Below are 566079 nucleotides of genomic sequence, written 5' to 3'. Positions count from 1 at the left end.
TTGATAAAATTGACAAACCCCTGGCTAGACTCACTAAAGAAAAGAGAAAGGACACAAATAAACAAAATCAGGGACGAAAGAGGGGAAATTACCAGACACTGCAGAAATACAAGGATCATACAAGAATACTATGAAAAAGTATATAACACCAAATTCAATAACCTAGAAGAAATGTACCAGTACTTAGAAAAATACAACCTTCCTAGACTGAATCAAGAAGAACTGGAAAATCTAAATGGACTGATCAGCAGTATGGAAATTGAAACAATCATCAAAAACCTACCAAAAAGTAAAAGTCCAGGACCAGATGGCTTCACCAGAGAATTCTACCAAACATTCAAAGAAGATTTAATACCTATTCTCCTCAAACACTTCCAAAAAATTGAAGAGGAGGCAATACTTCCCAACACATTTTATGAGGCCAATATTACCTTGATACCAAAACCTGGTAAAGATAACACAAAAAAAGAAAACTACAGACCAATATCTCTCATGAACACAGATGCAAAAATCCTAAGTAAGATATTAGTGAACCGAATACAGCAACATATTAAAAAGATTATACACCACAATCAAGTGAGCTTCATCCCAGGGGCACAGGGATGGTTCAGCATACGCAAAACGATTAATGTGATACACCACATAAACGAATTGAAAAATAAGAATCATATGATCATATCAATAGATGCAAAAAAGCCTTCGACAAGATACAGCATTCATTTGTGATTAAAACACATAACAAAATCGGTATAGAAGGAAAGTACCCTAACATAATAAAGGCCATATATGACAGGCTCTCAGCCAACATTATACTTAATGGTGAAAAACTAAAAACCGTCCCGCTAAGATGAGGAACAAGGCAAGGCTGTCCACTCTCGCCACTGTTATTCAATATAACATTGGAGGTCCTAGCAATTGCGATCAGGCAAGAAAAAGATATAAAAGACATCCAAATAGGAAACGAAGAAGTCAAACTGTCACTATTTGTGGATGACATGATTCTCTATACAGAAAACCCTAAAGATTCCACAAGAATACTACTGGAAACAATAAGCAAATACAATAAAGTCTCTGGATACAAAATCAATGTTCAAATATCCATAGTGTTCCTATACTCTAATAATGAAGTGTCAGAAAAAGAAGTGAAAAAAATAATCCCTTTCGCAACTGTAACCAAAAAAATAAAATACCTAGGAATAAATCTAACAAAACATGTGAAGGACCTATATAGTGAAAATGATAAGACCCTATTAAAAGAAACCAAAAAAGATACAAAGAAATGGAAAGATATTCCGTGTTCTTGGATTGGAAGAATCAACGTAGTTAGAATGACCTTATTATCTAAAGCATTATACAGATATAATGCAATCCTCAGCAAAATCCCATCGGCATTTTTTAAAGAAATACAACAAAAATCATCAGATTTGTATGGAAGCACAAAAGACCCCAAACTGCCAAAGCCATCCTGAGAAAAAGAATGAGGCTGGAGGTATCACTCTGCCCGACTTCAAATTATACTATAAAGTGAGAGTAATCAAAATGGCATGGTATTGACAGAAAAATAGACACAACATCAGTGGAACAGAATCAAGAGTCCAGAAATAAACCCATATTTATATGGGCAAGTAATTTTCGACAAAAATGCCAAAAATATACAGTGGAGAAAGAAAAGCCTCTTCAATAAGTGGTGCTGGGAAAACAGGAAAGCCAGCTGCAAAAGAATGAAACTAGACTGTTGTCTATCACCACACACCAAAATTAACTCAAAATGGATTAAAGACCTGAAAATAAGCCCTAAAACAATAAAATGCATAGAAGAAAACATAGGAACTAAACTCAAGGACCGTGGGCTTAAAGAGGATTTTATGAATCTGACCTCAAAGGCAAGGGAAGTCAGAGCAAAAATAAATGAATGGGACTACATCAAACTAAAAAGATTCTGCTCAGCAAAAGAAACCGTCAACAAGGTAAAGAGACAACCATCCAAATGGGAAAATATATTTGCAAACAACACCTCTGAAAAGGGTCTAATATCCAAACTATACGAAGAACTCATACGACTCAATAACAACAAAAAAACAAACAATCCAATCAAAAAATGGGCAGAGGACCTGAACAGATACTTCTCCCTAGAGGACATACAAATGGCCAACAAATATATGAAAAGATGCTCAACATCACTAGCTATTAGAGAAATGCGAATCAAAACCACAATGAGATACCATCTCATACCTGTTAGAATGGCTATAATCAACAGGACATGTAATAACAAATGTTGGAGAGGATGTGGAGAAACAGGAACCCTCATACACTGCTGGTAGGACTGCAAATTGGTACGGCCACTATGGAAAGCGGTATAGAGGTTCTTCAAATAACTAAGAATTGACCTACCATATGATCCAGCAATCCCTCTACTGAGTATTTACCCCAAAGACTTGAAAACTCATATTTGAAAAGATATTTGCACACCGATGTTCATAGCAGCATTGTTCACAGTGGCCAAGACATGGAAGCAACCAAAGTGTCCTACAACAGATGATTGGCTAAAGAAGCTGTGGTACATACATATATGTACCACATAATATAATGGAATATTACTCAGCCATAAGAAGGGGTGAAATATTGCCATTTGCAACAACATGGATGGACTTTGAAATAATCATACTAAACAAGATAAGCCAAACAGAAAAGGTTGAAAATCACATTGATATCACTTATATGTGGGATATAAATCTAAAAGCAACAAATGAACAGGACAAACAAACAGAGACTCGTGGACATGGACAATGGACTAGTGGTTACTAGAAGGGTGGGGGGAAGGAGAAAGGGGAAAATAAAAAAATAAAATATAAAAAAAAATTATGTATATATAGTATAAAAAATAATTAATAAACTGGTATAAAAAAAAGAAAGAAAACAAAGAGTTATGGCTAATAAGCCGACAAAGGAGATAGAATGCAATTATAAAATACCAAGAGTGAAAATGTCGCTTGCTCCAAGGATTTATTCCTTAAAGAAACTTGTTGATAAAATACAGTACATATTTTTTATCATCCAGTGAAAATGTCAGTTTATTAAAACATACTCAGAAGTATAATTAAGTCAATGAAAATAAATGGCAAAAGTACTTACTGCCCAGACTGGTGATGTAAAGCCCAGAATTGCAGCCTTAGCTCCATCGGCAACATAAGGAATAATATTTTCTCCCAGACGTGTATCTCTGAACAAGGCTCTAAGAATATTTAAAGCATGAACCTGGAATAAAAAGTTCAAAACTACTTATGGGTTGAAGACTGTGGTGATTCTAAATCTGTACATATCTAATAGTATAGCCTCAAAACAAAAAATTACCGAATTACAATAAGAAACAATCCACAAATGAAATACATTTTAATAAAACATCTAATAATTAATACATAAAATGTTTTAAAGTTAGTAAGATCTGAACAATGTAATAAAAAGCTTGATCTAATGGACATATATATAATCCTGCACCTAAAAAACAGAGACAGCATATTGTTTTCAAACAGACATGAAACATTTATTTTTTAAAAGGACTTCAAATCTAGCCACAGATAGTCTCTACAAATACCAAATAATTAATATCTTACAGATTATGCTCTGATAACAGTGGAATAAAGTCGGAAATCAATTTTTTTAAATACATTTAAAACTAACACATTTTAAAATACTGGTCAAAAAAAATTTTTAATATTTAGAACTGAACAATAATGAAGATGCATTACATCAACATTTGTAGGATGTACTCTAAGTGAAACTTAAAAAAATGTATTCTTTAAATGCCTGTATTAAAAAAGACTGAAAATGAATGTGCTGACTGTCTGATTAAAACAATAGGATAGAACGATAAACTCGAATTAGAGAAAGAAAACTTAAAAAAGCAGAAAATTTGAAATTAGCAGTAACATAACTAAGACATTAACATAACCAAAAGCTGATTCTTTAAAATAGAAACAAACCTCTGACAAGATTAACCAAGAAAAAAGATAAGAAAATAAGCAATATCATGAATACCAAAGAGGACATGATTACAGATACATCAGAGAATAAAGAAAAATAATACTAAGAATAATACTGCCTTAATCAATTAGAAAAATTAAGGCAAAATGAGCAATTTCCTAAAAACTAGAATTTATCAAAACAAATTCAAAGAGAAACTAAAAAGCTAGATAGATACTATCACATATATATATATAAAAAAAATCTATAGTTAAAAATCCTACCCACAGACCAAAAAAAAAAACAACAACAACAAAATAACAACAATCAAAAATATATACTCACATTATTTTATGGATGAATTCTACCAACTATTTAAAGAATAGATAATCTCAATCTTATATAAACCAGAGAAGACTCTAAAATTTATTTTGTCAGTTTAGTACAATCTGGCTATCAAAATAAGGTAAGAACAACTACTTTGGGAAAATGGAAGCATCTACTAAAGCTGAAAATATACACACATCTAAACACATCTACATATCTATGCAAAAGAAATGTACATGCATAGTTCACCATTAGGCATGTACAAGAATGTACATGTACTATTCATAATAACCCAAAGTAAAAAAACTACCCAAGTGTTCAACAGAAGAATGAATAAGTAAATTGTATAATCTATAGCAATGGAAATGAATAAATTACAGCATGGATGGGTATCATATACATAATGTTGATAGAAAGAAACCATATCAAAAGAGTGTATAATTATGGTTCAATTTATATAAAATTTAAAAATATAGGTAAAACTAAAACTAAGGTGTTAAAGTTAGGCTAATGGTCACCTTTGGGGAAAAGGTGTTAACTAGAAGGGCTCATGAGGAAGCTTTCAGTTGCTAGGATGTTTTGTTTCTTGCTGGTTACCCAAGTGTGTTCATTTTGTAAAACTTTACTGAGGTACCGTATGATTTGTACACATTTTTGTATGTATAACTGAACAAAAATTTTTACTTAAAAAATAAGGACAGGTAAAGCATGAAAAAGGAAAACCACAGACCCATCTCACTTATGAAAACAGTGAAAATATGCAAAAATATTCTTAAAAATTTTAAGTGAATCTAGCAATGTGTAAAAATATCATCATATCAAAATTGGGGGCTCATTCTCTCTATGCTAAGATGGTATTATATTAAAAAGTCAATGTAAATCATGATATTTGCTAATTCTGGAGGAAAACATTCATCTCAAAAGATGGTAGAAAGCATTCAGTAAAATTCAATTTCTTTAATGATATAAGATTAAAATCTACAGCAAATATCAGAAACAATATAAGGACGCCTGCTATTTCTATTTCTTTACAAAACTGTTCTACAAGTTCCAGTTAGAAAAATAAGAAATGTTTTAAAGAATAAGAATTAGAAAAGTAAAACAAAGTTAGCATTATTTCCCAAGGATATGGTTATCTACAAAGTAAATTCAAGAGAACTTACAGAAAAGTCATTAGTTATATTACAGCAAGTCAGGTAAGTTACTGAAAATAGCACAACAATAACCAAAATTCATTGCATTTATACATAGCAGCAACATACAATATAATTTTTAAAATACCATTATATAGTCTCAAGGAAAATTATAAAATATGTAGAAATAAATTTCACAAAAGATCTATAAGATTTTATGAAAATTTTTTAAAATAATCAAAGACATAAGGGAAGATCTGAATAACTGGAGAAATAAGCCATGCTCATGGACTAAAAGATTTAATATCAAAATAGAAGTCATTTTTCTCAAATATATCGGTATATTTATATTCCAAATAAAAGTCAAAAGGGCTTTTTGTTGAACTTAAGCTAATTCTAAAACTTAGTATGGAAGAGCAATGGGACAAATATAGCCAAGGTAATTCTGAAGAAAAAAGTGGGAGATTCACCCTACCAGATATCAAAACTTATGAAAAAGATACAGTAATTAAAATAGTGACTTTGGCCCAGGGATAGACTAAAGAATAAAGGGATAGACCAAAAAAATAAAGCACATCTAGACACATGTATCAACAGAAACAGTATATGATAGAGTGGTATTATAAATCAAGGGAAACAGATGTACTATATCAAAAATACTTGCATATTAGTTACCAAATCAAAAATAATAAAATTATTTTCTTATTTTACACATAAACAAAAATAAATTATAGATGGTATAAAGACAGAAATGTGACAAGTAAAACTTTACAACTTTAAAAAGAAAATATAAAGTATCTTTCTGACCTTGGAGTATGGAAAGATTTCTTAAACAAGATCCAAATGTACAAACCATAAAAGAAAAAACTGACATATTCCATTGTATTAAAACTTAAAATTTCAGTGCAATAATAGAGGCCATAAACAAAATGAAAAGAAAAGCACAAATTGGAAGAAGCTAATATGTGTAATTCAAATAACCAAAAAGAATTTAATATCAGGAAAATAATTTTAAGATAACAAAAATCCCAACTCCTGAAAAACAAAGACAAATAACCAAATTAAAGGTAAATAAAGTCTTTAAATAGGCAATTCACAGAAATAATCCAAAAGACTAATAAATATATGAAAAAAATACCAAAGCTAGCCAGTTATCAGAGAAATGCGAAATTAAACTGGAAAACACCATTTCACATCAAGCAGAAAGTCGAAATTGTAGTGTTGCCACTGTTCAGAAATTAAAATGTAATTGAAGTTTACTAATCTTAAAAACTAATGTTGATTTAAAAAACCCAAACTATAAAAACATGAATAGATGATATCATTCATGTAAAAAAAATAAAAGGTCATAAAAAAATGTAAAAATGTGTAGAAATAATTTAGATTAGTGATTATAACTGAGGAGGAAGAAAGAGGAATGGATGACGAAGAATAGACAGTGTATACAATTATTATCTGTAATGTTTTGCTTCTTAAACTTGGAATTGGTTTCACAGATGTTCATTATTCATTGTATTTTTTTATATGCTATAGTATTTCATGGATACATATTAAAAATAATAAAGAAATAAACCATGGGAGGAGAAAAGGAAAGCATATCATCAACTAACATCTAGAAGGCTTATCAGAGACAAATTATTAAAGTTTACCAATATAATAAAAATGATCACTAAAATGCCATTAATGATCTTGAAACAAAGGCAATAATTATCCAGCACTCTTTAAAACCAAACTCCAGTATTTTTAGATATTTCTATAAAAAATACTACTTTTTAAAGTGATAGTCTAGGAAAATGGAACCAGCTATATTTTTCACATTTTATTGGAAACTATCTTAAAACAATCATTTCTGAAAGCTGATTAATATCTCTTTATTTAAAATATTTAAAGAAACTTTACATCTTATAGCCACAGGTCACTACATGCCATATGTTAATAAACCCCATTGTTTTCTGCCAGTCCACATTCTGGCCCACAGTCTCTCCTTTAAACCTCCCATAGGCTCTGGAATAAAACCATATGAACTTGTATGTGACTGTAAAGTTCAGCTGTCTGTTCCTAGACCTAGCATAGGCCTCCCACAGTTGGATAGGAGCATTCTACTATGAAGCTTTCGCTGAGAAAGCCTAGATTGAAATAAAAAAAAAAATTTGACAGGTATTTACCATCATGGCATAGAGTACAGTAGAGCTGTAAAGAGTACTTAACTCTGTATATTCACAAATATACATACTTAACCCCACTTTAGCAGTGACTACAGGGACTATGCACTAGCTAAAATTGAAATCTGAATATACCAAAAGTCAAACTACATTTTTAGGGAAAGATTCAATTGCTGAATTACAAAATGTATATAAACTCAAAGAAGCACACATGAAATTTTAAAGTGAGAGCACATTCACTTAAAAATTTTTAGGTGCAATAGTATTACAAAATACCTAAGTTGGATATTTTCACCAGAGTTTAAAAGTAGTTCATTTTGGTCAATATATACTGACTAAAGCAATAGTTTATTTTGTGGAAAAGAAAGATAAAAATAAAACAAACAAACAAAAAAACATACAAATAAGTTTCAAATGTCTGTCCTATCTTCATTAGTTCTATATCTTTAGTGATAACTTTTTTTTTTTTAAGTACAGCAAAAATTTAAAACCACTGCCTTCCTAGCAGAGTTTGTGTATTTCTATTATTACCTGGGAGACTGTGCTCTGCGAGTCATCCATAGGCCTGGCCAAAGAGATTAACTCTTTCATTGTTATTTTCAACAAATCCATTTTGCCTTTCTTAGGTTCTGATGCCAATAGTGCCTATGGAAAAACAAGGCAAAAATTAAGAAGGCTCTTATTTTACACATATCTATTTGCTGCTTCCCAGAATCAATCCCTAAATGTGAAATCCCCTTTATAAAAACATGTGGTATCAAGCAATTTAATTAAGCCCTATGGCCTTGGGCAAGTAACTCAACCTCTCCAGCCCTCAGATTCTTTACCTGTAAAATTAAGTAATGTTGCTATCATGGAATCTCTAAGGTCACTTCTAGTTTGCTTGTTAATTACATAATTCTAACCGGGTGAGAATGGGTCTTATTGACAGTTCTTTTAGGACCATAATTAAGTGGCAGGTCTTAGATACAAAAAGCAAGTCAGTGTTAGTAACAAATTTAACCAACGAGAAAATTCTCTTTACTTAAAAAAACCCAAAACCTCTGGATTAAATTTATTTTAAGAATTTGGAAATGCCCTGAAGATTGATCAGTTATTTAATTCTTCACTATATAAGAGCCTTGACCTGAAGGACTATCAAACTGTAGCACTGGAAACTCCATGAGACTCCAAAAGAAAATACTACAAACTCCAAAGGGGACCTATATTTGAATTTTTAAGAGCTAGCTATTTACTTACTTTGTGTTTAACATTTTGCCCAAGCTCAATAAACATAAAAACAGGATGTCAAGCCACTTGAGGCAATAAAAAGGAGTGAAGTACTGATGCATGCTACAACATGGATATACCTTGAAAACATTATGCCAAGTGAAAGACGAACACAAAAGACCACATATTATATGATTTCATTTATACAAAATGTCTAGAATCGGCAAATCCATGGAGACAGAAAATAGATTAGTGGTGTGTAGGGCTAGGAGTAACAGGGGTATTAAAATAGGTATGTAGCTACTGGCTCCCAAGAGTGAAAAGCTTCAAGCTACTCAGCTTCTTCTGAAGCATTTATAATCCATAAGAGAGGAAAGTAAAGATACACAAGGAAAATATGTTTAAAAGGGAAATTTCTCATAGTATATTATGTTCACTATGTTCATCACGACCACTCAAAAAAATGTTATATCTTTCTACACAAAAAGTAAGCTCATAAACTAAGTAGGCAGTTAAACAGTTTTCCACTAGCACAAGAATATAATTTTATTAGTAAGTTATACCTCTCTGGGCAGATTTTTCTAATAATTTAGAATTTAACTAAAATAAATAAGAAAGCTATATGCAATTCCTGAAATGTCTTCTGGGAACTATGGCTTTTTTCCCCCAAGTGCATATGACACTCTTCCCAAGGATGGGCTAAGAAAGTGCATCTCCTGATTGCTCTATCACTATGACCAGTATTTAGTAATAGTTAGGGACCAAAGGTGAAATAAGCATATAGTACAAATAAACATGTAACCAGATCTTGATGTTGCCTTAACATTTGTCCTCAAACAGACAAGTGAGGAAAAATGAATGAGGAATGTAGGTTAAAACGAATTACAGGTAGGAGAATGAATCATTTGATCTAGAATGGGTCAGATTAGAAGAAGTTGATTATTGAAGGTCACCAAAATCCATCCAGCAGAACTTCCTCAACCTCTGAATCAAATCAATTCTGTTGCCTATTGTCATTAAAAAAAAAAAGAAAAAAAAAGTGACTGAAAATTTGAGGGAGGAATAAGAAAGAGAAGGTTAAAATTTAGGGGCACTAAAAAACAGAGACTACTTATTTTCATTGCTTTTATTATACTACCCTCATTCCTAGATTTTGTCTTACTGAATATTAAACAAAGACCTTTCAGGTCAGGGTCTAATTTCGCCTTATGAGAACTTTGGTTTTTATTCTTTGGATTCCTGAAGGTGACAGCCTCTTAATTTCAATACTTATGTTTTGAAAATAAAACATTTTCCCATCAAATAGCAATATCTGGGTGTGCTGATATGTAGCAATTTTTAAGGTAAAATGTTAAGTGAAAAAGAGCAAGAGGCAAAACAGTGTGTATAGTATGCTTTCAATTGTGTTAAAAAAGAAAACATACACACACACACACACACACACACACACATTCTCATAAGCAGAGGGGTTCAGGAGGCCAGTTGCCTGGGCTCAAGTCTTAGTTCTGCTCTTACTATCTCTATGGCCTTTGGCAAGTCACTTAATTTTTCAAAGCTCCAGTCTCTTCATCTCTAATATATGGATGATAACAGGATCTGTCTCGCAGGGCTTGTGGAAGGTTTAAGTGAGATAATATATGTGAAATAAGTACTTATAAATGTTAGCTACTATTAGGATTAAGATTATTTTACACTTGGACATTTTATGGAAGGATTCAAAGAAACTGCTAACATTGGTTGCCTACACAGAGGATCTTAAAGGTCTTGATGTGATAGGAAGACTATTTTTTTCTAATTAAAAAAAAAAGGCAACATGCAGTCCTTGGAAGTGAGCAATGAATGTGCCACAGTGATGTCTGCCTACTTAATAAACAGGTGGAAATCTACACCACCTGCTGTTCTCTTTACAAGACTGACCTCTTAGAGGATTTTTCCAAGAACACATCTATCACAGGAACACACTGTACACACACTAAAACAAAGATACAAATGCACGACAGAAATGTACCTCATGCAATATGCTCCCTCACATGTCAAGGGTTAGAAAACGCTATTATCAAAAGACAAACAAAGAGCTATGGTCTTGTGGATAAGTACCTGTATGTAGAAAGGAATACCAGCACTGCGCCTTGTAGCACAAAGTTTAGACGAAGGATCACTGTATTTAATTTCCTCTAAAACATTCCATAACCACTGTTCTGGTAGCTTCTGCAGACTCACATTAGGGCATCTAAAAGGCATATATAAAACAAACATCTGGAATTATCAGGTACCAAAAGGTAAAAGTGTAAAATTTTGATATATATTAACACTGTTAGAAAAGAATATATATCCTTACATTTGGAGGGAGGAAAACTGAAAAATGTCTCACTTTCTATTTTTCACCTACTTTCTTCTTTATTTTAGGTCATAGAATTTGAAGCTATCAAAGATTCCATTCTTATAAAAGCATATGAAGCATGTGTCTTGTCTGCAAAATGAGCTGTAATACCTAGGCTTGCACCCTGGGTAGTAAACGTTTTGAAGATGGTTAATCAAGCTTTCACAGATGTTCTATACTACTGCAAAACTTCAGAGTTCCAACAAAGAAAACTTAATTTTATTGTAATTTATGTTCTATTCAAAGAAAACACATTTTAAAATACATTTTAGTAATCATTTTCATCTCTCTCAAAATATGCACTACCACAAATAAAATTTTCAACCAGATCATACAGAGAATTAATAAAGCAAGTTATCTGGGAAGAGGCATAAACATTTTGAGGTTATTTGGACATTATTGTTAGTGAAATTCTGCTCTATTATATTAGGTGTTATTCTAGGGTGCTTAAGAACATTTAATTAAAAAAAATATTTAACTTTGTCCTACCAGATTGTGTAACATTATTCTTAGAAATAGGATATTTAATGGCAGACCCATGCAATGATTTTAGGAGAATCGTAAACAGATTTAACTAAAATTATTATATGAAAATAAAGGGATAAAGTCCAAAGGAAAAACACAGTAGTCCCCCATTATCCAAAGGGGGTACATTCCAAGACACCCCCTCCCCCTCAGAGAGGCCTGAAACCGTGACAGTACCGAACCATATATATTCTGTTTTTTCCTATACATATATTCCAATGATAAAGTTTAATTTATAAATTAGGTACAATAAGAGATTAACAACAATAACAAGTAATAAAATAGAACAATTATAACAATATATTGTAATTAATAAAAGCCATGTGACTGTGGTGTCTCACTTTCTCTCTCTCTCTCTCTCAAAATACCTTATTATATGTACATACATGTGGATACATACACTGGACAAAGGGATGATTCATATCCCCGACAGGATGGGACGATGCAAGATTTCATCATGCTACTCAGAATGGTGTATAATTTGAAATTCATGAATTGTTTACTTCTGGAACTTTCCATTTAATATTTTAGACTAATGTTGACCATGGGTAAGTGAAACCCTCAAAGCAAAACCACAGATAAGGGGAACTACTGTACACTCTTTTGTAAATAGAGGAAGATATTCTGCAGAAAGATAACTGATTTCTAATTTGTACTGAGAATTAGATCTCTTAGAAACAACATGGGATTTTTTTCTTTATTCTAGTTTGGTACAAGTAGACAACTTCAGTTTCTGACTAACCATTCCAAACAATAACTCGAATTTAGTTGTTTATGTCTTGCATAGAACAAAATATATAAAAATAATATTACTCTAAAGGAGGCATTTGACACTGGCCTAAAAATATTATTTCAGCCATAAACGTTACAATCAAATCTCTGTACTCCCAGCAGGCTCTGTAATTTTAAAGTTTCCTTTTAGCATGGCTTAAAATCCATTACCTTACTCCTATTTCTTCCCACTAACTGCACTCAGCCACCCAAATCACCAACAACAATCTGAACTACAAGAGTAAGAGATTCAAAGGCATAACAACCAAATGCAAAGTGTGAACCTTGTTTCTAATTTGAACAAAACAAACGTAAAAAAGATATTTTCAAATAAGAGAAATTTATTTGTGTACTAAATATTATATGACAGCAAGGAATTATATATAGGATGTGCCAATGGTCTTATGGACGTGGAAGAAACTGTTCACATTTTTTAGAGTTGCTTACTGAAGTTTGTAAGAATAAAAATAACAAATGAAGGATGTACTTATAACACAATGAAAGGGATAGATGAAGTAAGTACATCAAAACTTTGAGAACTGTTAAATCTGGGGGGTACGCAAAGATGGTTCAGTATATTATTCTCTCTACTTTTATATATATCTGTGTACACCTATGTTTGAAATTTTAAATATATATGTTTATATATTTACATTTAAAATTTGTTTGAAAATTTTCATTATAAAAATAATCCTTCCACACTTTATTTACAAAGATTGAAGTTACTTCCCATCATTAGATTCATATCTTTTAAAATTTAAGATAAATGCCTTGTGTTTATGGAATAATTTCTCTAGTTTATTCCTAACATTGCCCACTTGGTATAACCCTCACACAGTTGTCCAAACAAAAACGGAAATCCAATTTCCTAAGAGCAGCTATTTACATATTTATGATACAATAATGGATTACTGCCTTCTTTTGCTCATTCTTCACTGTCTTTTACATATATTTGGGTTAATTTACTCCACAATGGCAGAGCAGGGAACAGAAAAAAAAATTAAAGTGAAAGTCATCATTTTGTGATCTACACATTCAAAAAAAAGGTTGGAGTCACAGAGGTAAAGTAAGTAAAAACTACTTGATCTAAGATTATATGTCGATTTCATTTACTTGTATTTTCTTCACCACCACAGGACCACTGGCAATGTAGGACTGGCTTGCAAATAATGAGGCAGTCTAAGGTAAAGTCTCCTGCAGGAATTCACTGTGTGAAGGAGAAGAGGAACCACTGGAGATGAGGGGCATTCTCCTTATTTTCCTGTCAAGTGCACTGAGATACCAGTACAACAAATACTAGTTCAGTAATGCTCCTGGACACTGTCAGTGAGTCTTTCCTAGGCCTCCCTGGGCTGGCCTTCCCAGAGGATCTAGCAAAACCAACCAATCTGAGAAGGCAGGCAGGTCTGGTATCAGAGCAGCCACCTCACCATACATCACCCTTTCTTCCCTGAACATACTATGGTCCTAACCTTTCTACTTCAATCTAACCCTTTGCTGACAGAAATCTGAGCTGCACTTTGAAGGATGTGTAGGCAAAATGGTGGAAGGCCCATGTATGTGAGGTCGAGGAAGTGGGAGATGAGAGGACTGAGGAAATAGCTTAAGTAAAGGCCCTAGAGGTAATTCCCCAATTTAGATTCTTGGTTATTATAACTATAAACAGTTAAACAGGCCAATTTATCTCCTTGAGTGTTGTATACTAAGACTAAATGCTCCTTGTTAAATTGGGAAATTTGAAAACAAAGGCCAGAAGAATGTTCAACAAGGTGAAGCCTGGCAAACTGCCTTCAGTAAAGCCCCTTCTGCTCACTGCCAAGAATCCAGGAACCTCAGGAGCTCTGGGAAATGCTCAAGGCACTAACTCCTGCCATCTCGTCCAGACGTTCTTGTTTTGCTCTGGAATTCCCCAGGATCATACCAGCTTTTCTGCAGAATATTTCAATGATCTGGTTTCCAATTAGGACTCTGCTGCTGGACCTTATTTCTCTGATTCCCTTGCTTCCCAGCTCTGCATCTCTCCCAGGCCAGTCCGGCCCCCACGGCCATACAAGGAGATTGGTCCAATAATACAACTCCCACCCTTTGTACTAAACTGACACATGCCATATTTTCAACAAAATCTACTTACAAGTTTTGTTTAAATTATCATAATAAAAATATATTTGCCAGCCACTAAAGAAAAAAATACATTTATTAAGTGCCCTTTATACATCAGATACAACATCAAGCTTTTCACACCTTATCTTACCTTTGCAACAAACAAATCTGTGAGAAGATATTATTTCTCCCAACTGAGAGATGAAAGAATATATCATAGTGATTAGGGGACAGATTATGGAGCCAAGTTATTTAGTTTAGAATCCTTGCTCTGTCACCTAACGGCTGTCTGATCCAAGATATTATAAAACTTCTCCATTTCTCACTTTCCTCTTCTATAAAATGAAAGTTGTTGGAAGGATTCAATGAGTTTATTCCTATAAAGCGTTTAATGAGTTCTTAATAGTTGTTTTCTAAAATTATTATCCATTTTTATGAGAAAAACAAGTATTAAAGAGTGTCAACTGAACTTCTGATAAAGATAGAAAAGTTGGTTTACATTTTGATAAGACATCCCCTCCATACACATACAATGCATATCAATAATAACCCAAATATACAAATAGAACCTCGAATCCAACTGAGCTCAAAAGTAAGATCATTATCATGGTAAAATAGAATAGAAACACAAAGCAGTGAGTGTGCCGATATCAAAGATCTGCAGGGTTACAGCTCTAGAAGAAGCAGTGATAGCCAGGAAGTCAGTTCTTGTGTGGTAACTCACCTTACTCCCAGGAAATGGGCGATTTCAGTAGCCTCCTCTCCCATGAAAGTTGACAAAAAGCTACTGCCAGAGCTGTTTGGGGCTGCAGCAGTACAAAGCCATAGGCCCAAGGAGACTGTGAACCAGGCTGACTACTAACTTGGTGACCGGATCTGTGATATCCCCAGTTATTATTGTAGATGGGAGACTCAAAATGCCACTATCCAATCTAGTTCCTTGATAAAGAGGAATGAGCCCAGAGAGACAAACAAACAATCTAAAAAGGCTCCCAATAATAGCCAGCAAATCAACATTCAAAACATAGAAATAAGTTTGATACAGAGAAAGACAATCTAAAAAATCAATAATTAGAACATAAATTCACTTCACATGAAACTTAATTTTATGGAGCAGTCTGACAAAGACCTTAAAATAACTTTGGAATACTCAAGAGATAAATGAAGTAATAACTTTTATTTAAAAAGAGCAAGAAATTATGAAAAACAGTCAGTACTGAAGTAAGAACAGGTATATGTGAAAATAAAGATATTGGAAATGTTGAAAACAAAAATGTACTTTAAAAAATAATAGACAAGATGAATTCTAGGGAATTAGTCACTTAGAAGATAGTTTTCTGAGAAATGTACCCAAAATAGAACACAGAAAGACAAAGATACAATACACACACACATATATACTGTGTGCATGTATATATTGTGTGTGTATGAAAGACAAAAACACAAAATATACATATTATGTAAGGAAGTCTGCTCTCAGAGACCCACAAGAAAAGAAATTCTAAAGGACATCCTTCAGCAAAGTTAAGTAAACCCAGAGCAGTCTCAAGGTACTCTCCACTAGACATCTCAAACTTAACATGCCCCAAACTAAACTCCTGATTTTCCTCCAAAAATCTACTCTACCCACAGTCTTCCCCATCCTAGTATATGAATAACACATCTTAGGCCAAAAATGTTGGAGTCATCTTTTCTCTCAAATACCAAATCCAATCTGTAAGTATATCCTGTCTGTTATACCTTCAAATACATCTAGATTCAGATCACTATTTACTATCTCTACCACTCTTCAAGACATCATTATCTCTTTCTTGAATTATGCTAATATTGTAACTTCCTAACTTGCCTTTCTGCTTTTCTCAAAACAGAAGTCAAAATAATCCTTTAAAAAGGCCAGATCATCATACTTCTCTGTTCAGAAACCTTCCAATGGTAAAAAGCAAAGTCCTACTATGTCTTATACTATCTGATCTTCATTGCCTCTCTGATTTATCTTCCACATCTCTTTCCCTTATTCACTCCACTCTAGTCACAAATGGTTTACTTGCTGTTCCTTAAATACTCCAAGCCCATGCCTCTCAACACTTTTGCACCTGGCCTGTCTGCCCGGAATGCTCTTCCTCCAGCTATCCAACTGCTTATTATAGTGTTCATTATACTTATCAATATATTCAAATCTTTCATGCTAATTTTTTAAATCAAGTAAAAAAAAAGAGAGAAAGAGAAGTGAATTAATTTGCCTAAGCTTATACAGCTAATAAATGACAGAAGGAGAATTAAAATGTAGATTGACACCAAAGCCCTTGGTTAATAGAAAGGCATTACTTCAAGGTGCCTGCCCTAAATGCTCAGTTATATGTTTGGCTTGATCTGGCTCATGGTAAACATATCAACTTTCTATTATTTGCTTCAGTGGATTTCAACCATTTACTACGAAAGAAAGATTTATTAAGTACTTAGTAGTTGCTTGGCACTATGCTGTGCCCTAGGAAGAAAGCAGTAGAATAAAAATTCCAAATTACACATAATTTAGAAAGCATGTTCATGTGGCTTGGGAATATATTACCAGAATATAGTGTTTTTAAGAAATAACCTTCCTAATCATGTTTTATTTATGTTACATTTTAGATTGATTTCAATCCCTGAATATGTACCATCGGGATGGAGTTAAAGTAGTTTTTATATAAACTGAGTGATTTGGATGGAAAGCCAGCTGGAGAATTGAAATATCCTATAGAAAATCTACTCAGTGGATGACCTACTTGTGACTGACTTGAGGTGAACTGTGTCACATTCATTCTAACTCTTGGACAACTGAAGATATATATTACTGTTGTTCAACTGTTTTCTCACATTAACTGAATGACTCACCGCTAGCCTAAAGGAAATACTTCACGTGCAAACACAAAGCAATTAATTTTACATTTTAAATGAAAGTACATTTAAAGCCAATATATGAAGCAAAATTCCCAGAAAACGATCAAGACTCAATTACTAGGAAACCAGTTACATGTAATCTCAACTAAGTAAAGGTACAGCCTCTGTCAATATCTTCATTTCCCAGATAATAATTTATTTACCAAGCCATTATCACTAAAGGCTTTTAGCACAAGAAGGCAGAAAATCTTTTCCCTCTCCCATAAACACAGACTTTCATTTTGTCAGGTTTAAGAGCAACTCCATATGAAAATTCATTCAAATAAATAAGTATTGGGTTGAGAAAAATATATATCAATAAATACAAAGCCATTTATATACTGATTGATTATAAACTTTTACCTTACCATGGTTCCTTATTTCTTTCCTTATTTTTTATTTGCTAATCATTAAAATAATTCTGAATAATGCAAAAAAAAAAATATTTATTATTGGAACGAAACCAGCATATGTCCCTAACCTTGATATAAAGTAAATAACATATGTTTACTCAAGCTCAAGACCATCATCTGAATGAAAACAGCTATAAACAATAATTTTAGAAATAACAAACTCTTAGTCTGGCTCTTCAGAATAACACAGTCAGATTCCTAAAACACCACATATCACATATCAGAGTAAATGATACACAGGCAACCAAGGGAGGAATAATTAGTACTGTTCTGATATACAGCACAAAGAGTTTTATTTCTTCATACAAATGAAAAAGGAAAATGAAAAACATGTACCTATCTACATTTAAAAAAATTAAAAAGAGTGAGGCTTTCAGGGAAAGTAGAAGAAAGATAATCTGAGAATTTTAGAATCACCTCCAAACCTCTACCATATTAATGTTGTTATGAGGAATTCCACTTTTCTTACCCAATCGAGTCCAAAGTTTTGCAAAGCAAAGCCTGAACTGCCTATAACATAAAAAACAAGTCCAACTATTTACTCTGAGTTGGAGTTGGGAGGCGGGGTGCTACACACTTATACTTGGAGCAGCATACCCTTTAGGGTTAGAAGAAAAAAATTACCCACAATGTTAAAAAAAAAAAGGTGTTTGTTTCACAAGCTACGTGCTTTAAATATTCATGCAGTAGCCTAAAATCATCTACTGATGATACTGAACAAACTGATCTAAGGTTCCAAGTACAGGTAGGAAAAGAGTCAGGATAGAAACAGCTTGGAGAGATACAGTACACTTTCTGAGAACAGAAACTTTATCTCCATTTATTTTACATATTCCTATAGTTTCTCATTTGTCCTATCCAGCCCTTTACTCCACTCTTTTGCAACTCCATAACACACAAACGTATTTTGTTGATAATCTTAAAGCTACTTATTAGGGTCCATACATATTAATGTTTACACAATACTCAAGATGTCTTTTATTTTTATATCCATTTGGAGACTCTCAGGAAAAAAAAATTTCCAGGGAGCACAAATTCCAAATTCCTCATCCTTGCTCATAGAGCTCCTCCTGTTTGGACAACCATATTCAACTTCATTTTGTAACATTTTGTTCTTTACACACGTCAAGGGCTTGTGCATTAGCTGATCCCATTGCTTGAAAAGCTCTTCCCTCAGAAAGCTGCTACTGCTTATAAGTCAAGCATTGGCTTACTTTAGTGTAAGAGGAAAGAGAGACTTTTCCTTACCACCAAACTCCATCATATCAACATACATATTGCCATCTGATAGTTTATTATTTTCTAGACATTCTTTAACATATAAACTCCCATGAGATCAGGAACACACTCTGTCCTATCCACTTCTCTATTCCCAGTACCTGAAACAGGGCCTGGCACCCAATAGGGGGCTCAATAGATATCGGTTGAAGAAATAAATGACCTGTAACTTACTAACTCCATTAAGCGAGCCTTTCAAAAGAAACCAGGTTGATAAAAAAAAGGGGGTATAGTAACTGGAAAAGAAAGTATAAACAAAAATGCTTTCCAAAGAAATGACAAGAGAGACATCAGGTGATTCAGCTCCTTAGCTTCCTTAAACAGGAATAAACACATTCAAAATCTCCACACACCAAGGTTAAAGCACTCATAAGATATTTACTACTAAAATTCCCAAGTACCTTATCAAAATCAACTTTCTTAGCTTAAATGCTACCCCAAGAGATAATTTTTTTCCCCAAGATTCAAGAACAAAACCAAGTAAAAGGTTCAAAACCCAGTATTAAAGCTCAGGTTTGTGTAAAGTATTATTTAACTGAAGTTTGTACAGTTGTGAATATAGGGTAGAAACTGTGATTCAAATGACCAGTGTTTCTGAGTTTTAATACAGCATTTAATCTAAAGCTATAACCTTTTCCCTTCTCTCTTAAGGCTCGTTGGGAGATCTCCTCCAAGCTGGTGGCTTCAACTATTTCCTTGTATGGCTGACTCTCAAATACATACCTCTAGCCAGAGTAACTCACTGACCCTGTCTGCCTGAGACAGAAGGGTTTCCCAGAATGCTGGATTTCCAGTGTTTGAAAACTGGAGGAGTCCGAGGCTGCCTTGTCTCCAACAATTACCTCTCTCCCAATCTCCTGACCTGCATTTCTGACTGTCTGCTATCTCCCTGAGCAGCCTCCCAACACTACCTCAAACTCAATATGTTTAAAGTATTATCCTGCCTCCCATCAGTCCCTTCATCTTGCCTTGCTTTTTGTTGTTGTTGTTAATGGCATTAATTATTCTTCCCACCACCTGGGACAGACAGCTTTAATAAACAGAACTTTTTCTTGGTCTTTCATTTCTGCTTTGTAAATTATCTAATTTATTTCTCTAACCCCCCAAATTAAAATACTAGACCAGAAGTTCCTTTAAGAACAAGAACCATGTTTTACCAATATTTTATACTCAATAGCGCCATCACAAATTCCTACATAAAGCAGGTGATAATAAACTTTTGTTAAACTGCTAATCTGTGAAGCAGTATGAAGTTCCAAAAAAACTAGATTCTAGTGTTGGCTCTGTCACCAACTAAATCACTTTATTTCTCAGTGCCTAAGAATGAAAATAAACACTTATTTAAATGCTTGGAAATTCAATGAGATGTTATTATCTGGGTTACTGTTATAAACAGAGAAAGCAATGATCCTAAATTCTTTAAGTACCCAAAACTCCTGATGAGAATGTCCCCAAAACACCTCATGCATGGCCCCACACTAGCTTTAGCCCCTTGTTCAGGTCTTCATATGACTCTCTTAGGTCCACGGAGTTAAAGTTTCCAATATGGACCCTAATACCCGTCTCTTGGTTCACAGCAACTCTGGCCTACCACATCACACTCTCAATGGCCAAACAGGACATTTCTACCACTACCTCTTGCACACTGTAGATATTCAAGAAATCTTACTGAATGATTAAATAAAGACCAGTTAGTTGTTGGTGACAACAGCTGCATATTCCCTGTGCCTTCAGTTAGGCTAATAATTGTAAAACCAGGTATAGAAAAGAAGGGCTAGAACTTTAGGCTTCATAGTGGTGACGTTACTGTGCCTATAAAAACAGGATAGCCTAATCTAGAGTTCTTACTAGTCAATGAACTGTCTGTTTACTCCCCAGCAAGGAAAGATTACTTTATAAGGAAGTGATTTCAAAACTCCAGAGGTGCGGGTATTTATGATAATGAAGGAATTGAAAAGTAAAAATGGGATCACACAAGGCTCCTAAGAACAATGTGACAAAATCTAGTTGTCTATTTTGGTTTCTCATCACACAAATCAGGGGTCAACAAGGAAAAGGGAAAGGTTCCAGACTATGGCAATACTTGGTTCTTTGTGCCAGCTCTATGCAGTCACCAACCACAGCCCTGGGGAATTCCAATCCTGCTTTTGTTAGCAAGTGCCTCTACTCTGAAAGAGCAGACATCCTCTTTGTCTGAAGGCTCTTTTGTTTCCTTTCACTCCCATGTCATATTAATACAAAATAAACAGTGTCTCCAGTCTCTGAGTACATCATAAAAACTGTAACTCTTACAAGGGATTCAAGGTTCTTCATAAACAGCTCTCACTAAATGTTATTAATCCACAAAATATTCCTAAGAGGTCAGTTTACCAGTTCTAAAGAAAGTTTATTAAAAATGTATCCAACTTCTCTCAATCTTTCATACCCCAAAATCCCCAGACTTTCCCAATCAGAAACTAGAAAGCAGCACTGCATAATGAGCAGAATGCTGAGCTGAGAGTAGCCTTCTAAAGTGAACTCTTTATTTTGTCAAAGGACACAGCAGCCCAGAGAAGCTAAATGTCTTTCTTAGTGTCAAAAAAGTTGGTAGATGGTACTCAGCTCTAATTCTTACCTCAATATTCTTTCCTCTACACTCCAAGGGAGGTGGTGGTTAAGGGTGGGGGTGTGGGAGAAACCAGACCACTCTGATTTTCCTGTTTGTCACAGTCAAGAAGTAGTAGAAATTATTAAAAAAAAAAGGCTGATCAAAAAGAGGCAGGGAGTTTTCTTGGTCCCCCTTTCTTTCCCCCATGCTAAGTGCTATGGCTTGAGTCTCTACTAAAAGTAACAGAAATGAACAGGCCAGGCCATTGCCATTGCTGGTGTTTGGGCCTTTTGTGTTGTTTTGAGCAGATCACTGGAGCAAATTATTGTTCCATAAAAAGATTAGTTCAATTTCTATCTACAAGGCTATCTCTCTTATTGTGGATAAGTATTCCAAGATAAGCATGAAACCCTCACACTGAAATCAAATTACATGCTGTATACTCAACTAATTGGTCATTAGACTATTTTGTGCCAATAAATCAGGTTCCCTGACTACAAAGTGGCTTTCCAATGGCTTCATCCATCCACCTAAGTATGGTAATACACAGCTATTATTTGTAGAGTTCTGATTAGTTATATTAGTTATATAACTAAGAAATGTTACGTTGATTTCCTCAAACTCATTCTATATGGTTATTTTTCTTAGAGATTTTTCCAACCTTCAGTTATTTTATAAGCTAAATTCTACACTCCATTCATTCTTTGGTCAAATATTATTTTTATTATTTCAAGTTCATGTTTATTATTTCAATTAAACTGAACAGTGACATATGCGCAGGAATGCTGTGTACATGTGCATGCACGTTTTAAAAAGAGAACATAACCCTGAAGCACGGAGAAAAATGATTTGCCCAAATGAGGTCCACTAAGAAAACTACATATCAACAGAAGCCATCTTAACCTCCCTCATCATCAAACAATGTTGAGGTTTACTGCAGGCTAAAACATCAAGAGCTATTTAGAAGCCCCAGCTACAAGCGCAGGCAATAATGACGACAACCAAATCTAAATTGAATTACCAATCAGAAGGCCATGAGGGTAAAGGCAAACTACGGTAGATTAAAAGAGGTTAGAAGGATATAGCAGGTTCTTTTAATATTTAATATAACCATGCCCTGAGATCAAGAAGAAAAAAATTAATATTACAAACTCTGGGATTTTACTAACGAGGCTATGATAGAGATTAGTCACTGAAAACAAGATTCCTCTGTTATTGTGTCTAAATGACTCTGTATTATTGTGAGAACTTTAAAAACAAGTATACAAAGTTCCAGAAAGAAGTAATATCTGACTCAACTAAATAGTGGGTTTAAAAATACAAATCCAGGGGTCACAAACTAAAGACACACAGATTTAGAATTTAAACATTAAGACATCCTAATTTTCCCTAAATCCTTTTAATCCACTATAGAAATGGAAAATTTAAAGGATTTTCTCCATCTAAAAAGAATTAATATGGCCTCTCAGGGCGGATCATTATGTAGTTATTCTTTAATTATTAATATTTCAAATAAAATTCACAGGACCCTCAGAAATAAAGTATCTTAGACATTTGCCAAAAGAGATGAAAATAAATGTTTAGACAAGATTGTATATTCTTTCCATTAGAGCTGAATGACTTTTTCCCAAATCTCATACATTACATTCTATATTTATTTCTTGCTCAATTGCATATTCTTTTCAGAGATTTGTTCTTTCATTCTCTAGTTAAGGTAGAGGCAATTATTTTTTCATTATATTTCAATTGTTCAGAAGAAGTTTTCTACTGAATTTGAATTATAGTAGCTATAATTAACTGATGAAGGCTTAAATACATATTTAAATTACTTCTGTCCACCATAATTGTTGATGTCCATGAGTTAACACTAGCCTTTTATGACAAAAACTGCTAAACATGAGCAGTTCATTTTTTCAGGCCAATAATGTGAAAATGATTATTGCAATAAGTACTTGTAGATTAATCTATATTTCAATAAGCAGAGCAATTCAAATATACCACGAGTAAGACAACATCAAGTACTTAGGAACCTCCCTTCTAGATTTAGAATTGTAGTCCGCAATTTGCCCCCTTATAGTTAAGCTTTTATTTTACGGTTGGACAAATGAACACTAGATTCCCCAGCTTAATTTAGGATTCTGTTCATTTTCATCGGAGAAACAACTTAAAATACTAAGGCCAGAGACAGAAAACAAGCAAGTATGAATGTCATTAAAAATTTGAATTTAGATTTATGACTTTAATGCACTTAACCACTCTAATCAAATGCTTAGGCAGGTAATTATGTTTTTTAAAGAGGTTATGAATACTTCATCAAATTCTGAATAGAAAGCACCATATAAGAAAATCAGATTCTAGAAAATTAATTCTACTTATTGTTATGTGTGTGTATATAACTGTTGCTTTCAAAAGAATTCCTAGAAAAAAGAACAGTTTCCCATTCCTATTTATTCTTAGATGATTGTTTAATAGTGAATAGTTTAATTAGTTCAATAATGAATTGTTTAATAGATTGTTTAATAGTGAAGTCTGTTTACATATGAAGACATTTTGAATAATCCTATTAAAAACCAATTCAAACAATGTGGTTCATGTTTAACTCTTCAGTTATTTATCTCTTTAAGTGATCCCTTCCTTAACACAGCTATAGTTCAAGAGGTAGCCAACAGTTGGCCTCCATTTCAGTGGATTTTCACGAACAACCAGATTTCTTTTTGCAAACTTTTTAAATGTTATGTGCCTAAATAACTTTTTCATAACTTAAGTTTATAAAAAGCTTTCAAAAGGAACAAAAGACACACATTTTCTTTTAAAAATAAAAGCTAAACAAAAAGAAGCCACACGCATTGTAAAGATACTCTCTGCAAAATGTTCTGTTCAGCAGACCTGAAATGTCTCCAAAGGGATCAAGAACCACTTGGTTTGGAAGCAACAGCTGAGAACTCACAACAGGTTGGTTAAAAGCCAGCAGTAAAGGCCATGAGGAGATCTTCAGAGAAGATCAGGCATGGCTGAGACACCAGGCCCTGGGCCTTGCCCGGTCTCCCCATTCCATTTACTTGGAATGCTTTCAACAGTACCTTTCAACCACACAGTGCAGCTGCTCAAAAGCATCTATTGTTAGTCCTCTGTTCTCTTCTTTTATGCTCTCCCCTAAAGACTGCAGTCCTACTTACTATAATGTTTATGGCAGCAACTCATAAATCTACATTGCTGTTTCTGTTACACCACCCAAAATATCCCTTATCTCTAAGTTCTGACATAAATATTTCTACCAAGATATAACATCATTATCTCGCACTCAACACATACAAGACAAATTTATTCATCTTTATTAAACTTATTCCCTCCTTCAATTTCCTTGCCTTTGATGGTATCAATCCCATTTTTCTGGTCACCAAGGATTAAATCACAGGAACAATCATGGACTCTCTGGTGACCTCTATCACTCACATTCAGTGGGTTCATGTATCTGACTGAATTTTTCAAAGACATTCACCACAATATCTCCCATCCCACATGCACTTCTACAATATGATCTTGCCACGTTGTCATCAAATAGTGAAATCTAATTCTTCTCCCCTTGAATAGGAATTGGACTTAATACTCACTTATTACCAAAAGAATGTGACTAAAGTAGTGCCACAAGACTTCCAAAACTAGGTCAGAACAGATCATGCAACTTCTGCTTGGTTCTCTAGGAATACTCTCTCTGGGGAATGCAAGCTGCCCTATAAGAATTTCAGCTACCCTAAGACTGCCACGCTGAGAGGCCACACGTGGTCCCAACTAGGCCCAGTCTTCTGACTATCCTAGCAAGGAGCCATAAATGTGAATAAAGCTGTCTTGGACCTTCCTGAACAGCTCATCTTCCAACTGAATGCCATCAACTAAACTCAGTAAATACCTTAAAGAGAAGAATCACCTAGTTGAGCGTTATTTATTTCTTGACACATAAAATCCCAAAATATAAAATACGTCCACAGCTTTTCTTCTAAGCATTCAATACATCATGTGTACAACTATTACTATGTGGGGTGAATGTTCATTGAGATACCACTTCTTTCCCATCTGTCCCAGAGCCATCATCACAGAGGAAGCTTCCGTCACCTCAAATCTAGATCATTATAACAGATTCTAGGTTGTCCTTACTACAAGCGTCATTATCATCTATCTAACCTAACATTTCCAAACAAAACTGCTTTTACACACAGACACCTCACAATGTTTTACATTTTTAGAATTCTTTACGATGCAAAATTGCCTTCATAAATATTTATTTTTCTTGATCCATACAACAAAACCCAGAGAGATCTGTAAAGAAAGCAAATATTCTTTTCCTTACTATAGAGATGAAGAGATCAGAGGCTGAGATTAACTTTCGTACAACTTCATTGCCAGCAAATGGAATGGATATAAATAGAAGAGTCTCTGTCTTACACTACTACTGTTTCTCTATTCTTCAATGCCTCCCTTCCTTCCTATTATCTATTTCAGATTAAAAATATACAGTGCCTCTCTTCATCTCTACTACAGCAAATCTCCTCTCTAGGTATCCATAATTTGGCCTCAATCTATCCAGTTATATGGTATTGTCTAGTAAACTCCACCACCACCACCAATACCACCACCACAATAAAGCCAATTTATTTATTCACCTAACAATGTCATGCTGATTCTAGCCTCTGAATTTTTGCTCACAAAGTTTCCTCCTTTCTCCATCTACTTAAACCTTACTCATGCATTAGCACAAATTCTACCTCCTCCATTAAGCACTACCAACCTATCCCTATTGCTTTCTTTCTCTGATATTCCTATAGCATTTGTAAATTTCACCTAAATATTGCAAATTATATTAAATTGTTTATCTTGTTCAAATGTGTTAGTCTCACTTTCCAGGCTGATATTCAGCTAACACACATCTGTACATACAGTAATGTTGGATGTTTAGAGCTAAAGTCTGCTCTGAGCAGTCAGTGCCCATGACATACCATTTGTTAAATATTTTGAATTTCATCCCTGCCTATTTTCCAAGCTAAACCATAAGCTCTTTGAGAACAAGAACCTTGTCTTATAAAGAAGTATTATATCCTCCAAACCAAGCACAGTACTAAGCACACAACTAGTGTTCAATATATATTTATTAACAGATTTGAAGGGAGTGCAATGATTTGTGTTATGAGAAAAAAATATTCTTAAATTATATCTACATTGGAAAGGAAGTTGAAAAGATAAAATATTTTTGAGATCAGTAGTTTAACATTAGAAACATTTTTTTAATGTATCAGTTAAAGATATTCTGTGCAGCCCATAACTGTCAAAATGTTTTATAAATGTTTTGCCCAGGAGTGTGAAAAAAATGCTTCAAAAATATTCAAGGAGTAGATGTCTTAACAGCCCAAAATAAAATGTTTGCTGAGGCTACAAGGCTGGCAGGACTCTGCTTCATTTCAAAAAGTTTCCAGGCATTGGAAATGTTTTCCTGGAAAATACTACCTTGTATTTGGAGAACACTTGCCATGAACACTTAGTCATTAAGTAATTTAAGGTTTCCTCAGAAGCTCTTTGGAGGAAATCTAGTATATGAATGAATGAAATGATCAGCACCTATAATGTAAAAATAATACATTTGGCTAAATATATGAATCTACCTAAGTATTTTTCCAAAGGGAAAAAAAATCTTTTTAGTCTACTTACCATTCTTTTAAAATTTTCTATAAGATAAAATTAAAAAAAAAAAAACCCCATAAAATCCTTAAGTATTCGTCTATAATATATACAAATCCAAAAAACCGGAGGGCTTATTTTATTCCAATTGCCAAATAATTTTCAAACAGACAAAATAGTCATTTCATTCAAAGAAAAGAAATGGTAACTTCAAAGCTATTTTTAGCAAAATCTTTGAGTTTGCTTCAAATCACCTTTCAATGAAAGAGCAACTTAGTTTGGACATTTTACTCAATCGTCTGCAGTAAATTATACAATGAAACCTAAGAAAATAATTTCTTGTAAGAGTTCTAAAGCCAACTAAGTCTTATTCTTTTAAACATCAAAAGATACAACTAAATTCTACTTCATGCACACGGTTGGTACATTTAGTCTTTTAAAAATGTACACAAAAGAATTGTTTATTTTGCTTTACCTGTTTAGTATTTCAGTGAGTTTCACAAAGCCAGTGTAAGCTAGTTCAAATGCTCCTCTGTGCCTGGACTGTAAAAGGTGTTTTTTAAAGTGAGCTCCTATTTCTTTTACCTTTAAAACAAACAAAAAAAATAAATGTTCAATTTATGTTTACATTTACAGGTATATTTATATCAGTAACATTTAGAATTCAGGTCTAGATGTCCATCCATAGCACTTACTATGTGATAGGTAGTATTTTAAGCATTTTAATATCATTTAACTCAATAAGTCGATGAAATAAGTACTCATTACCTCTACTTTACAATGGGGAAAATGAGGTCCAGAAAGGCCAAGTAAATTATCCAAAGTCACACAGCAAATAAGTGGTAGAAGTAGTTAATAAACTTAGGCAGTCTGGCTCCAGAGTTGGCAGTCTTTAGCTGCTACATTAGAACTGCATCCCAGTGTCTGGTTCACAAACCTGGGTTCTCTTTGTTAGCATATATTATTCAATACCAACAAATCACACAAGGTGACAACCCTCACACACCAAGGCCTAGGTGAAATAACTACCTTTTATTCCCTTAAAAAATGTTATTCTATTGTGGTTAAAATATACATAATAAAAGTTACTATTTTAACCATCTTTAAGGTATAGTCAATGGCATTTGGTATACTCACACTGTTATACAACCATCACCACCATCCATCTGAGGAACTTTTTCATTTTCCCAAAATGAAACTCCAACCATTAAACAATTCCCAATAATTATCTTTCAGAGATATACAAATGTTAATGGCAAGATTTAGTGCAAAGGGCCTCCTGAAAATTGACAGGCATCACGTTGAGTCAGAACCATGGAATTTTCCAAAATGCTACCCAATCACTTTCCTATATATTGTCTTTCTACATGCAAGGTTAAACAAATAACAAATATGACTATTCTAAAGAAGACATGACTGATAATTAGTTGTTGATGAGGTTTTGTACAGAATTAACCACTGAATTGATTGGACTTATTGTACTTCTATACAGCAGAAATTTGGTGGCTTTTGGCTTTAGAAAAATCTAGAAATTTTATAAAACTCAGGACCAAAGCTATAATTGGCTATCTCTTGACCCAGATCTCCCCAGCAGATTACAATACAGTGAAAAAGCAAGCCGACCCAAGATAGTTCAGATATTCTTACCTAGAAACACCTTCTACCTCAGCACAGTGACTAGATAAGTGTTCTGAACACATTAGAGATGATAAATAGTCAAGGAGTAGTTAAACAGGTGACCATGGGCAAGTATCTCAGTTTCTTAATCAATAAACTGAGGATAACAGCAGTACTGCATCATGGGTCGTGTATTAAAATGAGTTAATATATAAAAACACAGAACAGGCCCATAACCTATTAACCAATTCAGTTCAATATGAGCTGTCTGGGTTTCCAAATGGGAGAAAAATAAAGACATACTCCATATTCAAAATATATCTGATTGTAAAGACAATGAGTGATATCCAAAGAAAGAATCAGATACAAAACCAACAAAGAACTAGAAAAGCAGCATATAATAAAATTTTTAAAAACCGAACACCTCAATATCTCAAAGAGTGATATACCATGTTCCTCAGCTAAAGTTTTCACGTTAAGATCTGAAGATAGTCCTAATTTTTAATATTTTTTAAAGGCTACATACTATTAGCTATCGAAAAGCGACACGATAAGCCTTATCACTTTATCTTCAATATGGTAATTTCAGAGTATATTTTGAACAGATTAACAAGCCTTAAATCTGAATTTAACCACCAAGATAGATCTGAAGCTCAATAATCCTAGAAAACAGGTACAAGCAAAACACCAGTTAACTAATTTGTTGTCTGTTACATGTCACACCTCTAAGTATCTATAATTTACCAGCAGATTATTTAGGGGAGCTAAATGGCTCATCTAGAGCATAAAACCCACAAAAGACAAATGTAAAAACATTTTTTATTTGTCCTTTATCTATACAATAGAGAGAAACATAGTAAAAAAAATCAAGGCTAATTCCACTCATTAAAATTAGATAAAGCCCAAGAAGTTTTAAGTATAGGTGGGACATTTCTATAAAGAGCATTGTGCAGTGGTTAAGATCTGAGACTCTGGAGCTAAGAGGGCTAAGTTCAGGAACCATGCTTGGCCTCATTCTTCATACAAGATAATCAAGCAACATAGATCCCTCATCTGGAAAATGAGGATTACACATATAAGCATTTGGCACAGAGTAGTAAACAATAAATGTCCATTTTTGTTTTTATTTGGTATCATCAAGTAGTAAGACTTAATCCTAAACCTTAACTTAAAGTTTGACTTTAGGGTACAAACACTTCTTATAACCCTAGGAATGTCAATAGTTAGGATTTTCTAATTCTACTTTAGTTAAATAAAACATTTTATAAAATTTTACGGTTCAGTGAGATAATTAATGTTTTAAGTGGTATATTCTCTACTATAGTGATTTCTTACTAACACTTAGGAATTCTTCAAAGCCTAAACATTGTTCTCCTACATAATAACAACAAAGATAATGGTTTTATGGTATTCAGACATCTTCTTACTAGAATGTTTATTCTTTGCTTTCTAACAAATTCTTAACCATGTGACATTTTAACTGTTGTCCTTTAGGCTGACTTTTCAAAAAGATTTTCTCAGGCCAAAATTCTAACTTGACTGATCCAAAGTAAAATGAAAAAATTATACTAAATCATAATGTAAAGTACATTTATTTTCAATAAACTATATCTGGAAGAAAAAAAAGAATTTCTCTTGTATCCTCTATTATATTTCTAAGCCCTTTGAGGTCCAAGAACCACATATTATATTTATGTTCCCACAATACCCTTATACTAAGAGTGTCAATAAACGGGTGACTAAATGATGTTCTTAATTTTATTTCACAGCTTAAAAATGGTAAACTGCATTCAGTACAATTCAATGAATCATTATTCATAACTTCTAAAAAATAAACCTTGGTAAAGAAAATACAAAAGGTAATTTCTTTAAGACTTATGAATGCTAGTAAACACAAATGCCATTTTGTCATCCATTACAGAAAATTTAAAGCAGAACAAAAGACACTGAGGGAATATATAAACCCAGTTAGACATGTTCATCATGAAAATTACAACGGAATCTCAAGTAGGAGTTTAAAAAAGTACCTAATTTCTAATAGCTGAAAATTATTTTTATTCAGGTGATTTCTTTGACAATAATTACTAGGAAGGGGAAAGCAGTTTGAAGATCTACCCCAAACCTTCTTTTTAGGAATATTAGGGGAAATATATAAATATAGGGATTGATACTTCAGGGAGAGGAAGTTGTTTTAAAAAATCAGTAGGCACTAGGTATCTGATATCCCATGGATTAAGGACCAACAAAATGTATCAAGCAAAAGCTCTACTTCGGCAAAATATCCAGCTTGAAACCTAGACACGCATCAGTCAGGAAGCCGTGAGATAAGGTTGCACATACCGTTCACTCTTTAAGGCTCTCAACTTACATCCCTCAAAGCTGGTTTTATCTCTGCCTCTTGTACAGGGACATTATGAAAGAACCTTTCATTATGTGATTACCTTGCAGGAGGAGAGTCAGACACGCCTCTGAAAGAACACATTTTCCTCTTGGTGAAGCAGCGGAGGACACACAGCTTCACAAGAAATGATTTAGGGAAATGAATTATTTGCTAAAAAGTTCAGTAGCAAGTGCCTTACTGCCCTATTGCTTGCAAAAATTTGGTTGGGTATGAGAAATAAGACAAGTTAAATTTAAAGAAATATTAAATGAGCAGTTCAGAACAAAGACAGCACTGTGCCATGTCAGAACACAGACTAGAAAGAAGAACTGGGTTCCTGTCCCAGAGCTGCCACAAACCAGCTTTGTGATCTTAGGCAAACCAGGTAACATCCAAGGGCTTCAGTTTCCCCTTGTATAAGGGAGCTGGATAATATCATCTCTGTGATCCTTCCAGCTCTAATAGTTTGTGAATACAGCACTGAATACTTGGAATTATAAATGAGAACCAATTTTTTTCATACAGTAACAAAAATCCCCAAATTGTAATCTCACTACCTGCTGGCCTATTATAAACCACACTCGTGTAAGCAGCATTTAAGTGACACCCCTTTAACAAAAGGCCGTATAATCAGGACAGGCTTAAAGGACCTGGGCTACAAAAGAAATCCTCCCTGTCATCTACATTCAAGACATGAAATTTCAAATTATAACAGAATTACACTATGTTTTCAAGAGTGAAGGGTGAGTGGAGGGTAAGAGAAGCATAAAGCTAAACATCGGTATTTTAGGGTATATGGAACAGCCTTCTTCATCTATTGAGAGAAAAGCAGATCACAGTCACAGTTGTTCTTGAGAATAATAAATCCAAGTTCTACATTCTCTCCCACGAAGGGTAGCATTCTGCCTTTAAGTCACTTCACTGCCTCTGCTCTACAGATTTGTTATGATCACCTTCACCTCATGTGTTAACTTCTAAGTTCTTAATTCTTGTTCTAGGTGCACAGAAGACCTAGTGCTGCCAGGACAACTAGGCCCTTGGAAAGAAGGTGAACCTTAGGCATGGCCCAGCCATGCCAATGAAAATGACATTCTTCTCTGTTATTTATATTTTTTAACCCTTAAAAGTTAGAAGTACATGGAGTATTTTTAATTTAAAGGAATTTCACGGAGCAAAATTTTATGTTTAAAAGCGGGACGCCTCTAGTATATAAACAACACTAATTTCTTGATGACTTTGGGTTTTTATTGACTAAACACTCCTAAACTGAGGCATTTCTTTAAAGCCAGCATGATTAAGAATAAAAGTTTTCCACAGAAAGCAGGGTTTCAATGTCAGAAACAGTGCTATCACATATACTCCTTCGTTAAGTGGTTTATTTCTTCTCAAACCCATGTATGTGATGTCACCATGTGACTAGTGACATGGAAAAATGACTGCACCTCTAGAATAGAAACTAATATTTTACAGAAAAACAGGATGCCATTTCTTATTCAAGAAAACAGTCATTATGGTTCTTTGGTTTAGAAGAACTCACTTTGTTACTGTTGCCATTGCTCTTTCACAAACATCTCCTTCATTTTATATTAATTCCCATTATTAACATGGTATCCCACATAAATTCATAAGATTTGGGTGCCATGTAAAAGGTGTCAAGGCAAAATAATTTTCATAGGAAGCTTTCAGGTCTTTCTTAGTTACAGTAAAAGCAAAATATGTTTCACTTACTTTTTTAAAAAAACACTATCCAACAAACTCAAAAACAGTAGATGTTTCAATTTGTCCTTGAAAAGTTGAGAAATTAAGGGACTCTAACGCATGTTTACTGCTTAGTTAGATGGTGAACATCAGTGAAGCAACCATTAATCATAGCTGGATTCCTCAGGAAAGATGTTGGCATTGGCACTACAGTAGTCACTAGCAATGACTACAAGTAACTCTAAGACACTAACGCCTATTTGATTTGGAAGAGAATAAGGAACATAATGATGCTGGCAGAGTACTGTTCCCTTTTGCCATTCTCCATCTCCGGGCCTTGCAACATCACAAGCTCAGCTGTTAACCAGATGCAAGCACATGAGCCACAGAGAGTGTGAGAATAAAAATATTAGCATTATTTCCATGGAACTAGTCACATGGTTATTATAGAAATAATCATCATTAGCATACTACAATGTTTGTTTTGTTCTTAAATGTTATAAAACCCTCAGGGAAAAATTATCTTTATTTGAAAAAGGTTAAAAATGAAAGTTCATGTTATATATCTTTGCTGGAAAATGGTGGGAAATGGATTTGTTGAAACCATATGGAGAGGAAAAGAGAATCAATTAAAAACAGAAATCTAATAAATCTAAAATATTTCCAAATGAAATGCTTGTGGTAAGCTAATTTCTTGTAAACACTGCATTCAAGTCACTTGAACAGTCCCAGATGGTGAACTAACTCTGTGGTCTTAAAATAAAAGTCAGCCAACAAACCAAAGTGACTACAACTTTATTATCAATGCAGTGAGAAACAAGAGATCCATAATCAACCAATATATTACTTTTTTTCTTTGCAAAATTTAAGAGGTTTGTGGAGTTTTACTAAAGACAATTTCATTAAAATTTAAGATTTAAATTTATATGTGTTAATTAGAATTAAAATTAAGTTAAAAGTGAGTTAAAATCTACACTTATTTATATAACTTAGAAATATAAAAATGTTTCTAAAAATGTCATAGTTTTGAAATGTATTGCAAGGTCTAATTCCTAAACTACCATATACTTCCTTCAGTTGACATCTATATGATTTTATTCAAGAAACACTCAAAACTTTTTTTTTTAAGTTGAGTTATAAATAAAAGTTTGTGATCTGTGCTTTGACCAGAAATTACACCAGGTGAAATAAACATCTACCCTACCTGCTCCACCGTCAATAATCCATCAGGAGATTCTGGCACAGACTGCATTGGTAGAAGCTGGCACAGTGTGCCTAAAAGTAAAGCAACTTCCTTCATACTTCTCCAACAGCATACCAGCACCATCTGAGCAGTTACATCACATGTTTTTCCTTCTTTACCTTAAAAAAAAAAATCTATTGCAACACTTGATTGCTCACATCCCAGGTTTCTTAGAACAAGCTTATTCATAATTTCCCCAAGAATAATCTGCTTGAACAAACCAATTTGTCATAAGTTATATTTACAAAGGAGAAAATAACATTTGTTGAGCATGTGCTACGAGTAGGAATCATGTTAAGTATTTTTCAAATATACTATTTTCAAAATAAGTTTAAAAATAAAACACAATATTGTTTCAAAAGTTAAGTCTAACCTTTCGAAATCAATTAAATAAACTCTCTCTGATACTCAGTCATCCATAAAATACGACTATAACAAATATACTTCATTATTTATTTTGGTGAGGGTAGCTGTTATATCAGTAAAGGAGTAGGACAGGATATTTAAAGTCAAAGGAAAATATAAATTATCTTTCAAAATATATTTAAATTCCATGTCCAATAAGCTATAATTATCCTTACTTTTTTTCTAGTTTTAGAAATATTTTAGTACTGACATTAAAAAAATCCAAGACAAATTTTTAAATTTAAAAGGTAAGCAAACAAAATAATATTTATAATGTAATCTTACTTGTGTTTTTTAAAAGCCCACTAAACTAAAAAGATAAATGTACATACACATAAATACATAGAACAGGTCTAAAAAGATATACACTCAAAGGGAAGAAGTAAGATTGGGGAGGAAATGAAGTAGGACTTTAATTTTTTAATTCATATTTACCTCTGTATTATTTAAAACTAGTATAATAAGCATATATTTATGTTATTTTGTGTAATTAGAAAAGTTTTTACAAGACAATATCCCCATCTAGTGGACAATGCAGAATATGTAATCAATTGCTAAGATACTGTTTCTGATGACTTTTTGTAGCATTCTACAAAATTACAAAATAACAAATACTTGGAAAATAAGCAGTAAGAACTTGAATTCTAGAGGCTTGGTACAACAGAGAGGCTCACATTTTTCTGAATAATAAGGTCTGTTTCCTTCAAAAGGCTGCTTGACTGACTATAAGGATTCTGACCGCAGACAACAATGAACCATACTGCTGGGAGAAGTCGACTGCTGCCCAGACCAAAGTTTACCGTGAATCACTGCTCTTACATCACCTGGCTGTCAAGACAGCTTTTAGTACTCAAAGGCTTTTTGTTGTAGCACCTTATGTACTGCATTGGGGCACAACATTTTCTGATAAAAGTCTTATAAATTCATTCCCCAAAATAAATCATTTATAAACGCATAAAAGGCTTTATTTTCTAAAAATGTTCTGCACACATTTGCAACTTCTGATTTACTATACGAGAGGGGCATTTTGTACATTTTTTTGTCACTTAAATACTGACTGCAATCCTGATTTTATATATGCTACCTTTGATTTCTGCAGAAGTATCAATATTCGATACACTGGCCTTCAAGTCCTCCAAATCAAAGCTATCACATTCTTTCAATATTTTGGCTTGATTGAAGTAATCATTAGTATCTCGTGGTTGAATCTCACTCAGAATCGTCTGTAAGCGGTTTGCTGACTCTGAGGGAAAGAGATGAGAGTACATTAAACCCCAGTTCCACACCAAATGCCAATTTCCTTTAAGGGTATTTGTCCTCAAAATTTTTGTAATTTTCAATACTTGATAATAAGCTCTATTAGAAGGGACTCATGGGACAAATAATGTGAAAATTATTTATAAATCTCTTCATGACACTTGAGTGTACTTTTAAAATATGGTAAATATTTTAAATAGGTTGAAGAAAGGACAAAAGAACAACAATAGAAATTGTCCTTAGGACAAAGGCTGCCATCCCATTTACATTGCTTGTCTTAGTGTTGTCTAAGAAGCTCAAATATGGTACTAAATCATGTGAAAGAAGAGCAATAAACTTCAATAAATTTTGTTTTAAGAGGTTATGTCTCCATCTACAACATAAATTATCAAGCTTTAATGGTAGAAAGTTGAAAAGACCAAAGGAACTCAACCAACAAAAAAAACAGTCTTTCATACTCCATATTTGACTTCGAAATGCATTATGTAACATACTGCTTTCTAAGTATGATTTACTGTCCTAGTATTATATTAAACTTTGTTTTTATTCCCTAAGCACTCACTGGATCAGGAAATGTAAGCTCCATGAATGCAACACTTTGTCTCTTCACTGCTGAGCTGTCAGTGCCTGGAACAGAAACTGGCTCATGGCAGAAGTTCAGTAACATGCACTGAAGGAATGAATGGATGACTACATAATAAAGAGCTAGCCAGGCTCAGTTTTAAAAGAATAACAACAGGTAATCACCTGAAACCAATGAACAAATCAAAGAACAGATATTTACTGTATTACCTATGGGAAAAACAAAAACCCAAACTACTATTATGATTCAATCAGTATCTTATGTGCATTTGGCTATCTTATATGACCTCCATGAAATTTTGTCCAAAACGAATTTGGACAGCCATGAAAAAGTAACAGTGGCCTAAAAAGAAACCATGGAAAAACTAAGAAAAAAGAGAGATGATCTGAGAAAAATTTTAAGAATCCTACCATTCATTTTTATGGCTTTCAGGGGAGACTTTTTTCAAGGAATTTAGAAAGCATGGCAAACAATGTGAAAGACAAACAGTAAAAATGGAGACAACCAGAGGAAAAAAGAAAGGGCAAAAGTTAAGAAAAAGTCAGTAGCCCACAGACAAGTTTTTGACACCAACAGATACTGTAAAACGCTCATAGCAAACATTATTTTAGTAAACTCTGTAGGCCCTACCCACAAAAGGTGACAAATATTCAAGAGTTCTTAACCAGAATATACTGGTAATTGCTGATCCAAATATTAGCTATATGATTGGGTGTTTCTTATTCTCATGCATTAAGTAGGAAAACTGAAGCATCATATTTTGGTATTTAGGCTATCAGCCAAAATAAATAAATAAATAAATATGCCTTAGTATCATGAACCACCACCAATCTTCCAACTCATTTTTATTAAGGAACAAAACCTCACATCTTCAACATAAACATCTACCTCCAGGTTACTTTAATTATCATCCCAAGGTGTTACATTGTATGATGTAGTATATTTATAACATATTTAATGTGTTTTTAATACTAGCCTCTCATTTGCATTCCAAAATGCATTCACAAAATGCTTTATTTCAAACCAAATGTAAATTTACTTCGTGATTTTCTAGTGTTAACAGTTAATCCTTTTTTGTCCGCTGTAGAACAGGTATATATATGTCACCTAGGGCACCCCAGATACTGAGTTTAGTTCTCATCCTTTCAGGAACTGTCCATTCTTTGATTTCATTATAACAAATATTTATTGCGTACTTACTTCTACCAGGCACTGTGCTAACCACAAGGGAGAAAAACATAGACTAGATCCCTTTTAAACTGTAACAACTCCATGACGGAGCACTCCATGGGAAGAGGAGAGTGGTAAGAGACAAGCCTGGCAAGGTAGCAAGAGCCAAATTATTACAAGATCTGGTCTGAGGTCACTAAAATATTTTAAATAAGGGGGGACAGGGTACAAGGGTGAAGTAAAAATTATGTATAATGATGAATTATATGATCAGAAAAAATTACTTTACATGTAGCAAGAAAGAGATAAGAATAGATGTGGGGAAACCAACTGAAAAGCCCCTGGAGTAGTCCAAACAAAAGAAGATAAAAGCCTGGAGTAATGTAAAAAGATGCAGATAAAAAGAAAAGAGATTTGAAACACACTTAAGGGTAACACTGAAAGAATGTAGAGACAAGCTCCTTATATAAGGAGCAAAAAGATGTCAAGTAGCCCTAGGCTCCTAACTCACATGAACAGATCTATAGGAGGGCCATTTGCAAAGACACAGGGGACTGGAAGAGAGAAAACAGATGAAAGTTTATGAAACCAACTTAGGGCATTTTGAGTATCTCCTCCTATTTTTAAAAAATTAAATGGTCTTTGTTATGTCAGTTGGTCTTTGCCCATTTCAGATCCCTAAGAAGTTGCCTTCTCTGAGTGAACTCCATCAACTGCCCACCTCTCTAATTTATACTGCCTGCTCTCCCAGTCCCAGCAATTACCTGGTAGGTTGTGTTCTGAAGTGAAAATATTATAAAACCCAATTTACCCCAGGGGAGGAAGTGCCCTGAAAATCACCTGGTTATTTATTCAGGTTATTTTTTAATAGTTAAAAAAAAATGTTACTAAAAAGACAGAAATATCACTACCAATAATTTTTCTCCCCTATTTAGCATTTATAGCTCTCCAAAGAAATGATTAGGAAAAAAAATTAAAAGGAGAGAAAAGTATATTGATTCCAGCTTTCTTTGTTTACTGACCTGAATCAGTGTCCATTGGGATAAGGCCTTCTGGAGAAGAGCTCTGAATGACCGGAGACACCACAGCAGAAAGCCTGTAGGACATCAAAAGGAGCTTCTCCACCACAGGTCTCCATTCACTCACCAACTGCAGGCTGCTGCAGTAAGGACGTTAGAGAAATTTATTCTAGCAAAAATCTAAAATTGTAAATGAAAATTAATAGCTAAAAGGAGTTAAAAGAATTTGGGTTTCAAACTTGTGCAATCTATGAAATGTTTAAGACATGTATATGCATGTACAATTTTTAATCTAATTTTTAATTATCTTTAAGGCCATGCATTCCTTTCTCAGGACATATTCCAATGTGTTTAAAGCCAAGTATTCAAGAGAGAACTGTGGATATACTTACTTTAGAGATAACTTCTGCAAAGCTCTTGTTATGCAGTGAACTCGTCCATACATTGGGAATGATGCTGCTGCCTGAAGCAGAGAATTTTCAGCCTGAGATATTTCCTCCTCAAGATTTTCCAACAAGCATTTGATAACTAGAAAAAAGCAAACAAAAAACCGAATGTCAGTTTAAAAACACACTTACAAAATTTATGAACAGCAAAGTAGTTCCCATGAAAACGTCCAACTTGACTGAACTTTATACTAGAGGTTTTGAATTTTTTAAAAAAGAGATCTTTCAAGGTTATCCAGCCTGTTATCTATTTCCAGTTAAGGTAGAACTGAGTGTCTTTCCCTAACTTCATGGATCCATTTACAGCATTCACTCTGACTCATTCCTCATAGACATCCTCTATCTATATTAGACCCTACGCTTATGTGCCATGTGCTGTTTGGACAGCAGTTTTGTGTGTTTTTTTTTTAAATAATTGTTTGATTAAGATATAATTTGTATACCATCTAATTATACATTTAAAATGTACAAGTCAATGGTTTTTAGTATATTCACGGATATGTGCAACCACCACCACAATCAGTTTTAGAATATTATCATCCTCCCCACCTCAAAAGACTCTCTCATTAGCAGTCGCTCCCCTCCCTCCACTTCTCACCTTCCCCAGCCCTAGAAAACCACTTATCTGTTTTCTGTCTCTATAGATTTGCCTATTCTGGACATACCATATAAATGGAATCATATAATATATGCTTCTTTCACTTAGCATAATGTTTTCAAAGTTCATCTGTGTTGCAGCATGTGTCAGTATTTCATTCTTTACAGTTTGAATTATACTCCACTGTATGCACAGATAGACCATGTTTTGTTTATCCATTCATCAATTTATAGACATGTGGACTGTTTCTACTTTTTAGCTATTATGAATAAGGCTGCTATAAATACTCGTGTACAAGTTTTTGTTTGGACGTAGTTTTCATTTCTCTTAAGTATATGTCCATTATGGACCAGATATGTGTGCCCTTCCCCCCAAATTCATGTTGAAGCCCTAACCCCTAATGTGATAGTTGGAGGTAGGGCCTTTAAGAAGTAATTAGGTTTTGATGAGGTCACGAGGGTGGGACCCCTGTAATGGGATCAGTGTCCTCATAAGAAAAGGAAGAGAGACCAGAGCTTGTTCTCTCTGCTCCATGTGAGCACAGAGTGAGAAGGCTCCTATCTGCAAACCAGGGAGAGAGTCCTCACCAGGAACCAAATCTGCCTGTACCTTAATCTTGAACTTCCCAGCCTCCAGAACTGAGAAAAACAAATGTCTGTTGTTTAAGCCACCCAATCTATCTTGTTATAATAGCTGCCAGAGCAGACGAAGACAACGCCTAAGAGTGGAACTGTGGAGTCATATGGTAATTCTGCATTTAATCTTTTGAAGAACTGCCAGACTGTTTTCCAAAGAGACTGCACCATTTCGCATTCCCATGAGCAGTGTATAAGAGATCCACCTTCTCTGCATCCTCATCAACATGTGCTGTCTCTCTTTTTTTTTTCTGATTCTAGTCATCCTACTGGGTGAGAAGTGCTTCTTCACTATGATTTTGATTTGTATTTCCTTAATAGCTAATAAGGTTGATCTTTTCATGCGCTGATTATTCATATTTATCATTTTCGTCTCTTCAGATTCTTTGTTCATTTTTAAATTGGGTTACATTCTTTTAATACTATAAAAGCTCTTTATATATTCTAGATACAAGTCCCTTATTAGATAAAGGATTGACAAATATTTTTCCCATTCTACAGACTGTCTTTTCATTTTCTTGATGGTGTCCTTGAAACAACAAAAGTTTAAAAGCTTGATGAAGTCTGACTTATCTAATTTTTCTTTGTTGCTTATGTTTGGGGTATCATATCTATCAAACTATTACCTCACTCAAGATCACAAAAACTCACTAAAGCCCATGTTTTCTTCTAAGAGTTTTATCATTTTAGTGCTTACATTTAGGTCTTTGATCTACTTTTTAATCTAGTTTTTATATATGATATGAAGTAGTGGGTCCAATTTCATTCTTTTGCATGTAGATATCCAGTTATCCCAATGCAATAGATATGCTCCCTCACCACTCAGAAGGAGAAGGTTATATTTTAAATTTTAGAATTGTGTATAACCAGTAAATTATTAATATTTGGGACATATCAAGAACTCCTCAATATCAATAAGAAAAAGACAACCCCATAGAAAACTGAACAAAGGATGTGAACAAGTATTTCACAGAAAGGAAAAGGTGAACAGCTTAGAAACATGTTAAAAGATGCTCAATTACATTAGCAATTAGAAAAATGCAAGATAAACTCACAATGAGATACTATTTTATATTCTGCAAATTTTTTAAATCTGACAATAGCAAGTTACGGTGATGATGTGACGCACCACAACTCTCATAATTTATAGGTGGCAGTCCAATGTGAAAACCTATTTGGCATCATCCACTAAGGTTCAAAATGCACATACTTTATGACGAGGCTATTCTACTTTTTTGTTTACTATAAATCCTTAGACGTGCGCATTAGAAAACCTATACGAGAATGTTCAAATTGGCATTATTATTTAGAAAAAAGTCCATTAACGGAGAATGCGTTAATAAATTCTAGTAAATTTATCTAATACATAGTACTATTTATATAAAATTCAAAATCATGTAAAAGTAACAGATATTGTTGAAAATTACTAGATCTAAACCAACTCAGACCCTAGGTTTTAGAACCGGCTCTATGGAAAGAGTAAAAGGCTATGGTATGACAGCCATAAAACAGGGTTTAAAACATAAACCCTGACAAGGAACTCTCTGCTCTATATAGAAATAATAAAGATGATCTGGTATAGTCACAGTAAAATTTCTGCAGAAGCAAAAGTACACTTTTAGTAGAGAAAGAAGTCAATAAGAGCTGTATTAATGTACATTCATATATCTACTTATTGACCATGAATCATCTCATTAAAAACAAGTGTTACAGCTGAGTAAACTATTTATTTGCACAAGAGAAATTCATGGTATTCTTATATGCTGGTAAACTACTATGCTGGTAGTAACTCAAATAAAAAAACCACAAAGAAATGTTTAACCATTAAATATTCTAACCAAATGAATAGTGAGAGAGTAAGATTCATTTTGATAAGAGCAAAAGGTCATTTACTCAATACAAACCCATTAATGTGTTACTTTCCACCACAGAAGCAGATTTATCTCCATCTCCACATGCAACCTGATAAGTTTTTAAGTAGGCAGACAGAGATGACGGCAGAGCATTCCACCAGATTAAGAAGTTCAGCAGGTAGGAAGCTGTTACACAGTCATATGGTTTGGTGCTGGTGCTGAGCACCAGTGCTGCTTGGAATAAGCCTTGCAGTTTCTCTGAATCCTAGAATAAAGCACAGACTAAGTAAATGTCACTGAAACATTTCTTCACTTTAAGGAATAATATATATTGAAAAACAGAGACTGCCACATAATTGCAACTCAATAAGAATATTAATTCCCTTTCTCCCGAAATATACGTTACTTTTTATTATAGTTATTAACAATGATTATTAATCAGTTCTAGTGATGAGTCATGAAAATAATATCAGTTGGGAACCAACATTGATAAAGCTGCTTTTAAAAAGTACCTTTTTCTACAGCAAAAGTATACTTTTCTTCTGTAGAAATTCTGCTATGGCTATAGCCAGATCATCTCTGTTATTTCTATACAGACCAGAGTTCTTTTGTAAATCGGGGGTTGTTTCACCTGGGCATCATACTCCTGCCCTTCTCTTTTCCCCCTTCCCACATAACTAGTGCAAAGGAGAAAAATACGAATCTATGCAAAAATACAAATCTACCAGGCTGTTCCTGGCGAAGTTCCATGTATATGCATGGAAAATAAAGTAATCAGATAAGCCTCATAAATTCTGCATCAGAGCACCTACATCTCATATACACATCCACTCACATAGCCAGTCCTAAAGAAGACAGAAGAGCCCACTGTAATATGCATGAAAAGGCACTGGGCTGAGGACAGGAATCATGGGTTGACAGGGTGCATGTTCACCACTCTGGAACTCAGAGTTTCACTGCTCAATAATATTGATTTGACTAGGATTATTCCATAACTGTCTAATATAAGGAAAACAATCATTATAAACTTAATTTTGAACTTCATTATAGGTACACTAATATCTAAGGTCTTACAATTTCTAAATAATAGATATCAAATGTACTAATTCAAATATCAGTTCATTTCGATTTCAGTTAAATTCTTTGTCATTTGATGTTTGATTTTCCATGGTCTAAAAAACTTAGAGCTAGTGGCCAAAGCTCAAATCTAAATAAATATTAAAAAAACTAGTTAAGCATCTAAGCAACTTTTTTTGTAACTGACAGCTAAGTCCCTGAATTCCTTAACTAACCAATTAATAATAAACAATATATATAACCTTTGGAATCTATCATCTGAGGTCAATCAAAATATAATATAAAGGCCTTAGATATGTAGCTCTACAAGAAAGAAGGGTAATACAGTAGGTGAATAATAAAATCATAAAAGATATGCCACCAAAAAATATATATGGGTCCTTAGAGAGATTAGGTCAGCACTTAAAAACATTTTAAAGTTAACTATACTAAAAAACTAATTACATATTAATATAAGGTATACCCAAAGACTTCAGAAATATGTAATATTTTATATTATGTAATATATAATTAATATTTTAAAATCTTGAATGTCTACTCCTATGATCCTTTTACTAATATGCAAGCCAGGCCAGATAACATAACCACCAAAATCCTAGAGCAAGCCATATATGCTAAGTCTTCTGGATTCTATAGTTAGTATCTATATACCAAGTGTATGTTTATCAAATTAGAGATGCAGAGGCCCTCTAAGAACTCTTCATAGTTCATATAATCACCAGATCTTTCATATAGGTGCTATAACATACCTTCCGTACTCCAGATACTCTCAAAATATTTGCCAAAAATGAAGCATAGTTTTACATATAAATATATATATATGTATATATATATGTGTGTGTATGTATATGTGCATGTATATATATACATAGTTTTATATATATGTATATATGTATATATATGTATATATATGTATATATATGTGTATGTGTGTGTGTGTGTGTGTGTGTGTATATATATATATATACATACATATACACATATGAATGACATAAGGCTACAATGTGATGATAGGTAAGGGAGAAGGAGGTGTGGGAGAGAAGAAAAGAAATAGAATAACAGGAAGTATCTTCTTTAAAACCTCTAAATGGTAGGAAAGTTAGAAGCTGAAGCACCAAGGAAGCTTCTGTTCACCAGGGCACCTGAAAGACCACACAGATAGGTAGACACTGGAAAGCAACTACACTATGGGCCCAAGTTAGAAAAGATGCTCTGAGATCATGCGATGCCATCTAGAAGCCATGGAAACAGACACCTTGTGCTCTCTGACACATGCTTCTACAGAATCCCACTGCAACTACAAGCTGTCAGGCCCTAAATAGAGACTAATAGCAGGAGCCCAGACCACAACTCAGCTGCAGCCCCTGTAGCACCCTTGGCCTCGCTATACAGCTCCAACAGAAAGCCATATAGAGCCAGTGACCCCAGAGTTGCTGGTGACCTCACAGAATAAGCCTGAAGGGCAGCTCCGAATGCCTGGGCTAGGGAGTCCCCTGTGGACCCATCCCCATGCTGTGCCCTTATTTCCCAGCCCATCTTGTGCTCCCACCCCAAGATGGGAAGTGCAAGGGGTCAGGAAGAGAATGGGGGCTGGGGATCGAGCAGACCACTTAGGGAGCAAACTGTTGTTTACCTCAAGTACTCTGTGTTTCAGTTTCAGTTTAGCTATTGCTTATTGGGAGATCAGAAACATGCTTTCTACCTCAGGCTCAGTTTCCCAATCTAACCAGGGAGATTATCTAAAAAAAATACTCGAGTTACTGTAAGTGCTGTGTTTTGATCAAATATTAACATGTCCGAGGAAACCAGAGAGACCACAGTTAACTGAAATCCACCAATAATCTCGTAAACAATAAAATCTGCCTACTACACCTCTTTTTTATCAAAACAATTTTAAAAAAAGCTCACTGATTTGGACTTGGTTTTCTCAACAATATTTCTTCTCCACCATCCACCCCTAACTCCTCTATCCCACTACCCCACATAGATAGAGCTATTAATGAGAACTGAAACAGCCAGAGATGTAAGAAGGCAAATGCAAAGAACCTGGAGGACAATCCACAGATTGTTTTATCTGCTGCTTAAATAAAAACTTTTCATGCATACGCATTCACGTAGGAAAAGTCCAAATACCTGAAACTGTACAACTGTTTTTGGTAACTTCATGAGAAGATCAAATGCTAAAATTTTCACTGTTTCAAAAGTGCTGGTAAAACACTCCATTAGTGTTTGGAAACGACCAACATCAATATCATGATTCAGCTGATACACGGTTTGGACTTGACCTAAAATAAAATTATTTTTTAGGTGAACAAAAGGAAAAGGAATTCAACATTTTGAAGTTATTTGGCCAAATTTATAGAAAGTTAGTATGAAAATTCACACTTCATACTTTACCCTTTACCCATAATAGTATAAAAGAATAATTTTTCCATTAATTTCCTAAAATGATAAAATAATAAGTGTTATAGATTTCCAAATAGGAAATAAAAATATTTTTTAAAAAGTTGTTTAAAACCACTTCATTCTCTTTCAAAAGGTTATATATTACATAATAGATACCTAATTTACTTTTAAATAAATAAAAACAAATATATTTTAAAAACCTTCATAAAACTTCTTGACCTAGAATCCAAAGTCCTACCATGTCTTGGTTGAACTGACACTAAATAATCAATATGACACAGCCTAATAAAATTACTGGGCATCAAAGATAAAGAAAGAATCTTTAGGCCATTCAGAAAAAAAAGCTCAATCCACCTACAAAGTGGAAAAAATTAGGCTGGCTTCACTCTTCACCAGAGCAACAGGTAGTGCTAGAAAATACTGAATCAATGCTTACAAAATCCTCAGGGAAAAAAGGTGTGACAAAGAATTGTATATCAAAAGCATATTTCAGTATCAAGTATAACCGCGATACAAACATTTTTGGATGTGTAAGAAATTGAGAACTACATTTCCCCAACTCCACTCAAAGAAAGACAACAAAAAATGAAAGAAATGAACAAAAAAACTGTCACAAAAGAATGATGGCAGTCACTGAATTCATTTAACTCTAAGATTAAGACTAAATAACCATGGGAATAACGTGTTTCATAGAAGAATGTGAAGAACATTTAACAAAGTAAGCCCTTATAATAACTGAAAACATTCATATGCTTTCTTAATTTGGGGAATGTTATGCAATATAAAACAGGATGTCCGTTTTTTATTTAATCTTAACTCACAAGTTAATACAACCCTGTGAAATTCCTAGAGCAAGCAAATGAAGTTTCTGTCACTTCATTCACACCTCTGCTCAACTTTGCTTCTTCTATTCAAATTCAGATAACCTTTCTTTCTTTCTCTTACCTAATTGTTCTGGCTAAAACTTTTAAAATAGGGAATAGAGGTGATGAAAGTGAGCATCTGTGTCCGGTTCCTGATCTTACGAGAAAGGCTTTGTCTTTATGGTGTTGGGTGTGGGCTTTTCATGAATGTTCTTTATCACATTGAGGAAGTTCCCTTCAATTCCTAGTTTGCTAAGTGTCTACTTATCATTAGAGTGCTGAATTTTGTCAATGCCTTTCCTACATCAATTGAGATTATCATGTTTTTTTTCCTTCGTTCTAATCAGTATATTATATTAACTATTTTTTCTTATGTGGAACCACCGTTACATTGTTGGGATTAAATTCCACTAACCTAGCCACGGTGTATAATACTTTTAATGTGCTTTGGATTTGGTTTACTAATACTTTGTTAAGAATTTTTGCATCTATATTCATAAGGGATACTGGCCTACAGTTTTCTTTACTGGTAGAGTCTTTGTCTGGCCTTTGTATCAGGGTGATGCTAGCCTCACAATGAGTTAGAAAATGTTCTCTCCTCTCCAATTTTTTGGAAGAGTTTGAAAATTGGTGTATATTCTTTAAAAGTTTGGTAGAATTCACCAGTGAAGCCACAAGAGGCTTTTGATTACTCACTCTCTTTACTTGTTACAAATGTTCAAATTTTCTGTTTCTTCTCAATACAGTAATGTGTATGTCTAGGAGTTTGTCCATTTCTTCTAGGTTACTTAATTTACTGAAAATACAATATAATACAATTGTTCATAGCATTTTCTTATAATCCTTTTTATTTCTGTAAGGAGAGTAGAAATATCCCCTTTCATTTCTGATCTTAGTTATTTACGCCTTCTTTTTTTCTTAGGATAGCCAAAACTTCGTCAATTTTGTTGATTTTCTTTAAAAAACCAACTTTCAGTTTCACTGATTCTCGGTATTGTTTTCCTATTCTCTATTTATCTTAGTTTTAATCTTTATTATTTCCTTCCTTCTACTAGCTTTGGGTAAAGTTTGCTCTCCTTTTTCTAATTCCTTGAGGTATAAAGTTAGGTTATTGATTTGAGAGCCTTTTTTTTTTTAATGTAGGCATATACATAAATCTCCCTATGAGCATTTTTTTTTTTTTTTTGCTTAATCCTATAAGTTTTGGTATGTTATGTTTTTGTTTTCATTTCTCTCAAAGTATTTTCTAATTTCCCTAGTGATTTCTTCCTTATCTACTAGTAGTTTAAGAGCTCTGCTCAAATATGAAGCCTTCTCTGGCACCACTGTATGGAACGGCTAGCACTTCCCATTCTCTCAGGTACTCTGTATCTCCCTCCAATTCTCCTCTTGAAATATTTTTTCATAGTACTTACCTCCATCTGAAATTCTATGTATTACTTGCTTCACTAAAATCTAAGCTCAAAAATGGAAAGCACTTTGATTTGTACACTGCCTATCCTTGGCTGCTTGACATATTATAATACTAAATAAATATTTGCTGAATAAATCCCTTTAATCTAATTGTGGAATCTAACTTTTCACCATGAATATTGTGACATTTCATTCCAAGTAAGAAAGATGCATGTGGCTTATTCTTCTTGAATTAAGACATTCTCGAGGGAATGTAGAAATCATTTTGATTAATCCCAAATCACAGTCCTTCTCTTAAATAAAAACCCACATTAAAGTTCTTGAGATAAAGATAGAATGAATATACATTTCTCATGCTGTATTTCTAGATCTTGCCTCGTCAGCCTCCTTTAAGGTTAATGGGTATAGTACAGTTTGCACCATTTGCCTTACCTCCCAGTTGTTTAATTAACATAATTACTGTGACATCAGTCACTGCCCAATTATATGTGACTCATTCATTAGGAAGATGACTCAGGTTTTTCACTTTTAAAATACATTTAAATATATTAAACTACTCTCTCAATTGAAAAATTACCAGTAATATTCCCCGATGCTGAGGTACAACTATGACTACATTAAATGTACAGAAAACATTTCGTTAAATAGATAAAACGGATAATCAATCTTCTCAGGTAAAACCTTACTGCCTAAGTTCAGTTGTAGTGTCATTGAAATTTTCTAAACTGATGAGAATTGTAACAAATTACCACAAACTTGGTGGCTTAAAACCACAGAAATCTATTCTCTCACAGTCCTGGAAGCCTGAAGTCCAAAATCAAAATGTTATGAGGGCCATACTCTGTCAGGGCTCAAATGGAGAATTGTTCCTTGTCTCTTTCAGCTTCTGGTGGTTGCCAGGATCCCAAGGCCTACAGTCATATCACTCCAACCTCTACTGTCACAGTGATTCCTCTTCTATGTGTCACATCTCCCTTTGCCTCTCTCTCTTATAATGACACTTCTGATGGCATTTATCCATACAGATAATCCAAGATTATCTCATTTTAGGATCTATAACTTAATCATATCTGTAAAAACTCTTTTTCTGAGTACGGTTCACATTCATGGGTTCTAAGGATCTGATGTGAATATCTTTGGAGGTCATTTTTTGGCCTACTACACCTACCTTAATCAGGTGATCAAATTTATCATCATGAATAATGGGACAAGCCATCATCATGTATGTCCTGATATGGCATCCTGAGAAAAACACATCGCTTATGCAATATTCCTAATAAAAATGCATGACCTGAGTCAAATCATGAGGAAACAATAAGACAAAGTGAAACTGAAATACATTTTTTAAGAATATTAATATCATAAAATAAGGTACTTTCCACATTAAAGGAGGCTAACGAGACATAACAAAAATGCAATGTGTGATACTAAATTGGTTCCTGGATCACGAGAAAATTTGTTTTCAAAAAAGGCCATTTACTGAAACAAATGGCAAAATTTGAATATGGATTATATATTAGATAATAGCATTGTATCAACATTAAATTTCCTGAATATGATCACTGTGTTATGGTTATAAAATTAATGAGAGACAGAGAGACATAGTAAATACAGCGGGTTCTTGAATAACTTCATTTAGTTCAATATCCCTTCATTATAACATTGATGAGGGGAAAAATAATTCGATCCCTGGCCAGGGCCACTGTGTAGAGCTTGCATGTTCTCCTCATGTCTGCATGGTTTTTCTCCAGTTACTCCAGTTTCTTCCCACATCCTAAAGATGGGCATGTTTGGTGAATTGGTGCGTCTAAATTGTTCCAGCCTGAATGAGTGTGCATGAGTGCATCCTGCAATGGGAAGGTATCGTGTCAGGGTCGGTTTCCGCCTTGCGCCCTGAGATATAGGGAAGGGCTCAAGGCACCCTCAATCCTGAATTAGAATAAGTAGGTTGGAAAAGAATTATCTTACTTGTTTTTGTTAATCTTTCTTAAATGTATGTATAGCTCACATTTATTTTGATGTTTAATATTAGAAGTGTTTCGGGTCTTTATTTAGAAGTTCTGTGATGTTTCTGTGACCAAAAATATGCTGTAGGAACTTAACTGTTGTTTATATCAATTAGCTTGTGGTAAAACTGGTTTCATTATACGTCGTTTCACTTAAAGTCCCAGTTTCTAAGAACCCATTGACACCATTAAGTGACAACTTACCGTGTGGCAAAACATAAATAACTGACGAATCTAGGTAGAGAGTGCATGGCTGTGCACTGAATTACTCTTGAAACTTTGCTACTGATACGAATTTTTTCAAACAATAGTTGAAAAAATGGTTTTCTTCAAATGAAGCAAGCCTATATTAATATCAAATAACTCTCTTCCCCACCAAAAAATTATACTTTGCCTAAAAATTTAAAAATGGCCACTCTTTCTGAAAGAGCAGCTGAGCAGGATATTTTTCTGTTTGACCATAGTCAAGGAAGACTGAGCACAAACCAAAAATCAAATTAAAACACATGTAAACTTACATATGGAGATAAAAAGAATCATTTCTTGTCAAAAAAGGAAAAAAACAACTCAAAGGGAACTTAAATGTTCAGCTTCTTTGAGTATCCCACACAAAAGGCATCATTAAATCAGAATGCCTGGAAATGATATCCTCATATAGTCTTTCTGAAACCAGATCGAGACTTATGAAACAGCATAGCATGTAAAGGGAAACCACATTTTAACCACAAAGATTCAGTGAGGAATGTTATACATAAGAGAAACTTTTTTTTTTTTAATTTTTAAACTTAAAGAACAGATTGGGCACTATATTAAAACAGTAACATATAAATTGGGGCAGGATGAGAGCAGCTACCCTTCTCATAATAAGCACAGTCCATGAAAATTGTAGTTTGGGGCTGGCATATAATGATAACTGAAACAGTTTCTCTCCCTTATTGACAAATTTAATTATGTCCAAATAAAAATTACATAGTGAAAACCTCCCATAAGAACCTAAAAAGTCAACAAAACTTGAACTTCAAGAAAAACAAAATGCTGAAAAAGTATGTGTTTTGCGAGGGAAAAAAATACTTTCCCCAAATATTATTGTAAACTTACCTTCTGGGACAGGAAAAATTTCAGCTATTGAGCCTAAAATGGTTAAAGCTGAAAATCTAGTTGGATAGGAAGAGCCAGGAAACAATGCTTCAAAAAGACTGTTGCAAATGGATGACATGAAATTCTAAAAAAAAAAAAAAAAGAAAAAAATTACAATAAGTATAACTGAGTGAACTCACAATAGTTTTTCTTCAAAGTATTACCTTTAAGATTGGGGTTCTTTTTCTTTTAATTAAGAGAGAAAAGATTTTTTTAAACAATATTAATTGTTCACTTCCCTTGACAATTTTGATTAGCACCTTTGACCATGAGTAATATCGTAACTTTAATGAACCCCATCTTGGTAGATTCAACAAGAAGTACAATTCTTATCATACCCCACACAAGAAAAAACACATTCTTAGTGAAAGAAAGATGTTCTGCCCTGACTTATGCTAAAGCTATATGAATACTGATTTTCTTCATCAGAGGCATTCAGGCATCAAAGGTATGTATACTTTTTCAGTTTTAAAATGACCAGAGAAATATCCAATATATACTACACGGTAAATTTGGTAAATGTAATACTTAATAAATTTGGCTATAATGATATAATTCATTAAAAAATCCAACTGTTCCATTGTCTTCTATCTGCCTCTTTGAGACTCCTGCTCTACCATGCTACTTATACAAATGATAAAAAATGAAAACTTTTAGTAAAATGTAATTTTTTTTTAAAAAAAAAAGAACAAAGTAGAAAATACTTTATTCAGGATAGTATTCTTTCTCAAATTAAAAAATAATCATTATTATTATTATATTATTTTTATTTCTGTGTAAGAGCAAAGAGAAAAATTATAAAGAAAAGTTGTGATTCTCAAGCATCTTGTATACCACTATGCCCTGACAACATTTATTGGTAACTGAGAAGCATATAAGCAGTCCTAGTCTCAAATGATTCTGTATAGGATCCCTGCATTCATATCTTTGGTCAAGGACATACAACTGTGGAGATTTATCCTATAGGCCCTTACGGGCCCTAAGTAAGAGTTTATTACTTTATTTATTCTGTTGGGTTTCAAAGGAATAGGATAGCTTTCGAAAATATCTTATTTAAACTAGTTTTAATTATAAATAAGTAGCATAATAGTCACATTAAAGGACAACGAGTTTATCCTTTAAGAATGATTTTATCCTAATTGTAGTATCACATATTTTTAGATAACAGTTCTTTCTTTCAATCAGACTATAACCACCATAAAGGCAGGATCCTGAGTCCTGAGCACACTGTCCTATGTACACAGAAGGGGCTCAATATATGCTCTAGTCACTTTTAACGGCTCCTCATGAGGCTTCCAAATATCTTGGCCTAGCATTCAAAACTCTCTACTACCCAGCCCCAATTTGATTTTCTAACTCCTTTCCTATTACTCACTTCCTCTGTTCCCCCAAGTATCTTATATGTCATTCACACCGGTGAATTCACCATTCCCCAAATTCTCACTGCACCTTCTTATATCCAGGCCTTCACTTAAGCTGGTACTAAGGAAAAAACTATTCAGATTTTGGAGTCAAGAGCAGATCTGGAGCTACCACTTACTAGCTGAGAGATCTGGGGCAGGTTACTTAATTTTTCCAGGCTTCAGTATTCTCACTGTTAAGTGGGGATAATCAGGCCTATCTCACAGCCTTGTTATTAAGGGTTAAATGAGAACATGGATATAAAGCATTTTGTAAACTTAAAAAGTACTCTAGCTATTAATATCAGTTATTTAGGTATGAAATAATCTCTTTCACTGGACTTCAAACGGTATCTTTCCAAATAGCCTCCCCTTCTTCCCTGGCCCCTAGTCTGCAACTGGCGTTGAGGCCACCACACTGTGCATGACACTCACTGTTACTGTTATGTTGATAACAGAGTGCCAAAGTCACAACCTCCAGAAGCCACAAGTGACTACAGCTGGGAGAAAATATAAGAACCATGAGACTGACTCAATAGATTAGGACTCTAAAGACTAGTTTTCAAAAAATATATATCCATAAGCACAAACTAAGGAATTACACACACATGACAATTCAGAATGTCAATCCACAAAACAGGTTTTATGTTTCTAAGTACCCAATTCAGACAAAAGTCATTTTACCCCTTGCAAAAAAGAAGCAAGAGATCTGTTTTCTAAATCAGCTAGCAATGATCTAAGAAAGGCTAAAAAATAACTGTTCCACACACACTAAATGGTCAATATACACTCTAGTCAATTTTAATGACACCCAGCGTGGCTTTTTACGAGTGATTTAAAGTTTACAAAGAGCTTTTCTGTTTAATCCTCAAAACTAACCTTTCAGAGGTTACTAATCCCACTTATAATTGAATAGACTCATAAACTAAGCCAACTAGACAATGGCAGAATTAGGACTGAATCTATGTCCTTAAAGATTAGGTTGTGACTTTCCAATTTTTATTGTTAGGATTTTATGAAGATGAAGCTGACTTCAGCTTTTGTATAAGAATATTCTTATTTAGATGATTTTTTTTATCATTCAAATACAAAACTGAAAACTAAGGTCCATCCATACTAATGTTTAAAGTAGGTAGTGAGTATATTATGACTCCAGTGTATCATTAACTTATACTTGTTTCCCTAAGTGAAATAAAACAGATGAGCTCTGTCTTCTATTCGGGTGTTACAAGAAAATAAGAGTACTTCTAAGAGGCTAGAAACCAGTGTAAAGCTCATTCTGTTCTCATGGACAGAAACTGAAGGTCGTCAAGCTGACTTTAGGCCCAGATTGGGACTAATGTATCTGGGGTTCCATCCATTCTATTGACATAGTATCCCGAAAGCCAGCCCTACTCTTCAAGTGCACTCCAAAATGGAATAGACAGAAACCTCCATAGCTGGACCACAGAAAGGAGTCAATAACATTAAGCCACTGTAAGTCATGTCACTCTAAAGAGGAAGTAAGCCCAGACATAGTCATCTTCCATCCTGGGGAGGAGTGGAGGAGTTCAGGGCTGGCAATTACCTTTTTATTAGAGTACTAAATTCATCTGGCCCACATAAGCTGTAAATTATTGAGGCTAACCGATTAATATTATTCTGTAATAGACCTCCATTCCAGCATTGGTTCCACAATTCAGGCTACCTCAAGTGAAGTACCAAAGCACCAGAAGGAATATGTAAAACCCAGCTCGAAGAAAAGAGCACAGAAACTCTACTCATTAAGAGACTTTTATTTATTTCCCTTTAACGCTTATTCATAATTGTTTTAGGTTTCTTAAAACTCTACATGTTTAGAAATATATCACCTACCTTATATTGCTGTAAAGAAACAGATGGGTGTTGTCTGGTTAACTCATTTTCTGGTTCATGTTTAGATTTACTTCGCTCCAGTTTAAAAAGTACCTGAGAACTTTCCCGTATCCTACAAAACAACTTTTGAGAAGAAGAAAAATGAAGCATATGTGAGCCACGTTAACCTTAAATGTCAGCCTACAAGGCAAAGGAAGAACTTTTTAAATTCCTTAGACTAAAACTTCAGGCAACTCAGAGACTAATGGTTTAAAACTTAATATTTAGTGTTTCTTTTTGACAGAAAATTAACATTTATATTTTTAAAACCAAAACCAAAATATTACTGCAAACCAGAATACAAGTCATTAAACCAGAGTTCTACTTCCTTCAAGTCAGTATGAACCTAAGATGATATACTCACTTCTATACTCTATTGATTCTTCACCCATAAATGTGTCATATGATTAACTGAAGTTGAGTAATCCAATAATGACTGTTTCATGAGGCACTTCAAGAAACTATAAAAATAAAAGGACATCCTTCCTCCTCTTAACCAAATTTTCTTAAAATAACTTCACTCTGAAAACCCACCACTAAATTTCTTTCCTTTAAAAAAAAAGAGCTCCAGTTTGATTTATTACACCAAAATGAAAGGACTTTACTCTCAAATATAAACTTTATGGAATCATGGACTAGCTCACAAAAGGATCATGAAGAGATGTGGTAGTTCAAGCCCATGACCATTATTCTCACACTCTCCCAAAATCTGGGCTCTTTTTATAAATGATTTCCAGAGCAAAGTTCACCACTTTTCCTATACTTTCTAATGAGAAATTCTACCTTTTTAAGAAGAGAACAAATCTGTTGCCGAACTCCTGGAGACTGGCTGTTAAGATTGTATGTGATAAAGAATTGAATCCACTGCATTTCTTCTGTGGAAACGATTTCTGTGCTTCGATTACTTTCACAAAGCAAGCCTAATGTATCTATCCGTACCTAAAACACATCAAGCAATAAAGTGTTAATTTTTCAATGAGGTGAAGCCTAAACTACCTGACATGATTATTTATTTATATAGGCTATCAAAGGAAAAAAAACAGTAAACCTCAGTTTACCCATATGTCCTTCATAAAGCTCCCTTATCCCAAAGATCCTGTGATTACTTCTTGTAAAACTATTTTATCAAATGTGTAAATTGGAAATTCATAAAAGTTAACAATCGTAAAGACTCTTATTCCACAGTAATGGTCAACGTCAAACTTTTTTTTTTTCTCGGTTACCACTTCACCCCAGGACCTCATCACCTCACTGAGACTGCTGTCACACACATGTAATTGGTCTCCTGGTTTCTTTTTGCTTCCATAAGGCAAACTAATCTCTGTGTCCATTAATATCACTTCCTTAATGAAGGCAGAATGGCTCTAATTCTCAGTTACCAATAGAATAAAATTCGGCCTTCAGCCTAGCATTGGAAGCCTCCCTAAAAAGGATGAAATACTCCACTACAGATAAATAATGTCTTTAAACATTCCCCAGACTTTATCTTTTTGTGCCCTTCTACTTTCTGTGCTGCTCCAATGCTTCTTCTCCTCTAATCACATTTATCACTTTCTAATCAACCACCACTACTCTGATCAGTCTCTTCTCCCGAGCCTCCTAAGTCCTCATGGATAAAAGGACACTTGTAGCTGTATTCTCTCCTAAGAGTTTCCAGTTGTTTTATGTAGATTTTCTTATTCTCTCAAATAAACTTTAAGCGGCCTGAGTACAAGGTCTACACTTTTTACCTTCTATTCACACTCATTATGGGCCCCTTAAAACAGTGCTGGGCATATCAGATTGCAAAATGAATAGATAAGTTTGGAATCTACTGCATGCATGAATTCCCAGCTATTGTTTACTTACTTGGCAGTGCTGATGAATTAAGCCCTGCTTTATTTTTGCACTGGACACAAGATTCCCCCAGGCATCAGTTGCAGACTGAAGATGTCCATGAGCTCTAGCTGTTCGTAGACATGCCATCAATGCTCCCAGAGCCCCTCTACTACTATAAGACCCTAAAGATGGAAAAGATTACTCTTGTCTCAAAAGCACAATAACAAAGACCACTACTGTGCTATGTAACAACTATCGCAATATTCATGTTTATAATTAATATTATATTTTAATAGAAATCATATTTTAAATGAAATTCTAACATGAGTTAAAGTTCCTATTATAAAATAATCATTATTTAAAAGATTTAACAGTTCTTGTATCAATAATTTCAAGTAAGCATAATCCTCTACTGTTAACTTAAAGAAACAATTTTTGGCTCATATTTTTACGTTTTCCTTGACAGAAAAAAATTAGGAAGTGAACCAGAAAAAAAAATAATAAATCAGGTGGAGAACTATTTAAAACAATAAAAATAATTAAAATGACCTTCAGCCAAAAATAGGAAAAACACTCCAGTGGCTAAAGACGATTACTTCTCTAAAAATGAACACACTGAATCTCTCTGCATATTCTGGAGTTATTGCTTCTCTCTAGTAAAGAAGATAAAAAGAGGACCACAAAGGACATGATGCTTTCGGTGGCTACAACATCAGCCATTACAAAGGGGAAAGGAAGCTCTGGCTTGCAGGGCACCTTGATATAAAGGTCTTACTTCTGCCTTACTTCGGTACAGATTCATGAATCTTGAACTTCACATGCCTTCTCAAAAGGCAAGAGCAATTATTAAAAATTATAAATAATGGCTCATTTTTTTGTATAGGAATCAAATTTTTCAGCTATCTCATGGTTACTCTTTGAAGTATTGAAAGTTTTAAACTATTTTAGTTGGAAAAATTCTTAAAATGTGATACAGGATACCATATTCCTGCTTTGTTAAACAGAATATAATAATTTTAAGATTTTCATGATGAGCCAGGGTCATAATTTTCTATATTACTGAACTATGCTTTAACGCAGTGATTTCTTCAGGGTTACTGAGTTTCAAGAGAATATTTACCCCTATTCTAAATGACTACAGACAGCTGTTTCTTGACATCTTGCCTCTAAATTTTGTGTGTCTTCTCTAGAGGCAAAAACTTGCTACTGACTATTTACTTGTCTTCAATTTGCCTAAAACAGTTTTTAATTACTGTTTCAATCACTTCAATAAGCAAATTATACAAAACACATAAACTTTTGCTCCAGTCTTACAACCAAGTAACAAATAAAAACTCGGTAAAATTAATTAAAACCTAGTACAGTAGTTTCGCCTTATCCAGTTTCCCTTTCTACAGTTTCAGTTACCTATAGTCAACCCTGATCTGAAACTATTAAATGGAAAATTCCAAAAACAAACAATTCCTAAGTTTTAAATTGTGCACTGGTTCTGAGTACCATGACAAAATCTCTTGCTGTCCCTTTCTGTCCTGCCTAGGACATGAATCATCCCTTTTCTCCGGGGTCTCCACACTGTAGCAGTCCCTAGACGCTCTCTGCCCATTAGTCACTCAGCAGCCACCTCGGTTAGCAGATGGACTGTCACTGTACCTCAGTGCTTGTTCAGATAACCCTTATTTTACTTAATAATGGGCCCAAAGTGCAGGAGTAGAGACGCTGGCAATTGGATGTACCAAAGAGAAGCCATAAAGTGCTTCCTTTAAGTGAAAAGGTGAAAGTTCTAGACTTAATAAGGAAACAAAAAGACTAATCTATGCTGAGGTTGCTAAGATTTCAGTAAAAACAACTCTTCTATCTGTGAAATTGCATAATTTGTAAGTTAAACCTTATCATAGGTAAGTATACATAGGAAAAAATAGAGCATATATAGGATTCAGTACTATCCACAGCTTCAGGCATCCACAAGGAGTCTTTAAATGTACCCTCCATAGATAAGGGGGGACTACTGTAATAAAAGAAACCTCATAATCACAACTGGAATCATTTCTTAGCTTGTAGAAATGACTTCAGCCAAAAAACCCTATTCAGCTATGTACAGGAATATTCGTTTCAACTTAAAATCTCTATCATTAATATCCTCCTTTATTATGTAAATTTGAATATTGTCAACATCTACCCGGGTAACTACACTTAAATTCCCTAACTAAAAATTATGAAAATGAAAACTCATTTTCTTACCAGTTTTAGCATCAGCAGATGCCTGAAGAATCTGTACCATGTAGCTTAAGCTTTCAGGGTTGCAATTCAATAATTTTGGCAAGTAATAATCAATCACATAAGATTTTTGATCCAGAGTTCCTTCACACAGGATGTAAAGGAGAGGAGAAACCCAAGTCTCATGCCACTCATCAATCCAAGTACTGTCCACAGCCTGAGCTTTCAAATGACTTTTATGATTTTTAAACATGGTTTCTAAGAGGTCACTTGCATAAGGTACTAGTGACTGGTCCCCCATCACTTCTAAGATTTGTGATGGAATAGTTTTAGCTAATGCCAGAATATGTTTAACTCCTATGCAATCTACTAAACAGCCAAGGCATATGTATTTTCCTTTAATATGCCATTCTAATTGCAGAAGACTCTCAGTCAGTTCAAAAATGAAACGATCAGCAGCCAAATTTGACTCTTCTAAACCTGACTCTCCTACAGTGAGCTGGTGTATTTGGAGAATATTTCTGAATATGATTTTGGTTTGGTGTCTCAAAGCATCCAATGGATGTTCCCAGTGGGTATAGACATATTCCAAAAGTTTTCTAACTATGCTTGAATTCCCATTCAGACTATCCTTTAGGCTTGAGGAACTTGATTGCAGGACATATATGGCCGAATTAGTCCAAGATGCCAAAATTCTAGACAGAAACATTTCCAGAGTTGATTCCTTGATCCTGAAGAAAAATGAACCATATTATTATACAGCGAAATTTCATTTAATAATAATTTAAACTTTAAAAATATAAAATATACAGAATGATCAGAAAATTCAATCATTACCAAATTTACAACAAAAAGTTACAAACAGGCCAAAATAGATATCAAATTTATATGTGAATCTATTCATCTTACAAAATATAATCCAAAAAGGGACACAAGGAAACTTTTGGAGAGTGATGGAAATGTTCATTATTTTGATTGTGATGTTGGTTTCACAAGGATTTTAAAACATATGAGGGGCTAGGATTGGGGAAAACCCTGTAAATTATATCTCAATTCATCTGTTATAAAACAACACAATGAAGAATAAATTTTCAAGAAATGCACGATTTAAAAATATGTGCAATTTTAAAATATATATAAACAGAAAAACATGTAAAATTCATTTTAGAGCATTATAGTTTTCTTCCTTTATGTACATGTTCATTATTATCAAGCTGTATCTATAGTTTGAGATTTTAAGCACATGATCACTTTCAGGCATTATGGCAAAAACACCAAAAAAACCCACAAAATACAACACAATGAAGTCAAAAAACCTAATTACAATTCTGGCTTGGTTGCTTATTAGCAATACGCTCTTAGGTTAAAGTATTTACTTTTCTAAGCTTCACTTTACCCATTTGACAGATTAGATTTACTATCCTAACCATCAGACATGTAAGGATCACATTGCACTACCTATGATGCTGTTCATAAACTCCAAAGTACTATACATATAGAAATCTTTAGTTTTTTTTTAAATGCTAGCATCTGAGACAATTTTAAAATTAACTTTAGAAATGTTCACTACAGGTTAACTTCCACCAATAATTTCTATAACTCTCTCCCATCATCCCATTTTTTTCTTATTCTACTGTCACACCCACTTCATTCCTACACATAACTTCCTTTTAATTTAGGTTGATCCTGACCACTTTTCATTTAACTACTAAGTATACTGGCTCGGTTGTCATCTTTTAAATGTCTGACAAGCAAAACAAAATATGAGACTGGCAGTATCAAAACTCACTGTGAACTCAAGGTGAACAAAACGTGCACAGTATCCAAGAGCAGGGCCTCCCCACTTGGGCCCATCCCCCCATTCTGCCAGTCCAACATGGTGAGTGTCCCCTGACACAGGAATAAAAGAGCTGACGCGGAGACATCAGCACAACAAAGGCTCCTACAGCAGCTCAAAAACCACTCGGGGATGCTCGTGCAGTCCACTGAACGAAGAAGCAAACTGCTAATCTGAAAATATAACAGAGTTAATATTTATAAAGCCATCTAAAACTTTTCAAAGATATTTCAAAATATAAACCCCAAATTCTCTTTCTCCTGAAACATCCTAAGAAAAATAACTGAATCTAAAGATGAAAAAGCCACAAGTGTTAAAATTATTATAACAAAATCTAAGTACATGTACCATTTGGCTGGTTGGAATGTACTGGAAAAGCACAACACATCGCCACCTGCAGGTGGATGAGCTTAACTAATGCTTTTAAGAGGTGATTAAGAAATAAAATTTTTGATTTTATCTAATGGCATTACTTTGTGTGATGTCACAGAGTAGTATCCATATAATTTGCATAAAGTCAGACAAAGAGCTAAAATAAGTTACTAGATAATACAGTTAGGAAAAAACCTGCTAGAAGGAAATACAAGGATTGTGGCCCAAATTATACTTTCCATATAATCAAATTCATTGAACAGTTAAGTCTAGCATGCTTCCTGTCTAAAGAATAGTATTTGGGTTTTTCTTAAAAAATATGTTTATGAAAAAGTTATTGCTCTATATATCTGTGTGTTAATCTCTGTGTAAATTTAATATTACAAATATCTTTTATTATACTGAAAGATGGAACTGAACAAATGGCACTAGAAAAAAACTAGAAGGATATACCAAAAAATGTTGATAATAATTATCTCTGAAATGAATTTATAGGTGACTAATATCTTCTTTCTGTTTCATTTGAATTTTGGGAACTGTCTCATGTATGAGAAAAAGTCATCAGAAAGATTGACTATGCAAAAAAAATTTTTAATTCACTTCTTTAAAAATATTTTCAAAACATGTCAAACTATCAACAAAATACAATTCTGAAAAAGAGGTGTACTCACCAAATTAGGAATCTTTTCAGGTGGATGAAACATAGCTTTAATAAAAAGAATAACAGTCAACCCAGATGTACTCTGAATTGTCTGTAAGAGATTATCTGTTTGGCAAAAAAAAAAAAAAAAAAAAAAAAAGCATGTATTAAACAATGATGGATATTCTAGTATAGGGGAAAGAGCAGACGTTGCAGGGTCAGACAGTTCTGCATACAGTTTCTAGCTTTACCACTTTCTAGGTGATTCTTGGGCAAGTTATTTAACCTCCCAGGGACTCAGCTTTCTCTTCAGTAAAATGAGAAAATAAAACTGCCATTTTTGACATAGTTGTTATAAGATTAAATGAATAATGAACATAAATGCTTTTCTGCCGAGCACATAAATACTCAATAAATGTGATTCCTTCCTCTCCCCTCTAACATCCACTCTCTCTTCCTCGCCATCTATAGCCACCCAGCACATTTAGCAGCAACATCGCCTATTCCCGTCCCTCTACTGATGCCTCTGCATCCCAAATCCCCTACATACTTTTTCTTGAAGTAATTTCAAGGCTTGTGTAAAAAGCCCACATTGGTGCTAATTACAAACTCTGCTATCGTTGGCAATCTTGACTTGCTATCTTCTTTCTGTTTTCCCTCTATTAGCCTCTGGTTTGTCAGAAAGTACGCAAAATAATATGGTAAATTATTCAACCTGTCATAAGAATTATAAATGCCTACTATAAATTACCTAATACCTATCCATTCTGTCCTTTATCAATGCTCATAGAACTATGACTTTGATAGGGACATCCATCTGCCCAGCCAAAGGAAGGATAATTGCTTCCTCAGTCTTCCTTGCAACTAAAGATAGCCATATGAGGGTTCAGGCCAATGGGATGTAAGCAGAAATCTCTCAGGTACTTTTGATTTTCCTGATTAAAAGTAAAGATGACACTGGTCCTCCTTTCTGACTTGAACAGAGACATGCTGTCTGAAGCTATGGCAGTCATATGACAACCATGAGGCAACAAACATGGGTGAAAGTCAACATGCTTAAGATTGCAGAACAGAAAGGCAGAAATGTGTGGGTCCTAGACTGCTTACAGTAGTTCTAGATTGCCTGGCTCTGAAATTCTTGTTATGCGGGAAGGAGGGGAGGCACATTTACTTAAGACCTTGAAGTTTGGTTTTCTGTTGCTTACATGTAAACACTTTACTGATACATGCAGCTTTAAAATCTTGAGGAAGAACAGCATTGATTAGGTACCATCAACTTTTCAGAAAAGAGGTTGCCTGATTTAAACCATGTCTTCTCTGCATTATTTCACCAATTAGTCTTAGATTTAACAAATTCCTCTTATTTTTTAAAATTATTTATTTTTTATTTATTTTTTTTAGGCAAGGCAACCCTTGGTTGACCTCACAGATTGCAAGGACCTTGTCAGCTTACAATTCCTTATTTTTTATTTTTTACGCCTACAGCACCTGGTCTTCCCAGGTGGTCTCCCATCCAAGTACTAACCAGGCCCAATCTTGCTTAGCTTCTGAGATCAGATGGGATCGGGCATGTTCAGGGTGGCATGGCCGTAGACCAAATTCCTCTTTTAAAAAGCAAATACCCTCAGAAAAGATATCTGTAAATTATGTCTTAATGAGTAACTCCACTTTTCTTTTAATACCTATATGATCCCCTAGGCAAAAAGAAAAAGAAAAAAAGAGAGGGGAGGGGAAGGAAGGAAGGGGAAGAGGGAAGGGAGGGGAGGGGAGGGGAAGGGAGGGGAGGGAGGGAGGAGAGGGAGGGGAGGGGAGGAAGGGAGGGGAGGAGAGGAGGAGAGGAGGAGGAGAGGAGAGGAGAGGAGAGGAGAGGAAAAAGACTAATTGGACAATTTAGCTGGGACTTCTACTAGTTGAGATACTATTTGCCATTGGTCTAGCAAAATCAGAGTCAGTTACTGTTCTTTGTATACAATAAACATGCACATTTAGAAAAATCCTTCAACATTATCCATCACAGAATTCGTACACTTGAAAGAAAAAGCATTAACTTTGTAATCCAGGGCCTTTCCCCACTTTCAGGGGGTGGAGAAAGATAAGTTCCACATCTCAGTTAAGTATCATACATTTCATAGCATTATTAGCAAATCCAGAGTGACAATTACAATCATCATTTTCATGTTTTTACACTTACCATCACTTAAAAACTTGGCGAAAATACTCAGAAGTCCACACATACTCTGCCATGTGGGAGAACTGGAAATCTTCAAATGAATTCTCTGGAGGCCTTGTGCTTTCTGTACTAACATTACTGAAACTCTCATGCCTACCAACAAGTCATTCATCAACTGCGTTTGAACAATATGATTCCCAGCAAATTTTCTACAGTGAAGAAAAGGCATTATTACAAAAGAAAACTCAAAGAAAAATGTCAACATTTCTATCCCTCTCCAAAATAACACAATAAAGGGTCAAAATCAATTTTAGATTATAGTAGACATTTATGTATATTTCTTCTATTCCCATAAACATTACAATTATGTAGATATTTATTGGAAAGTTTCAGTACTCTTAACTTACCTCAACATTTCCCTCCTTCTCAGCCAATGACTAACCTCACTTCTCTTTTTTAGAGTAAAAATAACAAATCAAGAATGAATGGCACAATTTATCAACTTGAACACTCCCTCAACCTTGATACACTTTCTTAACCTGGCTTCCAAGATCCCATGCTCTCCTCGATTTTCTCCTACTTCACCATTGTTTCTTCTTAGACACCTTGGCTAGTTCATCCTCTTCTCCCTGACATCTTTATATTAAAGCTCTCCATGACTCAGTCCTCTTCTTTTGTCTATCTAATACCATCCCTTGATGTTGATCACATCTAGCTCATAAGCTTTTAATTAAAACCTATAGGGTGACAATTCTCAAATTCTTATTTCAAGCCCAGACTTTTCTTTCCAGACTTGTATATGAAACTTCCTACTCAATATCTTCACTGGCATGTCTAAGAGACATCTCAAACTATGTGAACTTATCTTCAACTCCAAACCTGCGCCACCTGCTGGGATCTCTGTACTATGAAAACTTTGTAATCATCCTCGAACTCTTCTCCTCCTCTTCCCATCCTGTTGGTTCTTACTTCAAAAATACATCCAGAATTAGGCAATCTCTACTTTACTCCTGGCCTGAGCCACTCTCATCTCTCCTTTGGATTAGTACAACAGCCTCCTAGCTGGTCTCCCAGATTCTGTCCCTGCTCCTCTAAGTCTATTCTCAACACGACAGGACACGGGGTGATGATATTAAAAAATAAGTCAGAGAAAACAGTTTGGGGAATCCTCAAAAAGTTAAACAGAATTACCATATGATCCAGCATTCTACTCCCAGATATAAAAGAATTGAAAACAGGAACTCAAACAGATCTTTGTCTATTAATGTTTGTAACCGCATTATTCACATTAGCCGAAAGTAGAAACAACCCAAATATCCACTGACAGATGAACATATAAACAAATTGTGATATATACATACAATGGAATAGTATTCAGCCATAAAAAGTAATAAAATTCTGATAGATGTTAAAATATAGATTAACCTTTAAAATACTGTAAGTGAAATAAGCCAGATATAGAGGACAAACATTGTATTCCACTTATTTGAGGTATCTAGAATATGCAAATTTCAAGAGACAGACGGTTGAATAGAAGTTACCAGGGGCTGTGGAGAGGGAAAAAAAGGCAGTGAATTTTTTTTAGACACATTAAATTTGAGGCACCTGTAACACACCCAAGTTAAGGTGTCCAGAAAGCAACTGACTATACCAATCTACCACTCAGGAGAGAGCTCTAAGTTGGAGAGAAAAATCTGTGAATCATAAGTACAGAGATGTGGATGATATTAAGCAGTCAGAACAAATAAAATTAAAAGGACAGAACCCACATTTAAGAGATGAGCAGAGAAAGAAGAGCCTAAAGGGAGACAGGGAAGAGCTCCCTCCTGGTAAGGCAAAAGGAGATCTTGTGTTAAAGATGGCACATAGATATTACTTCTGCTTTCCCTCCAAATCTCCCTAAACTGACAGCCAAGGGATTTAAAACAAAGAAAGACATAAATACACAAGGACAATAAACAGACAAGAAATAATAAAATTACAGAAGCTACAAAGCAGATGGATGAATGATAACTGACTTAACAGAATCAAGAAAGGTGACTACTAAGCCAGAGAACAAGCCTAGAAGCAACGTGATACACAGGCCCAAAAGGCTAAGAAATTGTGGGAACCAAGTACTCCTTGATGTGGAGGTAAATGCAGGATTGAAAACAGGAAGACTGGCTACCAGTCTGTTAAAAAAGAATAAAAACTCTGGATCACACCTCCAAGCCAGCAAACAACTAGTTTACTTCTAGAGAAGGTAAAACAGTAGGCGTCTGGACGGGAAGACAGCATATACAGATAAGGCAATACCATATTGCAAACAGGAGAATTAGGTAAAAATATGCAAAATAAATGCCAAATGCTGAGACTTCAGCTTTCTTACCTCACTCAGCAATCAGAATATTAAGACAATGGTTTGGCAGTTTCTTCCATGGTGAATCCACTACGCACACAAAAAGACTAAAAGATATTGACATCAAGGGTTCCCTAAAGAAAGAGCCCAGCAAGACTAGCCTATAATAAAACCTGTAACAACCATGGCCATATGCTCAGAGATTCAAATCAACTCTCAGTGCGTCATTCTTAAATATGAGTGTTCGGCCAAGGATCACTAAACTTCTGAGGAAAGCTTCTAGCATCAAATACAATGACAAAAAGGAGCAAATGGGAAAATAGCAACTTGGAAGAAATAGACTATGTAAAGATTCAAAAAAAAAACTTAAGAAAACAAACAAAAAACTATCGTTAATATCCTCAAAGAGATAACAGAGCATACTTCGTCCACAAAATAAGAGAATGTTATAAAAAAGGAACACTTAGGTAGAGCAAAGAGCTCTTCCCATTCTCATCTATCCTCATAATAGCTTATTTGATTTTTTAAAAATTAAGTATTCAACCTCTAAAAAATAAATTTAAATAATCAGGTCTAACATTAACGGAGAGGAATAGAAAAGAGCACATTCTGGAACTTTTAAAAAATTTCCTTTGTACAAAGACAATGCACAACTGCAAGTGTGTACACACACATGCACAAGCATACGCAAACATAACACTTGCCTATTTTCTTCTGAGATTTCAATTAAACTCCTCTGCAGAAAATGAAGCGCTGAAACAAAAAGAATATAATGACAAACTAGAATTTTAAAAACTGTAAATTTGAACTTCAGCACAAGAAAATATTTTAAATCACTGTTAACTAAAATGATACCACAGTATAGAAGCAGAAACTTAAAAGAAAGGAGCATGATGTATCTTAGTTATCTGCAGTACGCTACCCACTGCCAAGAAACTCAAAAGAACCAGTTCCAAAATGACTCGCACAAGCAGTCACCTCTCAGAATAAAACAAAATAACATGACTTACCATTTTTAAGAAGATTATTGACACTTGTTATACCTGTGGGGAAAAAAAATTAACACGGGTAAGGAGTTTCAGGACCAAAATTAATATCACTTAAAAACAATGATGCAATAACAGGTGTTAGCCAGAAAAAATACTAGAAAAAAGCTGGCTTACCTAAGTTAAAGTTCTCCAGGAACAGGAAGATATATTGTCAATCACTTTCCTATAAGAGTACAGGTCAGTAGTGTTCAATTCTTCATGAAGACGAGAAGTAAAACTTTGTAGCCATTAAAAAAAATTCAGTGGTGAGAATCTGAAAAAGAACCAAATATTAAAAATCTGAAAACCTTATAGTACAAGATATGTGGGGAAGGAGGAGAATCATTACGAATGAAAAATATTGAACTAGACCTTCAAGGTCTAGTTGATATAACCAGCTGACAACTTCAGACTATCCTCAAGAGAGTGCCAGATGACATTACCAAAACACCATGTTATTACTCTGCCTAAAATCGTCCAAGAACGCCGCTCCCAGGCAAAGTAATAGCTAAAGTGCTTACGATGTTTTACAAGACCCTGTGCAATCTGGCCCTACCATTAGCTCTCTGACCTCATTTGTTCACTTAGTTCTAGTTACATGGCCTTCCTGTTCAAACAACGCCAAAGCCTTTGCTCTTATTTCCTCTCTGAAAACACTTCCCTCATATACCCAATAATCATTCCCTCATCCTTTTCGGGTCAACCCCAAATTATCACCCTGTTAAAAGATAGCAAAGATACTTTGAACTATATTTAAATTTTAACCCTCACCTCATCCTTCGGTCTCCCTTTCTCTCTTCTCTGCTTTAATTTTGTCCATAGCACTCATACCACCCAATTCTATGTATTTTGTTTATTTTGTGTATTTTCTATCTTCCTATTAACATGTGTTCCATTTAGATTGTAGTTATTCCCACTGTGATTCCTAATAATTTAAAATACTTGATATATATTTAATAAAAATTTACGAAATACAACAAGGTTCTAATGACTTTTAATTTTGAATCTAAATCAAACCTAGTAGTTTTTTTTTTTTTTAATTTGACTAAACAGTTTTAAAGTTTTTCTGGAAGAAAAAAATTAAAAATCAAAATATTCTGAAAAAGAGTCACTAGAGGGATGACTTGCTCTAGCATATCATTAAACCAAAAAATTATCAAACTATAGTAAATAAAAGTGTAGTGTTGGTATATAAACAAATAGTACCAAGTCTAAAACAAACCAGGGAAAGAATTTTAAATATTGGTTACATTTCATCAAATTGAACATTTATAATGCTCAACTTCCCTTCCCTTTTTTCCTTACCTTGCCAAGACTTTCTTCAAGGGATTCTTTACACTCAAAGAAAGATACATGCCTGCCAAAATATCCAAGCAACTTCTAACAGTAGGATCGTACGTGCCATTTTTATCTGCCTTTTCCAGTAAAGGCACAATCTATAATTCAAAAAATTCAAAGTCATAGTAATTTTTTCTAATACCAAGTACAGCAAAGTAACATGGATTCAAATAATCTTTTAATTCTCAACTATAATGTGAAATATTTTCCACACTGAATTGTTAGGGATATTGATTTAAACATGTATTTTAGTATTTATTAACCCTTTTAAAGCATGCTCGCAACTCCCACTTTACCCTCCAGACTCACTACAGACTTGTTTGTGGCTTAAGATACAGAAATTCTGTAACACTACTGAAAACTCAACAATACATTTAATTGCTTTCCCAAAAAAATATTATGCAAATTCAATTGGTAAATCCTAATACTGAAACACTAGTAAAGACAGCCTTTACATTTTAAATTAACTTTTTAATATGCTTGCTAAAAAGTTTTGAAAATTCAGATTAATAGAAATAATCTTTTAAAAGTTTATCTTTACAAAAAAAAAGGTATGTACAATTATCTCATCCTATCTATTTATAGCTCCAAAGGTTGTGGAAGCCTGAACATGACTTCTATTGCTATTTCGAATTAAAAGATATACAATAAACAGGAAAAAAAAATCCTATTCTTTCATGATACATTGGTATTAAATAATTGGGAGCCAAAAATTATCAGTTAATTTAAAACATCCATAATAGCATTATAATCTTCAAAATGCATCCATGAATGTCGATTCTGCCTTACCTGTTTAACATAACGAATTTGTGATACTCCATCAGTGAGTTGTACGCAGTTTAACAGCAAAGAAGCTAGATTTTTCCCTTCCACATCGGCCAGAGCTACATGACACACACACACACACAAAAAAATTTCTTCAGTAATTTAACAATATATGGATATGAGTTTGCTTTTGATATACATTCTACAAAATTTCAATATTTATCAACCAAAAAACCAGGCAAAACTTAGACTGAGGTAGAATTTTTAGAAAACCATTTACATCCAAAACTGAACATAAAGACCATGGAAAAAATAAATAGGAAGAGTTTGAACATTCAGCTATGAAGACCCAGATATAAGAATACTCTGTTTACAACCTAGAAAAGAAATAAACAAAGTCATGAATCACTTACATCTCAAAGTTTCAAGGTCCTGATGACAAATAGTCAATGCAATAACTTGCATTTCTTTCTTCTTCTTTACGACCATTTTAAATAGAACAGTAGTCCTGCCAGAAAGAAGAGTTTAAGGCATTGTCTAATGCAGGGTTCCTGAATCTCAGCACTACTGACATTTTGGGCCATAATTCTTTGCTGTGGGGTACTGTTGTCCTGTGCACTGTAGGATGTTTAACACATCCCTGGCCTCTACCCACTAGATGCCAGTAGCATCCTCCTCCTGTCAAATTGTGACAACCAAAAAAATTTTCCCCATTGCTTAATGTTGCCTGAGGAGCAAAGTTGCCATAGGTTGAGAACCATCGGTCTAAGGATTTTTGCTTTGAAAAACATTTTTTGAGCTCAAGAAGAGTTACTATTGTCTAAAGTTACTTTTACCTACTAAACCCAGTCTTTGTATTTTAAAATACAGCAAACCTTCATTTTCATAAAAACAAAAGAAACCAGCATAGTTTTTCCAAAAATAAAGTTTTTCTATCCTCAGTAACTTCTCAGACTGACAGATCAGGTATCATAACACACTGTACCTTGATTTCTGCAAAGTATTTGATAAAGCAAACTTTCACATACTATCCTTGTGAGTTTGCTTTTAGTTGACAGGTTTGTTTTAGTTAACAGGGTTCATAATGAACTTAACTAATGTATTCAGAAACTACACACTAATAGTACCATGTCATCTGGAGACAAGTTGCTAGAGAAATGCCACACAGGGCTCTTTTCTCAGTTAGCATCTTTAGCAGTGTATATGATGCAGACATTAGGGGATATAACATAGTGAATTTATAAAAGACACAAAGCTTGGAGGACATGTTGGATGATGGAATCAGGATTAAAAAATAGCCCAATGAACTGGAATAACTTACCATAATGAAATAGAAATAAATGTAAAAATGCTGCACTTAGATTAGAAAAATAAAGAAATAGAGGATGGGGAGAGAGAAGTAAAAAGTAGTTTGAAACAGCTCAATGTGTAAGCCAGCGGCACAACATGACTGCTAGAAAGCACATTAGAAGTTCAGAAGATTAAGGGAGTGCATGATCTCTTGGTCATCCCACAGGTCAGATGACATGTGGAGCATTAGGTGCAGTGCTGGTGCTCATATCTTAAGGGTCCATAACAAATGATGGAGCTTCCAAGGAATGACCAAATTTCTGAAGGGCCTAGAAAGCGCCTCCTCCAGAGAACAGCTAAGTTAACAAAAGGTGTTTGACCTAGAGAAAAGAGGATAGGACTAGTGCCTTAAATAGCTGCTGAGCTACTGGACTGTTTTAGAGAAAAAGGGAGAAGTCTTTTGTCTTGCTATAGGATTAGGAAAAAGTACAAGCTTCAGAGAGGTAGAGTCCAGCTCAATGCAAAGGAAGAACTACATGTTCCAACTATGGAATGAGTTGCCTTTTAAATAAAGGATTTTCTACCAGGAATATCCAAAAAAAAAGCTAAATGAACACTTTTCACCTGGACTCCCACGACAGACTCCTAACTGGTCTCCTCACTTCTACTCTTAATTCTGAAGAGTCCATTCTCTTCACAATTATCAAAGCAATCTTTTAAAAACGCTAATCAAATCTAATTACTCTCTTGGGCTTTCCAAGGACTTCTCATTACACTTAGACTAAAAATCCAAACTTGAGACTGGGCCTTCAAGACTCTAAATAATCTGGCTCTGACTTCCTCTGCACTTCATCTTAAATCAATCTCTTCACCATCTCAGGGGCTCTACACTTCCTGATGCTCTTGTTCCCATAAAGGGGCTTTGCACTTCCCCATATTTCTGCCTATTAATGATCGTTCCACCAGATCTTTGCAAGCCTGACTTTCTCATCATCATTCAGGTCTCTTCTAGAATATCTCCTCCTAAGAGAAGCTTTCAGTGACCACTCTACATAAAATGCCACCACTCCTACTCACATATCCACCATCTGCATTACTTCACAGTACTTACTACTACCTGAAATTACATTGACTTGTTTATTTATACATTGTCTGTGTTCCTTAGTAGTAAGCTCCATGGAGGCAGCAAATTCAATTTTTTTTGCCTACTGTTTTCTCAATTCCTCAAACAGTACCTGATGCATATTAGGTACTTAATAAATATTAGGGGAATAAACGTATGAATTAACAAATATTTGTCAGATATGTTCTAGAAGGGATGTATGCCTTTAATGGCAGACAAGTAGACCTCCTGGTATCTAAAGTATATTCTATAAATAAGAAACAACCTAGCCCTGACACTATGGTCCATTTGCAAAATAAGATACCATTTAACAATGTCATGGAAAAATCACTTAACAGAAAATGGTAATAAAAATGGACACAGCTGAAAAAAAGAGAGAGAGAGAAACAGAAAAAAATGGACACAACTAGAATGGCATCGACAAGGGAAAGAATTTGAAAAGCTATATGATTAAATCTAGGGAATAACCGGGGATCGCTTCCTAGGGAAGTGACCACTATAAAGTTTAGAAGAGACAGATAACTGGGGAGACTATTCTCTGGTGAATGGTGAGCAAATTTGCATTAGGATATGATCTTGGAAACTTCGAGATTACACAAAAAATTAACACGGTGCTTAAGCGTGCTTAAATGGACGCCTGAAATTTGTCCTGCTGAACTATGCCTCCCCAACAGAAGAAAATCCCATGCCCACTCTAAGGCACCCCTTAAGCGACCAGAAGATGCTCAGCAAATTATATTCCTCCTGGGTCCCCCGGCTGCTTCCCTTTTCAACGCTGCTTCGCTCTCATCTACACCCCTCTAGCTGACTCCCACATTCTCTGAGCAATTTCCGAACCACGTGGAGTCCGTGGAATGACAGGTGAAAAAAAAAACTGGTTAAAATGCTATCTATCTCCAAGGAGACCTGAGCAACCGGAAATCGGTTTCAACAACACCAAATTCTCGCGACAGTAGAGGACGAGGAATTGGCGTGAATCACCTGGTGGCTCTAACAAAGTGGCCGCGCAGTGGAGTCACGCGCGGTGGAGGATCTGGCAAACAGGACGCCTGAGAGCCAAACCTCGTGCCCGTGGGCGTCTGCGAAGAGTCGCGGCCGTCTAGATTAGTCCCGGAAGCTGGTATAGTTCTCCGGTGTCTTGGTGACTGTCAACGTGGTCTGCTATCGACTACCACCGGGTCGCTGCGAAGGGATGGAAGCAAGAGGACCTGGAGGAGGAGTCATCGCGATAATTGAGCTAACGCGCTCCTCCAATCAGGAGTCCGGAAACGTGACGTCACCGGGGAACGGATGTTAGAGCGTGGATTTAGTTAGATTCTGACTGCAGAGAGTGTGCGTGCCACACCTCAGGCATTGAGATTGACCCTTTGGGTTGGAACCCGCCCCTCCTTAATCCCCTGAGAGAAGTTTAGGCTGTTGTTTTCCGCACTCCCGAGTGCGTGGGACGCACCTTTTCCTCCACCCAGACACCGCTGTTTTCCAATTCGGCTTGCCCAAAGCAGAGACGGAGAGAAAACTGCCTTTGGGTTTCGAGGAGCCAGCCTAACGATTTTAAAGTCAGCTAAATGGGGTAGAGAGGATGGGGCAGGCTTTGAACCGAAGCTGCAATAAGAATTTTGAGGAAAATGAGTTCAGAAATGAACTAACGTATGCCAAAGTGCATTGATTCTTTCAGTAAAGAAGGAGCGCTCTTGTAGCGTTGCCAGGCTCTAGCATTGAAAATTACCCACTATTTCGGATATATACATTACACATAATGCAAATTGTTAGATAGTTCAGACCTTTAAGAATAATTAAATAAAATAACTAGGTGCTGAACGCTACCCTATGAGCTGGGACGAGGCGAGATCAAAAAATAGACGTAGATGCTTTGTTCAGGTGCAATTAATTTGGGAAATTCCGAGAAACATTAGTTCACCAAACCTTTAGTCGTATTGATGATTTTAAGCTTTTTTTATTCTTCTGAGTTTTTTTTTACCTTTCCTTGTTTTTCTTTGTAGTTTTATCATGTATATCTATCACTAAACAACATCTTATTTTGTTTAATTTTTGAGCTTTATTTACGAAATTGTATATGTTTTCTCTAGAACTTCGCTTATTTCAGCATTTCTTTTGGCATTCACCCACAGAAAAACAAGTGTATTTCTTTCATTCTCTGTAATATAGTATTCCATTGTTTAATATTCCACATTTTTGTATCCATTCTACTCTGGAGATTTGGATTGTTTCCAGCTTTTGCTCTTAAGAATGCTGCTGTGAACTTTCTTATACGTGTCAACTGATGAATGTGTACAGAACTTTATAGCAATTTTTTGATAATATATTTGACCATAACAGTAAGAAATACATTGTGCCTTGAACCAAGTACAGATAAATTCTTGCATATATATAACTTTTGTTTTGGAGAAGGCAGCAAAATTATTCTCCAGAAACTGATTCTTCATCAGCGAATTATTTAGCACAAGTTCACTATAGGAATTATAATAATTTCACAAGCCAGTAGCATACAGGAAAATATCTCTTAATAAGCCAACTAAAGAAATAGTATACTCCAAACAAATGACAGATTCATCACACTGTTGATCCAGGCAAGGGGAGATGAAGAAATAAAGTCCAAATTTAATATGAGGTATAACTTTTTATATAAGGGGGCACTCTAGGAAAGAAGGCAACCAATGGAAAGCCAATCTCCAGCTGCCAGGGCAAACGACCTCCATATGGTGGGCTAAATAAAGGCTCCCCAAAGATGTTCATGTGGTAATCCTAGGATCTGTGAATTTATTACCTTATGTGGCAAAAGGTACTTTTGCAGCTGTGATTAATTTAAGGATTTTGAGATGAGATTATCCTGAATTACCAAGGTGGGCCCCGTCACAAGGATCTTTATGAGAGGGAGGAAGGATTAGATTCAGGAAAAGATGTGATAACAGAAGCAAGGATTAGGATGATGTGTTCTGAAGATGGAGGAAGGAGCCACAAGCCAAAGAATGCAGGCAACCTCTAGAAACTGGAGAAGAGGTAGACAACCCTGCTGACACTTTGATTTTTTAACCCCATAAGACCCATTTGGGGCTTCTGACCTCCAGAACTATACCAACAGAAATGTTTGTTGTTTTAATCTACTAAATTTGTGGTATTTGTTATAGCAGCAATAATAAATTAATACATTCTCTAAAAGAAGAAAGTGGACACCAGGCTACATACCTCCATTGACCTTAGTATCCTAGCTAGACGGAAGCCAGGGTACTCACCTGGCCATTAGCTCAGACAGCCTCAGGGCTGGTGAAACTAAACCTGAACAGCTGGTTTTTTTTGAGGGGAGGAGGCAGAGGAGTTGGTCTTTTTTAATTTAAAAAATAGATTTGGGAGAAAAAAAAACATAGGGCAGAGAAGTATGGACTAGAAAAAAAATATACATGCCAGCTGTTTTTCTAGTTATAACCATGACAAACTAGTACAGAGAACACCTGTGCAAAAACATCACAAAAATTCAAAGATCTAAGTGTTCCCTTAGCAAGACTGAGGGTTTCAGGCTCTTATCTTTGGAATTTAGGCTGCAGTCCTCGTTTTGGGGTGGATCACTGGGTGCCTGGCACAGTCCATGCTTTTAACCAGATTTGAACATAATGGCCATTTGGCCCAGATAGAAGGTTGAATTAGGTTTCCTGTGTCACTTGATTGCCAAAGTTCCTCCCCTCTTTGGAATACCAGCTGAGGTTGTACTTTTTGTCAAACTCCTTACCCATGTGGGCCACAGTGCCCACCTCTAAGTCTTATTTCTCCAACATATTAACAGGCTGTCTGCACATCCTCAACATATCTGCACTTTTTTGATCATGGCCTTTCGGTCACATATGGTTCCTGTGGAGCAGAAGCCAGCCGACAGACAACTGTGGTCACCTGGGGAAGATGCTAGCTGAGAATGGCTCAGGTCTGGTGGGAGCTGTCCTCACTACCCTAGCCCAGGCACATCTGCACCTGGACCAAACCATCCTAGCTTGGCTGATGCTAGCTTCTTCCCACGGTCGGACACTGATGTGGGAATGGGTGAATTCAGGCAGTGAGGTGAAAAATTAGTTCAGAGTCGGTTACCTATTCCTCGTGTCATAGCACAAATGAGAAAGAAGAGCTTCAGATTCTTGGTAGAAATCTATCCTGCACCCTAGCATGCAGAAAATCTTTGGGCTGTTCCAGGAAGAGGAACAAACTTCAAAGGGTCTCACAAGAGGAGGAACAACTGCCCGCCCACAGGTCCGCTTTAGACTGGAATGCACTATATCAGGATGTTCTCCCTACAAAACCTCACTCACACTAGTTCCTCAGGCAAAGTCCCTTTACTTATGAGAACTCTGTCCTGCTCCCCACTCCCTAACACCCAGAGCTGGCTTGGACTAAGGACAAACACATGTGGTATCATCAGCCAGACTCCTTCCTCAATCCCAATAATTTTCATTTACTCCTTTCAACATGTAGAACTGAGATTCTCATTTTACTGATGAAAAAGCATGTTCAAATGCAACAAATGGCCAGTGTGCTGTGGTTCTGATTCTTAGTCCAGGCCTCTTTCCGTTATATTCCAAACTCTCCTTTTTATATGTAAATGAGGCCAAATGTGTGGTGACACTTTCCTACAAAATGAAACAATGCCATAATTACAATGGTTTAGAAATTAATGGTACTAAATGGGTAATTTAGGTTTAATGTTAAATCCAGAAGTAGGTGACCAAGGGCCAGAGAGTGACTTTTCAAGTGTTACCTCTGCCATCTGATGGCCAAGTGACAATATAACTAAAACAACTGGGTATTGATACTGTCATCATATAAAAGTTATGAGTGACCCTGAGGCTGGGTGAATGATTTGACTGTGGGCTCTGACACCTAAAGCATGAGATGACAAAATAAAATGTTAAATATACAAATAAAGGTCAGAGGTTTTCCACGATTATTTCTGCTCAGGGTGAGGAACCCCTTCATCTATTTATTCAACAAATATTTATTAAATGGTTTTAAGTCAGTGTCCCAGGAAACAAATTCTAGGCAGAGATTTGCATCGGGGAGGGTTACTGAAGAGTACTCTTGAGGACAATCCTTGTAAGGGCTTGAGGGAAGCAGAACTGGTCAGAAAGGGTAGAAGTGAGATGAATTTGCCACAGAGGACTTAGCCAATCATCCTGGGAGATCTGGAATTGGCTTGGCAAGGAACAGGGATTCTGTTCTGCATCAACTAGTTATTGGATCAGGCAGTGAGCTATAGCAACTGAAACTAGCAGCATCTGGGAGAATGAGCACCTTGATCCTAAAGGGAGGATCCAGGCAGCACATCACAGCATTCATTACAGACTCCTGCTATGTTCTCAGCACTGTGCCATGGTCTAAGGATATGATGTTGAACAAGACAATATCTCTGTCTTCAGAGTTATTCAGGGGTGCAGAGTTAAAGAACAAACAAACAAATAAATGTTTTTTAAAAAGGAAATAGAAAGTCATCTTGAAGCTAGAAAATATATTCCATAAACTTAAATAACAAAGAAAAATGCATGCCTCTTATTGATGGTCATAAAGAAGGTTGAAAATATTTCGGGTCAAAGTGAATTTACTCCGTGCTGACATAAAAATTGAAGAAGAAAAAAAAAGCCATCTAGAAACAGTTCTAGAGAAACTTGCCTATGAAATGTAACCAAAGCAATGAGAAATTACTTTCGTGTTCATCCGTAATGGACTGTAGATCCCTTTAGCCCTATCCAAGAAGAGGTGGTGGGGCTTTCCCTCTATCCTAAGGCCTACAGGTATTCTCAGCTATTGGAAAGGAAGGCTGCACATAGGCAGAGGCATGCTGGCTGCTGATCTTGGGTTGTTTTCACCAGTCATAGCACCTTGGTACAACCAGGAAGAGCAGATCCTTGGTGCCTGCTTAGGTGGAGTTTAGGTCTTAATGCTGATTCTACTCCTGTTTCATTTGGTGCCTACAACCCAATCCTGCTGTCCCAGCCATTCCCTCCTATACATCCTTTTTGTCTCGCCTCTTCTCCTACCTGTGGGACCTTTATTTCATCTCAGAGAAAAGTACTTGGACTTGCCTGTTATCTCAGCCAGATACTTATAGCATGACCATGAACTCTACAACTTGAGCACTTTAGAGCTTAAATATTTGAAATGCACAAAACTGTTCCTCTGCTATGAGTTTCAGGAAAATCACGTGTTACTTAAAAAGCCAAAAATTGTCCTCTTTGTCCCTTGGTTTGACTGTAGTATTCATTCTCTGAGGCAAGAGGGGTGGGATTATCCTGGAGCATTGTGTGGGGCACAGGATCACAATAGAAGTACCTGCTGACAATTCTAAAGTATCTCTTTGCAGAGTTCAGATGATGGCCTTCAAATGAATATCTCCATACGGATGTCCTGATTCAAACTTCTATCTCTTTTGCCTTACTTTTACCTAATTAGCTTTTACTCCTAAGTTCTCTATACAAGTTTGTATAAAACTCTGAGAGTCTTTCTTTCCCTCAAACTCCACTTCCTCCCAGCTGACTGACTGATCATCAAGTTCTAGATAGTTCCATATTTGCTCTCACTGCCCCAAATCATGACACTGCTAGCAACCTCCTTACTTTTCCCTGTAGAGCAGAGTTTCTTAACATTGGCACTATTGACATTTTGGACCTAATAATTCTCTGTTGTGGGAGCTGTCCTGTGCACTGTAGGATGTTTAGCAGCATTACCAGCCACCGCCCACTAGATGTCAGTATCACTCCTTAGTCCTAACGATCAAAAATGTGTTGAACCTTATTGGAGCCTGAGGCAAAAGGAAAAATGTGTACCCTATGTATACTTTTCAAAATGTCCTCTTATGCTTTGAACCAAGTGGAAAAAGTTAATGAAAGTTCTACAATGACAAAAAAAAAAAAAAAAAGAAGAAGACTGCATTCACTCTATGTTGATGTAAAATTTGAAAGGAAAAAGAAGGTACCCAGAAACCATTCTAGAGAAACTTTGCAAGAACAATTCAAAATGAAGATGTAGGGCCCCTTCTTCAAAAATTACGAAGAATTTTAAGACACTGTGGCACCCTTCTAAGTGTGGGTTCCTCCTGAACGCCGGGCCCTGTTCAAGTGCTCAGGTCTCACTGATGAAGCTTACTCTGACCGCCAAGTTACCCAACCTGCCTGATGGGAAATGTGACAGCCACATGGGCCCTGGGGCCGCCAGGCTGATTGGAAACAACTGTTCGCACTACACAATAACACAAGGTCCTAAAATAAACAATGTTGTGACTTTTTGGCATTGATTTTGACTTTAAAAAATATTGCATTAAAATATTATTTATCTTGATTACTAAGGATTTTGGCACCCTCTGAAATTTTGTACCCAAAGTGAGTTCCTCCCCATTCTGAGCCCTGCTCCGGACTTTGTCAAATGTTCCCCGCTGAATTAGAGCAGTGGTTCTCAAACTTTGTTCTGTATCAAAACTACCTAGAGGGCTTGTTAAAACACAGATGCGTGGGCCCCACTCCCAGAATTTTTGATTCGGTAGGTCTGGGGTAGGGCCTGAGAATTTGCATTTCTAAGTTCCTAACATGCTAAAGCTGCTGGTCCAGGGCATACTGAGAACTACTGCTTCATAACCATCCTTCACATCATGTCAATGAGAATGTTATTTCCAAAATACAAGGGACTTCTCTGCTTAAAATTCTTTAATGGATCCCCATGGCCTGTAGCAGGGGTCCCCAACCCCAGGCCATGTACCGGTCTGTGGCTTATTAGGAACCGGGCCTCACAGCAGGAGGTGAGTGGTGGGCAAGTGAGCAAAGCTTCATCTGTATTTGCAGCCACTGCCCAGAGCTAGCGTCACCACCTCAGCTTCGCCTCAGATTATCAGGCATTAGATTCTGATAGGAACACTGGTCCCTGCTGTCCTACAGAATACAATAGGTGCTCTTTGGCATGGCATACTTTACTCCTATGGACCCCCTCTCGTGCCCCTGCCACCCATGATGATGCTCTAGTAATGTGAAATTGAATGACTCTTAAACATCCTTTAACACTCAAGTCAGCTGTCATCATCTCTAGAAACTTTTTAAATTCTTTTCTTTGACCTCCCATTGCACATTGAATAAACCTCTCTGTTAGCATTTAACTTTGTATCGAAATGATCTGTTTATGTGACTGTCCACCCCATCAGATGGCAGGATCTTGGAGAGCTAGGGTTCCTGTTATAGTATGTGGCAAACGAGTGTCCCAATGTCATCTAATGAACTGAGCTGAACTGACCTGAATGTCATTCTGTCACAGTGTGGTAAAAACAGAGAAAAGGAATACAACCTCAAGTGACAGCTAGAGATGTAAGTGAACAGAAGGAACACAGATGAATTTCAAGAGTCTTAAGGTTTAAGGGTCTGGCAGATAATTTCATAATTGTCTATAGGAGCCTAATGATTTTTTAATGCAGAATTAACCTTTAATGTGTTACTGGTGACCTCTAGATCCTATTGATAGCAATATTCATGTAAGCTGTGGAAAAAACAGCTAGAAAAAAAGACGAAGCATTGGTTAGAAACAGTAAGAAATGCAGTCAGAAACTAAGAACAACAGTAGAACAGAATGGTCTAGGATGACACAGGGAGGAAAAACGCACAAGCGAAATTCTTAGATGGAGAGGGAAGATATATTTTTTGCAGGTGATTTTTATAATGTTAAAATTCCTCAATGATATCTATTATATCGAAACAATTTCAAAAAATCAATTGGCTTCGTTGTTTTAAGATAGGTTTTAAGACTTATTTTATAATAGAAAATATTAATATTAAACTTCAAAGTACAAAGCTACCATATGAATCCGTTTAAGAGAAATTTGTTTGCATAGTTGGCCTCTGATGTCATGGAAAAGGGATGGAAAAGATGAAATTCACAGACCCCGAAAGGGTAGAGTGATCTGCATCTGCCGTGGAAAACGTAAGATGGCTTTTAGGACAAAGTAAACCAAAATTCTGACAAAAAAGTGGTACCCATCAAATTTAAAGAAAGAAAGCTACATGGCAGTGCTTCAGATTCCAATAATATCTCCGACGGGAAAAAATGTATTTGTAATAAGTTTCCAAGATAGCGATTTCCATCATACATCTTTGATGTTTTCCACACCTTTTTAAATACACACGTTCTTGTTAGGGAAATTTGAATATAACCTACCTCATTTGAAATTGCGACTCTGTGTTTATGGAGTGAAACTTTGGTAGATACAGAAGTCTTACTTCAAGGAAGGACTTGCTGCCCAGGCTGCTTGGCATTCAGTGACCAGACAGCCTCCAGCTGTCACTCCAATCAGGGGTTCTCTAAACTGTTGCCACACGCAACCAAGTATACGCCCTTCCATCCAACTACTGATAAACTGATGGCGTTCTTGGTGTTTTTCAGGCCATTATGGGACAACTTTGACTGGGTTCATATGTGCTCTAAGACTCCCCATGGCATTTCCTGAGTCTCTGGTGAGCCTACATTGCAGTTCTCTCTCCAGTCTGTATTCAGCCTTTCAAGCAGGAAGTTGGTCCTTAATAAATACCATGCACGCAAAGTCCCATCTCAGCTTCTGCTTTCACAGAACTAATTGGAGATAAATATTAACATTTTATGAAATAAGACACATTTGTGGTTCTTTACCTCATTTACTAATCAAGCAAGAGCTAGAATATGAATAGATGGATAGAAAATGGATGAATAGATGGACGGATAGATAGGTAGGAAGGAGTATGGATGGATGGAGGGATAGATGGAGACATAGAGACATAGATAAAATAGGTATACCTATAGATCTATAGTTATATTAGTTTTTATTCTGCGATCATTCTTTTCCAAATGTAGGAGAGTCCTCGGATTTTCCGCTTGTAATCTTCTCCAGGCAATAGAATCAGAAAATTACATTCAGAAGCAGAACTAATTATTCACTCGTTCATTCAACAAACACGGAATGAATACCTACTCCATGTCAGACGCTTTGAGTTCCTAGCATCAAAAAATTCAGTATATGAGGGAGAGTTTCTCTTCTTTAACAATTCCACCTACTAGTGTTGAAGAAAAACATTGCTAAGAGCTACAACAGAAGAAACAAGGATTATAGTGATGTGACAAAGAAGGAATTGATCACTTTGACTTATATCAGGCAGGAGAAGCCACATAGCAAAACATTTTTCGGAATGTAGAGGTGATTAAGTGTTAAACAGGGTGACTTTCCAGCCATTCCCAGCAGAGGGAACAATTAGTGCAAAGACTGGAACACAGGAAACAAGTCAGTGCCCTTGGGAAGGGTAGGTCTTTAGGTCTGGCAACATCCTTTCTCGCTGCTCAGCCTTTCCACATTTTCTTTGCATGAAACACTCTTAAATATTAGGAAACACTCCTAATATTTCACCTGAATTAATTCCTTTTCATCGTGTCTTTGTTAGACATTACTTCGCCCAGAAAGTCCTCTTTTTTCCCTCAGGACTGGGCTAGATGAGTCTGCTGTGCAGTCCCACAGTGTCTAGTATTTCTACCTATCATAGCATTTATTACCCTGTGCTTTCATTGCCAATCTACTTGTATTTCAGACCACTATGGGACCCTATGAAGGATGGTTATGGGACGTCTGACTAGACAGTAACCTCCTTGAAGGTAGAAGGTAGTCAATGTTCATCACCAGATCTCAACATAGTGCCTGAAAGATAAAAGGTTCTGTTTGTTGAATGAATAAATGAATGCTGCTAAGTGCAATGGAGTTAGGAAGACATACTTTATTTATTAAACACTTATACAGTGCCCACTGTGTGCTAGACATCTCTAGGCACTGGAAATAACAGGAAGGAACAGTACAAAAAAATCTCATGGAGCTTACATTCTAATGGGGAAAGACAATAGACAAACTGCTGGGAAAAAATATAAAACAAGATGGGAGAGGAGAAGCTTCTTATTTCATATATGGTGGTCAGGAAAGACCTCGCTGCTAAGTTATATTTGAGCGAAGTCCCAAAGGAAGTGAGAGAATGAGCTATAAATATTTGGCGACTAGTATATGCATTGGAGCCATCATCAGTAACAATTCTTAAAATTACCCCCACTAATGTTGGCTCTATGTTACAGCTAATTTCTCTCGGTTATGTGGGTAATGTCATGAAGGATTTTTGTTAAACTATCACTTTTATTGTGGCTATTTCTTTAAGTACTAGAAAAACATCTCAAGGTTATTTTACAGTCCATTATATCAGGGTTCTTGTAGTGGTTGGGAAATCTCTTTGTTTTAAAGCATTTAGAAATCATAGCCTAACCCAAACATTATCTACTATCACTACAAATAGTTTATCTTTTCTTAGCTGGTAGATCTGGGCAAAAACAATTAATATGGCTAGTTGAACTCATTTAAAATCTGTGAGAAGCTTATATTTCAAGGGTAAATTAAAATCTGTGATAGCCTAGCCTGCTTGGCAATTTTTAGTTTTTCTTTTTAAGTATGAACCGTTACAAAATTGAATCAGAGATTCACAAGGGAGTCTCTACAAGGTCTGTAAGGGACATGCAGAGTTCCCTAAAAGGGTCAAGTAATCACAGGGTTATCTTTTCTCAGACAAAGGAAGAAGAGTGGCTGTATTAGTGTTTCAATGATGTGGGAAGGACAGAATAATATTTCATAAAGATTAGATGACTAGTTGAAAAGTGATAAACACTTTTGACCAATAGAAGAATCTACACAGCATGAGAGACATTAGGTATAGCAAAGACCTTAAAACAAGTAATTGAAGTTTTTACACATTTTACTGTTGCTGTCACACTTTCAGACAAGGTGGCTATGTTTTTGCTACTCAATGAAATGCCGAAATAAGCAATAGGCCTCTAAAGATTATTATATATTTAAATTAACACCTCTAGTGTTTAATCAGACTTTTTATGAACAAAAAGAGAAATTTGAATTGTGAATCTAGAATTCTGGAAAACACATTTTGGTAGACAGATATTGTACCAGGCTTTATGCTTATATATGAGAATGCTTTTTTTAAAAAAAACTTGGAAAGTACACAAGCATAGGAAGATATTTGTACTTAAGATTTTTTACTTAAATATGATTTGCCTAAGAAGATAAACTCTTTTTATTGTCCTTTTTTAAAAATTCTGCTTGTTAAACAAAAGAACTCTCATACAAGTTTTGATTAATTAAAATTTGAAAGATTTTGTACAAACTTAATTATTTTCATTTTCCTTTCTTTTTAAATTAAATTTATTGGGATGACATTGGTTAATAAAATTATTTGGTTTCAAGTGTACGATTCAATAATAAATCATCTGAAAATTGCATTGTGTTCACCACCCAAAGTCAAACTCCCTCCGTCACCACATATTTGACCCTCTTTACCCTTATTTACTCCCCTCCCCACTTTTCCTCTGGTAACCAGTAAACTATTGTCTATGTCTATGAGGTTTTATTTGTCTAGTTCATTTGCTGTTTTCATTTTTATATCCCACATACGAATGACCTTACGGTTCTCAGCTTTTTCTGTCTGACCTATTTCACTTAGCATGATAATCTCAAGATTCATCCATGTTGTTGCAAATGGCAGTATTTCATCTTTTCTTATGGCTGAGTAATATTCCATTGAATGTATTTACCACATCGTCTTTATCCAATTATCTATGGAAGGACACTTAAGTTGTTTCCATGTCTTGGTCACCATGAATGAACATAAGGGTATATATATTTTTACAGATAAATGTTTTCAATTTTGGGGGGTAGATACCCAGAAGAGGAATTGCTGGTTCAGATTGTAATTCTATTCTTAATTTTTTGAGGAACCTCCATACTGTTTTCCATAGTGGCTGTGCTAATTTACATTCCCACCAGCAGTGTAGCAGAGTTCCTTTTTCCTCACAAGCTCTCTGACATTTGTTATTACTTGCCTTTTTTCCTTTCTTTTATAGGGTGATAAAACAACTCTGTGTTGTCTAGTAGTCATTTTAGGAAACTGAAAGATAGTTCAGGCATAAAAAGAATCTTAACAGTTTTAATATTCTGAATTTGAAGACTGAATTTAGGAAAGTCAACATCGAGAATGATTAAAGGAGACATTCATAAATATCTAAAGACAAAACAATTTTCAGCAAAGTTGTTAAAACAGCAATAAACAGTGATGATTGCTAGGAATTAAACTTTTTTTTTCCAAAAGCAAAGACTCAAAAAATGATTTAAAACTATGTCAAGAAATACCAAGAGTTAGGTTGAATAACTCACTGATCTCTACTGATCTGTACATAAAAAAATGCATTCATTTTTAAAAATCTAAATTCTAATTTTACTCCTTTTGTATTTTATTCAGGTAGTAAATTGCAGTAAAGGACTTATATATCTTTATATGGATTCATTCGCACAAACATAAATATACATATATACACAAATAGATGCTAATCTGAATTCTTTATAGTTTTAAAACATAGTTGACTTAGTAATAGAGTAAATAATATCATAGTAAATTTATCATCTGAATAAACTATAAATTTTTAGATAAAAAACAGAAAATCATATGCATTACTATTGTATATATATTTGTATTTTAAAAATATTATTATATCCAGTAAAATTAAACATTTATATTAATTGTCATATTTAACCAAAGTAACCAACATTTCTTCAGACACACAAAAAAACTAAACAATAGAAAAACAAAATCTGTTAGCTCTATTTTTCCTTCAGCACTTATTTCATGTAATTTTAGCAAATCTGAAGAGACAAAACTAACTAAATTGTGTGCGTGTCTCTATAACATCATCCAAATATAATCGCACATTTTGTTAATCTATTGTCAATTTAAGCAATAAGAGTAACTAAAAATTATGTTTAGTGACCAAAGTTTTGTAACAGTTTCTTTTTTAGAAACAGTCCATGCATCCAAAGATTTCTTATTAGTTAACTTGAGCACATATCTTAGGTTTTTAAGTTGGTTAAAAATCTGGAAATTAACTTAGCTGACACATCAAATGCTTATGATTTGCAACATTGTAAGAATTCATAAAATTAAACCCTTTGACAGATATTATCATTCCATTTAGTTGAATATAATTTTATATATGTAATTTTTTACTTAAAGCAAGTTATAAAAAGAGTAGTAATTTATTTAATCCATAAAATCAATGTAAGAAATTTAAGTTTGAATCACAAAAAATTTAACCCTGGGCTTAAACAAATCAAGCTATTGTGCTGACATAATTTTTATATTTTGTATACTAAATAATATACTAATTTTGAAAAACTCAATCATAACAAACGTTCTTCTTTTATCTTAAAATTAAAGGCTGTTCTTCTTATCTCATAGCTGTTATACAGGCTACTATGTAAATACACTTTTTAGTGTCAACGAGAAGACACACAGTTTAATAACTTCTTTTAGATATTTTTAACTGCTTATCTTGATTATATTACTAGAGTGAAAACTTAATAACTGAACGCTTCTTTAAAATTAATTAATCTTTAAAGTTTTCCAAGAGAAGGGGAAAAAAAGAAGAAAAGAAACAGAAAGAATGTGAGGGAACCAGCTTCAGACAAATATGAAATTGTTTTTGTAAAAAGCTAATTATATTCTCTCTGCTAGGATGGGGAAAAAAGTTTAAAGATAGAAAAATACAATTTACATATATACACACAAAAGAGAGTGACATGACATAACTTGAATTTTTTACAATTTTATCAAGCGATCAATTAAAATGTCAGGTTTCATTAATCTCCAAAGTACAAAAATCAAGAAGGGGATGTCTCTTAGGTTAAACAAAATTTTCTCTTCTTTCAACAAACAAGACAATCAACCTCCTTAAAAAGATTTCTTTATTCTTTTTTGTTCTGAGGCACTTCTCAAATGAACAACCTTGTTCATGGTCAAAATTTCCTCCAACTGGCCATTGCGTTCCAAATGGTCTCTGGTGAAATTGTGCCAATCAGAAAGTTTAGTGTACAAGTTAGCATATAAAGAGACAACATGAAGGCAGTAGGTGGAAGAGGTGCAGTGTAATATTGGGAAAAACCCCTGAGAACACAATGGTCTATTAGGATGGTGCTTGGCTAACTTTGTGTCTTCAGAGCTTGGCCAAAGGCCAATTGTTGCTAATCCAGAGCAGAACAGAATCTCCCAATTGGGTACAGATGAAATTAAACAGAGCAGTCCTTAGGAAAACAATGACAATACTGAGGAAGAAGTCCTTTTAAGGTTTGTAAAGGTGACCCAAGGAAAAATTCATTCAAACTTTTCAAGCTGGTCTGTGGAGACCTTTGAACTACATAGCCCTCAAGGCTGGCTCAGAGATGAACTTATTAGGCCTCCTTTCCCTAAAATATGTAAAGGTTTTTGTACAAAACTAATTAAGTTCCCTCTGCAAGCAGAGGGAAGGAAGTTTAGACTCTCTCCCTGTAGTTTTCCTCTCATAGACGAACACTCAAGCATTGGTCAAGCAGAAGCAGGTGCTGGCTAGAAAATAGTTTTGCCAGAGAACAATACGAAACTGGTTAGGTTTAAAAAAAAAAAAAATCCCAAGGACCTTATTCTTATGAAAATAAAATAAACCCAACATTGAAGGGCTTCAATGAAATATCAGAGCTCAAATCAGCATGGGCAGGTAGAAACACAGGACTCTCAGATGTGCACAGGATTCCCAAGTTGAGGGTCCTGTCCAAGGAGGTGAGGACTTTGGCTAAGTCTGGGTGGAACATCTACTTCTGTCAATTCCCTCCAAAGACCACCAGGAACACACTTGAAGTTGAACAAGTCAGTTGTATTGCTTATTGCAGCTAAGGTGAGCACAGACTATGGGGAACTGTAAATGAGTGTAAAAAGGACTTATTGTAGGACGTGAACTTTAACAAAGCAAATGAGGCAAAACAGATGGGTAAAGTGAATATGGGAAGAGTCTATATGGGGTTTCTATGTACTATTCTTATTCTTGCAACTTTCGTTTGTTTGGAATTATTTCTAAAAGAAAAACTTAAATAAATTTAAGTAGACTTTATATATTACATGTATTATGGATATTCATAATATATTATAACATAATATATTATGATATAATTTTATGAAATAATATATTATGATATAATATATATGAAGCCCAATTAAATTTATTATTTTACATATATACTGAAAGTTAAATTTGAGAGGTCAGCTGGGCCCTCTCAATCCCTCGAGATCTCTAAATCAGTTTGGCACTCGCTCTTCTCCTTGCAGCCCAACCAAATTCCATAGCTGTGGAAGAATTAAGGCCCACCTAAGAGTTCGTGATTTCTCTGGATGCTAATGTCATAATCACCTCTGCTTCTGGACTCCTTTTATTCTGTTTTGTTTCTGCCTTAAGCGTCAACTCAGACGTAAAATGTGGTCCCATCTGCTTATTTACACAAAGCATTTGGATGTTATAGACATTACAGAAGATCTGGGGATCCTGGGAGGAGCCACAATGTGTACCACAGAGCAAGCAACATAAAATCACACTTAGACCTACTGTTCTTAAAAAGTCTTTGGCTCCCCCATCCCTTGGGATTTCTCATTCCCCCTTCTCCCTATGCCATGCTAGCTCTCTTTCATCTTGCTGTCTTCCTCTGCCTTTTGGTCTCTCTCTTCTCTTCTCTCTCTCAGAAATAAACCAAATTGCTTTCATTTTCTTCTACTCAGCAGCTTAATCATTCTTTCATATCTTGGGTTTCTGCTAATACCAATAGCTCTATTAAGAAGGTCTTTAAATGGCTTATCCTAAGATTATAAAAATTTCACCACTAAAAACCCCTTTTTCGGGACTTAATACCCAGCCACATAGAAATGGACAGGAGACAGCCATCAACTGACAGTTCTTTCAGAGTCTGCCTCAGTTGCAGACAACCTCGATCAACATCATGACCAGCCCTCAATGGCAACCTAAAGAATTGGACTGTCAACTGATGTCAAACCTTTCTGTCCAGCTAGGCAAGATGGCTCAGTCTCTCTCATGGACACCACTCTCATTCATTCATTTACTCACATGGAGGCTAGTGCCTCCTGTCCTGGGTTTGGCTCAGGCAGTTCGCCCCACACCAAATATGCAGTAACCAGTTCCTTCTGATTAACCAAATCTTTCCCTAGCTCAAGTCTCAGTTCCTTACTGAGTATTCTCTGCTTGCTACCACCCTACTGACCTCTGCTTTCTCCAGTCTTTTGAAGATCCCATTTCATTTTACAATTATTTCACAGCACATAAAGTCCTTATAATGTGTCTACTCTCTAGCTGTCAGTGTCAGGTGATGTTGCAGTCAGTTTGGCTGTATTGTCTGTTTCTTTACTCTTGACTTAAGTCGTTCCTCTATGCAATATAAAAAGACAGAGGGAAGATTTTTAGTTATTAGCTGTAATAAGGATCTGTACCAGAATGGCTACCTCTGCCTGGCAGGTATTAACCCCAAACACAATAAATCATCTGTTCACAGTTGATGCCTTTTATACTGTCTAGGTCACTGTTTTCCTGCATGACTCTGATATGTAGTGTCTTTTTTTTAGCTTCATAGGTCCTGCCTGACCAAGCCATTGCTGACTACCCCTCAATCTGCTTCAGCGCTTCCTTTCAGTTGCCTTATAATGAGTGAGCTCTACACAGCTCTATGTCCGGCTTTTCTTATCCTCTGTAAACACTTTTTCTCTCTCTATGGTCTTTACTGATGGCCATTAAACTCTCAACTCTACCATTCTTGGCCTTGGGTTGGCCCCACCTATGAGCTGCTACCCACATCTGTCAGTGATAGTGAGGGCCCAGCTCACATGGCGAGGTGAGGTGAAGTTGAAGAGATTTCTTCCTTCATTGTCAGCCTAAAGGACTGAGTAGGCCATTATGCCCTAGACACTGGGGACATACCAGGCAGGCCATTGCCCTGGACTCCTATGTTGCAGGTAAACTCCTTGATGTGTCCAGGCCTATAACCATACCTATACCTGTACAGGCTTGTATACCTGTTCACTCTTTCTGTTCCAGAAGCTATATGCTCATTTTAGTGGAGTCAGTAGTATCTCCTTTCTTGTTTCTTTTTTTTTTTATTTTATGTGCAGTTGGATTAAAGAGCCAGACACTTCTTCCCTAGTATATACCCAGCTCCCTTATCCCTGCTCCCTCCAACCTCTGTCAAGTATGTCAAGTGGCTTTGTGGTCAGCAATCATTCTTCAGTTTATACGAATCTTTCCTCTATGCAGATTACCTTGAAATATATACTTAAACCCAGATCTTTCTCCCCAATTCAGACTGACTAATTTTCTGCTGGTTCTCTCCTTCTGGATATTTTACTGGCACCTCAGAATGCACTTAGCAAATCCAGATCTCATTTTTTTTTTTCCTATTAACTAATTCCTTCTTCTCCTTGCTTCTTTAGTTTCGTTAATGGCACCATCATTTCCCAGTCTCATAAAGTCTCCCAGACCCTCATATTCTCTCCTTCTAATCAGTTGTTAGACCTTATCTATTTAATTTCTTGAAAAAGGTTGAGCTGCAGCATAGAATAGAGGTTACTGTGAAGCCAGGATTCTCAGTTCACTGCCTAATGTCTGTGTGACCTTAGGACAGTTATCTGACCTCCTGTGCCTCAGTTGCCCTATCTGTCAGATAGGAATAATAATTGCACCTATATCACAGGATTGTCATGAGATTATATATGCTAAAACAGTGCCTGATGCATTGTAAGTGCCACCTGTTTACTATTTTTATCTATTTCACTCAGTCTCTTTCAATTCCCACCATTACCTCCACTGCATTCTTATCATCTCACCCTAGTTCAGGTCTTCAGTGAATTATTTCCTTAGCCTCCTAACTATTCTTCCCCTTCCTGGCTAGTCTTCAAACCACACTAGAGAGAGCTTCCTAAAGCACAACATCCATTGCTTCTGTCCATCACCACCACTTCCCAGCTGCCACCATCTCTCACCAGGATGACTGAAATAATTCCCTAACTGCTCCACTGAATCCACTCTAGCTCTTTTCTAATCTACTCTCTGTACTTCTGCCACATCTGATCTCGTCACGTCCCTGCGTATTACTCCTCAGTGGATTCCCTGTGCTCTTGGAATAATGTAGTCACAGCCTTGCTATTCAAAGCTTGTCCTTGGAGCTTGTTCGAAATGTAGAATCCTGGTTCTCATCTCAGGCCTACTGAGTCTGAATTTGCATTTTAACAAGCTCTCCACTGAGGTTTGAGAAGCCCTGTTCTTCAAGGCACCAGACTGGCCACTTTCTTCCGCAGCCTCCTTCTGTTCTGCTCTACCCCAGCTCCTTGTGCCCTGCCTCACTGTCTCAGGCTCCTCCTCACACAAGGCCTGGTAAGTTCTCATGAACCTGAGATTCTCTTGCTATTATCCCTTTGCTTTTGCCTGGCTAATTAATCCCTTCAGACCTCAGCTCAACTTGTCTTTTTCTCAAAGAAGGCTTTCCTGACTCTTAGGACTGAGCCAGATTCCCTTATTATTCAGTTGCACAGCACCTCATCCTTTTTCTTCAAAACAGCTAATGCAATTTGTAATTATATATTTATTTGTGTGGATAGTTAATAAATGGCATTTCTTCCCCTAGACCACAGCTCCATGAAGACGGAAAGCATGTCTGTATTGCTCATTTTGTAATCCTCCAAACCTAGTACAGCGCCTGGAATATTTTGAGGACTTAACAAAATATATATCCCTGCTACCTTCATTCATTCACTTAACAAGTATTTATTGCACACCTACTACATACCAGGCATTGTGCTGGACACTGGATATAAAGAGGAAAACCAGACATTTTCTACTCTCATTACATACAGTCTAGTGGGGGAAAACAGACAACTAAATACTTATAAATAAATATAATATTACTACTGAGGTAAATACTATGAAACAAAGATATATCATGCCATGAACACTTATGAGGGCTGGTCAGAGATATTTTCCAATTGCTGCAATTTAACATAAAAAACATAAATTCAACATACATTTTTCTTTTTAAGAAAATCTTTGTAAATCTTTGTTTCTTTTGTGTTTTTTTCTATAATTTCATAAAATTCAACATGTTTTTTTCTTTTTTAGCTTCACTGGGATATTTTATATAACATACAATTCACTCATTTAAACTATACATGTCAATGGCCTTTAATATATTCAGAGTTGTGTAATTATCACTGCAAGTTTTAGGATGTTCTCATTTCCCCCAGAGAAACTCCCCCTTCCCTTAGCCTTCACTCCCATCCTTTCCAGCCCTTTATAACCACTAATCTACTTTCTGTTTCCATAAATTTGCTTATACTGGATATTTCATGTAAATGGGATCAAGACCATTTATGACTGGCTTCTTTCACTTAATGTAATATTTTCAAGGTTTACCCATGTCGTAGCATTTATCAGTACTTCATTTCTTTTTATTGCTAAATAATATTCCCTTGTACCATGTATTTTTCTTAGCACAGCCAGAAACAGGATGCTGTTCCACTGTATTCTCCACAGCCAAACAAATTTAGTTTGTCATGTTTCTAGAAAAAGGTGATAGTAAGTAAATGTTGGCTGAGCTTTAAATGGATGGTAGCAGTGTTTAGAAAGCTTTTCATGAGTGACTTTATTCACTCAGCAATCTTAGTCTACTTAGTATTCTGACTCACAAACGGAAGTGATTCTATTTTGGCATTTTTTCTTTCTCCTGCTCTTTCTTAGTTCTTTGGTCTCCACTGATTTGCTGTGTTAAATTATGCAAGTTACTTAAACGCTGTTTATTTAACTCCTGTGTGCTCTGTAAAATAAGCCCTGTCCAACCTGCTTGTTTGCCAAAGCTGTTTGGAGACAATTTTTCATATAATATGTATCATCAGCTCCCACAGAAGGCAAAAGGAATTTGATATGCGGGGGTAGTCTGGGATCCAGTCCAAAATTAGTGCTCATCTGGAAGAAATATAGAAGCCCGATACTCGCTTGCTGGCCTTTTAGTCAGATTCACTTAGTGCCTTCAGTCTAAGGAACTTTGTAAATCTTTATCTCTTTTGTGATTTTTCTATATAAGGTGAACGAGCTTAAAAAAACAAAAACCATAGTGGAAAAAGCCTTCTGATACCCTCTATTGGCCGACTGAGAGTAATTTGTCTGACTGAGAGCTTTGAGAACCTGGGGAAGGATTATCCATATATGCAGAATTCATCTCTCTCTCTCTCTCTCTCTCTCTCTCTCTCTCCTTCTCCCTTAGACTGGCTTCTGCACATCTAGTGATGTAAAATCCAATCCAATCAAAATTACCACCCATCTGCATACGCAATACTTTGTGCCTGGTCCTGAAAAGGATGCAAAAATAAAGAAAACAAATCCATAGTTTCAAAGGGCTCAAGGTCTAATGGAGAGATAGGTGTTACATGAGGCAGAATTAGCTAAGCGCCAAGAGGAGAAAAAACCTAAATGCTCAAGAAACAGAAACAAGAGAAGAGATGGGCGACAAGCATGCTTTCATGGAGAAGATAATTTTAGTTGTGTCTTAGGGGAGAGTTAGAATTTTTCAAGGTGGTCGTAGGAAATAGTAGGCGAACGTTCCAAAAGCACTTCCCTGGTGTGGGGAGGACACAGTCTTAGGTGCATGAAGGGCAGGTGTTTAAAGTGAACCTGAAAAAGTAGTATGGAAGCCTTGAATAGAGAATCTGTTCTTGATAATTTAAGCAAAAGGACACCAATGAAGATGTTTAGCAGGGCGTGTTTCAAAATTGCACTCCAGGACAGTTAACCTGGCAAGAGGGTGAAGGATGGATTGACAAGAGGAGAGACTTCAGTTGGGGAGATCAAACAGGTGGGTGCTGAGTCGAAGCAGAGGGAATGGAAAGGAGGTGACCGCTTCAACAGGCTCTAAACTCGAGTTGTGGCGAAGGCTAGCGGGTAGACACACTCCTGGACAAAACTCCCTCGGGCTGTAGGGACTGCGAGGAGTCAAAGTCATAGCCACACCCTCAGGTGACGTAGAGAGCTCAGATGCGACCTCCTACTGGCTGCTTCTGCCGCCAGTCCAGGAGGAGGCGGTTCCCTGCCCCCTCCGGCTCCCGGCTCTGTGTGAGGCCGGCGAGGGGCTGAGAGCTCCAGGAGCCCGGCACAGGCGCCGTCGGGTTATTGGGCTCGGCAGCCGGGGTCCCGTAGCAAAGGTAGGCTGATGGGATGGGCCGGTGTTAAGGGGTGACCTCGGAGCCTCGGATGCCCGGGTATCCCCGCCCCCTTGAGAGCGCGCGGTCCTGGGGGGCACGTCTTCCCAGGCGGAGGATGGGGGCGGCGGGCAGAGCAGGAGGGAGGGGACCCCTGGGATGGAGTGGGGTGGTGCAGGATTGGCCCCTCGCGCCCTGCCTCCCGCCGCAGACTTCTGACGTCGTCCCCCTCGCTGCCCCCTGGACCGTCTCATCTTGGGGCTGTGGCCGGCGGCTCCTCGACCCTTGGTCTCCCGTGACATTTTGTTTGAAAAAGCGGGGCCCGGGTTGTGGCCCGGCGCCGGCGCTCGTGGCGGGGAGTCGCACCCGGGAGCCCTGCATCCCCAGCCGAGTGGCCCACGCAGTTAGGGATGCTGCGGTTCGGCCTCGGCTTCTTGGGAGCCCCTGTGACCTCGGAGACTAAACTTCTCAAAACTTGGAAGAACCATTTTCTACACTTCGAGTTGCTGGAATGTCAAAGTGCCCTTAGGTGACCTGCCATGAAATTGCGCTGTCCCTGAAGTTATTAAACTACTTTTTAAAAGATGGAACATTTGAGCCATAGATTTTGATGTGCGAAACGCAGTGGAAAGAGTTGAATCATTTACGCTGTACACGCTCTAGTGCTGTGCTACCTGTAGGTCACTACTTTCTTTGTAAAAATGCCAATCTCAACCCTCGACCGCGCGGCCGTGTGTGTCGCGGAGAAGCTGTGAAGTGAGCAGCATGGCTGTTCTTGGTAGTGTCCCCAAAGGGCAGGCTTTGCCCAAGTGGGGCTGTGGGGTGGTCAGGAGGTTCCTTAAGCAAGGCATGCCTCAGAACGGTCAAGAAAGGCATCTTTTCTTCTTTAGTTAAAAAAAAAAAAAAAAGTTACCTGGCCAAGTTAAGCTGTTCCTTAAGAGAACTAAAGAATGAGTGACTACCCTGAGCTTCATCAGGGTAAGCCTAAATGGATGAGATCGTTCTTTTCTTTTTCTTTTTCTTTTTCTTTCCCTTTGGGATTTGGAAGAGAAACAGGAAGTCAAAGATTCAGAGAAAAGAGCATTTCAGTCCACAATTGTAAACAGTTAATTTTGTGTCAGTAAATATTTCCGAAAGTTACTGAGGGAGGAGGAGGGGGGTGCAATTGGAGAACCAAGACGTTTTCCTGTCCATTGCAGTAAAGACAGATTACTTTCAAATTCAAAATCTAAAAATGACATTTATTTAGCAAGTGATTATAGCTCCCAAAGCTATAGAGTTGGGTTTTATAAAATCAGTGGTAACGGAAAATGATGGCGGCTGTTGTTCAAAATTAGAATATTTACTCAAAATGGCTAGTTAACACAGCAGTTACTTTATACTAACTGAAATTACAGAATGAAATGAGGAAATCAGGTGTCTAGACCTCAGGACAGACCATTAGCCAAGCAATCTGTAGTTTGGAATTTTTTTTAAAAATTATGATCCTATTAATAGGGAATGCAGACCATAAATGCCAATGATATTTTTAAGGTTTTGCTACTTCACTGTAAAATAGATAATTAGCATAATTAAAGAATAGGTATGTTTAACTTAAAATTTAAATATTGTGTCATTTTCATAGCAGAGTATTCTTGCAAAGATATATGTCTGATTCTTGTCATATTTGAGGTTAACAATTACCTCTAAATTATTTGAGCTAATGGTGGAATTCTTGGCAGGGATAACCACAAACAATGGATCATTAAATTTGTTGATGTTGCCTCAATACACATTCACTTAAACTGTTACTTTTTTAAAAACCTTATTTGTAAATATATGCCCTTTTTTTACTGAGGTATAATTCACAAACTATAAAATTTACCCTTTTAAAGTATACAGTTCAGTGGTTTTTAGTATATTCACATAGTTGTGCAACCATTAGCACTATCTAATTTTAGAATATTTTCATCACTCCAAAAAAAACCCCAAACTGATCATCACTGCTCTCTCTTCACAGCCCTTAGCAATCACTAACCTACTTTCTGTCTCTTTAGATTTACCTATTCCATGTAAATGGAATCATACAGTATGTGCCCTTTGGTGTTTGGCTTCTTTCAGTTGGCGCTTAGGGTAATGTTTTTAAGGTTCATCCATTGTAGCATGTAGTAGTGCTCTATTCGTTTTTTGAGGCTGAATAATATTTCACTGTATGGCTATACCACATTTTGTCTATCCATTCATCTGATGATGGACTCGGGTGGTTTCTACTTTTTGGCTAATTGAGTAATGCTGCTATGAACATTTGTGTACAAGTTTTCCAAAGTTGCTGTACCATTTTTACATTCCCACAGCAGTATATAGGAGTTCCAATTTCTCTACATCCCCACCAACACTTGTTATTACATGTCTTTATTATTATTATTATTATAGCCCTCCTTTTTGGTATATAGTGATATGTCATTATAATTTTTGATTTGCATTTTCTCTTCTAGCTAATGATATTAAGCATCTCTTCAAGTGCTTATTGGCCATTTGTGTATCTTCTTTAGATCCTTTGCCTACTTTTTAATTGTTTTTTATTGCTGTTGAGTTGTAAGAGTTCTTTATATATTCTGGATACAAGTCCCTTATCATATCATACAAATCAAGCCAGATGTATGATTTGCAAATATTTCTTCCAGTTTTGTAGCTTATCTTTTCACCTTCATGATGGTGTCCTTTGAAGCACAAAAGTTTTCAATTTTGATTAAGTCCAGTTTATCTATTTTTTCTTTGATCATTTATGCTTTACACATCATATCTAAGAATCTGTCGCCTGTCCGAGGTCACAAAGACTGATACCTATGTTTTCTTCTAAGATTTTAGAACTTGTACTCTTATATGTAAGTGTTCGATCCATTTTGAGTTAATTCGTGTATATGATATGAGGGGTCCAAATTCTTTCTTTTGCATATGGATATTCAGTTGTCTAGCACCATTTGTTGAAAAAACTATTCTTTCTCCAATAAATGGTCTTGGCACCCTTGGCACCTTTGAATTATATTCAAAATTCAATTGAATATAAATGTGAGGGGTTTTTTTTTCAGTATTCTTAATTTTATTCTATTAGTTTGTATGTCTGTCTTTATTCTATTAGTTTGTATGTCTGTCTTTTAGTACCATGCAGTCTTGATTATTAGAGCTTTGTAGTAATTTTTGAAATTGGAACATGTGAGTTCTATAAATTTTCAAGATTGTTTTGACTATTCTTGGTCCCCAGAATTTCTATGTGAATTTTAGGATCAGATTGTCAATTCCTGCAAAATATACAGTTGGAATTTTTATAGAGATTGCATTGAATGTTTATATCCATTAGCAAGTATTGCCATCTTCACAGTAATATGTTTTTCCAATACATGAATGTGGGATGTCTTCCAATTGTTTAGGTCTTCTTTAATTTCTTTCAATGATGTTTTATAGTTTCCAGAGTACAAGTCTTACACTTCTTTTGTTAAATTTATTCCTAAGTATTTAATTCTTTTTGATGCTCTTATGAATAGAATATATTCTTGATTTTATTTTTTTATTTTTATTTTTTTGCTAGTATATAGAAAAACAATTGATTTCTATATATGGATTTGGTCTCCTGAAACTTTGCTGAACTCAAATAGTTTTAATAGTTTTTTGTGGATTTCTTAGAATTTTCTATGTACAAGATCATAACACCTGAAGATAGAGATAATTTTAGTTCTTCTTTTCCAATCTGGATGCTTTCTATTTTATTTACTTGCCCTGGGCAGAAGTGGTTGAGAGCAGACATCCTTATCTTGTTTCTTATCTTAGGTGGATCAGTCATTTACCATTAAGATGCTTTCGTAGATGCTCTGTTATCAAGATGAGGATGTTTCTTTCAATTGGAAGTTTGTTGAATGTTTTTATCATGAAAAGGTTTGAGATTTTGTGGAATGTTTTTCTACATCTATTGAAATGATCATATGGTATTTGTCTTTTATTCTATTCATATAGTGTATTACATTGATTTTCATCTGTTGAAAATGTTATTTTTAAAGCTGTAGAAATTTTACAATATTAAAATTGTAAAAATAGCATGGAGTCCCAGCTCATGAAATTTACAATATTAAAATTTCTACAGCATTAAATACATTATTTTAGATGTAGGGCAAAAATTAACCAATATGAAATAGACTCTTCTTGTTGCTTAAGATAGAAGAGTGTCCCCACATTTCTGTGCAATGATATGAATGGTTCAAGACATAAAGATGTCCATTGCAGGACAGTACTTTATTTTTAATATTTCATCTATATTTTCTTTTCTTGTCCACTCTAAAGCTGATGAGAAGAGAAATGAAGTAGCAGTAGAATTGAAAAAAGTTTGTGACTGACAAACTATATCATTCACTCCAAAATCATTGATAGTAAATACTAATGTGGGTAATGAAAAAGGTCATTAACAAGGCTAATATCCTTAGGAAAAAAAACTCAGAAAATAATCGAATGAGGTCTCCATAGAAACAAAAAATATGAAAAGAGAATGATTTCCATCTCTACAATTATAAGTTTCCCTTAAAGTATGGCTAGAATGTAGGGGCATCCAGAGGCTTTGAGATGGTTGTAGCCTTGTAGGACAACTTCGCTTATATTTATTTCTAAATTATCGAATGAAAACATAAGAATTAGTTTGAAAACTGATTTAAGAACAAAACAATATTCTAAGAAAATAATCTTTTGTGGGTTTTAAAAATGATATAGGTTTAAGAAGGGGTTATATTACACTAAATATTTGGAAAATGAACTTTATTAATATACGAGGTAGACATATTTTTGTAAAACAAAAAAACAGCATAGTACACTTAAACTGTACTTCTTTCCTGGGGTTCTGAGAGTTTTGCTGTCACATACATCCCATGACTTGGGCTCGGCTTCTCCAGGAGATCTATTCTTAATGCAAATTTTATCAATTCATAGCAAGACCAATTCAGACATCCATTTTAAGCCATTTATTAAATAGCCTGAGAAAACATTAACAAACATTTAAAACGACTTTTATAAATTCTGGAGCCAGAAACAGTAATGCTTCCAAATCAAGTAATAATTTTTTGCACTTTATAATTTCAAAACCACTTTTCCTGCCTCGTGACTTCCCCCTTATACTGCTTCTCTCTGGGATTAATGTCCTCCAAAAGAAAAGTTAATATCATGGAAAGCACAGATTCCAGATTTATTTAATATAGGTGATTCCAAATTTTACAGTTATATGTTTTCTCTTCTTGCACCAAATGAAAATTATGCAGACTTGTCCAGGGTCATAATACTTTGCCCAGTTAAATATGCTAAAGGACTGACTTTTGGCTTGAAAGACAGCCTGAACCTGGACAAATTTAGGGTGGTGATAAGTAATAATTAATATAAATCTAAGCCATAATTGTTGCACTGGTATAACATTTCTTTAGGTAATTCTATCATGCTACCAATTGAATTAAACTGTAATAATTCTGTAAATTTAAGAGTGTGGTAAAATTATGAGTGGATAGATTTTTAAAATATTATCTGTTGAACAAAGCTAAAATAATAGCAGTACTCTGTGTTTGTGTGGTGCTATTATACTGTCCAAAGTGTTGTTAAAAACAATTTTTCACTTGTTCCTCACAACATACCCATGAAGAATGGTTCGTTATTACTGTGTCTCCCTTTTTCTATATTGGATAAACTGAGACATAGAGAGTTAAGTTACATAGAAAGTTCAATTAACACTGTTGGGCCTCCAACCCTGGCTTACTAAGTTTTTTTCCGTGAGCTACCACCAGTTCTGGAATTTATCTTAGAATTCAAAACTTGTATCTGGATATTATTAGGTGGTGACTAGAATGTGTACATTGGATGATTTAGTGAATTATCCTGAATGCTAATTGATATTATGGCATTTGAATGCATTCCTTTATAGAAAAAATATGGCAGAGCTTTCTGAGACAGAAGGAGCAGTAGATTGGAAAGAACGATGTGTAGCTTTGGAGTCCCAGCTCATGAAATTTAGAGTTCAAGCAAGCAAGATAAGAGAGCTCTTAGCAGAGAAGGTAAGTTTTTCTCCCTAAACCTTTGTTATTAAACATCAGCTATTTGGGGCCTATTTTATTTATATTGAATAATCTCAGTGCTTTTAGGAGTAAACATTTTAAAAATAGTGAATGTAATTTAACTTTTTGTCAGGGCTTTGAAGCTGTATTTGGCATATTCTTTTGCCAGTTTTAGAGTCAATTAGACATTAAGACAAAAACATTTCTTTGCAAACATTAGTGGAATAACTCAGAATTCCATTAAGAATTGTGTGTATTTGATGAATGTGGACTTCATTCATTCCAGAGAGAAAAGCTATAATTTATTCGATTTTACTAGAGGTGCGTGACAGCATTTGATCTACTAAATGTTTAGGAAGATGATGTTTAAAGTGACTATGGAAGAATGTTCCCTATTAATAATAAAATGTGTTTATACTGTATTTGAAAATATGTAACTTTTTAAGAATTTATATTGACTATATATCACTAAATTATCATCTTGGCTGGAATTGAATTTAATATAATTATTTGCTTCTCTTAGTAGTTCTAATTGTGTAATAAAATTCCACTTATGTCACAGAAGTTTTGGGGTATACACATGTATAAAATCAATAGATAAATTCATTCATTTGGTCATTCATTCATTAAACAAATATTCGTTGAGGACTGATTATGTGACATTGTTCTTAATGGTACAGTTAACATCTGTGAATAAGATAACCCATGTTCCTATTTCCAAGGAACTTGGATTCTAGACCTGCACTGTCCAATATGACAGTCACTAGCCACAAGTGGCTGTTGAGCATTAGAAATGAGGCTAGTTAAAATTGAGATGTGTTTCAAATGTAAAACACACACCAGATATCAAAGATGTAGAATGAAAAAAAAGAATTTAAAATATCTCAGCAATAATTTTTACATTGATTATGTGTTGAAATGATAATTTTTGGATATTGTATTAAATAAAAATTATTAAAATTAATTTTACTTCTTTTTACTTTTTTAATGTGGGTACTAGAAAATTTTAAATTATACATATGACTTACATTATATGTTTCTATTGGACAGTGCTATCTGGATGAATGGATAAATGATATTAATGGTCATTCTAAACTGATCCGAAGAATTTATAAGTGGTTTCTTAAACTCCAACCTACATAATCCTTTTGAGATGAAGGGGTGGTACATGTATCACATCTGTAAAAGAGACCTTAAATTTTCTTTCAATTACTAGCTAAGGATCTCTTAGCATATAAATATTTTAATAAAACCCAGTATAACATTATTCAGTTTACACTTTCATATGTATCATCTTAAATTTTTGTACTTTAACATCTTTTAGGTGGAAAGATTAAAGTTATCCTATTCTCTTTGGGTCAGAGGGTGACCCAGTAATAGGCTTCATGGAATAAATCTCTAATATCAATTTGCTTTATTTCTCACCATTAGAATTAAACTTGTAGCTTGAAAAAAAAATGCCAGTTTGAATATCTCCAATTTGGAGAAGGTTATCCTAACTCAAGTTAGTGACTCATGCTTTGTCTTTTGCTCCTCTCTCTATAAAAACCATTTCCCAAGTTGTACTTTGGTTTGTCTGGTATTTTCCACAATCCCAACAACCCCATACAATTTTCGTCAAGATTACCAATTGTATTCTTGTTGTTAACCCTCTGGACACTTCCCAGGTGTTGCCTTAGCCTCTCAGCAGTTGGCACACTGTTGACCGCAGCCTCCTTCTCAACATTTTCTTGTTTCCCTTGACTTCTATACTCTCCTGGTTTCTTCTGGACTAAACAGTAATTATGCTATTTGACTTCCAATTCAACAGCCTTGAAATTCTAAATTTGATGGCAGTATTTCTTTGTTCTTTAGAAGTCTTGTTGCAACAAATTTTTTTAAGTGCCTATTTAAAAATTTTGTGTTATTTTCTCTACAAGTGAAATTGTAAATGGCTTTTTGATTAATAATTTATGTTATTAGGTTTTCTTTTTTCTTTGCGAATTAATATTAAGAGGAATATTATTTCAAAGTTGCCGTTTTAGTTATGGTTTCCCTTTCTTCTTTTTTGGGGGAGTCTTTTATGTTTTATATCTGTTACTTAAGTCCTTTGTCAGGTCTAAGAGATGGAATTATTCAGATGTGTTTCATACAGTGGAAAATGGATAAGTATGCCAAGTTACTCATGGTTTCCCAGTAAATATATTCAACACCAAAATGGGAAAAACGTTTTCCCAATATTTTCTGTTATATTCCATTATGAAATATTTTTCTCTGGATTGGAAATTGTTTTTGGTACCCACCCATGTTTTAATAAAAATATCAAGTATTTATTGATTTATTATGTGCTAAGCACTTTATAGATGTGATTTGTTTAATTCCTGTAACAACTTGTGAAGTTAGAAATTTTATTGTCCCCATTTTACAGATTAGGAAACTGATGCTTATAGTGTGCCAAGCAACCTTCTAAGTGCTTTATATAAGTTAACTCTTTACTCCTTACAACAACCTTATGAGTTAGGTGCTAATATTATCCGTATTTACATAGGAGGAAACTTAGGCACATAAAAGTTATTTAGCTTGCCTAAATTCATGCCAAAAAGTGGTGGAGCCAAGATTTGAAACCAGGCATTTTGCTTTTTTTTAGAGACTGAATGCTTAGCCATCACTCCATATGGCCTGTCTCATCTAGTTTTATTACCACATTCCTTGCTTTCTCTGCTATTCTTACCACTCATCTATTCTGTCTTCTATTCAGCCACGCAACATATAAATCCATCTCTGCAGGGGGCAGGTATCTGTGTGTGTTAGGGTGTGTGTATGTAGTAATAGCTATTTACATAACATATTTTTAAAAGCAAACTCTACTGCATTGCTTCTACATGCCCACTTGAATATCGCATTCTAGAAGCCAGTCTGGTCACATCCATAACCTTTGGTTTTGTGTTAGGGCCGGTCTGCTCCAAGGCTTTTCCCTAATAGTTCCCCAGACCTTCCCCCTAAATGGATGCAGGCCCAAGGCTGAAGATTCTTGAGAGAATACTAATTTGATTCTTCACCTCTTTGCCAGGAATTCTAGCCAACTTTTCTTTCTTGCAACAGTTTTGGTTCTTAGTTCTGTTTTATTGGCACTGGCTATAGACAGCTAACCCTAGGTGCTAACTATGGTCCTAAGCCTTTAGTACAACTGCTAACTAGTTTAAACCCCAAGGTAATCTTGTGAGGTAACTATTATCCCCAGTCTAAAGATGTTGACATTAAGACTGATACTATTTGAGTGGTATGCCCAATATCACACAGCTAATAATTACAGAGCTGGCATTAAGCCTTAGATCTTTCACACTTTTTTGTGATGCAGCTAGTAGAGTGCCTGGCACATGAAAGAAACTCATTATTTTCCTGTGTCTTTCTACACAGACATACTGGTTAAGTGTACAAGAAGGTGACTTAAACAAATGTAATTAATTACTGATTAATGGGAGGCATCTTTCTGAATTATTCTAGGAAAGATATGTGAGATGATCTGAGTGTTTTTGTGATTAAAGGTGGATTTCAGTTATATATGCCTTGTTTTTTGGAGATGGAGTTGGAGAACATAGGATTTTTTTTTTTTTAAAAAGAACGATTCTGCACTTTTTTTTTCTCCATCACAATTTCCAAGTAACAGAATATTGAAGCTTGTGAAGAAAAAGACCTTATTGAAGTCTTGGGCAAATACTGCTGTAAGTGGGAGAGGTCTTTAGAGGAATTTAAGGAATGGTGTTGGAAATATCTCTAGTATGCCAAATATAAACTCTTTAGGGAAGCTGAGATTTAAGCAGTTTTTCTACTTTATAGTTTAACTAGTTTTCTGAGTCAGGGAGGGAAAAGGGTGAGTTTCACTTTAAGTTGAATCGAATGTTATTTCCTATGGGTTCGATTTTCAGGGAAAAAGAAAGGGAAAAATATAAAGAATGTTTCCTTTGGGGCATCAGCATGGCCCACATCGTCTAATGCTGCCTTTCCCTGATACAGAATTACTGTCTGGGATTTCCTGCCACTTGACCTTGTTTTTGTGAATATGATTTCCCTGAGGTGGTCTAGAATTCTCTCGTAGGAATGGAGTCCTTGGACAGCACAGTGTTTGCTTTCATGTCACAGTTCAGCATAACACCACGATTGCCCCAAATTTCCCTTCCCTCAGTCACTCTATGGCCTCACCTAGATTTCACAGTACCTAACAGAAATTACACACATACTAACGACAAGAGCTTGCAGGCTAATTTAAATGCCTTTTTTTTTTTTTTTTTCACAACTGATTAAAGATATTATTTATTATAACAAAGTAAACGGATGATAGAACCTTTCATGGGTTTTATGGGGAAAAATCAAGAAGAAGGGTACTTGGTGGAGAATTGCTGTCCACATCAGTGAGTGTGAAGGTCCTAAAATGTTCTTTCTAAAGTAGTCAGTCTTATTAGACAAGTAAGTTTGTTTGTTTACAATACTTGGAACACTAAGTATTAAGTGCGATGATGTTATGATCTATGATCAGTGGCAGATTTCCTTCTGCCACTTGCTATGTTCACTCTGGCTACAGAGGGCACTTCTGGAGTGGTAAATCAAAACGCTAGTTGGAATTTGCTACTTCTTTTTATTATGGTAAAAGTGGCGTATTCATAAAATACTTCTTTTTGTCCAAAGCAAAAAGATATGGGGTAGCAGATCATTTCAAATTTCTTTTAGTGTCTTAGTATGGATTGGTTGTGGAATTGACCCAAGCTTTACATGATACATTGTGAAAGTAAAAGCTTACATTAATATTTCCTGCATTGCTTTCTTTTAGTGTTTTGCAGTTATTTTCCAGCTTGAATGATAATAACAACAATTAGTCAAAGTATTGCCTTTTATAGTATTCTTATGTTTAAACTGATTTTAAAGTGTTCTAAACTTTATTGGATATACTTAGTGCATATTTACATTTATGCAATGTGAAATGTTCAGTATTTATGATCTATAATATGGAATGTGAAAATGTAGCAGTTTTCTTGTATCAAAGTTTATGCATCTTTTAAATATTTTTTTGGAAGGAGTTGACACCTTTATTCATTCACTTGTTCCTTCATTCATTTGTTCAACAAATATTTATCGAATTTCTGTTATGTGGTATTCATTACACCTGCCTCTACCATTGTTACATAACTAAATAATAAACTCAAAATCTAGGGAGAGACTACTTAGCTTATTTCCACCTTCTCAGTGGTAGAATTCTGTTAGAACCTCAAATTCTAAATTTAGCCTCTCTTGGTTATACCTCTGTCCCCGTTTCCTTCTGTGATAGATTCCTTGAGAACGTGCAACTTATAGTTGCTTTTATTATGAATGTTCATACGATTTTAAGTTACCAATAAAAGATTTCTAGGCTGAAAGAATAGCATCCAAGGCACAAAAATAAAGACATGCTTTCCAGATAAGAATTTTGTGGTTTTATGTATTTGAGACTGATTCTCATATGGTTCTGTATAACTATATATTGAGTGTAGAGTTTATAATCATCACAGCAGCTGTGGTTCAACTGAAAGAGCACCAGGAAATCAGAACATGACAACTCAAACCCCATGGCTTTGCAATAGCAGTAGACTTTTAATTCATAATATAGATATGTTTTCATAAAAGGAAACATACAAATATGTTTTAAATATAAATAAGTATTAAAGACAAGACACCAAATGGCACTGCATCATTTCTACTGCATTCTGTGGGTCAAGGCAAGTCAAAAAGCCCAGAGAAGGGCAATGGACCTCACCTCTTAATGGGAGAAGTGACGTGCATATAGAGAGGAAAGGAATTGATGGTGGCCATCATTGGTGGTTAGCTAATCCTAACCATTTACTTTAATTCACTCAGACTCTTGCAGTCCAGCTTATGTCCTTGCTTCTCCACACTGCAGCTGACCTCGCAAAAGTCACTAATGACCACGTATTAGCATACCTTTCTTCATATCATTTATATATCTTTCAATATGTCATTTACATCTTTTCATATATATTTTAAACTTTTTATTAAAAAACTTTTCAAACATACAAAAGTAAGCAGAATATTAAATTGGACCCCAATGCTTTAATGATTAACTCAGACCAATCCTATTTCCTCCATACCCCGTATCCATGTCATTTTTTAACTGTTACACAGACTAATTATTTTTAGCACTGAAGGGCTCTGCTTTGTCAATCTTCTGTCCAAGTCTCTTTCAGTATAGAGCAATCATGCTCATCTTTGAATTCTCCAAGGATGATACAGTAAATATAGCTTATGAGAATATACCACTTTCTGATACCATTATGGCTTTTGATCAACAAATCAGGTATAACGCTTGAAGTTTTACTATACTCTTAAATTTAATTTACTCTTTTTACTATGTGTTGACCAGTAATTTCTAACTTATAGTCCAATAAAGAAAATTCTATTGATGAATATTCATGTAGCATATATTACATTGTATTAAAAGTATCAAACCTTTGGTATTTTGTTTGATCAATTTTTAAATATGCACTGAAAGAGCCTTTAATGTGATAAATTATATGTAATTTCTATTCATTGAACTATTTTAAATATTCTTAAAGAATTTGATGACATGAGATTTCTAAGTCCTTTTCAAAAAGGATATATGATTTTTATATTTTTTCCATTTTTCCTCACTTTACAGATGCAACAGCTTGAGAGACAAGTTATTGATGCTGAACGTCAAGCAGAAAAAGCTTTTCAACAGGTAGGGCATAATTTTAGTTAAAAATTTCTTTTTTTGCTTTTACCGACATAAATGTTATTTTGCCCAAAACAGAAATCAAATATGACTTTTACAGTAATCCTAACCATAATGAAGTTTTATATATAAACAATGTTCATAGTAACTTTATTTGTAGTAATAAAGAGTTAGAAATAATATGAATGCCATATTATAGGAGAATAAATAAGTGAACTGTATCCACTTCATGAAGTATTAAACAATCATTAAAAATAATTATTTTTAATTATGAAAGATGTATACAACTAATATAGAACAATGGTTAGCATTATATTAGGGGGAAAATGCATAAAATTTTATGCTTAATATTTTAATAGGCATGAGGGAGAAAAGTTGAACCTTCAATAAGTCTCGTGACCCTTTCTGGGCCTTGCCAACAGCAGAACGAGTGGTTTGGATGAGGCCATCACCTTAAAGTTTGCCTAATGATTCTAAATCCATAGCTTCTCATTTTTTGAAAAGATATCTGTCAGATTCAGTCAAGAATTTCAAAATTATTATTCCTTCTAAGAAGTTTATACAAAATTTCTTATACTTTCTCTAAGTTTGTCATGTTTCTTTCCTTCAGTTTGATTACAGTGCTACCAAATTTTGTTTTCACCTAAAAGATTTAATTTTACACAGTAGATTGTTTTTGTGGCCTGAGAAATTTCTAAATAAACCCAATCAAACCTAATCCTTAATTTTCTTAGTTATACTTGAAAAGGAAATTTTAGAACTTTATTTTGCCAAATTGAAACCACTACAAAAGTAGAGAAAATAGTGTCATGAACCCCCATCAGCAACTTCAACAATTAGTCAACTCGTGGCTAGTCTATACCTCCATCCATTTTTCCCTTCCCATCCCCACACCGAGCTACTCTGAAACAAATCCCAGACATCATATCATTTCACCCATGAGTATTTCAGCAACTAATCTAAAAATAAAGACTTAAAAAATCATAACTACAGTACCATCATCCCATTAAAAAATTACTAGTAATTCTTTAAAACCTCAAATTGAGGTATTAGTAGAAGTGCTAGTAGTAATGGTCAGGATCTATGCTGTCCTTGGTTTTTATATTCTTTAGCTGATAGGACCAAATAGTTATATCACCACTCCTATCTATAAAAAGCCAATAATTAACAGTAAACTCATAAAAGGTCACTTATATTCTATGTTTCTGTCATTCTATTATTCTACATCAAATGTCTTTGTCTTTTTCTGTAGTGGGCCATTTCTGTATGTCCCTGTTTAGCCCATGCCTTGCAGCACACATTCGTCCCCTTGTCTGCCTCTCTCACTTTCATGTCTTCCTCCTTGTCTTTTTCTTTCTGACTTTGGTTTTTCCTGGTGATCTTTCTCTTTACCTCTATGCCCATGGCTGTCTCTATATGTCTCTCTATCCCTGTCTTTCTCTTCCCTTTCTGTCTTTCTTTTGACTGCTCTTTTTCTAGGAAAAAAAAGAAAGAAATTGAGAATGGCTTTGTTTTGCTTTTTCTTAAGTTAAAATACTTAATTCATATATGCGGCAAATTGATTTAGCTCTGAAAATTAAACTGAATTAAGTATACTTGATTTGTGATTTTCGGGGTTTTTTTTCCCCCCTCTGATTTACTGGATCTTAATAGGAAAAATAAAAAAAAGAATCCCCATTCTCAATTCAAGGGAAGAAAATCATAGCGGTTTGTCACTATCGGGGCTCAACCACTGATTTGATAAGTTAACAGAAAGAATTTCTTATTTGAAGTTATCCTTTGAGGATTTTAGGTATAAAGTTATTTTTTTCTACATGCTACATTTTTAAGCAATAAGACACCATGGTTGGTTCACAGAAATGTGAAGTACAGCATAGGGAATATCGTCAATAATATTGTAATAACCATGTATAGTGCCAGGCTGGTACTAGACTAATCAGGGGGATCACTTCATAAAGAATATAAAGGCCTAACCACTATGCTTGTATACCTGAAACTAATATAAAATAATATCGAATGTCAATTCTAATAAAAAAAAAAAGATACCATGATTGGTTATTTTAGACATACTGTCTTAAATCAATCCCCTCACCCCAAAAGAGTGAGATTTTCAAATCTCCCAGTTTCTACATAATTTAGCAAAAATCTTTTTGTCAAAATACATTAAATTTATTCAGTACCTAATTTTATGCTTCCAAAGGTTTTTTTTCTCTTAATGAATATAAAAGTTAACAGGAAATAGAACAGATGAATTCTCATGCACCAATTATATCACCTTTTTTAAATTTGGCCTTCAAAATATTAAATAAATATTATTATATTAGATTAACTGAAACCTTTGCTGTCTTTAAGAGTTTCCATGGGACTGTGGCCTATCTGCTGTTTATGTTGCTTAAATTCAGCTTGTCCTTTGTCATTAAGCCATATCCTAACACTTAAAACTGTACTTATATTCACCAGAAAGGAATGTTTCACTACCAAAAGCAGTCATCAGCTGAAAGCAACTGAACTTTATGCTTTTTAGCTTTGTACATTTTTCTCCTTGTTTATTAATGAGTGGCATCACCTGCATAACCATTAAATAAGTTCTCTATATTAAAAAATCACACATTTCTCAGAGAAATCTTGGGTGGCAATCTTTATACTTAATGCTGTAGTACATTTTTCTTGTTGTTGTTCACAAGAAAAAGCAGTATATATAAAACAACCTAGTACTACTTATGTGTATTATTGTTACAAAAGCAGCAAATAGCACATCTAGAAGATACTGATACACAGGATTCGTTCTCAAGTATCTGTCTACTACACTATTTTGTGCTAAACAAAGAGGGATAAATAATTTCCCCTGTATATGTTTGTGTTTTCGTTCTGTGCCTCTGGGTTCAATCATTTGCCTGTGTTTGATTCAGCTGGATTTAAAGTTCCTTCTGACCATTCTACTATGTGAGCTAATCTACCTTTCTGTAAAGTTGGTTCTCAGTACCCAAGTCATTTTTTGGTCTTAAATTATTACTACTCAGTCATCTGAATCTCCAGGACCTTGTAATGAGTTACTTCATTACATAGAAACCTACTTTTATCCAGTGCTGTTCCTTTTCACTTTCAGTGAGAATAGTTCTGGCCTGAGCGCATGAATTATGGAGCTCTATGATAAAATAGTTGTGTTTAAGATGTGTTTAGAATTATTCATCGATTTGCAATAAATTTTAAATAACTGCAAAATGGTTTAGAGTTCAAAGTACCCCTACAGTTTCTTTCTTCATTCTACTTTGGATAATTAGGTATCTTTGTCATGCACTGGAGTGTATATAGAGAAATAGAAACTTTCAGCTCCCACTCAAAAATACAGTTAGATCTTAATTATCTGTGTGTCGGGTGGGGGCAGGAACTGAGGTTAGAAATGGAAAGAAGGAAATATCAACATAGATAATTACAATGGGAACAATATTTGCAGCTCCCTCTTTCTTCACTATGGTCAGGAAAGTGGAAAATAACATCGGGAATTGTGTCAGGGTCCCCAAGACTACCCCTCAGGTTTAATGATTCACCACAGAACCCAGAAAAGCTGTTATACTCACGGTTATGGTTTATTACAGTGAAACAATACAGATTAACATCAGCAAAGGAAAAATGCACATAAGGTAGCATTCAGGGAGAAACCAGGTATGCACTTCCATTTGCCCTCTCACAGCAGTTACACAGGGATGCATCTGATTATACCACCAATGATGTGTGACAATAGGTTTGAAGTACTGTTAACCAGGGAAGTTTATCCAAGCCTTGATATCCAGAATTTTTACTGGGTAGGGGGTCAGTCTTGTAGGCATGGAATTCACACGTGACTGTCCTTAGCTATTCAGTTTCCACCCCTGCCAGAGGTCAAACTGAGACAGCATGGCTTAAGACCCCCAATCGAATGAACAAAAAAGGTACTCACTGTAAATCCGTACATAGAATTGTTAGCATAAAGTATCTGGTGTGGCCCAATATCTCAGGTATATAAAGACAGCCTTATCAGGCAGGTTTTTGTAAGGGCTCAGAGATTATTTCCCAGGAGCCAGTCTAGGACCAGTCTTTTCTTTGGAATATGCAGGGTGTAAGCACCTTGCCTGATGAGTTAACCCTTTACTGCACAATAGCTTAGGAACCTCAGAATCAACATACGCTTTGGGGAAATGGCTGAGGAATGGGCTGAGGTGGGTGGATGCAACTGAGGCTCTCCTGGAAGTAAAGGAGAAAGGTAGCCTAAAACTGTAAAGTATTCCTCATTGGAGGATATCCATGTATATAGGTAATTGCAAGAGTTTCTTCAACAACCAAGTTGAATTCATATATGTTTGTTATTGGCCAGTCTCTGAATAGTTAAAATTCTTAAGTGGTTCAGGTTAATGAGTTGAAAAAGAATTGGGTTATTTTTCATGGCCTTGTGGTAAAATATCTGCTGCTTGGTTTTTATGTAGGCCTCTTACCTTTATGTAGATCTCTTATTCAAACTAATTACCAAGGAAGGCTAGTGAATCCCGTGGAACTTGGTTCTTACAGGATCGATTGGCAAGTAGTTTGCCTCTAGCTACTTTGTGGTCTCTTTTCCTAAGAGACTTTGCCATTTTTGCCCATATTTTTCTTGCCTAGGAAAGTTGTCTATCTAAAAGTAATGGTAGATTTAAACAGTCGCATGTGGCAAAGATGCATCCAGGGAGCTCTGACCGGGCATTCATTCATAAAGTGAGAATACCTTTCAAATTGAATATGTTTTTCAGAGAAGAAGGGTACTCCCAAATCACAGTTTTCCAGGATTGTAGACCTTTCCTAAGTAATAATAGGATAGATTTCTGTGACATCCCAATGTCTATAAGGTGGCTTGCTCTGACTTAATAAAAGGAGATTGTAGGTATCGGTCTGGTAATATTTATTTCTATTTTTGTTCAGTTACTTTTGGTTTTCTTGAGGTTTATATGAGTGGAAAAAAATTTTTCCTTCTAGGTTCTTTGGCTGGTCTAATCATTAATTGACATAAGACAGCTTAACAGGAGAGAAACAAATTTAATTTTGTACATATGGAAGCCCCATAAAAATATGAAACTCAAAAAAGTGACCAAAGCAGGCAGCTTTTACAATACAGTGTGAAAACAATACAGAGTGAAAAATTGACAAGACAAAAAGGTTTAGACTTCACTAAAGTATTAAAGAAATAACAAAATTTGTTGATACACACTTCTCAACCCTAAATTCCCTATTTCTGGTGATAAGGATGCCTTCTATCCTCCTGATACAGGGAGGGTACCTTTCACATGGAGAGTTTATTTCCTGCTTTTAGGGGGACAAAGGAGTGTCAGAATGTCCTTCTTGCACTGGCTGTTTCTCAAGTAACTTTAACTCAAATAATCAGTATACCAAAGTGGCATATTTTAGGGTGATATATTTTGCTCTTCATCAGGTTTATCATGTATTACTCTAGCCTTAGAGGAGGACTGCCATTTTGGACTTGGTCTCTGCTCTTCTCTCTCTGCTTCCAAAGCTACAGAATGCCCTGTGTGGAACTGGCTGTACCATCTTAAAATTGACCCTTGACATTTATTCACTGTCCAGCTCTCTGTCCTGTTCCAGCTGTTTTTCACGACAGCATCTCTAATGTAGACCTTTGTTCTTGACCTCTTGGTCTGTAGTTCCTGCAGAAAGCCTACTATATTATGTTTAAAAATCTAAATCTTAAAATAACTTAAAATTATCATTTTTATAGTAGAATCCATTTCTCTTATTTTTTAAAAATCTACTTTTATCTTCATAGTTTCCAGCCATGTGGGTGGTATTTAAATAGGACACTTTTGGCATCTGAATTTACATTTATACAGTGAACCAACAGAAGAAACCCTGTATTCATGGTTAAAAGAACAAAACCAAACTAACCTTAATGTCATCCTGGAAGCCCTTATTAGTTAAGTATTTTTAAACATTAAGCAAGAACTCATTGTGATTTTTTCAATGGTGTTTTTAATAGTTTAAGATTTTTCATCTGAACTATAATCTTTAATTTCTCAAATGCTTTACATATTGTTCTTTTTTGCTACATTGAAACATTGTTAAAATTACATTTTTACCTATTTGTAGTATGTGGAATAAAAGCTTTAATATTATATACAGTGCCCAGTACTTTATTTTCTTTCTTACTATTGTTAGGACTCATACATCCCTTCTAAGACTTCATATGCCCAAATATGTTTTACAGAAAATCCAAGCAGAGCCAATATATCTTAAATATTAAACTTGAGGCAATACTCAACCCTCAGGCACACTCTTTTAACTTGCTTTTTTTTCCCCATTACTCTTATCATCTTATGTAATGTACTGTATGATTTTTACATCTTTATTATACTTGTGATCTCTCTTATCCAATAGAATTTAATTTCAATGCAGGCAGCGATTGTGGGTCTGTTCTGTTTACTGGTCTTCCCAGGCCCTGAGACAGTCCTGGTATTTGGCAGGTATTCATTAAATATCTGTTAAATTAGTGAATCAATAAACCCTCACTGAATGCATTCTCTTATCTATATCTTGACACTCATACTTTTCATTATTTTTCATGATTCCATCATTGGGGCTTACAATCCTTATGTTTTCCTTTTGCTTTCCATGGTATAAATGTTTGTTTTTCTCCTAAATTAACTTCTTCCCCAAAAATGTGTTGTTATACTAGGTTTTCCAGTTTGAGTCTTATCTCACCATTTGCCTTTTTTACTTTATATTACCACTTTGTTTAAAACATGAAAAACGTAGAACCTGATTAAATGCTGGAAACTTTCTGACTCTATACTCGTATAAAATACTTTGCATATTATTATTGCTTTGCTAAACATGTGCATTACTTTATATGATAGTAATCTTCTGCCATTTTTTTTTAATGTACCCTTTTGGTAACACTGCTTGGCAAAATAGTGGTCAGACTTTTTAATTGTTAAATACATTAAAATGTGTGGTTCAATATTTTCCTTTTATGATGGTACCTTTTAGGAAACTATTTAATGTTAAAGTAAGATTATAAATTTAATACTATGATAAATTAAGTACAGGCATGATTTTAATATTTTATCCTCTGAATTTAGGTACAAGTTATGGAAGAGAAATTAAAGGCAGCTAATATTCAAACCAGTGAATCAGAGACGAGGTTGTATAAAAAGTGTCAAGATCTGGAAACTCTAATACAGGAAAAAGATGACATCATCCAAAACTTGGAACTGCAACTTGAAGAGCAGGTTAGGAAGAATTTGATCATTGAACAGTTCTAAATATGAGCATTCATTTGTGCATAATCACAAAGATTAATTACGAAGAGCCCAAACTTCTAAATTTTGATCAGAAATCTTACTTATTTGGTTAGCCCATTGGATCACATCACATTGTGGTGAAAGGTACAAGTAAAATGGCTTTCACCTTTAAGTCTGGGGTGATTCCAAGGCTTTAACTCTTTTCTCATGTGGCAATGCTCCTTAACACTCAGACTTTAGATTTTGAGTGTAGTTTTTAAGTTGAAAACTTTTGTTTATCCACAGACATTTCTGTGTGTAAAATGTTTGAAGTAAATCTTTGCTTTAGGTTGCTAGGATATTGGAAATGTTGTTAGAATATCATGTTTTAAACATATGTTTGATGCTAATCCATCTGCTTAGAAATACACTGTTTTTAAACCAGTTTATTGAGATCAAGTGTTGTATTTATTTTAAATTTTTATTAGAAAAAAATTGCATTAAGGTTATTTACTTAAATTGTATTTAGCATCATTTAAATACGACCACTATAGAATTGTTAAATTGTTGTTTATTTTTAGCATTCTTTAAATTTCTGTGAGGGTCATTATTTTATTAGGTCAGTGGTTTTCAGCTTTTCATCATTCCTAGTCCCCACCCGCTGTGATTTATATGACAGGTCACATTTTCAGTAGTTTCGTGACCATGACCAGGTTTTAAGGTTGGTAAATGTAAGTTAGTTTTTCTATCTTCATTTTTTCTGGATCTTTAAGAACTAGTGTTTGAGGAGAAAACAAACCATGACCCAGAGGAGATTCTGATTCTCTTCTCCTGAATCTGCTTAAGCAATAGCCTACTGTTATAAACCATAGACCATTTCCAGAAATGGTTTGTTTTTTTTGATAAGTTCAGTGGATTGATTTCAGCATATGATCTTTCAGAGTTAGAGAACAGTAGTTGTTAAAACTAGTAATATTTGCATATGCCTTTATGGTTTATTGTATCTCCTGGACAGTTGTTCTCATTTTTTATTCATTTGGTAGTTTGAAGGTAGAGGTATTCACTTGGAAACAGATTTTAAGTATATGCCTTTTTTATTCATGATGTAACATTTTCAGACCAGTGAGCTTATGTTTGAACTAAATAAACTGCTAATGTTATTTCAGAAACAAATAAGGATACAAGAAGCTAAAATAATAGAAGAGAAAGCAGCTAAAATCAAAGAATGGGTAACAATTAAGTTAAATGAGGTATTTATTGCTATATTTTCCCTTTTCTGTGTATCTTTTACTTCTTTTAAATAGATAAGTCATTAGAATATATGATCATTTGAGTGAAACAAAATTCTGATCAGTTGGTGGTGCTGCTGTCTTTTGATAAATATGAGACAGGTAGCTTTCATTTTAATGTTTAATATATTACTAAAGTGAAAAATATTGATAGATTCATGATAGTGTAAGTAGTCTCATTCTAGTTAGTTGATTTTAGTTCTAATTTATAATTATAGAACGTATGTGTATATAATAAAATTAATGTGTTCAGTATCTGAGAAGTACACATTATTTAGTTTTTGTGGCAGATTAAATGCTGAAATAATTTGGTTAAAATAATTTTATGTGAAAAGGCATAAGGGCGAAAACATTTAAAACTCTTAGTTCTGGAAAAAGATATATTGAAGCCACAATTATCTAGGTTGATAACCTATGCTGTAATAAATTCATCTGATATTTTTTTATCTTTTCTTTTGTATTTTGCTTATGTGTAATTAGGTATTAAAGTTTTCTAAATATAATTTACTAGTGCATTTTAAAAATGTTATTCCTGTATTAAAAAACCATATGTCCTTTTAGTTGGAATTGGAGAATCAAAATCTTCGTTTGATCAACCAAAACCAAACTGAAGAGATAAGAACAATACAGTTAAAACTACAAGGTATGAGCCCTTTGACTAAGATAGCTTAATTGAATTTAATGGCTATGAATTCATTTGAAATATGACTAGCACAACTAAGAACCTGAATTTTATATTTTATTTAATTTGAATTGATTTAAATGTAAATAACTGCATGTCCATATTAGACAGCACAGGTAGACAGTAGTGAATAACACAAAGGGGGTAATACTAATTTCAATGTTTAATTTCAGGTATGTTTCCTTGAAGAAAATTAGTCATGCTATTTTCTATTTTCACTTTGTGTTATGGTGATCAACAGTGATTAAAACTCTTACAGCCTGCATATTTAGAGCAAAATTTTGTAATATGAATAAACTCTTTGCATTTTCTAGTGCTTATGATTACTTTCTTTCTCTCTTTTTAAGTTCAAAGCCTGAGAATGGACAGCAGAGTTAGAGATAGAAATTTACTTAAATGCTATTCTGGTGATAGCCAGTCAAGTGTGCATGGAGCTGAAGAGGAGGTGAATCAGTGGGATTATTAGACCCATGGCCTATGATTGGTTTTCAAACCTATTTAGCAATAGAACCTTGTAAAAAAATTTTCTATAGAATCTCAAAATAAAACAGGTAAAAAGAGTTTGGGGCAATGGGTCCAGAGTTTACAGACTTGGCCTCACCCATGCCTCTTCTTATACCCTCTGGGACATCTCCACAAGGCCATGGAGTTTCACAGAATGCATTGGAACAATACTGGCATGGTAAAAAGAACATGGGCTTTGAAGTCAACTTTAATGCTCTACAGTTTAATAACTTTAATGCTCTACAGTTTAATACAGTGTTGTATCTCCAGGGTTTTTGTTTTGTTTTGTTTCGTTTTACATCAGTAAAATGGTGATTGTAATAGTGCCTTCCTGGTTTCATGGGGGGTTGATTATAGCAGCGGTCCCCAACCTTTTTGGCACCAGGGACAGGTGCTCCTAGGAGAATCTAATGCTTGATTATCTGAGGTGGAGCTGAGGCAGTGATGCTAGCCCTGGGGAACAGCTGCAAATACAGATGAAGCTTCACTCGCTCACCCACTGCTCACCTCCTAATAGGCTACAGACTGGTACTGGTATGTGGCCCAGATGTTGGAGACCCCTGGATTATAAGACATGAAAGCATTTTGTCTACTGCCTGATAATAATTATTGCTATCTTTTGTAAAAGAAAAAAACTTTTCTATTTTTTTCTTTTCTCAATACTTCTGGTATTAGACGTGGGGGAGTTTTTCCCACACCAAGCAATTTTTCAATTCTCAGAGGATACCAACTGGCTCTCCTATAAATTAAACTCAATTCTGACATTATCTACTTGGCATTAGCATCAGAGCCCGCAGGTTAAGAGCTCAGTCACACAAAACTATCCCCTCCTTCCACTTCAGACACTATCCCAAGTACAGATTGTGACTCCTGCTTTTGCCTAACTGGCTATAAATTGGAGGCTCCCACGGTCCTGTCTTCAGATTTCATAATTTGCTAGAGCAGCTCACAGAACACAGGCAAACAGTTTACTTGCCAGATGACCAACCAGTTTATTACAAAAGATGTAACTGAGAAACAGCCAAATGGAGGAGATGCAGAAGGCAAGGTACAGGAGAAGGGTCCCAGAGCTTCCATGCCCGCTCTCCCTGTGTTGCTCTCCAGGCACCTCCACGTGTTCACCAACTGGGAAGCCCCTAAAGCTGTCCTTTTGGGTTTTTACGGCGGCTTCACATTGGTTGATTAAGTTATTGGCCATTGGTGATTAATTCAACACTAGTCTTTTCCTTTTTCCTGAGGTCAGAGATAGGGGCTGAAGGGTCAGGCTGAAATTTCCAGCCCTCTAATCACTTGATTGGTTCCCCTGGCATTCGGCCCTCATCCTGAGGCTATCTAGGGCCTTTCCAAAAATCTCATTAACATAAACTCAGATTTAGTTGAAAAGGTTTGTTATGAAACCAAGATACCTTTATGGTTCTTACTTAGGAAATTCCACAGGGTTTAGAATTGTATGCCAGGAACCATGGATGAAGACCAAAACATATATTTCTTATATCATACATATCCTCCACTTATATGATGAAAAACAGGTGTTCCATAGTTTATCAGGAATTCCATATTTAGAATTAAAGTTTTAGGTCTCTGTAACATTTACCCTCATTGGAATAGACTGGATGTATTAAACCTACTCTCAAAAGGCTATTTTTTTTAATATTAGGTTTCAATTCTACTCTTCATCGGCAGTCTCTTAGGTCTTATAGACTAAGGTTTATTGATTGTTGGAAACTAGGCTTGGACTGGAGAAGAATAGATATGATAAATGTAAATATGATATAGTATACTTGATTCTTGAACAACTGCAGGGGTTAGGGGTGCCAACTCCTGCACAATCGAAAATCCATATATAACTTTTAACTCCCCTAAAACTTAAGTTGGCCCTCAGTATCTGTGGGGGATTAGTTCTAGGACTCTGTGCAGATACCAGATCCTCAAGTTCCCTATGAAATGGTGTCGATCAGTGCATACCATCAGCCCTCAGCATCCTGTACTGAGGATGGAAAACAGTTTTTTGTACTGTTTTTCCACAAATGGAAAACAGTACAGGTATTTATTGAAAAAAATTCACCTGTAAGTGGACCTGTGCAGTTCAAGCCCATGTTGTTCACAGGTCACTCGTATTTTAAAAGTATATATGCATGTGTATGATTATTAAATAATTGTGAATTAGTTCTGTGAGAGATAATAAACGTGAAATAATAAGAGATACACCTGAAGGTATACACTATGTAAAGATATTTTTCATGGCACACAATAGAATATTAATTGCTACTTAATCCTTTGGTACTCTTCCAGAGATAAGAATTTAATTTTTTTTGAAAACTTTTCTTACTATCACTGGGATCTTTGTGCTTTTGATCTTAGAAGCAGCAATGTTACAAGTCCTAGAAGTTGAATTAAACCCGCAATTAGGTACTTGCCTGAACACTCCACTAGCTCTTATCATCTGCCTAGAAGCTGCCTGCTCCCCCTATTCTCCTCTAAAGAAGCGATGAAGGTCCTCTGTATTGTGGTCACCAAGCTCCTCCAGATGCTTCCTTGTGAGAAGCATACTATAAACTAAAAAAGCAAAAGTTATTACAGTGAGAATGTGATATTTGCCCCAATGATGATCTAAATTTTTTTGGTTGTCTTGGCAACCAGGACCTTGGTCCCTTTTTCCTCACCATTCATAGCATTACCGCACAATCAAATTTTACCAGTACTTGACTGGTATTTACCAATACTTGACTTTGCAAGAAGCTATAACTCTCTAGTTTGTTATAATCTTTTTTTTTTATTTGTTTGAGTTTGTTTTTGTTTGAGAATTAACTATGTTTAAAGGGATTAGATATTTTTCACTCTACAGTTAATATTTCGAGCATTCAAAATATATAAACAGATTTTAAACATTGGCATATGAGGCTAGACAGTGAGGATTCCATGTTACTGTACATAAATAAGTATGAACTTTATTTATGTAAGCTCCTTGACACAGGTCTTGGCAATGATTTTTTTTTAATCTGACACTAAAAGCAAAAGCAACAAAAGCAAAAATAAGCAAGTAGGACTATATCAAACTAAAAAGCTTCTGTACCACAAAGGAAACTGTCAACAAAATGAAAAGGCAACCCACTGAATGAGAGAAAATATTTGCAAATAATTTATCTGTTAAAGGACTAATATCCAAAGTTTATAAAGAACTCATACATCTCAATATCAAAAAAAGAAAAAAAAACATGAGCAGAGGATCTGAATAGACATTTTTCCAAAGAAGACATACAGAAGGTTGACAGATATATGAAAAGATGCTTAACATCACTAATCATCAGAAAAATGCAAATCAAAACTACAATGAGATATCACCTCACGTCTGTCAGAATGGCTATTATCAAAAAGACAAGAAGTAACAAATGTCAGCGAGGAAGTGGAGAAAAGGGAACCCTTGTACACGGTTGGCTGTAGTGTAAATTGGTTCAGCCACTATGGAGAACAGGATGGAGTTTCCTCAAAAAATTAAAAAAAAAACTACCATATGATCCACCAATTCTACTTCTGGGTACTTATCCAAAGAAAATGAAAACACTAATTCAAAAAGATATATGCACCCCATGTTCATTGCAGCATTATTTTCAATAGTCAAGATGTGGAAACAATTTAAGTGTCCATTGATGGGTAAATGGATAAAGAAGCTATGGTATATACATAGAATGAAAAAAAAGAATGAAATCTTAGCATTTACAACAACATAGATGGACCTTGGAGGCATTATGCTAAGTGAAATAAATCAGACAGAGAAAGACAATACTGATGATCTCATTTATATGTGGAATCTAAAAGCAAATAAATAAATTTAAAAACCAAGTTTGTTGATGCAGAGAACAGATTGGTGGTTACCAGAAGTGGGAGATGGGTGGATTATTATTATTATTTTTTTAATTATTTATGCCTATAGCATCTGGTTTTCCTAGGTGGTCTCCCATCCAAGTACTAACCAGGCCTGACCCCACTTAGCTTCCAAGATCAGACATTGGGCTTATTCAGGGTGGCATGGCCGCAGACCATGGACTGTGGCTCCACTGGGGTGTGAACCCAGGCCCTTCTGCGTGTAAAGCAGACGTACTAACCGCTACACTGTGGAACCATGTCCTTCTTTTTTCTTTCTTTCTTTTTTTTTTTTTTAGTTTAAATTGAATAAAAAAAGAAAAAACTATGACTGTTAGGATTTTCAGGCTTTCTTTCTGGAATAAGGAGTGATTTGTCCAAGTTTTCATATGTTTTGATTCTATTTTAACACACTATTATGAAAAATACAAATTTGGTTTTGATTAATGATCTTGCAGAAGTTCAAGGGAAGAAGTCATCCAGTGTTTCCACACCAAAGCTTTCAGAAGGCCAGCGCCTAAGCAGTTTGACCTTTGGGTGCTTTTTATCTCGAGCAAGAAGTCCTCCTCAAGTAGTAAAATCTGAGGAAATAAGCAAGATATCATCTAAAGAACCCGAGTTCACTGAAGAAAAAGACAGAGAAGGTATTTATGGCCTGGAAGAATTTGCTTTGACATTTTTTAAAGGGTGAAATCATATGCTAAGGTTAATCCTTATATAGCTTAATATTCCTTTTTATAATTTTTATTTTTCCATCACTCAAAAGGGAAAATATACAAAATCTATCTGGATGATTCATCCTAGTTTCCTTATTTTTTTTCTTGACAACTTGATGTCTTATGAGAATATTTCTAAAGAGCAATACAGCATTTCACTTTGTGTATCTAGTTATCTTGTGTCTTTTTTGAGTTTCTTTGCCAGTGATGCCTAGGGAAACTGATTTCCCCCTCTTGATACTTTTTCCTGAAGTACGTAGCAGTGATATTTAAAATTAAAAAGTTCACAGTTGTACCTACAAGGTACTTGCTTTAACTTAGAGTTGTGGATTAGAATTATGAACTTTCTATTCATTATTTACTTAAAATATAAAAAAAATACCTAATATTAAAAAATACCTAATATTAAATATGATGTTGCAAACATTAAAAAAAAAAGAACACCCAAGGAAAATTTCATAACTGCTTTGATTTTCCTTTTATTGTTTCAAAGAGGAAAATGTCTGTCTAGATGTATAAACCCTGGACCTGTGTGCAGATTTCTATCCTTCTTTTAGTCTTAAAGCCCTCTAAATTTTGTTTTTCTGTGCAGCTGTTGGCTTTGCCACCTTGTGTGACTTCTCAAATATTTTATTGAGGTTTGAATTTGCATCTTCTTTATTTTCTTTATTTTCAGTTTCTGCTTCCTTCCTCCAAAGGAGAAAAATTATAGCCCTAAAAGTCTATGCTTGATTATGAAATTCTGAAAAACTACATAATGTTTTTCCAATCAGAAGGCTCCTTTGCTACTTGCTTTTATGCTGTCACTTGCAATTTATTTATTTATTTTTTTTTTTTGGAGAGGGAGTCATTTTAATTCCTTTCCTACTTTCTAATAGTCAGTTGAGTATATAGCTCAGTATAACTGAGGCTGCCTATACTGAGGCTCTTGCTCATTTGCAAATTTAACAAATTGCCTAATACCAAATTGTAGACTTTATTTGTTTAGCCTCTATTTTCTTAGTTATGAGGGTCAGATATGTTTTTATGTTTTCAAAATTTCTTTTGTAGTCTTCAATCTAAATTTTTTGTTCACTGTTTCTGAAGCCAATAGTTTATTCTGTTACGTTATAAACAAAAATAAGCCATATCTAACGACATTTTTTATTTGTATTATATAAACACTTTTTGTACTTATGATTAAACCAAAAGTAGAGCAAAGAAAGCTTTTCTGTATTTTCTTAATGGCTTTTCGTATTTCAAGTATCGAAGTTTGGGAACAAAGTTTGTTTTTTAAACTATAGCTTTATATTTATTATGTTTAAATTTACTTATGATAATTTTGAAATTTGGTTGAAAGAGGGTTGTCATTTTCTTTGCTTCCAAACTAGAATTAATGGTTCATTTTTTTAGTAGTTACTTTCTTTGATAGTCGGTATTGCCCTATTTTATATTTTGCTTCTTTTATTATTCCTCCTTAGACTGTTCTCAGTTTTTTTCCCCAACATGTTTATTTGTAAAAAGCGGTTTAATTTTTATATTATTCTATTGAAGCGTTAGGGCTTCATGTTGAATATAAAGCTTATAGTTTCCAAACCTGGGTTTAAAAAAGACACACAACTAAAAAAGGATAATGTAAATTAGCTTTATCCTTATGAAAATTCCAGTTTCACAATGTAGTTACATAAAATTAAGTTACATAAAATTAAGTGTACAGAGAGATTATATTATTAAAAGCAACATGCCAATATGATGTATGCTTTTCTAGAAATGGAAATTCCAGAAAAGTCTGTCGATAACCAAATTCAAGAAAACAACCGAGGTCAGAGAACATTGCGCCAAACCCCTTGTGTCTCAGAACAGAATCGGAAAACAAGAACAAGCTTTGTAACAGACGGTGGTATATCCCAGAATTCTGAGGCTCCTGTGAGTGACTGGAGTTCCGATGAGGAAGATGGGAGCAAAGGAAGATCCAAGTCCAGGTACACGTCCACCCTTTCCAGTCACACCTCAGAGGAAGGGGTCCATTGTAGCAGAATGGGAAGTGAGATGTATTTGACGGCATCGGATGACAGCAGCTCTATATTTGAAGAAGAGACTTTTGGCATAAAGAGACCAGAACATAAGAAGTTGTATTCTTGGCAACAGGAAGCACAATGGAAAGCTCAGAATAGTCCTCTCGGAAAGGGAAACTCTGAATCAAGTAAAAAGGAGCACGATAGTTCCTCAGACGAACTGAATAAAAAATTTCAGTCTCAGAGACTGGATTATTCATCTTCATCTAGTGAAGCCAATACCCCAAGCCCTATTTTGACCCCAGCTTTAACTCCAAAGTATCCTAACCTACTCCCTGGAAAAGGAACACAATTAGTGCCTTCATCAAATTTGCCACCCCTGAAGCTAAGGATTCCTAATGTTTTCAGTATAAGTGTGGCACTGGCTAAAAGGCACTTAAGCCAGCCACAGTTAAGCTCTGATAGGATGTTCGGTACAAACAGAAATGCTATAAGCATGATACGACCACTGAGACCTCAGGAAACAGATCTTGATCTAGTTGATGGCGATAGTACAGAAATTTTAGAGAATATGGACACCAGTTGTGATGATGGATTGTTTTCCTATGATTCTCTGGAATCCCCGTTTCCAGATGACCAGGAAACCTGTGACTCAGCAAAGAAGGCAGCCTGCAGCAAACCTCCAACTCCTCCCCTGCACCGTTTTCCCTCCTGGGTAAATTATATTGCTGTGTATAATACATGCACACTAGTTTTTCTTAACACTTATGGTTAGGGTTTTTTTTTTTTTTTTTTTACTTCTTTTCCTGTTTCTTTTCAAATCCAGCTTTGTTCTGATAATTCCCAGTTTTCAGAATACAATTTCCCCTTCTCTTTCCCACTGAGTTCTGAATGAATTGAGAAATAAGACAAGGATAAGACAGGGAGGAGATCAAAATATTACCATGATTTTAGAGAATTGGCGGGCAAATGAGCTTTTCATTACTGGACCTTGGAATTAGCTAGATTTAGTCACCAGGTAGCACAGGCTTCCAGTGAGGCCCTAACCCTCTAAAACTTACAACCTAGAGCAAGAACAAATGATTGTTTCCTGCATGCAGGTACTTCTCAAGAGAAGGGAGAGGGGAAGGTGCTGGGCTCTGCATGTCCAATGTCTCCTTCTAAGTTCACTGATCACATCAAGGCACTCCTCTCCCTTGGGGAGGAGAGAGTGAATGTTGGGGAGAGATCAGGAGTGTTCAATTACTGGAGCTCCCCCTACATGGAAAGAAACATTAGGGTTGGGGAAGAAAACTTCCTCTTAACCGTGTAATACTTCTGGCTGAATTCTTGACCAGGACACATTGGTTTTTGAACTCAATCATTTACTTGATTAGTTTTAAGAGAAATTTAATTTTATTCTTCATGAGCTTACAAATCCATCGCTTTTACCAAAAGCATCTTCCTGTGTATCCAGTATTACTGGAAATTTCTTCCATTGAAACATTGACCATTAATACAAGAATTAACCCATCAGTTGTGTGATTCTTTTTAGGTATTGCTAGATTTAAAAAAAAAAAAAAAATCTTGCTATATTTGAAACATAATGAGATTATCTCTTCTGTAGATTTAAGTTTTCCTTCACATACTGACATGATTTAACCTTTGGCCTCCAGAGAAACATCTGGGTTGCAGGATTTTTTGGTTTTCAGAGTCATGTTCTATTGTGATTTTTTAGTTAGACAACAATACAGTTTTAAGCAAATTAAGGCAACCATGTTTTCCCAGTATAAATTCAGATTTTGAGATATATCTGCTCTTATTTATTTTGAGAAGAACATTTCATTGCAGTGTCCACATGAAGCCGTCCACAGTTTATTGCTAAATTCTGGGTATTATTGAAAAAGTGCATGTTATTGGCCTATGAACCTCTGGAATTCCAATTATTTTACCCGTTAGGAAGTGAAGAGTTGAAATTTTGCTGCTTTTATTATGTTGAGATGTTTCAGAGATTTAGGTTAATCTTTCAAGTTTGTTTTAGTTGGCAAACAATTTTACTACTTTTTTTTTTTTTTTTTTTTTTGCCTTCTCATCTTCTGAAGCTATTCGTTACGAAAAGTGATATTGCTTTTCAAAAGCCTTTTAGCAGAGTGGCCAAATATGAAATTTCTTTCTGTTTATTATGAATTTTCGGGTTTCAAGGAAAAGAGAGTTGTTCGAGTTACCACAATTTATGAGTTTATTTTATGGATTTTCAAGAGTTTAAGATAGTCTATCCTTATTGAACTTGAATGTTATTCAGAATGCAGTAGTCGCTCTAGTGGGACAACATGTGATGATTCAGCAGCACCTTATATAGTCAACTCTTTAGAAACACGTGACACTCATGCGCCTGGTCCAGTGGCTCAGCTTGTCGTCTCCTGTCTGCAGCGACTCTGCTTCTCTCACTGCGACTAACTACTCCTCCACTCACTCGTGGCTTCACATCTAATGGCCTCACATCTCCTGCTTACTGCCTTATTTTTTTATGATTTTCTGTTCTGCCCACTCTGCTGTTTGTCTCTTGTGTATATCTCACAATCACACATCTCAAAGAAACTGCATCTGAGTCATTCAGTCAGCCACTCTAAAATGTCTCGGATAGTTAGAGATCTCATGCTCGTTACCTCACAGGCGTCTAGCTAGCACAGTCCTGAACAAGATTGCCTTAGTTGCCATCTGTGCCCCGGTCCAGACAGCTGTGTCCAGATTAGACGTGTTACAAAGTTCAGGACATGGTCATCTGTGCATTAGAACAACCTCGAGCCCCTTTTCTCACAGGGGGAAGGGCTAATAGCCTTTTTAGTACCCATTTCAGAGATGTCTTTTAGAGAAAAAGCAAAATAATAGCCTGCTTTGGAAGGAGATAATATTATAAATTCTGTTGCAATTCTCAAATTCATTTGTTATTTGACCTCAGGTATTTCTTCTACTTTATTGAAATATGGAAATGATAGCACTTAATGCTACTGTATCTGTGATTTCTGACTTCGTTTTTTTTTTCTTCAAAGATACTTTAGAATGGTAGAATATTATAGATAATATTGATGTGTAGTTTTTTATTATGAGTGGTTTCTGGCTTCATGTTACAGCCATTCAAGTTTTTCACTTTTTTTCTTTAACCATATTCTAGAATTACCATTCTACTACTATTAAAGGTGGAGTTTATGGATAGCCAGTGATTGTGAATAAGCTTCCTCTTACTTTTTTCCTGTCTTTTCAAAAAAAAATTAAAACACCAAACAAAAATTTTGGAACAAAGATAAATAATGGAATGACGAATGGATGGAAAGAACTCGTGCAGTGCTGTTCACAGTGGCATATTTTGGTTGGCAGTGATGACAGTTTCATAATAATGCTGTACTCCACTGAATATTAAATGAAGAACAAATGAAAAACATGTGCGTTAAAAGAAATCATTTCTTTGCTTTAAATATCCAGTTTAAATCTCTCTTTTACATTAGGAAAGCAGAATTTATGCTGTAGCCAAATCAGGCATTCGAATGTCTGAAGCCTTCAGTATGGAGAATGTTAATAAAAGTAAGTGATTTTGCATGCTACGATATGAATGAACCTTGAGGACATTATGCTAAGTGAAATAAGCAGTCACGAAAAGACAAATATTGTATGATCTCAGTTATACAAGGCATCTAAAGTAGTCAAATTTATGGAAACAAAGTGAAATGGTGGTTACTCGGGGCTGGGGTTGGGGAAAGGAGAATAGTTGTTTAATGGGTGTAGAGTTTCAGATTTGCATGATAAAAAGTTCTGGAGATCTGATACACAACAGTGTGGATAACTGAACACTAACTGAACTATACACTTAAAAATGGTTAAGATGGTAAATTTTATGTTATGTGGTTTTTTACTACAATAAAAATGTTTCAAAAAATAAATGATTTTGTACTGCCGTTTCACTAGCTAAGGGCTCCCTAAATGTCTGAAATTATGGAATAGAATTATGTAAACTTTTAGAAAATGATTTCTAGGATTTCTGATTTATATTTTTAAATCAAAATTCATGTTACTCAGTATAGGGGCTCACAGACATTCAACTCTCATGTAGAGAGCCCCTCATTATGTTTTTACTTGAAAAAGCTATAGCAGAGAAACTGTGGAGTTTCCGCTGTTTAAAGTAAAAATATTGATCTTTATGTCCTTTTTTCTCAAAGTTTAAAACGTATTCCTCCTTTCTTTCCTTCTTTCTCTCGCCTTTCCTACCTTCCTCCCTCCCTTCTTCCCTCCCTCCCTCCCTTTCGCATGCCCATTATAAAAACAAAAACAAAACAAAAAACAAAAACAGAACTGTCTGGAATAAAAAGAGAAATTTTCCTGTGGTTCCTTCTACCATCCCCTTCCCTATTCTACCACTAATCCATATCTCACAGGTAACTACTGATGTTCTATTTCTTCTCATCTATCTCATGTTCTTACTATTTAGGAAATTATATTCTAATCTTTCATATGAGATTCACCTGATAAAGGCTTTAGAATTCAATAATGATGTTTTAACACCATGTCATTAATAGGGCTATGAATAATCAGAGAATATTTTCATAGGGCACTGCTCACTGAACCATTCAGTTGGTATTTGAACTTATTTCTGCCCAGCCTGAGCTGGATGGAGATGCCATAAAAATAAAAACTAGAATCCTTGCTCTCAAAGAGCTTACAGTCTAGCTGGGGAACCAGCACACATGAGGAAATAATGAAACATGTAAGAGTATATCATTAAACCTTCAAATGCCATAATTATGAAAGTAGACTAACAAATAATCATGTGTCGATTCATTTTCTCTTTTAATTGGAAATTTTGTTAATTTATATTTGTAAGAAATAGACCTAAGTGCTAGTAAGAAGATTGGGGGTTTTTTTGAAAAATCATTTTGTTTTCTGTTTCAGATTCTATTGCAATGCTTTCCTGTACCACATCAGGACTTTACACATCTCTGATATATAAGAATATGACAACCCCAGTGTACACAACTTTGAAGGGGGTAACTTATTATTGTTACAGTTAAACATGTGATTCTCTTCATGATGGATCAAGAAAACTGTTTATTCGTGTTCCAGATTCTGTTCTTGTCATTTACAGAGTCTCCCTTTATAGGGAGTTTTAGAAGTTCACATTAATATATCATATAAAGAGAAGAAATAGAAAGATCTGGAGAAGATATTTATTCTTATCAGAGTACTAGAAGTCTGAGTCCATTCCTATTATGTCCCATATGATACTCTGCCCCCTCCATGGCTGTTAATTGTTTAAAGGAAACATTACTAATGGTGTAATGAAAACACCTAATTTAAAAAGGTCTTTTTATCACTGCTAGGGTCCTCCTCCCTAGCTTGAAGTATCTAGTTAAAAGAAGCATCTGTCAGATATTCACCACCTTATGTTTTCAAGAATCTTTAATAATTGGCAGATGCCTTGCAATTAGAATTTGAGACTTAGCAACATAACTGATAATGGCAAAATATATTCTTGTATTCCTTAAAAAAATCTTATTCCATGACTTCTTCTGGTAAAACATTCTATAGCTAAAGAGAGAGGTGACTTTAGAGATAGACAAGGGAAGCTGCTCTGCTTTTTTTTTTAGAAGGCAACCCAAATAAGCAGCAGCCCGTTCCTCGATGACTCCTCTGGGTCAGAGGAAGAAGACAGTTCCAGATCTAGCTCCCGGACTTCGGAGTCAGACACACACAGTCGGAGTGGGCCAGGCAGCCCCAGAGCCATGAAACGAGGTGAGGGAGAGTCTCAGGTAAAGACAACGCCAAGTAATCCAGAATGTGTAATGGGAATTTTATCACCATAATAGGATTTTTTTTTTTTAAATCAAAATACTTGTTTTAAACCACAGTGAAAAGAAAATTAGCCTAGGACTAAGACACTTATATTATCTTAATTCTCTTTGTGATTCCAGACAAGCCACACAAACTTTTTTTTGCTTAACCTTATTTTGTCTGTAAAAGAGAAATCATTTTACTATGGAATAAAGTGAGATGCTTGGCCAACATGAGGTTTTCTTTTATAGTTATCATGTGGCATTTTGGATAATTTATGGATTAGACTTATTTCTGCTAAATGGCAGAAAATACACTGAAAAAATTTGTGGTTAATCTGATATTAAGATGAAAACCAACAAAAAAATTAAATATGTTTACAATTTTTACTAGATTTTGAAGAAATTTTTAGCATAGGTAGAGGTTACAGAGATATCTCATCCTAAATGGTGTCTGTATTTACAAAAGTATTTAATGCATCATGATATGTCTGTTGGTTTTAAACTGTGTTGCATGGAACCCCTAGGAACTCCCAAACCCCACAGCTTCGATGGGAGCTGCTCAGCTTTCATAGGTTTAGTATTTGAGGCTTTTAATAATCTCTTTGCTCTTGCCTTGACCCCCAGCAGCTAGAATCAGGTTGCATCACACTTTTGCTTAAAACGCTGCAAGGACTCATAATGGCTCTAAGATGTTATATGATTCTTTTATGCCTTTCCTCATCTCCTTTTTTCTCCGCCTTTACTCAGATCTGGCCACACTGCTGTTCCTAGAACATTCCAGACTTTTATCTCAGGACTTTTGCACTGATCATTTCCTCCACTTGGTAGTCTTTGCCCATGTGTGGCTAACTCCTGCACCTCCTTCAGTGGTTCGTGCAAACATTGCCTTCCCAGTGTGACCTACCCTGACCACACCATTCAAATGCAGTCCTTTGCCCTTCTCCAACTGCTGGAGTTTTAAAATTCCCTTTAGTCTGGTCTATGTATTATTTTTCCATAGCACTTATTGCCCGGTTTTTGTCTGTCTCCCCCAACTAGGATCGTTGTTCTACGAGGGCAGACAATTTTCTGTTTCGTTTTCTGTTCTATCCTTAGCACATGGGATAGTGCCTAACACGCTGGCCCTGGGGCCAGGAGCCTGAGATTTATACCCCAACAGTGCCCCTCCCTAACTATTTGACTTTGGACAAATCTTTTAATCTCTGGACCTTAGTCTCCTTAGAGAATGAGGGCATTAACCAGGAGGGTCACTAAAGTTTTTTATAGATCTAAATTTCTGTTATTCTAGGAAAAATTAAGATATTAGTGTTATCACAGCTGTTATTTGTGTTAGTCAAATAAATAAAAGTAATGATACAGTGGCATTGTCCTAATACATCCCTTAAATGTTAATAGACACATTGAAACAGTTGCTGGATACTGTAAAAAATAATGATTTGCAAATCTTTTTCTAAAAAGGCAAGTGAAGTATTGTGAACATGTTCCCTTGAATTTCATTTTATGGCTGCTGGAAAATGAAATACTCTGTTTATATCTTTAAGTCTTATTGCTTCTCTTTTATGAGAGATTTTTTAAAAACCCACGAACTAGTAATATTGGATTTACATGAAAAATACTACTGAAATTGTGGGGATTTTGAATGTGAATTACTTTAAAAATGATTACCAAAAGTGGTTTAAATTGTGATTGTGCAAGTCTTGATAAATTAAACATTTTGTCTATATACCAATATGTAAATATATATTTTTAATCCTTAATAAAAGATATTTCAGTAGACTATTGCATATATTTTATATATATAAAGATAACTGTGCTTGTAATCATACCAAATATTATTTATGTTCTTTTGACTTCCTTGGAATGTTGCATGATAGTCCTTACCCCTTAGTTCTTTTTCCTGCTTTAAAAGTTCTTTATGCCCAAAGGCATGAGAATAAATTTAGTGTAGAAAGATTTATGATTTAGGAATAGCTGTATTCCTTGGGAGAACTCACAGCCAGTATTTGGGCCACCCAATTATCGAATATTGACTTGATTTATTTCTTTATTCATCTAGGTGTGTCTCTCTCTTCTGTGGCTTCTGAAAGTGATTATGCTATTCCCCCAGATGCTTACTCCACAGACACAGAGTACTCACAACCAGAGCAGAAGCTTCCTAAAACTTGCTCCTCTTCCAGTGATAATGGGAAAAATGTAAATGCTGCATCAGATTTTTTTTAAACAAACAAACATTAATGAATCCATCAGCTTAAGCCTCCAAAAGGAAGCTTAAATATTTTTTTAAATCTCTTTTTAATTAGGAGCTACTGGAAAAATCTGGCTATTTATTAAAAATGAGTGGTAAAGTGAAGACTTGGAAGCGGAGATGGTTTGTTCTTAAAGGTGGTGAATTACTTTACTACAAGTCTCCGGTGAGTGGGAAGTGCTTGCTATTTAGAACTGAATTCCTCACACTAGAAATCAAATTCCCGATTGATTTTCTTCACTATAATGCAATTAATTATACAAAGCATTTCTTATGGTTCCTATTATAGGTAATCACTTTGCATTGGTTTTCTTCCTTTCATACAGAGTGATGTAATTAGAAAACCCCAGGGCCATATTGAACTCAGTGCATCCTGCAGTATTTTAAGAGGAGATAACAAACAAACAGTTCAGGTACTTTTTTTTTTCTTTTCACTTTTTCTTTCTTTTTTCGTATCATGCAAAACTCAATTCTCATTTATCCAAGCGAATAGAAAGGAGTTTGGATGATTCAGTGTTTTTTAAATTAACTTTGGGTTGTTTGATGCTCAAAAATGTGTGAAACCCCAGGACTTCTTAGTTAAAACTATAATATAAGCTATTTGTGTTGAGTAACTCTCCATTATACTTTCTTTGCCCTTTATCTCACTGCCCTTTATCTATTTCTCTGTACCTAATCTCCCAGTTGTTCTCAGCTCTCAAACTGTCTAGCTATTTTAGGGGCGGATTATCTGGTAAATGAATTCCCAATAAGATGTTAGTAATTTCGTGTATTACAGAACCAGAAAATGGCAGTTTTCTATGAACTTCAGATGCTGTAACACTAAATGGGAAAGATATTGGTGAGCAAGGGGCTGTACAAGATCTACCGAGTCATACCATAGAGGTAGCTGCTGACCATTTCACCCACACATAGGCCAGTCTTGCCAGAAACCTGTTAAATTTAAAAATGCAGGGTGTGGAGATAGTTCAGTATATGTAATTTAAATTCATTTTATTTCTGAAATGCTTTTAATAATTGTTATTTTCTTATATTGCTCCTTTAGAGGGTGGATATCAACATTTATCAAAAAGGCATGATATTAATAATTACCTGAGAAATACCCCAAAATGTAAAAAGGAGAATCAGGGAAAACTTTTTCTCGGTGCATGGCAGATAAGAATCATTTATAGGCTCCTGAAATATCTGGAAAATTTGAAATGTCATTAATCTGAGATTGGGAAATTATGAGTTCCTAATATTTGATCACATTATGTTAATTTTGAGAATTTCTCTTATATACGTAGTCTTCTTATTTTATTTATAATTGATTTCTTCTTTTCTGTAACAAATAACTCCTCTCTCTTTACTTAAAATGTGTTATTTTTATATAGTCACCAATCATTGTGCTCCTCATTTCAACAACCAGGAGCCTATAGCACATGTAAGGGGGAAAAGGAAAATGGTATGTAAACAGGATAAAAAAATCACACTTATGAAAAGTTTAAAGTCAACTAAAATGAAGATAAATATATTTCAACAAAAAGTTAGTTATTTAATTCTCACAAAGCGATTAAAATATGTAAATTATTTATGGAGTCATTATTTTAGAACCTAAGATTCAAGGTTTAACATGTTCATTTCCATGTTAAATAGTAAGGAAATCTTCAGAGTTTCCTTTCCTATCTCTTTTTCATCCCATTCTAGTTGACCACTGAAAAACACACATACTATCTGACTGCAGATTCTCCCAATATATTGGAGGAATGGATTAAAGTGTTACAGAATGTTCTTCGAGTTCAAGCTGCCAACCCACTTTTCCTGCAGCCTGAGGGCAAACCAACGGTGAAGGGACTGCTCACTAAGGTAGGAACTTTTTGCACATGGCGGTTGTCCCAGGCAACAAATTAGCCTCACTGCTCATGAAAAGTGGGCATCAGAGAATATATATCTCTCTATATATTGAATATTTATATTATCTTGAGGAATTTTAAATATGATACCAAAGACCAAAACTATAAAGAGGAAAAATGACAAATTAGACTGTTATACATAAAAATGTAAATGTTCTTACTTTCAAAAATTCTCTAAGCAGAATTTTTAAAACACAGTTGAAAAACTTTGAAAAGGTATTTGAAACATCTGAAAAACAAGGGTTTTCTAACCAGTAAGTTAAGGATAAATACCAGTGGGGGAAAGGAACGAAGGACACCGAGGGAGAAAAGTCGAGCTGGTAGAGATAGGGAGAAATACAAATGATCAAAAGCAAATGGAAAGATATTTTATTCTCACTAATAATTTTCTTAAAAAGCGCATGAAATAATAGTTATTTTTACAAACCTGGTCCAGGGGAACATTTTTTAACTTTATGAACCACAGTTTTGACACAAAGTAAGAAATCTGCTAGTGAGAGAATTACTCTAGAAGGCAATATGGCAATGTCTTGGCCATGCCGTTTACTCAGTAAATATTTTTAAAAGAACGAGTGAATCAATGAATATTAAATGTTTTTAAATCACATATACATATCCTTTGATCTAGAAATCTCAGTCCAAGAAATTTATGCTCAGGAAATGGTTTTAATTAGCAAAAGATTGAAGTATATGCATGAAGTATATGGAAGTATATAAATATAAAAAAAAAACATGTAACAGCATGTTTTTTTTCCTGTTTTTTAAAAAATGAGACATAATTAGTGTACACTGAAATGCAGATCTTGAGTGTAGAGTTTGATGAATTTTGACAGATATTTGCTATCACTTTATCAAGATAGTGAACATTTCCATTAACCCCAAAAGATTACTTACATGGTATAGTTTATAATAAAGAAAATTGGGATCAACTTAGATGTAGAGTAGGTGATAGCTTAAATAAATATTTATATAATCAGATAATGCTTTACTATGCAGTCATTTTAAATGTTGTAAAAGAATAATGTTATAGAGATATGAGGTATTGTTGGGCAATAAAACAAGTAGAGTGCAGTATTATATTCAGTCTATGTACTTGAAAGTATATTCATATATAGAGAGTGAATATAATATGTTAAAGCACAACTTTTATTAAATGTATTCATAGAAAAATGTCTGAATAGTCAATTTACTAAGGTATCTTGAGTATCTCTATGTGACTTTATTTTTGCTTAGTTCTGTTTTCTAAGTTTTTAGAATAAGTAGGTATTGATTTATGTTAAGATAAATGTTATTTAAAATTATTTAAAGTACAATTGATTTTGACAGATATTTACTGTCACTTTTAGAGAAATACAATAACATATTTACAAACAAAATATTACATGCAAAAATAACCTCTACACAACCACTCATCACTCATGTGCTTTGTTTATGTAAGAGGTGAAAAATTTAGGTGTTAATGAGCTAAGCCACCATGTAATCTATACTTCATATGGGAATGTAGGGGGGTGCTATACAGTAATATTTATAAAGACTGACCAGCTTTTTTCCTCTAGAAGTAAGAGGAAAAAATTTACCAATACAACAAAGAAATGACCAAGTTTATTTTTCCAAAATATTACATTACCATAAAAATATTTTTTCAGTTACTGATGGGTTAGAGATCTCCCTAGTACTGTGCAAATATATATTTACCAAGGAATATAGTGTTACTTTAAATCACATTCTTGTTATAATTCATAATGACTAGTCGTCCCCCTTTTACAAGGACCACATATGTATACCAAACCCTTTAAGTTTAATATGATCCCATGGCCAAAGGTTTGTTACTTCTCCCACAATTAGTTTTTTTGTTTGTTTGCTTGTTTTTACTTTATCAGGTGGCTTATTAATTTCTGCTCTTATTACATTTCTGCTACTCCCTGCTTCCCATTTCACAACTGCGTTTTAAGTAAGTCGACGTGATTATTAGTACTAAACCATTGGGGTTTACAGACAGGATGCCTATTAGGTTATTTTCCTACCATTTGTGAAGACTTGTCCACCAATATTTTCACCTTCAGAGCCTTATAAGAGAAAAACGTCCCTTAGTTATTCTGAGTGACTTGTTCTAAGCTCACATTCAGGCTACAATTTGAGATATTGAGATACAATTTGAGATACAGTTTAGAACACTTTAGAGGGGAAGAGGTTTTTTCCAAGTTGTCACATTGTTATGATTAAGTACCCAAATATGTAGGTCGATATTAAGAACTTGGCTAATTTGATTCTGGATATTCACTCTTGCAACTTTTAGTTTACTACTTAGGAATAACATTTTCTATATAAGAATTTACTTATTTAAAAAACAAGAATTTTTTGGGCAGTTACCACATGGGCTGAAAGATATAAAGATAGGGGAGGACACGTGGGAGGGCTAGATTTGTGGCAGAGAAGGCTACAAGCAGAAGATATGGGAGAGGAGAGAACACCATGTTTTGTGTGATGACAAAGGCTAATCGGGATGTGATATACACTGTCTTCAAAGTTTCAAACAGAACTAATACGAAGTATCTTTGTTGTGGGTGCAAGGTAAAATATTATTCTTTCAATTATTTAGTTTGCCAAAGCCTTGAGGTTTGAGATTGCCTTAAAATCTTCATGAGGATTCTTCTAGTATAATTTGCTTTACTGTGAGTTTTTCAGATTAATTCAGAGTTTTAAGAAATCCTAATATAATCAGATTTACAAATAAAGATTGACTTTTAAAACACAGCTTTTACAGTGAATTGGCAAAATTCTTCATTAACTTGTAGTTCTTCAGAGATACACATTGTTCTATTTTAAAGATAAATCATTTCAAAATGATGTACTGTACAGGCTGACGCATTATGCTTCAGTTTGGATGAGACTTTTTGAGGGAGTTTATTTGAAAGGAGAAAAAAATAACTGCATAACACAACTATTTAAAAATTCCAGGATATTTGTCTGTAAATATATGTTTCTAAATTTAATTAAACTGAAACATATCTTGCCAAGTGAAACATTTTTTGCTTTCTCTCAAGCAACATTCTAAATCCATCAAAGTGTCTGATGGTGAAGTTATTTGCTTAAACCACAGTTTTGAAAGCCCAAAGGCTGGCTGTGTTTGTGGGTTTAAATGAAACATGTGTTTTACTTCTCCTTGTGCATAGTGAGGAAGGAAGCATTTATTGAGTAACTACTTTTATTCTTTATTTACATTTTCTCCTTTGGTCATCACACCAACCCAATGAGGTCTACAATAATCCCATGTTACTCACAGAAGCTGAGAGGTTAAGTCGGTTGCCTGAGGACATCCATCCGGTACCCTGGTGGAACTGAAATTTAAGCCTTGGTCCATTTGACCTCAAAATCCAGGCCTTTTCTACTATAGTGACTTGCCTAAAACCTATTGTGGCAATAATTTATATTCTTCTCAATGTATCACTATCTGTCCATTTAAATGTAAGTCATTACAAAATATGTGTGACCCTTCTCACCTCCTGCCCCTTCCCCAGTGACCTCTGTCCTTACTTGCTCCGTCTCAGACACATGAGCAGGCACATACCATCTGGCCTTGGAGCTTGCTGCTTTCTTTGCCCAGAGCACTCTTCCCTCAGATGACTGCATAGCTCATCTACTTCCTTCAGGGCTGGACTCAATCAGTGTCAGAGAGGCCTTCCTGAGCACCTCGTTTTAAGTTGTTAAACATGCCCCCCCACCCCGACTTCCCCAAGCACTTTCTTCTCCTTTCCTGTTATTTTTCTCCTTAGTACTTACCACCATGGCCAAGCATGAAAGACAGAATATTGGGCTTTAGTTTTACTGGCCAGTGTCTTGGTTTCCAGGTGATGGGTCTCTCCAGATTGAAGCCTCCTCTAACTATTGCAAGTGAGGTTCTAGTCTCAAGGCAGAAGTTGGCAGGGCTGGCAGGGTGGGGGGATTATAAGGCAAACTCTACCAAACACACCACATTCTAGGTCTGGGGCAATAGGGCTTACTGTAAATCTACTCACTGATGGAAATGGGGTCCTTGTTGTATTTCTAGGCTTGAGGATATAGCCGGGACTGACTGGCAAAAATCACCAATACCTATTTCCTGGGCAAAAATGGGGCAGGGAGGAACCCACTGTAAGGATAAAGACACTCAATGATGAAAAATCTACAATACTCAGTAAAAATTGTGGCGAAATGTCTCCCACAAAAAACACATATAAATGTAAACTCTGTGTTCTTGATGAAGGTATATAGTAAACTGCTGATTTAATTGTTTAGCTCTTCAAAAGGATGTGTGCTCCTGACATATAGTAACTACTAAATATGTAATACTAGCTTTCAATGTTATTTTATTGTTTTACATAAATCTTTTTGGAGAATTCATCAAATGTTTTGAATGAATGAATCTTTTACATTTTAGAAATCACTAGAATTTTTAGGTTTTAATCTTCTCATTTCCAAAATAGAGTGTTAACCTAAAGAGTAACCAGGTTATCAGAAATCTATAAAATATGGAAACTATCAAATATACTTGTGAAATTGGCATCTTGTTTTATCCATCTTTGAATCCTCACTCCCAGGCATAGTACTTGATACATAGTAAACATTTATTAAATGTTTATTGGTGAGCACCAGAGCAAAACATGCTGTACTACTACTGTAACAGGGAAATTTTAAACAGCATTTGGGCAGTCTAGTTGGAATACCACTTATACCTCGAGCAAACTAGATACCTATGCAGCTTCAGAGAGAGTGTATATGCTATACTTTAAGGTGTCAGAGTTCTGCGCTACATTTGTAATTCTTTGAAATATGATTTTAGGTAAAACATGGCTACTCCAAGAGAGTCTGGTGTACACTTTTAGGAAAAACATTATATTATTTTCGCAGTCAAGAAGATAAGGTATGTATGTATTTTTAATATGCTAATTTTCTGTTAAAAAGTTTTTCTTACAACTCTTCTATTGTTAGCTAAAACATTAGAATTTTTGATAAGGTGGAAATTTTGCATAAAATGTATCACCAGGTAATCATATACCTACAAGGGTTTTGATTCTTGATTATAAGTCTTAGTAACTTTTAATCAATGCAATTTTTTTCCTCAGAAGAGAAAAGTTCCTATATTCCACTACCAACTATCAATTTGTTATATTTTCCAGGTCTGACAGACTAGAAAAGGTCAAATGAAGGGAATAAATAGTAAGCTAGGAAAGAGCTGGGGCGGGAAAAGAATCAGGCCTTTCTCTCAACTCCCTATATACCAGTTATCTATTCATCCATTTACCTATTTATATCCTGTTTATTCGTTTTTAAATTAATCTCCCAAAAAGAACTTGAATTATGTACACTTTCAGAATAGAAAGATGGGATATCGTCCAAAGGTGAAATGTATGCCCAGTTTTCATTATGGATATTCCACGTCACCTTTGGGTTACTGAAGCTATAAAAATTGAACCAGCATGGGCCAAGAATACTTAAATAAAATAGCAATGTCATCTCCATAGAATAGCAGTTTGTGACTGATTACTGTGTTAATGAGACTAAACTTGGTCCAGTGACCACGTGGGTCAGTTAGTATTTCTCTGTTCCATAGTCACAGGCTGCACTCTCTGTTCTGAATGGCTTCATTTAAAATGCATGTCATTATTTTCAATATTGCTCGTGGGGTGGGAATTAACTCAGTGTAGCCATTAAAAATGATACCTTTGGAGTACTGTGGGAAAATGATCACATAAAAATGCTACATGAATAAGCACAATACAAAATTATACATTCATTATAATCCCAACTAAATTATAAGTCAGGAAAATAGAAGCCACTTCTGTGTATGCCAGGTATAACAGTTTTAATATGGAATTAGGGACATACATACTTTTAGCAAAGTCGCATAATGTTTAGAAAAGTTGGGGGAATAGAGGTCAGGGAAGCTGCCACCGAAGGCCTGAGAAGTCAACACAGAGGATCTGAGCCCAAAGCACTGAAGCAGCTGGTCCTTAACAGTTTACTAGGAAGCTTCTGTGACTCCCACATCAGCCCAGGCATCTGACCACAACTGCCTCAGAAATATAACTTCTCTTTCACTTCTCATGCAAATTCTCTCCTAGGCAAACTCTAACTCACAACCATACAGGGAAGGGGATTCTGACAAATACAGTTCCCAACTTCTCTTCTGCAATTACGGAGAGACAATAAAAGAGGGTAGTTAGGATGCTGAGTTTATAATTCTCAGTCTGGCATATCTGTGTGAAAATATATATAACTAAGACTGGAAAGAATTATACCAAAATTTTGAGTAATTATCTGTGATGGTAAAATTATGGATGATTTTCTCCTTTTTTTTTTTATACCTTCCTATGCTTACTAAGTTTCTATAATAAGCATATATTTTATACCTTCCTATGCTTACTAAGTTTCTATAATAAGCATATAAATAAAAAATAAAGCTTCCTGAGAGTAGAACTTAAATGTTCTCACCAATAATAATAATGGTTATTATTATTAAATAAAAATGGATAGCATTGGTCGCAGAAGAAACAATTCAGAAGAATGCAGATAGATGAGTAGAAATCCATTATAATTACTGTAAAAATATTGAGAATATATGTGAATTAGTATAGTTCCTACTTCATTTTGTGCTATGGGTATTTTAGGAACAATTTACTTTTAATCTGGATCAGTGTTTTTTTTTATTCATTGAAAATATTTAAAAGCACTAGGTCTATTTACTGTTTATGGAGTTATGGTGAATATTTACTGTTTATGGACTTATGAATAATCATCTTTAAATATTGATGGAACTTTGGTTTTTATATGATCGACTATGTCTAAAGCATGCAATTAGTATAGTATTGTCATGTATTATCATAGTAGAATTAATTTTTTTATTCCATTTCTTAAAATTGTTTTTTATTAATGATTTTCTATCTTAATAGTTTGTTTTACTACCTTTCTTTTCTGAAAGTATAAAGTTAATTTTGCATTTTTCCTTCAGAAGTAAATTTTCTTCAGCCAGTGTTCAGAATAGTGCTTTGCGCATAGTAACTACTCAGAAAATAATTATTAGTAACCTAAGGGGGAAAAGTCATGTTTCTCATGAAAGACAACACATTTAATTAAATGAATTCATTTTTTACTATTAATCAGCTGTTAGCAAATAATATTTCATTTGAGATAAGATATTCACAGAAGACCTCTCTGAGAAGCTGACATTTTAATAGGTTTAATAGGTTTCGAAGAAAACAAAAGAGCAGCCATGTAGATATTTCGGGCAAGAGCATTCCAGGCAGAGGGAACAGCAAGTGTAAAGGCTTTGAGTCAGGAGCATGGCTGGTGTGTTTGAGGAACAGCGAGAAGGTCAACGTGACTGAACTGGAGTCCATTAGGAGGAGAATTATAGGAGGTGAGATCAGAGATGTAACAGGGACTAAATCTCATGGGGCCTTACCATAGTAAGGTCTTTGGCTTTTACTCTAAGTAAGAAGAGAAGCCACTGGAGATTTTTGAACAGAAAAGTGTCACGATCTAACTTATGTCTAAAAAGAATACTTCCACAGCTGTCTGAGGGAATAAGGAGGATATTAGTTAGGAGGCTATTACTGTAATCCAGGTGAGAGATGATTGGGGTTTAGTGGTGGTGATGGAAGTAGAGAAGTGACCAGATTCTGGCTATATTTTAAAAGTCTTGATGTCAGAATTTGTTGACTGAAAAGGGATGAGATGTGAGAGAAAGAACAGAGTTAGTAATTATCCTAAGGTTTTTGGCCTAAACAGCTAGAAAGATAAAGTTGCCAACAGCTGAAACGGGGAAGACTGGGAAGAGCAGGTTGTGGGGGATGGTATCGGACATTTAAACAGAGATACTGAGTCTGGAGTTATAAATATAGAAGTAGCTAATACATGCTGGTACTAAAGCCATGAGCTTGGATGAGTTCACCCATGCGAATGTAGATGGAAAAGAGTCCAAGCATGGAGCTCTGGGCCTGAGCATGAAAATATACGATGATAAATGTCCTTGTAGTTAGAATGAACATTTTCAGACTGCAATTGCAAACCTGATCAGATATTTCAGAAGCTGTATATCTAAAGCTGACCGTGTATTTTCTTAGAATAAATGTACTTAAGCAAAGCAAAAGTTTTAAATATGCTAAATATTCATGCAGCAGATATAATTGTTTTATTAATTAAAGAGCAGGTAAAATTTAATATGTCAGTTTTATATTTATATTAATCCTTAAATTAAGATGAAAGAAGCAATGGTGTTGCTTTGTGATATATTAATAGATACCCTCAGAATACCGCTCATTTGTGCAGATTTAGGGTGATAGTTAATCATATTTCTTTGTACCAGCTAACTAATCATGTTACTTTTTCATGGATAATATTGAGACTATTTTTAAACTTGTCTTTAATCAAATCAATTCTGTGGGAAAAAAAGTCAAGTGAATATTTTGACATAATTGCTTGACTAAGTAAAATATTTTCTTGCTTTTTTCACAAAAGTTAAATGTCTAGTATCCAATTTGTTCCCTTATGTTTAAATTGGGTGTTTTGTTTGTGACTGCTGCTTTCATAACAAGGTGGGTAATTCAGTTGCCTTTAAGCATTCATTTTTAAAACGGTATGCTTTATAAAGGTAAGACTGAAAAGGAATATGAAAAATTTTACTAGGAAAAGGTTTAGAAAATACCTTCCTCACAATTACTAACATTTACTTTAGTTTCCTTTAGGTCAGATCAAACTCTGGGAGGCTAAAGTTGACGAGGTTGATAGATCCTGTGATTCAGATGAAGATTATGAAGCCAGTGGGCGAAGTCTGTTATCCACACATTACACCATTGTGATCCACCCCAAAGACCAAGGTCCAACTTACCTCCTAATTGGATCTAAGCATGAAAAGGTACATAAGGACTTATTGGTTGATTTAGAATGATGTAGATTAATGTTATTAAGTAATGGTAATAATTTTCAAATCATTATAATGGAAACAAGAAAGAAAACTTTGCTAAAGACTTTCAGCTGTATTTTCAGAGATTCCTTATATCTCTGGAAACAAGCCTTGTTCAAATTATGTCATTTTTCAATCCTTTTGATAGAAGTGGTCTGAAGGCTGAAATTAGTGCATGAAAGTTTAGGACAAAGGCTACATTTGTTCAAAATGTAGCTCTCTCAGACTGGATTTTTTTGCGTGAATCTAAAGCCTCCACCTTTTATTTTTTACTCATTTTCAACAAAATTTTAGTTTAGATAAAATTGAAAAATGTACTATATGTATATGTAATCATATATAAAAATATAAAAGTTATATTTTATAACTTTTATGTGTTTTATTTGATGTATATAAAATAAAAATATAAATTAATTTGTGAAGAGGCATCACAAATTATTGGAGAAGTAATGGATCATTCAATACACATAGTATTGCGTGTCTTTACGTAGTGAGGAAATTGGCTATTTAGGAAAACATTAGTTTGTCATCTTCCACATAGAGCAAAATAATTTCCAGATGAATTTAAAGAGTTAAATAATTTTTTAAAGAGCCTTTATCTGATCTCTGAATAAAGTCCTTTCTAAAAGACTTTCTAAAAGGAAATGTAAGAAATAACAGTAGAAATGGTAGCTAGATTCGACTACAAAAAAGACATACTTCTTCATACCAAATAAAATCATAAACTTAACTAAAAGGATAATATAAAATATAAAATATTTCATGAATGATTACTATGTCTTTAACATATAAATAACTTTTATAAAGTATTCCTCCTTTTTTTAAGGCTCAGTAATATTCCATTGTATGTATATACCACATTTTCTTTATCCATTCAGTGGATATTTAGGTTGCGTCCATGTCTTGGGTATTGTGAATAATGTTGCAGTAAATATGAAAGTACAGATATCTCTTTGAAATTCTGATTTTAATTCTTTGGATATATACCCAGAAGTGGAATTGGTAGATCATGTGGTAGTTCTATTTTTAGTTTTTTTGAGGACGCTCCATACTCTTTTCCATAGTGGCTGAACCACTTTACATTACACCTAATAGTGTACAAGGGTTCCCTGTTCTCCACATCCTCACCAGCATTTGTCTTTTGCTTTTTTTGATAAAAGCCATTTTAATAAATGTAAGGAGATACCTTATTATGATTTTGATTTGCATTTTTCTGATGATTAGTGATGTTGAGCACCTTTTCATATATTTGTTGGACATTTATATATCTTCTTTAGAGAAATAGCTGTTCTGTTCCTTTGCCCATTTTTTAATTGGATTATTTGTTTTTTTACTATTGAGTCATAGGAGTTCTTCATAGTTTTTGAATATTAACCCTTTATGGATAAATGGTTTACAGGTGTTTTCTCTCATTATATAAGTTGCCTTTTCATTTAGTTGATTATTTCCTTTGTTGTGTAGCAGTTTTTTAGTTTGATATAATCCCATTTGTCTATTTTTGTTTTGTTGCCTATGTTTTTGGTGTCATATCTAAGAAATCATTGCCAAACTCAATGTCCAGAAGCTTTGTCCCTATGTTTTCTTCTAGCAATTTTATGGTTTTAAGTTTTATGTTTAAGTCTTTCATTTTGAATTGATTTTTGTGTGTGGTATTAAGAGTTCAATTTCTTTCTTTTTTTTCCCCCAAGTTTCCTTGGCAGTATTTATTAAAGAGACTATCCTCTCCCATTGTATATTCTTGGCACCCTGTCAAAGATCAGTTGACCATATATGCATGGGTTTATTTCTAGGCTCTCTATTCTGCTCCTCTGGCTTATTTGTCTGTTTTTATGCCAGCACCACGTGGTTTGGTTACTGTAGCTTTATAATATATTTTGAACCAGGAAGTATAATGCTCCAGCTTTGTTTTTCTTGTTCAAAATTGCTTTGGTTTTGGGGGGTCTTTTGTGGTTCTGTAGAAATTCTAGGATTATTTTTTCTATTTCTGTAAAAAAATGCCATTGGGATTTTGATAGGGATTGTATTAAATATATAGATGCTTTGGGTAATATGAACATTTTAGCAATATTAACCATTTCAATCCATGAACACTAGATATCTTTTCACTTATTCATGTTTGCTTTAATTTCTTTCATCAGTATTCTGTAGTTTTTAGTGTACGAGTCTTTTACCTCCTTGGTTAGGTTTATTCCTAAGTATTTTATTCTTTTTGATGTTATTGTAAATGGGATTGTTTTCTTGATTTCCTTTTTGGATAATTTATTGTTGCTGTATAGAAATGCAACTAACTTTTTGTACATTGATTTTGTATCCTGCAACTTTGTTTGTATTAGTTCTAACAGTGTTTTTGTGGAATCTCTAAAGTTTTCTACAGATAAGATGTCATCTGCGAGCAGAGACAATTTTACGTCCTCCTTTTCAATTTGGATGCTTTTTACTTCTTTTTCTTGCCCTGTTGCTCTGGCTAGGACTTTCAGTGCTGTGTTGAGTAGAAGTGGCAAGAGTAGGCATCTTTGTCTTGTTCCAGATCTGAGAGAAAAAGCTTTCAGGTTTTCACTATTAAGTATGGCATTGGCTGTGGACTTTTCTTATATTGCTTTTATTGTATTGAGGTAAGTTTGTTCCTGGTATTATTTTTTTTTAATTTTCCAGATTCCCTAAGTATTTTGTATGTGTCATTAGATGTATTGGGAGTCAGATTTTAAATTTGATATTATTAGTGGTATTTCTTCAAGAAATATTAACTGGTTGTATTTATTCTAGTCTCTTCACATCATATTACTTTCCTCAGTTTTATCATGCTTTTCTTTTCAAAGAAACATCTATAGAAAATAATAAAAATGTGAACAGTAGAAAAAGGTATTATGAGCACAATTCAAGTGAGCCTATTTTAGAACTGTTTAACTAAGTGGCCTTTAGTTATTATTTAAAAATTAAAGAGTTTATTTCAATGTCGAAGTTTTCTTCTCTTTATACAAGTTGTTTTTTTCCCTTAAGTCATCAAAAATTATATGTTGGTTAACATCTCTGTTAATGTTTTGGTTTTAAGGACACTTGGCTTTATCATCTGACTGTTGCAGCTGGAAGTAACAATGTAAATGTTGGATCTGAATTTGAACAACTGGTTTGCAAATTACTAAATATTGAAGGGGAACCTTGTAAGTTCATAACGCATAAGGCTTTATGGTTTATGAAGTGGACCCTAATCCCCTTTCCCTCTGTGGGTTCCTGTTCCCTGCAATGTATCTACCTTTTCGCTGGCTGTGCTTGTTGTGGGCCAAGATTCTCATCGTGGTGCTTAGGCTCCAGGGATACCATCATTTCCTGATATGCCATGCTCTGTGACTCCACTGCCTTTGCTCACATTACTCCTCCTCTTGAAATGCCCCTCTTCCTTCACATTCCTCACCAACCTGATAAGATCCTACCTGCCTTAGGAGCTCCCCCAGCCAGCTCACTCCAGCTCAGCATCTGGCTCATAAAAGATACTTAATAAGTGTTAAAATGATGTCCCAAAGCATTTTGCCATTTAACTCTTTTATGACATTTGTTGCTTTGCATTGAAATTATTTTTTTATGGCTAAGGTTTCCCCCATTGAGAGCCTAGATTCTATGTTATGCTTTACTTAATTACAGAGATCACATTTTATTTTCTGTATCCAGTCCAAGAATGTAATAAATATCGATTTTAAGAATGACTTCAAGTTCCTCTTTATCATTCTATCTCCTCCTTTGGTTTCTCCTTTCTAGATCTTTCTCCGGCTCTTTTTCATGTAGAGTCATCTACTTACATAGGTCACCAATCTTTAGCACATTTAAGTAACATACTAGTGTCCTGGTAGACTTGTTTCAGTCAAGAATATTAGGACCAAACTCTTCTAGATTTAATTTATCCAAAATAGAAACCTGAGAATCCCAATGGCCTGGAAAATGAAATAAAATAATATTGCCAAAGGTTTCTTCATGACCTTTATGACTTAAAGTTGTGAGCCAGGCCAGAATGAGCTAATTTTTAATGGGCTAATAAGTAGGAAGCCAAAATAAGTGCTTCTTTCTGTTTTCCATTTATACTTTATTCTGTATTTAGCCTCTCAGATATGGAGACACCCTACGCTGTGTCACAGCAAGGAAGGAATCATTTCTCCTCTGACAACACTACCTTCTGAAGCTCTACAGACAGAGGCTATTAAATTATTTAAGGTAAAATTTTATATGGAGTTATATATAAAACTAGGTGAATTTAATATTCTGAGTGAGGATTTGGGATTTACTGTAATAAACTATGTGTGGTTTGGGCTACATGAAACAATATCAGAGGAATCATTTCCCCATCAACCTCTCAAGTAGAGAGATTTCACAAATCACACCTACCTCAGTATTGGGAGACGGGTCAACACCCTCTTCTTTTCCAATGCTACTCTCCAATTCTTATTATTCAACTTCTACTAGAAATCCCTGACCACTTGAAACTTGTCATTCAACTATGTCACTCTTTATCAGCTTCTGGTAACTTCAAATTTCATTAAGGATTTTGGCTCCTAACTCACATTCTTTCTCTCTAACTCAAATCTTGCCATTATGCTGAATGACTTTATTATTACTTGACACACCAATGCCATGGTCTTAATATTCCCGACCTTCTTAATGACAGTAAGCTTCACCTCTAGTCTACTTCACCCTCTCATTCTCCACGTCCACACTCTGACCTCACCATTACTTCCAAGAACAACGCCTCTGAAAGTTTAAATTATAAAATCACTTTCTTTAACCATATTCTCTTAGTCTACAAGCTCTCTTATTTTCTTATTCTTCCATTTTTTATCTTCACTAAGACTTTTGTTTTAAGCCATTTACTTTCTTTGTGATCAAGAGAGAGCATGATAACTTCCTCTTGGCTTTTTTTTCTTCTTTATCCAGTCTGGATTACTTTCATTAATGCTCCATAATTCCTTAGGACCCATAATTCCTTGCACTCTTCATCCAAACCTCAACCTAGATCAATGCTACTGTCTTGTCTGCTGCCATGGTAATCATATGTGCACTGCTAGTGAACATTACACAATCGTGTGGACTGGAGCCCATGTAAATCTGTGGTCTTCATGCCTCAGAGCCAACTGTCTCTTCTTTCACTTGCCTTTGGTCACATTCTCCCTCAAACTCTCTACTCAATAATGTTCCTCACAAAAATTAGAGGGCATCAGACATAAACATCTCAAATCTCTCCCTCCAAGAGACATTATTTCATCTGTTTTGTCCTCCATTCCTCCAGTACCTTCTACTGATTCAGGTCTCGACCCCACACCAGGACCTTGGTACTTCATTTTCCCCTAGTCTCTTAGAGTCTCAATTTTTGTGTTTCTTTTGGCTTCTTCTTGCCTACATTCTTCCCATCTCAAAAAAATAATCTGTTTCTTAGGTAGTATTAAAGAATTATTATTAATTTTGATGTGTGATGTGACATGGTGGTTATGGGAAAATTTTTTTTAGCGATTGGACATCCATACTGAAGTATTTATTGGTAAAATAACATGATATACATTAAAGTATTCCAGAAAAGAAAGTAGAGCAGGGGTTGAATGAAACAAGTTTGGCAAAATGCTAATAATCATTAACACTTGATGATGAGTATATGAATGATCATTATACTATTCTCTCTACTTTTGTTCATGTTTTAAAATTACCATAATGGAAGGTTTTTAAAAACCCACCCATAGGATGCACAAATACTGGAAGCAAGAAAGACTCTATACAAATATATTTGAAAATCTGGATCAAGTAATCAACTTTACAACAAAATATAAATGGTCAAAACTGATTCCATAAGAGAGTGAAAATTTAAACAGAGGATTTTACTAGACTTTATAAGTGTAGATAATTTCAGTACTATTTAAAGAAAGAAATTTCCCAAATTCTGTTTTTTTTTTCTCTTTTACTTTTTATTTCGGAAAATTACAAACATATATAAGAGTATAGAAAATATTACGAGGTCCAAGGACCTCATCACCCAGGTCCACAGTCATCAACACAGGGCCAGTTTTGTTTTATTCTGCCCACCCACACCGCTCCCCAACACTGGATTATTTGGAAACAATTCTTAATTGTCATATCACCAGATTTTTTTTGTGAAGTGAGTTTTACTTCAATACTAAATTCCAGAAATGATTGTACAAAACAGAGCATTTCATGTAAAAACTAATAAAATATTAGTAAACAGAATCCAGCATCATATTATAAGAAAACTAAATAGTGACTAAAAGAGATTTATTTTAGGAAATCAAGGATGATTAAATATTAGGATATCTATTAATATTATTTATTATTAAACAATCATCTCTAAAGATGCTGAAATGGCATTTGACAAATTTTAACTTTCATAAAATGGTGATGAATACTTACTTCCTTAACATGGTAAAATTTAATGGTGAAAATCTTTTTTTATTGAGTATTTCACGTAATGCTTGGGCAGCAATGCTTTAGGTTAGAGAGTAAATTTATTTGATTATATTCTGTCCTCAGACTATAACAACACAATAATTAAACGAACCATTCATGTTTATGATCATTTCCTTTTAATATTTCTTAATAGATATTATGTTTATTTAATCAAATTTTAAATTTCTTCACTTATTAAACATTTACTCTGTCACTTTATGTTGCATGGAGAATACAAAGATAAGTAAGACACAGTCCCTCCCTTATGAAGTTTATAGCCTGGTAGAAAAGACATTGTTAATGGTCTGTATACCCTTAAAATGAATGCATATTCTGTTCTTGGGTGTAGTTTTCTATAAATGTCAATTAGATTAAGGTGATTGATAGTGTTGTTCAAGTTTTCTAAATCCTTGCTGATTTTCTGTCTATTTGTTATCAATTACTGAGAGAGGTATATCCCCGACTATAATTGTACATTTGTCTGTTTCTCCTTGCAACCCTGTCAGGTTTTGCTCCGTATATTTTGAAGCTCTGTTATTAAGTACATAATCATATAAGATTATTATGTCCTTTAGATGAACTGATCCCTTTATCATTATAAAATGACCCTCTATCTCTGGCAGAATTCCTTGCTCTGAAATCTGCTTTGTCTGATATTAATGCAGCCAGTCTGGACTTCTTTTGATTAGTGTTATCATAATATATCTTTTCCCATTCTTTTAAACAAAAACTATTGCTAAGAAGAGAATCAATATAATTAATGCAAAATAAATCTAATTTCTCACCTTGAGTATATCTTTCTTTCTTTTTTTTTTTTTGGTAATTTAGACCTGCCAGCTTTTTATAAATGCTGCGGTTGACTCCCCTGCGATTGATTACCACATATCTCTAGCCCAGAGTGCTTTGCAAATCTGTCTGACACATCCTGAGCTGCAGAATGAAATCTGCTGTCAGCTCATTAAACAGACAAGACGGAGACAGCCACAGAATCAACCAGGACCACTGCAGGTATATAGTGATAAATATACATGCAATTAAAATGATGTTGTCCTGATTGTAAGAATGGGGCATATTCAATAGAGACATTTGGAAAATACAAAAAGTATGAAAAGAAAAAGTAGCTATATTTTGATATATATCTTTTTAGTTTGTTTATATATATATATTTCTATAGAAATGTATATGTGTGTATATTTATACACTCTCAGTTTTTCACATTATTAGGGTTACAGTGTGCATACTGTTTGTAAAAAACTATAGAATATAATCATTTCCCCTATATTCAACATTCTTCAAAATATTAATGATTGCATTAATATCAATTACTATACATTTATGTTTTTTCGATTATTTTTCCTATAATAAATGCCTCTACATAGACATCTTTGTGCATAAATCTTGTGTACAGGTCCAGTGAATTTTTTGAATCCATCTCTAGAATTTCCCTATATCTTCAACAATATTTAGTTTAATTCTTCTTTTAAATCCTTTTCAGGTAAAATTGATACTTTGCTATTAATATAGGATGTAGTTCTTTAATTGTTAGCGCAGCTGAATATATTTTTTGAGTGTTTTTAGTCACTTATGTTTACCCTTTAATGAATACCTATTTTCGTCTTTGCTGATTGACTCTTGTTAATCTCAGGATAAAACAGGAATTTCTTTCTTAGCATATAGGACTCTTGGGTGTGGATCTAAGTTTTGTGGGACTTGAAGTTTACACAATTAATATTTTGCACTCTTTAAGAAAAAGAGAAAATATGTTACTTTGACACATTTAAAAAGAACATATGGTCATGTAAACATAGTTTATAAGGCTTTTCCCGGGATCTTGGAGGGGGCCTGTGCATGAGAGAAGTTCTGAAGTTTAAGCTTCATTTGCATCAAGGGCCCTTCATAATCTGGCTGCAGTGGCCTCCTCTTTCGCCACTCTATTTCATATATCCTGCCTCCAACAGACAGAGAAAGAATAAATACTCCCTATTCTTCAAACACATGCTGCCTTTGCATTATTCTTCACCTTGCATTTGGCATTATTCCTATTACCTAAATACTCCTTCTTTCTTCCCACATGTAGACTTTACGGTCCAGCCCAAGCAACATCTCTCCTGTGAATTCTTCCCTCACTTCCACAGCAATTAGTCATTCCCTCCATTGGTTATGCTTATAACAAAGTATGGCATGGTATTAACCATGTTATAAATTACTGTTTAAACATAGAATGTCTTCCCTTAGACTGCAGGTACCTCAAGAGCAGAAACAGTGCTTTTTTCTCTTCCTTTTTTAAAATATAACTTTTAAAAAGTATTGAAGCTATTCTTGCTTAATGGAAAAAAAAATGGATTAAAATAGGAAAGAGAATACAGAAGAGAACAAAGGAAAAGTAAAAATCACATATAATTTTATTACCTAAAGACAATCTCTGTTAGTATTTGCATACTTGCCCCTTATTTACATATGTATTCATCTATGTATGTGTGGGTAGATTGGTTTTATTTGGGAGTATATGATTTTTTACTATATTTTGATCTATCTGTTCTCAAAGCCATTACTTATATCCCAATGACTGAGTAAGTACATAAATGAACAAAAAAGGAGCAATGTCCCTAATCTTTGAGTGTAATATCAAAAAAGACTGTCATATCTACATGTCTTTTTTGGTACCTCAGTTTTAGACAACAGTATTCACAACTAGATGGATTATGGCTCTGAATCAGTGTGGAGTTTTTATGTGTTATAAATGTTCTAAGCAGATAATGTATATGTAGAAGAAGCAAAAGCATATTGGGGTCAATAAAGACTATCATCACCCCTTTACTCTGCCAACCTCCATCAGTCACACTAGTTCTGACTTGGATCTCTGACTGCCACATGGTACCTGACCTATGCTGCTTCTCTTTGCCCAGGCTTGGCAGCTCTTGGCGCTCTGTGTTGGGCTCTTCCTTCCCCATCATCCTTTCTTGTGGCTCCTCAGGCTCCACCTAAAGAGGAATGCAGATTCCAGGTACGTAGAAAACTAGCCAGCTGAACCATTTATGTGGCCTCTAAATCTACAATAAATCATAAGTATTTAGTAATTTGCCAGGTACAACTGTGGAAGAACGTGTGAAACAAATGTTGGTACAGGAAACCTTTCATTATCATTTATGTGAAACTTAAAAAATATTTCCTTTATTATGTTAAATCTCTTATGAAAGATTGCAGTGAAAGCTTAAAACTTGACAAAGAATAGTTTTAAGTGAAAAGTCTATGTGCAATTTGAGTATGAATGACTTAACAGTTTTCTTAAAACGGCAACTATTTTACTTCCTTGTTTTTCCCTGTTATACTGTTTTTCTCCACATTGAATTCTTTTACATGGAAAACTTTTCTGGTGGTCTTCCCTCCTCTTATATTTGTGTCTATCTAAATTACTTCAGAATTTTTATTCCCTTGATAAAGACAAAAATCCAACTGTCATAATGGCTTTCTTACACTGGGACCCAGGGCACCTAGCCAAGGATTATTGGGGTCATTTTGTCCAAGAGGTTAATGTTAAGTTACTTAAATAGACTCTGGGACTAAAACAAACAAATAAACAAACACAATTAAACAAGAAACAACTTTGAAGCAATAGAAAAATATTTATATTTCATAATCTGTTTCAGGGACTCTGTGATGAAGGTCATGTGATTTCAGTTGCAATCACCAACAAATCACCGAAAGGGTGACATTTTAAAGTCTGCCTAGAAGACACTTGGATACAAATATATTTAGAGGTGTTATTGATCTGCTTTTATTAACAGAATAAAAATTATACTTAACAAATGAGGGCAAGTAAGATCTCTATCCAGCTTTTACATTTATGTACTCCAGTGGTTTTGTTTAATGCTTAACATTTTTAAAGAATGTATGTTTTATAAGATAAAGAAGAAAAATATCTTTTCATTTCTGTTTGAAGATGTTTTGTTACCTTGTTTATCAGTCAAGCACTAACTTCCAAGTTCTTCAAAAGGAAACTTCTTTGCATCATGTGTTTTTTAAGTTATCCTATACTATTCTTTATACAATTATTTTCTTTATATTTAAAATAATTATTATATATTGACTAGTAATTATATGATAATTAATAATTTGAAATATATCTTATAACTGTAATAATATGATAAAGATGAAGAATGCTCTGTGGGGGAGTTTGATTCAGTCAGTGGCAAAAGTAAAGAAACTAGAACTAACAAGAACTGATGTCATTGACTTAAGCAAAGCAGGCAGCATTGATGTGTCCTACATCTAAGGCACTGCCTGCGTGGGGATGAGAAGACCGATAAAGCATAGGCCCTGTCATCACCATGAGGAGATGCACATGTAAAGAGCCAATAATACAAGGAAAAGCCCTGAAGTGTGGATATCGAGAGTGTGTTAGGGATAGTTTTGTCATTTTTTCCAAAAGGATTCTTATCTTTTAGAGATTTCTTTGAGTTTCCCCAGAAATAGTCCCTGAGATAAGGATTTGAATAGAGGTAGTTATTTGGGGGGTGCAGTAAACACCAGCAGGGGTGGTGATATTAGGGGCTGAATTATGTCCCCCCCAAAAAGAAAAAAAAGAAGCTAGCATTTGAGAAAAGTTACAAAGGTTTAATATTATATTCAAAAAGAAAATTTTCTGTCAGAATTAGCATAATACATTGTAATAGTATACACCAAGGAAAGTTTTCTTAATGGTTATTTATACTTATATATATTAGGTTGTCTTAATTAAATTCATTCTTAGGCTTTATCTTAAGTTTTGTATTATAGAACAGAATTTGGAAAATATGCCATTTATTGCCAGCGATGTGTAGAAAGAACGCAACAAAATGGAGATCGCGAAGCAAGACCCTCAAGAATGGAAATCCTCTCAACCCTTCTTCGAAATCCTTATCATCATTCTTTGCCCTTCAGTATCCCTGTGCACTTCATGAACGGGATATATCAGGTATATCAGGATATATCAGGGTACAAAGCCTGAAGGAAACATGCTTAGCCTAGAGTCCTATGTGTAACATCAGGGCAACAGGGAAGCGAGACTGTTTGCCTACCTTTGTCAGCAGCTGGCAATGATAAATGTGCAAATATATTAGATCTTTTATCAGAACAGCTGAGTTTTGAAACAGTTTTTCTAAAAGGGATTCACACTAAAAACAAATCCATATTGAACCAAATAAGGGAGGAGTTTCACTGCCATTGCAGTGGAGAAAAAAAAAAACAAACATCGTTTGGTTTGAGGCCACCAGTGCACCTGTTAGGTGAGGAAATGATTACGAACATTGTGGGTGTACAAGTTCAGTCTCTTTAAAATCTCCAAATCTCAGGAAATGTCTGAGAAAACCTACCCAGGCCCTCCCAACTATCAGACATAGATGCTTGCTTATTAACTGAAGCAAACATGTTCCCAAGCTAGCAATTACTCTTTGTAGCCATAAGCCTTTTATCACAAAATTCAGATACTTAACTGCATATTAAAGAAACAAACTATAATGCATGAAAATTTGTTCATTTAAGTGCATAGTTGTTCATTTTTTTCATGTGCTTAAAGATTACATATTGTACTATAGTTCTTGGTTTGCTTTCAGTGGGTAGGTATAATATCTCTACAAAATGTTTACAGCTGTCAAATGACCTTATTTTGAATTGTCAGCAGGCTATAGCCAAGATTTCTGAATTCTTACAGCAAAGTAATAATTAAGATGACATTAATTTTCTCCAGTGGCATTCTGTGAAAAAAAAAAAGTTAAAACACCTAGGCGAATATATATTACCATCAATCATGCATCAAGTATGTCTTGTTTCTCTTCAGATGTCTAAGTTTGAAATGTACATACTTTTTTACTAAGCACAACTTTGTTATTTCTGTTTAGGTAGTTGGATTTGATGCATCCACCACAGTGGAAGAATTTTTGAATACTCTGAACCAGGATACAGGAATGAGGAAGCCAGCACAGTCTGGATTTGCATTGTTCACTGATGATCCTTCTGGCAGGGATTTAGAACATTGTCTTCAAGGAAACATCAAGGTAAACCAAGTCCTTTCAAGGAGGCACAGGCACACCCAGCGAACAATAAAGAAACTACTCTTTGCTATTTACAACAAGTCCAAGTTCCGGAATTTTCAAAAACAAAAATTTAAGCAATCTAATCTTTGCAATACAAAAAAACTTGCAGGACTTTGTTGAAGCTATAGAATTCTTAATGTATCATCTGCACACACACAGACTCCATATTAAAGAAAAAGAATTAATAATAGTAAGAATACTAAATATTAGGGTAATAAGGATAATAAGTGGAAGCTCTAATCAAATGGTTTTCCAGTTTATTCATTTATTCACTCAGCAATATTTATTGACTATTTATTGTGTCCCAGGAGCTGGAATGAACCATGTAGGGAATAGAAAGATCAGAAGTAGTCCCTGCCCATAGCAAATTTATAATTTGCTTAGGGAAGAGCAGCTTTATACAAAACAAAACTAAACTAAAGTTGATAACCTTAAACTAAAGTTGAAAGTGATAAATGTTTTAAGAGTGCTGTGGACATTCCACGGAGGGAGAGATTAAGTTCAGCATTGGAAATTAGGCAATATCCGAACTGGACTTTGAAGGATGGGTAGGAAATGAACCTTTGGAAATAAAGAAGGGCTTCCAGACATAAAGAAAATCATAAGCAAAGACAGAAAATTGGAAGATTTTTAAACAGTCTCTTCTAGGTCATAGTAAAATAACTTTAACAAAGTTTCTAGTTAAGGCAACAATTAGAAATGTAGAATTACAGATCTATCAGGAACCTTAGAGAAACAATCTTGCAAATAAGGAAACAGACCCAGAATAGGAAGTGATTTACCCCAGATCAAACAACTAGAGCTGGGCCTAGACCCTTTTCTTACTTGATATGGTCCTTGATCACTCTTGGGAATAAGTGCCTAGTTATGGGGTGAAGGTATTTCTATGATTTCGAGATGAAAAAATTAGGGCAGAGTAAGGGAAGAACAAGATTTATAAGTAATAGCTCACAAGTTTCGAGCATACGAAACAACAGTAACTTCCAAAGCCTAGCTCCACTTGCAAAAAAACTGGTTGGGGCTCTATGGGGTTCAACAGAATACTGTTAAAGCTCAGACTTAGTTCATTAGATGTTTTGGTTACTAGATATGGTTTCACCCCACACCTCTTTGCCTGTTTCTTCCACTGCATATTGAGAAATCTAGATCAATGAGTGTCTTTTCCCTCCTCATCCCCAAGTATATTGTGTTCAGTTCAACAATTCCAAATGTAAATTTTCAAGACAGACATTCCTGGAGCACTATTGTTAATAATTAGTCAAGAAGATAAGCTAGTAATTTTGGCTGACTTGAGTCAAGTAAATATCAGGGGCTTTGGTGCATTACTGCTTACCACGTTTCTGAAAACTTTTATTTATAATTCTGTAAATGATCACTTAAATAAGCAAACATTTATTAGATTCCTGAAGAATAGTTGTTCTTTCCCAATCGAAGAATCTTAAGATTTTGTTCCAGATTTCTGTAGTATGATTTCAGTTATTCCAATCTTTATAAACTCAGAAGGTGGGAAAATTGCTTCTTCAGTGACTAAATCATGAAAAAAATTTCTGGAATCCTCTCATTTCCAGTCTCATGTAGTCCTTCATTAAGATTCCTTTTTCAGTAAAATATTTATCACCACAGTTCAAAGTTAATGTGTGTCCAAAAGGATAGGTGGGCCAAAGAGCAATTTATAATTAAACCGTAAACTCAGAGCTGCACAGAAACTTAAAACAAAAAGCTTCAGTCCATTTGGTTCGATCGCAATAATTGAAAATTTTAAATTTACAAACATGCTTGTCTTCAAAATATAGCGATTTGAAAAATATTATAAATCTCCCTTTTTCACTTCCCTTCTAGATTTGTGACATTATTTCTAAGTGGGAACAGGCTTCCAAAGAACAGCAGCCTGGGAAATGGGAAGGTACGAGAACTGTTCGTCTAACTTATAAAAACAGGTGTGTAATACTATTGCCAAATGCTAAAGTAGGAGTATACACTTATGTTTAAATCATGTACCTACAATTTAATTTCCAATTGAATAGCCTTAAAAGTTATATTCATTTGTGTATTTGTTTTTCTATAAATAATAGCTCTACTTCTGGAGGAAGAAACTGTCACAAAAATTTTTTCAAATTCTAGACTCAATGTCTTGAATAATTTATTGTATAAAACTATGCATTTAGACAAAGATTAAAAGAAAAGTGTAGGGAAAAATAGCTGCTGTCTTAGGGTAGTTAATACAAGGGTGAATTTTTCACTTTTAAATTTTTCTTTAACACTATTAATACATTTTTCATAAGGGCTAAATACTCAAATACCCTATTGCAGAGTTGTAGTAAGAAATATTTATGTTTATCCAAGTCTTTTACAAGTGATATATTCATATTCATTCATTCTCATTTTCATTTCCTCTCTCTCTCTTTCTTTTGTATTTTTAATTTAAGTATAGTTGGCATGTAATATTATATTAGTTATATTAGTTTCAGGTATACAATATACCCAATATACCTGGCATTTTTTAACTTAACAGTATGATCACCCCCACTAATTCTAGTAATCGTCTGTAACCATGCAAACTTATCACAATATTATTGATTATATTCCCCTTCACCTTTTTCACCCGTCTTCCCCTCTGACAACCATCCCTTTGGTCTCTGTTTCTATGAGTCTCTTTTTGTTTTGTTTATTTGTTTTTTTAGATTCTGCATGTAAGTGAATTTGTCCTTCTCTTTCTGACTTATTTCACTTAGCATAATACCCTCTAGTTTTATCCATGTTGTCACAAATGCCAAGATTTCATTCTTTTTTATTGCTGCGTAATATTCCATTGTATATATACTACATCTTTATCTATTTCTCTATCAATGGACACCTAGGCTGCTTCCATATCTTGGCTTTTTAAAAAATATCTTCTTCTATACATTAGCAGAAGGTAGCACTTAATAAAGTGGTCTTTGAGCAAATCATATTAACCCCACCCCTCGCCCCCCATAAAAGGTAGTTTGTCAGTCTTATTTGGCTCTTATATCCTATAAAATGAGGAATCTAAAATATCAGACCAAGAGCTTAGTGGAATTATTGGCATAGTATTGATTATTTTCAGAGGCCTACTTTTGGAAGATGTTCATAGACCCAAAATTGGAGTGTAGCAAGTAAAGCCACGATATAACATGAAGAATATACTAGCCTTTGATCCAGTTCAGGATTTCTTTTTCTAATAATCTATCCCACAGAAATACCCACATAAGTGGGCAAGAGTATTCCAGTATGTCCCAATATTTCCTTTGCCATATTTTTTAGAACAGTAAAAAGTAGTGTGTGTGTTTTTGCGGTGTAGTGGGAGGGGCAGGGATAGTACATTGGTAGTAGGAGAATGGTTAAATAAATATGGCACATGCATGTTGTGGACTCTTTTCATACACTTCATACTCCGTTCAGCCACTAAAGGGCCACCCACTGTTTGAATGGACTCCTTTGATCTGAATAATGATGGTTGTGAGCCATTAGAACTTCTCTGTTCAGGGGCTTATGAACTGTAGTGATTGGCAAGAGTTCTGAGTACACGAGAAGGTGACTGTTAAGCTTTGGTAGCTAAGGTTTAAAATCGTGCTTTCTCACATAAAGCAGGATTACTTAAATCATGGAAACATAATAGGCTCTGATCCTGGAGGAACCTTTTTCCAGTGACAATAGCCTTCATCTGTGGCTCTTTGGTGACTGGCACGAACAGTGGGCTAGAATACTTGTGACCTTCCAGATGATTGTTTTAGTTCTGTGATTGCTGGATCAGTGGTTCCCATAGTATGGGCCCTAGACCTACAGCTTCAACATCCCATGGGAACACGTTAGAAATGCAAATTCGGCCCCACTTCAGACCTAGTGAGTCAGAATCTCTGGAGTAAGACCCAGGAGTCTGTTTTTAACAGCTCTCCAGGTGATTTTATGCATGCTGAATTTTGAGAAGCACTGATCTAGAGTGCTTCTCATTGCTGCCCCGACTCTTGATCCTGCCTGTCGTGGAAGGGAGCCAGGTGCTGGACCTGACCTGTCATACATCTTTCTGTAGAGTAGGTTCAGGAATTCTCATTTGGTTCCATTGGCACTAAATAGAATTACTTTAATGTCTAAGACAATTTTTAATAATGCATACTTTATGAATGCTTATTTTGTACATACTAATTCTGTCTATGATGGCTACAGTTGGAGCCAACATTAAATTTGGATGAAATGGAGAAAGGTGGCCTGAATGACACAGATAAGAATAATGCTCCAAGTTTAGCAAATGCCACTGGGAAGGACAAAGACAGTCATGAATAACAAATAATAAAGATCACCTTGTTTAAAAATAAAAGCCTCATCACAGTATCTTTGACATCAGAAAAAAAATACAACTAAACCAAAAGGTTTAATTTTTAACAGAAGTCTGAAATGACTGGATAGCCACAGCTATGAGAAAGTACTATGTTTCTAAATATGTTTTGCATATGGTATAAATGGCTTAGACAATGAGCCCTAATTCCCAGTGACACAGTTAGGAAGAAACTGGCTGTGACCTATCACGTAGTCACGGACTTGATTCTTCGTCTGTCAAGCAGCACTATCATAAAAACGAAAATACCAGCTCTCTTTATCATGGAATTTTTATTTATATTTAGTAAGTTATGGAATTTTAATTATTTAGAGTCAGAGGTTAAAGATCTAATTAGTAAGTTTTGAACTTGTTCTCATAGATGACCATTTGGAAACTAATGTGCAAATTCTATTCATATTTAAGCTGCTTATTTAATTTGATTTCTTACTATGTGTTTGACATTGCAAAGTAAAGGCATGTTTTTAACAAAACAAAACTGGCAAGGGCCCTTTCCCAAGAGAGAAATAAAAGATCATTTTCAGTAGTCCTTCTCCTTCTTTGAAATAAAAGATCATTTTCAGTAGTCCTTTGTTGTTACTATTTTCTGAGCATGGTTTAACATTCCCATCTTTGCCACCTTGAGCTGATTGTAAAAGTGCCTATACCCATTGGGTCCTGAGCCAAGAAGCATCTTGACAGATCATCTAGTTTATCCCATTTCTTCCAGCTACGATAACTCCATAAATTTTCAGCATGAAGAAACTCTTGTGTTCTAAAGACCTCTAGAGAAAAATCATAATACTAAATAACAACAACAACAACAACAACAACAACCAACATTTATTGAGCACTTACCACACACCAAGCCCTATGCTGAGCTCTTTTCATGCATCATCTCGTAATTCTAATAACACCCCTATGAAGTAGGTATTATTATCATCTCCATCTTATATATGAGGAAACTGGAGCTTTAGGGAATTATTTGCCCAAGGCTACAGAAAGGGGATCCTTCAGGCTTTTGGCAAATAATTCCCATATTTAGCATTTCTCACTACCATTCATTTATCCATTCATGCAGTAAACATCTGTTCAGTGTCTGCCAGTTCCAGGCTTTGTTGAAGCCCTGGGGATTCAAAGGTGAATAGAATTCCTTATGCTTTAGAATCTTACACTTTATAGGGAGAGATGAACATTTTATCAATGTGATCAATGCTGTTATAGAGACAGTATAGCAGAGTAGTGAAGAACTTGGGCTCTGGAGAGAAACTGCCTGGGTTAGAATCCTAGTTCCTCCACTCACTTTGAGCAAATCACTTACCATTGCTGTGCCTCAGATACCCTCTACGTGAAATGGAGATGAACATAGTACCTACCTCTAGAGTTGTCCAAAGGACTACATGTCAGCAAATGTAAAGCAGACTTTGGATCAAAGTCTGCCACGTAGTAAATGTCTTGTCCATATTTGCTCTTACCGTGAATATAACATGAATAGGTACAAGCTGTTGTGGGAACAAAGCGGAAGGCTTCTCAGAGTGCTGACCTCCAAGCAGATGACTTGAGGCAGTGTCCATTGAGGCAAGAAGAGAACAGGGAAGGGCAGGTCACAACTGCAGTTCTAGTAGAGGGCTGTCAGCAGACCAAAGTGGATGGAGAGGGAAGGGAAGGGAAGTGGAGAGTGAAAACAGGCTCTCAGTAAGTTTACAAGAGTTGGCAACAGTAGGAAATAAATGCTCTGAGGAATGAAATATGGAGCTGGTTGGAGGCAAGCAAAAGTATTACTCAGCAGTGCTCAGAGCCTTGCTAAATTTGGAGCAGTGTTTGTACAGTGGTATTGGTCCGCATGGTGATGAAATTTCCTTCACACAGTATTCAGCTTCTTGGGTGTCAAGTGAAGAGGTGAACATTTGGGACTACCCCTGCTAGATTGCCTGTGCCCTGCCTGCTGTGACGGAGACCCACTTTCTCTGCTTTAGGCCTCTTTAGGATTGGGGAACTGGTCATATTGAGAGAGACTCAGATCACATTCTCCTGGCGCCTTTCCTATTCAATATCCATGGATTTGATTTCCTGACTTCTTGATCATTTTTGTGACTCTTTAGTTCCTCTCCACATTCTCTCCAAATACCTGTATAGTTGTTGGAGCCCAAAGTGCTTCATTAGCAGCTCGAGCCTATGATTCCTACATGTTGTGTTCCTTTATATGTGGCTGGGATTATTTTTCCCTCTTTTGCTTATAGTGCTTCATTTTCCCTTCCCAGGTTCAATCTTATTGGCATGCCAGGAACAATTGAAAATGTACATTAGCTCTTCTGGCCTCTAGTCATTTGTATCTGGTTCTTTTCCCTTCCTAGCTGTATTACCAATTCAAATTTTTATTAAGAACCTTTCCGTGGTAATGCTTAGCTAAACTCTAGTGAATTATGGTGATGAATAAACGTAGTTCTTAACTTCAAGTGGAGAAAATAACCTATGTACACTGTCAGCATGCTGAAAAGGGAGGGCTTCCCCTTCAACTTTATTCTCTTTGTTTCATACCACTTTGCTTACATCATTTTTAATCTGGAATCGATGTCTCTTGCCCAGCCATATTCTTTTACCAGTTAATAATTTGTCATTGTGCAGTCACAGATAAAAATGGGGCTTAGGATTTATTTTTCAAGAAACCACTCTGAATGACTGCCCAGGCCAGTGATTCATAAGCTGGGGTGGGCGGAAAGAATTATCAGAATCATGCGGAGGGAGAGCTTTACCAAGCACACTACCCTCCACGCTTCCTCCGAGATTCTAACCTGCCACCCTCCTAGTCCCTGCTATTTGAGTTCATTATTGCAAGAGATACTGTAACTGAAAGAAGTGTGTCATCTCTCTCAAGTATATAGGGAGAAAAAAGCTAAAAATCCAGTTATAGCCAATTGGGCTCACACCTAAAAAATGCTGGATTTAAATCTCTTTTTTCCATCTATGGCCATGCTACCCTGAACAAGCCCGATCCCGTCTGATCTCAGAAGCTAAGCAAAGTCGGGCCTGGTTAGTACTTGGATGGGAGACCACCTAGGAAGACCAGGTGCTGTAGGTGTAAAAAATAAAAAAATTAATAAAAATAAGGGATTGTAAGCTGACAAGGTCCTTGCAATCTGTGAGGTCAACCAAGGGTTGCCTCGCCTAAAAAAATAAATAAAATAAATATCTTTTTCCTGTGTTGTCATGACAGTACCAAGATATGTTAAGGTGCTGTTTACCCATCCCCCTGTCACAGCACTTACAGCATTGACAGCACCCACGCTGAGCCCCAGAGATCTCACATATAAAGAAACAACATAGTGCATAAATAGAGAGGGTCACTGAGTTGATCGAGACCTAGACAAACCCATGTCACACTTCGACAAGTAATAGTGAAATAACATGTAAACTGATTTTGAGCTCCTAAAGCTGCCTGTCAGAATGTCTTCAAAAAAGTCAAAACATTTAAATGTACAAATATTATCTTTTAGATTCTCAGAGGAAACTGCCCCCCTCCAATCTAACGTTGATATAGAATTGAAAACTCCATTTCCTGTTCCCTGGTGTGTCCAAGGTATTTAGGAAAGATCATGAGTGTTTTGAAACTTGGGTTTATACAGCCCATTGAAATGAAACATCGCATTAGCATTTCCCACAAGAAAGAGAATAGTTAATTTTGCTCAGTGTCTTATGTCCTTCCTCAGTAACACTTCAGGATTTGGTATTTCAGGGCATAAAAACATAGCGTAGAAGCATTCCTCAGCCTCAGCCTCAGCGCAGATTTCCTCAGTTCGCTTGTATCGTAGAGAAACAGAGGTCATCAACAGATAGTAATGGCCTAAGTTTGTATCACATAGAGAAGAACTGTGTTAGAACAACCCTTACTTCCTTTGTAAGAATTTTATTTAATGAAAAAATTTTCTCTTTCTTTACAGACTGTATTTCTCCATGCAAGCTCGTGGGGAGACTGACAGAGAAAAGCTGCTGTTAATGTATCAGACAAATGACCAAATAATAAATGGACTTTTTCCTCTGAACAAGGACCTGGCATTAGAAATGGCTGCTCTTTTAGCTCAGGTAACTTCCGTGTTATGTGGAGTAATATTTTGTAAGAATAAAATACGAATTTCAACACTGAATTAACTATGGTAAAATAATATACCTTTAGTAATTTTTTAAATTTATTTTGCTATGATTAACACCTTAAAAATTAGTTTGACTCCAGTTGCTCACAATTGCAATGATGTAGAATGAGACAATACTCTATAAAGGGAATCTAGCTTCTTAATTATCTTGAAAGTATACCACTAGGTTTTGTATTTAATAAAGAAGTTTGAGTGTAGAGCTGTGGGACTAAGGATGCCATGCTGAAATCGTTCAGTAATCTAATAGGAATCAGTCTTTTAAAAAGCTAAAGTATTTTCTCTAATTCACCTATTGTATCAATTAGGATTAAGTTCAGACTTCTGTAATCACACATATGCAAATTAATAATGACAATCTACATGAAGGATATTTGTCTCACATAGAGAGAGAGACTTGCTGGCACCTTTACGAAGTCATTAGGGGCATAGGCTTTATCCTGCTCTCCATTCTCCTATCCCTAACATGTCATCTTCATGGTCCTTGCACTCTGCCAGGGCCAGCTATCACATCAGTATTCCAGGCATCAGAATAGAGGAGGCCTAAAGAAAGGCATGTCCTCCTGCCTTAGAGAAATGCCCCACCAGTTACATAGAAGTTTTCCGTTTATGTCCCTCTGGCCAAAACTTAGTCACATGGCCTTGCCAACCTACAAGAGAGACTAGAGAATAGAGTCTTAGATGGGCAGCAGTGAGCTCAGATAAAAAGCTCAGAGAATGGTCATACAAGGCAAAAGTCTCTACCTCATCTTTGCACAGGTTAATTAAGGAAATGTGTTAAGGCACCTATGTGATACGTCATCAGTGTTTAGCCTTCTCACTCAACACACTGTCCCAGGACATCTTATTAATTCTCCTTATTTTATCTGCCACCTATACCAATGATCCCCAAATCTTTTCTCTCCAGTTCATACTTCTTTCACAGGCTCCTTAAATTCACCGTATCAAGAACTGAACTAATCGCCTCTCCTCCTCTTCCTTCACATCTGTATCTGCACTGTGATACTGCCTTCACTCGGTGCCTCAAGCAAGCTTCAAGCAAGCTTCAAATCCAGCTGTCATCACTCAGCTGTCATCACTGACTGCCCTCCCCTTCACCCTTTCCCCCAGTCACCATACCCTGCCCATTTTTTTTTAATTACTATTTATTAATGCCTATAGCACCTGGTCTTCCTACGTGGTCTCCCATTCAAGTACTAACCAGGCCCGACCCTGCTTAGCTTCCAAGATCAGACATCGGGCTTGTTCAGGGTGGCATGGCTGTAGCCCATGGATTATGGCTCCACTGGGGCACGAACCCAGGACCTTCTGCGTGTAAAGCAGACACGCTAACCGCTACACTATGGAACCACGTCCAACACTGCCCATTTTAACTCTTAGATGTGTTTACTCTGTTCTCTCCTCTCCGTGCTGACCACCATTGCTATCACATCCTTACCATCACTACACTACCTGTTCTCCTGCATCAGGCTTCTGACGAGTGTGTTTTTCTCTGGTCTGGTCCCCCACAAATTTATCCTCGACCCAGATGCTAGAGAGATTGTTCCTGTTACCTATTGCTGCATAACTAATGATGCCAAGACTCAGTACTTCAAACAATAACAATTTGGACAGGGATGTATGAGGACAGCTTGTCTCTGCTGCATATGGCATCAGCTGGCACAGCTCGAAGTCTGGTTGTGACTCTACAGCTGAGCATGGGAATTCGTTGAAGGCTCGTTCACTCACACATCTAATGGAACTTCTGCTGGGGCTGTCAGCTAGAACACCTATGCCTAATCTCTTCCTGTGCTGCCTCACAGAATGGTGGTTGGATGGCAAGAGCAATATTCTGAAAGGGAGACAGAAGTAGAAGCTGCCATGATCATAAGGCCCAGGCCTGGAAATTGCCATGGTAGTCTGTTATGCAGCACTAATAACTGGGCTGGAGATAGAGAAAAAATGTGAATCTAGCTATGTCATTCCTTTGTTTACATGGAAGGACTTTCATGATCTAAACTCTGCTTGCCTCTCCAGCCTTATATTTCAATATTCCCTACCTTGAACTTTATACTTCAATGAAGCATAAACTGTGGTTCCCTGACTTGGTTCACTTTTTCTTACCTCTTAGGCTTTATTTGTCATCTCTACCCCCATCCTTTTACCTGTTAACTTAAGCTTATCCTTTAATTTTTATCTTAGGTGTCATTTATTCTAGGAGAATTTCCCAAATGCTTGCTGGGTAGGTTATATGTCCTTTTTGGAGTTTCTGTAATGTCCTGCTCATATCTTTTATGTGCTGACCTCAATGATTTATTATTTATTTGTTTCTGCTTTGGACCACTGACTGTGGCGTCCCTGAGGGCAAGGACTGTCCCTATTTATCTTTGTATCTCACACAGTGCCTTACACATAGTCTATTCTCCATAAATGTCTTGAATGAATCAACAGTGGATGATTTAGTTTATTCTTATAAAAACGTTTATGGTCATCCAAAGTTTAAAGCATTAGTGCTACATGGAGTGTTCTCTTTTGCAAGTAATGAAAAGCTGAGGAAAAGAGAAATAAGTGCCATATTTTCCTGGAGATAGGATTAGAAATGGTTTCCTATCATGTGCCATTCTAGGCTGTAGTTCTCTAAAGGCACAGATTCTGTTAAAATCAGTCTCATTTTTACTAAAATTTTAGTTAGTCTTCTTCCTTTAACTTTTAATTTTGTAGGAAAGCTTCTTCAAGAAAAATTATAATATACTTTGGAGATATGTACTTCTAACATTTTTTAGGTGAGGAAGAGCTAGAAAAGTAAGACCACACACCTAGAAAATTCTGAGCACATTACTAACTAAAAAGTATAATTTCTCCATCTATAAAAGGAAAATTAAATAATACCTCTGTTTTTCAAAAGAGTAGTTTTTGTGAGGATTAATGAAATGTACTAAAGAGATCTGAGCCTTGTAGGAGAAAAGAGTTGTTTCTGTTGTAGATTTGAACATCTGTAGGTCCATGTTGATATTCTCTGTCCTAATTAGGAAATCTTGGAGCTGATCATTAATTGTTGTACATAGTGTCTAGTAAAGCATCACGTTGGTGTGAGGCATGTTGGGAATTATCTGAGTTGATTTTCAGTTATTTTCCAGACACTTATTGTGATCATTCTGTGCCACACAGTATGCCAGGCATCAGAGAGGGGAGACACTAAGCTTGGAGATACCACTATAGAGTTCCCTCAGAAGCAAGGTTACCTTGAATAGCCTGCCACTTTTGTAACTGTTGTTTGTCTAACTGCCGTATTCTTGGAGGTTAATCCTGGCCTCGGATTTTACAGGTAGCTGTGCTAGGTACTACCTGGTGATAGATGAGGACAATAAAAAGTTTACTCTGGGAGAAAGATTTTAGTATATTTGAAGAGCAGATGGACGATGTTTATTTGGTGTGAGGACATTAGGAAGGACGCCTGACTAAATAGGAGATGGGGATGACAGCCAGACAGAAAAGCCAAGCCAAAAAACCAACAAGTACGAGACGAGGTCAGATATAAAAAGTTTTAAGAGTAGTCTGTAAGGATGAAGCTCAACTGAGGAATTTAGACAGTAACCAGTCAGATTATGAGCTAGACAAGGGAAGCCACAGGGGTCAGAATCTCAGAGGCTGTTCTAACAGATTACATGGAGGCAGAAGGCCCTTTTGAAATGGTGACCCAGGACTTTCAGACCATCCCAGTCTTGATGGGACTCTCTATCTGTTTGTTGGGGAGTATTGTGAATAAGGATGTGAATGTTATGTATGACATTCGTCTGAATATCCCTCACCCCATCTTGCTCTTTGAACCCTCCTTTGGTACCCTATTCAAGACATTTAATGCAGTTCATCACAAGTATTCGCTTATACTTCAGTCTCCCAACTAGACAGTAAACTCTTTAAATATAGGAACTGTGCTCAACGTTTTTCTTTCTTACAGCACTTAGCCCAGTACCTGACATATAATGAGGACTCAGTACAGGTTTGAATTAATGAATGGGTGGATAGTGGATGGAGAGATGGATAGGTAGGTATTTGGATGGGTGGGCAGGGGATGGCATCTTGGTAGCCTGTTAATAGAGATAAGGATTGAACATTCTTTCATTCAGGGAGAAAGGGGCTCTATTCCCAGGAATAACAATAAAATGAGGAGGTGAATATAGTAACATTTATGGGGAAAATCTAGGAAGAAAGGAAGGAGAATATAGTTTTCGCTTTCGTTATATTCAGTAAAGACCGTTAAAAAGTCCAATAATACTTTTTGAAATTCCTCTTAGCTTTAGAACTTCTTTGTCTTTCATTTTTAATTTCTACTTTGCTTTATTATTATCAACTAAAATAGTATCTTAAAAATGAAAATTTTCCCTATGTTGTAATAGGCAATAGTAGAGTAGTATGGCCTTCAGCAAATACTATTAGATGATGATATTAGCTTAGGGTGGTTAATGTAGAAATGGAACTGAAATGGTTAAGTTATAAATTTTTTTCAAAATTATCATTCAAATGGAATTTAGATTTTAATAATAATGCTTATATATGATTATAAATTCCATAATCACACAATCATGACAAGTAGATTTATATATGTTATAGAGAATGTTTAGAAAGAATAAAAATGATTTTCTTTTTTAAACTCTTTTCAATATGCTGTATTTTCTCCTTTTTGGATTTCCAATTAGGTGGAGATTGGAGATTTTGAAAGACCTTTTTCAACTCCAGCAGGGCATGTTACTAATCAATGCAAAGCAAATCAAACTCTAAAGCAAGTCATAGAGAAATTTTATCCTAAAAGGTATAGAGATGAGTCTTCTGAAGAACAGTTAAGGTGAGGAACAACTTGTAACTTTTAAAAGGCAGAGAGACCCACTGCTTTTTGGTGATATTTTTCTGTTCAAAGTTTAAAGAGGAAAAAAATTGTACGTGACCTTTTTTTTTTTAAAGACTTTTTTAATAGTGTTGACTCCCAAGAAGTTTATTTAAGATGTGCGTAGAAGCTTTAGAATCTAGGTTAAAAATTTTTTTAATGAAAAAAAATTTACCATAATTTAAATGATCTACCTTTCATTTGATCCTATTCATTCTTGTCCAAATTAATCCTGCTAACAAATCAAAGAAAAAAACAATAATATTTTTAATTTTATGAAGTATTTGCCAAAAAGATTTTTTTACCTCTTAAGGTATTCCATTATAAAAAAAAAAAAAAAGGAATAAAAATAAACTAATTTCTTAAATATTTTAAAATAAAGTTTTTAATTAAATTCAACTACCCTGGAGTTTTTATTTTTGAGTGCATATAAAGAAAAGCTGTAACTTAAAAAATAGAAGCCAATCCAATTCAGCATAAGCTTTTTCCAAAATAGAAACATTTGAGATCAGTCTATGTAAATTTAGTGGTTGTCTTCATGATTTTATTTAAGAGGTTTCCCCTGCATCCGACATCTCTCGAAGCCAGGAGTGGTAATACCTAAAATTCCACTGTTAGGGATTCGTTCTTTGGTCACAACTTCTTGTGCTTTTCTTTAAAAATGAAAATTATTCCCATGATAAATTACCTTTTAAACTGATTTACACTAAAGTTGATGTTGGCTAATCATATTTCTAAAATGTACCTGAAGTAGGTGGGCAGTGAAAACCTATGTCATGCCAAGAGCACTAATAATAAGAATTTGGTGAAAAGAATGCTACAAAAGGACAAGGGGTGGACATACTAGATGGGAGCCACAAACTAACAGCTTCGCCTAGGTTATGCCTGGGTATCCCAGTTGTATCTAGGATTGACTTAAGAAGAACTTTGTCTTGGGAAGATGATACGTTGTTTTTGTTTTGCTTTTGTATTTTTGCTTTTGTTCTCTCTTTTTTAGGCAGCTTTGCCAGCGACTGTCAACCAGATGGATGGCCCTCCGGGGACATAGTGCTGCTGATTGTGTGCGAATTTATTTGACAGTAGCCAGGAAATGGCCATTCTTTGGTGCCAAGTTGTTTCTTGCAAAAGTAAGAAAGACTGGAGAGACTATTCAGTTCAGGAAAATAAAACAGTGGTAATAGTCACCCCAGGTTTACATATTCGGCTTTTAAAAAGAAAATAAGGAAATTCTCAACAATTTAAAGAAAACAATGAAGGGGCACTAAGGAAAGGGCAGGAAAGTCATCAGCTTCTCTATAGTTTTCCCTCTGCTCCATGTCCCCCTACCTTCAATCATTTCTTATACTCATTAGGCTCATCGTTAGACTGAAAACAACAGTCGAATTCTGCTTTCTTCTCTTTATTCATTCATCTAGTCGTTCATTTATTTTCTCACTCATTTGCTCATTTATTTAGTGTTTACTGAATTCTATTTGTCAAACAGAGCTAAGCCCTAGGGATACATAGCCTTTGGTTTCAGATGGGTTGTACTCAAACTTCCAGGAACTCACAATCTAGTGTTGCAATAGGCCTGGAAACAAGCACTGTGTGGTGAATATGGCTAAGAGTGACATGAACAGAGTGCTGCAGGAACACTGAGGATGGAGAGACTAACCCTGGCCAGAGGGTTGATCAAGTAACCTGTCCAAAGGCACATGTTAATAAATGGCAAGTTTGGATCTCAAACCCAGGTCTCCCAATATCAGATTCACTGCTTTTTCCATTATACCACACTGCTTCCTCCCCAACAGAGATTTTAAATAAGTTGTTATTGTTTCAAGTGTTGCATTGCATTTAAGCTGAAAAATATTTGTGTAATTTTGCTTAGCATTTTTTATATTCCACCTCTTCATAGCCCATAACTCCATCATCACTTGGAAGTACTTTCCTGTGGCTGGCTATACATGAAGATGGTTTAAGCATCTTAGAATTCAGTTCCATGGTAAGATTAAATCCTAAAGTTTTGCACTGAGTCAACTGTTTTCCATTGCTCAGTGTACTGTAAACAGAAGGTTATGATATCTTAATCTGATTTTTCTCATACACAGAAAAGTCTTCCTAACACTATATAATGAATAGTTCTTCTACAAATATATAATTAGATTACAATTTAATCTTTTAAAACACGATTAGACAGGTTATATACAGGCATACCTTGGAGATCTTGTGGGTTCGGTTCCAGACCACTGCAATAAAGCGAATATCACAATAAAAGCAAGTCATTCAAATGTTTTGGTTTCCAATGCCTATAAAAGTTATGTTTACACTATACTATGGTCTATTAAGTGTACGATAGCATTGTCTAAAAAAAACGATATACATCCCTTAAAAAATACTTTATTGCTAAAAAATGCTAACCATCATCTGAGCCTTCGGCAAGTTGTAATCTTTTTGCTAGTGGAGTGTTTCACCTTCAATTGGTCAAAAATGCAGTATCTGCAACACGCAATAAACTGAAGCACAATAAAATGAGATATGCTTATATTGTGTATGAGAAAAATATTAAGAGACCATGACTTAATTGTAATCCTGGTAATATTCTTAAAATAGCTATTCATTTATAGTGTTAAAAAGATTGCTTTCTGTGTAAAATGAAAATCTTTAAGATAACATTAAAGTAGAAACTGTAGCTGCCAAAGTTTAAGTTCAGTTTCACTAACACTTCTATAATAGTTACTATAATTTCCCATAACATATCATTTACCAGTTCACTTGTACATATACAGTATGTTAGAGCTTTTTATATGATCAAATATGAAGGCAAACTGTGCTTTCCATATGTTTGTTTATTTATCTGAAATTTATTTTCTGTAATATTTCTTACGTGTCATATTAGATGGTAAAAATTTTTTCCTTTTTTTTTTTTTAACCTGGAGGGCAGGAATTGCTAAATTCACTTGGTAGGTGTGGCGGGGCTCTCCTATCTTTGAACAGTCAGGGATCACTGAGAAATTTTTGGAAACCAAACCATCCTTTAGTGTCACAAGTATCTGTTTCTCCTTATAATTGCTAAAAAACTTTTTTGAAGAAGTTTATAGTTTTGAATGCTTTTTAGTTCTTGAATAGATAACTTGTAGATTATAAAGTCAGTGATTTAAAGTCAACAAAAATTTGTACACTGATATTAAGTTACTTTAGCTAAATAAACCAGTCCCCTAGATCCTGGGAGATGGACGCACAGGCCAGGCAGGAGACCCTGGGGGCTGCAGCTCTTGAGGCATTTAGTACTGGAATGGTCTGCTCAGAGTCTTGCAAGCAATTACCAAGTGTGCAGATTCCTTTACTTTTAGGCAGTACATCTTCAAATTATATTTTAAAAATTGAGCAACACATTGGGAAAAATATTTGTTGCATATATGACAAAAGGTTGGTATCTTTTATGAGCACAGATGTTTTATAAAACAGTAAGGAAATGACAAACATTCCAGCATTCAGATGGGCCAAAGCAATTCACAAAAGAAATACAAATGCTCAGTTAATGTATTTTAAAATGTTAATGTCACTAGTAATCAAATACAAATTCAATCTAAAACAGTGAGAGTCTACTTTTCACCAGTCAGGTTGGCATAGAGTCAAAAGAATGATGGTATCCAGTGTTAGCAAGACTGTGGTGCTAGCAATGTAAATGGGTGTAAACTTTCTAGAGGAAATATAGTTTGGAAATATTCTCAAAATTGTCCCTTTTTTTTTTTTTTGAGGTAGCATTTTCAGTTGTTGAGGTTTATAACCAAAGAAATAATTATGTACATGTATTATGAAATATGTTGAAAATATGCATTGGTGTATTGCTTAAGATAGTAACAAATAAAAATGATTTAAATATCCTGCAATAGGAGTTTAGTTAAATTAAAAAATTATCTATAAAATCATTTAAATACAAGTACATCTGTTGTCATAGAAAGTGTTTCACAATATGTTAAGTTAAAAAAAGAAGCCACATGCATGATACGGTTTCTGTTTGTGTATATCAAAATTTACATATCAGGGTGAACCATATGGATTTGCCAGTATTTGACCATTTTTAAAAAGTATCAGTTTTCAAATGGCTTAATCTAATATATATATGATCTTAAAGAACATAGAAAAATATTAACAGTGGTTTTCCACTGGATGCTAGAATATAGATGCTTTTTATTTTTGTCTTGTATTTTCTCATTTTCCTGAGTTATTTTTTTCAGAATCAAATATATTTTAATTATAAAGATAAATAGTACCTATATAAAATTAGTACGCAACTATTTTGGATCATAATAAATTTGATTTTAGAAAATTATATTACATCATAATTTATATGAACATTTTAATGGAGACATATGGTACTTATTTCTCATCTTTGAAAACAAAGAGCATATAACATTTTTACTTCTTCTCTTTGAAGCGGTTAATAGTCAGCTATGTGTACAAGAGTCTAATGACATTCGGAGGATTTCAAGATGATTTTATGGTAGTCGTTAACAATACACATTCAAAGGACAAACCAACAGAGAAATTACTTTTTGCCATGGCAAAACCCAAGGTAAGTAGAAGCCTTTCCACTAATATTTTTACACTAGTTTTTTCGTACTAAAACATTTATGGTACAAAGACTAAGTTCCAGATGGGAAAATAAACAGCCCTAGGTCTAAATTCTTGCTTGCCTCATCTTTCTAAAGCCTTGGTTTCTTCATCTAAAAAAATGGTATAATGTTACTTTTTTGGAGGGAGGGGTTAAAAAATGAATTAAATGAAGGCATAGTGCCTATTATATAGGAAGTTCAAAATAAATGGCCTTGGTATAAGTTGTTGTCAAGTACTTTATATGCATTATCTTATTTACTTGGAGTAATTCACTTTATGGACTCATTAGTGGGAAGATCGAGGTTTAATAATTAAAACGTACTTGTTTCTTTACTATTTTTAGCAAATTATGTAGTTTTAATGTAGTAAAAGTTAACTAAAAGTATTAAATAAGATTACATTCTAACATGTAATTCCAATTTTAGTAAAAAAATGAGAAATTGATTTTTGTAGAACTTTAACTTAAAATTGTCAGCTTTTCAAAGAGACTATTCTTAGAATCTGAAGCTTTTTAAAATTTTATTTTATTACTAGTTTTGAGTACACAGTACATTGGTTAGACATTTATGTAGTTTATGAAATGATCCCCCTAATTGCTCTTTCTCTCCTTTGGCTCTCCACCTAGCCATTACATTACTGCTGACTGCATTCCCTATGCCGTGCTCCCCATCCCGTGACCATCCATCAACCACTAATTTGTACTCCTTTAACCCTTCACCCAAATCTGAAGCTTTGTTAAAAATGGCAGATATCTTTTTAAATGAAATCTGTACTTAAGTGAAAGCAGATAATAACTGCAGAGGATAAGAGCAAACACACAGTAGTCTATTTTCAAAAGAGTTGATATGATACACTGAATTTCTTTTTTTATATTATTAAAGTATAGTTGATACACCACATCATATTAGTTTCAGGTATACAACACAGTGACTCGACACCTATTTACCTTATGAAGTGATCGCCATGATAATCCTAGTAACCATTGGTCACTGTAGAAAATTATTACCGTATTATCATCGACTGTATTCCCTATGCTGTGCATTACGTCCTTGTGACTTATTTACTTTATAACTAGAAGTTTATACTTCTCGATCCCCTTTACTTTTATTCCCTTTCCCCCACTGCCCTCCCCTCTGGTAATCATCAGTTTATTCTCTGTACCTATGAGTCTATTTCTGTTTTGTTTGTTCATTTGTTTTGTTTTTTAGATCCAGCATATAAGTGAAATCATATGGTAATTGTCTTTCTCTGTCTGACTTATTCCACTTAGCATAATACCTTGTAAGTCCATCTTAATTCATGTATTCACGAATGTGGCTTTAAGATAATTGATAGAGTTTGTACTACTGTCACATTTTCTAATATTGCCACTAAATTCGATGGCTTTTTAAGAATCACTCTTTCTGCTGGTTTCAGTAATGGAAAAATAGGTCTATGCCTTGATGGTGCTGAACATATATTTCATTGGTTGATCTGTATAGAAGAGAATTGTGGTAGCCTTGCACTTACAAATCTAGACCAGCCATGGCCAGCCCACTTCTCAGAAGCATAATGGTTTTATTTTTCTTGTTTTAGATTCTCGAAATCACTCTTTTGATTGCCAGTTACATCAACAACTTCCATCAGCAAAAGGCAGCACTTCACCACCTCTCTGCTCCACCACTGCTCTCAGCACGTACCGGGGGACCCCAAGCCAGGACAATGGGAAGCCAGCCCTTTCTGTCCAGCAGCAGACCAACCATAGGCCCCACTTTACTCTGAAAGCTTGGGGGCTTGAACATTCACGCCCTGTCCCCAGAGCAGTGGCTGCATCACCCCTGAATAAGTTCATTTACATCCTGGCAACACGGCACCCACGCACTAGTATTCCAAACTTTAAAAATAATGAGGGTTACTCACTTTTATTTGATTCATAAATATTTGAATGAATGCTAATAATAAAACAACAAAATTTGCCAACACACTGATTTTCTCTTACATTAAAAGGGTTAGAATTTGTCATTGTTTCCATCTCCCTTCTCACTTCCAATATGGGTTGTTTTTTTCCTTTTTAAAAAAATATTCTGGCAATCTTTAGAAAGGGGGATTCCAAACTCTCATTGGCAAACCAGTTGATTATTTGGAAATGCTCACTGCCAAAAAACTAAGTACTGTAATTAAGTGTGCTTTTAATTAATGATATGGTGTTTGGAAAGAAAGAGAGTACACATTGTAAGAAACAGCTGCAGGGTAGTATTTGTGGGTAAACTTTCAGAGCAAGTACAGTAAATCTTCTGGCCCTATGAATCATTGAGTGGGAAAACAGGAGTTAAGTCACCAGAACCTCCTACGTGATATTAGAAAGCATACCCGGTCACCTTTTCAGATCACTGGAGTGTAAACTTTAAAGCGAGACAGTGATTTCTGACATTTCTTGGTTGTCAACATAGCCTGAGTTCACTGGAATAGTGCCCATATTTCACTGCATTTGGTGCTGGGTCATCTTGACCTTGTTTTTTAAAATAATAATATCTGAACAAAGACAATTCTTAAAGCTGTGCCTCATATAGTACTTTTTAATTATAATTTGAAAATAAATTCCCAGAAATATTTTTAAAAGAAAAGAGAAAGTAATATTTCTGTCAAAGGAGGTAAAATTTTGGTTGAAAGAGTCTAGAAATATATTACTTTACCAGGATACATACTTGATCAGTACATTCCAATATGTATCAGAACAGAGTAATTGGTATTCATGATAAAAATGAAACTGTGATAAGATATGAAAATTATAGAAATGTTTAATTGCAATAGTAATCATGAGCATACTTAATACTATTTATGTGTAGAATATTCATATTTATTTTTTGGACATATTTATCACTTTGTGGATGGTATTTTTTTAACCAATTTGGAAAAAAAATGTTAGCTGCTGAATTAATTTGTTGGCGGAGCCTTCATATTTTCTTCTTTGCTGCTTTCTCCCTATGGCAATGTACTGTTCTCACACTAAGCCTTTTAAAAATGTTTCATCCTATATTAGCATCCTTAGAAAGGGCAGAGCCAAAAAATGCCCAGCTCAAGTAAGACATTGCTTTATGGGTAATGACAAGACAAAAAAAAAAAAAGAGAGAGAACATAGAAATAGATTTCCGTTTACTATTTCTCTTAAATCGTTTGAGCCACAACCACTCACTGCATAAGCAAATTAGTTTTGGGGAATAAACTGGTTACCAGTTTGGGATGACTCTCAGGAGGCTTTTGGCTGGGATACAATAGAGTTTCTAAGTTCCCAGAAAACCATTTAAAAATCATTAGTTGGTGAGCCAGAGGCTTGGCCGAGCTGTTACATATGTGTGAGAACTTTATTCTCAGGCAATCATTAGTTCACCTTTTCATAAGCCCTCACCCCCTCAAAATCTTCTAATTTAAACAGTAGTGAAGGCTTAGCTTAAATGGTAGTACCCTAGAGTTGGCATTTATTTTTGATAGAGCAGAGATAAAATATTTTGATGGAAAGAAATCAATTTTCTGTAACTGATGATGTGAAAATTTTATTTTCTGTGAAATTACTTATGTAGCCATTTAAAAAATTCAAAGTATGTTATTATGATTGGTTACAAAAGAATAATGTTACATGTTTAATTGTAATATTTGTCTCCTATCATTTTCTTCCCTTTCAATCATAATAAATGATTTACAAAACCCATTTTGAGCATTAGCTTTTGAATAATCTTCAAGAAATACCTAATGTTTTCATTGTCAAAGCTGAGGTGTACTACTAGTGAAAATGGTAGTTATTACCTCTTTCTCTTGCATTCATGCTTTGTCTTCAGTGGTGCTTTGTTTTATACATATAAAAGAAAGCTGTTTTGGCAAATTGTAATTTTATGACATATGTTTGCATATTGACATATATACAATGTGGATAAACCATGGGGTTCTCCTATGATTTCATTATAAGCTCCTTAAAAGAGCCTATTTCATACAGGTGAGTTGAATGGGCTGTGTTCTAAAAATTTATTTTAAGTGGTTCTGAGTTTTGTGTGTGTTTGTCCTAAAACTCAAATACTGCCACAGCTTGGAAACGAATTTAACTCTCAACTTACAAAAAAAGTTGGTCTCAATTTACAAAGAGTCTTTGTTCTAAAAATGTGTTTATCAGTTGATTGTTTGAAAATGTTTTTCTGTAGAAAAAAATATGTGGTGGTCAGCTTCCTGGAACAAAACATTTAACCCATAATTGTACTGAAGTATAATCCAGGAGAGTTAACCACCATGGATAACCATATTTCTCTAGAAAAAGGCTTTCTGTGTTCCTGGCATGCCAATGACACATTTCACCCATCCACCCATGCCAGCTGCCATGGAATTTGGACTCCTTTAATTCAGAGTCTCTGGGCTCATTTCTGTGGAGCCAAGGCTCCAGGGATGTGGGAATTGAAGAGGAGGAAATAAGAAGCAGAAATAATGGAGTGGAGAAACTTCTCTGCTAACTGGTTCATGTAGAAGTTGCATCTCTTCTCACGTGTTCTCCCTATTCTCTTTTCCCTAAAGGAAAGGGATTTTACTGCTACAGAAGTAACTTTAAACTCCACACATAAATATTTAGGGTGAACTGAGATTCATCTATATTTTAGTGGGACCAAAACTCAGAATTTTCTTGGGCATTTAAGTGGGAAGGTCAGTCCTACAGTCAAGAGTTGGATGGGCTTGGGCAGAGTCTGAGGTGAGGAGATGAGATGCATACTTGCTCCATATTATAATTTTACCTGTTGAAGTTAATTTTACCTAAATTGAACATAGTCTCAATGGTTCTGGAGGAATGTTTATAATCAACATCAAACCAAACATCTTCATCGTATGCTTTATAAGTATTTTGGGGTCCAGTAATAAGAAGGAACAAAAACTTTCACTAGGGCAATATCTATTAGCAAATAACTCTAAAACAAGATATAAATGTTCACCATAGCATTTGAATACAGAGTACCTTTCCTTTTAGCACTTTGTTAACATAATCTTCTAATCGATGAGGTTGGGAAGTGGGGGTGATGTGAAGATGACATTTCTTCCTGAAGGTGTTATAGATTATATTAGTGTCTTTATGAAAATTAGATGACTTCAAAAGAACAAACAGCAAAATAAAGAATAGATAAATGGAGCTACACCAAACTTAAACACTTCTGCACACCCAAAGAAACAATCAGCATAGTGAGAAGGCAACCTGCAGAATGGAAGAAAAGAACTGCAAGTCATATATCTGAGAAAGGGTTACTATCCAGGATAGATAAGGAACTTTTATAACTCAACAACAAAAATCAAAAAAATCGGATCAAAAAATAGGCAAAGGACTTGAATATTTCTCCAAAGAAGATATTCAAATAGCCAATAAGCACAAGAAAATATGCTTAACATCACTAATTATTAGGGAAATGCAAATCAAAACCACAATGAGACATCACCTTATGCTCATCAGGATGGCCACTATCAAAAGACCAAAAAATAAGTAAGTGTCGGTGAGGATACAAAGAAGTTGGAACCTCTATCTACTGTTGGTGGGAATGTAAAATAGTGCAGCCATTGTGGAAAACAGTGTGGAGGTTCCTCAGAAAATTAAAACTAGAAATACTGTGTGATCCAATACTCCTATTTATGGGTATATATCCAAAAGAAATCACAGCAGAATCTCAAAGAGATAATTACACACCCATGTTCATCACATCATTCATCGTAGCCCGGAGGTAGAAGCATCATCAACAGATGAATAGACAAAAAATCTGGTATATACATACAATAGAACATTATGCAGCCTTTAAAAAGAAGGACATCCTATTAATGCATGATTTTAAAAGATAAGAATTTCATCTTTAAGCATGTCAAAAAATAAGAAGGAAATCCTGTCATATGCTACAACATGGATGAAACCCAAGAACATTATGCTAAGCAAAATAAGCCAGTCACAAAAGAGCAAATACTGATGGTTTCCATTCATATAAAATATCTAAAGTAGCCAAAATCATAGAAACAGGGAGGTGATAACCAAGGGCTGAGGGAGGGAGGAGAGAGCCTTAGTGTTTAATGGATATGAAGTTTCCATGTTGCAAGATGAAAAAGTTCTAGAGACCTGTTGCACAACAATGCAAATATACTTACCGAACTGGTTAAAATGGTTAAGAAGGTAAATTTAATGTTATGTGTTTTTTCCACAATAAAAAAAAAAAATTATATGAATCTACTTTAACAGTGGCAGTGGCTGTAGAAGACAAATTCCCTGTGTCACTATGTGGGCCGAGGAATCCCCAGGAAACATCTGAATGTTGTGCACCAGAAGGGAAAGCTGGGAAGTTAACTCCTTAAATTTTCAGAAAATATTATGGACCTACCAAACTCCAGAAAGAGTTTCCTTTTATGAGAAAAGTTTGTTGAAAATGAAAACTTGAAAAGCTTAAAGAGAGTTCTTTGTAGCTTTTGGATTATGCAGATTCAAAGATTGTTTTTCCCTGAGATGTAGTCTCATCAACACTGAAGTCATGCCCCACTCTTCATGAAATGTCTTTACATGAGATTACCATTGACCTCCTATCAAATCTAATGGACTCAAAATGGTCTGTCTGTTGGACGGTATCTCAAATTCACCAGGTCCTCTAAGCCTGGTTCTCCAATAAATGGCTAATATACTCATCAGTCACAACGAGAGAAACATCAACTTTTCTCCCTTTCTCATAGCCCCCACTTTTTGCTGTCTCATACTTATATTTAAACAGCGCTTTTTTGTTGTAAATTCTAAAATTCAGCTTGAACTAACAAAAAGGATAAATTTTATTACAAGCTTATTAGAATGTCTCACATAATCAGAGAGCTGAGCAACCGAGTCATAAGAGAGGTGAGGACACAGATGAGCCTCAGGGACAACTGGAACTATGAGACATGTGCCAGTACTTTCTCTTCATATTTCTCTGTGTCTGTTTCATGTTCTCACTACAAAATAGCTTCTTTATTTAGCAGAAAATATGCTAGTTTTTTTCTGGAGGGGGAATGACTTAATTTTTCCAATTCTACTTTGAAACATCCCAAGTAAGGGCTCTGATTAGCCATGCTGTTTACTCTGAACCACCTCAAACACTCAATATTAGGAGAATTCTTAAGTATATTATTAAAAATTTATGTAGTGGAATATTTTGCTGCCATCAAAGTTATGTTTATGATAGGTTTTTTATAAAATTGATATGGGGAATACATGTTAAAATCAGCATTTTCAATAACTTTATTGTAAAATCTCAACTTTGGAAGAAAAAAGATAGAATGGAATACCAAAATATTTAATAGTTATTACTTCTGGGGTTTTCTTATTTACCCTCTTCTTTTCTTCTGTATATTATTTTTTTTTTTTGTACCATAAGCTTATGTAACTTTGAAAACAAGGCAAAAAATGTAAAAAACCTTATTGTCACTTTATGGGCTATTGTTAATAGCTTCCATATGGGCTTCCAGACTCAAAAACATCCTTTATGCAGCTGTAAAAAATTATCTCATTGAATCTCATGACACACTCCTATTTAAAATCTTATTTGGTTTCTCATAATCAACACAGTAAAATCTAGACTGCAGGCTCCTTCACTGTAGCCCAATCTACATGTCCAGTTTGCACTCTCACCTTAGCCCCACCAGACACTTTATATGCTTCCACCCCAAACTACTCAGTTCCCCAAATATACCCTGCACACATCTTTATCCTTCTGTACTGTTGCTCATTCCATCCAACAAGCAGCATAAAACTGTTTCCGCCTCCATCACCACCATTGAAATCCTTGAGTCTTTTTTGGGTGATCCAATGGGGAGCTCAAATTTTGTATATTCTTATTTTGAGAACAATTTTCATCTACCAAAGAAGGCCACTTTGTCCAAGTGTAAAGCCTCAGGAGGCATAAGGGTAGAAAATGGAACTCACCTGCTCAATCAGATCAACTGAATCAACTGAATCAAAGCTGATGATCAAGGCCCAGCCAGAGAACTTTCACCTTCCTTGTTACCAAGCTCTCTCCTTCGACCACCTACCCAAGTTACCATGCCTAGTACACAGTAAGCACTTGGCAAAATGTTATCAATGGGGCTTTCTAACTAACATGCAAAGGGATTCTAGAGTTCCAGAACTTAAATTATTATGATTCATTACAATCTGTCCCACATCAGTTTGTGAGCTTATAGGCTGGCTAGCCACAGGATATCTATGCTGATTCAGTAACAGGTATATCAATCTCCCTTGCAATCATCCTTTCTCCATTGAACTCCACTCGCATTGCATCCCTTCCGATGTACAAATGCAGTTTTATATGTCTCCAAAATGCATCTAGATGTTGGGAGGTTTTTTGTCTCCAAAGATTTTATCTGAAGTGAATGTCTTTTTTTTTTTTCCTACCAACCATCTGCTTTATTTCCAGGAATGTAATCTTGTGTTTCTATGTTCAAAGTTGCTGATCAGCAGCTTACCACATGATAATGACAATCATTAAGTCATTATAATGTGTCAGACACATGAAAGTTATGTTTTACATACATTTATCTTATTTAAAACTCATAATTCTCTGTGCTTTACAGAATCAGAAACTAAGGCTCAGAGAAATTGAATTGAGTAATTTATCCCTTGTGGCCATGTGGCAACTTAGCTAGCATGGCTAGTCAGGACTTAAATCTACTTCTATCTCACTCTAAAGCCTATGTTCATAAACATTACACCATAGAAACCAAGCCAAGTGGCAGAAAGGAGGAAGGAGAGTATCTCCTTTAAATATCCAGGACATCTTGGCCTAGCAAGCGTGGATCTACTCAGCATTCAAGACAGATCAAACACTGTCATTGCCATGAATGTTCCACCAACTTCTTCAGGCATAATTAGTCACATGTTCTTATGTTAAATTTTTGTAATTTTATGTAATAGCTTATGTCACTGACTTACTTTAGGTTATAATTAGTTTCGTATGTCTTTCTTAAGAGTTGAGATCTTGTCTTCCTCATCTCTTCATTTCTCACCCTGTGTAGCGCAGAGTATTGCACATAGTAATAACAATATGTTACTGATTTGGAGATAAAGTAAATGAAGTATTGTGGAGCTACATTTCCTTTATTAACTTATTAATAAATGATGTGCTATTACTTAAAACCTGAAACAACTGAACAAGCAGAAAGTTGGAAAATACTAAAACTATAAATATTCTTTTCGTCTAGTAAATCACTAGAAAACAGCTCAGGAGATTGTTTCACCCTCCATTCCCAAATCATTGCTGTTGGGGAGAGAAAAATAACTGAAGAGAGAGCAGAGAACCCTAGCATATATCTGGTACTCGATAGAATATTTTCTTTTTAATGAAAGAACAGCTTTTAGGTTCCAGGTTTGTTACCACGGGCATCTCGTTCTCTCTCATCCTGGGGGAGGAAGATTAGCGTGAGACTAGAAAAAGAACGCTAAGAACTACATTTCCCATGATGCCTTTCTTTCGTACGCAACCCAACCTGCGACGTCGCTCCCATGGCAACCGAAGAGCCTGTACTCCCGGCCCATCTTGGAGTTTGCGGTGTGTCTGATTCTAATCTGGGCCTACGCGGAGCGGTCAACAGTGGGGCGGCCAGAACACGATGCCCAGGTATCCCTTGGGCCCGGCTCACGTTCCCCTCAATAGCCTCCCCTCTTTTCCACCCTAGCCTGGAAGGAGTAGGGAGGGAGAGGCCGCTGAGGGTACTTTTGGGGAGAGGAGTCCACGCGAGACCAGCTGGTGGAAGAAGTTGTGGGTCTGTCCTGCTTGCAACCCCTAGCTGGGTAGTCAGAGACCTGTAGGAACCACTCTTGCGTGTGTGGGTTCTGCCGAAAGCAGGTACAGAAGTTCCCCCGGGTGGAAAAGTCTTAATTTTGAAACATCACTCAACTCCAGCCATTCATTTATTCAATAAAAGTTTCTTGCGGGGCGGGGAATGTTCTAGGAGCGGGGTACAGGCGGTGAACTAGACCACAAAACCTCTTCCTTAGGGATCTCCCCTCCTGATGCAGGAGTTCACAACAATAAAGGGGCTGGGGGGAGGGAAAGCTTGCGAAAGCACTGTGAAAGTGTTAAGACCACGTTTAAAAGGGGCAGAGTGAGGGACGGAGGGGATATTGTTGCCAATTTTAATGACCTATCCTCAAGATCATACCTTTTCTGAAACAACTTATTAGGTCGTACATGAAGAGAGAGGTGTCCTGGAGTCCATCACAGAGCAGGATAAATCTTTTCTCACCTGCGGATCGGCGGCGTGATCTCTGTTGAGACTGAACCTTAGTGTGAAAAATTCCCAGCCTCTCACCATATAATTGGTTATAGTTATAAAGTTCTGGCTACAGTTATAAATTTCCACTAGTGGCATGTCTGGTTGCAGCACCTCCTCTCCTCTCTGCTGGGAACTCAGGAAGCAGATAATCACGTTTTGAAAGAACAGTATGTAAATGAAGAGCAGACAGGCCAGGATTGAGTTCCTGGAGACTCAACCTGTGAAATAAATGGATGAATTTTAGTACAAACATTTCGGGGCATCTATTTTGGTCTTCTATAACTTCCTTTTTCATTCTTGGTTCTTGAATAATAATTATTATGAGCGCTCGATAATTTTAGGTTATTATATATAGGACAAGCCCTAATCTAAATGATTGCATTTTAACAATCAGTCATGACAGTCTTATAAGGTTGGTATTCCTTCTTATTGGCTTTTTAGAGATGAAGAAACAGGTGGCTAACACAGAAGCTTGAATATATTAATGCTCAATAAATATTTGTTGAATTAATAAAGGAATGAAGGATCCAGAGAAGTTAGGTAATTTGCCCAAGTTGGCATACATAGAAAGTAGCAGATGCAGGCATACAACACATCAATAACTTGCTCATATATTTTTTTTAGTTCGATATATTTTTTATTTAGGCTTTAAGTTAAACAATGATATCTAATTCGTATAAAATTACGCATGTAGAGAGACGAATAAAAGTATGATTTTCAAAATGTGATTTTTGGTGATTTTTTTTACCCTTCTTTATATTTTATATATTAAAAACAGGAATCTTGAACCAAAAATATAATTTAAAAAAAAAAACAAGTATTTCAGGGAGCAGGGATTATTTGGTACACTGGTTTTACACATTCCCCCGTTTTCCTAGATGTTGTTGGTTTTCAAGTTGTATGTTTCCAAAAGTCGTACATTCATATAAGTCTGAGAAGCTAACACATAGCTTTCAACTTTGCCTGAAAGCTCCAGAATAAGAAACCCTCAAATCCTGGTGATAAAGACTCTGCATATCGTTTTGGACTTTCTTTGATGAACCAGTCCAAAGAAAATGACTAATCCTCAGAAGTTTTACCAGCTTATTGTCCCCCCAGAAAATAACGTTGATTTGTTTTATAAATTTGACTGAAATAACATTTCCCTGTGCTTGAAATATTAGAAAGAATTATTTTTGTTTTCCTGAATTTTATTTTTCTGCCTCTCATTTAGCGAAACTCTCTGGGAAATTGCAAAAGCTGAAGTGGAAAAACGAGGAAATAATGGAAGTGAAGGTGATGGAGTTGAAATTGGAGAAAAATCTGTTTTCTTCATTGGCAGTAAAAATGGGGTAATGTCTTTTTTCCTACTTTTTTTTTTTTTAAGTACTGTGGTGATTTAACAACTAGTGGTAAGTTTATATTAATACTTTGCTAAAAATGTGTCTACTTCGACGCTTTCACCAGATGATCAATCTTCAGCATGCTGGTTATTTCAGAGCTGGTTGTGCCCTGTATGAGGGTGTCCTGCTCATAGATGAGTGGATACTTACATCCAGCTGAGCACTTCTTGTCAAGTGGTGTGCCCTGACGCGGGCCACAGCAGCTGGAGGACTGTCTAATTCTAATTAAACTTCCCAGAGGAGTCATCTTTTCCCACTTTACACAAAGGCACCATAAATGCTGATCTGATGGTCATATTTATAGGTCACTTGTACAACTAAGTATGTAGATAATAAAAACATGAACCATAGAGGATATGATATATTTAATCTTCACTTATCTTAACTTAAAGTCACAGAAATTGAAGGAAACTTGGAGATTCTATAGTCTTCTACAATAGAGATTCTTACCCTGGGGACCATAGAGATACTTCTTGGGGTCAGTGAACTCCTTAGAAATGTATGCAGAATTGTGTGATTGTGTATCAGTGCATTTTTTCTGGGAAATTAGATTTTCCCAGAATTCTAGCACCTCCGCAATAGGTTAAGAGCCACTTCAGACAGTGATTGTATAGTTTAGGTTTGAATATCTCCAGCAATGGGGGAGTTCTCTTCCGTAAGGCAACCTGTTTTAATTTTTGTTAATTCCTAGTTACTAGAAAACCTCAGTCTGTTTCATTGTAACTTCCACCATTTGGTTCTAATTCTGACCTGTAAAAGTATGGAAATAAATCTAATTCCTCTTCTACTTGGTAAATCTTCAAGTATTTTTTAAATGCCCTTCAAATAGTTAGTGGCCCCTCAAATAATTAGTGGCCACCACCTTGTCCTCATGGGTCTTTCCTTTTCAGCTTTATCTTCATTTATTTCAGCCATGTCTTCTATGTCATGGACTCTGTATCATTCATGGATTCTCTATCTGTCATGATTTTTTGTAACTCTCAACTGGAATTATTCTAACGTGTAAGTCTTAGGATGGAACAGAATTTTTGAGGTTTTGCTTAACTATAGTAGACTAGAACAGGTCCGCCAGCTTCTCTTTTTCCAGATGCTATACTACTGTTATTGTATAGAAAGATTTTAGTAACCAACTAACGCTGTTTACTAAGGTTGAGCTTGAGATCTGTCTTTTTTGTTCATACTGTTATTTTGTCCTTACTTATATTAGATTGGGCCATTTGTTACAATGTGTTTTTGTTTTTATTTTTAATTACTTTTATTAAAATAAATCATGTATGTTATCCTAAAAAGAAACTTAAAATAAGTATATCCTCTAGAAATAAACAAAAAAAAGTACTCTAACCCAGTATCTGGATTGCTTACTTTGAACGTATTTGCCACATGTCCTTTATTTGTATGTTATCTTTTTTCTTTATTTCCGCTTCAACAATTGGAATTCAAACATTTTAGAAGACACTAATCATCAGCTTAACCAGTAATTAGCATTGATGAGTAGACAGAAAATGTAAGACAGCTGCCAAGTTGACCACTAAAGTGAGGTACGATTTGCTAGTATTTGTCATCTGCGGGACTTTATAATTATAATAATAGCAGTGTAGTTACACTGTGATGAAAAGTTGACAGTTAACTTTTTCCACTTATCAAACTTAGGAACAATTCTGAAAGTTTCTAGTTTCCAGGTAATTTATCATTCAAGTGATTAAAAAGCTATTTTGGGCCACAATTATGAACAATAGTAAAATTTTACATATGGATGACATTAACACAATATTCTTTTCTTTTTTTTTTTTTTAAATTCCCAGGGGAAAACTACTATTATCCTAAGGTGTCTTGACAGGTAAGTATTATGTTAACCTTTAGACTACATTTTTTGTTTATTCTAGTTGCATAGGGCAAGTTAGATTCTTAAAGACATATGGAAGGAGAATAAATTTGAGGTCCAAACAAAATAATTTAATTCCTGGTGAATCCTTAGGATTGCCTTTAAAATCTTCTTTAAAAATAAAACCAGAGAGAGGAGGTAGATGAGGTAAAAGGGGTCAAATATGTGGTGACATTAAAGAATTATAAATAAATAAAATTTAAAAAATAAAGAAAGAAATAAATAAAACCAACAACAACCAAAAAAATTATACAGAATTAATACTATATTCCCCTATTGGTGGGGGGAAATCAACATAACTACACTGCCTATGATAGTACTTACTTAATTTTTGGCTCTGCTACTGTGATATTTAAATTATTTTTACTCTACCTAGTCCATGATTATTTGAATATTAGTCATAATCTTTAAATTACTCATGGATATAATTTCAAAGCACAATGTTGGTCCTCAAACTGTACATTTTACCATTTGTTTTATATAGCTCATAACCTTCTATACTATAGAAGGGTGCCATCAGGTTAAGATTCATGTCATAATTGGTAGATATTGAAGTTGATGAGGGAAACCTCCAACAAATTTTGGAAGATATTTGTTTGCTACTTCATTCCAGTGCCTCTTTTCTGTAACTTCTCCAAAAACATCAAAAGAGATGGAATTTGGTCTTAAGGTCGCATTAAAGAAATCATTCATTTAAAAAAACATTATTAAAGAATACAAATAATAGGATCCTGGATTTGTATAATTCCTTTTATCAGCAAAATTGTTTCTTAGAAGAACCATCCACAGTGACACCTGCATCATCTTTCCGTCCCCAGGAATTATGGCTCTTTTTAGGCCAGGTGTGTATCCCGTTACAAACAAGTCATCCAATACAATGTCAGTTGAGGATGAAACTAAATGCTAAATTGATCTGAAAATTATGAATTTTAGTTCCTTGAAAGTCTATTTAGAAAAAGATCAGTTCTTCAAATTGTAGGTTAAATATCAGCATTTATAAATTTTGTCTTAAAAGCAGCATTTTGTTTCATAAAAGGAAATTTTTATCTTTCAGGAAATATAACCAAATATTATTATATACATATATGAAAAAAGATACTTGCAGGGATGATATACAAAATAAACATAGATTTCTAAATCACAAATTAAAAATTATTTCTCTTCTCCAAATTAAAAATAGATATATACTAATATTATTCAACCTTAAAAAAGGAAAGAAATCTTGTCATGTGCTACAACATGGATCAACCTTGAGGATAGATACTTAATGAAATGTGTTAGTTACAAAAAACAAATACTGTATGATTTCACTTACATGAGGTATCTAGAGTAGTCAGAGTCATAAAAACAGAAAGTAGAATGGTGTTTGCCAGGGGCTGGAGGGAGGAGAAAATGGGGAGTTGTTGTTTAATGGGTTTGGATTTGTTTTCTAAGATGAAAACGTTCAGAAGTTTGGTTGTACAACAATGTGAATATACTTAACACTAGTGAACGGTACATTTAGAAATGGTTAAGATGATAAATTTATGTGTTTCTCCTACAATAAAAAATTAAATAGCAACATACCATAAAACTGCTTACCAAGCCCTGTAAGCTATAGTGTAAATAATTCATCAAATCATTCTAATATTTTTTAAATCATTCGTCAATTTTTAGGACTTATTAAGATAATTTGTAGCTCTCACTAGATAAATGATGTCTGCATTCGAGCTGTGATTTAAGATAGAGAACTGTATTCAAGTCTTCATCGGTGTCTTCTTTAAATTGATAGTCATTAGGTTCCCAGCTCCCCAGATCAAGGCTGAGCACAAACCTGATGTCACTGCTTCCCACATGGCCTGGATGCAGAAAGCCTGTGCCATAACGTGACCATCAACACTACCATCAACACTGCCAGCTCCATTGCCTTTTCCACTTGCCCCAACGGTGCCTCTAGAGGCTACCACATTATGCAGGTGCCATTATTCACCTCTGCAGCTGCCACTAAAATCCATTAAGATGGTTTTTTAAAGGCTTATTGATTTTTTATATAATTTTAAAAATCATTTTTACTTTAATGCTATTATGCAAGGTAACTTCTCTACTAATAAATTAAGAAGAAATTTTAAGAGAAAGCAAACATGAATCAGGTAAGATGATAGCATAAGAAAATAATGTCACCCACAATGGTAATGCTATCTGTCTTTACGTACAGGGATGAGCCACCAAAACCAACCTTAGCTTTGGAATATACGTATGGAAGAAGAGCAAAAGGGCATAATATAGTGAGTGTCTTTTTGAGTGGTATTGCTATGTCCATAGATGGAGAAGTGATGATGCTGACTTTACATTTTCTATCTTATCTGCAATCAGAAAACATATCCAGCTGTATATTTCATAGCTATGTAGTTTTAAATTTCAAATGCAATTCAGCAGATATGAAGCCAATTCAAACTGAAAATATTTTAGCCTTCTCATTTGTTGTGTCTTAAAATGCTGAAATAAGATTCCTTTGTAACTTGAATGTATGTTTTTTGGCATGTTTATATTAATTGTATTAATGTGACTTTTTCTTTTTTCAAATGAGAATAATATTGTGAGTTACCTACTGTCTGCCAAAGTATCTGCCAAAAATATGAGTTTAACCTGTGGAATATTTGTGAAAATATTCTTATCAAAATCTAAATTATTAGCATTTTTACAAATACACCATAAAGTTGATAATATTATTTGAAACTGCAGGCCCTGATTGATTATAGTCCTGTCTTCACTCATTTTAGTGTCTTTTCAGAGGAAAGTTAGAAATTATTCAGGATAGAGGGAGAATTAGGGGGATAAAAAAAATCCTAAATAGAATTCTGTTTTGGAGTTCTCACAGCAAAGGAGGTCATTTCTTAAAGTTAGCAGTATGGAAGAACAATCTAGAATGGAAGGTTCCCCTCTCCCATAACACAAGCAAATTTTTAAAGACTGATGTAGTCTAAATGTTTGATCATTAGACAATGTGTAGAATTAAAACTTTCTGATTTCACCAGTGAAATTTGGTTATTAAAACTGTGAAATTAAAAAGAAAAGAAAAAATAACATTGAGATACAGGAGAACTTTATTTTTGTGACTCACATGAGTGATAAGCCTAGAAATGGAATTATTCTTTTATTAGAAACTTTGAGACAACTTTTAAAAGCTTAACTTTTGAGAAGAGCTATGAAAACCTCCCTTCATCAAATTATGAATCAAGGGAGATTTTCCAATGAAAAATTATTTTTCCCACAAACATTAACGATTCAAATATCAATAGTCGAACAATTTTAGTGATTACGAGATGATAATTTGTCAAAAATACATATCAATTTATCTAAAACTTGCTTTAATGACCATCTGTTTCTTCAAAGTTCATGGTAACAGATACATAAAACTCAGGTGATTCTTTTTCACCTATTTTTTTTCTTTAAACTTTCTGCTATCAAGTTGGGCTTGTCAACATTTAAGAAGATTCATGTCTTTCATAAATTTAATGTTCCCTGAGAGTTTTAATGGAAGCACAGTGTTGGTGTCCTGAAGGCTCTTCAGCATCACAGTGGAAGCAGAGATGCCATTAGCTAGGAATTTTGCCATGGTCTTATTTCCAAGCTACTTGGCTGCCTAGCCTTTTCTACCCCCTAATATTTAAGAGCCCTATAAAAAGGCAAGCAGTTGTTTAGGCTCTTCTTATTCCCCGACCTACCTCTTGTATTGCCAGGGGTAGCCTGCCAGATTCCCCAGGGGCATCAGGCACAGACTGTCTGCTTTATTCTTTGCTCAGGTAATCCTGATCTGCAGCTGCGACTGCCATCTGTTCGACCCATTTCCTCATGCTTTATCTGTTCATCTAATTTATTTTGTGAGCTTCTGCCAACGTAAATCAGCATGTTTTTCTATTCAACTGTTTTATTTCTATCTAGAATTATAACGCTTTTCAAAAAAATAATATCAAATGTTTTCAAGGGGTTAATTTTATTTCGCATTTAAGTAAGTGTCTGCTACATATGATATTTACAAATTGGGACACTATTTATGTCTTCTGTTAAGGTATTACTACAATTAGGGCACTTACATATACACACATATTTTTTGTTTCATCTTCGTTCTTTAGAATATGTGTTTTGGTGCATTTTGAAGGATGGGCTAGAAAAAGAGGTTAGTTTTGACTGCCAAGAAAGGGTTGACGGAGGACTACAGTACTTTGTATCCATAATTATTACTGACTGATGCTAATGAAGTATCAGAAGTATTTAAATTTTTAAAAATCAAAAAAATTAATATAAAAAATCCTGTTTTTTCAGCCAAAAGATATTGCTCACTTTTGGGAACTAGGTGGAGGAACCTCTTTATTGGACTTAATCAGCATACCAATCACAAGTGATACCTTAAGGTAAGTGAGCCAGCTCCAGGAACAGTTTTTAGTAAGTACCCAGTAGTATTCACAAGATGAATATGAATAGGCTTTTTCGAATCAGAATTTTGGGGGACAGTTTTGTGTTGCTGAAGGCTTATGCTCACTTACTCTCTATGTGCTTAAACTCTAATGCTTCCAGAGCAGTTTAAAAAGAACTAAGGCTACAGCCTGTGCTAAAGTGAAATAGCTGGGATTCTAGCCAGCAACATATTTTGCAAGCCTCCAAACAAACAAAATACGTCAAATAACACTTGGGCAATGAATTCACTTGGCAAAAATAAATTTTAAAAACTTAATTCTTTCTAATACTCACCCAAGTGTGAGCTAATTCAGCCCTGAGTTTTTTCTTTAGCTGGATATTATAAGTCTACCTTTGAGTGTAATGCGAATTAATACTGTTGAAGCATCATTCGAGGGAAGGATATGAGTTAGAAGAGGAAGAAAATCTCTTTATTTGCTGATGTTAAGAAATAGAACTTTAGGGAAAACCTCAATCTCATTGGTGTTGTTTTCCTGACAATGCCTCCTGCATGTTGGCCAAATGAAATATGGAAGATTGTGACATTTCTCACAGTATTTCTGGGAACCTATCCTAGCCAAGGAAAACAAAAATTTTTAAATCTGAAATATCTTACTTTTGTAAGAGTTGAACACAAACCATTGCTGCTGCTTGAACCAAATACAAAAGGCATGACAATTATTTATTTCATCCATTAAGATCTTTAGAGTATGGAATTATTACTTGTTAATGGGACAACTATTTTTCCATAACTAGCTGGTTACAGGTAATATTAGCTTTATTTTTCCCATGATTTTTTTTCTTTTAAAGAAATATAATTTACTGTGTTTAGCTTATTACAAAAGTAATGTGTGCTCACATAGAAAACTTGTAAAAATACTAAAAGGTACAAAGAAAGAACACTCAAAATCACATAAAAAATAATCAATTTTAACATGTTGAGATATTTCTTTCACTATTTTCAGTGTTTGTAAATATACTTTGTAGAGATTTAGAATGTTTTATGTGTACATTCAGATTTTACTTTTTCACTTCTAACCACTATTTCCCCCTCACATTATTTTTTAGAGACTTGGACTTTTACTACTCCCTAGTTTTTCATTTGTCCTCCTTAAACAGAGACAAATAATCAAGCTGCCTAGGAATTTGAGTACCTCACGGTGGTGTGGTTGAGAAGAGACTGTTAAGGTGGGAGGTACCTGAGCTGCCAATTAGCATGGCCTGAGGCTAAAAAGAATTTGGCTCTTACCAGGGTTGTGAGCTGGCTCCAGTTCTGTCCCTGACTTATCACATCACCTTGTTACATTACCTCACTGCCCTTTTCTATGACCAACAGGGTTTGGGCCTGATGGGCTTGTGAAAATTCTCATTTTTGTAGGAAACCAAATCTTTCCACAGGCTCTTTAATACCTGACTTTGTCAGTTCTTGCTCTTCCTTTTTCTGGTGTCCCAGGGCAGCTGGAGCCTGCTTTAAGAGAGAGGAGAGGTCAAGGTTTTGAACAGAGGGAAGGGGAGCCATAGGCTTGGGTCCAAAGTAAGTTGCTGAATGGTAAAAGAATTCATGGAAAACATTTCACTCCTAATGTACTTGCAAATCGCAGAGTGTTTTGTGACTGGAATTAATTTGACACATAATTTCCTTGTGTCGGACAAAGCCCAGCAACTTGAGAAAATAATACTGCCAAATGCTATTAGGTACTGTTTATCTTTTAAATGGCTGTTCATAGAATAATTATAGATACATTGAAGATTTCCATAGACTTTAGATAAATTGTAATAGAGCATTTTCTATGGTCTGATTCTTTGTTTAAAGAGGTTGGGGTTTTTCGTGTTTTTTTTTTTTGCTTTTTAACTTTTTTTAGCTGTCATTTGCTATGGAGGTAAAAGTAACACAAGTACTTCCAGTGCAATGAAAACACAAATTTTAATCTTGAAAAAAAGTTGAACAATCCATTTCTTTTTTTGCTTAAAACAAAGTTAATTTGGAAAAAAGTGATAAATTTTATGTTATATATATTTATTTCACCACAAGAAAAAAAGCCCATGCTAAATCCCTGAAAATAAAATTAGTTTCCTTACTATTAAATATATATCATATTATTGTTGCAGTTAAGCAAAACTGTTTATGACCTTATTAAAATGATATAGATATGATTGGCTAGACAATCATTTTCTAGAAAATCTTCATAATTAACGTCTAAAAGACTACTTTCTGAATTTAGACCTATAGTATAGAATTAAATTACTCTTTTGCTTGAATTACACAAAATAGTTTGTTTGCTCAAAATAAGCAAAATATCTGACTATATTATAAAGTAAGTAACGTACAGTTCCTTGCTATATCTACTAGCAGAATGTGTGCCCTGTTGATCAAGGATATAATTGGCCCATGATTATGGCTCTACATACTTATTATGAATTTTCAGAAATACTTCTAGATTTATGTTTATTTTTTATTGCGGTAAAATATCATAACATAAAAGTTACCATTTAGTCATTTTTAAGTTTACAGTTTAGTGGCATTAAGTATATTAATACTGTTGTGATATCATCACACCGTCAATCTCCAGAACTTATTCAACTAACTAAACTGAAACTCTGTACCCGTTAAACAATAACTCCCTATTATCCCTTCCCCTAACCCTTGGCAATCACTACTCTACTGTTCATATCTATGACTTTGACTACTTTTTATTGTGAAGATTAAATAAGCTAGATAGTCCCCAAGGTAGTCTATCAGTAAATCTATTTCCTTTTCCCTTGCCTGGTTGTGCTGCTGCTGTTATTATTATTTTTGTTTCTCTTCTTTGGAATACACAGTAACATTAGATCTAGACATGGCCTCATTGGACCCAGTTGCTTGCAGATTATTCGAACTGAATTATTATTATTTCAAACAAAAACTTCAGTGCCACTCTTGATTGTAATACTTAAATATGACTAGAGAAAATCACTCAAATAAATAAAGATATTACTTTAGTGCTGGATTTTTTTTTTTTTGTCTTAGAAAATTGCTGTGAGGTTTTATTTTCTTAAGCTATAGTGTTATTCTGAGATAATAACTTTCAGTATAGTAGGGTTTCAACATGGTAATTATTTTGAGTCTTTTTTGAATGATGTTTTTTTATTTCTTTAGGACATTTTCTATTGTTCTTGTTTTGGATCTTTCAAAACCTAATGACCTTTGGCCCACTATGGAAAATCTGTTGCAAGCCACAAAAAGCCATGTGGATAAAGTGATAATGAAACTGGGAAAGACAAATTCTAAAGCAGCTTCTGAAATGAGACAGAAGATATGGAGTAATATGCAGAAGGACCATCAAGTGAGTTGCTGTTGGGATAATTCCTGGAATCCTTAGCCCCATATATAGTTAAAGATAACATCACAAACAACTTCTCTAGATTTTTATGCACGACTTGAGATTCATTTGATGTAGATGAACCTGCTCACTGGAAAATTATAGCAATTTAATGAAACCTCAGTAAGAGCAAAACAAGGAAAAAGATTTCTTGTTTCTTCTTGTTAGACATCTGCTGTGATTGTTATGGTATATTAAGTAGTCAAAGAAAATAGTTTTAAAGTAGTCGTTTGATACTGATTGTATAAAATGAAGATTAAAAAACTAGACTGTACAGAAGTCACCTGGCAAAAACTAGATGAAGCTACAGATTTGAGCAAGGAGTAGAGTTTAAACAGCCTTCACCATCACTCTATATTTTACATTCATTTAGTGTCATATGTTCAATATCTTTTTATCATCTGACAACTAATTAAATCATAAAGTTGCAATGGTAACAAACAAGTTCTTTAAATACAATCATGCATATCATCTTCTATAAAACTAAGAGCAGTGTTTTATATTGCCCAAAGTTGATATGAATATTTTTACATAGGTCATATCAGAATAAAACTGATAGTTTACGGTTCCTCTGTATGTAGTATAAGTCCCATTGCAACAAACAATTAATACAAAATCATAAAAACAAAAACACAGAAACAGGAAGACAACATGTTATACAAGAAAATAAAAGGTCAGAATACAAAAAAGAATAAATATCATAGTAATTTAGGGACTTGCCATTTCTAGTTTTATACTTAGGAAATACAGTTTATTAAGTGAAATTATTGGAACAACCTCTGTGTCAAGCAAACAAATCAACATCTATGAAGAGAGTTAACGTAGTGTATTTTTAGAAGTAATTAGAAATTGTTGAATATATACTAATAAACAATTATAATGAAATGTATTTAACAGGATCGTGAATTAATCGACCCATTTCCAATACCTCTGGTCATAATTGGAAGTAAATACGATATTTTTCAGGTAAGCTCTTCCACTTCTAATTGAGTTTTTCATACATGCATGTCTATGCTTTATGGGAGAGGAACCAAAGTAATAACAAAATGAGAAAAATACCTCTCAGAGGGAGAGGTCAAGGAGTCACACATCTTGAAGAGGGTAGAAAAGAGGATATAGTTGGGAAAGAGAAAATAGCTAAAGGACAATAAATACAGTGGAATAGGGATAAGGCAGTAGAATGGGGATAAGGTAGAAGATTTAGAAATTGTATTTTTAACCTAGTCACTGAGGGATAGGACTTACTTCCCAACTTTTAAATTGAAGAAGGTAGAAAATTGGTTTCTTCTTATCTTCGCTTGTCAGAGAATCCTTAGGGTATTCCACACTGTAAATATGTGCCGATATCTAAATTCTACTGAGCTAAGTGTTTAAACAAGGAGAGATCTGATAGCTGTAGCTCTAGAAGGCTGCAGCTATTGTTCAACTCTCTATAGAAACAAATATCAAGGTAATGGAATCCTACTCCTGAGGGTGTGTTCAAAAAAAAAAAAACCCTAAGAAATCCTCTATTTCTGTATTTAATAATTTGCATCTCATGCTACAGATATTTAGTTCTCTCAACTTGTTTTTCATTTTAATAACATGTTTCTTCAGGATTTTGACTCTGAGAAGAGAAAGGTAATATGCAAGACACTTCGATTTGTTGCACATTATTATGGAGCATCATTAATGGTTTGTACATTTCCTATCTTTTGGGCTTGAATAGACAGTACCAAATTTGGAAAGATTAGCAACTTGATGCACAGTTACGAATACTAATGCTTTTACGGATAGACATCACCTCCTCCTTTCCTTTTCCGTTGGCTAAAAGCCCTCTTGTTACAGTGTTTGATAATGGTATCTATACAACACACCGCTAGATGGCCAGCCATTTCTTTGGTGCAGAAGTTCAAAATTGCTTATATCCATAGACCCCATCAATCTTAAGAGATAAATTGGTTATTTTTTAATTCATTTTCAGCTTCCCTTAATAATTGGAATCTCTATTCTCATAAAAGAAAAGAGGGAGTGGGGGGAAACTTTAACAATATGTTCTTTTCTAAACTTAAAAAAAAAATGCTGTTTGTTGCAGAGGTTAAAAACATGAACTTGGGAGTCATGCTGTCTGGGTTCAAATCTCAAGGCAACTATTTACTAGATATTTGATCTTGGACAAGTCACTTAATCTCATTTAAGCTTAGTCTCTTCCAGAGTAAAATGAACAGCAAGCCAATTTTGCTAGATATCCTTCAATGCAATAAAATAGAAAAACATTTTTTTTTAATTTAAAAAAATACAATTTTCCTATTTGATGGTCTCTTTCCCCCTGAAGTGCTCAGAGAAACCAGGAGATAACATGGTCTAGCTTTCATAAAAATTTAAAACTTTTATCCTTTTCAGAAGACTGCAAATAAATGTCATTATATATTTTCTTTGAAATCATCACCTTTTATGTTTGTACTGTATTTGCTTACATATTGGGTTGAACAGACTACTTTGTAAATATTTTTCTTTGCTATTTTGAAAAGATATGGAGAATTTAAAGTGAATGACTCATCTCGGGTGAGTCAAAAGCAAAAACTATGGATCATGTAGTTCCTTGTTTCTACTGCTAGATAAGGGTTCACATTTAGTTCTAGTTAGTTAGGTAAGGGAAATCTCTACCATTCTTTTTGGAACAAATCATATTTAATGATCAGTCAAGGCCCAGTCTGGTCTTATGGATACAAAATTAAATGAAATCAGGTCATTCAGGTCATGGCAGACCTGGGATTGACCATGGCCTAGAAGACCCTAGAAGATCAGGGCAGGGACAAGAAAAAGGATTTGAGAAGGGCTTCATCTCAGTTTCAGTAAGCCCAAGAAATTAGAAGTTGGGGTTAAGTCTACGGCCATGCCACCCTGAATAAGCCCGATCCTGTCTGATCTCGGAAGCTAAGCAAGGTCGGGCCTGATTAGTACTTGGATGGTAGACCACCTAGGAAGACCAAGTGCTGTAGGCATAAAAAATAAAAAATAAGAGATTATAAGCTGACAAGGTCCTTGCAATCTGTGAGGTCAACCAAGGGTTGCCTTGCCTAAAAAATAAATAAGTAAATAAAAATAAAATTTAAAAAGTTAAAAAAAAAAGTATTTAGCAGTTGGGGTTAGAGGAGTGCTTCTGGACCACCAAAGGAACTGTGAAACTTTTCTAGCTACCCAAGCCGGTAAGAGAGTAGCCAAAGTTCTCAGTGCCCTATCTTTTCATTTCACTTCTGCTCTTACCCTATACTCCATTCAAGGGAGTGAATTGGGTACTGCTTTACAAGAGTCAATGATTCTCAGCAGTTTTTTTCAGCACTATAGTTGATCCTTTATATTTCAGTCAAGAATACTGATTCAATGCTATGAGCAATTTAATAAAGTTAACAAAAACAAAAATAGAAAAACATTGATAAATAGGACCAGATTCAGTGGAAAGCCACCAGGATGGTAGGCGACTTAAAATGATGATATATGAGAAGGAGTGTAAAATTATATTGTCATCTAGAAACTGATAATGCTCTTTCAAAATCTGAAGGACTGTTACATGGCAAAGGGACTCCCTAGGGAGACCACCTAGGAATACCAGGTGCTGTAGTTAAAAAAACAAAAAACAAAAAACAAGGAATCAATAGAAAGAGTTTAATTCAAAATAAGAAAGAATATTCTAATACTACCATTACCTGAAAATGGAATGGGTTGCTTTGGGAGATAATGAGTTCCCAGGCATTGCGTTTATCCAAGCAGAAGCTCTATAGCTGTTTGTGGAGGATGTTTTCAAGATAATTGATGCAGCACATGGTGGGTTGAGTTAGAAAACTTTTCATGTCCTCTCAGCCCTGTGAAATACATTTATGATGAAATTTTTTCCCTCTCCATATAGGGAATATAATAATAATAATAAGAGTTTTTTAAATTCAGTTAAAATTTTTTATATTTAAAAAAATTGTATTAATAGAAGCACTTGTTTCAATTTTTAAAAACAAATGTATCATATCTTATATTTTCACATGAACGTTCTCCATTGAATTCTTTCCTTGAGAGCCTGTTCTTAATCCAAAATGAATCTTATCCTGAAAATTGATCTCTGCTTTATAATTACATTTCATTTTGGTTCAAGGCTGTTTTTCCTATTTTCATACATCTTAGACATTCTGATTTTGCTGAGTGACTTTTGGCATTTCCAGAACTCAAATTTAGTCATAAAAGATTTGTAGGGTAACCATATGTCCTGGTTTTCACCCAATGTCTTAGCTTATTAATAATACCTACCTCCTTTCATTCTCTAAAGTATTCTAGTTATGGTCACTCTAGTTATATACCACTACTGAGAATGTTCAGTAGCTTATTTTGCAGGCTCCAAAGGCAATTCAGAAGAGAAGTTAAAAAATCATTTTAGTAAGTATCAGTATTGTTAGATTAATCTGCAGCCACCACATTAACTGCTTTGAAGGCAGTAATATATCCTTATCGGAAGAGTTATTTATGATGTACATACCTCCTATTTTTTAACCAACCAGATTGCATTTTGGCAATGATTATAACCCGTATGTGGGAGTAGCTGCAATGATTAGTGCATAAACACAAGTTCCTTCAATATAATGCTCTCATGAAGTTTGAAGAGTCAGTGAAAACAAATTTATCAAAATTTCTTTCTTTTCCTTTACTCAGGTTTTGTTATGTCTACTCAAACATAAATATTTGTTGGGCAAATAAATAGTACTTCTCTCTGCAATCTGTACTTGTTCAAAGCCATATTTATGTTACCTATTTCTGTGATTTGAAAGCAGAGTATTTCATTTATTTTCATGTGTTTTTTTGTTGTTGTTGTTTTTTTTAGTTTACCAGTAAATCAGAAGCTTTATTACTAAAAATACGTGGAGTTATCAACCAGTTGGCTTTTGGTATTGACAAAAGGTACTATTAAAATGAATTTTTTATATCTTTTTATTTTATTATTTTTTGGCCAGTGTTGTCTTCTCTATTGTTCTCACCAGCCTTTTGTTTCTTGACTAGATAAGTACCCCAGATGTCTATTCTTAGAGAATTTCATATTATCTTCTGCTTCTTATATTGTTTAAATATTTCTCAAATTTGACAACTATGATGTTATAAAACACTTTGAGACAAAACTAAAATAATGATACTATTATACTTGTTTTCCTGGTTTCTTTTACTTCTTTGCCTCATTTTAGTAGCTTTCCCTCTATTATCACTTTCTTATGTGATTACAAATAGAATCAATAATTTTCTTAACCTTGCTACTTTTCTTGGTTTTGATTTAGGGTTATTTGAGTCTGTCACTTTTTTCTTCTGTAAAACCTTTATTAATGCTATACTTTAATTTTTGAAATCACATTAATATTCACTCATTCATTTGGGGTAGTGCTCTCACCAATTACTAGATATAAAACTTGTCTCTTGTATTTACAGTAGAGTGTGGCATTCGACTGCTACACTAAATTAGATTCTTTTTTCTTTTTATCCATATAGCAAATCAATATGTGTGGATCAGAATAAACCACTGTTTATCACAGCAGGATTGGATTCCTTAAGTCATATAGGTAGGTGAGCTTATTAAGATTGTTCAGTCTTTTTTTAATTGCTTATTGATTTTATCCTACTCCATGTTCACTTCATCTCCAACATACGACCATTTCTGGTTTCATTATCATTGCTGTTATTTCTTATGTGTTTATTTGTATATACAGTATTGATGCAACATACATCACATTGACATTTGTGATGGAAAGTTTGTTGCCATATTAGAGACAAATTTCTCATCTCTATTCCACTAAAAATTTGTACATATTTCATTTTCGTTACTGACTTCTAGGTACTTTTATTTTTTAGCTTTTGGGTTTAGAAGAAAACCAAGAGCATAGAGTGGTCGGGAAATGCAAAGCTATATATAATGGGCAATGATGAACATTAGAGAATCAAGTGATGGAATAAACCCAAAAGAACACAGTTCTACTAATTAAGTATGCCTTAATGTTTCATTATGAAAATAGTTTACCTCATCTAATGGGATATATATCCTAAATTTATAGGTGCCATAGGCTCATGAAGCAAAAGGAATTTTACAAGTTTATTTAGGCAAGTTCCTTGTCTTCCTATAGAAGCAATTTTTATTTTGAAGATCTTTGGGCCTGAAAACTATTTAGGGTTGTCATAGTTTGGTTTTAAATTCTAGTAGGCATGCAAAAAAAACCTAGTTGTAGCAGTACTTTTCTTTTTTATTTCTCATTTCCCATTATTCTTACAAGCTAAAGCTGACTTCAAATGTAGAGATTTTGTAATGAGATTATAGATTGAATTGGAAAAAAGGGGATAGTGATGATTAATGAGTGGTTATGGAGACTGAGGTTTTTTTTTTTCAGTGACATTGGTTAACAAAATCCAGTCAGTTTCAAATTGCAATTCAACAGTATGTACACACACACACACACACACACACACCTGCTATACGCATACACACATATAAATACATATATATATGGTGGTTTTAATCAAAAAAGGCTGTGTTGCTCCCAGATCTGTTAGAGAAGACAGGCCATTCCAAGCAGATGCTTTTGAAAGCATCATCCAAGAAGTCCTGCTTAGCTCTGGCCCAGGGGGAATACATAGCCCCTGGTGGGAAGCAAGAGGCAGTGAACGTGTTGCTACTCTGCAAAACTAAGAACCTGGTAAAGAGGCTATGGAGAAGGCACTTGCCCAGGGTCACAGAGTTTGTTAGCAGCCTGCTTGTACTTTAGCCCCTGCTGCCAAATGACCCTTGGTGTGAGCTGGGTGTCCCAGGGGCTCACTGGCAGACATGAGAAGGCCAGTACATCTGGTCGGCGATCTGAGGTGTATGAGACACATCTGATCCTTTGATCACTCCACCCAAGTCACCCTCTGGACTGCACACTGCCTCCCTGGAGTGTGGACGGAGGGGGTTCCAGAGCCACAATTCGACATGGTCCCTTCTCATCCCAGAGGCCCAGGGGCTCCTTCCTGAGGCCTCAGCTCCATCCTGCTTTCTTAATCTGAAATCAGACTTCTAGACTGGAGCAGATACCTCCACCTCCCTCACCTTTCTGCCTGGGCTGGTCATGGTGGTCCTTTTATACTCATTTAAAATTGAGAAAACTGAGGCTCAGAGAGGTGATGACACAGCTAATAAGTGACACAGTCAGAATTCAGACCCACAGCTGTCTGAAGTCTTCCGAAACTGAGCTCTTTCCACCAGTTTAAGGCTGTTCCTCGACAACGATGGATGCGCAGATCAGACAATGGAAGGGTGGACCAAAGCATCCCTGGGATCGCTGTCTGTGGGTGGCCCTGAATTCAGCATGAGAATACAGAGAGGAATGAGACATAGTTTGTATATCAAGGAGCCCGATGTGTCAGAGAGTGCTTCTCAAACTTCTGTACCCAAGTACCCGCAAATGACTGAATATTCCCTAAAGAACCCCAGGGCGCTGGGGAAGCCTGTGCATTAGTCGCAAGTGAGAAATTTCTTGGAAGTCTCCACTTTTAGCTTATAATTCACATGAATTGAGTGTATTATTCCATAGCATATATATATATATATATTGCATTGTATGTTTACCACCCGTAGTTAGATTTCTTTCTGTTTACTAGTGTTTGACCACTTTTACCCCATCTACCGCATCTACTCTCCTCTCCCCACCCTCTGGTAACCACTTGTTGAGTTTTTTATTTTTATAATTATCATTAATACCACCTTAATTTTAGTAGCAGTGAGAATCACTGTGTACTTATAGATAAAGCTGATGGAAATCTTTTGCTAAAATTAGTAATTGGAGGTCAGAAAAGGGTTGAGAATTACTAAATTTAAAAATCATGAGCTTGGAGCCCATCGAAATTAAAAACTTTTTCTCTTGATAGCTCATGTGAAAAGGATGAAAAGATATGTTATACTCTAGGAGAAAATATTTTCAAACCACATATCCAACGAATGACTAATATCTAGAATATATAAAGAACTCAACAGTAAAAAACAAACAATCCAATTAGAAAGTAGGCAAAACACACAAGCAGGCATTTCACTGAAGAGGATATCCAAATGGCAAATAAACACGTGAAAAAATGTTTAATATCATTAATTATTAGGGAAATTCAAATTGAAAACACAATGAGATATCACCATACACTATCAAAATAATTAAACTAAAAAATAATGGCAACACCAAGTGCTGACAAGGATACGAAGAAACTGGATCATTTATATATTGCTGGTGGGAATGTAAAATGGTATAGCCACTCTTGAAGACAGTTTGACAGCGTCTTATAAAACTAAGCATGCAGCTACCATATGACCTAGAATTGTACTATTGGGCATTTATCCCAGGGAAATGAAAATTTATGTTCACAGAAAAATCTGTACAAAAATGTTCATAGCACTTTATTTGTAATAGCTAAAAACTGGAAACAACCAGATATTATTCAACAGGTAAATGAATAAACAAACTGTGGTACATTTATACCATAGAATATTACTTAACAATAAATAGGAACAAAGTATTGATACACACAGCTTGGGTGACTCTCCAGGGAATTATGCTGAATGAAAAAAGCTAATTAGAAAAGGCTACATACAATATGGCTCTATTTATATAAAATTTTTAGAATGAGAAAATTTTAGAAATGAAGGAAAGATTTGTGGTTATCAGAGGTTAGGGACAAAACCGTGGATGGGGCAGGCAGAAGGTGAGAGGTTGGGAAGGAGGTCAGTGTGATTATTAAAGGGCAACCCAAGGGATCATCGTGGTGATGGAATTGTGTAGTATGTTGACTGCAATGTGGATATATGAACCTTACAAAGGTGATGAAATTATATAGAACTTAATAAACACACACACACACACACACACACACACACACACACACACACACACACAAGGATGAGTAAAAAACCTAGGAAAGCTGAATAAGAGCTATGGATTATATCAATGTCTTTCCCACCAAAGTGACAGGTGGCCCTGAGAGAGCAACAGTGAAACAGTCTTAGTGAACTTTACAGATGCCGAAACACAACAAAAAATCCCAGATTATAGATTTAAAATTACCGAGAAGTGGCAGCGAATTTTTTTAATTTTCAAATTAAATTATACAACCAATACTTGAAGACATTCTCCTTATAAAATGTCAAAATAGAATATATAAGGATTGAGTTTGATATGTATCTTTCCAGACCATTTTCTATATATGTGTATGTTGTATAGAGAAAAATATTTGTATTAACATAATTGTATCATTCTCCATCTATCATTTTGAAATTTGCCTCTTTTACTCAATATGTCTTAGTGCCTTTTCTATATTAATGCTACGTATAGGCCCATTTGGTATTTTGATTTCTGGATAGTATTATAAAATAATTGAGTTCACTGTTAATGGACATTTTGGTGGTGGTGAATTTTTCACTAATACAAATGATGCTTCAGTATGAAATCATTAATACATGTGTACAGGTGTTTCTAGAGTAAACACAAAAACTGGAATTGCTTTTTTAGTATTTTAATAGTATTTAATAGTGCCAAATTACCCCCCAAATTAGCTGCCCAATTTGCACTCTAGCCAGCAGCACATAAGAGTGTCTGTTTTCTTATAAATTCACAAGCACATGAGAATCTCAAATGTTTATATTTTTGCTGAGTAGCAATTTAAGTGTGAGGAAAGAGAATTACAGTTTACTCATGACTCTGTCTCCTCTTGTAGTACTGGAACTTGTCCCAGTGGTCTTGCTACCCTGGGTTGGGGTAAATTTTAGTAGTGACTGTATTAGGGAGGGGGGAAATGAGTGATCTCAGATTTATACTTTTATAAGTGTCATCAGCTTTATTGGTAGAGTTTGTAATGTTTTAATCAATGCAGTCATTGGAGTAAAACTTCCAATTTTAGGATCTCCTCCTGTTCCTGATAATGACATTGGAAAGCTTCATGCCCATTCACCAATGGAGCTGTGGAAAAAAGTGTATGCAAAGCTCTTTCCACCAAAGGTATATATTTCTAATTCTTTTAAAGCAAGAATTTTCAGCACTTTTCAACAGTTATTGGGAAATGTTCTAATGAGCCTATTATGATAACTTTGTTTTCAACTCTCATGCTCGAAAGTTAACATTCACTTAAAATCTATTGTTTATGAGGCCCTGTGGAGGTTAAAAGGTGGGTAAGACACAGTTCAAGCAGAGCTCTTTGGCTATTAGACAAGGAGAAACCTCAACTGAAAGGAGAGGGAAGAAAGAGAACCTGGTGGAATTTGAATGACCCTTGTGGTGATCATAAAAGCTCAAAAGAGCGTAGAGAGCTTTCATGGCTGGCTAAAGAACAGGAAGTTGGTTTGAGAGATAGATGGTCGACGCTGAAGATTTTGGGTTATGGACATGAAATGATTTGAAGACTTGTAATTTCAGACTGTCAACACACTAAAAGATATCAAGGACCCCGCAAAAGACCCTCAGTATGCTGAAAGTGAAGTTGATGAAATGAGAATTCAAAAGGATCAGGTATTATTCTAAACATTTATTTTATTTCATCTTGCATTATCACAAAAATATCTCTAGAATTCCATAGGTTTTTCTCTACTTTTTTTTTTACTTTACAATATTTAAACAGTATACTGCACTATAGAAAAATAAAATTCCGACATGCATAAAGAAGGAATTAAAAATCACCTATCATTCCATCACCCAGAGATGACTTAATATTGACATATCTTTTTTGGATTTTCCAGTTTACTTTATGTTAAAGATGGGTAGTGATTCTTACCTTGCTGTTGGGGAGACTTTCATAATATTCTTTCGTTTGTGCAATTATATAAAAGGGTTTGGTTTTTATTAGGACATTCAGACATACCTATACTCTTTTTGTACCAGGAAAATTGACTACCCAGTCTGAAAGCACACAAACTAATAGATAAAAATATAGGATTTCTCAGGAAAGTGGTTAAAAGTGGAGACTGCATTCCATGTATTCCAGATAGCACTGTTAGTGATATGCAAGTCTGATGTAAAAATGCAAAAGTTGGTAAATTCATCATGACCCAATACTTAGATTTTCTCAAATCTCCTTTTAGTTTGATAAAATGAGACATTGTATGGAATTCGACCTCATATAAGTAAGTTTATGTATAGTAAACACTATAAATTGAATGCCTTGACAACCTATCAGGTGGGATTTGTAGAGCTATAGCTTGGGCAGTCACATTGTTGCAAGGATAACCTGAAACAACCATCCACTAGGAGCAGTGATCAGGGTATTTTGGTCAGCACTAGCCTTTTGCCATCAGGAACTCTATAATAAGTAAAACATTTTATTTAGACATAGTCCAGAAGGCTTTTGAAAAATATGTCATGAATATTTAGAGGTTTCATAGCCATAGCAAAGTGAAAGTCATATTGTAATCCCAATAAAAATTCCAACGGCGTATTTCACAGAAATACATCAAGCAATCCTAAAATATGTATGGAATCACAAAAGACCCTGAATAGCAAAGCAATCTTGAGAAAGAAGAATAAAGCTGGAGGCATCATGCTACCTGATTTAAAACTATATTATAAAGTTTTAGTAATCAAAACAATATGGAATTGGCATAAAAATAGACACATAGGTCAATGTAACAGAATAGAGAGCCCAAAATAAACCCATTCATATGGTCAATTAATTTACAACAACGAAGCCAAGAAAATACAATGGAGAAAGGTCAGTCTCTTTGATAAATGGTGTTGAGAAAACTGGACAGTGACATGCAAAAGAATGAAACTGGATTACTATTTTACACCATACACAAAATCAACTCAAAATGGATTAAAGATTTGAATGTAAGACCTGAAACCATAAAACTCCTAGAAGAAAACATGTGGTAAGCTCCTTGACATTGATCTTGGCAGTGATTTTTTTGGATTTGACACTAAAAGCAAGGGCAACAAAAGCAAAAATAAATGTGACTATATCAAACTAAAAAGCTTCTGTACAGCAAAGGAAACCATCAACAAGATGGAAAAGCAACTTACTAAATAGGAAAAGGTATTGCAAATCAAAAATCTGATAAGGGGTTAATATCCAAAATACATAAAGAACTCATACAAATCATAGCAAAAAAAAAAATCTGATTATAAAACGAGCAGAGTATCTTAATATACAGTTTTCCAAAAAAGACATACAGATGGCCAATGGATACATGAAAAGATGCTCAACATCACTATTTATCAGGGAAATGTAAATCAAAATCATAATGAGATATCATCACCTCACACCTGTTAGAATGGCTATTCTCAAATAAACTAGAAATAACAAGTGTTGGCAATGATGTGGAGGAAAGAGAACCCTTGTGCACTTTGGCGGGAATGTAAATTGTTGCAGCCACTATGAAAAAGAGTATGGTGGTACCTCAAAAAATTAAAAATAGAACTACTGTGGGATCCAGCAATTCTACTTCTGGGTATTTATCTGAAGAAAATGAAAACACTAATTCAAAAAAATATGTGCACCTCCTCATCTTCATCGCAGCATTATTTACAATAGCCAAGATTTGAAAACAAATTAAGTTTCCAAATCTTGGGTGAATAGATAAAGAAGGTATGGTACATATGTGGAACATTGTTAAGCCATTAAAAAAACAAAATGAAATCCTGGCATTTGCAACATGGATGGACATTGAGGGCATTCTGCTAAGTAAAACCAGTCAGACAGAAAATAACAAATACTGTATGATTTCACTTATATGTAGAATCTTAAAAAAATTTTAAAAATTTAGCTCATAGATAAAGAGAACAGATTAGTTTTTGCCAGAGGCAGGGAGTGAGGTGTAGACCAAATGCGTGAACGGAGTCAAAACTTCCAGTTATAAAGTAAATAAGTCTTGGGGATGTAATATATGGCATGATAACTATAGTTAATAATACTGTAGTGCATATTGGAAACTTGCTAAGGGTAGATCTTAAAAGTTATCACAGGAAAAAAAAATCTGTAATTATGCATGGTGACATGTTAACTAGACTTACTGTGATGATCATTTCACAATATATTCAAATATTGAATCATGTTCGACACGTGAAATTAATGTATGTCAATTATATTTCGATTTTTTAAAAAAGAAGCATGTTGTAGGAAGAGTAACATGACCTCACGTAACCTTTATTATGTGTGTAGCTTGGCTAGAGAGATTAATTGGATGTCATCCCTGAATTAATATTTATCTAGGAGTCAGTGACTAACTGCCATTGTTAATAAGAGTATGTTTATATTGCATAACAATCCCTTTTATTACATTTACGTATATAGGTAGTATTAAAAGGGCTAGGGTATTTCTCAATATCATGTGTTTTCACATTCAAATCCATCTTCCCTAACTGATCTAAAACCTTAGGAATTTTGAGTTGAACTGGAAAGCAACCCCATAAAACCTATATCATTCTTTGCTCAGCTCTTGTACCTCTCTGCTATTTCACTTAATTCTGTACTCTCTTGACTGAGAGATTTTTTAAACCTACCTGAAAAGTTATAATATCTTAATTTTACCTCTAAACTAGTTTTATTTGTAGTATTTTAATAGATAAATGAATTGATTTCAGTTTGCCTACATAGTTCCTTAATGTTATTTTATGCTTCTGCTTTGAAGTTACCTTAATGATTAGTAGTTGGTGCTCAATTGTTTGATTGCCAAATTTTGACATTCTAATGTCTAAAACTTTAAAGTTGTGTATTATTTATGCTCTCCTAAAGTAGTTTCAGGGACTTACATTGTTTCCAGCTGTATGCTAACACACAGAGACGCTGACTTAGGTATGAGAAAACTCTAAAGATTAATTGTAAAAGATTCCTATTACTTTCCCTCTAAACACTTAAAAATAATTTTTTTATGGGGAAGATAGTAATGCCAATTTTATTAACACAGTCTATAAAAGAATTCACTTGTATTAAGTGAAAATCTAGCCTACAAGTCTACAACTCTTTCTTCAATTGCCTATCTCTTTGATCTTTTCTTACGATTATTGCTGCACAGCATTTTTCAGTGAAAATAGCACTATAATCTTTAAATTTGATTTGATTTACCATTTGGGACAATAATAACAATAATTTTTTTTAAAAGTCTCACCCACGGGTTTCTATAATTACAGAAAAGTATGTCCTTACTTCGAAGCAACCTATAAATGCTTAAAGTCTATACCGTGTGCTGTGTCTGCATACCTTTAACCCAAATAGTTACTTCTGATTCCTGCACTTCTTGGGAGGAAAGATGACATCCTGTTTCATTAATATATAATACAATCACATATGAGTGGAGGGCTGGCCTTGAGCCTGACTGAGACTAATATGATCTTCCTTTTGACTCCCTCTCCATCTCCAAGCTCCATTATTAGTGGCTTAAAATAATCATCAGGAATAAAACAAAAAATAAGTCCAGGGACTTAAGCTTTGACTGTGAAATTAAAGCACATCACTTCTAAGATGGAGAGGATAACTCATGAGTTCCATGCAGTTCCTCCAATGCTTGAACCTTCAAAAAAAGCCCCAAGTCATATCATTCTGCCCAGAAGAATTGCAGTTAAATCACACTTCTATTAAATAATCTTGCCAGCAGGGGAGGCCCTGAGCCACAATATTCCAGAATACCTTATTTTAAGTCCTTGGTAGTAAAACATGTCATTTATGATAGCTGTCCAGAATCATTTCTGCTACCAGTCCCCACAGATACATGGAGATCCTCCCAGCCTGTGAAATCAGTCCTCACAGGTCTGAGGAACTGTCTTAAGACCCCTTGTACCTTTCCTGTAGACTAAGTGTCTTTCTTAATTTGCTCTCTTTTCTCTAATTACTCAAAGTCTCTTTTTTGGCAGACCTCTCATGGACACCAGAAAATATTTCATTAATATTTACTATTTTTTAAAAAAAAGCTCTCTAGCTTTAAAACAGTCCTGATTTTAAGGGAATGTGAGTCTACAAAGCACTTGTTGAATACGTCTATCTCTTTTCTATATTTTTATTGTGAAAGAAATTTTTAAAAAAGGAAAAAGTTTGGGTAAACAATTATTTTTAAGGTCTTCTTTCTTGACCAACCACATATTTCTGTTTTGAATCTCTGTATTTAAAAATCAACTTGCTTATAAATCCCTAGGCCTATAATTTAAACATGCCCCCGCCCACTGATATACTGATTTTCATGTTTAGGGAAAAATGTTATTATCTTTTATGGAAGATGTTGTTTTAAGCATCGTAAGACTGTGGTCTGTTTATATTTGAAAACTTTAGAGGTTTTTAGGAGGCAGGGTGAAAACCTTTCATGGTTTTGCTTTCAGTTTTAAAATGGCTCTCTAAAGCAGCCATAAAGAATTGCAGTGTAAAGAAAACCCTCTTACCTGCCATTCCTTTAAAGCATCATCAAATTACTTTGAATTCACATGATAACAGTACCGAAGATCTAATGGACATGGTGAGTTCTGTGTCACACTAGTTAGCTATTCTTTATCCTCCCTCTGACATGGCCTGTGTGACCAGCCCCATTCTTCTAAATTTGCTGTCTGCAAAGAAAGATACTACTAGCAAAGAATCCTAAAGCAGTATCCTTATCTTTATCACTGGTAAAAATAATTACTGGGGCTTTTTTTATGAGTTAACAATCTTTGAAACCATTAACTGGTAGATAACTGGTGAACCGAATTAACTTCATTAGAAAAAATAAACCAAGCTGTATAGACTACTATAAAAATTATTCCAAAGTCTTTATACAGTTTTGAAACTTTTAACATTTAAATTTGAATAATTTAGAGTAATAGGTATGAATGAGACAGTCGGTCATTTTTCTGAAAACGAGAGTGGAATTTTCATAGCACTTATGAACTTCAACTATGTTAGCCAGAGAGCAGTGATTGCCTAATCTTGCAAAGCAACCACTTTTTACTTATCTGAAATAATAATAAACTTAGTATAGTTTAGACATTGAACAACATGTAAAAGACTAGGAGGCGATCCCCTTAGATCCCTTTTGCATGTCAGTTGTCTAATGCAGGATTTCCACTCTCACTAAAATTTATTTTTTGAATTATAAAAAAATCATATACCCATTCTGAAAAAAAATTAAAAGCTATAGAAGTATATAAAATGGAAAATGGAAGTGTCCTGCTCTTTCTCCATCTATTTGCTTTTTTCACCTATGACCACCAATATTTTTGTTGCCTGTCTATGAATCCACATGTTCCAATTGTATGTCCATAGCATACATAGTGTAGTTAATATCCTTCTATTTATATTCTTCTGTTATTCTCTATTATTCTATATGATAAATTTCTAAAGGTAGAATTGCTAGGTCAAAGAATATGTACATTTTAAATATTGATACTTTGCTAACTTCAACCAGGTTTTGACAAGAGTTGAACAACAATTAAAAATAAGATCACTTTTAAATACTTAAAGTATGACAAATGCTTTATTAGTTGGAAGATAATTTGTATGTAATATATAGTATATAATTTTATCTGAAACCTTATTAAATTCATCTCTAAATGTTACTTAGGCTACCCAGAAACTCCAAAAGATTCTATATTCTAGAAGATATATCCTAAGTCTAATCATTTGCAAAACAATTGTCAAGAAATTATGAGAACGATAATGCTATAAAGGAAAGGATACATCGTTATATCTAAAACTGCTAAAGGAACTTTAAGATGCCTAGTTCAATTTTTAAAGTTGAATTTTTTTAAGGTATTATAATACATATTTCTGTTTTAGGAACTGGAACAGTACAAAAGAAGTTCTTCCAAGTCTTGGAAACAAATTGAGCTGGATTGTTGAACCTAATTCAACTATAGTTATTTATTTCTTCTTTCCCAAATAGAAGTAAGATTATTTTATTAATATTGAAAGAACTCTCTTTAAATTAATAGTGAGGATTATGATCTCAGAAACATCGTTGACTCATTGGGAAGAAACAGCTTATTCCACAATAGCTGATTGATAGATGTTATGATAGTAATAAATAATATTAATAATAGCTCATTAGTAAACTAGCTATTGCGGTAATAAATAAATAAAGTTAAATGTTAAATTTGTTAAAGGAAAAGTGAATTTCTTATATTAGTGCCACCCCCTGGATATTTTTAAGTCCTTAAAAGGAAAAAAAAATTGTGTAACTACATGTAATATTTTTAAAATAAAAAGAATCTTCTACTACCTACCTCTAACATGATTAAGTAATACATACTTGGTTCAGCATTTATAAGTTTCTGCTTGTATGTTTTTAGGAATACGAAAGCAAGAGCACTTAGTAACATTTATGAATATAAGATTAAGTGTTCATATTAGACACATTTCTTCTCTAAAGAGTTCTCAGCTGTAGCTGGTAGGAAACTAGAATTGGGTTCACTTTCACAAGCACATAATTTTAGTCTAATGGTGAGGCACAAAAAGCATCCAAAAATGTGCTTATTTAAAATATACAGTCCTGAGTCCTCATACTCAGAAATCTGGAATCAGTCCAGAATGGGGCTCAGTAATCCAGATTTTTAATCAGCATCTCCAGTGATTCTGACATACTTATCTTGAGTATAATTTTTGAAGAACAGGCACTTTTAAAGAGATATTTTGTCAACAAACAGGCCAAAACTTCATAAGTTGGTAATAACCAAGATTATCTTCAAGATGGAATAGCTTTTAAGAAGCCTTCTCAATCCTGTAGATTTGTGTACCTGCTAGGCAAATTCAATTTGGAGCAAGTATAATTGCTGTTATTAACCAGGAAAGTTATTTACTCTGTGTTCTTCCATTTCCACTAGAAAATATATTGACTCCAATATACCATGCACCCAGCTTCACACAAGCACATCTATTAACCCCGAGAACACCAAGACTGATGAGTGGTATTTGAGTGAACAGCAAGCTACCTGATTATTGCAATGATATAAGACATCCTAAACTAGTTGCAATATATGTAGTTCTAACACTCTTGAGAACAGGATTTGCAGCATGTTTCCAGGGAACCTCAGCTTAAGGAGAAAATAGGCACCATTCCTGACTGCTATGGAGAAAGAACTCCCTTTAAATTAATAGTGAGCATTATGATCTCAGAAACATCCCTGACTCAGTGGGAAGAAGCAGCTTATTTCACAATAGTAGCAGGAATTTTTATTATATAATTTGATTTCCTTAAACATCACTGTCCATTTTTGACTTAAGACACAAACTGTCACATGTTGAAAGTCATTGTGTTTTTCCAAGATGGTATCACTAACATTTAATAGCTTGAAGTCATGTGCTATGTCAATTTTCCAAATGTTTCTGAGCTAGAATGAAATTCATCTGCATATGAATAGTTGAAAATGTTTCCACTTAACGTTGTACACCCATATCTTTAGTAAGTTGAAATCGCTGATTTCAAAAGAGGTTCCTGTGGGACTTTCTTTGAACTACTTTAATAGATTATCATCTCCAGAATTATCTAAAACTGATGTGACATATATAATCTGTAAGGCATTATGTAACTATTATACCATAATCATCAGTGTCAAAGACCCTTTATAAAAATTGACAATACTATTCTGGTAATTTACCAATGTCTCCAGATCCTTAAATACTGTTCTAAGAAATAGAATTTTACTGTGGTTTCCTTAATGAAATGCTCGTTCTTACTATAATGTGAGACATTTCAAATGCTATAATTTATCATTCTTTATAAGTTAGGTCATAGTAACTGAACAAGTTAATGTATTCTCTAGGATATTCTCACTCAGAGTTACCATGGTAATGTGGAAACAGTTTCATTTCAGACTTGTACATGAATTACTTGGAGATCAATCAGAAACATAGTCATTTAGTATATAACTCGTTTATATACAACCTATATACAACATTTATCCCTAAAAATATGTAATATGTGTTTATCAGCATTCTTTCCCCTTTACAATTCAAGAACATTTCCATTACAATTACAATTCCTAGTGTGTAACCCTGTTCTTCTTAGTGTAAATGTTGTGTCAGTTCGGCACCTTTTCTATAGGGACTTTAAATAACAGCTGCTCTCCAGCCTTAGAAATGTCATTTCTCAGTACATACACTTTATCTAATAACATTTGCCTTTTAATTTTATAACTAAACTAAGAGAAAAGTGAAAAATAGCTAACTAATCTTTAAAAACATTACTAGAGGTTTGTCTGTTGTGCTGTGTTCTCAGTTCAGCCCATTCCTGCAGTTTTTCATTTTAACCCTAAAGAAGATCATTGAGTACTCTGTACCTGTGGTCATCATCCCACATCTGTCCACCATCCTCTTGATGTGATCAAGTCAGTCAGACCCCTCATGTGGACATATGCACGTGATTAGGGGCTTTTAAAGAAAAATGAAAGCATTCTTACCCAGTTCCACATGACGCTTTGCTTCAATCACACCCGCAACTCCTTTTTCTGTCACTTACAGTTAGTAATCATTCACATGTTTTCTTTATACTGAATCATTTATCAGGTGTAAGCTTAATCTTTTTAACTGACCTATTTTTCTGTCTAGAGCGAAGAAAACAGTCATACTAGTCTCCATAACTTTATGAATTATTATTATCTACATTTTTGGGCTGTCTTAGTCATAATTTCCAAATACCACATGTCCCTGCAAGTTGGAATAGCATTCATGGCTAGTGGATTCATTAGTGGATCCGAGGGCCACTAATGAAGTCTTAATGGTTTAAAAGACTTTGGATGTGCTATCAAAAAAGAAACACATGGCATTCTATTTCAGACATCCAAAGCCATCACGTACATCTAGGAGCTTAAGTTCAATTTTCACAGCAATGTTCTTTATTATCTGCTAATGAGATGATCCCTTACTTTAAAAACAGCTATTCCTAGGATGACAAGAATTGGGATAAATGCATACAGAATCAGAAAGTCTGTTGTGAATCTGGATGTTGCACCTGGGCAGATTCTCTCAATTAATTGAATTCCTTGATTGAAGGCACACATTGGATTAGTTGACACAGAACCATTTGAGCTGCCTGCCAGGGAAAAGATCAACAATGTCAGTTTGGGGCATTTGGTAAACACTTGCTGATTAAATCATGTCCCAAGTAATTTAATCAGCAAGTATTTACCAAGTGCCCACTAAGTTCTTGGCACCCTGCTGAGAACCCTTCTTCATGAAAGATACAGGACATTTGAGAGAGCCTGGAACTCATCATTAGATGAAGCAACAGTGTTTTGTTATGTGTGTTTTGTGCCTTGGCTTCACCAAAGGTGGAAATGGGTTTGTTTCCAGTTTGGGTATATATTCATTACCATACGACTGATAAAAGTCATGGTCACTTATGATCACTTAACACTAAACATCCTAAAGTTACTGATGTTATTACCTAAAGATGTTTAAAACAACTATTCAATTCTACCCTGTTCTTAGTAGTCTTCACAGAGTGGCCTGGGATTGCCAATGGCCAGCAGGACCTTGTTATGCCCCTGCTGCCCTCTCATGGCACTGAGGAACTGACTTTTGCCAAAAATAGCTTTCCTCAGCTATATACTAGGTACACTTTGGGGAACAAGAAGCCACTGCGGCTTGCTTCATCCTGTTTGGATTCCATCCAAAATATACTGGAGTTTACCTCAGTGTCCACTGGGTCTGTCATTTTCTAAAAACAGAGGGGCCTTAAGCTATTGACCTTTGACAGGTGACTAACCTGACTAGTGCTTATTTTCTTTTATTTTAAAAATCAGAAAAAATGCTAGACCTTCATTTCAAAACAAGGTTTTAAATCTATTTATTATAAAATATAGCTTTATTTAAAAAATACATTTCTCTCAGCAAATCGCTTCCTCGGAGTACTACATAAAAATAATATTCCAAAATAGATTACTTACCACAAGTGAAATTCTGTCCATAGAATTCATTGACTACAAGAATCTCACAGCAATATTTTTGGAATGTAAAATAAGTGAAGATTTTAAAAGGAATGGGCATTTCTTCTATGTTTCTTAAGAAAAAAAGAGAGAGCAAGGGAGATGAAATTCAATAGGCTCTGACAATAGTCCTACCAAATGAAAAGAAAGGCAACCCTTATTTTATATTTCCCAACATGAGTACAGTTTTCCATCACTCATTATAAAAAACTATGCTTACTAGAAAAAATGTCAAACACTCCTGAAAAGTATAAAGAAATACCACTGCCCAGAAATAACTATTGTTAACATTTTGGTGATATATGTGACATGTGTATATGTGTGTTTATAAGATTTTACATAAACGGCATTAATACTTCATACTCCTTCCTAACCTGCTGTTTTTCAACCAAACATATGTCTCAGACATTCTTCCAAATTAGTAAGTATAGGACGCCGTCATTTTTTTTATCACAGCGTGGTGATCGATTATAGTAGAAACCTTAATTTAACAAGCCCCTAATGATAGATTGGTGTCTAATTTTTTTGGTAAGCACCATTGACATAAACGTAAAAGAAAAAACACCTAACACACATCACATAAGGGGGGGGGACTTTTGTGATTAAACAGATTTGAGGGTGGTAGTGTATGAAGTGAGAACTAAACTACAATACAAGGGTAAAGGGCAGAGCAAGCAGAGATTCATTTTGAAAATGAACTATGTCTCCTCTTCAGCCTATTTCAGGAGAAACCTCTTGCTGACCTTGTGGTCTTCTTGGTCCACTATATAGCTTCTATGAATCAACAAGTATGATTAAATTCTTTCTGTTTGCAAGGCGCTAGTTCTAGGTGCTTGAGAAATTCAAAGGAAGTATCCCTCTACTAAAGAACTCAGAGTGTCATTGGGGACATAGACTGCATATCCTTAAGACTGTAAAAATACACAGTGGTGAGTGATGTGTGCCTAGAAAGTATAAAAAATCAGTACCACATATCCATGACAGTCCTGTATTTAGTATATATGGTTTCAGTTATTTCCAAGTGACCCCCCAAACTTCATGACTTGTAGTTCTTGGCAATTTTCTAAGGCATGAAATTGAATTAGTCATATTGAGAGGCCACTAATTAGAAAAGATAGGTAGGAATCTGGGGAGAAAGTAGGGGAAGAGGAAGGACACTCTCGGAAGGCAGAATGGTTATGAACACAGGCATGTCAAGGGCTGGATATGGGACCGAATGGACTTAGAAAGGCTGAAGCAGAGGACTTGAAGTGGGAGCAATGGGAGGTGAGTTTGGAATGATAGCCAAGATCCAGCCATTTCAGGGTGTTGCACTGGATTGACATTGAAGGATCATGAGAGAAATCATGTTGAAATCATTTTTTCAAGAAAATATGGCATCAGCAAGTAGGATGGACTGGAATAGGGTAGATTAGGAACAGCAAAAAGGGGAACAAGCTACAGCAGTTCAAGTTTGAGATAACAGAGGCCTGGAATAGGATGATGGCCACTAGAGGATGGCTGCCCAGCAGGCTAGAGTGTTACCTCCTTGAGGTGGGAACTGTGTGCCTTCATCTTGTACTGCACCACACAAGGCAAAACACAAAGTCAAAGCTCCACGTGTATTTGTGGTTTGACATCAGAGAAGAAAACCAGCATGATTTGATGACTGATCCAGTGTGTGGGCAGTCAAGGCAGAGAGAGCAGTCATTCATTTATTCACTCATTCAATTTGAAAACCTAATTAAATTGGTTCAAGGCCTTGGGGTGGCCGCTGAGAAGAACTATAATGATGAATGAGACAGAGCTGCTGCCCTTAAGAGGATGACAATGTTAAAAGGAGAATCACATGATGGGCTATGAGAAAAAATGGGGAAACAAAAGGAGAGCTCATCTAGCCACCGGGGAATGGTGGGCGGCCTTTGTGTAGGTGGCAAAGGGAGACAAACTGATCAGTGAGACACAGGAAGAGAACCAGCTATGTCATGGAAATCCTTGGTGTACGAAAGTACACCAAGAGGGAGGAACCAATGATTAAATTTATTGACATGGGACTGTCCATATTATATTGCTAAATGGAAAAAAAAGAAAGCATGTATACTTAAACTTAATATATCGCCTTTGTATAACTCACTACAGCTTATGAAGTATTTTCACATTGATTATCTCATTGCTTCTCATGATCCCTTGAGGCAGCTTGGGCCAAGATAATGATCTCTGGTAAATGAGGAAACTAATTTAGATAGAAAAGTGACTTGCCCATGGTCACATGGCAGCTAAGTGGTACAGGAAGTCTCTGACTCCAGGTTCAGTCCTCTCTCCAGGGAGCCATGTGCATCCTAGGACAATCTTCACAGTGGTGTGACTGGAGCTCAATGAAGTCTGAGCTTAGTTTCTTACCTGAACATGGATTGCTTTGAGAGCAATAATTAAACATATAAATATAATTACATGTGATAGATACTCAATAGCTTTTTTCTTTGATTTTTTAAGTGAAAGAAACAGAACCTTCTTCACATTTCCTCAGGGACCCGTAATTTACATATTTGATCCCATCTACATCATTTGCCTGGGGTCACTTTTACCCTTCCTGCTACTACTTTTATATATTTGCATATTTTTTATTTATGCTATTTTATATTATTTATATTACTTTTAATATAAAATGTCATGTTATATATACTACTTTTTATTTATTTATATATCTTTTTCTTGGTTATAAAACAATGCTTGTCCATTATAGAAAATTGACAAAATATAGGAAAATATGAAGAACAAAACTAAATATATATCACCCAGAGCTAATTACTGTTGAGATAATTAATGTTAACATTTGGAGTGCATTCTTTTAGTCCTGATACTTTCTTGAGCAGTCTTTTATCTTGGAGGCTCTTTTCTTATCTGACTATTCTTACTTCCTAAAAGAAACTGGGAATTGAGAACTGGAATAGAGACTCAACAGTGCAGGAGCAGAAATGAACTAAATATATGCTATTTAACTTGTAATATAGGCTGTGAGTTTTTCTGGAGAATGGATGGGTTTTCCTCCTGTTGTTATAATGGATTATTACATGTAAATCATATTGATAACATGTCCTGATTCTCTATGTAAAGTCATTTTATTGAGCAGATGGCAGACAGTTTAAGCAAGGTCTAAGCAATAATGATTAGTAAGCACTGTAAATACTCCAGACTATAAGGTGATACCTTTGACCAGTATCACATAGCTCTCCTGTGGAATTCCTTAATAATAATCATTATCAGATGATCATTAACAACAAATCATACCAGTCTAAGTCCTTTGACTCGTTACACTTACCTTAGGAACCCAGATCCCACAAGCACCCCAGCAATGCAGAGTAGAGCCACGATACTGTTGACCACATTAGGATTTTGGACCATTCCAAGTAGCACAAGAGTTAGAAATTCACCAATTAAGTGGGGGGCCAAGAGAGCAGCAGAGAAATATCCAAACCTGGCAACCTCAGGGTTTAAGCCCAGAGTCCTAAAAAAACACAAGGTCTTTTGTTTCTAAGGGTTATCTTTTAAGAAAAGATACCACTTTTGCCTTTTATGAATGAGTCCATGGTGATTTGTTGGGGGAAGAGTTTGCAGAGCAAGTCAAACTCCCATTTGAAAGGCCTTTTGAGAAGAGCCAACATTTGAGACCGTTTATTACCGCAAATGGTTTCTGTTGGCTCCAACTCAATGTGAGCCACCTTTGCCCTTTTTCATCTCCTTCAGCTCTCATAGGAAAATATTGACACTTAGACAGTGGTCACAATTAACTGCAATAAGTAAGGTTGTTGAACTCTCCAGGCTTCTCCATAAATAACCACAATTCTGCCGAGCTAGCACTGCTCCTACCAGAGCTAACCTACCATCCTAATGCTAAGAGCTCTCCCAGTCTGCCTCTCAGCCCCTCTCTCCCTGAACCTCATCACTGTTATATGGGGTTATTGACAGTGTGAACACCCTTCACTGCTTTCATCTTCTATCTGATTAGCCCTCCCCAAGCCTACTTCATTCCATTCTTGTCTTTTATTCTACCAACACCAAATAACATTTCCCTAGTCATAGCATGTCCTCAACAACCATTAGACATGGCTGCTCTTTTTTTCATTTGTAGAGTAAGGAAAGGAGTTGGCATGTCTAATATCCACCTGTTCCTACCACTCTTCAAGACCATCTGCCTTTCCTCTCACACAAATCATGAAGTTTGCTTATACTATTAATTCTCTTCCCCAGTGGAATCCACTGTGACTTTTAAGATTTTCGAGAGAAAATTTGATGATTTCATAGCATCTGAACCAGGGTCATTCTTTCCATCCCTATCCACCATCCTTATCTCCAAGGTCTCTAACCTTCTTGATTGATGAACCATCAACATCAATGCCTCCTGATTGGTCAGGTAACCTGATCAATGCCAGTGGCTCCCTCCACCTAAACTTGATCACTCACTGCATCTTGGACTTAAATGTTACTCAAAAGTGTTCCACTTCCAAGATTTCAGATTCTGAAAATGCCCTCTCTAATGAAGGCCTCCCTCCTGTCTTTCAGTTCTCCAAGCCTTCACTGCCTCTGACCTTTGCCCTCTTTTGCTAGTCTTTCCTTACCAATCCCCGCACCTGGGGACTCCTGCTCCCTAACTTAAGCAACTGAAAGTGTGTTGAACAAGGCATATTGCTGTACTAGTTGGATCCCCTCTGCCACTTTGCCTCAGCCGACCCCAGACCCCTAATTTTTCTCATTGCTTATTGGTTCCCAATAGCATGTCTCATTAAATCTCTACTTTAAATTACCCTCTTTGCCCAATTTCGTACTCTCTCCCCAGTGCCCAGCAGATGGTTCACCTCCCACTTGTTGAATTTCTCACTATCTTTATCTTCCCTACCTTTCATCCTCCATGTCTTGCACATGTGCACTCATTCTCGCTCTCTCTCTTTCTCTCTCCCCCTCTTTGCCCAGCGTGATCCTATCTACTTGCATCCCTGGTCCCATGTTATCCTGATTCCCCTATCCTTTCCTTGGTCTACTCTGTAAACTCTATCTGTGAATTATCCAGTTTTGCTATAGTGTCATCTAATCTCAATCTAATGTATTTTTTTTTCCCCTGATGATCTTATTTACCGTTTCCTAAAACAAGCATTCTTTGAGCCTGATAACCATTTAAGCAATTGCCCCCTTTCATCCTACCCTATACCACCCCCTCGTAAGCCTGACTTGCACCTCCACCACTCTACTCTTTTCCGGAAGATCACCAGTGACTCTTAATCTTATACCTCACCTCCTTGAACCTCTGCAATACTGAATGGGTTTACTACACCTCCTTGATATTCTCTCCTCTCTTGGATTCTCTGGTGCTGCCTGATCCTGCTTCTCCTTCTACTTCTCTGACCACCCCTCTGCGCTGTCATTGGATCACTTTCCTCTTCCCCACCACTTAAGGTTTTATCTTCACTGCTTCCTCCCCTCTTGACCCTCTCTCCTGTAAGATTCATTACTAGGTCTTTACTCTTTCTTTCCTCCAACCTATCTCCCAAACCTCAGATTGACATCTCCAGTTGGGTGTCCAATAGCATCCCAGATGGAACATGTTCAAAACCAAATCCATTCTCTTTCCAGACAAACTTGATAAAGAAGCTGTCACCTTCTCATTCCTCAGGCTGGAAACCCAGGCATCGTTCATGACTGTATTTACCCCCAACAAATCCATTCAGTTTCTGAGTCCATCTGGTTCTACTCTCTCCGGATCTCAAAGCGATTCCTCCTTTATGTTGCCACTGCTTCTCTCTTCATTAAGGCCTCTTCCTTTCCTATAGACTGTTGCCAAGACTCCTCACTTGGCTGTCCAGCGTCTCTGCCCTAACTCCAGTTTGCTGCTAAAGTGATGCCAACCTCGCCCTCTAGAGTCCAACACGGATGGGTCCCAAATTCTCTTCTGTGTCCCATTATCGAATCCACTTCAGCGCCTTGGTCTGGCATTTAGCACATCCCCTACCAGACTCCAAGGCTGGCAGCCATATTTTCCACTGCTTCCTCCACAGTGCAACTGAACCTCTTCTCTGAAAAAGTCTTGTGTGTTTTTGCTTCTGAACCTATGTCCCTGCTCCTTCTTCCCCTGGAATGCCCTTCCTCCCTTATCCATCTGTTGAAATGCTGCTGTCTCTCAAGTTCTCCATAAAGCCTCCAAAAGTCCTTCTCCCCACCCAACCAATGGACTCTTGTTCTCCTTTTGTAATTAACTGGGATAATGGACATGAGATGGGGAAGACACTTATTTCATCTGTGCCTCAGTTTCGTTGCCTACAAGCAAGGATAATTATAATATCACCTTTATAGAATGGTTGCAAGGATTACATGAATTAATATATTTAAAGCTCTTGGTGCCTGACATAAAGCAAATGTTCGATATGTGTTAATTATTATTATTACTATATTTCTTAGCATAGTATTCATGCCCCTTATAATACCAATCTTACACTTTCTTAAATTAAAGTCATCTGGAGATTTGTTTATGTCCACAATCCATTATCTGAAATACTTTAGGGTTCGATGTATTTTTGGAATGTGGCAATTTATAGATTTTGGAAAGGTTTTACACTGCATATACCATACTTGCTTCAGTTGAATCTAGGACTCCACTTCATAAGCAAGCATGTTAATATTTCTGCTAAACAGGAGTGCTGTTGGGGGAAAAGTACAGAGAACTACATGGTTCCCTACCCTGGAGCTCTCCCTCCACAGGGCCCACTGGCCATGTGGGACCCCACGAGAGGCCTGGCCCAGAAGGACTGAACACCAGTGAACACCTCCTTACCAGTAACACAAACTGCTGAAAATCATGGTGGCAATGATGCTGAAGGGGAGGACGTGCAGCACATAGGCCAAGAGCATCTGCCACTTCTGGTACAGGCCATCCTGGCTCTCCTGGTCACTGACAGCTCGCAGCACAGGAACTGGACAAGGAAGGCAGGTTTCAGAACAGTCAGTCACCACACAGCTGAGGGAGGGAGAGCTAACCCAAACCGAACTTGGGGTCTGTCAGGGCTGAATGAGGAGGACTGGCTGGGGCTCCCAAGTCATGCAAAGAGGGGACCTGCCATCGTAGAGCTATACATATCCCCCACCCTAGAAATCTATACTCTACCTGAATTACGACATGGTTGCAAATTTGTTTCCTTCTCCCTAAGGTGGAAGGAGGAGTGTCATGAATTCAAGAACACACATGCAAAAAAGGGGCACAAATGAGTAATGTGAAGCACTTTGTCTTTTTGTGTGTAAGGTCTTGGCACAGAACATCAGGCAACTAGGTATTGCTTCTGGACTCCCACTGAGTTTGAAAATTAGGTACTGGCTATCCTAAAATAGGCTCCAAAAAGAATGTAACAGCACACAGTTGGCCAGGTATCCAAGCCCCATTGACTGAGGATCCTAACGGCCAGGATAGGATACCAGAGATGGTCTTTTGATAAACTTTCCAAACTCTGCCCATTAGTATCTCATAACTTCATTTTCCTTGGATCCTTAGAGACCCTCAGAGAGATCCACCTCGTGAACTAATTCACTAAGGATTAGTAGCTCAGTAGTTACCTTTCCCAGAGAGAGAAGATGGAGTTGAATTCAGAGAAACACCCTGATAATTATGGATACTTGCAAGGTGGTGACTGGAGAAGGAAGATATTCAGGGAGAGAGGATCACTCCCCTAGCCTGCCCCTGCCACCAAGGCACGCCGCCTATGCATGGCACTTACACAGATTCACTGCATTGAGCATGCCTGTGTATGGCACGGCACCCACAAACTGGTACAGGAGACCCACGCGGTCCTGGTAAGCACCCTTTAGCACATCATTCTGGACTCGAAGAAGGAAGAAAATGACGAACAAACCCATGATCAGATTCTGAACCAGACGCATAATCACAGCCAGCTTATTTCTCATTAAGTTTCTTGTCACTCTCCTGAAAGACAAACCCGTTTTGATTCCTTTTCTTTTATTGGTGGATGTCGACACACCTAAAATGGGGTGAGGCTCTTACCTCAAGAGAACACACAGTTTAGAGAGAGCTCCAGGGGAATCTTTGGTTTTGAAAGGAACCATTGGTAATGTTTTCAGATGTTTTGTTCTTTCAATATTCTCCAAGATTTTTTGATAAATTGCTGATTTCTTGTAGGCAGATTCAATCATCTGGACTCTCCTGTAGGTTTCTATTTCCCGTTCTTTGCTTTGGGTATCCACTGAGGTCAGGTCCACTAAAATTTTTCCCCACAAGAAATAATGTATGTGTTTTTAAATGCACATATATACACAATAGCTAATAATATATGTTTCATCATTGATTTAGGAATACTAGCCATAATACCTCATCTCCTCAGAATAATACCTGTTGTTAATGCTCACCTATAAAATCAGAAAATTTTAAAGCTACCAGCAGAGCCATGAGGAGCCCACTGGAGCTGACTGGGAGAATTCTGAAGCTCAGCTAACTGAATTTTTCTCTGGCAAAGTAGAAGGACCCCAATTTAAGAGAGATCTCCCACCTCATTCTTATACGTGATCTGTGGCAAGTGAATTGACCAGCAAAATTAATTCCTTGAGGAGTAAACAAACCAAAACAAAAGCAAAAATAAAACTCACTAGTGCTAGTGTCATCCAGGCAGAAATCTGAGATGATAAAATTTAAAAAACATTTATGATGGGGAACGTGAAACAAAAACTTACTATAAAAATCGAAAGGGTTTGAATGTTCTGGACATGGGTAACCACAGCCATTGAAGAAATCAAGCATTTCCACTGGTGTCCCGCAGAAAACCAGCTCCCCGTAGCTCAGAATGGCGATTTTGTCAAAGAGCTAGTTGGACAACAGACGGTGTTAGCATGTAATCAAGTCACCACATCCTCACGGAAAAAAGTTTTCAAGCCGTCAGTCCTTTGATGATCTCAGCCATGCGTCAGTATTTTTACTGCATCCATTTAAGGGCACTCAAAATGCACCCCTATTCTTTTCAGCCTGGATTGCCACTGTGCATTCAGCCTGTGCCCAGCATCACATCTCAGATAGAAGACAACTACTGGACATGATCAATGGACCTGGGTTCAAGTCCCAGCCATGCCACTGAGTGAGTCACTTTGGACAAAATATTTTTTTTAAATCTCAAATCCTCATCTAAAAAAGGCAAATAATAGCTCCCTAAAAGGGTCTTAGGAGGATCAAGTGAGATTTTTGGAAGGAAACTTGTATGATTTAGTGGAAAAACACAGCCTTTGAAGCCAACTGGACCGAGAATGCCTATTCCAGCTTCTTATTAACTGCATGATCTTGGATCAGTTTTGTATCATTTCTAAGTCTCACTCTTCTCCTGTGTAAAGTGAAAATACTGATAGCCATCTGACAGGACAGTTGTGCAGATTAAATGAGCTAGTGCACGAAGGTATATGGTAAATGGTAGGTGCTGAAGAAAGTGAGCGTCCATCCTTTGCCCTTCTCATATCAGAAGCTTTGGGCTCCAACTGTTCTGGTTGGTGAGTACTAATCTCTACCCCGTGATCCTCAGCTCAACACACACATACGTACCACCCTTGACAAGTTGAGCAAGAACAAGAGATGTCCTCTCTCACCTGGAAGAGCTCAGAGCGGGGCTGGTGGATGGTGAGGATCACGATGCGGTCCCTGCGAGCCAGTTCTGCTAGGAGGACAATGATCTGATTTGCTGTCATGCAGTCCAGGCCAGTGGTTGGCTCATCAAACAGCATGATGGCTGCCGGCAAAGAAGGGCAGATTTCAGTCTCTGCCGAGCCTGGGCTCAGCGCTCTAAACTCAGAATTTTGACAGTTCCTAATTTGAGCCGTTTTACTCCATCCAGACAGTGCACACTGAGTGTAAACTATCTTCCAGCTCAAGCCCAGGAGAAAGAACCTGACCCAGAAGGACCCAACGCCCACCTCTGGAGCACATTTCAGGTTTAATCCTTGAGGGAACAGGGCAGCAGCCAGATCAGGCCTCTCACAAGGTACTGTGGACTGTTTGGGCTCAGTCCAGGGGATCCTGGGGAAACAAGGGCTGGCAGGTGAGCATTAGGTTGTTTTTAAAAGGCTGAGAGGAGGCTGGTTAAAAAGACACAACCCGTTTCATGGCCACAGCGCTAACAGGGTCTTTGCAGTGCAAAACACTCAGACCCATGAAACAAGGTCCGAGGTGGGCAGGTGTTTGAGTTCTTTAAAGCAGTGGTCCCCAACCTTTTTGGCACCAGGGACCAGTGCTCCTATGAGATTCTAATGCCTGATTATTTGAGGTGGAGCTGAGGCAGTGATGCTAGCGCTGGGAAGCAGCTGCAAATATAGATGAGGCTTCACTTGCTGGCCCGCCTCTCACCTCCTGCTGTGCAGCCCAGTTCCTAACAGGCCATGGACTGATTGATATAGCCCAGAGGTTGGGGACCCCTGCTTTAGAGGGTTTAACTGTAGCTTATTTCTACCCAAAAAGTGGCAAGGGCACTTAAGAACACCTCTCTTATTTGCCTTCTTATTTGCCCAAGCTCCATCTGGAGAGCAGGAGGTCTTGGTCTCCCCCAGTGTAAAGAAACTGTCCAGACACAATATGTTCTCTTCCAGGTACATATAGTGGTGAGGTTTCCCCAGGCGATGGGGAGAATGATCAAACCAAGCAAGGGAGCCAGGTGGCAAGCTATCCATCTTGATAACCCTTCCCCTCAAAATATACACTTTTAAGTCCTCCTTTAATGGCTTCCATTCATAAATACTTCTAGTCACACCAAAGCTCACTGGCTTTCCATAGCAACACAGCGGTATTGCTCTAGTAAGAAGGATGGACAGGGCAGGATCTCATATTCATGAAAGACTCTAATTGAACATTAAGTGCAGTGCTTTCAAGACCAAGAGCTGTTTCATATTTGGATGATAGAAGAGCAACAGAAACTATGTAGTATTTCTAAAACAAGCGGGTTTGAAAGTCCTCAGTGACTTCAGTTCCAAACAAACCCCTTTTTGAATGGAGACTGTGAAGAAAAGGCCTAATGCATCTGCAGACACATGGAAGATGCCCAGGCAGCTGCTAGGGGCAGGTATGGGTCCCACTTACAGGGATCCCGGAGGAGCTGGGCTGCGATGGAGACCCGGCGCCGCTCGCCGTTGGAAAGTCCCCCAAAGTGGTAGTTGCCGATCAGTCGGTCTGCCACGTGGCTCAGACTCAGCTCTGCCATGACCGCCTCCACCTGCAGGAGACACGAAGCCCAGGAAGACTGGTCACTGCCGGGCAGCTGATCGCCATTCACAGCCTGAGGATGATGGAGGACGGGCAGCACACTTCCCCCAGGTGCTGGGCCATGTTCAGACACACTGCACCCTGGGGAAAGCACGCCTGTTCCAGTAAAATCCAACTCGTTTCAAAGCACAACATAATTCATGGGGCCGATTAAAACAAATAACATGAACTATTTTAAAAAGTCCTCAGAGCAACAAAACTGCTTGGTTTTGCTTCAGGAAACAATGGAAACTCCACGGGACTCCTGTTTTCAGACGCTGCAGACGGTCCCGCCCATACAGAAAAATCCCCCTTGCCTCTTTTTGGGTAGGAAAAAAAGCAGAGTTACAATTTAGCTTGTTTTTTCTAATGTTTGGTTTTTGAAACTTTATTAAAATGAATGTTTTATATGTTAAAAAAATCCAGTTTGGTTAGAAATAAACCTGATTTCCCTTATATAGCCCAAGTAAGTCCTGTTCTGTCTCCTGTGGTCCAATCTCAATGTGGTTTTGCATCAAAGAAATATAATCCAGCTATCAAAAGTAATTTTAAAAAAGGCCAATCTTTACTTGAATCTCTTTAAGGACTTTAAAGGGGGCCCAGTTTATAACAGCCACACTTCTTAAAATTTCTTCTCCCCAATTCTCCTCATTCTACTTATCTGACACACTGCAGCTCCCTGAAACCTTTCCTTACTCCTCATTCTCAACTCGCCCACAACAACAACGAAAAAAATTCTTTACCGACTCTCTAATCAAGAAGGTTGGTCTCTTTCCTCCTCCTCCTTCTTTCCTTCCTCAGCTTATCCCCTCTCCAGAGACTCTTCAAAGATCTCTATTTCTAGCCCCTGCCTTACTGATTACCTCTTATCTGCAGAAAGCCCCGGGGGAAAGCAGATAGAAAGGGACTGAGAATAGTCATACATATGTTAATGAGTTTCGTTCCCATACACCTCTAATGAGATTGTGTTACTTTTATAATAAAAAGAAACCAATACACTGCATTAAAAAAATAACAACAACAAATTAGATTAGAGTAAAAGAGGGATGTTTTATGGAATAAGGTTCTACAACACGGGGGTAGATCAACGGCATAGGTAAAACTCTGACCAAAACAGAAACATCTGAAATAGATACAAAGACATAATGAGAAGGTTAAACATACTTAAATAAACCATATGATTTGTTCTGGGGGGGAACAAGAGGGTCTCCTCTTGCCATCAGAGTGGAGGGATCCTAGATTTGAGCTCTCTTGACCTGGCCGGTTTATGAACTCACCAGCCAGGACAGATTTCCTGGGCATCTCTTTCATCTGCTCTGCAACAGCAAGTAAGGAGTAAAGCTTGCCCTCCTGGCTCAGAAGGGCCGAGAAGACATTTACATCATCTGTTTCAGATGTCTCTCACTCCGGCAAGAAGCCTCTCCCATGTTTTGCAGACACTATTGGGAAAGGAATTCAGTCTTAGAAGGTACCATTGGGACCATTGGGATCCACTGGGATCATCAACTTTCTCTATGCCATGTGTCCTCTCATAAACTGATTTATTTCTCACCACTCCAGGAGAGATGCATTATTATAGGAGAAAAAAGACCCTCAGAGAGCTCTGTAACTTCCCCAAGTCATGCCATTTGCAAATGGCAGAGCTGGGATTGAGAGCAGGATTGTCTGCGTTCTTTCAAGTGGTCCATGAAGCACGAAGTTTAGCAACAGCCCAATAGACACAGCTTGTCCATGTCAACCACAGTCTGTTCAGGTTCCTTAGGAGACAGAAGCAGATCTGCTGTGCTCAGCCTCAATTATCACCAGCACTTCCTTCTCACTAAATTTCTTTGCAGGATTTTATATACCCTGTGAACTGGATTTACTAAGAAAGTACTCTCAAGCAGGCAGAATTATTGCAGGACATTTAGGAGCTGCCAGTGTCAGGGAGAGGGACCACTCACCAGGGGAACAAATTTGCCATTGATTTCAAGATATCCACGACTTTTCTGAATATTTATGCAAATATGTGCATTTTCTGGGGAAAGGGGCTCAGTAACTTTTTCAGGTTCTCTCAATGGAGTATGTGACATAATACGTCATTCAGAAGAATTTGTCCATGACTATATTTCTCCCATCCAAAAAGCAATGCGATCCTCTCCTACCCCTTTTAGAGAGAGAAATACTAAAGCAAACAGAGAGAAAGCCTGCAGAGGAGCTCGCCCCTCACTCACTATCAGGGTCATTGAATCATGTGAACATGCCTGTGGGCTGAACTCTGACCTGTGTCTTCACAGACCACAGTATAGCTCAGGGAGACATGATGGAGCTAGAGGGCCTGAGTTCATTTCTCAGCTTTGCAATTTCCAATTGTCTGATCTGAATGTCCTTGGGTGTCAGGAGATAATGCCTCCATTACAGGGTTGATGGTCCTTCTTGGAGCCTTGCTAAGGTGCCTCTGGGGTGAAAACTATATTCCAGAATTGTCTAAAATTCAAATAGACTTAGTTCCATTCTCCAAGCCCCATCTGAGAGTTCAGTGAGGGAACAAGATGAGCATCTCCCCAGGGACAAGCTCAATAGTGCTTGATAAAAATAGGGTAACCTGCACCCTCAGATGAGATGAAGGATTCCCTGGGAGCCTCGAGGGCATTTTTCGAAGGCCAGACTTGGAGCCTGAATTGTCGATGTCATTTGCGTGCCCAGGAGGAACCTCACTGAGGCCTCAAGGTGCCGAAGCCTGTGAGACAGATGTCACTCGTCTCCTCTGGCAGCTCTGAGAGCCCACTTCCTGGGGAATTGTGCATGTTTTGCATGGCACATCTCCCTGTCTTCAGTCCTCTGTGCATTCTCAGTCCCGGCACTTCACAGTCCAAACAGAAACAAGGCAATGTTTCCAGGTCAGATCCCTGTACGTTTACCTGTGGCTACTTCCAAACTGGGTACATTGAAAGAAACAGATCGGACTCTAGAAAGAGGTGACAATTCAATAGTTACTTTATTACCTTAATCCAGTTTGAGTGACGCACATTCAATATGCCTCAAAGAAAGTTGAGAAAAGTCTCAACAGGGCTGCAGGGCAAAGCACAATGGGGAAAGTAACCATATCTGAAGAAATACTGAGCTCCTAAGACAGCACCATCCAATAGAAATACAATGCAAGCCACACACAGACCACAGAATTTAAACATCTTACTAGCTACGTTGTAGAAAGTAAAAAGGAACAGGTGAAATTAATTTTCATAATATAACAACTCGATGCAGCCAAAATATTACCGTTTCAACCTATAATTAATATTTTTTAAATTATTGAGATATTTCGCATTCTGTGTTTTAAGACGAAATTTCTAAAATTTGGTATGTATTTTACACGCGGGGCACATCTCAATTAAAACTAGTCACATTTCAAATGCTCAAAGCCACATGTGACTGACTAGTGGCAGCCACACCAGACAGTGCAGGTCTAAGACAATAAAAGCGCGAAGCATCAAGGGGAGGAACGGGCAAGTGGAGGGAACGCGAAGCCCCTGGGCGCGGGAGTGATCCCTGCGTGACCCTGCTCGGGGGGCCAGGGGAAGCCTGGACAGAAGCCCACGGCCGCTGTGAGGACAGGCCGCACCCACCTTCTTCTGGATGTAGCTGGGGGAGCCGCCACGGATGGCCAGCAGCGCTGTATAGCGGAGCGTCTCGCGCACGGTGAGGCTGCTCAGCAGAGTGTCGCTCTGCGGGAGAGGGAGGCGTCAGCGTCTCCCCAGACCCCGGCTGTAGAGGCTGGGGCCGGAGATGTGCCCACCTGTAGGACGTAGGAGAAGCAGTCCTGGAACTGGTCCCTACGCAGCGCCTGGCCGTTCACACGCACGTCCCCAAGCAGCATTCCCATGCGCCACAGCCTCCCCGACATGGCGTCCAGCAGCGTGGTTTTCCCCGAGCCTGGTGGGGGTGAGAGGAGAAGGCCCTGGAGGAGCCCTACCAGGGGGCCTCACAAGAACTTCCCCAGACCCTGGGTGGGTCCTCAGTCTAACCCCGAGTTGTTCTCTTTTTAGCCATGTGGCTCAAATTGTCATGACATGAATGAGTCTTTCCTGCATATCCTTAGTGAGAGGAGGGACAAGCCATTTCTCTCATCTGGGTCAGGACTGGAAGGTCTTTGCCTGCCTGTTTATTTGCTTTTAAAGCTGTTTTAAGTTGAAAAAAGAAAATACAGGATCAGAATAAAAGGAAAAACCAAGCTCTTGGAAATGTTTGATCCTAGGACATCTGAATTTATTTTTGTAGCCTTCTGGCGTAGTCTGGTGGTTCCTGTAAGTAGGGGCACTACCTAGAGCAGAGGTCCCCAACCCCTGGGCCTCAGACCAGTACCAGCCTTTGGCCTGTTAGGAACTAGGCTGCATAGTAGGAGGTGAGTGGCAGGTCAGTGAGCAGAACTTCATCTGTGTTTGCAGCCGCACCCCAGCGCTAGCATCACCACCTCCGCTCCACTTCAGATCATCAGGCATTAGATTCCCATAGGAGCACCGGTTCCTGGTGCCAAAAAAGTTGAGAAGCGCTGGCCTGGAGCCTTGCCAATCAAGTGTGGTCTGGAAACTAGCAGCATCAGCATCACCTGAGAACTTGTTAGAAGTGCAAAAGGCCCACAGCTACTAAATCAGAATCTGCTTTTTAACACGATCCCTGGGTAATTCCCACACATATTAGAGCTTAAAAGGCACAAGCTTGGTGAGTATTTTGGTAAAATCCTGTTGGCCTCAGCCGGCATAACCCACCTGGTCATTGCTAAGAACTTTCCCACAGAGGAGTTGTGATGAGCAAACTGCCTGGTGCTGAGGTGACTAGACGTTGACGTTTCCCCTGGTTTGCTTCTTCCAGGGTTAGAGGTTAGGTGATGCCTTTAAGATCAGACACCAGCGAGCCCCCTCCACATTCATATTGGACTCAAGCTTACACAGGCCCAGAAGGTAATGAAGACAGGAACAGGCGTCACCAGGTCTTTCCATCAAAGGCTGCTAAGAAGTTAGAATTAATGACAGAAAATAGGCAGGAGGTTCTGAACTGTCTGAAAAGGTAGCAAGAGAATTCTACTGAGGATACGATGACTTGTGCAAAACAAAGAGATCTTTTGTTCCAATAGTTTAAAGAAACTACTTGTTGCTATGAGGAGTACAGAGATGAAAAAGCCAAGCTCCCGGAACAGTGACAAAGCTCAGAGTTAACCCCAATGCATTCAGGTAGAGGTCCGCCTGGGGGGAAAAGGAGAGTGATTGTAAAGAAACAAAATGTGACTTCATTGGGGTTGTCTTTCAAAATGTGCCCTGAAATTTCCTATTCGTGATACTAGGTCTTATATGTGGTTCTCTAACTAGAAGCCTCTTGGCCTCACATTTCTGGGATCCAATCTCAGCTCTGACAGAAGTTCTAAGTATCCTGAAGCCTGGATTCCAGTCCCATCACTACATCAAAACTGGCCTCCCTAAGATCATCAAGGCTACTTACTTATCGCCAAATAGAATGGTTATTTCCCTGTATGTCATTTGACCTGTCAGAAGCATTCGGCAGTGTTACCTGCTCTTCTCTGTAAATTTCTCTTTCCCTTGGTTTTGGTGCCACTTCATCCTCTTGATTTAATCCTGCTGGTTTGGCCGGCTCCTTCTCAGTCTCCTATGGGTGACACTCAGGGTTCTCTTATGAGCTTCCTGTTCTCATATCACACATTCTCACTGAGCAACAGCAAAAACAACTTGCTTGCCAGCATATAAGGGAGCCACCTTGCAAGTAGGGTCTCCAGTCCTGCCCAAGGCTTCAGATGACCGCAGCCCCAGCTGGCTTCTAACTACAACCACATAAGAGGTCCCATACAGAACTTCCTAAGTACTTCCAAATTTCTATCTCATAGAAACCCTGAGGGATAATAAATAATAAAAATGATTTATTATCATTTATTATAAAAATAATAAATCATTTTTATTATTTTAAGCCACTTAGTTTGGGGATCCTTTCTTACATGGAAATAGATAACTGAGAGTTTTTCTGAAAACGTGTCAAATATTTATTAACTCATTAATGAAGGAAGGTACCAGCAGGATGAGAAAGCTCATTCATATATACTAGGTATAGTCAGTGGAGAATAGAAGGTTAGAATAAATTGCAAAGTTAGACACAAACTTGGTTAATGCCCTAGGATATGACACCAAAGATCAGGTAAAAAAAGAAAAAATAGACAAATTGGACTTCATGAAAATTTTAAATTTTTATGCATCAAAAGACTATCCTTAGTGTAAAAAAGCAACCCACATGATGGGAGAAAATATTACAAGCCATATATCTGATAAGGGATTAATATCTAGGATATATAGAGAACGTCTAAAACTCAACAACAACAAAAAAAACAACCTGATTCAAGATTGGGTGAAGGACTTGAATAGACATTTCTTTAAAAAAGATATATGAATGGCCAATAAGCACATGAAAAGATGCTCAATGTCACTAACCATTAGGGAAATGCAAATCAAAACTACAATGAGATACCATCCCATGCCCATTAGGATGGATACTATAAAAACAAACAAACAAACAAACAACAACAAAAATGTTGGTGAAAATGGGGAGAAATTGAAAGTCTTGTGCACCATTTATGGGAATATATAATGGTACAGCTGCTGTCAAAAACAGTATGGTGGTTCCTCAAAAAATTAAAAATAGAATTACCATGATATTTGTACACCCTTGTTTATAGTAGTATTATTCACAATAGCTACAACGTGGAAGCAACCCACATTGCTTCCATTAATGGATGAATGAATAAGTAAAATAAGGTATCTATATGCAATGGCATTTAGCCTTAAAAAGGAAGACAATTCTGCAATATGCTACAACATGGATGAATCTTGAGGACCTTACGTGAGTGAAAGAAAGCAGTCACGAAAAGACAAATACTATATGATTTCACTTACATGAGGTAGAGTAGTCTTAATCATAAAGATGGAAAGTGTAATGGTGGTTGTCAGGGCTGAGGGAAGGGAAAAAGCGGGGGGTTATCGTTAACAGGTACAGAGTTTCAGCTTTACAAGATGAAAAGAGTTGTGGGGATGCATAGTGGTAATAGTAGCACAACGATGTGAATGTATTTAATACCACTGAACTGTGTACTTATAAATGGTTAAGATGGTAAATTTTATATTATCTGTATTTTACTACAATAAAAAAGAAGGTTAATGCTTTACAGGGCAATAACCCCATGACCTTTGGGGTTATCTTTCCTAAAGGGACAGAAATTGTTTGTTCCTAAATAGTCTTCTGCAAGGGAACATGTTGCCCAGAGTCTAGTTCCTAACTGATAGCAAATAATGAGTCAAATAAGGTTACCTGTTCTTGGAGAGTTGGGTGACCCTAGGCAAGCTTGCATTCGACCATTCTCTAGTGAAACTTTGAGCATCTAAGTCATCTTTTGCTTCACGAATAAAGATTTGATAAACAATGCTGCTTTAGATAAGACACTAATGAAATCATGTCATTTTATGAAACACTGAGTAATTTATATAATTTATTCATTTGCTTACTCATTGATTCAACAAATACTTATTAAGCACCTATTATGTGGCCAGCCAGCGCTGTTCTAGTTGTTGAAGATACAGAAGGAAAAAAAAGACAAAACTTTCACTCTGGTGGAATTTGCAGTCTACTGTAAATTCATGTTCAGTATAAAAGCATAGACATTGTCATAAAACCATGATTAGGCATCATCAGAATCTAGCCCACGTGCCCCCAAATCAAGAATCCACACCCAATGTCCTGCTGAGACATGCATGAAGCATGACATTGGCCTGTGGGGCACACTTCTGAGAAGGCGGGTTCAATTCCTCGTCATGTGCTACATGCCATTCTTTTTAATCTTACACAAGGAAGGCAACAAGTAATAAATTATTATAGGAATTACCCATCTTTTGTTCTTTTGTAAGAAGTATGTTATAATTATAAAAAGGAAAATTAGAATGACCCTGGCTGTCACAGTACATGCATATAGTTAGAAATGGTTAAAAATTGGAAATAGGAACCGACAGGAGATCACAGGACAATGTAACAGTTTTAGTCATTTTCTTTTAATCTTAACACCATCTTGCCATCCAGTTGTCCACCTGCTGTAGCAGGGGAGTGGCTGTGGGTTCAACTCCCAGGGTGGAAAGAGGCCGATCACGCTTAACTTTCGTCGCAGGCTTACAGTATCCATCTCTATTGAAAAAGGTAATGCAAGTGGACAGCGGCAGTGCACGTCAACAATTTGCAAGCAAGAACTCAATCAAGAGGCTCCTGTGAAGCCGATTTGTCATAATCTTTCAACCTTAAAATGTGCAAGATAACCTAGTGTGGAGGACACTGTGACCTGGCACACAGATCCGCTGTCAGGGCCAATGCGCCCATCCCCCACCTGCCGAGGATTCACGGCCGTGAACCTTACGGGCATTGCCCTCAGCCACGAGCAGCTACCTCACTGCAGGCTACACCTTCAGTGATGCAGGGACACAAAGACAGATCAATTCAGGCTCAAGTGTAGTTACTCAGAGAAAGAGGAGGAGAAGGGTGAGGTGAGGAATGGGCACACAGAGAGCCTCAGTGGAATCTGTAATATTTAATTCCTTAAAAAAAAAAGGTCTGCTATATGGTATAATGTTAAGATGTATGAAGTCAGATGTTGATACATGAACAGTCTTTATTTTATTCTCTATTCTTGCCTATATATTTGAAATACATCATGATAAAAAAAAAAGGGACCCATGAAAATGGGGGATAAATGGGCATCTTTGAGCTCATTTAATTCCTTTTCATGTCTCTAGATAAAGTACAGATGAGGGAAATTCTGTTTACTATGACGGGCTCTTTGCTAGGTGATTTCCATACTTTGAAATATGAATTAACTTAAATGTTAGTCGGGACTTTATTCTTTTTCAAGAATCTCTCTAAAGATTTCTTATTAGTACCAGGTTCCATTCGCAGTCAGACATGTCATTAGATTTCATTCTAATATCAAACCTGTGGCCTTCTTGCTACAACTTAAACCTGTTTCCTCGGTGTGGTGTTCAAATCAAGCAAAAGCCTTTTCTGAATCCTCGCTGAGAATTAGAGTACTCCGTCCCAAGCTTACCTGAACTCCCTAAGATGCACATGATCTGCCCACTCTCGACGTACAAGGAGACATCTTTGAGGATCTGCCTGTTCCACTGGTGCCAGCGAGATGCGATGTTCCACCAGGACCCAGCGCGATGGCTTTCAAGGAAACCCCAAGAGGGGAAAGTCAGTGTGGGGTCTTGGAAGGGGCCCCGTGCTGACCTCGGTTGTCTGGATAGATTCCTAAGTGTGTCTTAGCTTCAGTGTCCTCCTCCGTAGACCCTGGCGGATAACGACTGAAGAAGGTCACCTATGTAGAGCACCCGCCTGGCAGCTGTGCTGATGCCAGCTCTTTGGCTGGCTGGGAGACGGCACACAGGACAGTGCTTATTCCTTGAGTTGATCCTGCATTCCTTCGCCGGGCTTCATTACACCTCCTATAAGCACCCCCGTTCTTTAAGCCCTCTCCATCCATATAAAGCAGACTATACATAGGGGACAAAACAGGAAGGGGCAAGGGGCACAGGAGCACAAGGCAGGGCATAGCTGCCATGTCTGGCAGAGCTTCCAGGTCCCGCCATGGGCAGGAGGAGGGTCCGTTCACCATTGCTCCTCGTTTCCCACTGGCAGCCCTTCCCCTTCCTCTCTCCACCTCTACCCACTGAAAGCCTCCATACATGCTCCCCATTATTAAGGAAAGCCAGCAGAGGGAGTGAGAGACCCAGTCAACTCAGGCCATGACCGACCCTGACCACAGCGCCAAGCTCCCTGCAGGTGGAAGGGGCATCGGTTTACCTGACACTGTAGGAGGCATGGAGAACGCCCAGGCTGTGCCCAGGCTTTGAAGCAGCTGTAGGAACCTCCTCTGGTGAGCACTGGGAGCCTCTGTTTATTTGGAGTCCTGAGGACTCCCCGGGTGTCCAAGCTGAGAGTTCACTCATGGCCAGCAGGCAGCAAAGATAGGCAAATTTTCTGGTGGCCCGACCCTTCCTGGAGTGGCCTCAGCCGAGGAGCCAGCAGCAGGATGCTCTGCCTGCTTCTCGCCTGGCCCTGGAGTCCCTCCTTAGGCAGCGTGGGGTTTGGTCTCAGACGCCAGTATCTGATGTACCTTTAGCCAGAATGTATGTATTATCTTGGCAGTGGGCAGAACACACAGTCTGTGTTTGTGAGAAGGCTTGCCAGAGAGGAATGCTGGGAGACAGATGGTGGGTCATTGAACAAGGGCCAGAGGTTGCTCAGCTCTGGGAAGGAAAAAAAACGTTGACACTGGCAGGCAGCAGCTAAGGTCCAAAGGAAGCTGCAGCAAAGGGGCACCCATGGCTGAGGAGAGAGAGCTGCGTATCAGGACTGCTCCCCAGGATGCCTCGGTGAGTGATGGAGAGTCAGTCACCTCAGTCCAGTAAGGGGAGGGTGGATTGGACCTTTCTTTCTTTCCTCAGGAACTTTTCGTCCTTACTCACCACCAGGACTACTAACAGCGAGAATGGGCAGCAGGACTTCATTTCATGGGCATCTAAGGGCTGAGGGGAAAGGATTCATGGGTCAGGGGTTGGTGGGGGGCCTCTGAGGTCACTTCCTGCCCTGAGGCACACTCCAATAGGGAATCGATGTTCTAGTTGGTGACTTGGACTGATCTAGCTTTATACTCATGAGACTCCATTGTAGCCCTGTCCTCACACGTGCCAGGGACTCTGCGGTATCTCCTTTGTGTGGCTGTCGAGCTCCGAGTCTCGGTGTCAGTAACAATGAGACAGGATTGCAGGTGACATTTATGGCAACACCAGACTTTATGTTCAAAATAAGGCTGCAGACGGCAGTCATAAGATCCCGGAGCTAGTAAGAATAGGCAACAGCCAGGGGACCAAAATGTTGGGGTCCAGGGTTTCTGCCCTCATTTTACATGAGAAATGTTTACTTGCGAAATGGCCTTTGGCTAAAGTTGGGGTTTGGGCAGGATTTGAAGCAGGAGGCTAAACTGGAAGGTAGAAAGGAAACAGCTCCCCACTCTGCACCGTTGCCTCACCCCCACCCTGCTTTTCTGTCTTTGCCTGCTGTGGGGAGGAGGGAGAGAAAGTCAAGAGCCACCGAAGACTCCATACCCAACAGGGAAGGCCACAGGCGACCTGAGCTAACCTTCGGTTGCTAGGACCCGACTTCGGCCAGGCCCAAGGAGCCCCCCATTCCTAGTCAGCTCTGTAGCCACAGCAAATAACCAACTCTGCTCTGTGAATATCCCACGGGACCAGTCCTCACCAGGAAATGACTCCTAGGAGCCGTGACTGCAATGCTTGCAGCCCGAATAGGATGTAAAGTCAGAGGTGGCTTTGGGGACACTTGCTGCCTGGAAAATCTGACAGTTCAGCCACCACAGCTTGGGCAGAAAAGAGCTGCCCGAACTCAACACCCAGGAATGTGTGCAGGAATGCCTGCCATTTCCAGTTTTCTCTTCTCCAATCCTGTTACTCAAGGTGCCAAAACAGGAGCATGAGGGCTAAGCATCATTTCTCTAGATACTTTAAAGTTATCAATGGAGCTAAGAACTGTTAAATAAGACGGTTTCTCTCCTCTTACCTCGCTATACCTTCCCCACAACCCGGAAGGCCAGGCGTAAATTTAGAAGTTCTAGGACTTCTCTGAGAGGTAGCTAGAAGGTGCTGACATGGAGGAACCAAGCCACAACCTGTCCCCCTTCTCTGCCCATCCCAGCTCCGCACATGACCTCACACACCCCTACGTGGCCACTCCAGCCTGCCCACCCACTTTCCATCTGCACTCTCTGCAGACAAATGCCCCTCTGTCCTGGGGCACGCAGTTGGGTGGTGCTGTCAATGCCCAGGGAGTTTGGCCTGGATGAAACTTACACGGGCCCTGGGCGTGGGCTCCCAGTCATTTGCACAGAGAATTTTGGGGTCCTGGGTACCTGGAGTGGCAAGTTCCTTGGCCCACAGGCTCCTCAGCCCATGGCCGAGATCATGGCCAGAGGAGGATAAGAGGGTCCCAGGCCTCAGGGCAGAGCCGTGTGAGATCTGGTCTGAACATTTTAGAAAAGGCCTGGGTTTGACCCTTCAGCCAAGAACAAACCCTGCGTGTTTTCCCTGGCATGAGTCCTCAGCATGTCGCCACTTGTCCGGGGCACGGGCTCCTCATCTTAGAATAAGGACCTCGTGTTCTGTGCTCCCCAGGTTTCCTTCCTCTCGATGCTTCTGACTCAGGAATTTGATCAGAAGTTAATACAAGGAGAAATTACAGTGTAGCCCAGCAGGAGCCGAGCTGGTTACCTACAAATAAATCTGCTTTTGCTTTTTTGGGTGTCATCTGTCAGAAATTCAAGTGATGTTCTGACAGTCGTGCTGATTAAGATGTCAGCCGAATAGATATTTAAGTATTTGAAAAATATAGAGAGTTTGTCAAAACTTTAGGAAGAGTCTAACAAATTCTTCCTGGGAGCAAGGAAAATATTTCAAAATGGAACAGAGGCTGTCCCCAACCCAGGCATGAATTCTCTTCCTCGGAAAGTCGAGCTTCCTGTGGAGCTTCAGAAAGCACAGTCCCTTCACAGTTGTTGGGGTCGCAGGCTGGCCCATACCTTCCCAGGGTGAAGGGGGAGGAGGAGCCGAGGAGCAGGGAGCACTCACCTCTCCCCTTCCCTTTACCTGTCTTCCTGTTCTGACATCTCTTTCCCCTGGGCCCCAGCACCCTTCACCTGCTCAGAGCACCTACCTGCTATTTTCATGTAGGTTCTAAGTCATGTTATTTTCACATACAGCACATTGGGTATACAGTGAAAAGATACCCTGATTGGGTGCCCGAGGTCAGCCTACCTCTATGCCTGGCCTGTCTTGCGTTATGCTAATCACCTGTCTCATCCAGTAAAATCTAATCTTCTCAAAGACTGTCTTTTTCATTGCCCCATCCCAAATTCCATGCCTAAAGGATGATGGGGGCTCCCAATAAGTGTTTGTTGGATGCTTGATTGATTGAAGGAACACATCATTGTGAGAAGGGCAGCTCTGAGGAAAGAAGACAGAAATCAACAGGAACTCATTAATGAATACATACTTTTCCCTGCACTGCAGAAATGGAAGAAAATTTGAATGCATTAAAAAATGGAAAACTTACTTGGGCCTCTATGATTTAAATGATTGAATTGATAAAAATAGAAGGAATTCAGATCTGCAGATGGTTGGTATGATTCAAAGGCATCGGCTGATACCATGAAACATTGATTTGTTTGACGTACATTCAAATATAGCACCACTCCAACAATGGCAACGAGATGGAGGAGGAGGAGAGAGGAAGAAGAGAGGAGGAGGGAGGAGGAGAGGAGGAGGAGGAGGAGGACGGGACTTTCTCTGAACTCTCCCAAGAGCATTTTGAATAGCTTCGTTGTGCAAAACTCCTCATCAAAACAAGATGTAACGTTTCTAAGGATGACGTCTTCACAAACACTGAGCGTTAGCCTGTTGATAGCTGTTTTTCTCTAACATATTGGATCTGTAAGGCTGGTTTGGCATTAGGAAGTATAAAGTCAGATGCAGCGGGGAGAGGACGAAAGGCCAGTTCCCGGCGCAGGTCTTCCCAGAGCGGACACTCACAAAGCTCTCTCCTGGTCCGAGCCTGGACTTGTCCAGCACAGGCTGCTTAGGTTCAGGTTGCACCAGACTGCAGGTGGGGATCCCTGGGCCCGGGAGCTGTACTGGGGGGAGGTTCTAAAACTCTCTCTGCAGAGAAGAGGAGACAAGCCCGCACTGATGCTGCTATTTTCTCAGAGCCGTTGAGTTTCACCTGCCCAAATGCGTGTCTTGTCAATTCGAGATCTCAATCAACCACAGGAGCTGCTGCTCTCATCTCTCTTGTCTCTTTCGTCCATTTTCTCCTACGTCCTCAGTGGCTTCCGAAGGAGCCTCTCAGCTTGTCGTGTCTCCCTGCAGGGCACCCAGGAGAGCTTGTTCTCCTCTGAAAGTGACAACAGCCTCTACTTCACCTACAGTGGCCAGTCCAATACCTTGGAGGTTCGAGACCTCAGCTACCAGGTAGAGGCACACCTGAGAATAAGGTGGGAGGAGCGGGCAGGAAAGCCAAGTGGAAGGGAAGGGTGAGCTCATCCTGAGGGTCCTCTGCTCACAAAGACAGGTCCAGTCCCCATTGCCTCACGTGTTAGACGACTTCCTCCTACTGCGCATGTCACAGCTAGAGGCTGCGAGGCATAAAGAATGAGACTTTGTTAACACATAAAGCAAACTGTGTGAACCTATGGGGGAAAAAAATCTATAAAACTCTTTTTTAACTTCATATTTTGAAATAACTTTAGACTTTTGATAAAGTTGCAAAAATAGTGCAGAGTTCCCGTTACCCTTTGTCCAACTTTCACTAATGTTAACAGCTTGCTTACTGACTGCAAAATTATCAATTACGGTATGATACTATTAACTAAACTGCAGACTTTATGCAGATTCTATTCACTTTTATATCTTCTTCTTCTTTTTTTTTTTTGGTAAAATGTACTGTTGCTGGAGCTAATAAAATATTTAAAGTGCAAGTGCCTTTCGAAGGCTCTCCAGAGTCCCCCGATCACTTTCAAAGACCCCTATTTCCCACACACCTCCCCTGGGGCAGACCCCAGGTGGCCCAGATGGAATACGGTAGGGCCCGGGATGGTGAACCTCAGAGGCTCAAGTCCGGCTTCCTGTGGATGTGAGTTAGGACAAGCAAATGAGCCATGACACATCCTTTCTCTGCTCCGCTACTCGCTAGCTATGTGACCCTGAGCAACTGACTTAACTGCTCTGAGTTTCATCTGTAAAACGGATTATAATCATATCTATGTTATAGGTTTACAGTGCAGATTGAATGAGATAATGGACATAAATTGGTTAATACAGTGCCTTGCACATAGTAAGCATTTGGTAAATTATTAGTAAATTACTATTATCATTGAGAGCAGGCATCATTTTACTTCGTGTTGTATTTTATTTCTGTTCTGCTATTGCACATGCTTTCCATGTCCAGCTTCTATGTTGGGTAGACCCTGGGTGGGGGCCGCTCAGGCCTGTTGTGTGTCAGCAGGAGGATGCCTCCTGTAGAGAGCCGAACAGAAGTTACTGAAGCCCCTGAGCCATCTGGCTCTCTGAGGAACCTGCCAATGTCTCCTCCCAGGTGGATGTGGCCTCCCAGTTGCTTTGGTTTGAGCAGCTGGCTCAGTTCAAGATGCCTTGGACATCTCATAAGGACTCCTGTGAGCCAGGCATCCAGAACCTGAGCTTCAAAGTGAGGAGCGGGCAGATGCTGGCCATCATCGGGAGCTCAGGTACCACCAAGGGGCTATACTGGGGCAGTGGGATGCAGAATGGTCCCTTGGGCTCAAAGCTCTGCTCCTCCACTCACCTGCTCTCAAGTACTTGCTGAGAATCATGAGTGTGGAATCGTGAGTGTGCCTCTCGTAGACGGTCAGAGCTTCTGTCTCTGGTTAACACCTGTGTGGAGACAAAGCACAAAGCTTTCCAAGATCATCAGGCAGCTTTAGAATTTAATGTTCTTTTCAGGGGACTCCTCCGCCACAAGGAGCACTCATTCATTGTTCCCCCACAGCTGGATTCCAGGTTATGGTCAGACAGCGGGTAGGCACAGCCCTGCAAGGCTGACATGACCTTTAACCATTTGCACAGATCTAGATTCTTGGAGTGCCTCAAGTAGTTGCCTCAGCAGGCCAAACTTAATATTATAGAATGCCAGAGTTGAATGGGGTCTCGGAGAACAGAGTTCATTCTTGTCATTGTCTTCTACCTTTCTTCGTCCTTACCAGTTCGAGAGCATCTTTAAAGGAGGATGTTCAAATGATGTAGCCCTCAATGCTTCTGGAGTGTCCTCCTGCCCTTCCCCCCACACCTTCATTGACAGATGAGGAGAGTAAAATCTAGAGAAATACAGTTTTATCTACCTAAGGACATAAATTTAATGCAGACCTAGAACTAGAACTTTGGCTTCCTGATTAAGATATCAAAGCATTTCTCCCTTACATTGTATTAGAGAGAGCACTTTATCTTTTAATTAATAATTTCCAGAAGTCCAGATAACTCAACTTTTTAACCATCTGCTTTAAATTTTTACAGTCTTCAGATAAGGAAGTTCTATTTATTGTCTAACCAAAGATCAAATGAGATAATGTGCATAAATGCACTTTGTAACTGAAGCAACCCCACGAGTCAAGTCCCACCCTGTTGTGGCCCCTACCTCGGCAATGCTGATCTAAACAAGGATAAAGTGGATACTCCATAGGCCAAGTATTTTTGTTTGTAACCCCTGGTGGCTTTTCTTGTTATGTTTGCTTCCCCTTCACGAATTAAGAATCTAGTGGACACATAGGCACTTACCAGATGCTTCCACAAAGCCCTTGAGTCATCCTAGTTAACCCTCACTACACGCAGGCCTATAACTGTCATGTTTCTGATTTGTGGCGGAGGAAAGTAAAGTTCGGAGAGGTTACACTGGGTCGTCTCCAGGTCTTCTGACCCTAGGTTCAGAGTTGTTTAACTTCAGGTTTACTTAGCTGAAATAGTTAAAATAATTTCTTAGAAAGGTTTATCAATAACACTTTCTATGACTTTTACTCTACTCACCAAAAAAAAAAAAAAAATGGTTATAATTTTCTTCAAAATAAACTAAAACAGCCCCAGGCATTTTCGCTTCTTCTATAAAATCTGCAGTGCCAGAGAGGTTTTGCAGTGAATGAATTTACCGCTTTGGAGATTCCAGCCGTCTTATAAGGGTCTTGGATTCTGGAGGGTGTTTTCTCCTGGTTCATAAGGGTCTCTCCAATCTTACCAGGTGCTGGGAAGACCACTCACCACTCACTTCTCACAAACTTTTGTTTAGGAAATGTGGCCTTTCTCCTCCCTGATTTGGGACCCCACAGTGAGAATGTTGCTTTGAAAGCCTAGATCTGCCATCTGAGGCTAAGCTGTGTGCAGGAACCTTTCTGGTTTCTCTACTGGCCATTTTGCTCCACATAAGTTCTCAGGGGCCTTGAAGGAGGTGCACCCAGGCAGCAACGTGCAGGTCACTTTCCACCCTGAGAACCTGTGGCCCCTATGCAGAAGGATCACTGAAGAAGCTTCTTGAATTTTGGTTGTTGCACGAGGGCTGTGAGGCTCCTGCAAGAGTCACTTGCATATGGCGAGGAGAAGTTGTTACATGATATGTATTGGCACTTCCCTTGTTTGAAAACAACTTGGAAAATTTACTCTCCAAAAGGAAATTTACAGTAAGGATACCAAAACCCCACCCAGGGAGACTGGACAGAGCTTTTCCCCAGCTCGTTTGCAAGAAGGTGTTCTCAGATTCATTCACAGCTTCAACGTCTGTCAAGAAAGTCACATTGAATGCTTTCAGAAACCTGGTGCAATCTGACACTTACCTTCCCAAATCCAGAGCAATCACTGTGCCATTCAGAAGTGGATGGTGTGAATTTGTGTGCAATGGACCATTTGTTCTTAGACAGATTGAAGAGCACCCCTGATAAAAAATAAGAGCGTGTAGAGGGTAGAGAGAAATGCAGAACGCGCATGTACACTGTGCTGTAATTTTAAAGTCATTTCCACATCTGTTATTTCTCTATTTTTTCCTCCCTTATTTCAGAAAATAGATTCATTTTTGCATTTTTAAAAGACATCTCCAAATTAGTCCTTCCCACAATGCCAGCTTCTGAGCCCAATGAGTTGAACAATGAAATATTGCTGGCATGTTTGCCAGCCTAAAATAGTTAAGCTTCGTGAGTACAATTAATGACAGCCTTGCTTTTGGGGGAGGGGACATACACTCCAGAGCCACACATGCCTGTGGAGGCCGGGATTCCATCCTTCTGTCATGCAGCCACTGGCTGACCTGGCCTCAACCCGCAGCATCAATGTGCCTCTAGCACCCCAAGGCCTCTCGAGTTGGCTTTGTGCAAAAGGCCTCAGACTCCAGCTGCTGGGGCTCCCTCATTTAAGGCTTCCCACTGTGCCATCTCCCCTAGGAGCTGGTCACTTCTGCAAGGACAGAGCAGTCCAGGCAGCAGTGGCTTCCAGGCTGGCCCCCGAAGAATCTCTGATCTCAGGGATGTCTCGGTGGCTTTGCAGGTTGTGGGAGATCCTCTTTGCTAGATGTGATCACTGGGCGAGGCCACGGAGGCAAGATTAAATCAGGCCAAATCTGGATCAACGGACAGCCCAGCACACCCCAGCTGGTGAGGAAGTCTGTGGCCCACGTGCGCCAGCATGACCAGCTGCTTCCCAACCTGACCGTCCGTGAGACCTTGGCTTTTGTTGCCCAGCTGCGCCTGCCCAGAACCTTCTCCCAGGCCCAGCGTAACAAAAGGGTAAGTAACTGACCCTGGCGACCCCAAGAAGCCACGACATCCGTCCCTTCCCCGGCCCTCCCTCCCTGTCTCAGGGCCCAACCACACAGTCAAGTTTGAGCAACCCAGCTCACCATTCGTTCATCTGGAAAATTCTACCAGGTACTCAGCGCTGCCCTTCGGTACTCTTTTAAAGCCCCGTAACCCTCTGTAAGCCATCTCAGCCCCTCTGGTTCCCTTCATGGCAGGTGGCAAAATGTGTGGCGAGTATTTATTTACTTGTTTGGTGGTCCTCCATGTAGGCAGGGAGCCCAACTCTCTTGTCTCCAGCACATGGCCCCATTCCTGACACACGGCACGGTAGGCATGTGAGAGCTGCTCAGGACAGAAGCAGGGAACAAACCATGCATCAGGGAAACAAAGGCTGGAGCTTCAAAGCCGCCTGGAGGAGCAGGCGTTTTTACACTCTGGGGCAATTATGTCTGGCGAGGCCCGTGGAGGTGGCCCCTGAAGCCCTGGGCTCCTCTCCCCTTCAGGTGGACGATGTGATCGCTGAGCTGCGGCTGAGGCAGTGTGCCAACACGCGCGTGGGCAACGCCTACCTGCGGGGGGTGTCAGGGGGTGAGCGGCGGAGAGTCAGCATTGGGGTGCAGCTCTTGTGGAACCCAGGTGAGGCCTGCGGGTGCCAGATGGGGCGTGAAAGGCCTGTGTCACCTCCCTGGCTTGGCCTGGTCCAGCCAGAGTCCTGCTGACTTACCAGGCTCCTCTCTCTGTCGGCAAGGAATCCTCATTCTGGATGAACCCACCTCTGGGCTCGACAGCTTCACAGCCCACAACCTGGTGAAAACTTTGTCCAGGCTGGCCAAAGGCAACAGGTTGGTGCTCATCTCCCTCCACCAGCCTCGGTCGGACATCTTCAGGCTGTTTGACTTGGTCCTCCTGATGGCATCCGGCACCACCATCTACTTGGGGGCAGCCCAGCACATGGTCCAGTATTTCACGGCAGTCGGCCACCCCTGTCCTCGATACAGCAACCCCGCTGACTTCTATGGTGAGCCGGCCAGGCCTGTGGCCTGGTACACAGGGCAACCCCACACCCCCAACCCTGCCAAAGCTTGTTGAAAAGATTCAGGGGAGAAATTCACAGAGGCTTCAGGAGAGCAGGACAGAGGACTGGGGTGTGGGCAGCAAATGCTCGAAATGAGGACCTGAGAAAAAGCAGCGTCTGACCTAGCCACTCTTGTGTGCATAGACTCCTGGCCCTGTTGCCCACCCTCTCCTTCCAACACCCACCCTCCAGCCCGCCACTAGGATGGGCACTCCCTCCGCCCGCCAGCCTTCGCCCTGTGCTCTCACACTGTGAACTCGTAGAGCGGTCATGCTCCCTCCCTGTGCTCAGATGCCAGGCTGACTTCCTGCAGTGTGTGAACTTCAGGTCAGCCGTCCCCAGATAAGGGGGCAGAGGGCACCTGCCAACCTGGCCACAGGGAAAAACTGCAGTAACTCTGGAGAGAGGTTACTAAATGTCAAACGCCCATAACAGACCTTAGGAAAGAAAAAAAAACCTCTTTTTTCTTTTTCTTCTTGTTTTATATTAGCATTTTTTTTTTTTGATGGGGTCTCTTGCCTATACACGCTAGGGCCAATTCAGGGCCTGGCTGGGGTGCAGGGCCTGGCAGTGCCCAGGGAGTCTGGAGTTCTGAGCTCCAGCCTTGCACGCTCAGGGGACACATCACAGTTTACAAGAGCCTTCCTAGACATTACCTTGCCTTGAGATTTGCCATGAAAATAGGAGGAGGGAAGAGACAGAGAGGTTAAGAGGGTAAGAGGAAGGGAGAAATGAAGGGAGGGGAGACCCCTTTGGGTTGGATCAAGGCTGGGCTGGGCCGGCCCTGCTGTGATGGGTAGGTGTGCCTTTCTAGCATGGCAGGGCCCCTGAGAGGAGGGCTGTGATCTGGGGCTACCAGGTGTCCTCACAGCCATTAATGGAGGCAACAGCAGGTCAGCCTGGTTCTCCAACTTGTCACACTGGTGCCCTCCCCTGGGAGCAGTGAGAATTTTATTTACAGGTGGCTGAGCCCTGGCACCCTTCAGCCAAAACATTCTTCCCATTTGGGCAGGCTGCTTGAGATGCCAAATTACTAATTTACAGTAGCCAGGAGCCCAGACTGCTCAGCCCTGCCCTGGCCAGCCCACCTTCTCCCCAGGGACAACACACCTGGCAGGCCAAGTCCTCACCACAAGCTGCTTGGACAACTGAAGTTGGAGCCAGGGCATAACTGTGCCACAGCCTTTAGCTCCAAAAGTCTGGTGCCTCCTTCTCTGTCCTGGGGATGTCCCCATAATGAGCCTGGGTGGTGGGACAGGGGGCCGGGGCCCAAGGGCCTCCTCTATTGCTCCCTACCTGATCCACTGCTCCTATCCCTGAGGCAGGCTTTCTGTAGATGCAGCCAGGCCTGGCAGGGCAGAAGCCAGCCCTGGGCAGCTCTCTGCCCCTCTCTGTTCTGACCGTCACTTCACGGTCCACTTGCAGAGGGGTGGGCAGCATGTCCTGGACCCGGGCTGACCAGCACTGTGGGCTGGGCTTGTACCGAGCTCCTCGCCTGTGAACGCATACAGGGACCAGGTCACCTCTACACCCTCTGCTTGCAGTGGACCTGACCAGCATTGACAGGAGAAGCAGAGAACAGGAAGTGGCCACCAGGGAGAAGGCACAGTCACTTGCAGCCTTGTTTCGAGAAAAAGTGTGTGACTTTGATGACTTCCTATGGAGAGTGGAAGCCAGGGAGCCAGGCATGGGCACTCGTGCAGAGAGGTAGGCGGGCCGGGTGGCCCGTGGCAGAGAGCACCCTGCAGGAGGTGTCCACCCCCACAGCTCCATGACGCACTCTCCCTCCCGACAGCCTGACCCTCCAAAAGGACATCAACAACCTCCTGATTCCCACCAAGCTGCCCGGCCCCGTGCAGCAGTTTGCCACACTAATCCGGTAATCGTCTGCCCCTTCATGCCTCCACTACCCCACCACACCCCGAAAGTCTTTGTTGTAGCAAATTAAGCTCTTTCTATTTGAAGAGATTTTCAAGGAGGAACTAGAATTTGAAGTGATCGAAGAGGTCAGTCTTTTGAGAAAACCCTCCTCACCGAGCCCAGCACCAGCCCTCCCGGTGATACAGAGCACTCCTGTTATTTTAATTTTTTAAACAAAATCAAAATATGTTTACTGGCCTGATGATCATAGAAATCACCTAGTACCATTGTGAAAAATTCAGACAAAGCAGGAGAACCTCAGGTGGAAAGGGAAGGTTTCCTGTCATGCCAGTCCTTGGAGGACAAGAGACCCAGTGTTTGGTCTGATCATGTTTTGGGGCCCATAAACATTTCAGTAGATAAATGGGATCATGCTCTGCATATTGTTCTGTAACTGGTTTGTTTCGTTTTGTTTTTCATCGAAATAGTGCTGCTACCTCTCATCTGGTCAGGTCTTCCTCATTTCAATCTAGTCATGATGCATTTCCTCTCTGAGTCCATACTGATGGTCAGATGATTCTTAGGCTTTTGCCATTACAGGTAACTACAGCCGACATCCTGAACACATCTCTTTATGCACCTGATTGGTTATTTCCTCAGGATGACTTCTTTAAGTTAAATGACAAGGCAGATACATCGATGATAAAAGTAACAGCCAATTTACTGAATACCTACCATGAGACAGATGCTTTCATCAGTGAGCTCATTTGCTCCTCGCAGTAACTCTGTGAGGTGGGCATGGCTGTCCCCATTTTACAGGATGAGAAAAACGAGGCTTACAGAGATTAAATGACATGGTCAAGGTCACAGGACGAGTGTACGTTGTTCCCCTGGCACCTGTTATTTTTGTTCTCTAAGTCGTCAGATTTCCAACGACTTCCGAGACCTGCCAACCCTCCTCATCCACGGGGCGGAGGCCTGCCTGATGTCCCTGATCATCGGGTTCCTCTATTACGGTCACGGGGCCACCAAGCTCTCCCTCATGGACACAACGGCCCTCTTGTTCATGATCGGTGCTCTCATCCCTTTCAATGTGATCCTGGATGTCATTGCCAAATGTGAGTGTCGCCTGCTCCCTGTGACCAACACCTGGAGCAGCTGGAGCCCATGGCGTCAGCGACTCTGAGCTGATCCAAAGCAGACTTGTGTTGCTCTGAGCTCCCAGGGAAAACAGGTTTGCTGAATAATTTCGCCATGATTGTGAAATAAAAGATGATCATTGTTTTTAAAGTTCATGCATTAATATTAATACGCAAATGAAAACAAACTACCATGGAGTCGGAGGAAGTTCTCTCCCAGCAGGATTTATATTTGACAGCAACGCACAAGTCACAGAATTGCAGACATCTAAATCAGGATGATTTTGCTCTGCTTGTTTTTATAAAAATATAAAACATTTAGGCAATATAGTTTAAATGGTACTAAGAGAGACCCAAAAACAGAAACACTGAAAATTATTTTTACTTTTTCATTCTCCTTGTCTCTCCTTGTTTAGGTCACTCGGAGAGGGCAATGCTTTACTATGAACTAGAAGACGGGCTGTACACTGCTGGTCCATATTTCTTTGCCAAGGTGATTGGTCGGGGCTGACAGTGAGCAACTGCGCCAGGTTGGGTGGAGGGGCAGAGACAGCCCCACCACATTGTACAGAAGTTACAGAGAAGCATTTTGCTGAACCGGGGGCCCAGGCATCTGTGGCCGTAGATGCCACATTCCCTAGGGGAGTTTCAGAGACTTGATATATTTGAAACATTTACCAAAAAGTCAGGACCGTGGGCCAGGAACGACCTTTTCTGGTCAGCAGAAACCTAAAAAAGAAAAGGTGGGAAACATCTAGCATTCATTCTTCACCTCTCCAGTCCCACCACATCTCCGGGAAGCAGGTCAGGTCAGGCGGGTGTTAGTTACTGTCCTCATTTCAAGGAAGCGAAGGCTCAGAGAGGTTACGTGGCTGTCTCAAGGTACAAGGTATGAGCAGGCGGGATGGGACCTTGAAACCAGGTCTTATGAGAGCAGATACCTGCTGCCTCCCTAGAGAAAACTGCTCTGAACTGTGCCAGAGGGAGCATATGCCATCTGCAGGGGAGAGCCAGCTGTGAGCTCATGCTCGAGGGACCCACAGGCCTGCACCCACCGGCCCTCCTCCTGCAGCCTGACCATTACCAGGAGGGAAGGCCGGCATCGCTGGAGGTTGCCGTCTTTAAATGTTTAAAAAATAGTGGCAGGTAAAGGCATTGGCTCCACATCCTTGTAAGGGCTGCTTTTTTGCAGATCCTAGGGGAGCTTCCGGAGCACTGTGCCTACATCATCATCTATGGGATGCCCACCTACTGGCTGGCCAACCTGCGCCCGAGCCCTGAGCCCTTCATGCTGCACTTCCTGCTGGTGTGGCTGGTGGTTTTCTGCTGCAGGATCATGGCGCTGTGTGCCGCCGCCCTGCTCCCCACCTTCCACATGTCTTCCTTCTTCGGCAACGCTCTCTACAACTCCTTCTACCTGACCGGGGGCTTCATGATAAGCTTGGATAACCTGTGGACCGGTGAGGCCTGCTCCCCACACCTGGTCAAGCTTTTTGAGATCTTTTGGATTCCGCCTGCTTTGGCCTGGGGATGGGAACTCATCATTTAAGTCCAACTCAAGGGTGGTGCTTCCAGGAGCAGGTGCCCTGGACAGCTGTCTTGAGTGCCAAGGGAATAACTCCACAAGAGGGTTCAGATGGTGCCGTTTTATGAATCCCAGCTGAAACAGGAAGTCCCTCCTGACTCTCCCTCCCCTTCTGTAGCACCAGTGAGCCAGGTCAATTCTGCCTCCCAAGGCTTTCTGAAATGTCCTTATCCCCAGTTCTGCTCTTATCATCTGACCTTGGGCCACTGCAATAGTCTGGTCTCTGTGCCCTGGTTCCTCCACGTCCCTCTCAACCCTCATCCATGCAGTGACCTTTCTAAATGCAAATCCATGTTGCTGCTTTGTTTGAACCCAATTGGGAATGGAGGAGGGGGCTGCTCGCCCTCCGCTCTCTCTACCCAATTCTTCTGAGGCCCACACACACTCTACGCCCTCCTCTCTATGAGAAACTGAGGCACAGCTATTCTGTACCTGCCTCAGCTCCTCTCCTCTGCCGGGCCTTTCCTTACCTGCCCGAGTAGGGGTCACAGCTTCCTCCACCACTTGATACCGCCACAAAGTCAGGACACAGACTCAAAAGTCTCTGTTTTGGGGCTGCTGTGTCTCCACAGCCAGTCAGCTCTGGGAAGCCGGGCACGCGCCAGGAGGGACACCAATTAATCACCCTCTGGAGTTGTTATGGACCCACGTGTGGTGACCCAGCAGCCACTTGCCAATCCTTACACCCCCATCCCTCCTACTCCCTGACTCCCCACCCTAGTCCTTGTCCCAATCTGCCCCTGCTCCTCAGGGGACTCACGTTCCCAGGAGCAAAGCCACCACGGCCCTCTCTCCATGCTTCACAGGGAACAGGGGTTAGCCTGTGGGAATAATGTGACTCTCACGGTCCTCAGTGCCTGCGTGGATTTCCAAAGTGTCCTTCCTCCGATGGTGTTTCGAAGGACTGATGCAGATCCAGTTTAAAGGGCAAACTTACCACTTGGCGGTTGGCAACCTCACCCTCCCTATCCCGGGAGACGTAGTAAGTAGCTGAGGCTGTGGACTCTCAGTAGATGGCATTCATCTGAATGTCTTCTTAATCATAACGAGCTCACTGATGTCTGTGTCCACAGATCCTCAGCACCATGCACCTGGACTCGTACCCACTCTACTCCATCTACTTAATCGTCATCGGCATCAGTGGTGGCTTTGTGGTTCTGTACTACGTGTCCTTGAGGTTTGTCAAACAAAAATCAAGTCAAGAATGGTGATTCACGCCCAGACTCCGGCCCACTGGTGGGGGACTTGAGCAGACCCTTCCACTGTACTCCCTTTCTCCCGAGGAGCCCCTTCCTGGGCACACGGAGGACAGCGTGAACACAGATGCTCTGCCACATCTGGCCCACAGCACTGCAGTGGCACAGGCTGGCCACAGGATGGCAGTAGAATAAAGACAGTGGAAAGGGATTCCTGATCACTGGCCAGAGTTTGAGATTACTGGGACTGTGAAAACCATATTTGGGATCCCCACAATGTTGCTAATTTATTTCCTTTTGATCTATATTTATATACAAGATGGGAGCAAATTAGGTAGGAATTGAGTAGGTATGCCATGCAAAAATTGATAGGGCCCAGGGGGAGCGATAACATAATAGCTAGTGGAACATTTGGCCTTGTCTTCCAGGGTCCCTAAACTCTGTGTTAAGCCACTCTTGAGCCAGAACATGCCTTGAAACCTACTAGTGAGATGCTATCCCTTCTTTTTGTGTGGGGTCGTGAGCTCCAAAAGCCAAAATGAACAATTGAAAATTTATTGAGCATCTACTCTGAGGCAGGTACAACTTTATGTGAGTCACATTCAGTTCTCAAAACAACCCTTTGAAGTGAGGTGGATGGTATCCCATCTTATAGGCGAGGAACTGAGGCACAGACAAATTCGGTACGCTAAGTAAAGTCACACAGTACCAAGTGGCGGGGTCACATGGGGGCAGAAAAGACTTTGAGGCCTTGAGAAGCTAGAGGGCAGAAAGCAAAGCCTGACCCTCTGTAAGGCTTGGAACCCCAGGAAAGCTCCAAAAGGTGAAGAGTTTTGTAGAAGTTGTGTCTGCTCAACCAGGCCTCTTACAGCTGCATTCCACTGACCCTGGCTGTGTCTCAGGACCAGCCTCCAGCCTTCCACAGTGGCCAGGGTCTGGGATGGAACAGACCCAGGTCACTTGCTTCCTGCCTAAGCATTGAGGACCATTTGACCCCAAACAGGCACACAGAGAACAGGGAGGGGATTGTTCCCAAAAGAAACCCAGAGTCTGGAACCAAAACAAGGGGAAAGGAGTGTGTTTAAGAGGGGAACGGTAAGCCCCCGTTCCGTAGGTTCCGTAGGCCTTTGTGACTTCAAGTGTGGTTTTCTGGCCAGAGCGTGGGCCTTGCCTGGGGGCTGGTTAGATGGGGAGAATCTCAGGCCACCCACCCGGACCCACTGAATCTGAATCTGCATTTTAAGATCTCCTGCTGATTTGTAGGCACATTCGAGTTTGAGGAGCAGTGCTCTAGCAGAACCCCCTTATATGATACAGCCATCGAACTCAGTATATTCACAAATGACATTATAACTTCGTTACGTTGCCACTATCCCATAGGGAGACCCCATTCGAGATTCACTAATTGTTCTGACAAAGTCCTTCATAGCAAAAGGATCTAGATCAGGATCAAGCGTTCGATTTAGTTGGCAATTCTCTTTGGTCTCTTTCAGTTTAGAACAATCCTCAACTTTCCTTGACTGTCATGACCTTGACACATGAAGCTTTTTGTAGAATAACTCTCAATTTGGATTTGTCTGGTCTATTTTTGTGATTAAATCGAGGTCATGCACCTTTGGCAGGAATAGCACAGAAGAAATGTGTTCTTCTCATTGCATCCTATCAGGCAATTTCAATTTGTCTCATAATGATGACGTTTGCTTTGGCCACTTGATCAAAAGGGTGTCTGTCAGGCTCCTCCACAGTCAAGCTTCTATTTCCCCTCCTTTTCTAATTAGTAAGCAGTTCACAGGTAGGTAATTGAAACTATGTAAATTGCTTGTTCCTCATTAACCTTTCCATTTAATCATTTAAAAATGTATATCAATATAAACTTATGATTTCCTGTTTTAATCAATGGGTTTAATCCTTTACTAGCATTATTAATTTTGATGCTCAAATTGTCCCTGATTTGGCCATGGGAGGCCATCCAGGCTGGTTTCTGCATCCTTTTGACATGTCTCCATCATTCCTTGAATACTTTCTTTCACAATAAAGTATTTTAGGCTCATCTTACACTTTCCCACCCCCAGTTCTGAAAGCAGACATTTCTCTAAAGAATATTCGTTCCTTTTAGCGGAAAATGGTATTTAAAAGCCAAGATCTGAGTGATAATCATGCTCATTACTATTGGGGCATCACCGCTCTCATAATCTCTCAGTGGACCAAGCTAGGAAATATATATATATTCACATTAATACATCCAGTTCCAACCCAGCACCACAGAGATGATTCTAGTCCTCCTTCATAGTTATAACTCCTTCCTCCAATTGTGAGCAACTTGGCTCCCATTATCTTTAATATTTTCACTCATTTGGTTAATTCCTTGTATATAACCAGTCTCTAACCTACACTGCATGCCTTCTGCTCTGTGAACACCCTCCTTATCCTGCCCAGGCTTTTACTCCCATGTTGAGCTGTCCCTGAGTTTGCACAGATGCCCTCCTCACCCTACTCTGGCCCACTACAGCTCCCCCACGCCATCCACACCCTCACCCATGATGCGGTCACTTAATGGCTTCAGGCTTGAATGGAGAAGGGAGGAGGAAGAGCATGCTGGGTTTTTTTCTTTAGCTCCCCAGTGATTCCAATGTGCAGTGAGGGTTGACAGCCATGAGGTGCATCATCTGTCTCTGTGAGAGTGAGAGCAACTCAGTCTGCAGAGGGCTTTAGGAAGTCCTTTAAGAAGGCTCTGGAGTGCAGGCTGCAGAGGCAAGGGGCAAAGTGCCAAGACCACAGAGATGGAGAAACTCCAGCAGCCGCCATTTTTTTTTCTTTTCTTTTCTTTTTTTCCTAGAGCATCCTGGTTCTCTACCCTGCAGCTTTAACAAATGCCAATGTGGACTGCCCCCCATCCCCATCCCTGCAGATTCTGATTCCACTGGTCTGTTTTATTTAAATGCCCCCCAAGGGCAGGTGAGGCCAGGGAGCAGCACTGTTCTAGAAGCATGCATGCAGTTCAAGTAGCCCTCCCAGCAGTGAAAGGGGTCAGATCTGTTTATGTGTAATTATCAAAATCAGGGTTTACAAACTTTTCCTGTGAAGGGTCAGATAGCAAATATTTTAGGGTTTGCGGGCCATATTGTCTCTGTCGCAACTACTAAACTCTGGTGTGTCACAGTGTGAAAGCTACCAAAGACCATTCTAAGTATAGGTAGTGTGGCTGTATTCCAACGAAACATTATTTACAAAAACAGTCTGCGCTGGATTTGGCCCAAGGCTCTAGTTTGCAGAGCTGTGATCAAAGGTTAACGGTTTTGAAATTTGCATTTTAAGTCCTCCAATTTCGAGTTATGCTATTGATGGGGAAATTTTAATTAAGCGGAAAATAATTACCCATATGGACTCAAATATTTCCTGATGTGACTTTTTTTTTTTTAACTGCTCTTATTCCTATAAAGATTATTTAAAACATAATCTTGCCCAGGGTCAGCTAGTCTCCCTGGTCAGGCTCACAGAGGTAAATCTTGCATTTGCTTTTTTCTTTCCTCCTGCTTTTCTTTTTTTGATCCCAGATTAAACAGCTAGCAGCAATATTTAAATCTACACGAAATCCAAGTGTTAAGTACAGACCTGGGGCCAGGGCTTTTACTGAGATTCAAATTAGTCACTTAGCAGAGGAGCTGGGCACTGCCACCCCATGCCACTTTCCTTTAGGCCGAGCCATAGGTCAGGAACACCAAGCAGACTCTGAAGAGGGAACAAGGGACTGGATTGGGAGTGAAAAAGCATCTTGCTGGGTGACCTGTGCTTATTTGGAAAACATATCTAATGCTCATGCCTGAAAGAAAACATCCTTATCTCAACTAGGTAATTCAAATCTCAAGTTATCTGTCAGTTGATTTTGATAATATGATTGAGTCTTCCTTTAAAGGGGCTGGGGTATAGAGCAATCAATATCCTGTGTCCCTACCACAGAGTCTGCCTGAGGCAGCTTCGGCAGGGGAGGAGGCAGGCAGATGGAGCATAGCCCATTTTTGGCTGGCAGGCCAGGAACAGCAGAGCATGCAGTTTTAGCAGCTAATAATTAAAACAATGTTTTAAGCGATGGGTTGAGATTTTCAAACACACACCAACTCAAAGGCAAAACGCGTCTCAGCTTTCTATGTAATAGTGCTCACATTTATTGTTGGTATGAAGGTCTTGTCTTTTTGTAAAACTGGAGGTATTCCTTGTTTCCCCAAAGAGGTCTCCCGCCCATGTTAAAATGAAGCTTTGTTTGTGTTGATCCCACTCTTGCACTGTGCTGGTGTTCAGCCTGTTATCTGACTTCCATCACGTATCCGAATCCTCCTCCTCAGTGCAAACTTAAAAACATTATCATGTAAGCATATGGGTTGTGAAGGACTTCTTGGTCAACCCCCAATATCCTAGCTCTGAGCTACTAATGGCAGGCATCTTTGATCTGATGAAGACAAGCGTGTGGGGAAACCCTCCAACATACAAAAACCATACATCTCAGAAAAGAACTGACTTGGAGATGACTGTTGTGCCCACTGACTCACCCAGTGATGGTTACTGGGCATCTACCAGTGCCAGGCTGTTCTAACTGGTGGGTCTGTGGAGAATTAGGAGAGCTCACATTCTTGGGGAGGAAATGACAAAAACAAGTAAATAATGAATAGAATTTCAGGAAACGCATGCCTACTTTCAAGAGAACGCTCGACGCGTGGGTCCTGGGAGCCCACCAGTGTCCAGGCAACTGCGCAGGGGCACTGCATCTGAAGTCGGTTAAATGTTTTTGCTCTACCTGGACATGAAGATGTTGTCTTCGTGCAAGGAAGAAAAAGATAAGTGCCTATTTTGAATTTGCTAATGCAGCCATTTCCTTTATTTATACCACGGCTGCATAATGTGGGCTTTGTAAAGTTCGCAGGTCTGAAAGCAGGATACATTTCTAATGGAAACACTCGTGTGCATGATTATACAACAGCAAAGCGATAAATTACCATGATTTTGTACCCCCTGCAGCTATGAGTTCCACCATACCTCAGGAATGCTGCTTTCACAGAAACTCTACAAATATTGGTTTGTCAGAAAGACAAATATTATATTAAAATTGTGCTCAAAGACATATGAAAAAGTGTGTTCAGTCATTGCAGACTTGAGAAATAAATTATACCAGGAAGAACAATTTGCAATATAAAGCTTGCTTAATAATTTACTGGCATTTGCAAACTTGGCCATTATGCCAGGCAATGTGTATTTGATTAAATAGAAGAAAATAACCTTACAGTGCAAGCTGTCCAGAGACTGGGAACACCTGTATTAATGTGAAAGGTTTTTTTTTTAATAGACTATTTTTAGTTTAGAGATTCCAATTTGACTTTTAGCTGCATTGCGTCAGGTTTTTTTGTATTCTCACGGTAAGTAAATGACTCGTCAGAGTACTAGCCATGTGATATACAGCTGTGGCGTGGGCAAATTAGATCTGGTAAGCCCACATTTTCTTGCCATGCATATCAGGTAAGAGGGTCATGGCACATGGTCATAGGTGCTCACTGTGACCTACCAGGAACCCACATGACAGACTACAGACAATGCAGACAACATAATTTACTCTGAGTTCAAAGCCAGGATTGTGCTTCATCCGGGATACACAGACAGGAGACAAAGAACTGGTCCTCAGGGAGTTCATAACCTGTGTGATACTTGCTCTGCTTTTCAGTGGCTGTGAGAGCCCTGGAGAGAGAACAATATAGTGGGTAGGGAGAGGAGCCAAGAAAGTGGCAGGACGGTGACACCGACACCGGCCTCATAAGCATTCCTGAGAAAGGAACAGGAGGGTGAAGGCGAGAGAGGAAAAGTGTGAGGACAACACCTGAGAAGTGGATTGAGTCATTTACGTAGCTGTAAAATGCTCCTTCTGACATTTAAAGCCCGATAAAACCCCCTACATTTTAAGCATTGATTTGCCATATATCCAACTCTACTAATTCTCGCCAACTTTGTACCTCAGGGATATCAAATTAGATATCTGCTTGTCTAATATCTAGAACAGCTAAGCAGTGACATAAGCTGTACACCATTTAACAAGGATGTTCTAGTAACAGAGGCCACCATACAATTTTTAATTAAAATTTTTGAAACTAAAAAGTCCTTGAAATGGTTTAAAGCAGCAGTCCCCAACCTTTTAAGCACCAGGGACTGGTGCTACTATAAGATAATGCCTGATGATAATGCCTGATGATCTGAGGTGGACTGAGGCAGTGATGCTAGTGCTGGGGAGCAGCTGCAAACACCGGTGAAGCTTCGCTCACCTCCTGCTGTGCAGTCCGTTCTTAACAAGCCACGGACCAGTACTGGTCCGCAGCCCGGGGGTTGGGGACCCATGGTTTAAAACACATGCAAACATCTGATAAGATGAAGAAGCTCACAGGTTTTTGGTATACAATTTATTCAGAGCATTTTACATCAAAATTATATTAGATTCAAATACATGGATGTACAATGACATATAAAACACTATACTTTCTAAAAGTTTATAATGCTGTTTATTTTTAGAATTAGCTGTGTGTTTGCAATTTGAGTCTAAAATGTATTGTTGCTATAATTGTGTTTACTGTTTCTACTTACTTCAATTTCACTGGTATTTAGAAAGCATTCATAAGCCCACCTAGAATATACAATTATTATGTTTTAAATATTTTCATTCAAATGGGAAAGCCAATTCAGTGCTAAAGATATATGACATGATAGTTCTTTGTTACTACAGGTAATTTATTTAATGGCCCCAGCCTGCTGTTGAGAATGCTAGATGAGGGATCTGTATCTATTTCCTCCGCACTACACCCACAATTGACCAGAGTCAATATAAAAGGCTGGCTTGGAGTCCCTTCCTGCAATTGAGATTGTACTCTCAGTTTCCCCAAAGATGACTGGGAAGTCTAGATTATGTCCCAAGGTTTTGCCTCATTTTAGAAACCTATTTTAATGAACACTAATAAAATTTAACTTGTGGTTAGCGTAACTGCAAAAAATAAGGCCTGCTTCAGAGCAATCACAAATGGAGGGAGGCTTGTGACAAATCAGACAACATGTACAGGTTCTGCGCCTGAGGAGAGCACAGAGGCAAGGTTCGTAAATCCTCTTGGCTGGGACTTGGCACTGGCCAAATCCCAATTCCTTAGGTCTAACTCTACAAAACCAGTGAGGAAAAGCAAGGCCAATGCTATAACGACATTCATTTCTTGGCTTCCCTTCATCACCCCTCCTTCCCATGCCATCTGTAGGCTCTAGATGCAGGATGGCTGGTCCCACAGGACACAGGTTAGCAGCACGAACAGCACGAGGTCAGCTTGCTTCCCCAAGGCAAAGTCATTCCCTTATGTAAACAGTAGGGACCAAGTAAATTGTCAACTGAAACCAAAACAGTAGGGAGACATCAATTTCAAATGGACAAGAAATATACCAAAATGGGGATAACGCTCAAATAAAACATTTTCAACTTCTTTTGTATTAATCACTTAATCCCCAACTAGGTCAATATTACATATTAAGATACCTTTGTAGTGGCAAACTGTTTTGACTACCATCTTAAATTCTTTTATAGTAACTACTTATAAAGTAGATGTTAACAGGCACGAAAGCCAATTTGGGGATAACTTTGACAAAACGGAATAAAAACCAAGATTTTACTCCTTTGTATATTAATCACATAGGGTATGAGTATAAAGTAACAAGTCCAGTGTAGGCTATAGCTTGTGCCGACAAAAACCTGAAACCAAATGAGAGGAAATGCATTGCTCTGTCTCATGACCAAAGTCATCACTCAGACTGTTTTAGAGACTTTTATGGAAGAGGCTCCCGTAAGCCACTGTGGTAGAAGGGAAAATAACATGGTGAGGAGCCATCCAGCAATGGCAAATAGTACCCTGACCAAGGCAAGCGACAGTCTCTTTGGGTCTCTGCTTCTCACTAAAAAATGATGAGCACTGGATGTGATAACTCGTAAATGCTTTCTAGTGCCAACATTTTACAAAATTAGAAAATTATGCAGGGCTTCAAGCATGTACAGAATATCAGTATAGAATATTAAGCATCAGAAGGCTCACTGGGATGTCATTTTTTCGGATAAACGATATTAACAAGTCTTAAATAAAATAACAACCTTTCTATGAAAATAATAAATGAAATAGAGTACAGGGCCTGAAGAGTCAATGAGGAGAAGAAACCCGAAAAATTACAGCTTCATACACCATGAGCCACAGACTTATATTGTAGGCAAAAAACAAAAAGTCTGATGACAAAATGCATACATTATTGTCAATAAGATGCTGAACATATCATATACTGTATTACACATAAATACAAGTACATAAACAGAGTAACTTTTCATTTATTTATTTTTGTCCTCTCAAATACATTTAAAAAATAACATTTTAGACACAGAATCACAAATACACACAAAACAAAGCAGTAGTGCATGCTTGTTTCACAAAGGGTTTTCTCTTAATTCTTTCAGCTGCTTTGCATAAAATTCAAAGCTTTCCTGTTGAGGAGACAAAATAGGAGGTAGGTAAGATAAAATTACTAGCAAGAGGTGATGGTACAAAACTCAAAAATCATCAAGTATTGCAAAGTGGAAGCAAAGGCTGCTTGGCCCAAGGCAGCTGCGCCCCCTTCAGCACGCCTTTATGTTTCGTGAAATCACTCGTTAGAGGGCCCCAAATTCAGAGTTAGAGCTGGCACCAGGAACCCCCGCTGTGTTTGTGTGAGTGTGCATGTAGGTATTTTACCTGGGTATGGAAGGCTGAGGTATTTGAAATAAACATGGTGTCGTGCCTGTCGGTTCAATGACACAATAAAAAGTTCTGCATATATGATTCCTCTTATTAAACAGAACAAAATAAAACAAAACTTCCTCAGCAACTTACTAAATAGTAGAAAATATTTGCAAATCATATATGTGATGAGGGATTAATATCTAAAATATATTTAAAGAACTCATACAAATGTACAGCTGAAACGTATTGGATTTCGTTAACCAATGTCACCAAAAAAAAATATAAATTTTTAAAAAATAATAAAATAAAAGAATTACTAAAAAACAAAAACAAAAAAACAAAAAACAAAAAACCCTCATACAAATCACCAAAACGCAAAAACACCAAACGATCTTATTTAAAAATGGACAGAAGATGTGAATAGAAATTTTTCCAACGAAGACATACAGATGGCCAATAGACAGATGCTCAATATTGCTAATCATCAGGGAAATGCAAATCAAAACCACAATGAGATACCACCTCACGCCTGTTAGAATGGCTATCATAAAAGACAAGAAACAAGTGTTGAAAAGAGAAGTCCTGTGCACTGTTGGTAGGAATGTAAACTGGCGCAACCACTGTGGAAAATAGTACAGAGGCTCCTCAAAAAATTAAAAACAGAACTACCTTATGACCCAGCAATTCTACTTCTGGGTACTTATCCAAAGAAAACAAAGATACTAATTCAAAAAGATATATGCGCCCCCATGTTCACTGCAGCGTTAGATGTGCTACGCACACACACACAGAGAAGAATATTGCTCATCCATAAAAAAGAATGAAATCTTGCCATTTGAAACAACATGGATAAATCTTGAGGGCATTATGCTAAGAGAAGTCAGACAGAAAAAAGTAAATTCTGTATAATCTCACTTAAATGTGGAATCTAAAAAACGAAACACAAAACCGAGCTCATAGATACAAAGAACAGATTGGTGGTTGCCTGAAATGGGAGGTGGGTGAAATGGGTGAAGGAGATCAAAAGGTACACGTTGCCAGTTATAAAATCAGTTAAATTACGGGATGTAATGTGTATCATGGTGCTTATTAGTTAATGATACTGTATTGCATATTTGAAAGTAGCTAGGGAAATTGTTCTTCAAAGTTCTCATCATAAGAAAAAATTTTGTAACTGCATATGGTGATGGATGTTAACTGGACTTATTGTGGTGTCTATCATTTTGCAATATATATAAATATCAAATCATTATATTGTACACCTGAAACTAATACATTGTCATGTCAATTATACCTCAATAAAAAATGTCCTAAATGAAATTAAAACTTATTTAAAATGAATAAGCAATGAACAGTTCCATAATATACTTAGCTATTGAAATATAGGCCATTAAATCCTATTTCAAGTTGAAATGATGAGAAAACCACCCCAAGGACATTTGATAAATTCATACCTATAGCTGAAGGTCTGAGACTGATCTTGTAATTTAAATCTCAGCCCCAGAGGGCTATGTTCTCCCACAGCCAAACCCTCCCCTGAGGGTTCTTCACAGAGATCTAATCCTCATGTAATTAAGTATTCAACTATTTTTTTTACACATTATTATGAAGCATACATAAATCTTCAGAGGTAATTTTTTCCCCCTTAATTAAGAAATACTCACAGGGGGCTCAGTAAAAGGGACAGACTCTCCAGCATTCTTCAGCAAAACTGCGTAACGTTTTAGAAACAGATCATCCAATTTTATGTTCTTCGCAGTCAAATTTTCATACAGTGCTTTAGCAGATGGGACATCACTGTCCATGACTGAAAAAAAAGGATATTAATCGTAAGTAAAGACAACTTGTCTTCCTCTTTTCCCAAAATACTGGGCCATTAAGGGACTCCTTGATTCCCTGATCCCAAGGCAAAGGGATACTTAACTACCTTTAGCAAAAAGCCACACTCAGAATCTACAAGGTTCCTCACTCCTTTCCTCATACCTCTCATTTAGCATTATTCACTATAAGAGGAAAATGACAAATACGAGCATTTTAAAAGATCCATGATAGTGGCCACATACTGAAGTCCTCAACCAGACAGTAATCACATACTGTTCAACCCTCTTCTGCTTAAAACCACACTTTGAAATCAAGCTAATTTAGGGATTGTTGTGGTGACGGACATGTAAATTATGCAAAAATCTTTATAGCAAGACCAACTAAACAACATCACAAATACTTTCAATACATTCTTGTCATAAAATTAGCAAATATGAGGAATAAAGCTGACAAAAAATGTCTTTTATCAATATACATTAAAAAATCTATATACATCTATAAAATATTAAGTTATACTAATATTCCACTTAAAAGAATGATGGAGCAGCCAGGAGCTAGGTTTAGCTGACTCTTCACTTGTGGCTGATTTGTAGAAATTTTCTTTTTAAGTTTACTGTGAAGATTATAAGGGCTCTGCTAACAATTACTGCTGGTGATTAACATCTAAGCACCTAACAACCCTACCCCCTACACTGATGCTCAACAACCAAGCCCAACTCTAGCAGCACCAGGGGAGAGCCTCCAAAATGGATGTAAGAAATTTAGGAATCAATCGAAGGATCTCCCAAAGGGAGGAAGGGTGGATGACTCACTAGCTCTCACTGGAGTTGAACAGATCTTTGCAGATTGGGTGAAGTCTATTTCCTCCATGTAAATTCTTTGTTTCCCACCCTAGGGGGCCAAATCATTTCCCTGTCACTGTCAAGGGCTCAGCTCAATCTCTACCACTGTCCCTTCTTGATCTCCCTGCTCTTCTCCCTCTTGATTCCCAAGTGGGATCACACAATTTAGTAAGTTTTATGCAGTTTGACCCTATTTCATGTTATAGTTACTATTTAATACCTGCCAATTCCCCAATAGGAACGTTGAGAAGGTTTATGATTATAGCTCTGTTTTGAAATACATCATGTTCCCCTCATAGGGTGGAAAAAAAGGAGAACAAATTTACTGATTCTGACTGATATCTGTTGCCCTGCCAACAATAAAATCAAAAAAGCAATTCTTTACTCACCCCTTGTCTCAAGTGAGCAAATTAGTGGGTGGCAGATGGAGAGGTGATTAAAACTTAGAAATGCTAACATTTATCTTGATTACTAAGGAAACTTTAGACTGGTTCCCTTTCATATGTGATGGACTGGCAATCGGGGTATAAACTGCTTAAGACTGGAATTTGAACTGTGACTTAAAGGAAAACCCTGGAGCCCATTTTTTAGTTAAGGGTCTGTTATTTCAAAGGCCTAAGTAAAGAGAGAGGGTACTGAAGGAGCAAGAAGGCAAGTCAAGCGATAGTCTCGAGTATGTACCTATTTCAAGTAATGTTTCAGGTGGGGAGACAGGACTGGTTCCCAGTATGTAAACCCATGTGGACTTCCAAGTCTCTCTAGGAATCTGGGATCCCACTTAACATACGTGGGCCCCGCTGAAGATGCACAGTGATATGATTTTAGGTTAAAATTATAAGAATAATTTCATATTTTTCTTATGTAGTTTTTAAAAATATTCTGAAGCTAAATCATTTATATCTAATTATTTGATATTTAGGATTACTGCCTATGAGCTAAAGACTAACTTAGCTGACTACACTACGAATATTTAAATTACTTAAATAATATAGTCAGATAAAACGTCTTACCATAGCTTTTCATGACGGAATTGTATGCTTCTTCCTTTTCAGTTAATTCAGGAATCAATTCTAACAAAGATTTCAATGTTGGTGCCTAGGAAATTAACATTGGTAATGTTACCAGCAATACAAAAGAACAGTGAAATAGAACACTAATATATAAACATTATATCAGAAAATCTTGACAAAAATTACAATAGAACTACCTACTCAATAAAATGGACTATTTTCCCTTCTGTATACAGGCATACGTCACAGATGTTGTGGGCTCAGTTCCAGACCACTGCAAAAAAGCAAGTTATCACATAAAGTGAGTCATAATTTTTTTGCTGGTGGAGGATTCTGCCTTTGTTTGTAAAAAACACATCTGTGAAGCGCAATAAAATGAAGTATGCCTGTATCTTAGTATTTGATGTTGATTTAATAATTTACAGCCAAAACAAACAAGCATTTTTCAAAAGTTAATGCAATTCTGTTTACATTCTCATGAATATTTTTCTAAAATATTATAAAAGTTGCTTCTTCTGTCAGTTGGTAACCACAGCAAGAAGTTATGAGATCCCGAAGAGTAGAAGAGATAATAACTGTATGTTTAGGTGCCAACAATTTTAGGTGAAATGTGAAGATCTAAGTAAAACATTCAGAAGTTTTCCCTACTGGGTATATAGAGCGCTTGCAGATCTCACTGGAATTTTCACTTAATTGCTTTCAGCTTTTTAGTTTCTATAGTGAACACAGAACTGCCATACCCTTGTGAATAACCACCAAATATTTCCAAACACTCCAATATTGCTGGATAAATAAAAAATGAATTATATGTAGCTTTATGCTCTGTTCCCATTTCACCATAAGAAGCTAAATCAGGTTTAATTATTCTACTGTTAAACAGGTAGACCCTGTAACAGAAATTTTTTAAAAATCCTAACTCACTTTTAAGTGCATTTATTCCATCAATCTATACCTGGACCTGCATCTTCCAAGGACTTCCTATTAATTTCAAGTCTCCTGGGAGGGATGTTCCAAGCAGACACGTTACTGTATATTTCCTGTCCCATCTTCCAAGCAAGGCAAGGAAGTACTTGGCACAGCCCCACATGTGAAGTGACAAGTGCTTTTTAGATTCCTTATACTTTTTAATCGCTATTTTAAAAATAGTCTCTTTGAAAGGAAAAAAAAAGAGCAACTAAATATTGTCAAAAAGTTGTTATAAATACATGAGCCAGAGCTAAAATATGCAATTAGGTTAACATTTTTTAAAAAATGTGTGTAAAAAGTGTGTGTATGTGTGTGGAAAGTATATAGAAATTAAGGAAAACTTAGACCTCCCAGACTGGAAACAATCTAAATGTTTCACAATAAAACAAACATTAACAACTGGCACTCTGAAACTTCATAATGCTCCCAAATAAACTAATAATGGGGTTTCTGGTGCTCAACAGTTAAAATCAGGTCTTAATAGTTTTTTTTTTTTTAAAGAAATTTGCTTGTATTCTTTTTTTAACATCAAAAATTGGACTTGGTTCTGTCTTACACACCACACACATGCATCTTTTAGTGTAAGGTAGCTGTACAAACCGAGAACATTAATTTCTAGCACATACCAGTTTTAAAGCCAAATGGATAACCTACCTGATGGTTTATATACGTGATTAATGGTCAAAATAGCCACCTGATGGGAGCAGTGCTTCTGCACTGTTAAATGTACCAAGTGACCTAAGCTACACGGTTTTTATCCTCCATTTCTCCAGGCCCTTTCTTGAGGCTCTTAATGCACAACTACACACATGGAGAATCCACTGCATGAACCTGTATTGCATTTCCAGTACAACTAAGGAGTCAGAACTGACTTAAAATGTAAACATTTAAAATGTAAACAAGTATAGACAAGATCTTCATAGTGTTTTTAGATCTAGTCCTGAACCAACAAGCTCTTATGTGAGATTCACACCTTTGAACAAGATTGGCTTATAGCATCATTGATTTGTCAGCAAGTAAAGCACAGTACCTTTCCTGGTCTTCGAGAACTCCTAATACAGAACACCAAGAAAATTGGGGTTTGTTCAGCAATTGCACCACATCTCTAAAAATTGAAACATTATTCAGTAAGTGAAGGTTTTTGATAAACAAGCAGACCAAGGTGAATATTTCCAATTAAGAAAGTTCACAATAATACAGTAATGTATCATTATCAACGGGAAGGCCTAATAGTTGACCAATTTTTTTTAAGGCAAGAAAAAAGAAAATAAGCTCAAGCTATGCCAGCTTTTGTGAATGTTGTCCCTGGCATTGCAAGTATAAAGTTTGTTTTAAAAGACAAGGGAAAAATTAAACTAATGCTTCAACAACCACAGAATAAGGTTTAGGACTGCGAAGAAAGAGGAAAAAAAGAAACACTATTCCTCTCCAATTATACTGCCAAGCATTCACAAGTGAGCTAGGGATCATAAGGTTAATTATACATTTAATAAGGTGTCAGGGAGATAACTGCTCGTTTCTTTATAAAAATTAAAATGTACAAAGCAAGTTCTCTTTAAAGTATAATTACCTACACTTATGCATACAAAAGGACTGATTTCAATCTCTCTATTTTATAAAAGGCTTTCATTGCAACAGACAGCCAGTGCTTGAGAAAGAGACAAAAGTTAAACTCAAAAAAAAAAGTTTATATGACAGACCAGATAAATCAAGTGTCTATCCAATCTTAGATGCTATAGTAAAATCAAATATGGCAAGACAATATTTTAGTTTACACTCTTCATAGATGTCATTCTCTTAAGTTTCTAAAAGCACATTCCTCTTTCAAAGCTTTAAAACATTGTCAATACTAAAACGAATAGTATAAAAAGAACTTCTGGGGACACACAGAACATTTACATTATAAACTGATATTTTCGACATCTGTGAATAAAGTATTCTTCCCCACAGCAAGAATAATCTTTTACTGTTTGACAAGCAGGTAAAGGATGGGTAAAGGGTTTATCATATGAAACCTCAGTCTGTTGAAGGGATGAAAACGAAAAGACTGCTGCTGTTGCATCAACACGGCTGACATCAAGGAGCCCCTAGACAGGCCGTTGTGGGTAAATGCAGCTCTGAGGGCAGCAGCCCTGTGGTCTCCCACTGCAGGCTGCTGTCAGTCTTGCTCTCTAAGAGCCTTGAAATATTCCAGCTCAGGACAAGCTGGTAGATGAAATACCAAGTACCACTTTCTAAAGAACTATCAAAATAATATATTAAAATCCGATGAACACTACCATCTGTGTAAATAGTTATGGGCGTTTCCCTATTTAGGTATGTACACACAAAGATAAAGTATTAGAGTTTCTCTCTTTCAAGATAGAACCTGTAACACTAAAGGCAGCAAGATAAAACGATGAAAAAAATTCCTGACATTTCTATCTATCATAAATTGCCTTTTCCATGGGGGAAAAAAAAAAAAAGTAAGCAACCTAAACCAAACAAAAAAATTCCCAATTAACCGGAATTTCTCTCCACTCTTAAACAAAATAAAAAAGTCTTAGAGGCAATGACAATTTATACTTCTTACAAAACCATTTACACAGAGCTATCTCTCAGGCACTACTTTTAAAAATGGCTTTAATCCTACTGTTAAACTAGATGAAATTTAGGGATCAAAACTAGAGCTCGAACAAATGGGTACAGTTTTACCATCCCTATCTACTATTCGGAAAGATGTAAGTGAATAGAATACTATTTACTACCAGAAATTGGTCCCAGGTCTCAATTTGACACAGGGAGTCTACACAAACACAGCCGTTGGCAGGATCACGATGACTATTTGACTGCCACCTGCTGGGAAGGGGCTCCCCAGTGGTGCCTGTTTGTGTACATTGCCAGTGGCAGCTCCGATCACCCACCGTTCGGCACTTGGAGCAGCTTTATATTTAGTGCTGTTAAAATGGCATGAATGCAGTTGTCTCCTTCCCTGAAGATTGCTAATTTAACTGAGAGTGCGGGCCACAGAGACCTGCATTTGTCATTTAATGTGTCTGTGACACACAAGTGAATAGAAAGCAAATTCAACTCTTAATAAACCTTGAATAAGGCACTGAGAGTGTTTGAGTATTCAAGGGAGAAGCTGTACTTGAAAAGCAAACATTTCCTACTTTTTGTTTGCAAACTGTGTTGCCATGGTGATGCACAGTATTTAGAGCATTAGAGAAATTAAAGTAGGAAATCAAAGGAATTGTTTTGCGTTACCTATCTGCACAGAAACATTTGCCTTTTAAGTCTCAGCAAAACAAATCTTCCTGCACCCTCCTCACCCGCTAAAATCTAAGGATATTTCTGTCTGATTTGGCATCTTTAAAATGAGGAACCTACAACTTACGATATAGTCCTTGTCATGCAACCTTGGTTTGCAAGGAATTTAAATGTGCTAGCAGCACCACACTTCACTTCCAGTGTTCTACCACACACCTGGTCATTTCTCAATTTACTTCTCACAAGCCACCAGCCCCACTGTTCCATCTGTGGTGGGTCATTACCTGTAGGAGAGCTCTGGCATCATCCACCTTGCCTGAATCCAGAAGCTGAAGGAAAAGGTCAGTGACAGGTTTGTAAACTGCAAACTGATTGGCCAATCTCTCTGCCATGATGCTTACTGAAAAAAAATGACAGGTAAGAAAAATCTTTCATTTAAACAGTAGTATAACTCATCTGCTAAAGAAATTTGGTCCAGTCTCTCTATAGAGAAAATGTGTTTCTGTGTGTGTGTGTGTGTGTGTGTGTGTGTTATCAAGAACAGTCAACTTACTCTTTTCAAGTGCTGGTTCCAACTGCTCTTCTATTACTTTTCTGAATAAGTATGCCAAGCCAAAGTACTGGGGTTCCACAGTTTGATTCCCTGAAGTAAGCATATTTTCAATGTTTTCTATTGCAACATCTATGTTATTGCTGTAAAAGAAAGTAAAATAAATCATAAAGAAATTTCTGCTCTGGTAATGTTACAGGCAGTTTTAGTATGAGAACTTACTTTGGGATTTATACACACAAAATGCTTTAGGAAAAAAAGGAAATAATTTACAATTAACCAGATAAAAAATATTATGCAAGTTGAACCCAATCACATGTAGGTAGCAAAAGCAATCAGTAGGTGGTTTATGCTACAATAAATAAAGTAGTTGCTTGTTTGAAAACACTGCTCTAGAGACAAGATCAAACAACTATATATAGAAGCATTGACAATGATAAGAAAATATTTTATCTTAAATATTTGATTTTTGAAACTCTTTGGACATAAAATGAAAACTTGTTTAAGTGTTATAACTTTGGCTTTAAAATCTAAAACTAGTCACTACTGCATGAAGTAAAGATGATATATACCATCTCAGGATTCTTAAGGATTTTGATGTCTTTAAAAGGTGTAATTTCACGTCTCTCAATCTACAGTCACAACAATGTTTTTGTCAGGTACTATAGAACATTTGAAAAATACTCAATTCATACTAAAATTCTTTTTTTAAAAAAAGTATCTTCACATTTTACATTTAAAAAATCAATTACATGGCCTTAACAATCTATAATGAAAATTATGACTTTTTGGTTAAGGTGCTCTTTAGCTGTTACTTTATAGTTATGGCACTCCAAATCCAAACAATCAATTTTATGCTAGAAGTATTGCCTAAAACATAAGAATTCTCTAACTTAAAATTAATGCCCCCATTACAATAAATTTTTCTTATGGGTTTTAATTAGAAAATTATTTACTAGTGAATAAAAACATATTCTCCACATTATATAAAACTGTGTTTATATGTTAACATTTTAAAATTCATCCAGATCTTACTTGGATAATCTCCTTGGATCTTCCAACTTAATCACATTTTCTTATTAAAGGGAAAGTTTAAAGTTCTATTTAGGGATATAGTTTTAAAAGGGAAAACGAAACACTACTTCTCTGCCCAAAGAAATAGAAATAAACAAACAAACCCCGAAAAAACAAACATTACATTTTAATATCACAACGTATTAAACATATGTAAGAGTAACTACTAAAGAACATTTTTTCTAAAGGCACGAAGACGGTCAAGTCCATAATTATTCCCAGGAATCTTTAATTTGAACAAAATACTTTGCTTGGGAGGTTAATAGAAATCAAGTTCTTATTTACTTCTACAGTGATGATTCTCAACAAGGAATCTAGAGAAGGTGGTAAGAGAATCATCCCTAAATTCCTCCCTTTTTGTGGGTATGTGTTGACAGGGGTGGACAGGTAGGAGGAGAAGAAAATGGAAACATTTTTAACATGCTTGCTGAGCCCCCTCTTTTCTCTTCTAGTGGAATGTTACCCTCAGGTGTTGCTGACAACCAATGAACTCATTTTTCACTTGTTAATAGTGTTACAAGGGCCTGGTGTGTATGAATGAGAGGGGAAATCTACCACAGAGCAAAATCTACACATTGGAAAAATTTGATAAATGTTCTTTCTTCTAAAATTTATTTTAAAGCTAAAACACATTTTGTAACATATAATAAATTATTTCCTCATAGTTAGGGAATAATCAGCAACTGGCATCTTGATTTCCTCTGCAGTTGATGTGGTTTCTAATAGTTTTAAAAAATATTTTGAAGTGGTATTTGAGATAACGCTCCTTCCAGTATTCAATGGAGGAAAAGGCTAGAAAATACTCACTTCTTTATTTGTGCCAAAGCAATGTTATTGATGAAAACCATATGTGAAAGTCCAATTGAATCTTTGAGTCCATTTACCATCTTCTGAATCGCACGTATGCTTTCTGTATCACCCTTCAAGGCACATGCCTGAATCAGGCGGGTCACTGCTACCCTAGAAGGTGTCTGCTTCAGATCCAAGGCCGTTTTTAGCGTTGTTAGAGCCTCTACAACAGAAGAGCAGGAGACAGTTTCTCTTCTATGAACTGTACTGACTTTAATGCATTTTGAAAACCAGCTTTTAAATATGAGCTCCAAATGGCTATACACAAAAAGCTATGAATAATTTATTCTAGATTACAGGAAATATTAATACTTTATAAGAAACCTAAAAAAAAATAATTTATTTGAATATAAGATATCAGAGACCAGAGAAATTTCTTCTACCACAGGGAAAATACGAATACAAATACAAATGTTAAGATATCAGAGACCAGAGAAATTTCTTCTATCACAGGGAAAATACAAAAAATACAAAAATCACAGGATGTGGATACCATTCAGGGATAAATTTAGTGATTAATTTCAAAGAAGTTGACAAGTTCAAGAAATATAAATAAGAATTTTAAAAATGGAAGAGTTGCCAAAAATATGTGATTTTTACCCACATTCATACTATCCCAGATTTTATTACACTCAAAGATGATATTTCAAAATCTTCTAATTTCCAAAGATTCTTTCATGAAAAGTATGTCTTTTTCTAGTCCAAATAACATTGATCACAAAGGAGCAGCCGAAATGGAACTTTCAACTTTTATGTAATTAAATACCTTGTAGCTATCTTCTTGCACTCATTTTTCAAAGAAAATAAAGCTCATTAGAGTCCCATGGATACAGCCGTAGGAGTTTTTTTGTTGTTGTTTTTGGGGGGTTTGTTTGTTTTTTAAGCATCATACTTACAAGTACCTGATTATGGATAAATATGGAATATCCTTTTCATTTACTGACTCATGTACGAGTGTAGCAAAATCATTATATTAAATAAAGTGGTAGACTGGAGGGAAAATGTAATACTTAGCATAACAATCACCACTACCACTACCAAAGAAAACTTCATGGGTTTATAGCAATTAAAGCTATGTAACCTAGACAAAACTAAGACTCTCAAAGCAGCTTTCTATTAAATAAGAACAGCCTATCTTTTACAGAAGAATGGGAAAAGGGTAATAATTAAACAGTCTATTAAAAGACATAATGAATTCGGTGTTTATTATGGAATAAACAATTTATAATTACTCCAAATCTACAATCTAAACCAGTGAATCTCAAATAGGAAACAGAGAAAATAGGTAGTTTAAAAGGCATATTCAATAAAATTTTAAATACATAGTAACATAAAAAACAAAATGTTATTAATATAATTTTAATAATATAATCTATAGAAAATAAGCTTGATAAAATCTCAACTGGTGGTCATACACAGATAATCAACTTCAGAATATTCTTTTTTTAACAAAGTAAAACTTTATTTGGAAATGTATCTCTTTAGATGAATGGGGCTATTATTTTTTATTTGTTGCTGGTTCTTGCATGACTATTACTAACTGCTGAAATGAAAAAGGTTCGGGGAAATTCACAGTAACACAAAATATCAGGCCGCCAGTAAGTGCGGGTTTACATGAAGTGCTGCAACGATCACTGTTAAGTAGGCACTGTGTACTGTACAATCAACTTTCTATTCTGGTAGAAGTAATTAACAAGTGGAGAAGTGGCTGACAGTGCCAGAAAGGATATTCATTACTAAGTAAAAAACAAACACCATTTTTAAGTGTCCACTGATTTTTTTCTTTTTGGTAAAATGCAAGGAAATGTTTATCCTGTGAATAACAGATGTTCAAGAAAACACAAAACATTTTTTGCTATAAATGTAATGCTGGGATGTCAGAAATAATATAAACGTTTTCATATTTAATTCCTTGAAATCATGTAAAATACCCAAGAAAATTTTTATAATCAAGAATAATGTCAGCTAGGGAGGATCTTTTCACTAGTGGATCAAAAAAACAACAAATAAAATAATGATGGTGATGATAGTAACTAGCATTTATTGAGCTTTTACTATATTTGTTGAACATATATGTCATGCCAGGCACAGTAATAAGCAACTATACTCACAACTACCCTTCTGAAGTAGTACCAATTTTATAGGCAAAGAATGGAGGTACAGAGTTTAAATAATTTACCCAAGGTCATGCTAGACACTAACCCAAGAATCTAACCACCCCAGAGTCTGCTTCTATGGGTGCATGTGTGTGAATGAGAGAGTGGAAGGTAAAGAATAGATTATATTATGTCTATGCAAAGGAAGCATGGAACCTTAGAACCTAAATCATATTCCCAAAAAGGACCTGCCTTCTGTATAGTTTATGATTTAAGAGACATCAAAAACAGTAAGCATCCATACCCGCCCACCCTGTGTCCTTTTCATAGTCACCTAATTTACTAGTAATACTGATTATACTGCAAAGGTGCCATGTATCAGCTATTAATATTCCAGAACAGTATTAGCTTATAAAATTAGATTAAAATTGAATTGGCTTTATTTTTCTTCCTGCATTGGATGGGATTGAGAAAAAGAAACCTGGAGAAGGGGACTTAAAACTTGGGAGCTCTAGTCAGCCATGGAGCAAAGTAAGGAGATGTGGATAGTGCCAAAACCATTCTCATTCGTGCCGATGATCATTTTATTCTAGGTCAGCCTGTGGAGAGGCATCGGAGGTGGCATGTAGGGATGGAGGTGGTAGTGGGGGAACAGTGGGCTCATCGTTCCTGCTCTCAGCCAACCTCCAGTTAAAATGAATAGCTGAGAACAGATGTGAAAATTAATCATAAAGTTTCTTGTAGTTTCCACAGCGTACCTAACATAAATAAAGGGCAATAATCAAGTGAAACAAATTGAATTCAGATTCAGCTCAAAAATCAACCCCTTGAAATTAAAAAGTGTTTTGTTCTTATCTCCATATCTCAGATATATAAGCTATTTATGAATGAGCTTATTTATATGTGGAACAAGTTTGATTTTTCTATGTTTTAAAATTGTTTATCATTTCTACATAAAATATCGATTTGACAGAAAGCCTTTTTTTTATTAAAAATAAAATGAAAGCTTTTAAAGTTTTAATAACAAGCCTTACATCACTCAAGTATGACTTAAGGCTGTCCAAAAAAAACCAAACTGTCTATACAGGCTGGCCCTGCCTGTGGAATGCTAAGGTGAAAATTTTGCAATGGAGAAATCATCACTTATATACGCCGTCCTAATCAATTAGGAAGACATCTAAAGACCAGTACATTTAGGTATTACAAGCAACGTTAAAGCTGCATAATCAGACAGCAATTTTCTCTGAGGGATGTGAAATTATTTTATAAACATGCAAGTAAGGAATAACACCATTATTACAGACTGAGGAAGACATATGATAACATTTAAAAGTTAAAGAGCTTTTTCAATCTTCCTTAAAGATTTCCTAAGTGGGTTTTGTTGTACTGGCAAAAGTGTGGTGTTACTGTACTAAAATTCAAATTCAAAAACTAAACATGAAAAGGTGCTTACCTAAATTTAAGAGATTCAACATTTTCCCCCTCGGGAGCTCATTCATAAGACTGTCAGATCCAAACCCATCCCTCTGCAAACCCATGAACAGCCTCCACCAAACAAATGGCCCCCATTTCAGTCCTCCCAAAAGTCATCTCCACATCTTTCTGGTGGTATCCTCTTAATTTAAAAACTTCAAATTCCAAACTCCAAACAAACACCATATTTTATTGCTGTTGGTATTACAAACTATTAAAAAAAGTATTAGATTAAGTCTTAAAAATCAATATTATAATCATTTGGTGCACAAATCTGTACATTTAACACTCAATTTAACTCATTTGCTATCTCATACACAACCAACACAATATGCAAGAAACAACTGCTGGGAATTGTTTCAGATGCTCTAAAGTATGTTAATTTCCAAAGCAAAATGCCTTGTACTGTGAATTTTAACGCACTTGAAAGCCTGTACTTTCTCTCATTCTGGAACACAAATTTTGCATGTCTGAAGAGCTGTGATTCATCTTAAGAAAACCCATCTTGTGTTAAATGGAATGGAAACTGGACTAAGTGGTCAAATGACAAGTACATTCATATTCAAGCTGTATTATAAATGCATGTACAGTAATTTACGTCTCTCAGCTACCACAAAAGGCTCTTGATAAGCAGGTAATTTGCTAAATGGACTCCTTTATCCAAGTATTCGAAGGGCGTTACAAGAAAAATCTGCAGAGGCATTAATGTGACGTAAAGGTCAAGCATTGTGACATACCTTTCAAATAATCCCGCCTAACTTGCGTTATGATGAGGAGGCTGTTGGCAGCATCGTTCAGTGTGAAGCCCTTGATGTGGGTCTCAGCGCTAAAAGAAGCAGACATTTAGAAAGGAATTACTGACATGCTTCTGATACGATAATAAATGGTTGAGCACCAAGGTGAAATTATAAAAACTACTGTTCGTATGTTAAAAATATTGCTGCAAAATATCGACCTGGAGACAGCTTTTGTGTTATCCTGTCAATGGTTATAGAAGGATAATTTTTTTTTGCATTCTGACAGATGACAAAGTTGGAAATGAGCAACAAAAGAAACAAAGTACAAGATTTTTTTTAAACAATCGGTTCAGATTCTTGAATGCTGACATATTAGATGACTAAAATAACTGCATGCCCTGCATTGTTCTGCTGTATCCTAAGCTGGATACTTTTTCCTCTTTTTTCTACATTCACCATAATTATAAAATGTAAAACTATTCTTTCGGCAACAAAAATGAACATTTATTTTCAGCACTGCATATTTTAAATATAAACTAAAGCATATTACTAACACCATATCATTTGGTTGATTAATTTTCAAATTTCTGTCATCTAGATACATACAGTTTTTAAAGGTGAACATGCTGCAGAACTAAAACCATTGTTACATTAAATTAAAATTTCACACAACAATCTTGTCCTGCCCTTGAATCTAAAACATTCCTCGCCCCCGCCCAAAAAAACGCACCTTTTTAAAACTCAGGAGCAAAAAATTGCTTTACTTATGACCAAAACCTACATGATTAAAAACAAAACAAAACACCTTAGCCAGAGATAATTTGTTTGCTACACTGTTTGCACATCTCCTGTGATGAAATTTCAGCATCCTTAATGCCCCTGGGGTTCATCTCCCGATTAGGAAATCTCCACAGGTCAAAAGAAGCAAAAGCAATTGCTGCCATTTGCCTTAATCAAGCTCAGGGATGATCTTGCTGCCAACAACCTCGGCCTGACTACATGAACATCTAAGCTGGGCAGATTTCAAGAACAGCAGGGTCACTGCTAAATTATTCTCATCAATCCCAGGAAAATCCTCCAAAGACACGGTGATGCGCCCATCCTCTCAGTCACTTCCAGCTTCTGAGGTTCACTCCTTGCATTTCCCTCGCCCGCTTCCCCCAACAGAATTTTCTTATCCCCCACCTATCCCCTTAATCCCACCAAAACACCCATTGCTCAGTTTGACTTTTTTCCTTTGTCCCATCTGTCAAAGCTCTTAAGTCAACAACTCGTGCATGAGACTATAAACTGCATAAAATAAAGGATTTGCTTTCTCAGTCTTTAGCATGATTAAATAAACAGTAAACACTATTAAAATTAAGCTCACTTTTTATGTCCAATACTACATGTATTATACCATATTTATCTGAAAATATTACCTAAAATTTATTAAAACCATGAGGTAACAAAATTTCTTTTAAGTGGCATCAAGTGTGAATCACAAAACCCTTCTGAAACCTCAAAACAGAACATTTTCTTTCGTATCTCAACAAGCTGCCTATTCCATACAAATATGAAAGTAAAACAGAAAGAAGTCTCTCCAGCTCTATTATGTACTGAATATATATATTTTCTATATATTATATAGAAACTGATCAATTACATTCAAAGTATACGCCAAACTGGCAAAAGGAGAAAAACTAGAAAAAGTTTCTAATAGAGATTTTTGTGCTAGATTCATTCATTCAATATGATAAAAGTAGTTTACTTCTGACGCATGATTCTGATCCTTCCTTTTGAAAAAATATCTTTTCCAGGGCTGTCAAATCAAACTTCCTGTGATGATGGGAATTTTTTTTATCCATGTTGTCTAACAAGGCAGCCACTGTGGCTATATGCGACACAGGAATGGAAATTTTATTTCTATTTAATTTAATAAATTTAAATTTAAATAAGCATATATGGCTATTGGACTGAACAACACAGAATTCTAGACATTTTCTTTTCATTTTTAGAACTGCCAAATAAAGGAAAAAAACTACTGATAATGGATATCAGTCTTTTAATTTACGATCAACTGCAAAAATTAATCTGTCTTAACCGAAGATGATAGTATCACAGGGAGAGTTTCACATTAGAGATTTCACAGCAATGACTGGTCTGTGGATTATACTTACATAACACGCACAGAGGATAGTAGCTGGTGATTATAATTTATCTTACTTTGGATAACAAAAACTGGCCAATCCAGTAAAAACCATCAGTGGTTGATTGTGCATTATTTCCTAGATAGAATGAAATAAAAGCTGGTAGGGACAAAAGAAAACAAAGTGCTATTCTCAAAAGATAAAGCGGAGCTGCTGCTGTGTGATTCTCAAATTTCCTAATACAGTTTAGTGTTATCAGAGATTTAAAATAATAATGTATATCCCTTACTGATCTTTGAATAAGCAGTTCCTCTCCCTTGAAAGAATTTCATTGTACCTAAATTTTTATTTTGAAACATGAAGAAATGTAATTCTAACTAAAAATGGAAGAGAGTTGGTTTCTTTAAAATTTTTTTAAAGGCAGCTGTTACTGTTACTTTTGAGGTTCCATTCCTTGTTGGGTAGGTTAAATGGCCCTGTTAATAAAATTGAAGTAATCTCGTCAGAGATCAAGTGAATCTGCAAAACATTAGAGACAGCAAAGGTGTAGCAAAAACGAAGACTGTACCTTTTAGTTCCTAGGAAAAATCATAGCTCTAAAGACTGAACAAGTGGCATCGTGCAGGTAATTATAGAACAGACAGCTATTCTCAGACCAAGAGCAATAGCACCAGGATCACAGCAGGAAGCACTGCTTCTTGCTACAGTGGCTCATTTGGTTACACTATATTATAATAAAGATGCCTATAAAACAAAGCAACAATTCTTTTCTACTCTGATCATGGATACAGATCTGGAAGTGGGAGAGATAACATGGACTCATGTTGGCAATGAACCAGGAAATGAATCCAGAGAAGTCACATGACATTATTCTGGTATATAGTTAATTAGCTGGAAAACTGGAACTACAATCTACTCTTCTGAATTCAAGAGTTATTTTCAAAAGTATTCACTGCAGATCTAACCCAAGATACAATTCTTCATAGTCGGATATAACATTTTATTGGTTTAATGGAAAAGACATGCATCCAATCCCCAGGTTGGATGGTGCTTCTGGACATTCTAAGACTTTCTATCTTGGATTCTCTTGGGCCCACACAGCTACATGGGGAAAACGGCTACGTAACACTCCTGGAAGGATAACAAAGCTGAGATAACAGTGCCTTCAAGAGAACAGAAAGGCTTCATGATGATCTAGAGAGGAAGGGAAAAAAGATAAACATACATTTTATAGGCTGTGGACATGAGGTAAAATAGAAGGGCTATCTTCTTGGTCAGCAGTTTGTACTTGTTTGGTCAAGATTCACAAACATAGTAAGAAAGATGTTTTATGTTACATACCAGTGCAGAGATGCACATATAACTGAAATAAAACTTTCACAAAATAATATCTTTACTACATAACATGTTTTGATATTGCCCATTCTATTTCATTTTTTAAAAAGTTGATTCTGTCCCACGAAATAGATTCTATGACCCACTAACGGGTTACAACTACAGTTTGAAACACTACTCTAGATGAGTGGTCTTCAATGGAAGCACACTGTGTAAATGCTTTCGGGTGAGGCAAAAAAGTTTAAAACTCTACTTTTAAATCTTATCCTCTGAAAAATATTTATTTTTTGAGCATTTTATAATATATTTACAAGTGAGACATTAGTACAATTCATCAGTACAATTAGTAAGGGTATGCCATCAAAATGTTTAAGGCATACAATTCTTGAATCACCTGGGTGTTCAGTAAAATGCAGATTCCTGGACCCCATAGCAGATCAGCTCAAACAAAACCTTTGGAGGAAGCTGTGGGGAATCTTTTTATTCTACAGGAATGTGAGGCTCACCTTTCTAGAACAAACCCAATTAAAATTTAAAAAATTATAGTCTGTAATTTAGGGAAGTATTTCAGAGGTCTTTGGGACCAGCCTCGAGATTAAAGGTTTTTTAAAAAGTTTTCCTTCTTTGCTTCTATCCTCTCACTTAATCATAGCCAATTCTCAACACAAAATGCTTCATTTTCCTGTCTCCTCTTACTCCCAAACCATTGTTGCTTCAGAACACCTTTGATTATTATGGCTACATAGTGTTGGAAGAGAGAATTTAGATAATTTCCTGAGGAAAGTAATTTTAGGAAAAAACCCACACCTCCTTGATGACTTCAATGATTACAGATGAGAGGATGCTGTTCACTGTCAAATTTTCCAAGTCACTAATTCAGGATGCACTAAGTATTTTAAAGATAGGTAATTTATTTAATTAGCGACTGACTAAAAAGAAATGAGACACGGAATACATTAAATATGTGAAATCTTAATGTGATTGTCCTATATCAAAACACACAAATGATTCAAGATCATAGATATATATGGTATGTGTATACATATATATCCATATTTATTGTACATGTGTATCTATATGAAGATGTATTTCCACAGACAGGTACAGTCATACACATTTTTCAAACTGTACTAAAACATCAACAGTAAATATGGCTCTATGGTGCTTAACTTTAATGTGACACTAGTATTAACACCAGGTTTTCCAGCAAATTGCAAGAATGGCAAACATCCATTTTCTATTCAGGATTGTAATATCCCCAAAATGCTGAGACTTAAAAAATTTGAAGGCCAAAAAATTAGCCCAGAGAGATTATTTCAGAACTCACAATATACTATGAAAAGGTTGATCTTTGCCATTGAAAATAAAGCTACTGACTCAACAGGACAGGTCTATGTTCTAGAGCAGCAGTCCCCAACCTCTTTGGCACCAGGGACTGATGCTTCTATGAGAATTTAAGGCCTGATAATCTGAGGTGGAGCTGAGGTGGTGATGCTAGCGCTAGGGAGCGGCTCCAAATACAGATAAGCTTCGCTCGCTCACCCTCTGCTCACATCCTGCTGTGTGGCCCGGTTCCTGTTCTTAAGAGGCCACGGACCAGAACCAGTCTCTGGTCCGAGAGTTGGGAACCCCTGTTCTAGAGTAGGTGACCTTGATCTACTTCTTTCTAGGGCCCTTTCTGATTAATAACTCAACTTATCCATGGGGATAAGATAACAGCGTTAGTTAATTAACATATTAGGTAAGAAAACTTTATTCTTGTTCTGACTGACAAAGTATTTTACTCTAGGGAAGTAGCCAGAGATAAAACCACTACCACCACCGACACTGACACCGACACCAACACCACCACCACCAGATTTTTTAAAAATCCAAATTAAACAAAAACACAACAGAAGGGAGAAAAAGTGTTGAATATAAAATGTGTTGAGTACCTATATTTTCTCTACTTCACTCTATCTTCTTCAATACCTAGAATAAATCTTTCATGTAAATACTATCATTATGTAAAAGAAAAATTAAGACTCAAAGATGAGGATAATTTTCTCAAGGTCATAGAGCTTTCAGTAAGATTCAAACCCTTGCCCAAGTTTTTGATGTCTTCATTAGATCAAGCTGCTCTCACCACGAAAGGTACACATATCTAGCTGCTGAACAAGAAACATAATAAAAATTATTTTTCTGTATATGGGCATCATAAATGAGTTTCAAGATTATGTAAGGTAAATAAAAGGTATTGCACTATGCAGGGCAGTAGAGGTTATATATTTTAAAGCTTAAAAAACTCTATAAAATTAAAAAACCATGTCATATGATTTTTACAGGTAGTTGAGGAAACTCAAGCAACTGCTCCTACAATAACATATCATTAGAAAATTCCTTAATGATAAGTGATAAGTGAGAGCTTTAATAAATGGACTAATACTTACAAATCTTTCACTTGCATTGCTTGTGGAAAGCTATCCTTCGTCAACAGTAATTTAATAAGACTGCTGTATGTTTCACTGTTAAACACAACATTCTGCTTTTGTGCTTTCAGGAAAGTATCATATGCATCTGTGGGGATAAAAGCAAAACAAAAACAAAAACAAAAAACAAGATTATATCATTCTGAAATGGCAAAGAGGGAAAAAATTCTAAAACAAAACCCTAAACTCACATATTTGTTTCTTTTAAAACTTATCCACTATACCACTCTGTAGAGACACACACATTGACTGAGCAAGCAGATGTTGTCACTCTTCTAATCTTTAAAATACAAAGTGATATATTTGGAAACTACTACTTAATCCAAATGGATGGTACCTGAAAGAGCTTCCTTCAAAAATTATTTTTCATATTAGCTTTCTAAACTCAGTAAATTATTTTCCTCCAAATAAATATGAGAAATAGCTCTTCTGAATTTGTCAAAAAATTACACTAGTTTCAAAACAAATTGCAAAATGTGTGTTGTGTGTTAAAGTCCAAATAAACCAGAGGTATAATTTAGACTGAGGGGCGCAAAAGATTCATTTTAAAGCAATCTTTAATCTATAAGTGGGTGGTTACGATGGTTAACATTTCCACACAATAGCATTAAAGTGAATATAGCCTATAATTCTAAAATTAGGAGATCAAATTATTTGGCTACGACAGGACTTATACAAAAACATACAATTTTCAAATATACAGATATCTAACAAGTAAACTAAGCAACATTTGTTTGACTGATTAACAGTTTTATTTCACTTGTTCACAATAACTGTCAGTGAATGAAAAGATGTTACCAAAAGAGAAGTAACTACACTTTTCAGTCACTTACTTTTCTGAAATAAAATTGCCTGGCTATAAACATCCAACTGAAACTACAATCCTCCACTCTCTGGTATGTATAAACAAATCACAGTAAAGATAGGGCATAACTGAACTATCACGTATGACCTTCTGTGGATATAAAGCTCACTGTAAGGAAAGACAGAACACACAACTAGGAATGAACATGCTATTAATGCTCAGAAGAAAATTTGAGAGGTTCCTGAAAAAGCAGAAACTTTTCTTATATTTATAAGTTAGGGAAGTTTGCATTGGCCCTTCAATTAACTGAAGTGACATCAAAAACTTAGTTATCTTTTTGAACTAAATTCACAGAAAACAAGAGAGAAAAAGTATGACATTAATATTTGTATCTTAACTAAAAAGAACAGAATCTATCATTCAGTACATAAGCTAAGAAGTTATGATGTAATGAAATTATTGTCTACTTCTCAACATATAATAGTTTAGTGTGCTGAATGAAAATAAATAAGTACAATTTGAATATTTAAAATCAAATAATCTAGAAAATCTTAATAGCTGTTTTCTAAAAATTGTAGTCTTCACACGATATTGGTATGGCTATGTTTCTTATTTTCTAGTAGCTTAAAAAAAAAAGCAATAATTGTAATGCACCAAACTCATTCACCACAGGTTTGAGTCTGGCGTGAAAGTCACGCTATCCCTGTAAGTATACTAAACTACCAGAAATTTGATAAAATGTTAATGTAAGCATTCACTATCCACAGTGTTCATACTTTGTTAAGGATTCAAATCCTGAGATATACACAAAAGTAACTAAAAGCTCTGAAAAAATTAACAGGATGAAACCAATTAGATAAATTTAAATTGTTATTAAAATATTAAAATTAGAATAGAGATATACCTCTACATTTATAATAAATACATTATATTTAATTAGTTAAATGTTTTTACTTAAAACAGCCATTTAAAAAAAAGTATTATGTGAAAGAGTTTTAGACTCTTTAAACAGAAACTATATACTAATCATTTCAGTCAAATCAAAACTCCACTAGAATATTTAAATAGTATTGATAATGATAATTAATTTTACATTTAGGTTTAACAGATACATGGTGAGACTTAAGGATGTAGAGACTGAGTATGCAGCAATGGCTAATGAATAAAAAGTTACTCTGCATGACTGAGAAAGCATAAGAGCTTACCTTATTCTTATTTCATACGCTTTATCTCAGTGTCACATAATTTCTAGTTAAGTCAAGAAATTAAGAGGTTCAATAAGTTTCTAAATTGATTCCTTTCTACGGAAAAGAGCTAAAAACTGTCAGTATAAAAATGAATAAAAATCTGTTGCATAATGGTTTAATTATCATAAAACTTACTTGAAAATCCACACAAAAACTGAAGGACTTAAAGGTAATGGGACTGTTCTATGGAGAAAAATTAACAAGAATAAAGGAAACAATGGTAATGTATGATTTCGGGGGAGTACAACAAAGTCTTAGTGAAAATATTTAGAATACAATTGGCAAGGGTTTAAGATGGTCAGAAACCTTTTCACGTTATCATAACTAAGGTAGGCATGCCTTCAGGAAAGTTTACCACTAAAGAAAGGAAAGAAAAGCAAGGAACAGGGTTCATGTTCTGCCTCCAACCCTGAGATACAGTAATCCCCCTCATCTGAGGTTTTGCTTCCTGCAGTCCAAAAATATTAAATGGAAAATTCCAGAAATAAACAATTAATAAATTTTAAACTGCACACTGTTCTGAATAGTGTGATGAAATCTCACACTGTCCTGCTCAGGATGTGAATCGTCCTTTTGTCCAGCGTACCCATGTTGTATATACTACCCACTTATTAGTCACCTAGTAGCCATTTGCGTTATCAGATTGACGTCTGTCACGGTATTACAGTGCTTATGCCCAAATAACCCTTATTTTACTTAATGATGTCAAATTCACATAACTTTTATTACAGCATATTATTATGATTGTTCTATGTTATTATTAGTTATTGTTGTCAATCTCTTATTGTGCCTAATTTGTAAATTAGACTTTATTAAAGCTATGGATGTATAGGAAAAAACATCGTATATATGTTGTCTGTGGTTTCAGGCATCCAGTGGGTGTCTTGGAACGTATCCCCCACAGATACATGAGGGACTACTATACTGCTTGATCACTTCGACACACACTAATATGGTGGTTAATGCCCTAATCATTTTTTCCTTCGAATAAAAGCAAAATATATATTTGCCCTCCCCCCAAAAAAATTCATGGTAATGCTATTTTTCAAAGTATAATTTTTGATAAACTGTATACCTATTTTGGTATTTTAAAAAATTTCAAATGTACAGAAAATATAAAGAATAGTATAATAAACCCCTTCACAGATCTATAACCTATATCTAATAATTACTTTTAATATTTTGCCATTTACTTTATCTTGGTTCTTTAAGTATTTTAAAATAAATTATAGAAACACAGATTTTTTTTTCACCCCTTAATATTTCATTATAGATCCCAAAATTTAAGGACATTTTTCCATAAATCATAATATCATTATAGTATCGAATAAAAATGAGAGCAATTTCTTAATTACCCACTCTTCAGTCAATATTTAAATTTTCCCAATTGCCCCCAACTGTCTGTTAATTTAAAAAATAAAATAATTAATATGTACAATTTAAGTTCCATCTTTATCCTAGAGCACTTCTAATTTGTTGGGCTATTAGAAGACCCCAGTGTACATACTGACCTCTGCTTTTCTTCCACTGGCAGGCACGCAATAGATCTTTCTCGATATTAGTTTCTACATGTGAGGGAGCTGAAGAATTCAGGGAATGTTTTTCTTCCTCAATCCACAACTTGAAAAAAAAATTATTCAGTTAAACAAAAACTGGTAAATACAGTGATCAGTTCAGTATAAAACTGGGCTAGTCTATGACCTAAAGTTATACTGGCAACAAAATCTGCTATGCTTACAAATAAAAACAAATTACCTCAGGTACATCAAACGGAACCTCCTGATTATTGTTTCTAAGGATTTCTGCTAATAATCTTAATGTCTTTCCACGAGGAATAATATTTTCTTCTTGCATTTTATTCCAGACAGCATCAGCTCTTTGCCAGTCGCCATTTACTTCTGTAAAATTTGATTAAACAGAAATTAATGAAATTACTAAGTAGAACTTATGAAAATATTTAGAACTTTTTCTTATTTGATGTTGGAAAAAGAATTATTCCAAATATTGCCTCCAAGGAAAGGAACAGAGTGACTGTGAACCAAAGGTAAAATGACCTTCTGTGTATCTTTTGAATTTGAAACCACAGAAATACCTTACCTATTAAAAAGTGAAAGAAAACAAAAAGACCTTGCACTTTGTTAAACACTTTGAAAATTATGTTGATAAAAATTTGTCGTTTTAAAGTAACTGAGAAACTGCCTGCTGCTGAAATCAGACTAAGTATGACAGGAAGTTTATTGGAAAAAGGCAGACTGTTTCATATTGAAAAACAGAGTCCCTTTTAATGTGGTAATCTAGTCTTCACAAACAGCAAAAACTCAATATAATCATTAAGCATAAAATAATACTGCTTTAAATGTGTTCTTTTTAAAAAATTGATAAGTATCTTGATTGCGCACAGTCAGCTCTAGGAAGCTTTGGGCACAAATGTTCCATAAAACACAAGTTAATTTTTCTCAAAAATATCCAAATACTAAAATAAAACGAATGGAATTTTCCTAGCCCCCTCGACCCCTCACCTCAAAATTGGAAAGCTAAGTTTTTGATAACTAATGACTCCTGGAAGTAAAAAACACATTCACACTCCATTAGAAACTTGCAATAAAGAAAAAGGTAAATAATGAGTAGGAAGATTTCCCTGAGCCACACATAGATTGCGCTCCAAACTTTCACATAGAATATATTAAAAAGTGGCCTACACAGTAGAAATTAAAGTTCAGAGTGATTTTATACATCGTTTGATAACAAAATCAGTCTAATTAATACAAAACCCTTACATTTACAATCAATTTTCAAAACAAGACTCACATAAGCTAATTATGCTTTTCCTTCATTAAAATGTTCACATGTAATGTAAAATTCAATTTTATAAATGTAATTTTTCGAGTGTATGAATATACAAAACTAATTTGATTAAATAAAACCCAAGCCTTGGAACCTTTAAATCTGAAGAAGAGGAAGGTGGACCACGTCTGTTCCCTGCCAAAGGGTACCATGGGCTGTGGGAGACACACAGAAGTTTCCAAGAGCTGGGAACAGCACTGCTAGGGTGCTTTTTAGAGAGATGAATTTTTAAGCTAACATAACTATTCCAAAAACTGAAGACAAGGTGAGTAGACAATGAACAACACTGTGCCTTCGGACTGAAAGATTCTTCAGACTGGGAAGACAAGGTTTTTTTTCTTTTAAAAATGTCACAAAGTATATGAAAAGCTACTACCTGGGGAGGACAAGATACTACAGAGATGCACCTAATTCAAATGGACTATCAATTTATAACAAAAAAATATTTCAAAATGCAGGTGAGAATTACTGTATATAGCATTAAACAACTCAGTTATTTATATACACATAATATTTTTTAAGGGAAAAAAATTCTTGGAAATGTACCTGAACAATAAAATATGTAATAAAAATTTGAGGCAATGAAACTAATTGGTGTGCCAAAATCTGCAGCTGTGTGTAAAATCTCACAGGTGTGCAGAAAAGCCATGCCTTTCTTTCATAATATCCCTCTGGGGCTTAAAGTTCCTTCCACCAAGAAAACAACAATTGTTATTAGAAAAATAAAATAACCACAAACCTGGGCCATGACCAGGGAATGGACACTCTGCCTCTATAATACCACCACTTTCCTAAAACTCATTGTTCCCTCTTTAAATGAAAGGACTATTAAATGATCTCTGAGAGCTCCAAAACCAAAGATTTTTGACACTGTTAGTGAATTTTACAAGAATAGACACAATTGTGGTGCTACATGTTAAGGCTACATGACCACTGTATAACAACAGCTGGCAATTTATACATGGTCTCTATGGTATTGAACTAAGATAAAGATTTCTAGTTCGGGGTTTTAATTACAAAGCTGGTAAATTTTCACATATTACAATTTCCAAATTCCCATTTGTGAATCACCTGATTATAGTCCTGAAATATTATTCTCCTCTAAAATAAGGACTCCAGGTGGGACAGGAATTATGCCACATAAGCCTGCACTATTTTGTTTTGTCTGAAAGTAAGGAACTATCGAAGACTAACGGAAGTGTCGAAAGACCTAGAAACCCATGTTAGGGGTTCCCACTGGTCAAAGATTGGACAATCTGAACACCAAAAAGAATAATGCTACAACAAATTCAAATACAAACATATAAAAAGAACTAATGAACTCACAAATCAGTGATCAACTTTGGAGGTTCCAAGGACACCAGTACTTAAAATAGGCAATTAAAGGGAAAAAAGCAAGCATTTACCTTCTCCTAAGTTTATTTCATAGTAAATAAAAAAGGAAGCCACAGAACACAACGTACAGTATGAAACGTGTAGAGTATATTACAACCAAAATAATAGGTGTATATGTAAAAAAATATATAGATACAAATGGAGAGAGAATTGGAAAGATGGTCAGTTGAAAAGTTAACACTGAGGGGTGGACACAATGAAATTTTCACATTTTGTTCTGTATACCATTGCATTACTGGAATCTTTAGTAATTTAGAATATATTCATATCTTATCTGTGTAATAATAAAGGGAAAAAAGACCACATAATGTGAAAAAAAGGTCAATGGCCATAAGTATCTGAAGAAAACAGCACATAAATAACTTCTGAGGTAGAATACATGTTATGGTTGTAAATGTAGGGTTTTTAAAAACAGATTTGAATTATTTTTATTACAAAATTACAAATGTAAACTAGCTTTATTTGAGGATAGAATACTTTATGTATACAAAGAATAAAGTATCTTTACTTTGTATATGTAAAGAAGGAATTAAAGTGTTTAGAATATAAAAAAATGTTTGGTAAGAAGGTTAAAATATTGCCATTTAGAAATAACAGTATATTCCTTATGCAGGTGAGGGAGTTGTTTTATTCATGTAATGTTTGTGGTAGGTCTTAGTAGCTAATTTGGCAAGACTATCACAATGAAACATCAAATGTATTAGAAAGGATAGAACTAAAGTTTGAATTATGACACATTGCTGTAACCGATCACCTATGAACATCATACTATACGGAGTATATAGAAAGTAAAAGCAGTTTTAGTACAGCAAATATTTAAAGGTATGAAAATAGATGTACTTTCTATTTCTTAATCTACATTAGAGTTACATGAATGTTGGCTGTCAACCATTGCGCAATGGGTTTTTTTTGGGTGCATGTTTCTGTAGTATGTGTAATTCAAGACAAAATTAAGTATCTGTGTATGATATTGTTTTATTTACTTATTTTTATTATAATTATTGGGGTGTCACTAATAAAATCAAATAAGTTTTAAGCATACAATTCAACATGTCATATGCATATTGCATTGTGTGTTCACCACTCAGTTAGATTTCCTTCTATCACTAAATATTTGAGCCCTTTTACCCCTATCTACCTCCCTCTCCCCCAAGAGAGATTCTGTTTTAAAATACACAAAGCAAAAATGCTCAACAGTACCCCAAAATAATTAAGCCTCCTTTCAAGGACTAAAATTACATCATTCGAAGAATAAACTCATGAAAAATTCCAAACAAATTATTTTCAGGTAGGTAAACCAAATTATTTTCTCAGAAATCCAGAATCTAAAATCTGGATTTTTCAAGTACAATAGGACCACCATACGTTCCTTTTCAAATAAACTGAGTCTGCAGTGCTTTATGTAGTACTTCACATATTAAAGTAGTGGTCCAAGTTGGAAGGCAAAATGGAGAAGGGGGGCCGCAGAGGAGCTAACTTGCTTCTTCTTCAGAAAGAGAAGAATTAGGGTTATCACAACCAAATTATTTATAGCACTACAGAAAGTGGGAAGTATATAAATTAGGTTAAAAAGTATACTTCCGGCCCTTGAGCCCTTGAGCTTTTGAGCTACGCTTCTCTCACTTAGGCCTGCTTCCATTTCTGGAAGTGTACTATCACTTCTAATAAAGCTATTCTTTTCTGCTGTAAAAAAAAAAAAAAAGGTATACTTCCCTATAATCGTTTTTCTGGCTTCCAGCCTCACAAGAGGCCACCCTCTCAAGCTACGGAGCTCCTCAGACTATTGGCTCAAATACAGAGTGAGAAATTGGAGAGAGGTGTCCAACAGAACAGATAGAAGGGATCAAGAAGAAACTGGTAATAAACCTCAAAGACTGCTTACCTTTGAAGGAACTTTTAAGGTAAACTTAAAAAAACAAAACCAGCAAAAGATCAACTGCATAGCAAAAAGAAGTTTGTGAGGCTGACCACCTCTCACCCTTCCCATGACACCCACTGTACCATGTATATTCTTACAGCTGTTATTTCACCCTGAATTATCAGTCTTGGTTACAGGCTAACTCTTTCTGCAGAGCAACACCCTGTATCTCTGCAGTGCTCACCTCAATGACTAGCATAGTAAGGGAATCAGCTTATGTAGTCTTCTATGGGGACAATTTTAAATGCTAAGACTCATTTGGATAAATTTGGTATTTTTTCAGTATTTTTGAAGTTTGCCTAAAATTAGAATTTAAGTATGAAATAGTTCTTCAAAAGGAAGACAATGCAGAGGAAAGAGAGAATTCACACTCGAATACAGGCTATAATCCACAAATTAAGGACTAAATACTCAAAACATAACTTTTTAAATTCTATACAATCGATAACAATATCAGTATTGTGTGCCAGAATTTGATCATCATTCAAGCCAAAATTTTAAGATTGCCAATACACAGTGTAATAACCATAAGAATGTATGTGAAGTATGTACTTCAATGCAGCCAACGATTAAAATGTAAATTTTACAAGGCTTATTTTACTTACACCAACAAGATGTAAGATAAAGCTACCAATGATAATAAATACAAGTTCAAAAAGTAAATGACTCAACTTATTTGCTGCTGTTTGTTTGATGAAGAAAAATTTCCCATGAGAAAAGGAAGAAAATAAATCTACATCAAATATCTATGAAGCAAAAAAAAAAAAAAAAAAGTTGTTCCTTTCTACTCAAATACCCTAACGGCAAAGTTCCCGGATGTGTAAACTGAGATATTAGAGCATAGTTGATAACAGAGATCAAAGGTTTCAGTAATGTCAATCACTTTTAACTCTTAATACAAATACAAATTCACCCTAAGAATTAAGGGTGTGAACAAAGACTAAGGTACAAAGATGACTAATGTAGTGTTATTTTATAATATGAAAAACTGAAATCTATTGACATGTCTAGCAATGGACTAAGTTCTAGTATATCTGCTCAACATAGTATTTGTAGGTGATAAATGTAGAAAAATGTAATACAGACCTGAGTCAAACCTATATTGTAATATGATCATATTTTAAAAAGAAATTGCTTAGCAGTGAGTTTGTATATGCATTTTTCTGGAAAAACATCTATACTCATAAACATGTTGATGGTAACCTAGTTACAGCAGTGACTGATACATCTACCAGAGGGTTTCAATAAAAAGAAGAAAAAGAAGAGTCTATCGTGGCTCTGATGAAGATTTTTCAAACTTCTCATTATTGCAGTAAGAATGCAAGAAATTATAAAGATTGTATAGTGTCTATAACATTTTGTGATAAAGTTTAATCTGGCCTCTACTTGAGCCTCTTTTGAACTTCCCACATTTGACAATCCCTGGAGCTTCCTCGAAGACTGATATTTCTTTCCTGCCACTGCCTTCAACAGAGTAAATGAACGTCACAAAATGAAAACATGGGAACAATCACATTACTTACTATACAGTTTTAGCAGATTGTAGTACAGCTGGTCTCTATCACATTCAAATAGCTTCTGTGTCAGCTCCACTAACTTTTCTAGAGTTTCAACCTTAAAAATAAGATTTACAGATGGATCTAGATTGTGTAAAGGATATAGTACAGTTGACAAATCTTAATTGCATAATCCCTCAAATTAGCTTTATCCAAAGAGTAAATTAACTTTACTTCAAAAGGGCTGAGCATAATATGAATGTACTTAATGCCACTAAACTGTACACTTATAAATGGTTAAAATGATAAATTTTGTTATATGTATTTTGTATTTTATATAAAATTTTAACTTAAAAAAATTTTTAACTTCAAGAGTTCAAAGACTACTGAAGTCAAGAACACAACATGTACAATTATCTAGATAAGGGAACCACGACAAGGTGCCTTTTGGAGAATTCTAAGCTATTTGGGGTGGAGGACTGAGCGAGTATATCCTACATTTATTAATAAGAACACTCCTCCACCCAAACATTATACTACTCTTCTCCTGTGGCTTTTACTTGGCAGGATATGAACAGATATCTGGACTGAAGGAGAGGTAAAGCAGAAATTCCACTGGGCTCCCATCAAGCAACTCCTCTGGTCACTAAGGACTGAAGCAGACGTAAATTGCCAAGGAGAAAAGGGCAGCCTGCTCAAACCAACAACTACGATAAATAAAGCGAGCTAAAATCATCAGAGCTCAACTTAGAATTTTTAGGAACTACTGCACCTCAGGAACTAGAATTAAGCTATAGCTTATTTGGAAAACAACCAAAATAACATTGCTTCCATTAATAATGCTGTCTCTTAAAATCCCCAAATGCTCATAGGACATGCAGGACACTTGTTTTCTACTCACAGTTTTAGGTGCTTAAGACCAGAAATTAAACACAAACCTGATTACTTGAAATACATCTATCACAAAACCACTGAAGTCTTGCAGGTCGAGCTCTAATGCCTGGAGTCTGTAAAATAAGATAATCACAAGGCACACAGGTAAGGCTTTAGCTAAATGTTAATTTTCCCTCAAAAACAATTAGTTTTCCTTCTAATGCATCTGCTGCCTCCGTCCCAAACATATACACTAAAAGAAATCTATAACTTAAACCCAGTTATGAGAGATCTTTATCTTTCATAAAGTTATGAAAGATTAGAACAGAGCATAAAATGCAATCTATACTTAACCTGTGTCTAGAAAATTCCGGTTATTTTAAAATACTTCGAGATGAACTTTCATTTCATAAATCTTAATCATTAAAATGATCAAGCGTTCTTTAGTTGAAAAAGAAATCTTGAAATGATGAACTAAATCAACTCTAAAATATGTCAAATTAAACACACATACACACGCACTTCAGAGATCCCAACAGATTCGAGGAGCGAAAATTATTAATATGTTAATATAGACTTATACAAAAATAAATCAGTGGCTTTTTTTTTTTTCAGAAGAAACATGTTTTGTAAAATTTAGTGATAAAAGTATTCTGACTACCATAAATGCTTGCCTAGTATCTGAAACTAAATGTCTAAAGAAGTAAGTACTTAAACTAAGCTGAGTACTTAAAATCAGTCTTAGTTTATTTCAATAAAAGAGATGTTATATCCTCAACTAAAAATTACTAAGGTTTGGTCTCTAATTCTGGCTTCAAAGCAATTATTTTACAACTTTGGATACTAGAATAGAAGACAAACCATTTAACATATAATTCCAAGGATTTGTCACTGTAAGTATACTATTTTCATCATCTGTATGAGGGCTTCACCACTAAATACATTCCAATCATAAGGAAACGACATACTCATTAGCCCTGGCTGCTCCAGGCGAGGAGGTACTTTTACTCCACTCAGCTTTGTTGACTAAATCAGGTACTCCTCAAATCTAATCTCTTATTTATAAGTCCTCATTACTTTTTATTTCTTAAAATAATATTGTACGATGTTACATTAGGAACTGAAGCAGAAACTAACATCTCGGAGCTCTGGTAGAATGACAGAAAAACTGGTACAGTAGAAGTTTTATAAGTGTCCACATTTTGGGATATAAAAAATAATTTTTCAACAAGTTAATTTTGAAATATGTTCTCAAAAATCATTAATATTTACATTTCACATAATTTGTACTCAAGGATTTTCTCATATTATGTTTTGTTTCACATATATTACACTGAAAATGAAACCCACGTCGCCTGTATACAAAAAGCCCTTGAAAAAATACTAGATAATCCTCTTTAGAACATGGCAAAATGCAAGGGCTACATTCACTTACAACTTTCAATATTATTGCTGATCCAAAAACCAATGATCTAAATAGGACAACTTTTATGCAAACTCTTCCCTTTCGGGGCTGATTAATCTCTCTGTCACTGGCAGGACAGCTGACTTATATGGTAGACATTCCTATGTTTCATTTTGAAATTGAGAACTGTTTTCGCATATAAATTTCAATCATGAAAAGAACATCTAGGTCAGATTAACAAAATCTCCTAGGCTTCTGTCTACATTTCTGGCTTATCTCTTAACATCTTATTGAATTTTAAACACTGCAAGTTGAAAGCGAAAATAAAAAATGTAATAAAAGCACGGAGAAAAACAAAATTCTAACTGGGAAGCTGAATGTAACTTATCAAAAACCAGTTAATGTTTAATTAAAACAATGGACTCACCTCTAGTTTTTTGTTTTTGCTATATACAATCTACTTAATGGACAGTGAGCATAAAATAATTATTGTAATAAAAAAAACCTGGCATATTTGTTTCCACTTGTGTTACTGTGCTTCAAAACACTTTCTGAGGTTCCAATTTTACTACTAGGTTCACTTGCATAAGAACAAAAATTAATCCAAAATCAAAAATAATTTTCATTACTTAAATTTCATTACATTACTCTGATATAAATTTGCTACTGTTATAATAGGCTTTTATGTATACTAGTAAAAATAGATATCAAGTAATTATTACCTTTAAAGTGAAAAAGAAATGATTCTTTTACTTCAAGCTCTTCCTCAAGAAAAACAATCTTAAATTTGACTCAAATAGCAATTTTTAACCATTTTAATTTTTCTTGCCATTACTGCTAGAAACCGAAAATAGAAAACAAACAACTACCCCAAGCTTCACGTCTTCCAGTCAAAGAAGCATGAGGAAAATCAAGTGCATAAGGGAGATGGGACAAACAAAAAACAGGAACCCAACTATGTATCCTCCCAGCTGGGATAGCAAGGGAAGGAAAAAGGTATCATGGAACTTATTAAACCTTTCAGTAGTTGTCTTTTTCTCCAAAATCTTTAGAGAAGACTTAAAGATCATGTCTAATAAGGATAAAAATATGGATGATCAAGTCAAACTAACAGTCTACTTGAAACTAAACATGATTCACTTAACCAGGTATTACAGGAGATACTACGTAAACTAACTCATGACAGAGGGGTTATGAACTGGCATGAGAACGGATGTTTTTTGAAATTTCAAAGCCAGAGTCGTGGGGGGGGGAACCTAGCTCTAAAATCCCTTCTGTATATATAAGATCCATTTAGCCTGTTAAGGAAGGCAAATAAGGACAAAACCCTGAATCTCATCTAATCAAGAACAAAGGGAAGAGTAACAAAGATTGGGACATGGTTGTAATCCAAACTTTTGGTCTTAAACACAAAGTCATAAAAAGAAAGTTTTCGCCTCCAAAGAAGAGAGCAAATTTACTCTGGCTGCAGTGTGATGGAAGGGTAATAGCAGATAAGAAGAAACAAAAGATTCAAAAAAGAGTACTTTTGGAGAAAAGGTAAATTGTTTTGGTGAGATACTGAAGAGTCAAGAGATGATGGAGGTCATACTGAGATACATAAATTTATCAAATTAACACCTTATATACCTTAAACTTACACAATGTTATATCTTTTCTCATTTTTTTAAAACATGAGATCATGGAGGTAAAAATGAATAGGGGAACCAACAGAAAATGTGAAATCAGGACCTGATTTCAAATTACATGACTACTGCTAACTAAACAAGCTAAACACACACACTGAAGTATCTTTGCCCTAGTTACTTCTCAGTTTTTTTGTGAGGCTCATGTGAAGATGTATATGAAAATCATTTTAGAAGTATAAAAGTATTACCAATATTACTAGTTACACTGTTTACTTTAAAATTTAGGGTTGAAACTCAAGGTAAGAAGTTAGAATAAGATATGCTAAGAAAGTTTAAAGTAGACTCTTACTCATCTTTGTGTTTATATCATGAGAACTTACAGTACACAAAATGAATTATCCAAACTGTGTTAATTTACTTAAATGACCTGCAACACTTCCTTCCTGGAACGTGACTGAGCTACCTTAAAAGATACTTGACTAAAAGAACGAAGATTTTCCTTTTTTCTTTTTTACAAAAAAATACCATCTTATTTTATCATAATTCATAGAAAAGGAGTGTGGGACAAGAACTCAGGTGGCCTGGATTTTAGTCCAACTCTCTGCTACTAAGAATCTGCTACTAATAAAAGAAGTAACACCTATAAAGACAACAAAATGTCTGTCTTTATGTATCAGGGGCCCCAAAAACAGTAAAGACATTTGACCCACTTCTGAGAAATGATCCTAAATAAATATCTGAAAACCAAATATGCCTTTTAGGTAAAGATGTGAATTATGATGATTACTAATAGCGAAAATCTTTATTAAAGGAAAAATGGACAAATAAACTTTAGTTCACTTATACAATGGAATGATGTGGCCATTAAAAGTAATGCTTAGAAGAGTTCTTAATTATGTGCAGAGAAATTCAGAGTGAGTAGGGTGAAGAAAGTATTAAATAAGTTATAGGATTCAACTTATTTCTATTTTATATAAAAGAAATATGTATTGAATAAAGGATAGAAAAACCACAAAGATGACTAGATAGAGTAATGGAATCAATATAGAGTTTTTATACTTGGCATATTTTAAACAATAATATGTTTAAGTTGTATCTATACATGTGGGAAAAAATCATATTGATCATCATCACTGGTAAGACACAGATTAAGTTCACAAAATATATTTACCTGATATTATTATATAAACTTCTAAATATAATGTTTGAACATTTCCCAATGGCACATTTCATTCCAGAATGTGCCAGAAGAAGAATGGAAGGACTAGGGATAGCTGGTAGAGGATGAGACTGCAGAAAAGACAAAAGAGCTGACTTCAACGCAAGCAAGAAAGTCAAACAGAAGGTAATAAAACTAACATTTGTTAAGTGTTTAATAACGTATCAGACACTCCAGATGTGGTCTTAGTGTTATCTGATAAGAGTCTTAAGAGACAGAACAAGGATAAAGGATGAAACCACTTTCCTGCCTCCTAGCCTCTGCACAGGCAGTTCCCTCTACCTGGAATGCTTTTGCTTCCACTCTTTATGTAACTGGTTCCCAACTGGTCCTTTAGTTTTCATCCCAAATATCACTCCTCAGGAAGATCTAGGCTTTAAATAGTTCCTTTTGATATCACTTTCTCTTAACAGCAATTATTGCATTTTATTGATTTATCTTTTGAAGGTCTACCTCTATGACTAGACTGTAAGATGTGATCAATAATTACTTGTTGAGGGAAGGGGGGAGGTGGGAGGGGAGAGAGAGAGAGAAAAGGAGGGAAGAAGGAGGGAGGACAAACTGGTCAAACTGGGAAGTCACTGAAATGTTATAACCATCTTCTTATAGGGTTTCATTGAGGAAGTTTCAGATGACGAATCTGCAAATGCCAATTCTAAGGGTTCATGATGAGAGTTGCTGTATCAGATCTTAGTTTACCTCAAGTCAGAGCTCTGATGATCTCATGCCTTTGTTAATTCACTCTACTTTCTGCTACGGTCACTATTCTCCAATTATTAGATATCATTTGAAATGACTAAGTGTCTTAAAAATCCCTACAACTATTATCCTAATTCAGATCTTATTAATCTCACTGCCTCAAATCCCCTTTAATCTATCGTACATCCTCTGCTAGTATAAATTTCTTTTCAACACTGCTTAGAATCCATTGTCTTCAGAATGAACTCCAACCTGCTTATTCTGATATTGAAAGGTCTCTGGGGACAATTTACCCTTATAAAATATTTCTCACAAATCCTATACTACAGGATAAAAGAACTATTAGAAAATTGGAAAGTAAAATTTTCTTTGTTTGCATTTATGATCTTATATGTAGAAAATCCTAAAGAATCCACCCAAAAACTATAGAACTAATCAATGAATTCAGTCAAGTTACAGGATACAAAATCAACAAACCAAAATCAGTTTCACTTCTATGCATTGACAACAAAATATCTGAAAAAGAAATAAAACAAACCCAATAGTATCAAAAACAATATAATACTTAGGAATAAATTTAACCAAGGATGTAAAAGACCTGTACACTGAAAACTAAAAAACTCTGATAAAAGAAATTGAAGACATAACTAAATGTAAAATATCTCATGTTCATGGATTGGAAGAATTAATATTGTTAAAACACCCATACTACCCAAAGCCATCTATAGATTCAAAACAATCCCTATCAAAATTCCAAATGGCATTTTTCACAGAAATAGAAAAAAAAAAAATCTTAAAATATGTATAAAACCACAAAAGATCCCAAATAACCAAGGCAATCCTGAAGAACAAGGCTGGAGGCATCATACTTCCTGGTTTCAAACTATACTACAAAGCTACAGTGATCAAAACAGCATGATACTGGCATGAAAACAGACACATATACAATGAAACACGATCAAGAGGCCAGAAATAAACCCTTGCATATAAGGCCAACTAATATTTGACAAAGGGGCCAAGAATACTCAATGGAGAAAAGATAATCGCTTTTAATAAATGACTTTGGGAAAATGGGATAACCACATGCCACTTACAAAAACTAACTTGCAATAGATTAAAGACTTTAACATAAGACCTGAAATGATAAAATTATTTGAAGAAAACATAAGGAAAAGCTTCTTGATATTGGTGTTGGCAATTATTTTTTGGATAAGACATCAACAATACAAACAATGAAAGCAAAAATAAATAAGTAGGACTACATGAAACTAAAGAGCTTGTTCTGCACAGCAGAAGAAACAATCTGAAATGAAAAGGCAATCTATGGAATGGGAGAAAATATCTGCCAGTCATATATCTGAACAGGAGTTAATACCCAAAATATGTAAAGAATTCATATAACTCAATAGCAAAAATAAATAAATAAATCCAATGAAAAAATGAGCAGAGGAACTGAATATACATTTTCCCAAAGAAGATCTACAGATGACCAACAGGTACATGAAAAGATTCTCAATATCACTAATCACCTGAGAAATGCAAATCAAAACGCAATGAGTTATCCCCTCACATCTGTTATAATGGCTATCATCAAAAAGACAAGAGATAGGTGTTATCGAGAATGTGGAAAAAAGGGAACCCTTGTGCACTGTTGGTGGGAATGTAAATTGTTACAACCACAATGTTTGAAAAGAGTATGGAGGCTCCTCAAAAGATTAAAAATAGAACTACCATGTGATCCAGCAATTCTACTGGCTATATATCCAAAGGAAATGAAATCGGGATCTCAAAGTGATATCTGTACTCCCAAATTCACTGCAGCATTATTCGCAAAACCAAGACATGGAAACAACCTAAGTGTCTGTCTATGGATGAATGGATAAAGATGTGGTAATATATTATATAGAATGGAATATTATTCAGCCATGAGAAAGAAATCCTGACATTTGTCACTTGGATTAACCCTGAAGGCATTATGCTAAGTGAAGCAAATTAGACAAAAGACAAATATTGTATGGTATCATCTATACGTGGAATCTTAAAAAGGTGAATCCCTAAAAACAGAAAGAAGAACGGTGGTTGCCAAGAGCTCAGGGGTAGGGGTGGGAGAAATGGGGAGATGTTTGTTGGTCAAGGATACAAACTTCCAGTTATATGATGAATAGGTTCTGGAGATCCAAGGTAAAGCATGGTGGTTACAGTTACCAATGCTGTATTATTTACTTGCAAGTTTCTAAGAGCATAGATCTTAAATGTTCTCACCGCAAAAAAGAAATGGTAATTATGAGGTGATGGAGGTATTAACTAAAACTACTGTGGTAATCATTTTGCAATATATAAATATATCGAATCAATACCTCGTAAACTTACACAATGTTATATGTCAATTATATCTCAATAAAGCTGGGGGGAAAAACTGTTTTGCGATTTCCCCTTCATGCTTCTTTGCTCTACCACTAATACTTCTAATACACTTCCCATCAAACTCTCGAATGTTAAAGTGCTACCACATCTCTCGGTCTCTACCTCATGCCCCATTTCTCCAGAAAGTCTTGCCTAATTTCCTACAATGGGAGTAAGTTCTACTCTTGAACTCTTAGAATTATTTATGCTTTTCTTATAGCAGTTAACACTTCTCACTCTTACATAGCAATTATCTTCATGTAGTAATCTCATGTTCAAGGAGCTTCACATTAGCTTCTTAGGGCTTGATCTTAGTCTGAATCACTTTTATCTCTTACCTGCTTTCTTTTGGGAAAAAAATAACACTTTTTTTGAGTATAAGAATATATATGCTCATTATAGAAAACTCAGGAAATATAGAAAAGTATAAAGCAAAACACCAGCTATAATTCCACCCTCTTGTAATAATCCATGTATAGAAATAAAAGACTATGTTAAAATGTATTATATATAATACATAATATATGTATGCCAACTCATTTTAAAAACAAGTAGTCATATTATACACTGAATCTTACCTCCTCTTTCTTCATTTAATGTGAGCATTTTAATGACTGGTTTATCTTATCTCCCTCAGTGTTTCAAATACAAAGAAATTTCATTGTATATTCTGCTCTAGAAATTCAACCCTAGTGAATCTACCCATTGACATGACACCACTGCATTTTGCAGAATAATAAAAATGTTGCTCAGTGTTTATAATATTCTTTCATATGCTGATATTGTCTTAGTTTATTAATTTTCATTACTTCTTATATTTTCAATAATTCTTAGAAAACTATTAAGAGAACTCCAGGTACTGAATTTTAACAGTGAAAGAAAGCAAGTTCCCAACTTTAATTCAACTCCACGACCATTAAAAAAAGGTGATTGAAAATGTGCTTCAGTATATTCTCATATATTATCTACCTTGCTGTCCTATTCTAGGGTACTCCAGGGATTCTGTAAAGCTACTCTTTAACTTTAAAGCAATTTTGTACATATCCACTCTGAAATTCCGTCATCAGTAAACAGCCATTCTTAAGTGATTAGACTCAATGATGCTGTACATTGGCAATGCTTTAGAGAAATTAAGAGACAGTCTTCTCTTGCTTATTCATGTGACAAGCATATATCTTAAGCTAAGCACCATAATGTGAATTATGTAGGGTAAAGAGGACAACAAATCTCAACCTTTAAGGGGCAAAGAGAATTAATATTACTGATTACTACATAATCCAGGAAACATAGAAGTTGCTTTAAAAATACATTATATGATTGAATCTTAAAAAAAGATACTATATTCCCTTTTATAGATGAGGAAGCATAAAAAGGTTTAGTAACTTGCTCATTATCACACTAGCAAGTAGATGGCAAAAGGAGAACTCACTCTTATACTGTTGGTTCTTCCTATTGCATCTTCCTTATTACACAGAGGCACATGACTACTTATTGTAAAACCTCTCATTGCTATAATCTGAAGATCTTAAAGCGGTTAACGCTTCTGAGCTTCATTTTTGCTCTGATCAGTGCCCTGCTAATACTGATAACGTGCACACAGAGCAGCAGAACTCAACAGGCCAGCAGCTCCCCTCACATTTTCAGATATACCATGCACTTACAATGAAAGAACTGATACTGTTTTCTAGAAAATACAAATAGACTACTTGAGCTACAGAAACATTTGTCCAGGAAAGCATGTCTCACTTCCCTTTGACAGGAAGATCAATTGAGTTATAAGACAGACTAAAAGAGAAGAAAGATCTGAATTAACTTCACAGTCCTTCATTTATTTCCATGCTAAACTTTTCTCTGAAAAATATCAGGAGAAAATAATAATATTCTGGCCTGTATGCCTACATTTTCGATTTCATGACAAGCAGTCATCAATACATAAATAAGAAGGCCAAACACCACCTTTGTATACCATCCACCCTGGGCACTTTTGGAAAATGACACTGAGTTATGGCAAAGTATGATCTGAGAGAAATATGATTATCGATATATTTACAAATTTATTTTGATCACATTAAATATTTTCTCTTAAGATGATGGATCCATCTTCTGTAGAATGTCTTGCTTAAAGGACATAAAATTGTTTAATAGTGAAACTAATCACAATTAGAACAGACTTTATAGTTGCCCTTTGACTTATCAACCTTAGTAAAGCAAAATTTCAGTCAAGCCTAGATACAATATATTAATCCTAAATAGGCCAGGTTTGTTGCCTACCATTTCCCATAAGCTGCTTACCATAGTTAAAAAAAAGAAAAAGAAAAAATGAAAAACAAAAAAAGAAAAAAAAGGAAAAGAAGAAATTTTAAATTAAATGCCAAATAGTTGCAGACAGCACTTGTTTGGCTGATTAACTTGTAGACAAGCATTACAAATAAATCTGAGCATGGTCTGCAGCAAATTAAATTCCACTGCTTTTAAGAACAAAGAATTCCTTGGCAAAGAGGATTAGCAACTTTACACCCAGGAATGCCAGTTTAATTTAATTGTTCCACAATCCAAGATTTATGCAAATATCATTTTGATATATAACAGTGAATTTAACAAAGTGAGGAAACAAATTCAACATACAACCAGGCTGCCTTTTCTGAACTGTAATTATATACAATAAAGAAGCTGGCCGAGTTTTCCCCCACCTGCCCCATTACTGGGATTGAATTATATTAACATGAATCAGAACAAGTCTAATTAAAGGTTAAAATTTTTAAACATATCTTAATTAAGAGTCTAAATAGCTGTACAATTAGAATACTGTAGTTAAAATTGTACCTCAATGATCTTCTTGGCCTCCTTGTAATTTCCTGTTTGTAGAAAGGCAAAGAAGAGATCATAGAGCATTGTCATTTCACCCTGTTCTTGGCTCACAAAGTCCATTGCTAGAGAGGAAAGAAGAAAGAAGAAAAAATATAGAGAAACACAATATCTCTTGAAGTTCTGGAAAAATACAAAAAAACTTCGAAACAAATATTTAGAGTAACTTAAAGATTATAGCTTTGCCAACGAGTTTCTGGTCACATTCCTTAACAGCATACATTTGACATTAAGTACCCAAGACCAGTTTCAAAGAGAACTGGTGAGAATAGGGTTAAAAAATCCTCATAAAGGCAGATAAATAATCAAGAAGCAGAACGAAAAATAACAGAGGGGCAACTTTTCAAAATGAATAGTTATTAAAATCAAGAACATTTATAATACTACTTGATATAAATCTACCTGATATTTTTCTCTTCAATTTAGAAGTGTTAACAAAGTTTCTCTGGAAGTACCTGCTTTTCTGTTAAATTTTCTCTTCACAGGAATGCATTAAGATTAAATAAGCAATGGGGGCGGTGTGGGGAGAGGGGGAGAGCCCCAAGTACATCGAGATATTAGAAGGTGACTAACCTTTCTGGATTAGATCGGTCTCGCCTTTCTCTATCAGTTTACACAAGACATCATGAATTCTTGGTAATATTTTATATTTTTCATAGCAACCAATGGAGGCTTCAAGAGCAGCAGGTAAGTCATCCCTTAGAAACATAAAAATATTAACAATGAATTAAATATATCTAATTAGCTTAGAGATATGTAGAATGACCAGTCAAAATGTACATGGACTGAGCTTTTAGGTAGAAAACCACGAAGCCAAAATTGGCGGGGAGGAAGTAAAAGAAACAAGCCTTATATATAAATAAATATTTAGAGTACAGACATCATTAGTAGTTCTGTTTTCCTTGCTTCGTCTTTTATTATTTTGCTTGCTAAATGGCACTATAAAAAAAAAAAAGTCCAAATAGATAAAGGCATTCTCTGAGATTATTATAAATAAAATCTGATGTTACAGAATAAGTTGCTCTAAGAATGCATTATTTCTACCATCAAATAATTTTTCCACTTCTTATGTACTTATGGTCTTCAGTGATTCCAAATTTGGGGGCTTTTATTAAATGTCCATCAATAGCTCTCAAGGAATTTTCAAACAATTTCAAGTTTATCATCATATTTTTCATACTGCCACCTCTCCAAGGTAATAAGAAAACAACTTCAGAATTCACATATATATAAATTTATTGTTGCTAAAACTAGGATATTCTATAGTCAGTGAATTCTAGGGAAATTCTTAAAAAGTTTTCTTCAGAGGTTAAGCTTTTAAAACTTATTTCCAATCATAAAGTCAAGACTTCTCTTATGTGTAATAAATTAAAATAAAAAGATATTTAATAAAATAAAGATATTAAAATAAAGATACTTCCATTAAGTCACAAGTTTCTGAAGCAAGAGTGTAGAAATATATTCTCCAAAACTTTTTTCTTTAAAAGTGACAGTATGAGAAAGTGACTGTAAGACTTTAGAAAAGCTGTAGAGGTTATGTGTCTTTACTTGCCACCCTCCTTTATTTTTAAATAGATGAGGAATTAAAGCATCTAGAGATTGACTGATTACTACTAAGTAACAGAAGAAGGCACTGCCATCAGGTCCCTGGACTTCCCAATTTCAGTAGAGTATATTTAACTGTACATTATACTCTAATGAAAGCACGGTTGTTTGTTTAACCTAACAAAGTGGTGCAATTGAGAATAAAAAATTAAATACTTTTGGAAGTATGAAATATTTTTTAAAAAATAGGCATGGTTAGAGACATGGACTAAAGTACAACTAGTATCAGTGACAATCTACGTGGAGAAAACACATTTCTCTCACACACAAAAGTTTTAAAAAAGGAAGAAAGCCCCTTTTTTTCTGTTGAAGCCCTAACATTTTCATCCATTATACAAATGTTATGTTGCCCTAGATTGAATTACTATTTTTATCTAGATTAAGATTTTAAACTGTACAAAAACCGTAAAATACCATGAGGAAGTGTTAATTTTACTGCAATAATACTGACACAATGAAAACCGAGACTATCCTGATGGAACTCTACCTTATCTCCTTTACTGAGCCCTGTTTACAGTGCATCTTCTGGCACCCCACAGAGGCATTTGAATTTTTGTCATTTGGGGTGAAGACTAAATTACAGGTTAATTTCAAAACCGCAAGTAGATGTTGCAGGCTAGATTACTGTCATACAAGAGAAATGCTACAGTAGCTACCACATATGATATAAAGCTTTATATAATCAGTATTTTCCCCTGCTTCAGACACAAGTTCAGTTATTACCTTCCCACAATTCCATTTAATAGAAAACTACTAAAATATTTTTAAGAGAAAAACTAACACATACTGATTTTTTTCAAAGCGATATAATTTGCTTTTTCAGATCAATTCCCAAACTAGACTAGTAATGTCTCAATTGTATTTCCTCTACATTAGGTCAAAGCTATCAATAAATGAATGAATAATTGTACTGTCAATCAAAGAGACATGTTAATAGTCTTTGGTCTCCAAATATATGCTTCTGAAGATTATACATGCTCAGAACAACAACAGAAAAGACAAGAATAGCAAAATGGAAATAATTCGTATACGTTAGAAATTTTAAGTACCCATATTATTGCTCTCAGGTTGCCAACAAAATGAATTATAAATCCATAATGAAGCATTTAATATAAAGTGTACTGATGATAGAAATAAACTAATGACTTGTCTATTCTTTTCAATCTCTATCTACATTCTGACTTACGGTTGGATCATGTCACTTTAAAAAGAGATAAAAATGCCCATTCCTCCTGTAATTTGAAATCATCATTAATCTTTCCTATTAAAGCTTGGAAATGTAAGTGATGTTAATGAAAAACATGAAAAAAGTATCTATAATTCACATTGCTATGAAAATAGTTATATACTCATAGGAGTTTTGAATTTCCATCCTATTGATAAGTACACTACATGGAGCTCAGCTACAGCAATGTGATACAGTTCTAGAAGTGATAATGAAAAGCAGATTATCACAATGGCTGAACCCAAGGACCTTTGGGGTCCTTCCCAGTTCTAATACTCTAAATGTGAAGTTCCTTAAATTTGACCTTATTAGGTTCATCAACCCAAATGTTTCACAACAGCAGAGAAAATCATCACATGTAAATACCACTTTGATCAAGTGGTATGAAATCAGTAAGAGCAGCAAAATATCACAAGGAAAAAGGTGGAAAATGCTTTATACCCAAAATGTGGGACATAACACTAACTTACCAATTAATGTACTTCTGGTTTCTGTGACCTAAAATGATTCTCTGATTTCCTTTGTACACTTTAAAACACCAGAACTGATTTAAAATCCTACTCTAAAATAACAATAATCCTCTGAAGAAATCTTGTGGATAAAATTAATTCTGGATTCAAAACTTTGATTCCATGCTTATTTCAGTATATAGGCATAATTCTTAAAGCTTTATCTACAAATGGGTCACAAATTTTAAAAAGTCCATTCCTGATAAAAATTTAGCTTCTGTTTTCACAAACTTCAAATAATATTAAAAGAAAATCAACTCTACAACATACTATTATTTCTTTAAAAAGAATCCACTGTGATATTTTCAATGACTAGACCCCCAAAAAAATAGTTCAGTGAAACACATAATCTTCACGAATAAAACTATATATGCTAATATAAGTAGGCAATCATTTAAACAATATTTTGATTGATGCAAATTAATGTTTTATCAAAATTCTGTAAGCCTGTTAAATAAAGGTAGAACAGAGGAAAGGAAGATTCTATAATTCTAAGTTTTAAGAACACATAATATACAATAGGCAGAATCCAGTGAATAATTAAAACACTTAAAAGTGAGATTTATTTATTAACTTGAATGGACTTACCTGGCCCATATTAAAATTCATTCCTGAAATCTCTAATTCACTTTTTAAGGGAACATGACCATATATAAAACTACTACAAACTTAATTTTGCATTGTTACATGGAGCAACATCCAAAAACGCAAACTTGAAGCTCACAGGGGTAAATCTGATGTTACCTCTTGTTTTAGTCCTTATGAAATTTAAGTATGTGACAATGTCCCTGACAGAAAAACAAATACTGGACATACATACACAGGAAGCATTTACTGATCCTAAAAATATCTACTTAAAGGTACCAGGAAACAAAGCACTCTTAACTCAAATTTCTCACTATATAAAACTAAAAATTACAAATATGTTTCATACGATCTTGAATTGTTAGAACAAGAACAACCAGTGACAACTATCTATTCAGAGAGTATACTTAATTTAAAAAAAAAACATATATTTGGAATAAAGTGCTTCAACATTATGCATAAAGTGTTAGAGAAGTGCCAATTCACCTAAATGACTTATTGACTGAAAAGCTCTCAAAATCTGAAATCACTAGAGAAAAGAGGGGTTTTAGGGGAGGAAAAAAGTTTAAAACAAGAGGGGAAAAAATGTTTCAACACTCTAAAATCAAACTATTCTGTAAATCTTAGGCAGATGTTCAGTATGGAGAAAAATCAATTCAGGAGAAACCATCGTCTTCACAAAAATTATTCTGTTAAGAGAACCAGCCCTTGAAAGAGCTAAATGTTTTTTTTTCTGTTCATCATCTATAAATGAAGAATCTTCAAGGAGACTGGTGTTGCAATTACAACTAATCCTCCCCAAAAAATTAACTGTGTTGAAGGCTTTGTAATTTCCCTAGGTACAATTTAGCTGTCACTTACTTTAAAATTTACTCAAACATGCGTTCGGAATAGCACTAACTTCACATGTCAAGTGCTTTCCAGCCAATTGAGTCTAAACTGGAAGTCGGTGTTAAACAACTGAATGATTAGACAAGATAGCTCATTTCCCTGCTCTTTTGTTCAGAATAAAATGCCACATTTACATTATCAGGCTCAACAGGATTTTCTGACAGAGGGAGAAAAAACCCTACTGAACACTGTCCGCACTAAGCACATGAAGCCTGTCATTTACCAATCATCCTTCAAAAAGCAATAGCCATGAATGTAACTTAATTACGACCCAATGATCCTTGACGAAAAATCATCTTATCACTGTCCTGTCCCCCTAGGGCAAATGAACCACTTTTGTCCTTTGGCACTGATGATGCTAAATTCTTAATTGCAATAATGGAGTAAAAGAGCCAAACCTCCTAATTTCCTTTCAGCACATAAAGAGTTTTACTCTAGAAGGCAAGCATTCCCATAAATAATAAAAGTATCCAGTACAAATGAAGACGCTAAAATTGAAGGGGAGTGTATATGACAGAATAACCAGCATTTAATAAAGTATATTTCCCATTTATGTAACATTAAAGTGTAACAGTGAGTTTTAAAACTTATATTGTTATAGGTTCCTCTTACAGAAATTGAGTTTTAGGAAGAACTCAAGATTAACTTAGCAAGAGTTCTGGGAGGATTATATAAAGTCTATAATTCACTTAAATGAAATGCATGTGGGCACATACAGATTATAGCACAAATCAGCACTGAAAAATCCTTAATGGAAAGCAAAAATTAAAACTTCTTTGATCAATTGTACTAAATAATCCAGTTAAACAGCTTGAGATATTTTTCATATGTGATGAAACCAAAATAGATCTGCTATAAAACAAGTGATTCTGAAGCTGCATCATACAAATTCTTATGCCTTTAAACTAAATGGCCCAGATTTTATTAATTTCATTTCTTTTACCATAGCATAAAAGCTCTTTTAACCATTTAAAGCATGTCTTTTTTCCTTAATATGGAGCATCTGGTCATTTTCCAGAATCAGGCATGATTTTAATTAAAAAAAAAAAAATTTTAAGTAGTTACAAAACAATGTTTAAAATAACATTAATTTAGACTACATGTAGACAAATGGCTTATAAAATAATACTAATGAAAATGGAACACATGAAAATTTTGTTCAACTGCATATTTTTCTGTTTAATGCAAGTATCATCATTTTAATAATACAAAAGCAGATTAGTTTACCAATTTGTTTATAATTTGGTAAACCTGTTGTTTTGGCAAAAAATAACAACAAAATATATTTTCTATATCTATAAAGCTTTTTATACATTATCCAAGTAATAAAATGACATAATGTTAATTTCTCCTGTGTTTTATCTAATACTGGGAAAGTCAGCTCAAAATTAAAATCTACTAAATCTTAAAGATCATCTTTCTAAGGGGCTCAACCTCAGGAATTTGCTCCAGAATTACAACATGTTAAGTGTTGGCCTCTTTAGTCTTTGCAAAGACATTACAAAAAGATGCTTGCCTTTGAATGAAAAGATGAAGATTTTGTATGATGTTCTGAAATGTTTTTCATAATTTTATCTCAAATTTGAATAAATAAGGCTCATCCTACTGATGAGCTCTTACCTGCTGAGGTCAATTACATGATATTAGTGAATATTAAACTTATTTAATCAAATCAAATACATATGGATTTTTTGGCAGGCTAATGTAGTTAATCCTAATACTGCACTTGTCACGACTGAATAAATTATCTTCCATCAGTTGGGGAAAACACAACTGGAAAAAAGTTTTAAAGTCAATTTTTTCTTTCATCTTATCCCTGACTAGCAGTGCTATTACTGTTTTCTCCAATTTTTTAAATGTGAAATTTCCTTTGTCTCCTTTTTATTATTCTCATGACTCTAAAACAGGTAACAGAACCTTTTTATTATGATAAATGAAACTGAAAGATCTTGTCATGGAGACTGACTCTGCGAAACAAGGATAGTGAAAAAAGACCTAGGCAAATAAAAAGAAAAGGTAATTATTTCTCTATGTATCTGAAACTGGTGAGAATTCACAAAAGATGCTAATTTAGATTTCTCTAGCCTAATTAACAAGGACAGTCAAATTTTACTTAGACATACAAACCTCTGACTGTACTGTACAACCAAAAGCACAGGGGACACTCCAGGGTAACATCTAAAGCCCACACTATTTATTTCTATGTTCCCTTGGGTAAGCTCTCCTTGGTTCATGAGCCCCATCTGCAGACCTCTTTTGGAAACCTTCAGTGTCTCTTCTGTCTTCAAAGTATTTCTACTTGTAAGATACTTTTCTAGCAGGGCCTCATTTTTACTATTAATTATTTTATTTTTGCCCAGTAGTGGAGGAGGGCCTAATTCTTCTGGGCACTGGGCCCATTTTTTCAAATCCCTATGCAGAGTTCCACGTGCAATTTGCAGAGATGGGTCTTTTAAACAGTCGAAAAATTCTAGTAGGAAACATATTAATTATAGGATTTCTATATAACATTGATTGTGAACATGAACACGCAATAACAGTAATTGTTTGAATCACTATTTCTTTAAAAGGATATAATGCTGAGACTGTGGAGGTTAAGATTTGGCCAATATTCTAACCTGATAAATTGTTTTTTGATTGGATGACAAAGGAAATATTTCATAAAATATGTGCATGTACATATGTATGCATGTATATTTATACACACATTTCCTAACATACAACTAGTTAAAAGAAATGTTTTCCATTCTACATTTTAAATTCAATGATAAACCATTCATTATATTCAATTAATTATAACCCCTAATAATGAAAAACTATCAGAAATTTGGGGAAATTATGAGAATCATTAAAATATATCTTTTATTTTTCTCCTGGCATTGATAGAACATCCATACTAAAATCAGAAAACCCCAATAGCGAAATAAGCAGATTAAAAACTGCATTAAGCCACAGAAAAGATGACAAAGATGATCTAGGAAATTAAAAAAGAGAAAAAAGCAAAAGGAAAAGAAGATAATAAAGGGTTATTAATCAACTTACAAAAATGTTTTACTCATTAAAAGAGAGTGGGATGATTTTGATTTGCATTGCAAATGATACCTTAAACTGGGCACCAATACGAGCATTTGAAATGTAAGAATTTTGAACTGAGTAAATCTTGCCCCATCAACAAAATTCATCTTCTTCACACAAGGCACAGAGACATGATCTACAATGTTTACCAAAGCTAGAAAAACTGTATTGGTACATGCAATTAAAATAAAATACCATCTGGAGAAAATGAGCACTGAAGAGATGCTATTACTCTGTTACCTGAGTAACAGTCATGATCAAAAGCCCCAGGGAATCCTTCTTTGTTATACTTATTAATGATTAACACTTATAAGGCTCAAAACTGGGAATAAGCTAGATTTGATGTCATATAGTATCACCACATGCCCCCCAAAAATCACCATACACCATCCCATTGAGAAGTAATCCACAGGACCACAGGGATGCTGCTGATTTTAAAGGTCACCTAGTCCATATGAGTCCTCTTATTCTCGGCAACCTTCAAAGCTTTCACAGCACCACACAGTATTTACAAACTATAATCCCCAAATGATTAGACTCATTCTTTTAATGCCAACATTTAAAATTTTAAATTCAATTAACTTACTTTTCCAGATAAAGAGTGACCAATGGGGAACTTATGGTAGTAGATGGTTTCGTTAACCCCAGAGTCACGATGGCTTCATGCAACTGTTTTACTGTTTCAGTTTCACCTCTTAAAGCTGCGCCATTTAGGATGTGAAAAAAGGACAAGACTGTTGCATCTTTGATAAGAACATCCTTCTCTTTCATTTCCTTTAGAATGTTAATAGCATCTACAAAGAAGGAACACAAAAGACCCTTAGGTAATTTCATGTAGGGAAAACAAACCGCTATTAAAACAGCATTTCAAGCCCAGCAGGAATGTAAATTCTAGTGTATAATGCCGATTTCAAGTTAATTACTACTTGCATTTCTAAACGAGACTACAATTATAAATCCACAATAGCATGGTTTTATCATTTCCCTGCAACTTTGACTACAAATTATAGACAGGGACTGTGTGCCCACTCTGCACCACGTAACCCTGTACGGTCTGCCCTATAGCTGTAAGATCCTCCTAAATGGATGCTTTTATCGTTCAGAGCTAACATCTGCTAAATCACACCATTGTTTCTTCAGCAGATGGCTTGTCAGGAAGCCAGATAATAAAGATGTGTTTACACTGTATATACAGCCAGACTAATGGTCTGATACCGATAGGGCCTGTTTGCTATGTCGATACTAATTAGCCAAGCAGAGCCAATGAAAGCTTTCCAAAAGACTGCATGTTAATACATTAGATTCATTAAGCTTCATTAGGAAGGCAGAAACAAACATTTTAGGATATGGAATAAGTGCATTTTTATAATGTTGTTCTTAATTATTGCACAGGCAAAATGTTTTGACCGCTTTACAAAAAGTGATTTTAAAAAAGCAGGCTAATCCTTATAAAGTTTTCTATATTAGCTATGCTTCCTAGGAAAAATTCAATGTTCAAATCAAATATTCTATCCATACATTTTTCACTATAAAAAAATTTTTTTTTAAATCTTCTCTAGGAATAAGAGGAAGAGAGGAAGGCTAAAAAGGGAATTTCAAAATAAAACCCAATGAGAAAATCAAGAAACAAGCAAATAGTAAGAATATATTATCAAGTGTATTTTTATTAGGCTCAGTATTATCTAAGCAATGAGAAAATTAGAATATGCTCATCAGCTATATAATCATCTAGGCTTTCCCTGCAAACTTCCAAATAAAAACTCGTTAAAGTATACATTTTATTAATGTCATTAAAAATTAAGACAAAGACTACTACAAAATTCGCATTCCTAAATAAAGGTTATGTTTATAGGTTTTATGTTCAGCCTCCAGACATTCTTAAGCAAAAACAAAGCCATTAGTGCAGGCATATAAGCAAATTGTGCCATAAGTCATGATCTTCAAACTCAATCCAAACAGCAATGCTAATAAAAACTAGCTGCAGAAATGCAAAAAGCACTGAGCTGTGCAAATGTAAATGACAAGCTTGCCAATCCATTAAAACTAATGGCCTACACTGTCCATGCAGCTCTGGTTGGATTCACATGCAAATTTGTATGCAAAGTGTTCAAGCACTTTGCAGGACATGATATACCATCAATATCAATTCACACGTTATTCCGATGGCAAGATACTTGAATCACGTAGGTCCTTTATATGCCCAGGCTTACCTTGGAGTTTGCCATGTTTTCCCAATACTTTTACGAGGCCTACGTACTTGTTGGTGTCAAGGACAGCAGATGAGTCTAAACGGTCACTAAAAATTAAAGCAATATTTATAGTATGTTAAAAGTCAATTAACTGAAAAAAGAATTGCAATATACATTTTATCACTTTTCAAAAAAAAATCACACTGTCTGAATTGTTAACAACATTGCCCCTACATTTAAGTTATGGTTTGTTTTTTGAAGCCACATACAAATTTGCATATAATTATATTCAAAGTGACAAGAAGTAAAACCCTAACACTATATATAAATTGTACCACTCCATCTGCAAATGATACAAATGAAGGAACAAATGAAAGAACTCTCACTTCACGGCACGTCAGATGATTCTAACTTCGTCACGAACACTGAAATACCCGAGACATATTTTCATTTGCTAAATCAAAATTGGGAAACCAAAGATACCTGAGAAATGGAGAGAATTTTGCTTACACTACAGTATCGCAAGAGGACTATTCAACAAGCCTTAAAAATACCATCACCACTGTTATGATGTAATATGGGAAAAAAACCTTGGCTTTAAGGAATAGAATGTCTTATATTTAAAGACTCTGCTGCAAACAAGCCATAACTAATCAGTCTCATATTATGAAATTTAAAAACAATGACAAAAAAAATTTTAATCATATTACATGAGAGTAATGTTCAATCTACATGATCCACCAGGACTGTATATGAGCATTAATGCTGAAGATCTGTTTCAGTGCCAGGGTACTCACAATTCCTGTTTCAGGTTCAATGCATCTTCTGCATTATCATGTCGACAGCACAAATTTATTAAAGCTGCATAGCCACCAACAGCCATGTCTGGTTCATATTTTGCTTTCAATTCGAGAGCTTTTTTCATGTTCTAAAGAACAGAAGTGAAAAAGAAGAAATAAATATAAAAGAAAACATAAAATTTCTAGATTTAATGTTTGAAATGTAGAAAAAGAATACTTTAAAAATAGATTTATGTTATTAGTTTCACCTTGCTTCTTGATATTTTTATTCACCTTTCACAAAGCAGGCGAGATATTTATGTAGGGTTTAAAAGATTTGTTATTTGTACTGCAAAACAGGCCACTATGCCAAATTTGATGTTTCAGCTTTGATACTGTATTATAAAAAAGACTTCCAGGTTAAATATGTATCAGGTCAACCCCTACTCATGTCCAATTTCCATACACAGAAATATATATCATTGCAAAGTTCCTCACAGTCTAGTTAAATATCCATGTGAAGAAATATTTTAGAATTTAACAGTACTACGTTATAATCTTAAAGACAGTTATATTTTTCCCCTAAAATCACAGGCATAAGACCAAATCATATTGAACTAGAAACTGAAAAAGTCTAGTGATATGCCACAAATTGCAGACACACACTAAAATAAACACAAAGTACAGCTGGACGCCTGCTGAAAAAAGGCAAGAGACCCTTTATCTCAGAGAAAGAGCTTTTTTTCCAGCAGGAAAATGGAATTTCAATCCTTGCATTAACAACCTCGTAATATTTGACTTGCAAATGACTACTGCATGTATCAGTTGCTTGACAATCTAGATATAAGAGACCGGAGCCATGGCTTGAAAGGACATTTGGCATGTATGATAAACCTATCACGGCTGTTACTATCATTCACTTTGCAGATTATCGTAAACAAACTACAGCAACTCGAAAACATGCCATTCAAGGTGTAGCTAAAATTAGTTAACCTTTCATTTAATTGCATTCTTCACAGGCATGACATATAATAATCAATTGTAAAAATCATAAATATTGTATTTGGCCTTGCTTATACTTATCTATAAAGAATTTTTTACCCTAATAGAATATTTAAAATATTTAAACATTACCTCTTCTGAACAAAGCGTTAATATGAGCTGCTTTAGGACATCTCCTATAGGTTGATTTTCAGCTTTTAGTTTTTCAAGAGTAGACTCCAAATCAGATGATGTAAGCTGTGTAGTCCACAGAAATGCAAAGAAAAAAAGAAATTCACTACAAAAAGAAAATGTACCACTTGTCACTCTGCCTTTTAAACTTACCCTTCCTAAATGTCATAAATGCTATCAAGAATATTAATCTGGGTATCTGTGGATGGACTCTAGGGGTTCACCGAAGCTCATGTGATTATATGTATGCAAATTTCTTAGATATGTTGATTATTCTGAGAGGGGAATAGCTTTTACCAACTTTTTAGTGGTATACCAATGGCAAATGTTTAGGAACCACTAGTTATATACAGTATAGAATTCTCATTAAATGTGGTTATTATAGAATGTAGAATCTACTCAAAAACCTACTTACTTTTCGAGAGTCTGTCTTCTCTCTTTCAACCAATATACTAACATCCTAAAATTGAGATTTAAATTAGAATTAAAAAACACATAGAAAAATGGTAGCAAATGTCAAAAGCAAACTGAAACTCTCCTCACTTTACTGCTATTTTTCCATCTTTCCAAAATTTTCCAGAAATTCTTTTCATATTTTATTATCCATTTTAATAAATATTTTAAATGCATTCTTCAATATATAAACAGTATTTACCAACAATCAATGAAAAAGCCTTGTTTTAACTGTTGTCATTTAAATAAACTTTTTTTGCCTAAGCATATTTAAATAAAATTTTAACATGCTTTTTAGATATAAAGTAAGCATTTAAAAAGTTGATTAGTATTTCTCACACACCTTAATCAATTCAGGAACATGGTAGCTATCCAGTAGATTACGAATGCCTCTGTAGATATTTTCAGGAATTTTTACATTCTGTGCAAAAAGAAGGGAGGAAAAAACAAAAACAAAAACAAAAACCCCTGAGTTTTAGACAACCAAACTGAAATTTGTCTAACAGAAATTATCTCAGACATAATTTAAGTCTCCAACTCATGTATGTCATTGAGAAGTGGTCTGGTTGTACTTAAAAGCAGCAATTTCAAATCTAATAGATACATGTCAGGCAGGACAGGCATTATATAGCAAAAAATGAAATGGTACCATCTCCTTCAGCTGATGGAAGTATTGTCTCAAACGCTCCTCCTTGGCCTGTACCTCTGAGTCACTCATGCTGTCAATCAAGTTATAAAGAAAATAGCCAACAGCTTCTGCGGAAAAAAACAAGAGAAAGCATTCCACTAAAATTACTGAGACTGTCATGTTATCAAGATTAATTTATAAGAAATCATTTTGGTGTGAGATGTCACCCTGATGAGAGGCTCTGAAATGGCAACAATGATCACTGAGGCATAGAGATTATGTGGTTTGGGAGCACATATCTAACTGGTGAGTGAAAGGAATATTAATTATTTTCAGACCGAGTGACAGCTTTTCAGTACTGAATCTTACTTCAATCTATTTTTTTCCACCGCTCTATGACAGAAGTGGTTCTGCCCAAGGCCTTACCCCTTTCCTGTCCAATTCACAGTAGTGAGAATAAATAAATGCCTTGTACTCATTTCTATACTAATTTTTTTGTGGGCAATAAAATTAGAAAGGATTGTTAAATGTTGAGTATAGAAAGTTAAGTAATTTTAATAAGTAGATACAGTAATCCTGTGGAGAGCTGCCTATTAGCCAATGAAAAACCAAGATTAACAAAGATGTTTCGTAACAACAGTAATTTTCCTATGCGTTCAAGCATAAAATATACAGGGCCATGTGTTAATACCTAGGATAGAAAATGTGAACTTTCAAGAAGGGTACCTTCCTACAGAAAACATTTGGTTATAAATCTTTATACTGATAACCACAACATTTTGAGGTCTATGAGGTGTTTGGTTTTCTCATAATTATTTTTTTTAAATACAGGGATGGGAGGCTTTTCTTTTCAGATATTGAGGAAATGATTCTTATAGTACCGATGAAAGTAGGCTTAAAAATCAGTAATCTTTAGTGTTTATGTGGTTTTAATGTTTCGCAAGTGTAGTTAGTTATCTTTAAACATATAAAATAGTAAAAAAGTCTTATAAATTTTTCCCACTTAAATATAATTTATTACATTATTTGACAAAAAGACTTTCATTTTTCATATAATAAGACCTAGAATATATGATTTTCATATTTCACTTTCAAAAATAAAACATTTACTGTTGTAATCTTCCCAGCCCATCATTACACAGAAGAATGGACTTGTGGATAAGTTACAATCATCAAAATTGAAACGCTACCCGTTGGTCCTGGAGGCTCCTGGCAATAACGTCCATCCTTGTACAACAGTTCTGTTATCTGGTAAGACAGAAAATTCGTGCATTGCAGCAAGAGAAGCAAACAAGAATAAATACAATCTGAAATTGAATTCTTGAAATAATAAAGCCTCTCCCGAGTAAGGTATTATTCTTTATCACAGGAATTCAACACCACCCCCACCTGCCAAGGAGATTGTTTCGTTTTTAAATAATAGGTTTGTCTTTTAAAAACAAAAACAAAACAAACCCATGTTGAAGGAAAACTGCAATATTTTATAAAATGTCACTAACAAAGCCTCTAGACTGATTTGTTTGTATATTGTTTTAAATGAATTATCATACATGGGAATTGCTTATAGAAACTGTCAACCAATATTATTTTTCATATTGTATTTGGTCTTGTTAAAATTGGACCGGTTTCTTTGTTTTAAATGAAGTATTATAGAAATAATTAAATATCCTATACCACTAAATAACTTTTTTTTTTTTTTAGTTTTTTATCAACCTCTTCATAGTCATTTTAATGGCATCAAAAGGGGTCAAAAGTTATAATGTATTTATTCTCCTGGATCCTTATCAACTGAATACACAACACTTACCTTTCAACATTAATTCTGCTGGCAAGATTTTTCTTAAAAAAGATCCAAATATGTATTTTATAATGAAAATTATTACGAAATCTAGAGCACTGACTTGTAACTTCTGAACACAGTATTTGACTATATATCCTTGGGCAGAAGATAATAAAAATGGAATCACAATTATTTTCCAAAATGATGTCAGTTAAGAATTATGAACTACTTTATATAAGTCTAACACTGAATTTATCTGCTCTTAAAGTAACACCTGGCACATATTATAAGTGTTAACTACTCAAACTACAGTTATTTCTACTACTATTTATTTGCTAACATGAAAAATTAAGCAAAATTAACCACATTCCACTTCACTCCACCATGAACACTGTGTTGCAGTTAGCGGCAATTCAAAGGATAGTTAAGGTAGAAACTGTTCAAAATCAAAGCAAAACAATCTTCACCTACAAACTGTTTTTTAACCAACAAAGATACGTGTAGAAGACAAATTCTATCAGAAGTTGTAGCCATACATTAAATATAAGACAACCACATTTAACACCAAATTTGGAACAAAGATACATTCAATAAATAAACCAATAAAAACTCTAGTCAAAAAATTACTTCCAAGCATAACTATCCCAACCATAAGCTATAACTGACTATATAGTTTGAAAGATTATAATATTAATAACGAAATTGAATGAAACTTAGATTTTAAAAAATATTTAATTGGGAATTCTAATCAATAATGTGCATTCTGATTTTATTATGCTACAAATATTTCTTGCAATTCAAAATGAGGATAATTGTATTTACTGCATAAAAGCAGTTAACTTCTTAAAAATATAGCAGTTAAAAATTGGTCTGTTTAACATTTATATATACACTTACACAAATGTATATATATGTATACATTTTAAAAATTATTAAATCTGTATGGCCAAATGTCACTTCAAGATTCTAAACTCATTAATTTATAATAATACATTATAAATGTATAGAGCTATTATAACTTTTGCTCTTAATAGTTTTTTATACATCCCCTTATGATTTGCACAATTAGTACTTACCTTGCTCCAAAGATTTACATTCATTGACCTGCAGAGGGCAGCAAAGGATTAAAAATCATTTAAAAATCATTTAAAAATCATTTTAAGTTAAAACACACTAGTAATTATTATATGCAATGCATACAGATCAAAGCCTTAAAATAAATAATAAATGTTTCCAAAATCAAGTTGAATTTTCAGGAGAAGGTAATTTAATTTAGAGAAGTTGACTCTCACTTTTGACCCCTTCAAAACTAAGGTTAGTTTGAGCAAGAATCATTAGAAACCATCCCTAAATCTTGAGGTCCAAGCTTGATGGAGCACAATATTTGTATGGTCTCAAAGTGTCTGCCTATGACTGCTTATTACTTGTAGTGGTAAAGACAGTAACCATATAATGGAGAAGTCAAACAACATCTCTATTGGATATCAAAGTTAATATCACTAATGAGATGCTGATGGACATTGTGTGATTTTAGATTTCATTCCCTGAGGACAGAATATCACTCCTTTGGAACTTCAGCCAGGATGTATAATCTGAAGCTAATCATGGAAAACCATCATGAGGAATATCCTATAAAATAAGTGGCCTATATTCTCCAAAATGTTAATGTCATAAAAGACAAAGGCTGTTCCGGACAAGAGTGAATTAAAGAGAAAAGACAATTAATTCATCCCTGAACTGGATTCTGTACAAGAAGAAAGAAAATACGATAAGAGAAAATAATTGATAAAACTGAAACATAAACTATATTAGAAAAATTATTCCATCAATGTTAAAATTTCCTGAACTTGCTAACTGTGCTGTGGTTACGAAACATCATATCCTTGTTCTGTGTAATTACATACTGATATATTTAAGGGAAAAGGGTCATGATATATGTAACCTCAACCCAAACAGTACTGAAAACTTTTATATATCTGTATGTGTATATATGTATATAGATTCACAGACTGATGGAATAAATGATAAAGTGGCAAAATGCTAAAAGGTAATAAATGGAGATACAAGAGTTCTCTGTACTATTCTTATAACTATGCAAATTTGAAATTATTTCAAAGAAAGCAAAAAATACCCCAGCTCACCCAAATTTTGCCTATTTAAATGAGAAATCATTTACAAAACAGGATAATCAATGAACATTGGCTTTATACTACTTTTAAGCTTTGTAAACTTAATGTCTATAAGTTTCTTTGAGAAATCAGTTAACAGAAAAAATGATAAACTGACCTAAAAATCCTAACTCTAGGCTGTAGTGGGAAACGATCCCTCAACTATTACAAGAGAGTTTTCATCTCCCCAACTATTTATTACATACAGAGCAGCCTGCTGTGACTACCTGGCATTGCTACATGCAAAAAAAAAAAAATTGTTTTTCTTTTTTACAAATAAGTGAAAAAAGAGATCTCAAGACATGAGGATAAATGCAGAATAAAGAGTACAATATGGTAAAAATTTATATTGTTAAAAAATTAGGTATCTTTTTTTGGTTAGGTAGGGACAGCTTTCATTCCAAGGACGCTTAACCTAGATGCCTATCACATCTAAGGAATGGGGATGGTGGATGGGAGTAGGAAAATCAGAGTTTACAGAGACGGGGTCAATGCCTAAAAATGTACAATATTATGTAGCAACACTTGCAGTGGTTTGTCACATTTGCTGTATCATGTACCCCTCCCCCCCTTTGGGAATCTGATGAAATCTCAATTACTATAAATTTTGTTAAGTGTGAGAATACAGTGGTTCTGTTCTTAAAATTCTGAGATGTATATTAAAGTATTTATAGACAGACGACAGATCTGTAATTTAAACAGTCCAGGGGAAAAAAGGAGGGTAGGAATGGGAAAGAAAGAGATGAAACAAGATTGCCAAAATTTTAACTGTTGAAGTTGAGTGATGGGGAGTTTTACTTTTGTGAATATTTGAAAACTCTATAATAAAAAATAAACATACACCATCTCTGGTCCAAATTCTGCATCTCTATTCCAACTTTCAATAATAAGCTACTTTACTTTTTAAAGAAAAGCTCTTTTAGTCATGTCTTTGATCAAAATACTAATTTACTATAGAATAAAAAATATTACTAAGATGTTAAATTGCCCTCAGACCTGGTATGAAGTACCGTGAGAAGGCATGGAGATAAACTTTCAAAATTGTACATATATTTAAAACAAGTGAAAATAACTTAAAGCACTACCTTGAAATGGGAAGCTTCATGATAAATGGTGTGGGTTCAAAAAAAAAAGAAAAAAAAAAACAAACCTATGAAGAATCTTTTAAAGCTACAGTTTGTAAAAAATAGTTAACATTTCTTTACTACATATTCACTCCCTAATGCACTGCAATCTGGTTTCTGGCCCCAAACCTCCACTGTACTCTTGCTAAAATACTACTAATCTCAACTCAAAATTCACCCAGCACTTTTCAGTCCCCTTTGACTATGTTTTGAGATTTATGTTGTTATTGATCATTATCTTGCCAGGCTCCCAATGATGCTACTCAATCTCTTTATCAGAAATTCTCTTTCCCTATCTGTTCCTTAAAAGCAATCCTCTATACTAGGTTCCAAATGCATTTTTTTTTTCATTTTATTTATTATTATATATATATATATTTTTAGGCGAGGCAACCCTTGGTTGACCTCACAGATTGGAAGGACCTTGTTACCTTACAATCCCTTATTTTTATTTTTTTAACATCTGGCATTTAATGTGGTGACTTTCAATAAGACTAGTGTCAGAAAGTTGATTGCATTTCAATGTATGAATAGCAGCACCACTTCAGCGGTACAGACTCTCAACTAGCCAAGTTCAGACTATTGTCACTGGGTCAGAAAACCCCTCGTTAGATCACAGAACTCTTTTCTGTGCACAACAAAGAATTAGATGCCTTCACGGAAATTCTGAAACATTTTTCTTCATTGTATGATATATTCCTGGCCAAGTTTTGAACTAGCTTCAGTGACATTTTGTCTCTCAGAAGTGACTCAATATTTCTGATGGTGGAATTATCAATAATACATAAAACGTATAATCTCCTCTTTCTCATTTGAACTTTGTTTGGCTAGTGCTATTAGGAAGAAAGTCTTATTCATAATAAACATCTTCTCGCCCCAGATTTGACATAAGACTTTACTAACTTTATCAGTCAGATCTAAATGCCCTTTAAAATATACTCTTAAAAACAGCCTTATTTTTTTTTAAAGTTTAAAAGTAAAAATTCCCTAAGAATCTTAAAGACTCTCCCCCTAAGCAGTATTGAATTTTAATTTCAACAGGTAATTTTGCCTCTATGTGTTAATAAACAATTTATAAATTGAAAAAAATTTTAGGAAAGCATCACACTTGATTGGTAATCAATGACCACTTCTTGAGTTTATCAACTTACAGAAATACCAACTTGCCATTCGAATACTACTCTAAAAAGATGAAGAAAATAGTGTTTGTTGGTTTTTCAAAAAAATTTCAAGGTAGCAAAAAACAATTAATCTGGGCTAAAACAGGTTACAGAACACATGCTAAGAACTACTGCCTCATAGACCCTGGATCCACCACTAGGAAGCAGATCATACTAAAGGTTAACAAGCATCCCAAAAATTGCATTCCAATATTGAAATGCATATCTAAGTTTCTCTTAGGATCAGCTAAAGTGACTACGCAATCTCATTTAATGTTCTGTAACTTCTGACATTTTTGATAACTATGAATAATTATTTTTGGTAAGGAGTAATTTTAAGTCAATCTCTTATGTGCTAATCTTTATAGGAGTTGCAAGCAGTTAATTTGGACCTACTGAGAATGCCAATCAGTATTCAGTCTTCTCTTTCCCACTCAGCCGATTCCAAAGATGCTAGAGTACAACAGGATCTTGAGAAGCACATGATAGGTGACTGTTTCAATAGTTGTACTGCATATACTGACAAAGGGATTTTATAAATACATCTATCTGATTCAGTATTGAAAGACTAGAAGGCTATATTAATACAAAGATAATAGATTATAATGATATGACATTTTGAATTTTTAGTTTTTGGAGTGGGAGGGGAAAAAAGAAATCACCTTTAGTCACAAATGCTTCAATTATGTACATATTTTTATGAAAATATCATATTACCACAAGCTGAAACTTTTCTGTATCTACAATAAGAAAAATTCATCAACATAATGTAGTTTTAGAATATACAGACTTAAAACACTTTCCTGGAAAGGACTAGTTAAAACTGATTTTTACTGGGCAGAGTACCAGAGGGGAGACCTTGACAGAGAGCGAGCTCTGGAGATCTGCAGTGAGCTGTCCTCAGTCTTTAACTGACTACTGAAAAGCACATGTGAGTGAGCTAATAATCTGAAGGTGAGGACACTACCTGAGTCCTTTTCGAAGGCTCTGAAAAAGACAATTTCCAGAACTCACATAGGGCTTAGAATAGTTCATATTCCCAATAATCTTCAAATACATAGGGGTTAGCAGGTAGAGTACTCAGAAGGATACTGCCTCAATAGTGGAGTTACACTAATTTAGTGGGAATAATCCTAGACTAAAGCTGCTCCAAGTCCTGGCTAACAAAGCATAAAAGCAAGCATAAAACTGTTCCAAGTAACTTAACTCAAGGCTGTCTCTGAACAAAGCTCAAAAATATTTAAAGGAATACAAAAAAATTTCATATCCACCAGCATAAAATCCACATCTGCCATCCAAGCAGAAATTACAAAGAAGCAGAAATGTATGATGCATGAGGAGGAAAAATCAATAAACAGACCCAGAAATGACACAAATGACAGAATTAGTAGACAAGGACATCGAAACATCATTAACATCTCCATACAGTCAAGAAAGAATAAAAAAGCACGAACATGTTAAGTAGACATGGAAGATATTTTAAAAACCCAAAGTGAATTTCTAGAAATAAAAATAAAATGTCTGAAATTAAAATAGATTCTAAATGTATCCCTGTCTCAGCCAAGCCTCAACACTGCACAAGTCACTCTACTTTCTTCAGAATAAAGGACAAATTCCTGTACGTTATTTAAAATATTTCAGAATCTTCAATTTCAACAATAAATACTTTTAAATTAAAAGATTTGCCTAAAATCAGAGGCAGAAAATAAGGTCCAAGTAATTAATTCAACAGCACTGATCATGTGGCAGGTATTAAGAAATAGCTGAAGAAAGCGCAATAAACCAAACAAACATGGAGCTTATGTTCTAATAATCAAAATAGCTGCCACAAAATCTTTGTCACAAAATAACAACAAACAGATATGCATGTTCTTATTTAGAACTGTTTATTTTTCTATATTACAGTAATTTCATTACCTAATTTTCAGCCACAATAAATCAGAAATAGCAAATTATTTAAGTGTGTATAGGTTACTTAAGGTAAATATACTGAAAGTTGTCAAGAGTGACAGTAAAAAATCTGACAGCAATAATGGTAACACAAAATTAAAAAGCAAAAATAGAGAAAACACAGCAACCAGACACACTTACTAGAGGGGCAAGCAGCTTTGCATACTTTAATCACTGAGCCAATAAAAGCTCAATGACTGACTTGGATACATATCAGAATACACAATTTGTTTTTATCCACCATACTAGATCAACTTTAGAATCTAAATACTTTGTTTAAAGAAGTCTAGGGTTTGTGAAATATAACTGACATTCGAACTAACTAAAAAATATGAAAAACTTTTCCCAACCTTTTCTCAGGAATAACTATATGAAAATGTTACTATATTTTACTTCATAATGCATTATGGATTCTTTTTTTAAAATCTGGCTCTACCAGCATGTTTGTCCACTCTAATATGTATTCAGTATTTTTCTTTCCTTTATCTTTCCTCTTTCCCTCTTTCCCTCCCTCCCTTTCTTCCTTCCTTCCTTCCTGTGGTTGACCTCACAGATTGCAAGGACCTTGTCAGTTTACGATCCCTTTATTTTTTTATTTTTTACACCTACAGCACCTGGTCTTCCTAGGTGGTCTCCCATCCAAGTACTAACCAGGCCCAACCCTGCTTAGCTTCTGAGATCAGACAGGACCAGGCTTGTTCACGGTGACATGGCCATAGACTGTACTCTGTATTTTTCAAACTTTATTTTTAAAGACATGGACTTTGATTTCTTCTTCTTTTTTTTTAACTGCACACAAAACTATCATATCACTGAAAAGAATATAACTGCACTGACTAAAGAAAGAGCAGCAACACAGAATCCCACCTACTTGTTCTACCTCTTCTTGCCTACAGTGGAGATTCCAAGTATGTCTACAGAAAACTCCAGCGCTCCAACCAACAAACGGACTAAAAATTACTGGAGTTAATATTGGAAGTCATTAACATCATAAATACAGAAAGAATGATAAAATTAGAAACTCATCCTTTTGCAACCACCACTGTTAACAATTGATTCAACAAGGATTACCAGTAGCTGCTAAAAACACTGAGTGAAAGGTGCTAGGAAACAAGGCAGACACACTTTCTCAAAGTATCGCCTCACAGAATTCTTACCAATGAAAAGAGGATGAGGTTCCCTTGCAAGGGAGAGATATGGAGACCACTACCATAACCAAGTGACGATCAAACTTAGCTGATGGCACCAATTTTTGACACCTGACAATATGTCTCTTGATCCAATAAGAAATACTTATCACCTATAAAGTATCCTTTCTAAAACTGTTCAATCTGAATCTATCATGAGAAAAAAGTCAGACAAATAAAAATGTGAGGGGGACATTCTACAGAGAAAGTAGCCTAAACTCTTCAAAAAAAAAGTCAGTGTCAAGGTTTAAGAGAATTGTTCTTGATTAAGAAAATATGGAGACAGTAATTGAATGGAATGTATGAACTTAATTGAATCCTCAATCAAAAAGCAAAACAGCTATAAAAGAAATTTTTAGAACAAATGGGACAATCTAAATAGGGACTATGTATGTTGGGTGATATAGTAGTGTTAATTTTTTAGGAGTGACATTGGTACTGGATTACATAGATGACCTTATTCTTAAGAGTTATAAGCTAAAGAATCCAGTATGATATCTACAATTTCAAGTGGTTCAGCAAAAAAGTGTATGTATGTATGTGCATGTGTGTATATACATTAGAGAAACAGTGTACGAGAAAGTAAGTAAATATTGCAAAATATCAAAATGGTAAATCTATATAAAGGGTATATGGATGTTTACTATTCTTTCAACTTTTGTGTTTGAATATTTTCAAAATAACAAAAGTGGGAGGGAAAGGTCATTAACATTCTCTTGAGTGCACAGAGGAAGAAAGTAATATGATGAAGATAATCACTTTGTAATTAAAAACTTAAAGTATAAATCAAACATACATGCAAATTTGTCTATAATTCCAACTCATCATTTTCAAACAGTGCTTTCTTCTCTGAAACAAGATCTTTACCAAATCTGTGTGTATTTCTTGGAAAAAAATAAAAAAGCTGCCTGAACTCCATTCAATTAATTAGTAGGAAGAATAAAACAAATAAGATTTCAGGTAACTAGTATATTGGAAGATTTAGAAGAATATCATCTTTCTTCATACAATAGGTCAAAAAGACAGGAGAAATCAGTCCATATTCAGGTAAAGAACATTATATAAGGTGATCATCTTACCTCCTAAAGCCTAGAATTAGGCTGCCTCTCAAAGTAGTAAGTGAGAAAGGCAATGTATTTGATTCCACTGCAAAAGAAAATGATCATCATTAAATCACAGACCAAAAACAAATAACTTAAATTGTCAGTTTATTTGGAAACACATTTATATCTATACCTTTTAATTTTCATTTTGGAAATTTTATTTTTTAAATTGAAATATTTTCATATAAAAATAATTATAAAATGCAATTATATATATTTGCTATATATAAGCTATCTTTTAAAAACATTTTAACTTCATTTTCATGCATATATACGACTACTGAATTTACACATGTTCTTTCATATAAATGTCAGTAATTAATCCACCAGCATACTCAGAGTCAGCCTGGCACACATATTGAGGCTGTATGTTAATGGACAATGTAGCACTGTGACGGGACAGACTAACTACCCTACAGGACTTCTGTCTTTTAAAAACAGTAGATGAAGAGAACAATTCTTTTCTCAGTGGTGTTGGGTTCTGTTGAATCATTCACACTTTCTCATTCTATTTTCCACTATGATCAATGACCTGCATTCATGCAAGAGTAACAACATTAAGTCATAAGAAAATCAGTCTTTACCTCTATTATATAATTGATTTATACTGATCTTTCTCTTTTCTGAGCATTCATTTGCTCTACTACTCATTTTGGCATTTAACAGTCTACCACCTTGTATTTTTCAGTGCTGATACTCTAAGCTTGATTTGCTTTAGTATTAGAATAAGGCCTGATTCTTCACATAAACCTTGCCATAACTAGCATGGAATGGAATCACATTTGGCATCTCTTGAATATACTTTTCTCTGTCATTCTATTAAAATGGTGCCATGTTATAAGTAATTGATTTAATATTTTCGGTATACATATAATGTGGCTGAACGATCCAAGATGGATAGAATTAGAGAGGAACTTATAGTGGAGGGAAATTCTGAAGACAGAGTTAATAAATACAGTTTAGGTGAAAATTAAGATACCTGGTTTAAAAAAAAACAAAAAAAAACCTCATGGAAAAAGTCATAGTAGATTGTAACATCATTTGCTTATTAATCTCCCCCATACACTTAAAGAGAATTGAACATGGAGTCTGAGTTTCTCAGTGGTTTTACACACAGCATTGAAAAACTAAAAATCATTTTTAAAATGACCTGCCTTTTAGTCACTCAGAATTAGACATAACTTACATGCCTTTCAGCAACCTTTAACTTTGCTTAACCAAATTAATTTTCCATGCCTACAAACACATGTGGGAAAATGCTTCCTACTACTCTACAAACTCCATCAAGATAAGCCATTTATTTACTCTTCTCTCCTACCTACCATCCTTTGTGATGTGGTAACCAAAAATGCATGCCTGTGACCTGCCTAACAGTGAATACCAGCAATTATAGAACTAACTGCTCTCCAAAGACCTGGAAATAAAAGGAGGGACATCAAAGTTCCTGAAATTTTTCTTTTTCAAATTTAATAAACAATCTCTTGAAAATTTATTTTTATACTATTCAAATTAGTCTTTTACAGAATATTGTCAAGTTTCTATTCATTAAAAAGGTGACCAGAAACATCCCAGCAGGCTGAAGGTTGCTGAAAAAAAACATCTAGTTTCCTTAGCAACAAACAAGTCTGAAAAATCAAGAGGTTGACAATGAAGTGAAATAGGTGGTATGATAAAGAGAAATGCACCTTATGTGCTCAGATTCCTCTGCTAATGCTTCTCTGTTTTCATCTTGTCAGTATGAAAAATATATAGAGTGGAAAGCAAAATCAATACAGATAGCAGCCAACATTAATACCCAAACTTCAATGCAAACAGCTATACCACTAACCATCACCATTTTCATACTAAACACTTTGCTTTTCCTTTACAATATTATGAACTATTTTAAACATTTACACAGATTATCTCAATAATTTGGTTTTTACAAAGCTTCCACCTATACAGTTTGAATATACATTATTCAGAGCTTAACTTTAAACATTTTAGATTAGAAATTAAAGTTTGTATGTTCTGTTTCTAAACATTTTTTTTCATAAGATCTAAAAAACTCAAGTTTAAAAAAGAAGACTTTAAGAAATGTCTTATTTATTAAAATATAGTGTGGTGAAAATAATAAGGTTAAAGTCAGATCTTGGTTCTGGCTCAGACACTAACTTTGGGCAAATCAGTTAACTTCCCTATGCTTTTTTCTTCATCTATCAACATGTATGTGATGACCATTGTAAAGCACCTTAGCATTTATAAGTGTTTAGTAAACATTTGCTGTTTTTTGTCAATGAAAACCGGGAGATGGCTTCATGTAATTATGGCTATAATAGGAGTTAGTTTAAAAACACTTTAAGAAACAATATCTCATGATTTTCACAACTCTCACTACATAGGTAGATAGGTAATACTACCCCATTTCATGAAACTAGATCAAAAAAAGGTAAAGAGACTTGTCTACATCCCATAATCAGTGGCTTAATTACAAACAAAACCCAACTCTTCCAGGTCCCCAGTCTAACCTACCAACCATGTTATCCTCAAAATCCTTTTAACTTTAAAATCATTTCCAAATTATCTACAAGTTCAACTCATAAACAGCTTATTAGTCTGACTGATTTAAAATATACACTGAAGGCATAACGTACCCTGCATGCTTTCAACAGTAACTGAAATTAACACCTATCAAATTTACTGCTAATGCTGAGTACTTACAAAATGACAAAACATAGTCTAAGTTCCCATTTACTGCTTCACTTCTCAATTCAGCTTGAGAAAATACATTACTTTCAGGTAGACATCCATTTTCCTAGGGATAAAGCACATTTCAATGATAATATGCCTCAGCTAAAAACATTATGATATGCCAAACTTCCTGTTTTTCCATTTCTTTATATGACCATTTTCTCTGATAATCCTTCATTTAAAGAATCATTTTCTAGAACAATACCTAAACTGAATAATTGAACTTTAGCAAAAACTATGAGATGGAGTCCCAACATTCCAAATTAAATGCCTCTCTTCAAGTTCAGATAACCTGTTACCTGTACAGTGTCTTCCTTCTAGGAAGAATTTACTACTAAAGACACTAGGACAATTCTCTGATTTAAAACAATACAAAAATTCATGTATTGATCAAAATGATCTTTTGGGGTATACGGTGAGGTAAAAATAAAATTTAATTTATCTCCGAATGGTTAATCACTTGTCCCAACATCACCATTTTTAATAATTTAAGTACATAAGCCAAAAATGAGCTCGAATACATTTATTGAGTCACTGTATAACAGCACCATATTAAAAACCACCTAATCAATAATAAGCAATAAATAAAAATAAATTATGGTATATCCATACAATAGAACAGCATGCAAGCATAAAAAATAATTGGTGGATTTATACACTGTAATGGAAAGGTGCCAAGTGAAAAAAAGGATTTAGGGAAATAAGGATTTAGGGGAACTATTTTTTTAATATATATTTTAACAGTAAAATATATACAGCACAGGCTCAGAATATTCTGTTAAGTACTTGGGGAAGAGAGGTACAGACACTTAAGACAAACTCTATCTTTCAGAGAGCTGTAACTATGTAATTATTTCAAAGAAAGAAAAGAACACTCTAATATTAGAAAAATCGAGGCATTAGGTGAATAACCATCTAGGAAACAGATCTTTGAATGAAATATTTCTTATTAAAGTATTTGGTGCTCTGTCATGTTGTTCCAAATTGTATAGCAGTTTCTTTTGAAAATAGAAAGTGCAATCCTTGCTGATCTAACACACTAAGTCAATTTCATCATATTCTCTTTCATAAAGACCTTTCCTGTTCTCATGAGGACAGGAAGTACTGGGTAGGAAAATAATGCTTTAGAGTCAAACTAAAGATGATTTTTTAAAAAAAATAACAAATAAGCTATGAGTGTATTATGAAAATTCATAGAAAAGTACAAAGTAATATTCAAAAGATGAAAATTAAAGTTGCATTGTAGAGTAGGATTCAGGAGCAAATATTGTGTTATTTAATTTTTTTTTTTGATACCGACATATTGTCTTTCAACACACAAGAAAAATGCTGCTTTACTTCTTTAAAGTTTCAAGTTTAACCACTACAGATGTTACACTAACCAGTATTTTTACAAAGCTTTTGAAATTGTATACAGACACGATCATTTTTAATGCTCAGCTTAATGACTTTTTCTTTTTTTGGTGACCACAAAACATTAGGGAGGAAAGATATTCTCTTCAATTATGAAATTAAAACCATACTTATGCTCACCTGCAAAATAGCACGAACTGACGTTATACTATCAAACGATGGAAACACATAATTTACATATGTTTCTTGATCAGGATTTACTCCCATTTCATGCATTCCTTTGAGGACTTCGACTATACCTGTAAGATAAAATTTAGAAGAGATGACAAACCTGAAATAAATTAACAAAAGATCAGAAAGTTTAGTTCATTTACTTTCTGAACCATAATGAAGGAAAAGTACTCAGCATTTTGTTTGACTAAAAGAAAAAGGAGAAAAGAAACAGAACTGGGAAATAAGTAAAATTCTGTAATATAGAAATGATAATAACGCTCCCCACTTACCTCTCGGGGTAGTCAATAAAATTAAAGAAAAAAATATGTGCGAAACTCTAAAATATTAAATAAATTTAATATTAGCAATAATAATTTAATTTTTTAATCTGTCTTAAAATACTCTAACAATTCAAAAATTTTCCTTAAATGATATGTAGACTAAATGTAGCATAAGGTAACTAGATATTTGATTTTCTAATGTTTGAAAACAGGCCAAAAATTGATAATTCTTATTGTACAAAATACTTCACTCAATCATCTATGCCTCAAATACTTTTTATTCTCCTACTTCTTCATTTTTCCAATAATGTTTTTCAGGGGGAGGAGTTCACTCTGTTTACCTAGATGACGTGTGTAACCAGCATTTTTAACTTATGAATTTTTCTAACTGAAACTGAAGCAGGTTTAAGAAAACCTGGATTCACACCTTCACCTAGGTAAGTTCAGTCACTCCCGCAGGCATTCTGAGGAAGCATAAAAAAGATATTCACTTCAACAACTGTAGTCAGATGGAAAGAGAGAAACACTTATCAATAAGGAGAAAAAAGTGATTAATCTGACATAACTACATACATCCCTCTAAAAAATACAATTCATATTTTCAAAAAAGATTAAAATAATCATATATTAACATAGATAGCATGGAACCCAAACCTCTGTGAACTTAAAAAAATCTGAACTAAATACACAATCTAATACGAATATTTTAAATGTAGTCATGAGAAAGTTTGTGAATCAAGAGGAAAGTCTCCATTCAAAAAGTTTTATAAGAATTAAAATAGTTCAAACTTTTGAGAAATATATGTATATGGTTTACCTGAGCAACTTACACCAGCTATGACCATTTATTTATTCCACGATTTCAGATTTTAACCAGAGCACTCACTTTATTAGGAGGCAACTTCTTACTTTTTGAAAAGTACCCTCTAATCAAACACTTCACTTAACTGACATTTATGCTTTCATATCAGCTATCCCTTACATATTTTACCTTTTCTATATTCTAATTTTTATGTTTTCTAAATATACCAAGAGATTGTTAGTCATTCTGGGTTATTTCCTCTAATTCAGGCCAACGTGCTAAAATTCTAAGTGGTAATTTTTTTCATTTATGCCACAGAAAAATACTAGTAGATGAGCCATGAGGAAGTCATTATAAGAGTTTTTCTTAGGGATTGGTGATGGATAAATTTGCAGCCAGAAAAATTCTAGAATTCAATAAAAATTTGATCATCATTACTGAAAACTCTGGTTCAGTTTGAACTGACCCCTAGATATCTTTCTTTGATATCCTGAAGGGTTTTATTTATTCCATAGGAAACATTCCTCTACATCCTTCAGCTCTGCAGCCATTATTTTCTTGTGGTATTTCTACCAGTTTATAAATGACTTTCCATGGATAAAGTACAAATTCATTGCACTAATAAGAATGTTGCTTTCTTACCTTACACCAAAGAAACGATATATAATACATAACAGCCATTTCCCTGTTACATGAAGGAAGATTATACAATCAATAATATTGTAATAACTACGTATGGTGTCAGATGGCTACCAGACTTATCAGGTGATCACTTCATAAGGTATATAAATGTCTAATCATTATGTTGTACACCTGAAACTAATATATTGCATGTCAACTGTAACTGGAAAATAAAATTTTTTTAAAAAAAAAAAAGACCACTGATTTAAAAACTTGGTAATACTTTAAAAAATGTCCTTAATATAAAAATCAGTACCCAATTTTTAACCAATAGCTAAGAATTTTCATAAAATAAATTCAGCATACAGATGTCGAATATATAGGTGTTATGGTATTTAAAAAGAGCATTTAAAATAGAAAGACAAAAATTCTCAATTCTAGTCCGAGCACTACAGACAGCTAGATGTGTAACTTAAGGTAAGTCACTGAATCTTTCTGCAGCTCTCAGTTCCTTCATCAATATAATGTGAGCTTTCAACAAGGGACCTTTGAAATCTAAATTCTAAGATTCTAAGAAAAGACAGATTGAAGATAAACCTCACTTACTATTTTGAGCTACAACTATAGAAAGAAATTCCCTGAATTCTTTTATGTGTACTAAGTAGTAAAAATGTGGTATCCGATTCAAGTCTAGATAGAGTGCTAAGGTTGAAGAAAGCAAATTTACTTGATAAACAAACATTTCAACAGGGGTATACATTTTCACATCTATGTAAAGGTGGACAATACTAATATGCCCTCGAATTTTCATGGAATGATAGAAACTTTCCGTGGTTCAAAAATACTGGGTTAAAGGTTACTTCTTGGAGCTTTCAGAACTGGAGGCTATGCAAAGAGTTAATCAACTAGCATATTGTTTTCTAAAGATTTTCTAAAAAGGATTTAGAGACTTTTATAGCCAGAAACAATTAGGGAATACTTGTTTCACTATTTCCTTCAAAGCATAAGACAGCTATATATTTAAAATAAAATTGCAATATGAAAGTCTGCTAAAAGCACTTTTTTTGTTGTTTGTGCATTTTGTTTGTCACCCAGTGTCATACTAACAACTCTGCATCTCATTCTAAAGCACATTATACTGCGAGATAAAATGAAAAAGACCATTTTTTGTTTCCCCATGGGGGAAGTACTTCTGTTAAAAGCATCTTTTTATGATACTACTCTTTCTGAATTACCAATAATGCAAACCAAAGAATTAGATACTGTACTCTAAAATTTAATATTTGTTCAATTCTTATTCATATCCTATAGACATCCCATGTGTACAAAGAAAAGTATGTTAAACGCTTAAACGTACTTAAGAATCTGAAAGATTGAACATTTCTGTCCTTCAATCAGCAGGCTGTCAGGTCATGAGTACTCATTTCGCAATAAAAGTTTTCTTTTCTTTCCTATTATTGTAACTCAGCTCATTTAAGAAGAAATAGACTGGTCCACAAAGAAAATGTCCTGATTACATATAACTTTATTTTTAATAAGGCTAGACAAACAAACTAACTTCTAACCCTATACATAAAACCAAGAACTAGTTTTAGAAAATCTTAAAAATAATGAACTATTTAAAATTACACTCACAAGTTTGAATATCCAGATCAGAGATGAATTAAGAAATGAAATGTTAATTAAGATGAAAGAAATCTATTACATTTGTTTTATAAAATCCTTAATATTTTACTATGATTTAAATCAATTCTATTTTCAAAGAAGATCAAATACTCAGGAGTAAGTATGCTTTCCCAAAGAATTCAATTAGATGTGTGTAGAAACTATTACAATGGATCTCTGAACCATCACAAATCTGTAAAAGGCAAAACCTAACCTTGAACATTTTTCTTCTTCTGATGTCCAACCAGCAATGGCCAGAAATAATGAGTTCTGACAGGAAAACCTTCTTCCTTCAGAGCCTTCATTAGAGCTTTTGCCAAATCTGAAAGAGATACCATAAAATATTACAAAGCTACCTCAGAAAAACTTATTTAGTTTGGTTTAAATTATAAGAATATAGTACCGGCTTTATTGGCTACTAAAGCACACTGGAGTGTGAACTGCAAAGGCGCCGTGTGCATCTGGGCTTCCTTTAGCTTCTTACAGTAGTCTTTCAGCTTCTCTTCAGGCTAGGGGAAAAAACGGCACACATCAACTGGATCTACAAATATCTTACCATTTGATATTCTGCAAATATTCTAACACTTTGGGGATGAAAAATTTGAACTTCTCATCCCCTTTCTACTCAATAATCTTATAATGTGAAAACAAAGTTTCCATAATATTTATGATTGGTCTAATCTCATAATAGATGCTTATATTTTTTAAAAATCTTATTTCACTGCCTATTACACTGTCTACAAGTAATAATGGACAGAATACCGTATTCATAGTCACACAGTGCCGTAAAAAGAAACTGCCAAAGTCACTCAGACCATCTTCCCTTGATATAGGACATGCTAATAGAACTTGCAATGCTGTATCTTCCAACTTTTCAGTGACTAAAAGCAAAATGAGGTTCATTGCATCTGGGAAGAAAAACAAAGATGTCTTTTGTTACTGAATGGAACTTTATTTTTACACTGCAACCAATATGAAAGACAAACTTATGACCTACAAACACCAAAAGGATATATCTGCCTAAATAATGAAACACTTGCAAATCATTAAGTTTATTAAGCTGACTTTGAGTCCTTTGTTCATCTACTACAATTCCCTATTGTTAAAGAATGCCCTTTTCATCATGTAAGAACAGTAATTCAGATTTTTAGAAAAATCATGAAAGTAAACTTTTAAAATCTACCTGGAATATATCTTCTTTCATATGCAATTTTTTCCAAAATTTCTGAGACATATTGAGGATATCCAGCTTTACTGAAGCTAAAGATAATTTGCAACAAATCACGGTCCATAAGGTAAAGATCAGACTTCTCCACCTTCTCCAGAGTCTATAGACAGTTCCAAAAATTAGAACAAGTTAGAAACCAGTATTCTTTAACTAAAGCTAAATAAATTAAAATACCAAGATTTTAAAAATTAGGAACATACAGCATCTAAAGATTTGGGACTTCTTTTACAAAACAGAAATATCCTGTTTCAACAATAACTGTTATATTAACACCAAGGTACCTAACTGTAAGAATTCTCCTTCAATACTATTGTCTATAAGAAAAGCAAAATAGCCACAATCACGTAGGTATCTCTTGTCTACAAGAGATATCTTTAAAAACAGACATAAACTATACTTTTCTGCTTCATGAAAAAAGTAATGTACGTTTATACAAATGACTTTAAAGTATATTTATTTACATGGTGTAAGTCATACCTGCTTAACATGGTCAATGTCACCCTTCTCAGCATATGCATTTAATAAGGCTAGGTATGTGTCTGGACCAGGCTCAATTCCAGCCTCTTTCATCACGGTGAGAATATTCTCTGCATTCTCCATATCTCTGTAAGTTAATTAAAAGAAAATAAAACAGGTTACTATAATACTGCCAAATGTAATATTTTCATTTAATCTAAAATGTATTACCTATGCTTAATAAGATTAAAAATTCTGAAGTGTCATCTAGAAACAAGCTAACATCAGAAAAGGATAAATATATATTAAACTGGTTATAGGTTTCTGAAATAATAAAGATTGTAAACATCTCAAATTTTCACAGATAACTTTTACAAAATAGAAACTAAATTGTGTAATAATTACACAGACATTAGCATGTACTCTTTAAGTATGTTATGACTCAAATTTAGCTTTTTAGGGAAGAATAACAATTAGTAAATTGTTCTTAAAATGAAATATTCTCCAGGGCACCAGCAGATCAGTTAATAAACTTCACAAAGTTATTACTTTGAATCAGGTCCAATTTTTTTAAAGTGAAAGTAAATTCTTAAATAAAAGTTTTATGGAACAGATATTTTTAAAATTGTGTATGCCCCAATTCTCACGACTGATTTTTTTTTTTTTTGAAGGGGTAGATAAACACAGCTTAAGAATTTTCTACAATAATTTTCTATAATTTAAATCTAACTTGAGAATAAAACCTTAGGTTGAACTTTACCCAGATCTTGCATGCCCTGTAACAAGGGCACTGAATACTGCCTCTGTGACTGGAAGATCCTTAGTTTTCATAAATCCAAGAATCTTGCTGCAATAAAAAAGAAATGAAAATATTCCTTAGAAATAAACATCAAAAACACTTTTTACAACATGTACACACAAAAAACATTCCCTGAAATTATAGTAATTGTCTTGAAGTACTCTTGTTAAAAATAGCAGATAATTTTTTAAAATCTGACTGTTTCTTCTATACTACTAACCTTTAAAAAGCACGGATTTAATAAGACTCATTTAGTTAAAAATGAGATTGTACATTGTAATTTATCCCTTACTTTCTAAGCCTCTATCCCAAAGTAGTAATAAATTTTACACAAGCAGAGAAATGTCACAACTGATTTTATATGAATCAGCGACATAAAGATATTGTGTTTTATAAATAAATATAGTTTAAATGGCTAAGAACATTTCTTTTAGGAAATGTCAATTAAAAAGTAAAGCCAGCTTTATACCTCAACAATTTTAAACCACTGCTCCAGTAAATCAAGTTTTTAACTAAGACAGCAATTTTCACTTATCTTTCCCCTCTTACACAATTTTTATATTTTACCTAAATCATATTACCAAATTTGCTAGATTAAAATACTTCTGAAATAATTTCCCTACCAAGAAGAAACTTAAAAAAAATAAGAAGAGTGAATATATTCCAGGTTTACAAGACTTTTAAATTTGTTTGCTTAAATATATGTTTACGGAGCTTCATACCTGGCTCCTTCAATGTCTCCCATGTTACAATAAGCGGCAATCAACCTTTGGTAAGTCACCTATCAATAAAATGGGCCAGTTAATATTTTTTAATATTTTTCTTGTGAAAAAAACAGCGGATGTGACCAATAAACATTTACAACAGCAACTACCTACTCGGTTTGGTTGAATGTTTGCTTCCTCCATTTTTGCCAAGAAGTCAGTTGGTGAAAATTTATATTCATTTTGAAGGTAGACTTTAAGTAAAGCATTATAGTGACTTACATCATACGCGGTACCTACAAATAAAATTTAAATCAAATTTTTAGAAAAGTACTTAAAATCAGATCCTTTTATCACAACATGTACACTTAAAGAGTAAAATGATCATTTCAGTATTTAGATCCTTCTATGTAGAAATCCTATCAGAACAGAGCAAGTTAAACATGTAAGCTAGTAATTACTGAATTACTGTACAGTTATAAGCATCTGCCTAGTAAGATATTAAGAGGTCTCTTACTTATGAAGTATAGTATTCCCTTCCTGTTACAAAATGCTGACAATATCCCTGTATTTAAAGTGACTAAAAGATTTTTCTATATTAGTAGTCCTTGCCACATTACTGACACATTGGGACAGATGGATCAGTTGTTTTACACAGGTAAGACTGTGCTGGCAGTTTTGCTTATTTACTAACCAGGCCTTCAAAGCCTTTGCTTGAAGGCTCTCCTTCCACTCCATCCCCAGTTGCTGAACACCAATTCTACTCTGCTACTATTAGTTATCTGTATTCCAAAGCCCTTTGTTTTCTGTGTCTATCTTGTGTAAGGCCACATCAATTAAGGTTATCATTCAGCCTTACTATATCTACTCATGATATCATGGTTATATTAATCTAGTGCTAACATGTTTTACTAAGTTTTTATAAATTTCGTATCTATATTCATCTGCCTGTGGCCACCAGGCCTATGGTCAGTATCTGGTTGGTTATCAGTTTGAGATTCAAGCCAGCAGAGACTAGTTCTATTAAATTAATATGTTTTAATCTTAGTAGATATGTAGAAAGCTTACTATGTCTCAGGCACTGTGCTAGGTGCTCTGCATATAGAGACTCGGTTACTCTTCATAAAAGCTTCAAGGCAAGTACTATTATCATATGAAGAAAGATGAAGAAAACTGACTTTTACTTGTCCAACACCACATGGTTAGTAAGTGACCATAAATTTGAATGCATGTGATCTGCCTTGAGAGCCCAATCTCTTAACCACCATAATTCTTTATATAGGGCCTCATAGAGAACCATGTGCAATTCAGCATCTGCAATATGATTATGCAAAATGTTACCATATAATGTCTAAAAACTTGTAGAAAAATCATCAAGTCAAGCTGAAGACTCTACTAATGGCCAACAATAGCTCTATGGCTGAAGGATAGTATATTTTATAATTTTGTAAAAACATTCACTCTGGTTTGTTGGAGAAGCTGAGGAAACTGTTCAAAACCCAGATAAGTAACATATATTCTAGGTTTTCATAGATTTGAGTCAAGATCAATATTCAATATAACTCTGCTGTTTCATGTATTTCTCTCACATTGGAATAGTGCTATGGATGCCAAAAATGTTTCTATGAACTCAGTAAAATTTTTATTCCCATGTTTATTATTATGTCTAGTTAATTTCATAGGTCATTTCTAACTTGGACTGGAGATAAAACTCTAGAATGGAGAGACTTAAACCTTAGCTTGAAAAATGGACTGATTTAAAAAGTAAGAAATAAAGACCATTTGAGAAAAGGTGAACAACTTGAACAAACAAAAAGTTAAGGAGACATATATTATCATGGTGTGGCCAAGAAGGTACACCAGAAGTAATTCTATTTTTTAAAATTTAGCACATGGCAACATTGAAATGAGGTTCTATCATTTCCAGCATTTCCTCCAGAAGTCCTTTCAGTTTGGAAATCTCAGTTCCAGTCTCAGATCTGTCAATAGCTCATTCTGTAACTCTGGACACATTACCTAAGCTAAAATACCTTTTACTGCTTTACAAAATTGTGAACAAGAGTCACACTGGCAATAAACTAGGCTTCTGACAATATTAACTCAACAAGTATTTATCAAGTGTAATATGTACAAAGCATCATGCTACTGGCAAACAAAGATGTTATGGATTCCACTATCAAGTAGGATATGGAAGACAGACATGTTTGTGAGAAAATATAATAGAAAGTATTAAGTGTCTATCTTTCTATTGAGATGTTAACATTATGACTGCTATGTCAGGGCTTCTTTGTATTTTAGAATATAACCTTTTTCACACGTTTCTGCCAGTTTGATATTTTTTTTAAATTATGTGACAAACAGACATTTCTAGTTTTTATAGAGTCAATTCTTTATCTTCACTTTTCTGTTGCTTTTACACTTAGAAAACCCTTTTCCATTCTGGAATATTTAGTTCATCTCTGTTTTTTAAAATGTTTTAAAAATGTCTTTATTCTAAATATTATTTAAGTTATGGATTTTTATCATTTTATATTTCTAAGTACTTTACTGTAAGTTGATTTTCTGGGATTTTACAGGTAAAACGCACATCACCTGAAAATAATAATTTCTAGTATTGTTTCATATCTTATTTCATTGGCATGATAAATGATATTTATTAGTTGTTGGCGTGAGATTTTAATATGTCAAAGAAGCATCCATCTAAGATTTATTAAAATCTTTCTTTTTTTTTTAACGCCTACAGCACCTGGTCTTCCTAGGTGGTTAAGATTTATTAAAATCTTAAATAGGAATGGACATCAGATTTTATCAAATGATCTTTTAAACTATTTTATTTTTTGAATAGGTACTATGTTCATAGTTCAAAACTGAAAAAGTATAAAAAGCTATAGAGTAAAATTTGTATCTAGTTTATCATTCTTCCAGAAATATTTTAACATTGTCTACACATAAACATTTTTCTTTAAAATGATAGCATACTGTACACACTGTTCTGTACCTTAATTTTTATTTACATTTTGGAGAATACTCTACATTAGTACATAAAGAACTCCTTTATTTTTTTAACAGCTGGAGAGTATTCTATTTTACGAATACTTTCATTTATTTAACCAATCCTCAAGTAAGGGACATCAAAGCTGGTTCCAATTTCTTACTATTATAAACAAGCTACAATGAAGAATATCCTTCTGCGAATGAGGTATATCTGGATCTAAATTCTAAATGGAACTACCTGGTGAAATGGTATGTGCATTTATAACTGACAGGCCAAAAGCCTTTTTAGTTTGTTCTTTGCTTTTTAGCTTACCATAAAAGTAATAATTCTTATGAAAAATTATTTAATTCTTAATGCCCCTAGATGTCACTATAACTCACCAAATAAATATTACAAAAAAATTATGAATCAAGTAGCCCCTCCATAAAATTGAATTACAGCATTAATGTAAAGAAATTCTCTTTTACTACAGGATAAAAAATTTACACCTTTTATATACATCACATATTTAAAACAGTCATACCCAATTTCTGAAGTTTGTCCCATATTCTATGAGCCAATTCTGTTCTCTCTGAGACCTTTAGCTCAGGCAAGAGAGAACCACAGCTGCGCAGCAGAAGTAAGGCTTGATTACCACCTGGGCAACCTATGAAAAAAGGTTAATGGGTTACATTGAACATAGTACTGATATCATATAGCTAAATATCAAAACTTAAACTGAATTCTGTTAACATTCAAAAATCTCCTGCCTCCCTAAAGATAACATTAAGAGAATATCTATAAACTGGAAAAATCCTATCCTAATCCACAAGTACAATTTATAATGTTACTAAAAATTATAAGTTTTTAAAAATCAGTCTGCTTTATTAAGGCATGCAAGGTTATGAATCTATATAATCTACAAGACCATAGAATACAAAAATACAAAGAACCTAATTTATAAGCAGTGCTTACTGCAATTCAAAGGCTAAGCTTCTCGGTATCTTATGAAATAGTACGAAGCAGCACAATGAAAACCCATGAATATCAATTTTCAGTTTAGAAATAATTACAAAAAATATAAACTTCCTTCACCCTTTATCCATGTCCTTTATCTACATGTCCCTGAAAGCTGATTTTAAAACAAAAACAAAAGCAAGCCACTTATTGTATGATTCCATTTATACGAAGTATCCAGAATGAGCATATCTATAATGGACAGAAAGTACACTAGCAGTTGCTTAGGGCTGGAAGGGATGGGAGAGTTTGGGGGCTGATGGGAGTATGAAGGTTTCTTTTGGGGGTAAAAGAGCTGTTCTGAAATTGATTGTGGTGATAGCTGTACAACTTCGAATTAATGAAAATGAAAAACAGTATTTAAATGCACATTAATTATAACTGACACTTTTTTGGTATCCCTCATCATTAGAATCTATAGCTTATTCAGTCACATTAAAGTGACTGAAATCCATGGATGGGTAAATGCTCTCAAACTATTGCATGTGTTTGCATGTGGGCTTTTTTTCGGGGGCAGGGGGAGTGGAGTACAGGGCCTATAGGCTTTCACCAGATTATCAAAGTTTCATAAGTGACTCAGATTTTAACAGCTAAGTGAAAATAAAAGGGCTATAATAAAAGGGAAATGATTATCAGTGTTCCCAGGAATCTGTCACTTATGGTCATCTTATGGAAAGCTGCTACTATATGATGAAAGATAAGAAAAACCAGTATCTTCCAAGAAAATTTACCACTGAAAATCACTTATAAACCGCAAAAAGCAAAAGGGCGATTTTTATTTGATTTTGAAATAAACACCTGAAACAAAATGTTTAACTTAAAACTTTGCCCTGATGAGTCGGAAAGACAAGAAAGATCACAACAATAACATAAAACCATGATGATCAATAAAAACAACAAAATTAAAAGCATCAAATAACGTGCTCTACAACGAGCTTGCCCCCAAACAAGTATTTATTAAGAAGTTTCAACTTTTTGAACAGAAAATTTTGAAATACCCGAGTCACAGGTGTTATCAAAGACTTTTTGTAGAAGAGTCTTTGGGATGCGGCCAGTTCTTCGGACAGAATTATCTAGTCTCGTCAGAGCCCAATCAAATTGACTGGCATTCCTCCTCTGAGAGGTGGACTCTTCTTGAAGATAATTTTTTCTTTCAGCAGCAATGGCATACAGTCTGGCTTGGCTCAATGGCCCTCTATAAAATGAAACACAATTAATAATAAACTAAGTCAACTACGATCCTTTTAGGTCATCCTTTTGAGCAAAATTTATGCAAAGCTTTTTTATTAGTTACTAAATACATAAATTCATAGTACAATGGCATTCTGCTCAAGGAAGTATAAACTGGTATGAAAGTTTTGAATTTCGCTTTAAATAAAATCACACGCACATATACAAATTGTATGCAAAGTAAATCTCTTATTTGACAGTGTCTTGATAACCTTCCGTAAAGAACCATTTCAAACTAAACCATAATATGATGTCTTTTGTGTTTTTTTTAATCTCCCTTAATGAAAACTATCAAAAATAAAACTAGATTACTGGTGTTAAACATCATTAATTTTCAGGAAGTCAAACGAAAAAATGTTTGTTAGGTAAGGTCAGACTAGTATGTGTGTGTTTATAAAGAGCAAATAACCTTTAAATCATTCAATACTTTAATAGTACAGGTCTAACATGCAACCTAAATGCTCTAAAACATGAAATCAGAGGTATTCCATACTGTAGAAATACAAGCTGTACCTGATTTACAAATACCAAACTTAAAAATAGTACTTACGTGTGAAGGAAACATTGTCATAAATCTTTGAATTGAATTTAAACTTTCTCTGCATTCAAATATCATTTACACAAAATTACTAATTCAAAGATTTATATATTTACTCTAAAATATTTTTAATTTTCTAATAGCAGCCAGTAAGTACAAACAACTAAATAATACATAGTTAAGCATAAATTAACTAGGTACAGTGGGAAAATATTCTACTTGTTAATCCAGGAATGCCTTCAGGCATGTGTACTTTTTTTCTGACATGTATATTTTTACCAATTACAAAATAAATATTAATATAGCAATTTACATAGTAATAATCTTTAATAATAAAACTATTGATTTCCTACCCTATGTCAATAACATGGAAAACCAGTCACAAATTGAAGAATTAAGTATGTGATGTTACATTAAAGAAAGCTATCCCAGCAATTTCACCACAAAGTTATGTAAAACACAGAGGCAGTAACTGATACTAGACTAGAAATGCTACCACTAGGATCTGGGACAAATCACAACCACTCTGGCCACCAACGATTTCACTTAAGTAAATAAACAGAATGGAATGAAAATAAAATAGAAAAAGTCAGGATACTAACTCAGACAACATCTTATCCTTGTAACTTTAATGAGCAGTACCTTGTAGATGGCTAGTTGATTTGTTTGTTAAATGAGCTAACTGTGCTAAATTATTACCTACAAACCACAGAAGATATACTCCTACATATATTTATCCCTTATTTTCAAAGGTCTGCTCTGGCCATTTACTTGGCTACTGGATCAGCTGCTACTAAACTATGCCCTTGTTTGGTCAAGCGAACACAAAATACCATTACTTTTAAATCACCCAGAAAAATGTCAAGTTCAGGTGAGTGTGCAATAATATTGTTCAACAACAAAAGCTGACAAATATAAAAATTTCAAAATTGTAGTGAAGTATATCTGCCAAAGTTTTTCACAGAAACCAAATTTGATAAACTGTGAAAGAGCATAAAAAAAAAAAATAGCCTTTGCTAAAATGCAGTTTTTAAATGTAAGATCAAACAAACACAAATAAAATTCAGGCAGAAGACTGATAGTAATAAACCAGCACAGCATTCTGAACATTCATTCTAAAGCTAATTTTTCTTTCAAATAAATCATTAATGAATGCAGCTAAGTCTCATATAAGTGTATGAAGAATAGCTTGGCTTTCATTAGCTCAGTTCAAATATGAATCTACTATAAAATAAATTGGGGTGAGGGAAGGATTACATATTTAAACCAAAGGATTCTCCAGTGCTTCCCGACATGGCAGTGCTTTCTACATTTATTATTTGGCCCAAATTTATTTTTAAATTCACTTGAACACACCCTGAAGGAAACCAGAATTTCACGGCCTGGAGCAATAGTATGTTGTGATAGAAAGGACAAAAAAGAACAAGTCCAAGGGCAGGTGCATACAAGGTAGGTACCTATCTACCCATTGGGTCAGCACAAGCTGAAATGCACTGCCTCCAAATTCTGATGACTAAAAATTATGTAACCACATGAGAGAAATTATTGTTTTATCACCTCATCAAAGAGTCATAAATGGCTCAGAAGTTCCCTCCTGAGACTCCAGCACTCACTACTAATATTCAGGCTACCCATGAATTTTCTCTGGCAAAATAAATAATAAATAAATAAAGTTACTTTTCTCATTTTTTAAAAAATTGGTGGTGGTGGTGTTCGACTCTTTAGTACAAAAAATAACGATTTTATAATTGAACATCTGTATTTCACAAAGGTTTATAAAGCAGGCTTCCGTGGGACTCCTCTTTTAAGCCTCTACCATTTTTTAATTAATACTTTACCTTTTCAAGGCATATTTTTAGGTTTACAGAAAAATTGTCCAGAAAATAGAGTTCCCATATACCCTCTTCCCCCTCCATTGTTACAAATGACCGATATTGATATAGCATTAACTAAAGTCTAGAGGTTATAACAGGGTTGACTCTGTGTGTTCATATCTATGGGCTTTGACAAATATATGACATGCTTCCAGAACCATACAAAACAGTTTCACTGTCCTAAAAATGCCCTGTGCTCCACTTATTCATCCCTTACCCTTTCCTCCTGAATCCCTGGCAACCACTTTTTACTTGTCTCTATTGTTTTGTTTTGCTTTTTCCAGAATGTCATATAGTTGCCTCATACAATAAGTATGTAGCCTTTTTCAGACTGGCTTCCTTCACCTAGCAAACATTTAACATTTCTCCATGTCTTCTCGTGTGACTTGACAGCTTCTTTCTTACTAATGCAGTATTTACTTCACAAGGATATCAAAAAGATTAACTGAGATATGCATTGTTTCCTAAAATATCACATTTCTGCTAGGGAAGATAATTTTAGATAGCATATAAATATTTTCCATTTTAGTAGTTCCGTTTATTTTAATAAATATTTAAAAATAACTACCATAGCAAGCTCTTTATTTTACTAGCATTCTTGCTTGAGACAAAATTACAAAAAAATGTCAGTTTAAACCTAAAAACAATGTCAAGAAAAATATTAAATATAAATGGTTTAGGTAGTACTCCGATATGGCAAAAAAATGTGAAGGCAGTACACAAATGCCTAAAGTTCAGGCAACAATGAGAAAGTATACATAAAGGACCCAGCAATGTAAGTGTACTAAATATTAACTACATATTTACTACAGCCATTTTTTTTTTTTTAATGTATTAGCAGAAAGCATGAGATTTATTTTAAAAGCCCTATTCAAATCCAAACTACACTATTTAACAACTATGTGACTCTGGGAAAGGTCTTTAAGGAATTTTCTAAGCTCCTTCATCAGAAGAAAAAAACCTACCTTGTAAAGATCACATTAAAATAACAAATATAAGATTCCTAACAAAACAGTGCTCAACAAAGCTCATTATATAATGTACTCAATAAACATCTGGTAATTGATCTTTTTTTGTAGAGCCGTAGAGCTGTTATTCCTTTCCCTCTATCCAGATGCCCCTCTATCTCAAGCACCTCCATTTCTCTCAACTATGACAGAAAGGGATAAAGTCAGTTAATGAGGTTGGGACCTATGATGTGACATGGAGAAAGATGTCTTTAGAATCTAATGAGAATGAGATGGACTAGATTATTCTAAAGATCCCTTCCAGAGTTCACATTCTGAGATCGTATCATATCCTTACTTACCTGTGATAGTCTTTAATTCCTAAATTTATAAGGTATCATGTATTGTCTTTTTAAAAAATGTTTTTATGCCCATAAGTAATCCCTTCAACACCTAAAACGCAGCAGCATATTCAAAATACTTCAGAAGAGGGAATCACAGTATCTGCCGTCAAATCTCAACTAGAGGTCCTGGATAAATTACTTCACCCTTCTAAGCCCCAGTTTCCTACTTTGTAATATCAACTCACAGAAGATGAAATGTATGTGTGATGTATTCATACTAACATTTTGAAAATGGTAAAGACCTAAACTATAAAAGTACTACTGTTGATACTAATCTCCAAATCTATTCTTCCTAATTTTGCTAACATCCTTATCAATTTCTTGTTCTCTCTCTCAAGAAGAAAAGGAAATCTCTCTTCTTCAGTTCTGCAGTTGAGGCCCTATTAGCCCTAACCTACAGTATCAATGATGTTCCTTAATTGGTCTGCCCATGTCCAGCCTCTTATCTCTTCATTAGTCTAAGTAAACTTTGTCCAAACGTGTACCTCTCAAAACCCTCCAACGGTTTCCAAGCATCAAGTAACCAACTTTCTAATCAACGTTGGTAGGTAGCTTCAAGAAATCAAATGACCTTTGTAGTTATCAACTTCCACAACATCCCACCTGTCCCATGTGGCCATACAGGATAAAAGTACAGCCTCCAAGTCTCTTCATTCTCTTCTCTTCCCCTAGAACACTCTGACTACTCATTACCATCTTCTTAAATTCAAGTGATCCTCTATCACAAAACAAATGTACTGAAATACCACAGTATATTTTCCTATGGATAGCACATATGTAATAGCTGTACATGTTCCTATCACAGCCCTCTGTAATTGATAAACTTATAAACACAGGAAGCAGAGGCTGAACTACAACCCCAAAGGACCCAACCAGGCTCTTAATATTTGTTAAGATTTTTTTTTTTTTTTTGGAGGGGTAAACAAGGGAAAGTTTTTCTTCCTTCCAACATTAGGAGAAGTTATATTGTTCTGACACAGGGCAATATGTGATCTTCACCTTTAAGTCAATCATCGATCTAGATCTACTTCCAAACTAATTTAGCTCAAAGCTTACCTTTCCTCTGAAGCACACAAATATTCTAAAAATTCTCATAAGAAATATATAGGCAGCATCCGATCCAGAAGTGTGAGAAAAAGAGCGTCTGCTCTTTCACTTTCCCAAGAGGATAGGGTAAGAGCTGGTTTTTAAGAAAACATTTGTTTAAAAACAGAAAAAAAAAGTAATAAAATAGGAAAATGAAGAGTAAGCATAAAGAATATAAAAGTATATACTTGTTGGTGTTTCAATTTTGAAAACAATTTAATAAATTCTAATAATTTCACTCAATAATACTCATTTGTCCTCAGACAAGTCATTTTTGGAAATCAAATCAGGGTGAACTTGTGGAGATTAACTGCATTATATGAATGGGCGAAGTACCCCTTCAAACTTCTCTGCATCTCACAATATTCCTTCCTCAATGTCTAAGACTTTCATTGATATACTCAACCCAAGGCAAACAAAAAATAAAACAAAGTTCTTGCTTTCAAGGTATTTACAGCCAGGTCTGGAGTGCTGGTGGGTACACATGTAATCAAGTTAATGGAAACTTCAGCGATTCAGGTTATGAGAAAAAGCACTAGAAAGGAGTGGTCAAATGGGAGAAGCAGTCAAGAAAGATTTAATAGAGAAGGGGAACATTTGATTAGGGGGAGGGGAAGACACATCTAAAAGTGAACATTATATTCAAAGGCAAGGAGTTGTGCAACATGGCCCATCAGAGCCTTACTAGTCAGCAGCAGCACCTTTATCACCTGGAAGCTTGTTAAAAATGCAGAATCTCAGTCCTCTGCCCAGATCTACAAAATCAAAAGCTACATTTTTAACAAGATCCTCAAGGAATTCTTATGCTCATCATAGTTTCAGAAGCCCTGCTGACTTCGAAGTAGTAGTTTGGTATGGTTAGAATATAGGATGCCATGGGAAAAAACTCATAAGGCAGCTAGGCTTCAGAGGCACATCCAGATTATGAAGCACCTTATCCTGGAACTAATGGGAGCCACCACAATGTCTATTTGTAAGAAAAAGACATAATCAAATTACCAGGGAGACTAGGGAATGATGTGGAGGAGATTTATTCCAGATGAAGTAGATCTAACAGGTCTTAATCATTTGCGCAATCAATGCGGAAGGAACAAAAGGGGCAAGGAAGTGTCAATAAAATATGAATAAGAAATCTTGAGGAAGCAGATAAAAATAGCAACATTCACTAAAATGGGAAACAAAGGAGGAACAGATTTGGGAGGGAAGATGAGTCCAATATGAGATGTGATGGGTTTGAAGTACCTGTAGTTCAACCAGGCAGGTAGGGGCTGATGCCCTGAAAACAAAAGAAGTCAAAAAAAGAGAATGAAAAAAAATGAGAAAACAAAAGACCAAGGACAAAAACCCCAGGACATCAGCATTTAAGAGATGAACAGAGAAAAAAGGATGCAATAAAGCCAGTGAGAAAAATCCTAAAGAAAAACAAGAGTGGTGTCATTGATGCTAAGAAAAGGGTCTCGTGAAAGGGAAATGGAAGTAATATACCAGAGGTCAAGGCCGTGAAAGTAGATCATCTCACGGATCTTATACATACATAAGTGACTAGGAGTTATATATATCAATGGCTCTCTCTGAGTGATAGAATTAAAAGTGATTTTTAGTTTATTGCTTTCCCCTTATTTTTGCAATTGTTCCTAAAGGCACATGAGTTTTATAATTTTAAAATATACAATAAAAAAAGACAATGATGGCTTCTGCAGTAGTGACTGCAGTGGGTAGAAGAGTGAGTGTGCAGTGATGAAATGAAGGAGATGGGAGTGCAGACAGGGAAGAGAGACTGGGAAGCATCTAGAGTAAGGCCAGAGTCTTGGAAAGGTTTTGTCTTTCAGGTAGGAAAGATCTTGGTATGCTTACAGGCTAAGGGACAGGAGACAACAGAAAAAGTGTTCGGATTCCAGGGGGAAAAAAACCAAAACTTCCTTATTACCTGCTATAACCTTACTACACAGTCAGAACAAAACTAAGTTCTGCTCTCATGCAATTCATTTTCTACTAAGAAAACAGAGAAAAGATAAATATCAGACAAGTGAGAGGTGCCATAATAAAACTAGAATAGAGTGGTTTTCTAGATTGAGTATTGAGGTAAGGCTTCTCTGAAGAGAGAGCATTTAAGTGGAGTCCTGAATGACAAGAAATAAGCTGTACAAAGAAAGGGGAAAGGCCTGTTACCTCTACTTTATAGATAACAAAACTGAGGATCAAATAGTTAGGTAAGATTACACAGCAAGTAAATGGAACCTAGGTCTGATGAACACCCAGAACTTTTTAATAATAATACCCTTTCTATTATTACATCGTGTTCCCTCTGTTGTTCCTCTCAATGCAACGGTGAAGATGAACGATAATATTGACCCTCCTCTGGCCTCACAGACTTAAGGACTAGAAAAATGAGAATAATTAGCACACCTTTTTCAAAGAAACTCTTTGAAAGCCAAGAGATATAGCACAAAAGCAGAGGCATGATTTCGGAAGGTTAACTATCGAGGCCTAATGAGAAAATCCAGGCAGGCTCCAGGTTACCAGTAGGCTACGTTCCAAAGATTTATAACTAAGTTGTTGAGAAGTCATAAAACATTTCCTCTATATAATTTTATGCAGAGGTTTTCAGGCTGGCCCACAAAGAACCATGTAATCATAGTTACTGCTATTATAGTAACTAATAAAGCACTTACTAGGTACTAGGCCTTAGGTTAAGTGCTTTACATACAATACTACCAACACTATTACTACTCCTATTTTATAAATAAGTAAACTGAGGCCTGGAGATGTTAAATAACTTGTCTAACGGCATTATGCATTATAGAGATCTGGCCTATTCCAGATCCTTAACTGTCTCCCAAAGCACCTTTAAACACCATTCTTTCAAAATCAGTTTTTCTGATTCTAAAATCTTGGCACCCATCTGCCCTTCTCAGAACACTATTCAAACTAACACTTTCATCAAACTTCTCTATCCCCTCTACCACCAAAGTCTATCCTAAATTTATATCCTGATAAATCTCAACCCATGAGGGCATTTATTTACACGTTTGACACCCACTGAGAATTTAACTTGCCTTTGCCTCCGCATATCTCCATGGAGTGCTTGCTTTGCGTGTGCTCACTTATTCATTCATTGATACAGAGCCTACTGTAACAATTCTCAACCAATACCACACCCTAGTAAATACTGGGAGGAAAACTCCAAGAAAATCTAGGGGAAAACTCAAACTAACATAATCAAACGTCCATCTCTGAGCTATCCCTAGCTCACACCAAACTCCCAAGCTATCACCTCCCTCACCCCTCAAAAAAACACTCTCAAAATCTAAGTCCTAGCACCTAGTTTGTTATCGACCAACAACAATGCTTGCACGTGGGACAGCAAGCAAGCGGGTCAAACCTAAGGAAGAGTAAAACCTGACAGTCGCAGAAGCCTTCAAAGCCCCCTCAGCTTCATAGGCAGTAGGTAGCCTGACGGAAGGATCCAGGCCGGAAGCAAGCAATGCCCCCGACCATGACCTTCTGAAGGCGACCAATCCAATCAGCCAAAAAATCCCAGGAGGGAGCTCGATCCGAAGCCCCAGGACGCTTAGCCCTGGCGCGGCGAAGAGGGCACGGAGAGGGCACATAAGAGGGACCCGTCCCCCAGCAGCCTCGAAGAACTCAGGGGACGTCCACACTGCAAGCGGGCTGAGGGAAGTGCCTGGGCACTCACCCGGGGACCGGCCCAGCGCGTGCGCTGGGGTGACACAGGGCGGCGTGCGGCCAGCCCGGGGCGCCAGCGAGGAGGCGCAGGGAGAGCGGGAGGCGCGGGGCCGCCCCAGCACTCAGGAGCCAGCCGGCGGGTCTCAGCAGGGCTGCCATGGTTCGGCTGTCCCCACTGCGGGTTCCACGTTCAGCGAGAAGGACAGGGGGAGCACGTGACTGAGAGGTCGCCCGGCGCGGGAGAGACCAAAGGCCGAGAGCCCCAGATATAGGGGGAGGCAAGGGCTGTTTTAGTTTGGAAGAAGGAAAAACCTATTTATCTGAGGAGACATGAGCCCCATGCCACGTTTAAATTACAATGTGGTTGGATTTGTTATTTAAAGAAGCTTCTTCTTTCGTCTTATATCCTTCATCTCAGCACTATAAGTCGCTCCACCCCTGCGCTTTTCAGTTGGTGGAGTCGGAAGAGGTCGACTCCACCCAAGTTAGCGCAGGGCCTTGCGGGGGGGCCAACCAGCGAGAACACTCGGGAACTCTCCGGAAGAGCCGACTATGAAGATCCCAGAGTGTGGAGCAGTTCTCTTCCGAGGGCGGATGTCGCCGCTGTTCAGCGGTTCCTACTCAGCGCCCAAGTCGCCGCGCTGATAGGGACGTTCCATAGCTCCCAGAAATGTGGGACAGAAAAAACGTTGAGGACCTTTGCACTGTGCTAGGGGCCTCTATGGTTAAACATAGTGTGATTTGCATTACTGGGTCCAGTGGACAGTGTAAAGAAACACATAGGTCCAAACCTAAGTCCATAAGCAGTGCCTAGCTTTATGAAGTAGATGGGTTCTATCAGAGGTATAAGTTTTAAAGCTGGAGCTGAACTCATTATCTTCCCCACCTACCGCGCTGCCCCTTCAGTAAATGCACCAGCATCAGAGGTAAGAACGATATGACTGAGTCTGGAGCTAAATCTGGGGATAAAACAGGAGGCCCTTGCCTTCACAGCGTTTGCAGTCTGGAAAGGTTCTCTGTGCACACGTGGAAAGTCGGGAACAGCCTTCCCCTCGTTCTTCACTTAGCTGTATCCTACCCATTCCCAAGAGAATACTCAGCTTCTTTCGAAAGCCCACCAAGGTAATTTCTTGTTTGGCTGTTTATCCCACTGGACATTCAGCTCCTTGAGAGCAGGGACTGTATGACCTTTTCTTGTAGCCCAAGCACATACTCAGTTCCAGGCATCCAGAAGGTTGCATTAAGTATTTACTGAATACATTTGTATTTTGAGATGATCTAGCTCATCTCTCCTTCAAGAGATGAGCAAAAAGGTTAAATGATCTACTCTGGGTTATACTATTAGGCATAGGAATATAATTTATTCACTCATTCGACAGTGATTTATTGAACACATATTTTGTGCCAGGCACTATTTGAAATTGGGGTACAGCAGAGAACAAAACAGACCAAGTCTGGACTCTGATTAAGCATTCCAAATTTTAGTTTGGGAAGATAGATAAGAACTGTGATGTAAAACAAATTCAGATAAAGGGATTGAGGGTGGAATGTTTAGCCCCTACAAAGAAGAGTAAGGAGGACAGTGTGGATGTGAGGAAAGAATAAGGCAGGGAGGGGACAGAAAGTGGGCATGGAGGCCTGAGGTAGTTGAGGGCCAAATCATGCAGGGACTGTAAGGACTTTTTTTTGTTCCGAAAGAGATGGGAAACCACTGGAATGTTTGGTGTGTTGCCATGAAATGAATCGACTTTTGTGTATTTATTTAAATTAGTTTCAAGTGTACAGTACATTGGTCAGACATCTATATAGTTTATAAAACAATCCCCCCAATTGCTCCCTTCCTCCCCTGGCCTTCCACCTAGCCATCATATTAATGCTAACTTCATTCCCTCTGCCACGTGCCCCCCCCAAACTCCGGACCAACTATCAAGTACTAATTTGTACTTTAACCCTTCACCCCATTCTCCCAGCCCCACAAACCCCCTCCTTTTTGTCAGTCACCAAATTGTCCACTATATTCATGAGTCTGTTTATGATTTCACTTATACGTGGAATCTAAGGAACAAAAGGAACAAACTAATCCATTTGCATTTTTAAAGGATCACTCTGGCTGCTGTTTAGAGTGGTGATTTTAAGGGTAAATAAAAGTTTAAAGGTAAACAAAAGTTGGAAGACCAGTAAGGAAGCGCTTACAACCATCCAGACTAGAGATGATAGTGGCTTGCATTAGGGTAGTGGCAGATGAGGTAATGAGAAAGGGTCACATTCACTCTATTTAAATAGTAGAACCAAGAGGATTTACTGATGGATTGGCCGTGAAGTGTAAGTTAATGACTACAAATTTTCTGGCCTGAGTAATTTGAAAGGTGGAGATGGCACTGATTAAAATGGGGAAGACTGAGGGAAGACAGATTTAAAAGGTGAAAGCAAAAGTGATCTGTAATATTAAGCTCGAGGTGCCTATTAGATATCTAAATGTCAAGTTTGAGTAGGGGGTTGACTATATGATATACAAGTTTGGAGTTCAGAGTTAGAGATACATTTGGGAATCTACAGCCTATACCTAATATTTGAAGCCATGGGAATGGATGACAGCATCTAGGAAGAAAATATAGATAGACAAAAGGTGAGGTCCAAGGACTGAGGCTTGTGACATTTCAGTATTTAGAGAATATGAAGATGAAAATCCAGCACTAGAAACTAGGAAAGAATAGCCAGAGAGGTAGGAGGAGAACCAAGAGAAAGTGGTGTGGTCCCAAATAACAGAGAAAGAAGTCTTTCAAGGAGAGAGTTATCAACCACGTAAAATGCTGCTTTTAGTTCTAGTAAAATGAGCACTCAATATTGACCATAGGATTTGGCAACTCAGTGGTCCCTAGTGATGCTGAGAAGAGCCATCTTGATGACATATTGAGTCAAAAGATTGCTTTAAGTGAGTTTAACAGTACATGAAGGAAGGAGAAGTGGAGACAGGGAGTATAGACAAACCTTTTGTAAACTATACTGTGAAAGAGGGAGCAGTGAAAGGCGGTGGTACCTAGAAGGGGGTGTGAAGTCAAGGGAAGTTAATTTTTTTTTAACACCTACAGCACCCAGCATTCCTAGGTGGTCTCCCCTCCAAGTACTAACCAGGCCCGACCCTACTTAGCTTCCAAGATCATATGAGATCGGGCATGTTCAGGGTGGCATGTCTGTAGACTGGAAGTTAATTTTTTAAGATGGAAGAAATAACAGTGTGTTTGATGCTGATAAGAATTATCCACATTTAACTATTTAAGTTACTTTAAATTAAATTTTAAAAATTTAGTTCCTCAGTGATTAACCACATTTCAAGTACTCAATATCCACAAGTGGCTAGTAGCTACCATATTGGACAGCATAGACAGAGAACATTTCCATTATCGTAGAAAATTCTATTGGTCAGTGCTGCAGCAGGGAGTGAAAAACTGATAATGCACGAGAGAGAGAAAGAGTACACTGAGTAGGCAAGAGGAGATGGGATTCCATACAAAAGCAAAGGAATTGACTTTAAACAAGAATTGACACAGTTCCAGCCATTGCCGTAGATGGAAAGACAAGTTACAGATGTAACAAGGCTAATAGAAGTAGTAGTGAGAATAAATGGATGTTCTCTTCTAATTGCTTCATCCCTGAAACCTTTAATCTTCAACCAGCATTCTCTCTGTTCCCATACCAGGCTTCCTCTTGAAGTATGAAGCAACTGTTGAAATTTGTCTAGGCATTGATTTATTCACTCATGAGTGTATTCATTGTTTATTAAACACCTAAGATCTGCCAAGCAACAAGTTAAGCAGGAGCAGTCCTTACAGTTATGAAGCTTACATTCCAGAGGGCAAAGCAGATATTAATTAAATAATCACGCTAATGAATTACACACTGAAACAGGGGTTCTGAAGGAAAGAAATATGTTTCTGTAAAAGCATATGTCTCAACTAGGAGTCAGAACGGTTCCCAGGGAAAGGATCCTTAGATTGGGATTGGAAAGATAAATAGTTGCTAACATATGCAAGGTGTGTGCACGCATATGTATGTCTGTGTGTTTCTGTTTCACATGTGTCTGTAAGAGAGAAAGAAAGAATGGTGTTTGTTTTTCAGTTCAGACTTCCCAAGTTCTTCTGAGATTTCTTTAGATTCCAGAAGCTGTGACAAGTGGAAGAGAAGTCCAGGTTGCTCATCCTTGGTTTTTTCCTTAGGTTATTTTGAACTACGAAATAGATTCAAATGTTGGTTAGAAAATCAATGATCCATGTCCCAATGAATGATTTAACCTCTGAATAGAATCTTACTCGGAAAAACAGCTAAAAAGCTAGATTTTGCAAAAGTACTTAAGTACTGCTTGGTTTCCTTATGTGTAAAGCTGATGATACCTACCCCTTCTTCCCAAGATTTTTTGGGGAATATTAGTTAAAATAAGAAAAGTACTTACAGTACAAGGCACATAGGAAGCTCTGAAAAATAATGTAGTACTATTATTGTTGCTTTTCATAACCAAGTCTAAACCCCATGAATTTGGGTTCTTCTCTAGTCCCTCCTTGGGGTCTGATATTTGACACCAATCTCTTCACTTCCTAATAACCTATACTAGTGTGTCAAACTCCTAACTCAGTTTACTCAATTGTTAAGTGCTTCGTGTAAGCAAAGCACTGGGTAAGTTCAGGGCAAAGAAGTTATGCGTACTATCATTGGTGAACTTAATTTATGAGAGGATAAAACACACACTATTGTATACAGATAATCATTACTCAAGGCAGTGTGATGAGTGCAATGAAAAAGAGGCAAACCAAGTGACAGCTGGGCAGGAGAACAGAAGTTTCCAGGGTGGGAATGGCATTTCAGCCCTTGGAGGCTTGAGAATATATGAAATAGTGAACGTGGTGGCAAAAGGAATTCTAGGCACAGGGGACAACAGCAAGAGCAAAGAGAGAGAGCACCCCTTCCTGTAAATACATTCCTCCTTAAACTCCAGAGTCTGCCCAGAGAGAATCACTAAACCAGTGGCTTTCATGCTTCTGTGACTATGACCAAAAGTAAGAAAGTGCATTTTAGAAATGACACATATACAAAAATAAATTTTATAGAACAATAATGAGCCTTATTCATGTGATGCACTAGGTTATTTTTAATCTATTTTCTTCTATTTCATTTTTTAAATGCTGATTGATCCTAATTCTAAAAAACCAGCTTTAAGGAGACATTTTTTAGACACGAGGTATTTTGCACAATACCTAGAGTTATTGCTAACTGTTTTAGGCATGGCAATTGGATTTGGTTATATAAGAAAATACTTACATTTTTAGAGATACATTCTGGCATATATAGAAGAAAATTAACTTGCTGTCTGGAATTAACTTTAAGATACTTCCCCAAAGAATATAAGAATAAAATGATATAGAAAGCAAAAGTGACAATATCTCGATAATCATTGAATCAGGGTGATGGATATATGGGAGTTGATTATACTAGTCCCTCTATTTAATATAAATTTTTAAGTGTTTATAAAGGAAAAGATCTTAAAAGCTGGTCGTATTTTGATTTCACTACTCAATACAGCATGACTTAGAGTTTGAAAAAATCTGTACTCAGTCTTGTCCACCAGGCAGACAAACACACCAGGCTGTACCAATGAGAGCTGGAGACCTGTTTACAGGAACAACATGGTTGATTGACTTCTCCAGCAAATAGTTGCTTAAACATCAAAACTTGGTATTGTTGCTAAACCATTTTACATAAAGTATGAAATATCTGAGATTATAGCCATTATAACCTGAGAAAGATTTTCATTTAAGACCAAAGTTAAAAAAAAAATACACCTGAAACTAATACAATATTGTATGTTAGCTATACTTTAATGAAAATCTTAAAAAAAAAAGAAAAAGAAAGAAAGAAAGAAAGAAACATTTATCTTCAAATTCTGAGCTGAAAGTATGGTACTCAACACCCTGAATGGGAAATTTATAAGGCAGTGGACATTAGTCTTGTTTCACTTTGGTCAATTAACCTTTGGGTCAGTGCGGGGAGACTCATAACAATTTATGATGAATCACGAAGAATCAAAATAGAACTGATCATTCATAATTGCTTGTTGGCCTTTTTGGAGTCCCCTCCAATTTTCACACAAATACATTCAAAGTAGTGAGTGTAAAGAACCAAGTGATTGCCTTGAGTTTAAAAGCCTATTTTGCTTGAAAGCCTTAACATATTTTAAGCAGCAAATTTAATGTTTAGCTATGATTGTATTTTCTCTTAAGGCAACTTGTCTGATGAATCAAGGGCTTCTTCCATCTGTGACTACATCTTTCGCATCCAAATTTATTGATGTATGTAATTTCCAATTATACAAAAAATATTCTGCTTAGACCTTTATTTGCACACAGCCCCAAGATTCTCATTATAAGTGGAGGTCCAATTTGTCATTGTTACACCCTTCAGCAACACTTCTGTCAAACAATAATTCTTTCATAAGCACACAAACCAGGAAGACAGATGCAGGGTCATTTACTATAAAGAAAGTAACCAACACTGGCAACAAGGGCTTGTTGCTGATATTTTCCCAGTGTTACCATGTGTGAAGGCTGAAAGTTTATGTGTTTCCCACAGGGCAGATAGTGTCTGGATAAATCAATATAGAATAGTAGTTAAACATAATTGGCATTTCAACGAACTATACAACTGAGTCCCTTCAAGACAGAAGACAGTTATAATCCTTGTAATAGCTGAACATAAACTTTACAAAGTCTTATTAACAGTCATGGTTAATTCCTAAAATTTAACATGAATCCCTTAAATGTCTTGGTTAAGTGACTTTTTTTTTTGGTTTGTTTTGTTTTTAAGGAACTAGAAAATATATTCAGTTTTCTCTGACCAATAGATAATGTGAAATTTCTGTTTCAACTGTGTCTCTGTAAAAATTGAAAATAATTTACCTTTCAAAAATTGTACACTATTATGTTAACTTGCCTTCTGATAATTTCATTTTAATTTTGAGGAGATTATTAGAGTTTACTTGGGCTTAGGAAAGAATATGTGGATTTTCTATTGAATTAAGTTGCAAAGACACTGATATGGCTGTTGTTCTCGACTACTCACTCATCTTGCTTTCCAGGTCTTATTGGAAGGAATGCAAATCACCTAGAAATGTGGTACACAGAGCAGGATGTAGAAACAATGTGTGTCTTTGGGTTGTCTTCCACTGGAGAGTGAATGGTATGTTTTCAGTTGAGTGTGGGACAGTTGAATTATGTTATATTAAAGCACTTTTTAAATTATATATGGGAAGAAAGAATATGTTTATTGCTGCATGTTAGGAGTAGACTGTCAGCAGTTTCTTTTTTCTTTTTTTGGTTGTTCCACAATGTTTCCCCTACATACATATATACTTCTGATTTCCAATATCACCCCCTCTTCTGGACATAGGGATCAGCATGTGACCCAGGCCTAGTGTGAATCTCATCCTTTTGGCTAGAGCGATTGTTTTGGATACCCAAACAAAGGCAATTAGACTAATTCATTGGCTTTACTAACTCCAGCTACTAGGACAGATGTCTTATCCTAAAGTCATCAGCCATGAAAATGTGAATCGGTAATTGCTGCTTGGCCATTCTCCCTGCCCACCAAGAGGCACCTGCATGTAGGAGGAGAGAATGAGAATGTCACACAGAGAAGCAGAGCCAAGGACTGGAGAGAGACCTTATGAATTCATTGGAGTTTCTATATCCATTTGTGCTTGAAGCCAAATTTACCTCTGGCTTCCCAGTTACATGAGCCAATAAATCCCCTTTGTACTTAAGCTAGTTTCAGAGAAGTTTTTGTTGTTGCACTAGAAAAAAGGACTCAGTACATGTTGAGTTTGGGAAGGATCATCATTCGCCCAAATTTTAGGTTTAGTTCTTTAACAGCATGCTTCTTTCTAATATGAGTAAGTGTTGATTTATTATTATTATTATTAATTGTGTGTTTTAATTCATTCTCTGTGTTCATATTTCTTTTTTTTATCATTGATTATAATTTCATTACGTTTTTTTTAAAAAAATGCACCGAAAGTGCTGGAAGATTAAAATACCAAGCTGTACTCCAAAGTTTCAACAAAAGGGAACAAGTCAAGGATAACTAAATTTTTAAAATATCAGATATACTCCAGATTGAAAGTAACACACCAAAAGTATTCCACAACAAGAAGTACAAGAAGTTGAGGAGAGACACCCTAGAGCAGGAGTCCCCAACCTCCAGGGCCGAGGATTGATCCAATCCGTGGCCTGTTAGGAACTGCGCCACACAGCAGGAAGTAAGTGGCTGGCGAGCAAGTAAAGCTTCATCTGAATTTGCGGTCCCTCCCTAGTGCTAGCATCACCACCTCAGCTCCACCTCAGATCATCAGGCATTAGATTCTCATAGGAGCACTTGGTCCTGGTGCCAAAAAGGTTGGAGACTGCTGCCCTAGAGCAAAAGTAAAATAACCTGCTGACCAAGTGGCTTGGAAATAACACTTTCAAAGAAAAAAGTCTCATTTAATTCTATGCTACACACTGCCATCATCTCCCTAAATATAATTAACTGCTCTAGGGGGCTTAGTTTCTTCAACTTCTGCAGATCCTTTGGCTGCAGATCCCATGACATATATTTTACATAAAATCTCCAGGTGATTCTGATGCACAAAAAATTATAAATTTATTGAGCGAGCTACATAAATTAATTCATATAACTTTCATAATGGTTCTGTAAGGTGGATTCTATTATTAAGTACATTTTATAAATGGGGAAACTGAGGCACAGAAAAGCTTAGTTGCCCAAGATCAAATAGCTAGTAAGTGGTTAAGCCAGGTTTGAAACCCAGGCAGGCTGGTTTCAGAGCCAGTGTATTTAACCACTACCCTGTACAGTTTTAAGATAAATGGCCTTAATGCAAAGGCAAAGTAATAAAGGTGACACTTTCAGGCAGGCCAGTAGAAGACATATTTGGGTTCATTTGGGGTCTTTAGTTACTCTGTCTCCCAAGAACTCTTCCACCCCAGCCAACAATGATTTCTCTCATTTCTTAATCTCTTCCACTAAACTTTAAATCAGTATTGCACAATTTGGCATTTCATTGCATCCTCTTTCATTCTGTTAGTCTTGCCTTCTCAATGGTATCAGAAGTTGACTAAGAACTCAGGTTCACTTTTACTTCTCCCTTCGCTTGCAGAACTTGGTGCAGTGCACCATGAAGTTATTCATTGACCAGATTTGGAAGTGCTAAATTGACTTTAGAAACCTGTTACTTGTGACTTTTAGATTCATTTAGGACCAAATTTATGAGATTGTCATTACATTTTATCAGTTCCTATCCGTTTGCAGTTTTAGATGTTTAACCAGATATTTCATTCCTTGGGTCACAGTAGATGCACTTTTATTGATCTGCTCTACTCAAAGCCCATGTTTATTTTGCTAATCAAATTGGTGTGAGAACATTCCCTTCCTGCAGCCTAGAGCAGTTCTTGAAAGATTTTCCTTTTGAGAAAGCTTCCAGCAAGCTCTTTCCTCTTTGATTTTTGTTTATTTCCTAGAAATGTCCATGCTGGGACAAAATTACTTTATCCAGATGCCAGTGATTGAAAAGACATTCTAATTATCTGTTGATGGTAAATCATAAAACTTGAGAAACCTACTTGTTGAGCTTGTGAACGTTCAGAGGAAAGAGAGGTTTACCTGGTACCACAAAAGTAAGTTTGGTCTTTGGAAATGCTGTAGGCTTGAGTGCATTGCATTATAAATTGAATCATTACTAACTTAACCTCTGGGGATTTTCAGTGATTGTTTTATTCAGCTTTAGTGACTACACTGCCCACAGCAACTCTGGCAATGATTCCCCTAGTGGCACAAAGTAGCTGCCCAGCTGCAGAAATTCATGACGGCTGCATTTGCCTGCAGAGTTTGGAAAGATCTAAGGTCTTTGGAGACTAGGAATGTGTTTTTCCTTGTCTTAACTGGCAGAATGAGCCTCTGGCATTTCAAAGTGCAAGTCATTAGTGCCCACCCGGGTGATGTTAATCTGTCTGTGTTTCAGTCTCAGGACATTTTCCAGTTGCTTCTGCCACAACAATCTCTGCCATGTCAGTGCCTCTAGTACCCCTTGTGAATTCAGGAAGCTCTGCAGCGCCAGCAGAACTTCACGAAAACCAGATCGGTTCAGACTTCCCTGTGACATGGAGCCAAACCACACCTAAGAGAACTAGATGACGGTTGTTAAGAGCCTTGGCCTTTGATTTAATCATCAGAAAAACCAAGGCTCATAGATGCTGGTAAAGTGCCAGATTAATTATTCAGAAACCGGTGTCTGGGATTGGACCAAGTGTTTTCTCATTAGCATGCAGTGTCCATGCTGGAGTCTGGTTAGAAATCCACAGAGACTGCAGGAAGTTTTGATGGGAGGAAAATAGGGAATAAATAAAATTAACTTCCCCTATACTGTGCTGTAAAATCTCAGACTAATAGAATGCCACCCTCCCCAATATAGAATACTCTTCAGTACGTGCCCTGGCCCAGGCACTGTTCTGGAATATGCAAGGTGGTGATTCTACCAGTCTCCTGCATCTGTACCTATAAACTTGTTCTCCTTTCCTCTTATAATCCATTCCATCTAAGACCAATCCTCTCTCTTATGTTCAGATCTTCTCTCCTTGTGCCTGCTCAAAGACTTCACGCCTGAAATTCTTCTTTCTCTTGCACCATTAAGTTCCCCTTTCTGCTAAATGATTCCCATCAACATGCATTCCATCTTTAAAAAATGCTAACCTCTACTTTTCCCACCATCAATCACCCTCCCCATTTCCCCTTTACAATAAAATTCCTGAAAAGAAATATTTATACTGGGTTTCCCTCTACTTCATCAGTTTTTGCTCACTCTTGAATTTATTGGCTTTGTCCTCACCATTCCACTTACCAGGACCTTTACATAGCCAAATTCAGAGGTGACTATTCCTCCTAAGTCTGTTTTACTGGATTTCCTTTTTTTTCCAACCTCTAAACAGTGCCCCGGGTCTCAGTCCTTAGGTTTCTTTTCTATCTACCTTAGCAAAGTCTCTTGGCTTTATATATGATGATGACACCCAAATTCCTACCTCATTTCTGCTCTGAGATTCAATCTCTAGTTCCTACTTGGATGTTTAATAGATATCTCTGACCGAAACTGCTTCTTCCACAATCTTCCCTCTCAGTCATGGCTATTCCATTCTCTGATTTCTTCAGAGCAAAAACCTTAAGATCATATTTTTTCCTCCCTTCTCCCTCACACAATGCATCCACTCCATCGCCAAGTCCTGTCAACTCCACCATCAAGATGTACTGCACTTCACACTTCTTGCCCCCTGCATCATCACGTCCCACCACTGTCAGGTCTCACCTGGACTACCGGAATAGCCTAACTGCTCAACTACAGTCTGTTTTCCACACAGCAACAAAAGTCGTACTTTTAAAATATAAATCTAATCACTTTATTCTCATAGTCAAGATTTTTTATGGCTTTTCCATCACACTCAGAACAAAAATCCAAAGTCCTTACCATGTTCGCATGAGATCCTGTATGATGTGGCCCCTGCTCATTTCTTCAGCCTCACCCACTTGCTTTCTCTTGTACCTCTTTCCACCTACAGTAGCCTTTCTGTGGTATCTCCAACACCTAAAATTTGTCTCAGATGTCATAGTCCTAGGTTTCAGTTATAATAACAACATATCATTTATTGAGCTCTTACTGCAGGCAAGCCAGTCCATTAGGTATTTTACATATATAATTTTTCATCCTAACCATTACCCCTCAACATAGATATTATTATCTCCTCTTTACAAATAAACCGAAGCTCAGAGAGGTTAGGTATTTGCCCAAAGTAGCAGAGCTGAATAGTGGTACAGCGGGATTCAATCCAGGTTTGTCTGGTTTTAAAGTCTAAACTCTTTCTACTGCATTATGCTACTTCTTTGTGACTGGATAGACCAGTGTGGACATAAAGCCCTCAGTAAAATATTACTTTTTCTTAAAGGGGTGTGTGTGTATGTGCACAGATGTGCTGATGTCCTGGCGCTCATTATAAAACTGGCTTAAAAGTTTTGAAAGAGGTAGCTGAGGAAGTTGATCCTGTTTCTAAACTCCTTGGATCTCCAGAAGAGAAGTGGGGGGCATGGGGTTACAGCTGTAGGGGTGGGGTGGGTTCAGCACCTTCCCACCTGAGTGATGGAGCATGTAGGACTGGGGGAACAGGCCCTGGGGGAATGGCTGCAGTGAAGACTCTCTTTTGTTTCCAAATGCTAATAGTTCTGGATTCAAACTCTTTTCTCTCTTTGACTGGACCCGGAGATAATAAAACAAAAAACTTACAGCATATAATTTGGCATTTTACTAGTATGGTAGGCTCACAAAATTTTGTTCTCCTGACAAGGCTCGGATAATTCTATCAAAATAAATCTCTGAAGGAAAAAAAAGCTTTCTTTTAAAGTCTATGAGAAGCCTTTTCAAGAACAAAAATAACCCTTAAAACCGATATCCTGTGTATCTTCTTTTTCTCCTCTTTTTCAGAAGAAATCCTGCCCTTTCTGATAATAAAAAATTTAAAATGTCAAGGGGAAAAATGTCAAAATTTGGCATGCTATAGAGAGTGGAAAATTTCCTCCAACACTGTGCTTTGAATTTTAAAGAGTTTTGGGCACAGGTTGTTCAGGAGTCAGATTTCCACATCCACATGTATTCTTAGTCAATGTGTGTGAACGGCTTCAGAATATTTGCACTCATTTATTAGACCTTGACTGAGAACATGACTGTATTGGTTAGGCTTCTCCAGAGAAACAGAACCTATGGGGATATGTATAGATCTATAGATCTGTATCTGTATCTATCTATGTATCTATATCTATATCTCATTATCTATATCTATATCTATATAGAGAGATTGATTATAGGAATTTGTTCGTGGAATTATGGAGGCCAAGAGGTCCCACAAACTGCTGTCTGCAACCTGGAGAATGATGAAGACTGGTGGTGTATGTAATTCAGTCCAAAAGTGAAAGCCTGAGAACTGTGAGAACCGACCCTAATCTGAGTCTAAAGATTCAAGAATTGGGGAGTTAATGGCGTAAGTCCCCATCCAAGTCCAAAGGCTTGAAAACCAAGAGCTCCTCGATGTCCAAGGGCAGGAGGAGATGGATGTCCCACCTCAGATAGAGAGCAAATTCACCCTTCCTCCACCTTTTTGTTCGATTCAGGTCCTCAGTGGGTTAGATGATGCTCATCCTGTGAGGGTGTCTTCTTTCCTCAGTCTACTGATTCTAATGCTAATCTCTTCAGGAAACACCCTCAAGACACACTGGAAAACAATATTTTACCAGCTATCTGGGCATCCCTTAGCCCAGTCAAGTTGACATGTAAAATTAACCATCACAATAATCATTTCAAGAGCCAAGAATTTTAAATGGTCTCTCTTATGTTTGTTCTCAGTCCTTGTGAACACTTATCTGCCCAAAATGTGCTTTATAAGAAATGGCCATGTTCTTGCAGGTAGATCACACAGCGAGGTTGAGTAGACAACCTGAATTTTGTATGCATTTCAGTAAAACCACATTTACTGTGTGTTCAACATCATGCCAGGTGGTATGAAGGCAATAGTGGGGAAGAGGAAGAGAGCAAAACTTATTTTTTACTGAGAGCCTACTGTGTGCCAAAGAATTTATACTGCATATATAATATAATAATATATAGGGTGAACGTTATTCTATATGTTTAGAGAAAAAGTAAGGCTCCAAAAGGGTAAGTACCTCATTCAAACTAGGGAATGGAGGAACTAGAATTGAAATTGAGAATTATCTGATACCAATTAAAGTTGAGATTCTTTTCCAAATGCATCATGGTCCAGGATGAAATGCCAGATTTTCCAAATAATAAATTCTGAAGGAATGTGGATGAGAGAGAGACCTAAAACTACTTGGATTATCAAAGATGATTTCATAGAGGAGGCAGGGTTGGAGCTGGCCTTTGAAATCTGATTAGGATTTTATGAGCAAGAAGGAAAGTCATAGTAGGTGAGGGAAATTTCAGCCTGGGAACCAGAATGAGCCAAATAATAGAGGGGAATGACAGTGGCATGTGAGGGGTGAAGTGGCATTTGCTCTCATTGTTGCTAAGAATGTGTACTAAAATTAGGAGATAGGGCTATACAGGTATTTTTAGCAGATTGTGGAGTGCTTTCAAAGCCAGGTAGAGTTATAAGAGAGATATGGGGAAGAGTGGATAGTCCATGTGCCTTCCAGAGGGGGGAATTTTGTAACTAATTGAAACATGATAGAACTCTTAGTGTATGTGAATTCTCTACATACATTGGGATATGTAAATCATAATTTTGTTCTGAAATATAGTAGAAATTAAAGTTACTCTTCAAATAGAAAATAAAATGCATACAGCAATGGCCATCTTGACATAAACTCTCACAAGGACCTTCAATTTACCAGTGTCTCCGAGTTATGAGAAACAACCAGGTCTGCATAGTTCACAGTGATGTGTCAGTACCATGGACAGCGACGCCATGGCAACATGCAGCATTTCCAGGCAGAATTTAAACTTGATGTAGTACATCTGTCACACCAAACCAATGGGACGGAATCTTTCGGTGAATTTCAAAGACTAACATTTCTACCAAGCTTCCCTTTCTTGAGACTCCTACCAGGGAGAGAAGGGCTCTATTTGTGCTCTCTTGTGTGCATATGTGCAAGTACACACACACACACACACATACAGAAAACACAAAGCTTTCAGAAAATTAAAACTAATTCTTTCTATAAATATTGAACACCCCGAAGAAGAAGATAGGGATATTTTAAAGTGGCATTGATGCCCTTCTGAAGTCACCTTTCCCTGAATACCAAGACATAGAATTCAGTTGTCCATCATATTGAGCACCTTAAAACCAGCCAATTATTCAGAGTCTGAGACCCTCAGCTTGCCACCTGCTGAAAGCAAGATAGAAAATGACCAAAAAAAAAAAAAATGCAGAATCTGGTAGGCCTGATTCAAAGAGTGTGTTCTGAGTTTTTTCTGGTTTCTTAATTCTCATCTGCATACTTTTCAATCAGGTTTAGCTCGAAGTTGGGCTAAATGACATCTCAGGGCTGAAGCCAGGGTAGAATAGTATTCTTTGCTTACAGGAGAAAGAAAAGGATAGAAAGAGATGTGCAAAGGGATTTAGAATCTATAAAAAGAATCTGCAGCACATCTTTTTTTAAAAAAAAAAAAAAGGGTGGGGAGACAATTCTGTCACCGAGGGGCATTATTAGTTTTGCTCTTATTGGAGACATTAACAACTCTGGTTAGGATTACTTTCTGATTACAAAACTTCAGTGGATAATGCAGTCTTATTGTTCAAAGTCTTTAGCATGGCTTTCATGGGATCTTTTCCCAGTTTTTCTCTCCAGGCTGACTGCATACTGAAGACTATCACTAACTGGAAGATTGTACTTCTCTTGTATAGTGCTTTGCCCCAATCAGAACTTATGGGCCTCTCATTGTTCCCTCTGCCTGACGTTTCCTAAACACTCATCACCTATGTCTCTTCCTGAATGTTTTACCCATCTTTTAAGACTTTGTTTTCATAGACTTTTTTTCTAATGTTCCAACTAAATCAGGAGCATTAAGGCCCAATAGTATCTACAATGCATAGTTTTGCATATTGGTACTTTGTGCATTTGTATTGTCTCTCTTCCACTAGATTTTAAATTCCATAAGAGCAATAATTATGACTTATTGCTCAGGGCAATCCATAAGTATTTGTTGAGTTTAATTATGTGGAAAAATTCACTTGTGAGCCAGCAGTTTAACTGAATTTTCAACATACACTATGAAGGTGGACAGCCTCTTAGAAGTGGAGGAGAAACAGACAGGACTTGAGCGGATTGCCACCAGTCACTCCACTCCCTTGAATTCCTTTGTAGCAAGGAAAATGCAGTGTTGGCTTCCTCATTTAATCATCACTGTGATTTTTTGAGGCTCTTAAAAATTAACTTTACCCTAACACATTTCTAAAATGCCACTTGACAATAGTCTACAGGTATTTTACATAACTACTGTATACCAGAGGTGTCTTCAATAGAATGTAGTGATCAAAATCCAGATCATAATTATATCCCGTCAGTGTTTCCATTATAAGCTCCTCTCCAGAAAGGTTTGTTACTCATTTGTTTAATTTGTATTAGGCTTTAGTCTGACATGCAAGTTCTCAGTCTGACTGTAATGTAAGGAATCTTTTTCTACCCCCAAACATACATTTTAATCAGTACAGCAATTCTGTATGTGGAAAACTATGTTTCTCTGCTGGGGAAGTAGACTCAATTATCCACACTGGACACTTGTATTAACACTGGATATTTGTATCATATCATATTTGAGCTTTCTGAGGCAACTCAGATGGTCCAGGCCTGGCACTGTTCTGGGTCCCCTATGAGCTATCCCATGTATTGGGTGTCATACCTGAATACAAATGACCCAATGATTCTTGAGAACCTTAGTCACTTGTGAATGTTTTTCACTCATAAGGGCAACTCAAAATGTTTGCCAGCCAGGATTCTGGCCTCCTGTTACCTGCTACCTGGGCTGGCAGTAAATCCTCAGAAAACTGGAGGCTCTCTGATTCCTCCTCAGGAGTCAGTCTTATTTTCTTTCCTTTGGATTTGCCTCAGCCTTTGGAGACCCAAACTTATTGCCCCATTCACTCCTCTTATTCTGAGAACTTTATACCTGATGGGTCAGGATTAGGGAGGGAAGTGCTTACCCCTCACAAGTCTTCTCTAAGGTGCAGTACATTTCCCACACCCGATGTCTTTTCCCCTCAACACTATTCCTCTAGATATTCAATTTGTTTTTAGACATCTCTAGTGGGCTTTTACCATCCTATCTTTACACTGAATTTTCCTGGGACACTTCTGTGATATTAAAGGATAGAGATTGAAGAATAGAAGGAAGGTAAAGTTAAAGTTGCTTCTTTTGAGTCTCACAAGTTTGCTGTTGGAATTTCTCCTAGAAAACTTTCTATTTAGAAACTTCTTGCTTTGGGAATTCTACCAAAATTCCTGATGTGTACCTTAAGCCAAGTACTTATTTGCTTTGTTTCCTTAGGTATCATGGGAGGAGATTCATTATTTAATGCACTCGAACAATATTTATTGAGTAAGCAAGAGAAACACAAGTCCAGTCCTTATGTTTATAGATGTTGCCAAATGGTCTTCAAAAATAGTTCTACTAATTTGCTTGGTGTATTGATGAATAACTGTTTCTATATATTCTTATAGTCAATAGTGATCCAAAGTTCAGCTTAGGGAAATAATCATGAAGAATTATCTAAAGCACTTCATTCAAGACTTGAGTCTCTGAATTTGCCCTTGAATCTAAGTTAGGATGGTAGCTTCCAGAAATTGTTCTGCTAAACTTTGGAGGCTGCTAGGCAGGTGAAGATAGGCAGGTGATGGAAGAACAGAGCTCTGCTTTCACTGTCAACCAGAACTGTTCCAACTGGATTGGTTTTAAGTGTTGGGATGCCACATGAGATTTCAGTTTTAACAAAGGAGTCTGCTGTTAAAGAAAGTTTGAAGGTAAAGAACTCTTAGAGTCAAATTTGTGTTTTACCTTATTTGTAGCACGCCCCCCCCAACACTGACTTTGTCTAAATTTTCTCACTTAATTTTTTCAGTGTATATTTTAGTGAGATAGCTAAATAAGGTGGAGTATAAGTACATAAGTATATAGGAAATTGTCAGCATTTTAATCATAATGGAAATTGAGGCAGTAAATGAGATCATCCAGGGAGAGTGGGAAAAATGTGAAGAGATGAGTGCCAAGGGGGGAACCCCCGGAACAGCACATTTATGTGATTGTCTGAGGACGGAGAAACAAGAGAAGGAAAACTAGGAAAGGAGAGCATTTCAAGAAAGAGGAAGTGGTCAGTGGTGTCCGAAAGTGGAAAAAAGTCCCATAGATAAAAACTGAAAATATTCATTGGATTTAGCAATAAGGAAGTCAGTGGGGACCTTAACAAGAGTGTTCCCGTGGAGGTATGCAGGCACAGCTCGATGGCATGGGTGGTCAAGGGAATGAGAAATGAATGAATGGAGATAGACCTTGCAAAATGTTGGCTGAGAAAATAATTAGAGAAGGAGGTGGCTAAAAGGGGATATAATAAGGGGAGAGGATGAAGTTTGTCTTAATTTTTAGGGCTCGGATACATAGAAACATGTTTATAGGCTGAAGAAGAAGGTCCAGTAGAGAGGGAGAGGTTAAAAGTATAGAAAAAGAGAAGAGACAGCAGTTGGTGGGGCAAGATCCTGGAGGAGTAATGAGGGATGGAATCCAGAGCATCAGCTCCAAAGCTACACACACGCACAAATACGTACTAGTCTTGCTTAACCTCTCTAAAGATTTTAATAATCTCTAGTAATCCTAGCCAAAGTCCTTCCTGCTTCAGTCTTGTTTGTTCCGATGGGAAGTCAAAGAAGAGTTGAACAGTTTCCTCACAATAGACTTTTTGCATTGGAAGCGAGTTAACAGAACTTCCTTTATCCTGGGCCAAATGACCTTAATTCACTTCACTTTTCTCTGAGGCCCAGTTTTAGCCTGTTTCCCAAACTTTCTCTTGATACTTTATGGTTTTGTTTTGTTAAGATTTTCTAGGTTCCAGCCTCGGACAGAAATAGGAATCTGATTCATGGCAAGAGCATTGTAAATTTGGCTTTTTCTCTTATGGTCTGAGGCAAAAGCATCCCCAAGAGATTAAAAAGTTTAAAATGGCTTGGAATTTGCCACAGAGTGATCAGGGAGATGCCAAAACATAATAATCTTTATGGGTATTTCCTATTGTCTTAGCAGTTTCTTTGTTAAGACCCCAAGGGAGAAATTGGGCCATGATGCCATCCCAACAAAGGCCTCAGCCAACCTCACAGAGAACACTGGCAACAGAATGAACCTTCAGTTGTGTCAAGTTGGGCCAGTCTTTATGCCCCCACATTGATCAGTAATTGGATGCCAGCTACCCCTGGAAGGAAATGTGACCTTGATTGGGGGTGGGGTTCAGTTTTCTTCATACAAGGCCAACAGCTTAGGGCCAAATCTCTCAGCCCTCCCAGCAGCTGGGGGAATAAGTCCTCCCCTCCTGAACGAGATCTGGACCATTCATCCCATCATCTACTAAAATTCCCAAAAGTTGTGGAGACTCAGTCAAAGCCAAGACTTTAGCTCCAAATATCATCTCCTTCTGTCTGTTCCCCATTATTTATCGGTACATCTTTGCCCTCCTTAGTTTATTTCAGAGGGTGGCAGATATTCCACGGCAATCGAAATGCAAAAGAAGGGAGGCATCTGGGAGGATAAGCCATTTCTCTAAGTGACTGAAGAAAAAGGCATAAAGGGAAATTCCACAAGAGTGACCTCATCGTCATGATTTGTTGGCTTACAGTGGAGATGACATCAGAACCTCACGACAGATCCATATAAGGTCATTGCAAGTAGCTGGTAAGTGGGTACCATATTAGTTTTGGATCAAATTTAAAGGTCATGCATTATTCCTCTTCCATCCACTATATGACTATCTTAGGAATATTGAGAGATCATTGGGGAAAAAAGTGAAGGACATGACCTCATACTTTGATCAACCTCATTCTCCCCAGCTGGTCCAACCCAAGGCCTCCAGTGCCAGCCCAGAGATGAGAAAGAAGAAGAAATATCTTTTTATAATGATGATAATATTCCCATTCTCTGCTCACCCTGGAGGCTTATTTTGAAAATCACAGTGATTTAACTTGTTAGCAGTTTAATTCACTTTTAAAAGATTAACCAGACTAATTATTCATCAGATTTCACCATCTTTGTCAGCCTCAATAAGGATCCTTTGTTATAATGATTAATGTGTTTTAATTGTAGCTTCTCTCAGAGCAATAATTCGATCGCACAGTATTTGCCGAATCTATGGAAATCTTGGAAATGCTTTGACAGCTGAGCTATTCTTGGGAAATGGAAGTAAAGGAATATGTGTAACTAACAAAAAGTGTTTCATAGCATATCACTAATATGAATTTTCCTTCTCTGACAGACCTTGCTTTACTTCAGTCCATGAAGCTACTTGCCGTGAATGTCATCTTGCCATCCAGGAACTATCAGGAGGTTGATATCAATTAACACAGGTGACTGGACTTTCTCTAGTTGATGCCCTCAAACATATGCTAGTCATAGTAATAATCATGGCAAATATACTTAGGTCACAGGGAAAGTTAATCAAATTAGCCAGTGTCTATAAATTAAGAGACTGGATACTGCGTTGATCATTCTATTTTCTATTTTCTACATTCTATTTTCTATTTTCTACCCAGTGTTTCATCATCATTTATTGATTTAACTAGTGGCTGCTGTCCAGGTTAAAGAATTTTACAGCATTGAAAAGGTGTCTGTAAAACCTGGTAGAGAGATATATTGTGCCCAATTCTAGTTTCAAACTGAAAATATATTTTAATGTTATTATTTTTTAAGCATAGTCGTTCTAAGAGTTTCGGAGTCAGCCAGATCTGTAGTTGATTCTCAGCTTTTATTAGCTATGAGACTTTGGGGGGAAATTGTCCTGCCTGAGCCTCGATCTCCTCCTCTCTAAAGCAGATATAGTAATACGCACCTCATAGTGAGGATTAAAATGCGGTATTATATGTGAGACCTAGTACACTGCCTGGACTATAGTAAACATATAATAAACTATTTCTTAAAAAGCTATAGGCCGTTATAAAGAAAATCATATAGACATGAGCATTTCTGATTCTCACAACAACATACACTGAACAAATAGGAAATGTGCGTTGCCGTTGTTTCTCACAGAAGAGAAAACAGAGCACAGAAGAATGTGGTAATCTTGCTAAATGTGTTATTGATGCCCATCAACTCACTAGTTAATCAAGCACAGAGGGTGCTCTAAACCACACAGATGCTTATTCCTATTCCATGCTTTTTTTTTTTTTCAAAACTGTAACCTTAGAGGAACCAAGGGCTCTGAATGAGTAGAGTGGTTGAGCACAGAGTAACTAATTCATTATTTGTTGAAAAATATTAGCCACTCTGTTGGGATATATACATCAATAATAGCTAACAGAGCCAGGCATCACCTGATTTAATTCCTGTAGCAAGCCTCAGAGGTAAAAATTACCATTGCTCTTCTTTTAAAGTTGAGGACACTAAGGTTTAGAAATATTGAAAAGCTTGCTTGACAGATCTTTCCAATACCTCTGTCTGTGTTTGAACTGTATACAAGTCTGCCTCTTGCCATCCCACTTTATAAATGCTGTTCTAAAAAGGACGTGTTGTGAGATCTATGAGGTTGGTAGAGTAACCAATTACTATGCTTTAAATTACTGTCCTAGTGGTTCAGGTCCCATGATTTTAAAATTTCTTTAATTTCTGAACCAGAGATTAGGAATGCTGCTGTTCCTTCACTTGGAGAACAACATCAGCTGTGAAAAAGTATATATGGTCAAATATTGGAAAGTAAATTCTTCCTTGGACAGTCATAATATACATTTACATAGCAAAGGCTCTGAGAAATACTGTGGTTAAAAAAATTTTTTGATTATGTGAAATGTGATTCCTAAGCTTATTTGACCACAGAATCCTTTTTAGTTACAATCATTAAGAACCTATGGGATCCCATTTAAGTTCAATTAAATAACAATTGTGGCCAAATTTATGGAGCACTTAGTATGTCCCAGACACTGACCTCATAACTTTATGTATATTAACTCATGTTATAATACTCCTATGAGGCAAGTGTTTTTAGAAGAATCTTATGAGGTAAATATTTTTCTTGACTTTCCCAAGATCACAAAGTAGTAAGTGGCAGAACCTGGGCCTAAACTCAGTGTCTCTTCCCAGAACCTGTGCTCTCAGAGCTGCCATGGAAGAGCTGGTTCAGCACATTGTACTCGAATATATGTTATATTATTTTCTAATATCCATTTGGTGGCTGCTTACTGGAATAAGCATGCTATACCAAATTGCCATTTCGATTAAATTGACCCCTCTGAGGGGAAAAAACCTTTCAAAACCACCTCTCTGAATCAGACACTCAACACAATCAAATTTGTCTACCTGATATTAATAACTATATTTTCCTTTATAGTAGTGCTGTTTAATTCTGAAAATACTTGATCCAATGATAGATGCCAACTTACATTTTGTATCAGACGCAGAGGGAAAACCCTCTTATCACCATATCTCTTCCCAGGTAGTAATCACTTCGGTTTTCCTCTAGGACTAATGTACCGATATCAGACAGATAAAAATTCTCACTCAGAAACAGTCAGGTGATCACTCATCTAAAATAGGAAAGATGTTACTTTTACCAGTAAGGCAAAGGTGCAGAACCTTTTTTTAACCCTCTCCATTGGTTTTCCTTCCCTTACTCTTCTTTTACTTTATTTAGTTTTAGGTGAAGCAGTGGCTTGTGGAATGACAAAATTTGGAACTCACTCACTTAACGGAAGATACCACAAACTAGAATAAGGACCAGGAAAAAGGGCAATGCCCAAAAGGGACAGAAAGCTCGAAGAAGGCTTCCAAGTGTTGCTGCCTTCTTTTTCTTTTGATCCTCTCTCCCCATAGAGTGGCTTTTTTTTTAAAAAACATACTTTTCCAAGTTGTTACATTAACAAATTTGCACTGATTTCTTTATCCTTGTCATCTAAAGACCACCTTGTCGATGGATGGTGAACTTTTCCTTCATGTCAGGCCAGCTGCACTGTCTAATGTCACAATTGTCTGCTCACATTAGCTCCCAGAGATTGGAGAAGATTCCGCATGGGGCCTTTCTGGCAAGTTGATTTGACAGAATGAGTCCCCATGCTAGCTCATGGCACTTATCAGTTAGTCAGCCTTCCTCGGGGAGGAGAATTTAGAGTGCACCATATTCAGTTTCCAAATCAACTGCTGTCCCCTCAGGAAGCTGTGTGTTACATTATTAAAAGAGATGCCTTCAACCACAGCACCATACTTAAACATTCATCCACATTAAAAAAAAAAAAAAATGGAATGGAGGGGACAACACAGTACCCCATACCCTTCACTATGTTAACTCTTTCTCCCCAGGTTTCAAGTCTCCCTCAATGAACAGTCCTGTAACTTACTGGTGAACATGTTATTGTGTGAAGCTTACCTTTATTTAAAAAGGGATGCTTTTGCATTCCTTGGGATGGCTATGAAACATTCCCCTAAACTGTAAGACCTTGGGGCTGAGAGCACCACATTCCCAACCTCTCCTTTTCACAGAGCTCCCATAGCAAAGTTAAATCCAAAAATCTAGCTGCCAGAAATAGCACTGACTTTGATTTACCTGTTACCTGCCCCTCCTAGTAGTTCAAATGAAAGGCAAGAATTGGTTCTGAGTTGAAAATTACCAGATCTCAAACTCACACTTTAATAATTATAACTTCAGATATTTCTAATTTAAAAAAATAAAATTTATGTCCAGTTTACCTTTATTTTTCCAAATGAGAAATTGACAAGATTTCTGGAGAAAAGGAGGGATTCTTTTTAAAGCTGCATGTTGATATAAATATGAAAATGGATTAAACTCTGCTTCCAATTTCCAAACATGTGTACTTCAATGAATATTAAATGGCAGGCCCCTATCACCATCATGACTTATTTACTCACCAGAGTTTTTATCAAAAAGGGACCGGAATTGCCTATGGAGCGTGAAAGTCTCCTGTAATTGAGTTTAGAGTGGTAAATCCACTACACAGGCCATGGCCCCAGAGACACCCCTGAAACCCACCTGTCAGCTGGTGTTAGATCACAGCTCAAACGAGGCATGGCTGCCTGCTCCTGCTAAACACTACTGTGGCCCAAAACAAAAAAAGAGAAGTCGTTCCCCAGGGGACGAGGGAGGGCTGGGGGCAATTCATGGGGGTTGGGAGGGCAGGCGAAAAACTCTCATCTAACAGCTGCCAGGTGTCAGATGGAATCATGATCTGAAACTCAGCTTGGGAGGGCAACTGGCTAGGGCCTCACTTGGCAAGGTGTCATTTCTTTATTCAAACGTCCGTTAGGTAGGAGCGTAATGGAGTGGACAAGAAGCTTTTTCATCATGGTTGAGCCTTGGAAATCAAAGCCCAGAGTTTCAGTGAGGATAAAGATTCAACAGGCTTAAGAATGATGCAGGAAGGTCCATGTCTAGAAATGGAGGGAACCAGCCAGGGGTGGGAGTAGTAACATTTTAAGCAAGAAACCATCATTTATCCAATAAACATTTATTAATTGTTTAGTAGTGCTAATTACTGTATCAGTTGCTAACTGCAAAGATAGGTAAGACATAATCCTTGCCCTGAAGGAACTTAAAATGTAGTTGGGGAAACGCACAGATAAGTCAACTATTACAATATAGTGTCTCAAGGCCTATAGGAGCAAAGATGTGTGCTTAAAACAATAAGGAAGGCTTCTTGGATAAAGCGACATTTAAATGGTTTTGTTTTGCTTTTGTTTGTTTGTTTTTGAATGAGTAGGATTTAACCAGGCAAAGAAGAAGAGTAAGGTGAGTATAGGGAAGGTGGTAAGAATGAGAAGCTCTTGCTATATAGAGATATACCATCAAAAGGGATACTATGGTACCCTTATAGTGCTCCCAGAGGCTTGATGTGGCTGGGCCGTGGGTGATGGCACAGAGCCTGAGAGGAATGGGACTAGAGGGGGTGAGAGAGAGAACGCACATAACCAAGGGCTTTATCAGCTCGGCTAATCAGTCTGATGTTTATCCTGGAAACCATGGGGAGCCAAGGGAAGATTTTAAGCAAGGGAGTGATGTAGTCATGTTTGCCTTTTAGAAAGACCAGTTTACCTGTTGTGCATGACATGAATTAGAAGTGGCAAGGCTAGAAATAGGAAGGCCGAGCAGGAGGCAAATAGAGGAGCTTTTGAGAAAGAAGGCGATGGCCTGACCCAGGGAAGTCACAGTGGAGATGGAGAGGAAAGGACAGAATGAGAAATATAGAAAAGAAGCAGCAGGACGTGAAAGGCAATTGAAAATGGGAAAAGAAGGAGGAATTCAAGATAGCTCCAAGGCTTCTGGCTTGGGTATAGAGTTGCCAGATTTAGCAAATAAAAATACATTCAGTATTCGGGACATATTGATCAAAAAATGATTCCTTAACTGAAATTCAACTTTAACTGGGAATCCTATACTTAATCTGACAAACCTTCTTGGTTAGTTGGGTAAATGGTGTGTCATTTATCACACGAGAGATTAGAAGAGACACAGTTGTGGAAGAGGGGGCAAAGAAGATGATAAATTTACTTTCATTTATATTGAGTTTGAGATATCCGAGGGTTATAGCTGACTTCTGATTATCCCCAATGCCTTTCTGCTCTTCTGTAAGGATAATTTAAGCTGGCACATGGTCACTCAGCTAAAGACTACTTCTCAGCTCCTATTGCAGAAAGTGGCTGTGTGACCAAACTCTCCAATGGCATAGGAGAAGAAGTGATGTGTGTCTTACTCTTGGGAGGATTGGACATTAAGTCTCCTGACTCTATTCTCCTTTCCATTGACTGAAAAATGATAACCAGAACCGAAGCAGCCGCCTTGGGCTCAGAGACGAAAAGCACATGTTGTGGTTGGCAATGTCATCTGTCTTTCTCCAGTCCACCTACCTTTGAATTGAAAGAGAAATAAGCTCATCCTGTACCTTAACTACAATTCAACATCCAAGTGGAAATGGTCAATAAGCAGTTGGATATACAAGTCTGCAGCTTAGAAGAGAGGCGTGACCTAGCAAGTAAGAATTGGGAGTACTTAGCATATAGGCACTGAATGAGGCTTTAGTTTAAATGAGGTCTCCTGGAGGGAATGCTAGTGTGAGAAGAGTTAAGCACAAGAAAGTCAAATGCTATCTTTTTCTTTTGACACTTTTACTTTTTGAGACACAACCTTAAATTTACCCTCAAGTTAATAGAGATGTTCCAGGAGTGTTAGGATGGATGTTTGAAAGTTTTGTTTTCATTTCCAAAGCCTTTCCCCTCTACATAGCCATGAGTCAATGTTCAGTGCTATTAAATTCATTTGTTTGTATTTGTATTCTTTTTCAGCCCTGTCTGGGAAGTAGGGGTTCACATGCTCTGTGGCTATTTGGACATTTGTGCACATCCTGTGCAAACATGACTGGCTGTGCTAGTGTCTGTGCTAGGGTCAGTATACACGTGTGTAGCCTATATGCCTCTGTGGGTGTGACAGCACACATTTTCATTTGTTCCTCCATGTTCTGGCTTGTTGATATGTGCCCTGAAGGTGTCTTTGCATGTGTCTGTGGGAGATTCTGGACATTTTGTCTCAGTTTAGTAGCCAGTCCCCAGCACTGCCAAAAAGTGGCCTTTTGGATTCTTCTCACATAGAAGTCTTCAGCAAGTATCCTAGGAGAGGGATCTACCTTTAGCTTTGGGAAAATAGTCTCTAGGAGTTGCAAAGGGGCCTTTTCTCAGGACACTGGAAGCTCAGGGCTGCTCAGGACCTAAGGCCTGACCTCCAGGAACTGGCTGTGCTGGTTTGGGGGTGACTCTTTTTAGCCTCAGTCAGGCTCAGTCTGGGGCTCTGGCTCTCCTGATCCTCTTCAGGGAAGCAGTGGCCATTCAACCACTGACCCCAGGGATCTGAGTTTCTGATGCTTTGACTTTCTGGCACCTACCTCTGTGTCCTCAGTTGGACTCCAGGCCCTTTGCCACCCTAGGTTGGGCACTGGTCTCCACAGATTCTTTGAGAAACAAGAACAGAGCTGATCTCCTGCCTGGTGTCCCTCTTAAATCTGAAGTCTTCTGAAAGCCCCATGACAAACAGTCCTATAAGGAGGGCTCAATTTCTTGTTTTAATACTCAGCTCTGAGGGACCAGGACTTGAGGGGAGACTGTGCTCTATCAGGCTGTTTGGATACCTCCCTACTCAGCGGAGGAATAAAGCAAACAGACCATTTTTTCTTTCTTATAAAAGATGGGCCTGCATGGAAAAAGTGGTACCAACACTCATTTCTGGGCAGAGATGTATTTTAAATTTTTATAAAAATGTACTTTAGTAGGATTCCGTGGTATACATTGTTGGCTTTTAAATGAGACTTTTAATTCCCTTAAGACCTTAGTTGAAAACATATATATTCTTCAAACGTATATATATAGCCACCTGGTTACAAACCACAGAAGAAAATCTGTGTTATTTCTTTGTATTCTCATCAGTAACCGTTTGGCTTAGAATGACTTTTAGCTGTTTCTAAAAAATCAAATCCACTCTGAAAGCAGAGTGGTTTGCCCTCAGGGAGGGTGGCTGAAAAATATGCCCCAGGCTGAGCTCGGCCAACAAAGGTGCAAGGAAAGCTTGTTTGCCCCTGCACCTCCCATACATGGACACTAGATGGCAGACTTACCTTCCAGATGGAGGTGTCTGACACCTAGAGGGAAGCATCTGGCTCTGGCAGCCCTTCCCTACTTCTAGCTGCCACACACTCTCAAGCAGATCCCAGGGCTTCTGGTAGGCACCCCAGGATGGGTGTGACTGAGCCTAGGATTGGAGGGGGCGGGGGGCGGAGGGGACAAAGGGAAGAGTCGTTTGGTTAGGGAATGCATGCCTAACTGCAGCTGCGGTGGCATCAGGCCAGGGCTACTGGGTCCCAAACTTCATGGCTTGTGGCTATGATGACTCCACTGCAGTGCCAGCCACACCCTCCTCCTAACTGCCTACTCCAGGTGTGGGGCTCAGAAATATCCCAGCTTCCTTAGGCCGACTCAAGGTGCAAAGTCTTTTAGATGTCCCAAACATGGAGAGGTTATGCTTTATGCAAGTTTCTGTCGAATAGAGGGGCCTGCCCTGAGTATGGGATAGCTGAGTGCCAGCAAGGAAATGCATGCGTCATCTGTTGTTTCATTCACATTCAAGCCTCAGAACTCTCAACACTTTTGGTTGCTCCTGCCCTCCTCCCATCCCACCCAGAGTTTAGATATCAATATGCGTGAGTCCTCCTTGCGGGCAAGAACCTTCACTGGTTTACTTCTGGATTCCTGATGTCTGGCATGTAGTGAGGGCTCAGTGAATATCTACTAAATGAACGATTGCATGAATTCAGATTGGAAACGAAAAATCATTTAGTTTAACCTCTTCATTCTTAAAATGGCACCAAGTGGATGGAATGTGTGTTTTCTAGGATGCATGTCTTCATCTTTATTCCTTCTTCTTCATCCCCAGTGGATTCTACCCCAGGATCTCAGTTTGGGATATGCCTGAATCTTTCTTACATCTAGCTGAAATTTCTCTCACAGCAATTTGAGAGTTCTTTTTTCTGTGACCTCCATGCAAGTTGATGATGGGATTCGGGAACAAAATTATTATGGACTGAATCGTGTTCCTCCCCCAAATCTATATATTGAAGATCTAACCCCCAGTACCTCAGAAAGTGGCTGTATTTGGAGATAGGGCCTTTAAAGAGGTGATTAAGGTAAAATGAGGCTGATAGAATGGGCTTTCATCCAGTCTGACTGGTGTCCTTATAAGAAGAGGATACTTGGTCACACAGACACCAAAGGTGCATGCAGAGGGAAGACCTTGTGAAGAGACAGCAAGAGGGTAGCCATCTGCAAGCCAAGGAGAGAGGCCTCAGAGGAAAGCTACTCTGTAGGCGCCTTGATCTTGGACTTCCACTCACCAAAATTGTGAGAAAATACATTTCTGTTGGTTATGCCATCCAGTCTGTGGTATTTTGTTATGGCAGTTTTAGCAAACTAACACAAAATGACATGATTACGGTGTAATAACCATGATATGATACATAATGTTTCGCTCCTTTCGTCAGCATGTCCAGTGTCTAAAGGACTGGAATCTAACTGTTGCTGTGTGACTGAGTCTCCACCCCCACCTCTGGCCCTTGGCTCTTGCCCAGTAAGCAGTTAGGGAGAGACAAAGACCTCATAAGAAAGGGCAAATGTTCACAGCTTTAGTCATGGATGGGCTGCTCTCCCAGGTCCTTTTTAGAAAAGCAGGCGCAAATGTGATGAAGAATAGGCTGATACAGCCCGCAGGAGAGGGAGCTCCCAAGTACCACAAAAACTAAGCTCCCTGAAGAGGTCAGTACGACCTCAGCGTCCCAAAAGTGGACACATCAAGATAAATCAAGCTTGTCAGAGAGGAAGCGGCAAAAGAGGCTGTTTGATGGAGATTAGGTTAGACCTGAGAAGATTTCATAAAGATTCCACAACCTGGGGTTTGGGGAGATGGGAGGGAAGGAGGGAAGGCTCAGTGCTGGCTGAGGAAGTGTCAAAAGAAGCCAAAATGCTGAAGCAAGAATCAGCTCGGTGAACACCGAACACCTCAGGGTCAGAGACCATTGATGGGGAAGCTGTGAAAAACAAGGCAGTGCCTCTCTTTTTCCAGAGTCAAATTTAAGTGGTAGGATTTGGTCTTGTGAGAACTAACTGAAGGTAATTCATTCTCTATAATGTGGAAATTCTGGGTCACATTGGAGGTGCCGGGGCCAGGGTGGATGGAGGAAGCTAAAACTGAGACTCACAGATGACTGTAGTTAAGTTTTGTGGGAATCAAAAGTTACACGCAAATTTTCGACTTAGGGCTGGGGGATCAGTGCCCCTGACCCCCGACATTGTTCGACAGACAACTGTCCCTCTCAAATACCATCACATTGGGAATTAGAGTTTCAACATAGGAATTTGGGGGAGACACACATATTCAGTCCATAACTAGGGTCTTTGGTAAGATGGAACTGATATTAACAAGAGAAAGGCTATTACCTTTTAAATGTTTCCCTCTGAGAGACCCAAAACCTCCTCAGGGACCTCAAGGAACTGAGTGCTGTCTACAATGGGGCCAGCATTCTGCAGAGAAGGCAGAAAAGTACGGGAAAAACCCAAGGAGACTGCAGAAGGGAAGAGTGGAGAAGAGAGAAAGGTCTCCTAAGCGCCTGGGTGTTGTGGTACTTCTTTAGCAGTGGGAGTTGGTGGTTCAGCCTCAGCTGGGTATATGCAAGATGGGGGTTCTCTGGCAATCCGAGATTCTGGTGCTTCCTGTGTGGGGAACTGGAAGCCATTCTTCTGAGCAAATAGCAGTAGAGTGAGCCCACATTTGTGTTGTAGATTCCTTTGGGCATCATGGTTGCAAGCTTGGCAGTCAGTATCACATTTTGAGCAGCATGATGGTAGTGGCACATTGAGTGCCCTCAGTCTTCTCCATTGGAATGGAGCATAGAGGGGCTCAGTGGCAATAAAGGCAGGACCACTGTTGGGGAAGAAAGTCCAAGTATTTGCACTCTACCATTCTCTTCTTCCACCCATTGTAAGCTCCTTGAAGCTGCCGCACATGGTTATGTAGGTTGTGTACTGTACAACGCCAGGAGGCACCCTTCACAACCATTGTACAACTCTAAATGGCAGCTTTTTGTGAAGTCAGAGACCACAGGGAATCCATGAGCCAACCCCAAATTGCCGTTTCAAAAAGACTCATTGCCTTGAGAGGGGCAACTGACCTTTTCACAAACATTGGTATGAGATTGACAGGCTTCCAACCATATAGCCAATGAAAGATGAATGGCCTTCCCAGGTGTTTCCCTACTGGAGATGACCTTCAAGAAAATTACAAAGCCAGAGGTTCTCAAGTTCTCACACTAAGTTGAATTTTTAATTTTTTTCCTTTACATTGCACAGAAGCAACTTAACCATTGTAATATGCTGAAGAAAGTGTTGCATGTTACATCTCAAAGTATAAGTTATAGGCTTAATTTTAGCCTAATGTGATTTGAAATGGGAAACCATAGTTGCAAATAGCCCTGAATATGATTAGACCCCAGCGGGGGCTGGTAAATAATGGAGACATGACAGACCCCTCCCAATCGCTCACTTCACACAGTAGGCTAATAAAATTATGTACCTGACACACAGTGTATTTTCTGAAAACTGAAAATGCACTTAACATCTCTGCAGTTGATAAGCCAGATATTTTTTGCCCAATGGAGAAAGGCATTACATTTTTAATTATTTGTTAAATCTTTTTTAAGTTGCTAGGGAAAATTCTGTGATTTGCCAATATTACTTACTGCAGAATATATGACTCTTCTGAAAAAAGCCCCCTTCCCTTCATGGATTTAGAAGAGAAATTTGGAAGGAAGAGTGATAAATCGGCCATGATGTTGGGCAGGAGGAAGGCTGATGTGGCCAGAGCCACAGCACTGGGCTTAAAATAAGAAAGAGTCTTCCGGATGAAAAGGGGATTCTTTTCATCACTGAGGGCTCAACAGGGCACTTCATTTTGTTAAACCCTAAAGCAGTTCCTGTCTCTGGATGAGAGAAATAGAAGGGATGTGTTTTGAAGACAGTACTTTTTTTCCCATAAAAAGATCCTAATTTGATTCCACTACTCTACCTCATGGATCTGCTTCTCTTTACTGTAGAACTTCTCAAAAGTTCACCATTCCCTCTTGAAACCACTCCAGTTCAGACTTTTACCTCTACTACATAAAACCTTACTTACCACAGTCACCTAAGGCCTCCGAGTAGCTAAATGTAATGGTCGGTTCTCAGTCTTCCTCTTACCAGGCCTGTCAGCTGTATTTGCCATGCCCGATTGTGCTTTCCTCCTTAAAACACTTTCTTTGAGGGACCACCTCTCCTGGTATCTTACTACTTGTCCTTCTCAGTTTTGACATCTCTACTTGGATGTCTAAAGGAACCTAAAATATGTCCAAAATTAGACCATTAATGTCGACCATCCACATTTGTTCTGCCTATTGGTAAATGCTTGGGGCAAACATCTTGTGGTCATCTATAACTTTTTCTTAGACTCCACAAGCTGTCCTTGCATAATTCTTTTCAGATTTACCTTTAAAACATAACTGAATCTACCTTTGCTCACCACCTCCACTGCTATCTCCTCTCAGGTCATCCATTTCCCTCCCCTGGATGATGGAAATAGCCTCCAAACTGTCTTCTGCTTCTGCCTCCTCCCCGCCATGTAGACTTTTTTCAACACACCAGCCTGAGTGAGCTCATTAATATTTAAGTCGGATCACAGGGTCCAGGTTTGCATTCTTTCTCCAATATTCTGCTGCCCTCCTTTTTCCAAGAAGGGCATGGTCACTTCCAGGTAGGGGGACAAGGGAAGGACTGGCGGAATTCGGAATTGAGTCGAGCTTGAAAAATAAGTAGCATTTGGACGGGTAAGGGAGGACAGTGCACTCGGGAATACCATGGACAGGGTCCCCAAAGCAGTGAGTCTCCTGAAGGGCTCAGACCAGTGAAGGGCCCAGTGGGGTGGACATTTGATGTTCACATTGGGGAGTGCCTAGAGAGAGCGATTTGAGTCAGATGGTGGAAGGCCTTGAATGCCACACTCAGAAGTTTGGCCTCTATCCTGCATTTTCCAGTAGATTTGGGCATAAGGGGGTGGGGGGTGGGAGCAACTATGAAATTCACTTAGTATTGTTATCTCAGCTGCCTGCCAAGTAGTCTATTTAGTCCAATTCACAGGGAGAGCTTTGTTGAGCGTTGAGAAGTCACTTGCTCCATGTGAATCCAATCACCACGGCAGGCATACCTCAAAGAGGGAACACACAGCCGCCTCTGAAAAGCCTGCCCCACACTCTGGCAACTCAGCTCATGAATATGCTTTTCCAACATCTGACGCTGCTGCTTAGCAAAGATATTATGGGACAAATCCTTGATTTGACCCTTTGTATCTCTATCCATCCCACTGTGCTAAAAGCAATTATGTGCATCTTGTGTGTGGCTGTTGGAATGAGGAGTCACTTAGCAATGGGTCCTTTTCACACTCCAACTGTCCTCTAGCTCATTCCTCGCCCCCTCTTGCAAGGGCCTCACAGCAGGCCTCCTCTGCTGCTTGGCAGAGTCTAAAATGGCTTTAGAGGGAGGTGAGCAGGGGTGTAAACAGGTGGAAACAGTTCCTGTCATGGCGATTAAGCATTCCCCTTGGCCAGGCACAGCTACTGATGAAAAACGGGGCCGCATGGAATAAGGGAGAAGGCTGGCTCGGCGGGCAGGAGGCAGAAGAGGGCTGAAGTCATTGTCAAAGTCACAGCCAACTTTCTGTAAAAACTTCCTACCAAACAAAGCAATCCCAGTGTCGGGGTGGGTGGTAATGGTCTTTACTTAGGGATTGATGATCTGTCAGCCATCTTCTCTGCCTGTAGTAGATTTATGTGTGCTCATGTCTGTGTCATGTGATTAAATATGTGTGCAAGTATCGATGTCTGCATGTGTGAGAATGCACAGTTGTGCCTGTGTGTGTCTGCATCTTGTGTATATGTTCGAATGTCTGGATGAATGCTCGTGTGTTATTCATGTGTATATACTTATAAGTATGGATGCCAAGGAGAAGACATGTTGGAGCGTACATGTGTACATGACCATGTGCATGTCATTTCCAGATGTGGTACATTTCTCTGTCTGTGTACATGTGTTTGAGGGTACTCATTGTCATGTATGAGAAAAGGGCTGAGTGAGAAAGAGCTCCCCTATCCCTCTTTTTGATGGAGCAGCTCAGTATGACTGTAGAGGCCACGCCAATCCTAGGCAGAGAAAGAAACCTTGATATTGCTAAGTAGTCCAAGGGTCTACTTGGACTTATCCAGCTTCCTGCCACTCCAGCTTCCAGTCAGCAGTGTGTGACCTGGCATGATCTTATCACCTACCTATTCCAGATCACCTTTGGACCTCTCAGATTAGTCTCAAGATAGGGAGGAGTTGAAACTTCAGGGTCAGTCTGTCTGCTTTTAAAGCCATCCAAGAGACTCAGACTTTTTATGATTACTCATTGATTGCTCATTGTATGAAAATTAAGAATAGAGAACTGATACTTTGACTTAGTTCCCCACCTTCCCCAAACTCCAGCCCTAAAAGTACTTGAAAGACAGACCCAGAGCTAGGGAAGATACCCAGGAAGACAACAGAGGGAGAGAGTTAAAATGCTGGAGGCAAGACCCTGGGGGAATTGGGAGGAGAAGATCAAGGATCTTTTCTCAGCTTTTTATGTAAATAATTTACAGAGGGAAAGTGAGTTGGCCTCTGGGGTAGGAGGTAAATGCGGCCCTCAGCCCAGGCTCGCCCCTGATGGGGACTAGACTGGAGAAGAAGAGGATATTAAACTGGTGGTAGGCAGTGTTATCAGAGCTGACTGGGACCATCTCTGGACTGTCTGAAAGAGCTCTCACCTCCCTGTGGCAGGTACAGCCACCCGATGCTGCTGCCATTGACTCTGGAAACTAGGGCAGGAAGGAGAAAATCTTCAATGCTTGCAACCAGAGCTATATGTTTTTATCCAAAAAACCTTCTACACACAGCAGATTTTACTGCAATATCCAGCTTCTTGCCACTCCAGCTTCCAGTCAGCAGTGTGTGACCTGGCATGATCTTATCACCTACCTATTCCAGATCACCTTTGGACCTCTCAGATTAGTCTCAAGATAGGGAGGAGTTGAAACCTCAGGGTCAGTCTGTCTGCTTTTAAAGCCATCCAAGAGACTCAGACTTTTTATGATTACTCATTGATTGCTCATTGTATGAAAATTAAGAATAGAGATAGGAAACAAAATAAATATTATCCATGAAGATGCAACTTGGAATTACCAATATTTAACCTTTTGGTGTATATCTTCCTGAGCCTTTTTTTTTTCTGTGTACATAGCTATCCATATGTGTATATATACATATCTATAAGCTTTTTATAACAAATTTTTCACTTATTAATATGTCTTAAATACCTTCTCATGTCAATAAAGATCTGTACCATCATTTTAAATATATACCGTCTGCTAAATATCTCATTGTTTGAGCATACCATAATTTGTTTAATCAATCTTCGTTTGTTATATATTTAGGGTTTCCTTTCCTTTTTTTCCCTTGGTCTGGATTTAAAATTTTAAGATAATGATATTAAAATATAGTTGCATGTTAAAGTTAATGTATTAAATTATTCTCAAAATTATGTATATGCAGATTGTACTTGTAACTTTTAAAGAAAAAATTATCACCTTTTATTACTTAGCCTAGAGAGTAAATTGCACGTAAGTAAGCTACCCTAATCTCTTAATACAATCTAGGGAAAACCTGTTATGACCTGATTTTCTTCTTGACAGTGGTAATGACATTGAGAAAATATAGCTTCTGTGTTTTCCCAGTTTTTAATCAAAATGAACTTTGAATGTTATTCTGCTTATTTATAAGTGGGCCAGGTCAAAAATAAAGAGATGGTAATTTCTTTGTTAAAAAAAATAATTGAGATAATGATAATCAGTGAGTTGTTTTTTTTTTTTTTTAAAGATCTTTCATAGTGCCTTAGGTGGTGCTGGTGGCAAAAGTGACATTAAAAGCAGAGCCTAATCCTGGAGTTTCATCACTCACCTCCCCATCTTGAGAATAACCTGAGGATCAATGATAAAATCATGCAGGTCTCATTCTGCTGATTGGAAGCTGAGTTGCAGAAAGCGGCCAGTCACCGTGAAATCTGTGGTGTTTGGAGGGCTTTCTGGAGTGATGTATGTTATCTGATTACAGGCACTGTTGACTTTCTCTGGGAAGCAGCCTTCCTGCTCAGGTTCCAGACACAATAACCACATCATCCAGGACTGTTACAGGGAACAACCACTCTCTGCCCAGACAGTAGAGAGGGACAGGAAAGAGCAGAGACTTCGGCAGACTTGCTCAGTGTCAGCGAAGAGTTATTTGTAGAGTTTTTTCCTATTCTGCATCACTCACTCTGGTTTTTATTGCTACCTGAATCTCCTAGGTTTTGCCTGCTTCTGCTCTCAAATTAGAGTTCTTTATAATCAGTTTTGTTCTTCAATCATGTCTTCCATATAGTATACATTTATTGAACACCTACTATGTGCCTCATTGTCTTTGGCACTTGGGGACATGAAGTTAAGTAAAGCACAGTCCTTGGCCTTCAGGTACCCTATTTCCTGGACAGAATTTGGAGGCAAAGAGAGAAAGCCGGAATCAAGCTTTCACTCTTCTAGAAACAGGTCAATGCCTCTTCTCTCCATAAATTTTCCCCTGGGGGGGATGCTTCCCCATCTTGATTCCCATGTCTCAGCCATTACAGCCCTTATATAAAACTGTCTGCACTTGAGACTGAGAGCTTCTCAAGGCCAGGGACTGGACTCTACCTACCTTCTTATGCCTAATACCTGACCCAGGGTCAGATGCCATTTAAATTAACCATCTTCAAATGCTCACCTTTCCTGAGTATCAGGCACAGTGTATGGTGAGTGGTGCAAAGAAGTCTAGGACCTAGGAGCTCATGGTCCAACTCAGGAATTCAGACATCTCCACTGTTGATGCTCATGGTACACAGTATAAATGCATATGGCGGCACCCAGAGATATCGAGACTTGACAAATGGATGGCTGAGACAAGAGAACTTTGGGTGCTCTCTTCTAGAGAGTTTCTTAGAGGAGATTGGACTTGAGGAGGGCCAGAAGGAGAGTATTTACCTAGGCAGAGAAGATGGGGGTCAAAGATGGGATGGAGGGACATGTTTTGCTAAGAGCTGAGAAGACTAGGGGGCAGGTGGGAATGGGAGTGAGACCAGTTTCAGCAAAAGTGTGGGCAGAAAATGCAATCCCAGCCAACTATGGCTCAGTTTTGCAGTCAGCTGGACTGGAGTTTGAACCCTAGTATCACCTCCTATAAGCTGGATGAACCTGGATAAATTATTTACCTTTTCTGATCTCAGTATTCCTCACCATTAAACTAAGATTAATAAGAACCCAACTAACTTGAGGAGCAACATTTCATAGACTCAAGGCCACAGAGATTAAGAGCAAGGAATAAGGGGTCAGATAGAACTGGTTTCAGGTTATATTTAGCAAACTACCATTCATGTGGATTTGGGAAAATTAATTAACCTCTCTAAGGTTCAATTTCTTGTAGGTAATGGGGATTGTTGTAGCAGTAATGGGTTATAAATTTGTCAAGATGAATGAAGGAGATAATGCAGGTAAAGGACAGAATGCTTGGCACTTCTGGCATGAGTTACCGATTACTAGGTAATAAGGTGGGAGGGATACATCTGGAGGAGGAGGAGGGGAGTATGAAATCAGGGCAGTGCAACTTCTCTAGTCACTCTCTGGGCTGGAGGGCCCAAACCTAGAGACTTCCTGCCATCCCTGTTACCTAGTGTCCAGGCACTGCCTTAAGCAAAGCACACGCAATCTGTCTGGAACTGAAGCAACATAGGAGCTTCTGCCAAAAAGTGCCCCTAGAGCTGCCAAAAGCAGACTGTTAACCATTACCCTAAGAACAATAGGCCCCCAGATTGACATCTGAGTGCCAACATCTATGTTTCAAAGAACAGAAGGAAAATGCTCTGATTAATCAGCTGGAAAGGGGCTGAATGTGAATGCATATGCATGGGTGTGGCTGGCAGTGTTGAGTAAAAGTAGAGAAAAAGGAGGTCACAAGTTTCATTAAGCTCTATTGGCCTGGAGGTGGTGAGAAGTTAATATTGGTTTCTAGTGGAAAGTTTTATTGTGGATCAAAATCCAAAGTGCAAAAGGATTGTTTGATGTTTTCTGTTACAAGACAGCTCATTGATGTGCAGGCTTAGCTATAATTTTGTTTTGCCCCCTGAGGCAAAGATTATAACAAGAAAATTTGAAAGCAGAAACATGTTCTTTTCGCCCTTGGGGTGGGGAAGGAGGAGGTTGCATCAGGTCTCGCTAGGTTAGAGGGGGTCAGTTGCACAGGAAGTGGAACACTTGGCAACCAGGGCCCAGGCCCCTGCCTCTGCCTCTGCCTCCCACTGCTCTGCACTGCTCTGCGCTGCTCTGAAGTATCCCCATTCTGGCTGCCTTTATTACCTGAGCTGCAGTTTCTACATCCTACCTGAAAAGGATCTCTTTCATGAACATATTTGTTTATGTTTGTTTGTTAACTGAAATAGTTGAGTGCCTTCCAGTGTGCTTGTGTTGCATCAAGTTTTCACACTCTGGGAGAAGGCAGACAGGTACTGGTAACATTTACTACAAGTGATAATTGTTTTAGCGATGGAATGAACATAGTGCAATAATTGTTTAGAGGAGAGGCCAAAATGAACTTTCCAAAGTGCAGTGCCAACACCCACTGCCTCTCTCTGTCCTGAGTCCATCACCAGAGGACAGACAAACGGTCAATACAGGGAGAACACCCAGAGGGATGTAGGGGTATTGGTACCCTCCACTCTCAGTGACAAAGCCTGGGTTGCATGTTTTAATCAATGGTTTATCCACAGATCTTGGCTGCATGCCTACCGTATATACATCTGTATGCTAGACGTTTCTGTGAAGATGAAAATGGGTAAAGAAGCATTGGCTTCCCTAAAAGAGTTTTTAGTCTAACTGGAGAGGTTAAAAGCTAAGGTAGGGAACAGATGCGGTGGGAAGGATTTTTTTTCTCCTTCTCTTTTCTTCTTGGAGTCAGGTACCTGCCATAGTAAGTTAGCCAAAGGAGACAGACAGATATGCAGGCTGTGCACCACATAGTTTGAGGGGAAGCCATTCACATAGACAGTGGGCGACTCTGCAGGAAGTGGTGGAAATGACCATCAACAGACTTGCCTATTCTTCTTGACTCCCGAAGACACATGAAGACAGTCAGGGGGCCTGTAAGGCTTTCTCTGCTAGCAGAGGACAGATTTTATTTCAAATTCATGTGCAGCCTTACATACATAAGAGTAAATAAATGCATATTTACTCAACTTGAAAGTTTCCAGGTATAGTTTTATTCATGTTTCTTGTATTTGCGGTTTATTGCGTTTCTTGAATCCACGCATGTATAACTATTATCAAATTGGAAAATTTTGAGCCATTATTCCTTCAAATAAGTTTTTTGTGACCCTACCCCCCACTTTCAGAGACTGCAATTATACAGCTATGAGGCTGCTCAAAGCTGTCCCAAAGCTCACTATTCTTTTTATTTATTTATATTCTTTTTCTCTATGTATTTCTTTTTGGATAGATTTATTTTGCTATGTCTTCAAGTTCATTAATATTTTCTTCTGCAATGTCTATTAATCTGTTGTTATTCCCATTCAGTGTATTTTTTCATCTCAGATAGTATAGTTTTCATTTTTAGAAGTTTGCTTTGGGTCTTTTTTTATCTTCTATTTCTTCAGTTTAATTTTTGAACATGTAGAATACACTTATAATAAGTGTTTTGACATCCTCTGTTAATTCTAGCATTTGCGTCAGTCTGGGGCATTTTTGATTGATTTTTCTTCTTTTTATGGGCTGTATTCTTCTGCTTCTTTGTGTGCCTAGAAATCTTTGATTGGATTCCAGACATTGTGAATTTTACTTTGCTGATGGCTGAATTATTTTTGTATTCCTACACCTGGTGATGCCAACCCATTACCTAAGGCTTTTCTCATTTTCTAGAAGCCAATATTCATATTCTTTTGGGTAATTTTGCTGAGAAATTACCTTGGAAACCACAGTGGTTTGTCCACTTGTGCACTTATATAAAATTAGCAGTGCCTTTTGCTCTATCAACTTGTAAGGGAGGACAAATTTTTTCCTTCTATCTTTTCTAAGTTCTCATCTGGGACTCTAAAACAAAAGACATATTAACAAGCTAAAAGCATACATATTTATTTAATATGTTTTACATGACATGAGAGCCTTCATAAGAAAACAAAGACCCTAAAAAGCAGTTAAACCTGAGCATTTTTATGCCAGGTTTGATAAAAAGTGGAAAGTTGTGGGAAAACGTCACAGGGGACAAAGGGTATGAGCTAAGTGTAGTAAACTGGGGGAAACTTAGCAAAACCCATGCGTTTGGATTCCTCTCAGTGTCCCTCTGTCTTCGGATGTAAAGATGCCCCTTTCCTCCAGGTATGGGGAAGGTAACTCACATGAAGATCCTAAGACCTGCTTCAGGGCAGAAGGGCAAGAGAAAGTCAGAAAGATCTTCCTTCTTTTGCCATTTTCTCAGATTCTTTCAGCTTAAAATATTCAGTATACCAAGGCATATTTTGGGGTAGTGTGTCCTGAACCCTGTCAAACTCATTTCACTAGACCCAGTGAAAATTTAGATTTTCATAGGTTCCTTGTTAGAGAATGTGTACTGATTTCCATTTGTAGAGATAGAGAAACATAATTGTTTTCTACCCTCGTATTTAAAAGATAGTCCCAGCTTAGGAAGAGCAAGGAGCCATGCTGGCTTCAAGTTGTCCCTAAAGACTCTGGGCCTACACTGTGCTTCCCCTGGTAGGCTGTGGGGCTTTATTCCCTTAGGGAAGCAAGACATGTCAAACAAGGGAGGATGAGAGATATATCATTTCCGAATTCAGACTTTTTCCTCATGTAGCAACTTCTGCCAGGCCCAAGAGAAAAGAAGACCACAAAATTAATTTGCAAAGGGAAAAAAAGAGCAAGAGAAAGTCCACTTACATTGAGAAAATGCCACACTTATCACTGATCAACCAAAGCTCTGCCTGGGTTAAGAGTGCTAAACTAGTCTCTTTGGATTGACCATTGACTGAAATCTCTGTAGTCGGATCTCTTAGTACACACACACATGCACACATGCGTGCATACACACACACATACAAAATACAATATATATTCTTATTTATATAAGAATATAATATCGATGTTATAAGAAGAATGAGTTGTATTTCTTAAAAAGGCTTCATTTATAAGGCATTTTTCACATATATTATTTTGTTTCATTCTCATATGAGATAACCAAGGGTTGAGAAATAGCTTGTCCAATGTCACACAGGTAGTAAGTGGAGGAGCGCTCTGACTCCAAGACCCATGCTATTTTCAGCACATCAAAGCTGCCTCACATACCTACAGGGAAGCAGAACCACTGGAGGGTTGTACACCCACATTATAGAAAAAAAAATTCGTTAAAGAAAACATATATATACATAAAATATATGTACATAAAAATATATCTATATAAAAATATATACATATATACATGCACAGAAAACAGGAGCACTACTTTGAAATTAGATAGAGTTTATAAGTGACTTTTTTTCTTTTTCACTGTCAGTAGAATCTAGAGCAGCACTGTCCAGGGGAACTGTCTGCCATGATGGAAGTGTTCTCTACCTACACTATCCAATATGGGAGCCACTACGCACAGGAGCCTATTGAGCATTCGAGATATGGCTAGTCTTAATCCTAATTGAGATGTCTTATAAGTGGAAAATACATACTGGATTTTTAAGGCTTAGTGTGAAAAGGAGAATGTGAACTATCTCTGTTATTTTTTTATACTGATTAAATGTTGATCATATTTTGAATATATTGGGTTAACTAGAAAATTATTAAAATTAGTCTCACTTGTTTCTTTTTATGTTTTCAATGTGACTAATAGAACATTTTAAATTATATATGTGGCTAATGGTATATTTCTATTGAACAGCACTGGTCTAGAGTTTAAGAGCATGACATTCGACATTAGGCAAACTTGAGTTTAACTCCAGTGTTCACTTTTCTAACAGATGACTTTGAACAAATTACTGAACCCAACCCATCCCTTGTTCTTTTTCTATTATAAAACAGGATTAATGATTATACCTAGCTCAGAGAATTATTATGAGGATTAAATAAGTTGATAATGTAAAGCCTTATAGCAGGCAGTGCCTGGCATCTGTTAACTGCTCAGTAAGAATTAGCATTTGCTTATTTCTAACTTTTTAAAGCAGATGTGAATTTCTTGTAAAGGTTAAGAAGAAAATTGAAACAATTAAATTAAAAAGCAAAAGCAATTATTTTTAACCATGGTCAGAAGCTGAGTATTTATGTTGTTTTAAAGCTGCACAATAATATTTGTTTTGTCTTGTAGTATATGTGTGTGTGTGTGTATGTGTGTATACAAACCATAGACACAGTAGAGTTTGAGACCATTACAAGTGGCCATTTATTAGGCAATCTCGTTCTTGCCTTCTGACCCTTGTCCTCCCACTGCTATCCAAGGGAGGGGAGAATTGCATCATGGTTCTCCCTGGCAAGCACAACACACCAAGTGTTCGCCTATATTTAGCTAACATGAAGTCACTGAAACTCTATGCCCACTCGATGCAATTAGTGCTTTGTTATTTGTTGCTCACATAGCTTATATCCTGACTATTCTGCATAGTTTGCGTCCTTAGATGAATTTAAAAGGACTGAAAACCTTTTGTTGTTGGGAAAATTGCTCAGGGAGTAGGAGCTAAAATCCCAAGTCAGTGAGTCCCCTGGAAGGGACTCTGAGGTAAATATTTGATGTCTCTTGCAAGCTAGGGAGACCTCAATTATCCTTTTCTTTGATGGCTCGGGGAGGACCAGGGTGAGCAGGCTGGGGAGGCAGGAATAGTGTATACTCCACTCAACTGGTAAATGCGGCACTTCTAGTCTGTGGCTCCCGATAGTGGTCCCAATTCCATTTTTTTTTTTTTTTTCTAGCAATCGGAAATGATGAAACAGAGCAGTGTGTATAGGGTTGGACTCTCAGTTTTACTCTTCTTCAGCCCCTTCCTCTTAGTTTTCAAGACCCGAGAGAGAGAGAGAGAGAGAGAGAGAGAGAGAGAGAGAGAGAGAGAGAGAGAGAAAAGAAGAAGAAGAAGAAGGAAGAAGAAGAAGAAGAAGAAGAAGAAGAAGAAGAAGAAGAAGAAGAAGAAGAAGAGGAGAGGAGGAGGAGGAGGAGGAGGAGGAGTGGAGGAGGAGGAGGGAGAGGGAGGAGGGAGGGAGGAGAGGAGAGAGAGAGAGAGAGCGAGCAAGAGAGAGAAACACAGAGAGAGACACAGAGACACAGAGACTTACAGGGAGAGAGGGAGGAAGGGAGAGAGGGAGAGAGAGAATGTGTGTGTGTCATTGGGAATATCTGCTTAAGGTCTTGATTCTCAAATTTTTGTTGCTCAAACTTTATCTTTACTTTAGATGACAAAGATTTACTTTTATTAAGAACCCAGTTTTGTTTTATTTAACAAAATAACTTCAGGGGAGCAGAGAAAGAAACAAGGCAGACACGAGTGAAAATATTTCTAAAGTAGATAATGTATTTACGGAAGGATATTATATTCCAGAGGCCAGGGAGTCTATACAAAAATTAGAGACCAGTTGCCACTTCCTTCTACCTCAGACATTACCATTTTCTTGTTCTCTATGTCTCATTTCATCATTTAGGACTTTGTTCTGCTCCTAAAAATTGACATTTCTATGATGAAAAAAATATATAAAAATAACATTTAAAAGAATATTAAACTCTATTTAGAAAAACATCTTTTGAAATTATTGTTTTTATGCTGCAGATTATATTAAAAGTAAACATTTCAGAAAAGCATAAACTCTATTTTTAATGTTTTAAATATTCATTAATTCATCTAACAAATATTTATTGAGTATCCATTTGTGAATAATAGTAGTATACATTTCATTTGTGTCGTCACTTTATCTTTCATTAAGTAATCATAATTCTTGTAGTTTTACTAACAAATGTGTTTCCAGCATCATTCTTCCTCCCTTAATATAGATTTGGTAAAATTACTAAAAATTTATCTTTGGACAACATTATAAAGAAAATGAAAGCAACCATATAAGCTCAACTCACTCACATGGCAATTCGTAGTGGCCTCGGCTATTAATGGTATATTGTTATATCCCCATGGGCTGTGACATTTTCTCTCACACAAAAGAAGTATGTAAATAAGTTCAGGTGAATTTAATTCAGGAGAAACATTGAGTCAACTCAGATTTATTAAAAAGTAAAGTATCTCAAACTTTAGTACTCTATTATTAGTATCAAGTTAATTTCCACATACCTCACACTCTAATGAGAATAGCTGTGTTGGACAGTAACCAGTCATCAACACCTCAGTGTGAGTGAAGATTTGAGAGTAAATTCTAAAATATGAAGTGAGGTAGAGAGGAGAGAGCAGTGGGTACTTGGAGTAGGGAGGGTGCACCCTGGGGAGAAAATGTCTCTCACTTTCTAGTTTTGCACAGGAACCCTGATCTTTGAAATAACCTTCCTAGGTCCTCCTCTTATTTTCCTCAAAATCATAGAAACTGAGTTCTTTACAATTGCAATTCATATTTTACTTCTACTAATTGCTATGATTAGCACTACTAATTACAATGATAGAAAAGGGAAATCTGCTCCTTTTGAGAGCTTTTATGTGTTAACAGTCGTTGTAATGGCCATTTATGGTAAATTTTTAATTGCCTTGGAGTGAGGTTGGAAGTAAATATTGTTGCTATAATTTTAAAATGTAAATACATAAAAATAATAATCCCATTGTTACAACAGTCAAAATATGCCATAGTAGTATTGACAATAGCTTTTACTATTATAAGTATATAGCATAATGATTTTAAAAATTTCTTACAGATGATGTATTTCAAATCTATGTGAAAAAGATAGTCTATTAATAAATGGAGCACCTATTTGAAAAAGAAAATGAAGGGGAATGTTTATCTCATTCCTTATATAAAAAATATTTTTAAAGGCCTAAATTTTTAAATAAAATAAATGAATTTGTTTGTTCCAAATTAATTCAACTTTGCCTGGAAAACGGTCTGTAGAGATCTTTATACACCAAATGTGAACCAAAGAAGTTTGAGTTGCAGGCTTCCACACTCAGACTTGTATATGTGCGCCCTGGGAGATCCCAAGGCCTCATTTGCACTCTTGGCTGCAGAATACAAGAGACCCAGCTCATTTGGCTTGGCTGCTCTTGCAGCAGCTTTCCAAGGCTCCGGATGTGACATTGAGTTAAAAAGACATTCCAAGTCAGCCCCCATTTGTTTGGAAGACAACCTCCAGCCCAGCTCCACTAAAGGTCACTGCCTGCAGGGCAAGGCCTTGCCAAGATGGATGCAACAATCAGACCTGCCAGCCAGGGCTGGACACTGATACAATCTGAATGGAAACCAAGAGAAGGGAAAAGAAAGCAAAATTTGTACAATCCTAGTGGCTTTAGCTATCACTCAGGTCAGGAGTTCCCTAAATCTGGCCTGCACACAATTGAAGGCATGGGAAATAATACTTTAGGTAATAGATGCATTTTAATTTCAATGGCCTTGCATATGTTTTAATGTATGAACACATAACTGTTCATATGTTTTAATGTATGGCACATAAATGTTATGATTTCGAATATATAACTGTTCATATGTTTTAATGTATGGCACATAAATGTTATGATTTCAAATATATAGTTTTTTTAGGATGAGCCTACATTAAGTGTTTAGGTGAAAAAGAAAAGACTTCATTTAAAGAACAAGACTAAGTATTAATGGTGCAGGTGTTATTTGAATATGAAAAAAATTGTGGCCGAGGCATGCAAATGACTAAAGTTTGGGAAACACTGATATAGTCCATTTCGTATCATTTTTTTTAACAAGTCCTGGAAAGAAAGACATTTTACAATGCCTGCCAATCCGTACCTACACACATTTATGCAGCTGTAACAGAGTTTGAGAAACAGTATTTACTATTTGTGCAATGTGCTCTGGAGCCTAGATTCACTTTTGACTCCCCTTTTCCCTTTCTTTCTCCTTCTCATATTTGGTTGTCTATAAGTCCTTCTTTCAATTCTGCTTCTAAAGGCTCTTTATCTATCCTTTTTTCCATCTCCAGAGCTTCTTTCCTGGTCTATGTCCCCATTACCTTTCACCTGGACTATATCCTAACCCTCTCCTCGCCTCCAATCCAATTTTTCTCCTTCAATCCACCCTCCACATTGTTGCCAAAAAGGTTATTCAAAAACTCTGATCTGACCCTGCTATGCTCCAGTGAACAGGATAAAGTCCAAGCTACTCAGCAAGCCTTTAAAGGCGCCTGGTGTTGGTCTCTGCTGACCCTACCAAATCCCAAATAACACTGGCAGAACCAGCACTAGAAATCCAGGCTTCTTGATTCTCAAGTCTAGTCCTTTTCTCAACATACTATGCTACCACCTCAAAGAATCCTCCTTGTTTTCATTCCACAGGGGATACCTGCCTAGGTAATACCTACCTTTCTGGCACAGGAAGTTTTGAGTAAACACTGTCATGAGACAGAATATCATAAAGTAGACTACACATGGTCAAGGGTATTGTGTTCCTGAACACATAATGTCGTAAGTGGAGGGTATAGCTAGTGATAGAAGCGAATAAAAGGACATAAAAAGTGTCTGTTATGAAATTCGTGTTGTCGACTGCCAATACTGCATAAGGATTATCTAGGCCATCCTCACTTTGCAGTTCTCCCACATGAAGCAATTGTGGGAGAAATGCAAAGTGAGGATGGCCTAGACGTGAGCAGACAATAACCCATTGGTTAAATTCCAGTCTGGATCAGCTTACTAGAGTTAGCAGAGTATATACTCCTCCCCGCCCCTAACTCCCATTGATGTTGGACTTGCCTTAGTCAATGGAATATTAGCTAATATGACACAAACAGAGGCTTCAAATGTGTTTGCCTGTTTTGACTTGGCCTCTTGAGTGGCTTCACCCTCTGCCAAAGGAGTATGCCTCAGGTAGCCATTTTCCTTTCATCTAGGTCCAGCAATGGAACCGCGTGGAGCAGACTTGTATCTGACCCTAAGCCTGGAGTCCAGCCTAGCTCAGCCAGCCCAGGTGAGCCCCGCTGAGAGCAGACCAAGGCCGACCTGCAGGCTCATTAGCAAGAAAAATGTTTGTTGTCCCAGCCACTGAGATTTTGAGGTAGTTTGCAATAGCAAAAACTGACTAACCCAGAGGTAAAGTGGGTTTTTGTTTTGTTTTCGTTTTTTATCGAGTTAAAAATCAACTTGTTTTCCTTTTGTGGATTATCCTGGGCGGGGGGAGTAATAACGTGCAGCTGACCTTCTATCCCCCAGCACATTTCTGGGGCATCTCCCAGCATGCCGGTTGCGTAATGCGGAAAGCTCCAAAACCTCTTTCTCACATTAGCCTGACGAGAAAGTAAATTAGGACTGTTACACTCCTGCACTCCCTCCCCCACTAAAGTCACAGTGAAGCCCAAAGTACAACAGAATATCAAGTGGCCCTTTGTAATCAGCATATCCATGCCACTGCTTCCTTTTTTTCAGAAACAATTGTTTTTTTATCAAAGGCCTGCAGCGTTAGCAATCTTGTCCCCACGCAGTTTTGGTCATAATTTTTCTAGTGAGAGTTCATGGTGCCTGAGTCCTTTTATAAAAAGGAATGTTCCCAGGAGAAAGCTAGCAGAGCTAATGCCACAATGTCCAATGGCCTGGATTACCCAGACCTCATTTTCCTCTAGCTGAGGTAGCGGCAGAGCTTCTCTCCAATTGGTTAAGCCTCCTCTGTGTTTTTCCTCCCCTCCTTGCGTCTTCCCAGCTCGCGCCCGTTTTCTCCCGTGGGTTCCAGCCCACCAAGGGCCGCTTCCTCGCAGCCCGGTGCCTCTGCGCCATTGTGGATGCTGTCCTCGAGGTGGCAGCAGAGAGCTGCTCCCTGCCCAGCTGGTTACGTCACCTTGTTTACCCGACTCCGGGTCATTTTTAGATCTAAAATCACAGGATGTTAATTGGGCCAATGATTTCCCATTCGTTTTGGCAAAAGGCCCTTCTGTGGGCGTCCGGGCAAACATGATGTCCTTCTTGACAATGAAATTTTGCTGTGGGCAGTACTTATTTGTAAACTCTTGGAATTTCATCTTTAGGAAATGGGAAAGCTGTGCTTTGGTCTGAGCTGTAGGCTTGTTTTTGGGTCACTTTGGTTTTGGAGCCCGAACAAGGGTGGTGTTAACTAGGGAGAGAGAGGCTAGATTTTACCGCGGTGCCTGGGAGGCACTGCCTGCGCCAGCTGAGAGCCCGCTGAAGGAGTCTGTTTTTTACTTCCCCTTTCCCCTTCTGAAACAACTACTCAGCAGGAAAGCATTTGGACTTTGGAACTTGGAGGAATAAGGAAAACAGCTGATTTGATCAATCTGTGCCCTGATTCCTTGTGGGAAGACACCTTGAAGCTCGGGTGTCTAAGGCCCGCGCCTCAGATGCCCTCACCCAGAAATTAGATCTGAATGTCTCATTGCCATAAATTACACGTTTTACAGGCTGGAACTTTTTGTCCCAAGGACAACAAGCACCATTTATGTATTACTCCCACACTGCCCACCTACTGATGAGGAAAGGTGAGGCACAGAGGAGGTAAGTGGGCTAGCACACTGTCTCATTTCCAGACCCCGTGTCATTTCTGCAAAGGTAAAAACATCAAAAGCACTGGGCTTTGTGCCCTTTCTGTGCCAGCTTTGGTGGGCAGGGGATGGAAGGGGCTGGGAGTGTGCCTATGACTGTTCTAGAGGCATGATAAACAAGCAGATCTTCAGCGATGCAGTCCTATACAAGAAGAGGGAAGAAGCATCTTATGCTAAAGAGAAAAAAGATAGAAAATCATCTGTGAATTAATGTTAAAAATAAATGAGCCTCCAAGTTTCTTAAGTGCCTGTTCCTCCCTGTCCACCTCCCATCTCATCCTCATATGCGCTCCTGCTGCCGCTCCCATGTAAAAACCAACTGCCAGCAAAGTCCCTCTCCCTCAAGTAGTGTGCAGCCCACCGAAGTGGTCACACCAGCCTGGAGAGGTGGATGGTTTTCAGGCAGGCCAGAGGGGAAAGAAAATTCAGTTCAGTTCGATATAGCCACCGTCCCTCGAGCTCCTAATGTGTGTCAACCACCCAGGCAGTATAAGTTATAAAAACACGAAAAGACACAGTTCCTGCCACTGTGGAGCATTGAGTCTAGTGGAATTTATAGTCATAGGGAGTTTCATGTCCCTTTTGGAAAGCACATAATGAAAGAAGAGTTGAAGGAGATGTTACAATAGAAAGGGAGAGTTTCAGGTAAATGGCTTAGAAAAGCAGTCCTCCATTTTGTTATCTACTTAAGAGTGGACTGGAGACAAGGCCTGGTAACTGGCAGAGGTGCTCGGTGGAGAATAGGAGCCCCATGCTCCAAGCACTCACTCTAAGGAGGCTGAGACAGGTAGAAAGAGCAAAGAGGACAGTGCTTGCTCTGGGTCAAATAGCTCATCAAAGGGCACGGATTTGGAGCCCGTCAACAAGAACCATGGAGTTCTGCAAAGAAAGTGCCAGAGTACAAAGCAGTCCCTGTGGCCGCCGTCTGACATGCATCCAGGACAAGCATTAGACCCAGCTTCAGGAGAAATGTGTGACTAGAAGGAAATAAAGGGTCCCAGGTCCCCTTACCACCAGTAAAATTACCTTTCGAATCCCTTTTGTCAAGAACCTGGTGGTAATTCAGATCCATCTAATCACAGGGAAAAGGAAATGGAGAAAAAGCAAACAATGAAATCTTTTTTATTTTTTATATGAAATTTTTTTAAAAAATATTTAAAACACTTTTAAATTGTTAAATATAAAACAAATGCAGGCAACAGCATAAGCAAATTTACAACTTAATAAATGATAAAGCCAACATTCTAATGACCATGAAATCACTCACGAAAGGAGCAATCTCAGTAAGAACTCTGAAAGCCACAGTAACTGTTGCAGCCTCCTAGGTCAGACTGGACAGGTTACTTACAGGATGTTCTGAGGCCTCCGAAGAAAAAAACGAGCCCTTCAATCATCAATAAAGCAATATTTATCGAATACATATAATAGGGTCACATACAAATGAGAGGACCTCATCCCCACATATTTACCTGAAGGAAGGGAGAGAGGAAAAGAACCAGCATTTATTGAGTGCCTACTATGTGCTAAGTGCTTTACCTATATGTTATCTCTAAACGAGATAAATAAAGATTAACACTCACTACAATTCTGTGAGGCTGGTGTTGTTATGGTCACAGCTCTTGTCAGGTAGCCCACTTGACAGATGAGGAAACTGATGCATAGAGAGGTTAAGTAACTTGCCCAGAGTCGGGTGGCAAGAGGCAGTTGGCATTTGAACCCAGGCAGCTTGGCTCCAGAGCCCCATTCTTCACCACCACCCTAAAAAGTGAGTCGGTTAGTATGCTAGATACTTCCGTTTGCCCTTCTAGATCCGCCCGCTACCCTTCTCCACCCATTCAATGTTGCAAACTTTATCAGCAGGCTCCCTTACCGTTTGACTTTTGGTTGGGTTTAGCCAGTGAGTATCCTAGGCTGATCAGAGGGAGAGAAAGCATGAGAGAAACCTGGGGTGGGGCGGGGTCACCTTCAGGCTGGCTGCATCCCTTGACTCATGGTCACGGCTCTTGTCAGGTGGCCAACCACACAGGTTCTGGTGTTTACACCTCCCCTCGTCCCTTCAAGCATAGGGGTGGTCAAGTAGCTGTTACTTATTGCACTGGCTTCTGTGGTTTCCCTACATCCTGTCCACACCTTTGTAAATAGCCCCTTTATTCAACTCTCCTCAAATTACCCAATTTGAGTGTGCCATCTGTTTCCTGCCTGGGTCTGACCTGATATAAATAGGAAGTCAGGAAAGCAGCAGCTCAGAGGCCTCCCTCCCTGCGTGGGCAGCATTCCTCGTGGGTACAGGACCAATCGCAGGTGAATCAAGATGACCTCTCACTAGAAGGGCTTCAGGACTGTGTGTGTGTGTGTGTGTCCCAGCCTTAGGGCCTCCTGATCAAGTCAGGCTACAAGTGGTTTTATAGGTTTAGAGGATCCTAGGCCTTCTAAGAGAGCTAAAGGGAGGAAACAATATGAGGGAGGTTAAAGAGATGGGCTTCCAGAGCCACTGTGCCTGGGTCCAAGTCCCAGCATCTCCAGGTCATTTAGTATTTTCATGTCTCCGTTTCCCGATCCATAAGGTGAGATAATAACAGTAAATGAGTCAATAAATGCAGTATCTGGCCCATAATAGGAGTTATAGTACTGAGGTAGCTCAGACATAAAATGTGGGACTTTTGAAAAACACGAGGCAGATGAATCTGCCCTTGTTGATGATGCATGGGGAAATCAGAAAGCGAAACATGAAGCAGATTGCTACAGCTTGGATCCTGGGACCGGCGTGAAACACTAAGAGAGGCACAGAGCATGGAATCCTTCCAATACCTCTTGGCCCTGTCCTGGATTAGGCTGTCACTTGAGGGCACCCAGAGCAGACATCCATCAGAAGACCAGAGCAAAAAGTTACCAGAAAGATCTCACACTGAGAGAATGAAGTACCCCCACTTCTCCCTTTCCTAAAGGATTCCTTTCTGCAAATATCACGTCTCTCTCCTGCATTGTCAATTTCTCCCTCTTGAAAAGAATATTCTCATCAGCCTATAAACACCCTAATATCTCTTTTCTTAAACTCTGCTTTGATCTTCTTCCATTTCTGTAATCTCGTTCATAGCAAAATTTCTTCAAAGAGTTATCTGGAGACACTGCTTTCCCTCCTGTTCTCTCCTTAACACAATCCATTAGCATTTCAGTCCCAAACCACTCCCCCAAACTGCTCTTCACATGGTCACCAATAAGCTCCCCATTGCTTCATCTACTGGTCGAACTTCTACATTTCTCGGCCTCTTAGCCGCATTTGGCCCAGTGGGACGACACTCTTTGTTGACATGTCTTCCTGCCTAGGCTAGGCTTCCGAGGATCTGTAGGTCTCCTCTTCAGGTTTGTCAGTGTGCTATGCCAGCAAGCCAGCTACACTTGAGCTCTTGGGGTGTATGATGTGCAGAGATTAGCTCATTTATTGATTCTTCACAGTGCCTCAGGAACTGTGAAGGAACTTCCATCTATAGTGACTGTTTGATGCATGAGGCTGATGAGAGCTGGAGAAGAGAGGGGTAGCCAAGGAGAAACACTAGAGATTGTGCAGAGATGATCTCTAGTCTGTCTCACGCAGCCCTGGGAGCTCACAGCAGTCAAATGCTGACATTCACCTCTAGATTTTTATGGTCTACTGGCCTTTATTATTCTTGTTTTACAAAGGAAGAAAATGGAAGCAGGGAAGGTCTGAGATTTTCTAATATTCTCGGTCAGGGTCATATAAGGAGAGGCAGTGCCCCGATAAGGCTCTGTATAGAAGAAACCCCCATGCTTCCCCACCCATGTCCTGTGGGGTTCCCCCAAAATAAAACTCAGTCTATGGCACTTTCCAAGCCTTTACCAGAATCAGTCCTCTCTTGAGCAATCCAGGGGCAGACCCGAGACCAGAGCTTAGTCCCAAGAGCTTAGCATCACTATAGTATTCTTTTTTGTCTTTACTGGGTGCCTTGATTTTGTGTGTTGAGGCAGAGAATGGCAAAGTGTTTGGGGCAAGGAGGGAATAAGGAAGGGAGATGCAAACCCAGGAAACGGATCTTTTTGTTTAGGATTAAAGTCTTTTAAAGCCTATCTGCGGAGACTATGTCATGAATGTGAGAGGCAGGATGTTCCTCAGTGAGAAATGTTTGAGAGGAGCCAGTGTTGGCCTTTAGCTGTTACAAAATCTAAGTGCCACGGCCAGGAAGCAGTGTCCAGGGTCTCGGTAAGGGATGTTTTGAGGACAATGGTTTCATTACCCATATAGGCAGTTTCAGGAGATGTGATGTCTATTCCTTTCTTCCTTCTATGTTATGCCATCAAACCAAGTAGCCTTCCTGTGCACGTTCATCCTCATCTCTTCTACCATGTCTTTGGAAAGCTAATGAGAGGTGGAATGCAGGGAAAAACAGAGTCTGACCAGATCTGGGTTTGATTTTGAGATGCCCCATAGAGTAACTGGGAGATATGCATAAGTTGATTTATGCTCTCAAAGCCTCAGTATCCTCATCTACAAAACGCAAATAATAAACGTCACCTTTTTTGTGTGTGAGATTTATCAGTGGTTCTGGCACATGTGTGTGGTCAGTGCTTAGTAAGCAGTAGCTGTTATAATAAAGTTCCTAATAGGCTAGCCCACCTAAATCTTTTCATAGAAAAAGATCTGGTGAATCATTTAGATCAATTAGGATGCCTTCAGCTATAAGTAACAGGAAATTTAAATAAGAATAGGTTAACGGTAAGGAAGATGTATCATCTATTTAACAAGAATTCTAGAAGTAGCTTCAGAGATGGCTAATCTACAGCTTAACAATGTCAGAGTCCACCCATTCTTCCTTCTCTTGATGTGTCCTCAGACTGTCTGCTTTGTCGTCCCCATAGTCTTCTCATGGTTTCAAGATAGTGGACACATGGCATCACATGGAAACACAACCACATTCAGTATCAGAAGAGAATTGTCTCTTTGTGTGTATGCCTTTTTAAGAAAGGAAATTTTTCTGAGAATCTCCCCAGTAAACTTCTCATCATATTTCATTGGCCAGAATTATCTCACGTGCTTATGTTTGAGCAAGAGGAAGACAATCACTAAAACTGGTTGTTTCAATCAGGTTTTATTCCTGAAACAGGAAGGCTGCTTATTGGATAGACAAACCAACCAGTGTTCTGCTCAACTGTTTATTCAACCACATACAAAAAAAAGTTTATTGTGCACCTATTATGTATATGCTTAGGCTTTGGAGGTATTGACACCATAGTTTAATGTCAACTACCAGAAATTTAGAACCTAAGTGCTGGAGATCTCGACTAACAGAGAGGAGGTGTTGAGGAAATGTCCTCTGAAGCATGGAGCGAAAGGGCAAGGTGGAGGTACCTGGGCCAGGTTCATTCATGGCCAGGAAGTGGCTGTCTTGGAAGCAGGGCTTGCCAAAGAGGTGAGGGAGCTCCCCAAACTTCAAGCTGGCACTCAGCTCCCAATTATGATTCCAGAATTATTAGCTTTGATTCTGTGAGAAAGGAGCACATCAAAGTCAGAATCCTATGAATTAAAACGTTGACTAATCGAGCTAATTATAGTTCAGTCATCTGAATTTTCATACAGTGAGCCTGAGTTCCCATGAAAGTTTTCTGTTGGACAGGAGGCTTTGATGGTGAAGCAGCTATGTGCGTCCTAGATCCATTCCTTCTCACTCTGACCAGGAGTCCTCACCAGAGTGCCTTTGCTTGCTCAAACCCCTTATGAGTTCTACCCCAGGTTTCTTGAAAGCTGAAGCAAGCTCGGTTGAGGCGGAGATTATGAATATATTGGGAGCAAGATTCCCCTCCCTGGAGGAAGATTTAACCAGTGTGTCAGGATGTCATAATGGGATTCTTTTCATTTTCAATTTTATTCCAGGTTTTAAAATACTTAGGTAATTTACATAGCCTAATTATACTCCAGGGAGAACCTTCTAACTTAACATGTCTCAGTTATCAGATGCAGAGTGGTATAATAAATTTTAATCACTGTTTAGATGTTCTTTGCTGTAGAGTTAATAATATAGACTAAGCCTAAATCTTTGAGGAACTACTGAAGACATTTTTTGGTTGTCACAACTGGGGAAGGTAGATGCTACTGGTATCTGACGTGTGAGGCCAGGGATACTGCTAAACATCCTGCAGTGCACAGTTCAGACCCCCATGACAGAGAACTATATGACCCTAAAGGTTAACAGTGCCGAGGTTAAGGAATCTTGTGTTCAAGGGTAAAGGTCCAGTCGACGTTAGTCATCCATTCGAGGTGACCATATTTGCTTAAATAGTGCCACCTGCCACCAACAGACATATTTGGGCAGACTCCCTTACATTTAGCATTTCTGAAAGAGGGCTAGGAATAAAGAAATGGATGAAATCTATGACAATTATAGTCTCAAGTCTTATAGAAGATGATTAATTCCTCCTAGTCAACATGCTTACTCTTCAGGTAGCTGGCACTTGATGAAAAACAATGAAGTTTATGGATGCACAGGCCCACTGGTCAGACGTTCCTCTTGTGTGGACAGTTAAGAGAAGTAGTGTACAGATCATGATCTACTCAGTATGATTCTGTCCCCAAACTACCTCTTTTTCAAAGAAAGTTTTAATTAACTCTACTATAAATGTTACAGAAGCAATAACAAGATTTAAAATCAGGCAAGATCTAGGTACAAATTGTGTTCTTGTTATTAAGCTTAACTGCTGTTGAACGGTACCTAAATCAACTAAGGGAGCCTTAGGCCCTCCTCTTGCTTCCTAACTCTTTCCTATATTATCTGGAGTATTTGGAACTTAAAGTTAATTGGCTTTTCAACACACTTCTCACTGTGAAGATGTACCGTTCAGTCTTGTCCTTTCGGAGAAGGACCACTTAAAAATTGTTTTAATGATGCCCATAATTTAACAAGTGAAATAGCATTCCAAGTTGAACGATATTCCGCAGTTTTCTTTCTCATTCTTTCCCACTCCCCTCAGTCTTCTTGTTTGTCCTGGCATTTGCACATTGTCATATTTCAAATAATATGCATATGCTGTTCTCTTTTGGTTCTACAATTTAAATGTATTGTCTTCCTTTCATGGTAAGTAGGGATTTAGCACTCTTTTCCCCCTCTGTTTTATCTCCCTAGTCTTCCCTACATAATGACATTATAACTTTTGGTTAAATTAATATTTGGTGTTTACATCATTATACACATGCAAGGAAAACGGAGCCTCGTAGTGCAGTATTACTTTTCTTTGTTACCTTTTGTTTTTCCTCATGTTAATAATTGCCTTGTTTTTTTCACTAGCGACTACTTAAATTTTTTTTTTTTTTTTTGTACCTTTGGTTAAAAGTATTGTAGCTGTGATCTAGTTTCTCTTTGCACAGGCCAAGTTTAGCTGACATTCGGAGTTTTCAGCTCCTGCATGCCCTCCGCCCCATAACTCACTAAAAAGAGACTCTAACCTTCAGGCCCAGCCCGTTTCCCATCCTCAGCTTTATTTTCCCAAAATGGGTCATTCTTCAGTCAAAAGTTTTTGTCTCCATTTAAGAGCCCAACTTCAACTACTCTTCTGTGGGCTTTGTTAGGGGCCATGTATAAATAAATATTTGAACTCTCAACACTACGGTATCTCTGGTCACACATTGATTAAACAGTGATTAAACAGCTAACTTTGGCTTCTTCAGAGAGTCTCAGGGGCAATACTGGCTCCAGCATAGGTGAACACAAGTTGGGTAGCTTTTAGAAACTCCTGCTACAGCCATACCACCCTGAGCGTGCCAGATCTCGCCTAATCTCGGAAGTTAAGCAGTGTCAGGCCTGGTTAGTACTTGGATGGGAGACCATCTAGGAATACTGTGCTGTAGGCATTAAAAAAAAAAAAGAAAAAAGAAAGAAAAAAGAAACTACCGGTGGGCAGTGTTCCGACATGGCTGCGGCCAGGATCTGTTTTCTCCTTTTGGTTTTATGCTGTTGCTGCCTGCCCTTTGGATTCAGGATCTTTAGGTTGCCTAACTCAAATAATCTTCGGCTGTGAACAATCCAGGGTTTGTTGAGAATGGCATCAAACAAGTGGCAACCTCCTGACTTTTGCTTTCACTGAGCATGGTCTATTATATCCCCAGGATTCTCTGCCCTGTTTTTAGTCCTCTCTGCGAGGGCCTGTGCTGTTGCCAATACACGAAACCCTGGTAATACTGTCCCCAAGAGTGAGGGGGTCTGTTGCAGAAAGTAAGAACTCCAACATTGAGAAGAAACCTCATTAAAAATATGCCTGGTTCAATTCATCCAGAGAAAAGGCCTCACTCAGCAGAGGGTCCTCATCAGGAGAGGGCCTCTCCGAAGTATGCTGGCCTCTCAAGATGCTGATAGCAGCTTCCTGACTTAGCAGATTCAGCCCTGGTCTGCCTGCTCTTGGAGAATGCTTGATCATGTCAGCTTCCTGGTGATAACTGGCCTTAGCCTGCCATGCCTGTGTCTATTCCTGTACCCTTTCTTATGGAATTTCTTCCCATCCAAAACTGAGCAGTTATGGAGGGAAGTCAAGCAGTCTATGCTATAAAATCTTGAAGCATCCAGATCTCTCTCCAAAATTCAATGACTCCTACTTGTAACAGAAACACACACACACAGATGTTGAAACTCTGGCTTAGTGTCTTTTCCTTAAAGACAGCCCTGGCTTTCTACTTCTGCATCTCTGCTCACGTCTCAAGAGAGAACAAAGAGATTTTTGTGGAGGCAGACACACCCCACATTCTTAGTTTTCAGAATTTATTTTTAACCAGAACTACATTTAGAAATATATGAGCAACTATACTAGTAATAATAGGCGGAAGAAGAGAAGGCATTTGTGTGTGTGTGTGGATTCATCTTCCTAGGTAGGCGTGGCTCCAGTTAATACTTAAAATGATCTTGAGTTCTCTGAGCACACACTGACTGTCTGATGGTAGAGGTGGTGAGGAGAGGGACAGGTGGCAATGGGAGAGCTGACCTAGGATCAAAATTAATTGCACCCGATTTTCAAATTAGATCATTGTAGTCAGATGGCTATGCATTTTAATATGATTTCGTATTTAATCTTTTTTTGAGGAGATTTAAACTTATTCACCAACTAGCCAATTTATGAACTCACATTTCAGCTTTAATTCTACCTCATCACAAGCGGAATTATAGGTCTAGAAAGACTCCACCAATCATCCTCTGCTGGAAAGAACCACACCCAAAGCCAGCCAGGGCAACAGGGATCCCTAACACATTTTTTTTAGATTTCTAATTTAAGGTATTCCACAGCCAGTCTTCCTTGGGAACAAATTTTGGTATTCCACTTTTCCATTCTGTTAGGCTCTGCTGTGTTTCCTCTTCCCCTGCTCCAGGCAGCTGGATAGACCAAGGAACCCGCATCTTCAGCTCAGGCTTCTTCAGATTCACCTCAGCCTTAGCATCTTCAGGGGCTTGCATTCCTGTTTCATGGCCTGTGAAGTAAGGCATGCTGGATCAGGTCACAATGTTGGGCCAAAGGGAAAGAGAGCAAACAGGGAGAGTTCTTCCTACTTTGGATATAAGATTTGGGCTAAAAGGAACTAACCAGAGGCTGGCCCCACAAGGAAGCTTGGTCTACTCAAGACACAGTGCCTAAAGAGAAAAGGGTAGAAAAAATGATGCCAACGGACACACTGTTACTGATCTCAAAATCCAGCCTATCTCTCCACCCCTTCCTGGCTGCTCTTTGGGAGGTGATGGGGTGCAGGAACACATTCTCTTCTTTCATAGCCACTTCAGCCACAGAGGGGCAAAGCCAGTGGGGAGCTGCCATTCATTTCTCCTGGGGACCAGCTCAGAGATGAGCTTAGAGCTCACAGCCATTCTAAGAATAAAAGGAATTTTTTTTAGGTTAAAAAAAAAATGAATCCCCAGCCAGCTGCAATGGACTCTTAGTTTGAAGAAGTCATGAATAAGAATGAGAAAAAAGGAAAAGAGGAACTCTTATCAAAACATTAGAATCAGCTGACATTTATTTGAAAAATGCCAAGTCGTCTACTCTGTGAATTTTTAGTCTGTATATGTAAAAGGTAATCAGGATGATGTCAGCCATTACAGTTCACAAGGAATAAACCCACCAAGAAGTAACACCATAAAGTGACTTCTAGTAAAAGCTGCCCTTTATTTTGTCACACTTGTCCTCATTAGACTCTGCAAATATTTAGTCATGCAAAGCTGATCAAAACTCATTGATCATGTGCCTATGCAATGCAAGCAATCTCTTTCTCAGTGTCTGCCTGGAAGGGAATAAAAAAAGATGACCATGGATCAGTAAGATATAAAAGTGGCATCTCCTCTCCTCCTCTTGCAGTGCAGATGCATAGCCCAGGGAAGGAGAGCAGACGAAATAAAAAAGTGACAAAGGGCAAGTAGCTTACCTGTTATTGACCTCGAGGTGTCTCATCTCCCCAGCCCTACCCACCCTCATCACCCTTCACCTACATACACCTATATGTACACCTACACCTCTTATCACCTTGTCATAAAATCAGTGCTATACAAAACTAAAGCTTTTGTGTCAGCAAAATATTCCCCCCCCCCAAAAATTTTTTTCAGGCAATCTTGTAAGTGGTTCGTGATCTTCTTGGAACTTACCTAATTGTAGAAAGACTTGAAACTAAAAGGACTTCCGTTCCCAACGGGCAGAGACTTGACAGAGGCTATTTTAGTTCAATCATCTCTCCCTTTTGGAAATTAACAGCTCAAGTCTCTATTGATTTAACATGCTGTCCCTGTGATGCAGCGGGAACTTCACACAAGTAATGAGGACAGGCCTTTCTGTGATTATTTAACCCTTCTGGTCCTTCGTTTTTGTAACTTTTTCTAAAATGAGAACAACTCAAATACATGAATTAGAGGAAATAAGACCGACATCTGCATTCCTTCCTGTACTTTAGATATATGTAATGAAATATACTGTACAGATAAGGGCATTTCAGTATATGTACCTGCAGTGCACTTCTGAACCACAGATATTCTTGTAAAAAAGCAGACCCCATCATGCATTAGAACAAGAGGCAAGTGACTGGGCAGGGCATGGAGGGAGAGATGAATGCGCACCTTAATTTTCCTGCTTGGATCTCTGCCTCTTTGTCTCAGAGTAGTCTGAGGCTGTGCTTGCTTGTGATGATATCAGCTTGCTATGGGTAGAAATTATGATGGTGGACTAAATTAGATACCATGACTTCAGTGCAGGGAGAAAGAGGAGGAGGGAGGAAAGGAGGCCAGAGTTGCTGTTTAAAGTGCAGTTAATGGAGTGATTGTCAGGAGCAATCAATTAATTACTTTATACGAAACTGAATTACCAGGGAGGAGTCTTCCCTTTGTTTTGAGGAAGGAAGAAGCAAAATCCTTTATCTTTGAGATTTTAAGGGCAAGGAAAGTCTTCCAAATTATGGTAGGCGGAGGTGGAGGGATAAAAAGAGAAGCCTTATTACCCAGGCCACTTAGCAAATGTTCAGTGAGCGCCTGCTGTGTGCTAAAGCCTGAACTGGACTGAGGGAGAAGCCCCACCCCTGCCATGGACTGGGGATTTGTGTAGGTGGAGAAGTCATCAGGACACCTTAGCTTGTGCCCTGCTTAGACAATGTCTCACTCTCTCACACTATTGTAAGTTAGTAAAATTTGTCTCTGGAATCCTCCTCCCACCCCTACCTTGTCTGGGGGTCACGCCTACCTTGTCTGGGGGTCAGCTCTGTGTGGTCGTCAGATTTTGCTTCTGTGGCACCCAACCTGGACCCTTCTATTTAATTTCCCCTCCCCCAGTTTACCAGTCTTAGTTCCTTTTCTCACTGAAAAGGGGTGGGGTGGTAGAAAGAGTACTACTGGTTCTGCCCTTGCTAGGTGAATTTTGGCATGTCATTTCACTTCGTTGAGTCTCAACTTTTTCTGTAAATAAGAATAGTAATAACACTTATATTGTGAGGATTAAATGAAATAATGAATGTGTGTTTAACTAGAGCTAATTTTTATAGAGAATATAGCACATGCCAGGCACTGTGCTGAATGTTCTGTGTGCAATATTTCATTTCATCCTTCCAACAGCCAGTCATGTAGGCATTCTCATTCCCATTTACAGGTGAGGAAACTGAGGCGTAGAGAGATTAAATGACTTGACCAAGTCACACTGCTATTTTGTGGAGGTGTCAAGATTTAAATTCAATTGTCTTACTCCAAAGTCCATGATGCTAGCAACCACACCACTCCACTGCCTCTATAAATGCCCCCGTAAAATGCTACGTCAAAAGAAGATAATTTTATTAGATACAGCTCCCCGGTACCATTCACGATTAGACAGATTTGAAGGTACCAAAGATCACATCATTTACATGAAACAAATGCAGGGCAATCAATTTAGTAGAACCACAGGCTTTTACAGGTGAAAGGGACCTTTGAGATGATCTAGGCTTATGGTTTTCAGAGGCCCCATACCAAGCTCTGCTTTTATATGTTTTTAAATTTATGAGGATTTCTAGTAGCATTTTTTTCTTAAGAATAGTTCTAAGGCATACTCTTTTCTAATTCACTCACAATCATTTTACAGTGGCTTTTTTGAGAAGCATTTTACTGAAGGCTTAAGAGATAAGAGACTCAAGGTTTCCTGACTTCTGGTCCAGGTCTTTCTTTATTCCTTCATCCTAACTCTTAACATAATGTGCCCAATGTAGTAAAGAATTTAAAATATCAAAAATTAATAATCAGGAGAGACTTTTTCAAAGAAACATTTTAAGAAAGTGCATAGGTCTGGATGATTTAAGCAAAGGCAACAGAGGACTTGACCAATAAAAAGTAATAAGGCTTGCTAACAAAAATAAGAACAAAAAGATTTTGAGAGAGGCTTGGAAATGATATCAGTGGTAACTATTATGAAACTGTCTCCTATGGGAATAAGCAGAGAAATACCAGCCTCTGAGGCCCTCAAATTCACTTAGTCATTCAACCGTCATTTATGAAACATCTATAGTATACCAGGCACTGGATTAGGCAGAGGGACTGCAGAGATGAATAACACAACATCCCTGCACTTGGCGCGGGGTTGGCGGGGAGCGGGGATGAGTGAATGGTGTGGGAGGTGAGGAGGCAGAGGCATTAGAGAACAACAATAGAGATTTACAGTGATCTGGGGATACTTCAAGAAGGGACATCTCATCCCGGCATTGGTAGAGAGAGGATGGTATATGTAGAATGTAAAGACGTACCTCGGAAGAATTCAAATTAGAGGAGATTGACATAGAATGACATTGTTCTGACCTTAGGTAGAAGGGAATTTAGTTTCTTTCTACTTTTTCTAGTGAGGCAGAGATGGGCCATCCAGCAAGGCAACATGACCTTAAACCACAAGCCGATCAAAACCCAAACCGCATTGCCTCAGGGTTATTGCTAACTAGAAGTTCTGCTTTCAATGACTATAAATAGTTCTCTAAGATTATTTCTTCCTACCAAGATGAAAACAACTATTCCTCAGAATCAGAGCTGGGTGACATTTTTCTCAGTGATCACTTGGCTCTTACCTCCTTTGTTTGATTTCTAAATATGAGAGTCATACTACATATCTATTGGATACTTGAAAAAACTATGAAAATGAACAGTATTAGTTATAGAAAGCTGAATTGCTTAACAAATGGACTCTAAAATACAGTGACTAAAATCCAACAGAAGTTTATCATTCATGAAACGGGGTGACTATTCTAAGTCATCAGCAGCTTTCTTCCACCTAGAGAATCATGGCCCCATACTCTTCCATCTAAGAGTCTGCTCCCCTACAGCCTTGATGTCTCTCTGCATTCAGTTAGAGGAACAGGAAGGGACCTGTGAATACTTTCTTAAAGAGCTACACCCACCACTGGCCCGTATTATTTCCCCTCATAATTTATTGGCAAAAATTAGTCACATGGCCACATATGGCTGCAAGACTGCTGGGAAATGTAGTTCCAGGCTGTGCTTCTAGCCACAACTCTATTGCTATCGACAAGGAAGATTTTGTTGGGCAGCTACTGTTTTCATCATGTAAACTGAGAGAAAGGAAATGGATAGTCACAGAAAATCTAAGTTAGAGTTATAAGAATGCCTCTTACAAATCAACAAGTTGCACACCTTAAACTTACACGATGTTGTATGTCAATTATATCTCAATAAAGCTGGGAAAGAAAAAAAAATGCTTCTCAGCTCTAGAACATTTTATAGTTATTTACTTGGTAATATTAATACTTGGTAATCTTAATATTCAAAGCTTCAGATAGAATCCTATTCATGAGTGGAAAACACAATCCTATTCATAAATGGAGACCACAACTGGGTGATTGTATATTTGTTTGTTAAAACTTTGATTAGTTTTTGAAATATTTAAGGAATCTAACAACTAGATAGATAATATTAACAGCAGTAAATCATGGGAAACTGTTAGGTTTTCCCAATTATAGCAATTTAATCACAGCTACAGATATTTTTGAATGCCTTTCCTATGCTAAATACTTTGAGATAATATAAAAAAGACATTGTCACTAAAAAATGTTTGAATATATATGTGTTTGTATACAATTAAGATTGAAATAGAAGTGATACAGCCCAATGACACTATTGATTGCCAAATGGCTGGCACAGGAAAAAATGTAGGTGTGGTCTGGAGGCATGGAGAAAAGATTGAAGTGTGAGTGAAATGTTGATAGGTGTAATGAATGGGAAGGCACTACATGTGTGAAAGTTCCAGAAACAAAAGAGAGGAAAGCATGCATGAGGGACAGAGGGGACATCATCATGGCCGAGGAAATGGATAACACTGACTCAAAATAGTGGTGATTCCGTATGCATATGGGATGAAGGAAGGGAGGAGAAATGGGAGTTAACCTTTGGCTCCCTGGGTGGGAATAAGGTTGAAAATAGTGTATGTAATCTAAAAAGCTCCCTAAGTAATGCTATTACCTATTACATGTCTTCACTGACACATTTTGAAATACCATTTTAATAAGTTATATTTAATTATTTATTGAAAATATTTGACTTTTTTTTTTTTTAAGCCTGTAGTAGACTTCAAGTTTTCAAGAACCTGAAAAATCTTTTAGACTAAGATTAAGATTCCATTCAGCATGACCGTGGTACAATGCACTTAATAAGTGGCCAGTAGATTATTGAATTGATAAACTGACTGATAAACACCTTAAGGTAGGTTCGCAGAACAACGATGTGGCAGGCAGAATTCTAAGGATAGCCCCCAAGGTTCTCGTCCCCTGGTTATCCTATCAAAGCTAATCTAGGTAATCCTGTGAGGAGATTTTGCAGATATAATTTTAGTCTCAAGTCAGTTGACCTTAAAATACAGAGAGTCCTTTAAAAACACAGCTTTTCCTCTGGCAAGTAGCCGAAGTCAGAGAGATTAGTAGTGTGAGGGTCCCATGTGCCACTGTTGACTTTAAAGATGGAGAAGACTGTGTGAGAAGGAATGTGGGTGGACTCTAGGAGCAGACAGTGGTCCTAGGGTGACAACCAATAAGGAAACGGGGACCTCAGCCACAAGACACTAGATTCTACCAACAACGCGAACGAATTTGGAAGCAGATTCTTTCCGAGAGCCTCTGGAAAAGGACTTAGTCTGACCAACACTTTGATTTTGACCTTGTGAGACTGAACAGAGAGCCCAGTTGATCTTGCTCAGACTTCTGGCCTACAGAGCTATGAGCAAATAAATGAATGTTGTGTGTGTGTTGTTGTTGTTTTTTAATGAATATTGTTTTGAGCTAAGTTTGTGGTGATTTGTTACATGTAAATGATACCTGAATTCAGTTTAAGCAGGGGTCATACACTTTAAGGCTCAGTTCTAATCAACTGTGAAAACTTCTCGGATCACCCCAGAGTGATCCTTTTCTCCTCTCTAGTTCTCTAGGACTTTGTTTCATCATCCTGGAGTTAGATATCACATAATATTACACCTGTGTAGTTGATCTTTCTTTTGCCCCTAGATAGTAAGTTCCTTGATGGCAAGAATCAAGTGTACAGTTTCTACTTTAAGGGTATGGGAGTGTAAGAGGAGGTGGAGGGCAAGCCTGATGACTTTTAAGAGTTTTCTGTCAACAAAAGCCAATAAAGTGTTGTGAGCAAGAACAAGTAGCTATCGTTTTCTCTCAATAAATAAGAACCGGGACAATATACAGTTACTAAGATCAAAGTGACAGATCTCTGTAAGTGCCAGCCTGACCAGGGTACTGTCGCTACATAACTGGCAAACCAGAATGACTAGCTGACTCATAAGGGATAATTGAGAACCTTCTAGTTATGAGGCTGTTTTATTCTTAGTGCCAGTTATTACTCCATAACCGTGGCTTCATCTTATCCCTGTTTGCTGCTGAGGCTGTGACTATGGCAGGGCGTTAAGGCCTGGTTTACAAATTACAATGTTTTTTTCTTAGGTAATCCTGTGAAAGCCTCTAGTTGCAATATCTTTTATTTCTAAGAAGCTCCTTGATATATATATATTTCTAATGTGAGCGAATTTTACCTTTTTATCTTTATGCATGACCCACTAATTCAAATAACTTAAAATTTAAAAGTGCCCAGCACATTTTATACATCTGCAAACTGATTCTGTAATGTGTTGGCAATGTGCTCACATAGAGGTGGAAGAAGGCGTCTGAGAACTTGCTTCAGGGCTGCAAATTCATTTCTCCTTCCTTTCTTTATGGATTGCAAAGGAAGCCTTACGGTGCCAGAGGATGATCAGACAAGTCCTGAAATAGAATAGTTTTGCTTGAGACCAGCATTTAACCCACAGTCAAAAAACCTGGTTTTGGGAAACACTCATGACACCCAATGGTGATTTTATTTGACAAGTCTGAGGTTTCAGAAACTAAATCAAATGCAGTTTTCTTTCTTCTTTTTATTTTCAGATGAAAAAAGAAGATTTTAAAATTTACTAGCAATGTTTTTACTGGATTTCCTTGGCCACTTATTTCACTTATGCTTCAGATGTCCTTTTCTTTTTAGACCAACCCATCTGCCCGTTTTCTGGTTTTGCAGTAATTCAGAAAGTATTCTGAACTCCTCCTGCTCAGCCCCCACCCACCCCCAGCCCCACGCCACACACACCACATTCAAATTCAAGTCCAGGATGTTCAACCTCCAAAATATCTTTCAAAACCACTCTCATTTCTCTATTATTGTCCTGACTGCCGAGGCTATGTTCCTCAGTCTTGCAGCTTCTCTCTCCTGCAAACTAGACCTGGAATGATTTTTTCTAAAAGATCGATTTAGTTATGTCACTCACTGTTTTGCTTAAAGTCCTCTGTCCTAGTAGCATCAGGGTGTACTTCCAACTCCCCAACCAGACAGGTTGAACCTTTGCCTATTTCTCCAACCTTATTTCCTGCCTTTACCCATTTCCTTTACTTCTTCAGTATTTCTCAAAGTGTAGTCCTTTAACTGTCTTTTAGAAAATCACCACTTATATTAAAATTACAGATTTCTGAGTCCTGTCTGAAGTCTACAGAATCAAAAGCTGAGAAAACTATAGCATTTAAAATCAGGACTGTTTCAGAAAATCTGGGACATTATCATTTCTAACACTGTATCAAGAAGTTGCAAACAAATGTCATAATGTCCCAATAATGGTTATTAATTTGTTTTAAATTGAAAAAAAAGTTTGGTGAGAGCAAAAAAAAAAAAAAAACGTTTTTAGAGGAGACAATAGGCTAGGTGTGTGTGTGCATGTGCGTGTGCGTATACATGTGTGTATGTCTTGGAAGGGGTGGGATGATTATTGAGGGAGAGTCCGAAAAGTTGGCAGTTCATACAAATAGTGTTTGGAATAAATATGAATTCAAGCAGTAAGTTTTTCAGTTTTCCCCAATGTTCCCCTAAGATTGGTCAAGAATTTATTTTTATTGGAAATTATATTTTAACAGAAGTGTAAAATAATATGTGCTCCATGATAAAAGAAAAACCATAAAAGAAATCTCAGGAGGGCTAAAAGTAACACAGGGAAAGAAATCAGCATGTATTTTTTAAACAATGGAAAGAATTCCCATTTGTTTGTAATTAAATACTAATAAAACCCTGCTTTCCACTGAGGTATAAATAGATCTGTTACTACCCTTATTAAGAGACAATCTGAATCATTGGAGAACTACACTTACTTGTTTTAACCAGATCCCCAAGTAAATTAGTTTTGTGGCAGAGAAAATAGTGTTCACTCGATATTCCATGTGCTTCCCTATTTCCCAGCTTCCTTTGTTTGCCACGTTAGGGCCTTGTAACTAGTTCTTCCCAGGAGACTCTGAGGAGAAGTGCTATGTGTGTTTTCCCTTATGGTCTGAGATTGGGAGTAGTGGGTATGCAACCACATATTGAGATGGTGGTGTAGCAAGAGATGGTTCCTGAGTCGCCATATGAAGGAGAGCTTTGCCAAACTTCTTTGGACTTTGAGTAACAACTCCTTTTGTTGTGTTAAGTCACTGTATGTATTAGTTTGCTAGGGCTGCCATAATAAAATGCCACACACTAGGTGACTTAAACTACAGAAATTTATTTCTTCACAGTTCTGGAGGCTAAAAATCTAAGTTAAGATATCTGACAGCTTTGATTTCTCCTGAGGCCTCTCTCCTTGGCTTGAAGATGGCCACCTTTTGCTGTGTTCTCACGTGACTTTTTCTTTATGTAGGTGTCTCTTCCTCTTTTGGTGTGGACACCAGTCATATCGGATTAGAGCCCCATGCTAACAACCTCTTAACTTTATCACCTCTTTAAAGGGGTTGGCACTTCAACATATGAATTTGAGGGGACTAAAACCTAGCCTCTGACAGTCACTGAGATTTTGAGATTTATTTTCTTACCACAGCATGCATAGCTTTATCTTAAACAATATAATTTTCCTGGGAACGGGAATAAAGATGTGTTTGTTTTGAACATATAGATTTATGTTTATATATGGGTGTGTGTGTGTGTGTGTGTGTGTGTGTGTGTGTGTGTGTGTGTGTGTGTGTGTATATGCAGAGCATTACAGCCTGTAAATGAGTTACAAGATACCAAGATATTGTTCCCCTCATACTTGGGAAAGCTGGGCAGGTTCTGAGGGGTGGGAGCCCCTAGACTATTCAACTTAGGTCATGAGCAGCCCGTCTGTTCATCCAGTATGCCATACAAATATTATCTTTGATATATGCATTGGTTTTAAAAAGATTCCAAAGTACTTTTATTCACTATGAATAATTATATATCATGTCAACATATATATTTTATAAATTTCCTCCATTTTATTGAATGTAGGCAAAATTAATAAATTTTACAAGTACCAAGCAGCTATTCTAAGTTTTCTGTTCTAATACACAAAACTCTAAATGAGTTATACATTTTAACTCATTATATCTCAAAATAACCCTATAAAATGGACACTTTTAAAATCTCATTTTACAGATGAGGAGACTGAAGCACAGATGAGTTAAAGAATGCTTAAGGTTACAAAGACGATAAATGGTGGAGTCAGAATCTGAACCTAGGCAGCCTGAATCTAGTCTTTCTGAAGCAGTGCTATAGGCATTGCCAACTTTAAGCAGAAAAAAATATTAATAAATAAACTTTATAATTGGATTTTGTGAGTTGCTTTTCCCCCCTTATGTCTACAATGCAGTGGTTGAATCAATTTCTTCTTTGATGCTTTTGAAGAGTGATTGTTTTGGTTTGGAACAAAATAAAATTCTTGCTCTGAAAAACATGAGTAAACATAGTATGAGCTGAGGATCAGTGCCATAATTCCAATCAGTTCAATCCAGCAAGGTAATTTGTTGAGTAATCACTATGTGCTCGGCTCTGTGTTGTGTGCTGGAACTACAGTAGAGACTAAAATGATGCTATTTCTTGCCTAGTAGGACCAAGCCACGATTACAGAGGGGTTTATGGTATTTTCCTCAGGTGTATTAGTAAAGAAAAGAGGTTAAGAACTATGGTAGTTTAGCTCTATATTGAGCTACAAAAAAGAAACTTAGAAATTAAAACTGAGAATTTAAAACAGTTCATTCATTTAAAATAATAAACTCATGTTAGTAAAAATAATATATTTTATGAAAAAAATTATTTCAAAAACAAAAATTTTGGTGAAAAGAATGACTTGGGTTTTTACTTTTAGTTTTTGCTAATCTTGATAATGTCATGCTTAATAGAAAACAGATTCTCATATTTACTTCTGCATTCAGTCTGTTGCAATAGATAATATGTTGCTTAGTTCGAAACAAAGAAAATCTGGCTTCACACAGGTAGTTGGAAAAGGAAAGGGATTTTAACAGTCTTTTCAGATGATTATGGATATTCTTCTTTGCTATTTCTCCAAAACTTGACAAATTGTAATTTCTTAAAGGTTAGTTGAGATCTGAGAGCTGACCTTTTCATACTCTGTTAAATTAAAATCAATGTATCTATTTCTCACTTTGAGTGAATATGTGGAGGAGGAAAAAATAAATTTTCCTTCTACCCTTCTAAATTCTTCCGGCTGTACTAATAATTAAATTAACATGAGACAGATTAACAGGAGAAAATGACCACATTTATTACTTATGTATGTACAGAGTGTTCATAAGAATAGGAGACCAGAAGACAGATAGGCAGTTAAGGCTTATTTACCATCTTAAGCTAAGGAGAAATGCTGGGGGGGTGTGTGGGGGGGGAATGTTTTAGTTTGGGACTTCAAAGGGCGGGAAGGCAATTCACATGGACATAGAAAAGCAAATGTTTTATAAATAAATGTATTCTGGGCCATCTTTAGCAATGGGACACAAAGAGGACTTTGATCAAATGGGCCTTGCTGTGTTCTTCCCTGTCTACCACATCTATTTCATATTAACCTATAGTTATCTATGATAATACTTCCCTTTCTGGAGCAGATCCTCTATCTAAATTCTTTAGGCAGTTAAGAGGAAGGTCAAATGTTTTTCCTGAGTCTTTCGTTTCTTAAAAATAACCAGCTTCAAATAATCAATATCCCAAAAGGCATAGGCATATTTTGAGGGAGAACAAACTCTGCTTCCCCTCAAATATTTTACTCATGTAAAATATTTGGCTCATTGAGATATGCATATCTTCCAAATGTTGACACAAGTCATCATACAAAGCCAAAAAAAAAATCACATTTATTAATATCACCACCAATCCCATTGGAAGGGTCTTTAAATACTCACTGAGAAGCTGTCAGGTTTACAGTGGCAGACACAAGGTTTTTAAAATTCGAATTTTCCCGTGGAAACCCAAATTTTATCCCTGGCAACAAATAACTGTCAATTGTTTTCATTGAAGTGACAGCCCCCTTTGTTCATCTTTGAGGAAATGTTTCCCAAATACCCATGTTTGAATAACTATAATTTGTCTACCAGTCATTTTTTTAAGTCAAAATGGTGTTCCATGAAAAAAAAAGCAGCTAGTTCAGCTTGCAACTCAAAGAACAAGTGCTGTTGCCTCAAGATAGCCCCCTATTTCAGTGTACAGCACAAGAGCTCTTTGTGTACTTCTCACTTCATCATACAGCTATTAAAAAGACATGTACTCAAAGTTTAAGACTGAGCAAAATAAGATATTTTATTGTTTCTTCAAGAACATTCTTAAGTTAAACTGGCCTCTTAAGTTTTATTTATTTGTTTATTTATTTGTTTATTACTTTCTTACGGGCTTACTTACTGCCAGTCCTTAGCAGTGAACAACATAATGGCTATTATTACAGTTTGGAGTGACTGCTTTCATTTATACTAAGGCACAATTGCTTCCATACCATCAGTACAAATGTCAATATAATGAAAAAAGCAGATAATCTTAGTTTTGACCTCATGGACCTCCTGAAAGGGTTTTGGTGACCCCCAGGGAGAGGCGGACCACACTTTGAGAACCACCATGACAGTGAATAACCGTGTTTCCTCACAAAGACAGTTTGATATCTGAAACAGAATGCTGGAGTAAATCACTGATTATGATACATGCCCAATTAATAGGGCAATTACTATAAAAATCACAAAATGAGAAAACAAAACGATTTGTGATTAATTTAGCTTTTCTAATACATGTGCTTAAAAACAAACTTAGTGTCAAAAGTTTAGAGACTTTAAAATTAGATTAGTTATTTACATTTTTGTTTTTAAGCATTAGAAGTTCCATTAGTGAGATAGCTTTTCCTTCCTTATTACTTAGGATCTAAAATTTCATTAATGGTAAAGGATCTGAATAGACATTTCTCCAAAGAACATATGCAAATGGCCAATAAGAATATGAAAAGGTGCTCAACATCATTAGTTGTCAGGGATTTGCAAATCAAAACCACAATGAGGTACCACTTCACACTCAGTATGATGGCTAGAAATCAAAAAGTCAGAAAATAAGTATTGGTGAGGATGGGGAGAAATCAGAACCCTCATATATTGCTGGTAGGAATGTAAAATGGTCCAGTTTCTTTGGAAAACAGTCTAGCAGTTTCTCAAGCAATTAAACACAGAGTTAAAGTATGATGCAGCAATTCCACATCTAGGTATATGCCCAAGAGAAATGGAAACGTATGTCTACACAGAAACTTGTTTATGAATGTTCATAGTAGCATTATTCGTAACAGCCAAAAGGTGAAAACAACCCAAATATCTACCAACTGACTGACAATAAATAAACAAATGTGGTATATTCATACAATGGAGTATTATTTTTCCATTAAAAAAAACGAAGTAGTGATGCATTCAACAACATGGATGAACCTTAAAAATATTAGGCATACTGAAAGAAGCTTGTCATATTGTATAATTCCATTCATACGAAGGTCCAGAATAGGGAAATCTATAGAGACGGAATGTTGATTAGTGGTTGGGAGTGGGTGTCAGTGAGGAGTATGTGGGTGAAGGGGGATGATAGCTAAAGGATAAGAGGTTTCTTCTTGAGACAATGAAAATGTTCTAAAATAACCGTGGTGATGGTTGCACATATATGTAAATATACTAAAAACCATTGAATTGTACACTTTAAATGAGTGAATTGTATGTTATGTGAATTATATCTCAATAAAGCTGTCCTCCCCTCACCCCCAAATTAATTACATTACCATAAAAATTAACCATGAGAAAAAAGTTTTAGAAAGATAATTTTATAGAGGGGGAGACTGAAGTCCCAGACAGAGAGGTGATTGACCCAAAGTCACACTAAAGCTGGGACAAGAAGCCAGGTTTCTGGTTTCTACAGTAGCGTGCATTTCACCCCCAGAATAGTATAACAATACCCCCTTTCACTTCTGAGAAGAAAATTCCAATGATCATACCAAATTCATTCAAACTAGAGTCAGCTTAAGAGGTGAAAAGAAAGTATCCGCAAGAAAAGTACTCTATCTACAATTCTGCTCTGAACAATATCACCCTTTGTAGAAAGAAATGGGAAACTGAGCAGAATAAGAGAAGAGAATAGAATTCACCTTCTTGCTTTTAAACACTAAACCATTTATGGGCAGGCTTATAAGTGATCACATCAATAGCATAGGCTCTTTGCCATTTCCTTTAAAAATAGCCGTTCATAAAAATAGTAAACGCAAAATGCATCACAAACATTTTGGTAGGTCCATGGGCTAGCAAATATCATACCCTTTTGTGATTAAATATATTGTAATGGACAGCTTGGTGCTTTTCTCACAAATGATTTGTTCCAGTGCTAGTCAGTGCCAGGCAGAACTATATGGATCCTCTGATTTGTGTAATGCTTTGAGTTTCGACCTGCTTTTTTTTTTTTTCTTTTCTTAATCACTTTTATCTTTTGTTGATTTTTTTTTAATTTTAAAATTTTTAATGTCACCACGTATGTGATCTTTTACCCCATCTACTCCCCCCTCCTTTTTTTTTCAACCCGCTTTTACATAGTATCACGTCTGATGCTCAGAACAACCCGGTGAAAGCAATAGGGTGGGGTATTATTAGCCCTGTTTTGCAGTTAGGAAACTATTTTTAGGTAAGTAGGACAAGGTATTATCATCCTCATTTTATGAATGAGGAGTCTTATTTTACACAAACAGTGTGATATAAATAGCTGCAAGAGAGAACTTAAACTTGTAGCTGGTACATGAAATTTTGAGAACTATTTAAAAAACTGGAGAACAAGGGAACAGAGTGTGCAGCTGGAATACTCATGGCAATGACAGATTTATTGCTGCCTTTATATTTATTACACTTCCACACACTGCTTTTAGATAGATCTGACCCTGGACCTGCAAGCCCTGGTATGCTATAGAATGATTGATAGTGCTGCCTCCTTTCCCAGTTCCAAGGCACACACATGGAGGTGACACCATTTCCCATAGCATTAGGTATGAGTGGTGGGTGTTAATGGAATTAACAGAACAGATTCTTGGCTGTAAATCAGAGAAGCTATGTAGATATTACAGACATGAATGGGGGAAATCTAAGGCTGATCACAAATCCCACTTCCTCCATGAAATCTTCCTCAATAACTTATAACAGTTCATTATAAGCATCGAATATTTTGGTATTTTTTTATGTTCCATTTTAACTGTAATTTGTCTTTTTATGTTATTCTTCCATGTTTTATCCTTAAGTATTTAACTCATATAATTTTTATCTCCTTCAAAAGATTGTAACTTTTCTACTTTTCCCACTATTTTCCACTTCTTTATGCTCCAGTCTTTCTTATGCATAGTAAATACAGTAGTCAATAATTCAATTAAATTAGTCAGTTTGTCTTTAAAAGTGTATCAGTTAGGGGTTGATTTCAGCTGCATGTAATAGAAACTCAACTGTAGTAGTACCTTACCCTGATAGGATTTTAATGTTTTCAAATAACAAGAATCTAGAAGTAGGTAGGGTTGCCAGTTTGGGCAAATAAAAAATACAGAACATCCAATTAAATTTGAATGTCAGTTAAATAATTTTATATTATAAGTACATCACATGCACAAATTAAACTGGGCAACCTGTATTTTATTTTGCAGTCATAGAAGCTGGCTGTCCAGGGCTGGTGCAGCTGTTCAAGGATGTGTCAGCAAGCTCCTTCTAGCATTCTATCCTTTAATCCTTTGTGGCTTTTGTCCTCATGGTCGCAAGATGGATGTTGTACACCGAGGCATCAAATTTATGTTCTAGGCAGGAAGAATGGGGGAAAGAGAATTGGAAAGACAATCGTCCTCTCATCCAACACAATTTTGCAATGAGGTTTTCTCCTTAATCTAAGTGTATTATGTAGGTGATTTTCTTACCAAGAGACAATGAACTAAGATTGGATATCAGCACCTCTCGCCACCTCGTCAAACATTGAGCGTTAACTTCTTTCTTTTCCTGTGGAAATTGAAAAAGAAATCACTAACAAATGTTACAAGTTTTTTTTTTTTCTACTTAGTACTGTTCTTAAAAAACTATTGGTTCTTTTTTCTGGTTAAACAAGCAGAAGTTTCACAATTTTGACGAGACATTTTCTGTCAATAAAACCAGATGTTTATCTAATTTGGGACTATCAAAAGCAATATCACATATTGCCAGTTTTATTTTTATGTATCAGTAGAGAAGTATATATATATAAAATAAGAATATAATTTTCATCATAATTAATGCATTTCTAGTAATTATTGCTGTAAAGATGAATTCTCAAAAATAGAAATTTAGTTTTACCAAGCTTTTTCATTTTGTTTTGTTTTTACAACTTGGCCACCTATCTGTCTTTATTATGGTAAAAGCTACTTGATTTCTAGTTAAAAATAAAAGATTCATGTCCAACCGAATAAGCAGCATAATTATTTGGTCAAGGAGTAATTGAAAATGAATATTTCCTCAATGTCTTGGAGTAGGATAGTTTTTACAAGCTCAACAGAAGGTATCATTCAGATAAGGTCACACCAAATAGAAGTTTTGCTCATTGAATTAAAAATAGATCAGCTCAGTGACTCAGCAAGTAGCTTATTGCAGTTGCCTACTGAGAACATCCTAATTCTTCCTTGTACTACATCACAGTGAAGTACTCGTGTGGCTTTATGGGGATTAGCTTATTCAGCTATTAGAAATAAGATCACAGTATATCTAGGACATTCTGTCAGATACAGGCACTAAGAGTATTATGGGTCAAAATCTGGTTAAGTATATGTAAGCACATATTTAACATTATCATTTAAATTTCTTTTACTGAGAATATTGTGGGTCAAATTCTGGTTAAGTGTAAGTAATCACATATTTGAAGATTTAAGTTCCTTTTAATAAATTTACAGTAATATGGCTAAATTGAAAGTGTGCGATGGAATCAGGGTATAGAGAATATTTTACTGTGCTCTGATTTCTAGAGCAATGCCTGTTTCATTATGCCATGAGCCTTCCTACCTGACTTGCCCTCCCATTGCCATATGGGAAACCTCAGGGGATCTTTACTGTCTTTCCCTCCTTTATTACTCACATTCAGGCAGCAGCCAATTAACCTTCAGCCCCAGAACAATCAGGGATCATCTTACAAATGGAATTGGTAGTTCTCCTGAAAGGAGACATAAGGAATAGAAGGCCACCTTCCCCAAAATATCTATCTCCAAATTATTGGCTCTCTAGAGGGAAACAATTTAAGATAGTATCTTCCACTAACATAAATTAATATATTCAGCACTTGAAAACTGTCCTTGTACAATTAACATATATTAAGTGCTAGAGAAACAAAGATGAGTAAGGTCTTGACCTTTTAAGGATTCCATTTAGCTCATGATTTATCAGATTCTTAGTAAATAAACAGGTAAGTCATGGTGTGGAAAAAAAGAAAAATAGGAAGGTGAGAAGGTAGAAGAATCAGGTCTTGCATGGCCCTGCACTGGAGAGTCAGCCAGGGTAGCAGGCCAGCGACAAGGAGTAGCTTAAAGGATCTAGGGCCTTTGAAGGGAGGGAAAAATCAATGCAGAGGCTCTGAGAGGTACAGAATACAAATTTCATTCTCATAAAAATTTAACCTAAAGGTAATCTTGGTGACACTGCCTGGTTTAGCCTATTCCTCTCTTAGATCAGGCCCTCAGTGAAACAGAGGTAGCTGAAATTTGTCTTTGGCAGACAGTCTAGTTTCCTTTAGAGTGGTTATTTTTCAAATAAACTCTTAAAAATTTTAATACACCTGTTTATCTTTTAACAAAGATGAATATTACTCAGCATCTCAGGTCTTTGTCCTAGTCCTCATCATTTTCCTTATTTCATTGTGTGTTTATTACCCATGTAAACGGCTTTCTATTCATTTGTTCAGAATAAATGCTATTTTTTGTCAATTACTAATCTCAATCAAAGCATTTTAAAAAATATTTATACTTCCTCTAAGAGTAGATCTGACTATAAAAAGAAAATGTAGATTGATAATTTTCTAAGCATTATTTCAAGGTTTATGTATTAGTTTGTTTGGGAGCTAGTATTAAGGTAGACTTGAATATATCCTCTATTCACATTTTCCTTGGAACATATGTTCATAACTGCCAAGAGGCAGTTGGTCTCATTGCTCTCGTTGGTCCCTAGTACATGGCTCTCGCCTGACATTGGTCTGGTAGTCAATGTATTGAACCTCAAGAACTTAATAGTCAGTCAGTTGCTCCCAAGTTCTTGGAACTGAAAGCTGTCAATCATTTCACAGTATTTACTGAATCCTTCTTGGCAAAGAAATTGTGTTTATATAGAGTTTATATCAGTCTAAGTAAAGGACTTGAAAAAGTTTACTAAGCAACATAAAAATAAGTATAAACGAATGGAGTAAATATAGTGTATAAAATCAGTATGAGAATATGTACCAATCTTCTTAAATGCTGGAACAAACGTGAGGGCAAATACAAATTTTATCCTAGCTGAAAATGAGCCAAGAAACTGTCCTCTTCTTCCTTCTGACCTTTTCAAACGTATGTAAATCTTTTTAATGGCTAAATAAGCCTCTGGCCAGTCACAACTCAGGAATGTTTCCTCGAGGGCCTGGGAACAAGCTCTTTGAAGTATAATCACCAAGGAAGATAAAACCCAATCTCCTGGTTTCCTGGGAGTAGCTGGGTCTGTCTAATTTGTCTCCTAACTCCAAATTGCAAAACCTACCTAAGGGTCGAATGAATATATCGATGTACTTGCATTACGGAGGGAGATTCTATTCTGTCTTTGCAATTTGTTGAGCATTAAATTCTGGTTTAACGCTTATTCAAATTTAAAATTTCCCATTTTTCTACCTCTGTGGAAAACTTTTCTGGGTTGAGAGGAGATTTTGTGTTTAATTATATTTCCCCAGCACAAGCATGGGCTGAGTTTTCTGGCAGCTGATATTGATGCCCAGTAGTTTTCAATTATGACATTAATCCTCTGTTTTCTTTAAGTGATGGAGAATCAGTGCAGCATTCTGGTCAAAGATATAGACTCTGGAATTAAAATTCTTGCCTTTAAATCCGGGCTCTGTAATTCAGCAGCAGTGCGACCTTGTAGCAGCCAATTTGCAAGTACATTCAATTTTCCCATGGTCTAAATTTCCTGATCAAATTTTCTTCCTCGTCTCTAAAATTATGAATGATGAATCAGGTCTGCCTGAACCTTATGGAAAGAGACCCCCACAACAAAGACTGACTCTGTTGCTGGAAGAAGTAGAAGGGGATGCTAGACAAGCTGTAACAAATGATGTCCAGACCATTGTTAATCTACTGCTGGATGAAGGATGGATGGAGCTGTGTCTCACTTTATGGCTTTAGTGCCCAACACAGTACCTAATATTTAATAGTCGCTCAATAAATGTTGGATGAATAAACAATGAATGAACAAATGTCATAAGCAAAGTTTCAGAGGTCACAAAGCTAAAACATGGAATATAGAGAGTAATAGTGGGAAATATAATTGAGATGTAAGTTAGGGCCATATAGTAGAGAGGCTTAAATTTTAAGCTGAAGAATTTGTTCATTACTCTGTAGGCAGTAGGGAACCACTAAGAGTTTGTGGGCAGGGAAATAATACAATCAGAGCTAAACCTTAAGAAGAGCAAACCAATAGCTATGTCTAGAATGAATTGGTGGTGGGACTCCTAGTGGAAGGGAAGATGTTTCTAATAGGAGGCTATGGCAATCCTTTAAATTAGAGAAGTTATTCTCAACTGGGGGTGATTTTGCACCTCCAGGGACATTTGGCAATGTCTACAAACATATTGATTTTCATAACTGATGTGGTATTATTGGCATCTAGTGGGTAGAGGCCAGGGATACTGCTAAACATCCTACAATGCACAGGACAGTCCCCATAACAAAAACATTATTCTGTCCAAAATATCAATAGTATCCTGCTTGAGAAACTCTGGGTTAGAGGTGTTTAGATAGATAACAAGAAGGAAAAGAGTGGGACAGACATGAATGGCACTGTGGAATTGGAAGACACAGAATTTTGAAAGTGACTGAATCTATAGGGAAGAGGAGAAGGAGGGATTTAAAAATATATATTCCAAGCTTTAAAGTAGAAAACTGGGAAGATGATGATGATATCAGCAACAGGAACAGAGAAGTCAGAAGGCGGGCCAAAATTTAAGGGGAAATGACAAGTTGGTTTTGAGTATGGGATGTTAACTGGATACTTCAGCACAATTCTAGAAGCAGTTGAAAATGTACTTGTGGAGCCTAGCAAGAGGCTAATACCAGAGATATAGATTTTAGGAGATATTTGTATTGAATTATTGGTTAAGCAAGGGGAACAGATAAGTTTGCTGAAAAAGAGCAAAGAGGAGAAGAAGTCTGAGAACAGGGTTTTGAAAGACTGGCAGGAAGATGCAAAGGTCTATTATTATAAGACTTAGTGACATTTATAAAATCATGTTATTTTTCAGTATATTTCTCCATTTCAATTAGTTTCCTTTGACAAATCCAACATATTAATTAGAGTACCTGAAAGTGAGTCTTTCCTGTTTCTAAACTCTTTGTTAAATCCATATCAAAGAGCATCTCATTCTCTTGTTTTTAAATAACTGTTTTATTAAATTCCTCAAATCCTCTTCTAAATCCCAAACATCTTCTCAAGTGTGGCTTGATAGAACAATATTTCTGAAGCATTCTTTTCCCATTTTTTCACTAACTATCTTTAGCATTTAAGAATTATTTAGAAATTACTTTCAAGATTGGCCTTCTGCAAACTTGAGAAGTGTTTTATTTGATTTCAGAGCATAGCAAGCCTCTGGCTTTCTATCCATAGGATAAGAAAAAAGTGTGCACGTGAGTTTATATTCCATGAGTTTATATCCCACCTCTGCCACTAGTAAACTTTGCGACCTTTGGAAATTTTCTCTCTCTCTAATTTAAAAAGCTTGTCTTGAATTATACCATACCTCCCAAAAACCACATGAGTTTTGTCAAAGACCAACATAAACATTTAATATAGTTGTTGCTCACAGACCTATCTTAGTATAATTTATTGCCCATACAACCCGTGTAAATTCCTAGGCACAATTCGGAAACATTACAGATTTTTTAAAAATTTCCAAAGTTTTCATTTTGAAAAATGTGAAACCTACAGAGTTGAAAAAATAGTATAATGAGCATCCATATACCCTCACCTAGATTCACTTATGATTAACTTTTGTGATGTTTGTTTGCTCTATCTGTTTGTGTCTATCTACCTACCTATCTTTATTTTTTGCTAAATTAGTTGAAAGTACGTTATAGATATCATGGAACTTTACCACCAAATGCTTAGTAAATCTGTCTCTGAAGACATTCTGCTATATAACCACAATATGACTTCAATCCAGAAATTTAACGTTGATACAGTGTATTATCTAATACATTTTCAAAATTTTTAAATTGTCCCCCAAATGCCCTTTAAAAGAGTTTTGTGTGTGTTTGTGTGTTTTTTCAAGCTAGGGTTTAATTAAGGTTCATGTCTTTCTAGTCCACTTTAATTTAGAAAAGCCTTTTGCATTCTTTGGTCTTTTATGACACTAATAATTTGGAAGATTACAAGCAAGTTGTTTTGTAGAATGTCTCACAATCTAGAATTGCCTGATTGTTCCCCTCTGATTAGTTTCGGGTTAAATATTTTCACAAAGATATTACAGATGATGCTGTGTCCTTCAGGAGATGCATAATATCAGTTTGTCCCATTATTAGTGACATTAAGTTAGATCACTTAGTTAAGGTGGTGTCTGCCAGCTTCCTCCTTTGTAAAGCTTTCTTCTTTTTAGTTAATAAATAATCTGTGGGGTAATACTTTGAAGGCATGGTGACTACCCTCTGTGGTCTTGGAGTTCTTATCTGGCCTAGCCTTCTGGAGTTCTTGCCAGTTTATTGACTATGGTTCACCAGATTTTTTTATTTGTTTGTCTGTTTGTTTTGAGTGTGGAAACTAAACTTTATAATTTAGGTTTTCGTTTTTTTTTTTTTAATTGAGTTAGCCATATTTGGCTTCTGTTATTTTCCACCAAGAACCCTGATTCCCATAATATGAGAAAACATTGTGTAAAATTTCTATCTCACCAGAGTAAAACAAAGGTAGACATTATCTTCAGGGTTTCTAGAATCAGAGTGTTGTTTTTTTTTAATGTGACTATGATACACCGCACAGAGGCCCATCTGTATGGGACCTCCAGAGTTATTCAGGTTACATGTAGAAAAATAGTTATCAATATGTGTAACTGGTGGGCCTTGGCCAAGCTTGCCTAGCTCATATACCTAGCAATGGACTAATCATTGTTACCTAGTTGCAGTGAGAATGTGCTGATTGTGATGCTTCGTCATTATTACAACCCTGTAGACAATGTAGCAAGATGGAACCAGTGACAGACTAAAACACTATATCCAAATCCTACTTGCTAGATCCAGATGATCTGGTTTGCGATAGAAATTTAATTTCTCTCTCAAATTCTAAATGGTGTTTGGCAATGGCCTTCCATATAGTAACTCAGGCTCTTGAGTTTCTTGCATCCCATGGTCTGCTATCTTCTGGAGTTTTGGAATCCTGTTTTCCAGTGGCAGAAGAGAAAGATCATACAGGTTTTGGCTTTTGAATTTGTTTTTTGAATTAACATGTTTTATTGAATTGATTTTAAACACTGGCCTTGGCATTTTATCTGTGGAACTTCACAGCAAGAAACAAGAGAAAAGAGAAAGAGGTAGGTAACCAGAGTTAAGATAAGAATGGATAGACCACTTGAATTCTGTGTTATGTAATGTTCATATGTCCTATATCTTTTGCCATATCAGCTTGCTCTGCTGATGGTCTGTTTGAGCAAAGAGGCTCAGCAGATAAAGTCTACACATACTATGCACATTGGAGAGAAGCAGGGGCATGTACGCCTGGCCAGTAACTATGCAGGAGGATTTTAAAGGCCAGGCTGAAAGTGCTACATATCATTTCTGCCCCACATTCCACTGGCCCAAAGTCAGACCGTGCCTCTCTGTAATGGAGGCTAGGAATTATGTCTAGGTGCAGTGGCCTAGACCTGGTGAGCAGCCAGTCATTCTCTTTCACAGAGGCTGTAAGAGGCTTGGTAGACCCCCAAACCTGGGGCTACCTATGAAACTGAGGGGGACTGTACATACAAGAGAAGGTGTAGTCACTAAATACCCTCAGCCTGATGGTGTGTGTTTCGGGGACTAATTGGGCCTCGCTTCTGCAAACTTTTACTTGTATTAAATAAATGTTGAAGAGCACTATATTTCATTGCAACCTCAAACGCACACTCCACTGCAGGATTGCTACCACTACTTTCTTAATTTTTCTTTCGAAATGTTAAAGGTGTCTATAGCTAGTCCCCTAATTGTGAAGAGTGTATAATCAGTTTTATGATGAAGCCGAGCTCAGCAATGTGCAAGTATGAAAGTAACCCTATTCATCATCACCAGTTTCAGGTAAATGTCCCCTACCTGGGTGAAAATTCAGGCATTCTGTCCAGTTACTCCAAGATAACAAAAAGGCCTTTGGTTTCTTTCAAATGTTAAGGGGTCTTGTCCAGATTTTCAGAAGTGTGTACATCCAGGAGGAAAGTGACACGGGTTTGTGAGCAGACAAAAGGCTGTGAGAGATTTGATAAACATCCACTTGGGGTTTTACCTTGAATGAATTATTGAAAAAATATTTAAAATGTGTTGCTCACTGGTATGTTAGAAGGAAACTTACAAGACCTAAAATGAAATAAAAGCAGAAATTCTAAGAGACAGAGCGAGCACCAAAGCTGGCTTAGCCCTAAGATTTCTGAAGAACTCTGATGACCTTGAGCTTCCACTTTGATGTCCTGTTTGGGGAAAGAAGATAATGTCTAGGGCCTATCCAAACAGAGAGTCTACTACAAGATCTTCATAAAACTGGGACCCTAGAGATCCTAAAGAGAAATACACTTATCACTCAGAAGTGAACTGCAAGAAAACTAGCCTGTCTTGAACTTGACTCTGGGTGGAGATAATGAGATAAAAAAAAAAAAATCTCCACTGAGCATTTTATAACACAAGCTGGCCTCCAAGTGGATTTTCAGTCCAAAAGCATGCTCCCTGTGAGGTTTGAAAACCACAAATGATCATTGAACTTGAAGTGGTCTCAGGTTGGTAGTTCCCCCAGGCAACAGACAGGAAGATTTCAGTTTCAGCTTGGACCTCAAAGAAGTTCCACAGATAAAAAGCCAAGGCCAGTGATTCAGCTCATAGTTAAAGATCCAACACCGCAATGAAATAAGGCACTTGAAGCAAGAACTAGTGGAAACAAAACAGAAGAATCAGATCTGCAAAGACTTCAGAAATTGCAATAGTTAGACCCGACATACTATCTGTTTAACAGATTTAAAAAATAAAAGAGTGGCTTGAAAATATAAGCAAGGAACAAAAGACTATTAAAATGGTTAAGCAGTACAAAAAGGGCCAGTTTCTGGAGATGACAATTTTAAAAATTGAAGTTGAAAATTGCGTACAAGAAATAAGTATCAGAATATAAACAGCTGAGGGGAGAATTTGTAGAAGTGTCCAGTCCAGGCTTGTAATCACATGGAGGACAATTTCAAAATTCCAAACGTGTTCAAAGCTAAACCTTCAGTGCTTTCCCAGCTCAGGCTGCTTCAGGCCTTGGAGCCTAGGGTGGGGGAGGCGCCTCGTCAGCTGCTCTCCTTCTCCTCCCACACTGCCTCCCTCACTTCTTAGGGCAGTTTCTGACATCTTTGCCTGTGCCAAGGGGAAAAGAAGATCAGGGGGAAAGGGAAACAGTTTTGTATGCTTGGTACTGTGTCCTTTGGTGTTAGTGCCCTCTGGGTATGGAGACTGTCCAAAGCTGACTCTTTCCAGATTTTTTTCTCAGAAGTACCCCTTCTACCCCGACATACTCTGATCATAGCTTCCTGATGCAGACAACACTTCTCTGGCTGTCAGCTTTTGATAAATCCCTCAAACCTGGGCTGCTGGTATTTTCTTCACCCATTGGAGGGCAAAGAGGCAAGATTCCTTTTCAGATGATGCCAGGCCGATACTTTTTATGGATTATATTTTATTCCTTGGGACACACTCCCACTTGCCTCCTGTAAGTGAAAGTCAACTTTACACCCAGTGTAGCCCTGAAAGCAAGTGAAGCTTCAGCCATACTCTCCCGCCTTCATGGCAAGAATCAAACCCATGTCCTTATTCCTAAAATTCTAGGAGACAAATTCTGGGAGATCTCCTTGAGGCATTTCTCATTTAGCTTGAGGTGAGGGGGAATACCTGTGAAGGTAGAGGGAGGAGAAAGCATTTCCCAAAGAAATCCTCAACCCCCGCCCCTGCCCCCCATCTTTTCTACCTCAGCTTCCTTATGCTTTCAAGGTCAATAGTAGGTACCTGAAAGCCAGAAATGTTTATACAGTCTTAACGGAGCCAGAGTACTTGGGAGTACTGGTCAGCCATTGTGTTGGTTTCAGCTTTGGGGATTGGCCAAAACAGAGGAAGAAGTGCCATTTGAGCATCTTGTTTCATAAGATTTTATCCCAAATAATTGAAATCATTATACTTTTTAGTAAGTGGAAAAATCCAAATAAAATGCTGTGATTTCTTTGATGTCAAAAATTCAAGGCTGAAAATACAAACCACAGAGAGGGAGAAGATATTTGCAATGCATATTAAAAAGGGTAATGCATATTATTCAGAATACATAAGGAATTTTTACAAATCAGTAGGAAACTGGAAAAAAAAAAAACTTGAACAGGCTCTTCACAAGGGGATATCCAGTGACAAGTAACCGTAAATATGTGCTTAGGCTCATTAGTTATAAGAGCAAAGCAATTAAAACCACAATAATATCCATTACACACTTACTAGAATGGTTTAAATTAAAAACAGAAAATACCAAGTGTTGATGAGAATATGGAGAAGCCAAAATTTTCCTATACCAGTGGTGTGGGAGAATAAAATCATACGCCCACATGGGAAAGCTGCTTTGCAATAGCTATTAAAGCAGAACATTTGACCTAGAAATTTCATTCGTAGGTATTTACTCAACAGAACATACATGTGGTGCAATAAGAGATATGCTCGTGAGTGCAGCATCATTCATTATAGCCTCAAACCGAAAACAACCCCAACATCTGTAGATAATAGAACACATACATAAATTGTGGTATATTTGTAAAATGGAATACTATGCAGGAATAGAAATGAATGAACTACTGTTCCACACAACAAAGTAGATAAATCTCACATGGGTGAAAAGGAAAAGTTCAACACAAAAGTATCCATTTTGCATGATTCCATTTATAGAAAGTTTGAAAACAGGCCAATCTATGGTGTTAGAAGTCAACAGAGTGATTTCTGTTTGAGAAGAGGTAGGGAAGAGTGATGGGGAGGGGTCACACAAGGGGCTTTGGAGGGATGATCATATCCAGTTTTGTGCTAAGTTGGTGATTACATGGTGTATTCTCTTTGTAACAACCCATTGAGCTGTAGACTTATGATTCGTGTCCATTCTACACTTCAATAGAAAAGCAGTTTTTAAAAGGAAAATAAACAAACAAAAACAATTTTAAAAAGCCCAACTATAAAAAGACAAAGACCAAATGTGGGTCAGAAATATATAAAGAAAGCTGATTTTTGAGTCTGTGTTGTATCCTCACTAGGTTAATGATACTGAACAAATCACTTGATCTCTTTGAGCCTTAGTTTCTTTATTTATGAAACAAAACTGATCAAATAATATTTCCTTAGAGGATTGTTGTGAATCTCAGATGAGAGAATGTGTGTAAATGTACTTTGAATGGTAATAAGCATCAATTATGATAATAGACATTTATTAAATATCAAGGGCAATTTTTCTTAATAAATAGTTCTCTTTCAAGAAATAATATAATGCCCAACTGAGAATCAGGTAACAGAGGCCTCCCATACTATTTAATCCTCATGAGTCACCAACAGATGTACCGTATAGCTACACAGATATGTGAGTCTACAAGATAAATTTAGAAGCTTTTCATGGCAACAAAATATTGGCCTTTTAACAAGACTGATTTATCTCAATGGACAAGTGTGTAGGAAATACTCTTTCTTACTTTTAATCTGGATGTCTCAGTTGCAACTATTTTGGTTGCAAATAACTGAAACCAACTCAAGCTAATTTAAGCAAAAAAGAATGTGGAGATGTGTCATGGAACTCAAGGGCAGTAAAGTAATTGGGCTTCTGGAATCAGAAATTATTCAGCCTTAAAGAACCAGGCAGAGCTTGTTCCCTTGTCTCTGCCCAGCTTCTTTAGGGAAGTCTGCTCCATTCTTCTCTCACAGTGGTCTGGCTCTCTATCCTTCCCTGGGCACAGAATGGGGGAGGGATGATCCTGAAACAGTTCTGCATAGACAGCCTTTCCTCTCAAGGGACCAGCCTAGCCTGATGGGCAGTTTCCTGGCCTCAAATCAGATTTTCCAGGAGAAAACCAGTTTGACTTGGCTTGGGATGAGTGATCACCTGATTTGATTAGCTGGCCAGAGGTACAGTGTCATTTAGTACAAATATGTTTGCTGTAGGTCCACCCCACTGGATCAGGGGTAAAGTCCTCAGAGGAAGAGGATTATGAGCTGGGAAGGCATCCATAAGAGCTTTTATTGCAATTTCCTATAGATTTTAGCTGTGGTTGTTGCATCAATCAAGTTGCCTGCCTTCCGTCTTTCCTCTTCTTTGAAGATTTTTCCCACAACCCTGCTGAGAATGGATATCCAACGATATGACCTTTGGTATCCAAGTGACAGCTTATTGGACCAAGGATTGTTATCTGACCCAATGCAGGCCAACTGTAATTTTTTTATAGAAATCTGGAAATGGAATGTGAAGGATGGGTCAGTTATTCATGGGTGCTGGACTTGCAAGACCATGGAAGGTTGATGCTAGAGTAACCGTGCCTATACCTACATAGTGAGATACAAGCAGGTGGATGGAGAAATGGAAAAAAGAGAAGCCATGCTGACTTTTAGAAAAAGACACAAAAACATTGACTGGTTTCTGACATTCCAGTTCCTAGGTTCAGTACTATGTGGTCTTAATTACCGATCTGCAGTTGGGTTCCTTGAAATCATCCTGTGTGCTTATTATAGATACTAAGCTAAGCCAAGTCAAGGAGATTTATATACATTGTAATCAGTGAGTGTCCTTTCAGCCCCACACAGACATGAAGATTTTTTTTGCTTTGAGCTTTGGCCACAGTTGTACAAAGCCAATGGCTACTTTTAGGTTTTCCAACAAGACACTTAGTGCCTACCATGTGTAGCATAAAAAGCATTAATTTAAGAAATATGACACACGATCCTAGCCTCAGAGACTACAGTCTAGTTGAGAAGAGAAAGCGTAGCATACCTAAAACAATTAGAGACTAGCACAAAACAGCATATCATTAAGTATTAAATTCCATGGCACAGAAACGTTAGTACCATACAGGAAAGAGAGAGAGCAAGATCCTTGAGTCTGTAATGGGCAGAGACGAAAGAGAAGGGGGAAAGGGTTCCATAGTGAGCAAACCAACAGGACTGGAGAGGGTTCACATCTCAAATTGGTAGGAAATTTACTTAAAAATAGTTCTCTTATTTCTGATGACTAGCTTCTAGTTAGTGGTGAGTTCTCTTGTAATGTTGGGAAATTGTAAAAGCACACTGCTTTAATTGAAGTTGTCTGCTCTATAATCTTATAGCATTTTCAATGCAGTCTACTTTCACTCACTCCACTTTCACTCACTTCGGTTTGATATAAGATTAGATTTCCTAGGGCCAATCAGCTATTTGTCCTACTCAGTGAAGTATTTTGTAACAAACATTTAACAATCACGTCTAAAACCTCAGGCTGGTTATTGTATATTGGCCGGCATAATGGTGATTAATAGCAAACAAATCATAAAACAGTTATCTAAATATGAACAAACATGTGCATATTCATGCAGCAATTGAAATTTATAAAACATGTTACTTTATAATATAATCACCATACACTAAGTAAAAAGAAGTAATGCTAGGAAGTTATAGTAAAAAAAATTGGTACAGTAGTTATATGTAATCTTCTAAAACACACACAAAAAATACAGCTAGGAGAAAGAAGCAAGAATATACATACATTCTATATGACTTATACTATGAAATTATTATAATTCTAGAATTGACCTATATAATGAAAGAATAATGACCTTTATTTGGTGTTAAGTTGTCATAGATTGCATGAATTTTGTGTAAACAAAACCAGCAAAATAGTTGTTCTATGTGGGTAGATGACTACTATGAAATAGTGTGAAAATTATATTTAATTTATTATGGGTGACCAATTGTGTTCCAAAATAATACAATGCTTTAAAAGATGGCTCTTTTCTTTTTCTATAGCCATTTACTATGTCAAACTTAACCTTATAATGATAAATACAAGAGAAATCTAAGTAGAGAATTTTCACAAGGTATCTTTTCTGTATCTTTTTTAAATGGTACTCTGAAAAGGATAATTTTCTTTTAATCTTTAGTGACTTATTGGATCTTTCCACTTCAAAGTCAATTAGCTTTTCTTTTAATTATTGTTTTAAAGAATTACAATTTTATGTACTATGTATCTAATTTTTTTTTAAGCCTACAGCACTCAGTATTCCTAGATGGTCTCCCATCCAAGTACTAACCAGGCCCAACCCTGCTTAGCTTCCCAGATCAGACGAGATCAGGCATGTTGAGGGGGGCATGGCCATAGACTGTATCTAATTTTTCTGAATGAACACATATTAAAGATTTATTAATTCATTAATAAAAGAACCAGTAAGATAGTAAAGCTTATTTAAAATTTATCTCTTTAGACTCATGGACATTGACTATAGACTAGTGGTTACCAGAGGTTAGGGGGTGGGGAAGGAGAGGAGTGGTAGACGTGGTAAAGGAGGTCAAATATAGGCGGGTAGAGGGAGGGCGAAGTGGGTAAAGGGGATCAAATATATGGTAGCTGAAGAAAACTGGACATTGGATAGTAAACACACAATAGAATATACAGATGTTAAATTATAATGTACACCTGAAATTATATAATTGTATTAACCAATGTTATGCCAGTAAACTTAATTTTTAAAAAGTTAAAAAAATAAATAAAATGTATCTCTTTAACTTTAAAAGCAGTTCTATTAGAACTGTGTCCATACCTCATACAAATAATTTGAAATAGCATTCTATTATTTTTTAAATGTTATATTTTAAAGGCATAATATTGGCCAAAGTAGAATCTAAAGAAAATGTAAAATATATTTAGATAAACTGTTAATTTAACATAGTAATGACTTGTCTTAAGTTATATTTAGAAGTGCTTTTTAGAATGCATTTTACATAATAAACTCAAAATGAAGGTGCACAAATATTACTTTCAAAACACAACCCAAAAGCAAAGCAATCTAAAATGTAGAGCAAAACTTCAGTTTGGACTTTATGTTTTGTAGTTGACTTGGCAACAAAATGTTCAAAGAAAGCATTATGCTTGGGAAGTTTACAAATCTGGAAATACCCCATTTTTACACAAGAAAAGAACTTAGAGGGTAAAACAGCATTTATTAAGCTTCTGGGCTATGCTAGGCATTCACACAATTATCTCAGAGTAATCCTTACTCTACAAAGTAGATATGATCTCCCTCTTACATAGCAGAAAATGAACCTCATATCAGTTAAATAGCTTGCTCAAGAAGTCCTCACTAGTGATTGCTGGAACCTATTTATTATTTTGTAAATTCACACTTTTCTCTCTTCCCTTCAGTGACTATCTTATTTGGAACCATATCAACTGGTGATTAGGTTAAATTTCAAAATCTCAGACTCTCAGAACAGGAACTTCTTTTTTTGTAAACAAGGGAAACTGAAAAATATCTTTGGAGTTACTTAACATTATTAAAACTGCTTCTACAACTGCCTACCTCTTTAAGAAGTCAATGTTATAAAGAAGAGAAGGGGGACAATTTTTGATTAAAACCATGTAAAGAGATTGATTAGGGTCAAAGACACGCTACCCCAAAATATAGAAAACTTTTTTCTTCCTATAGACTATAATAACCAAATGCAAAGTGTAAAACTATTGGATCCTGGTTAGGAAAAAGATATAAGAGATATTCTTGAGAAAATGTGGGAAGAATTAAATAAGAACTGGATATCGGATGACATTATTGAATTAATTATTGATTTTATTGGGTATTCTAATGGTATTATAGTTAAGAAACTTCCTTTTCTTAAGAATGCATACTGAAGTATTTAAGGGTTATCTGCAAGCTTTTAAAAATGATTCATCAATGATATAAAATATGTATAGATATTTTACTTCATCACTCATTGGAGAGCGATGAATAAATATGGTAAAATGATAACAGTTATTGGATCCAGGTGGAGAGTATACAGCTGTTTATTGTAATTTTCTTTCAGTTTCACTCCATGTATGAATATGTTCATAAAAAGTTTCGGGAAATAAAAACTTAGTCTGTAAGCATCGCTTAACTTCAGTTTTTTTTTAAAAGGACACTACAAATTATCTAAAATAAATAAATGAATTTCTATCAGCTGTCCTACAAATTCAAATCCATTTCATTAAAAAGTGAGTTTCATTCATTTGTTGAATATTTACCCAGTTGAGAACATTCCATTTGTGGGAGGCTGATCAAAAGTGATGAAGAAGACAAAGATCCAGTGTTTGGGATTAAGATTAGTGTATTAAGTATTAAGAAATTAGAATGAAAAATTAACAAGTACTGAGGAATTTAAGAGTAATGGGAGATCTCTGAGAACTGTAGTAAGTGGGATCTTTAGACTATCCTTTAAAAATGGGAAAGATTTGAACAGGAAGAATTGTAAAAATTATAGTTGAATGAATCAAAATGAGTGAAAACATGGAAACGGGGATGACTTTAGCATGTTTTATAAAACAAAGACATAAAACTGTCATTCTAAATTTCAAATCTCTAGGAGATAAGCAGTATTTCTTCACTGAGTTGGTATAATTCCAGACTGAAAGTAAGGCATGTGGCCAATGCAACTGTACTACTAGTAAAGGCATGATTTCCTTTAAGTTTTTTAAATACTGAAAATAGCTCTCAGGTTCCCATGGTTACTTTTGAGCACCATTAGAGGTGGAGAGACCTTAAATTGATAGGTACTAATTTAGGGGCTGGTAACTTTTATTGCTAGTGGGTATTAGATCTTTTAGGTGTGAAGAGATGATGGTCTAGACTACTATGGTAGAAAGTAACTAGTGGAAGCTAATAAAATAGTCCTGATGTAAAGGCTAATCTAGGCCCCTCTGTGAGGGGCTCCAGTTTATGAGGGAGATAAACAGACGATCTCTTTATATGTTGTACTTATTTAGGCAGGCCATGACCTCTCTGAAGTTATTCTTAAAAGAATGGTCCCTGGTTCGTATAAGTATCTCGGCCAATTTCAAATACACTCATTTCCACATAAAACTAAGGCCTACTTGAAATCTATTGAGTTATTGAGGGTTATGAAGTTCTGGTATTCATAAGCTAAAATTAGTGGTTTGCTAGAGTTTAGTGAGGACCGAGTTAGTGTTCTCCTAGGAAGACAGGATGCATGCAAAGCTGCTCCATGTGCATATATGGTTGGTAGAAAATCCCATAATTTTCAGGAAGGATGCTTTTATTATCAGTGCTTCATCAGTATGGTTTTAGATTGGTTATGGTTTTTAAGAGTTGCTATTTTTATATTCTGTACTCATTTAAGCTTTATCATTATCAGTTCGCTCTGGAGTTTCGATTAAGTTACAACATGCAGTAGTATATATTTGCATCAATAGCATTTTAGCGTGGAATTTTCCAATATTTAGATATTAGGATATGTATGCATTGCTCAAACAATAAATAAACCATATTAGAATTGCAAAAATAGATGCATACATAATCTCCACAAATTTTCCCATAGAGTGACACTTCACTTAAATCCAACTCTTTTTTTCCATTGGAAAATAAGAATGAGTAGATAGGAAAGCAAATATAGGGTGTGATTTTTCTAGAGTTTTCTCTCCTGCCTAAAGCTGTCATTGACAAAAATTATTTAAGACCAGTTGCTCTGTTCCAATTACCTGCTATTAATTAACGCCTGAGGCTTTTCTCTCTTTTTTTGGACCGAATTATACAGAGTAATAGTGGTCCAAATTATACAGGGTGAATTTGACAAATATTATGATCTATTAAAATTATCCCTCTGTTTACATTTCTTCAGTGGAATATAACATTGTTTATCTGAGAAGCAAGACACTAGTGACATCCAGACAACAGAATTCTCCTAAAAGGATTATTTTAATGATTAAGCATTTAAAAAACCAACCCATTGAAGTAATGTAAGAATTATTTACTATAGTAGTGTTTCGAAGTGACAATATGATCTACTTAGGATGCAAATGATGACAATTTTTCTGAGTAACAACTGTTGAAAAGTGTTAAATTGCAATTTTATGTCCAAACATATGTGTTACATGAATATTTATAATATATAAATATTATTTACTATATGCATATAATAGATAAAATGAGAGAATTCTTTCATTATGCATTTTAAGATACCTAAACTCTAGAAAATTCTCCTCTGGAATAGGTTAGGTCATAAAAATTTAGGATGAGTGATTGCTCACTGTTCTGTGTAATGAGTTTACAATTGTTTATACAGTTATAAGGATGGACCTTAAAAGATGCTGTTGATAGGTTGATTGCTCTAAAATGGGCAGCCCAGTGGTGTGTTTGGCTCATGCAACTTTTAAAAAATTAATCGAGTTAATTCTTAATATTGAAAAAGCTTGGAAATTTACATAAAAATCTAGATGTGAGGTTTCTTTGGGGAAAAAAAATGAATACTTTTTCCACACTGGGTCTATATTTACTATTGAGACAAAGTGGTGAATAAGTTATCCCTCTAGGTGGGTACCTGTTATTCTTTAACATTGATACTGAGGATTAATTGTCATTTAATATCATGCTAGCACTGTATGTTTTTCTATACTCACTTTCTTCACGCATTTATTTCCTAGCCTCTATAGGCATTCGTGTGTATGATATCTGAGTTAACTTACAGAGGCTTTGGGATATTTATGGATTGCCACCTGCAGTATTTTCATGTAGGCTTGGTCCCATATAAAAGTAGGAGGGGGTTCCAATTTCAGTTTGTTGCCCCTATACTTTTAAGAAAAATCCAACTAATGTTGATTTCTATTCAAGTACAATTCCATTTGTTAACTAATGATATTATGCTTATTTATTGCCTTAGTATTTCTCCAGCTATATTCTGTGGAAGGCCAGAAAATGGTGACTGGAAAATGAATGCCTCTTTGGTCAATTAAGCTTGGATAGCACTGAGTAGTAGAGTCCCTTCTTGAGGCTTAATGCACAGAAGCATATTGAAAGCTCTGAGAAGTCCTGAAGCAACTTTGTTTAATGATTTATTAAATAAACTTATTTGGCAGGGGAAGATTTTTTTTTCTCTAAAAAATTATTCTCTGAAAAATCTTTGCTCAGAAAATGCTTTATCCATCCATCCCTCCACCCATTCATCATATCAAATTCCTATTTTGTGCTACACTCTGTGAACATGACAGAGTTCACCACGACCAATATTTTTACTTTTTTCAGCCCCTCAATTCTCAAGAGGGCTATTTCAGGAAATTAGCTGCACTATTTTTTGTTTTGCCACTAATGGTAATTTTGTTAATGGAGAGAAAGGAAAAGAAATTGGAAGAAAACATTTCAAAACTGGCTAGATATGGAGAATGATAAAAAAGACCGAATGGAGAAATTGTGATGCCTTGACAGAAGCAATAAACTTGAGCAAGCTTTAGGGAAAACAAATCTGATTTGTGGCATAAATATCTATGCTTTTGGCTGCAAGTAATAGAAAATTCAACCAAAGAGACACAAATAGTAAGGAAAATTATTTCACTTAATGAGAAATTTAGGGGTAGGGTGGTTCCAGAGTTATGTAATTCAGTTGATTGACATCATCAATGATTAAGGTCCTTTCCAAATTTTCTTTTTTTCCTACACAGTGAGTTGGTCTTTGTCCTCAAGCTGCTCTTTAATGGTCACGAGATGGCTGCCGCAGCTCCAAGCATCACACCCTTAAAAATAACAGCTAAAATTTACTTTTGACAGGCCAGACACTGTTCTAAGCATGTTACATATATTAGTTCCTTTGCTCCTCACAAGAACCCCATGAGTTGGTTTTATCATCCCTATCTTACAAATATGAAAACTGAAGTACAAGGAAGTTAAGTAACTTTCTCAGTGTCATCTTGCTAGGGAATGGCATCATTGAGATACAACTGCAGGTAATCTGGCTCCAAGAAAGGAAGAGAGTACCTCTCTCACATTCCTTTATAAAAGTAAGGAGAACTCTTTAGATCCTGCATATTTCCCTTCAAGTATCACATGCATATTCCTAAACTAATCACCCAAAAGGGGAGATGAAATATCATGGATAGTTCAAACTAATCTAGATTAATCTCTGAGGCTAGAGAGTAACTAAACCTATCCCCCCATACATTAAGTAGGTGAGGTTCTATATCAGGACACAAGATCAAGGTGGGGAAGCTGCTGGGAAAGCAACCAACAGTGCCTAGTACAGACTGAAGTGCCATGGGACCTTAAAAGGGACAGATTCAGTAGGCATCTGAGGACACATCAAAGGATAGGGCTGGTGTTCCATACTTAGGGCTCTGATGTATGGAGTCATAAGAATGGGGTCCATTTCCAAGGAAGATGGTATAGAGATCAGAGGGCTAGAAACCAAACCTTAAGAAAATTGAGAAGAATGGTTGAAGCAATATAGTCAAAATCGTGAAAACTGTGTAAGCTGTGTGATAGGTACTTGTGGTTCATTATATAATTTTGCTGTCTATTTTTGTGTGGGTCTGAAAATTCCCCTACCTAATAAAAAAATTTAGAAAAACAACAAAATCAACCACAGAGCCTTTGGAAACTCTCACTGTGAAGGAGCTTTTAGTCCATGCTTTCCTAACCCCTCTGCAGCCTTGATCCTTAACCCTTGTCTAAAGTTCGAGCCCATGCCCATACTTTGAGTCAAGTTTGGGTACCAGGGAGGATGTAAGAGTTCCTAGATTGGCTTCTCACTGGTTCTATTTCCAGCCATTTCTGTTGCTGGTACATGCTAGCAGTTATGATGGGAATCTCTGGCTTCCTCTCCTGTCACCGTTTCTACTGGCTTCAGAGCTTGAATTTCTCAACCCTGATCTCCAATCTTTCTGTGGCCAGGTCCTGATAAGATACCTACCTCTAGACCAGTTATCTAACTGCTAGGATCTCTGCGATTTGCCAGAAACGTAAAGCCTTTATCTAAAGGATATTCAATTTGGGCCTTATAATGAAACCTTTAAACTAATAGCACTCAAGTCTTGCATGTCCCTTTTACCATGAATTTTTCACTTGAGAATATTCTTATAGTTATTTCCCTGAACACTTATTCTTAGAATAATCTACCTGTTGCTTTACTCCTAGTTTCATCTCCTGGATGTCTGCTTCATCCTGAAAGTCTGCTTAGATTCTTAAGATTAACACTCATGCCTAGCTTTAAAGCAAGAGAAAAAGAACTTTCAGACAAGTAAACAGGTAAGGAGTGGTTGCAGATATGGGAAAAAAAAAATAAGGGAAAAGTAGCACAATGTTTCTTTTAGGTTTTTGAAGTATGTGCAAACCACCATATTGCATAAGCAAATGGCAATGCTACTAAGAAGCAAAAGCTGAAGAGTTGGCAGAAATGTATAGTTTATTGTAAAAAGAAAACAAAACATAACAAAGAGAACGGATAACATAAATGAACTTGGGTGTAAATGCTAAACTGCTTACATAAATGGCTAATATTAGAGTTTTTCACAGCCAAGTATATTTAAACATTTTGTAGTTTTGCAGCATTTATATAGCTGGGCTCCAAGTGAAAAGTGTTACTAATACCACCCACTGTGTGGTAACCATAATCTCACTTTTCTCATGTGCATGATACACATTTAAAACACAGAGGAGCATCTGGGCTCTGAGACAGACCGTTTTGGCCTCCAAGGCTATGGGGATTGCATGCAGGATGGTGATAGCTTGATCAACTTCCTCTCTTAGGAGGAAGTGGGGTGGGGGGCCAGTCCAGGCTTGGCAGGGTAGCACGGAGGAAAGGGAAAACATCCAGTGAATTATTTGAGATTACCTAAATTCAATTCAGTGAATACTTATTGAGCATCTACTGTGTACGATGCACAACAAAAGAAATAATATCCTTGCTGAACTGAAGATTACTGTCTCAGCAGGGGTTATTAACTCCCCATACCTGTTTGTTTGTTTCGAAGGATCCCTTTGGCAAATCCTGGGGATTCCTTCTTAGAATGTTTTTAAATATATAAAATGAAGTCCATAAGATCTCAAAGGAAACTAATTATATTGAAATAGTCATCAAACTTAAAACAAAACAAGCACATTTGTGATATAGTAATATACATACTTCCTTATTGAATACTTCAACAAGATCTAGTGGTGAGTCTAATAATTCCTGTAATTTCAAAATAGTGTTGAGTGTATATGATATTTCGAGAGATCTGCAATAACTTTAATGTGATATAAAAATATCAGTAATGCCTGTTGGTGTAATGTCACAAGTGCTGCTAATGTTACTGTGGTTTGTTGTCTACATTCATAAAAAGAATGCTAAATTTCAGTTAGAGGTTTGTAAAAATGAATGTGTAATTTCTTTCCCCATCCAAGTTCATAAATTTATGAATTCAATCCCCTTGGACTTTGTGGACCCCTGGTTAAGAACTTCTCATCCTATGTGTGTGCATGTGTGCCATGTGTGCTTTGTGTGTACACATCTGCTCATATACATATCCTTCAGAGCAGGTAAAATTTTAGAACAATAAATTACCTAAACAATTAAAAGATGAGGCAAAATAAAATACGTGTTCTAGAATTGGAGCAGCAAAGCACTATTGGGGCTCAGTAGGGAAAGGAAATCAGAAAAGGCTTAAAAAGAGTAAAGGGGAGGAAAAGAAAGTTAAAGTAAGAAAGGTAGGCATCCTACCTTCTGAGTCATCCTTTTCTTCCCATCCTCCCCTTCCCCAGCTCATTAATCTGAATAAAGCCAGCTTATGTTTGGAGCTAGCCTTAAGTGGAGTATGACTTAGAATGGTTCTCAAAGAGTTTGGTCTCAAGATCCCTTTGCCCTCTTACAAACTGAGTACCCAACGAGCTTCTGTTTATGTGGGTTATATCTATCAACATTTATTGTACTAGAAATTCAAATTAATAAATTTAAAACTATTAATTCATTTTTTAAAAAGCCTTATGCATCACATAAATAGCCTTCTTTTGGTGAAACAACTATATTTTCTAAAACAATAACAAAAATATTAGTGAGGAAGAAGACAATGTCTCATATTTTTGCAAATCTCTTTAATCTCTGGCTTAATAGAGCAGTTGGAAGCTGTATCTGCTTTTGCATTCAGTGTGTTGCGATAGACTTATTATATAGTCTCTGGAAAGCTCCACTGTATTCTTGTGAAAGAATGAGAGTGAAATAGGCAAGTAAAGTCTTAGTATCATTGTGAAAATGGTTTTGACCTTGTGTACCCTCAGGGGCCCTCAGACCATACAAGTGAGAATTGTTGATTTAGATTTCTTCTAATATTTTTCTTCTTTGCTTTATGATTTAAATTTTCTTTAACTATAGAAAAAGATGAATTCTATAACTTGAAATAAATAGTATAAAAATGTGTGTGCCGGATAGCTCTTGCTGTCCCTCCAGATGTCCAGCTGTTCCTTCTCCTTTCTCCATCCTATTCTGTGACCTGTATGAATAATATCAAAAGGCTCCAGTTCGGTTTGGCCAATGAGTAGCACCAGCAGGAGATCAAAGAGAGGAAAGAGAGTGAGGTTGGAGTATTTATTCCCTAGTTGAAGAGGGCTCCCTATGTCCCTCCTGCCTTCAACTTGGATATCTTATCTGAAGCTTCAGTAACCATACTGCAATCCTGGGGCAACAACATAATTGTAGAAACACTGACCTTGATATCACTGTTTGCCTCCAAACTTCTTATATGAAAAAAATGCCACCCCATGCCCTCCAGTTATTTAAGCCACTGTTAAGGTTTTCTGTTAAGTGTAGCCCGACGTATTTCTAACTTATATAATATAGTTTTTAAAAGAACATTCTTCCCATCACAATGATAAGAATTTTAAACAATATTTTAATATTGAAATAAGTATTAAAAAATGGAGCAGAGGGCAAAATTCTTATGAATTTTTAAGATAATTTTTAGCATGTGTGGCCCGATTCTTGCTAAATCCCCAGACACCTTGGGATAAAAGGGCCTCAGTGCTAAGGAGTTGTCCTCTGGAAATGTTTGAGAAGCACTTTTAAGAGAAACTGTGTTGTAGTTTCATGAAAGTCACTGTTGGTCATTTCTAAGAAAGTAGTATGATCAGTAAAAGGGAAAACTTGTTTCCTACTCTGTTCATGACACTTCTGATACCAAGTGTGTGGCTTGTTTTCTTTCCATTAAACAATTCTGATACTACCTGGAGTTAGTGCAGTCCCTACAGGTGAGTCCCACAAGACTGCCCCCCACTTCAGAGGCTAATCGTAAGTCCCAGGTTATGACCTGTACTTCTGACCAACCCGGTATAAATCAAGGGGTCCCACAACGCCCCCTCCAGTTTGACAGTTTGCTAGAACAGCTCAAGGAACTCAGAGAAGCACTTTACTTACTATTACCAGTTTATCATAAAAGATACAACTTACTATTACCAGTTTATTATAAAAGATATAAAAGGAACAGCTAAATGGAAGATATACATAGGGCAAGATATGGAGGGGCTTGGAGCTTTTATGCCCTCTCTGGGCTCATCAACCATCCAGCATTCAATGTGTTCTCTAAGTCAGGAGCTCTCCAAAACCAGTTTAGGGATTTAATGGAGGCTTCCTTTTATGGTTGATTAAATCGTTAGCAATTGATTTCATTTCCAGCCCTCCCCAGAAGTCGGGGATGGGGCTGAAAGTTCAAACCCTCTCATTACATGGTTGAGTACTCTGGCACCTAGCCCCAGTCCTCCAGGAGTTACCTCATTAGCATAAATTCAGGTATGGTTCAAAGGGGTTTATTATGAATAGCAAAAAATGCTGCTCTCACCCCTATCACTCAAGAAACTACAAGGGTTTGGGGAGCTCTGTGCCAGGAACCAAGGATGAAAACTAAATATAAACTTATTATTATTTCACAATACCACAGTTAATTAATTTTAAAGGCAGCATGCCTATCATCTACCATAGTACCTGATGCAGTGAATTTTTAATATTCGTAGACTGGAACTGGTGATTTTTTTTTCCAATGAAGAAAACAGGCTTATTAGTGGAACATTTCCAGTGGTTAAGAAGGGAGTGGATCAATCTATTCAAATCAGACTACTAGAAGTTTGACATTGAAACTCCTTGTCAGAGAACACAGTGATCTACATATAACAGGCACATCAATATTCTGACTGAATAAATGAAATTTCTCCTATGTGACATATAAAGATTCGAATTCAACCGTGGCAGGCACTGTATTAGATGCTATTATATACCACATCCCATTTAACTTTTGCAATAATTGTGTGCAGTAGGCAGCACTGGATTACTAGTGACTTACTGTGGGTTTAGTGTACCAGCAAAACTAGGGTGCCCAAATTTGGAGGAAACTAATATCTGATGTCTTATTTAAAAAAGAACATCAAAGTACTATTTGCATTACTAAGACCATCTAAAGCTCTTCTGGCTCTGGAAGATGTCATGATTCCTGTTTTATAGAAGAACAAACTAAGGTTTGGAGAGCTTAGTTACTAGCTGAAGTCACACAGCTAGTTAGTAGCAGAGCTCACTGTGATGCTAGTCAATGTTTATTAAACACTATATATTTATGATGGCACCTACCAACTTTCCTTTTAAAGTTATGAATTTTGTTGGGCCTTCTTCAATGTTTTAATGTGTAATTAAATAAAGCATACAACAAAGTTAATCTAAACATCTGTTTTAATTCCTATTGTATTCTTAGCACCTAGAACAGTATTCAGTATACTTTATTTTTAGCTATTGAAAGAAAAAGTGATGTGCAATCATCAGTCTACTTACATGATCGTGCATTCGTTTTGGGGTCAACCAAGGGAAAGTGAAAAGGAAATCAAGCAGACCAAGATAGCTTCTCTGATGCTCTTCTGAGGCTGCTTGGATTCTCCAGACAAGGGTCACTAGATGTCTCTACTTTCATGATCTTTAAGTTCCTATTTTGGAAGCTGGGATCCCAGACTTCCCTCCTCCTATATAAAGTGTGTCAGGCAAAGCAGTGTGATTTAAGAAAATGTATTCTGTTAAGTCATTTAAGAAATATTTCCTGAGAACTGTATGATCCCATAATCATAATAAATGGGACAAGGGACAGACAAAATCCAAACGGGCCTACTTATTTTTCTTTTTCCTTCCAACATTCAGTAGTGGGGACACTGAATTTTAGGATTACCTATGCTATAGGGTATCAATCATTGGTGTGCACAAAAACCACCTGGGGAATTATTTTAAAATTCACTTAAGTCTTATACCTTGAGTCCCCGATATTATAGTTGTTACTGGACCCAGGACTTCACTCCAGGTAATTTTGATGCTGGTGGTCCAGTCACCATGCTTATAAAAAAAAAAAAAACCCTACTATAATTACAGAAACTTAGGTGGATCAAAAAAATCTGAATTGTAATCAAGTATTTCTGTCATCCTCACCATAGCCTGGGCAATTGTTCTATTCCTGAATTTGTCCTCCGCAAAACATCCACAGTCCTAAGCTGAATGGCACTCTCTTGGGCCTTAGTTTAAATTGTCTTCCCAAACCAGTTTACACAAAAGAATGAATAAGGTTCAAATCCACTTTTGGAGCATAAAAAAAAAAGTATCCTAAGCTATTAGAATGCCTTCATTATACTTCAGTTTTATATCTTTTGGGGTTGTGTGGAATTACCCTGTAAGTATCTTTTAGTCTAATTCTGCTGCTGGAGAATCATGTCCAGTTCCTTCATCTGCCTATTGGATCACTCATTCTAGACTCATCCTGTGTCTATGTGGAGCTTTCCTCGGTAAGCCTATCCACAGGTATCTTTTGTGTCATCACCATCCCTTGCACGGTTCAATTATATCATCTTGATTGGGATTGCCTATCATCTTGTATTGGGATTGCCTAATTTATTTTTGTATCTCTAGCTCTACGTACAGGGCCTGGCAAATAACAGATGCTGAATAACTGGAATGAACGAATCAATGTCAAAGAGTAGGCTGAAAGTTTTTAAAATCAATGTTGGCTGAGAAACAAAACACGGAAATGGCAAGGGCTAAATGCCAGGCAGTGCAGGCCTAGAATAAAAATTACCACTAACTGCACAGAATCCTCCTGAAGGGATTAGTTTTCTCATTTTCTCACATCGCTTTTTGGCCACTCCTGACACCCCAATTTCCCCGCTAACTCAATTCTTTTCCCTTTCTGAGGACAGGTCAGGCAGGTATCCCAGCTCAGCTGCTCTGATTGGTCCGCGATGATTTCATTGTTAAGGCACATCCGGGCTTTTCCCCTCCCCGCAATTCGTCCATCAGAGCCCTGCCTTCTTAATCTCCCTCTCTCGCGTGCGCCCCACCCGCTGGTTGAGGCCAAACAACCGCCTCTCCCCAGACCGCTTCGCGCCCTCCCCTGCACCATCCCTTCCAGTCTCTGCGCCCAAGAGAGGCGTTTATAGCTTCCAATGAGGGCTTAGCAAGCTTTGTTAGCCAATCAGCAGCCAACCCCCCGCAATTCCGGGTGGGACTAGGCATCCACACTTATAACTGGACAGCCCGTTGGCCCCTTTATGACGCTTGTTTTACGCAAGGCTTAAAGGTCAAAATTAGAGGGGCACGGTCCTTCTAAAACGGGAAGGATCCACACAGACTCTCTGGGTTTGACCGTTTTCGAAGACTAGCCAATCGCTTTTCGGATACTTCCCCGCCTTTTGCCCGTTCATTTAAAAAAAGCCGGTGTGACGGACCTGGAAATTGGTCCAGTGACGGACGCAGAGAGGAAGCCAATGACTGAGAGTTCGGGCCACCCTTTGGACCAATAAGAAGAGAGAATTGCTAGAGCTCGGGCTTCGCGAGGCGGAGCGTAGGTGGGTGATATTTGATTGACAGCGGTCTCTACTTATGGTTGGTAGGGTGGGTTGGTCCCTGACGTCCGGGCGGCATAGCAGAGGCGGGGCTGAGTGAAGTAAATGGTAATAAAGGGTTGGGTCTCACTCAGTGGGCGGTGTTTGATGGATAGTTGACCTTGCCAATTGAAGGTGGTCACTGATGCCCAATGGAAAATTAGGAACTCGGAGGCGGGGCTTTATGGGCGGGGAAAACTCAGTACAGAGGTACAAGGGAAGCTGGAGTGGGAGGTAGGGCGCTGATTGACAGCCTGCTCAACAAACCGAGTACAGCAAGAGGCTGCGCGGCTTCCCAGTGGGTGGGAGCTGGGGGCGGGGCTCGCCAAGGGGCGGGGGAAGGACGGGGTGCGGGGAGGGGGTTGCAGAAGGAGGCTGAGCGGCTGCTGCTCAATGGCGGAAAAGCCGCCGGTGCTCTGACCGCCTGGTCCCCCTAGCTGCTGCGGGGGAGTTTCCTGCCGGCGCGGCTGGAGTCTCTGTTTCTCAGGGTTTGGTGGCTGGAAGATGCTCCAGAGAGACGAGGCTGCGGCGGAGGAGGTGGCGGCGGCCGAATCGGCAACGGCGCTAGGGTGGAGAGAAGGCGGCAGCGGCGGCGGCGGCGGCGTGCGGGGCCCCACGGTGTAAACAGCCCCGGAGGCGGCGACCGAGACCCCGAGAGGGAAGCGGCAGCTGAGGCAGGGTCCTCGGTTGGAAGCCTGGGCTGAGTGCAGCTGGGAGCCTCTGCGGCGGCGTGAGCAGACGCCCTAGACCTCGCCTCCCTCCCTTGCCCCAGGTAAGGCCGCTTGACGCCAGCCGCCGGGAAACCGCTCGAGGGCATAGCCGAGGCCCTGGACTGTTTTCGGGGTGCTGCGGATCTGCGGCCAGGGCCTCTGCCGGCGTAATCCTGGCCTCTTTTCTTGTGGCGCGGAGCAGGGAGGAGCGGAACGCCGGGCCTGGCTCCTGGATAGGCCCCTTCCCCAGCCGCCGCCTCCGCGCTCGGCCGAGGCTGGGAGAGGCTTGGGTAGGGAATTTAGTTTGCTCCAACACCTGGAAGTAAACTGCTTGCCTCTGTTCTTTGCTTCAGTTTGCGAGCATCTCTTTCACATGAAAGCACTGGGGCTACCCCAGGCCTTAACTCATCCCTTCCTGGTGCCTGCCTATTTGAAAACACTACCTTTTCCCATTTGTTTCCTCATCAGTTTCTGCCCCACTTTGCGCTCCACTTCACTTCCTTGTTAAATTTTCTTTCTCGATCTTCTGTTCCTGCGTCTCTGGCACCTCCTGCCTCCTTAGTGGCTTTAAATTGTTTCTCTCTCTTCTCAGCGGACTCTGGGCTTCTCTCTCCTGCCTTCCCCAGCAGTCCTTTTCGGGTGTCATGCTTTTTACCAGTGAAGTTCTGAAATTGCTATCGTCAGTACCCCAAATCTACCAGAGGCCCACTAAGAGTACACTCGACAGCTTTATGTGGCAGATCATTTTTTATAATTTAAGTGAGCCTAATATTCTTTAAAAAAAAAAAAAAGGATTGTATTGTTAAACGTAGAATGTGAAAATAATACTGAAGTTAATATTTAAAACGAAGGGATCAATGAGTGTTGAAAATAGTATTTCATGGTTTGAGTTGTGTGACCTCTGTCAGATTTAGCAGATCTAGAACATTTGCCCATCGAACTTGGCAAATGCTTAAGCGTTTGATAGCGGAGCGGGTCAGACTCACCAGTATTCAAGTTGGCTTAAACAACTTGGAGACTTTAAAAAAGAAGTCATTATACGAACAACTAGGAATATGTTTTGGTGAAGTCACAGTTAAAGACCTTTTAAAATAGGCTCCACATGTTTAATGTATCAAAATTAAGTTGGCAGGAGTCTTGTAAAAGGATTATATAGGAATTTGACTAGTCTTGGTGTTATGTAGCTATTTTGGGGAAAACATTCTTTTTCTGTTAACAAATGTTTACAACTCCTGTGATGTGAGAATTACTGAGGTTTATTGTGGGATTAACACAGGAACTCATTTTATTTGAGCTGCCTGGATGTAGAAGTGGTAAATTGTTCAGGGTAGACAGTGCAAGTATGTTCTAGGAGATGAAGAAACATGCCATCAACACTGAATGTTAATAGACATTTCATTTACTTTGTTGTGCAATAGCAAAGTTCCTATTGTTGGCCTACTTTTAAATAGAGCATTTATAAGTAAATAGTGAGGCAAGTTACTCTAATTATTATAATTCTTCCAAGTGTACAGACTTTTTAAAAAATATATTGAAATTATACTGTTAAAATGGTAATTTTTAAAAATGTTTTTGTAGGCCTCCTAAATAGAGTGTGTGTTGTTTCAAGTAGAAATTTTAAAATTTAGTATTTAGAACAGATTTTTTAAGTCAACAGATTTTCTTTCAGGAATAATCCCGATTTTTACTGAGCTTCTTACCTTCTCTGAACATCTTTGTCTCTTTTTTAAGTGATTTTGTTTTCTCCTCTCCATCTTTATTTTTGCTCTCATTAAGTCTGATCACAGTTTAGTGGTTCTTTATGCCGTTCAGTTGTCAGCATGGAGTATTTTTATTTGGTCTTTATACCCATTAGTTAAGATTTCCTGTTTCTTGTGCATTATCCTTTGGATTTGTTCATGTTGTGATTATTCTCTTAGAATAATCACAACATGAACAAATCCAGCAGAGTTTTCAACACCTGTTTTTTTTGCATTGGGTGTCTGATTTCTGTGAAAACACCAGTATAGGTGAAAGCTTTTTCAGTTTATCTGATAGTCATGTCAGTAAATACTATTTCATTTTACTAATTCACATAATTAGCAAATTCCTTAAGATTACATCATCTGGAGGAATGGCATAGTATCTAAATAGCTATGCTTCTAAGAGCACCTCATTCACAAGTTGACAAGGTCAGAAAAAGTGGCACTTGTTGAAAGTTTATTTTCCTATAATGTACATTTTGTACAAAGCCCTTTGAATTAGAATGTGATACCCATAGAGTATCTTTTGGCACTCTTGGATGGGTAGAATTTGCCGTAGGATAGCTTAGCGATTGTGGAGATTCATTAAAAACTGGCTGAGCCAATAGTGGAAGGATTGCAAACATGCCTTTGTAAATGGGTTGGTAAACATTTATTGCACATGATACTGAGAGTGAATTTTTCTTCCTCACACTCATTGGTATTACATCCACATATTATCTTAATTATGTGAATATTCGTATGTTATATATAACTATTTTAAAAGTATTTTGTGACATTATCTAGCATAGAAAGTAGTAAAATAGTATAATTCTAACTCTACAGTGGTCCTTCATAAGGTATTAATAAAGTGAATAAAATTAATTTATTAAAATAATAACATGGTATTCTACTTTTTCTGTGAAATATGCCTTTCACAGTTCACTGATTTTTTAAGCAAAAATAAGTTGGAAACAGCTGATGATATCAGTTACAATAGTTATAAATTTTTTAAATTCCACAATTCTGATAGCAAAACTTATTAAAATAATACTTAGCTTAAAATATAAAATTACAATTAGTGGTAAGAGAATTTGGGGAAATGGTTATTTCTGGATTTTCAGTGATTTTTCACATTGTACTTGATTATTTTTTCCTTGAGTGAACTAATTTTAGAATCTGGGTTGAAATAATACTGCTATTTATATTAGCTATAAAGTTTTATTGTCAAATGTAACTTGTATATCATACTAGCAGAATTGTGGATTAAGAGAACTGATTAATTGGGAATATGAGATATGACTCCTACAAACTACATAACCTCTGGAATTATAACCTGGATTACTTCTCATCTCACTATTCTGTACTCAAACTAAACAATGTAGGTAAAATAGAGTAGATTTGGGGAATATTGGTTTTTGTAGTTTTTGCTTGACTCTTAAAATTTATAAAATGACAGCACTTGTCATCAGCTTCTAGCAGCTGATCTAACAAGGATAGGTAAAGAAAAGGGTCCATGGGCTTCATAATCTGCCTTTGTTTTTGTTAGTGAGACTTGTTTACATGAAAATGTCGATTTAAAATAAAATAACTTTTGGTCTTTTTGACTAATTTAAGTATGCTAATAATTCTGAGTAGGCATTTTGGAATCTTTTCAAATGAAACATTTCTAATGTGATTTAACTTCTTTGTGTAGATTTGACTTGAGTTACACTTCAACTTTCCATCTATACCTCCCCCACCCCCACCAAAGAAAACCACTATTTAGACTAACTTGAGTGATTTGATCAGATAGATGAATTGGTGTTCTGATTAAAAGAAGTCATTACTAAATTCTTGACAATGTTACGAAGTTTTCCAAAAGTGTAGTCTATATACTGCAGTTTCATTTCTCAGACTGTAAAGATTTTGAGATTTAGTTTTTAGTATCATCTAGTAACGTAGGAAACAAATATGTGGTAGCTCATACCTTTTTTATAAGTTTTTATTAATTTTTAGGGTATTTTATTTCTCCCCTTCAATTTAATGTTAATAACAGACATAAATATTTTGCTCTAAATTATGCTAAGTCGTGACACAGAGGAGTTCTCAAGTAGATTTTTTTCTTTTTATTTTATTATAGCTAACTTGCGACTACATCTACAATATCTTATTATATCTTGGCGTAAGATACACCTTAAATAATGATATCCTTTGTAATAACTTACTTTAAGAACCCAGTAGCTTAGCAGTCATGTATTTTAAGTTGCTCATACATTTAGACATTTAACATGGTTTGTTAACATTAAAAGCACAGTTTACCAATTTAAAGCTTTTATGACTTACTAAATAGTTTAATATTTACTTGATAAGAAAATGGACTCAAGTTTTTTTGGGGGAGTGTTGAGATCAAGATTATATATTTATTAGCTTTAAATTGAGTTGTTTCTTAAATATTAAAGATCTTAAAGTTTAGAAAGTAACACTAGTTGGAAAACTTGTTTTCCATCTTTTTGAACCAAAGAAGATCCACTATAACATGGTCTGATATTTAGAGGAGAGGAAGACAAACACTGGCAGACTATTGGATATTAAGAAACTTGTCTTACTCTTAGAGATGGGACCAATTATGGGCAGTGATTTAGGGAGGGTACTGTCTCTAGTGTTGCTGTGCTTTGTCTATGTAGAATGCCATCTACTTCAAAATAGTTTGTGAATGAAAAGTGCATTTATGTGACATGAAAACTTTTTCCTTTATGGAAAACTGTTTTATAATGTTATCTTATTAGGTATAAACATATTTGTAATATAAGGAAAAAAGTGAATAGATTTTGTTTGATAGGTAGTATATACAGTAGCACCTCCATATCCACAGTTCTGCCTTTCTGTGGTTTCAGTTACTCATGGTCATAGTAAATGAAAAATATTAAATACTGTTAAGTATTATGACTATATTAAATAATCATATTAAATGGAAAATACTCAACTATATTAAATGGAAAATTCCAGAAATTAATAACATAAGTTTTAAATCGCATACCATTCTGAGCAGCATAATGACATCTAGAGCCATTTCCTGGTATGGTATGTAAATCATCCTTTTGTCCAGAGAATCCACCTCACTTCATCTCATCACATAGACATTGTATCATCTTACATCATCAGAAGAAGGGTGAGCACAGTACATACAATAAGATATTTTGAGAAAGACCACACTCATAATTTTATTTACAGTATAATTGTTCTGTTTTGCTTTTATTATTAATCTTTTATTGTATCTAATTTATAAGTTAAACTTTATCATATATATGTATGCATAGGAAAAAAACAGTATATGTAGCAGTCAGTACTATCTTTGTCTTCAGGCCTCCACTGGGGGTCTTGGAACATATTCCCAGCAGACTGGGGGAGACTGCTGTACCTGAGAAGAAGCAGGTTTGATAAAGGGTATATAACTTGTGAAGTTCTGAAGGATTTCAAAGCACTTTAAAGCTTGAGAGTAACATCACTGATTCTTAAATCTAATTGCATTTTATTTTCTTGATGTAGGTGTGTATAAGTGCACTCCTAATATTGAATAAGGTAGTCGAGAGATGTTCTTACGTGTAGGGGATCTAGGAATGTCCATATTGCTCATGGGTGCTTAATCCATCTTGGCAGTTTTGCTTTTCTTCCCTTTTGATTAAAGCAGTCAGCTCTGAGTTCACAAACTGGCCTTATCTGTTGAACACAGGTGACCCTTCTTAGTTCCTTACAAATAAAATAGTTAAAGCAACTCTAAATGATAGACTGTATGGGAGATCAAGTTTAGATATGAGGCTTCCTGTTACTTTTACTTCAGGCTACTAATCCAGTGAAAATTAAAGAATTCAGTATTTATTCTGTAGGTAATCCCCCCATCCCTAATCATTATTCTTACGTTCACTGAGTACTTTCTAATATGCAAGGCACTATTCCAGGCTGGAGATTGAACGACAAAAATCCCTGCCCTTATAGATTTCCTATTCTGATAACAAACACTCTTCCTCAATTTATATTACAACATGTTCCCTCTGTAGATAGCTTAAATTATGATTGGAAAATTTAGGATGTATGGTGTTTTCTACACTATGCTTAAAAGCTGTGATTAGAGCTTCACTATTTTTAACAAGAGAGGGAAGAAGAGTTTTTCTGTAACTGGACAAAAACTGGAGTATGGAAAGAGGAAATGTTATTGTACCTAAGATTAAAAATGAGCCAAAGACTGAAAAAAGATCCCTACATTAGGCATGAGAAAAGCTGGGGGCTTCATCTATTTCTATTCACTGTCCAACCTTGAGTAGTTGAGTTCCTGGACAGGAGAATGGGAGAAAAGGTGGGAAAAGGGGAGCAGGGTGAACAGAACTTTTAACAAGTATAATTTTAGTAACTTGAGATATACCTATGAAATACATGTTATTTATATTTGGGAAAGGCCCTGTTTCTGTTTTTTGTGAGTACTGTGTAGCTGAAAGATCAATGATTGACTAATAGTGTTTGGGAATACTGTCACTGATTTGTGATTCTATTCTCTGGCCATATGACAATTCTGTTGAAGATAGCTGATAGAGCCAATCTAACTCTTAGTTTATTGTGCTCAAATTCATCTATATATTTTCACTGCTTCCCTTAATTTTATACTGTGGTGTATTACTTGAATTTGTCCCTTTGTTTTTTTCCTGCATTGGAAATTTCTGCATGAGGATGTCCTGTTGCACTTAGCTAGAAAAAGCAGGTGCTTAGTTTTCTATTCTATAGGTCTCCTAGTGATGGTCCAGTTTGGTAAAGCTGTCTCCTGAGTTTACACAAACATTGCACACGTAGAATAAGTATGAGAAATCTTTGATCTTTGTTTTTATTTTAGTACGTAATGGGTTTTCGCTTTCATTTTTGAATAGTTGAGTCAAAGTCTCATGTGATCTTGCTTGCTGAAGTGAATTGAGATTGATGGGTTTTTCTTTTTTATTTTAAAGCAGATCAACTGTGTTTATTTCAATGCCCCAATATAAAAATGAACACTAGTTCCATTATGATTTAAGAGACCTCATTTGTAGTACCTAAATAAACCTTGAAATTACTAGTTTCACTTTTACTATATTTTTGTAACTATCACTTTTATCAAACGCTGATGTACAAAAGTACTTGAACTTTTGAATATATTAAATTTAGTACTGTAACTCAGACCAGGTTCATTAAGTGATTAACATTTGGACATCTTTGAGTGCCTATATTTTAAATTAAAAAACAAAGCAAAAACAACCTCACTTGATTTCTTAAATCATATCTCATAACTGGTTTTGTTTAAATAATTCAGAACTTGTTAAAGGTATGAACACAAATTTCCTGCTGTTTAATTTATTTTTGGTAAATAAATAAAGCTTGCTAGCATTAGACACTTTGGGAAACAAGAATTATTTGAGTCAGCCTTGGGGCAGTGAGGAAGAGAGTAAAATGTGTATGAATAATTACACAAGGCAAAAAGTTAAAATGCAATAAAAGAATTATAGGTATATATTATATATTAGGACTCTTTCTAAAATGTGTAAAAATCAAATGACAGTATAATTAGAGTATCATTTTTTCTGCCTTGTTCTCACTTTTAGAAATCAGATGCTTAAAAGTTAAAACATCAGTGTCATGAACTTCAGGAGAGTTTCTTTTGTGTTGACTTTGATATGTAACCTTAAGAACTTTTGAAGAGACTTATGACTAATTTAATATTTGTGGAGGAAAATGGTAAATAAAATTTAGTAAACTAAATAAAATCTCATTGCATTTTTACCTTTTATGAAAAATTTTAATCCTATATAATATTGTAACAGTATACTTAGTACCTGTCTCCCCACCACCTAAATTGAACAGTATATTTTTGCCATATTTGCTTCACCTATATAACCTTTGCTGAATTATTTAAAAATGTAGACATCATGTCACTTCAATCCTAAATGCTCTTAATAATGAGTCTTCAAAAAATGACATTTTTCTCTATGCCTACAGTATTATTATACATAACATAGTTATCTAATCCCAGAAGTCATCAATCCCTAATCCATTTGCAGATTTCCTCAGTTGAGTCAAAAATGTCTTAAATAACTTTCCCCCCTCCATACCAAGGTCAAGTTGAAGAATCATGCAATGCATTACATTGCATTTACTGTTGTATCTTAATTCTCTAAAATTAAACACCCACTTAAAATGACTCTTTGAAGAGACCAATTATCTTATAAAATGTCCTATATTCAGAATTTGTCTGATTGTTTCTTTGAGGTCTTGTTTAAAACTTATTCCTTTGTCTTATGTAAGTTAAGTCAGAACTATAGACTGCGTTAAATTCAGGTTACACAGTTTGGCCAGGATACTTCATAGATGATGTTGTTTCATGTTGCACCACATCAAGAAGCACAAAATGCCCTATTGTCATGCTCTTAGTGGTGCTAGGTTTAACCACACTGCATTAAGGTGGTGATTGCTAGATGTCTCCATGGACAAGGAACATTTTTCTAATTACTAGGTTATTTGTGGCATATTTTGTTACTGTGCAAATTCATTTCTCCTTCAAACTTTCACTTAATGGATTTACTGTTTTAGTTTTTAAAGGTGGATCTAGATAGGGTCACCATACTGTGGCTCATTGGCCAAATTTGGCCTGCTGCTTGTTTTTGTAAATAAAGTTTTATTGGAACACAGCCATGCTTATTTGTTTACATATTGTCTGTGGCTGCTTTCCCATTACTGTGGCAGGATTGAGTAGTTGTGACAGATGCAACAGGGCTCTATAAAGCTACAACTATATATTATTTGGTCTTTTAAAGAAAAAGTTGCTGACCTTTGATTGAGAATGTATGTATAGTTCCCTTTTTCTCATTGTAGTGGTAGTAGTGATACACAATTGATGTTTATATATTTGGTGTTTATATGTAGTTTCTCCTGAACCCTGATGTTGTTCAGGTATACCCAGTTAGTGCTGTACATGATATATAAAGGTATATGTTGGAAACATAGCAGTATTTCAGTTGTAAAAAGTGTTATAAAGAATAGTGAACACCAGAGTATCCACTTCCCAGCTTAGTTTAGGATATAGAGCATTACTAGTATAGTTGAAGCCTTTCTATAAATATTCTTTCTGGATTCCATCCCTTCCCATTATCCTGAATTTTGTGCCTACCCTCACATATATGTTCTTAATGTATGTCTTAATAGCATATTGTACTGTTTTAAGAGATTTTTATAGTTTTTGTACATGTTCATATGTGGAATGTCTTTATACAATTTACTTTCTATTAACATTTTTGTGAAATTCTTGTTATATTCCTTTTTAAAAATAGTGTTACATATGCATTACATAGTATTCTGTTGTATACTTATAACACGTCTAGTTTCTTTAGATGCACATTTGGATTATTTTTGTAATTGTATACAGTGGAGCTAAAACATAATTTACATGTCTTGTTGCATACATGTGTGACAGTTTCTCCACAGCACATACTTTGGTGTGTACTTGCTAAATTGTAGGCTATTCTCATCCTACAACCTACCTAGATATTTCCAAAATTCTCTCTAAAGTGGCTGTACCAATTTGTGCTTCTACCAGGGCATGTAAAAGTTTCTAGTGCTCTCTGTCAGTGCTGTATTGGAAAAAAAAGTAATGTCAGCTGTACGTGCAACTTAAAATTTTCTAGTAGCCATTGTAGCAAGCGAAGTTAATTTTAATAATATATTTTATTTAATCACGTATATAAAAAATTTTCCAATGTGTAAACAAAAATTAATGAGATAATTTTGTACTCTTTTTCTGTTAAATCTTCGAAATATGGTATGCATTTTATACTTAACAGTAAATCTCAATTTGGATTAGCCACATTTCAAATTCTTACTAGCCATGTGGCTAGTAAGTGGCTACTGTATCAGACAGCAGAGCTCTATATCCTTATCTGCTTTTGGTATTGAGAATCTTCCCCCCGCCTCCCTTTCTATCTAGTGAGAAAGAAATCTATTTCATTGTGACTTTAATTTTGTGTTTTCCTGTTTGGAAATTTACATTTTCCTGTTACTAGTGAAGATGAACATTCTCATGTTTATTGGCCGTTCGAATTTCTCCTTTTGTGTATTTGCTATTATTTTGCCCTATTTTCTATTTTCCTGTTTTTTTTTTTATTACTGACAAAATCTTATAGGCATAAATATAGATTTACTTTAGAATGCTGGTATTTTTGTTAATTGGTGCGTCTATAAAAATGACACATTAAACATTTTAACCTAAATCCAGTTTTGAAATAACTCCAAAGATATTTGGATCGAAGCGAATGCTTGGAAGCATAGTACTTGAGTGGTAATATGAGGATGGGGGGGAACAGTGTGATTGGTTTATACTTAAGGTAAACAGTCCTTTGTATATATTTCTTTTCCTCCATACATTCTTCCTTGTGCTCCTTCTTAACTCTAAGTGTAAAGACCCCTAGGAAGAGCTAAGCTGAATGGATTGTGGTAGAATCAAAGAGGTTCTCAAAAAAGGCTGTACAGGTGGGGAGTTGGAGATGCTTTATGTAGAGCATCTGGACAAACCAAGTGAAAAATGTATTAGTGTGCCCTCTGTCTGCAGTAAATGGGTGTAATTGGCTGGGTGCTTTAATGTGAAACACCAAAAGTAAAATTGCTGGAAATCAAGAACTGCTCGTACTTAATAAGTGGTACAGTGGATGATGCAGGTTAATCAGTGTTCTAATAGTTTTTTAGTTCTTTGCCAATGTAGTAGTTTTTGTGAACATTGGAATGGCTGACTAGGATATCCATTCTTGAAAAAATATCTTTTAATGTGTATTTTACTCAGTTCCTGCTAGGTGCCAAGGTCACAAGTTAGGATAAGAGGGGATAAGGAAGGCAAAATGTTAAAAAGAATATGGATAATTGTATAGGAGTGGTGAGAGTGTGGGATGAAGGGCTGTGGATGGCATCAAGGAGGAGATATTACTTCATAGGCACCTTTAAGGATTTGGTTAGCTCAATGAAAGAAGGTAGGAGTAGGACAAATTGACTGTGAGGTAGTAATGAGCATGATATACTTGGCCTGTGTAAGGCCTAGGCAGGAATATGAGGGAGAAAGGTTCCAGCTGGGTATCTTGTGCTTAATGTCAGTTGGGGAGTAGGAAGCCACTACATCTGTTTGGGACAGTTAAGGTATGTTTTAAAGGAAGTCAAGCTGGAGCTAATCTTCAGGGTGGATTGAAGGAAGGGGAATTTAAGTCAGGGAGACCAACTAAGAGGCCATTAAGATAATCCAGACAATAGGAGCTAATATGCAAGTTTAGGATAAAAGATAAGAGAGACACTTAAAAGGAAGATCTGATGAAACATGGTGACTGGTGTATAGTGGTTGGATTTATATATAAAAGATATATGGTTTCCGGCCTGAGTTACTAGAAGAGTGATTATGAATAGGTAGATTAATAGGTAGTTAATACAAATAGTTAGATTGGGATATTAAGGTGGTTTGGGTTCAGAGATGAAGATTTTGGTGGGGGGGGGTTATGTTTGAAGAGATACGTAGAATAGCCAAATTGAATGATTAAAATCGACTAAAATTAATCTGAGAAGTCAATATAGAAGTGATAGCTGAAGTGATAATACTGGATCAGAGGACAGATGCTATGTTTTGGGTTGAAGGCTAATTACTTTTTTGAGGGGCCCACTTCCCTCTTGAATTTGGGAGGCTGAAGGAAAAAGAATGAACATGAATGTGAGTATTTTGAATGTGAGTGTTTTGAAAGTTAGCAGAAGTGGAGTTTCAGTAAGGGAGGTATTATCAACAGTGCAAAGTACTGCAAAGTACCTCATCTTAAGAACCCTCCTTTTTAGGACCGGACTGATATGTATGAGCTAATTCTGTCAAGTAGGAGCTAATTCTACCAAGCAAGACATCAGTGTTTGAGTTGTTTTGCCAGGAATATTAGTGATTTTTGTATTGGTATGGTTATATATTATATCATGACAAACATTCAATATAAAACATTCTAGATATGTTGGTAATACATACTGTGACCATGCTCCAGGGTAAAATAAATTTACTCATAGATATCAGGACTATAACTATACATTACAGTCATGTTCCGTTCCACTTCAGTAATCACTCATAAACATAGCACTAAAATGATTAGGCAATCACACCTATAAATAAAATTTCCTCCGAAATCCTCATGAAACCTTTGCTATCTGATATTTCTCTAAATCTTTTTGTGATATGGAACAGTTTATTTAGGAGGAAAGAAAAGACAGAGAACAACCAGAAGTAAAATCATAGCCCTGAACTTATTTTATTGTCATAGCCAATTAAAAAACTATTGGCGTTAGAAGTTATTTTATTCCTGGGTTTCTTTGCTGAAGTTAAAAAAGTATTTTCTGTCAATATGTTTGAAATTAGTCTTGTAGTAAAACAATCAAGCATAAAAAATCATGACAAAGTTCAAAGTACCTTTAGCCCTGTTTCATCATACAGATAGGAAATCATTTGAGCAACATTAGCTAAAAATGTTAGTGTTATGGTCAAGGGAAAAATTCTTTTACCTTAGAATATTAAGCTTTTAATGGACATGAGCAGGGAGCTGGTGATATGTTCTTTACAACAGGCCTAAACTACTTTCTTTAGGCTTTACTTCAGTCTTCCAAATCTATGAGGATCCAGTTTTTAAAAGTCATGGAAGCAATAAAAAAGAACAAACTAATAATAAATATAACATAGGTGGATCTCAGGATCATTATGCTAAGCTAAAGAAGCCAGACACAAAGGGGTAATAAATACTATGTGATTCATGTATGCAAAAGTTTAGAAAAGGCAAAACTGCTTTACTGACAGCACGTCCGTGATTGCTGAAGTCGGGAGATGATGGGGAGATTGACTTCAAAGGGGCAGGAGTGAACTTGTTTGAGTGATGGAAGTGTTCTGTATCTTTGCTGTGGTAGTGCTGGTTATACAAGTGTATATATTGTCTAAACTCACCAAGCTGTACTCATAAAATGGGTGAATTTTATCACATGTGAAAAAACACAACAACCAGGGGTCTTCAGCAATGGGCAAGTTGGACAGCGAAATGGAACTTTATGAATTGGACACTAATCTGAGGTTTTCATAGTGAATTGGCCTTTTTTCACAGTAAAGCTATCTTAACACTGGTGATAGCCCTTGATGTGTCTGATAGGGAGTTATACATGTGATAGTAATTTGGATAAATGATTTTACTACATTTAAAATGCAAGCAAACATATATATATATATATATATACATATATATATATATATATATGTGTAAACTCAACTAAAATGTTATAATACCTAGTTAAATATTTTTTTTCCAGTTTGCTGGTTTTAGAAGCCATTGAAGGGATTTCAGGAATGGAAAAGCAATGAATATTTAAATATAGTTGAGCCTAGTTGGAAAAACTTGAAAGTTCAAGATGTTATCCATAGGATAATCATTCTCTAACATTTTGTCATCTATCAACTGATATATGGATAGTTGACTATGGGACATAACTATAATTCTTTTTTTTATTTGAATACATCTGATTTTATTTATTATTTGATTGATTATGATAGACTAAGGTACACTTTATGGATTATAATGGTAATGCTAGCTAATACTTTTAAAGCACTTACTTTATGCCAGGCACTGACCTACACAGTTAACCTGTAGTTCATTTACTACAACAACTCTGTGATATAGGTGCTTTTATTATTCTTTTAGAAATAATTAGCTCAGGGTCACACAGTAAGTCATCGAGCTAGCATTTGAATTCAAGTTTACTTCTAAAGCACATACTTTTTTTTTTTTTTAAATGAAAAAAGGAAGTTTTGAAAAGGAGATTGTTGATTTAAAAGAGAGGGCACAATTTAGGATTTCTGCAGATTCTGTGATCCATGCTAAATGGATCATCGATACCCAAGATACGGTATTTTTAGCTTTTGACAACCCATGATGGCAGACTGAGCTATTTGATTCTGAGCTAATGACTCTGATGGCCATTGGGAATGAGGTTTCTGCTTTTCCCAAGGTCGTTCCTTCAGCATTCTAGCTCTTTGCTCTCAGGAGATCCTTTCTCTTCCTCATCTTCCTTCCTAACATCCTTACGTCATTGTCTCAAGTTAGGTTCTTCTGGAAGGACTTATGGGAACAATATTCCCCGAGTTCTTGCATGTTCATAAATAAGAATTTGTTTACACTCTTTTATACTCGAAAGTCAGTTTTGCTGGATGTAAAATCTGTGATAAATATTTTCTTTCCTTGCATATCTTAAATGTCATTGCTTTTTGGCATAGAGTATTGCTGTCAAAATTTGACGACAATCTAATATAGCCTGAATGCATATTCTTCACAGTTCAGATATGCATGAAGTGTAATTTTTAGAACACACTGTGCATATCTAGTGATAAGTTTTTGGTTTTTTTCCCATTAAATTTGCAGCTAAAGCAAAATGTCACTGTCAACAAAGCTATTTTCATTTTATGACCTACTGTTTCCTTAATTGAAGGGCTAGGGGAGGGATTAAGAAGTGGTACTGTTGCCCCACATTTGAAATTTCTAGCTATGCTTTTGAATTAGAACAAGAACATCTAAATTATTTTCATATCTGGTGAACCTCATTTATCATAAATTAATGTCAGAAAATCTGTGACTTGAATTAATTTGTTTTCATCATCTAATCTAGTGCTATAATTTTCAGCGTTTGGGAGATTTTTAAAAAACTGCTCAGCATATTTCCGTTAGTAATATCTCTTTATTACTGGAGCTGGGTGTGGTCGATGCCTAGTTCTCCAACTACTGTAATAGAAACTGTTAAAGTATCAGTTTAACAATTATTCAGACCCTTTTGAACTTTTTAAAACCTATTATTTTCAAAACCTTAAGCAAATGGCACTGATAATATAATACACCAGGGTCGATTTGGAAGAAGAGAGACCTTTTGATTTAATACTGAAAGCATTAAGAATTTGAAAGAAGAATGAGAGCCAAATGTTTTGTTCTCTGAGTTTAGTGAAGGGAGAGACTTCTCAGTCAAGCGGAGACTAGTGTTTAGGGTTTGGTGAAAGTATTTGTGACGGAATGTGCTCTGTATGTCTCTGGATTGGCATTAGTACTGTGTGATTTTTTAAGCATAATTTTGAGCATTAGCTGAGCATGGATTTTATTATTATTATCATTAATTTTAGTGACATGATAATAGTAAAGCTGTTAATTTAGGCATTGTATCTACCAACAGGCTGATAGTGAAGAGTACTTGGTTATGTCATAGAAACATTTCTTGATAACCCTTAGGAAAACATGTAGCCTCGATTAAAATGTGAAAATAGAGGACTGTTCTAAGCATTTCATGTGTATTTTTTAAATTCTCACAGCTTTCTGAGAGTAGATATTCTCCAATTTTATAACAACTAAGGCACAGAAAGATTAACTTGACCAAGGTCACCTAAAATGTAGAAGATAAATGCAAATTCAGACTGCGTGGTTCTTGAGTCCTTGCTTTTAACTGCAAGTAAATAGAATAGAGTGCATTGAGGAAATACATTATATTAAGAGATAATAGCTGAGAATTTTCCAGACTTGAGGACACCTGGACCATCTGACTCAGAAGGATCAGCGATTTTCAACCTCAAGTAAAGTGTTTAAAAGTTTAGGGTGCTTAGAGATCTAGGGCTACAATCTACAACATAAAATTAATCAGATTGTATGCTGTTTCTGCTCTTCCCCCCCCCCACTATTGAATTACAAATTTTTAGTATTCTGGCTAGTTTAAAGATAACATACAAGTACTGATGTTATGAATGCTAAAATTACAATTTGTTATCAGCAGGTATATTTCCTTTAACTTTGTTTTGCCTTAGGTTTCTTCATTTTTAAATGCCATTTTATTACCTTTAAATAAGTGATTTTTTTTTTGAATTCAGAGAAACATGCTTCATATTTGATGATGGAAAGCAATAAGAATAAGTTTAATTTTATTTTGGTTATCTATTGAGTAGTCTGCATAGCTCAGCAAAGGTACTTTTTAATATTTAACAGTTTTTAAAAATCGAAGTAATATATGCATAGCTTAAAATAAAAAGCAAATTGTGTAGAAGATTATAATGAGGAAAATAAATACTGTTCTCTAGAAACAACAATCTTTGGTGATACCTGTGAGATCTTTTGGTAATTACTTGCATTATCTTTAACTAAAATGTTTATACAACTCTTTAATGATTTTTTTGGGGAGAAGGGTTAGACATCACTTGATTTTCTTCTATGGAACTTAAAAGGAATTTTCTGTCATCCAGTTTGCTGATAAGAAGCCCCATGCCATTTGGATTCTTGTTTTTGTGTAGATTACTTTCCCGCCCCATTCTTACCCTCAAAAGCTTTTTAAAAAATATATAAACAAGTTTTAATAATGCTTAAAAACATAAAATTTTCATCTTAACTATTTTTAAAAGTAGTGTTAAGTATATTCACACTGTTGTGCAACAAATCTCCAGAACTTTTTCATCTTGCAAAACTGAAACTACACCCATTAAACAACTTGCCTTTATTACCTCCTCCCCTCAGCCCCTCATAGCCACCATTCTGCTTTCTGTTTCTTGAATTTGACAACTTTAGATACCTCATATAAATAGAACCATACAATATTTGTCTTTTGTGACTGGTTTATTTCACTTAGCATGTCCTCAGGGTTCATCCACATAGTAGCATGTGACAATTTCCTTCTTTTTTAAGGCTGAATAATAATTAATTGTTTATATACCACACTTTATTCATCCATCATTGGACACCTGAGTTGCTTCCTTTGTGACTTGCAAATAATGATGCTATGAACATGGTTATGTGAATATCTCTTCTAGAATTTCCTTTCATTTCTTTTGGTTATGTACCCAGAAGTAGGATTGTTTGATCACATGATAGTGCTTTTTTTAATTTTTTGAGGAATGACCAAGTTGTCCCCAAAAGCTGAGGTCTGAACTTGTCCAAGAGTCTTTCCCACTTCTAATATCCCCACTTCTAATATCTGAACTGTGGATCCTTCCATCGTTTCGTTAATCAGTCACCATGCTTCCACCTGCTTTATACCTTCCAAAGATTTTTTGATATATATACATATTGATAGCACACCTTTTACTCCCCTGTTCTCCCTCCCAAGTTTTCACTGTTGTTTATACTTTTAAAATAAATTACTTTACTAACATATTGATGGTATATTAGGTGAGCAATAAATGGCTGTGTACCACTTGTCTTGAACTAGAAAATCCATTTGCACATGAGTTAATGTATTGCTATGAATGATTATTTTCATTATAAAAATATTTCGCAAAAGATTGAGATACCATAGGGCTTTTTTTGCTTGTGTGCAGATTGTTATTTAGCAATAGTATAGAGAAATTTTTTACATTGGATTTTGAGAAAATATTGAAGCTCTAAATCTCGTGTCTTGTTTCTTGTTGTGCTTTTGAAACTTTTCTCCCTCTTGCTTGGTACTATATTTAAAAGGTTTTTTTTTCTTTTGAAAATAATTTTAAGGAACTCTCAATTTAGTAGGCAGATAAATTTAAATGAGCTGATCTTTTATTTGTAAGTGTTAGACCAGGCGTCTGTTAAAACAGAAGTGACATTTATTTTGGCTAAACAGTTTCTGTTCTGCATATGTGTTTACATAGCTTTTTCACACTCCATAAATTAAACAGAACAAGTACTCATATTTTCGGGTTGACTAAATTTTACTGTAATATTTGTAAGGAAATGGGTATTAATGACCATTATATAGTAAGGGAAATTGGTGCAGGATTATTGTGTCGGAATGAAATTTTAATGAGACATGAATTTTATATCAGTGTATGCAGCTTTAACAGAATGAAAAGTTTCTTGCAGCATGAAAATTTAAGTTGATTCTTGACATAAGGATCCGTGTACCTATTCTCAAGACTCAGATGCTAACATTTAGCTATGTTTGCTTCAAATTGCACTCAGAAAGAAAGAAAATGTTAACAATTTTATCTAAATATCATTCCCTTTCTACCTTCCTTAGAAGTAATTTATTATCAAGTTGGTCTTGATAGTAGTTTTAGTTTTTATACTACTCAAGTATGTTTTTGATACTTTTGCTATATGTTCACATATCTAATCTATTATTTTGTAAATTTTGTAATTTTACACAAATAGACTCACATCTTTTTTAGCTAGCTTTTTGAGATTTATTCATGATGATACATGTAGATGTAACCCATATTTTTAACTTCAGTAGCGTGTTATATTGAATCAGCATTATTGTGTGCTTTTGCTGGTGTAAAGATGGGGATTTCTCTAGGGTGGGCACTCTATAACCCAATAATTTCATAGGAAGTTAATGTACATCTTTACCAGCTGTTACTCTGAGATTTCTGATGCTGTTCTGGTTCCTGATTCTCTTCGTGTGACCTATTTTATTTCCTCTGGGAATTTTCAGGGTTTTTATCTTATCAGTATTTTGAAATTTCAGTTACCTTTTCTGTTGATGTGGTTCTTTCATCAGTTTGGTGGGCACTTTCAATCTTGACACTTGTGTTACTAAGTGTTGGGAAACTTCTGAATAATTTCTTTGATAAACTTCTTGCTTTTTAAATTCTCTCTGGAATATCTATTAGTTGGATGTTGTACTCTGGACTGATCCTAAAATTTTTTTTAGTTTTATTCTCTTCCATTTTGAGTATTTTTGTTTTGGGATGATGGGGGAGAATCCTACTTTTTGGGTCATTTTTTCAGCTTGGTTTTGTAACCTTTTATTTAAAAACATATCTCCTCATTTTATTTCCTAAGAGAACTTTCTTTTTCTTTGAAAAAGTTTTTTTATAACATCTCATTCTAATTTCATGACTACAGTTTATTATGTTTTTCTTCAAATATCTGGTAATCTTTAGTTGTCTATTAATGTTTAAGTTTGGAAGCCTTGTGTGAATGAATGAACAGGGAATGTCATATGGTAGGCCTCCTTGTAGGGTGACCTGACCGTTTTGTTGCGTGTTCCTGTGTGTGAGTAAACTGAAAGTACTTTCTCTGGTACTGCTAACGTTCCTCAGAGAGCAGTAAAACTGTTGTCTGCCTGAGGTTTATTAGATTTCTGAAAGTTGAGTTGAGAGAGAAGGCTGAGGGTTTCAGCATTCATTATGCAAATTTATAGTCCAAATCTTGGGTTTTCAGTAAGGCTTGGCTCTCAACTAAATCTATTATCTCTAAATTCAGAGCTTTTGTTGTTCAGCCTTTTCAAAGTAAACCTCCAGTCTTTTGTCATGTGTTGGGTAGTTTTAATACACGTCAGCAAATTCTTTAATCTTCCTCTTTGAGAGGTGGGGGGGTCTGTGTCCCCTCCCCTTGAATCTGAACTGGCCTTTAGTGACTTGCTTGTAACAATGCATCACTGGTGACACTCAGAAAAGGCCAGGTAGTTTCTGCCTGGTTCCCTTGGGACATTCCTTCTGGGGAAAGCCAGGTGCCACGTAAGAAGTCTCACTACCCCAAGGTAGTCAAACTGGAGAGACCACATACAGGCGCTCCTCAGCCGAATTAAGTCCCAGCTGAATTTCTAGCCAACAGCTCCCATCTACTGCCAATCATATTGCATTGTCAGGTGAATATTTCCCCAGCCAAAATCTGAGAAACGCCATGTAGGAACTGCCCTATTTAGCCCTTAGAATTAATGAGCCAGTATTGATGCATTATTATTAACTAAAGCCCATACTTTTTCAGGTTTCATTAGTTTTTTTTCCTAATGTCTTTTTCTTTTCCAAGATCTCGTTTAGGATATACATTGCATTAAGTTATCATGTCTCCTCGGCCCCTTGTGGCTGTGGGAGTTGCCTGGACTTCCCTTGTTTTTTATGACCATGACAGTTTTGAGGAGTACTGGTCAGGTATTTTTTATAGACTATCTCTACTGGGATTTGTCTAATGGTTTCCTTGTGATTAGACTGGGATTACGGGGCTTGGGGAAGAAGACCACAGAGATAAAGTGCTATTTTCATCACATTATATCAAGAGAACATACTGCGAACATGATTATAACTGTTGATGTTGACCTTGATTACCTGGCTGAGATAATGTGTGTCAGGTTTCTCCACTGTAAAGTTACTCTCTCTCTCACTTACTCGTTTTGTGCTCTTTGAAAAGGAAGTCACTGTGCCCAGTCTGCCCTTAAGCCATGGGAAGTTACGGCACACCTATTTGAGTGTAGAGTATTGACATTAATTTATTTGGAATTCTTCTGCACTGGAGGTGTGTCTGTTCTCTCCCATTTATTTTATACTTTGGGTTATAATTCAGTGCTACTTTATTTTGTTGCTCAGATTATTTTAGCTTTGTCCATTAAAAAAGTTATTTGATCTACCACAGGCCAAGAGTGGTCAATCAATTCTGTTTTGTTTCTGGTTCTTTCCCTTGTATTACCTGTGGTTTTTAGGGCATTATGTTATTTGGTTTATCACTACACTTAAATTTTCTTTGTGGATTATATTTCTTCTAAACTGGATTCCCCCCCACCCCCGAATATGACCTAAATTTGCTATTAATTTCTTGGCAATTTTTTTTTTATTGTTATTAGTTGCCTTTATCTTTTATGTTGTCTTTGTAGGTGAGTTTTTAAAATATAGCATGTAGATAAGTTTTGTTTTGTGTTCCAGTTTGATAATTCTTTTTTTTAATAGGTGAGTTTATTAATATGACAGTGTCTTTGTTCTGAATTGTCTTAGTTTGTTTTTAATGTTTGAAAATTTAAAATATTTTACTGTCTTTCTCTTGGGCATATTTTTCTTTCTTTCACTTAAACTTTTTATAATCTCCATATTTCTCCAATGGCTACCTTTATAATTATATAATAAAGTTGAAATTCTCTCTCTTAATGATATCCGAAGGATGTGACAATTAGTTTGCTTCTAATGTTTCCTACTTTATCCTCTACCACCGATTTTGATTTTTACTTCTCTTTAACACACCTCTGTCACTTTATTTAATAGCTGTAAACAAATGTGACCCTCTTCCTCCATGAAAGAAAAATTCACACGTGTGAAAAATTCACGCGTGTGCTTCCTTCACTTTCATTTCTTTCCTGTACCTTCCCGCAGTGTCATTTTATATCTGCATGATAATGATTTATGTTTGTCACCACTTCTTCTCTAGTCACTTCTTGTTGATCTAAATTCACTCTTTTATTTGTTTTTTTTTTTTTTAAAAGGGCCCAGGAGAATGAAATTGCATTCTTGCGTATTCAAGAGGAAAACTTTTCCTAGACCCTCTTGTGTCTGGGGTCAGGGACTTGCAGATTAAACTGACAAAATAAAAAGTATCAAAAGAAAAGACAATGTCTTCATGTATGTACCTGAGAGCTGAAATAAGTGGTTAGAATTTAGTTTATATACAATCTTAATGGGGAAGGGGAAGGAGAAAAGGTCACTTATGGAAAAACAAAAAAACTTTTAGGAAAGACAAGTAGGTCTTTAGGAGAGTAGATGGGGAAGTATGATAGTTTTGTGACAGTGTTTGATTTCTCATCTCAGTACTGACTTCTTATCTCAGGTGATAGGAGTCAGTCTTCCCTGTTATTGGAAGCCTCCCTTGAAGGGGGATTTTTGTCCCATTCAATTCTTTTGGAAGACTGCTTTTTAGGAAGCTAAGGGGAGTATAGTTCAGACAGAGCCTCTGTCTGCATTTGTTGATTTTCAAATGCCTTCAACTCAAAATAATTTTTACGCCTTAGCTCAAAACAAAATAATTTGCATCCTTTCACATGTTTGAAAGAACGAGTTAGAGGTAAAATATTGTGTCATGCTTCCCTTAAAGCCTTTGACACTGCTCCACTTTCCTCTGCATTTCCTATGCATTGTTTAATCTTTTAAAATAATATATAACATTTATGTACAATTTGGATTGTTTCTTTAAGATAACTTCTCAGAAATAGAATCATTGAGTCAGAATTTCTAATTATTGTATAATCTTGGTATTTTTAGGATACATTTCTAAGCTACCCCAACATGATTGGCAAAATCATAGGTAGAGAGATTTTCCATATCAGTTTATAATCCTTGTTTGCAACGCGTTGGTTGGTTGGTTGGTAGGAAGGGTTCTGTTTAACTGAGGCTTATCTACTACTTTAATTTTTTTAAATAAACTTTTAATTTTGAAATGATTTTAGATTTACAGAAAAGTTACAGAGCTTATAGATTATTCTCACATTCCCCTCTAAACTGGTTTTCTTACATTACTATGATGTATTTGTCTAAACTAAGAAACCAACATTGCTATTATTCTATTAACTAAACTCCAGACTCTATTTGGATTTCACCAGTTTTCTTTTATTTCCTTTTTTCCTCTGCCAGGATTCAATCTGGGTACCAAATTACATGTAGTTCCCTTGCCTTTTGAGTCCTAAACATTTATATAACTATTTTTTACTTTAAAAAGGAAGGAAAGAGTTTTTAATGCATTAATCACTTAAGCCATGAGACGAAGGAGATGAAGAATGCTAGACTGGTCTGCTTTGATTTGAATCCTGATTTGCCAGTTAAATTGTGTTGTTTGGGTACATTAGGTATCTCGATTTTCTCAATTGTAAAATAACAATATTAATAGTACTAACTTTACTAAATTGTTATTTGAGATAAATGATATAGTGCACATCAGTTTTTTAATACAAAGCCTGGCATACAGAGCTCACAAAAAATACTAAGCATTATTATTATTTATTCATATTACTTATTTAGTCAAAAGAACAATACACTGATTTCAGAAACTCTTGGGAAAATTCTTGTGTATGAGCCTAAGGCATCCCTGCTTTCACGTCGTCCTTTTGATAGGAAGCAGATGGGATTGACAGATTGTGCTATTTTTAAGCAAGCCTTGCCAGTGTTCATGTGCCCCCTCTAAGAGAGTGTGCCAACTATAAAAAGGAGAGGGGGAATTTTGCAGTATCTGAACGTCTGTTGTTGAAATCTTATGATTTGCTTTGTCTGAAGATTTTTGGCTAAAGGTTTCTCTGAGAATTGTTTGCTTTTTTGATATTTGTTTCTCTAAAGGGTAGAATTTAAGCGAGTTAATGTTCATGAAGCATTTAAACACAGTGCCTGCCACAGAATGAGCACTGTGGAAGTATTTGCTTATTCCTCAGTGCCTCAAATAAGATAAAAGCATATTATGATGACTTGTTATAATGAGCCTCTGGAGCAAAAATTAATCGAAATAATAAGAGGTAAGGAGACCATTAGCCCTCTTGGATTAGTCACCTGGTTGTCCCTGAAGGGGCTCACTTTCTGACTGAACCTCTGCAGTCTGCTTCATCTGTTCTTGACATGGATTCAAGCAGCAAAAGATTCTTACCTTTGGCCATAGGGCTGGTAAAGTGTGAGTGGCATCTGGCGTTTCTAATTATGAGGGAATATAGGGAAAATGAAATTGTTCAGGCAGTTTTTTCTCTATATGTCCTGCAATTTAAATTTCATTGCGATCAAAAGTATCCAAGTGTGGTTGCTCGGGAAGAAGTCCTAAATGGCTGTGAACTCCCATAACATCATCAGTCTAGCAGCAGCCATTTTTATTTTTGTATATTTTCTTTTATATGTACAAATTTTACATTACTAAATAATATTTACAAATACTTTTGTTCTTTGTGTTATTTATATTTTTCGTAAGTAGTATTAGCAGTAATCAGTTTTTAGTAGGGAATCACAATTCTATTTTATGCTCCTCAATTCTCCCTTTTTCTTTTTTTGCTTCTCTTTCCATATTCTGTTCTGACTTTAGTTTGGAAAGAACACTAATATTTTTATGTTGCAGATGATGATGCATCTTGGTTTTCATATATTTATAAACAGTAGACATCTAATGTAAAGGTGTCTTTTTTTTTTTTATCCTTGGTGGGGGCGGGTGGGGAGTGCATGTAAATTTTAAAATGTTAAGTGATCGAAGGACAACTGAACTCCCAACTTGATTGCATCCTTTCTTTCAGGATAATCTTTTAAAAAATGTCTTAATGTTAACTATACACCTGCCTTTTATCCACTGATCCTACATCTGCCCTCTGGAACAAATAAATAAGCCTTTTCTTCCTTTATAAGGATTCAGTATTTGCCATCAGTCCTGCTAGGACTTAATAGTAGGACTTAATACTTCTTCTATGGTCCAAGCACTCCCAACTTTAAATATAAACTTTATATGATGTGTGTTTTGAGCTGCCTGCTATTCTCATTCTTCAGCTTAGGATATATTTTAGTTTTGTCAATGTTCGTCGTAACATATGGTTCTTAGAACTAAATTCAGTGCTTTATATGTTGGGCAAGTTAGAATACTGAACCTTATATTAATCTAGACTATTGTATTTATATTTTCTAGCTTTAATGAGCTTGAGTTTAGGGACTGTGGTTCAGCCATTTTAAGTTGCAGTGGGCCTCCTATAATGTGAGCATTATTAAATGCATATTACTTATAGCAAGCCAGCTACTTCATTTGGTGCTCACTTGCTCGTTCGTTCATTCATTCCACACATATTTATAGAGTGTTTACTACATGCCATGAGTAGTTTTAGTCATTGGCAGTTAACAAGACAGATGTAGTTTCTCCTCTTGTGGAGCTTGCATTCTGGTTGGGGTAAAAAAGTAAGAAATTAATGAAAAACAGTTTCAGCCAGCTATGAATAGAATAAGACAGGAAGAAGGAGCTGTGATAGTGTTTGGAGAATACTTTAGATTGGGTCATCAGAAAAGACCATGCAACTATGGGGGTGGAAAGGTAGAGGTCATTCCAAGAAGAGAAAACAGTAAAAACAGAAGTCCAGAGATGGGGAACAAGCTTGACATATCGAAGGACTAGAAAAGGCCACTGCGATGGTGGAAGAGTTACAAGAACTAAAGGTTGAAGAACAATAAACAGGTCAGATCACAAAGGGCTGTAGTAGGAAGTTTGGATTTTCTTCTAAATTCAGTGGGAAGCTAACAGTGACATGATTACATTAAAGAAAGATGACCCTGGAGAATGAATAATAGGGAGGCAAAAATGGGAGCCGGGCCACTAGTTAGGGGGTTATTGTAGTAGTCTAGGCAGGAGATGATGATGACTTTGACTGGAATAGTGCAGCTATAGAAGTAGAGATGTAGACCGATTTGGGCTATATTTGGAGATAGAATTGATAGGATTTGCTAATGAAATAAATAACATGTGTGAGAGAAAGCAGAGTCAAGGCTCTGACATTTTTGTTCATGTGAAAAAAGATTCGTTTCAACTTTGGGGATAAAAGCTGGCATACTTGTAATATTTACTATATTCTGTGTTGGTGGTGAAGAGAAGAAAATGGAGTCTGAAGCCAGACAGCTTGGATTGCAACAGCTTTGCTACCTATCTTGAACACGTTACTCAGCTATTCTGTGACTCAATGCCCCTCATCTATAAAATGAGGACAATAATATTTACTTTATAATATAAGGTTGTTGGAAAGATTAAATGAGGCGATTGACATAGGTGAAGTTAATGTCGGCTCCAGTGCCTGGCCATATTGTTATAAATGTTAGCTTTCATTATATTAAGGGTTTTTGCAAGGGTAATTTTGAGTACACGTTAGCCATATGCTAATTTTATGCACTAACCCCTATATAAGACGCAATTCTACTTTTTAGTTGCAAGTTTCTGTTTTTTGTTCCTTTCTTCAGGGGTATCTAATTTTTTGTTTTCTCCCTTTGTGAAAATATGGAAAATTTGCTTTGTGTTTTCCTTTGGCTATATGTTGCTGGCTAAAATTTACATTGGTATTGATCGCATTTGTATCAGTTTCTTTCAGAGCATGCTTTTATACCGCAGTGTCTTAAACTGAAGAAACATCTTGCAAGAGCTATCAGAAATACTGGATGTTTGCTAACATGCCTCATAATACAGCTTGTATATTCGTGTCTAGGGAAGTATCTGTTAATTCTATGTCTCTGAAATTATAAAACTTACTGTGAGAATTTTGTTTTCGCCTTGTCTGTTAGAGAAGTGCATTTCATTTAGGTAGAGTTTGATACTTATATTTACAGTGTAGCAGCACTAAATACTTAGATATTTTTCCCTGTTATGTGGTATATATTATACATCTCTGAATTTATGATATGCTTTACCACAGTTTGATGCTATCTTATAGAGACTATTACATCTCAGTTTTCATCTTGCATTGAGTATAGAATTCATGCTTTTTATTTATTTTTTTTAATAGCAGGATTTACCCAAGGGGTTTACTTCTTCAAGGAAGTGACAGTATATTAAGAGAAACAGGATGTATTAGTTAGATCTTAATGGCTCACTCACTGTCAATGTCGATGATTATTTCTTTGATTTTTTTGATTCTTTGATGTTTGCAGAGGAAAAAAACCTTTGTGTATTTATATATCATAGTTTATAGTGGTTTAGGTTTTTATGGATTATAGCTTTTGATTGCTAAAATGGATTCACTGTAAAGGAATTTTTCAGTTGAAATAACATTCAATAACTGGTATTAAATTTAAGGAATTTAATTTTTGTTACATTTACATGTTTAAAATTGAAAAGGTACAACATGGCATATAATGGAGAGCATCTTTTTTCTGTCTTCCAAGCTCTTGATTTCCCTTTCCCAAAGGTGAGTTCTGTGTGTACTTCCAGAAAATTAATATGTATATCTATGTGCATATGTGTGCACACATGTCTATATATTCTTTTTTTCAATTGTAGGGTATTATGTTATATCATATTGTATTATTAAATATGCATCATGATTCATCCTATTAATCAGTTCCTAAATGAATGATATTAAGATGAATACTCATTTTGTATATATAGGAGTAAACATGTAGATAAATTCTTAGAATTTGGTTGAAGAGTATGTACAGCTGTAATTTTTGGTAGATTTTATTAAATTGCCTTCCATTGAGATTATACGAGTTTATTAGTATCAACAGTATGTGTTTCTGCCTAATCTCTTTTAGAGAATGGTTATCAAACCTTTGATCTTTTGCCATTCTAATACTTGAAAATGATATCTCAGTATATCTTAATTTTCATTTCTCTTATGAATGTGAGGTTAGGCATAGTTTAAGATATATTTGTGGGGAGTTTTTTGGTCCATTTTTCTATCACATTGGTCATTTTCTTACCTATTTATGAGACCTTTTTATGTATTAAGGCAATTAGTTCATGATTCAAAACACAGTTCCTTAAATCTTGTCATGTTGTGTGCTGTTGTTTTACTTTATGCTTCTTTAATTTAGTTTGTAATTAAAATAAAACTAACATAAAGAACCCACTAAGTCTACAAGCTCCTCTTCTTAGAGAAGATTCCAGAACCAATCATTTTGAACTTTTATGGCTAATTCATTTGGAATTTGCCTTCAAATCTCTAAATAATGTGCTTCTTGATTTTTATTTTTCAGGTTTAGGAATTATCTTTCCCATTACCAAAGATGAGCTTTAGCTCTTGCACACTACTCCAGACACACCCTACACACCCACACACAGACTCTTCTTGTTCTTATCAAGATAGTGTTACTTTTTATTTCTTGTTCTCCCTGGAGTTAAGTTTTGTTTAGTGTTCGATGTACTAATCATTAATTCATCCCGAAATTTTCCCCCAGCTGGGACCAGTGTCTTTCTGATTCTTGAGCTCTAGTATGAAACCTTTCTCTCTCTCTCTGAAAGCTTATAGGTTCTTATCCTATCTCCAGTGTTGTGAAAGCTTTGATAATGTGCCTTTGTAGATGTCTTCTCATCCACTGCACTTGGCACAGTGTGCCCTTTAATCTTGAAATCATTACCCTTCAGTTTGAACTTTTCTTATATTATTCTAAAAAATTATTCTTTTCAGTTTTTCGTGTTCTCTTATTTCTATTTTTTGGTTTTTGACCTCCTGGACTGATCCTTTCCTGTTTTACCATCTCTGTCTTGTGCTCTAATTTCTGGGAGTTTTCTCCAACTTCTATCCTTCTCTTCTATGATTACGTTTTCACTTTATAGGAGCTCTTTTGTTGCTCTGAATGGTTTATTTTTCCTTTTAATAGCATCCTATTATTTCATGGATTCAAAAATCGTATCTTTCTGAAAAGAGATTGCTTGCCTGCCCTGTCTCTTCTTACCTTGAATTTTCTTTTCCCAACTTGGTCCAGCTCTCTTCTAAACTGCCTTTTTCTGCTTGTTTTGGTCCCTCTTTCTTATAATAGGAAATTGTTCTATGTTTGGCCATGGACTGTTGGTCTATATGTTAAAATGGGCATTGAGTAGCTGATTGGAAGCTCTTTGACTGTCCATGGGATTTGTTGGCTCTGAGGTTCACTGCAGGGCGATTTGGCTGATTTTCACCTATTTTTTTGAGTAACCTCCAATGTTAGTGCTTTTAGATCTTTCCTATAGGGCTAGTGAAATTCTAAAGATTCTTGGTTTTTGCTTAGAGGATATCAATTTGATTGCCAGCATTTTAGGAACCAAGGGTCTGAAAAAGGCTAGTATATCAAGCAAATAAGTGTGTAAACTTTCACTTAATTTTATATTTTAAGTCTAGTTTCCACCCCTCATCCCTGGCTGGTATTCTCTAGTTCCAAAAGTCCTCTTTACCTTCTTCAGAAATAAACTTCCATCTCTTTTGGGGTGAGAGAGTGGTGTTCGTTCATTGAGCTACACTGAACCCGAAAGGAGAATTGTGGGGAGTCCAACCACTTCAGTAGGCTCTCACTACTCTGTTGCTTAGCTCTGGTTTCACCTCCACTTCCAGAGGTACCATCAACACCTGAGCCTTTTTGGTGGAGGCCTCTTTTTTTTTACTCACAGCTGTCATAGTTTGTAACTTAGTGTTCCACTAAGTCAGAGTCTTGGTTCTTCTGCCTCCCAGCCTTCACAGTTAGGTTGCTGTTGTCTCTACTCCCATTAACTTTATCTTTATGGATTTTAAATAGTCACTTATTACAGTTTAGTGGGGTTTCAGAACAGAAGAGAAACAAACATTTGTGTTCAGTCCTTCATCTTTAACTGGAAGTTCTTTATATGAATCATTAAATATTTTAGCCCATTCAGAGTTAAGCTTGGATCAGGTGAAACTAAATAATTCTTGGTCTTTATGGCTATTGTTTTTCTCCTGTTTTTGCTTTCAAAAAAGTTCTTGAAGAATCCGATAAATGTTTTGAACTCCCTCTGAGGTAAAAAAAAAAAAAAAAAAGTATATAATACAGGATTTTGTATACATTTTATATTTTCAAAATTTATATTCTATGAGTCAGAGGTGTTCTCTATTGAAATGTTATTCCCTTCTTTTGTCAGCAGTCGTTCTTCAAGGCAAATAGTGCCCAATAACATGCAGAAGCATTGACTTCTTTTACATAGAATGTAAAACTAAAATTCCCCAAAAGATAATCATGCCAAATTAGTGACTCCTTCCTTAAAAAAAGTGAAATCCACAGTGGGTAAATAAAAATATAACAAGCAAGCTTAGTTCTGCTTAAAGGTTGAAATTGAAACTTGGTTCCATATGACACAAGCACATACATTTAATGTGGTATAAATGTTAATATTTAGTATAAGGCTTGTCATAGAGCAGAATGGAGTTAATTGCCTTGTGTGCGAGAGATACTACTTCTAGGAGTTCAGAAAGATAATACTTTTTTGATAGGAGAGATGTATAATATTTCATGTAAGAATTCATGCTTGACTCGAGGGTTTTAATTTGGAAAAGAGGATACGGTGGTTATCGTTTTGGGAACCTTGGGCAATGAGCTTGCATATCCTCTAAGTTTCATTTGGAAATTGAGAGATAGGGTTAAAATTCTTAAAACCTTTTTTTTTTGTTAGCATTAATCAAGCATTGCATATGAAATATAGACTTGTCCCCTGGTACTTGTTCTATCTTTTGTAAGCTGTATTTTGGTCATACAATGTCATATAATCTTACAGCTATTGGTAGTATTTGGTAATTTACTTACTAACCAGACTAAAAATGTAGAATTTTAGAACTGGAAGAGATGCTTCCTTTATAGAAAAGCAGGTACTTGGTAGAGCCAGGAATCAAATACAGTATTTTGGCATTCTTTCCCTTGTTTCCTCCAGTTCATTGTCTTAAGATGATGTTTATTGCATGTGTTTGTATTTTTGGTGCAAGTTAGTATGCTTTTATTATCAGAAAATATATTTTTCTAGTCACTATAGGTTTTTCGGTTCTTTTGGGACCATTTTGTGTAGTCTTCTGAAGTCTGGATCTAATGTGTATAGTCAAAAACATAGTTTGTTTTCTGGAGTTTCTGTTGGATGAAGCTTTCCTAGATCATTTCAATAAAATATGGTATTTGGTTCTAATAATCTCCTCTAATAGATGTTTTTGTAATTCATGTGAGAAAATTTTCATGGCCAAACCTTATAGATTATCCTGTGAAATGAACTGTTAATAGATAAATTGACTTTATGACTACAATGTGTGCATAAACTATTATTTTGTGTAAAAAAAAAAAAAAAAGAAGAAGAAGAAGAAGAAGATAGGAGTGGCCAGTCCTCTCATTCCCAGTGTTTACTTAGGCCAGAATTTCTCTCCCCTCTGGGAGACTCTATCCATCATTACTACTGCCCCTCAATACTGAGGGAGGCGGAGAGCATTCAGTTTACCTTTAATGCCTTCTGTAGAATATGAGCATTTTCTCCCTTAATTTGATGTAATTGAGATAAGGTAAGAACATTTAAGCTTTATTAAAGATAGAGGAACTCCAAAGAGAAATAAACACAGCACAATGACCCAAATACATGATCTAGGGTATACTTTGTCTTCTAGGGTATACAGCTTTATTCATATAATATAACTCCTGGATTTCCTTCATGGGATGGATACCATGTTAGCATCCATTAATTACCACAGATCCCATTCCTGGATGCTGACCTCCCTGGAAATGTTTCTTTGACAGAATGAGGCTCTTCTGTGACACTAGAGTGATGAGTTCAGTTATTTTCACCTGAGGCCTTTCTCTTAAGTATAATACAAAGAATGTCTATTTTCATCATGGTATCTACTTCAATTTTAGAAGAGATACGGTCTTATGGTAAAGGCCACATAAATTAATCACATTTATTGGAGATGGAAGTGTTGCTTTGTTAAACAACTTCTCTCAAACTTTTTTTTTTTTTTTAAAGAATTTCTAACATTCATTCGATCTTGTTTTGGCAGAGGAATAAATATAAATTACTATTTGGGGAATTGGGGGTTATACACCAAGAGCCATTAATTATGCAAAGGAGCATGTGTTAAGTGCTAAATGGGTGGAAAAGAAGAAAGTGGTGATGAAGTTTAATACAGCACTGTGGGGAAAGGATTTCTGGAAGAGGTCAGACCCAGGTCTGACTTTTCAGGAAGGATGTAGCTTTATAGAGGTAGAGGGTAGTAGTTAAGGAGGGAGGACACAATTTTAAAATAATTCAGTGTCCACATTATGGTAAACGTAATAGTCCTGCTTTCAATTTTTGGCTGTATTAGAATCAGTTACTGTAAATGTTTAATATAAAAATTTTTTTTTCTTCACTTTTCATTTTTATATTTATAACTAGTTTGAAAGAATGAAGCTATATTCTTTGATGACCTATTATTATTTCCTACTGTGCTGTCAGTTTTCTTTATTATTGTGAAATATAGTTGGGCTTGATTATAACTGAGGGCAGCTTTGAAGTATGTCCCTCTTTCACTGTGATTGATAAGAACAAATCAGCCACAGCCTGCCAGCAAAGGCAAGGGACCTAGAACTCTAAATTCAAAGGAATTAAAAAGAATACTTCAAATAATTTCTCTTATTCTTGTCAGAGTTTATCATCAAAATAAATTATTAACTAAGTACACTATTTAGTGTTTTTAGGACTAGTAGAGAATTTTATCTGTTGAATCTTACTTTGGTGTTTTATATTAGAGATCACCATTTTTTCTTCTCCAGCATCTGTGAATCTAGTTCTTTAGGTGAAGTTCTATTCCTTAGATATTTTTAAGGGAGAAGAGAGAGAAAAGCTTCTGTGATATGAATCCAGTAGAGATGATTCTGAGTGAGCTAAAGGGGGATTTAGAAAAAAGGGAACCTGAAATTCAGTTTTGCAAGTGTTTTAATTATCTGATGATAAGTAGTGTTAGTAACTTTTGAATATGCACATTTGCATGTATTTGACGTTATTTTGAACATTGTAATATTATTTCAATTTGAGTACTTCGAACAGCCCTTAAAGTTTTTTTTACCTGAAATTGGACTCATTATATGTGAAAGTTGCCCACTCTTCTCCCTCACCCCCGTACAAAGTTGGTTTGTAAGCAAACTCAAAGGTATCAGAGTTTTTATGTGGAGGCTTATTCTAGAGAAGAATATAAATTATAGATACCTGTCTAAATTTGAGAGCCTCTATAACTTTTTTTTCCAGATTGTTCTCAGCGAAAAGCAGTTGTTTTTCAGTTCGGTTTGCTACTTGCTCAGGCAAGAAGAGGATGACACACCTCTGGGTTCCCTATCATGATTTTAAGTAGATAATGGACATCTCAGTAGGACATATTATTAGGATTTCAATGCTTCTGCTTTGCCTGTTGAAATTCTTGTGTGCGTACACACAGACACACACAGACACACGCACACACAGACACACACACGCTATACCAAATTAATTGTGCTCTTACTCTTCTTTGGTCTCTATATGCTGGCTAATTCCTTTTCCCACTTCCATCTTTTAGGTCTCAGCTTAAGCTTCTTTCTTTGGAAAAAAAATTATTTAACTACATAAGGCTATTTTTGACACCTCTTCTTGGCATTCCTGTACTTGTCCCATTGTACCCAAAATCGGTGTCTTTATAAACTGTGCACTGGTCTTTTTTTTTTTTTTTAAGTAAAGAATATTTTATTTTTAATTTATGTATAGTTGGTATACAATATTATATTAGTTTCAGGTGTATCTGCACTGCTCTTTATCTTTCACCAGACTCTAAGTTCTTTTAAGCCTTTATTTCTAGTACCTAATATAGTGTCTGACATGTAAAGTACTCAAAAAGTACTTGAATGAGTGACCATTGCACTATTATTATATGTACTTTTAAATTAATTGAACAAAGTTAAAGTAGTATTCTTACAGATATATTAAAAGTGTGAATAATTTATTGCTGTATTTTATCCACTGATTGTAAGTGTAAAATTTTAGAATCATCCCAGAATAGAATGCTATATAATATATAGACACATATGAAACTTTTTAATTGACTTTTAAAATGTGATTATTTAAAGTGATTTAACCAAATTACTTAAATAAAAAAGATAGTAGTCCTCAGTCTTTCCAGGTACGACAACCCTTCTAAAATATTATTTCTTATATTCTTAACTTCATAGTACAATTACTATGCACCACTGATAGAGAAAGACATAATGATAATATGTTGCTTTGGGTTCAGTAATGTATTTTTCTCAGAGGGTAATAGAAAAGGAAAAATGTGCAGAGAACATTGTTTATTCAGTCTTTAGACAACACATATAGTCTCAATCTTGTAAAAACTCTTGAGGCCCACAGAGCTGTATAAATCAAGTCTCTAAAGTGAGTATGCAGGACCATCCATTAGAAGTAGTATTTTAAAATTAGAACTTCTGTTGTCTTTCATCTTAAAAAAGGCAAATTGCGTTTAGTATAGTGACTTACACTGGCCTCCCCACACTGTTAGTATGTCATAACGGGCCGATGAGAAATCAAAAAGAATAGAATTTTCACGTCCTTATTTGTATTCAGCATGTATCACATTAAAGTTTACATGTGATGACATTGATTTTCATATGATCTACTTTTAACTAAAGTGTCTTTAAGGAATGAGCAAGTGACTGTAAAAGATTCCTAAAAAAAATCAGATAGATTAAAATTATAAGAAAATATACAACATAAAAAACATTAGAACCCCTAATCCCAATATGAGCTCATATTATGGCATAAAAACTATGGTATAATCAGATCTGAAATGTCAACCTCAAAAAAATCCAAGATTGTTAAAGAGGATTGTTTGAAATATGGTTCTGTATTTACTGTTGTTGAACTGTACCTTGCCTAAGCGTACAGCATGGCTTGACATGTAGCTAAAATGGTAGCATGAAATCATAACAAATTAGCAAGGCATTTTTAAAAATAATGCTTTCTGAGGATAAAAACTAACTTTTATGAGTTTTTTCCAGGGGTAATTGACAAAGCCATACAACATTCAGTACAATACTTTATAAAATTTCACTGAATTTAATTATAAATATTTACAAGGCCCTTTCAGGTTTCTTGTTGAACAGAAGGATATGCCATTGGGGAAACAATGCCTTGGTCACAATGACTGAAATAATACATGTAATGTATAGCAAAAAATTAAAATGCATTCCTTTGTCATCAGATTGCTTTGAAACATGCTTATTAGTAAACATTGCTAATTTGAAGAAACCAATATCAGAACAATTACACACTGTAGTATTGCTTTAAGGTTGATTAAAGTATCGGTATTTGTAACATAAATCCCCTTAGTATTTGCTAAGTTGTGTTTGAGTGATAATGTTTTTGGGGGATGAATAGTAAAAGCAAATAGATGCTATACAAATATATATTCTCAATGGCTTCTCTAATAATGACAACCTTTTATGGAAGAAAAATCATAGTTATTTAAGGTGAAAACCTTCACCACATCATTCATAGGCAAATTACTGCAGCAAAGAAATTGAACCAGGAGTTTACAAAGAGCTGTTGGGTGTTATCCATGTAGTTTAGTTAATTTTATGAAAGCAAGACCTTTAATATATAGTGAGTTATTTACAGCATTTATAAATGAGATGACATCAAGAAAATATTTTACTACATATGATTATCTTATAGCAAAAAGTTCTTTGAAGAGTTATGGAGCTTAAAAAGAGTTGCTAATTCCTTAGCAGTATGCAGATGTTTTTAGATAAAAGAAATCACACAGGCACTCACACACATTCTTAATCTTTTCTTTCAAAATTAAGGTTACTTACTATGAAAGTAGTTATTTTAAAGAAAGTAGTATTAGCAAAAGAGCATTTGGGAAATAAATGTTTGAAATGGTTTGTTTTGTGATTTTTGTTGGAAAAACACTTATATTCAAAACAGCACTGTTTTATAATTTTAAAAACGAGATATATTCATTGATAGTAGAATGGATAAAAATTACAGTACAAGCATACAGTGGCATGTGATGAACTACAGCTGTCTGTATCAGTGTTAGATGAACCTCAAATACAATGTTGAGCCAAAAAAAATTAATACATACTCTACTTTACATCAATGTAGAGTATCAAATATAAAAAACTAAACAACCACACATGAAATTGGTTAAACTACAAGGGATACTAATTATAACATTCAAGATAATAGGGGGCTTCAGTGGTCTTGATAATATTCTGTTTCTTAAACCGCATGATGGGTAGATGGGTGTTCATTTTATTACTCTTTAGCTAAATGTATACATTATATAAACTCTTACCTATGCTATTTCATGATGTTTTTAAAAATTAAATTTTTTATAATTATGGAAAAACCCCAACTTTAAAATGAGATCAGTTTGGAACTTTTTAAAAAATTATCAATTTGCAAAAGAATGCAGTCCCTGATACAGCCAATAGGTGTGCTGGTGACCTAAGTAAGCTAGGTCATTTAGATACTCATTCCCCAGACTTTGAATTTTGAGCAAGTGACTTGCCAAAAAGAAAGGTGGTAAGTAGGAATCATTGCAGCACCAGCAGCATCAGCAAGCAAGCAAGGTTGTCCTCAGCGTTCAGCAGCATTTGGCTGCCCAGCCTCAGGGGCTCCTTTGTTTCCTGATGGTTTTCCAAGCTCACCTTCCAGGCTATAGCTTTGTGTTTAAGACTCTCTTCCCGCCTTTCTTTATTCCTAAATTAAAAACAAATTTGGAAATAGAAATTTCAAAATTATTTTTTAAAAGAATTTTGAACCTATTTCTTGAAACGTAAAACAGCAGCACCTTAATTGCAAGAACATCAAGATGATGAAAATGACAAAAATATTTTTTTCATAATTGGAAGATGGGATTAAAAGTGTTTTGGTAAATGCAGTTGACAATTTAGTTACATTTGCATTTCAGTATCTTTATAAGTTGTCTTTTTCTTTTTTCAGGTGAAGTAGCCATTAAAAACAAGAATCTAAAAATGTACTTAAAAGTAGGCTTTTATATTATTGTATCAAAGTAGTAAACTAACATGTTCAGAAATAAGCATATTCTATTACATTACTCTCAATGTAAAATATAATTTTGTATAACACTTGAATGAAAAATATTTTTATATAATTTTAAAATCTTATCCTTTCAAAATTCCTTTTTATAAATATTGGTACACATAATATATTAGTACAGTATTATATGTCACTCATTAAAATTATAAACTTTGTATAATTTATAAATATATTCTACCTATATGGTGGTTTGTTGGGTGGTTACAAATGGGGATATATAATCTTATTGTAAAGTTAGGTAACAGACATAGCTGAAAAAGGTACCTCACAAAGATACCTAGATCTAAATGAATGTCAGTTGATCTAGATAAGTGTCTCTCAAAATGTGATTCCTCAGTCTTCAGCATGCTTCTTTGAAGGTCCTAATTTACTGAAAAAAACATCTTTAGGTGTAGGAATAGGGCTGTGGAGTCTACAAGTGACCAAGAAACTTACTCAAGATCATACAGCTAGTGAGTGTTAGGGCCAGAATTATATGCAGGAAACATACTAGGACATAGTATAGTATAGTATAGTATAGTATAGTATAGTATAGTATAGTATAGTATAGTATAGTATAGTATGGTATAGTGATTTGGAGAGCCACTATAGTCCAAGTAAAGTTGAGAGGAAAGGTAATGCATGGTAGTACTTTACAGTTCTTTCTATGGGTTTTAAGTCTTTGTCAGCCAGCACTGAGTAAAAGCTGTCCTAATGCTACTTTATAGATTATAAAACTCAGCAATATTAAGTATGTTCTTTAACACATCATAAAAGTTATATTTGTTTTTAACAGAATTCAAGTAATGGATTTCAGTCAATCCAAGTAGAGTTTTCAATCTGACATGCGGTAAAACCTTGATAAAATCAAATGTTCATAGAATGGAGATTTTGGGTTTTAACTGAATTTTGGGGTTTTCTTCAGGATCACTGAGAGGAAATTTTTGATTACAATACTTGCTTTTAGAAATATTTCAAAAATATATTAGCTTACTTTTTTATTGAACAAGATGTTGCAACAGTCTAAATTCAGTCTTGTATATTGAACCCACAAGTTACAAGTTGAATTAAAAAAAAAAACCCCAAAACAGGATTTGTTTCTTAGTTTTCCTGTCTCTTAAAACAGTAGTTCTCAACTTGCCGTATATATAAATCACCAGAGAGGCTTTAAAATGAGTACTGATATCTGGGTCCTACTCCAATAGATTCTGATTTAATTGGTCTGGCGATTCTAATGTGCTAGAATTGAGAAACCACTTTTCTAGAAAAAAATGTATGGGGAAATTTTCTTGGTTTCTTTTCTGTTTTTTTCCTTTTCTTTTTTTGCCATTGTTCCAATAAATTCGGATAATACTGAAAAATATATTTGGATAGGAGTTACTAGAGAATAGATGAAATATTGTAGATAATTCTCTATCGAATTGAAACATACAACACTTATAATCTTTTTTTCTTTCAGATTTATTACTAAACATGGGTGCATTTTTGGATAAACCCAAAACTGAGAAACATAATGCTCATGGTGCTGGGAATGGTTTACGTTATGGCCTGAGCAGCATGCAAGGATGGAGAGTAGAAATGGAAGATGCACACACAGCTGTTGTAGGTATTCCTCACGGCTTGGAAGACTGGTCATTTTTTGCAGTTTATGATGGTCATGCTGGATCCCGAGTAGCAAATTACTGCTCAACACATTTACTAGAACACATCACTAATAATGAAGACTTCAGGGCAACTGGAAAATCAGGATCTGCTCTTGAGCCTTCAGTGGAAAATGTCAAGAATGGTATCAGAACTGGCTTTTTGAAAATTGATGAATACATGCGTAACTTTTCAGACCTCAGAAATGGAATGGACAGGAGCGGTTCAACTGCAGTGGGAGTTATGATTTCACCTAAGCATATCTACTTCATCAACTGTGGTGATTCACGTGCTGTTCTGTATAGGAATGGACAAGTCTGCTTTTCTACCCAGGATCACAAACCTTGCAATCCAAGGGAGAAGGAGCGAATCCAAAATGCAGGAGGCAGTGTAATGATTCAACGTGTTAATGGTTCATTAGCAGTATCTCGAGCTCTGGGGGACTATGATTACAAGTGTGTTGATGGCAAGGGCCCAACAGAACAACTTGTTTCTCCAGAGCCTGAGGTTTATGAACTTTTAAGAGCAGAAGAGGATGAATTTATCATCTTGGCTTGTGATGGGATCTGGGATGTTATGAGTAATGAGGAGCTCTGTGAATTTGTTAAATCTAGGCTTGAGGTATCTGATGACCTGGAAAATGTGTGCAATTGGGTAGTGGACACTTGTTTACATAAGGTATGTAAGTCTTTTTGTTATAATTAAAATACCCTGTTAATTTTGAAAAGACACGGTAAGTAAAATTAAGCAAACCTAAATTCTTAAAACTTAAATGTTTTCATTAGGGAAGATCTGTGTATTTTAAAATTATTTTCCTCACCAAAAATGGAACACTTTTTTTTCCATTCTTATTTACCTCAATCTTCTAATTCGAAAATTAAGTTTAATAAATTTGTATTATTTGTTGTCATTTAAGTACTTTATGGCTTGTTCCTGTGGCAGAGGCATCTATACAGAATTGTGACTTTCGATTCAAATTCTCAACATCGGCAATAGGTATCTTACAACTTGATTATGAAGCAGTTTGATAAAATATGTGTGTAGTATAATTCTGTACTAGATGTTTAAAATATCAAGAGCCACATAAATATTGGAAGATATACCAGAAACCTAGGCTAAGTAAAGTTTTGTAATTTAGTTCTGAGCCTTCTAGAAGCTAAGATAAAATTGAATTGAAGTAAAAGTATGAGTTGTATACTTCTTTATTATCTAATAAAAGAAGCTTTTTCCTAGCAATAGAATATAAAAGAATTTATATGTGACTCTTTGTAAGTAATATATGACATGGTGGATAATGTCTTTTGGAGGAGGTATAAAAATTCTTTTCATATACACAGATGTTTTTATTATCACTGATAAAAAAACCAAAGGCTAGTATAAAATGTAATATTGTGAAGAATTCTTGTGGGACTTTAAAGTTGAATTTAGAGTTGTAATCTATGAATCTTAACTTGATACAGTCAGTAATAGGGGGAAAAAAAATCCAGACAGATAGTATTTAGTAATTCCATGTGGATTTTCGATGGCATCTATATAGTAACAATTAAAATTCGAACCGGCCAGTGCCTGGAATATACAGGTATTCTATGACTTCTGATTAAAAAGATGTCAAGACAAAACTAACTTTTGATTATATTAAATACAGGTGTTGACTTATTTATTCTGTCTAGCTTAGAACCATTCTGTCTCCCCATCATGGAAGTTGTGGAACGTACAGGCGTGGCCAAAAAGTTTCTCAAGAAGGATCTCTGAGTCTATGGAAATGCTCAGGTTTTGGTGAAGTATCTACTTCTTTTCCATAGAATGGAAAGAGACAACTTCAAAAAGAGAAAATTTAAGAGCTGAAATTTCTAGTTGACAGCTTTTTTTCTGAAAGAATTTTAATGGTACCTCTAGCTCTTCTGATTTTTTTTTTTTAGTATACGGTATGCTTTTTATTTCTCTGGATGAGTTAAGTATAGAGTATTGATGGTCGTCAGTGATCAAATGAATAGTAAGTGGCTCTAAAAATGTCTTTTGCCTTGGACTCTAAATGGAGAAATTCTGATCTGCAGCTTTTTAAGATGAAAGCAAGCATATGTTTTTTGCCTGACTAGCAAATGGAAACAGCATTTCCCCTGATTATAAAAATAGTCTATGCTTGTTAGTGAAAAAAATACAGATAATTCAGAATAAATGAAGAAATGCTCAAAAATTTTGCTACCTACCTAAGTTGGCTACTTGCATTGTTGTGGTATATATCTCTCCAGTCTTTTTTGCCTACCTGCAAGTATGTATATTTTTATAAAAATGAGATCATTATAATTGTTATTCTACTTTTTCATTCGACAATATATTATAGAGAGATCTCCATGTTTATAAGTATTGATCTAAATCATTTCTCATCGTTGCATACCATTCTTTTGAGTGAATAATATGTAGTTTTGAGGGAATAGCCAATAAGCTAATCTGCAATCTGAAGTAAAGAAAGAAGTTTGTATTGTGGATAAATTGCATTGTCCCTTACATTGGAAGGATGGTAGTTTTCAGGAATTTTGACCTCACTCCTCTGAATGTGAGATTTAAATAATTCTGGTGGCATTATTCACTTGATAGCTTTCATTGTTTTAAAGTGATTAAATATTCCTGTTGGTAGTGCTAACAGATTCTAGGCAGAGTCTTAGAATCTCAGAAATGATCACTGATAGTAATAGAGACAAGAGATTGGAACACAGGATTCTTTCAATTTTAGTGGAAGTTGACCATCATAGTTCCTTTGAATGAAGCTGCATTCAAATTGAAATCCGTTTTGAGAAGCTTAGTTAGCCGTTTTGTGTTGAAACATAACACATTTATGAACCACTGCATGTTATTGAAGGAATTAAATAGACCTCTTATCTTTTCCTGTTTTTCTAATTACATAATTTTGTCACTCCACTTGTTTGTATTGTAAAACCAAGGATTAGCAATATCATAAAACAGTATGATTAAAATAGAATACGATCGCTTTGAATTTAGTTTGAAAGATTGAATATAAATTTTTAAAGCCATGGAAAGCACTTAGCCCAGTGCTTTTTAGCACTTAACGATTATTGCTCAGTAGGTATTACTACTTTAAGAAGAGAGATAAATCAGAGTAGATTCAATTTTTAAGTAGATGTTTCTCTGATAATAGATTTAAATAAAATGTTAATATTTTCTAGCACTTCTAACACTTGTCATGCCCTAATAGTTTACAAGCATTTTTATACGTTAACTCATGAAATCTTGGGGGATTGTAATAATCATTATAATCACAATACTATCAGTCAATTATTGCTTTCTATGAGCCAAATGCAATTCTAAGCACTTTACACTTTTTAGAACTCATTTTATTTTCACAACCATAAAATGTTGCATCATTGTTTTTGAAATCATTTATCAGAGTTGCCATTTAACAATATGAAACTATAAATGTTTGATGAAGACATATATCCTGTCAGTTGGTAAATTAACTGATTATACAAGGATGATTTTCATAAAACCAAAAAGGGAAGAATTTTTTAATTGCTATGTAAAAATTAACAGCATCATTGAAATCACACACTGACATGTAAATGTAAATTACTTCCTTTAAATATAGTTGTATATTTAAACTTCTTAAACTGTTTCAGTTAATTTTATTGATAGGCTCTATGTTTTATAACTTATAAAAATCTAATGGAAATTATATATATTGATTAAGAATGGCTAAACAATGCTCTTAATATTGTTACCAAAATATAAGGCATTAATTCTATTTATTCATAAAAGTGCTTTAAAAGATCATTAGTATTCAAGTGATGCTTGGTTCTCGAATATCTATAGTATAAAATTTTTGCCTGATCTGAACTTACATGGTAAATCCTGATTGATAAATCTTGTGAAATGTATTGACTCCCTTTTTGGGAGGACAGGGGTCTGTTTGGAACCATAGTGTGTGTGTGTATGTGTGTGTGTGTGTGTGTGTGTGTGTGCGCACGCGCGCGCGCGCACAAGCACGCATACAGCCAATGCAGTATTTCTAATATTAGTTGGTATGAAAGTTTGGTTTCATTAAGGAATGAAATTAATGTGGGCCATTTTAGAAATCCTGATTTTTTTCCCCGGATACCAAGAATCTGGTAATATATTCATGACAGTTCTTCCTACTAAAGCATGAGAGTCTGTGGAGAGAGTTTACTCTTTTTGAAGACTTTAAGACCTGACCTCCACTGCCTTCAAACTTTGCTCATTGATTTTTAGATGATGGTAGCAGAAGTTCTTCAAGGCTTGCCTGTTTTTTGTGTCATATAGGTTCTGAAAAGGCGGCAAGTCTGAACTGAACAATGCTTGCCTGGATTCTGGTCAAAGTGAAAAGACTAGAGAGGATGTGGCCTTGGCTTTTTCACTTGGGTTGGCAAACCCAACTATCAGACAAAATAGCCTACCACCTTCACTGACTAAATTTTTTTAGAATGGTAAATTGGAATACAGGGGACTTGAAAAAAATTCACTTTTTCAAAAACAATTTCATTCTGGTCTAAGAAACTCATTCAAAGTAATACACCAATAGGAAAAATAATGAGAAAACATTTTAAATTCAGTTCTCATAATCTCATTGTAATAGAGTAGTATATATTCTGTGCTTCCTTTTTAATATAGATCATTTGTAATAATCTGATGTGTTTTCTTCAAAAGTTATTACATCTGACTACAGTGTATCTCAGCCATCAGTTACATTCCATTTTTTTTTTTTTTTGCTATACTCTCAGAGCAATTTCCAGTTTAACTGTTTTCTTCTCTGCTTATAGTTGTTCAGTTTAGTGTCTTGGGTATCCTAATGATTGACAGTTTTCAGCTAGGTCAAAATCAATAGAGTTTTAGTAGCATTGGTAAATGCAAGTAATTAGTTGGGAAAAAATTGCACATTTGTTTGGGAGAATGCGTTTTGGGCTTCAATCACTTTGGGAATATGCAATCTTGAGTGGGAAGTAGTGTTTAGAAGATTTAATACATAGGAAGATACCTTCAATTCTCAGGTTGTAGAATGTGGTGGATAAGAATAGGTACACAGAATCAAAAGTTATAAAATACAGATTTACCCATACATAAGAGACCTTGTTTCTTCAGAGTGTGCTTCAGATAGTTCTTTGTGGAATGAAATTGAATGTGTTAAATGTGTATATTCTGGATGATTAAATAAACTAATTAATGTAATTAACCCTGTTTTTGAAGTAAATAATAGAAAGTTACTAGACTATAGAAATATAATTATTTCTTTTTCTTTCTTTAATATACAGGGAAGTCGAGATAACATGAGTATTGTACTAGTTTGCTTTTCAAATGCCCCCAAGGTCTCAGAAGAAGCAGTGAGAAAAGATTCAGAGTTGGATAAATACTTGGAATCACGGGTTGAAGGTAAGAAAGAGGCTTTCTTTTCTCTTTTTCTTTTTTTTAGAAGGAAAGGAAAAGTATTCTTCCTTGTTTATCAAAGAGTTCTTTTAAAATTTCCTTAGGAAAAACAATTAAGTATTTCAGAACAAGGCCTTAAAAAACAAACATCTATCTGTCTAAGATTTATTGGCAGGGAGAAAACAATATGTCTCTTATACCACCAAAGAGAAACATAATTTGAAAGAGAGTCTGTTAAAACTTACTCCCCACCCCGGACTTCCCTGATTACATTTTTAGTAGTAAGTGAAGAATCCAGTGAAGTTTGCCTCAGGTTATGAACACCGGGTGCTATAATCTCACTGACAGTAATTCTCCCTTCCCATGTTGATTATAGGAATCCATTACCGTGTTTCCATCATACCAATAGAGTTAATGTTGATGTTGTGAAAGATTGTTAATTTTACATATTTTTAGATTTATTTTGTAATAATTTTTAACTTATGCAAAAATATTATAGAGAATGCCCATGTTCATGTAGTACCTTTTACCTAGATTCCCCTTTTGTTTACATACCTCATTTGAGTCATCTGTATACTTTCTATAATAAGCATTCTCTTCTCTCTCGCTCTGCTTTTCTCCCCATTCTCCTTCCCCCTCAATTATGAAATTATTTCTGAACTAGTTGAAAGTAAGTTGCAAATATATCCCAGTGCCCCTTAATATAAAAAGGACAGTCTCTACAAAACTATGGTACATCCATCAAAATTAGGAAGTTAACATTGATATAATGTTACCATCTAATCTACAAATCACATTAAAATTTCTCCAGTTGTGTTAGTAATTCCTTTTATTGGTCCAAGGTCTAGTCCAGAGCATGTGCTATATCTAGTTTCCATGTCTCTTTAGTCTCGCTCCATGTGAAAAAGTTGCATTGTGTTTTTCTTGTTTTTACTGACCTTGACATTTTTTAGCAGTACAGGTTAGTTTTAGAATGTCCCTCAATTTGAGTTGACTGATGTTTCCTCTTGATAAGATTGATTATACATTGGCAGAAGTAATACAGAAGTGATGCTTGGTTCTTCTCAGTGCATCATATCAAGAGGCACATGATATAGTAATCTTAACTTTCATCACTTGCTAGAAATGTTGTCTTTCATATTCCTCCATTGAAAAATTAATAAATGTCATACTTATTAATAAGAATTCGGTGGGAGATACTTTGAGATTATGTTAATAACCTATTCCTTCTCAAATTTTCACCTACTAGTTTTAGTACCCATTGGTGATTCTTGCCTGAATTAGTTGCTGCTAGGATAATAGGTAAATGGTGATTTTTCTAATTCAGTCATTTTTTAAATATGTGTTAGAATTTGCTGTGAAGAAAAGAAGTTTTCTGATCATTCTTTTAATTTATATGAGCATGGACTCAGATTCCTATTGTATTTATTATTATAAACTGTTACTGTTATTGTCATTTTTATGCTTATATTGTCCAAGATTTAGCCAGTGAGAACCTCTCCAAGCTTGCTCCAGTCTTTTTGACCTGTCTCTATAATTCTGTGAGCAGTTCCTTACTTTCTGGCATAATGAGATAGATATTCCAGACTCATTTTGTATTTCCCTGCACCAACCATGAAATGAATGAACCACTTTTTCAATGATCTCTCTTTTATTTTAATTTTCTTTTTATTTAGGAATTTGGATATGTGCATTAGGTGTGTGCTGGGGTGTTTCTGTTCCTGTACCCTCTCAAAAGATGGATATACACACACATATACATTTATGTCTGTATTCCTCCCTCCCTCTTTCTTTCCTTCCTTCCTGTATTTGTCTATCCCAACAATAACTTCAGCTTCTGTATAATACTTCTGAGTTCATTCTAGTTTTCTCTTTTCATATCTGTAACTCCCTTCTACAGTGAGAAACTTGGCGCCTACTATCAATCAAACAAGTCTGTCACAGCTAACCTTGTGTAGCTACCTTCCTCACTCCACACTGGCTTTGAACCCCATTCCAAGTCGCACCTCCACCAGTGCTAAAGTGTTACTGTGCTCAGGCTTGGCTACCCCATGCTGGACCCTGCTGCTGCCACCATTGTCCCCTCCACACTTTGTAAGACTTACTTGCTTGGCCTTATCTAAAGTTTTTTATGAGCTAAAAATACTTTACTATTCAAGAGTAAGGGAGGGAGAAGCTTTATCTTTAATATAATTGCTGATATGTTTGTGTTTCAATCTATCATCTTATTTACTTCCATATATTCCATCTATTCTTTTTCTTTATTCTCCTTTCTTGCCTTCTGTTAGATTAATCAGCATTTTCTATTCCAGTTCATTCCTGCATTTGCTTATTAGTCATACATTCATCTAAAAATTCATTTAGATGGTTAGCCTGATAAATTGACAATGCATGTTAGAGATTATGACAGAGTCCCCAACTTAATATTACATTTTAATTTTACATGTGGTACTTAGATGTAAAATCACTTTTTATGATGTTGTATTATATCAATTTTATTTATTTTTGCCTTGATGTCATTCTGACAAAGTTCTTTCCTCAATTCAAGATTATATATTGACCCGTATTTTCTCTTAACACTTTTATGGCTTGATTTTTTTAAATAGTAAATACATTTGAATGATATAAATGATTATGATATGATGGGCTTGTTGAATTTGGTATATTATGAGTCATATTTTGGATATAGTAGCCATAGTAATTGGTGAGAGTTTTGAAATGTGAAGATTTGCAATTTCAAATGAGTAATTACCATAGGAAAGCTCCATTTTAAGTAGATGAAAAGTAAAACAGTTAGCAGAGTAACAAGATATATTGGTTAGGAGGGTCTCTGTGAGGAAAGACATTTGAGCAGATGCCTGTGTGTGAGAGAGAGTGGCTATCTGGGGGAAGAGGATTCCAAGCAAAGGAGCAGCGAAGACTTGAGAGAATATCCTTAGAAAGAGTGGCTGGATTTGAATGAGCTTATAGAAAAGTGGAAGACTTAGAGCAGCTGCTAAGTGGTGATAAATTGTGTAGGATTCTGTAGACCAAAATGAGGACTTTGGACTTTATTCAGATGGTAATGGGAAGTCATTTGAAGATTCTGAGCACAATAACGACTTGATCTGACTTTTTTCAAAGGCTCTCTTAGTTGTTGTGTGGAGAAGAGATTGTAAAGGGGACAAGAGAGGAAGCCAAAAGACCAATTAGGAATCCTGCATTAATGCTGGTGGCAGATGATGGTGGTGGATTGGACTGCAGTGGCTAGTGGAGGGGTATGAAAATTGGTTGATAGAGTGCTAGACAGAAATAGTTCTCAATTGGGGAGATTTTTGTTCCCATGGAACATGTAGCAATGTCTGGAGACATTTTTGGTGTCATAACTGAGAGAGTGCCAGTGGTGTTGTGACCGAAATAACCAGGCCCAACTCGAGTGCTTTAGTCCAAGAGACAGTTTATTAGCCGGCGGCTGTCCTTGCAAAGGAGCAGCCCCGAGACGCAGGGGCACAAAGGTTTTAAGCCCTCGATCCCATCCCCCACATCCTTAATCTTTACACAAAAGACTATATCTCCTCCATTCATTAACTGATAACTAAGAGGTGGGTAAGCAAGCAGGGGTACAGAAGCAGAATGCATCATTGTTAAAATATTTTGTACCTATAGGCAGTGATCCGGCCAGTAAATCCCTTTAGTTAATAAATTTTTAGCAGATAACTAACTAGAAGTGAGACATGGCGGTTAGCACGTACCATGTCTTATCCTTAACCTATTGTTTCTAAAGGTGAGGTCACTACAGTGGCATCTAGTGGGTAGATATCAGGGATGTTGCTTAACGTTCTGCAGTGCACAAGGTAGACCCCATAACAAACATTGTCTGGTCCAAAATGTCAGTATTGCCAAGATCGAGAAACACTGCTCTATAGAGATATAAGTTTAAGGATAGAAAAATGCAGTCCTGTTTTCATGAAGCTTGCAGTCTCTGCTATAATAAACATCGTATATATGGGAGTACGTTACTGTGCACCTACTCCAAGCAAGGGTCAGAGAAGAATTTGAGCAAGTGACATATAAAGTTGAAACCTGAAGGAGGAAAATGAGTTAACCATTCAAAGAAGTTGTTGGTTGGACTGGTGTAAAAAGTGTTCCAAACCAAAGGAAAAGTACATGTGAAGATCTAGAAGTAGGAGAAGGCTTCTTTGGATAGACTCTTTGGTGATAATAAGAGTCAGGATCAGAGCCAAATGGGAGTGGTGAATGTTTAAGGTCACATTGAAGGTCTTGTGAGGCATGGTAAACAGTGTGGATTTTGCATCAAGAGGGATTCTTAGGACACTGTTTTTTTTGTTGTCTTAAAACTAAGTTGCCATTGTCAGATTTCTGAGTTTATGTCTCGATACTCGCCAAATAATCATGCTTCAAAAATCTGTTTTCTATAAGTTGTAAATATAAATGGAATGTGTAAATGTTTTATTTTGTTCTAAGAATTAGCAAGTTCTGGGATTTATTTCCCCTTTTTACTTGAAATTGTTGTGGAACATAACTAAATATCAAAAAACCTGTAAAACAATTTTTAATTTTTCCTCATAATTTTTACCCATCCATTGCTTTTATTTTCCTGTAATTATAGTATTAATAATTTTTATATTATTTTTTACATAAAATCAGATCAAAAGTGTTTTTCCGTGTAGCTGTACTATGTTCATAGGGGTCATTTTTTACCCCTGGCTTTATTGAAACATAATAGACAATTCGTTGCTTGTATTTCCATTGTACAATTCAACGAGGTTTTTTTTTCAATTATAGTTGTACAGCCTAGTGATCAGAGGTCCACATAACTCACAAAGCGATCACCCCACTAAATTTACTACCCTTCTTCCCCCTTATATATTTATTACAACTATATGAACCATCTTCCCCAGGCTACACTCTACAGCTCCATGTCTATTCTCCACTTATCCATTTGTACCTCTTAATTCTTTGCCCTTACCCCCACCCATCTAGTAGCCCTTAAAATAGTCTCTGTATCTACGAATTTATTTCTGTTTTTGTTGTTGTTTATTTTGTTCTTTAGATTCCACATGTGAAATATCGCATGAAATTATACAATATTTGTCTTTCTCTATCCAACTCTTTTTATTCAGCACAATACCCTCTAGGTCCATCATGGCGATGTCTTTTCCCATCCCCTTTCTTTCAGTCTGTGTGTGTCTGAAGTGAGTCTCTTGTAGGCAGCATATGTAGGGGCTTATTTTCTTATCCATTCAGCCATTCTGTCTTTTGGTTGGAGCCTTTAATTCTTTTCCATTTGAGGAACTTGTTGATAGGAATGTAGTTATTACCATTCTTTTTCTTGTTTTTGTTACATGTTTTTTCTTCTAAAAGAAATCCCTCCAACATTTCCTGTAATACTGGCTTGGTGTTGATAAATTCCTTTAGCTTATTTTTGTCTGAGAAGCTCTTTATCTGTCCTTGACTCTAAATGATAGCTTTGCTTGAGAAAGTGTTCTTGATTGTAGATCCTGGGTTTTCATCACTTGGAATATTTTGTGCCAAGCCCTTCTGTCCTGCATAGTTTCTTTTGAGAAGTCAGCTGCCAGTTTTATGGGTACGCCCTTATAGGTAACTAACTGCTTTTCTCTTGCTGCTTTTAAGATTCTCTCTTTGTATTTAACCATTGGCATGTTAATTATCATGTGTCTTGGTGTGGGCCTCTTTGGATTCCTCTTTCTTGGGACTCTCTGAGTTTCCTTGGGTTGTATGTCTATTTCCTTCACTAGATGAGGGAAGTTTTTCATTATTTCTTCAAATAGCTCTTCAATGTTTTGTTTTCCTTCAGGTACCACTATGATACAGATATCTTTCTTTATATTTAGTTGTGTCTCATAGGCTTCTTAAATTATTATATTCTTGGCTTCTTTTTTCTTGCCGTTCTGTTTGAGTGCCCTTGGCTTCTCAATCCTCTGTGTCGGTGGTTTGATCCTCATCATCTTCCACTCTGTTTATTCCATCTAATATACTCTTCATCTCAGCTAATGTGTTCTTCATTTCTGACTGGTTCCGTTTTATAATTTCCATTTCTGTTTTTATGTTTTTTATCTCTTTGTTAAAGTTCTCACCGAATTCATCTACACTTTCCATAGGGGTCATTTTTAGTAATTATATAAACCACTTAGTGACTATACCAAAATTTTCTTAGCTGTCCTTTTATTGTTGGGTACTTAATTTGCTCTAGTTTTTCCTTTTATGAATAATGCTGCGATGAGTACACACACATATACATGTGTATATATGTGAATAACTTTTTATATTACCTTTTTTTATTCTTATGGGATAATAAGGTAATGTTTGCTTTTAATATTTTAAAATAGGTACTACCAAATTGTATCTCTTATTTCACTTCTTTGTAAATACTAAGTTATCACATTAATTTAGGAACTTTTTTTAAAAACCTACAGAAATTATGGAGAAGTCGGGTGAGGAAGGAATGCCTGATCTTGCCCATGTAATGCGCATCTTGTCTGCAGAAAATATCCCAAATTTGCCTCCTGGGGGAGGTCTTGCTGGCAAGTAAGTAAAACAAAAAACTAATTTTGAGTTTGTTTATAATTAATAATAAAATAATTTTGGGTAAGCAGTACATCAGTTATCTAAAGATGAAATGGGTTGATGGTTCTGATACCAGAGAACTCTTAAAATTTCATCCAAAAGAGATTTTTTTAAGGAATTATTTATCATACTCTGAGGATGAAGGTTCTTCTTTCATTGGTAATGAGAACAAATGGATTGTGCAGGATCAAAGTCCGAGTGAAGTGTAGAAACTATGTATGTGGCAATTAATTTTTTAGTATAGTCAAGATAAAGTATATTTTAAATACTCAGGTTAATAATTGTAATTTAATAAAACTAAAGCATAATTTTTTTTAGGCGCAATGTTATTGAAGCTGTTTATAGTAGACTGAATCCACACAGAGAAAGTGATGGGGTAAGTTTTATTTTATTTCTTAAGCATTTTAAGTAATTTATAATATTAGATATGAATATATCTAATTTATTTATATTAGATATGGATATATTCACATAATGAAATCTATAATAAATTATTACTGCTTGTCATTTTAAGGAGTCAGTTAAAATGTAAGGAAATACATTGAAATGGAAGTAGAAGTAAAGTTCTGTTTTGTAGATATGTTTGTTGTCACTTAATCGATATCAAATACCTTTTTGTTTGAGCTGTACTTACTTCCTCCCTGTATGTCTGCCTTTTCTTCTTCTCCTTTAAATCTTAATTGTGAGGCAAAGAATGCACTTTTAAATATCTCAGTTTCTCCTTCAGTAGGCTGCTACCATCACTGGAAGTTAGCTATAGTGAATGAGTTGTTATTTTAATGACCAAACATTTAAGTGTCCCTTTGTGCCCAGTTGAATGAATGCCTGAGGATAATTTCTTTCTAATCTTATTGTGCTGTGGGTTTATGTGTTGACCTGAGGTAACCATTTTTGTTGTACCCTGCTGTGCTTCATCAGAGCAAATCTCTTTATCCCTTTACCTTCCTTAGAAATAGTGATAAGCTGTCAGCTGCTCCTTTGCAGTTTTTTTTTAATTTTAGGACTAGTACCAGGAGACAAAACAGTGTCTTTTTTTTTTAATTGCTCCGAATTTCAGAGTCAATAACTCAAATAAGTATTTTCTCACAGGATTTTTAAATTTCGTAACATCAAAAATTGAATAACTTAATTTTTAACATATATGCTTCAAAGATTTAAGGAAGCCAGTGAACTTGTTGAGAAGAAATAGACTTACCCTCCAAGTCTCCAGTTCTGCTTGTCAGCCACTGGTAGAAATTATGTATCATCTCAGTTGCATTGTTTTCTAGGATTTATTACTACACAGCAATATCATAATTTTTTCCTTAAAAATAAAAATGTCCTGTCAAAAAGGAAAATTTTACAATTAATAGATTTAGTGAGTTGAACAAAAGTTGATACTGTATATTGATGATAACAATTTATATCTTGGTCTAGAGCGGTGATTCTGAATTGAGTCTTTCTTGTATGGTGGGTATCTCAAAATGTTAAGAATTATATCCAAAACTGTAAAAATTAATTTAAAAATAAAGATATGTCATTGTGATACATTTAGATAATTCTAAATTAAACAACTGAGGATAGGATGTTGACATAGCTTAAAGAAAATGGTGGTAATTGGGAGGTAGAGTCAAGAGAGTTTTATCTTTTCAGCTAGCTTATAGGTTCCGTATGGCATCTGCCACCATGGTTAGAGGAAATAAGCCCTCAAAAGTTAGCTATTGATTCATTTATTAGCCATATAAGTATTCCTGTTTCCTCATGTATTTGAAATGCAACCCTAGTGTGTAATCTTAAAAGATGAATTCATTATACCTTGCTCCCTCAAAAAGTTGGCTGCTTTTACTCCAAACAAAATTGTTTAAATGTTTTATAACCCTAAATTTCTGTTAATACCAAGGAGGGGACTTTTAAACTTTTTTTTTTAAGTAGAAAAGACTTAGACATAGTAGCTTTATAGACAGTGAATAAATAGGCAACAGAACCATGAAGCTATGGGAAAATGCTCAGGATATAAACCTTTCCTTAAGTATGATTATTATATGACTATAAATTATGGAGATATATACTGAATTACCTTCATATATAAGCTTTCTGTTAATATCAGCAGATCAAACACTGAGTCTACCATGTAGTGAATTTGATGTAGGGAAGAGACTACAAACAAAAGGTATAGTTCCACCCCTGCTCTCAGTGCGACTTACAATGTAGATATAAACAAAGTTAAATAATAAAAATGTCTCATATCATCTTGTAAAGAATAAAAAGAAATGACAAAGTCTAGATTGTGATTAATTCTCATGTGAATATTACAGTGATTGCTGGGAAAGTCTGATTTTCAGAGAAAAGATAGGATTTGAAGAATGATTTGAATGGCAGAAATAAAATGAGGAGGATGATAGTTCAAGTGGATAGGGGAGCCAAGAACAAAGTATAAGCTGTCTTTGAAAGGAAGAACATCATTTTGCCTAACATGGAACTGTTGTGAAATTTAAGAATTTAGGATGTCAGAAGTATTTTTGAGGAGACTTGGAGAGTCCATTTGAACTTTACATTTTAGATCGAGGAGCCACCATATGTTTGGAGCATAGGAATGATAGACTCGAAAAGGAATATCTGTGGTATTTTAATCTGTTAGAAACATGTGCCTTATTAAAGAGATACTGGGAGTTAAGTAGTTTTGAAATAATTACAGAGATCAGGCGATAAGCGTAAATTCATTTTAAGTAGCTATATATGGATTAGAGAAACTTCCTATTTACTATAAAAACTAGCTTTTGCAGCCCAGAATATTATGTTGGGAAATGTGACTTTTATCCTTTCAGAATAACCATGACCTTAAAAAAATGTTAAACCATAATCACAAGTAGCAGAAATGTACTAAAAAAAATGTAGAAGAAGTAGGGGAAAAAAATGAAGAAATTGTAGATGTTTAATTAAATTATTAGCTCTTGACTTGTTGTAGCAGTGAGTTGGGCAGAGAAATGCTCCAGGAATGCTGCTTTACTTAGTTTATGCCACGTGGAAGATGTTGCCAGGAAGCCCAATGGCAGGAGTTGGTGGTTACTTTTGCAGAATGGGGAAGACTAAAGTATGGTCAAAATTCAGAGGCAACAATTGGGAGATATAAAATTTAAGTCTTGTTTTAATAACAAAAATAATATTTTTAGATACTTGAGAAAAGAATGCTAGTCAAACAAATTTTTTTAGATTCCTAAAATGTCTATATTATAGATATGATTATTCTACTATAAATGCCTATAAGTAGTACCATTAGAATAAGATTCATTCATTTTTCTTTTTAAAAATCTTTTGGTTAATAAATTTATTGCAAAAAACTGATTTGACTATAAGTCGGTAGTTAAATTATTAAAATATATTCAGAAAGTTTACTAGGAAAATCTTATTAAGTTGTTTTCTAAATTTGTTTCTTAGTTCAACTTTTTGAAATATGTTAATGTTAATATTAGCAATATCAATATTTTCCCAACTTTTAAAATCAAAATATATGGAAAAGAGTCTAGCAGGAATTCTTAATCAAGGAGTTTGTGATTCCCCCAAAAGTTTTTGCAAGTATATTTATGTGTGTACATAAATATTTTTTAACGATGAGTATGTCTATGATTTTCACCAGTTCCTCAAAGAAGTGACCCCCAAAGAATAAATCACGTAGAGGGCCAGAAAGAGTAAAACTGCATTTTGCTATAAGTTGTTCTTATATTAGGCAGGGCTCTGAGATCACACTCCTTTTCTTCTTCTAAAGTGCTAGTTTATGTTTTATAAGTAGAATATAAATTCTGTGAGATCTGGGACTTCGTTTGATTTATTTATGTCCCAGCACCTGCAGTGGTGCCTGGCGTGTGTAAGAGCTTAATGCCTGTTAAATAAGAAATATTTGTTTTTTCATTTCTTGTACGAGTTTGCTAAAACTATCTTTAAGTCGTATTTAAAAAAATAATTTGAGTTTGCTAATTGGTATGAAAGTATTTTTTAGAACTTTATATTTTCAATGCAAAAATGTTAAGATCTTCCTTCAACAAAGACTTATAATGCTTTTGAATTAGTATACCAATGATCAAATAGCTACATAAGTGGATGATATTCCAAGGATAAAGGGAGAAGGTGTGTATGTGTGTGTGTGGTATATATGTAAAATTATAGGTAATCTTAGCACCTTTCTTATAAAGAAAAGACTAAGAATCAGTGAGATGAGGTAGCTTGCCCAGGTTGCAAAGCTAAATAAATTGTGCAGCCAAATTTGAATCTTAAGTCAGTGACTCCAAAAGCTGTTCTCTACACCTTTCATGCTTCCTCTCAAGATTTTTAGGGACTATGCACCTCTGTCGGTACCTCTGCTAACCATCCAAAAAAATCATTTTCTTTTGTGAATCTCATGTTTAATAGTCTTAAGATATTCTGTTTTTGATGAAGAATATTTTATAAAGTTGTTGAAAATAAGTAATCAAGCTCAGTTTCTTGTCACTTATTTTTCACTTAAATATACATTTTTATTTATCCTAATCCAAAACCTTTTTAAAGGCATTTGGATTTTTGAGAACGAGGGGAAAGAACACAATCCCCAGAGAATCTCCATACCCTGTTTTTTCATTATTGTTTTATATACAATCTTTTAAATTTTATTTCAAATAGATCAATTAGAATAAACACAGCTGCTTTTTACACTTTTACATCACAGTTTTAGGACTTTGGGAATACTAGTTTTCTGTAAGTTGTTTCTTGTTTACTTTTTACTGGTCAAAGCATTTTTTTGGAGAAAGACCAACACTATTTGGAAATGCACTAACATTAGTCACTGTACGACTTGACATACCACTTCTCTCAGCTCTGGTCTTAACTGTTTTAGTGACTCTGAAATTATTTCAGAGTCATTAAATTTTACATGATCCTTGCAAATAACTTCTAATTTATTAAATTCTTCATTAGTCATTGTTAATTATTTCATGAAGAGATATTGGAGAATCTTTAGTTCTGAAAATTATTTTTAAATTATTTTTAGCTGACAAGCAGGGCATTAGAACTCCACAAAAAAATACAGATAATATATACTAGCACAATAAATATGTTAGTATTCTTTACTTTTTCTCCACTGTTTTTAACTAATCATTTGAAGAATTTTGCTTATAGCAATTGGATTTAGAAAAAAATTGCTGCAATTAATATTAGCTAGTGAAAGTTTATTTTTAAAATGTGCTTAGATTTTCCTCCCTTTGTTCTCTGCTTGATTTATCTAGATTACTTCATCTTATTAGGTGTAAGGCAGTATTTTCTTTCCTTTTTTTTCTTTTTTTTCTTTTGTAAGGCAGTATTTTCATGAGATTTTGATTTTTAAACTGTGGTAGTTTAGATGACATTAAAACCTTACAAACAAAAACAGACTAGTCTTAAATTCCCTTCTCCGTAATTGCCTTAAATTTATGAATTTTTTGTCTTGTAATTTCATTAATCTTTCTATATTGAGGAAATAGATTATAGAGATTAATATGAAATAATTTGTGGTCTGGTTCTACAGTAATTTAAACCAATATTCATTTTGTGTCTATTTATATGAGACACTCTATAAAAACTGTTACTATAATGTATTTAAAAGAGCATTCAGAAGGACATAGATATTAATTATACCTGAACACAAATCTGAGCTGTGTCACTTACTGGCGTTGTCACCCTGACATAAATAACTTACATCAATAACTTACATCTTTTGAGTCTTAGTTTCTTCACTTATAAAAATCAGGCTTGCAGTGCCTATTAATTAGGTTACCTGTGAGGATTAAATGAGATAATGTATATGAAGTTCTTAGCACAAATAATTTTCCCTTCTCTAGGTAGTAGGGAGGATACTGAAAGTAATATGAAATTATCTTTATCTCAGTGAGTTTATAGTCTAATTGGAGTGAAGTGTGAACAGTTGCAAAGTGTAATTAATTGCTATAATAGATATGTATACATGATGTGCTATATATGTATGAATTAGTGAAAATCCATGAAAGAGTTATAAAATGGTATTTTGAAGAATCAAATGAAATGATTGGGAAAGAGGTTTCATGCATCCAACACAATAGGGAAATGAAATTTGCTATAAGATAATATCACTTTTAAATGTGGTCAGTAGCTTACGTTCTTTTCAATTCACTGGTTTTATGCCGCCAGCTATTATAAGTCCATCCCTGCTTAATATACAGGTTTGGTTTTAATGTGTTTTTTAAAAAGCAACTACTTCCCAACTACTGCTGTTACATCAGTTCACAGAAACATAGATGATTTCTGTAATAATAAGGTGTCAGATGGAGAGTGAGAGGTGCTTATCTTTTGAACTCACCAAAATTGACTAAAATACAACCAATATAACAACCTTTGCAACCTTATCAATAAGTTAAAATAAAGAGTTATACTGTTTAGTTTATATCTGTGGTCCTCAACCTTGGCTGTATATCAGAATCACCTGTCAGGCTTTTTAAAAGAAATCACCCCAGCCCACTGAATCTGAATATCATGGGATGGAACTTCGGTATCTGCATAAATTTAAAGGTTCCACAGGTGATTCCGATGTGAAAACCAGAGTTGATGATCACTTTCACTATATGTAAGTTACCTTGCCCACTTGAAGCAGATTTTGCTTCAATGTCCTAGAAGTTTTTTTGTTTTGTTTTATAAAAAGAGAGTTGTTGCTTTGATGTTTTCTTTTGGGGGAATGGGAGTTTTATGCCTTTTATTAAAAGTCCTTTGTCATACATTATCAAGTAGAAAATTGTCTTTTGAAAGACCTGATTAAAGACTGATAAAGTTATGATGATGAGCAAGCACTTATTGTTCCATCTTAACCTTTCCTGAATAGATTCAAATGAGAAACTTAGGGAGACGTTTATTTAGTACAGAAGAAAAGGTAAGGAGGAAAAAAATACAGTAAAATCTTAACAGCACATCGTTTTATGTTCTCTCCACACAATAAATTTTGCAAATTAAAAAAAAGGTTTTTTTTAACAGTTATTATGCTTGATATAGAAAATTGGAGAATTCAGAGAAAACAAAGCACCTGTAACTTCATTACTCATTATCATTATTTCTATATTACTCTATTTTCCTTCTAGGCAGTTTATTTAATACTCTAAAAATGAACAGATACAGGAACATACACATACATGTAAAACATTGTTATAAACAGTATCATCTCTTGCTTTTTGCCACAAGGGCACTTTTTTTTTAAGCGTTCAAGTACTCTCATTTTTCTAATAAACATTGTCCTTATGTGGTTATATTGGTGTTATCTTTGTTGCAGAATTATGGAGAAGCAGTCTCCAAAGATGGTTAAGAATTTGTATCAGATCATCTATATTAGTAACCTTTTTTGTATGTTATTTTCCCAACATTTTATGATGAAAACTTCCTAACATATAGGAAAAAATGAAATGATTATAGCGAACACCTATATACCTTCTACCTAGATTCAAAAATTGTTAATGTTTTACCATATTTGCTTTTATCTCTTTACATGTGTGTGTGTATATACACTACTTTTTTCTTTTTTTGAATGAACCTTTGACAGCAAATTGCAGACATCATAATATTTTACCTCTAAATATTTTTGGCATGTACTTCTTAAGAATTAGGACATTCTTCTACATAACCATAATATTATATCTAAGAAAATAATAAATTTAATAATATCTAATATCAAGTCCAAATTTTCCCAGTGATCCCTAGAATGACAATTATAATTGTTTTTGAACCATGGTCTAATCAGGTTGTTATCAGTCAGGCATATTAAACAAGTCTTTAATTAAGCCCCTACTTTTCTTCCTCCCATGACACTGAATATGAAGAATCTGAACCAGCTTTTTTTAGAATGTCCTACATTCTGGATCATATGATTATTTCTTTGTGGTATCCTTTAACTTGATCCTCTATTCCCTGTTTCCTGTAAACTAGGAATTAGCTTTATTAGGTTTTTATTAAATATTTTTGGCAAGAACACAGGACACGGTCCTGTACTCCCTAATTCATCACATCAGGAGGCACATAATGTAAGGTTTTCTGGCTTTTCGTGTGTCAGCTTAACTGTGACCAGCTTGGATGTTAGAGCTTGTTTTGCTAACAGGGTTAAATAGTTACTATTGTAGAAACCTATAGGTTTTCCAAAATTTAAAAAAATGTAAAAGGATAAGTAGTTTGCTCTTCATATATATTTATAATGTTCAGTATATTTTGTCTGTTTTTATCAAGAGATGTTTTAAGATATTTCAAGGCAAAAGTAAATAAAAATTTTAATCCAGATGCTTTAAATTTTCCCCAAAATCCAGTTTAAGTTTACATAGTTTGACGTTTTGTATCTCCTACTTGTCATTTAGCAGAACTGATGAAGAAACTAATGTTCTAATGGCCTGCTTTTCTGTCCTTTCCTATTGCTTTACACACTAATTTCCTATTATACTAAATCATTATAGCCAATTATTGTTTTGTTAAGTAAGTCAGTTTAGGAAATGCTTGTGTTGCTGTTGAATTCTAATAGCAGAGTAAATTTCAGATTAAACTTCAAATTACAATGTGAAATAAGACGTAAACTAGTTAATGGTAACTTGCTAAAAATAACGAGATATTTCAATTGGAAATTTTTATTGACACAAGTAAGATGATACTTATTTAATGAAATGTTCTCGTGCTTAGACTATATTACTCATGGTAGAAAAATGAGTGTTTTGCTGTGATATGTTTTGAAATACATGTAATATCCTAGTTTGTCTACTGACACTGGGGTCTTGAATCTTAAAAAAAGGCCTCCGATGAAGCAGAGGAAAGTGGATCACAGGGGAAATTGGTGGAAGCTCTCAGGCAAATGAGAATTAATCATAGGGGAAACTACCGACAACTTCTGGAGGAGATGCTGACTAGTTACAGGCTAGCTAAAATAGAGGGAGAAGAAAGCCCTGCTGAACCAGCTGCTACAGCTACTTCTTCGAACAGTGATGCTGGAAACCCAGTGACAATGCAGGAAAGCCATACTGAATCAAAAAGTGATCTTGCTGAATTAGACAGCCGTAATGAAGATGCAGGGACAAAGATGGGTGGTGGGAAAATATGACTTTACTCTGTGGTGATATTTTTGTGATCTTTGATTTGATGATTTTTACTTAGGAAGTATAATGTATGCATTTATATAACCGTTTTGTTATTTGAATCTTGGTAAACTAGTTTTATTATACTCATATAGCCTTGTTTTTTAAGAAGGCCTTTGCATACACCTTTATCAGACAGTTTAAAATTAACTATTTATAGTATTTTGGATTTAATAAAATTATATGTCATTTCATATTGTACGCCAGTATTGAGGCTACTGGTTCTTAAAGTCAGTAGTTAAATTCATACTAGAAAGAATGAACGATTACTGGTTAGCAAGATTACAGTATATTCTGGAAAAAACTTGTTAATGTAGTATTATACTGCTTCACATCATTTTACATATTAGTATACTCATAGTTAGCTTTGTAATAAATTTGTGCTTTCTTTAGTCATTTTAGTTCTTAAAGAATGGCAAATGCTGCCCTGTAATTTTTTTCAAGGATGATAATTTGTGTGTTCTTTGGCTTGTTTATATTTTACATCTCTGTAGTTTTATTTTTAGAAGTTCTGAGGTATTGGATGTGTGGTTATTTTTCCTTTCTCTGTATTCTTTACAAAACATAATTTTTGAAAAACCTGTGTATTCATATAGCTTTGGTTTGTATATTCTGTATAGACTCTAACTACATACATCAAAATGTATGTCAACCAAGTGTTTAGAATGAAATTATAAGTGTTTAAGCCCAAATAAAGCATGTGATGTGGAATAATCTATGCATGTTGTACTTATTTTTAAATTACTATTTTTTAAAAACCAGGTTTGGTATATTGGAAAAATACCCATTAGAAATTCATTTGTATTTATAGAAAATTTAGGAAACTTTTGACTTGGCTTTTTTCATTAATAAAAGAAAAAAAATATTCGAGAAGTCTTGCTTAAAGTAAATCTATTCTGTTTCTTATTCTCTTTTTTGGTGCAAAATATTAAGCTTTGGACAGAATGGACACACATAGACATGTCAGAAAATTGCCATGATGAGCATTTTAAAGATTGCAAGACTGTCAACTTTGCTATAAGTGTTCATCACATATTAATAATAAATGCAAGAATTTGGGGGTATTTTAAATAGTGGCAGATGAGTTTTGTTTTTGTTAAAATGAGTTTTTAAAATCCAGGTAACTATTAGTCACATGGGAAGCTATTTCTTAAAACAATTATTTTGTGAATGTAGACCATTAACTCTTCTTCTTCATGTTTACATTTATCACGTGTTCTAAAGTTGCTTAAGGTACCATAAGTTGAAACTTTGGAATCTTCAGAGGTAGCTGATGGTTCATTCTATTTTTCCAATGCCGGGATACTTTTAAGTGGTTTAAGAGGAAGGCATGTGGTGGAGAGGGGAGAGAAAACAGCCAGGTATCTATCTATATTAGATAGATCCATGTTTGTACACACAGCACACAATGCACACACCTCTCTGTAAAAGTACCTTTTCAAACAAAGGAAGGTAATTTGTTCATCTAATTTTGTTTTCTTTTGAAATTCAATCCAACCTGGAAGTGGTATAGGTAAATAATAATAATATTCTTCCTTTTCTCTTCCTGTAGGGTGCTGGAGATCTAGAAGACCCATGGTAGCCTTATAAACCTTCTAAAATGCTTTTGATTCTGAAAATTGGGGGAAAAAACTTTTAATCACAATTTTCTTCAATACAAGGGAAAAATATTCTTGTGGATTTCCAACGTTTTGTGATATGAGCAGAAAATAATTAGCATTTCCCATCATTTGTTCATATTTGTGTTTTCTGATAATTGCCACTTTGTAGCATTGCCTGTACTACAGTATTTTTGCCAACCTCAGGCATACTGGTTACATCTGTATTGAACTTTTGGCCCTAGAAACCAATGAAGTTATTTCAGCACATATAATAATTGTGCCTGAGGTGCATGGGAATATAGTTAGCTGTACTCCGAAGATACATTATGGGGTTTTTTCGTTGTTGTTGTTTTTTTTTTTTTTTTTTTAACAAGACACACAACATATAAGCATGTAAGAGTAAAGAATTATACGAGATGTTCCTTTTTTCAATTCACCAAGTTGGAAGCCTTTTGCAGCTCTGTGGCTTGAAATTTCATTTGAGCATACTGTAGGATATATATTTATTATTAATTGTTATTTAATTTTTTTCCAATTTTACCTGTATTACCAAACTGGGTTCTCCAATAATGTCCAAATTGTAATGTTGCCTGCTTCAAGATAAAGTGTATTTGGCAATAATAATAAAACCCTTACAGGTTTTATGCATGTATTTACTACATCCTTCAATTCTCACTAGAAAATCTTTGAAACCAAATGGATTAATTTATGGCTATTTATAATTTGCTTTGACATCTCACTGCTGCAAATTTTTTAAATGATGAAATTTGCCTTTATAATGTAAATTGTGATTTTTGTTTTAAATGTGGGTTTTAGTAGTTTTAATTTTTCAGCTTTTAAGATACAAGTTTTGTGTAATTTGGCATAATTTTTAATTGTTTATATTATTTTAAAAGCTCAGAATATCACACTGAAATGACTATAAATACATTTAAAATTATCTATTTTAGATCTAAGGAAGTATTACAGAGATATTTTCATGGGTTCAGTAACCTTTCATTTTATAACATTGGGCACGGTACAGAGTGGTTGTTACATAAGGTACTTGAAGACTATTAGTTTAATTCTATTTTTACAATAACCTTGAATTCTTTTTGAGTTTTGCATGTATCCAATTAATGCTGAACATGAAGAATAAAATATTTATCTAAAAGAAGTTATTGGGGTAGGAGAAGCAATGAATGTATCCATATGTACATGGTTTACATGTTGTGGATGCTTTGTAAACATTTTTCTATATGTTTAAATTGTGTTTCAGCAGGATGTAATTGCCCTTGTGTGTAGTTAAAATGAGTCATCATCTGGTCCTGTGTAGAATGGAATTCATGATATTTTCTGTAACATTTTCCTGAAGCTGTTTCTGAAGAGCCACACATTTGAACATGGACAGACAGCTTCCTTGATCATTTGATTTATTGTGCACCTGATTTTTGGTCTAATGGAATTATTGCCACAATATATTTTATTTATTCTTTAGATTTTAGCTTTGTAAGTTAAAGTGCTTTACATGATGATGTTAAAAGCTCTTTGTCCCTTTACTGGGTTTGGGGGGTTGTTAAAAGATAGAGAATGAAGAATGCAAAATGGTTTATTGTTCAAACTGTCCACTCTGATCCAACCTTGTACTGATAGTACCTTCCCAGTATGGTATTGTGATGTTTCATACAATGCAGTGAACATAACCAACTTGTTACCTAAATAAAGAATTGATAAAAACAGTGTGACATATTACTATTTGGTATGATTTCTAAAAATAAAAGTCCAGTTTTGAATGTTATTTTAAACATTTATACACTTAGAATATTTATTGTGAAATTTTTTATGCAAAACTGTATAGGTGAATTCTAATTCCAAGGAAGAATTGTCCAATCTATATAGGACGATACTAATTAACTCCTCCTCCACTCCCCAAACAGTTTTTATACCTACTTTAAAAAACCTTTCTCTGGGACTTTAGTGGCCTTTGAAACAAAAATAATTTGTGAATTAACAGAAGAAAAACCTGTATTCAGTGTTTACTAATCTGAATTCCCTAATCCAGCTATTCTCAAATATTTTGATCTCAGGACCCATTTATATTCTTAAAAATTGAAGATCCCAAAGAACTTTCATGGGTTATATCGATACTTATTGTGTTAAAAAATAAAACCATTACCTGTTAACATAAATAGCATTGTTTTATAAAAAAATATATATATATTTTCCAAATCTAAAAGGCACTGGTTTTTGTTTTCCTAAATCCTTTAATGTCAGACTGGACTCTTATATCTGCTTCTGCATTCAATCTGTTGCAATGTGGCACTTTATTAAATGAAGTATATGAAGAAATCTGGCCTCGCACAAACATGAATTAGAAAAGAGTATTTAAATAGCAGATAATTGTGCTTAATTCCTCTTTGATGTATTATCAAAAGTAGTGGTAGTTTCTTCAAGGTTAGTTGAGGTATGAAATCTGAAACTGTTATTCAACTTTGTATTCCATTTGATCTATCTTGCAATTTGAATGGATCTTCTACTTGTACATGATTTTATAATTGTATATTGGTCATTTGGAAAATACTGATTCGTTGAATTATGCAGTTCTTTAGAATATTGATGTTATTATGCAGTGTTCAAAATTTTTTGGTTACTCTAACTGATCTCATCAGAAAGATCTTTTAAAGTGTTGGGAAGCTGCCAAGCACATGGTGATGGATACAGATTTTTCAAAATTCTAATTTTCGTTTGAAAGGTGGCAATTTTATCATTGGCAACAAATATTGTCAGTTGTTTTCCTTAAGTGACAATGGGCTTACTTCGTTTATTTTAGAGAAAATGCCTGCTGAATAACCATAGTCTGTCAGTCATTCTTTTCAAGTAAAAATTGTGTTCCATGCAAAGTGAATAGTTCAGCGTACATCTCAAATAGTAGCATGAGACAACCACCACATTTCAGCATGCTACAGAATCAGTACTTCCAATTTCATCATGTAGGATATTAAAAAGATGTGTGCTCAAGGATAGAGTTGTAATGAAATTAATTTTTAATGATTAATCAAGGACATTGTTAATTAAAACTGACACCACCCCCTACCCCTCCCCACCCCCCGCTTTTTTTTCTTTGTGAGTGTAGTAGTGAAGGTTATACAGCAACTAATTTGTTTGGTGCTACTGTTTTGATTTGTGTTAAGGTGTCTGCAGTTTTACCCATTTCTTCTGCACAATCAGTGCAAGTGTCCATACTTTGAAAAAAAGAATAAGTATTTGTATTAAGCGAATAGGTTCATTTCGTGGACCTCTTTGAAAGGTTCCCCGAGACCTCCAGATTTTCAGAATTGCTGCCCTTGTCCATTTGGATAGCTTTATAATGTATTTATTTGTTCCAAACATGACAGTAAATGAATGTGAAGTCATACAGATCTGACATGAAATCTACTTGGGCTCTAAGAGGTGGTGGCTATATGGCCATATAGTTACTATTACACTGAAACTTAGAAAGCAAGAGAACATGGAATCTTTAATAGTGTACTATTTTTCCCCAGGATAGTCCTATGATGGGTTTCAACTTGCAAAACTCATGATTTAAGATGAAATCTAACAATAGAGTTTGATTTTCATATAGCAGATATTCAGATCATTTTAATCTTTTAGGATGTCATCAATTACTGTAGATTTGTGTTATTTCTTTTAAAAGGTATCACTTCTATGTTGAATTTTTTAATTCACATTTTAAATAAAATCATTTTCCCACATCAGGTTGGCTAGATAAGGACAGGACTTTTTTTTTAAATGATGATTAAGTGGATAGGGCTTTATGCTGAAGTGTTTTGGGTTAGGTTTTTCAATTTTTTGAACATCAGGATTGGGGAGAGTTAACCATGGAGGTGTTAAAAACTCAATTTCTGTCATCCATTGTTTCTTGCCCACTTATGAGGCTTGGTAATTATAACATTTACTTAAGATACTTCACTTACTGAGTTTTTGGTTCTAAATGTGTTTGGATAACCAAGAGTGGCTGCAACTTTCACTTAAAGTCAGTTTTATTTTCAGATGGTGGGATTCATTTGGGATTCGATGTCTTTTGATAGTGTTGTCAGTCTCTGCCCAACCAGCTAACTAGACACTTAATTCTCCTAAGAAACCATAGCAAAATTTAAAGCACGAAGGTTGCCATTATAGAAACAACACATTAACATACCTCAGTTTATTTTGGCTTCTTTATTACTTAATGTACCATTAAAATAATCAAGTTGCATGTTTTCGAGATTTATTTTTTAAATAACATCTCATTTTTAAGGAAAACAAATTTAAGTAACACATTTTTCCAAGCTGCTTCGCCATTAGTTCATTAACCTAAGTAGTTTATGACCGTGAATCAGTTTCTTAACGCTAAATATAGAAATACTTTGGAAATTAAACTGTTATTGACAAAAATTATAATTATTGATCTTCCTATATGAAAATGATGGTGCTCTCATGCCCTTGAGATCCTTTTTTTTTTTTTTTCCCTAGGCAAGCTTCAAAATGGCTTAATAATGAAATAATATCATTAGGTGAGAAACTTTTCTATAATAATATTAGTACAACATTTGACCAGAAATTAGAGCCTCTTTATATTTCCTCTTCCAAATTGTCTTTATTTATATTTTGAAATCAATCGGATTTAAGTAATAAGGGAAGGCATTTGATAAAGATTTTAAAACACGTTTTGGGTAGCTAAATAGTATTTAGTGAAAATAGCATGGGTTTTTTTTTTTACATGTTAAAATGTATGATATATTGTAAGTCAAATGCTAAAGTAGTCATTAAGACTGGAATTTAAGTTACTATTTCATTTCAAAGCAATTCTGAGAGTTACTTTTTCAAGTTAATTTTTAGTGGGCATTTTAACAATTACTATTGTGCTCAGTTGCTTTAAGATTTTTTTTCTGTTCAACTTTGGGAATTATTCTGTAACCCTTAATGAAAATGCTAAGCAAGTGTTTATTTTTGCTCATTGTTTTGGTGATGTGTGTATGTCACATTGTGGTCTAGAAATAAAACCATATAAGTACTAATATGGAAAAAATTGCTTTTCAGGCAGCATCACCACCGATTCTCACTTCTTGCTGGCTTTCTTGGCTATAATATCTTCTCTTATTTTCTGTTTCAGTTTTATTCTACCTGGCAAACACTTCTGTTAACTATGTATATCATTTATTGCTCAGATGTAACTCAGTTATGCTTTTCTGATTCAGAAGCAAGGGGTGGATAATCTTGGTGTTCGGAGGTTAGTTATTCTCTTCGTATCCACAACTCTAGTGGAGCAAAAAAGAACCATAACTTTTATGTATGGGTAGAATCAAAAAGGTTGGGATTTTTTTCTTTTGACTAATAACCCTAATCTATAATATTGGCAATAGTGATTTCTTTAGTGGTTAAATCTGTACCACAAGTGTTCTTTTATTCTCATATAATATCTACCTGTAATGAAAATACTTCGGTATATATTTGAGGTGAAGGGGACTAGTACAATCCAAGAATTAATATATGGGTCTGATACTTTCTTTTTCGTTCCTGGGTCATTTACACTTATTTTTCCTTGTGCTTTCACTATGAAGAAGTGGTTTTGTTTTGCTTCTAAGTCTTGAAGATGTGAAGTACAATTTATTTTGACAAAATTCCACAGTAACATGATTTAGAGGAACATGGGTTTATTTTCCTCAGATTTTGCCTATGAATAAGGGTCTTATAAGTAAATTGATATAGTATAAAGCCTATTTTCAATATTTATATTTAATATTTACCATTAAAATTGATTTTAGGTAAGACTGGTTGTAATGATTATAGAAAGCACTTGGATGCTATTGAAGTATACACCCAAAATGAAAGTAACTGCATTTAATTCCTGGAGTTACAGGTTCTTTAGGAACCTACAAAACTTTTATGAATTCACATTTTTAAATTATGTACACTCAGATCAGTAGTCCTAAGAATTTTCATGAAGTTCAAGCTCTCTTGAAAATGTTATAATTACCAGAGGAAGTTGCTAGGGTATCGAGTCACAACCTCTAGAGCAGTTCTGCTTTTTTCTGTTAGCTTGTTGGGATTTCGGCTAAGATTTCATTTGTGTAAAGGTTCTTTGACTTTGAAAAGTTTGAAAACCACTAGGCTCAGAGAGCGTAAATATGAGTAGGCAAATGAAATTGGGCAGTTACTCTTTTCCAAGACAGGAAACTCAAGACCAGTGTTTGGCTGAGCTGTGAGTGATATTTACAGGTTTTGATTTGGTGGTGTACCCAAGTATTGTGATTTAGTTATATTTAGAAGGTAGGGAAGGGCAAGTTGGGTTATCCAAGAGTCAGATATCACCTACCATGAGAGGTCAGTCACCTCATCATCCTTTCCCTCACCCATTCACCCACCAACATGGTTAGTTTTGACTTTGGCGGGGGTATGATAGGAAAGAGTGTTATTCTCAACCTCAGGTTTGAATTTATCTGCTCACATTATTACCTCTACATCCCCCTGTTCTATAAAACAAGCTAATGGTTAAATAAAAAGATTTAACTGGTACAGTATTCCTCTGTGATTATGCCACAATGTACCCATTACCCCACTGAGGGATATTTAGGTTATTAGTGACTATTTTACTGTTAAAAAAACTGGGCATCCCGGTATGTTTCATTGAGCACATGTACTAGTGTTTATCTAGTGTTTGCCTAGAAATAAAATTACTAGGTTAATAGAGTATGCATATCTTCAAGTTTATATTGCAAACATATTATAGTAAAGGTGTACTAAGTCACACTTCCACTAGAAATGCACAAAAAGTTATTCTGTCCTGGCCCAGCCTCAAGAACAGTTGATAGACTAAGTTTGCCAGTCAGATGAACGTGAAATAGTATCTCATTTAATTTGTATTTTGAGTACATGCGAGACAAACATGTTTGCCTTTTTTGTGCTGGCCATCTTGAGGTTCCTCTTTTCTGGACGCTCATACCCTTTGCCCATTTTCCTTTTCTGTGTGTCTTTTTTTCATTTTGTAGTTTCCTTATTTAGTCTGGATACTAATCCCTTGTTATATGTGCTGCAAAACCTAGCCTTTATATTTTACATTTGTATATAGAATCTTTTGTTATCAATCTCTTCATGGTTTGTGCCATTCATTGTCTGTTGGTTTAAGAAATCATCACCATCTCAAGTTTTATATTCTTTGTTTTCTTTCCATTTTAAGGTCTTCCCACCTCCCAAGCCCACATATTTAAGTTTTTAATTCATCTTAAATTTACCGTTCTATATAGTATGAATTAAGGAAGCTAAGTATTTTCCATATAGCTAATTGTGTTAACACCATGTCAAATACCAATTTCCCATATTTCTAGTTTCTAAGTTCAGTTCTTTTTGTCGAAATCTCTGCAAATATCACATCATTTTAATTACTGTAGCCTCAAAAATGCTGATACCTGGCAGACATGCATTGTGTTCATCTTGTATAAGCCTAGTTCCTTCTATAAAAGTATAGTTAATAATCCACATTCTCTATTAACAGCCTGCATCTGTTTTGGGATTTAATATTGAAAATTGTTCACCCTACCTATGAAAATTACTTTGTGTGTTCCTGTTGCACATTTATATTTTGAACTGTAATGTGGCACCACATGATCACTCCAATCCCTTTCCTTTCCCTGTAAGGCAGGACCAGTTACAGTGCCCTGCATCACTCTGTTGGAGCCTGAAGTAAAAGGGAAATGCAGTGATAAGGAGTTTGTCTTTATTTAAAATTCGATAATGCCAAGGTTTTGCATTACTGTTGATTTTTTCAAGTCTTGCATTAAAATGTCTTGATTACTGAACTTTCTGACACTTTTTAAATGTCCCGCCAAGGCAAGCATCTCACCTTGTCATCATAGTTTCAGCTGGTAATATGTGAATTTCAGGGGCTTTGAATTGACTGTCTAAACTGTTTTCCTGATTTAAGGCAGAAGTTACCATGGAGGAACACCACAAACCTGCTAGTACCCTTTACGGGCTTTCTGGGGTGCTTCATGAAATGGATGGAAGGCCAGGCTCAAACGAGGTCTCATGCTCCAGCAGCAGCTAGTTGCCCCTGGCACTACTTCTTTGGGCATGTGAGCCATCTCTTAAACTTCAAAAGTGTAATGCCAAAACAGCAAGTTCCAAAAGGCTGTTGTTTATGTAAAAGATTAAATCTCTAAAATGTATTCCAAAATGCTTTCTTTTTTTCTATTTTCTTGTCTTTGATATTGAGAAGCATCTTCCAATGGCATCTTACAGTTGCCACTGGCGAGACAGCTGTCATGGCAGAGTTGCACCAACTTGGTCATAGCTATTCATGTTTTGATTTCATAATTGGTTTTTGCACACTTGGAATCGTGTTAAACTTAAATGCTGTTTAAAATGTCTTCGAAACAATTACACAGTGATTTAACATAGAAGCAGAGTTTTTGTGTAAGCAAAACTACGTGGGACTTTTTAAAAGTCAAAGTCTTAAAAGTTTATTACAGTATAAAATCTAAGTTATTAAAGCAGTTTCAAAGTTTAGAAGCATTTTTAAATTATGCATTAAAGAATGATACATAGAATAATAGAATCTTAGAGTTGATGGAATATGATATATAATTTATAGATACATGTGTAAAACATGCATAAGAATAATATACATTAGGACAGTAGTTACTTCAGAAGCATTAGGAAGTGTGAGATTTTTATATTCCCCCACCACCCCCACTCCAAAAAGATAAAATGTTAGCATCTATTAAACTTGGGTAGTGGAGAAGGGTATCTTAGATTATTTTCTGTAATTTTCTATGTGTTTGGATTTTTATAAAATTGATTTAAAAAATAAACTAAATGAATTCAGTGGCCCTGAGTTACCTTCAGGAAGAGAGTACCAATTTATAATACCAACAGTATACAAAGATGCCCATGTTTTCTGCTTCCTGGCCAGTGTTGCCCATTGCCAATATGGTAGGTAAAATATTGTAATTTATGATATTTTAAAATTTAATTATCAATTATTTTGATTACTAGTGAGTTTGAATATTTTTCTCATTTTGACTGTCATTAAAGCCTGTTCACGTATGTTGCTTATTTTCTATTAACACATTTCTCATTTTTCTTATTGATTTGTGAGAGCTCTATATATTTAGGAAGTTAACCATTATTCTATTACATATGTCTTGAATTATTTTCCTCAGTTCACTACTTGCTTTTCAATAATTTTTTTTTTAATAAAGATGTTAAGGGATAGAACTCAGAACAAAGCACATCTAACAATACTGAAATGACCTAATTGCCTGATAAACTGTAAGCTCAATAGCATAGGTTTTTTTCCTCCCAAATCTTATGCTATTCTGTTTCTGTGTTTTTTCTTACACAATAACTTTTTCATTTCTATGCCAACTTTTTCTAGATGCAGAGTAAAGGCTTTCTACTCACTATGATTGGAGAACCACTAGAGAGAGCTAAGATGCTCTGATCTGAAGAGTATAGGATCAATCTTTTTGGTCAAAAATATTTCCTTTTACCCCTCATATACCATTTTAAGTCAAATATAGTGGGTTTTGTTTTTTGTGGCTTTTTTAAATTGAAGTAAAATTTACATATAGTAAACTGCAAAGATCTTAAGTGTTCAATTTGATAAGTTTTGAGAAGTGTCTCAATTTTTTACATTCAAAAGATTTAGAATTTTATCATTTGAGTTTCAAACTTCAATTGTATTCATAGACAATTCACATTCTGAGTAAGTAAATATTTATATATATTTTCTTTTATGACTTTGGCCTTTTTACTATATATACTACAAATGGAACTTATTTTAGGTATTTCTACAGGGCAAAAGTCTAAAGTAATATTTTCCATTCCAGCTAATACACTAGCTTATTTGAAGTCATTTTCAAATAAATGACTTTTCTCATTTATTTGAAAATGCCCTTTCACTATATATTCTTGTATATGTTTGTATTTTTATGGGAATTCTATTCCATTGCTTTATATTGTGTGTCAGTATGACATCTTAATTATCATAGTATAATTATATATTTTATTACCTGGTAAGGAAAGTGCTACCTTATTAGTCTACTTAGTATTAACAAAAATTGAATGTTTATGCTTCCAGATGAATTTTTGAATAATTTGGCCAAGATTTCCCTGAAAAATAAAAATCTTGTTAATGTCATATGTGTAAATTAATCGGGGGTCATCGATATCTTTAGCAGAGATGAGTCTCATTGCAAGAAAATGCTACATCTTTCTATTTATATATTTTTTAATGCCCCAGTAACGTTTTGTAGTTTTTCTCCATATGTTCTACACATATAAGTTAGTTCCTTGTTATTTTATATTATTACTGTTATGAATGGTTTATCCCCAATATATTTTTAATTCGTAACTTCTTACTAGACAACCTGGCTTAATCACTTACCAAAAAAAAATCATTTCAATTTCTATTGTTTCCACCAGATGGCAGTCTTGGGCACATCAGTTTGTAAACCTGATGAGAGCTCTGGTGTCAAGAAAGGCAGACCTTCCAAGTTCCTAAAAGGACAAAAAGGTTTTTTCTTAACCTAAAAAATGAACCCAACATTATGTAATTATAGTATTTATGCTATTACACATTAATCTTACAACCCATTAGTGGAGGCAGAGAATTATCACTGTACCCTTCAAAATCATTTTTCTCTGTCCATGTGATAAACACCTGTGACTTTTTGGCAATACTTTTGGTTTTATTCCAGGGATTGTCATGGTTAAAGACAGGTTTTAATCTGTCATTATTGTTCCTCTTCTCCTAAAAGCACCACTGAAATCAGAAGTTACTGGATTTCTAAATGTTTATGTGAGAACATCTTGTGACTGGTTTTTATGATGCCCAGATCTCTTCTGAAATGAGGTACAGTGTTTATAATTAATATAAAAGGAAGTAGGTTTGTAACTGGCTTATTCTACATGAATAAAAATCTTAAGAACACCCTTAAATTAGAAACTTTGGCTTAATTTAGATGACTTCAAAGACCTAAGCTTAGGGTTATAGATGATAATGAATTTCTTGGCCAACTATTTTCTCATTGACTTTTCCTAGTGACCAAAAAATAGTACTTTTGGACAAACATACATCACCTAGGCAAGCTCCCCTCTTTTAACTTTTATTACAATTCCATTTGTTAATTTACTTGTATATAATCAGGGAACATTAAACGACTGTACAGTAACTGTACATTTCCCTTCTGAGGGATTGTATTTCCACTCTGAGACTGAAAGGTGCAAGGAGGTATAGTAAGAAAAAAGAACACATGTTTGGCCCTTGAATACAAAGGTATGCCAAGGTTAATTCTTGGTTTTTCAAAGAAAATTGATCTAAATATTCAGGGTAATAAAACAAAAATTTTGACAGTAGGTAATTTAGGGATAACCATGAAGATTCTTTTACTTTTCCTCCTCTGGATAATTGTAAGATATATAGAATAGCAAATTAGTGTGTCGCATGGATTTATTCATGTTTTGTGTAGTATCTGAGTTAAAAATGAAATGGGGACCTCAGCTGTGTAGTAGTTATGCCTGGAGCTTGCTTGTAGCGTTCTAAGATACACCTTTAAGACAAAATTGGAATTGGTTACAGTTAGATTCATGCCACACATTTCCAGAGAATTAGGATAACTTAAACTGTATAAAGAAAACCATCAGTTAAATGCACCTGAAATATTAGCTAGATAAAATTATCTTTGAAAAGGAAAGAATCTCTTTCCCATAACTCATATTTGTATTGTATTTATATAATTTTTTTTAGGGCTTTTGACTTTTTCAGGGTGGGACATACATGAATCTGACAGGTAAGACAATGTTCCCTATTACAGTATAACAGTGTACTATACTATACTAGTGAAATATCTTTCAACATCAAAAATTGCTATGTCAGTTCCAATTGCTTTAACCCTAGGGCAAGGAAAACGAAAATAAATTACATTTTCTAGACTGATTTCAGATCAAAAGCAACACACAGAAATGTTTGTCTATTTGAGAGCTAAAAGACTGGTCTATAGAACTGAATAACCGATAGTTTTATATCCTCAAAAATTTTAACATAGTAGTTCTGAAGAATTGTAATTTGTGTGTTCTTCAAAGTAAAAATTTTATAGTTGGACAAATCTTTAAATACATATTTATGGAATCACTAAGTTGGAAAAAACCCTGAATTCCAGATGATCCTTTAGCAGCCTCTGGTCTGACTCTCCAGGGACCAAAATCTAATTCCATCTTTTTGCGGCTCTGCTGATTCTAGTTGGTTCCCTGTTTCTTCCCTTCATTCATCCTGATTCTTGGGACCAAACATTTCACCACAGTGATTATGAATTCTCCCAGCATCTTCTCTTTTCTGTCCTGTTATTTCAATCATTATACATTGTACTTCAATTGTCTTTACCATCCAAGACCCTTTTCTCCAAAGATTCTAGTTTTTTACATCTTTCTTAAAATACGCAACCCAGAAGTGAACATTTACAGATAGCAGGACTGTCATGCCCTTTTTTCCAAGTAATACTCATCTGTTTAATGCCCAGATATTGGACTAGCTTTTCTGATGCCCCTATGATAATGTTTGAGTCATTTGAGGTTAGTTATTTTTACTGCTGTTAAGCATTCTTTCCCTATTCTGCACTTGTGTAGTTGACGTTTTGTTTAGCCCTCTTTGTAGGACCTTCATTTATTCTTTTCTAGTATTAGATTCATTAACCTTTTGAGATGTTTTGGATTCACCTGAGATATATTGCTAATGTTTTCTTTCCGGTCACTCCAAAGTGTGATATGTAAACCTTCTGCATGGAATGAAACAAGTCAGAAACAAGTCAGAAACAAGCGGTCTGTAGCAGGCCTCAGAAACTTCTCTTCAGTCTGATACAGATGGACTGATATGTTAATCAACACCCATTAGGTAAGAATTTCAGTGCTTATCGGCCCATCTTTCTCCAAGATTATCTGTGAGGATATCATGGGATCTTACATTTCTTGCTGAAGACCTGCATTTGCCAAATGTTGGCCAAGTAACTGCTCCCCAAAGTTCATGAAATTAAGTCAAACCTTCTGATTCATAGTGAGTGATGATCTCTTTCCTAAAGACTTAAAAAATATTATCATTATAACAAGGATCTATTTTAGGGCCTTTCCTGGGATCAATATCAAGTTGTCACCATCTCTCAGCTCTTCCAACAATTGGAATCACATTTATCCTTTCTGATGTTGTGGCCAGTACCCCACTCCACACTTCTGTATGATTTACAGCGGCCACCAGAAATATTCTTAGATTTTCAGTATCATTTTCTTGTTTTCCATCAGCATAAAATAGAAAATAAAGTTCTTATTGGTCTTATCACTTGTGTATAACTTATTTTGAGTTTTTGCTTTGACCTTATTCCTGTAGGTACTTGCAAATCTCTGGTGTTTATTTTTACTTATGGTGTTTCTTGCATTTATTAATTTTTGAAATTCTGAACTTGTTATATTTCTTCCTTTGCAAACTGGTTATTCTTGTTTTGTTGTGGTGGTTCTATTCTTTTTAAGTACATCTCCTTTTTTTATTCTGCATGTGTGTAATCCTTCAATAAAAAAGTATTTTATAAAATAACCATGATGCATTATTAAAAAGTCAAACTACACCTTGGCCTATAGCCTGTGGCCATGTGCAGTATGTGTACTGGACAGAGCAGAACAGTGTCATGTGGAAAAGGATGCTGCTATTCACATCACAGGCAATGGGGACCTTCTCTGTCACAACTTTTCAGCAAGTGGCAGGAAATTGTTCTAATAGTATAGCTATATTACAGCAAATATACTATATAGCATGTATAGTATACTGTACTATATCTGACAGGTAGAAGTAAAGTGACTCGAGAAAGGAATTCTTTGGAGAAGTTTTAAAAATTTACCAAAGATGTCAAATTGGCTAGCAGCAGTCCTGGAGTCTTGCATTTGCTTTGGGAAAGGAGATGATGTAGCTTCTCTCTTTACATTATGCTATACCTGTATTTTATATGCTTTCCTTTTAAAGATGGGAAAAGGTGACACTGGCAGTGTGGCAGAGGAATTGAGCCACAAGTAGGCAATTGTAATGGACCAGCTGTGGCTTCTAGCCTCGAGTTCAGACTTCTTGGAAGGGCCTCTCTGTGACACTCTCTGGGTGCCCTTTTGTTTCCAGTCTTCTTGACTCTCAATTAGCAGGGCTCCAAAAATATCAAGTAAGAAAGAATGGAAAGGAAGAGAATACCTCAGATGTAGACAGCTTTGTAAATTTCTGCAGATATATATAATGTATATATAAATAGTATATTTGTGTACATGTCTGTATGTATGCTATATGTCAATAAAGTTTTATTTTAAAAAAATCATGGCTGATGCAGTAAACTTCATATATATTTATATTCATATGAAGTTTTTGTTAATAGAACACATGAAAATAGTTGAATAGATGTGATGGGTGTGCTTTGGATAGATTCTGTTTAATGAGAAACTTCCAGGGTTGTGAGTGGGGTGGGGGGCAAGGAAGGAGCTTTAAGCAGCATTTTATTCAGAGTAAGCTAAACTGCCAAAACAAGCAGAACCAAACCCGTAATAGTTCAAATAATAGAAGATTATTTCTTGCTCATATGTAGACCAGGATGAATGTTCCAGGTAAGTGTGCTTCTCTCTTCCATGTGGTACTTCAAGTCTGACTTTTCCCATCTCGTAGCTATATCATCACCCAGGGCCTTGTGTCATCTGTATCCAAACAGCAGAAGTGGAGAGTGAGCAAGGAAAAAAATACCCCTAAGTCTCACTAAATTTAAAGAGGATAGAAATCATACAAGGCATAATCTCTAACCACAATGGGATTTACCTAGAAATCAGTAACAGAAAGATGAGAACAACAAACTTCTAAATAACCATGAGCTAAAGAACAAATTGCAAGAGCAATCAGAAAATATCTTGGACAGAATGAAAATGAAAATCAGCTAAAGCAGCACTGAGAGGGAAATTTACAGCTTTAAACAAATTAGGAAGGTTTCAATTTAACTTTCCATCTTAAGAAGTAACTATGAATGAAAGAAAAGAGGGAAACAATAAGGATAAAAAAATCAATGAAATAGAAAACAAAAAAAATCTGGCTCTTTGAAAATATTAAGAAAATTGATAAACTTCTAATCAGACTGACCAGGAAAAAACAAAAATTATCAATAACAGATATGAAAGGGGAGATATCACCATAGTTCTTACAGACATTTTTTTTTAAAAAAGAAATATTATGAAAAATTTTATGCCAATGAAATTGACATCTTAGAGGAAACTTGAAAATCAATGTTATTTCACACCAGGAGTAAAAAATAAAGGAAAACCATATCATTTCATTACATCAGAAAAAGCATTCGACAAAATTCAGGACCCATTTGTGATAGAAATTCTCAACAAACTACAAATTAAAGAACTTTCTTAACCTGAGAAGGGTAACTGTAACACCTAAAACTAACATCTTAATGGTGAAGACTAAATACTTCTCCTCTAATGCCAAGCAAGGTGAGAAAGTCTGCTTTCACCACTTGTATTCAATATTGACCTGAGCTTTTAGCCAGTGCAACAAGATAAAAAAGAAATTAAAAACAAATTGGAAAGAAACATAAAACTGCCTTTATTTGCAGATGACATGATTTCATAAGTAGAAAATAATAAGAAATCTATAAATAAGATACTACAGCTAATAAGCTTAGCAAAGTCACAAGATACAAGGTCAATGTACCAAAACATTTGTATTTCTATATACTAGGAACAAACAATTGAAAAATGAAATGGAAAAATCAATAACATTTACAATAGCATCAAAAACCATCAAACAGATAAATTTAATGAAATATGTGTAAGAACTGAGCATGGAAAAGTATAAGCCATTTGGGGAGAAACTGAAGATCTAAATAAATGGAAGAAGATACCATGTTTCTGGATAAAAGTCAATATGGTTAAGATGTCAGTTATTCCTAAATTGATTTATAGGTTAAATGAAACCTTTATCAAAATACTTAGCAGCCATTTTTTGGTAGAATTTGATAAGCTGATTCTAAAACATATATAAAGTGCAAATGGACTTAGAATATTCAAAAGCACTTAGATAAAGGAGGATTAAGTTATAGGATTTATACTACCTGATTGCACGAATTACTACAAAATTACAGTAATTAAGATAATGTGCTTTTGGTGTCAGGCTATATACATATTAGTGGAACACAATGGGAAGTCCATAAGTAGAGTAGGTAAGTATGTAATACCTATATGGTCACTTGATTTTTCACATAATTGACACAATAATTCAATGGGAGAAAGGAAAGGCTTTTCAACAAATGGTTTTGGAACAAATGCATAGAATATATATATATATATATATATATATATATATATATATTCTCTTGCTAAGCCAGAACACACAGAAAATAGTTGAATAGATGCGATGTAAGTGTGGCTTTGATAGATTCCGTTTAATGAGAAACTCCAGGGCTTCAGGAGTAAGTAAAGGCAAGGAAAATGGTTTTGGGCTAAGCATTTTGTCCAGAGGTTAAACCGCCAAAACAAGCAGAACCAAACCCAGAATAGTTCACAAAATAATAGAAGATTGCCTCTGCTCATATGTAGACCAGGATGAATGAAACCCAGGTAAGTGTGCTTCTCCATGGTACTTCAAGTCTGACTTTTCCCATCTCAGAAGTTATATGTATATATATATATATATATATATATATATATATATATATATATATATATATGTATATATATATATATATATATATAAAAGATATATATATATAAAAGATCAACCTTGACTTTATGTTCATGCCACACAAAAATTAACCTGAATCACTTAACTGTAAGAGCTAAAACTAAAATTTCTAAATGAAAACATTGGAGATTATCTTTGTGACCCGAGGTTAGTCAAAGCTCAGATAAGAATTAAAAATTACAATGAAATTAAAATGAAAGAAAATGAAAAGGCAAGCCTTAGGTAAAACATATGATAAAGGACTTGTGTTTATAATAGACAAATTTTATAAAAGGGTAGAATACTGAAAAATTGAGCATTTCACCAAGGAAGATATGCAAATGGCAAACAATCACCAACACTAAAAGTTACTAGTCATTAAGGCAAGTTACGAGTGGCACACTGTAATACCACTGCAACTCACTAGAATGACTAAAGTTACAAACACTGGCATTACCAATTGTCAGTGATAATGTAGAGCAGGTGGCACACTTACATGTTGCTCATGGGAAGCTAAGAAGGTCCAACCACTTTAGAAAACAGTTCGACATTTTCTTATAAACTTAATATTATACTAACCTTATGACCCAGCAATTGCACTCCTAAATATTTACCCAAGAGAAATGAAAACATATCCACACAAAAATCTGTAAATGAATGGTCTTAAGAGCTGTATTTATAATAGTCCAAAATTGGAAATATATCAAAAGTCCATCAACTGATGAAAGGATAAACCACATCCATATAATAAATGCTATTTAGCAATAAAAAGGAAAAAACTACTATTTATGCAACAACATGGGTGAATCTCAAAACCATTATGCTAAATGAAAATAGATGTAAAAGACTACATATTGTATGATTCCATTTATCTGAAATTCAAGAAAACACAAAATTATAACAATAGCAGGTAAGTTGTTGCCAGGGGCTTGGTTTGGGGAGGGGATTGACTACAGAGGAGCATGAGGGAACTTTAGGGAATGATGGAACTGTTCTATATCATGATCGTGGTGCTTACATAACTGTATACATTTGTCAAGACTTATCAAATTATACACTTCAAATTATATACTTAGGTATGTATTTTATATCTCATTCGTCTTACTAAAAAGATTAAGTACGAATATCAATGTAAATTTGGGTTTATGGGTATTCACTGTAAAATTCTTTAAACTTTTATGTTTAATACTTTACATTATAACATATTTCAAAAGATATGAACTTGAGATGAAATTCACAAGAGAAGGATACTCCGAATTTTATGCCCTGAGTTACTTTTCACACGGGCCCCCTCTATGTGACCTGTTTAAGGTAAGTAGTACCAGAGATTTACTATTTATGTATTTATTTAGTAGTTAGTGTATATATGAATGTATTTATTATCTAATTAGTTCTTCTGAGCAGCCACTGGGATAATGGTGGGGTTGGAGTGAGGAGGAAGCTTTGCTAAGTAATCTATTTGCATGAGCTGAATTATATGATATCGATGGTTATAAATTGATCAAGGTGACTTTATTATATAATTCTATCTGCTACCCTCTCCCAGGAGTCAGGATAATAGAGCATAACTTTAAAACATTGTAAAAGTAACTGAAATTTTATTGAAATCAGCTATAAAAGGTATTCCTAGTTGATTTTCTCTCCTCAAGATCTATGGTTTTGTAATCTTATATGGCATCCTCATTAATGCAACATTGCCAAAACCAAAAACACTTTCATTTTCTATTTACAAGGAGTAGAGTGCCTCATTTTAATTATGACTTTTCGTTTTAATGTCTTCTCAAGTTTAGGAAAGTAGAATTCTACCTTTTAAGCAAACACTGTTGCCTTTCTGGTACAGAAGTGTAAAGGCTTAGGGTGGCATCCTTTGAGGCCCTTGGAGTGCTAACTTTTTTTTTGTAATAATCCCTTAATGTATTTAGCTATTGCTCTTTATTCTGTAGATTAACGGTTGACAAACCTTGTAAATGGTTAGAGAGTAAATATTTTAGGCTTTGAGGGCCATGTGGTCTCTGTCTCTCTTCTGTTGTGGAAAGCAGCCGCAGATAACACATAAACAAATGAAAGCGCTGTGTTCCAATAAAACTTTATTTACAAAAACATGTATTGAGCTGGATTTGACCTAGGACAAGATTTGTTGACTCTGGGTATAGATAGAAACACCCCTCAAAACAAATCTGCTACTTGTGACAAAGTGTTTGTATGGTCAAGTAACATAGGTACTTCTGGAAAAAGAACTAATACTGAATGATAGCAATGGGGTTCAGGATAATCGACCCCAAAATATGGCACCTTGGCATATTAAATATTTCAAGTTGAGGAATTTGAGAAATGGCATGTACAGGAAGGATTTTCTGACCTTCCCTGAAAGCAGGTTACAAAACTTTCATGAGAGGTTTATGCCCTCCCTAGACCAGAAGGAAAGGAGCACACTTACCTCTAAAGACAAAGGGGCACAGAGAGGAATCTGAATGAATTTTAGCTTCGCTAAGTTTTCCCCAGTTTACTACTTACCTCACACCCTTTGTCCTATTATATCTTTGCACAGCTTTATGCTCTTTATCAAATCTAGCATAAAAACATTCAGGATTAACGGTTTCTTCATGTCTTCATTTCCTTTTGAAGGCCCTAGTGTCACATAAAATTTTTATTAAATAAGTTTTTATGCTTTCTCTTATTAATCTGTCTTTTGTTACAGGATTCTCAGTCGAAAACTTAAAAGGGTAGAAGAAAAAAATTTTTTTCTTCCACTACAAGGCTCCATATTAGAAAATCAGGGTATGCATATTCCAAGACTTTGTATAATTAACTGGTATACAAAAATCTCCAATTTCTAGAAAATATGAAGATATTTGTCCAAGATAGCTTCCAGAATATTTTATGTATTTGATTATGGCTTTGTTTGATAAAGTATACTTTAGTTACAAATGTAAAATTTAGAGGGTAGGTTTTACTTTGTTTTCTATAAGAGTATACTTTTTTATGTTTAGCAAGTAACCAAAGATGACCACTGTTCTTGTTAGAACATTCCAACAAACCAAATTTACTCCTGTTGAAGAGTTAGTTCCACAGATTTTCATTCTTGGTTGTAAGGAATAGATAAGGACATGATTAACATCTTTGACTAGAACTTCTATCGTTTGTGGTGCTCCCTATAATTAGATAATTTTCCACAATTTAAAGCAGACTTATTAATTAAGGACTTTCAAAGGACCAGCTATGATTCAAGTAAAGGTATTATCATTAAATGGAACTAAGAAGAGCTAAGAGTCTTTGCCTCATGGTCTTATTCAACTTAAATATATTTTTTAAAGTGGAAATAGAGAAAATAGAAAGAAAAGTGATATATTGGTTGATAGGCTCTGCTGCTTCTATTCTCTTCCTATTCTGTATTTACTAACAGAGAACTGATACTTCTTATTTTGTGAGAGAAATTTCTAGCTGGCTCTTGGGATAGCTGAGCATAGAAAAATTACCTCCAAGCAGATTTTTCATGTTTTGTAAAGAATAATTTGAAAAGTTCTCTTTAGTTCTGTAAAGTAGTGTGTACACCCTATTGTCCTGGTACTTAATAATAATTGTTATTAATATAGTTATAATGTTAACAATAACAACTTTTATCTGTGACATATGGGCCTCACTATGCAAGCTCTTCCTGGGGAGGAAGCTGACCAGTCTTTACATAAGGAGCCTGTTACCGCTGATACATAGTTTGTACATGCTATTTAATGTAATTTTTAACATTTTTATTTAATTACATTTTATTTATTATAGTACAGTTGTCTTATCACACCACAGAGCTTTGCCCATAGTGAACATTCAGAATGTAATGTAATACACAGGATGGGAAGACCAAATAAAATCATATTTTAAAATAACCACCATGACAAGGATGACTATACACATGAATAACACAGACATAGGTTCTGGGAGATAAGTGTCCACTGGGGTGATACTGGTCGGGGATGGAGCAGAGCCTAAAAGAGAGCCAGGAACAAATATCCAGTATGAGGCGGTCAGGATCCGTGATGAGGGAATGATGAGCTTCAGTGGCTGACCGGAGCAGAGGGCCCGAGTTGAAGATGCCATGAGAGAAAGAAGATTAGAAATGTAGCATGGGCATAGATTGAAGCTTAGGCTTCTAGGCTAAAATATTCAAACTTGTTCTCTTTGTAATGAGAAGCCATCAACATCTTTCAAGGTGCAATATGTGTTTTTTGAGAAAATTAATGGTCTGATGGATCCGTGCAGGGCTTTATTGTAAAGAGACACACATTCACAGTGGTTTAATGTACCAGCCTTGATGTAGATAAAGGAATTTCCTTACAGTGTGACACGTGTTCTCAGAGACCCTGACCCAGTGCCCAAAGCCATGTGAATATCTGCTGGCTTTCAGAGAAGCCTTGCTAAGAGAGTGTCCAATAAAGTCCGGGGGTCATAGAGCCTCCCCCAGGAATCTGGGTCTAGCTAGGGAATCAAGGAATTCACTCAACATCAAAGAATCACATTTCCCCAGCTGTAGATGGCAGAGAATGACATCTGTATCCCAATGAAGTTGTAATACACAGTGTTTTCACATGACTGCAGCATTTGGAAAGTAGCATGTCATTCATGCTCTTTAGATTTGCTCTGAGATGATTCATGGCAGTACAATGTCTACTGGTGCTAATAATTACACGTTTTCCAGAACAGCTCAGTGTGTCTGATTTTGAAATATTTGTCACAGGGTAAGTAACTTGGCATTTAGCTGCTAGGTGATCTTTTTCAACAGAACTTTTGTTAAAGACCAGATACTATGTGTCATTATTTCTTTTGTGATTTGGGACTTTTTCTAAGAACAAAGTCTTTAAGCGGTAAAGAATTGAGACACCCTAAAGCTAAAACCCTTTATGAATCAGCCCATTACATTGTGGATTCAATTATGTTTTTGGCCAGTGATGTCACATAAGGACCTGGCTTTTTGTTTGTTTGTGCTGTTTTGTAATGTCTAGAGGATTGGTCAACAGGAAGGCACAGTGGTGAAGTGTTGCTATTAATAACAGTGGCTCTGTATTGACAGTGGCCACAGAAATCCCTTTGCTGTGATTGTCACAAACTTGGGTCTGAGATACATAGAAGCATCCAGCTCAAGGCTGCCCCTGGTGCTGTAAGGCCTGTTGGAAATAACAAAGTTATTAATTTTAAAGTTATTAACATATTAAAGTTCGACAATAAAAATCAAATAACCAGATTTAAAAATGGAAAAAAAAAAAAACTTAAATAGACATTTCCCCAAAGATCAGCATAAGAAAGATGTTCAACATCATTAATCACTAGGGAAATGCATATTAAGGCCATAACGAGATATCACCTCAGACCCATCAAGAGGTTACTAAGGAAAAAAAGAGAGAGAGAAAAGAGAATAATGAGTATTGGTAAAGATGTAAAGAAATTGGAACCTTATGCATATTGGTAAGATTGTAAAATGGTACAACTGCTATGGAAAACGGTATAGAAGTTCCTCAAAAAATTAAAAATAAAACTACCACATAATCCAGCAATCCCATTTCTGGGTGTATATCCACAAGAATTAAAAACAGGGTCTTGAAGGGATATTTACACAACCATGTTCATAGCAGCGTGATTCACAATAGCCCCAAATGGAAGAAACCAAAGGTTCGACAGACGAATGGATAAACAAATGTGGTATAGACATACAATAGAATATATTCCTTCCTGTTTAGGAAGGAAATTGTATCACATTCTATATAACATGGACAAACCCTGAAGACATTATGCTAAGTGAAATAAGCCTGTCACAAAAAGACAAATACTGTATGATTCCACTTATATGAGATAACTAAATGGATTCATGGAAACCAAAAGAATGGTGGCTACTGAGAGCTGGGGAAAGAAAAGTGAAAAAGTTGTTTAATGGGTATAGAATTTCAGATTTGCAGGAAGAAAAAGTTCTGGAGACAAGTTTCCCAATAATGTGAATGTACTTAACACTGCTGAACTTTATACTCAAAAATGATTAAGATGGTCTATCTTATGTGGGCTTTTTTTTTTCTTTTATGTTTTAAAAGAAAACATTGTTAAGGTACCTGAGAGATGAATTGCATTAACGGCCCAATTAATGGCCTCTCTGTATCCATGTCCTTTGCTCCATAACTTCTTAGTCCTTTCACACATGAATTCTGGGCTTGGTATATAAAGTACAGTCAAAAAGATGCAATGTGACTTCTCAGGCTAGATCACAAAAAGAATGGAGTGTCTGCCTGGCTTTCTCTCTTCGCTGGGGACACTCACATTCAGGACAAAGCCAGAACACTATAAGAAAGCCCAGAGTAGCCATGGAGAGGTCCTTGTAGGGAGAACTGAGACCGCGCTAGCTGACCACCCAGCATCAGCTTCACCAAAGATGTAATATAGATGGCAAATAAGGGCTAAAGAGATACTCAACATCATTAGTCATTAGGGATGTACAGATTCAGATCTCAAAGAGATACCTCCACCTACTTACTAGAATCACTAAAATTAAACATATGGAACATAGCAAGTGCTGGCAAGGATGTGGAAGAACTGGAACTCTCACACGCTCTTGAAGGTAATATAAAATGGTACAACCACTTTCTAAAAATACTTTGGCAGTTTTTTAAATGGTTCAACAAACTCTTACCATATGATCCAGCCATTCCACTCCTAGGTGTTTACCCAGGAGAAAGAAAGCTGTATCCTTACAAAGACTTGTACATGATTGTTCATAGCAGTTTTATTTATAATAGTCAAAAACTGGGAGAAATAATGTTCAATTATAAACAGCAGTCTATCCATATGTTGGACAGAGTACATCCATATACTGAGCAATAAAAAGGAATTAACAGCAACGAAATACTACTATTCTTCTATTAGAATGGCTAAAATCCAGAACACTAACAACCCTGAATGCTGGCAAGGATGTGAAGCAACATGAACTCTCATTCATTGCTGGTGGAAATGCAAAATGATATAGCTACTGTGGGAGAGAATCTGGCAGTTTCTTATATATTAATTATAGTCTTACCACACGGTCCAGCAATTTCACTTCTCGTTATTTATTAAAATGAGTTGAACACTTATGTCCATGAAAAAACCTGCACATGATGGTTTATAATTGCCAAAACTTCGAAGCAACTAAGATACCCTTTAATAGTGAACAGATAAACTATGGTACATCCAGACAGTGGAATATTATTCAGCAATAAAAATAAGTGATCTATTAAGCCATGAAAAGAAAACTTAAATGCATAATGAAATAGGCTCGTCCAAAAAGGCTAATACTGTATTATTCCAACTATATGACATTGTAAGAAAGACAAAAAACTAAAGTAAAAATGTCAGTGGTTGCCAGGGGTTCAGGGAGAGGAAGGGATGAATAGGTGAAGTGCAGGGAATTTTTAGAGCAGTGAAACTATTCCGTATGACACTGTAATGGTAGATACATGACATTTGCATTTGTCAGACTCCATAGAACTGTACAATGCAAAGTGTGAACCATATGAAGGTCTGTTTGTGGTGACTTTACTCTGTTCAACTGACCTTTTGACCTATCTCTTCTTTAGTATCAACTCTTTATTTTTCTGGAATTTTTATTTTAAAATCTGATAGGGCTAACCTCATTTATTACTCTGAAAATGTTAACCCATGATACACATTGCTAAATTACTTTCTAGAGTTATTATGTCAATTTACATTGGACCTTGCTAGCACTATTATATTTTAGAAATTATTAACCAGTGTGATTGAAAATATTTATTTCTCTGATATTAGTGAATTGATTTGTGAGAAATGTCTGTTTTTTTCTTTTTTAAATTAAATTTATTGGTGTAACAATGGTTTATAAAATTATATAGGTTTCAAGATACAATTCAATAATACATCATATGTATATTGCATCGTGTATTCACTACCCAAAGGTTAAATTTCCTTCCGTCACCATATATTTGACCCCCTTTACCCTTATCTACCTCCCCCCATATTCTTTTTCTCATGTATTCTACTGACATTTGTATTTTCAAATTGATATTATGAAATTTCATATATTCATACGTCTAACAACATATTCATAACTTTAACATTAAAGACGTAAATTCTTTGGGATATTTATTACCAATATATTTCCCAATTTGTCATATGCTCTTCAATTAGTATGCTTTATGATATAATAAATTAAACAGTTTTATTAATCTGTTAAAAAATAAAATTCAATTGAGTAAATTCGAAGATCTAAAAAATCAAGCCGCATCCCATCTAGTGACTAAAGGGACGCTCCGAGGGGCTATACAAAATGGAAGGTTTTTAAAGGAAGAAGGGTGGCAAAAGGGAGCTTCTGACAAAGACAAGATTATTTGGGGGATCTGGACAGCTTTTCTTGGAGGAAAAAGAGAGCAAGGATTTTTATCCTGCAGACTGCCTGTTCTTCATATGGAGGATGGAGAGGGTCTGAATAACAGATGATTTTACTGGTGCTTGACCAGAAAACTCTAGACTGGTTAATAAAGGTTACCTTTTTAGGAGAGGTCGAAACTGCAGGTAGACCAGCTATTAAATCTAGGTTTGGTATCGAGGGCTTTTAGCATGAGTGATGCCATTTTGGGCCTGTGGTTTTCTCTTTACAAATCAATTCAAATAATCTTCTTTTGTAATTTTATTGTTTTAAAAAAGTTCTCCCACCAGAGGCCAGGTAATTATTCCAGATTGTTTTTAGAAAGCTTCTAGTTTTCATGTTGTGGAAATTCAAAGTATTATTATTATTATTGTTACTTTAAATAAAATGTAGAGAAGTTGAAATAGAACCTTTCTGTCATGAAGGCATATTGTGATGATGTAGAGTTTTATCTACATTTATATGATGCACACTTAGAATTTGAGCATTTATAATTAAAACATTTTTGTAATGTAAACTTATTTTTTAAATTAAAATTTAAAAAAATTTATTTTTAATTATGGATGACATTAATATTATATTAGTTTTTGGTATGCAACATAGTGGTTAGACATTTATATAACTTATGAAGTGATAACCTCAAGTCTATTACCTGCATGACACCATACATAGTTATTACAATATTATTGACTATATTCCCTTTACATCCACATGACTATTTTGTAACTGCCAATTTTTGCTGCTTAATCCTTTCATCTTTTTCACTCAGCCCCTCAACCACCCTCCCATCTGGAAACCATCAGTTCGTTCTTTGTATCTATGAGTTTGTTTCTGTTTTGTTTGTTTGTTTATTTTGTTTTTTAGCTTTCATATGTAAGTGAAATCATATGGTATTTGTCTTTCTCTGTCTGACTTATTTCACTTAGTATAATGTCCTCTAGGTCTATTCAGTTTGTCTCAAATGGTAAGATTTCATTTTTTTTTTATGGTGAGTAATATTTCATTGTATAGATGTACCATTTTAAACTTAGTTTGAAACTATGGGTATTTTTGCACGTTTTTTTCCCCTCAAATAATATCTGAATTTCAAGAGTTAGATCCTGTTTTGAAAATTACTATTATATTTTTGAGAGATAAAACAACTTCAAGACATAAAAGTTAAGTTCCTTTGATTTTTAACAAATACACAATATGTGTAATTAATAATGATGCTACTTATGGATGCATCCAACGAGCCAGGTTTTGGGATTTACTCATTTAAAAAAATAACTTAGCCAAAATCAAATAGCTAATTCCTCTGTACCAATACTGCTTCTAAGTCACTCTACAAAAAAAAACAATAGTGGTAGAAATTAGAAATGTAACTCACCTCATTTAAAAAAATCTTGTTATCTGATCAAATGATTCATAGGACTGTTCGTGTCATTGATTAAATGGAAAACTTAAATCTTCACATTCTAGTAAGGCTTGCAGAGTCTTCTAGGAAGGCACGCCTAACTTTAATGCAGTTTCCTCAGGGTTCAGTATTTTATACTTGTCAATGATTAAACAACTCTTTAGTGCTTGTATTAAGAACTGTTTATCTGTAGTAAGGCACTTGAACTTGAAACACATATAATTCCCTTCACCCTATCCCCGCCCCCGTCAGAAAGTGCTTCTAAGAATGGTCAGAATTTCCTTATCTGAAAATAGTATACAAGACTGAAGGTACCTGGGCCTGAACCGAGCATACAAATGAGTATTTTTATAGGATTGGCTTGAACTGAGAGGAAATAAAATTAACTTCAGCAACAAAGTGGTGGTGTTCACTGTCTCCAGATCCTCTTCCTCTTGGATTTGTAGGAAGAAGCAAAAATTAAGAAAAGCCTGTTTCTCCTTACAAAATTTAGTATTCGTTTCTTTTTCTCATACCTAGCTAAAAAGAAAAATTTTAAACTTTTTTTTATTGTGATAAAAGATACATAAAATTTATCACTTTGATCATTTTAAAATGTAAAATTCAGTGGCATTAAGACATTTACATTGTTGTGCTGCCATCACCACTATCTACCTCCAGAAATGTTTTCATTGTCCCAAATGCAAACTTTGTACTTATTAAATAACAATAATTTCTCATTGCACCCCTCCTCACAACCCTTGATAACCACGCTTCTATTCTGTCTGTATGAATTTGTTCAGGTACCACATCTAATCATACAATATCTATCCTTTGGCGTCTAGCTTACTTCACTTAGCATAATGTTTTCGAGATTCAACCATGTTGTAGTACATGTCAGAATTCCTTTTGTTTTTAAGGCTAAATAATATCATGTGCTTATATCACACTTTGTTTATCCATTCAACCGTTGATCGACACTTGGGTTGTTTCTACGTTTTGACTCTTGTAAGTAGTTCTGCCTTGAACATTGGTATACTCAGTCAAATAACATTTTAAATTGCAGTGGAACCCTGTTGCTTCTTATTTCCTGTCCTCTGTGCCTTTGCCCCAGTCCAGGTCTGAACACCTCAGTATCATCACTATAGCTACAACAGCCTCATGGGTCAAGAGAGTTTTTTTTTAAAACCCCTTTACCTTTACCCTTTTTTCCTTGACTGGACTTTGTCTTGTCAGGTTTATTTATAAACCACACAAAGCTCATTAACATGACCACACATTTCAGCAGTCCACCTTTCTACCTTTCTTATTGCAGGAGGGCACTCCTCACAGATAAGACAGTAAGACATGGCTGAGGAGAAAAGCAAGAGAGACTCCATTGGAATGAGTTTGAAAGGATGCCGGACAAACAATGGGTTTGTCCATAATGAAGACATCCTGGAGAAGGACCCAGATCCCAGCAGCCCAGGGGACAGCCCACAGCACAGCGCTGTGGGCATCCTTGGCCCCGAGGAGCCTGACTTGAAGGACATCCAGCCCTACGCAGGGATGCCCAAGGAGGTGCTGTTCTGCTTCTCCAGCCAGGCGCGCTACCGAGTGCCTCGGGAGGTACTCTTCTGGCTCACCGTGACGTCTGTGCTCGTGCTCATTGGGGCCACCATAGCCATCATCGCCATTTCTCCCAAGTGCCTCGACTGGTGGCAGGCGGGACCCATGTATCAGATCTACCCAAGATCTTTCAAGGACAGCGACAAGGATGGGAACGGAGATCTAAAAGGTGCCTGGGGGAGACAGGTTAGGGTTGTGCCAGGATGAGGTGGGTTTGTGGCTATCTCTGTCCTTGATACTGAATTATGCCTGGGTTGTATGGTAAGCACATTCCAGTATGACTGGCCACACCTTGTTTATGATATATTTAGAAACCACCCAGGAGAACCCAGAAATTCTTCCCATATGATGAAAGACTACTTGGAGGCCTCCGAGCCCCCTCAAAGAGTTGTTTAATTTACTGCCTACTATGTACATTTGCGTAGTTGGTCATCAATTCTAACTTTTTACATGCACCTCTTGAAAGTATCCGGCTTCTGTGCACTTTATAGTTGATTATCTCACAGTGACAGTTTAGAATTGCTTTTCCAGTATATATAGTAGCTAGTTGGGCAATCTGGCTGAGAGTTTCTTACTAACTGAATAAAAAGTAAATTACGTTTTAGAAAAAAATTAAGCGATGTCTTTAAAAGGTGTTTGCCGAGTCTTTAAAATTTAAATCCTGAGAAATGAAGGAAAAGAAAAAAAGCATAGCAGTGTTGGTCATTACTTGAACTGAGGCTTATTTAAAACAATATCCATATTAGTAAAAAAACAAAAAAATAGAAGTAAAACATTATTTTTTTAAAGTTACGCTAATAATCTCTTAGTGAGTTATGTGTAGAATGTCCTTATAATTTATTGCTAAAAACAGGATACTTTTAAGAGTAAAATTATACCAGATAGCAGGTGTAAACTGGAACTGTCCTGGGCATGTTGGTTGAGATAGTCACCTTGGCTAAGAGTAGGAATAAGAAACAAACTAACAAGGTAATTTTTGATAATGATGTTTGAAGAAAATAGAACAGAATGGTTATTTTAATAGAGTGTGGGAAGTAGAAATGAGCTTAATCTAACTTCAAAATGTTATAAATAAGCTCAAAATCTCTCACTTTCCTTAATAACTAATAAAAGGCTTTTCTTTTGTATGCTCATATCATTTTCTCTCTTTTAAAATCTTCCTGCATCTTCACTAATTGAAATGCTTTCTGTCTTCAAGGTACAGTTCGCACCCATTTCCTGCATTCTTGTTTATTTTCTTCCTGTAATTCTTTCTGATTAGTGTTCACCCTCCCTTTGGGCTGTGTTTATAGCACCCTCTCATACTGCCTTGTAATGTATCTGGGTGACTTCCTTTCCATACCTCTCCACTCCTCAATGGCCCTAGCATCTGTTGCCTTTTATACAGTAAATGCTTAGTAAAAGTGTTTTTTTTTTTTTTACAAAAGTGATGTTTTGACAAAATAGAGCTGTTGATTTAAGAATGTCCAGACCTGTAGAGAATTTTTATAAAAATTTATTTGAGCCCCAAAGAGAATATACCTGGAAGCAAGATCTCAACAGACTGAAATAAATACTTCTGAGAATAACAGTTTACAGTTTCTTTTATGCATCCAGACTAAGGAAAGAACTTAAGGAAGACTACATGAAGGTTGGAGCAAGAAAGACTGGGATGGGATTACAGGATCGTTAAGATTATGTGCTCTCTTACAGGCTTTAGGAGGAGAGGTCTGAAAGGATGGCCAGGTGTTATAAGGAGGGACTGGAAAGGGGGCATTTAATTTTTATTTTTTCAAATTTTATTAAATTTATCAGAATGACATTGGTTCATTAAATTATGTAGGTTTTAAGTGTACGATTCTATAATACATCATTTGTATATTGCATTGTATATTCACCACCTGAAGTCAAATCTCCTTTTGTCACCATATATTTGACCCCCTTTACCTTTATCTACCTTCTCTACCCCTTTTTCCGTTAGACTGTTGTCTGCGTCTATGAGTTTTTGTTTGTTTGTTGCTTTCAATACCACATATGAGTGAAACTATGTGGTTCTTGACTTTTTCTGTCTGACTTATTTTGCTTAGCATGATATTCTCAAGATCTATCTATTTTGTTGCAAATGGCAGTATTTCATCTTTTCTTATGGCTAAGTAGTATTCCATTGCATATATGTACCACATCTTCTTCATCTAATCATCTATCGAAGGACACTTCGATAATTTTCATGCCTTGGCCACCATAAATAATGCTGCAGTGAACACAGGGGTACATATATCTTTATGAATAAATGTTTTCAAATATTTTGGGTAGATACCCAGAAGTGGGATTGCTGGTTATACGGCAATTCTATTCTTAATTTTTTGAGGAACTTCCATACCATTTTTCCATAGTGGCTGTACCAATTTACATTCTGAAGGCAGGCATTTCAAAGGTGTATTAACCTAGCTGCACAGAAACAATGGACAGGGCTTGCTTAAGGCAAAGAAAAAAGCCTTTTAAGTAAAAAGGTTATTATATGCCTGGGGTGTGACTAACCACCATGACCTACTCAGTTAGGAATTTATGATCAGATCACCCTGTGGGATTATTTTCTATAGAACCCTTCTTTCCTCCACAGAGCTAAAATCCCGAAACCAAAAGATACAGTCTCCATTTCCTGGTTCTCCCTTTTTTTTAAAAAAAATTTATTTTATTATTAGTTTCAAGTATATAGTACATTGATTAGACATTTATAGTTTACAAAACAATCCTCCTAATTGCTCTTTCTCTCCTCTGGCTCTCCACCTAACCATTACATTAATGCTAACTTCATTCCCTATGCCGTGCTCCCCATCCTCATGACCATCTGTCAACTACTGATTTGTACTTAACTGGTTCTCCCTTTTTAATCAGCTTCTAGATACAGGTTTTCTCCACTATGTGAAAGTAGAGTGTTCCTAGGAAACCTTTTATAAGCTGAAATGGCATAAAGAGAACAAGCAATTATTAATTTATATGGAAAAATTTTTGAGCATCTCCTGACCTAGAAATAACCTACCAAATCACACCATTTGAAACACATAAAACCAAAAGTAACCCTAACGTTCAGTAAAAGCAGGAAAGATATGATAAATAAACAAGACACATCTTGCTAATGGATGGACACAATAAACTGAGAAAAAGCACAGACGCTCACAGACACAGATCGATGCCCTGGCAGCCTATAGGGTCCCACAGAAAGTTGCTGCATGTAGTTTTCAGGGAAAGAGCTTGGTGGGGCTACTTGCTGCTCCAGGTGTGTGCTGCCTCTGTCAAGGCTCATTGCCAAAAAAAGGATGAACACTATTTTTGCTTTTTGCTGTTTTTCTTAAAAAGTGAAAATCCTCTTAAAATTTCTTTTTGTTAGCAAAAACAGGTATTAATGTAGGTCTTTTGAAAAAGTGAAGTGGTGTAATACAAACTTTCAAAATGTGGGGGCTACCTGTGTACCCCAAATTCTTATAAACAGGGCAGCATCTAATCAGCTCTTATATTTGTCATTTCCAATAACTTTTTCTTGAGGAACTGGCTGCTTCTTGTGATCAATAAGTATTTGTCCTTGAAGTTGAGGGGATTTTCTTATTATTTGGAGAAACCAGTACAGGTTGCAGTTTGGGTTTTGTGATTGCCTTCTGTCCCCTGGAGTGTGAACCTGAGATCCTTTTTTTACTTTGCATCCGTCCAGCCCCATCTTGTTCCTTTGTGCATCATGTTGTTCTGATTTAAATCAAAATTCTTTTGCTGTCTGTTGACATTCTGTGAGGTCTCATAGGCACCCAGAAGGGGGAATTGAGGTACAGAGAGGACAAAAATGAGCAACTTGTTAGAGAGGAAGAGCCCCAGGCCAGGAGTCAGGTGACTTAGTGTTTTGGGCTCAATGACCTCCAGCCCGTGTGACCCTGACAGACTCTGACTGTAGGAAGCCTACAGGGTCCCACGGAAAGTTGCTGGAGATTGAATACTAGACAACTCCTGAGTCAGAACTCTGAACTAGAAGCAAAAAACCCTCACTGTCTGCTAATTACCTTACAAGATTCCAAGTACAAAGTGGTTTGTTCCAGTGTCTCTTCTCAGCCAAGTCTAGAATTCTCTTCTGTGTAAATTCTTGGCTTCAGCACTGTCCAGAGGAAATAGAATTACATATGTAATCATAAATTTTCTAGGAGCCATATTAAAAAAAAATTAAAAAGAATTGGATGAAATTAATTTTAATAATATATTTTGTTTAATATATCAACATATAATCAAAATAAAAATATTAATGAGATATTTTACATTCTTTGCACACTGGCATCTTAAAAACCCAGTGTGTTTTACATTTACAGGACATCTTAATTCACACTAATCACATTGCAAGTGCTCAATAGCCACATGTGGCAAGTGCTTATTATACTGGACAGTGAAGTTTAGACTATGTGACCATAAGGGGCTGTGTGTTACCCTTTGTACCTGGGCACTTAGACCAGCACCTGGCCTAGAGTAGCTGCTCAAAAACTATGTGTAGAATAAATTAACAATTCTATAGTATTGGTTTTAAATATAAAAAATGAGCAGGACACAGAGAAATTTTATAAAGGTAATTACCTCTGTGTTAAAGGTCAAAGATTATTGCTAGAAAACTAATTTGATGATATTTGTAGAACTAGACTTGCTATTTGAATTTTTACTCAAATTCAGTGACATTCCAAATACTTCTGTCTCAGTATAAATATTTTCATTTTAGGCAATATTCCTTTTATTTTTAATTCTTCAACCAAAAAACCCAAACTGTACTTAGTTATTTTTCATGGCCTTGAATTTTTTTCTTCAGGTATTCAAGATAAGCTGGATTACATCACAACTTTAAATATAAAAACCGTTTGGATTACTTCATTTTATAAATCATCCCTTAAAGATTTCCGACATGGTATTGAAGATTTTCGAGAAATTGATCCCATTTTTGGAACAATGAAAGATTTTGAGAATCTGATTGCAGCCATACATGACAAAGGTAAACTGAATGGAAGGTGGGAGACATAGGGGTGGGGACTGAGAAAAACATTTCTCTAAATACTTCTTTTAAAATTTTTATTGCATACTTTTTAAATTTTAATTTGTATTGCAAAATATGTTTTTATTTATTTTTATTTTTCAATTAGAGTTGACATTCAGTATAATTTTATATTAGTTTTAGGTGTATGGCATAGTGGTTAGACCTTTATATAATTTATGAAGCAATCCCCCTAATTAGTCTAGTACCCACCTGACACTGTCCATACTTGTTACGTTATTATTGTCTATATTCCCTGTATCCAAATACTTACTTAAAGCATTTTTCCTTTTAACCGTCATGTATTTTATTCTAATATAATTTTTTCCTAACGTTTAAAATGTTTTCACTCATTAGGTTTAAAATTAATAATCGATTTCATACCAAATCACACCAGTGATAAACATGCTTGGTTTCAATTGAGTCGGAACTGGACAGGGAAATATACTGATTATTACATCTGGCATGACTGTCTCCATGAAAATGGCACAACCACACCACCGAACAATTGGGTAAGTTCCAACTTGCCTAATTTATAAAGCAAAAATGGTTAGAACTTTAGAAATTTAACTGGTTATTTATAAAGCCGTTTTAAAGAAAACAGTTAATAGGTATGGTTTATAAGAAGGAAAAAGTTTCCCAAAGAAATAGAAATAAGGTACCTAAGCCTCCTAATGTCATTTGGATTTCTGATTTCATTGTAGAGCTGATGTGTCCAAGCAAATTAAAACCTATCCTCTTTATTAGCTTCTCTTTCCCTCCTTCTCTCACTTCTCAATTTGTCCGACTTGGATTAATGTCCTATTTGTTCCGTGTCTTGCCAATCTCCAAACCCCTTTGCCTTTTGGATTTTTGCCTCCCCTGTCCAACAAAACCCTAGCCACCAATGAACCCAATCATCCACTTTCTCTTTCCCTGAACAAAGCTTTGCCTCTGGAGGTAACCTACATTCAATGGACCCGCCTGAACTGAGGGATCCAGTCTCCTTGGGAATTTTACTGAATCCAGTAGATCGACATGCCCTCCCTCCTCTTCAAACATCCTACCTGCCTTCTCCCTATCTTATCACTTTCAGCAGCCAACTCTACTTAAAAGAGAGAACAGACGCTAACAGACCTGTCTGCCCTCATTCCCACCCTCTTCATACTCACTTCGTTTATAACTGAGACCATGCTCTACTATCTGGGGTTACCAGATTTACACATAAAATCCAGGAAGCCCAATGAAATCTGAATTTTAGGTAAACAATGCATATTTTGTTATTATAAGATATTGCACAGGCCATACTTATATGAATAATTCTTCATTGTTTCTCTGAAGCTCGGATTTAATCGGGTGTCTTGTGTTTTATCTGGCAACTCCTGTCCCAGGCCAAACCCTCCTCCTGCTCTGGTTGATGTTCTCTCCTGCTTTCCGTGGAGCCTGTTACTCTTGATCATCTCTCCCCACTCCAGTCACTCCTCCTGTCTTCTTGACCTTTCCCATAAACAATGGAACAGGCTGGCTCCTGGGCATCGACTTTCACTTGAACCTAGAGCACTCCAAATCAACATGTGTCTAAGCTGACTATGTAATTTTCCTTACCTCGCATATCCCCGGTTCATCAAATGGTGCTAATATGCAGCCTGGTGAACAGGTCGTCAGCAAGTCCTGGCAGTTTTAGCTCCCGAATTTTTCTTTTCCCCAATCCATCCATTTGTTACAATAGCAATGATAATAGCGAACATTTACTAAATGCTTACTATATGCCAGGCTCTGTGCTAAGCGTTTTATATTCATTAATTCATTTAATGCACTCCACAATCTTATGTTAGGCTTTAATTCATTTGTAGACAAGCATACTGAGGCAGAGAAACATTAGGTACCTTGCTCAAGGTCACACAGCTAGTACAAGGGCTAAGGACTGTATCTAGTCAGCCCAACTCTACAGTCTGCTTTTAAAAATTGCTGTTTATACTTTAAACCATATCATCTCATGCCTTTGGGACTATAATAGCTGCCTCTTTTGGTGTTTGGTTTTTCTATTCCTCCATTAGTTTTCCACTGTAGCCAAGGTTGTGTTTTTGTTATAATGTAATGGTTGATGCATAAAAAATATATGTAATATATAATAGAAGTATAAACATCTGGTGCTATAACCACACAGTGGAATATTACTTGGCAATAAAAAGAAAGGAACTATTGATACACACAGCAAAGTGGATGAACCTCAAAATAACCATGAAGAGTGAAAGAAGCCAGGCGAATGAGTATATACTATATGATTCCACTTAATTGAAATTCTAGAAAATGCAAACCAATTTATAGTGACATGAAGTAGATTAGTTGTCATTTAAGGATGGGAGGGAGACAGGGATGAGTGGGAGAGTGTGATTAGGGATTACAAAGGATGGATATGTTTGCTATCTTGATTGTGGTGAGAGGTATACATCTGTCAAAACTGATCAAACTGTACACTTTAAATATGTGCAGTTTATTGTATTCAATTATAACTGAAAAATTATTTAAAATATTTATAATATATATCTAAGCTAAGGAAGATAATAATATAGTGAACATCAGTGAATCTATTCTGAAATTAAGAACTTGAACATTACCAGCACTGCCGAAACTACCTGTGAATCTCCTTCCTGTCCCTCCTTGTCCTTCCTCTTAGAGGTAACCACTACCTTGAACTTGGGGTTTTCCAAGTCTTGCTTTTGTTTTGCTTTACTACATGTGCTACGTCTTTAAAAAAGCATTATTTAGTTTGAACTTTACGATACTCATCATGCTACATGTAATCTTCTGTAATTAGCTTTTTTCACTCATTGTTTTTAATATTCATCCATAGTTCTGTTACCTATGGTTCATACATTTTCACTGTTTCATAGTATTCCATAGTGAAAACAGTCTATGATTTACTTGTCCACTCTTCAACTGATGGGCAGTTGGGCTGTTTCCAGTTTTTTTTTTTTTTTTACTATTATCAATAATGCCATTGTAAACATTCTCACTGACCTATTTCTCCTGGAGTAAGTGTATAAGAGCTTCTTTAAGGAAAATGACTAGTAGTGAGATTGCTCAGTATAGGATACTGCATGCTTAACTCTACAAGATAATGCTAAATTGATTATCGAAGTGGTTGTACCGATTTATATCCCCTCTAGCAGTATAAAAAAATTTCATAATTTTATCATTTGCTGGTACTGCCAGACTTTGTCATTTTTACCAAGTGAACATAAATTGTTATCACATTGAAATCTTAATTTTACATTTATCTAATTATTAATATAATAATTATCTAATTGCTAATAATGTCAAATATCTTTTTGTATATTTATTCATTTGAGCTTCAAATTTTATGTTTATGGTTTCTATCCCCAACTTTTTGTTGAATTGCTTGTCCTTTTGGAATAGATCTATAGAGTTCTTTTTGTATTCTGGGTACCGATGTTTTCTTGGTTCTACCTACTGTAAATATTTTATCCCAGTTTGTGCCCAGGTGGGCCCTGAGCTGACCTGGTGAGAATACGTTTCCTCGAAAGACAGCAGCAACTACTTAGCTTCAGCCAGGTGTTAACTATGGGGAATGTGGGCCCGGTGTGACTATGTCTTCCAACTAAAAATGAAAAAAAGACGTATGCAAAATCCGTAGCTTTTAAATGCTGTCCAGATGTTCTCCTGAGCATGAAATGAACAGATGTCCCAAGATGGAGCCCTGAGGAACTCTCGTATTTGAGGATCCTCTGAGGAGACTGAGAAGGAGTGGTAGGAAATGGAGGGTCAACCAGGAGAGTCGTATCACAGAGTGAGCGTTTCTAGAAAGAGGAAATCAGTGTCGGTGTCCAACACTGCTGGGTACCAATACTTGAAGTTGTTAGATTTCTTTTATTCCCCAAAACTGGTAGTATTTTTAAGGAATGGTTCTAATACTTTTGAGAATGCAGTTTAAATATTCACTCTTTTTGGATTCAAACTCTAAGACCAATGAAATGTGTTTTTCTCCCAAATTGACCATCATTTGCTTTTCTTCACAAACAGGAGTCCAGAGCCTGGACAAAATGTTCAAGAAAATATGCCGAAAGTGTCTGCTCCTTAAGTCGGCCTTGTCCTGCAATTGAGAGCATTGATTTGCTACTGTGGTGTTGTGAACAACGGCTACTGTAGAAATACATCACAACCACCTTTGTGGGGCATTAGGCCAGTGGGTGGCATTTTAGGGAATTAATTTATCTAGTGCTTTCCCTAGAAGGAAAATTCTGGAGTTTGTGCATTCAACCTGCATGGGGCCAGGGATGGCAATTATCATTTTTTTTTTTTATGGGAAATATCTTCATATGAATAGTGCCAAGTAACTGATTTGCTATTTTCTGTTTGCTAGTTAAGTGTATATGGAAACTCCAGTTGGCACTTTGATGAAATACGAAACCAGTGTTATTTTCACCAGTTTACAAAAGAGCAACCTGATTTAAATTTCCGCAATCCTGATGTTCAAGAAGAAATAAAAGTGAGTATAGACCCACACAGACTTCTCCATGACATGGGTCCTTAAGTGATTATTCAATACACTTTATGTTGAACAATAATTGCGCAAGCAAAATCCAGTAGTGTAATTAAATTCTGGGATTAGAGTGTCTGATGCAAACATAGACTCTCAGACATGTTGGTGGTGCCTTCCTTCCTCTAACCCAAAATAACCGAAATTGGAGGGAGGCAGAAACATCTGCTACCTTAGCTCTGAGTTGCCCCCCTTTGCCTGCAACAATGTGCTGGTGCAGTAAGGTGGGCCAGACGTAGGCTCCAGGGTCCGGCTCCGGTATCTGGACCCAGCCCCACCACTGTTTGCATGGGCTTCTGGGTGAGTTCTTTGGCTTTTCATATCTCTCATCTATGAAACATAGTTGATGGCAGTGTTTGTCTCATAGGGCTTTTTGAACATCGGATGAGATAATCATACACAACACTTCTGTGTTCACTCAATAACTACTAACTTATCGTCTGCTGCATGGCAGGTCCTGTCCTAAGCCCTGAGAATGTAACAGTGAATACAAGCAAGGAGGTCACAGTATACCGAAGGGAAGGCAGACAGTTAACATCCAAATAAACAACATGTCAGGTGGTAGTGAACACTAAGGGGAAGGGACCTCAGAGTGCCAGGGAGAAGTTGGGTCAGAGACACCCCTAAGATGAAGTCCTGCTTAGACAAAAGCCTGAATTTTGAAAGGGGGCCATGTGAATATCTGGGAGAAGAGGATTTGAGGCAGAGAGAAGAGCAAGTGCAAAGATCTCCAGGGGAGACTGTGCTTCATGTGTTTCAGGAATGACCTGGAGGCCAGTGCACAGGTCACCTGAAAAAATGACAGGATACCTAGTTGAAGTTTAATTTCAGATAAACAATGAATAATGCAATATTTGGGACATAATGCTACTAGAAAATTATTCATTGCTTATCTGAAATTAAAACTTAACTGGCTGTCCTGTATTTTATCTGGCAACCCTACCAGTATGCTGAAATAAAATGAGGGAGAGATCTAGGGGGCCAAGGTGCAAAAGATGGGGTGATCCTACAGGGCCTTGAATGCTCTTGTAAGAGGTACATGCTGAGCTACAGCTACTGAAGATCCCTCTGTGGCCTGTGCACAGATTTCCTGCGGTGACGCAGGTGACAGGCTTGCACCCGTGCGGTGGCGGTTCCAACAGCACCTGATGCATAATTCGCAATAGACCTGTGTCTATTGTGGTGTCATTATTGTCATCATTATTGCTGCTGCTGTGGCTATAATGGGCAAGAATTGAGGTTAGTGGGGTAGTGCTCTGAGATATAGGCAGAGGAGACCAGACCAGACCAGAACAGAGAGGTCCCTTTCTATAGCTCACTATGTCATCCAAATGGAGAAGATGCAGGCTGCCGTGCTGGAGTCACTAAGGCACCCTCACCCCTTAGTGCGTTCTTGCTTTGTGTTTTAAATAACAGCTTTGCTGAGATATAATTCATGTACTATAAAATTCACCTCTTTCAGTGTGTCATTCAGTGGTTTTAGTATATTTACAGAGTTGCGCAACCATCACCATTAAAAAGTAAAGTCCCCACATGGGGAGGGATGGAGCAAGATTCAAGCCGAGGCATTGAGAGTCCAGAGTCCTTTCTCTTAACAGCTCCACATCGAGTTGAGGCACTCTATTTCTCTCCCTGTGCTTTACTTATCCTACACAATTTTTTCAAGGAGATATTCGGTTGGAAATCCATGAATGTGAGTATAATCCAGTTGGTTTATCAGGCAGTGGGTTTCTCCAGGCTCCTTGTGGCAATAGTAATGGATTGTCTAGAGATGTTCAGACAAGTGTGATAAATTTTGCCGAAACGTGCCAGCCAGTACATTAATTAATTTTGGCTACCCGTGCTGTTCTCTTGTGCCTGCAAATAGTGGAGTGCGTGAATAGGAGCCTTGTTTACTAGTCTTGCAGAATGCAGTCCCTCTTGGCATGAATCATTCCTACCTCCAGTTGAGTATAGATATTATTTGCAAGGCAGGTTTAGAAGATTTACTATTAGAAGAAAATAAGAAAGGCCAAGAAAGGAAGTCTCTTTGCTCCTGGAAAGTGACTTTTTACGTGAAAGGGACTTCCGACACCCTCCTATCCCCTAGCAGGGCTGATCTCTGCAGTAGTTAAGCAGGTTAATAATTTGCAACCAAGAGATTTTGCGGTGGGGAGGCATTTGGAATGACTACTGCTTGCATACCAATTTGCACTCAAAGAGCCTGAGCTTTCTTCCTCCTGGCTCCCATCGAATTTCGGATTATCTGCACAGTGGAATGCTGGCACGCAGGGGACATTCAGACACCCTCCTCTCTCCTTTTTGCCCTCCCCCTTGCACTGGTCGTCAGGGGCCTTGGCTTTGCGAAGAACCTCTCTGGGCTTCAATGTTTTCAGCTAAAAAGGTCAAGAAACCTTATTGGAGAAAGCGGGAGCTTATATTCTTATATATGTTTTATACTTTCCCAATCACTTTGGTTTTACTTGCCTTCTAAATCTTACTTGACAAACAAGAAAAATGAGGCCCAGAGAGGTGAAGTGACCCAGTGGGTTAGTGGCACAGGAAGGAGGAGACTCTAGATGCCCCAGCCACACCTCTAGGGCTCAGTGCGACCCTGGGCCTGCCATGTGGGAGGGAATTCTGAGCCCTGGAGGGGGAGATCCTGAGGAGTTAGTATGTTCAGAGCAGCTGGAGACAGGAAGCCCAGATGCCCTGCCAGCTTAAGAGGGAATCCATAGTGTAGACGTCAGCTCTGCTCCGCCCCTACTGAGCACAGTATTTCTGGAGACAATCAGCTCAATCCAAAATAAAATTTTCTCACTACCTTCTTAATAAACCAGCTCTGTGCTTGATGATAATAACTGTGCCATTTATTGCACCTCCTATGTGCCAGGCACTTTATTATAAACCGTTCGCTCATTGAACAATATGCATTTTGTATTGACCATATGCAAGGGGTATGATGGTTGGTGAGCTAGACCCATGTTGTAGCCATCATGAGAATTATATTCTGAAGGGGGGAAGTAGGCAAACAGGCAATTACAATAAAGTGTGCTGAGTGGCCATGACAGCAGGAAGTAGGACACAAGGCAGGTACCTAACCTGGGCATGGAGTGAGGGAGAGTGAGGAAGGTTTACAGAGGAAGCAATGATACCTAATGGATGAATGCAAATGAGCCAGGGAAGAGGCATGGTGGGAGTGTTTCAAGCAGACAGAAAGCATGGGTTATGGCATCTTAGAAATGCTAGGAGTTGTGCAATATGGAAACCTCCATATTGTTCCCCATAGTGGGTGGGACACGGTGTACAGAGAAGGAGCTTTTTCTAAAGTTTAGGGAGGTCACGGTGATGCCCTAACTCATGCAGCTGGACGTGGGGGAGATCGTACTCGATGGCTCAGATTCTGGAGACTGTCATCTTCCTCTATGCCCTGCTCCTGGGGAACTTAGCAAAGAATTTTACCAAGATTTCTGAGCAGCACTACAGTCAGTTTTCTTTCCTTTTCCTATAACTGGAGAATACAGTTTATACAGTTTTCTCTCTGTACTTCTGAAGTATCTTATGCTTTTTCATTCTTTCCTGAGATAGACAACCTGGGGTTTCTGTCATTATCAAGAGGATGTCTTATAGATCATCAGATTTAAGAGCAGAGCTTCTCTATTTCCCAAACTTGGCTTTTTATGTAAATGGACCCAGTAACTCCAGTCACCTTAAAAAGAAAGGTTTGCCTCAAGGTTTTGTGAATTTGGATATCAGTAATGTTGAAATAAATTTTTTATTCATAGCAGCGAGTTTAAGGAGTAAAGAATGAACAGGTGCCTGATGAAAAAGCAGAACTGTGTGATGTCTTGGGAGTTAGACAGGAATTGGGGACACAGTGCACTGTCCCCAGAGTCCCATGGCACCTACATGGGTCACCTAGACCTGGTGGAACCAGACTCTGTGCCCATTTCCACACCTGGCATGCTGGGAGAGTAACTGGAGTAAAAAGAGGGTTAATGAATAAAATCTGGGCTCTCTTTTCTCACCTGGCCAAGAGAATAAATAGCGCAAAGCAAATATTTTTCAAGAGCAAATTTTGGATTATCTGGGTGAAAATCTCGGCATTTAAAATGACTCTCAGAAATGACCATCCAGCTTTTGCTGTTTTGCTTCATCAAATAATGATAGTATCTCTTACTTGACTAAAGCGGAAACCCCTGCCAGTGCCATAAACCCATTTCTCATTCTTTAATGCTGGGTCAATAGTTGACAATGCAGAGAACTCCAAAATGAATAAGGACGCCGTGAAGAAAACTAGTAGTTTTAGTCTAGCAAATCCATGCTCAAAAGCTTGTTTACAACAGCCTGGTGTTTAATATTTTTCCACATTTTTGTCAGAGGCTGCTTGGATGGATTACAGTTATTGGTGCCTCACCCCCACCCTGATCCTCTTCCACTGTTCCCTGTTGTAAAGAACAGCGCCACCTGGGGGTGGGCCCGGGTTGTGTGGGGTCTGAAGCTTGTAAAAATTTGGGCTCTTTTTTTTTTAATTTAATTTTATTAGTTTCAAGTATACAGTACATTGACAAGACATTTTCATAGTTTATAAAACGATCGCCCTTAATTGCTCTTTCTTTCCTCTAGCTCTCCACCTAGCCATTACATTAATGCTGACTGCATTCCCTATGCTGTGCTCCCCATCCCCATGACCAACTATCAGCTACTAATTTGTACTTCTTTAACCTTTCACCCCATTCTTCCATCCCCCCAATGCCCCCTCCCCTCTGGCAGTCACCAGATTGTCCTCTATATTTGCGAATCTGTTTTTGATTAGTTTGTGCTTTCTGTTCCTTAGATTCTGCATATAGGTGAAATCATATGGTATTTACCTTTCTCTGACTTATTTCACTCAGCATAATAACCTCTATGTCTATCCATGTCATTGCAAATGGTAAGGATTTAATTTTTTTAATGGCTGAGTAATATTCCATTGTATATATGAACCATAACTTCTTTATCCGATCGTCTGTTGATGGGCATTTAGGTTGTTTCCATATCTTGGCTATTGTAAACTGTGCTGCCATGAACATAGGAGTGCGTACATCTTTACAAATTATTGTTTCGGTTTTCTTTGGATAAATACCCAGAAGTGCAATTGCGGGATCAAAAGGCGTATCTATTTTTAATTTTTTTGAGAAACCTCCAGACTGTTTTCCGTAGTGGCTGCACTGATTTGCAATCCCACCACCAATGTATGAGAGTTCCCTTTTCTCCACATCCTCACCATTAGTTGTTGTTCTTGTGGGGTCTTCTTAAAGAGTATAAAATTAAGTACAGAAAAATGAATGTTTATTTAGAAGGTGAAAAGAAGGTGGATAGGAGGGGCTTGTGCAAATGAGGGGCCTGAAGCTTAAGCTTGGTAAGGGAATTAGCCATAGCATGAACCTTTGCGTTTAGCTCTTAGAAACCTCTGAGACCCTTAACTGCAGCACTTTAGGGACCTCGTGTTCACAGACAGATACAAGAAATGCTTTATCAAACAAGCGATTTTAGGGATAGTCCTCATTTGGGATCTATAGGTCTGTTCTCTTTAATAGGTGAAAATTGGCTACTTAACTCTAGTACTCTGAATTACAGGTGGGTCTGTTCTAATGTGATAAATACACCCCTGTAAAACCTTCCCCTCAGCAAGGGATGAACAGAGGGGAAAGTGGGGGCGGGGGGAGAACCACTGTCCTTTTGCAGAAGGGTAGCCTGTGGTCAATGCAGGAGTAGGCTAAGCTGGGAGCGGATGCGTCAGGGTGGGATGGGGAGCTGAGATGCAGGTCCTCTGCTTCTCAAGGCTACCTGGTCTTCCCAACTGTTCCAATACAGGCCAAGTCAGTCTCTCCTCCGTGGTTGGCTCATGCTGTCCCACAAACAGTGCATGACGTCCTTCACGACCTCACTCCCTATGGAATCCCACTGGCCAAATTCAAGCTGTAGCTCTTCCTTCTCTGGTAGTGTCCACCCATATTAAATTTGATCTTCCTGGAGTTCCAACAGCCCTGTAGACAGGAACACTCTCCTCTCATATGTTGAACTGCACCTGACCTTGAGTGAGGTAACCCTCTCATGTCTCATGCATCCCCAACTATTCTGTAGATGCCTCGAAGCCAGGGAACATGCTGTATTTCTTTAGAGTCCCAACAGTATCACATCATATTTGACTCATTCGGGCTTTTTACTTCCTTCATTCCATGACTGGTTCACTAAGTACCAGGTGCTGTGTCAGAGGCAAGGGCAACAAGTGAACACTGCAGACTTTCCCTCAGGAATCTCCGTCTGGTGGAAGGGCCCTTCATGACCAAGTGCTTAATTGGTTATGTTCTCTGTTTGGAGTGACCTCTAAGGAATTGGGCGTGAGGGCAATGAGGTATGTTCCCTGTTTTTCCTGAGTCCTAGCTTTCATTCTTTCATTTTGAGTGGATTCTTTAAACTTTGGCAACATGCTCCTAATATCAGTTACAAATGTAACATTCTGAACTCAAATATGAGGGATGTATGGGAGTCCATAAATGAAGTTGAGAACTCATTATTCTAAGACACTGCTATGATAGATAAAAATACAGAGTGCTGTTCATGTTTTATATGTGGAGATATCTCACGTGGAGATGTCTGTTTTACTTATTAACAGACAAAACCTATATTAAACATTATGATAATAATGTATAGTTAATGTAACCAAATATTTTGCTTCTTTGTTTTAGGAAATTATACAGTTCTGGCTTGCAAAGGGTGTTGATGGCTTTAGTTTTGAGGCTGTTAAATTTCTTCTAGAAGCAGAGCATCTAAGAAATGAGATCCAAGTGACTAAGACCCAAATCCCGGTAAAGTTTTAAATAGTTTACTCCTTTTTCTGACAATGTCATCCGAGTGTTTTCTTTTTTTTGTCTCAAACATCAGTTATCAGAGATGAGTTCTGTCCTGTCTCTAGGAAGTGCTTTGAATCATTTTCTTTAGGAACTACAGAGGAGTTTCAAATGCATGTGACCAGATGTTTCCTTCCATGGGTTCCTTCAGGAGTGAGGGATCCCCCGAATCCTTTGGTGACAAGGGTTCTGAGGCCATGCACAGTGTGGACTCCACCAAGGGCCACAACTACTCCCTGCGATTCTGTCATGTCACCTAAGCTCAAATGAGGGGGCCTAAATCCCCGCAGGCACTTTCGTAGTCATTACAGAACACACAGGTGGAAAGGAACTAACACTTGCTGAGTGTCTACTGTACACTACGTGCTGTTTACTTGGGATATTCCACTTAACTCTCTCAGTATCTTTTGAGTGGTTTCATGATCCTCATTTAGTAAATCTTAGAGAAATTAACTTATCAGGGTGACAGAGGTGACTAATGGGACTACAAACCAAGCCTATCTTGCTACAGAATCTGGCTCTTTGTGGTTCTACACCAGCGGTTCTCAACCTTCCCCCACATGCCTCTCTGTTTCTCTGGTTGGCCACCATTCAATAGTCACTCTGTTTCCAAGGCCAGGTAGATAATAGTCCGAAAATACATTCCAAAATAATGTATTTGTATATTTACACAATGGAATGTCAAAATAAATGAACTATAGCAATGCAGACCAATATGAGTAAATCTGCTATTAGCCATGTAATGTGTAGCAGAAAAAATCTAAAATTATATATAGCATGATGCCCTTTTTTACAAAGTTAAGCAACTAAAGTGAAACTCATATGATTATAACTTTATTATCAAGCTTGTAGCTTTTGTCCAGAGTAATAGATTTATGGGTACTTTTAACTTCATTAAAACAAATCAGTTAACTAAAAAGAAGTTGGCCATGCATGGGCTAATTATGAGAGCACATCATGAACCAAAGGTTATTATGATCAAGCCATTTTTTTAACACATGATTTTCAATAAAAAGGAAAAATGAAAGGAAAAGTGATGAATTAAACAGTTGTCCCAAAGAAGCAGAAGCACTTATCCTTGGAGAAGAAATCTCAAAATAACCCTGCTAATTATGAGATATCAGAGTTATGTTTCTAGTCGTGACAAATGATCAGAACAATGAGTTTTATGTGCTATCCAAGAAAAATTTAACAAGTAATTTCAGAAAGAGATCTAAGATTCCAAAAACTTCACTTGACCTAGGAAGGAAAGTTCACTTATTAAAAATAAAAGGGGGTGGGGGACTCAACAAATGGATGGCAACTCTGGTTTGGATTGTCCAGCCTGTCCATGTCCATTCCTGGCCTTACAACCTTGGCTCGTGTTAGGCATAATCTTTTCTTTGGATTCTAAATTACTGTAACCCTAGAAAGGCATGGAATATCAGGAAAAATTACTGAAACCTGGGAAAGTATAATGGTAAAAATAAAGAAGTGGTAAAGAAACAAATTTAAGTGCATGATATTAATAATATTGTGAGCAAATATAGGTGTAATAATGAGCTCTATAATGATTAAGATAATTTGTTTTGCCTTTAAAAGTGTCTGAAGCATTTAAGACAATTAAATGTTTAGGAGGAGGATTTTGTTAAATACATTTGTTATCAATGTTTAAATATTCAGAATTTTTATTTTTTTGAACGCCTACAGCACCTGGTATTCCTAGGTGGTTGCCCATTCAAGTACTAATCAGGCCTGACTCAGCTTCCGAGATCAGATGAGATTGGGCACGTTCAGGGTGGCATGGCCATAGACTCAGAATTTTTTAAACTAGATTTATAGTTAATAATTTAAGCATCAAGCGAAGTACTAATAGTCACGAATGTTCTTCAGCCATAAAACCCCTTGAGCAATGAAAAGTCCTAGGACCATCTTCGAGCAGCGTTTGTGGGCTTGAGCCATCTGAAGGGATAGTCCATATTCACTTAAGACTAGCTGTGGGCATTTAACATGTGACATGATGGTAACCATGCTGTCCTGTTTTCGAAGGACACAGTCACACAGTACTCAGAGCTGTACCACGACTTCACCACCACGCAGGTGGGGATGCATGACATTGTCCGGAACTTCCGGCATATAATGGACCAATACAGCAGGGAGCCTGGGAGATACAGGTAACCAAGGGCACACTTCTGTGCTTCACAGGTGCAGCAGTTTCTCTCTCACCTCCATTCTCAAGAGGTTTAAGTTATAATTTAACAAACCTGCAAAATTACAGTGTGTTATCACTCAGGCCAGGGCCTGGTATATTCTCTCAGATTGCTTAACTTTGCTGATTTTCAGTTTCCGCTGTTGTAAAAGGATGCTAACCACAATACTTATTTCACAGGAATTTTGTGAAAATTGAAAGGTAACATATTATCTAAATGTTAGCCATTAATTATTTTTTTTAATATGATTATTTGACCTGTTAGTATCCTTGTACAGTATGAGCTAGTAGATCACAATGGTTAGCAACACAGCTTTGGAATTATATGAGCTCGAGATGGCTGGGCAACCTTGGACTGGTTAATTAACATCAGTCTGTTTTCTCATCAATCAAAAGGTGATAGTGACACCCTTATAAAGCTGTTGTGAGAGTACGTGAAATAATGTATATGAAGCACTTAAAACAGTGCGTAGCGCATAATAAATAAACTTCTCTTACTATGTTTACATAATCACCCAATCCAATCAATAGAAAAGGAGTTACAAGAAATTTCTCCTCTCTAAAGAGGTCTTCTGATTACTATCCCCATTTTACAGATGAAGAAATTGAGATTCTAAGCATGCAGTGGTCACATGTGTAGTAATGGCAGAGATGGGATTGGAACTGAAACATTTGGGCTCCGTATACTATGAAGTTACCCGTTAACGTAGTGTCTCAAATAGCTAGAGCCAGCATTGATGCGGGTCATTTCGGGCCAGTGTTTCTTCCCTGAATTTTCAGTTAACTGAATGCACCTCAATAATAAAGTGAGAATTCACAGGGATTCAAATATAAGGGGAAGTTTTTTCAGGAAAACTTTTTTTTTTGGCATATCTGTTTATTTATATGATGAACTGTATTTACTCAGAAATAAAGAACTTTCTGATTCATGAAGTTGCATAGATAATTCTCAGAAAGGTAGTGCTGAGTGAAAGATAATAGACAAAAAGGAAAATCCTCCTACCTAATATGCACACATATACTGTAAACTCTGAGTGATGAGACTTAAGAAAGTCTTCCTGGAAGTTTTGTCATATTTAGAAAGAAGTGAATATTGAGCTCCAAATGTGTTTAACTCTTAAACATGGCCTCAGGCTAGTCTTTGGGTTTATTACAATGAGAAACTATCCAGTGGTAACCCAGTATGTCGTTTCTCGTTTCTCGGTCATCTGGCTTGCGTGTGCTTCCTCGTGAGCCCCAGCCTAACATGGTTAACAGTGTGCATCCACCCCACTCCCATCTTGTTAATCAGACAGCAGCACTTTTCCAGTTTTCTGAAAGGCCCTGAAGACACTGCACTCTGCCAACTCTTACAGATTCATGGGGACTGAAGCCTATGGAGACAGCATTGACAAGACCATGATGTATTATGGGTTGCCTTTTATTCAAGAAGCAGATTTCCCCTTCAACGACTACCTCACTAGGCTAGACACTCCTTCTGGAGACAGGGTGTTTGAGGTTATCACATCCTGGATGGAACACATACCGGAAGGAAAATGGCCTAACTGGATGGTAAGTCCTCATGTCCAGCTCAGCACATCTGGTGCTGGTGAGCATGCTGAATAGTCACATCTCAAACAAGGGCTATGTTTGTCTCATAGTGACCGTCACCTTTCTGTTGTGATTGTTTAGTGATGTAGTCCTGTCCCAGCTTTTGACCAGGTTCTTGTCGTTTTTCTTCATTCTTTGTTTTCTGGGTCTCAAACTAGATAATCTTGATCTGTCTGCAGGTTTGCTCATTCCTCTGCCAGTTCACATCTGTCAAGCCACTCTAGTAAATTTTTCATTTGTTACTGTGCTTTTCAGTTGACATTTCCATTTGATTCTTTTTCAGAATTTCTCTTTATTGATAATATCTATTTGATCAGACATTGTTCTCATACTTTCTTTTAAATTCTTTAGATATAGTTTAGTTCTTTGAACATATAATATTTGATTTAAAATCTTTGTCCAGTAAGATCGTTTGGGTTTCCTCAGCCATATTTTCTATTAAATGCTTATCCCCCATTATGTATGGATCATACTTTGTTTCTTTATATGTCTTGTGTTCTTTTTGTTGTTGTTGTGAAAACTAGGTATTTTAAAAAACAATGTGGAAATTCTGGAAATCACATTCTCCTCTTCCCAGTGTTTGTTGTTGCTGTTTGTTTATTTAGTGACTTTCTTGGATCAATCCTCCAAAATCTGTGTTTTCCATTGTGTGGCCACTAATGTCTCTGCTGGGCCATCTTATCAGTCACCTAACGATTGGAAAGAGATTCCTTAAATGCCTCGAAACAGTAAGTCTCCCAGCCTTTGCTGAGGGGCTATGTGTGTATTATTGGGGAATGATTTCAACACTCTGGGAGGCAGTTTACAATTCTGCTTTAATCTTCGCTTTCTGCTTTCTGTTTGCAGAGATTCACAGTTAGCTAGAGGCGAGAGTTCAGAGCCTTCTCAGGTCTTCCCTGGGCATCTGTATAGCCCTGTACATGGATGGAGCCTTCTAGATTCTAGGAATATGTCAGAACCCTTTATGGACATCTCATTCCCTGGCCTTTTAAGTATTGTGGTCAGTCCTTGTTTCGGCCCAGTTGGTACTACCACCTCAGGCAGGTATATCGTTAGACAACTGCTGCTGGTTGATTTTTGGCAAATGCCGCGGGGATAGGACTGTTTACACAGTTCTGACTCAGATCAGATAAAGGAGAAAAAAACAAAAACAAAAACAAAAACCACCAAAATCCAAGCTGCTAGAGAGGTCAGATAGTGAGTTCTCAAGGGATGAAGCTTTAGGTGACCTCTTATTCCGCCCCTCCCGTGGCTGCTGGGGTGCTGGTTTTCACAGCCACTATGGTTGCAAGACTGTTGGGTTTCATGGCTATCATGGATTTGAGGGGAGGGGCACGAAATAAGGGTAAGTTAAAATGACACAAAGCTTGATGCTCAGAGATCCAGCTGTTTTGCTTAAATAAATTATTCCTCCTAAATTTTATAATGTAGTTTTAGCACTTTTTTTTTCACATACTGAAACGTTTTGGGTATCATAGGTGACTGGGACCTCTCAGCCTGTGAGAGGCCGTGATCTCTGTCCATTGCTGCAAACTATACTGTAAATTTTGAGTGATGAGAATTGCTTATTAAGAGAGTCTTACTGGAAGCTACTGAATTTTATCAGATTTAGAAAGAAGAGAATATTGATTGAGATCCAAATCTGTTTCTTAACTCTTAGACATGGCCTCGTATTAGGCTAGTCTTTGGGTTTATTACAATGAGAAACTGTCCAGTGGTGACCCAGTATGTCATGTCTTGGTCATCTTTCTTGACACTAAAAATATTTAAAAAATCAAAACACTCTTAGAAACAAACATTTATGTTAATACTTAAAAAAAAAAAAAAAAAAAAAAAAAAAAGGTCCAAAAGACTCTGCCCAGATCAGCACTGAAGTTATACCAAGAATTAAGTTTGCTTCCTAGTGAGCATAATCAATGGAAATAAATATTTCTCGATTTCAGTTCTGAAAAAGAAAGTGCTCTAAGTTTAGAAGGCTTAAAAATCACAGAGTTTCTTATCAGATGTTCTTAAGATAATGAAAAGAATAAATGGAGTCAAAATTTGACCTAATTTTCTGGCCTTAAAAATAGAAAAATACTTTACAATGGTCTATAAAAAATAACTGCAAAGGTAGTTTTAGTACGTCTAAAGGAAAAAAAAGCAGCCTCCCTTTTCCTGAATTGTAGCAACCAAGTTCCTCTTCTCAGACTCAAATTCAAAGGCTGGTTGAAAGGCCTCCTATCCCGACTTGAAATGGAGATAATCCTTTTTAAGCTGTTAAGTGCCATGCTCAGCATATGCACGTGAGACTGAGTTGTGGTATATGGGAAGAGTTGATGGGCGATTTAAATAAACTCTAAAATAAGGACTAGATGTTATAATATGTAATTAGAACACAACATAGGAACTTTGCAAAATTTCCTCGCGGACAATGTATATTTCTTTATAAAAGTTGATTTATCTTTTTATTTCATTTTTTTTTAATAGGTCAAAAGTCCCACACACATTGGAAGTCTTTTTCCCACCCTGTCCCTTCCACCTGTTGTGTGTCCTGCTCTCCCTGGGGGAAACATTTTTGTTTCCTGTCATAAATTTTCTTATTTGTAATGTCATTGTGAAGTAAATTTGTTTTGTGGATCATAATGGTCAGTTACGTAGCGAGTAGCAGAGTTGGGACTCAAATCCAGGCTTGCTGATGCCAAGGTACCCTAGGTAATATTCTTCTGCCTGGTGAACTTTTTGTGAAAAAGGATAAATCTTCCAGAAAACTGTGTATAGAGCTGGGTTCTTAAAAATATCTCCCTTTCAGATCGGTGGATTGGACAGAGCCCGGCTCACTTCTCGTTTGGGGAAAGAATATGTCAACATCATGAACATGCTTCTTTTCACACTTCCTGGAACTCCCATAACTTACTATGGAGAAGAAATAGGAATGGGAAATATTTTAGCCACCAATATCAATGAAAGCTATGATGTTGTAAGTTAGTAAAATTTACCTGTGTACCATACCATATACTTGTTTTTGTCAAATCAGAGAATTACTATTTCTAGTCCATAGCTGAAAATCATTACTTTTCTTATTGTTAAATGAGAATTCACAGCTTTCTTGGCTGGGGAGCTTGTTAAAAATGTTGTTTCCTGAAACAACACAACTGAATTCCTTGTGTAGAGAGCCCAATTATCTGCATTTTAAACTTGTTTTCCAGCTGATTCTTAGGCACACTAAACTTTGAAAACCAGTGTTTTGAGTTTGGAGTATTATCCATTGCCCTCTACCTGAAATGTGAGTTAGAACATTTATTATAGCGCTTGTCTGTATTGCTGGATCCATAGTGCAAAGATTATTCCTTTTATGTTGACAAATGTGATGCACAGCCTCAGACTTGAGTGGTTTTTGTTTTGTTTTTGTTTGAGGCTACAGATCTCATAATTGCATTGCTGGGTAGATGAATGATCCTGAACCTATAATTTATGGTTAGCTTTCAATTGTATGAGATCCAATTTCCTTAATATTTGGTCAAAGTGAAACCTTTTCTATTTCAGCTCCTAAATCTGTGTGCACTCATGTGCAATAAATAACCAGGCTGGATAAAAGAGGACAGAATTTAGGCTCATTTGTTCATGGCCGCATAGGTGAATTCACCATCACTGTATAACAGTAGAATGAGTTGGTAATGGCACATTCTGAAATCCTACATTACTCATTTTTCGGGAAAAGCAGCAAAGATTTCAAGCATGTATCAAAGTTCAGTTAGTATACTATCTTTTTAAAATCAGAATGTCATTTTCCAATTAAAAGTGTGAAACTAGGTTTATATAATTCATGTTAAGGCCTTTTTATTATGAATGCTAATGAATACAAGTACCAGCAAAGAAATATAGACAAATAATTATGAAATAATTCATGGCCAAATTACATTTATTTTAATAACCCAGATCACTGTTCTCTCTTTATGGTCTTTTGACACAGGATACCCTTCTCTCAAAGTCACCAATGCAGTGGGACAATAGCTCAAATGCTGGTTTTTCTGAAGGCAATAACACCTGGTTACCCACCAATTTAGATTACCACACTGTGAATGTTGATGTAAGTATCAATGAAAATTTTATGCTGATTCCAGGAACAGGAAATGAATTTTTGTGCTGATAACATACACTTACCCTGAGTGCATCTAAAATCCTGACTGAGTCCGTCTAAAACCTTGACTGATGCTCCTTAAATTAAGTGCATAGACTAGTTTTCATTTTTAAGGAGTTTGCAAGTCATGTTTTTGTGAAACTAGTAACTGGTACAGAAGTGCCCTATCTGAAGTATCATACAGAACACACAACTCTTCACTGGAATGACTAAGTGCTTTGAGCTATTAAGGAAATTTTATGGAGGATGGAGGTGTTTCAGCTAGCCCAGCTATCCTTCCTCCTTGCCTCCCCTCAAAAGGAAGGAAGGAAACCAGTCAGTTGATCCATGTGGACTTGGGAGCAAGACTATTTACCTGAAGAAACTGAAGACAGGAATAATCCGTAAAAGTAGCTGTTCTGGAGAAGCACACTCTTTGGTTTTAGCCTATACTATTTTCTTTTCTCATGATTATCAAGTTTGCCGAGTTCAGCAAACATATTTCCTAAACACTGTGATTATTAAATAGAATTAAATATTTAGTTCTTGTGTCACACTAGCAACACTTAAAGTGCTCAGTAGCTAGTGGCTACCATATTGGACAGCAGATATACAAGAGATATAGAATATTCAAATGGCCATTACCATTTTAAGGGCAACCGTTAGAAGAAGAACAGACATAACTATAATTTTCAAATAACATTAGGAGGAAAAATATAATAAAGAAAACCAACCGATCCAATAAAAAGTTAAAAAGGAATAAAATAAAAAAATACAACTATAAATAAAAGATAAAAACTCTGGTCATTGAAAATATAAATGGGTTAAATTTACCTACTAAAAGATAAAAACTCTGAGATTGGATAAGACAAAATCTGACATGAGATATAACTAAATAAAAGGACACAGAATTAAAATATAGGTATCATAGGCAAATGCTAACAGAAAGAAAGCTTGTCCCCTCAAGCTTATCATTCCTAGATATCTATATCTTGGATTTAAATGTTTTATCAGTTGAATCAATTATGATTAATCTATACAATGGGCTAATATGATGCTTTTAAAAAGAATGAAGGAGGTTCTATGTGCTTTGATATGAGACCATCTCTAACATGTAGTAAATAATAAAAAACAGCATAGAATGGTAATGTGCCACTCTGTAAAGAAAGAAAAAGTGTGTCTATATATGTCTGCATAGGCACAGAATGTATGAAAACACATAAACAGTTACAGTGTCTATCTTTGAAAGAGGAACTGGGAAGCTAGGGGATGGTGAAGAAAACCTTTTTATTTTATATGTTTGCCTATACTGTGTACATGCATTTCATATTTAAAAAAGTAAAGTTACAAAAAGCAGGAGTGGAAATACTTAATAGCAGACAAAATAGAATTCAATATGAAAAGCATTATGAGACAAAGGTCAATTTTTAAAAATTGATAAAAGAATATTCCACTACAAATCATGAATCTACACATTTAACAATAACTTCAAAATACATAAAAAAAAGTATTCTGAGAAGTGCAAAGAGAGACAACAAATCCACAATCACAGAGAGACACTTCAACATACTTCTAGAAAGTGATAAATCAAATAGACAAAAATAACAACACTTATTGGGCACTTCTTATGTGAGTGGCATTGAACTATGTTTTTTCATGCATTATCTACGGCTACAGAAAATGTTAATAGTAATTTGACAAGTCATACACATAAACCATATACATACACTACAAATACTTTTGTACTTGGTAAATAGAGAATAGACATCTTCTCAAACATTCATTAGATATTCATTAGGCACCCGCCCCCAAAGAACCACCACCAAAACCACCTCAGTCGACACGGCTGGCAAGAATATAATGAAATGAACATTATCACTGATTTGGCAACAGCTCTTATGAAGAATAATTTGGCATTATATATCAAGTGTCCACACTCTTTGACACAGTAATTGTCTTTGATATTTATATCCTAAATCAATAATTTAAATATAGGCAGGAGGCACTAAGAATATGAGAAAATATTAGAAAATTGAACGTTGAAATGAAAGGTAATGGTTAAGTATGGTAAAACCATTAACAGAATATTACTCTGCCATTAAAATGACATTTATGGAGGTTATATGATAACAAAAGATGTTAAAGGGAACGAAGCAAGAGAAATACAATATTAAATTATGTCTGTTGTTTATATAGTTGTAAAATAAACCCAAATGTTCTTATAATGAACATGTATTACTTTTATGGTTTAAGAATAGTTACTTTCACTTTAGACAGCGTTTTGCTTTGCATCCTTTTCTGCAACTTTCTCTTCATCATTAGCTATGCAAGAAATATGTGTGGACACATTATTCTACAAAAGAGAACACAGAGGCCCCAATTCACCAGAAGTTCTCAGAGTTTGGGGCCATCGTGGCTGCTATTCTGCCAGTTACAATATAGCATAAAGGAACTTACTTAGGCAAATTAATTATCCATTAACTTAGACGTGGACATTTGTTTTGAGATTCCTAAAGTGTAGTCGAATTCGGTCTCCACATCAGCTCTGGCAAAGATGTAGCAGAGCACTATCCATCTGGCAGTGACTTCCGGACAAGGAGAAATTGTGCATTTGCCAATTTCTATCAGCAGTTAAATAAAGTATTCTTATATACTTATTAATACTTACGATTTGGTAGAAGTAGTTATTTTAAGGGGCAAAATTGTATCAAGTTTTTTGGGGAAATTTCTTGATACTAAAAAAAAAAACTTAGAATCAAACATTTAT

The 566079-nt window shown here is 36.2% G+C and overlaps 9 protein-coding genes, 4 long non-coding RNA genes, 1 other non-coding gene and 6 pseudogenes across 21 annotated transcripts in view; 9 read left to right on the top strand and 11 right to left on the bottom strand.

The window, feature by feature from the left end:
- THADA (THADA armadillo repeat containing) overlaps positions 1-67186 on the bottom strand; it is a 279803-nt gene extending 212617 nt beyond the window's left edge. For both annotated transcript variants that reach the window (XM_039887287.1, XM_039887288.1), the window contains exons 1-21: positions 67080-67186; positions 66927-66959; positions 66621-66669; positions 63600-63787; positions 61440-61534; positions 60349-60569; positions 58584-59290; positions 56376-56527; positions 55311-55466; positions 54489-54611; positions 51196-51319; positions 45543-45694; positions 42384-42597; positions 39193-39328; positions 38804-38940; positions 35856-36014; positions 34328-34485; positions 27904-28013; positions 10889-11021; positions 8114-8227; positions 3133-3255 (exon numbers count right to left, since the gene is read on the bottom strand). In XM_039887287.1, coding sequence (XP_039743221.1) covers positions 3133-3255; positions 8114-8227; positions 10889-11021; positions 27904-28013; positions 34328-34485; positions 35856-36014; positions 38804-38940; positions 39193-39328; positions 42384-42597; positions 45543-45694; positions 51196-51319; positions 54489-54611; positions 55311-55466; positions 56376-56527; positions 58584-59290; positions 60349-60569; positions 61440-61534; positions 63600-63750 — 3165 coding nt within the window. In that variant the 5' untranslated portion in view covers positions 63751-63787; positions 66621-66669; positions 66927-66959; positions 67080-67186. The remainder of the gene's footprint in view (positions 1-3132; positions 3256-8113; positions 8228-10888; positions 11022-27903; positions 28014-34327; positions 34486-35855; positions 36015-38803; positions 38941-39192; positions 39329-42383; positions 42598-45542; positions 45695-51195; positions 51320-54488; positions 54612-55310; positions 55467-56375; positions 56528-58583; positions 59291-60348; positions 60570-61439; positions 61535-63599; positions 63788-66620; positions 66670-66926; positions 66960-67079) is intronic.
- Positions 62885-63003, bottom strand: LOC120622305 (5S ribosomal RNA). The gene has a single exon (XR_005658468.1). It is a non-coding gene; the product is annotated as a 5S ribosomal RNA (ribosomal RNA).
- Positions 67187-68135: 949 nt separating the features above from the next.
- Positions 68136-72690, bottom strand: LOC120621714 (uncharacterized). Its single transcript, XR_005658257.1, has 4 exons — positions 72442-72690; positions 69461-69555; positions 69072-69166; positions 68136-68380 (listed from the first exon to the last, which is right to left on the bottom strand). It is a non-coding gene; the product is annotated as an uncharacterized LOC120621714 (long non-coding RNA).
- Positions 72691-93458: 20768 nt separating this feature from the next.
- On the top strand, positions 93459-175650 carry PLEKHH2 (pleckstrin homology, MyTH4 and FERM domain containing H2). Of its 3 annotated transcripts, XM_039887285.1 has the most exons (31): positions 93482-93593; positions 97395-97499; positions 99514-99643; positions 106308-106370; positions 113465-113614; positions 114772-114855; positions 115456-115537; positions 120400-120585; positions 122405-123366; positions 126134-126209; positions 127572-127666; positions 128267-128411; positions 130509-130645; positions 130753-130863; positions 131024-131110; positions 132384-132542; positions 137409-137489; positions 141303-141482; positions 144580-144688; positions 145618-145730; positions 148791-148970; positions 150869-150966; positions 152739-152916; positions 153839-153994; positions 155873-155970; positions 162302-162443; positions 167185-167330; positions 168367-168496; positions 169264-169350; positions 171787-171924; positions 173541-175650. In XM_039887285.1, exons 2-31 carry the CDS (start codon positions 97447-97449, stop codon positions 173724-173726), a joined length of 4542 nt encoding a protein of 1513 aa, XP_039743219.1. In that variant the 5' UTR covers positions 93482-93593; positions 97395-97446; the 3' UTR covers positions 173727-175650. The 3 variants fall into 3 exon arrangements, 2 of the variants coding, with proteins under 2 accessions (XP_039743220.1, XP_039743219.1); XM_039887286.1 differs by lacking the exon at positions 97395-97499 and having other exon boundaries at positions 93459-93593; positions 173541-173856; XR_005658255.1 differs by lacking the exons at positions 168367-168496; positions 169264-169350; positions 171787-171924; positions 173541-175650 and having other exon boundaries at positions 93481-93593; positions 155873-155936.
- On the top strand, positions 161324-161442 carry LOC120622310 (uncharacterized; annotated as a pseudogene).
- Positions 163661-163776, bottom strand: LOC120622565 (uncharacterized; annotated as a pseudogene).
- Positions 175651-181429: 5779 nt separating the features above from the next.
- DYNC2LI1 (dynein cytoplasmic 2 light intermediate chain 1) lies at positions 181430-210472 on the top strand. Its single transcript, XM_039887284.1, has 13 exons — positions 181430-181579; positions 183451-183568; positions 185422-185456; positions 187696-187765; positions 189804-189892; positions 193072-193258; positions 194192-194260; positions 194891-194968; positions 198138-198214; positions 198791-198861; positions 203207-203304; positions 203719-203811; positions 210032-210472. The coding sequence occupies exons 1-13, from the start codon at positions 181572-181574 to the stop codon at positions 210092-210094; spliced, it is 1056 nt and encodes a 351-aa protein (XP_039743218.1). The 5' UTR covers positions 181430-181571; the 3' UTR covers positions 210095-210472.
- Positions 196160-196278, top strand: LOC120622283 (uncharacterized; annotated as a pseudogene).
- A 75-nt stretch (positions 210473-210547) lies between the features above and the next one.
- ABCG5 (ATP binding cassette subfamily G member 5) lies at positions 210548-235516 on the bottom strand. Of its 2 annotated transcripts, XM_039887282.1 has the most exons (13): positions 235286-235516; positions 234528-234649; positions 229188-229324; positions 229018-229116; positions 225254-225386; positions 223774-223913; positions 222877-223006; positions 222194-222407; positions 221910-222115; positions 220976-221114; positions 217475-217660; positions 214138-214250; positions 210548-213281 (listed from the first exon to the last, which is right to left on the bottom strand). In XM_039887282.1, the coding sequence occupies exons 1-13, from the start codon at positions 235429-235431 to the stop codon at positions 213088-213090; spliced, it is 1959 nt and encodes a 652-aa protein (XP_039743216.1). In that variant the 5' UTR covers positions 235432-235516; the 3' UTR covers positions 210548-213087. The 2 variants fall into 2 exon arrangements, with proteins under 2 accessions (XP_039743216.1, XP_039743217.1); XM_039887283.1 differs by lacking the exon at positions 229018-229116.
- Positions 235517-235658: 142 nt separating this feature from the next.
- Positions 235659-252472, top strand: ABCG8 (ATP binding cassette subfamily G member 8). The gene is made up of 13 exons (XM_039887281.1): positions 235659-235857; positions 239422-239523; positions 240647-240797; positions 243607-243845; positions 244361-244493; positions 244606-244875; positions 246477-246639; positions 246728-246811; positions 247711-247910; positions 248348-248424; positions 249124-249391; positions 250371-250498; positions 250590-252472. Exons 1-13 carry the CDS (start codon positions 235807-235809, stop codon positions 250725-250727), a joined length of 2004 nt encoding a protein of 667 aa, XP_039743215.1. The 5' UTR covers positions 235659-235806; the 3' UTR covers positions 250728-252472.
- Positions 252473-258528: 6056 nt separating this feature from the next.
- LRPPRC (leucine rich pentatricopeptide repeat containing) lies at positions 258529-349276 on the bottom strand. The gene is made up of 38 exons (XM_039887280.1): positions 349077-349276; positions 340299-340495; positions 338828-338950; positions 335484-335605; positions 335328-335386; positions 334567-334653; positions 333828-333954; positions 333306-333450; positions 332885-333030; positions 332526-332631; positions 332337-332444; positions 328721-328839; positions 327158-327251; positions 324434-324500; positions 316842-316869; positions 315176-315233; positions 314007-314113; positions 313701-313778; positions 313320-313364; positions 312866-312970; positions 311750-311880; positions 310974-311059; positions 309350-309557; positions 301447-301571; positions 300832-300938; positions 290720-290788; positions 289809-289899; positions 283884-284026; positions 283640-283748; positions 280038-280164; positions 274145-274233; positions 269797-270001; positions 267919-268058; positions 267650-267765; positions 265147-265221; positions 263151-263235; positions 261142-261284; positions 258529-259242 (listed from the first exon to the last, which is right to left on the bottom strand). The coding sequence occupies exons 1-38, from the start codon at positions 349223-349225 to the stop codon at positions 259186-259188; spliced, it is 4176 nt and encodes a 1391-aa protein (XP_039743214.1). The 5' UTR covers positions 349226-349276; the 3' UTR covers positions 258529-259185.
- Positions 322770-322888, bottom strand: LOC120622325 (uncharacterized; annotated as a pseudogene).
- A 16-nt stretch (positions 349277-349292) lies between the features above and the next one.
- LOC120621706 (uncharacterized) lies at positions 349293-369723 on the top strand. Of its 2 annotated transcripts, none has more exons than XR_005658254.1 (3): positions 349293-349992; positions 368390-368591; positions 369169-369723. It is a non-coding gene; the product is annotated as an uncharacterized LOC120621706 (long non-coding RNA). The 2 variants fall into 2 exon arrangements; XR_005658253.1 differs by lacking the exon at positions 349293-349992 and adding an exon at positions 356078-356290.
- Positions 352147-352265, bottom strand: LOC120622474 (uncharacterized; annotated as a pseudogene).
- A 66528-nt stretch (positions 369724-436251) lies between the features above and the next one.
- On the bottom strand, positions 436252-436370 carry LOC120622491 (uncharacterized; annotated as a pseudogene).
- A 5183-nt stretch (positions 436371-441553) lies between these two features.
- LOC120621704 (uncharacterized) lies at positions 441554-449407 on the bottom strand. Of its 2 annotated transcripts, none has more exons than XR_005658251.1 (3): positions 448443-449407; positions 448268-448349; positions 441554-441759 (listed from the first exon to the last, which is right to left on the bottom strand). It is a non-coding gene; the product is annotated as an uncharacterized LOC120621704 (long non-coding RNA). The 2 variants fall into 2 exon arrangements; XR_005658252.1 differs by lacking the exon at positions 441554-441759 and adding an exon at positions 447815-447988.
- A 662-nt stretch (positions 449408-450069) lies between these two features.
- Positions 450070-452310, bottom strand: LOC120621530 (uncharacterized). The gene is made up of 3 exons (XM_039886937.1): positions 452298-452310; positions 450667-450872; positions 450070-450630 (listed from the first exon to the last, which is right to left on the bottom strand). Exons 1-3 carry the CDS (start codon positions 452308-452310, stop codon positions 450070-450072), a joined length of 780 nt encoding a protein of 259 aa, XP_039742871.1.
- PPM1B (protein phosphatase, Mg2+/Mn2+ dependent 1B) lies at positions 450252-512581 on the top strand. 2 transcript variants are annotated; one of them, XM_039887278.1, is made up of 6 exons: positions 450252-450659; positions 487989-488848; positions 493450-493567; positions 499999-500110; positions 500468-500525; positions 508917-509974. In XM_039887278.1, exons 2-6 carry the CDS (start codon positions 488003-488005, stop codon positions 509220-509222), a joined length of 1440 nt encoding a protein of 479 aa, XP_039743212.1. In that variant the 5' UTR covers positions 450252-450659; positions 487989-488002; the 3' UTR covers positions 509223-509974. The 2 variants fall into 2 exon arrangements, with proteins under 2 accessions (XP_039743212.1, XP_039743213.1); XM_039887279.1 differs by lacking the exon at positions 508917-509974 and adding an exon at positions 510809-512581 and having other exon boundaries at positions 450256-450659.
- Positions 512582-520752: 8171 nt separating this feature from the next.
- LOC120621701 (uncharacterized) lies at positions 520753-532858 on the top strand. Its single transcript, XR_005658249.1, has 2 exons — positions 520753-523764; positions 528819-532858. It is a non-coding gene; the product is annotated as an uncharacterized LOC120621701 (long non-coding RNA).
- Positions 532859-538373: 5515 nt separating this feature from the next.
- The window catches only part of SLC3A1 (solute carrier family 3 member 1), a 28370-nt gene continuing 664 nt past the window's right edge, over positions 538374-566079 (top strand). The window contains exons 1-9 of the mRNA XM_039887276.1: positions 538374-539163; positions 543805-543984; positions 544381-544535; positions 548387-548512; positions 555274-555393; positions 557464-557588; positions 558979-559174; positions 562005-562172; positions 563166-563282. Coding sequence (XP_039743210.1) covers positions 538734-539163; positions 543805-543984; positions 544381-544535; positions 548387-548512; positions 555274-555393; positions 557464-557588; positions 558979-559174; positions 562005-562172; positions 563166-563282 — 1617 coding nt within the window. The 5' untranslated portion in view covers positions 538374-538733. The remainder of the gene's footprint in view (positions 539164-543804; positions 543985-544380; positions 544536-548386; positions 548513-555273; positions 555394-557463; positions 557589-558978; positions 559175-562004; positions 562173-563165; positions 563283-566079) is intronic.

Source organism: Pteropus medius, unplaced genomic scaffold (genome assembly GCF_902729225.1).
Source record: "Pteropus medius unplaced genomic scaffold, Ma_sr-lr_union100, whole genome shotgun sequence".
Classification (NCBI taxonomy): Eukaryota; Metazoa; Chordata; class Mammalia; order Chiroptera; family Pteropodidae; genus Pteropus; species Pteropus medius.
The sequence above is the reverse complement of the archived record's forward strand: the minus strand, read 5'-3'. Positions and strand labels throughout refer to the sequence as shown.

Bases quoted from the DNA above. Each gene is read 5' to 3' on its own strand.
- LOC120621530 (XM_039886937.1), bottom strand. The intron at 450,631-450,666 runs GCCTTACCTGGG...GGCGAGGTCTAG, and splicing joins CCGGCGGCTGGCGTCAAGCG to GGCGTCTGCTCACGCCGCCG.
- LRPPRC (XM_039887280.1), bottom strand. From the start codon at position 349,225: ATGGCAGCCCTGCTGAGACCCGCCGGCTGGCTCCTGAGTGCTGGGGCG. The intron at 333,451-333,827 runs GTATGACTTACA...AACTGTCTATAG, and splicing joins ACATTGACCATGTTAAGCAG to ACTCTGGAGAAGGTGGAGAA. The intron at 327,252-328,720 runs GTGAGCATAAGT...CTTTATCCCTAG, and splicing joins CAGTTCGTGCTATTTTGCAG to GAAAATGGATGTCTACCTGA.
- PPM1B (XM_039887278.1), top strand. From the start codon at position 488,003: ATGGGTGCATTTTTGGATAAACCCAAAACTGAGAAACATAATGCTCAT. The intron at 500,111-500,467 runs GTAAGTAAAACA...AATTTTTTTTAG, and splicing joins GGGGGAGGTCTTGCTGGCAA to GCGCAATGTTATTGAAGCTG. The intron at 500,526-508,916 runs GTAAGTTTTATT...TCTTAAAAAAAG, and splicing joins CACACAGAGAAAGTGATGGG to GCCTCCGATGAAGCAGAGGA.
- ABCG8 (XM_039887281.1), top strand. From the start codon at position 235,807: ATGGCTGAGGAGAGAGAGCTGCGTATCAGGACTGCTCCCCAGGATGCC. The intron at 239,524-240,646 runs GTAGAGGCACAC...GTCTCCTCCCAG, and splicing joins TTCGAGACCTCAGCTACCAG to GTGGATGTGGCCTCCCAGTT. The intron at 240,798-243,606 runs GTACCACCAAGG...GTGGCTTTGCAG, and splicing joins GGCCATCATCGGGAGCTCAG to GTTGTGGGAGATCCTCTTTG.
- DYNC2LI1 (XM_039887284.1), top strand. The intron at 193,259-194,191 runs GTGAGTTGCTGT...TGTATTTAACAG, and splicing joins ATATGCAGAAGGACCATCAA to GATCGTGAATTAATCGACCC. The intron at 198,862-203,206 runs GTAGGTGAGCTT...TTCCAATTTTAG, and splicing joins GGATTCCTTAAGTCATATAG to GATCTCCTCCTGTTCCTGAT.
- PLEKHH2 (XM_039887285.1), top strand. From the start codon at position 97,447: ATGAGGATGTTTCTTTCAATTGGAAGTTTGTTGAATGTTTTTATCATG. The intron at 115,538-120,399 runs GTATGAGCCCTT...ATGATCTTGCAG, and splicing joins AATACAGTTAAAACTACAAG to AAGTTCAAGGGAAGAAGTCA. The intron at 153,995-155,872 runs GTAAACCAAGTC...CTTCCCTTCTAG, and splicing joins GTCTTCAAGGAAACATCAAG to ATTTGTGACATTATTTCTAA.
- ABCG5 (XM_039887282.1), bottom strand. From the start codon at position 235,431: ATGAGTGAACTCTCAGCTTGGACACCCGGGGAGTCCTCAGGACTCCAA. The intron at 214,251-217,474 runs GTAAGTGTAACG...TTTTTTCTTAAG, and splicing joins GTGGGATCTGGGTTCCTAAG to AAACATAGAAGAAATGCCCA. The intron at 213,282-214,137 runs GTAAGTAATCTA...TTTCCCTGGCAG, and splicing joins TGGACAGAATTTCACTTGTG to GCAGCTCAAATGGTTCTGTG.